Source organism: Diabrotica virgifera, chromosome 5 (assembly GCF_917563875.1).
Source record: "Diabrotica virgifera virgifera chromosome 5, PGI_DIABVI_V3a".
NCBI classification, from domain to species: Eukaryota; Metazoa; Arthropoda; class Insecta; order Coleoptera; family Chrysomelidae; genus Diabrotica; species Diabrotica virgifera.
The window spans coordinates 23,057,305-23,545,838 of NC_065447.1; the positions used below are offsets into that span (position 1 = coordinate 23,057,305).

General features: G+C 32.5%; 3 protein-coding genes and 2 long non-coding RNA genes across 22 annotated transcripts; all 5 read left to right on the forward strand.

The window, feature by feature from the left end:
- Window positions 1–183,079: 183,079 nt before the first annotated feature.
- On the forward strand, window positions 183,080–208,252 carry LOC114327864 (uncharacterized). The gene is made up of 4 exons (XM_028276577.2): window positions 183,080–184,933; window positions 185,775–185,885; window positions 197,740–197,982; window positions 207,541–208,252. The coding sequence occupies exons 1-4, from the start codon at window positions 183,143–183,145 to the stop codon at window positions 208,195–208,197; spliced, it is 2,802 nt and encodes a 933-aa protein (XP_028132378.2). The 5' UTR covers window positions 183,080–183,142; the 3' UTR covers window positions 208,198–208,252.
- A 37,293-nt stretch (window positions 208,253–245,545) lies between these two features.
- Window positions 245,546–334,208, forward strand: LOC114327866 (uncharacterized). 7 transcript variants are annotated; one of them, XM_028276578.2, is made up of 58 exons: window positions 245,546–245,678; window positions 257,590–257,628; window positions 276,623–276,817; window positions 297,721–297,777; window positions 297,835–297,879; window positions 301,456–301,515; window positions 301,574–301,615; window positions 301,688–301,732; window positions 301,790–301,831; window positions 301,889–301,927; window positions 308,455–308,655; window positions 308,710–308,784; window positions 308,836–308,919; window positions 309,905–310,009; window positions 310,063–310,167; window positions 310,223–310,327; window positions 311,874–311,978; window positions 312,032–312,241; window positions 312,298–312,402; window positions 312,462–312,566; window positions 312,626–312,730; window positions 315,274–315,378; window positions 315,433–315,609; window positions 315,664–315,873; window positions 315,928–316,032; window positions 316,086–316,190; window positions 318,126–318,230; window positions 318,286–318,390; window positions 318,449–318,553; window positions 318,720–318,824; window positions 318,884–318,988; window positions 319,048–319,152; window positions 319,209–319,313; window positions 319,369–319,473; window positions 319,533–319,637; window positions 319,696–319,800; window positions 319,862–319,966; window positions 320,691–320,795; window positions 320,849–320,953; window positions 321,005–321,109; window positions 321,167–321,271; window positions 321,332–321,436; window positions 321,493–321,597; window positions 321,652–321,756; window positions 321,811–322,008; window positions 324,219–324,356; window positions 324,410–324,535; window positions 324,587–324,712; window positions 324,767–324,892; window positions 324,949–325,074; window positions 325,128–325,253; window positions 327,115–327,240; window positions 327,296–327,433; window positions 327,492–327,584; window positions 327,637–327,741; window positions 327,803–327,904; window positions 333,390–333,569; window positions 333,633–333,744. In XM_028276578.2, exons 1-58 carry the CDS (start codon window positions 245,634–245,636, stop codon window positions 333,714–333,716), a joined length of 6,300 nt encoding a protein of 2,099 aa, XP_028132379.2. In that variant the 5' UTR covers window positions 245,546–245,633; the 3' UTR covers window positions 333,717–333,744. The 7 variants fall into 7 exon arrangements, 6 of the variants coding, with proteins under 6 accessions (XP_028132379.2, XP_050507276.1, XP_050507279.1 ...); XM_050651319.1 differs by lacking the exon at window positions 301,889–301,927; XM_050651321.1 differs by lacking the exons at window positions 245,546–245,678; window positions 257,590–257,628; window positions 276,623–276,817 and adding an exon at window positions 282,753–283,051 and having other exon boundaries at window positions 333,633–334,208.
- Window positions 334,209–343,557: 9,349 nt separating this feature from the next.
- Window positions 343,558–454,188, forward strand: LOC126884956 (uncharacterized). 12 transcript variants are annotated; one of them, XM_050651324.1, is made up of 49 exons: window positions 343,558–343,924; window positions 349,503–349,640; window positions 349,697–349,810; window positions 349,869–349,907; window positions 349,967–350,077; window positions 350,143–350,238; window positions 350,299–350,436; window positions 350,502–350,639; window positions 350,697–350,834; window positions 350,892–351,029; window positions 351,087–351,224; window positions 351,282–351,419; window positions 351,477–351,614; window positions 351,671–351,808; window positions 351,865–352,002; window positions 352,060–352,197; window positions 352,256–352,384; window positions 352,443–352,520; window positions 352,605–352,742; window positions 355,275–355,343; window positions 355,396–355,539; window positions 355,598–355,660; window positions 355,716–355,787; window positions 355,843–355,914; window positions 355,970–356,065; window positions 356,120–356,191; window positions 356,250–356,321; window positions 362,272–362,343; window positions 362,404–362,475; window positions 362,880–362,951; window positions 363,012–363,083; window positions 363,460–363,534; window positions 363,592–363,729; window positions 363,789–363,869; window positions 363,924–364,004; window positions 364,059–364,139; window positions 364,195–364,275; window positions 364,333–364,413; window positions 364,469–364,540; window positions 364,597–364,677; window positions 364,754–364,834; window positions 364,891–364,962; window positions 365,887–365,979; window positions 366,144–366,215; window positions 366,284–366,334; window positions 380,719–380,772; window positions 391,556–391,624; window positions 396,717–396,797; window positions 420,705–423,064. In XM_050651324.1, exons 4-49 carry the CDS (start codon window positions 349,902–349,904, stop codon window positions 422,571–422,573), a joined length of 6,099 nt encoding a protein of 2,032 aa, XP_050507281.1. In that variant the 5' UTR covers window positions 343,558–343,924; window positions 349,503–349,640; window positions 349,697–349,810; window positions 349,869–349,901; the 3' UTR covers window positions 422,574–423,064. The 12 variants fall into 12 exon arrangements, with proteins under 12 accessions (XP_050507281.1, XP_050507283.1, XP_050507284.1 ...); XM_050651335.1 differs by lacking the exon at window positions 420,705–423,064 and adding an exon at window positions 431,144–431,419 and having other exon boundaries at window positions 343,576–343,924; XM_050651334.1 differs by lacking the exon at window positions 420,705–423,064 and adding an exon at window positions 451,980–454,188 and having other exon boundaries at window positions 343,582–343,924.
- Window positions 454,189–471,615: 17,427 nt separating this feature from the next.
- On the forward strand, window positions 471,616–477,673 carry LOC126884957 (uncharacterized). Its single transcript, XR_007698213.1, has 2 exons — window positions 471,616–471,717; window positions 477,369–477,673. It is a non-coding gene; the product is annotated as an uncharacterized LOC126884957 (long non-coding RNA).
- A 1,257-nt stretch (window positions 477,674–478,930) lies between these two features.
- Window positions 478,931–486,588, forward strand: LOC126884958 (uncharacterized). The gene is made up of 2 exons (XR_007698214.1): window positions 478,931–481,510; window positions 486,320–486,588. It is a non-coding gene; the product is annotated as an uncharacterized LOC126884958 (long non-coding RNA).
- The last annotated feature ends 1,946 nt before the right edge of the window (window positions 486,589–488,534 follow it).

Below are 488,534 nucleotides of genomic sequence, written 5' to 3' on the forward strand. Positions count from 1 at the left end.
TATTAATGAAACACCCTGTATAGATTAAAATTGTTGTTGTTAATAACAATTTTCTCAGGTTCTTTAACGATAGTATTCTGCTTCTCCCATTTCCTCGCTTTCCAAATCCTTTGTCTTTACAAAGAAGGATTACCCTCAGTAATCTGTATGTAGTGCCTAGAGCCAAACCACACGGACCACGCTGCAGCGCTACTCTGTGGATTCACAGAGTGGCTGAAACAGGCGATTTTCTAACGCCGGCGACTGCACCGCGAAGTGGATCGTTTGGAAGGGTTCGGCGGGTAATGTAATGGGTGAGAAAAGAAAGTTTGTTCAAATGATTAAAAACTTGCCGGCTAATATTTTTTTTTAAAAGAGTGTTCGTCAAAATCTGTGTTTGAAATATCCATAGTTTTAAACATTTTATAAAATTTCATACTTAAATAACTTTAAGGTCCACCACATACGGTGAAACGCAAATGTAATGAAACTGAAACTGTCGGTTACTTTTGAATTTCATTTGAGTTTATGCAGTAGACGCCTATGAGGGACGACACAACGTGATGAAACCATATGGACCATTTCAGACCGGCCGTTTGAAACGCATATATTTCAGTTTCATTGAAACCGGTGTGCAGGAAACTTGTGTTTTTATCGGGTTTCGTGTTTTTGTGTCGTTGTGGGTACTTTAAAAACCGGCCAAACCCGATTTCGGTCAAACTAGTTTGTCCTAACCGCCTTAGGATAAACTAATATGGCCTAGGCCAAACCAGTTTATCCTATCGCGCGTAGGCCAAACTAGTTTATCCTGATATAAATAAACACACTTCAGGCCAAACTAGTTTGGCCTAGGCCAAACAAGTTTATCCTGATATAAAGACGCACACTTCAGGCCAAACTAGTTTATCCTGATATAATAAAAATTCACACTTCAGGATAAACTAGTACGGCCTTCTTCTTCTTCTTCTTGTAGTGCCTATCCGTTTCGGATGTTGGCGACCATCATGGCAATGTCTACTTTTCACACTGCTGCTCTGAAAAGACTTGTAGTGGTTGTGTTGAACCACGTACGTAGATTTTTCTAGGTCTTTTTTAGATGCGTCTGTAAATACGATATGATGATTTTTAAAATAATTTTCTATGTCTGAATTAAACGTAATATATCTCGCGCGCATGAAGTGCGCAAAACGCGCGAGTAAAGTGCGCAAAACGCGCTCCTAAAGTGCGCAAAACGCGCGCATAAAGTGCGGAAAACGCGCAAAAAGTGCACAAAACGCGCGCGTAAAGTGCGCAAAACGCGCGCATAAACGCGTACGTAAGGCGCGCATAAAGTGCGCAGAACGCGCACGTAAGGCACGCAAAACGCGCGCATTAGGCGTGCAAAACTCGCGTATAAATCGCGCAAAACGCGCATAAGGCGCGCCTGACGCGCGCGTTGTTTGTGCATTATGCACGCGTTTCGCGCGCGAGAAATATGATGTTTAATTCACACATAGAAAATTATTTTAAAAATTATCATATCGTATTTACAGACGAATCTAAAAAAGATCTAGAAAAATCGACGTACGTGGTTCAACACAACCACTACAAGTCTTTTCAGATCAGCGGTGTGAAAAGTAGAGATTGCCATGATGGTCGCCAACATCCGAAACGGATAGACACTACAAGAAGAAGAAGAAGAAGGCCGTACTAGTTTATCCTGAAGTGTGAATCAGGATAAACTAGTTTGGCCTGAAGTGTATTTATTTATATCAGAATAAACTAGTTTGGCCTACGCGCGATAGGATAAACTAGTTTGGCTTAAGCCATACTAGTTTATCCTAAGGCGGTTAGGACAAACTAGTTTGTCCTGAAATCGGGTTTGGCCGGTAACAGATACATCCCTACGTAGTACATTGAGAAGAATATCAATTATATGTCTGTGGCTGCCAATCGATGAAACTGATCTGTATGCGTTTCAAATCGTCGGTTTGAAACGGTCAAAATGGTTTCATCATATGTGGTTTCTCATAGACGTCTATGGCATAAACTCAAACGTAACTGAGGGTTGCAGTTTCGTTACATTTGCGTTTCACCGTATGTGCTGGCCCTTATTTGTTTTGTTCAGTTCAAGTGCATCCAATGTATAATAAAATGTAGGTAAATATAAATATGTAATAGAGAAAACATTGCTTATGGGATTTATTCTTTTCGATAGGACCTTCTTTAAAATAAGAAACAAATAATTCAAAGATGACGTCCCACGGTTTTCCTTTTAATGACCTATAAATATGCCCTCGTGTTCTTGTATCACATATTATATCCTGTTTTGCACTTCAATCAAAAACCGTTCTGAATCGAGATTCATTTTAGGTGCTCACCCTATAACCTCTCGTAAACATCTGTGGCGGCTACAAAAGTGGTCCGTCTGAATTGGGTTTGCCACTAGTGGACGCCACTAGCGTCTGTGGCCGGCGACTGTGGCCGGCTACACTCGCTCGTGTGGGGTGCGCCGGCCACTCTACATAAGAACCCACAGTAAATCATCGTCAGCCACTCTGTGGATCCACAGAGTAGCGTTGCAGCGTGGTCCGTGTAGTTTGGCTCTTATATATAGGTACATAACCTCTCTTTCTGTCCCTATTCTTCGTAATACGGTCTCGTTGGTTATCTTGTCCGTCCATGATATCACATCACATCTTTCACATCTCCAAGGCTTCAAGTTTTTCTCCATCGCTTCAGTGAGTGTCCAGGATTCAACTCAGTAGTATACCTAATATTGAGAAGATATACCCAAAGATGGTTTGAAACATTTTTGAAACCACGAAGTCGTTACAATAAAATTGGTCACAATAAAGTTTTTTTTAATATTATTTAATAACATTATGTCGCCACCACATCGACACCCACACCATCATGGTATTTCGTTGTGAATCTATATAGACCAGTAAGGATCTGTGACAAAAAGGTCTATTTTTGGATGTGAGAGGTGGCATTCGGATTTTTGCAGATAAAGTTAGGTGACACCTTCAGTAATAATAATTGACTTATGCTCCTTCTCAAATATGCCCGGAACATTAATAAAAAAATTAAAATATTTAAAAATTTCGAAAAACGTCGATTTTTTTCTGTTTTCTTTGCTTATAACTTTAAAACGATTCGTTTTGGAACAATGTCGTACAGAAATAAAATAAAGATAATTGAATTTTGTATGATATACGACTGGTAAAAAATGTCTTAACGTATTACCTTTTCTGCAATATAGCAATAAATACAAAATAAGGGGGCAAAATACGCCTGTTGTTATTCAATGTTTTTAACCACTTTGTTGGCACTTAGAACCTTAGTAATCCGCTAAGGAAATTCTTTGTAATATACTTTACTAATAATTTACTAGTAATATTACTTTTTACTAATAACCGCGTACCAAATTTCAATAAAATCGACCTAATAGATTTTGCATAATAAATTTGCAATCTCAATGTTTTTTTCTACAACCGTGTTAAAAATGCAATTTTTAGCACTCCATGCGTACGTTAAAAATGCTACTTTAAGGCACTAGTGCTTTAAAATTTTTTTAAGGCACTGCAGTTCGTATTGACCGTGTAGGCAATTTTGATGTTATGTCAAAAAAATATAAAAATGGAATGTCAGTCAAGTTCAAGTAAAAGTTTTTTAGATATTGTCCTGTAATTACGTTTGTAGAAAAATATTGTATGATATGCGTGTTAAAAAGTACATTTTTAAGGCACTCATGTGAATTGCAGAATTCGCTATCGCTCATTCTGCAAACTTTCACATGCGTGCCTTAAACGTGTACTTTTAACACTTATATCATAAATAACTATTAAAAAAGTTCAAATTTTTTCAAATCTTTCTGAACGAAAAGTAGACCATTTAGAAGTTGTCTAATTTTTGTACATATAAAGAGGTGCTCTACCTATCTAATACACTTTACAGAATTAAAATCGGATTATTTAAGGGGCCTCAGCAATGTTTTAAACTTATAAACAATTTTTTGGCTTATAAAAAAATAGCTTTGTTTAATAATAAAAAAATTAATTTTTAGCAATGCAAATAATTAAAACCGGTATAATTTGACTTAAACTTTCAAATGCTGTCAGCAGAATTGCCATTTTATTTTTAATCAAAAGTTGTTCGCGTTCAAAAATTGCAATTTTTCGAATTTTTTAAAGTTCCACTGCGTTTATCTCGAAAACTATGCATCCTACGAAAAAACTTGTAAGAACATTTTTTGCTTAGAATTACCCAAGAAATACAAAAAAATGTTTTATTTTCCGAAAAATCGATGTTATGTAATTCCTCAAGTTCTTTGTTTATAAAAATCTTATCGACATCCGGATCAACTGTTACCCAAAAAAATCGTCTTCTACGGGTCAAAAAATACATAAAAATCTTGGGTAAGTCCATCTAAATAAAGGAGCCCGTAGCACCCCCTCCTGGCCACAGGACTAATTTGTTTATAAGCCAAAAAATTGTTTATAACTTTAAAACATTGCTGAGGCTGCTTAAACAATCCGATTTCAATTCTGTAAAGTGCATTAGATAGGTGGAGTGCTTCTTTATATGTAAAAAAATTGACAAATCTCTGTATGTTCTAGTTTTTGTTGTGCAAGATTTTAAAAATTTTTATTTTTTTAAAAAAAGTTTAGATTACAAAATTATTATTCAAAATTTAGTAAGTTCATTTTAATGAAATTTGGTGTACGGTTTTAGGACATTACAAAAATTTTCTAAGCAAATTAGGAAAGTTTCAAGTGTAACCTAAGTGATGGAAAGTCATTGAATAAAGACAGGCTTGTTTTGCCCCCTTATTTTACATTTATTGCTATTTTGCAGCAAGGGTGATAAATTAAGACATTTTTAACCAATCGCATCTGATAGAAAATTTAATTATCTTTGTTTTATTCCTATACGACTTTGTTCCAAAATGAATCGTTTTTTAAGTTATTTACAAAAAAGTGGAAAAAAAAATCGAAATTTTTTGAAATTTTTAAATATTTTATTTTTTTTATTAATGTTCCGGGCATATTTGAGAAGGAGCATAAATCAATTATTATTAGAGAAGTTATCGCCTAACTTTATCCGCAAAAATCTGAATGCCACCTCTCACATCCACCTAAAAACAGATCCTTACTTGTCTAATACTGGCAGCCCGATTTTTAGTTTGTTCAGAGATAACTGCACCAAAAATATGCACTCTCTGATGATAACCTAATAAGGTTTAAAACCGGTGAGGGTGCTTCTGATGCTTTCTGAACAAAATAAAATATAAGATGGCTTTTTTTCTAAAAAGGAATAGTTCCCTGGGTTGGCTGTATACTATATAGTTCACAACAAACTCTAACATTGAAGTAAAACCACTGTTATGTAATAGGTATAATTTATTAAAATCTTAAAAAATTCCAATGGATTGAATAAAATATGTTCAGAGCAAACGTTTTCGGACCCATCAATCAATCTTTCATGGTTCAATGGTTCAATGGTTCAACCATCTTTTCAATTTTAACAGTGGGATTACTTATTCTATTTAGGTTCACTGATAATGGACTGATAGCTGTCAGAGAAGCTAAAAACAGAAATCTGGAAGAACAGTGTGAAGAAATCGAGATGTTGGAACGTAAACACGATTCCTTCAACCTCCACAAAAAGATCAAAGAAGCAACAGGCATCTATAAATCAAAAAGGCCGGGACACTTAACAGACGCTCAAGGAAATCCAATAGTTGATATTGAAGAAACAAAAACAACATGGATGAACTATGTGACAACAACATTTGAAGACGATAGGAATATCACCATCACACAAAATAAAAATGACGATACCGGACCACCTATTCTCGAAGCGGAAGTAGAAGCTGCTATAAACAACATTAAGGAGGGAAAAGCCGCAGGACCAGACGAGTTCTACTCAGAATTTTTGAAAATTATGGATAAAGACGAAGTAAAAAGGCTTACCTTGATCTTCAACAAAATATACCAAAGTGGAAAAACACCCCAACAGTGGCTAAGATCAACTTTTATAACAATCCCTAAAAAACCCAATGCCAAACAATGTGAAGATTATCGAATAATAAGCCTTATGAGCCATCTCCTCAAAACTTTTTTAAAAATTATACATAAAAGAATATATAAAAAGTGTGAAGAACACATGACAAACACACAATTCGGCTTCAGGGATGCATTGGGTACTCGAGAGGCACTTTTTGCAATACAAGTTCTCTTTCAAAGATGTAGAGACGTGAATTGTGATATATATGTGTGTTTTGTTGATTACCAGAAAGCGTTCGATAGAATAAAACATGACGAACTGATGAAAATATAAAATTCAATTGGTCTAGACAGCAGAGATCGCCGTATAGTAAACAATATCTATTACGAACAAACTGCAGCTGTTAGAGTAGGGGATCAGTTAACAGACGACATAAAGATAAAAAGAGGTGTGCGACAGGGATGTATATTGTCCCCATTATTGTTCAATACATATTCAGAGCACATTATGAACCTAGCGCTAACGGACATAGACGAGGGAATACTTATAAACGGAGAACGATTGAACAACATAAGATACGCTGATGATACTGTCATTTTTGCAGACAGTTTTGAAGGTCTGCAGACACTTGTCTCCAGGGTGGCAGAAGTAAGTAGCAGGTTTGGGCTTGATTTTAACATCAAAAAAACCAAATACATGGTTATAAGCAAAAATAGGATACCACCTGGTCAATTACTAGTTAACCAACAATCTATAACACAAATCACCAACTTTTGTTATTTGGGTGCAAACTTAAATGAACAGTGGGAACAATCGACGGAAATTAAGATAAGGATCGAGAAGGCAAGATCAGCCTTCGTCAAAATGAAAAAAATCTTTAACAGCCACGATATAAAATTGGAAATAAAAATTCGTTTACTAAAGTGCTACGTATTCTCCGTTCTTTTATATGGCGTGGAGTCATGGACCTTAACTGAAGCATCACTCAGAATAGCCATGTTAGTGTCCAACATCCGTAACGGATAGGCACCATAAGAAGAAGGTCTGAAAACGTTTGTTCTGAACATATTTTATTTAATCCATTGGGATATTTTAAGACTTTAGTAAATTAAAGCTATTACATAGAAGTGGTTTTACTTCAATGTTAGAGTTTGCTTTTTTTCGTTTTACAACGAAATGATTATTTATATTAGTGTTACTCATATTGAGTATGCGGGACCACTTTTCGTTGGAATTTTACTGCGCTGGACATAGTCCTGTCGCCAGGGGGGGGGGGTACAACGGCCTCCTTAATTCAGATGGACTTACCCAAGTTTTTTTTAATATATTTTGACCCGTAGAATACGAATTTTTTCGCAAAACAAAACAACTTTTTTTATATTTTGGGTCATTGTAGGCAAAAAATGCTCTGACAAGTTTTTTCGTAGGATGCATAGTTTTCGAGATAACCGCGGTTGAAGTTTAAAAAAATCGAAAAATTGCAATTTCTGAACCCGAATAACTTTTGATTAAAAAATAAAGTAGCAATTCTGCTTACCGCATTTGAAAGTTTAAGTCAAATTATATCGGTTTTGATTATTTGCATTGCTAAAATTTAATTTTTTTATTGGTTAACAAAGCTATAAATACATAGTGTTTCCCGTGCCTAATACATGCGTTTTAACGCATGCTACGTAGAAATTGCCTCGCTTGCACTTGTAGCTACTCTACCTACTCGTTAGATTTTAAATGAGAAATCATTGAAAACATCACTCACGCACTAGGTGTTTATAGCTTTGTTTACCAATAAAATAATAAATTTTTAGCAATGCAAATAATCAAAACCGATATAATTTGACTTAAACTTTCAAATGCGGTAAGCAGAATTGCTACTTTATTTTTTAGTCAAAAGTTATTCGGGTTCAAAAATTGCAATTTTTCGATTTTTTGAAAGTTCAACCGCGGTTATCTCGAAAACTATGCATCCTACGAAAAAACTTGTCAGAGCATTTTTTGCCTAGAATGACCCAAAAAAATACAAAAAAATGTTTTGTTTTGCGGCAAATCACTGTTATGTAATTCCTCAAGTTCTTTGTCTATAACAATCTTATCGACATCCGGATTAACTGTTACCCAAAAAATTCGTATTCTACGGGTCAAAATAAATAAAAAAAACTTGGGTAACTCCATCTGAATTAAGGAGGCCGTTGTACCCCCCCTGGCGACAGGACTAGACAGGCAAGGAGTGAGATGCAACTTTTAGATCTTCCTCAGCCTTCTTTGCTCCGGCAATTCGTTGGTTCGCAATTAGAAACCACGAAGGTGTTACCAGAAATTTGGTCCCAATAACGTTTTGTTTTTATTATTATTTAATAAATTTACTAAAGCAAAACTTTCGCTTTTTAATATTTCTCTTTACATATAATATATACGTAGATACATACACTTATTTTAAAGTAACATATTTTTTTCTCTTTAACGGACACCGCCCTTAAACGGACACTTTATTCAGAACGACTACTGTCCGTTCAAGAGAGAGTTCACTGCAGGTGGGAAATTTAGCAATAAAAACCTATAAATGTATATTCTAGTTATTGTTTCTCACCTTTAGACGTATCGGACGAGTTTGGCAACTGCCACTGTGACAGTGACAGTTTTAGTTGACATACTCCTCTGATACGTCTAAAGATGGGAAACATTAAACAGAATACAAATTTGAGGCGCTCAGAGCAACAGTGGCCTAACCCCAAAAACAAAGTTTTGACATAAATGCAATCTTTGGATTCATATTTCCATTATGCTTATGGGATGGCGCTACAAATTAAGCAGCGCCAAATATGGAGGTAGGTTGTGTAGATCCTTGTTAATCTGAAGATTTAATGTTGCTGCTTTATTTGATATATTAATCTGAATATGCTCAACTTGTGGGTTAGGCCACTGTTGCTCTGAGCGCCTCATTTATAGGTTTTCATCGCTAAATTTCCCACCTCCACTAGTTTTATATTTGTTTATCTCACAATATATATTCCATATTTTGCCTCTTATTAGCGCGCTCATTACTGTATAATATATTTTCAGTTACTATACAAACGTTTATTATATTATCTCGTTTTCTATTTTAGCATAGAATGTGCTGATCCGAATGTTATTTGTTGCTATCTCTGAAAAACAAAAAGCCCGTAGAAATTGTTTGCCAAAAAAACAGGTTGCCTGCAAGTGATATCAAATAGTCAACACATATTTTTAATCTGTTACTATTAATATATCTATGCACTTTAAAAATAAAATAGTTAAACCATAAGTATATTTGTTCAAATATGTCATATTAAAAATTGGCCTTGATCTGTCAAAAACCGTCAAATGGAAAGAGAAGAAAAGAGTAACTATTTACATCGCTTCTGACGTGGCTTCTGACTGTAAATATTAAATGAGTAAAATGAGTGTCGACAACGAATTAAGTAATCTGTTAACCCAGGTACGAAAATACCAAACGGGCGACGCTTATGAAACATATTCCAACCAAGACATCTCAGATTACCCATTCGAATCGTTTTCATTTTAATACTCTAATACAGAGTATCGTATAAACCAAAATTGATTCAAATCGGGTCCCTTGCCATCCCCCGACACGTGTTTCTAGGATTACCCGTTATCAAGAAGGCTTTGCAAGAAGACCGATCTGAATCAAAACTCCCGTCTGCTCGGTATAAATAATTAAATATTTATACCGGAGTATGGTTAAAACTACCTCTAACGAGAAACGATGAAATGAGTTGAAACACCTTTAATGATAATGATGATGAATCAAAAATAAGAATCCGGCCTAGTGCAGATTTCACCATCTTATCCCGCTATATTATATCCTTTAACACTGCCTACCTGTTGTAATGTTAATGTTTGTTTAGTCATTTGCAGAGTCAGGCAAATATGCAATAGCGCATATGCATTTACATATTTTTGTAGTTTTTTTTTTAATTTTGCATATACTGGTAAATTTAAAAATAAAGTCCATATAATAAGTTTTCAAAGCGAATCTATTTGTTTATTCATGGTTCAAATACCATAGTACCTGATATTTCTGTGTGGACCAAGGCATCCAGAATTGGTCATTGATATGGGAAAATTATTAAGCTCAGCCTGCAGTAAGTAAATACAAAGTATACCTAAACATTTTAAATTGCATGAAAATAATCAGAAAACGAAAAAAGATATATTTTTAATTTAAAATGCTTTAAATAACCCCCGATCTAAAAATTATTTAGTTTAATGTAGGAATTTTTTTGTAGATTCCATACGAAAAACAATTCCAAATAGTCCAGCATTGCAAAACTGCTTTACACACCGGTAAAAAAATAAATAAGAATCGGGAGAGAAAAAGCAAGATTTGATATCTAGGTGCTTAAAATCAACTAATCGGAAATCAAGTGAGCAAGAGACAGTTAACCATGATTTGTTCAAGGCATTGTTAAGCTAAAATATATCTTTGTTCAAATTATCAAACGAAAATTTGCGAATATTTCTTGGAAAATACTGCAAATGGAATATTCCAAGTCAAAGAAGCTTAAGAAGAATCGATGTCGATTCTGTAAGTATATTCTGCGATACTGACTAACATCAAATTAGAGACAATAAAACACAATTATTTTTATGTATGTGTGGATGAAACAATTGATTCTTCTGGACGTTACTTACATCGCAAATTTATGAATGGGACCTCTTAAAAATGGGCAAGCTTGTAAATCGCATTTAATTGCTTCCAAGAAGTTGAATAAAACCAACGCACTAGGTAACAGTTTGAAGGTTTTTGCAAGACAGTTTAGCAATTTTTCTTCTTCCTTTAGCTGTTCCCAACGAAAATTTTTATTTTTCTTTCAGACGCTGCACCTCGCATGGTTAAAGCAGGAAGCAATTTGAAAAATTTTTATTCTCGTTTAGTACATACAACTTGCCTAGCACATGGTTTAATAGGGTCGCAGAAGAAATTAGAAATAAATTTCCTCTTGTTAATAATTTTATTTCAAATATGAACAAAATATTTCTTAAGGAACCTATAAGGTATCAGTTGTATAAAGAACATTTGCCGAATCTTTCTCTTTCACCAAAACCTATTGTTACTGGATGAGAACTTGATTAGAGGTTGCAATGTTTTATGCAGAAATTTTTGCTGAATTGAAGCCAGATTCTTCCGAACCACTTATACTTTTCAAAGAATTGGTGAAAAATAAAATAGTACCACAGCAACTATCATACTTAAAATATTATGTACATACATACATGCATATTTGACACAAATAATACATGCATATACATGCATATTTGACATAAATAAATGCATATAATTGAATATTTGATACAAATAATATGCATATATATGCGCATATATATTCCTTTTCAGCCTGAATATTTGCCTGACTTTGGTCATTTGTTTACTAAAGACTAAAATCCAGTTTTAATTCACAGCTCTTGACAACTAACAACATAATATCTGTTGAACTACAAATCCAAGTTCAAAGTTTACCAAATCTCGAAAGCAGCGCTCTATTTCAACTAGTTCGTTAGGTTCAGCAACATGCAATCGCAATTACAACATGCAAACCGAATATCGATAATTTATCGTTTTTTTCAAGTTTCCAAACTTCGTAGATTCAAAACGTACTTGCTGCTCCGAACTTAGGACAAACTATTTATATAGTGTAATACCATCTTAAGCATTTCCTTTAGAGAGCAAATAGCAAGTCCAGTGTTGCATGTAAATTGGTTGCACGCCATGTTAATTATGTTTTCTACTCAACTATTTGCTGCCTGCGGAGCTTCAAGCTTCAGCTTCAAGTTATAGTACGGGAAAACTTTGCGTTGTGGACTTTTCAGTTATATCTCACCGGTTGCTGCTAACCGGTCAACACAAACTTAAGATTAACTTTGGTATTTTTTTACTTTACCTTTTTCTATAACAAACGTTTGTTGTTTATAGGAAAAGACAGCAAATACAAAATAAGTGATTGATGTGATCTTTCATGGGTATTCTTTAATTTTTTCGACTGTATGTATTTTATATAATTAACATTTTCATTAATGGACCAACTTGGTAAGTAGTAAACAAACGACAAATTTATTAGTATGCTTTAAAACTATATACGAAACGTTCTTGTGCAATTAAAGTATTAGTGCAGTCACTGAAGGTGGATATGAGCTATTACCTCCGATTTCGTTGAACCTCCATCGATTTGCATGAAAATTGGTGAGTGGTTAGAGGATATCTCAAGGAACAAAGGTGATATGGTGCCAACTTGCGCTTTTACCCTGGGGGTGGATGCCACCCCTCCTCGTGGGTGAACATTATTTTATTAAAAATAACCCCACAATTCTATAGAGGGACAAGTTATTAAAATAAATCAAAACTTTTTGAGTTATTAAGGATCAAAGATTTTAATTTTTCGTGGAAAAAATGCATGCTTTAACCGATTTTTCATAAATAACTCAAAAACTATAAGTTTTTACATAAAAGTTATTATTATCAAAATTAAGGCTAATAAAAAATCAAATAAACTCCATATTAGAAAAACCTTTCTATGTGAACTAAAAGTAAGTTATAGGTAATTGAATGTGTATTTGTTTTGTCGAGTTCCCAAATCTAAGTATTCAAGCTTAAATACCACCAAAAATGTTTCAAAATGTATCTTTTAAAAATTTTTCCAAAAAATGTTATTGTTTTTTTTTGGAAATAACTCCGTTAATTTTTAAGATATCAGGTTCAACTAAAAACTAATTTAAAGCTGATTTCAAGAGCTACTAAAAAATGTCAAAACTATTCTTTTAAACCTCTCACTTTTTTAACAATAAAAGGTTAAATGGCCCCGGTTACATGGTTCTCGCAGAAAAATTTTAATTTTAAACGTTTCTATTTCGGTTATTTTTTACTCTACGAAAATAGTAAAGTAGATAAAGTATTTGGAACAGAAAAGACTAAAATTTAGTTATGTATAATTTTTTACGTATATTGAGTATGTTTGGAGTTATTATCAAAAGAAAATGAAAAGTACGATAATTTTAAAAATTTTGATTTTTTTTAAATTGTATCTTTTTTTCAAAAATATGCATTCTAAACCTGTGAAAATTGTTAAAATCATTAACTATATTAACCTAAAGAAATTTTTGTGAGGATTACTACAAATTTTAATTTTTGTGGAAATGGCGTATGTTTTATTTTTCACTTTTTCCAAAAAAAAAATCGAAAGGGTCCTCTTATTTTCATCATAGCTTGCTTAATTTTGATGCTATTAACTTCTACTGGAGCTTATTTGATAGGTTGTACTCCTAAAGTTAAGTTCTTTGACAAGTACTTAACAAGTATATTCTATAAAATGCATCGTTTTCCCGTTATGTAAGCTTGAATACTTAGATTTGAGTACTCGCCGAAAAAAATATACATTCAATTACCCGTAACTCACTTTGAAATAACATTAGTTTAGTTCTTTAAGTGGGGAGTGTATTAAATTTTTTATTATCTTTAATTTTGGTAATATTAGTTTCTTTACAAAAGCTTATAGTTTTTGAGTAATACGTGAAAAACAGCTTTAAAACATGCATTTTTTTAAGAAAAAATAAAACTTTTGATATTTAATAACTCAAAAAGTATTGATTTATGTTAATAACTTTATATAACAAATTTTGCTTAGAAGTTGCCCCTCTATCGATTTCTGGTATTTTTTTTAATAAAAAAATTTCACCCACGAAAAGGGGTGGCGTCCACCCCCAGGGTAAAAGCGCAAGTTGGCATCATGTCACCCTTGTTCCTTGAAGTATCTTCTAACTACTTACCAATTTTCATGAAAATCGATGAAGGTTCATCGAAATCGGAGGTGAAAACCTTCAATGACTCCACTATATGTATATGCGAAATAATTAAAATAATTTTAGAGTGTGTGGACTGTATTATAGGGTGTGGTTCAAAGGAATTGAGAGAGGTAATATGATTCAATAAAATTGTGTTTTGACTAATTAGGAAAGTTTTGAGGTAGTTCTGATTTCTTTCAGTATATATGGATTTTGGGCTGCTGGAATATGAAGTTTGCGGACAAAATTTGTTACTCAAAAATTATCTACAAATATCACTATTTACTTTTTTTTCAGACGAATGGTTCGGTCTAAAGTACAAGTTAAAAATTGCCAATTTTTAACCGGTCTCGGCAAAACTCACTTTTTACATTCCAAAACTTTATTTTTTATTAGAGTGTTGTCATTTGATAAATTCCTCCTAGTTTTCTGTACAAATAATAAATGTTAGTTCATAGGTGTTGTATGTCTCTTGTGACAGCTTCCAGGAGTCCATTCCGTCCTAAGAGGCCGGAAATGTCTCTGCTTTTCCGTTAGAGCCACAGAAGATCAGGCACAGATGGAGTCACAGTTTCGGTTGGTGTCAACCTTGAGGTTTTGTCCTTGTAAAATGAATTAGTTGAACAGCTCCCTGACTTCCATAAACCTCAGGCGCGGGTTTCTTTTTATCCGAGGAATGGATTGCTTAGGAGTTACTGCATGTTTTGATGCAATACAAGAAATGCCACATATGACGTGGAAAGTGTGGTATTCGTCGATTGTATGTAAGTTAAAATCAGCGTTATCGTACACCTGCTGTGTAAAGCACGGCAGGTCAGTTTTCTGCAGATCGCCTGCGCATGCTAACCCTTCCAGGCAAACAGCTTCTGTATAGGATGAACAAAACTCCAAAGAGGAAACTACACCAACCTAATTTATTGAGCCGTACTTTTTGTAGATAAAACGGCTAACCCTGAAAGGAATGGTGTTACCAACTATCTGGGCCTTATTGCCGCTACAAGACTTATTAAGCGGTTGCTTAACTGGAAGTGTCAGCAATCGCAGGCGATTTGCAGAAAATTGAACAGTCGTGCTTTACACAACAGGTATACGAAAACGCTGATTTTAAGCCTTTCTATGCCAGACCTTAATTGGCATATTGTTCCCTCAATCACAAAGGTTTTTCATGCTTAGAGTCCCATTACCTTATATATACGTCGCATATAAATAAACAAATTAATGACCAAAACATGTTTTAATGAGTTTTTTTAACCAACTTAAAGGTTTTCTTTTTAAAAGTACTAATCAGAAAGCAAAACCAACATTAAAAAAATAATGTAATGTAAATTAACATTAAAAGTTTTCTTTTGTGTGGTACTCCTCAAAACATGACACTACGTAAAGGCCGACTCCGCATCTTGAACACATGTATCTCGATCCGCTTATTTTTTTTTCTGGTCTTCTCTGTGGCTACAAAAGCTTCACATTCTAGCAGCTACCTATAAGCCTTGCCACCTTTGCTACAATATAGCATAATATATCTAAAATATGTGAACAAATATATACGGCAATTAATCCGCATGAACTGTCTTAGGTGCCAATATTTTGAGGCTTTTGGAGCAATAACCTAACATTTTCGGACACCTTGAACGTATATATACGGCGGCTGGGAATACAGACCCACTTTTTCAAAAACATATATGCAGCGTTGGGACAGAACGGGTTAACGTACATACAATCGACGGATACCCCACTTTTTACGTCATGGGTGGCATTTCTTGTATTCCACCAAAACATACAATAGCTCCTAACCAAACCATTCCTCGGCTAAAAACTAAACCCGCACCTAAGGTTTATAGTCAGAGAGCTGTTCAAATAATACATTTTGAAATGACAAAACCTCAAGGTTTATCAGAAATCAAGATCCGAAGGGAATGTTCACACCAACTGAAACTGTGACTCCATCTGTGCCTGATCTTCTGTGGCTCTAAGGGAAAAGCAGAGATATTCTCGGTATTTTAGGATGGAATGGATTCATGGAAGCTGTGAGAAGAGACATACCATATTGATATTATGAACTAACATTTATTATTTGTACAGAAAACTAGGAGAAATTTATCAAATGACAGCATTCTAATAAAAACTAAACTATTGGAATGTAAAAAGTGGGTTTTGCCGAGACTTCATAGTCTAAGAGCTAGTGAACCTTTTGACTAACGGTCGTCCTGTAAGGCTAGAAATTTGTAGAGTGATAATTCATAGCACACCAAAGCTAAAAACCATGACCTGGCAGGCCTCAGCGGTGCACGTGTATCTACCAGGTGAATCGAAAAGTGCAAATTTAGGGGGTAAAATAAACTTTCTCCTGTAAGGTTTAAATTTAAGTATGTGTTTGAGTAAGTCATTTAAAAGAAATGTGTAAAATGACAGGCGATTCTGAAGAGCATAAGACCTTGCCAGGCGAGGGGAAAGATTAGGGGTTTTTCCTAAATTTATTTTTTTTGCATCGAACAAATTTTTTTTAAGTTTTTTGAATCATTCCAAACAGAAAAGGTCTTTGGTGATTTTTCTGTTAAGTTAATAGTTTTTGTTATATAAGCGATTGAAAATTTTGAAAATTGCGAAATCGACCATTTTTAACCCCAAATCGGATATTTATCTAAAAATCTCAAAGTTGCCAAGGTAGGTAGATATTCTTTATACATTGATTGATGAAATCCCAAAGAGTTTTTTGCAATACAATATCGGAAACCCCTTTGTTTTTTAATTGCTAATCAAGCGGACGCTTCACTGTAGTATAAGTGAGGACGTTTGAGTTGGCATAAATTCATTATCTCGAGAATTGGCAAATTTCAAGAGCAATCTTCAGACAGGTCGATTTTTATTTTAAATTAGGACTTTTTGGCATATATATAATACTAGTGACGTCATCCATCTGAGCGTGATGACGTAATCGATGATTTTTTTAAATGAGAGTAGGGGTTGTGTGATAGCTCATTTGAAAGGTTATTTAATTCTCTATTCACTAATATAAACAATAACAATTATTTATACAGGGTGTACAAAAAATTTTTTTTTATTAAATTAACTTTGATTAAATTTGACAAATAGAAGAAAAAATTTTTTTTGTACACCCTGTATAAATAATTATGTTAATGTTTATATTACTGAATAGAGAATTAAATAACCTTTCAAATGAGCTATCACACAACCCCTACTCTTATTTAAAAAAATAATCGATTACGTCATCACGCCCAGATGGATGACGTCACTAGTATTATATATATACCAAAAAGTCCTAATTCAAAAATAAAAATCGACTTGTCTGAGGATTTCTCTTCAAATTTGCCCATTCTCGAGATAATGAATTTATGCAAGCTCAAACGTCCTCAATTATACTACAGTGTAGCGCCCGCTTGATTAGCAATTAAAAAAAACAAAGCGGTTTTCGATATTTTATTGCAAAAAACTCTTCGGGATTTCATCAATCAATGTTTAAGGAATATCTGCGTACCTTGCCAATATTGAAATTTTTAGATAAATGTCCGTGGGTTAAAAATGGCCGATTTCGCAATTTTCAAAATTTTCAATCGCTTATATAACAAAAACTATTAACTTAAGAGAAAAATAACTAAGGACCTTTTCTGTTTGGAATGATTCAAAAAGCCTAAAAAAAATTTGTTCGATGCAAAAAGAATAATTTTAGGAAAACCCCCTAATCTTTCCCCTCGCCTGGCAAGGTCTTATGCTCTTCAGAATCGCCTGTCATTGTACACATTTCTTCTAAATGACTTACTCAAACACATACTTAAATTTAAACCTTACAGGAGAAAGTTTATTTTACCCCCTAAATTTGCACTTTTCGATTCACCTGGTAGATACACGTGCACCGCTGAGGCCTGCCAGGTCATGGTTTTTAGCTTTGGTGTGCTATGAATTATCACTCTACAAATTTTTAGCCTTACAGGACGACCGTTAGTCAAAAGGTTCACTAGCTCTTAGACTACAAGTTCTCTAATTTCTGTTAACAGACCCTTTACTAAAAGTTAACAGTTTTCGAGATTTGAGCAAAAAAGCGGAAAATAGCTGAAATTTTTCGATTTTCTCGCGATTGCTTCAATGTTTCGGCAAGAAATTTTGTCCGCAAACCACATATTCGGATTCTGCAGCTCAAAATCCATATATAATAAAAGAAATCAGAACTACCCCAAAACTTTCCCACTAGGGAGCTCGTAGAGTACAAATTGACTGAATCAATAGGGCTTTTCATCGATTGTCATTCATATCGAGCTTCTGCCATATTTCGTAAAATCCGTGAATATTAATATTATACACGGATTATACAACATATGACAGCAACTCGAAATAAATGACTGTTGGATGAAAAGATGAAGTGTTAATAGCACTGTAGTTTTACTTACGGTATTCAGATAGGGAGAGTTTGACAAAATCGGGTAGGTTAATAAAAACGGGCACCGCTTAATAATTCTTCTAATTGCCTGCTGCCATTTTTATCAGACAATGTTAAAATTAGTGTCCCTAAACAGCCAACAGTGGTGTGTGTTCATTTCTATATCATCTGAGTAATCTGTGCCGGAGAACTAAGATCTCGTCTATTTATTGGTGGCGCAAACTCAATTTTTAAGGTAAGTTTATAGTTTTTTCCTCTGCTGAATACCAAATGACCATTTCAAAATTTAATACATGTAACCTATTATATTGCCTTTATTTAGCCAAAAAATTTGAACATTATAATATCATAACTTAAAAATTTAATTAATATTTAATATCTTGTTTATGAGTTTGACAAAACCGGGTAGTCCGAATAATCGACAGAACCGGATACCCGATTTTATCAGACCTCTTGTTACTTCCTCTTTCTGCAGTTTTTTTACTTTTAGTTAACTACAATATGCCGCAATATATGTAAAAGAAAACTACTCGTCCAATGGGATCAAGAAAGCATGCAAAATATAACAGTTGAAGTGCTAGAACAGCATGATTGGCTTGGCAACCAGACTATTTCGACAACCTTGATCGACAACCAGACTATTTAGATTAGCAGCAACCAGAGTTCCACCCTCTAGACATAAATATAATTCAGGTTTATGCTCCCACATCTGAGAGTACTGATGAAGAAATTGAAGAGTTTTATGAACAATTAGACGAAATCATAAAAAACCTAAAGAAACAAGACATAACCATGGTAATGGGAGATTTTAACTCCAAAATAGGAAAAGGCGAAGTCAGTGACGTAGTTGGCAAGTATGGGTTGGGAACAAGAAATGAACGAGGTGATCGACTAATACAGTTTTGCCAGGAGAAAAACTTAATTATCACTAATACTTGGTTTAAGTTACCATTAAGAAGATTGTACACTTGGAGGTGACCACAGGACAAGTCTGGGTACATCGTTAGAAATCAGATAGACTTCATAACAATTAACAAACAATTCCGTAACGCAATAATATCAGCCAAAACATATCCTGGAGCTGATATAAACTCTGATCATAATCCTCTTGTAGCCCAATTACGAGTCAGACTAAAAACCTTACTTCAGAAACAGAATAACAAAAGATTAGATATGCTTACAAATAGCATCAATAGTAATGTTGCTTTAACAACCAATACTGATGATATTGAAAGAGACTGAATCAACTTAAGGGACGCTATATGCAACGGTGCGATAGAAGTAATTGGTTAGAAGTAATTGGAAGTAATAACAAAAGATTAGATATGCTTACAAATAGCATTAATAGTAATGTTGCTTTAACAACCAATACTGATGATATTGAAAGACACTGAATCAACTTAAGGGACGCTATATGCAACGGTGCGATAAAAGTAATTGGTGACTACGAGCGGAAGAAGAAGAACGAATGGATGACAGATGAAATATTACACCTCATGGACAGAAGGAGGGAAAATAAGAATAATCTCGAACAATATATAGAACTGGATAGAACTGTCAGCAGAAAGATAAAAGAATCCAAAGAGAAATGGTTACAAGAAAAATGTCAAGAGATAGAAGAGCTAGAACGAAGACACGATAGTTTTAACATGCATAAAAAAATCAAGGAGTTTACTTATACTTACAAGAAAAAACAGTTTGGTAAGTTAATAGACGAGAACAACAAACTTATTATAGATAAAGAAGAACAGTTACAGACTTGGGCAATTTACATAAAAGATTTGTTTACGGATTATCGTCATATTTCTAAGAAGAGAATGTAGTATTGGAACTGTTTAATAAGATATACGATACTAGTCAAATTCCATCGGACTGGTTGAAATCTACATTTGTGCCCCTTCCCTAGAAATTCAATTCTAAGACGTGTAGCGAATATCGCCTTATAAGTTTGATGAGTCACACCCTTAAAGTATTCTTGCGTATTATCCATTCCAGAATAAGAGCAAAATTAGAACACAGCATAAGTAAGACACAGTTCGGTTTTAGATGCGGTTTTGGAACTCGAGAGCCCCTATTTGCAATACAGGTCTTGATTCAAAAATTCCTGGATCAACAGAAAGATCCTGCCTGTTTTATCGACTATGAGAAAGCAATCGATACTATCAAACATGACAAACTCATCGAACTATTACATCTTTCAGGACTTGACACTAAGGACATCCAGATTATAAAAAATCTATATTGAAATCAAACAGCCCACATAAAGAATGGACATATTATGTGATTACCATAATATGTGGGACCATATTATGGTGAATGAAAACATAACCATTTCTAGAGGGTTTAGACAGGGCTGGATTCTTTCGCCACTGCTTTTCAACCTGTACACGGAACAAATATTTCTAGAGGCACTGTAAGAGTACAATGAGGGCATTAAGATTAATGGCGTACCAGTAAGTAATTTTAGATATGCAGATGATACTGTTATATTGGCCGATAACATCGAAGATTTACAGATGATGCTAAATAGAGTAAATACAACTGGCAACCGATTTGGACAAGATCAATAGAAAGAAAACTAAATTTATGGTGATCAGTAAAAAGTACATTTAACATATTGACCTGAATATTGAAGCCGAACGTATTGAAAGAGTACACAGATTTAAATATCTGGGATATACAGTAAATGATAAGTGGGACCCAGACGTAGAGATTAGGATCCGAATTTAAATAGCAAGATCCAAATTCATAAAAATGAGAAAGCTCTTAAGCAACCGCAACCTAAGCGTTAACCTCCGATGGCGCGCCACGAAATGCTACCTACTCTCTACGCTACGTGGACGTTAACAGCAGCAACTATAAAGAAGTTAGCGGCTCTAAAAATGTGGCTGTATCGACGCATACTGAGAATACCTTGGACAGACAGAGTGACCAACACAGAGGTATTGAGACGAATGGGTAAAGAATTGTTAACAACTCTTAAAAGGAGGAAAGCGTCATCCCTGGGCCATGTATTCCGTAATGATAAGTACAGTCTGCTACAGCTTATCGTGGAAGGCAAGATTGAAGGTAGAAGCGGTTTGGGCAGAAAGAAGAAATCCTGGCTGAGAAACTTGAGAGAATGGTTTCAAATACCAGAAGCTGCGAACATAATACATGCGGCACAAAAAAGAGAAACCTATCGTTTGATGGTCACCAACCTTCGGTAGAAGACGGCACATAAAGAAGAAGAAGCAACCACAGTAAGGATAGCCGTGCTGATCGCCAACATCCAGAACGGACAGGCACCGTAAAGGCTAATTTATGTTAGAACCGGGCGTGCACAATACGTGCCGTAGAACAATAGAAAGCGCACTTCCGAGTTCCGTTGTCGCTCCGCCACGTTGACGCTCTTTCCCGTTGTAGCATAAACTATCCACTGCTTTTTTTATGAGACATAAATTCGGCTTAAGAAGAGAAAAAGTACATAATTATGGTTAACCCTGTGAAAATAACTATTCGAATGATACATCGATGCAAAGGCTTGTTTTTTTTAACCGTCTGTAGCTGAAATAATAAATTTATGACACAGATTTGCATAATACTGTATATAAATATACAGTATAAATAAATTTCGTCAGAAAACAAAACTATTATTTTGTTGAAAATACCGTGTCAGAATAGAGAACTAGTAGTCCTCATTAATAGCATCTCAAAGTCACCCTCTTCTTAACACATGATTTATTTAAAACAATTCGCTGTAGCGAAATGCTTCAGATCCTCCGACGGAGAATGGCAATATCAGTGGCGAAGCGTCCATGTAACCACTGTTACCATAGGTAACAGTTACAAATCTTGCAAATAAATATTTTATGACTACTACGAAATAATTCCATTTATATTTTTTACCAACAGAAATACTTGTTATAGTACCTAATTCAGTAAATACCCAACTAGACGCACGAAAATATTGGCGACATATGTGAATCCATGACACGTTATCATATGCCGTTACCAATACTGGCACTGGTAACAGTAACGCAGGAGAAACCTCACCATCGCTCGGGACTAGCTCTGAAAATTTTGAAGGACCGACGGGTCTAGAGGGTCTAAAACTTTTTTATTATCAGCTTTACGAAAAAAGTTGTTCTTTATAAAATACTCTGCATCGTATATAATCTAAGATGCAATCATCAAATATCAAATTTAATTAATTTTATAGGTAGGGTAGGTGGGGGTAAAAGTACGCACGGGGCAAAGGTACGCACTTAATTTTTTTAGGAACTTCTTATATGTTGGCGACAACATCTTGTGGCGTATGTTTGTACTACTCAGTAGCATTGGATGAGAAAATTTGGCGCAATCAGGGCGAACACAACAAAAATGAGGTAAAAATTATTTTTGTACCTTTTGATCTAATTTTTCTTAAAAATTGATTGATTCTAATTCTTAATCTTTCAAACTCAGATTATTATTGGTTAGGCATGTTGAAAGTTTATTGTTAGAAGTCTTCTTCTACATAACAGTTTGAAGTTCATATGTGCATAGTTTCATAACGAGGTTAGATATAGGTATTATTGGTTGCCGGATGGGGCAAAAGTACTCACACAAATGGGGCAAAGGTACGCACTGCGAACGTTGAAATGGGGCAAACGTTCGCAGTGCGTACCTTTGCCCCCAGTGAGGTAGACTTGGCAAATGCATGTTTCAAGTCAATATTCAAAGTGAATATCAAGTTGAGCTTGATATTCTATCAGCTAGCTTTGTCTCAATTGCAAAATGTCTCAAATCCGCAAAAGTATGCATGTGCGTACTTTTGCCCCATTGGGTGGGGCAAAGGTACGCATTCACAATTTTTTTTAAAAAAGTTATCAACGCTACAAAAATAATATTGAAGAATTTCCATTTGCCTAATATGATTACAAAATGTATCAATTTCACTATCATCTATACTCTGTGCCAATTCAAGCATTAGGAGATTCACTAGAGATGAAAATTTAGAACATGCGTACCTTTGCCCCCACCTACCCTATATCAAAAACTATGAATTTTACTCAAGAGTAAAGTACCTTTACATTTCACAATATCGAAAAGTGTTATTAAGAAAAGTTGTTTGGAATTAAAAAATTTGTTTTAGTGTTCAATTACATCCTTTTAATTAAAATATTGTAAATAATAAAGGCACTTAAGTTTTAAGAAAAATTCATTTTTTACATACCTCGTATAAAATTAAAAAAGTTTGATACCTGATGATTGTATCTTAGATTTTAAACAAGCGAGAGCATTTTATGAAGAATAACTTTTTTTCGTAAAAGTGATAATAAAATAGTTATCATAGTTGTAATAAAATGATGATGAGTATCCGTAATTTGAGAAAAAATTGAATTTTTTTTTCAATTAGAATGATGTAAATGTATATTTAAACAGTTTTTAATTTCAAACAAATTTTCATAATAAAATTTTTTGATATTCTTTAATATAAAGGTAGGTACTTTACTCTTTAACGTAATCCATATTTTTGACATACCTTGTATAAAATTGATAAAATTTGATATCTGATGGTTAAGTTTTAGATTTTTGACTATCCAGAGCATTTTACGAAGAATAACTTTTTTCGTAAAATTGATAATAAAAAAGTTTTCCATGTGGTTCCTAGCTACGCATACTACTGTATAAGAGCTGCTGTATAAGAATTTTCAAATTCAGCATAACCAAAAACAAAATTGAAACATATTTGATCAAAGTAAAATGATGAATTTAACGATATTTTCAAAAATTATTTGTACAAAATAATTGTTATTGTTCAAACAATTAATAAACAAGTGGCGGCCAAATCTGCGAGTAGAACTTTTTACTTTAACAAGTATATAAACGAACAAAACAAGTTTTAGAAAAATATAAGCTTGTTTGAATTTTTCCGAAACAATGCATGTTTTCGTTCTAATTTCACTCCCCTAAATGCACTTTAGTTTGCGATACTCCACTCGACTCAATATTCGATATCAATATGATCAAAATTAGTACTATCGAAAGAAGATCAATGTCAATATAAATAAAACACAATTTATAATAAAACCACTTTATTCGATTAATTTTTATATTTATTTATTATTTTATTATTATTATATATTTATTGATTATTATTAAATATAATATAGCGTAAGATTAATATATACATATTGTAATAATATACAATTTAACCCAACCATTTCAACTTATAAAAAATTTCCCAGACTCTTTCAAATGGGATTTAAAAAAAATAATATCATCATAAATATTTTACTTAAAAATAAATTGGATAATGCAATTTATCTTTTATTTTTACTACCATCAAAAAAAATTATCATGTATTTCTTTTAAAACGTTTGTATATTTGTATAATAGGTACATTTTAACTCATTTAATACTTCCTGTATGGCTGTATCGTTTTGAAAACGTAGGGAAATCCTTGGAGATTTGTATTCGTAATCGGTAATTCGATATTCACAGTCAGAACATTATTTTTGGTAATCAGAAAAAGTCATTCACCCACTTTTAATGTCAAGAGTCAAGTGTGAAAAATAGATGATCTTTGCGTCTACTTCAACCAGATCACTTGTTATGTAAATATTATGATTACAAATAATAAAACTTAATTGTTTCTGGCTGATGTGAGTTTGCACTTTCAGTTTGCTTCTGTATTTATAAAATAAAATTTGAATTATGCTTTTGTTTGGAATAATTACTTGAGAATAATAATTATGATTGGGATCCAAAATAATATCTAACCTAATCCTAATCACCATAAAAACCTAATAACCGGTTTTTACTTTAAAAAGAAAAAACCGGTTATAACCGAGACAAAAAAAAAGAATGTGTGTGTACTATGTACGCACGTAAGAAGATATTCTTCTATTATATAATAGGTAATTTAAACGAAGTAAATATACTTAAAAGGTTATTTGTATTTGATTTAAAAATCAAACTAACTTTCTTATCTACCACTTTCAAAAATTTTTTATTAAAACAACCAAAAATAAAAAAAAATATGAATTGCCCGGGAATTGAACCCGCAACCTTCCAATCTCAGGGCTAACGCATTTCTAACTACTCCATCGAGGCACTAGAAATAGATATGTCAGTTTCGGATATAATTACACAACACGGCGACATATAGTGTAAAAATGTTATGCTTACATAATATTTTATTAATCCAAAAACACAAGAATTATAATAAATAATACATTTCCTAAAACCACTAATAGGTATATTCTTTTAATGACTTATTTGCACGGTTACAGATACATACATACCTATCTTGAAAGATTAGCAATGAACTACTACTGCCAGAACTACATACTGTCAGTGTGCGCAGGCGCGCTGTAAATGTACAATTTTACCCTCAATCGATTCGCCGCTAAAGAAGAATATCTTCAAAAACAACCGGTAAAACCGGTTATTGCGAAGTAAAAAACCGGTTATAGGTTAAAACCGATAGGTTTTTTCCATCCCTAGAATTAGGTACTACTGGATAGGACAGGGTGGAACACCCGGTATTAAATATTTTATTAAAAATTATTTTTATTGACGTAATACCTTACACATCAATAATTGAAGGCCATTCGAAAATTAAAATTGACAAAACCTTTATCGTATTGAAATTGTCCTGTTAAAACATAAAACTAGTAGTCCTCAATAATAACATCTCAAAGTCACCCTCCTCTTAACACAGGATTTATTTAAAACAATTCGCTGTAGCGAAATGCTTCAGAAGATCCTCCGACGGAGAATGGCAATATGGTAATGAAGTAGGATTTCGGATGATTAGGGAATTATCTAGTTTACTTCCCAAACTTCCTGTTTACTCTAAGAAGGAAGGGACCGGGACTCGGGCAGGGCCTACCTTTAGATTTACGGTTGCCTTAAAGGGCAATTTAGGGCAGGAAGTGAACTTAAAGGTAATTTTCATACAAGAATCTTGAGGTGAATAAAATAATGGGCTTAGATCGTTGTCGGTTTTCGCTTGTTTTTTAAACCCTGATAAGTGGAGTTTGGGAAGTTGATTAAAAGTTGGAATGTACGCAGTGTAGCAGATTAATTATGGTATACATTTAACCCACCGAAAAGTATTTTTAAAACATGAACGAATTAAAAATTAATAAAATTTTTAAACTGTTATTGTGTAAATAAATTATTTTATGTCGTACTCGTTTAGGCGCAAAATCTTGGTCTAATGCTATTTAAATGCATTCATTTTCTTCGAATCCTGAGACAACTAATATTTTGGAAAAAATTTAAACACATGCGCAGAATGAAAGATTACATTATTACCAAGGGCCGAAAGTCCCTTAGAATAAAAAGCTTGTTTTGAATGAAATTATTTGAAATTAAAAATCACACTAATAGGTCTGGATCCCGCGTATGAAAAAAAGTTGATTAATAGCAGGCTGAAAATTTGTTATAAGCTTAAGGGTGTCTAGTCGGACAAACTTTGATATATGGGAACACTGGAACAAGGGAAGTTTTAATTGTGGAACAGGTTAAAAATTTGGAACGGTCAGACCACGAAAACGGCACATGTATTTTGTCCGACAGAACAGACTTAAACTCTCGAACAGAGATTAAACTCTCATTGCAAAAACCAGACTGCTATTTATCACCAAATGGGCGTTTTAATGAGTGGAACATGTAGAATATGTCAAATAACAGGAATTATGACAGCTGATAAATAGCAGTCTGATTTTTGCACGAGAGTTTAATCTCTGTTCGGAGAGTCTGTTCTGTCGGACGAAATAAATGTGCCGTTTTCGTGGTGTGATCGTTACAAATTTTTAACCTGTTCCACAATTAAAACTGCCCCTGTTCCAGTGTTCCCATTATCAAAGTTTATCTGACTAGACACCCTTAAGCTATTAACAAATTTTCAGCTTGCTATTTATCAACTTTTTTTTCATACCCGGGATCCAGACCTATAAATTTTCTCTTTTTTTATCACCCCTGTAACTTATTAAAGTTACAGGTATAGAAGTTTTTAAGGACTTCGGCTCTGGGTAATAATATATTCTTTCATTCATAATGAATCTTTCACTCATTCAATCTTTCATAATGGCGCAAAATTCCGCTGTATCCAGTTGACAGGTTTTTATTCGACATAACCTTTGTAGGTCTTACTAAGTTAAGTATCTTGATCTATGTAATTAAAACTTTAATTAAAGCTCAGAGTAATTCGATATGATTATTTCATGAATAAAACTGTTTTTTTTAAATCATTTTAACTAATATTTAATTGATATCTTCGCCTGAATATTTGCTAAATATGTTCCTGGTCTCTTGGACAAGTTGTAAAACATTAATTATTGTCATTAATGTCACTGAATGTTCATTTTTTAGTAGCAACGAAGGGCATCTGACGTAATACTTGACGGGATATTATCAAAAATTATCGGGTATAATATCACAAGAGTGATATTATAATGTCGAGTGATATTATAATAATAAGTCGACTTAGTGAGAGGTTTACAACCAACTAGTTAGTTGGTTGTAAACCTCTCACCTGATCACAACAACCTTGTGCAATTTCCGAGCAAGGATGACATACATCCACATGTAATATTTATAATCTTAAGACATATAATGTAGCAATAATGTTATTTAGAGGTTTTTACACCTATTGAAGTGGCTAGTTTCAATTACTTGTACACTGGACGTTTACACTGATGATGGTCAGTTTGACCAAAAACGTTTTGTACTTCCACTCCCTTGTGGATATATTTTAAGAATTTTAATAAATTCATATACCTATATACAACAGAAGTGTTTAATTCATTCCACGTTGTTTTAACGAAGGTATACAGCCAACTACAGGGTTTACCCTTTTTAAAATTTTCTTATTTATTCTTACTGTCCTGTGATATTCGTAAGATTATTTTTTAATACTTACATATAAAATTCAAGTCTTTATATAAAAACAGTCAGTGACATTGATCCCAATTAATGTGACACACATGTTTCAACTTGTCAAAGTGAAAAGCACAGTTTGGCAAATTAATTAGATGAAGATACAATTAATAAAATATTAGTTAATTTATTTATAGATACAGTTTTATTCATGAAATAATCTTACCGAAGTAAATCGGGCGCTTAAATTTGCCTATTTGTGGTCTCCACGTGACAATTTGACATTAGATGCAGAACTAAAAGTGTATTATGGATATTTTCTTAAATGTGACAGTTTTCAAAACTATCAAACTGCTGGTTGCAATTGAACAAAAAAAATCTACTTAAAAATTCTTACTGTAATTTTCTACACTAGAAAATTACCAATGTAACAATAATCTGATTGGACAGAATTAAACACGTCATCAAAAATCTTACTATACGATTGGAAGTAAAAATCATTAAAAAATAATCAGTAGTAATTGCACAAGAGCTCTAAAATTCTATATTAATTTTAGAGATCGGGTGCAATTTGTTGCGATTATTTAATGAATAAAACTGTTCAAAACCAAAATTTTGTTGTAATTTATTTATGTAAGTACAAATTAGTACAATTAAACACACAGTTGTTATAAATATTTTACGGTTGGAAGTCATCACTTTTATAATTGTTAAAATATTAATTGTCATTAATATCACTGAATGTATTTTTTTATAGCAACGAAGGGCATCTGACGTAATATACTTGACGACAAGAAATTATCAAAAATTATCAGTAGTAATTGCAAAAGAGCTCTAAAATTATCGAATTTTTCCCGAGTGACACTTTGACAGTTTTAATTTCACGACCCGAAGGGGAGTGAAATTATGTCAGAGTGTCACGAGGGCAAAAATTCTATAATAATTTTAGAGATCGAGTGCAATTTGTTGCGATTATTTCATTAATAAAACTGTTCAAAACCAAAATTTTATTGTAATTTATTTATGTAATTACAAATTAGTACAATTAAATGCACAGTTGGTATAATTATTTGACGGTTGAAAGTCATCACTTTTATAATTTTTAAAACATTAATTGTTATTAATGTCACTGAATGTATTTTTTCGTAGCAACGAAGGGCACCTGACGTAATATACTTGACGACGGGATATTATCAAAAATTATCAGTTTAATTTTTATTTCTCTAGCTTTCTATTGGTCAGAATCTCCTATGAATGAAATAATCGCTGTAATTTTTATTTTTGTAGCTTTCTATTGGTCAGAATCTCTATGAATGCAATAATCTCAATAATACCCCTGGTAAACACTTAAACAGTGATAAAGATGACGATGGGTTGCAGGAGATAATAATTTGAAGAAAGTTGGACTCAAAATCGAACAAAAATACAGTAGCATTAGAAGCTGAGACAATTTGGGACAGGGCGTGAAGTTACAGGTAATTTTCATACAAGAACTTTGAGGGGAATAAAATAATGGGCTAATTTTAAAACAAGAACGAATTAAAAAATAATACACTTTTTATACTACTGTTGTGTAAATAAGTTGCTTTATTTCAAACTAGTATAATGTATTTTTCTTACATTTGCAAACTACGTAATCTTGTATTTTATATTCCCATAAAAACCCGATCTAAACTGTAAATATTATTGAGAGAAAAATTAATAAATCACTTCTTCTTCACGCCATTTCCTTAACAGAGTTTGGCGACCACCAACTGAAATTTTTCTCTATTTTATGGTAATCGTATAATTTATGCTGACCATTTTGATGTCGAGCCATTGGCGTAAGTTTTGCAGTCAAGATAACTTCTTTGCTACGATGACTCGTCTTCCTTCGATCTTTCCTTCAACGATCAAATGCAGAAATTTCTACTTATAATAATTATGTACAGCCTACTAGACCAGCACGGATCTGTTTTGAGGTGGATGTGAGAGGTGGCATTCGTATTTTTGCAGATAAAATTAGGTAACAACTTCAATAATTATAAAATTGACTTATGCTCTTTCTCAAATATGCCCGGAACATTAATAAAAAAATTTAAATATTTAAAAATTTCGAAAAATATCGATGTTTTTCTATTTTCATTGGTTATTAAAATTATTCATTTTGGAACAAAGTCGTAGGGAAATAAAATAAAGATAATTAAATTTTGTATGATATACTGGTTAATAATGTGTTAAATTATTATCCTTCCAGCAAAATAGCAATAAACACAAAATAAGGGGGCAAAAAAGCCTGTTTTATTCAATGTTTTCAACCACTTTGTTTGCACTTAGAACCTTCGTAATTCGCTTAGAAAATTATTACAACATACTTAAATCGTCCACCAAATTTCATTAGAATCGACCTAATAGATTTTGCATAATAATTTTGCAATATAATTTTTTTTTAAAAAGTTCAAATTATTTAAAAGCTTTCTAAACAAAAACTAGACCATTTAGAAGTTTGCTATTGCATTTTTTTTGCGTATAAAAAGTCGCTCTACGTATCTACTAATATACTTTACAGAATTAAAATCGGATTATTTAAGCGGCCTTAGCACTGTTTTAAAGTTATAAACAATGTTTTGGCTTATAAACAAATACAGTACACTCTGGAGATAAATCCCTAAGCAGGTCGCTGTTTATGTTTAAATTAGAATTTTTTGGCATATATATCATACTAGTGACGTCAGCCATCTGGATGTGATGTTGTAATCGATCATTTTTTAAATGAGAATAGGGGTCGTGTTATAGCTCATTCGAAAGGTTATTTAATTCTCTATTCACTAATATAAACATTAACATAATTATTTAAACAGGGTGCCCAAAATTTTTTTTTAAATTAAATTAATTGAGACAAAAAGAAGAATGTGTATAATTTATTTTATTCGAAATACATTTTACTGTTGTCCTAAAAAGGGAAAAAATATTTATTTGAAAAATAGCTATTGTTTTTCGCTTAAATTCAATATTAAAGTTTCCACCCACGAGCCTTTTAACAGTTTGAACATTTAATTTAAGCGAAAAGCAATGTTAATTTTTTAAATTAACATTTTTCTGTTTTCTGACTGCATTAAAATGTATGTTGCATAAAATAAATTAGCTACATTTTTCTTTTTGTCTCAATTAATTTAATTCAAAAAAAATGTTTTGGCACCCTGTATAAATAATTATGTTAATGTTTATATTAGTGAATACAAAATTGAATAGCCTGTCGAATGAGCTGTCACAGGGCCCCTATTCTCATTTAAATAAAATCATCGATTACGTCATCATGCCCAGATGGATGACGTCACCAGTATGATATATATGCCAAAAAATTAGAATTTAAAAATAAAAATCGACCTGTTTCGGAATTTATCTCCAGAGACGCCCATTCTAGAGAAAATGAATTTATTCCAACTCAAATTTCCTCACTGTATTTGTTTATAAGCCAAAAAATTGTTTATAACTTTAAAACGGTGCTCAGGCCGCTTAAATAATCCGATTTTATTTCTGTAAAGTGTAATAGATAGGTAGAGAGTCTCTTTATATGTAAAAATTAGCAAACTTCTAAATTTTTAAAAAAATTTAGATTGCATAATTATCATGCAAAATCTATTAGGTCGATTTTAATGAAATTTGGTGGACGGTTTAAGTATGTTGTAAGAATTTTCTAAGCGAATTATGAAGGTTCTAAGTGTAACGAAAGTGGTTGAAAAACATTGAATAAAAACATGCTTATTTTGCCGCCTTATTTTGTATTTATTGCTATTTTGCAGAAAGGGTAATAATTTAAGACATTTTTAGCCAGTGGTATATCATACAATTTAATTATCTTTATTTTATTTCCCTACGACTTTGTTCCAAAATGAATCATTTTAAAGTTATAAGCAAAGAAATTAAAAAAAAATTGATTTTTTTTCGAAATTTTTAATTATTTAATTTTTTTTATTAATTTTCCGGGCATATTTTTGAGAAGGAGCATAAGTCAATTATTATTATTGAAGTTTTCACCTAACTTTATCTGAAAAAATCCGAATGCCACCTCGTACATCCAAAAAGAGACGTTTTTTCACAGATCTGCCCTGGTATATACACATAATTGACGTTTCATATATGAATGTTAAAATATTATAACTTATTAGTAGTTGATATAAAAGTTTCCTGATAAATCAGTAGGTAATATCTACATTTATTGCTATACAATATATTTTCGTTATATTTGTTTTTCCACCAGCAGTAAAGTTGTATTTATTTCGGATTTTTCCATCTCACGTTTCACGCAAAACGAAAAATAATCGTTGAAAGCATTTATTTAAAATTCGTAATGTTTAATTTATGGGACAGATCGTGTGCAAAAATTGCTTAACTGAGAGAAAATGAAAAAAAGGGCCGCGATTGAATCTGCAGTTCATTCGAACGTAAATAGAGAAGAGTTATTCGCTGGCTGCAAATGTCCGAATTACACAATAGTTTTGTAGGTTTCACAGAGCTAATTTAAGCCGAAAATACACCAGTTACGAATTTTATTGAAGTGTAATAAAGTTCTGGAGTATTAGAATAGTCTAAAAACAATATCGATTTGATGGATACTTCATCACAAATTATTTTGTAAAGACAACAATTAACTGAAATTTATTGAGCCCTACCTATGAGTATTTGTATCAATGTTTCAAAAAACTTCGCGTGGAGCTTGAGAATGTCCCGTTCTATCTGTTTCGGACATTGAGCAATTTGGTCCTTCAAGCCTGATGAATGAATAAGCGTTGAAAGCATTTATTTAAAATTTGATATATTTAATTTATGGAACAGATATCGTGCAAAAATTGCTTAATTAAGAAGAAAAAAAAAACAGTAAAATTCTGTATAAAAGGTATATTTAAAAAACCCTCAAAAGGGCCACATCAATCACATAACTAGTTTTCGACTAGTTTACCAGTCATCATCAGTGCTTACCTAAAATGAATATAACCTGATAAAAAAGGCAAAGATGTTGAAATTTTGACTAGGGTTAAAAAATAGTCGGTTATACTCACGTGCAATGGTTTAAAAGGCTACCTTAAGCCTGGATGTATAAAATATTTTATAATTTGCCCTAGGTAACATCTGAGATGTAGATATGACTTGTTCACATGTTGGAAGTGAGAAGGCAAGTGACAATGAAATGGTTGGGAACCTCAGAACAATGACAAGACAAACGACAGTTCCACAGGTAGTTAAAAATAACCTGTCATATTTAAAAATAAGGTATGCAGATTGTTAAAATTAGAAATTATGTAACAACACACTCCTTTGTGAAAATTATCATTTAAAATTCATTAAACTAGTTGTTATAGTAAAAATGGATTCATGCAAACTGTAAGTGGAACTAGTTAGGCAAACCACATTACACAGAAGTTTTTTGTTCGACAACTCAATACAGTAATAAAATCTTATTATCAAGAGATCCAAGATTTAGAAAACGCAATTTTGTGGTGAATTAAAATTATCGAATTTATTTAACTTATTAGTAACTGTTGGAATTTGTGTAAGTGTGTAAGAAATCGTAATGGGGTTTCTGAGGTGTAAAAATGTCTTAAATAATCTAGGGGATGTATCATTAAGAAAGCACAAACTCAAACTGAGGCGACTATTTCCTAAAGGCATCGCAGGCTGCCAGGATCCCTAAGGGTCCAAAAACCAAAACCGTAATAGGATGATGACAGTGGGGGCTGGGGTGTATGAGATGTCTGTGAGGAAATTAGTGAAAAAGGGAAGAAGAGCGAGACCCAGAAAAAAAATTAGACTGTTGATTTGGTTTTGCTAAAGATGAGTATTTTTTTTTAAATTTGACAGGTTATTTTTAACTACCTGTGGAACTGTCGTTTGTCTTGTCATTATTCCGAGGTTCCCAACCATTTCATTGTCAATTGCCGTCTCACTTCCAACATGTGAACAAGTCATATCTACTTCTCAGATGTTACCTAGGGCAAATTAGAAAATATTTTAAACATCCAGGCTTAAGGTAGCCTTTTAAACCAATGTTTTCTTGAAGGACTATTTTAACTGGGCTTTGACCCACATATTTTTGTATAATACTATCTTGGTGGTTAGCGTGTATATTGCACGTGAGTATAACCGACTATTTTTAAACCCTAGTCAAAATTTCAACATCTATGCCTTTTTTATCAGGTTCTATTCATTTTAGGTAAGCACTGATGTTGACTGGTAAACCAGTCGAAAACTAGTTAAGTGATTGATGTGGCTCTTTTGACGGTTTTTTAAATATACCTTTTATACAGAATTTTACTGTTTTTTTGTATTACATGGTATACAGCCAACTACAGGAAAACTTTTTTCTTGTGAATTTTTAATTAAGAAGAGTTATCCGCTGGCTGCAAATGTTTGAATTACACAATGATTTTTGTAGGTTTCACAGAGCTAATTTAAGCCGAGAATAGACCAGTTACGAATTTTATTGAAGTGTAATAAAGTTCTGGCGTATCAGAATGGCCTAAAACAATATTAAAAGTTGATCGCTTCGTTGGTTAACATCACAAATTATTTAGTAAAGACAACAATTAACTGAAATTTATTGAGCCCTGTCTATGAGTATTTGTAGCAACGTTTCAAAAAGCTTTGCGTAAAGCTTGAGAATAACCCGTTCTATCTCTTTCGGACATTGGGCAATCGAATTATATTGGAATTAATAGTATATTCGAATTATATATTTGGTCCTTCGAGCCGGGTGAATAATGAATCGTCAAAAGCATTTATTTAAAATTCGAAATGTTAAATTTACGGAACAGATCTCGTGCAAAATTTGTTTAACTGAGAAGAGCTGTTCGCTGGCTGCAAATGTCCGAATTACGCAATAGTTTTGGTTGGTTTCACAGAGCTAATTTAAGCCAAAAATACACCAGCTTCGAATTTTATTGAAGTGTAATAAAGTTCTGGAGTATTAGAATGGTCTAAAAACAATATTAAAAGTTGATAGTTTGGATGGATACTTCTTCACGAATTATTTTGCAAAGACAACAATTAACTGTAGTTTATTGAGCCCTATATATTTGTAGCAACGCTTTAGAGAGCCCTTTATGAAACTTGCTCTATCCTGCTCTATCTGTTTATGAGAACAAAATTTCCTTTGAATTGACCTTTATATCAGAATCTACTACACTATACATCCGTGCTGACTAAAAGTTGCTTTCTAACATTGACAAGTATCTTTACTGGAAATAAATTATTAAACTGAGTCCGCTCACTTTGACTGGGTTAAACACCGAGGCGAGAGGTCTCCATCTCCAACTGTTATGACTCGTCGGTTGTATGCAATAGTGGCTTAACTCAAACATTTATAAAATTAAGTTAAGATCACCAGAGGGCTCGAAAAAGCCTTATTTCTGACCTGCAACATTGGCAAAATAATACTCGTAGTAGTAATACCTTTGAGTTGTGCCACTATAGCAGGGAATTTTCGATATTTTCAAACTGTATCCGTGAGAATTTTGGAGTTGCGTGAAACTAAATAAAAGGAATAATTTTATTGTTTTAAAAATGTCAGATACGTACCAGTATTAGAAAAGAAGTGAGTTAATTAATTAATTATATAATGAATATTTTAATGAAATAAGTACAATGAATGCATTGTTTTAGGTTAAAAGAGACCCTATAGATAGTAGTCAATGGAAAGTAGAGCTTCTTTCCTCTAATGAAAATATCCCTAACAATGAGAAAGATGATGCTCAGTCCAATATTAGACCAGGGCGCATCTGTAAAAATATTAGTACATTTGGACGTTGAGAGGTGACGCAAATATTTTTGCAGAAATTGCTTGAAAATAACTCAAATAATAATATTTGAGTTATCCTCCCTCTCAAAAAGGTCCGGAACATTGTTTAAATAATCAAAATGTCAAAAAATGAAGGAAAAATTCGATTTTTTTCTTCGTTTTTTGATTATAACTTTCAAATATTCATTTCCAAGAAAAGTTGTACTGACATAAAAGTTGCGTAATAAAATTTCCTACAATATGGAATTAGTTGAAAATTTAAAAAATAGTCACCCTTGTTGCAAAATAGCAATAATTGCGATAAAACCATACAAAAACAAGTATTCGCATTTTACGTTTTTCAACCATTTATGTTACACTTAGGACCTTCATGTTTCACCCAGAAAAACCTTATGATACATTAAAACAATACTGTAAATTTCATTAAGATCGGTTCAACAGATTTTGCAAAATAAATTGTGAAATCCAGCTTTCGCAAAAAAAAAAATTCATTTTTTCAAAATGTTACAGGACTGAAAATAAAGAAGATATCAAGTTGAAGTTTTTTTTGCATATAAAAGTGTACTGTACCTTTCATTTGCAATTTGCAAAATTAAAATCGATTAACTACCACGGCGTCAGAAATTTTTTTAAATAAACATTAATTATTGGTGCTACGCGCAGGACAGCGGATAGTTTGCTCTGATTGGGCATTCCAATGACCTTTGATAGTGATTGATACATTTTAATTTTTATTACATTTCGATATAAATAAATAAATTTGTTTATTGCAAAATAAAAACACATACTCTATCCTTTGAAATAACACTCTTTTTAGCAAAAACTTTCTTTGTTCATATATTTTAACTTAGAAAATAAGAGTTTATTATTTTTAAACATATGCAATTGTAAACAATACTTCACCAACAATAATAAAATTAGTTTGATTTTTGTGGAATTAAAATATTAAAATAAAACAAAATATATAGTAAGACAATAATATATTAGATAAAGGTTGAAAGAAATTTTGGTGGAAATCAACTTTGTTAATCGAACACCGCTGTCCTGCTCGTAGAACCAAAAATTAATGTTTATTTAAAAAGTTTCCTGACGCCGTGGTGATTAATCCATTTTAATTTTGCAAATTGCAAATGAAAGGTACAGTACACTTCTATAAGCAAAAAACAATTCAACTTGCTATCTGCTTTATTTTCAGTCCTGCAACATTAAAAAAAAATGAATTTTTTCTGCGAAAGCTGGATTTCAAAATTTATTTTGCAAAATCTATTGAACCGATCTTAATAAACTTTACAGTGTTGCTTTATTTATTTATTAAGCGCAACAGGCCTTGTAGGCCTAGGGCTAAAATGTTTACATTTCTGATTACATAAATAATATAGTAAATAACTTAATATAACTTACATAACTTATAAATTTTATTTAAATACACTTCAGTCTTTTTATACACTCCTTCACAACCTCTCTCCATCTCCTTTTGTCCAATGCTAGTTCTTTCCATCTCTCAATGTTACTTTTCTTCAAATCTTCATATACACTGTCCTTCCATCTTTTCCTTGGCCTGCCTTTCCTCCTCTTTTGTATTGGTCTTCGTGAAAGTACCATTTTTGGCATTCGTTTACTTCCCATTCTCTCTGTGTGCCCCAAGTATCGTATTCTCTGTGCTTTGATCGTCGTCGTAATCGTTGGCTCTTGATATAGTTCTTCCAATTCTTTATTGGTTCTTCTTCTCCACTGACCTTCTATGTTCACACCTCCATATATTGCTCTTTGCATTTTTCTCTCCCATCTTTCTAACAGGTCTGTTTTTGACTTTTTGAGCACCCATGTTTCGCTTGCGTATGTTACTGTAGGTCTGATAACAGTCTTATAAATTCTTATTTTTGTTTTTCTTGATACGTATTTGGATTTCAATAATGTGCGTAATGCTCCATATTTTTTATTTCCTTTAGCTATTCTTGCCTTTATCTCCCCTTCTTCATGACCATTTTCATCTATTTTGGCTCCCAGGTAAATAATTTCTTTGGCTCTTTTAAACGAGTATGTTTTTTCTCCATCTATTTGTACTATGATGTTATTCTCTTTTTCTTTTTGGATCTCTCCCATTATCATATACTTTGTCTTTTCTTCATTGATTTTAAGTCCGAATTTTTTGGCTTCTGTTATTATGTTTTTCATTAACTTTTGTAGTTCTTTTTTGCTTGTTGCTAATAGCGTCAGATCATCTGCAAATGCTATGCATTGGTGGCCGTTTTTAAATATCGTTTCTTGCATGTTTATTCTGTTTTTCCTGATTATTCCTTCCAATGTTAGATTGAATGCCATTGTTGATAGTGGGTCTCCTTGTCGTAATCCTTCCTTGGTTTCAAACTTTTTGGATGTATACCCTTTCCACGCTATTTCGTTTGTTGTGTTTTCCATCGTCATCTTTAGCATCCTGACAATTTTACTTGGTATCCCCAATTCTTTCATCAGTTCGTACATCTGCTGTCTATTTACTGTGTCGTAAGCCTGCTTAAAGTCTATGAACAAAGCATATAGTACTGTTTTATGTTCGTAACAGGTAGTCTGTATTTCTTTTAAGGCAAATATTTGGTCAGTCGTTGATCTGTTGTTTCTAAAACCTGCCTGGTATTCCCCCAGTATTTTTTCCGAATAATGACTTAGCCTTTTACTTATACTTTGTGCCAAGATTTTGTAAATTATTTCTAATAGTGCGATGCCTCTGTAGTTTTCGCATAGCATTCTATCACCTTTTTTATGTATAGGGCATATTCTTGCTATGGTCCACTCTTCTGGCATTTTTTCTACTTCCCATATTCTTTTTATCAGATCATATATCTCTTTCTGTAGTCTTTTCCCTCCTGATTTTATCATTTCGGCCGATATTTCTGTTATTCCTGGGCTTTTGTTATTTTTCAAGCTCTTTATTTCGTTCTTTATTTCTTGTTCTGTGGGTGTTTCTATTGCTATCTGATCATCTTCAATTTCAAGGTTTGTTTCCTTTTGTACTTCGCTCTTATTTAGCAGTTCTGTGAAATAGTTTTGCCAGTTTTCCATTATTTTTTCAGGCTCATTTAGCAACATCCCTTTATCATCTCTCATATATGGGTTGTTTTTTTGATATCCTCTTTCCATTTTTTTTGCTTCCTGGTAGAATGATCTTATTTCTTTTTTTTGAAATTTTTCTTCTATTTCTTTCAGTTTGTTCTCGTTGTATTTTCTCTTTTTGCTTCTACATTTTCTTTTCATGATTTTTCTCAATTCTCTGTATTCTTCTCTAGTGCTTTCTTCGTCATTTGTGAGATTTTTGAGTCTTACTTTTCTTATTGCTTCTGCTATTTCTTGACATTCTTCATCATACCAATCTTTTGTTTTGTGTTTTCTTTTGGTTTTCGCTAGGATTGCTTTACTTGTGTCCAAGATTGCTTCTTTGATATTTTGCCATTGTTTGTCTGGGCTTGACGTTTCTTGTTCCCTGATTAGTCTGTTGGTTATTCCCTGTTCATACTTCTTCTGTGTGTTGTTATCTTTTAGTAGTCCTATGTTAAATTGTTTTCCAATTTTTTCTGTTGTTTTATTGTTTCGCTTTATGTTATGCTCGATTTTATATTCTGCTCTCACCAGGTAGTGGTCAGAGTTACAGTCCGCTCCTCTCATGCTCTTTACATTTATTACATTGTTTGCATGCTTCTTCTCACAGTGTTGCTTTACTATATCATAAAGTTTTTCTGGGTAAAATATGAAGGTCCTAAGTGTAGCATAAATGGTTGAAAAACGTAAAATGTGAATACTTGTTTTTGTATAGTATTTTTAGCAATTATTGCTATTTTGCAACAAGGGTGATTATTTTTTAAATTTTTGACCAATTTTATATTGTAGGAAATTTAATTACGCAACTTTTATGTCAGTACAACTTTTCTCAGAAATGAATAGTTTTAAAGTTATAATCAAAAAACCAATAAAAAATTCGAATTTTTCCTTCATATTTTGACATTTTGATTATTTAAACAATGTTCCGAACCATTTTGAGTGGGAGGATAACTCAAATATTATTATTTAAAAAAAAAGTTTGAGTCACCTCTCAACGTCCATCTCAAAACAGATGCGCCCTGGACTATATGGAGAATGTTACTACCGAATGCACAGAGTGCATTGACGCAGAGGAGAAAATAGGTCCAAAAGTATCCTTTTTATAATAAAAAATATTTATCTGTTTTCTTCTTAGCTATTGGTCAATTTTTCCTAAGTACCTGGACAAGCTGATTTATTCTTAATATGTGTCTTTTTTTTCTTTTTTAGGTAGCAGTTCTAAATTGGCACATCAGAGATATCTGATGAAAATGTGAAGACTGAAGTACGAGAAGACGTGACACTGGCAGCCAGCCCATAACTGAAAAAAAATGGGTGTGTACTTTGTACGCATGTAAGAAGTTATACTTCTATTTAATGATTCCAACGAAATTAATATGTACTTTAAACAGTTTATTTATATTTTATTGAAATATTAAACTAATTTTAATACTTACTATTTTCCAAATTTTTTATTAAAACAATACCAAAAATTTAAAAAATAAAGAATAAAACACACACCAACACATTGCAAAATGCCACAAGGAAATGATTTCTGAACAATAATTGTTGCCAAATATTTTAACTAGATACGTATTTTCTGAAAAAAATTATACAGTGTGTCCACGGTTGGGGTGCCCAAGAGGAAAAACTTTTTTATTTTCAATTTTAGCGAAAAATGTCATTCTTTATAAAAAGTTTTGCTTGTTCTAAAATCCCATAAAACAAAATAAAATTCAAGTTTTTCAAATCATGCTTAATTTTGTAGCAAATTTTATGTATATCCCTATAGATTCTTGCACTAAGTTCGAAATTGCAACAATAATAACTTGGGAGAACAGCCCTTTCGCTTCTTTGAATTATGATACCAAACTTTGTCGTTCTCCTTGAAACATCTAATTATTTAATAATTATATAATTATTCATCCAATAATTTTACCAATAAATTTGATCCCAAGATAAATTCTTTTTTGAACGCTTAACATTGTCAAAAAAAAAAAAATGATAATTCGCCAATTATTTATCGAAGTTGACAGTTACTAAGCTACATTGTGGCTTGGCAACACTAGATTATTGTTACGATTTCGAACTTAGTGCAAAAATTTATAGAGAATTACATAAAATTGACTACAAAATTAAGCAGGATTTGTAAAACTTTGTAAAAATTTTATTTCGTTTTATGGGGTTTTAGAGCGAGAAAAACTTTTTATCAAGAATGATATTTTTCGCTAAAATTGAAAATAAAAAAGTTTTTCCTCTTGGACACCCCAATCGTGGACAAACTGTATAATAATATACTTAAAATGTATATATGTTACAGTTCAAGTTGATTCTCAGTTAGAGTTGACTCCAACTAGTTGGAGTCAACTCCAACTGAAACGAGCAGTAAAAGTTGATTTTAAAAATTTAAATCAACTTTTACTAGTTGGAGTTGACTCTTCCTGGATCGATTCAGTAAATGTTGATTATACGAGAATCTCAAGTTCATTTTTGATGAGTGTGCGTTTCTTTGTTTTGACCGTTTCAACTACTTATTAGTATAGTCTGTAACGTCGCCCCCGTTAGGTAAATTATTCTGATTCGATTTTTTGTACAAACTTACTCAAAGAAATACATCCGTATAACAATCCTTATAACAAATACACAGGGTGTCACGCGGTACCGCGGTCGAAAAATTGTTTAACCAATTTCAGTAAAGTCAGTCAGTAAAGACTCTTTATCGAACGAGTCTGATATTACGAGCAGAGGAACAGACGCGTTCGATAAAGAGTATTGAGGTGGTGCGTACAAAATTGTATCGTTAATCATAAAAAACATTAACACTTACTTACAACTTTGAGGAATTTTTTTTAATTTTAGACGAAATAAAAAATTCGTATGACAGTAATGACAGTAATGACAGATGACTTTTGCATGATGGCCGGTTTTGATGTTTAATCGATAGTTATCAATATTGTATACCTACCTAATTACTAAATCTGTAAAGTTTTGATTTATTTTGTATGAATATAATTGCGAAACACTACAGAATTTTACTTTTTGACATAAATTTTATTAATAATACGATAAATTTTGTACAATATTTTTAATAATTAAAGTAAATAAATTTTAATTTCACTCAAATAAATAATCGATTGCTGCCATTGACCACTTACATTCAATCTCGGTTAATTTGATTAATTATCGCGGCAGGTAAAGTAACATTTTTCTTTCAATACAACAAAGTGTTACTTTACTGCCGAAAATGAGGGCAAATGAGTACAATAATGAATGATTTTAGTGAAGTTTGGCGATAAACAATGATTTTAAACAAATTCGCAAAAATACATAGTTTTTTCACTTTGTACAATTTTTTTTAGATCCGTTGGGCCTTTTTTTCTCTAAAATTGACTGTTGTCGAGTTATTAGTGACTTAAAATTTGAAAAAGGCTAAAATAACCATTTTCAAGGTTTAATAACTCGGTTAAAGATAATTATTGTGAAAGTCGAGCGACCGGCCGTGGAGTAACGGCATAATCGCTGGCCTCATACGCCAGCGCACGTGGGTTCGAGCCCTGCTAAAGACAAACCATTTTCATTTTCAATAATGACACGAGCCGTCTCACCGTGCCTCGGAGAGCACGTTAAGCAGTCGGTCCCCCTGGGGGACATCGACACTAGTTACTTGAAACAGGGTTAAAGATGTAATTGATTAAAGCTACCTCTATAAGATCCTGAAGAAATTTTTGTCATTATTTCATTAATAAGATATTATTTTTAATTACCAACAATGAGCGCTAACCGTGTATTGAGGCGCCGTCAATGTGAGTGCGAGTGAGACTCACCATTGGATGGCTGGAATGGTGCATCTCTTTAGCACTCACCATTGCCGGCCGCCTAATGCGCACTTAGCTCTCATTGTTAATAATTAAAGTTAAAGCTTAGTAATAAAATAGTGACAAAAATTTCTGCTGGATCTTGTAGAGGGGGCTATAAACTTTGATTTGGTCACTTTCTGACTTTCATAATAATGGATTTTAACGGAGTTATTGAGCCTTGAAAATGGCTATTTTCGCATTTTTCAATTTTTAAATCGCGTATAACTTGACAACAATCAATTTTAGAGAAAAATCACAAAATACCTTTTTTTGCTCAGAATAACCCAAATGATCTAAAAAAAATTGTTCGAAGTGAAAAAATTATTTTTGTGAATTTGTCTAAAAAAATTGTTTAAAAAACAATTTATCGATCAAGTTACTGCCTGGCACCCAGTAGATTTGTTATAAGGACTTCTTTTTGAGTAAGTTTGTGCAAAAAATTCGAATCGGAGTAATTTACCTAACGGGGGCGACGATACAGCCTAGACTAATTTGAACATATTCAGTAACATTTAATTTCTAGAATCGGCTGTTTGTGTGAATCAGAATAAACTTTTACTAAATGGCATTGGGAAGAGTATACTTTTCCTAGTTGGAGTCTACTTTTACTAGTAAATGTTGAATATAAATCTTCATTTTATATTTATAATCAACTTTTACTGAAACCAGCCGTTAGAGTTGACTCCAACTAGTTGGAGTCAACCCAACTGGATAATCAACTTGAACTGTAACATATATACTAAAATGTACTATAAAAATGTATAAAAAATTAAAAATATTAAAGTGCATTGGGGATCGAACCCGCTTCCCGTCGAAAGGGCTCGACGGGAAAGTCGAAAATCAAAGTGCTTTCCCATTGCGCCACCTTCGCGTATCTGTCATGTGGGAATATACACCAATTGAACGTTTAAACCATAAACTTTTTAACAGTGGTTTATTATTTATATGAATTTAATCAAATTAGATTTTTGTGGAATTAAAGGAATATTTTGTGGAGTAACAATATATTAGGTGAATATTGGTAGAAATTTTGATGATAATCAAATTATGTAAATCAAAGCATTACATACAGTCGAACCCGCTTATTAGAATCCCTGTTATAGGAATATCCCGGTTTATGGAATATAAATTCAAGTTCCCGAAACATTTCCATTTACTCCTTAATAAATTTATCTGTTTATTGGAATAGGATCTAACTAGATAATACCGCTTATTAGCATATTTTGCAGGTCAATAAATATTTTTTTTACAATTTACTAAAAATTTAAATTATGTTTGGTATTATGGTTTGTCGTCAACGGCCTGTAGTGCTGGATTAGATATTATTAGGGTAATAAATATTTATTACTTTGTTACGAATACCAATTCGATGGCCTGGCCGACAAATGCATGGGTCATAAAATAATTTTTATTTGTCTACACAAAGGCACTGTTGCCTGTTATAAAATTGTTAGCAGCAGTTTATTAGAATTCACTCAGAGAGTACCTACTTGTTTGCAAGATGTGAATTATGGCTTTGTTAAATTCGAAAAGAAGAGAAAAGAACAAGAATGTAACAATCCATTTCTTGACGCCAATAAAACTTCTATTCAACCAATGGATTAAGGATGACCACACGGATTAACAACGAAAAAGCTATAATTACCAATAATTTCTCAAGAAAAAAGAAGTAATTTTGTTATATATGCATTTTAATAAGAAAATATTTACATATCTACATATTGCATACATTTCATATTAATTACTTAATGTATTCATTCACATACATGTAATGTAATTTGGTATTTAACACATACATAGATAAGTACTAGTTACACTACTGTATTATTGACGTAAAAAGACCTAAAACCATTTACATACACTGATTATGTAGGTACATATATGATATACATATTGGCATAGTAGGTATGTAATAAAACTACATATTGGCATAGTATGTAAAACTACACATTGGCATAGTATGTAAATAATATTATTACGTATATTCGGTAACACTTATTTCGACTAGCCACCAATGATCGGTTATTAGAATATCCCGGTTATAAGAATATTTTTGCCTTGCACAAAGACTATTCCAATAAGCGGGTTCGACTGTACTAATTTGGTAGGTTCATTTTAAATTTTCCAAATAGGTAGGTACCTATGTAATTTTTTATTAGGATACTGAAACATTTACAATTATTACGTACCTGTCGCTTTTAAAAACTATTTAAAAAGTTACTATTTAAAAAGTCGGAGTTCGAGTTTGGCAAGCGAGGCGAGAGGTCGTGTGGCAGGTGTATTGGCGATAAGGTAATTTCGAATTCGAAACCTATCACAATAAAAACACCGGTTTTTTAAAAGACCTATCGTTATCGATAATCGTTAAACTTAAAAAGCGTTCTTGTGCGAAATAAAAATAAACTTCTAAGTGTATAATAATAATATTTATATTAGTGCTGAGGTTAACATTTAATTTAAAATGGCCAGTGGCGGAACAGGAACAATCCGAAAGGAAACCTATAGAAAGAATGAAGAACTCTCTGATAGTGGCGACGAAGAATCTAAGAAGAAAAAATATAAAGAAGATAAATTATATTTTGAAAAGAGTAACCTGACGAGACGAACACCGAATAAAAGCAACGACACAAATGAAGAGATGATAAAAATGATGCGGGAAGTTATGTGGAAAAATGATGAAATGATGGCAGAAATAAGAACCATACGGAAAGACCAAAAAGAAACGATGGAATATATTAAGGAGCTGAAAGAAAAAAACGAAAAATTGGAAGAAGGTTTAAAAATGGCAAACAATAGAATAGAACAATTGGAAAAAGATAGACGGAGAAATAATATAGTATTAAAAGGCCTAACACTAGATGCTACCGACGGAAAGCCTGTAAAGGAGTCAGTAGAACACTTCATAGGAAGAAATCTGAAATTAGAGGTCAGACTGAGAGGAGCGGTGAAGATCGGCGACCAAATCTTTGTAGCAGAAATGGAAAACCTAACGGATAAGATGAGTGTACTAAAAAACAAAGGAAAACTGAAAAATCTACAGGGACAAAAGGTGTATATAGAATCAGATTTAACAAGAAAGGAAAGGGAAATACAAGCAAAAATTAGGAAAATGGCAAAAGAAGAAAAAGACAAAGGTAATACTACGAAGATAGGATATATGAAACTGGAGATTAATGGAAAGGAGTGGAAATGGGACCATAATAAAGAGAAACTTATACTAACTCACAGAAATATCGGGGAAGGGACTTCAAAAAACTAAAAGAAAATAATGAGACCGGACCCACAACAATGACAACCAAGGCAATGAATGGGAAAAGCGATAGGGAAAAATATGATGCAAAGGTAAACAAGGATGAAAATAGGAAAAAGGGGAAAGCTAGATTGCAGAAAAAAGGAGAGATAAAAATGGGAACATGGAATGTGAGAAGCATCAATGGAAAAGAGGAAGAACTGGTAGAAGATATGATAAGACAAAAAATAGAAATACTAGGAATAACAGAAACGAAGATGAAAGGAAAAGGTCTTAAGAAAATACACAAAGGATATTGGTTACTTTGGGTAGGAGCGGATACAAAAGAGAGAGCAAAAGAAGGAGTCGGGATAATAATTGCACCGAATAGACTACAAAACGTTATAGAAGAAACATATGTTAACCAGAGAATATTATCGGTGAAAATTAAACTGATGGACGAAGAAATATGGACAATAATAACAGCCTACGGAGTAAATGAAGATGCAAGAAAGGAAGAGAAAGATAAATTTTTCGAGGAGCTCCAAATGCAAATTGATAATGGGGAAGAAAACATAATTGTAATGGGAGATCTAAACGGTAGAGTCGGAAACAACAACAGCGGAATAGAGGAGTGCATGGGAAAAGAAGGAGAAGAAATGCTAAACAGAAATGGTGAAAGAATAATAGAAATATGTATGGAGAATAAACTAGTTATAACAAATACAAAATTTAAACATAAAGAAGTACACAAATACACGAGAGTACAAGACAGCAGAAACGAAAAATCAATCATAGATTACTTTTTGGTAAGCAGCAACAAATGGAAAAGAGTACAGGATACGAAAGTGAAAAGAGGCTCGGAGATTGGCAGTGACCACCATCTAGTAATAATGAGAATGAGAACAACAGAGGAAAAAGAAGAAAAGAGAAGAAAGGTAGTAAATGAAAAAATAAAAAGTTACAAATTAAAAGAGGAAATATATAAGAAGAAATTCCAAGAAAAATTAGATAATACTTTGAAAGGTAGGGCAAAAAATACAAATATAGAAAAAAAATGGGAATATCTAAAAACCAGCATAATCAAAGCAGCTGAGGAAACTTGCGGGAAAGCAAAAATAGCAAACACTAACATGAGGAGAACAGAATGGTGGACGGAAGAAATACGAGAGAAAATAAAGAACAAAAAAGACAAATGGAAAAGATACCTAAGCACAAAACACCCGGAAGATTACGAAGCATATAAAGAAAAAAGGAAAGAGGTTAAAATAGCGGTGAAAGCAGGAAAGGAAAGGTCATGGGAGATATTTGGACAAAAAATGACAAAAAATTATAGGGAAAACCAAAAACTCTTCTACGGCGCATTAAAACAACTCAGACAAAAGAAAGAGCACACGATGCCGAATATAAAAGACAAGAATGGAAACGTACTAACAGAAGAAAAACAAATAATGGAAAGATGGAGAGAACATTTCAAAGAGCTAACTCATGTAGACAAGGACAACATAGGGGAGATACAAGAAAGGAATGAAGAACAACAAGTGGAATCCATAACAAGAGAGGAATTAGAGAAAGCAATAGAAAGAGTAAAACTGGGCAAAGCACCAGGCAAGGATCATATCACCCCGGAAATGATAAAATTCATGGGGACAGAGGGAATGGATAGCATGAAAGAACTAATGAATGATATCATAAATAGAGCAGAATTACCAAAGGACTGGAAGAAAGACATTATATTACCAATACACAAAAAGGGAGACAAGAGAAACTGTAATAATTACCGAGGTATCACCATATCAAGTATCCCTGGGAAGGTATTAGCAAGAATACTAGAGACAAGAATAAAAACACAAATAGAAACAACTATGGAAGACACACAGTGTGGATTCAGGAAGGACAGAAGCACGCAAGACCTAATATTCACATTAAGACAAGTAAGTGAGAAGGTAATCAAGAAAAATAGAGAGATACATATGTGCTTCATTGACCTGGAAAAGGCGTTTGACAGAATCCGAAGAAAGGACGTTTGGAAGACACTGACAGAAAGGGGAGTCGACAGACACATAATAGAAGTAATAAAGGATATGTACAAAAATAATACAAATACAGTAAGAACCAATAACGAGGAATCCAGAGAATTTTCTACAAGTCAAGGCGTCAAACAGGGATGCGTGCTGAGTCCACTGCTATTCTCAGTGGTACTGGATGAAGCGATAAAGAAAGCCAAGAGAAGAATGAGAAAACTAACATTAGGATACTGGCAAATGAAACAGACTCAACTATCGGAGCTACTATTTGCAGACGACATGGTATTGATAGCAGAAAACAGAGAAGACTTACAGAACAATCTTGAAATCCTAGAAGAAGAACTATCAAACATAAATATGAAAATTAATACAGAGAAAACAAAAACAATGATAATTTCAAATACGAGGAAGACACACGCAATAGAATTAGACGGGAAACAACTAGAGCAAGTGGAATATTTTAAATACCTAGGAGTAATAATCGAATCAAATGGTAAACAAGACATGGAAATAAACGAGAGAATGGGACGAACAGGAAGCTTATTTAACACTATGAAAACAACATTTTTTGGGAAAAAAGGGATACCGGAAAAAGTAAAAACGGCAGTCGTTAAATCAGTAGTTAGACCAACAATCATGTATAGCAGCGAGACATGGACATTGACGGGGAGACAAAAATCCAGAGTCAATGCTATGGAAATGAGGTTCCTGAGGAAAATAGCAAACAGAAAAAGGACAGACAAAATACGAAACGAAACAATTAGACAAAACCTAAAACTAGAACCAATCAATGAAAAAATAGTAGAAGGACAACTTAGATGGTTCGGGCACGTGTGTAGAATGTCGAACGAGAGGCTAACAAAACGAGTGTTCGAAACGAGAGTGCAGGGGAAAAACAAAAGAGGGAGACCAAGAGTTATGTGGGTAGATGAAATCAGGAAAGAAGTCGAGAAGAAGGGATTGACATTGGAAAGTGCAAGAAACCTAGCGCAAGATCGGAAAGCATGGAGACTACAATGCCAAACTCAACTCCACCAGCCTTACACCTAAAGGTAGAAAGGCTTAGGACTAAGTAAGTAAGTAAGTAAAAAGTTACTACAATTATAAACTTGGTTTTTTCTCTGCCATCACAACAATAAAAACTATTATACACAACATTTGTTTATCCATAATCTCCATATTGAACAATTATTGACAGATGATTTTAATACAAAATCAGATCCCGTATAACGTTTGAGCGACTAATACCATACTGTCGGTGTGCGCACGCGCCCAGGAAAATAAAAATTCACCCTTGTACCTAAAGAAGTATAACTTCAAAAAGAAAAAATCTTATTATTAGCCCTATTGATGACAAGAGTTTTCCACTAATTCACGCTGATGTCTACCGACGCGTCATTTAAACCATTGTTATTCGTGATTTTTTCTATTATTATCAAAATATCGTCTCTTATTAGGTTCTTCTTGTAGTTGTCAATAAACATATTTCCTCATTCAAGTAACTCGTAGCACTCTTTATTGAACCTTTATTTTATTTAGTAGGAATAACAAAAACAATGTCGGTTTTGTCTTTGCCTTAATTTCTCTTGATAGACAAGATGCTGACGTGCAATAGCGGCACAACTCAAAATAAGAGTTGAATTTAAGAGGTCTACATTACAATTCATTAAAAGCTACCCAACGCTCTCCCAAATACATTAAAATTTATTTTTCTTAAAAATCCCAATTCATAGATTAAAACAAATAAAACAAAATTATTGATAGGTACTCAAACTTTAAACACCTGCTGGAAAAATACCAGTTTTTCTGTTGTGCCACTATTGCATACAACCGAAGTTAATTACTCAAGAACTTTCCCAATTTCCATCGATTTAATTGACTTTTATATCAGAATCTCCTTCCTACACTATAAATCCATACTGACCAGAAGTTGCTTCCTATCATTGACAAGCATCTTTACTGGAAATAAATTATCAAACCGAGTCCGTTCACTTTGACTGGGTTAAACCCCTAAGGCGACGAGACTCCATCTCCAACTGTTATGTGACAATATAATGTGTAAGGAAAGAAGAGGAGCATGGTTTGATGACGAGTGTAGACAAGCAACAGAGGAAAGAAATGAAGCACACAAAATGTACATAACAAGAAGAACACGGGAAAGACGAACAGTATTTGAAGGCGCAAGACGGAAAGCAGACAAGATATTATTATGTAGAAAGATAAAGAGAGCCTATTAAAATAGACAAATAGAAAAAATGGAAAAACATTTCAAAGACAACGAAATTAGAGGGGCATACGAATACCTAAAAAAGATAAGAAGTGGGTATAAACCTCAAACAAGTCTATGTAAAAATGAAAGTGGGCAAATAATCAGTGACCAACAGAAAGTCACTGAAACCTGGAAGCATTATTTTCAGACCCTACTTGGAACACAAGTAGACATGGAAGGTGAAATGGGTATGAACTACGTAGAAGAGAATGAAGTAGATAATGGAGTAAAAGCTCCAACTGTAGAGGAAGTTCTCGAAGCTATTAAGGCCCACAAAAACAATAAAGCTCCGGGAGTTGACGAAATACCAGCAGAACTGCATAAGGTAGGTTGCGACCACCTAACAGGTCACATCCACGCGCTTATCAAAGACATATGGCAAGAAGAGAAAATACCCGACGACTGGAAGAAAAGTATAATATGCCCGATCTATAAAAAAGGAGACAAGCTTCAGTGCAAAAACTACCGTGGAATATCTCTACTATGTACAGCATATACAGTCCTCACGTATATTATAAACCAGCGGCTCCAACCACTAGCAGAAAATATTATTAAAGATTATCAGACGGGCTTCCGACGGGGAAGATCGACACTGGATAAAATATTTACAGTCAATCAGATCTTGAGCAAATCATGGGAACACGATATTGATGTTCACAACGTGTTTGTAGACTTCAAACAGGCATACGACTCAGTCAATTGGATCAATCTATACTATATATTGGCAATACCACACAAGCTAATAAGACTCATTAAAGCAACAATGGATGAAACTCAGGCATGTGTACGAATACAGGACCATCGGACAGATTTTTTCAAAATTTCGCAGGGACTAAAGCAGGCAGATGGGATGGCCCCAACATTGTTTAACCTGGCACTGGAGTATGCGGTTAGGCAAATGCAAACTAGACGAGGAAACCTACTGACCAACTGAACGGTGCAACTGGCCGCTTATGCCGATGATATTAATATTATGAGTAGAATATCAACAGGAGCACAGGAAAGAGACGCAGAGTTAAAAACACAAACAAAAATTCTAGGTCTGGAAATTAACACAGAAAAAGCAAAAATAATGACTCAGACGAGAAGAAATTTAGTCCCACAAAACATTATACATGAAGATGACATTAAAACGGTTGGAAACTTTACATACCTGGGAGTAGAAATATATGCCGACGGATCAGAAGATGGAGAAATACGGAAGAGAATAACGCAGGCAAACAGAGCCCTCTCCCATATATTTCGGTCTAAAAGTGTCCACCGAAATACAAAGATGAGAATCTATAAAACTTTAATTCGACCAATAACATGCTATGGCAGTGAAGCCTGGGTCCTGAAAGAAACATCCAAAAACAAACTCGACACATTCGAAAGGAAAGTACTGAGGGAAATACTAGGACCTGTGAGGGAAATCGGAATCTTCAAAAGTGGATACAACAACGAACTTTATCAGCTTTATAAGGAAGCACCCCTGTTAGACTTCATTAGAATACAAAGATTGCAATGGGCCGGACATGTGATAAGAATGGGAGAGGATAGGCTACCAAAAAGAGCACTGAATGCTAGAATGCAGGGAAAGAGACCGGTTGGAAAGCCAAGAAAGCGCTGGGAAGACACAGTAAACAGCGACGCACAAGCCCTTTTAGAAGTCCGTGTATGGAGAAGAGCAGCCACAGACAAGCAATGGTGGAGGCAAAAAATAAAGAAGGCCAAGGCTCAATTTGGGCTGTAGTGCCGTAGAAGAAGAAGAAGTATTAAAATTCATTCATATAATTCAGAGTTACCTAACTCTCTCCCAAATACACTAAAATTTATTTTTCTCAAAAATACCAATCCATAGACAAAAACAAATAAAACAAAATTATTGATTTGTATTCAAACTTTAAACATCTGCTGGAAAATTACCAGTTTTTGTGTTGTGCCACTATTACATACAACCGAAGTTAATTACTCAAGAAATTTCCCAACATCCATCGATTTAATTGAGCTTTATATCAGAATCCCCTTCCTACACTATAAATCCGTGCTGACCAAAAGTTGCTTTCTAACATTGACAAGCATCTTTACTGGAAATAAATTATCAAACCGAGTCCGTTCACTTTGACTGGGTTAAACCCCTAAGGCGACGAGACTCCATCTCCAACTGTTATGTGACAATAGAATGTGTAATGTGACCGTTTCAGACACATTTCGGAAAAGATCAACTCAATGGCGGACGATAAAACTCCTGAAAAGAATAACATTAATGTTATAAATATTTTCAATAACTTAAAGTTGCTTTTATTTAAAATCATAAAGAGGACAAGTAGATGAAGCAATAAAGCACTACAATCGGCCTTACTTCCGAAAAATCAAGGACAAGACGGATCTTAATAATTCTTTTTGCATTCGATTCGTGAATGCGCCAGGAAACTTTGTGACCCCGAGCCATCATATAATATTGAAAAACTGCATACAAAAAATGCATTATTATACTGCATCTCAAACAGACAATTAAAAAAATTCAGAACTCGTCAATTATCGTCGGAAATGAGTTCAATTTTGTGATTCTGAGGTTTTTGGGGCCGCTGAAAACGAATATGACGTCGTAAGTGACCTCCGGAGTACCTGGTGCTAGGGGTGGGAAAAACCTACCGGTTTTAACCTAAAACCGGTTTTTTCCTTTGCCATAATCGGTTTTTCCGGTGGTTTTTTATGTCCCGGTTATAACCGGTTTTTTCTTTTTAAAGTAATAACCGGTAAAAAACGCATATGTGAAAAAATACTGAATTTAGAGAAAAAATGGGAAAATTTTTCGCCCCCGTGCATAAATGAGAAACTTTAAGCTGACTGAAACCGATTTTACAACACTGATGACTGAATTCTATACTGATATGGACTGATATCGATTCGAATGTAGTATCGCAAACTAAAGAGCAAAGTAAATGTAACTTATTTGGTATTGGCTAGGACTAAAAAAACTTAACACCGATTTTTGGAATAACCGGTTTTTTTGACCGGTTATAACAGCCAGGTTAAACTGTAGGTAAAAAAAAAAACGGTATAACCGAAAACCGGTGTTTTTGTCAACAACCGCCATCACTACCTGGTGCCCAGGGTGCCTACTGTTTACCTCGTAATTAAAATTCATTAAAAACTTAGTCAAAAATCATTACTCGGGTGGGGTTTAAGGTCACTAACGACGAATATGATATCGCAAGTGATCTACGGAGCACCTGTTGCTGAGGATACCTAATGTTTAGCTCGTCTTGTGGAGGTTTCGGCAAAAATTTATAAAATTAGTCAAAAATCATTATTTGTGGGTTTATTGGGGTCCCTAACGACGAATATGACATCGAAAGTGATCTTCGGAATATCTGGTGCCCAGGGTAACTCGTTTTTTGGAGTTTTCGGCAAATTCATTAAAAAATTAGTAAAAAATATTTATTCGGGGGTATTTGGGCTGCTGACGACGAATATGACATCGGAAGTGATCTACGGAATACCTGATACCCAGGGTACCTACTGTTTACCTCGCTTTCTGGAGTTATCGGCAAATTCTTTTAAAAATTAGTCAAAATTCAATACTTGGGGGGTTTTTGGGGTCTCTGGAAACATAAACTGTCTTTTTCACTCATATTTACATACCTCTATCGTACAAACATAAACAAAGTTATATTTCAGATATTTTAAAATTATATATCACTTAAGGGGATGGGTACGTATTTTCGGCTGCAATGTTATTCAAATGGGGATTCATTTTTTTCGGATCCTGAGAAAACTAATAAGTATTTTTGAAAATTTTAAACGCAGAATGAAAGATTACGTTATTGGCGAGGGCAGATAGTCCCTGAGAACTTCTGTAATGTTTATTTTAATAAGTTACGGGGGTCAAAAACTAAGAGAAAATTTAGCGTGATTTTTAATTTCAAATATCTCATTAAAAATAAACTTTCTATTTATTCTAAAAGACTTTCAGCCCTCGGTAATAATTTAGTCTATCATTCTGCGTTTAAATGTTTCAAAGATATTTATTGGTTTTTTCATGTTTCCAAAAAAATGAACACAATGTCCGTGGTAATACTGTAACGATGTGATGCCACGACAAGCGATGAGCTGTTCTACCAGAGACGACCGGAGGAGCATCCGTGTTGGCGCATAGCGCCGCTGGGGGAATCGAAGGAGTAGTGGCAGCGAGAGCATATTTAAAGCGAGCCAGGAGAATGATAAAATCAGTCGTGGCTAGCGTATTGAACTAGCCATGGCTCGACAGCTGCTGCTAGCGTATTGAACTAGCATTAGCTGGCTCGGCAAAAGATGCACCGTATGTGAGGTGGAACTATGCCTAGGCGGACGCCATAGTAGTGATGTCCATGTAGTCCAGTAGCCTTGCCATGGTCGTTATCGCAGTAGGCGGTAGTGGCGACGAACGAGTGACTGCATTGCAGTGGAATGCGGAGTCTCTAGGCTACGTTGATTTAACGTAGCGAGATTGTTATGGTATATATTGTTTATCGTATTATTTTAATGTTGCTATTATGATCGGATGACTGTAATAAAGTTTAATATTGTTTTTCCTTTGCAGAAGATGAAATTGTATTTTATTTTATTTGTTTTAAACTGTATATAATTCTCTTAAATATATTTAATTTATTTTTAACCTGTGTTTTACTGAGTCTGTCGTCCTTGAAAGAACTACCCGTTACAATATTCTCCAAATCTATCTTTGTCTTACAACTTACAACGCACTCAGTTGAATAGAATATTGTCAGCATCCTGTCAGTCAGACAGTGACAATTTTAAATATTTGACATGGCATCGGGAATATTTTGAGTTGTTAATTAAATCATTAATATTGATACATAGTGTATTTGATACATAATTGATTTAAGACGTGAACTTAATAACCAGTTATTTATTGTGAATTATTTGTGGAAGATCCAAGCAGAGAATACATCAGGATAATATATTCTGTGATCCAAGTATTTGTTGTCAAAGATGTTCAAAATTGTAAGCGTTCCATAGTAACAATATATTATTAAAAAATCACTTTAACACTTTTCCTCTATTCTCTATTGAGTATTAGTTTTTGTTGTACATATAAATTATTACAATCACTGAATACATAGTGAAAAAATTATCACATTTATTAACTGAATTAATAATTTGCAATTATACAAATAACAGTTATCCAAGAACATTCAAAAGCCATCTCTTTAAAAGTTAATGATGACATTGTCAAGTAGAATGACATTATAGTAATGTTTACATATCCATATCAGTGTGAATTTTACTACACGTAATTTGCCGTGTAAGGACAGAAAAAGTAGGGATAGCCGTAAAATATTTGCGAATTATGTACCGATGGCCTTAAAATCTTAAGGAACAACGATAAATATCTATGTTTTTCACCCATACCTAACTGCCGCCAAAATTGTAAATTAAAACATCAATAAAAAAGAATGTGTGTGTACTTTGTACGCACGTAAGAAGTTATACTTCTATTATATGATTATATGATTATAAACGAAATTAATATACTTTTTATTTATATTTTATTTAAATATTAAATTAATTTATACTTACTACTTCTCAAACATTTTTATTAAAACAGTGCCAAAAATTAAAATAATAAAAAAATAAAACACACACAAACACATTAAAAATGCCAAAAATGATTTTTGAACATTAATTGTCGGAAAATTTTTTAACTAAATACGTATTTTCTGAAAATAAAATTATATAATAAATATACTTACAATCATAAAATGTATAAAAAAAATAAAAAAATAGAAGTTTCTATTGGGATTCGAAACAACTTACCACGCGGCTGGTATTTGCGTTGTATTGGGATTCACTCGCATTAAAACTTCGCCACAGATACAGCTTGTCATTATGTGCGAAGATCGTCTAACTAAACAGATTAACCTTTTGACATTTTTAACTTATGTAAATCAAATTATTTTGATTTTGAATTGAAATGATTTAGAATTGAAAAAATACAACAAAACATAGAGTAAGAAAACAATATATTAGGTGAATATTGATAGACATTTTGATTGTAATCAAATTATGTAAATAAAAGTATTACATACTACTTATGTATTTTGGTAGGTTCAAGGTAGGTATCGGAGCCCGTATAACGACTAATAAATTTCGCAATCACTTGCGTCGTGCAAAGTGGCTATGTTCAAATATCATAACAAAATTTGATCAACTATTTATAAAACACTTACCAGTGAAAGATTCTTTAGCTTTGAATAAGCGAGATCTGCGGCAGGCATACTAGTCACAGTTTGATGAGCTTTCACATTGGCATGCAACAATCATCTCTTCTATGTAAATAAGTCCAAAAATATAATATGAAAACTATTTAAAAAGGCAGTATAACCATTAACTAACTTTTTGTTTGTTGTTTCTCTTCCTACAAATTTTAAAACGCAACAAGCATACATTATAACCAAACCACAGTCCCACAGCTGCCATATTGGATAATTTTTGTCATGTCATTTGAACATCCAATCAGAACAAAGTTATAATGCGCATGCGCCCGGTCGCTAGGTTTTACCATATAAAATTTCACCGTCATTACGCCCGTAAAGAAGTATAACTTCAACAAACCGATCTAGCACATTATTACATTGAGCTCTTAACGGTATTAATTTCCTCTTCATCTTTTGTCTTGTTAATACGCCCATGGGATGCAGAGTTAGCTCTATGTGTCCCTAATTTTGCGATTCACGGGATCGGAAGTTGAGATGATGCTTCGGGCTATTACAGCTCGGACATTATCTTAAGGGTTGTTTTACAGCTCTCGAATTATTTAAGAGACGGAAATTTGGTGGCACGATCGGCAAACATGATATTTATTGAATGTAAGGGATATATTCGTTTTGAGTATGACATTTCAACACGTTTAAAAATACTACTCTCTAAGAAATACAATCTTCAAGGGTAATGGTAACAATATTAGATATTTATTTGGAGCATGCCATTCCGACACGTTTAAAAATAGTACTCTTTAAGGGCACAGGCGCAAATATTTTACGGTTATATCTACTTGTTCGTTCTTTACACGGCAAATTACGTGTAGTAAAATTCTCACTGATATGAATATGTACATAAACATTACTTGACTATAACATTGGCACCATTAACTTAGAGGTGACTTTTGAAAGGTCTTGGATAACTGTTACCTGTATAATCGCTTAAATTATTAATTTAGTTAATTAATATGAAAATGGCACTCACCCCTTTGTCTGCTCGACAATGCTCGCTTGATTACAGCGATAATTGTATAGTAGAAATCACAAATGGCACGTAATATTTTTATTTATTGAATTTGACAACCACATACTAACATCAGCTTTGTTTTTTTAATATGCATTCCAACACAAATCTATATCTTGCTACATGCAGATGGACCAGGAACACCATGAGATGATCATTCAACAAATGAGAACCAATACAACGGAGGTCCAACCTTGTTGTTTCAAAAATTTAAATCCACATCCAAAGGAATCGGGAAATAATGTAAACAATTATTTTAATTGTGTCTTTAATAATTATTAGCTTTTTTAAGATTGGGTTTCGTTGTATAATAAATTGTTTAGAAAATTATTATTTCTTCATTTGATAGTTTCACTTTCTTCGAGTAATTTTCTCCCTGAACTACACTCGTGCATCAAAATAATCAAATAATTTAGCTTTCAAGTGTATTATTGCCTTTTAAAATCTACTCTCGTTCATTTTCACATTTTGGCGAAAGAGCCCTCCTCTTATGAAGTCGGGCTCTTTCACCAAACTATGAAAATGAACTCTAGTAGTTTTTAGGCAAAATTATCGATAATTTTGATGTACTTGTGTAATTACCCCCTATAATTTTTTCACCAACTATGTATTCAGTGATTATAATAATTTATATACTATGCAAAAACAACTTACTTAACCCTTCAATTTTGAACATCTTTAACAACATAATACTTGGATCACAGAATATATCCTGGTGTATTCTCTGCTTGGCATCTTCCATAAATAATATGTAAACAATAATGGCTATTAGTTTCACGTCTTAAATCGATTATTAATCAAATATGCTATCAATGCCGAAGCCGTGTCAAACATCTAAAATTGCCACTGTCTTGTCAGCACATTCTGCTCGACTGAGTGTGTTGTATGACAAAGATAGCGAATGTTCGATTTGAAAAATATTACCACGGACATGGTGTTTATTTTTTCGAATCCTGGAAAAGCTAATAAATATTTTTGACAAATATTAACGCAAAATGAAAGACTAAATAATTATTACCGAGGGCCGAAAGTCCCTTAGAATAAATAAAAAATTTCTTTTGAATGAGATGTTTGAAATTAAAAACCACAGTAAAATTTCACTTAGTTTTTCACCCCTGTCAGTTATTAAAATAAACATTATAGAGGTGTTCAGGGACTTTCGGCCCTCGGTAATAACTTAATCTTTCATTCTGCGTTTAAATTTTTTAAAAATACTTATTATGTAGTTTTATCAGTTACTTATTAGTAGTCTGGGCAAATGATCGGATAATAGGCCATTTTGGGGAAAAGTTATTTACCAGCAATTTTATTGCTGGAATCGAATATTATGATTGTATAATATATTAATAATATAGGTATGCAAAGTCCGCAGATAGTGTGCTACTTTTTTTATAAACAAAATGGCGTCCGAAAATCGTGTTTTTTTCAATTTTTGCTCTATAACTCCAAAGATTTTAACTTTACACCAAAAACACTCAAATAAAAATTCACCGTAATTAAATTCTGCATAGAGACGTGTTTTTCCCGATTTACTTCGACGAAAATTTTCCCTGCAAAAACCAGGTTTTTCAAACAAAATCTTTAATTTTCAACTAAAATTTTAGAGAAGTAATTGTTTATCAATAATTAAATAACTTGGCAAAATAAAATCCCTTTTCGTGTAGATTATAATTCCAGAAGCCGATGGAAATTGAATGAAGAGTTTAGCAACAATATAATGGCTAATTAAAAATTTACGGTCGCTATAATACCCACAGGAATTATTATTCATAAGGATAACTATGATTTTTGTATAAAAAGACACTACCTACCTAATGTAGGTACTTCGGTACAGAATCAAAATTAAACTATTTAAGCGGCGTCAGGAATATTTTAAAATTATAAACAATTTTTTGGCTTATTTTCAAATAGAATATCTCGAGAAATATTAAATTAAATTAAATTATGAAAACAGTATTGGAAAAAAAGCGGCAGGACGCTTCTTTTAAAAGAAAAAACGTTTAATTGTGATTAGTGGTTCCTGAGATACAATCGGTCAAAGTTGACCGGCATTTACGGCAAAGGTATAAACAATACGATCATAATTTTCAAATCATCACCTTTTTATTTTTGTCCTCTTTCTTGGTACCAATTTTCATATCTTTAAAATACTCATAACATATATTATTATAATAAAAACTATCGATATTACTAGTGAAAATTGCCAAAAATAGCAAAATTCCAATCAAAAATTAGGTTGGAGAAAATGTAATCTTAAAGTTCAAAATCGGTATACGTTAAAAAAATGCATTTTCTCGGCTTCCCATGAAGCAATTTTTTTCATTCTTTTTTTGTTCTTAAGTAACTCGAGTAGAGCCATATAACTAACGCATTATTAAATGTCAAACTTGCTTTTGTGTTATAATAAATTAATTTATTGATTATAACAAAAAATTTTAATTTATTTAAATAGAATAGAAATATGCTTTATTGTCATGAAAAATTTAACAATTTTATAGACAAAGCTTACAAGAATCATAAATAAGAACAATAACAAATAACAAATACAATTTACTAAAATGATATAAATCGTCTATATAAATAAAAATAATGAAGAGAAACAAAAAAAAAACAGTAACAATCTATTGCAAAAATAAAAAAAAAATTGCAAATTGCATATTCTTCCTTAAGAAATTTAATAAGTTAAGTTAAGCTGCTGCATATGACACTCAAATATAGATTAAAATTATACTTATAAATAAGAATACTGTACTTTCTTAGTTATTGGTTAAGAAACTCTGCTGTGAATAATATGGTCTTTCAGATAAACAGGCTTTAGTCATTTTACGGAACTTGGGGAAAGATGTTGCAGATTTAAGTTGTAGAGGGAGATGGTTGTAAGGTTTTTTTGCAGAATATAATATAGATTTCTTTACTAACTCACTGGACGGGATCGGTAAATAGATGTCAAAGGTAGAATTTCTGGTGGAATAGTCATGTCTAGGTCTTGCTGGAAAGACATGTAGATGTTTACGAATTAAGCAAACAGTTTCTAAAATATATAAAGAAGGTAGTGTTAGAATCCTGTGATCTTTGAAGTAGATTCTGCAATGTGTTGTTCTTCTGAGGTTAAACATATATCTTATTGCTCTTTTTTGTAATTTAAAAATAACATCAGTTTGGGCAATAAAGATTGTTTAAATAATTATACAGCTTTCAAATGAGAATATTTGTGTTTTTAACGGTAAAAGGTACACTTGTAGTAAGTTTACCTAAAAAAAGTCTACAACTGGAAAAAATATGTAGTTTTCTTTCTTATAAATAAATTAATCTATTATTACAAAACAAAAGCAAGTTTGACAGTTAGTTAGATGGCTCTACTCGAGTTACTTGGGAACAAAAAAGAATGAAGAAAATTGCTGCATGGGAAGCCGAGAAAATGCATTTTTTTAACGTATACCTATTTTGAACTTTGATATTACATTTTCTCCAACCTAATTTTTGATTGAAATTTTGCTGTTTTTGGCAATTTTGACTCGTAATATCGATAGTTTTTATTATAATAATATATGTTATGAGCATTTTAAAGATATGAAAATTGGTGTGGAGAATGAGGACAAAACTAAGAAGGTGATGGTTCGAAAATTATGATCCTATTGTTTATATCTTTGCCGTAAATGCCGGTCAAATTTTACCGGTTGTATCTCAGGAACCACTCATGACAATTAAACGTTTTTTCTTTTAAAAGAAGCGTCCTGCCGCTTTTTTTTCCAATACGGTTTTCATAATTTAATTGAATTGAATATTTTGCGAGATATTCTAATTGTTTGTAAGCCAAAAAATCGCTTATAATTTCCATGGGCTTCTGGAATTATTATCTGTACGAAAAGACCTTTTATATTACCAAGTTATTAAATTATTGATAAACAATTACTTATCTAAAATTTTAGTTGAAAATTAAAGATTTTGTTGGAAAAACCCGCGTTTTCTGGGGAAAATTTTCGTCGAAGTAAATCGTAAAAAAAGGTCTCTATGTAGAATTTAATTACGGTGAATTTTGATTTGGGTGTTTTTTGTGTACAGTTAAAATCTTTGGAGTTATAGAGCAAAAATTGAAAAAAACACGATTTTCGGGCTCCATTGTGTTTATAAAAAAAGTAGCACACTATCTGCGGACTTTGCATAGCTATATTATTAATATATACAATCATAAGATTCGACATCAGCAATAAAATTGCTGGTAAATAACTTTTCCTTGTATTCTGCTAATTAGCCCAGATTATAGTTGATTCTCAAAATTCCACGGCTTTTCAGTTTTTTACCGCTGATGAGTGGTCTGTAATAATTATTATTTTGCATGTAGTTAAATTTTTATCAAAGTTTACAAATCGACTCCATAAAGTGTACACAGTTTCATAGTCAATAGCCTCAAAATACAGGAAACGCTCAGTGTAAAGCAAAAAGGCAAATAGTCTCCAACATCGCCGCAATTTACTAAAAAATAAAGCCAATACTCCAATCCGGCCTTTTCGCGGTCTACAATTAGCTCTAAACAGATGCAACACATTCAACCACTTTTAGCCTGTTTAGCCCTTTAAATTTCAAGGCGAAACGAATGCAACCGTTCACAATTAGCGCAATAAAGTTCATTAGTGGGAGGTAATAAAATGTGTAAATTGCCCCAGCTATAAACAATATTTATTAGTATTTACTTCATCGACTGCAATTAAAAACTCAATTATTGGAAAAATAATTTCCGCTTGGTCGATTATATCTGACAGCTACAACGCGATATATTCATTACAAATTCAGGTCTAATCGATTTACGGACTTGATATGGATAGGACTTTAATTTTTTAATCGGATGTTAACGCTTTTTTACTACCCCTTTTATCTATTAATACCCCCTTCTGCTAGCGTATTATCTTTAAATATCTTTAATATTATGTATACAATCTATGTACGACTAGATCAGAAGTTCTCAAAATAATTCAAGACCGAGAGAGGTGTTAGACAATAATGCGTGTAGTTACCCGACTTATTTAACATTTATGGTGTCATGTCATTTATTTATTTATTTATTTATTTATTATCCTAACAGACCTGTAAGGTCTAATTACAAGGATAAAATACAATAATTTTTCTAAAATAAATATGCAATAACATAAAAAATAAAAATAACAAAAAAAAACAAAATAAGTAGTAAATCTAACATATCAGATAATACAAACCATTCTTATATACTATCCATAAGACTACACTTACTAATCCTATGCCGATAAATTAATAATTTGTCGTAACACTATTCCCCGAAATACATTTTGTGAGACTGCCCAATCTAAATCAGTTAGAGTATTGATGTTATTAGCTAGTCGAAACATGGTCACCAGAAGAGCCCTGGTGGTAGTAGATAATAGTGGAATATTAAACATTACCATATTGCGAGTTAATCTTAATGGTACATTGAACCTGATCAAAGCTAGAATTTCAGGTGAATTAATTTTATTGTTAATTATTTTATGTAAAAATATTAAAGCTGTAAGTTTCCGTCTGTCTTCTAATGATAATATTTTAAACTCATTTCTAAGTCGAGTGGTTCTAACTTCAGTATAATCTGGTCATATGTGATATTTTTAAAAATAAATATATCTTAAAAATTTATTTTGAATTTTTTCCAGTGTATCTAATGCAGTTTGATACTCACCAAACCAAATATGAGCTCCAAATTCTAATTTTGCCCTTACTAAAGTATAGTATAAAATTTTAAGAGTTGCTATATTTCTAAAATTAAAGGTTTGTCTAATTATAAACCCTAGTAATCGGTTTGCAGACTTCCTGATATTATTTATGTGGCCAGCGAAAGATAATAAATTATTATAGGTGATGCCTAAATCTTTTACCTCTGTACAACGCGGTAAAGTTTCTTCATTCATTTTATATTCAAATATAATGAGATCTTTTAAACGTGTTACGGTAAATATACAGCATTTTTTCACATTAAAGTATAACTTGTTGCAATAGCTCCATTCAAGTAAATTATTTAGATCTTTTTGTAATAATACAGAGTCTCTAACAGTTTGTATGCGTTTGTAGAGTTTTAAATCGTCAGCAAATAGAAGACATTCTGAATGTTTCAATACTGATGGTAAGTCATTAATAAAAAGTACAAATAAAAGAGGCCCCAGATTAGAACCTTGTGGCACTCCCGAATTAGCTTCAAATTTACCTGAAGTATTCCCATTGTGTTTAACTATAAAAGATCTGTTTTGCAAATAATTTTTTATTAATTCGATAAAATTCTTTGATAAACCAAACTTATTTAATTTTGATAATAACACGTCATGGTCAACCGTATCAAATGCTTTACGAAAGTCTGTATATACAGTATCTAATTGGGACTTTGATTCTAAAGTTTCATATGCTAGATTCATGTAAATAAATAAGTTTGAACTAATATATTTACTGGCTACAAAACCATGTTGCTGCGATACTAAAAACTTTTCGACATAATGATATAGACTAGAATAAATAATTTGTTCGAATAGTTTAGCTGGTGCACACATTATCGATATCGGTCTATAATTTTCTACATTCATTTTATTACCTGCTTTGAATATAGGAGTTACAATACCAGTTTTCCATATTACAGGATAGCTATTAGAGGAAACTATTAAATTAAATATATGAAGCAATGGTTTTTCTAACCATTCACCACATGCTTTAAGAATATACGGCGGAATCCCATCAGTCCCAGTTGCTTTCTTAGGTTTTATCTTTTTTACTCCATTGTTGTACTCAGCATCGGTTATGAATTTTATTACAAAGTTGTCACTATGTACAGTATTTTCAGGAAAATTGAGATTATATGAGGCTTTAGTTGATGAATACACAGATGAAAAGAAGTCTGCAAATGCATCTACAGTCTTTTCCTCTGTTATTTGTTCCCCTTTAAATGTGTAATTGCTGAAACTTGAGATATCTTTTTTCTTACTATTCACATGATTCCAAAAATAATTAATATCTGTAGATAAATTGGACCGCGTTATGTAATAGCGGATTAAGCGCCAAAATTTAGTTTTGAGATAAATCGGTTTAAAGATTTTAAATTTGTTTTTGGTACTATTTCTAAAATATGGTACTGACATGTTTCATATTTAATATATTAATGCAAATGTAAATAGACTTTTACATGTGTTTAAAATTTTTTAAAAATAATTTAAATTTTAAAAGTTATTCGATCAAATGTCGCTTAATTTGTTAATGATTTTTTAAGATATGCATGAATTAAGATCCGAATACCGGATTAAGAGACATATTTGGCGCTTAATCTGATGTTACCTGACAAAGGATGTCTTTTAATTCGATATCTTAAACGTTAGTAAATATGTTATGTTTTATAATAAAGAATTAACCGACTATTCGTGGCGCTTGATTCGTTATTACACTTACAAAGATGCGGATTTTTGTTTATGACAATGGATTATGTACCATTATTGGCGTTTAGTTCGATATTACAAATCCTAGTGCGAGATTTTTTTTAATAAAATAAAAAATGTCGCTTAATACAGGCATTTAAAAACAGCTTTTTTTTTTAAATTTTTTTACAAAAAACATATTTTTATACATAGATTTGCACCCTAGCTGCAAGATGGCACTAATATCTCGATTTTGGACTTTTGGCGGTTAATCCGTTATTACATAATGCGGTCCAATTATTTTCAATATTACTTATATACTTACGTTCCTCTAACTTAATCAATTTATTGACCCTACTCCTTAATTCCTTATATTTATCTACATAGTAATTGGAAACATGAGGATGGTTTTAGAAGAATGGGCCGGTGGAGTAACAGTAGCTGGTAGGAAAATCTCCAATTTAAGATTTGCTGATGACACTGCACTTATAGCAGCAAATGAGCAAGAAATGTTTGATCTTCTGCGAAGAGTTGAGTAAGAAAGCAATAAAGTTGGTCTGAAAATCAATAAAGCTAAGACAAAAATATTGGTGGTCGAGAGATTCGACACTATTCAACTGACTAACATGTTACAGGAATACCAGATAGTAAACACCTTTGCCTATCTCGGGTCTAGTATAACTAACGATGGTAACTGTGAAGCAGAAGTTCGGAGACGTATTGGTATGGCAAAAAATGCGATGAGTCGCCTAACTAAAGTTTGGAAAGACAGATCTATCTCTCAAAATAACAAGATGAGACTGTTGAATTCCCTTGTATTCTCAATATTTCTATACGGAGCAGAGACTTGGAACCTTCGCGCATGCGAGTGCCAAAAAATTGATGCCTTTGAGATGTGGTTCTGGAGAAGAATGCTGCGCATACCTTGAACAGCTCATAGTACAAACTTTTCCATTCTAAACCAATTCAATATTAAAAAAAAGACTGTCCACAATATGTCTGCAACGAATTCTGCAATTCTTTGGTCACGTGGTTCGCAGAGGTGACGACAGTTTGGAGAGATTAATTGTTTCTAGAAACGTTCCTGGGAGAAGATCAAGAGGACAATCACCAACTAGATGGTCTGACCAAATAAAGCATTCAGCTGGAAACTCATTCTGCGAAGCTCTTAGAGCAGCTGAAGATAGAGACCAATGGAGAAACATTGTTAGGAATATTGGAAGAAATCACGATCCTCAGTAATGAGGAAACGAGAAGAGAGAGAGATACAATATATTTGCTCTAGTCGCCTGAAATTTTTGGCGAACACAATTTGACGTTAAACATATGATACCCATATGACATATTTGACGTTAATGTAATATTTATTTGCCATTTTTGATAAAATTTATTATACCTACAAACAATAAGTTTGAGTGTCAAATAAACGCCAAATAAAAAAGCAGATATTTGAAAGTTCTGTGAAGAAAATATCAATTTTAAGAGTTTTTCATCACTTTTTCGTTATAGTTTAGTTGTCGGTATTAACATTAATTAAGTGTACATCGAAAGCAATTAGGCAGTGTGATTTATTAGTACCAGAATTTAATATTAGCTGGGTCTATTGAACTATTAATATTGTGGTATGTGTGTAACAAAAATTGGAAATAGATGACGATAGGAATATGCCACCAGATCAGGGAAGGAAAGAAAGTCAGTATGAAAATATAAATATAAATAATAAAAATCAAAACAGCAATAATAAGGTAAGTAAAATATCTAATGAAAAAAAAATATTATTCAATCATTATTCGCCAAAGTTCTCATATTTTACCGCTACGAGCGCTGGCTTAGTTTCGTGTATCTCAAAAAAAGTCACGCACGTAGCGAATACGCTCCTAGGAAAATTGAAGCTCTTTTCTCTCCATGATGCTTTTTGTGTGGGGGATCATCCCAGTCTGGTTTTGTTTTTAAAGTTGCTAGTACGATTTCGCTGTTTCCACCACTTTTCACCATTCTTCTCTCTCTTTGATTGTTCTTCCTATATTTCTAATTTACATACTTCTTAGTCCTTTTCCACTTGTTTTCTCCATCTCAGTTTAGGTCTGTCTCTGGTTTTTTTACTTGATGGTATCCTTTCCGTTATAACTCTTAAGAATTGCTCTTCCCTTTTCTCATTATTGGTCTATTCCATCTAATTCTCTGTACTTTTATTGCTCTAACTATGCTCTCTTGACCCATCCATTCTTGTATTTCGTGATTCCTCCATTGTCTTGCCTCCTCTTCGTTTTTCCTCTTTGGTCCCAGTATTTTTCTCATAATTTTCCTCTCAAAAACTTTCAGCTGTCCTTCTCTTACTGTTAATGTAAATGTCTCTAAAGCATATTATACCATTATTGGTCTTCTTATGGTCGTTTTGTTGATTTTCATTTTTGTGTTTCGTACGGCATTGCTATTTGGTCTACACTTTTAAATTATTAGATAATTTCTTTCTAAATCGTTTAATTTTACTGTTTCATAGAATTGCAACAAAGGCCATTCACAAGCACTTCTGCTAAAATTAAATCCTTCGAGGTTTGAATTAACAATATATGTATAGAACGCTCATACTATGGGCGCTATAGATACCATTTCTTAATTAGATTGCATTTAATATTTAAATAGATCCTCTGCAAATTTGCAATTATTGCCTACAAAGAGATTGGCATTTTTCGAACAAAGGGAAACTAGATTCGAATCAAAATTAAACTACGCTTTTTGTAAAAATTTGCAAAGAATAAAATAATAGTTATTTTCCTAACAAGTGCAGAAAGTCATTCTTTTCCGCACGCGACTGCAGTTTGCCGAACGACGCGAAGCGGGAGTTCGGCAAGCAGTCGAGTGCGGAAAAGAGACTTTCTGCAAGAGTTAGGAACAATATTTTTTCTAAGAGTCTTTAAAAAATTACCAAATCTTAATCAATTAATATGAAAATACATACACAAATTAATTCTTTGACAAGGTTGTCAAAACCAAACTTTCAATATAATTAGTTAGCATGACGACGATCTTGGTTTCCATGACGATGATTCAAAACGACTGTTATTGACTACCGATTTGACTTTAGAATATTATGTCAAAATAATTTTATTTTATCGCGTTAATTTCATTAAAACAGGAACACAATAAGATATATTTGAAATAAATTAGCAAATAATATCTAAATATTAGTTTATTGCATGTATTATAATTACTTTAAGGCCATATTAACATATCTAAATTAACACGCGTGCGGAAAAGTAAAAACCGCGTGCGGAAAAGTAACACGCGTGCGGAAAAGTAACACGCGTGCGGAAAAGTTAAACTTTCTAAACTAAAATGCGTGCGCGAAAGTAGACATTTTTGCACGCTCGTAGAAAAAATACTTTTCCGTATAATCAGAGTTTTGTCCGACAAAACCGCCTTATCATTCGATAAGGCGGTTATGTCTGTTCTTATGTCTGATTTTTGCTAATAATTGCTATTCATCGGTAATTTTTCTTTTGCTTAATTTTTTTAATGCTTAATTTGCTTAATGTTTTTCTGCACGAAGGACGAAATCACTAATAAAGTGTTTCCAAACATCAATGCTAACCACAAAAGTCACAATTGGTCGAGAGCGAACAAGCAATTTTAGCAACAAGCGACAAGACTTTAGGTGGCTGAAACTTAATAATTCAAAAGGAAACTATTGGCACTATTGGTCCACTGCATTCTTTCAAATTCATCGACTGGATTGAGGAAATATAACAATAGCTGAACGTTATTAACAATAGCCGATTCTTATTTTAATCCCTTTAAGACTTTAACGGGCGTACTTTCGAGAAATTTCTGGGAGGTTCCTATGAATTATTATTTTTTTTTGTAAAAGTTTTAAACCATGAAAATCTGAAGAAAAATTTATTTATCACATAGACATTTTAAAAATGTCTCATTAGTCTAAGTTCCGAACAGGAGGTCGAAATGTACCCATCTGCTTGCCGGATGAAACATTTTTTTGTTAAATTTCATACATGGACAAACGCGACCAGCATGAGTTGCCTATCAAAATCGTGTCATAGCTATCCTAAAGGGGGTTCAAGCCAACAAACTGTCAACACTGATGGAATGGCCCCGTCCCATTCCAACAGTGAAGCGAGATTGGCGCCAACATACAAGAGAGAGATTCTAGAGAGACATGAGAGAGACAGAGAATTTGTCAGGTAAAATTTGCTACAACTACAACGTACCTGACTAGCACTGTCAATTTGTTTGTTTACGAAAGATGGTGATTATCTTCCCTCCTTTACCTGATTATCTTCTATCTCATCCTGGCGCCATTAAATTCGCTTCATAGCGATTCCATCAGTGTTGACACTTCGTTGGTTCAAGCACATTTTGTGAATTTTTTTTGAAAGTATGATAAAATAATTTTATTTTTAAATTAAATAAGCGTATTCAGTATATTTCAAAGTGGTCTGGGCTGATTATCGGAGAATAGGTCATTTTTGGAAAAAGTTATTTATCAGCAATTTTATTGCTGGAATCTTATGATTATATATGATATGATATGATATATGCTTACGATTATATATGTTATATGAGAAAATATTAACCTTGAACTAGCCTAAGTTCGCCGACTTCATATTTCATCATACCATTCCCACAGAAACCGCTGACCAAGCAGCAGAGGAACTTTGTACGAACCGTTGGCCAACATTCATGGGAACAGCGATTCAGCACTTTATACCAAACCTATAAATTACCATTTTCAGATGCCGGGACCACTCTTAGCTGCAACTTCGACCAGTCCAGTTATTGTAGTCATTTTAAATTAATTTAACTTTGTACTATTATGTAAACTTATTGTGTAACAAATAAAATCTTTTTTTAAAAAGTCAAATACGTGATCAGTGATCTAACAATTGGCGCAGTCAGTAGGATCCGTTTAACGTTGCTAGAACACGTGTATACTCACTGGCAGCGGCGGATTCTCATCCCTTAACGGATCAAAGAATCTACGGAAGTCCTCACTCCTGTGAACTACGGAAGGAACACCCAGTGAAGCCCCTGGTAGCCGATCAGAGAGAACAAGACGACCCTTAAAGAAGAAAGCATCTCCGAACAACCTCACTCCTGTGATCTACGGAAGGAACACCTAGTGAAGCCCCTGGTAGCTGAGCAGAGAGAACAAGGCGTCCCGATGTTCTTCTTTATGTAAGTGGATTTTGAATCATCTCGTTAATAATTTTGTTTTAATAATTTACGAAATTGACTATACTGCAAGTCAATTATTAATCAAGATACATAAAAAAAAATAAAATACAATTTGATTATCTAATATTTGGAAGTATTAATATTGACATTTTTCTTTATACTATTTTATACTGATATTTTATTGACATATTTTTATTACTTGGTATATTTCTACCATATTTTATTGACATATTTTTACTTGCTATATTTTTGGTATATTTTCTCTTGATATTTTTATTGATATATTTGATACATTTTTATTGATATATTATTTGATATTTTTATTGATACATTTTGCCCTTTATATACCACTACATTTTTTTATCTCCCTTACATACAGACATTTTATATTTCTCCATACTTCTTTTTTTCATATTTGTTTAAAAATATCCCGCAAAATGCCCGAGACACGTTCCCAAACTCAACAAGAAATCGAACCATACAAGCTTTCGGAAATTTTTTCCATTATCCCAGAATTTGAAGGCGATCCGATTTCTCTTTCAACATTTTTAGATGCGTGCGACTGTGCTATTAAGATGGCTACAGGCGATCAGCGCGTTCTTTTAACGATTCACATAAAAAATAAACTCAAAGGTAAAGCTGCACAGCTTATTAATTCTAGAAAACCACTTTCTTATAAAGAAATAAAACAATTACTAAATCTACATTTCGGAGACAGTAGAGACCTGACCTCCTTAATACAAGACTTACAAAGACTAAGACAACTATCTAACGAATCTCCTCTAACTTTCTTTAACCGCTTACAAGTTTTGAATGCAAAAATGCACGCCTCGATCCAAATAGCAGATTTAACCCCAGAACAAAAAACCGCCCAATGTGACTTAATCGATACCATGGCTCTAAACACGCTTTTAACCGGTTTAGAACCTCGTTTAGGACAAATTATTAGGGCTAGTAATCCAAAAGATCTCATTGAAGCAAGCAATCGTATCCGACGCGAACTTCAATTATCATATTTTGAAGAACAAAAATCTAATTCTAAATCAAATATTCCTAAGCCTTCTCAACCAACGAGAAGACCCTCATCTCAATTTACAAAATGCACAAATTGTGGCCGAATGGGTCATCAAAATTTTGAATGCCGCTCTTCCCGTTTCGTACAACCAAATCAATCTTTTTCTAGGCCTAACGGTTATCAAAACCAATATAATAATGGACCTAACAACTATCAAAACAATCAAAACCCTAATAGGAATCAATATTCATCCAACAATCCAAATTTCAACCAACAGAGACCTTCCTTTTCATCTCAGAATCAAAATCAAAATCAAAATCGTCCATCCGTTATTCAAAGAAACCCACATTTTCAAAGGGCACATGTTTTAAACGAATACCCTGATGAAATGACGACTAACTATTATACAGACGATTATTATACAAATAATTATTATAATACCGATAACTATGAAAACTATGAAACAGATTATTATACAGAAAATAATCCACAAACCGATAACTTTTACGAAACCACAACTAACACACTCGACACAGAAAATTATCAGGATTTTCTTTCACTTCAGAATCAAAATCATCCTCCCAACCGTACGAACCATTTAACGGATATTACGAATATCCAAGAACAAATCCAAGCACTCAACTTGGACAACTTTCATCCGGATCTCAATTTTCCCGAACAAAGGTTCCTGTAACCCCATTTCATACCATGAGTTCCAAAAATTTATATTACATTAACGACGCTACCAACACTTTTAAACTTTTAATCGACACAGGTGCTGGAATCACTCTTTTCAAAGAAAACACAGCACGCAATTATCATAATAGATTTCCTGAAAACGTTACTATCCAAGGTATAACCGATCAAAAATTGTTAATAACAGAATCTGTCCTTATTCCCTTCACTGACGATAATCCCCACAAAGTCTTTATTTTCAATTTAGACATTGACTTCGATGGCATAATAGGCCTAGACTTTCTAGATCATTATGAATGCGTAATAGATCTCAAATCCCGACAGTTGCATACAAATTTTAAAACTCTCACCCTTCACAAGGTAGGACACGATACAAACACACCTCCTGAAGACATATCACCGACACCCCTACGGAAACAAGACAAAACGAACCTAAAATAAAAATTAAACCAGATTCTAAACAGGAATCAAATTTAAAATACCAAAACCCTATGAATGAAAAATACACTATCGTAAATAACCGAGATCAAGACAAAAATCTTGAAAGACCGGAGAGAAAACGAATAAAAGGAAAAAACATAATTACCATTGACAGCCGGACCGAACAAATATGCAGACTAAAATGCAACTTATCAAATACAGATGCCATATTATCAGCTCAAGAAATAGAAAAAGTTAGATTACCTCATGCATTAGTCCATGTAGACGAAAATGGAGAATTCTTAACTTCCGTCCTAAATGCTAATGCTATGCCGAAGACAATCGAATTTTCAGACATTTCAATTGAACCTTTCAAAAATTCGGAGACAATCCTAGCCTACAACGGAAATGATTTTGGAGAACCCGTAGTAGATAGAACAAGAATAATTAAAGAACAACTAAGAATTGATCACCTAAATTGCGAAGAACAAGAACTGATTTTAGATATCTGTACTGAATATGCAGATATATTTTATGTCGAAGGCGACAAATTGACTTTCACAAACGAAATCAAGCACAAAATCGATACAAACAACGCTAAACCTATCTTCACTAAATCCTATAGATATCCTCAAATACATAAGAAAGAGGTAAAGACGCAAATTAATAAAATGTTAGAAGAAGGAATAATCCAGAAAAGCGTGTCGCCATATTCGAGTCCAGTCTGGGTTGTACCGAAGAAATTGGATGCCTCAGGGAAACAAAAATGGCGAGTTGTTATTGATTATCGCAAGCTTAACGAACTGACAGTACAAGACCGTTATCCTCTACCACAAATATCAGAACTATTAGACCAATTAGGAAGATGCCAATACTTCACAACACTAGATTTAGCGTCTGGATTTCACCAGATTGAAATAGAGCCACAAGACATCCAGAAAACGGCCTTTTCCGTCGAAAATGGGCATTATGAATTTGTCCGCATGCCATTCGGACTAATGAATGCTCCATCTACTTTCCAAAGAGTAATGGACAACATCCTCTTGGGAATACAAAACGAAAGATGCCTAGTATACATGGATGACATAATTATCTACTCACCCACTATCCATGATCACATGTCACGACTAACAGAAGTTTTTAAAAGGTTACGAAAAGCAAATTTAAAAATACAGCCAGACAAATGCGAATTTTTAAGAAAAGAAGTGGCATATTTGGGCCACCTTGTAACAGAAAATGGTGTAAAAACAAATCCAACTAAAATTTCTTGCATCAAAAACTTCCCGGAACCAAAGAACACCAAAGAAATAAAATCATTTTTAGGCTTAGCCGGTTACTACAGAAGATTTATTCCAAATTTTGCCAAAATTTCTAAACCACTTACGAAACTACTCCAGAAAGACGTACCTTTTATCTTTAATTCTGAATGCAAAGAAGCCTTTAACGAACTCAAAAATATTCTAACATCAGATCCAATACTCATATATCCGAATTTTGAGGAACCATTTTTACTAACAACTGACGCTAGTGCATTCGCGATTGGAGCCGTTCTATCACAAGGCCCTATAGGAATAGCTATTTGTATAACAAGGGAGGAAAGTGTAACTTTTCCTCCCGAGAATGAAGTTTACTGCCCGACGCGTAGCGGAGGGCAGTAATCATTCAAGGGAGGAAAAGGCACTTTACTCCCATGTTATACATATGGGTTTTCCACCTTCCTCAAATAACAAGTCATTTTTTCACTTTTACTTAATTTATTTATGTAACTAACCAACAAAATCTATTAGAACTAAAACAACAAGTAGGTACAATATAACTGTCAACTGTCAAATATAAGTCAAATTAATAATGTAAACATTGTTAAATCAAAATAACAATTTACTGTTTTTTACCATTCTGCAAAAAACAGGATGTTTTATAAATAAACGTTAAAATGTATAAATACTTCGTAATAGAAAATAGATATTTTACAGGGCGTCAATAAGTTATATTTCATGAATGAAATACCATGACGTCACTTTTACTTTTCCTCCCTAGGGAGGAAAAATATTTTCCTCCCTAGGGAGGAAAAGTACAACTTTGCTCCCTACAATCAGGTCCGGAAAAGTATACTTTCGGTAGAGGTAGGTGGAAAAAGATTTACCCATAGCTTATGCCTCTAGAACATTATGCGGTGCAGAAACAAAATATTCAACCATAGAGAGAGAGTTACTAGCTATCGTATGGGCAGTCAAACATTTTAGACCATATCTTTTTGGCCGAAAATTTACACTTATTACCGATCATCGACCCCTTACATGGCTTTTCTCGATAAAAGATCCCGGAAGCCGATTAGCGCGTTGGCGCCTAAAACTCGAAGAATACAATTATAAAATAGAACATCGTGCAGGAAAAATAAACAGAAACGCTGATGCCCTCTCAAGGATTAAGATTAACCATTTTAAGGATTGTGCAAACTTTCAATCGAAAATCACATTACATGCATCGAATGAAGACGACACGGACACACAAGAAAACGAGGAAGACAACGATGAAGAAGATATAGAAAAAATGTCCGAGGAACTTGACAAGTTTATCGAACTTTACAGAACTAAGTCGATAATCGATTATTCTAAAGTTGAAATATCGAATACGGACTTATTAGACAAATCTAACAAAAATATTGTTACCTTTTTCTGGCAAAATAAACTTGAAGAACTTCACGAGAAAATAATGAATGACATATTCGAAGAAAACATGGAATATAGTAACAGAAGAATTAATATTGTACACAGCAAAACAGTAAAAGATCGAAGATATTTTATTATACCATTACCTTTTGATCCCGAACGAGTAATATCACACCTGTTTCTTGTACTTTTTGCAAATAAAGATCAATTCGATGAATCAAAAATATATTGTGTCGAAAATAATCTCGAACTACCTATTCTAGAGATATTTTCTTATATTTTTGCTGACAAAGAATTAAAATTAAGAATCTGTCAAAATATAATTTAAACAGCCAGCGAAGACGAAATCCCTCAAATTTTAGATCATTACCATTGTGGTAAAAATAATTTACACCGTGGAATAAACGAAACTGTCAGAAGAATAAAACAAAAATATAATTGGAAAAATTTAACAAAAGATGTAGAGAAGTTTGTAAAAGCATGTGAAATATGCCAAAAAGTTAAAATTTGTAGAAAAAACTTAAGTGGACCACTAGTCATAACAGAAACTCCAAAAACACCATTCGAAAGAATCAATATGGACATATTCGAATACCCTACTAGAAATTATGCATTAACTATTCGTGACGAATTGACAAAATTCACACAAGCCTATCCTTTAGAAGACAAAAAGGCAGTAACAGTAGCCAAGACACTCCTACTCTTCTTTCAGCACTATGGAACACCACTAAGAATTCATTGTGACTGCGGTCGAGAATTCGAAAATGCTATAATCAAAGATCTATGCGAATTATATGACATCAAACTAACATTTTCTAGTGTTAACCATCCACAATCTAATGGATCCGTAGAGAGATTTCATGCCACACTCTCAGAAATGATTAGAGCAAATCAAGCCGAAAACCCGAATGATCATCCCTTCAATATACTCCCTTATGCAGTAATATGTTATAACAACACGAAAAATAAGACCCACGGTTTTACACCATATGAACTTATATTTGGGCACACTGCAGGCCGTCCACCAGAAACTCTATACAATCAAAAAACACTAATGAGTAAATATATTCGAGACCTAAATAATCGCATGGAATATTTTTACAAAGTAGCCAGAGCAAAAACAGAGAGACAGAAAGAAAAGGCGAAAGTAAGATTTGACGAAAATATTTCAGCGCAAAGACCTGATTTTAAAATTGGTGACAAAGTTTACGTAAAAGAATCCCAAATTAAATTAAAATCGGAAAATCTTTTTAATGGACCTTTCGAAATTCAAGAAATTTTTACAAATTCCGCAATTCTCCTTAACCCCAAAACTAACCAAACCTCTAAAGTAAATTTTGACAGACTAAAACCTTATTTTGAATAATTTTCCTTTACAGATTCTATGGACTCCTTTCTATTGTCCAATCCCAAATTCTCCTCACTCCCATTAATAACACAATTGGAATATTTTTTCATGAAAAAGGAACTATACGAATATCTAACGACAAATGGACTTTACTTGTTTACAAAGAATTATTGCCTATCAAAACTACAATATCCAACAATGACAAAATTTTGGAAAACCTATTAGAAAAATTTATTAACGTGGATACACCGAGAAAACTTGCTTTTCAAGCCGAAGTACAGACACATGTTAGTCTGCTAAAACAAATCTCAAACTCCGTTAACTTAAAATATAAAGAAATAACCTCTGACACAGTACCTTATAATAAACGCCTAAAACGCGGTTTAGTAAATGGTATTGGAACAATATGGAAATCCATTACTGGAAATTTGGACGCCTCTGACGGCGAATACTTTAATAAATGTATAAATAAGATAAACTCCGATGAAACTCAAATTGAAAATCTCTTAAAAAATCAAATATCTGTTACCACTTCAATTATAAAAACTTTCAACACTTCTATTCAAAAATTGCAAATAGACGAAGAAACCTTTAACAACGACTTAAAAACTATAGAGACTACACTTCTGGACATTAATAATGACATCTCCTTTTACCAAGCACAATTACAAATACTAGATTTATGTGAGTCCTTAATGGAAAGCTACGTATTTTTAGAAAATTATTTAAATGATATACTAAATTCTATCACATTCTCTCGCCTGCAAATTTTACATAGTTCTATTATTTCGCCCATAGACTTAATGGAAGCATTAAAAGAAATCTCACAGTCATTACAAAATAACGTTTTGCCTCTACCCACTTATATGTCAAATATAGCTCAGTATATTGACATAATAAAACTACAAGCTTATCAGCTCGATTCAAAAATTGTTTTCGTTCTCGAAATTCCATTAGTTGATCCCGAAATCTTCACTTTGTATCAACTATATTCAATACCAATATTAGATAATCAAACTGGTTTCCATCATATACTTTCAACTGTTCATAAATACATAGCGCGAGATGATGATTCAATTTCATATGTCTTACCCATGGACACCGAAAAATGCAATCAAATCAGTCAAAACCAAAGAATGTGTACAGACATTCTTCCGTACCCCATAGACACCGATGCTATATGCGAAGCCCAGCTTTTGAAACCTCTCAGCAACTTGCCAAAAACTTGCCAGATGTCCATGCTCTTGGCACAAGGTTACAACGTTCAAGAAATTGACCGAAATTTATGGTTGCTAACCATTTCCGATCCATTACCAGTAACAATCAAATGTGCAAGAAAAGATGTCACTACACGAATAATCAAAACAAATTCAATCTTAAGATTAATTCCCGAATGTATTGCATTCATTGGCAGTACCAGAATTCATGCCAAAGACCAAATCGAGAAATATACAAATATTACGTATAGAAGTCACCCAGTTAACGTACCCTACAGATGCTGTGACCATTTTGAGACAAAGAGTCACCTATCAAAATTGAAACCGCTAAAACTCAGTAAGATCAACGTAGATGACTTAAATATTGCACAACACAAATTGGACCAATATTCAGAAGAACTGGACCATATCATGAGCCAATCATTCATCGAGGAACATTTACCCTTATTCACCATATCTACCTTATCCCTGATTATCATCCTAGTTATCTTATACCTTTGCTGTAAATATCGAACCAAAATATTCCCAAAAATTGCAATCTCCTTGTCCCAGGATCAGCCTCCAACTTCAGCACCACGCAGGAATTCCATTAGACAAAAACTTCAAAGCTTAACCTCCTTCAGAAGAAGACCCAATGTCCAACAAGAAAGCGAAGAAGAAGCAGAAACACCAATTTCTCTGTAAAAGTCAAAGCAATGGCATTGACTTTTCACTAATAAGGGGAATTGTTATATGAGAAAATATTAACCTTGAACTAGCCTAAGTTCGCCGACTTCATATTTCATCATACCATTCCCACAGAAACCGCTGACCAAGCAGCAGAGGAACTTTGTACGAACCGTTGGCCAACATTCATGGGAACAGCGATTCAGCACTTTATACCAAACCTATAAATTACCATTTTCAGATGCCGGGACCACTCTTAGCTGCAACTTCGACCAGTCCAGTTATTGTAGTCATTTTAAATTAATTTAACTTTGTACTATTATGTAAACTTATTGTGTAACAAATAAAATCTTTTTTTAAAAAGTCAAATACGTGATCAGTGATCTAACATATATATTAATAATGTAGGTATGCAAAATCCGCAAACAGTGTGCTACTTTTTTTATAAACAAAATGGCGCCCGAAAATCGTGTTTTTTTCAATTATTGCTCTATAACTCCCAAGATTTTAACTTTACAACAAAAACACTTAAATAAAAATTCACCGCAATTAAATTCTGCATAGAGACATGTTTTTTTCCATCTGCTCCGACGAAAATTTTCCTCGGAAAATGCGGGTTTTCCCAACAAAATCTTTAATTTTCAAATAACGTTTTAGATAAGTAATTATCTACCAATTATTAAATAATTTGGTAACTTAAAAAACTTCTTGGTTTAGATTATAGTTCCAGAAGCTGGTGAAAATTGAACGAATGTTTTAGCAACAATTCAATTGTTAATTAATAATTTACGGTCGCAATAATAACCAAAATAATTATGATACACTAATCAAACTTTGAAATCTATAAAAATGAGATGCCTATTCAACAATTCGTCGACAAAATGTTATTTTTTTATTTTTTTGCATATTCTTTAAATGTTAAAAAAAATAGTTATAAACAAATTAACGTTTCTCAAAAAGTTTTTATTATATTCTAATTTTAAAAAATAGTTAAAATGCGTATTTCAAATATCTTGAAAATGAATGCTTTAAAACTGTTTTGCAATCATTTATAAAAAAGGTATGAAACAGCAAAGTAAACATACGATGACTACGTTGTTTATAATTTTTTTTTAAACCGTAACAGTGAGTATAAAGTACAAGCTAATTATTTACAAAAAATATCTATTATTAGTTTATTGGTTATATTTTAATTAAAGCTTATAAATATATTTTTTTGTAATTTACACGTGCGAAAGTAGACTAATACAGTACTGTAGCTAAAATTTTCACTCGAAGCGACGACCGCTGCGCGACGTACACTTAATAAATACAATTATAGTATTATGTGTCAGTAACTGACTGCGTGTCAGTCGCTTCGAGAGAACATTTTAGCTCCGGCTCTGTATCAAGCCTACTTTCGCGCTAAAAATTACAAAAAAGAGTATTTTTAATCTTTGATTAAAATATAACTATTGAACTAATATTTGATATTCTTTTTGAGTAATTAGATTGTACCACAGACTCACTTTTAAGCTTTGAAACAATTAAAACAAATTATAAACAACGGAGGAATCGTATATTTATTTTGCTGTTTCATAACTTTTTTGCAAATGGTTGGAAATTTTTTTTAAAGCATTCATTTTCAAGATCTTTGAAATATGCAATTTAAGAATTTTTTAAAATTAGAATATAATAAGCAATTTTTGAGAAATGTTGATTTGTTTATAACTATTTTTTTTAAACATTTAAGGATTATGCAAAAAAATGAAAAATTTATATTTTGTCGACAAAATATTAAATAGGCATCACATCTTTATAATCTTTCTAAGTTTGATCAATGTCTCATGATTATTTTGGTTGTTATTTCGACTACAAATTGTTAATTAACAATTGAATTGTTGCTAAAATATTCGTTTAATTTTCACCGGCTTCTGGAGTTATAATCTATACCAAGAAAGCTTTTATTTCACCAAGTTATTTATCTATTTATAAATAATTACTTGCCCAATAAATTTATTTGAAAATTCGAGATTTTGTGGAAAATTTTCGTCGGAGGAAATCGGGAAAAACATGCCGCTATGTAGAATTAAATTGGGGTGAATTTTTATTTGAGTGTTTTTGGTGTAAAATTAAAATATTCGGAGTTATATACCAATAATTGAAAAAAAACACGATTTGGGGGCGGCATTTTGTTAATAAAAATAGTAGCACACTATCTGCGGACTTTGCATACCTATATTATTAATATATGGGATCATAATATTCGATTCCAGCAATAAAATTGCTGGTAAATAACCTTTCTTTGTATAATACTTTACTAATAAAACCAGCGTATTATAACTATTTTTTTTTTCAAAATTTAAAGATTATGCAAAAAAACGAAAAATTTGTATTTTGTCGATAACATATTAAATAAGCATCTCATCTTTATAATCTTTATAAGTTTGATCAATTATTATTGTGATCGTAAATTGTTAATTAACAATTGAATTGTTGCTAAAATATTCGTTTAATTTTCACCGGCTTCTTGAATTACAATCTATACCAAGAAAGATTTGATGTCACTAAGTTATTTAATTATTGATTAATAATTACTTAACTAAAACTTTATTTGAAAATTAGAGTTTTTTTTTGGGAAAATTCGCATTTTCTGAGGAAAATTTTTGTCGGAGCAAATCGGGAAAAACATATCTCTATGCAGAAGTTAATTGCGGTGAATTTTTATTTGAGTGTTTTTGTTGTAGAGTTAAAATCTTCAGAGTTATAGAGCAATAATTGAAAAAAATACGATTTGTCGGCGTCATTTTGTTTATAAAAAAAGTAGCACACTATCTGCGGACTTTGCATACCTATATTATTAATATATTGGATCTTATAAGTCGATTTCAGCAATAAAATTGCTGGTAAATCCTTTTTCCATAAATTTTGCTAATTAGCCCAAAGTAAAGGATAATAAAAAAAAATTCAAGGAAAAATATTGAAAAATAACCTAACGGTGGCAAATTAAAGACACCTCGAAAAAAAAAAATGGATTTTGCGGTGGACATCCGAGCTAATCATTGTATAAATGATTTTTATTAGCTTATATGTTTATCGAGATAACTTTGTTGAGTTTTTTTAGGTATAATGATTTTTGAGTTTTTGGTATCACTCAGGTATCACACTTGAGAAATTAAAACAACGAAATTTTTTGCACAGAAAAGGGCGAAAATCAACATATTATTTATTATTGTAAAAAAAATAAGCAAAAAACAAAAAATATATCGACGGTGTTACCTCAAGGAATGTCTAAAGAAAATATATACAAAATTCCTGGTGGGTAGGTCAAGTAGTTTTCGAGTTACATTGTCTACAGCCTTTGAAAAAAGCAGTTTTGAGGAAAAAGCGTTTAAAATATTGTCAACTTTTATTTTCAATTTGTTTTGTCTGTCAAATCGTAAAATCATGCACACCGGAATATCTTTTTGAATCGCGGAGTAATTTACAAAATAAAATGAGAACAGCTGTTGACCGTTGTCCATTACGTTCAATCGTGCTGACGGAAACCTGCTTCAAAGCGAGTCGAAGATAGGGATATTCAACACTATCTCCCTACCTTCGACTCGCTTTGCAGCATCTTCGTGCCAGCGCGCTTGAGCGTAGCGAGAAACGGTCAACAGCTGTTCTCATTTTCTTTTGTAAATTACCCCGCGATTCAAAAACATATTCCGGTGTGCATCACTTTACGATTTGACAGACAAAATAATTTGAAAATAAAAGTTGCCAATACTTTAAAAGCGTTTTTCTCAAAACTGCTTTTTTCAAAGCCTGTAGCCATTGTAACTCAAAAACTACTTGACCAACTCACCTGGAATTTTGTACATATTTTCTTTAGACATTCCTTGAGGTAACGCTGTCGAGATATTTTTTGTTTTATGCTTATATTTTGTTTAACAATAATAAATATGTACAAGTACCTGGGCACGATAATATCAAACTAAGGAAACCTAGACTTACAAATTGCAAATAGGACAAAGTTGCCACAAATGCAGCAGAAATGAAGCAGATGAGAAAAATAGCTGGAAAGACGAAGCTGGACAGGGAAAGGAACGAAAACATCAAAAACGCGCTAAGACAGGACCAGTAGAGAAAAAAAAAATGAAAAAAAACTGAATTGGTTTGGACATATAACTAGAATCGACGAGAACAGACTAGTAAAGAAGGTAACAGATGTCAAAAGACAGGGAAAAAGAAGAAGTGGCAGACCTAGAAAGGGTGGATGGAACAAATCCAGAAAATCGGGACCAAGAGAAGGAAAACAGTGCAACAGATGAAGGAAACGGCAGGAGACCGGAAGGCGTGGAAGAAATGGGTAAAAGATGGATAGGTGGTAGCAAAGTCCGATACTCTTATTGGGCATAAGGCCAACGAGAAGAAGAAGAAGAAGAATGCAAAAAATATTTGTGAGCTACAACTCATATTGTTTTGTTTTTACTGAGTACGTACTGTATACTGTTCAATAAATTTCCCATACATAAAAGCAATTAGATAGATATAAATTAACTGAAACCGTAGCTTTCAATTAGGCCAATAATTTAATTTAAATTCAAAAAGCATTTTACCAAAAACTGTAAACTGCTACTAGGTCTGGATCCCGCGTATGAAAAAAAGTTGATTAATAGCAAGCTGAAAATTTGTTAATAGCTTAAGGGTGTCTAGTCGAATAAACTTTGATATGTGTGAACACTGGAACAGGGGCAGTTTTAATTGTGGAACAGGTTAAAAATTTGGAACGGTCACAGCACGAAAACGGCACATTTATTTTGTCCGACAGAACAGACTTAAACTCTTCGAACAGAGATTAAACTCTCATGCAAAAATCAGACTGCTATTTATCACCAAATGGGCGTTTTAATGAGTGGAACATGTAGAATATGTCAAATGACAGGAATTATGACAGGTAATAAATAGCAGTCTGATTTTTTCATGAGAGTTTAATCTCTGTTCGGAGAGTTTAAGTCTGTTCTGTCGGACAAAATAAATGTGCCGTTTTGGTGCTGTGACCGTTCCAAATTTTTAATCTGTTCCACAATTAAAACTGCCCCTGTTTCAGTGTTCCCATATATCAAAGTTTATTCGACTAGACACCCTTAAGCTACTAACAAATTTTCAGCTTGCTATTAATCAACTTTTTTTTCATACGCGGGATCCAGACCTATACGTGATATATAAACGCTGCAATAATTTAAAATATTGAAATAATGATCAGAGACTTTTTACTATAAAGGGAATGAGGGAATAGTAATTTAATAGGTTTTACATTTACTCTGTGTGGAGTATGAAGGGAACCATTCTCGCTGGAACTTTACCGCACTGAGCAGATGGGACGTGAATTGTAAATTGTAAAATTCCCTCATCTTCCTTAGTCTCAGCATCCGTATGGCTTGCAAATTGTAGAAGCCTCGGAGGTGTAACCAGAGAAGGTTCCCATTGTTTTCATTCTGGTGGGATGTAGAATAGCATTATGTTGTTTTATATGCCATTAGAGTGAAAACTTAGTCTTTTTGCTAGCAGTTGCCGCTAGGGCATCTATGCCATTTCGTTCGTTGCAATCCGGGACTGCGCGCTGGGGTTTGTTTTGGTTGGATCGGGGAGAGCAGCATATGTGCCTCCTGATGAGAGGCTAATAAGTTTCGAAACCGGTAGGGGTGCTTGCAGCACTCTCTGATTGGACTAGAATATGGTTCGGCTGTGTTTTCGTTTTGCAACGAAATTGAAAATGGTTATTCATTTTTGATTTACATTTACTCTGTGTGAAGTATGAAGGAAACCATTCTCGTTGGAACTTTACCGCGCTGAGCAGATGGGACGTGAATTGTAAATTGTAGAATTCCCTCATCTTCCTGAGTCTCAGCATCCGTATGGCTTGCAAATTGTAGAAGCCTCGGAGGTGTAACCAGAGAAGGTTCCCATTGTTTTCATTCTGGTGGGATGTAGAATAGCATTATGTTGTTTTATATACCATTAGAGTGAAAACTTAGTCTTTTGCTAGCACTTGCCGCTAGGGCAGTCAGTCGATCGACAAGTTTAGTGGATTTGCGATCGACGACGGTTCGGGCCTCAGCCGGGTCATGAAATTAATAAAAGGCCAACGTCGGTCGGTAGTATAAAATTCAATAGAATCTACGGCTTTCTCTGGAATAACTGGCCTACGGAGGAGCGGTACGGCAAGTGATAAGGGCTTGCGGCTTGGTGATACTCCTCCACAGATCCCTACCGAAGGGCGTTGACGCCTAATAACGGTGTATATATATTCTTCCTATTGAAACTCTGGAACTTGAAGTCCGAGGTCAAATTTCTCACCCTAACCCTAATAACACAAAACATTCCAGGAATGTTCCTAGAAGGTACACACAGGACATTAAAAACATTCCTGGAATGTCCCCAAAAGCACACGAATGTCCCTGGAAAGTCCCAGGAAAGTGCTGTGTCAGCATTTTAAACATTCCTTGAATGTCTTGTTGGAACATTCCATGAATGTCTACGAATGTTCTTTGGACATTCACAGTATATTTTTAGACATTCTCTGAAATATATCGTCAGTAATGTGACAATACCTCCTATATGTTTTTTCATGAGTTTTGCAGGAGACGAAAAACATTTTTTAAGGCCACCTCCTCTTTACATACGTAAGTTTTGACTTGCTTTGTAGTAAATAGATAGTTGAATTTACTACAAAACAAGTCAAAAAATATATGAAAACAGGAGGTGGCCCAAACAAGTGTTTAGTCTCTCTTACAAATCTCATGAAAAAACAGATAGGAGGTATTGTCACATCACTGACGATATGTGGCCATACCAAATAATGCATCCTTGATAAATATAAAAATTTTTATTGCACAAAATCTTTTCATAAATTTTTTTAATGAAATTTACTGATATTCCCATGAAAAAATGTGTCACATTTGCTTTGTAAAGCTTTCTTTTGCCTTTCGTAGCCACATATCCCGTTTACTTCCTGGTTTTTTGTAGACCAATTCTCTCAGTTGATTCTAAAAAAAATTAAAATAAATGGTAATTTTTCTATCCTTTACAATTAACAATCAGAAAAGAAATATTATTTACAGGTAATATTATGGATAAATAATAATAATAATAAAATAAATATTAAATATTTAAATAAATAATAAATAATATTTTGTATTTTGACAATGACGTCCGATGTGGAAGTAGAAACCTTAATAAAATTATTTTTTCGAGTAATTTGTGGCTTATTTCCCAATTAGAATAGTTGATTACAAAAATGCCACAAAGAAATAGCTTTTTCACAAACAAATTAGTATTTATTTTATTATCTTTATTGTTTTCATTATTTACTTTAACGTAAGATTATAACTTAATTCTTGTTTTCTATTTCTGATGTTTTTATTTATTTACATTGAATATTAATCAAATAATTAAGCAATGTCAACTTAGATCTGTGATGTAGATAATGAAATGCAACGGTATCTATATTGTACGGACTGTATTATTAATTAGGTTAAGCATATTACCTGTTAGGTCTGGATCCCGCGTATGAAAAAAAGTTGATTAATAGCAAGCTGAAAATTTGTTAATAGCTTAAGGGTGTCTAGTCAGATAAACTTTGATATATGGGAACACTGGAACAGGGTCAGTTTTAATTGTGGAACAGGTTAAAAATTCGGAACGGTTACACCACGAAAACGGCACATTTATTTTGTCCGACAGAACAGACTTAAAGTCTCCGAACAGAGATTAAACTCTCGTGCAAAAATCAGACTGCTATTTATCACCAAATGGGCGTTTTAATGAGTGGCACATGTAGAATATGTCAAATGACAGGAATTATGACAGGTGATAAATAGCAGTCTGATTTTTGCATGAGAGTTTAATCTCTGTTCGGAGAGTTTAAGTCTGTTTTGTCGGACAAAATAAATGTGCCGTTTTCGTGGTCTGAACGTTCCAAATATTTAACCTGTTCCACAATTAAAACTGCCCCTGTTCCAGTGTTCCCATATATCAAAGTTTACCCGACTAGACACCCTTAAGCTATTAACAAATTTTTAGCTTGCTATTAATCAACTTTTTTTTCATACGCGGGATCCAGACCTATGTGTGACATAAGCTATTGGAACAGCACAGTCTCTCAATGAACAGATGAAAGTGAAGTTCTGTCAATATCTTTTTCTAAAAAATGTTTTGAACATCTGATCTATACTTCACGTCTTATTCGCAGGATCTTCTGGAAAGCTAAAAATACAAATATATGCATTACTAAGCATTATTAACGAATTGATGTTTTAAATAAAAAATATGATTAATGAACTCAAAAATATTATAAAAGAGCTTAGATTTTGTTTATTAATATAGTCGGTTTGCTAAACTCAGACACAACTGGCTAGTGATTTTAGTAAGGTAATTTTTTTGTTTTTGGCCAATTTTGCCAAAATTGGCAAAATAGGGCTTTTCACCTATTGTAATTTGTTTCCAGCTCCTGTCATATGTTGTATAATCTGTGTATAATATTAATATACACGGATTATACGACATATGATAGATTCGCGAAACAAATGACTGTGAATGAAAAGCCCTATTACTAACTATTTAGTAATTACTTCTTTTTGGTAAAATTTGCAAAATTATTTACTAAAATCACTAGCCAGTTGTGTCTGAGACTCAGTGGTACTGCGACTCTGAGTTTAGCGGACCGACAATATCTTTATATTCTGTGTATTCATTATATTTATGTAGTTGGTACTATTATAGTGTGTGGTCTACCGTCGTGTTTATAAAAACACATACATTAACAAAAACGCAAAAAGAAGAATTATTATTTTAATTTTACATATAATCCTTTTGTTATTATCTCTATTTACTATTTTGTTATTATATTATCTCTATTTACTATTTTAGTTAGGAATAAGCGAAGTTTGTGGCTTATTCGCAATTAAAATTATAAATGGATATGACCAATTATTAACTTACAAAATAATAATTCTTCTAACTTATGCGTTTTATTCACTTTGTTATATCAACGTTACTTAAAAGATTTTTTATTAATAGTATTAAGGTATTAGTATTTTCTGAAATAGGGGTTATTCCTTTGTTTACATATTTGCATACTAACCTAGTATGAAACGTTATTCCTGCAGAATACATTGCTTCTGCTACTGCGACTTCGTTGAGAACAGGACACCATTATGCACTATACAAGCACAAATACAAAACAAAAACAAACAACAAAAATATACACGTTTTGTTTACCAAACATTACCAAAACGAAAACAAGACTACAAGACGGCAAGATGGCTGAACCGAAGCCACGTGATTCACGCGAAGCGCCGAAGTGAGGTCGTTCGTTGTGATCGTTGGTCGTTTTTAGTCACGTGATACCCTCTCTAAGCGCCGTTCACAAATTCTGACAAATACACGCGCGGCGAATTTGAAAATGAACGCAATTAAGAATAATTATAAATGCCTCTCTTCGTTTTTGCACAAGTTTCTGTTATAAGTAATGTTATATCGTTACAAGTATTTATTATTTTGCAGCTTAACATATAGGAACATTGGCAGTATGTTCACAGAATGTCTTATGGTAACATTCCAGGAATAATTTAATCAGATGTTCACCGAATGTTCCCTGAATGGCTAGGACATTCAAATATTGATAGAACTTTGGTAGTACATTCCTGGAATGTTTTGTGTTGTTAGGGAAGCTCTCATTTGACACCTTATTTGTCATTCTATCTTTTCTAATAATGAAGGAGTTGTGTTTACGGACAGACAGACATAAAACCGAAGTATACAGGGTGTTAGTAAATAAGTATGAAATACTTTCAGGGATAATTCTACATGACAAAATAATGACTGTTTGCTCTATAAACGTATGTACGCAAATGCTTCGTTTCCGAGATACGGGGTCTTGAAATTTTTATTTCAAACTGCCAATTTTTTTATTGCGCTAAGATCGGTTGAGCTATGAATATTAAATTTGGTGGATTTTAAAAGTTAGTTATTGCTCGTTTTTTGACATACAAATAACAATTTTGTATTCATCATTGGTGCGCTTACGGGTAATGGTCTGAATTTTTTAAGGAAAAAAATAGTACGCCACTGAGATATTTCAAATAAAAATTATTTTTCTATTCCACGTTTAGGTTATGATAAAGAACCTTTCTTGTCTTTTTTTCATATGGTGCACCTTTTTTATTCAAAAAAATAAAACCTCTCCGCGCGTATACAAAAAATATTACTAAAAAGATTTTATAAGGTGAAAAGCTACAACAAATGTTCAAAATTACCTCCTTTAAATGTGAGAAAATAATTTTATATTCACCATTGGCTCGCGTACGGGTAATGGTCTGAATTTCTTTTAAGAAAAGCCACTGAGATATGTCAAATTAAAAATCATTTTTGAACTCCTTGTTCAATTTACGACAAAAATCTTTCTTGCCTTTTTTTCATATGAGGCGCCGTTTTTGTACAAAAAAATAAAACATCTTAACGCTTACACATTATTCGAGGTAATTTCCAAATGCATATAATAGAAACTTATTTCAAATACTTTGTAAACGTTAAGACGTTTGATTTTTTTGCATAAAAACGGCGCCTCATATGAAAAATAGAAAAGAACGATTTTTTGTCGTAAATTGAACGAGGAATTCAAAAATGAGTTTTTATTTGACATATCTCAGTGGTGTACTATTTTTTTCCTTAAAAAAATTCAAACGATTACCTATACGTGCGCCAGTGGTGAATATAAAATTATTTTGTCACCTTTAAAGGAGGTAATTGTGAACATTTGTTGTAGATTTGCTCCTAGTTAAAATCTTTTTAGTAATATTTTCTGTTATTGTTCTAGTTTGTTATTATATTGGAGAGATCTTGATAATGTATTAAGAAATGAAAAATACGCGCGAAGATGTTTTATTTTTTGCATAAAAACGGTGCACCATACGAAAAAAGACAGAAAAGGTTATTTATAACAAATTAAATGTGGAATACAAAGATAATTTTTAATTTGAAATATCTCAGTTGCATACTATTTTTTTCTTTAAAATAATTCAGACCATTACCCGTAGGCGCGCCAATGATGAATACAAAATTGTTATTTATATGTCAAAACATGCGCAATAACTACCTTTTAAAACTGACCAAATTTAATTTTCATAGCTCAACCGGTTTTAGAGCAATAAAAAATTGGAAGTTTGAAATAAAAATTTCAATACACCATATCTCGGAAACGAAGCATTTGTGGACATATGTTTATAGAGAAAATTGTCATTATTTTTTTATGTACCCCTTAAAGTTTCCATTACTTATTTACTAACACCCCGTATATTTGTTCTCTTCTTGCTAAGGCACGAAAAATATATCGGTTGCTTATTTTGGCGACTTTAAAACAGTATTTTTGCAACTCTGGAACCGAAAGTCCGAGGTCAAATTTCTCACCTCTAATACCATCTTTGGGTTATAAGTTCCCATTCAACATGTCATTTGCCATTTTATTTTAGTAACGGACTAATTATATTCACGGACAGACAGACATGAAAAATGTATATATTTGTTCTGATCTTCCTAAGGCATGTATAATAACATATCGCTTGTACAATTTCGGCGACATTAAAACAGTACTTCTGGTTACAACTCTTAGACCAGAAGTCCATCTTCTCACCTTTAATACCATCCTTGGTGTTTGTTTCACGATTAGTTTACCGTGAATATACGATGCTATTAAATATTACTTTAGCAATTAAAATAATATTCGGCGATACTTTTCGATATAACTCTTTATTGATTGCTAGAGGTGTTTACAGATCAAAGTTTTGTTCGCTACTAACTACTAAAATTACAAAAAGCTCTCGCCCAGAAATCCCGTGTAGTGGGGAAAGCAAAAAATGTCTTTATCTCTTCTACAAAAGTTCACTTTGGAAAAAACGTAATTAACAAATCGTCATCACTGTCATTCCAAGAAGCAGCAGCATAGCTTGCCTCGCACAAACTTTCCAAATACCTAACTTTACAAAGAGAATCAGGAATACAATTGACAAATATTACCCATGGTAGGGGAGCCCAAGCGGGGATTTTTGCAGTTACTCGAGCGCGTCAGATTAGCATATGGGGAGAAACCTGGTACCCTGCAGATGTACCTTTACCATATATTGGCTCTTAACACAGGGGAGTTCGTTAAGGGGGGCCCGAAAAAAAAATTTTATCCTTAAAAAAACTCGAAATTGTCAGATTAAGATAAGGTAAGTTAAGTACCTGCAAAAGAGTGTATATTTCAAAAATTTGACGATTTGAGCCGGGCGTAAGGAAATGGTTGAGTTCCAAATTTTCACAAGAAAAAAGGGAATATTTCGCGAAATCAATGACAGATCGAAGAACTAAAAAATATGTGCCCAAAATTTTTTAAAAATCTATCGAATGATACCAAACACGACTTCCCACGGAGAGGGGTGGGGAGTAAATTTAATATTTTAAATACTAATCCTGCGATATTTCGCAAAATGAACATCAGATCGAAAAACTGTAAAATACACTTATTCAATATTTTTGAAAAATCTATCGAATGGCACCAAACACGTCCCCCCGTGGATGTGGGGTTGGGGGTTACTTTAAAATCTTAAATAGGAGCCCCCATTTTTTATTGCAAATTTGTATTCCTTACGTAAAAATAAGTAACTTTGATTCGAAACATTTTTTCGAATTATGGATAGATGGCGTTATAATCGGAAAAAACGATTGTTGAAAATGGAAAATTAAATTAAAAAATGACAAGCGCCCACTAAAATGGAAAACTTTACTTAACTTTTTTTGGTTTTAGGACCTACTCTTCACAACCCAATAGGTCCCCATAACGCTCGAGTGACTGCACATTTAGCATACTTTGCTCCCCTACCACCAGAACTATGGGTAAGAATGAATGTATTTTAATCTATTAAGTGATTTCTGGCAAATGATTTACCCAAGCTTTAGGAATGTTCTGATATGCATCTACATGTAAAATAGAAACGAAACAAAAATTAACTAAACTATAAGCCAAGCCGCACACCAAAGAAACATGAAACGAAAAACATGAAACATGAAACGAAAAACATGTTTCATGAAAAGAAAACACTGCTAAACAAATCTCAAAGTCCGCCTACCAATGAAACGAGTGTGATTCATGCTCATGACACATTTTTATTTTCGGAGAGTTTCATAAATGGCCGGACATCTATTTGTTTAGCAGTGGTTTATTTCCATGAAACGTAATTTACGTTTCATGTTTCTTTGATGTGCGGCCTGCCTAAGGAGACGGAACACTTGGGTTATAAGGTTTCATTTGACACCGCAATTGTTATTATATCTTGAGTTGTGTCTACAAAATCCCTTGGAAAGCCGGTCATGGATAATTCAACGTTTTCACGTTTTTTTTTAATGGGTGAAAACAAAACAGTGTAGAAATAAGAACTTAAAACAATGGTTTGTTAAGCGAAATTTTATATACAGTGTAACCAAATTTGTAGGACATAGAGATGGCCTTTGGGAATGTGTGCAAGTTTTTATTGAAGTTATACTTCTTTAGCCGCGTTTGGGAGTAAATTTATATGTGCGCAAATTCATCAAAAGTCTTGGTCCTGGGCGCAACTGAAACGTTATACGGGTTTTGATTGGCTGTTCAAATGATATGTCAATAATTGTTCAATATGGAGGTTATGAGTAAACAAATGTTGTGTATAATAGATTTTAATGTTGTGAGGACAGAAACAAAAGCAAGTTTATAATTGTAGTGACTTTTTTTTATAGTTTTAAAAGCAACAGGTACGTAATTGTAAATGTTTCAGTATTGTAATAAAAATTATCTGCATACCTATTTGGAACATGTAAAAAATAATGTATACTAATATATTGGTTTCTTACTCTATGTTTTGTTGTATTTTAATATTTTAATTCCACAAAAATCAAACGAATTTGATTAAATTCATATAAGTAATAAGCAACTGTCAAAAAATTTATGGTGTAAAAGTTTAGTTGGTGTTTCTTCCCACATGACTAATACATCCAGGTGGCTAAATGGTAAAGCGCTTGGATTTCCAATGTTACAGCTGTATAATAGGCAGGTTCGCTCCTGTAAGGCATAGTAAGTAAATTATTATATAATTTTTTTCAAAAAATACGTATTTAGGTAAAATTTTTGGCAACAATTATTGTTCAAAAATAATTTCGTTGTGGCATTTTTCAATGTGTTTGTGTGTGTTTTATTCTTTTATTTTTTTAATTTTTGGTATTGTTTTAATAAAAAATTTTGGAAAGTGGTAAGTATTAAAATTAGTTTAATATTTAAATAAAAGTATAAATAAACTGTTTAAAGTATATTGACTTCGTTGAAATCATATAATGGAAGTATAACTTCTTACGTGCGTACAAAGTACACACATTCTTTTTTTAATAATATACATTTTAACTGTAAGTGGATTTTCCTTTGTAAGTGTCTGCTTACGCAGTCGTGTCCGCGAGTTAGTTAAAATTAAAACATAATTATATCTGTCATATCTGTTATATGTGCAAGTCATATTCAGACTCTGGGAGTCTATATAGATCATTTTTGAAATGCATGATTTTAAGCCTCAAAATTAAGCTTCTTCTTCTTTAGCCTGTTTGCACCCACTCCTGGACAAAGGCCTCCCCATGAGTTCTCCCCACTTTTGCTTTGATGATTGATGTCGTCTAGCCATCGTTTTTTGTGGATTTCCTCTACTACGACTGTGATTTCTCCAGTTCCATTTCATTTGCGCAATTCTTCCAATTACATCTTAGACATTCGTACTGCTTAGCACGTCCTCATTTCGTATATATTCCGTCAGAGATATTCCTAACACAGCTCTTTCGATCGCCCTCGGTGTCGTTCTCAATCTATTGGCTGATACCTCTGTAAGTGACATCGTCTCCATTCCATAGGTTATAACTGGTAGAATACAACAGTTACTGTTGAATACCCTTTTCTTTAGATTTATTGGTATTGTTCGTTCGCTATAACTTTTCCCATGAGTCACGATTTATGTTCAAACAAATTAAGTCAAAACATAAAGTGAAACGAACGTCGATGTATATATGTTACAGTTCAAGTTGATTATCCAGTTGGAGTTGACTCCAACTAGTTGGAGTCAACTCTAACGGCTGGTTTCAGTAAAAGTTGATTATAAATATAAAATGAAGATTTATATTCAACATTTACTAGTAAAAGTAGACTCCAACTAGGAAAAGTATACTCTTCCCAATGCCATTTAGTAAAAGTTGATTCTGATTCACACAAACAGCCGATTCTAGAAATTAAATGTTACTGAATATGTTCAAATTAGTCTAGGCTGTATCGTCGCCCCCGTTAGGTAAATTACTCCGATTCGAATTTTTTGCACAAACTTACTCAAAAAGAGGTCCTTATAACAAATCTACTGGGTGCCAGGCAGTACCTTGATCGATAAATTGTTTAAACAATTTTTTTTAGACAAATTCACAAAAATAATTTTTTCACTTCGAACAATTTTTTTTAGATCATTTGGGTTATTCTGAGTAAAAATAGTTATTTTCTTAACAAGTGCAGAAAGTCATACTTTTCCGCACGCGACTGCAGTTTGCCGAACGACGCGAAGCGGGAGTTCGGCAAGCAGTCGAGTGCGGAAAAGAGACTTTCTGCAAGCGTTAGGAACAATATTTTTTCTACGAGTCTTTAAAAAATTAACACGCGTGCGGAAAAGTAAAACGCGTGCGGAAAAGTAAAACGCGTGCGGAAAAGTAACACGCGTGCGGAAAAGTAAAACTTTCTAAACTAAAACGCGTTCGCGAAAGTAGACATTTTTGCACGCTCGTAGAAAAAAGGTATTTTGGTTATACGCGATTTAAAATTTGAAAAATGCGAAAATAGCCATTTTCAAGGCTTAATAACTCGGTTAAAATCCATTATTATGAAAGTCGGAAAGTGACCAAATCAAAGATCCAGCAGAAATTTTTGTCACTATTTTATTACTAAGCTTTATCTTTAATTATTAACAATGAGCGCTAAGTGCGTATTAGGCGGCCGTCAATGGTAGGTGCTAAAGAGATGCACCATTCCAGCCGTCCAATGGTGAATCTCACTCGCACTCACATTGACGGCCGCCTCAATACACGGTTAGCGCTCATTGTTGATAATTAAAAATAATATCTTATTAATGAAATAATGACAAAAATTTCTTCAGGATCTTATAGAGGTAGCTTTAATCTTTGATTTTTTTTAGTTTCTGACTTTCATAATATATAATATCGTATGGCATTTTTGCCTTTCGGACAGTTCCGGCGCCAATTACATTTTTAACCCTGTTTCAAGTAACTAGTGTCGATGTACACTAGCCCAGGGGGACCGACGGCTTAACGTGCTCTCCGAGGCACGGTGAGACGGCTCGTGTCATTATTGGAAATGAAAATGGTTTGTCTTTAGCAGGGCTCTAACCCACGTGCACTGGCGTATGAGGCCAGCGATTATGCCGTTACTCCACGGCCGCTCGCTCGACTTTCACAATAATTATCTTTAACCGAGTTATTAAACCTTGAAAATGGTTATTCTGGCGTTTTTCAAATTTTAAGTCGCTAATAACTCGACAACAGTCAATTTTACAGAAAAAAAGGCCCAAAGGATCTAAAAAAAATTTGTACGAAATGAAAAAATTTATTTTTGCGAATTTGTTTAAAATCATTGTTTACCGCCAAACGTCACTAAAATCATTCATTATTGTACTCATTTGCCCTCATTTTCGGCAGTATTGTACTCATTTGCCCTCACTTTGTTGTATTGAAAGAAGAATGTTACTTTACCTGCCGCGATAATTAATCAAATTAACCGAGATTGAATGTAAGTGGTCAATGGCAGCAATCGATTATTTATTTGAGTGAAATTAAAATTTATTTACTTTAATTATTAAAAATATTGTACACAATTTATCTTATTATTAATAAAATTTTTGTCAAAAAGTAAAATTCTGTAGTGTTTCGCAATTATATTCATACAAAATAAATCAAAACTTTACAAATTTAGTAATTAGGTAGGTATACAATATTGATAACTATCGATTAAACATCAAAACCGGCCATCATGCAAAAGTCATCTGTCATTACTGTCATTCGAATTTTTTATTTTCTCTAAAATTAAAAAAAAATACTCAAAGTTGTAAGTAAGTGTTAATGTTTTTTATGATTGACGATACAATTTTGTACGCACCACCTCAATACTCTTTATCGAACGCGTCTGTTCCTCTGCTCGTAATATCAGACTCGTTCGATAAAGAGTCACTTACTGACTGACTTTACTGAAATTGGTTAAACAATTTTTCGACCGCGGTACCGCGTGACACCCTGTGTATTTGTTATAAGGATTGTTATACGGATGTATTTCTTTGAGTAAGTTTGTGCAAAAAATCGAATTAGAATAATTTACCTAACGGGAGCGACGTTACAGACTATACTAATAAGTAGTTGAAACGGTCAAAACGAAGAAACGCACAATCATCAAAAATGCACTTGAGATTCTCGTATAATCAACATTTACTGAATCGATCCAGGAAGAGTCAACTCCAACTAGTAAAAGTTGATTTAAATTTTTAAAATCAACTTTTACTGCTCGTTTCAGTTGGAGTTGACTCCAACTAGTTGGAGTCAACTCTAACTGAGAATCAACTTGAACTGTAACATATATACATTTTGTATACTGTATACTATAATATATTACACACATCGGCGTACGTTTCACTTTATATGTTTTGACTTAATTTGTTTGAAAATGAATCGGGAAGCATGGGAAAAGTTATAGCGGACGAACAATATCTTTTTTCGTTTTTTAACACATAACTGAGTCTTTCTACTGCTGCCCAAATCATTCGGATTCTTGTAGTTATTTATTATAAAATTATATATTAAATGAATTAATCAAAACAAAAATGACTACCAGCCAAATTTTATCGAATGTTGGGATATTTTTCTCGTTTAGTCAATATTTAAATAGAATTAAGTGTTTTAATTTAAATACTCGCTAAGTATTCTAGATTTTTCCGCACAATAGCCCTATATTGAGAAAGGCAAGGAGAAACCACCCCAATTAATTATCCCCAGTTATATATCAATATGGCTATTATAACGATGAATAACAAACAACAAGTTACTAATTATGGTCCTCGAAAACCAAGATTCGGCAAGGGAAAAGAGAAAAAGGAGAGTAGGGCTTTCCAGGTCGTAAATCAGCGAAATCCCTGCCTATTATAATATACATGGAAACTTCAAAATTGCGACATGGAACGTGAGAAGTACAAAGCCAGAGAATTAAGAAACGCTGAACAGGAAGTTTGCATATTAACTTTAAGAATTGTTGATAGTTCCTCTTCCCTATCGTCCGTTTCTCTTAAAAATCTATAACTGAGAAATAGAGACAAGATAAACTCTGATACATGCAATATAAAAAAAAGGAATGTGTGTGTACTTTGTACGCACGTAAGAAGTTATACTTCTATTATATGATTTCAACGAAATAAATATACTTTTAACAGGTTATTTGTATTTTATTTAAAGATTAAACTAATTTCTACTTACTACTTTCCAAAAATTTGTATTAAAACAATAACAAAAATTAAAAAAAGATAGAAAACACACGGATTCGAACCGGGGACCTCTCGATCTCCGGTCACACGCTCTACCACTGAGCTATATTCCCTTTGCTTTGACAGGTTACAAGATTTCTCATACATACTGACAAATTTAATAGACCAAAAGTGAAGTATACAAAAATACTTTAAATATACTTACTATTATTATAAAATATCTTATTCCTGAGGAGGACAAATCCAAAGACACAAAAATTATAATAAATATATTTACTAAAAACACTAATGCTATATTCTTTTCACGCACACCTTATTTGCGCTACATAAAGACGTAGCGACTAATACCATACTGTTGCTGTGAGCATGCGCCAGGGAATGTAAAAATTCACCCTCGTGCCTAATGGTAGGGGAGACCAAGTTACTCGAGCACGTCAAATTAGCATATGGGGAGAAACCTGGTACCCTTCAGATGTACCTCTACCATATATTGGCTCTTAACACAGGGGAGTTCGATAAGGGAAGCCCCAAAAAAAAATCTATCCTTAAAAAAACTCGAAATTGTTAGATTAAGATAAGGTAAGTTAAGTATATGCAAAAGAGTGTATATTTCAAAAATCTGACGATTTGAGCCAGGCGTAAGGAAATGGGTGAGTCCCAAAGCTTCACAAGAAAAAATCGAATATTTCGCGAAATGAATGACATATCGGAAAACTAAAAAATGTGCTCAATATTTTTTAAAAATCTATCGAATGATACCAAACACGACTTTCCACGTAGAGTGGTGGGGGTAAATTTAATATTTTAAATACGAATCCCGCGATATTTCACGAAATGAACATCAGATCGAATAACTGTAAAATACATTTATTCAATAAAAATCTATCGAATGGCACCAAACACGACCCCCCATGGGGGTGGGTGGGGGGTTACTTTAAAGTTTTAAATAGGAGCCCCCATTTTTTATTGCAGGTTTGGATTCCTTACGTAAAAATAAATAGATTTTATTCGAAATATTTTTTCGAATTATGGATAGATGGCGTTATAATCGGACAAAAACCATTGTTGGAAATGAAAAATTAAATTAAAAAATGGCAAGCGCCCACTAAAATGAAAAACTTTACTTAACTCTTTTTGGTTTTAGGACCTACTCTTCACAAGCCAATAGGTCCCCATAACGCTCGACGGACTGCACATTTAGCATACTTTGCTCCTCTACCATAAAGAAGTATAACTTCAAAAAGAATCTATTATTAAGGAAACATAGTCACACAACACAGATATGGAGTCGCTATTAGGTATACTTAAGTAAATATAAAAAATCGGTAAGGCCCTCCGTTCCAATATTGGAAAGAATGATAGAATATAGTAAACTTTACTTCACTTTACAAAGTGTGCAAACATTTGTCGTTCATATAATTTCGGCCAACTATCGGACTACATCGGTTCTATCTTTGTTGGCAAGCCACAAATCTTCGATGGTACTCCGATGTGGACAGTTTCTGCACGTAAGAAGATGTTCCATATTCTGTGTTTCTCCACAGTCACAGTTCACATCATCTTGATCTATTTTCCCACATTTTACCATGTTTGATTTTACTGGAGCGACCCCCGTTCTTATCCTATTCTTAGTTTTCCACGTTTTAACACTAGAATGTCTGGCTTAGCATACCTACCTAGAAAGCCCGAAGGGATCATTTTGGCCACACGTTCTTTAATCAATTAAAACTCAGATTAAAAAAATTAAATTTACTCTAGACGGTAGAATCTAATTTAATTTTTACTTTCATTGTTTAACACATTCGCTGCCTATCAAAAACATTCGGAACACCATACAGTTTGCAGGTTTTGATATTTGCCACACATTGCCTTGTTACAGCCGTGGCAATGATTGGAAGTATAATTTCCTTACAAAATATTTTCAACTGATATTTTTTTCCGTTTTTGGATAGTAACAGTGATAGTTGTTGGTAGACCTGGTCTTGCTCTTGCTAGGCGTAGTTCCAGATTTCGGGAGACAAGGTATGGGGCATATAATTCTTCACACAGCCGAAGAATAAACTTACGAAGACTGAGTCTACTTCCAGTTATTTCTTTATAAATAATCCATTCATTTATTGCTTCCAAGTCAAGAGTATTATAAAACACGTACATAGGCCATCGTCTTGAAGTTACTTTTGTAGTATAAAGACGTATTAGTTGGTTCTCTACACCAACAATTGCATCTTTTGTGTTCACTTGTGTTCACCAACAATTTTATCTTTATTACGTAGATGATCAGTACCAGTATAAGGGTAACCATTTACAATAAACATACATAAATATAATTTTACCCATTCGACAAGAATTTGAAAGAATGGATCGTCGAATTTGCCAAAAAACGATAATATCTTACACAGGGCCAACTTGGCCCCTTTAGACTTCTATGGTAGATTTGTTAAAAAAACCATTTAATAAATGTAGCAAACACTATTTCTTGTGTTAAATAAGGCTTTGTATCGAAATATTAAAAGTCATAAAATATGAAATTATTATTGCCTCATATAAAAAAACTACAATAACTTTAAATCGTAACAGGGGCCAAATTGGCCCCTCCGACTTTCTAGTGTTAAAGTCTAGAGACTGACCGGTTCGTTGAACCAAGGGAAGAGGAAAATACTCAGGCGGTTCATCCTGCACTGTTGTTCCAAGGAAGCTTTTCCTGGATTTTAGTCGCTTTCGTGGTGTTCGAGCTTTGTATAGGGCATGCCGCTTGTCCGCGATCTGTTTAATTTTCAGTAGTAATAACCCAAGGACATTGATAATTGTTCCAAAAAAATTTTATAACAGATTTCGAAAGCTTGTTGCTTGGAAACTCACCGACGCCGTAGGCGGAGGTCTGTTGCCTGTAAGCAACAAGCTTGAGAAAGTTGTTAAAAAATTTTTGAGCATTTATCAATGTTCGAGGGTTATTCGACAAGAAAATTTTTTGCTGGTTATGAAAAAAAAAATACAGAGCAGAAACAATTTATTTAAATGTGCAATTAACAATTCTTCCACCGTCCGATTTCCATCTAATTCATATTTTCTATCATTGCAAAAGTCCATAAACGCTTTCCATACAAATTTTTTAGTGTAAACAGTATTCTTTGGTATATTTGATTCGATAATTTCATTAATATTCTCATCAGTATTACAACCAAATCGTGACATTTTGAAATATTGAATATTTGAAATGTCAAAATCGAAATGAAACGAAATGTAGGTATCCATAGCTACATGATTGAGTGAAAACAGCCCATGGGATCTGTTTTCAGTATAATGTTGGTTTTATTGGTTGTATTCAATCAGATGACCACAAATTAATTGATTTCATTGGATTTCTAATTGAGCAAAAAATTTTCAGTAGTAATAACCCAAGGACATTGATAATTGTTCGAAAAAATTTTATAACAGATTTCGAAAGCTTGTTGCTTGGAAACAGACCAACGCCGTAGGCGGAGATCTGTTGCCTGTAAGCAACAAGCTTGAAAAAGTTGTTAAAAAATTTTTGAGCATTTATCAATGTTCGAGGGTTATTCGAAAAGAAAATTTTTTGCTGGTTATGAAAAAAAAAATACAGAGCAGAAACAATTTATTTAAATGTGCAATTAACAAAGGAACAATTAGAAAAATTTAATGAAGATCCAGACATGTTAGTTTCTATAACTGATGAAGATGTATTTCCACTACGCATGCTGTTAATAATTTTATTATGATGTTCTTCGTCAATGTTCAAGTACGGTTTTATTGAGTTGGGATTTATTGAGTGACATTTTGAAATATTGAATATTTGAAATGTCAAAATCGAAATGAAACGAAATGTAGGTATCCATAGCTACATGATTGAATGAAAACAGCCCATGGGATCTGTTTTCAGTATAATGTTGGTTTTATTGGTTGTATTCAATCAGATGACCACAAATTAATTGATTTCATTGGATTTCTAATTGAGCAAAAAATTTTCTCTGTAATTTACTAGAACAGAGTAAAATTTATTGTAACTTAACTAACACGTTGAGCTCTAATAGAACCTCTAGATTTTGTATCGTGATCATGGAAGTTGTATTTAAATAGTTTAGAAACTGACTTCATTTGCGACAAAATGCAAAAATTTAATACGATAGCTCATTGTGATTTTTGTCGATAGAACACTTTGATTAAAATATATCGAATGTTTACCGTCCGTCGAGTTGATACAAACTTTGTTGAAAAAAACTGATCTCACGCGCGTAACTGACATTCTGAGAGATTGTTTCTGAGAGATCTGCTCATTCTATACACTTCTTCTTCTTTACGTGCCATCTCCACGACGAAGGTTGGCAATCATCATTGCTATTATAACTTTTTACAATACAGCCCGAAAGGGTTCAGTTGAGCTGCATCTACATCACTGTCTGAGCTTTCTCAGCCACGACATTTTTCTTCTACCTATGCTGCGGCTTCCTTCAATCTTTCCTTGCATTATCAATTTCAGGAGTTCATATCTGTCACTACGTATTATATGACCCAAATATTGCAGTTTTCTTATTTTGATGGAATCCAGTATCTCCCTGCTGTTCTCTATTCTTCTTAGTTCTTCTTCATGGGTTATTTTGTCTGTCCAGGAGATTCTCAGCACTCTTCGAAATGTCCACAATTCAAAAGCTTCCAATCTATTGAGACATTGTTTATTAAGAGTCCATGTCTGCACACCATACAATAGAACAGAACATACATAACACTTTAGTACTCGTTATCTAAGATTTAGACTGAGGTCTCTACCACATAATATTTGTTTCATATTATTGAATGCACTTCTAGCCTTTTCTATTCTAATTATGATTTCTTTGGTATAATCGTTTGTTTCATTCAGTTTGTCCCTAAATAGTTACAATTCGAAACTCGTTCTATCATATTATTATTTACGTGTATTTCTAATATTTTTCTTTGATATTACCATGAATATTGTTTTCTTTATGTTTAGTGACAGTCCAAATTCTTCACTCGTTGCAACAACCTTATCTAAGATTCTTTGAAGATCTGTAATATTTTCTGCTCTTAGTATTGTATCATCAGCAAATCTAATTTCACATAAGGGTAGGCCATTTATTTTTATGTCTGCTACTTCATCTTCTAATGCTTTTTTGAATATTACTTCTGAGTATGCATTAAGCAGTGATGGCGACAAGACACAGTCCTGTCTAGCACATCTTTTGATTTTTATTTTATTAGTTCATAAATTATTTATTCTTATATGACAGCTTCTTGTTCATAATACAGATTATTTATTATTCCTATATCCCGTGTGTCGATATTTTTTATTCTTATTAGTTTTATTAACGGATTTTATACACACAAATTGCTAATAGACCATTTTTATTGAAAATTATCTCAACTAGGCTTCTTGTTTGAAACATATTTTTCTACGGGGTACAGATTTTCGGTAAAGATATGTTTTCTATTTTCCTATTACCAGGGGAGGGGGTATTTAAAGGAGTGGAAAACTTTTCTGAAGATTTACTAACAGATACAAGAGAGCCCTTCAAACAGATACAATCCAACGGTATACAAGGCGTCAGTTTTATAGGATCACCAATCAGAGTAAATGAGAGAGAAGTCGAAACCATATGCAAACAATTGAAGAATGGAAAGAGTCACATCTGAGCACTATCCACAAAAAGGGAGATAAATCAAATAATTGTAGTCACTAGAATTTCAGTCACTAGTAGTATCAGCAGAATATATGGAAAACTTATTAAAATTCGAATAGAAGAAGAATACCAACATATGGAAGCCGAAGAACAGGCTGGGTTTCGTGCAGGTCGATCTACAATAGATCATATTTTCTCTATTACTCAAATAATTAAAAAGAAAGTTGCTCGTGGCCAAGAAGTCCATCTGATGTTTGTAGACCTTAGAAAAGCGTATGATAGTGTCCCGCTGGTTAAATTATGGGAGGCACTGGAGAAAACACATGTAAATATAGAATTGGTTGAAGCCGTAAAAACGTTGTACTACCAACAAACAACAATAATTAAAACGGGAAATCTCATAACATCTGGATTCACAGTAACTAAAGGACTAAGGCAAGGATACTGTATCTCACCAACACTATTCGAAATATACCTCGAAGCAGCACTCAACAAATGGAAGAAAAAATGTACGAATATGGGCATAACCCTAACGGACTCAACTTTGTACACACTGTGCTTTGCGGCTGACCAGGTGATCATCGCACAGGACTCTGAAGATCTTAGTTACATGATGCGAAAACTATTAGAAGAGTTTACAGAGTGGGGCCTAGAAGTGAATATGGAAAAAACTGAATACATGAGTATCGGAGGAGACCAACATAGCCTCCGAGTAGAGGAAAATCAAGAAATAAAATTATGTGAAGACTACAAATACCTAGGAGTAAAGATCACTCAAGACGGAAAATTAGATGCAGCTATTAAGGAACGAAATATACAGGGAAGGAAAGGCATATCCTTACTGAACAGTGTACTCTGGGATAAAAATATTTCTAAGGAAAATAAAAAAAGAATATATGTATAACACTATAATAAAAAGCATCACAACATATGGATGCGAAGTTTGGCCCCTAAAAGACAGAACAGAGAAAATGCTTAGAGCAACAGAAATGGACTTCTGGCGCCGTTCGGCGGGAATATCTAGACGCGACAGAATAACAAACGAGAGAGTCCGAGAAATCATGGGGGTTACACATACTATTGTTGACGACATCAGGACGAAACAACTCAGCTGGTACGGACACGTAAGGAGAATGCCGGAGAATAGAATACCAAGACAAATCCTCGAATGGCAACCAAGAGGAAGGCGCAGACCAGGAAGGCCTAAAAAAGTTGGAGAGAAGGAGTTGGTAGAGAAATCAGGGACAGAGAACTCGAGGACGATCTATGGAATGATAGAACGAGATGGAGATTGGAAATCGGAAGACGTCGAAGAACGTTGTAAACCGATATTATATATACGGAAAACTTTTCTGCATCATTTTTGTGGTCATAAAATTGACAATTTTAACAAAATTCCGGTTATGCCACCAATCCTTGGTTTGTTTTCTTTCTTAGTTGGTTTAGAACCTTCTCTACGTTTACTCGTAAAATGATTGATTCTGCCTCCTTGACTGCATGTTTCTTGGGTTCTGAAACTGATGCATCTTTTGCAGTGTCTTTGTAAAATTCCGAGAATAGTGCAGCCGATATTTGAAACAATTGTGCATTTAATGATAGAAGAATATAATTTGGACCACATATTCTACACATATAAACGTTCAAATTTAGATGGGAGGCCATCTCAGATTTTGCCTTTTACAAAAATGCCGGGGATTCAAAATGGCGACTATACATATGTGACTAATAGCACGATAACTTTTGAACGAGACTTCAGATTTCAACCAAATTTGGTATATAGGTTCTTTTTTTGATGTATAAGATCGAGGTCTTGAACCAGAAGAATCGGTTTACCAGAAGTTGTGTTTTTCCTGGTTTTTATGTAAAAATATGCTGTTTTTTTTCAATTCTCTCTAATATAATTTTTCTAATATTTTTTTCTCATTCGTGTGCTAGCATCGATAGTGTACACATCGTTAAGTGCTCATTAATAGGTTCTACAAAAAAGTAAACCAAGTTAAGTTGTTACGATAGTTAAAACTACAAAACAAAGGTAGGATTGTTCTTTATATTTTAAAATGAGTGATTCTACGGGTGGCGAGAAGCCACCCCCTGATAAAGATAAAGATGAAAATATGGATACTGTAAATATTCGTTTCGATCTAAATAATAGGTACAAATCAACCGATAAAGGCCCGTATTTTGTATTAGTCGAATCCATCGATCCGAATATTAAAAGATTATCACCAGTTCGAGTAGGTCATTATTTATTCATTACTAGCGTTTTTAAACATGATGTAATTGATTTAAAATCGGCAGGCCGTAATAAAGTTAAAGTTATTTTTAAAACTCATACATGTGCAAATAGTCTAGTCAATCACGATATAATTACTTCTAATAAATTTGTTGCGTATATTCCAAAGTTCTTTAATCACCGAAAGGGAATCGTCAGGCAGATTGACACGTTCTTAGACGAAAAATATATGATAGATAATATTATTTCTGATCAAAAAATTACCGAGGTAAGACGTATGAAAAGAAAAATTATCGATTCAGATAATGAGGTTGTTTTTGTTCCTAGACAAATGGTAATTTTAACATTCGAAGGAAATATCATTCCTCAATATATTACACTAGATTTGGTAAGGTTTCAAGTTGAACAATATATATACCCCGTGGTACAGTGCCTAAATTGTCTTAAATTTGGTCATACTATGAGGCAATGTAAGGCCACATCCATCTTGTGCAAAAATTGTGGCAAAGATCACGAAGACAACTCTAGCTGTAGTAATCCTAAATATTGTCTACACTGTAAAACAAACGAACACACATCTTTAACGAAACAATGCCCAGCGTATCAACATCAATATAATATTAAAAAAATTATGGCGATTGAGAATACCACGTTTAAAGAAGCTGAGTTTATAGCAAAAAACCCATCTTATGCCAAAATTACGACACACAATCAATTTGAAGTGCTTAGCAATTTAAATAGTTTTCCTCAACTCCCGTCCGTCGCAAATGACAGCACAGGAAACTTTTCCTACTTCCCAAAACCTAAAAAAAGTATTAATCCTCCTAAAAGAAAAGCCATATCTCCCATTCAATGTAAAACTTCTCTACAATTTCCATCATCTTCTCAATCAAAAAAACCAGTGCCACTCCCTATAATTCCTAACCCTTATCGGGATGAATTTATGGCATATAAAGAAAAATTACAGTTACAAATTCTTCAAGAAATCCCTTTTGTGTTAGAAAGAATAATTAAACAAATTGACCCCAAACTAGTCTCTTCTGAATTACAAAATGTCACTCAAAATGAAATCAAAAACATACTAGCTTGTTTGTCAGACAACGATAGTGATGGGGAATCGTAGAGCAATTAATATTCTGCAGTGGAACTGTCAATCTATTATAAAACAAAAGACTAATTTGCTTAATTTTCTAGAAAGTCATACAATTGATATCATTCTTCTTAATGAAACTTGGTTGTCACAAAATAAAAACATATATTAAAGAATTTAATATTGTTAGACTTGATCGACGTGACGGCTATGGCGGCATTGCTGTTTTAGTTGCAAATAATATTTCCTTTTCAGATATAAAATTCAAAACTAATTATAATCCAAGCATAGAGGTTTGCGGAGTTTTTATAGAACAAGTAAAATTATCAATAGTGTGCGTTTACAAACCTCCTAAAATAAATGTCTTATCCAAAGACTGGGAAAATTTATTTGGTCAAATTAAAGGCAGAGTTCTAATTGGTGGCGATTTTAATAGTCATCACTGTAGATGGGGCTCTGTACAGGACAGTGCACAGGGAAACATTCTAGCTGACGCTTTAGACAATACCAATTTAATACTACTTAATGATGGAAGACCTACCAAATTATCTAGGCCGAACGAACGACCTTCAATGATAGACTTGACATTAATATCCCCTCATTTAATAGGTCTTACCACCTGGAACCCCCTTAATGACTCATTAGGTACAATCCATATCCCTATCCAAATCACCATAGATTTGAAATACACTCCGATGACAATTCACTCCTCAACAAAATGGAAAGAATCTTCAGCGGACTGGTCACTATTTCAAAATCACTTAGAAACATGCCTTCCCGATATTCAATCAATAGATGTTACATCTCTGGAAACGTTTAATAACTTAATAATAACAATAAATGAAGCTGCAGATACCTCCATGAGTATTAAAAAATCATTCCAACCAAAATCTTGTCTTCCAGTATGGTGGGACGATGAATGTAAAAATTTAATAGCACATCGAAAAAAAGCTTTTCGGGAGTACAATCTTATCTCAAATCTTGAAAATTATATAAAATTTAAACACATACAAGCTAAATGCAAGGTTGTATTCACAAAAAAACAAAAAACTTCATGGATCAACTTTGTAAATACCATCAATCAAAATATACCGCTCAGTAAAATATGGACATTTGTTAATAAATTAGCTAACAAAAATTATCATTCTAAAACACAACCAATCTCAAAAGAGTTAATAGAAGAGTTTCTTGATAAGTTCGCCCCACCATACGTCCAAGACGAATTAAAGCAAGTAAAATCATACAACCCTAGTAAATTCAAATTATTAGAAAATCCTATAAACATCCAAGAGTTGGACGTAGCTATTAAATCAACAAAATCTACTGCACCCGGAACAGATTATATTACTTATACGATAATTAACCACCTTCCCGACAAGGCTAAAAAGTACTTAATAAAAATATTTAATGAATGGCTTTTGGAAGGAAATTACATTAACAAAATGAGAGAAACAATTATATGTCTTTTTATTAAACCAAACAAAGACAAAACTCTTTCAACCTCTTATCGACCCATCTCTCTATTGTCGTGTATAACAAAAACTTTCGAAAGAATAATTAAAAATCGTCTTAACTGGACCGTCGAACACTATAATCTTTTGCCAAGTACACAATACGGATTTCGATCAGGTCTTGGTACATTAGATGCAATAAGTCACTTAACAACAGATATCCAACTCAATTTTTCTAAAAATAAATTTTTAGCGTGTTTTTTTGTAGATCTTAAAGGCGCTTACGACTGTGTTAATTTAACAATAATGCATTCAAAGTTATGCGAACTGGGGTTGTCCACAAATTTATCCGCTAATATAGTAAATATTTTTAGCAACAGAACTTTATATATCAGAGACCATATGAATCAGTTACATGGTCCAAGAATAGCTCATACAGGATTACCACAGGGGTCCGTATTAAGCCCAATTCTCTTCAACATATTTTCAGCGAGTATACACGGCATTTTTACAGATTCCATAAAATGTATCCAGTACGCCGATGATATATGCATCTATTCCATCTGTGATTCATATGATGATTGTGCAAGGGTTCTGGAACACATCGTGAAGCTGGTGGATACCTGGACTAAAAACCATGACCTAATAATATCTCCAGAAAAATCTGCCATCATGATATTTACGAGACATAGGATACGTACACCTGATAGTTTACACCTGTCAGGATATGATATACCAGTTGTCAATGAGTATAAATATCTTGGTGTGATCTTAGACCCTAAATTACTATGGTCGAAACACGTCCAATATGTAAAAAAAAGGTGTGAAAGAGGTATAAATCTTCTAAAATGTGTCACTGGTAGAAAGTGGGGTGCCGATCCTAAAGTATCATTGATGTTCTACAGGACCTACGTGCGATCGATTCTGGATTACGGATGTATATTATACGGTTCGGCAAGCAATACGCATCTACTAAAAATAGATCGTATTCAGTTTAAAAGTTTGAGAATAACTCTGGATGCTATGAAATCTACACCATGTCCGCTGCTGCTTGCTGAAAGTAATGAACTGCCTTTAAAAAATCGTAGAAATTTATTGGCAACCAAATATGTTCTAAAATTGAGAGCAAGAACAAGTGACTTACTGAGTATGCTGTATGAGTTATCTATTCAAAATTTAGTAAATAATTACTGGAGAATTAAAAATTCTCCACCGTTAGCGGATACTTTTCTGGAAACCAATGATTTACCGGTTACATTAGCAACAAACTATGTCAAGCCACTTTATAAATTAGATTTTGACACGATTTACAAAAAACTAAATATTATATTTCCGAAATATTCAGAATCATCTAAAATAAATAACACTTTATTGAAATCCATATTGAGTGAATACACTAATAAAACCATAATCTACACAGACGGCTCTAAACTTAACGATGGAAAGGTAGGGTCTGCAGTGTACGTTCCTTCCAAAAACAAGTCATTTAAAATAAAACTTCATTCGCATTGCTCTATTTACACCGCAGAAGTAGTAGCTATTGGGAAAGCTCTGGATTGGCTGGAGCACGAGGGTATACAAGATGGAGTGATTATTTCGGACTCTAAGTCAGTTCTTAGCGGACTTAATAATATTGAATTAAATCGTAAGACCTGTGAGCTGATATGTGAAATTAAACATAAAATTAGAAACAAAAATGTAACATTTATTTGGGCAAAAAGTCACAGCGGGATAAAAGGTAATGAAATAGTAGACGAGCTTGCTAAGAATTCCACGCATTCTGGTATACAAGAATATATTTTCACTGTTACGGATCTAACCAAATTTCATAATGAAAAAATAAACTATAACTGGAAAGACAGATGGAAAGTATTGGCGAATACTTCAAATAATCATTATTATAAGATTCATCCTGTGTTACCATCCTTAACAGAATTACCACATATATTTCAATATAACATAACTAAACGATCAGCTGCAACTATCGTTAGACTAAAAACTAGTCACGGTGCTGTTCCAGCTCACCTGGCTAGATTCAACATTATCGAATCAGGAAAGTGCTCATGCGATAATATTTCCCAGTGTGATATTAATCACATCCTCTTTGGATGTTTTAAGAATAAAACGCTTTCAGATATATTTTCTGAAAACCTTGTAAAAAGTAAGGTGCAACTTCCAGCAAACATAACCCATCTGCTGTCACTCAATCAGAAATCAATATTTGAACTCGTATGCAATCATTTATACGCTTCCGGATATATAATTTAGATTTGTAACAGTCAAGTTTCAGTTCGTAATATACCATAATTAATAACTTATAATAAGATTATATTAATATGCAAAAATCTGTGGCAAATGGACTAGTTTCCATGCCAAACATCACCATCATCATCATCATAATATTTTTTTCTAATATGGTTTTTTCTAATATAATTTTTTCAAAAAGGTAATACCGCCATTGAAAAGAGTGTAAATATATTTTTTAGGAAATATTTTTAACTTTTCAGTTGTGTTAATTACCATTTAATAAATGCATAACGTATGTTAACATGTACCTATGGGCGGCAGATTCATTTTGAATGCCCGCCATTTTTGTAAAAGACTAAATCTGAGATGGCCTCATATCTAAGTTTGAATCTTTGTATGTGTAGTGTGTGTGGTCCAAATTATATGCTTCTACCATTAAATGCACAATAATTCTTATATTATTATTTGCATGAATCTGCCGCACATAGGTACCTACATGTGAAGATACGTTATGCATTTATTAAATGGTACATAATATAACTAAAGGGTTCAAAATATTTCCTAAAACATATTTTTACGCTCTTTTCAACGCCGGTATTACCTTTTTGAAAAATAAGCATATACAGGGTGAAAGAATTGAAAGAGAAACAACATATTTTTACATAAAAAAAACAGTAAAAGCACAAATTCTGGTATTCTGATTCTTCCGGTTCAACACCTCGATATTATTCATCAAAAAAAGAACCTATATACCAAATTTGGTTGAAATCTGTTATCTTGTTCAAAAGTTATCGTGCTATTAGTCACATATGTATAGTCGCCATTTTGAATGCCCGCCATTTTTGTAAAAGGAACAAAAACTGAGATGGCCCCGTATCTAAAGTTGAACCTCTATATGTGTTGTATATGTGGTCCAAATTATATGCTTCTACCATTAAATGCACAATAATTCTTATAATATTTGCACGAATCTGCCGCATATAGGTACATGTGAAGATACGTTTTTAATGGCCGTATTGACTTTTTGAAAAATTAATACATACAGGGTGAAAGAATTGAAAAAAAAACACATATTTTTACATAAAAACCAGGAAAAACGCAACTTCTGGTGAACCTGTTCTTCCGGTTCAAGACCTCGATCTTATACATCAAAAAAGAACCTATATACCAAATTTGGTTGAAATCTGAAGTCTCGTTTAAAAGTTATCGTGCTATTAGTCTAAAAGGCAAAATCTGAGATGGCCTCCTATCTAAATTTGAACGTTTATATGTGTAGAATATGTAGTCCCAATTATATGCTTCTATCATTAAATGCACAATTCTTATAATATTTGCACGAATCTGCCGCGCTAAGAAGTAATTTTTCCGCATGAAGGTGAATGAAGTTTACATAATATTAAGAAGTGAAAATTGACACTGATTAAGAAGTGAAAATTAACACAGATTATTAAAATACTTTGTTCTTAAATTACTGTCTTGGTTTTTTAAAACCTCTCGAGGTTTACCTAAATCGACGAGGGTTTCCTAACGCTCTATAATTCGATCATCAACGAGTTAACTCCACCGAAACGTCGCAATGAAAATTAAGGATGTCTTCTTCCCTGGGGCCATCGAAAATCAATCAAATTTTGTTATGCTGACGTCCTAAGAAGCCAGCGATCTTGACCTCTTTTATTTTACGGCAACGTCGAGTTTAGACGGTAAATACGATATGACAGCACGTAAAGGATAACAAGAGAGTTTCTCTCTTGTATATTGCCTGATAGCTTTTTTAAGGCGTATTCCGTGTTTTTCCATGATATACTTAAATATCTAGTTGAGTAAAAACTGGTGTAACGGTTTCTTTTATATCCGTTGTTGTTGTTAAGGGTTATGAAAGTGGTGGTGAACGTAAATAATATTAAATTTAGCATTAAATTGTTATAGGGCAGGGGTGGCCAAGCTCCTTAATAGTCCGAGCCACTTTTCACAAGTTGAAATTTTTCGCGAGCCGCAATTACTTAAATACATATTCAAAAAGTATGTGTAAAGAACGCATTTACAAAATTTTTTAACAGAACTTTTATTTTTGGAAAACAGAAATAAAATTACGAAATATTACAACTTAATTACTTACATTTTTGTTTTCTTTCTTTTCGGCCCGTAGTCGGTTGATTATTGGCTTTTATATCGCACCAATCTTGTCATATGTTCATTCACGCAGTTTTCGATGTGTCATAATCATTCTTAACTTGGATGAAACTGGAATTGAGCTTCGAAGAGCCGCATGTGGCTCGCGAGCCGCAGTTTGGCCACGCCTGTTATAGGGTGTATCTTGCTGAACCGACTTGAGTTCAGTGAGACTCAAAAAATGTTGTAGGACTTTTATTATACGGGGTAAAAATTTAAAAACTTCCTTATTATTTATAATTATTTATTTTAATACGTGATACAATTCTTTAACCCTCTTAAGAAATCCCCAACCCATGATAATTTCCTTTTAGCATTGTATTGTTTTAGCAGGAAAACTGGAAGAAATTACATCAATTCTGATACAGTACAAGGTGGAAATAGCAGCACTGCAGGAAATTAGATGGAAAGGGAAAGGACAAATAGATCAACAGAATGGTACCTTCATATACTCAGGGGAAGAAAAGCAAGGACAACATGGGGTAGGATTCATAGTAATTGGAAATATGAGAGACAAAATAATGGAAGTCAGACTAATAAACAAAAGAATAGCCTACCTAAGGATTGAAGCTAAACCGGCAAACATATCCCTACTAAATGTTTATGCACCGACAGAAAATGCGAAAGAGGAGGAAAAAGATCATTTCTACGACACTATGGAAGAAGAGCTAGAAAAAATACCAAAAGAAGATGTGATATTAATATTGGGCGATTTTAATGCACAAATAGGAAAGGAGGATTATATACAGCAAATAGCAGGCAAACATACAATACATGAGAAAACGAATGACAACAGACACAGAATATGCAACATGGCGACAGGAAATAATATGTCTATCAGCAGTACAATGTTCAAGCACCAAAGAAAACACAAAGTCACATGGTTTTTTCCAGACCAAAAAACAGAGTCACAAATAGACCACATATTAATATCGAAAAGAAGACAATCAAGTATAATGGATGTGAGAAGCTACAGAGGTGCATGCGGAGATTCAGACTATTTCCTGGTGGTAGCAAAGCTGAGACAAAAGATGAAAGTAATGAGAAGGCAGAAAGAGAGGAATAAGAGGTGGAATATCAAAAAATTAAAGGAAGCAAAAGAGATACAAAAGTATGAAGATAAAATAGGGAAAAGAATTGCCGCACTGAATAAGGAAAGAGATGATGTCGAAGAAATGTGGGGTGATATTAAAAAAGCAATTAACCACACGGCTGAGACTACATTAGGGACGAAGCAAATTACAAGAGAGAAGGACTGGTTCAATACAGAATGTAAAGAAGCAGTTGAAGAAAAAGTAAAAGCACGAAATCAGTGGATGCGGACTCATAAAACTGAACATAGAGACATGCACGAGCAAAAAAGAAAGGAAGGCAACAAAGTAATAAGACAACATAAGAGAAAATTCATGGAAAGTCAGTTGGAGGAAATTGAAGCGGAAAGTAAGACTCAGAACACCAAGAAATTCTACACAAAAATCAGAGAACAGAACAGAGGTTTCAAACCAAAAGTAAATGGAGTTAAAAATAAACAAGGGCAAATAGTAACACAAGATCAACCATATATGGAAGTCTGGATGGAACACTTCAAGGAGTTACTGGCAGAAAATCAAACAGAAGAGATTACAGAAATGGAGGAAGAGTGGGCAAATAATGGAACGAATGAGCCAACGGGAAAGTTAACATAAACAGCGAACTCATAAAACTAGGAGGGAAACTGTTGCATAGGGAAATACATAAACTGATAGTAAACATCTGGAAAGAAGAAAAAATGCCAAAAGAATGGCAAACAGGCCAAATAATAACGATACATAAAAAGGGAAACCAACAAGAATGTCAAAATTACAGGGGAATAACATTACTGAGTACAGTATATAATGTATTGTCAACCATAATACAAAGAAGATTACAGGCAGCAGCGGACAATAAGATAGGTCAATATCAATGTGGATTTAGGAAAGGAAAATCCACAATAGATGCGATATACATACTAAAACAAATAATGGAGAAGGCGAACGAAGCTAACACAAACTTAGAAATACTTTTCGTAGATTTTAGACAAGCCTTTGATTCCATCAAACGAAACCAACTATTGGTAATATTAAAAACGCTACAGGTACCGCTTAAATTAAGAAAACTTATAAAAATGACGATGAGCCATACCAGAGCTAGTGTAAAAACGCAAATAGGGGAAACAGAAGAGTTCGAAACAAATAAAGGAGTGAGGCAGGGTGATAGTTTATCCACAACACTATTCAACATGGCAATAGAATATATGACCAGAAAAATGAACAAAGGTACACTCAGAAATAGAGGAGGTCAAATTGTAGCATATGCCGATGATGTTGTGATAATAGCAAAGAGAAGAGATATATTAACGAAAATGGTAGAGAAACTCATTCAAGAAGGAAAAACAGTGGGTCTGAGTATTAACGAAAACAAAACAAAAATGTTAAGATTAGGAAAAAATCCTACTAATAGAGAGGTCAAAGTGGGAAGATACAAATTTGAAGAAGTAAGTAAATATAAGTACCTAGGGGTCATGTTATCAAGCGATGGAACAAGAGAAAACGAAATAAAAGAGAAAACATTGGCAATAAATAGAGCATTCCAAGCCAACAAAAAAATGATAAACAGCAAAATATTAACAAAAACAACTAAATTAAGGCTCTATGAAACGTTAATTCGACCGACATTAATGTATGGAGCAGAAGTGATGATAATGACCAAGACAAACGAAGAAAATTTGAGAAGAACTGAGAGAAAAATAATTCGGGCAATATTAGGACCGATAAAAACAGCAGAGGGTGAATACAGGAGTCGAAGAAATAACGAAATAAATGAGAAATTGAAGGGGCAAGATATAGTCAGGAGAATAAAGAGACAAAGATTAAGATGGCTTGGGCATGTATGGAGAGCAGGAGAAGAAGCGATAATAAACATAGTGACAAAGTGGTCTCCGGTCGGAAGGAGACGAAGAGGAAGACCGAGGTCCAAATGGCTGGAAGAGGTGAAGCGAGATCTAGAGGGTATGGGAATTAGAAATGCAGAAGAAAAAGCAAGAGACAGAAGGAGCTGGAACCGGATATGTAATGCAGTTTAAAAAAGAGAAGAATGGAGGACTGATCCATCTCGAAAACATGGATCTAGAGAGCCTGTAAAGGCGGCGCTACCCCCACGGGGGGTTTTAGCCACTATATATATATATATATATATATTATTGTGTATCAATTTATCAATCAGATAGAATAAAAATTTATTTTTTTAATTAGTTATTGGAAGGTAGCTTTTACGCAGTGGGTTTCTCCTTAATGAGTTTTTCCCTGAAGAATTAAAGACATTTGTAAATAAGTGAAGTGAAAGACAATTTATTTCGGATTATAATTTTAAGAAGTTGTTTGTTACGGGAAAGGTAAAATCCACAGGTAATTTTAATTATTAGTTTTTAGAAAAATAAAGGTAGAGAGATTTGGAATTTTAAGTCTGTTTGTTTAAACACAAGAATTTTTGTATAATTTCCGAAAAGTGATTAGTTTGAGTAGAAGTATTGTTTGAAAGAATGCCTGGGTTTTTCGAATGGAAAAGAGAAATGTTTCTGATTGGCTTGGCAATTTGGAAGGGGGAAAGAGAGGTTTTGAATGTTCAGACAGTTTTGGAAAAGAAAGAGGATTGTGTTGCGGGCATCCGAGAAGGGCAGTCGAAAGTTTTCGCGTAGAGTTCAGAAGCAAGTACTAGTGGTTTTGTTTGTTAGTGGAGAGTAGCTGAAAAATGGAACGAGAGACAAATCAAATCGAGAAGAAATACCTCTTTGATTCTGTAAAGTTCAACAGAGTAAGTTACAAGATTTATCGTTATTAAAATTATTTGTGACACCAAGTAAAAAAGATACTTGGTCTCAGGAGATTATTATTGAGAGAAAGAGAGGAGAGAGTTTTGGGAGTTTATTGAACGAGTACTGGTCAAAAGCGGCCTGACTTGTGTTTTGGAGAAATAGTTGCTGGTATGCTGCTGGATTGATGCTGAGAACGGAGAGGGCTTTGATTGGTAGCCTAACATAATCAACAAGGAAGAGCTGTTTGGGTCGAGAGTAGACATCATTGTGTGTGAATCAAAAAGGTCAGTCAATAACTCATGTGATAGATGTTCTTTATAATCAGAAGTTAAAATATTTGCGTAAAAGCATATGAATTAAGGTTAAAATATTTCAATAATTTAATAGGAAATATAGGTAGTTTTGCAAATACCTAAATTTGTTTGTTTAGCTTATTTTATAAATGGTATCAGGAACAAAGCGATAAATATTTGTTTAAATTAGATTAATTATATGGTAAAAGTTTCATTTGGACAATTATGCCCATAGGATTTAATTGATAGATTTTCAGCGCATTGCTTTTAATAATAAAGGTATTTGTATATGCTTATTTATGATTTTTCTCTTTATTTCCTTTTCCTATTTTATCCCGATAAGGGATACTGAAGCCACGAGAAAAGATAAGTATAACCTAAGATAATTTTAGTTAATTTTTATGACAAAAAGGCACCCTGACATTTTTTATTAATTGTTTATGTATGATTTGCGTCAATTCAATAATTAATTAAATAAATACTCAATTAAAATAAAAGTAATAGAAAGCAGATCATAACAATATATTGTATTGTTTTAGGGTCCAATTAAGCAAAAATCACATTTAAAAATTTTCCGCCCACTCTGACCCCCCAAAAAGGCGTTTAAAAATATGTATCTTGTGAGATACATTGGGCAGATATGTCTTAGAAGCGGTATCCTAAGAAATACATTGTGCACGCCAAACCACTATTATATGGTGGGAAAATGAAATACATACAAATAACAACAGTTTACTGAAATATATTTATTTGATTAAGAAAGGTACAATAATAATTGTAGATACAAGTGTATGATTTTATCATTAATTTGCTATGATATTCATAAATCGCAATTCTCGATTGGCTGACATCTAAACCGTGAGAATTTTACCAATTAAAGATAACACTTAGTAGGGACAGAGGGAATTAATAATACAAACCTCTTGCGTAGGTGTAACTTGATAAAAATAGATTAGTAAGTGGTTCATTTTGTGGAGTACTGTGGATAATGTAGCAAAAAGGACACCGCACACATCTTATGGAAAATATAATGTCACTCAAATGAAATAAAATTTACGGGATAGATTTGTCCCGAATTTACGAACATTTTTTATCATTGGGCCAACTCTGTATTTTGATTAATAAGAGCTTAAATTGATAAAAATAAACCTAAAATCAAATGGGAATGTACGTGTGTCAAAGGGAGAAAAAAGATCTTGTGATTCGCTTACTCCATAAATCTTTCTGAGGGATTAAGGCAGATGCTTACTCTTATCTTTTCCTATTATTATTGATAATAAAGTAGGTATAATTTGGTTAGTTGTACTGCCTCTAATCGGCTTAAGCTAGTGGTGAATAGACTGTTTTCAATAGCCGCTAGACTAATATTGTTTATGAATGCTAGTTTTATGGACTTCAAAATGCAATTTCGATCAATTTAAATTACAATTAACGCCATAATTAAGCAAAATTCAGAGTTGGCGCAATGGTATCAAATTATTGAAATTTCAGGACGCATCTATTCATGTAAATTTTATTTCATTTGAGTGACATTATATTTTCCATAAGATGTGTACGGTGTCCTTTGGTGGTTCAAATTTCAATTCGGTGTGCAGAAAAGAGATAAGATAACTCAAAAACATCACCAGAAGATCTTTTGAAATTAGTAAAATATTTTAAATTGAACTTAGCCATTATATTGTGCTCCAATTAAATTTATTTTTGAGCATAATTGAGAGCCAGGAGTAAAAATATGAACAAAAAATTACAATTTCAAAACAGAAACAAACTTCCAAAAATAAACAGCCAAGAAAATAATATAAGGTTAAAAATATGCGAATTATAAAAAATAACATTCTACTCTATACATGAAACTAAGTAGACGAATTGACAATGTCACAATTAGGACCATGTTGATCAATGTGAACTGTAAGCTACATTTTATACAAGTATATTGTAAATGAGCCATAATGGGGAGCCCAAGCGGGGATTTTTGCAGTTACTCGAGCGCGTCAGATTAGCATATGGGAGAAACCTGGTACCCTGCAGATGAACCTCTACCATATATTGGCTCTTAACACAGGGGAGTTAGTTAAGGGGGGCCCGAAAAAAAAATCTATCCTTAAAAATACTCGAAATTGTCAGATTAAGATAAGGTAAGTTAAGTACATGCAAAAGAGTGTATATTTCAAAAATCTGACGATTTGAGCAGGGGGTAAGGAAATGGGTGAGTCCCAAAGTTTCACAAGAAATAAGCGAATATGTCGCGAAATAAATGACAGAGCGAAAAACTAAAAAATATATGCTCAATATATTTTAAAAATCTATCGAATGATACCAAACACGACTTCCCACGGAGAGGGGTGGGGGGTAAATTTAATATTTTAAATACGAATCCCGCGATATTTCGCGAAATGAACATCAGATCGAAAAACTGTAAAATACACTTATTCGATACTTTTAAAAAATCTATCGAATGGCACCAAACACGACTCCCCAAGGAGGTGCGGTGGGGGGTTACTTTAAAATCTTAAATAGAAGACCCCATTTTTTATTGCAGATTTGGATTCCTTACGTAAAAATAAGTAACTTTTATTCGAAACATTTTTTCGAATTATGGATAGATGGCGTTATAATCGGAAAAAACGATTATTGGAAATGGAAAATTAAATTAAAAAATGGCAAGCGCCCACTAAAACGGAAAATTTTACTTAACTTTTTTTGGTTTTAGGACCTACTCTTCACAACCCAATAGGTCCCCATAACGCTCGAGTGACTACACATTTAGCATACTTTGCTCCCCTATCATAAAGTATTAGTGGCTAAAACTTTTGAATAATCAAACTTAAATAACATAATAATAAGCAACTTGAATTAGTTTTCATAAAGAGCATAATAGAATAGTAACATTAAACTGAACTTACCTGTTGTGTTGATGGCTTAAAACTGGCGCGTACTTACAGAACAAGAAAATAAATCAACAAAACCTAATACTTTGACACCTTTTAAATCAAACAGATCTTGAAAACTGTATAGAGAAAGAACATTTGAATGCGACAGCCAAGGTTTGGACTTTTAAAAAAGCCTGCAATAATATAAAAAATCGATTATAAATTCGTGTATCTTGTGAGATACATTGGGCTAAAGAGGGTTAATATTTCTTTTAAGTATTGCTTCATTTTTCGGTAGGCTTCCTCAATATGTAAGTCCGCACACAAATTTAATATTTTCTTATTTTTGACATCTGTGACAACTTCACCTCCTGACGGTAATTACCTTCTTAAGTATTTTTATAATTAATTTTCTTCTATCTACCAGTGCTCTGAATAGTTCTTTTAAACTGCATTTAAACCAGTCCCTTTAATTCTTCAACCATGGCACTCTTCTTTTTCCTACGCTTCTTACTCCTCTTATCTTTCCCTGCATTATCAGCTTTAGCATTTCATATCGCTGTCCCCTCATTACGTGTCCTAGATATTGTAACTTTTTTATCCTTATTGTGTTTATTATTTCGTATTCTTTGCCCATTTCTCGCAATACTTCAGTGTCCATTTTCTTCTGTTGCTATTCCAAGCATTCTTCTGTAACACCGCATTTCAAATAATGTATGTAGCTTATTTATGTGTTCTTGCTTCAGTGTCCAGCTTTTAAGTCCATATTGTGGTATCGAAAACAATACCATCGCAGATTTCTTACTTTAAGTTCTAATCTATGGTCTTTATTGCAGATAATTGTTTTCATTTTTAAAAAGGCATTTCTTGATAAATTGAAGAGTCTCAGATGCAGAATTCACCATTAAAATGGTAAATAGTTGTTTAAATCTGAGACTTTTCGTGTTGAAAGTTCTTTCTGGTACATCCTTAATCTGCGACTTTTACAATTTATAAGACCGCAGACGTCGAATATACACATAGTTTCAAAAGTTATGCATCACCCCTCGCATTCACGATGTTTACGCTTTTATAAATCCGTATCTTTATCACATCTTTAATATGCCTTTTTTATAAACAGTATACCATTTTTGGTTTTTTATTTTATTTGATTACCCATTTAATTGACCTGGTTTTGCCAAGGTGTAAACATTTGAAAAATTGATTCTGGTGAAATTTTCGAAAACGTGATTAAAAAGGAATCGTACTTTAATTTCTGAGTTGGACCGTATAAGAATTATCGATTTAGTTAAAGAAGCCATTCACAGCGCTTCGTGGCAGAAAGAGTGGGTGTTTCTCAGAGTGATGTCTCACGGATATGGAATAGGTTCCTGGAGACAAACTCGATACGGAATAGAGCTCGGTCTGGTAGACCCCGAGTTACCAATGATCGACAGAATAGATATATCAGAATTTCCATCCGTAGAAATTCTTCTATGTCTGTACCAGGCCTCCAAAGAGAATTCAGGCATGCTACAGGAGTCAGAGTATCGTTGGCTACAATAAAAAGAAGAATTTTAGACTCAGGTATGAGGAGTCGTCGACCAATAAGAGTTCCTCAGCTATAACCTAGACATGTTTTGGACCGCCTCCAGTTTGCTCAAGAACACATACAGCTCCCCCAACAGTTTAGGTATTTTGCGCTTTTTTTAGACGAGTCCAGAATCTGTTTAAATAGTGATAACCGGCGAATTCGTGTGTGGCTAGTTGTGCAGCTCTTGTTGGCTCTCGCCACACACAAATTCGGCGGTTATCACTTATCACTATTTAAACAGATTCTGGTTCCGTCTGAAAAAAGCACAAAATTCCAAAACAGTTAAGAGAGCTCTATGTGTTCTTGAGCCCACTGGAGGCGGTCAAAAATATGTCTAGGTTGTAGCTGAGGAACTCTTATTGGTCGACGACTCCTCAAACCTGAGTCTAAAATTCTTTTTCTTATTGTAGACAACGATACTCTGACACCTGTAGCATGCCTGAATTCTCTTTGGAGGGCTGGTACAGATATCGAAGAATTTCTAAGGATGAAAATTCTGATATATCTGTTCTGTAGATCATTGGTAACTCTGGGCCTACCAGACCGAGCTCTATTCCGTATCGAGTTTGTCTCCAGGAACCTATTTCATATCCGTGAGACATCACTCTTAGAAACACCCATTCTTTCCTCCACAAACCGCTGTTAATGGCCTTCTTTAACTAAATCGATAATTCTTATACGGTCCAACTCAGAAAATAAAGTAGGATTCATTCTTAATCACGTTTTCAAAAATTTCACCAGAATAATTTTTTTAAATGTTTACACCTTGGCAAAACCAGGTCAATTAAATGGGTAATCACATAAAATAAAAACCAAAAATGGTATATATTTTTTATAAAAAAGGCCCATTAAAAATGTGATAAAGATACGAATTTATAAAAGTGTAAACATTGTGAATACGAGGGGTGATGCATAACTTTTGAAACTATGTGTAGAAAACAAAAAGGATTCCTTGCAATCACATTCCTTTCTCATTCGTCTCGGAAAAGGACAGAAGAGGAACTTTCTAGTACTCAAATCTGAGTAAAGATAGAAAACTAAAAGATGGTTTTGCTTGTTTTTGATTCAGAGGGATGCACAATCGCTGGACAGCTGTTTCCACCGTTTCAGGTTTTTTCAACAGCGCTAGCGTGCACTCCTATGGATCGAAAAACAGCTCAACCATCAAATTAAGGGGAATTTGAAAGCTTCAATTTGTTAAGAGATGTCGCTGGATCGCGTACCAATAGGAATTTGAATGATCTTTCAAATTCCCCTTAAATTGATGGTTGAGCTGTTTTTCGATTCAGAAGAGTGCACGCTAGCGCTGTTGAAAAAGCCTGAAAGGGTGAAAACAGCTGTCCAGCGATTGTGTATCCCTCTGAATCAAAAACAAGCAAAACCATCTTTTACTTTTCTATCTTTACTCAGTTTTGAGTACTAGAAAGTTCCTCTTCTGTCCTTTTCCGAGACGAATGAAAACGGAATGTGATTGCAAGGAATCCTTTTTGTTTTCTATATTCGTCGTCTGCGGTCTTATAAATTGTAAAAGTAGCAGATAAAGATGTACCAGAAAGAACTTTCAACACGAGAAGTCTCATGATGGGACTAGTACACGTTGGGCCAATCAGTTGGGCCAAGGAGTTGGGCCAACGTGTACAGGACCACTTGGCATGAGTTTGCGATTGGCGGTCAGCGTTGGTCTACAAACTGAATTTTGTCGGTATTTGGTGCACAAATCAAAGGATTTTTGGGACTTGCGCGATCTGCCAAACGGCTGTTTGGTTATGAACACGTTGTTGTCGTTGAGTTTAAAATATTTGTTTTCTCTTCACAATACTGACGTTTATAAGTATTAATTTTAAGGTTGTGTTTTATTATTAATACTTTTTTCGGTGTAAAAGCACCGTCGTTTGCGCCATTGTTTTTTAATCACTCTTGTTTGGTACACTTTTCTATAAGCATTGAACACGTTTTACAAATTAATTGCGGCGGCTATTACAGTCTCCACATCCATATCCATAATCAGAGTTTGTTTTGTGTTTATCCACTAAGAAAGGTTAATGCAGACTGATAACTCCACCAACGTGTAATCACCATGTATTCACTGTTCTTACTTGGCCCAACTTATTGGCCCAACTTATTGGCCCAACTCATTGGCCAACTAGTTGGCCCAACGTGTACTGGAGCCATCAGATTTAAATAACTATTTATCATTTTAATGGTGGATTCTGCATCTGAGACTCTTCAATTTGTTAAGAGATGTCGCTGGATCGAGTCCCAATGGGAATTTGAATGATCTTTCAAATTCCCCTTAAGAGGCTACAGTAGCGATCAACAGGTAGCAACAAACGCGTTTCAAGATTGCGGCTCTAATTTTGAATATTTTGTCGAGATATTTGGCACACATATTCGTAATATAATAAAAAATGGCGGTACAGAGCCCAATTTCGGAAATATGTTAGTACGTGGAAATTACTCTATAACTAAATAAAATATTGAAAAAAGGAGTATGTACCGCCATTAAGAAGACAAAAAAAAAAACATTCTTCAAATAAACTTTTTAATCCCATGCCTAGATTTTTTAACTACTAAAATTTTTTATTTCTAACAAGAAATCGAACATATTATAACTAAATAACTAATTAGGCAACATTGAGAAATTATCACTGTCATTTTGACAAACCTGCGTCAGATTTTCTCTAATCTGTTCTGTCATCTTTATCGATAACCAGTAGTGTGTTAATGTAAGAATTCGTTTTTGTTGTTTCATATGAAAGTAGTGTTTATTGATAGTTAATTTATTATATGTATATTTGTTGTTGTTGTATAAGTTGTTGGCCTCTTTGAAAAAATAGATTTTTGTTAATTGTGAGTTTTAGTTATATGTAGGTAGGTAAGTATCTATATTTTACGTAAAAATATTTCGAATTCTAATGCGAGTATATAAAGTTTTAGGAGGATTTTTTATTCTAAAAATATTGTCAATAGTTTAACAAAATGGAAAAAGTAAATCAAACGAAAATAAAGTGAAACCTTCCAAGAAAAAGTCCATTAAAAACCGTGCCAAAATTATGCGAAAATCGAAATTTGTTTCGCTTCACAACAAAAAATCATTATTTATTATTGTTTTATTATTAGATATTTCCTGCAAATACCTTTCTAAATACCTATCTTAACATAAAATTTTCACTCATTTTGGTTTATTTTTATAAATATCTATTTATTAATAATAAAATCGTTTTCTATTACTTCCATTTAGCGCGACTATGATATTGTCAAAATATTAATCTTAGATAATGTCAAAGATTACCACTGTTGCCAAAGTTTATGATACTATCTCCCGAAGTTATATTTTGTTGCTACCTGTTGATTGTTACTGTTTACTCTTAAATTGATCGTTGAGATGTTTTTCGATTCGCTGTTGAAAAAGCCTGAAACGGTGGAAACAGCTGTCCAGCGATTGTGCATCCCTCTGATTCAAAAACAAGCAAAACCATCTTTTACTTTTAGTATTTCTTGATATTTATATCCTGGCCCTTATTCCTGATGTTAAATCATTATTTTCTGAAATCCAGGTTCTCAGGTATTTTTCTCTTTCAATCCTTTCACTCGGCACGTCCCAAATGTACGTTTGTTTACATATTTGTTTTCTTTGTTATTATCATATACTTTTAGTATTTTTCTATTCATTTCTGGACATGCCCAGATATTACATATTTAGCATTCTTACTTATATACGGCACATAGGTAGCAACTCTGACTAAATCTATGATGAGAAATTGGAAGTGTTCGAGATGTGGCTTTACAGAAGACTAAGAAGACAGAGTAACGAATGAAGAATTCTTAAGAAAACTTTCAAAGGAAAGAAAACGTTGTTCAATACGTTGGTCACGTGATGAGAGGAACAAAATACCTGCTTCTGCAGAATATCATACAGGAAAGATTTTAGGAAACGTAGCTTTGCAAGGTGACGAATTTCATAGCTGGGGAGCTTGGGAATTTCAAGCTCAGGGAGTTATTTAATTGTTCGTCTATCAAGCTTTTTAGAATACAAATAGTCATGATCATCTCAAACCTTCAAAAGAAAACGGCACCTTAAGAAATAGAAAAATATTCATTTTGTGTCCATATTAACACATTGCGTGCCACGTCGCTCATCTATGAGAGACACAGATATTTTGCCGGAGGCCACGTCGTTCATTTTTGAGATGCACGTATGGCTAACTTTCATGGCCGTGGATATCAACGGCCCCTGAGAGTAGTATCCCGATTAAGGCGTGGCACGCAACGTGTTAAAAAAAAGTTTTTTCTTCTTTAGTTGTACTTAGAGTTATTCAGCAGAGCTTGCCATATTCACAGTGTTACCTCCATATCTTATGTTTTTAAAAGTTCTTCCGATAATTATTATTCCTTTACTTTCAGATAGTAATGCTTCTTTAAAAATGGGTTCACTATATAAGTGTATAATATATTTCTTCTTTCAATATACCGGTCCACAATTTGCCATATTCTTTACGTTAATTATTTTCTAGTCCCTTTGAATTTCTTTTACCACTTCTGTCATGTCATATCTTATTTGATTCTTTTCTCTAGCGCTCTTACTTTCCTGATTCGTTGCACATCTATAATTGTTATTTTTTCATACCTTTTAACAAGTCTTTGAAGTATTTTTCCCATTTGTTTAGTAGTTCATCTGCTATATTTGTGATCCGCTACTTATATCTGCTACTTCTAAGTACATTTTTATCTCTTCAATGCTCTTCTTCTCCGCTTCTAATTTCCATGTCCCATTTATTGTTCAGAAAAGGCTAGGTCACGTTTTATCAAGATAAAACACATATTTAATATCATGGGCTTTTTATTGTCACTGTCATATTTACTGAATGCTGTAAGAGTATGACAAATCACTACTATTTACATTTGAAATGTGGTTAACTGGTTTTCAGTTATTTTAATAGAACATCTGGACATCTTTTTTTTAAAGGAACATCAACATTTTGTTTTTCTGCTTATAGAGCTTTTCATTCACAGTCATTTGTTTCGAGCTTTTGTCATATGTCGTATAATCCGTGTATATTAATGTTATACACAGACTATACAACATATGACAGAAGCTCGAAATAAATGATAGTCGATGAAAAGCCCTATTGTACACATTTTGTTTAAAGCAGTACGTCACTGGTAAACTGATAACTGGAAGCTTGTAGATTGTAGATGTTTCCATTCTATTTAACACCTCCTTCCATCTCTACTCAAGTAAATGCCCATAACATACTAAATAACGTTATTATTGAAATTCCCTGTGTATTTAACATACCGAACATATTAATTTACAGTATTTTATCTAAAAGTAACTAAAAACACAAGTTTTAATAACGGAAAATTAAGTTATAGTGAATAAGTTTTTAATAACTAGTGCACATGTGCTAATACAGGCAAGTTATACCTGTCTTTTATATCAACTTCAAAAAAAGAGGTAATTTAGAAGCAACACTTTATAAATTTTTTATTTCTGCTAGCTGTCTTTTATACATTTTCTGCCTTTTGCTTAATGTAAAAAATATGCATCTAGTTCTTTTAAAAGTTGCGAGATATCTTGAATATTATGATGCTCTTATAAAAGACACAATGATAAAGAGGTTTGTAACTGTCCATATTAATTATACAGAATTAATGTTTCTGTGTTAAAAGAAATGACGAACATTTTTCTTTGATCCTTGTCTTTATTGTTTGTTTACTTTTTCTGTCAAAGTAGCTTCTTGAGCTAACTATGCAAGAGAGATAGTTGTATATCAGTTGTGATTTACAGCATAAGGGACCACTACCCCATTATTTAAAAAAAAATTTATTTTATTTCAAAAAGTTCTTCGTTACGGTAGCATTAAAATAAAATGACAATTTAAAGGCGTAGAACTAAAAGGGATGCCATTCAAAAATCAAAATAAATATAAAATTAATTTAAAGGTAGGTAACTACAAAAAAACAATATCTATGCGTAGGAAGAGAAGAAACAGATAAATTGAACCTGGAACCTGAGATAATTGCAAGCCGCAATGTATATCTAAGAAATAAAACTAACGACTACAGGACGAAACGCAAAAAAAATTTAAAAAAGGATAGTAAAGAGAAGACAGGTGATAGGAGGGTAAGACCCCATTTTAACAGTCCCCGTTTCAGCGGTTCTCGATTCCACCGACCCTTTTCAGCAGTCCCCGGTTCAGCGGTACCCATTTCAGCAGTCCCAGTTTCGGCGGTTCTTGATTCCACCGACCCGTTTCAGCGGCGTTTGGTTCTGCAGCATGCCGTTTGAGAGGCATCGTTCAGGAAAATGAGTAAAAACAGGACCCTCTTGGGGACAGTAGTTTTAACAATAAAAAATGAATTTTATAAAATAAACAATAAATTGTCCCAAAATCACCCTATATATAGCTTTGCAATTGCATAAAATGTAGGGTAATATGGTAAATAATTTGCAAAAAATTTGATGTTTTATTTACGTATTTTCAAAATAATACTACATTATGCAACGAGCATTTTTAATGATGGTCATTTATGATGCCAGTACGACAAATCCGACAAGCCTGGAAGAAGAAGAGAAAAAAATGTTTCAATCGCGCTGCAGTCATTCTTGACGGAGTTGAGTTAGATGATTTATTTAAAGAAATAAATTCACTTCGTAAAAGATGAACTATAACTTGCAAAGAAGCAATTTGTAAGTTGTAGACGTTGACTAGAATAATCAAATTAAAATTCATGAACATTCTTTTATTTTTAATTTTTGTACTTAATTATATAAATCTACTCAAATAAATTACTATTAAAACGAATACAGAAATTTAATTCTAATTATTGAACTTACACATACATTATTAAATAATGCAAAAATATAATTTATACTTATTAGATGCTTACCTAGACAAATATTAATAGATTCATCGAATAAAATTATAATAAAACAAAAATTACTTTATTAAGGCAGTATCAAATTAAAAAAATTATGTATTGCATTAATTTATAATTATTATAGAATTTATCTAACCAGTATACTTTATTTAATAAAATTTACAGAATCCTTACAAAATAATAATAATTCTAAAATTCAATAACTTTTATAATAAATTTAATCAATTTACTTTTAAGGGATTTTCCATTATTTTAAAGGGTCCTTAGTTTTTATTATTTCACTGCATATACAATCCATAAATTGGATTATAAAATGTAGATTCTTATATAAAATCTGTTCAATTTTCACGTATTAATATTTGTAAACAATTGAAATATGATTTATGAGTTGTATAAACAATTGCTCTCTGGGAAAAACAAATTGAATAACTTATAAACTATTTGGTCGATCTGGTTGAAATTTAGCATACTTAAATAACTCATTAATTGACATAATTTAAAGTCATTAAATCTTACGTCATTGTGCAAAAAATAAAGTTATTAATATTTATAATTTACTGCAAAAATGAGGGTTTTTTGCAATTATCTCGGTCAATTGTTTATATATTACAATATGCTTACCACCAAATTAAAGAAATTTTTAATATCTACATTTATTTGAAACATTTTTCTCTAAAATGTACAAGAAACGTTTTATAGTCAAAAAACTGCTTTTTCATTTTTACAATTGTTAAAAAAAAGCAAAATCAGCTGTACGTCTTCACGGAATTATCATCAGTTATCCCTCATCTACCGTTAAACTTTGAAAACCCTGTAGAACATCTTTACGTGAAATCGATGATTTTTTTCCCTATTAACTGGGGTATATACCAGATACTTAGATATTACCTGTATATTTTCAAACAAGAATTAGTTAAAATAATATCCTACAATAAAACTAATTACTTATCATTGTCATATTATTATTTTCTTATTGAGACCGCTCTATTGGGGACCGCGTTTATGGGGACCGCTGAATTGGGCACCGCTGAATCGGGGTACCGCTGAAACGGGGACCGCTGTATTGAGACCGCTCAATAGGGGACCGCTGAATAGGGGTGAAACCGATAGGAGCCCCGCATTCGATACTGCGGCAAAAAAAATAAGAACAGAAAATAAAAAACGAATTTAAAACAGAATAATATAACCAGTATTAACCTATGGAGTTGAAGACTGGCAGTTAACCAAAAAGTACAACGCTAAAGGCGAATTTAGACTTATTCACTTTACATGTACACTGCTGTACACACATCTCTGGATGATAGATGAATAGTGAAAGTGTAGATTGAAAAGGTCAGCAATTTACATTTTCACTGACGGAATTCATTTCACAGTCTTTTCAAAATGGCGAATAGTCCTGGCGTGGAGTTAATAAGTACAGCATTACTAGAAGAATGTCGAAAATTAGAAAAAAGTCAGGGAGTTTGCCTCTTTCAACCACAATAAACGAGGAGTATAAACGTCAGCGCTTTCTGCTCCACTCTTTTCTGACTTCCTAATTTTTGCTAACTCAACAATAATAGCGAGTGTGGATAGTTTTTATTTTTGATTTTATGGCGCCTATATTTAATCCAGATAAATGTAGCTGTTTTAGTAGGGACCGGTTTGCATTTTCACAAAAAATATTTATTTTATGGTAGTCCTCAGATTTATTATTCCACAGGCACTCATGATTACGATATATTTCTAGAAATATATTATGCTGTTCATCTTTCCACTGAAAAGTCATTTTACGCCATTTAAGTGTAAACAAAAAAACAAGTTTACACTTTACACTAGTGGTTCATTTTGGAAGAATCATCAAACCATTTCATCAAAAGTAGGAACACCTTCTACTTTGTTCACTGTTTACTTTGGATGTGCATCTTGGATGAAATGTATATGAAGATTATGTTTATATTTTTTATTGCAAATGAATCACGATTGAATCATGAATTTCGATTATCACCTTTCTTGTGTAATAAGATTACTTTAGAGTTGTTCCAGTTCTTAGGGACTTTGCCCTGGTGTAAAAAACTGTCTATAAGCTTAGTTACAATTGCAATGAGTTCCTTACCTCCTTCTAATATCATATCTGTAGTGATACTATATTCTCCTGCAGCTTTATTTCTCTTCATGTTTTCCAATACTGTAGTTACCTCTGAAATTGTTACTTTTGGCATTATTTCCGATCCAACATTTTTTATTAATTTCCGTGCTGGTCTCATTTCATCGTCTTGATGTGTTCTGTAGAGTTCCGTGTAAAATTATTCTATTCGTTTCAGTATGTTTTTTCTAGTTGTGATTTCATTTTCGTCTTTTCCCATTAATGATATTATCTGACGTCGTCCTAGTGTCGGTCTGAGGAATTTCATACTCTTATTTTTTCAATAGTTGTTGTTATTAATTTTTCTTCTTCTTTTCTTTTTTGTTTTCTGATTCCTTTTCTAATCTGCCTATTAAGTTCTCTATATTCTGCGGTTTCCTTTTTGTTAGATTTATTTAAGATCTTCCTTTTTTCTATTTGTTATATTTCTTTATCTAATTCATTGTGTGTTGTTTTTGGTTTTTTCAGTTGCAGAATGCTTTTGTAAACTGTTTCGGTTATAAGGTTATTCAAATCATCAATATCATTGGAGTTTATCTCCTGCACGTTAACTTGATTTAATGCATGCATTATCTTTTTATTATCGAATCTTATTATTATCATATAACCGAATTGTCTGTTTAAATGGTATGTTTTTTTACTACTCCATCTAAATCTTTTGAGAGTAAGTTACTGTAAACGCCATGTAGCAAGATCCAACTTCGCCCATTACACGTGTGCTATTCCACTCAGGACTCACAGATACACCGGAAAATGTATATTATGAGTTATTCCAGTATATCAAATCACCCCGGACTATACAACCCATCAAAATTCCCCCTAATTCAATCATTCTGACACCGCAGGCATCTGGGATAAAGAAGTTTCTGTCTAGCAGCGAATTAGGCTTAAGTCTGCATTATTTTAAGTAAAATATCTCCAAAACAGTAGTGGAATCATATCCTCAAGAAACGGTTGAGATTAAGGAGTTAGTAAAGTCAACGGACAAACCCTGAATTATTTTTAATGTGCTAATAATGCAACTATATATATATATGATCGGTTTAGAATATCTTGCGGCGTTGTCCGATTCCCAAATTCCGTTCCTTCCTATTTTGCCACATGTCATCCCTGAGGTCTCGCGCGCTCATCGCTTTCCAGATGCCGGTGGTCCAATTAACTTTCGGTCACCCTCGCTTCCGATGTTCAGGAGGTTGCCATTCCAGACATTGTTTTGGAAGTCTCTCGTCATTCATTATGTTTACGTGTCCATACCAGATCAGTTGTCTTTTCTCTATATCTTTCATTATTGTTCCTTCTATTCCCATGCGATTTTTAATGTCTTCATTTCTGATATGTTCTCTTCTGGATATATGTAATGACCTTCTGATTGCATCCATTTCCACTACTTCAATTTTGTTTTAGTTTTTTACTGTAAGCCTCCAAGTTTCTGCATCATATAATAAACTACTCTTAATCATAGTCTCACAGATACTAAATTTCCTCTTTTTCGATATTTGAGTACTCCAAAGAATATTATTGAGACATCGGATTGCTCTTTTTGCTTATGTAATTCTGGAAGTAATTTCTTTGTCATCAGTTCCAGTTTTATCAAATGTTAGTCCTAGATATTTTTAATCTTGACAGGCTTTAATTTTTTTATTATTTTCCATAGTAAGATGAATATCGTTCTCTTCTGAGCCAACAGATAAGTACTTTGTTTTATCTATATTGACGTCCAATCCCCACCTTGAATATTCCTCGACCAACTTACGCATCATGTATTCTATGTCTTCCCTGTCGTTTGCTATTACGACCTGGTCGTCCGCGAACTGGAGCGTGTAGAGGCATGTATTGTTTAGCTCGATGCCCATTCCATTTACTTTCCTCTTCCAACCTTTAAGTGCTGCTGCAACATAGATTTTAAATAGGGTCGGAGATACGAAACATCCTTGTCTAAGCCCCTTAGTTACTGGAAAGCTGTTAGTAAGTGAGTTTTATATCTTTACTCGTGAACGTGATCCTGCATAATATAGATTTTTTAATGCATTGGTGAGAGTGTAGCTTACTGGTGAATAATGTAGAACTTCCCACATCTTATTTAAGGATATGTTATCATAATCTTTTTGTAAGTCAACCAATGTCAGGTGCACTTCTTTGTTTCTGGATGTAATGATGCAACTCTGGTGCAAAAACATGCGTCAAATGACAAATATGAAGATATTGTGGAAGTTTGATCTAAACAAAACAACTTACAACTGTTGCACGGCTCAAAACTTCCCTATTTGTTCCAAAGCAAAATAGGGAAGAATGACTTGCATGCCTCTAGAGCAGTGGTTCCCAATCATTTATATCTGGCGACCCAACTTTTGATGTTTTTTCATATTCGCTACCCATCCCTCACCCATGATAATATACAGGGTGTCCCAAAAGTAGTGGAACGGTCGAATATTTCGCGAACTAAACATCGGATCAAAAAACTGAAAAATACGTGTTTAATCATTTTCAAAAATCTATCCAATGACAACAAACACCAACCCCCACTACACCCCCTGGAGGTGGGGTGGAGGGTAACTTTAAAATCTCAAATGGAAACCCCTAGTTTTTCTTGCAGATTTGGATTCGTTACGTAAAAGTGATTCGTCTTTTATTCAAGACATTTTTTCGAACTGTGGATAGATGGCGCTATAATTGAGAAAAACGATTTATCCTGATACCATAGGTAAATTATAGAAACGGTCTAATATCTCGAGAAATACACTTCCAAATGAGAAACCAAAAAAAAAGGTTTTTAATACTTTTCGAAAACCTATCGAATAACACTAAACATGACACTCCAACCCACCCCCTGGAGGTGGGGTGGGGGTAACTTTAAAATCTTAAATAGCAACCCCCACTTTTTATTACAGATTCGGTCATTATTGGTGTTTATCGATAGGTTTTCGAAAAATATTAAAAACCTGTTTTTTGGTTTCTCATTTGGAAGTGTATTTCTCGAGATATTAGACCGTTTCTATAATTTACCTATGGTATCAGGATAAATCGTTTTTCCCAATTATAGCGCCATCTATCCACAGTTCGAAAAAATGTCTTGCATAAAAGTTGCTTACTTTTACGTAACGAATCCAAATCTGCAAGAAAAACTAGGGGTTTCCATTTGAGATTTTAAAGTTACCCCCCACCCCATCTCCAGGGGGTGTAGTAGGGGTTGGTGTTTGGTGTCATTGGATAGATCTTTGAAAATGATTGAAAATGTATTTTTCAGTTTTTCGATCCGATGTTTAGTTCGCGAAATATTCGACCGTTCCACTACATTTGGCACACCCTATATATGTACGTTACTCAGCTACTGTAAGAGCCACGCCGCGACCCACCTGAAATCCACCCGCGACCCACCAGTGGGTCGCGACCCAGCGGTTGGGAAACGCTGCTCTAGAGGATCGTTGCCTTAGAAGGGTATAAAAGCCTTTACAAAAAACGCAACATAGTTCCGTGGGAATAATTGTATCTTTTTTACCTTTAAGTACCTTCTTCTAAGTGAACCATATAACCATAGAACTTTGCTAACTAAGATCTATAATAATGTGCTTGACTACTACCTAGTAGAGACTAATAGGTTACTGCTATAATATAATATACACTTTTATGTTGTGATTAATAGAAAGAAGAGTAGATGGCGAACTCAGCAAATTAGTCTACCCAAGAAAGCATTTTGGTGCCATTCCTTTTTAATATCTACATCAACATCGAGCCAATGCACCCCCAAGCTTGCAGATTTTTTTCGCTGAGGATCTTGGTCTAACGCTCTAAAAGGGAAAGCATTTGCACAGAACCAACAAGATGTCAAACTATTACAAACAGAACTTACTAAAACCAAACTCTGCTACAACCCAAGTGTGTGCCTTCCATCTCAATACTCATTAGGCACATGTAAAACAACGTATTCTGGAAGGGCCACCACTTGGAACATACTGACAGACCCAAATATTTTAGTCATATTCGACCGTCGACTAACATATAAATAACACTGTCAGAGTGCAAGACAAAAGTTTGCTATGAGGAATAACCTTCTGGTTCCACAGGTCTTAAAGTCAACAGCCGAGCCTTGTATTACTCAGCAGCAGAGTATGCCTGCCACGTCTGGAATAGATCTAGGCACGCCCAGCAAGTCATCATTATATTAAACGAGACATGTACTCGTAGAATCACTACCGGTTGTATGAAATCGACCCCTCTACCCCTACTGCACCGGGTAGCTGGTTTCGTATCACCAGAAGACCATAGATACGCCTTCCAATATGTAAATAAGTTCAGAAAACTTATTTACAAAAATAAGTTTTAAAGTTAATGAGAAACATTAGCGTCAAACCCCTGAATTGTTCCCCCTACACCCAGAGGCACCAAACGGAATAAACCCGGACTGAAAAGAACCCAATGAGCACAAAACCTCATATACACCGGTGTTGCCTCTGGAAGATAAAACCTACTTAAATGGAGTATAGATAGATATCGACGCACTCTGTGAATGTGGGAAAATATAGAATGTAGAGCACCTGAGAGAATGCAGACTTTATCTATCAGAGTACATCCTCAAGGATTTTTGGCTCGCAATAGTGGACGTAGTCTTGATACTAGGCAGCAAAATTGATGTTGGATCCAGATTCAAAAAACTAACTCAAAGAAAGGCACTAAAACAGATCCATATTTATAAACATATTATTGAAGAACTGAATATAGAAGTTCAAAACTAAGTTATATAACGAATAATATATTTGGTCTATAAATTACAATGCTCTGATTGTGATGCCACATACATAGGTAGAACATGTAGATCATTAGCTTCTCGTCCCCTAGAACATACCAAAAGAGAGAACGCTTCCACTTTCTCACAACATCTTAAACAACAAAAACACACTCTCAACATCCCAGAAGACGTCTCCTTGTTACACAATATTCCTCAAAAAAACTACCTAAAATTGGACCTCTATGAGGACCTAGAAATAGTCAACGAGAAACAAAAAAAGCCCTAATTGTGTCAACCGCCATGTGTCGTTTAATCGAGACGTCATGCCATTACATCGCCAACTTTTCTCATAGTCAAGATATCCACTATTCATCTATTCCTCTTTACATATCCATCTTCATTTACACTTCGACTCTAAACCACATTTTCGATAAGTGATACCTATGACTTATCTCACTCATTAAACCTCATTTACAGTAAACAAACCAATTCACCAATATTAACTTACATCCCTTCTTTCATCACCACTTTTTTTTCCTTTCTTACACACCAATAACCTTATATCCTTCCTGTCCCATCATTGCAAATTTAAAATTTTCTCATCTCCAGATACTTTGATGTCGGGTCTCTGGATTTATCAGTCTCCTCATTAATACCTGTCTTATTTATATTCACATCTAGTAATACATATTTCTTCAGCCAAACTAAATATATATAATCTTTTTATCCATTTTGTTGGATCCTTCTATTAATAAATTACACCAAATATCAAGCTCATAACATCAGCTTACCCAATAACATAATTTCCCATCTAATGCAATGATAATTGCCTACCCTAAAGAAAGTATTAATTCACTTCTGTTTGATTCTATAATTTAACTTTAATACTTATTTAGGGTAAATAATTTTTAATCCCAACAAATATTTTTCACTACTGTTATTATTTAAATATTAACATAAAATTTATATTCTTTTGGCTGAATTAACTACACATATTAGATTCTGTCAAGGTGCGGTGTCAGTCTGGTAATGACATCCTTCCGGGGGTCATTCCGATCAGTTGTCACCTAAACTCTGCCATGTAAGGTCTACCTTCAATTTTCCAACCAATATGGTTGATGTCATGTGATGCCAGGGGTTAATCTGGAAATATTTTAAACATCTTTTAATATCAGATAATATAATGTAACCCCAACTGTTTAAAATCATTTTAAGGGTTTTTACCCATACATTTTGGTGGCTTAAAGCATGTAAACCTGTGAGTATAACTATCTATTAATTTTTTTCACCTATGTCAAAATTTAACCTCACGTTTGTTTTACTTATAGAGTTATACTTATTTTAGGTGATAACATTGATGATGGAATATTTATTCCAAAAACGTTTTGTGATACAGCCCTTTTTAGGGATTTTAAATACATATACCTTTTACAAAATAAGGTTTTTATTTTTTGAATAATATATTATAATAATACAAGTACAGATTAGTCAACAAAGGCTGTTTAGGAAGTTATACTAAATTTCTAACTCACTCTACTAAAACATAAACCAATCCCTACGATATCCTGTGGGAACGCACATGGTTTGTTTCCGTTGATAAACGTTGTCAACCATCTGTTTGAATTCGCAGCCGGGTTTTTACCCGTATATTTTGGTGTCTTAAAGCATGTAAACCTGAGAGTATAACTATCTATTAATTTTTTCACCTTTGTCAAAATTTAACCTCACGTTTGTTTTACTTATAGAGTTATACTTATTTTAGGTGATAACACTGATGATGGAATATTGATTTTGAAAACGTTTTGTGATACAGCCCTTTTTATGGATTTTAAATACATATACCTTTTACAAAATAGGGTTTTTATTGTTTGAATAATATATTATAATAATACAAGTACAGATTAGTCAACAAAGCCTGTTTAGGAAGTTGTACTAAATTTCTAACTCACTCTACTAAAACATAAACCAATCCCTCCGATATCCTGTGGGAACGCACATGGTTTGTTTCCGTTGATAAACGTTGTCAACCATCTGTTTGAATTCGCAGCCACTCTTTTATGAACTTTTCCGAACGTCCTTTTTTATTACGTCGCATTTAACAAATGACAGTAGTAGGAGTGAAAATTCTAAATTAAAACTTTTAGAGTCAATTATATACTCCATTGTTTAATGAAGTACATAGCGACTGTTTTATTTACCTACAACTGGCACATCTAAAACAGAATACATTATATCGCTTCGTTAACTTCAAGTCTTTTCAATTATCCACAATGGGAGTCTGCAGTCGTTGACGTATATTAGTGCTATGACCCAAGGATATAAAGGAAGCTATTCTTTCTGCTTTTTTTTTGGTTCGATACAATGTCATCTGCGAGAAAAAACAAAAAAATACCTATAGCTATTATGTAATTCTTTAAAACCAACACTATTTTATACAAAAGAAAATGAATAGTTATAATATTAATAACCATATTGTTTTTCTTTTTTTATGGCCTTTGGGAACTGCGCCCATTTAGTCAGCAACACTTCTTAAAATCAACGCCTAACCATACACCAAGGCCCTGATTGTAATTCAAATTTCGACTGAAAACAAGTCGCAATCAATATGGCGACGTTGAAATGCGACTGTGCGAGCCTTGTGGATTTTAGTTGAACTAACGAAATGATGTCATGAAATAGCGACTTATCGAAATTAATTGCGACTCCAAAAAAGTGGTTGATATTATAATTTCGAGTCGAAATTATTGTGATACGGACATGAATGAATGGCCGAAAGCGAGGTAAGGTTTAGTTTAGGAGATGTGTTTTGTTTGTTTCTTGCAAGGAAAACTAAAGCAAAAGGTATTAATGTGGCTGGGTTTTATGGAAATTTGCTGGCATTTGAGGAATTAGATAGAATAGTATTAAATTAGAAATATAATAATTGAGAATGTTCACAATGTGAATTACCAAGTCAATGAAAGATGTAAGGTAATAATCTGGAAAAATTAGTATAAAACAAGGAACTTTATGGAATCAAATCTTAAGATTTCATATATTAGTAATATAGCTGTGCAAAGTCCGCAGAATGTGTGCTATTTGGTTTATAAACAAAAAATCTTTTTTTCAATTATTGCTCTGTAACTCAGAAGATTTTAACGTTAAACCCAAAACACTCACATAAAAATTCACTGTAATTTAATTCTGCACATACATATTTTTTTTTTCGATTTCCTTCGGCGGAAATTTTTCTTGGAAATTTCGGAAAAATCGAAAAAAAAAACTTTGTGCAGAACTAAATTGCGGTGAATTTTTATTTGAGTGTTTTTGGTTTAAAGGAAAAATCTTAGGAGTTACACAGAACCAATTGAAAAAAAAAGAAGATTTAGGAGTGCTAATTTGTTTATAAATAAAAATAACACACTTTCTGCGGACTTGTCATACCCCATATTACTAATATATGCAATCTTAAGATTCGATTTTAGCAATAAAATAGCTGGTAAATAACTTTTCCCAAAATGTCATTTTTTCGATAATTTGACCAGAATATCAACAAACGTTGCGGTGGTTGCATAGCCAATAAATCCAATAAACAGGGGGACCAACCCAAATTCTGAGCAGCGTCAAATTGATAACCTTAATATCCCCAGTTTTAACTAATATCGAAATGAATAAGAATCGCTATAAATTGCGACTATTATGGCGGCGTCGAAATTAAATAGCGACCTCGAAATGAATTAAAATCAGGCCCCAAGACCATTTATTACGAATCCAATCGAACAATCAAGGGTAGGGAAGGAAAAAAAAAACTTTTCGCACCCAGGTCGTTCAGGGTGACCCTCCACAGACTAAGTAGGGATACGGGGTATTATTAATTTACACAACTAGTTTTATAATCTAAAGTTTTAATTTACACGACTTAACATAATCTAGAAGAATCCTAAAGATTAACGGTTTGTTCAAAGCTAGTAAGTTCATCAGTATTAATATCAATATTGATTTTGATTACTTTTCCACGCTTTGCTACTAATTTGGTATTATTATGTGGCCAAAAGCGAAAGTAAAAACATTTTTCACAAAGCCTCAAAAACATCATCCACGTAGTGCAGTAGAGAGAACAACATTAGCGCGGTATCTAGGGGGAAGACGTGGAGGAAGAGGTGGTGGGGCGGAAGAGGAGGAAGATAGGTGAGCAATTGGATAAGCAAGTTGCTAACTTGAGAACTTATTTGCAGGCCAGGCTGGGACATCTACTTTACATCGTGCAATCTGCGCAGTGGATGATTCAACGTCGCTTAAACTGAGAGAACAAGAAATGCGCATAAACCATCTAAATAAGCAAGAAAAAATACGCCCCAGATAAGTAAACCTCTGCATGGGCGTTATTTAAATGAGACCAATCAAGAATATGTCGACATACAGCGTCGAACTATTGGCTGACATCAGGAAATATGTTTTCCCAGAGAGAGAGAGAGAGAGAGAGAGAGAGAGAGAGAGAGAGAGAGAGAGAGAGAGAGAGAGAGAGAGAGAGAGAGAGAGAGAGAGAGAGAGAGAGAGAGAGAGAGATAGAGAGAGAGAGGGTTTTTTACTTACCGTTCAGGATGAGGTTATTTCAACTTGAAACTATCTGAAGTATATTGTCAAAGATCCTCAGGTCTGAAACGACAAATGCGGATATGCAAGTTAAGCCCAAAAAGCTGTCCAAAATCTTACCGTGGGCTTCCAGGCGTTAGTCGGAACTAATTATAAAGAACGCCATGACTCAGTAGGTCTTCACCAAGAACTAGCTAGTAAACAGGGACTTCTCCAAATCGACCATTTCCCTTATTATCAATATTATTATCAATATGTCACCCAACAAATGCTAGAAAACGACAACTACAAGCTATACTGGGATTATAATTTGCTCACAGATTAACCAGTGGTACACAATAGACCGGATCTCATACTAGTTAATAAACTTACTAGGCAAAAAACACTAACATATGTGGCGATACAACAAACGAAAACTACAAGCTATACTGGGATTGCAATTTGCTCACAGACAAACAAGTGGCACACAATAGACCGGATCTCGTACTAGCTAATAAACTAACTAGGCACAAAACGCTAACATATGTGGCGATACCTAAGGCCTAAGAATAATAACCTTCGTATTAAATACAACGAAAAAACCGCCAAAGGAGGAGTCATTCCGAAGAAATTCCTAGAAAACATAAAAAAGCTGGGTCTCACTAAACATCTCTATTAAACCATGCAGAAAGCTGTGCTGCTCTTGACGTCCAGATGAGTCGAACATTTTTGGGAGATACTTCAGCGTATCAAGTCACCCAGGGTTCGATAACATGGAAAGAGTTTATCTCAACATAGCTCAATCCTTTTGATACCCTAGGTATCTGGGATGGGTGAATTATTTTCAACTTAAAGGGAGCCTTATGACTACATTTGGACCAAAATATTAAAACATATGAATTAACCTAGGGCTCGATAATATAGAAAAAGCCCCACATAGCTCAATGCTTTTGATACCGTAGGTATAGTCTGTTCGCTAAACTCAGACACAACTGGCTAGTGATTTTAGTAGGTAATTTTTTTGGTTTTGGCTAATTTTGCTAAAATTGGCAAAATTACTTACTAAAATCACTAGCCAGTTGTGTCTGAGTTTAGCGAACCTAGTATATATGGGATGGGTGATTTTTTTATTTAAATCTGATATTATTCATAATTAATTCAAAATGAAAAAAAACACAAAATAATACAATGCTCATGAAATTTTAGAAATTAATATTGCTATCAGGCATTAACAAACGAGTATATTATGTGTATATATTTAAATGTTAAATCTAATATAAATATAAAGTTTAAATAATTTATAAATATTTACATTTCATACAAATATTCACCTAATCAATGACAATATGCTTTGGCATATTTGGCCATTTTCGATTTATACTGTTTATATACATAATAAATTGTATTTAATACCAAAATAAAATAAAATGGACTAATTTGTATAGAGACTACATCCAAATTCATAAATTAAAATTGTAATAAATACGTTGGATAATTTGGATAATATCCTATTTTAAAGTTTAATTATCTGTTTAAATGTATTTATGACATTTTCGGTTTTAACATTTAATAAAAAAAAAACCTAATTGTCGTATTATTTTAAATAATGTCTTTTTAACTTTAATTTTTGTTAATTTTTTAAATAATTTTATCCCTTCATTGCTATACAGTAGTATCGTACACAAAGTCCTACGTAGCTTGTAATTTAATGTGCAGGATTAAATTCCCCCCGGTCCTAATTTGGGAATCTAGATTGTCACTTTTTTCCTTGTTTTAACAATTTTAAAACTTTAAAAAAATGGTAAATGCCTTGAATTATCCATGCTTGTCTGTCCGTCGGTGTATCCGTGAACAGATCTCCGTTATGGGAATATATAATATAATGTCAAATAAGGTGCTAACAGTGATATTATAACATAAAGGTAGTATTAATGAAGAGCAATTTGAGTTCGGACTTTAGGTTCGTAAGTTGCAGCCAGAAGTATTGTTTTAAAGTCTCCGAAATAGTCCAAGCGATATGTTATTCGACGCGCCTTAGCAAGACGAGAACAAATATATACGTCAGGTTTTTACATAACTTCCGGTTAAAAAGCTATGACCAGAAGTTTGGTAAGCTGACTCAAAATTTGTGAAATAATACATAAATCGACGCAAAGTTACATAAGGTTTGTTTCATCCTGTCAATATGGGTATTTTTCTCCATATGCCATTTCCTTTTTGAACGTTGGTTATCATCATAGTTATCTTAATTTTTTTTACCCTTAAAATAATTGTATCAATACCATAATAATATCGAGAGTTCTTTAACGATGAAGTTCTTTCCTCGTTCTGGACTGAGTTTGCCTGCTATTTTCCCTTGCACAATATTTTGTAGCAACTTATAATTAAGACCGCTTATTACATGTCCGAAATACTCCAACTTTCTCTTCTTGATGCTTTTTAAAATCTCAATAGTCTTACTGAGACGTTCTAGTATTGTGGAGTTTCTAATCTTCTGCACCCAAGAAACTTTTAAAATTCTTCTATAGCACCACGTTTCGAAAGCCTCAAGGCGATGTAGATCAATTTTATTCACAGTCTAAACTCTTAACCATAAAGTAAGATCGAGAATACGTAGCAGCACAATAGGCCGATGTTCAGTGCCAAACAATACACGAATAGTCAATAATTTTTTTTATGTATATACCCTAACAACACAAAACATTCCAGGAATGTACTACCAAAGTTCTATCAATATTTGAATGTCCTGGACATTTAGGGAACATTCGGTGAACATCTGTTTAAATTATTCCTGGAATGTTACCATAAGACATTCTGTGAACATACTACCAATGTTCCTATATTTTAAGTTGCCAAATAATAAATACGTGTAACAGATATAACATTACTTATAACATACCAAACAAACTAAGTGACATTTTAGGCCTACAGTGCAATATGTCAAATTTAAAGAGTTTCCTAAGTTCTATTAACATTTTATACAATATATAAACATACAAATGTAATAAAAATTATTGTTCGCTAATAGCCAATTTGGCTGATGCGATTTTGTTAATAAAAAAATTACTTATAACAGAAACTTGTGCAAAACCGAAGAGAGGCAATTATATTTATTTCTTTTGCGTTCATTTTCAAATTCGCCGTGCATGTATTTGTGAATGGCGCTTAGAGAGGGCATCACGTGACTAAAAACGACCAACGGATTTCTCTATGACCAACGACCTCACTTCGGCGCTTCGGCATAGATCGCTTCGGCCATCTTGGCATCTTGGCCACCTTGCCCGGCCTTGCTGTGCGTGATCGTTGTTTGTTTTTATTTGTGCTTTTTAAGAATATTTTTTTAATTCGGATACTTTTATAATAGCTTTAATAGTATTATTAACATAGTGCATAAAATGGTGTCCTGTTCTCAACGCAGTTGGAGTAACGTTTCAAAGGTTAGTATGCAAATATGTAAACAAAGGCATGACCTGTATTTCAGAAAATAAATTAATACTATTAATACCCTAATCTATTCATAAAAAATCTTTTAAGTAACGTACATATAACAAAGTGAATAAAAGGCATAAATCGGAAGAATTATTAATTTATAAGTTAATAATTGGTCATATTCATTTATTATTTTAATAATTGTGAATAAGCCACAAACTACAAACTTCGCTTATTCCTAACTAAAATAGTAAATAGAGATAATAACGAAAGGATTATTTGTAAAATGAAAATAATTCTTCTTTTTGCGTTTTTGCTAATGTATGCTTTTATAAACAGAATGGTAGACCACAAACTATAATATATAGTACCAACTAATGAATACACAGAATATTATAGTCGGTTCGCTAAACTCAGTCTCAGTAGGTACTACTGAGTCTCAGACACAACTGGCTAGTGATTTTAGTAAATAATTTTGCCTATTTTGTAAAATTGGCAAAAAAAAATAACTAAATAGTTAATAATTACTAAATAGTTAGTAATTTTGGCAAAATTGGCCAAAAACAAAAAAATTACCTACTAAAATCACTAGCCAGTTGTGTCTAAGTTTGGGGAACCGACTATACTAATAAACAATTTCTAAGCTGTTTTATAATATTTTGTGAGTTCATTAATCATATTTTTTATTTAAAACTAAAATTTGTTACTTAGTAATGCATATATTTTGTATTTTTAGCTTTCCAGAAGATCCTGCGAAGAAGGCATGAAGTATAGATCAGATTTGTTAATAGAGGAGTATGTTCAAAACATTTTTTAGAAAAAGATATTGACAGAACTTCACTTTCATCTGTTCGTTGAAGAGACTGCGCTGTTCCAATAGCTTATGTTACACAGGTAATATGCTTAACCTAATTAATAAAACAATATAGATACTGTTGCAAATTCATTATCTACATCAGAGATCTAAGTTGACATTGTTGCCCAATTACAAAAAATTTTTGAATTCATTTTAAGTCAAATATATCACATAATTATTGCGAAGTAGATTATACAACAAAACAGATTAATATTTCATGTAAATAAATAAAAACAGAAATAGAAAACAAGAATTAAGTTATAATCTTATGTTATAGTTATTAAGGTACCAAGGGTAATATGAAGATAATAACGCTTGAGGTCAATGTTGTATTTACAAGGGCCTTCGGCCTGAGGGATATATGTTGACCGAAAGCGTTATTATTATAATACCCGTGGTGCCTTCAACGTTTAATGTCCGACTAAATTATTCTTTATATGCGAAAAATTTGAATGAATTTTGAATTAATTAGTTTTTAAATAAGTACATTTACCAGTAACAGTAGTAACGTAATTGTGATAACCATAGTTTTACTTAGGTTGGTATTTGTCAACTTGACAGTATCTAAGTCGTTATTTAAATTTAATGCCCAAGGGCGTTATTTTTCAAAATAAGGCCCTAGGGCGTTATATCGTACTTAACAAACTTCGAAGTAATGTCATTATTTGTCAAATAATATACCAGTCGGACATTAAAGTAAATAATAAAAACAATAAATATAATGAACACTAAATAGTTATTTGTTTGCGAAAAAGCTATTTCTTTGTGGCTTTTTTGTAATTAACTATTCTAATGGGGAAATAAGCCACAATTTACTTGAAAAAATAATTTTATTAAGGTTTCTACTTTCACATCGGACGTCGTTGTCAAAATACAAAATGTTCATTATTATTATTTTATTTATTAAATATTATTTATTATTTATTTAAATATTATTTAATATTTATTTTTTTATTATTATTTATGCATATTATTTCCTGTAAATAATATTTCTTCTGATTGTTAATTGTAAAGGATAGAAAAATTACCTTTTATTTTATTTTCTTTTAGAATCAGCTGAGAGAAGTGGTCTACAAAAAACCAGGAAGGAAACGGAATATGTGGCTACGAAAAGCAAAAGAAAGGTTTACAAAGCAAATTTGACAAATTTTTTTATAATATTTAGGAATGTCAGCAAATTAAATTAAAAAAATGTATGAAAAGATTTTTTGCAATAAAAATGTTTATATTTATCAAGGATGTATTATTTGGTATGGCCACATATCGTCAGTGATGTGACAATACCTTCTATCTGTTTTTTCATGAGATTTGTAAGATAGACTAAAAACTTGTTTGGGCCACCTCCTGTTTTCATATATTTTTTGACTTGTTTTGCAGTAAATTCAACTATCTATTTACTACAAAACAAGTCAGAACTTACGTATGAAAACGGAAGGTGACCTTAAAAAATGTTTTTTGTCTCCTGCAAACCTCATGAAAAAACATATAGGAGGTATTGTCACATCACTGACGATATATTTCAGAGAATGTCTAAAAAATATACTGTGAATGTTCAAAATACGTTCGTAGACATTCATGGAGTGTTCCAACAAGATATTCAGTTTAAAAAATATACTGTGAATGTCCAAAGAACATTCATGGAATGTTCCAACAAGACATTAAGTCTAAAAATATACTGTGAATGTACAAAGAACATTCGTATACATTCATGGAATGTTCCAACAAGACATTCAGTCTAAAACATATACTGTGAATGTCCAAAGAGCATTCGTAGACATTCATGGAATGTTCCAACAGAACATTCTAAGAATATTTAAAATGCTGCCACAGCACTTTCCTGGGACTTTCCAGGGACATTCGTGTGCATTTGAGGACATTCCAGGAATGTTTTCAATGTCCTGTGAGTACCTTCTAGGAACATTCCTGGAATGTTTTGTGTTATTAGGGTAAATTGTTTAAATAAAAAAACGATTTTAACGGAAAATGCTTACATTCTTTTGTTTTTTACAATGAAGAAACTTGAAACTTTTACAGATTGTAGCTAATTATATGAACTACACATAATTTCACTTTTTACGTTAATTATTTACGTTATGCTATGCTTCATAAATAAACAGTAAAGTTTCAAATTTTTTGCCGATTCCGACTACTTTTCATGTGTGTACATGATATGTTTTATACATATTTTAATAAACATGACGATATACTTTAATGTTTGAAAAGTGTAAGACTAAAATGTAAAAAATAAAAAATATGAAAAAATAAAAAATTTAAGAAACGTGTTTCTTTGTTTACTAGTGACTAATATTACAAAAATAAAAAAATCAACTAAAAAGCAAAAAATAAAAAAAATTGAAAAAATCTAACACATTCGTTAAAAAAAAAGCGTGGGGCGAAAACCGTTTATTCGATGAAGACGCGCCACGCTTTTCTTTGACGAATGTGTTAGAACTTTTCAATTTTTTTTTTGATTTTTAGTTGTTTTTTTTTATATTTCTAATTTTAGTCACCGTAAACAAAGAAAAGCGTTCTTTAAAAATTTTTTTTTTATATTTTTTTCTAAATATATACCTTATACAATATCATCCAGTTACAATTTTCTAAAACAGTTTCCACTCTCTCGCTAAAACGAACTTGTGCCATCCAACACCGAGAAAATAGCGAGTAAACAGGGATACTGTTACAGTGTTACAACAAAACATAATACGATGGGGTGTCACGTAAGGCGTCTGATAAAACTTTAAAAAGCGATACCTCGACTTCGAAGAATTTCTGGCAGGAATTCTTGTAGCCAAGAGCAGCTAAAAAGAAAGGTGGAAGTCGTGAAGGAAGTCGTTCGAACAAAGTTTACAAGGAATATAAAACTCTTTCCGAAAGTTACGATGAAATAAATATTGTTCTTGGAGTACGAACATTTGGAATTGTACTACAATGTTTATTTTAACTATTTATAATTTTATTAATAATAAATAAATTTAAATTATTTATTTATTATTATTTATTTATTTATATTTGTTTTTAATTTTAAATATATATTTAATTGTTAATATTAGAATTATATATTATAAAATTTTTAATAGAGAATATAATAATTTTATCCTACTAACTTAAGAAATATAATTAATAATTATAATTATACAATATTTATCCTACGTTTAAAGTTTTATAGTTTCTCTAAAGGGGTATGAGAAACTATGTATCATGGTTCTTTAGAAATAAATAAGTTATACATTGTATGTAAAATTAAAAAAAAAAATTAAAAAACATCTAGAACAGCACATGGGATTTCACAAAATGTGCTTCATGTGCTGTGCTAGATGCTTTTTAAGTTTCTGAAAATTTTTACAAATAAAAATTTTAATATCCGACCAAGTTTTTGAAATTACATTTTTTTAATTTAAAAAAATGGGATTCCTTTTATAGCGCGGCAGATTCGTGCAAATATTATAAGAATTGTGCATTTAATGATAGAAACATATAATTTGGACCGCATATAAATATATTCTGCACATATAAACGTTCGAATTTAGATGGGAGGCATCTCAGATTTTGCCTTTTACAAAAATGGCGGGGATTCAAAATGGCGACGATACATATGTGACTAATAGCACGATAACTTTTGAACAAGACTTCAGATTTCAATCAAATTTGGTATATAGCTTCTTTTTTTTGATGTATAAGATCGAGGTCTTGAACCGGAAGAATAGGTTTACCAGAAGTTGTGTTTTTCCTGGTTTTTATGTAAAAATATATTGTTTTCTTTTCAATTCTTTCACCCTGTCTGTATTAATTTTTCAAAAAGTTAATAAGGCCATTAAAAAGAGCGTAAAAATATTTTTAGGAAATATTTTATACTTTTTAGTTATGTTAATTACCATTCAATAAATGCAAAACGTATCTTCACATGCACTATATGCGGCAGATTCGTGCAAATATTATAAGAATTATTGTGCATTTAATGGTAGAAGCATATAATTTGGACCACTTATACTACACATATAGAGGTTTAAATTTAGATACGAGGCGATCTCAGTTTTGTTCCTTTTACAACAATGGCGGGCATTCAAAATGGCGACTATACATATGTGACTAATAGCACGATAACTTTTGAACGAGGTAACAGATTTCATCCAAATTTGGTATATAGGTTCTTTTTTGATTAATAATATCTAGGTGTTGAACCGGAAGAATCGGTATACCAGAATTGGTGTTTTTACTGTTTTTTTTTATGTAAAAATATGTTGTTTCCTATTCAATTCGTTCACCTTGTTTATGTTAATTTTTCAAAAAGGTAATACCGGCGTTGAAAAGAGCGTAAAAATATTTTGTAGGAAATATTTTGAACTCGTTAGTTATATTAATAAATACCATTTAATACCATTTATATTACCATTTAATAAATGCATAATGTATCTTCACATGTAGGTACATCATATGTGCGGCACAATCGTGCAAAAAATAATATAAGAATTATTGTGCATTTAATGGTAGAAGCATATAATTTGGACCACACATACTACACATACAAAGATTAAAATTTAGATATGAGGCCATCTCAGATTTAGTCTTTTACAAAAATGGCGGGCATTCAAAATGAATCTGCCACCCATAGGTACATGGGAACATACGTTATGCATTTATTAAATGGTAATTAACGCAACCGAAAAGCTAAAAATATTTCCTAAAAAATATATTTACACTCTTTTAAATGACCTTTATATTACTTTTTTGAAAAATTTATATATACAGGGTGAAAGAATTAAAAAACAACATATTTTTACATAAGAAAACAGAAAAAACACAAATTCTTTTAAGCTGATTCTTCCGGTTCAAGACCTCGATATTATTCATCAAAAGAACAACCTATATACCAAATTTGGTTCAAATCTGACGTCTCGTTCAAAAGCTATCGTGCTATTAGTAACATATGTATAGTCGCCATTTTGAATGCCAGCCGTTTTTGTAAAAGGAACAAAAACTGAGATGGCCTCGTGTCTAAATTTGAACCTTTATATGTGTAGTATATGTGGTCCAAATTATATGCTTCTACCATTAAATGCACAATAGTTCTTATAATATTTACACGAATCTGCCGCATCTAGGTACATGTGAAGATACGTTTTGCATTTATTAAATGGTAATTAACATAAATAAAAAGTTAAAAATATTTTCTAAAAAATATTGTTACGCTCTTTTCAATGGCGGAATTAACTTTTTGAAAAATTAATACATACAGGGTGAAATAATTGAAAAAAAAAACAGCATATTTTTACATAAAAACCAGGAAAAACACAACTTCTGGTAAACCGATTCTTCTGGTTCAAGACCTCGATCTTATACATCAAAAAAAGAACCTATATATCAAATTTGCGTTAAATCTGAAGTCTCCTTCAAAAGTTATCGTGCTATTAGTCACATATGTATAGTCGCCATTTTGAATCCCCGCCATTTTTGTAAAAGGCAAAATATGGGATGGCCTCCCATCTAAATTTGAAGGTTTATATGTGTAGAACATGTGGTCCAAATTATATGCTTCTATCATTAAATGCGCAATTGTTTCACATATCGGCTGCACTATTATAGTGGTACTTTAAACCTTTGAAATAATAATATGTTAAACTTTGTAAAATTTAAAATTAGTTGCTTATTAGAGATATTTTATAAGAATAGCCCTGGAGATAGCTTTAAGCCAAAGACGCTTACGAAGAACAGAGAAGATAGGGAAGGAAGTTTCGAAACAAGAGCTAAAATAGGACAGAGAAGAAATTTAAGACGGGAATACTCGAACCAAATAGAATTAAACGGCATAAACTCGAGGATATCGAGTTTATGCTGACAGATAATACAAGCCATACAAAAAATTACGAAGAAAAAACTAGCTAGGTACTTATAAAAAGATAAAAATGGAAGAATGATGAAAGAGTTGCCAAGGCGAGTCCATTATACAATTGGATATAGGAATTGAGTCAATACTAGCAAACTTAAATTTGTATTTTATTAGTTGTTACATAATCATGGGGCAACCGGTTTCGAGTCTTACAATATATGACTCATCTTCAGGCCCAGTAAAAAAGTCTTCACAATACAAACTACAAGCTAAAATCACAAAAAGAGACAAACATGTACATATTCATATATAAAAAACATAAAAAACAACAATGTCTTGGTTTAAATTACATACATTAAAGCCAAACAACTGTATAACTTGATACTCTATAGAATGTATACTAAGCCATTTTGTAATTGGGAGTGACCAATCTGATGAGAATTGCTTGATATATAATTTTATATATGCTACCATCAATCCTGAAATAGTTGATGGAGTCTTGACAAGATGGTATGTGATCAAAAAACATATAAAGTTTGTAGTAATAGGTTTGTACTCAGATGTCAGCTGCGGAAACCGTCCTACAGTTAAAGATGTACGTGGAAGTCACAAGCCCTAACAAAACAGCTGACAAAAAAGCTATTCGTCGTCATCCTAGGCTTCCAGAAAATTGGGTATAGTTATGGCCTGATAGAGGAATATCGGGTTATTCCCCAGGCAAGGATAACACATCTTTATTCGATGCCGATCAGATTGCGAGAAGCCGTTGCTGCGAGAGGTGGACCCGCTATTGAATTGTTTAGTTTTGTTGTTAATTTTATTTTGTTTTGTTAATTTTAGTGCGCTTGATATTTTTTATTAATAAATATTTTTATAAATAAACCTTCAAAGCAGTGTTTTTATTTACAGCTCTTACAAGAAAAGAGATATTTGGATAATTCAAAAACAAAACCTTAGTAATACTCCCAGGATAACACAAAAGGAGTATGAAACGAAATCAGCTCTCCAATTTTTCCACAGAATTTTTTAAAGTTATTAGAAAATACAATACTTCCATTCAGCCCCGTATACTGCCATCTAAGCAAACATTTATTGTTACCAGAATAATAACAAACGACATCAATACATGTACATACAAACTGATGCAAGAATCTTGAAAATCGGAGTACAACTAATAAAGTTATAGATTCTCAAACTTAATCAAAAATTTTGGGTGACGAAATTTTGTGCCGGTGAGTGTATAAGTAGTTAAACAACTACTTTGTTGTTTTATTATGTCAATAATACGACTAAAATTAGTTAGTTAATCTATCGTGTATTTCAAATTTTGTAGTAATCGTATTTATACCAATCTGCAACTGAAAACTTTCAACAAAGCAATTCAACAATGTTGAGTGGTTTCGACAATTTCTCATTTACTTTGTCATTTGCATTCCTACTTAACGAACTAAACTGACGGGAGAACTTGAACTCGATAAAATGTAGGAGGGATAGGCCAATCCTATTAAATTTTAATTTACTATCAAGTTCAACTATGAGACCATCAAACCGAGTTTTTATAGTTTGTAGATCCTGCAGATACTTGATAATTTTTTGTTCTGCTGCCTTCCCAAAAACTAAAGCTTGGGCACGATATATTAAATTGAAACTTCCACATATTCATCAGCGGTAAAAAACTGTAAAACCGTGGAATTTTGAGAACCAAGGTCGATTTCCTGAAAAATTTGGATTTAGGTAGTAATTATTACCTTTGTTAAAATCTACCCTCTGCCGAAGTGCGCTTTTGCCCTGGGGTGAAAGCAACCCTATCTAGGGGATGAAATTTTGTTAATCAAAATAACTATGGAAATCGATAGAGTCTTTTTTTTGCAAAATTGAGAATTTCCAAGTTATTTGCGATTGAAACTATGCATTTTTCATTGAAAAAACTCACGTTTTATAAAGGTTTTTCATGAACAACTTACAAAAATTTAATTTTATAGAAAAAATCAATAAGAACAAAATTGTGGCTAGTAAAAAAACAACAAAGAGATTTGCACCAGAAAGACGTAGGTAAACCCAATAACGACCGAGTTTTTGCTCTTTAAAGGATGATTATTTTCGAAGAACATCGAAATGGAGAACTTTCAATCTTAAATAACTCGAATGTGGTGCAATTTTTTGGAAAAACTTAAGAAACCTCTTTAAAGCTCATTAATTAATCTTTCAAATAAGATCTGACAAAAGAACTGTCGCTCTCTGCTTTTTTCTTCTTGAAATGTAAAAATTAAAGCCTCGTCGTTACAATCCTAATAGAAATAAATAGCTTCGCACTTGAAATTAACTTTATTTAGGTATAATTGGTACGATTCATGTGATTCGACCGGTTTGGAGTGCTTAATTTAGAAAAAATAGTTGATTAAATTGAAAATGACATTATTATAATTTAAAAAAAGTGCATTTTTCTTAAATACATCTAAAAGTATTCATAATACAAAAACAAGAAAAAAATCAAAATTTTCAGTAAAAGAAATTCTATAATTAGTATTTGAAACGTTTTTCATATTATGAACAGTTTCAGATTTATTTAAGAAAAATAAACTTTTATTTAAACTTTATAAATGTCATTTTCGATTTAATTAACTATTTTTTCTAAACTAAGCATTCCAAACTGGTCAAATCACATGGATCGTATCAATTTTACCTAAATAAAGATAATTTCAAGTGGAAAGCTATTCATTTCTATTAGGATTGTAACAAGGAGAGTTTAATTTTTTACATTTCAAAAAGAAAGAAGCAGAGAGCGACTTTATCTTCGTCATAAGTCAGTCAGTTCTTATGCAAAAACTTTTGTCAGAGCTTGTTTAAAAGGTATGTTAATAAACTTTAAAATATCTAAAAATATATATGTATACCATTTTTATTCAGTTGCAATGCGAAGCCAAAACCGTCTTAATTTTTTTACTTAGATTAGAGAGTGCAGCCAGCACTCTTATCGACGATTTCACCTCTTGTTAGAGGCTCTTCAGAAAATGCATAGGCTGCTTTGAAGGTTGTAGGTGCGTAGCGGCATCTGCTAAATAAAAGACTAAGTTTTTCAACCTAATAAAAATATTTGTAAAATAAAATATTTTTAAAAGATTTTTAATTGAAAAACTTATTAGCCCATTTCCCTGGTGACACCTGCAAGGCTTCTACAATATGCAAGCCAAATAAACGCTGCAGTGAAGACAAAAGGGAAGGAATTCTACACTATGCAATTCACAACCCCCGTCTGCAGCTTGGTAAAGTTCCAACGGAAAATGGACCTAGTTACTGTATAGGAGTAACAAGAATAAAAAACCGCTAAACGCCGTAAAAATGAGTGGCGCATAAAATATTCCAGCTACAAAAGATCTGATATGAATGTTACGTGGCGCGAAAATGGATTTTCATTTGATGCAAAACAAAATTTTAGTTTTATTTTAAAATATTTTTCCATAATATTTGCTAAATTTGAAGTAAACGCGCCACAAAAGAGTAACTTTGGTACAGTTTGAATTTTGAAACTCTTTTGTGGCGCGTTTACTTCAAATTTAGCAAATATTATGGAAAAATATTTTAAAATAAAACTAAAATTTTGTTTTGCATCAAATGAAAATCCATTTTCGCGCCACGTAACATTCATATCAGATCTTTTGTAGCTGGAATATTTTATGCGCCACTCATTTTTACGGCGTTTAGCGGTTTTTTATTCTTGTATCAGGAGTTTTTCAAAGGTATTTATAAATTAAATGTATGAAGTTGAATGCAATGTTCCTCTATTACACGTCAAGCTTTATAAATTGTCACCTTTGTTGCATTATCTCCCAAATGATCTAGTGTCAATCGAATGTACACTAGATTTTTTTCTATTCGAAATAGACTGAAAAAAAATATATTGAGATGGCCGGTAAATGAAGTCGGATTGCCCGTTGCCAGATCAAATTTAGCGTCGTAACCACTACAACTACATAAACCATTTGGGGAATAATCGTTAATTGGATTATACTTTTGTATCTTAATAACTTCTAAACGGCTTAACCGATTTTGATCAGTAAACATGAGTTTGAAACGTATTAACCAGTAGTATCTGATGGATCTAAGGTCAAGTATGATAACTGAAGCTATTAGGTACAGGAATTATTGAGCTTTCGAAACCGTTTTTCCCACAGGAAATAGATTTTATCATATTTATGAAGCCTATAACCTAAAAATTCGAATTTTCCCGGATATGAGGTATACATCGTTAGATTCGTCTTGAGTCCATCTACAAACCTTAAGTTATTGGAGCAATTCGTACGTTGAAATGTTGAGTAATTGTCGAAAAAAAATTTTTTCAAAATTTAGTTTTTCAGTTTTTCGGCTATACTGAGCCGTGTATATGTCTGATCCTGACGGCTTAGACACCATTTGAAAGCTTAAGTCAACGCTACTGATTTGATGTATTTGCGGTTCTCCTGCCTCTTCGTGATCCGCATATATATACCCCCAAAAATATGCCGTTTTGTACTTACCAAGTCCTATAGCTGGCTTATGGGTCGTCAAAAGTAACAAACTACACCGGTTCTAAATCGGCCCTGACCCCCTCTTTAAACACAGAGGAAAATATCAAATCGGTTTAACTTTCAAACACACATACATACATATCCACAAACATTTTCCCTTTTTTAAATAAAAATTGAGTCACATTTCTAAGCTCTATAACTTTTGAATGGTATAACCGATTTTCAAAATTAGACATGCATTGGAAAGGTAATGATCAGTTCTATTAGAAGCCGTAAAGGTTGGACAAATTTTTAAACTTTTTGGGAGTTTTGGTGACGAGAACGGAAAAGAGGCCCTAAATAGGAAGGGCCGTAAAATCTACACCCTTGGACCAAAATCGATGGTTGACATATAAATGGGTGAGTCTTTTCTGAACTTTAAGATGGGAGTTGGCCCAATTTTCAATTCAGTCAGATTTAGAAAATCGAAAATTTTGTGTATATACACTATATAGTGTCGCGTGTAGGGTGGTGTGGGTGTGCGCCACTGGCGAGAACTGCCGTTCTCTGGTAATGTTCAAAATTAGACATGCGTTGGAAAGGTAATGATCAGTACTGTTAGAAGCCGCAAAAGTAGGACTTAAATTTTCGAAGTTTTTGGGAGTTTTGGGGACCAGAACGAAAAACAGACCCTAAATAGGAAGGGCCGTAAAATCGACACCCTTGGACCAAAATGGATGGTTGACATATGAATGGATGACTCTTTTTTTGTACTTGAAGATTTCGTATATATAATAGTGTCGCGTGTAGGGGGGTGTATTTCTGCGCCACTGGCGAGAACTGCCGTTATCTGGTAATCTTTCCGATATAAAACTAACAGCTTCGATAACTAATAAATCGAAAACTATTAATTTTATCAAAAAATTGATCATGAACATTTTTTGCTTATAATTAATATTTTTACCAGCATTTGTGGTCAAAATATAAAAAAAATTCCACTCTCGAGATGAGGTGGCAACCACCCCATGGTAAAAGCGTCTTTCGGCATCATATAGATTTTGATCCTTGGACTATCCACTACTTATTGTCAAATTTTTAAGCAAATCGATCCATTTTGTAAAAACTGCGAAGTGAAAAATTTCAGTTCCTGGACTAATTCTACTTTTGGAGCTCTATAACTTCTGAACGGCTTACCTGATGTTGATCACTAAACATGAATTTGAAACGTATTGACAAGTAGTATCTGATGCATCCACGATCGACTATGATAACTGAACGTATTACAGGAATTATTGAGCTTGAAAAACCGTTTTTTCCCATAAGAAATAGATTTGATCATACTTATGACGCCTATAACTTAAAAATTCGAATTTTCCCAGATATAAGGTATACACCGTTAGACGCGTCCTGAGTTCTTCTACAAACGCTCAGTTATTGGCGAAATTCGTAGGTTGAAATTTTGAGTAATTGTCGAAAAACCAAAATTTTTAAAGTTTAATTTTTCAAAAGACTAAGTTTTCACTCTAATGGCATATATCATATCCCACCAGAATGAAAACAATGGGAACCTTCTCTGGTTACACCTCCGAGGCTTCTACAATTTGCAAGCCATACGGATGCTGAGACTAAGGAAGATGAGGGAATTCTACAATTTACAATTCACGTCCCATCTGCTCAGCGCGGTAAAGTTCCAACGAGACTGGTTCCCTTCATACTCCACACAGAGTAAATGTAAATCAAAAATGAATAACCATTCTCAATTTCGTTGCAAAACGAAAATACAGCCGAACCATATTCCAGTCCAATCAGAGAGTGCTGCAAGCACCTCTACCGGTTTCGAAACTTATTAGTCTCTCATCAGGAGGCACATATGCTGCCCTCCCTGATCCAACCAAAACAAACCTCAGCGTGCAGTCCCGAATTGCAACGAACGAAATGGCATAGATGCCCTAGCGGCAACTGCTAGCAAAAGACTAAGTTTTCACTCTAATGGCATATATCATATCCCACCAGAATGAAAACAATGGGAACCTTCTCTGGTTACACCTCCGAGGCTTCTACAATTTGCAAGCCATACGGATGCTGAGACTAAGGAAGATGAGGGAATTCTACAATTTACAATTCACGTCCCATCTGCTCAGCGCGGTAAAGTTCCAACGAGACTGGTTCCCTTCATACTCCACACAGAGTAAATGTAAATCAAAAATGAATAACCATTCTCAATTTCGTTGCAAAACGAAAATACAGCCGAACCATATTCCAGTCCAATCAGAGAGTGCTGCAAGCACCTCTACCGGTTTCGAAACTTATTAGTCTCTCATCAGGAGGCACATATGCTGCCCTCCCTGATCCAACCAAAACAAACCTCAGCGTGCAGTCCCGAATTGCAACGAACGAAATGGCATAGATGCCCTAGCGGCAACTGCTAGCAAAAGACTAAGTTTTCACTCTAATGGCATATATCATATCCCACCAGAATGAAAACAATGGGAACCTTCTCTGGTTACACCTCCGAGGCTTCTACAATTTGCAAGCCATACGGATGCTGAGACTAAGGAAGATGAGGGAATTCTACAATTTACAATTCACGTCCCATCTGCTCAGCGCGGTAAAGTTCCAACGAGACTGGTTCCCTTCATACTCCACACAGAGTAAATGTAAATCAAAAATGAATAACCATTCTCAATTTCGTTGCAAAACGAAAATACAGCCGAACCATATTCCAGTCCAATCAGAGAGTGCTGCAAGCACCTCTACCGGTTTCGAAACTTATTAGTCTCTCATCAGGAGGCACATATGCTGCCCTCCCTGATCCAACCAAAACAAACCTCAGCGTGCAGTCCCGAATTGCAACGAACGAAATGGCATAGATGCCCTAGCGGCAACTGCTAGCAAAAGACTAAGTTTTCACTCTAATGGCATATATCATATCCCACCAGAATGAAAACAATGGGAACCTTCTCTGGTTACACCTCCGAGGCTTCTACAATTTGCAAGCCATACGGATGCTGAGACTAAGGAAGATGAGGGAATTCTACAATTTACAATTCACGTCCCATCTGCTCAGCGCGGTAAAGTTCCAACGAGACTGGTTCCCTTCATACTCCACACAGAGTAAATGTAAATCAAAAATGAATAACCATTCTCAATTTCGTTGCAAAACGAAAATACAGCCGAACCATATTCCAGTCCAATCAGAGAGTGCTGCAAGCACCTCTACCGGTTTCGAAACTTATTAGTCTCTCATCAGGAGGCACATATGCTGCCCTCCCTGATCCAACCAAAACAAACCTCAGCGTGCAGTCCCGAATTGCAACGAACGAAATGGCATAGATGCCCTAGCGGCAACTGCTAGCAAAAGACTAAGTTTTCACTCTAATGGCATATATCATATCCCACCAGAATGAAAACAATGGGAACCTTCTCTGGTTACACCTCCGAGGCTTCTACAATTTGCAAGCCATACGGATGCTGAGACTAAGGAAGATGAGGGAATTCTACAATTTACAATTCACGTCCCATCTGCTCAGCGCGGTAAAGTTCCAACGAGACTGGTTCCCTTCATACTCCACACAGAGTAAATGTAAATCAAAAATGAATAACCATTCTCAATTTCGTTGCAAAACGAAAATACAGCCGAACCATATTCCAGTCCAATCAGAGAGTGCTGCAAGCACCTCTACCGGTTTCGAAACTTATTAGTCTCTCATCAGGAGGCACATATGCTGCCCTCCCTGATCCAACCAAAACAAACCTCAGCGTGCAGTCCCGAATTGCAACGAACGAAATGGCATAGATGCCCTAGCGGCAACTGCTAGCAAAAGACTAAGTTTTCACTCTAATGGCATATATCATATCCCACCAGAATGAAAACAATGGGAACCTTCTCTGGTTACACCTCCGAGGCTTCTACAATTTGCAAGCCATACGGATGCTGAGACTAAGGAAGATGAGGGAATTCTACAATTTACAATTCACGTCCCATCTGCTCAGCGCGGTAAAGTTCCAACGAGACTGGTTCCCTTCATACTCCACACAGAGTAAATGTAAATCAAAAATGAATAACCATTCTCAATTTCGTTGCAAAACGAAAATACAGCCGAACCATATTCCAGTCCAATCAGAGAGTGCTGCAAGCACCTCTACCGGTTTCGAAACTTATTAGTCTCTCATCAGGAGGCACATATGCTGCCCTCCCTGATCCAACCAAAACAAACCTCAGCGTGCAGTCCCGAATTGCAACGAACGAAATGGCATAGATGCCCTAGCGGCAACTGCTAGCAAAAGACTAAGTTTTCACTCTAATGGCATATATCATATCCCACCAGAATGAAAACAATGGGAACCTTCTCAATTCGGGACTGCACGCTGAGGTTTGTTTTGGTTGGATCAGGGAGGGCAGCATATGTGCCTCCTGATGAGAGACTAATAAGTTTCGAAACCGGTAGAGGTGCTTGCAGCACTCTCTGATTGGACTGGAATATGGTTCGGCTGTATTTTCGTTTTGCAACGAAATTGAGAATGGTTATTCATTTTTGATTTACATTTACTCTGTGTGGAGTATGAAGGGAACCAGTCTCGTTGGAACTTTACCGCGCTGAGCAGATGGGACGTGAATTGTAAATTGTAGAATTCCCTCATCTTCCTTAGTCTCAGCATCCGTATGGCTTGCAAATTGTAGAAGCCTCGGAGGTGTAACCAGAGAAGGTTCCCATTGTTTTCATTCTGGTGGGATATGATATATGCCATTAGAGTGAAAACTTAGTCTTTTGCTAGCAGTTGCCGCTAGGGCATCTATGCCATTTCGTTCGTTGCAATTCGGGACTGCACGCTGAGGTTTGTTTTGGTTGGATCAGGGAGGGCAGCATATGTGCCTCCTGATGAGAGACTAATAAGTTTCGAAACCGGTAGAGGTGCTTGCAGCACTCTCTGATTGGACTGGAATATGGTTCGGCTGTATTTTCGTTTTGCAACGAAATTGAGAATGGTTATTCATTTTTGATTTACATTTACTCTGTGTGGAGTATGAAGGGAACCAGTCTCGTTGGAACTTTACCGCGCTGAGCAGATGGGACGTGAATTGTAAATTGTAGAATTCCCTCATCTTCCTTAGTCTCAGCATCCGTATGGCTTGCAAATTGTAGAAGCCTCGGAGGTGTAACCAGAGAAGGTTCCCATTGTTTTCATTCTGGTGGGATATGATATATGCCATTAGAGTGAAAACTTAGTCTTTTGCTAGCAGTTGCCGCTAGGGCATCTATGCCATTTCGTTCGTTGCAATTCGGGACTGCACGCTGAGGTTTGTTTTGGTTGGATCAGGGAGGGCAGCATATGTGCCTCCTGATGAGAGACTAATAAGTTTCGAAACCGGTAGAGGTGCTTGCAGCACTCTCTGATTGGACTGGAATATGGTTCGGCTGTATTTTCGTTTTGCAACGAAATTGAGAATGGTTATTCATTTTTGATTTACATTTACTCTGTGTGGAGTATGAAGGGAACCAGTCTCGTTGGAACTTTACCGCGCTGAGCAGATGGGACGTGAATTGTAAATTGTAGAATTCCCTCATCTTCCTTAGTCTCAGCATCCGTATGGCTTGCAAATTGTAGAAGCCTCGGAGGTGTAACCAGAGAAGGTTCCCATTGTTTTCATTCTGGTGGGATATGATATATGCCATTAGAGTGAAAACTTAGTCTTTTGCTAGCAGTTGCCGCTAGGGCATCTATGCCATTTCGTTCGTTGCAATTCGGGACTGCACGCTGAGGTTTGTTTTGGTTGGATCAGGGAGGGCAGCATATGTGCCTCCTGATGAGAGACTAATAAGTTTCGAAACCGGTAGAGGTGCTTGCAGCACTCTCTGATTGGACTGGAATATGGTTCGGCTGTATTTTCGTTTTGCAACGAAATTGAGAATGGTTATTCATTTTTGATTTACATTTACTCTGTGTGGAGTATGAAGGGAACCAGTCTCGTTGGAACTTTACCGCGCTGAGCAGATGGGACGTGAATTGTAAATTGTAGAATTCCCTCATCTTCCTTAGTCTCAGCATCCGTATGGCTTGCAAATTGTAGAAGCCTCGGAGGTGTAACCAGAGAAGGTTCCCATTGTTTTCATTCTGGTGGGATATGATATATGCCATTAGAGTGAAAACTTAGTCTTTTGCTAGCAGTTGCCGCTAGGGCATCTATGCCATTTCGTTCGTTGCAATTCGGGACTGCACGCTGAGGTTTGTTTTGGTTGGATCAGGGAGGGCAGCATATGTGCCTCCTGATGAGAGACTAATAAGTTTCGAAACCGGTAGAGGTGCTTGCAGCACTCTCTGATTGGACTGGAATATGGTTCGGCTGTATTTTCGTTTTGCAACGAAATTGAGAATGGTTATTCATTTTTGATTTACATTTACTCTGTGTGGAGTATGAAGGGAACCAGTCTCGTTGGAACTTTACCGCGCTGAGCAGATGGGACGTGAATTGTAAATTGTAGAATTCCCTCATCTTCCTTAGTCTCAGCATCCGTATGGCTTGCAAATTGTAGAAGCCTCGGAGGTGTAACCAGAGAAGGTTCCCATTGTTTTCATTCTGGTGGGATATGATATATGCCATTAGAGTGAAAACTTAGTCTTTTGCTAGCAGTTGCCGCTAGGGCATCTATGCCATTTCGTTCGTTGCAATTCGGGACTGCACGCTGAGGTTTGTTTTGGTTGGATCAGGGAGGGCAGCATATGTGCCTCCTGATGAGAGACTAATAAGTTTCGAAACCGGTAGAGGTGCTTGCAGCACTCTCTGATTGGACTGGAATATGGTTCGGCTGTATTTTCGTTTTGCAACGAAATTGAGAATGGTTATTCATTTTTGATTTACATTTACTCTGTGTGGAGTATGAAGGGAACCAGTCTCGTTGGAACTTTACCGCGCTGAGCAGATGGGACGTGAATTGTAAATTGTAGAATTCCCTCATCTTCCTTAGTCTCAGCATCCGTATGGCTTGCAAATTGTAGAAGCCTCGGAGGTGTAACCAGAGAAGGTTCCCATTGTTTTCATTCTGGTGGGATATGATATATGCCATTAGAGTGAAAACTTAGTCTTTTGCTAGCAGTTGCCGCTAGGGCATCTATGCCATTTCGTTCGTTGCAATTCGGGACTGCACGCTGAGGTTTGTTTTGGTTGGATCAGGGAGGGCAGCATATGTGCCTCCTGATGAGAGACTAATAAGTTTCGAAACCGGTAGAGGTGCTTGCAGCACTCTCTGATTGGACTGGAATATGGTTCGGCTGTATTTTCGTTTTGCAACGAAATTGAGAATGGTTATTCATTTTTGATTTTTAATTTTTCAGTTTTTTGGCTATGGTGAGCACTGCGTATGTCTCAGCTTGATCGCTTGAACGCCATTTGAAAGCTTAACTCAATCCTATTGATTTGGTGTATTTGCGGTTTTCCTGTCTTTCCTTAAACCTAAGATGTATACGCCCAAAAAATATGCTATTTTGTATTTACCTAGTCCTCTAGCTAACTTACGGGTAGTCAGAAGTCAAAAATTAGACCGGTTCTGAATCGGTCCTCACACCCTCTTGAAACACAGAAAAAAAAATTAGATCGGTTTAACTTTTCCACACACATACATACATACATACATACATATCCACAAACATTTTCCATTTTTTAAATAAAAATTGAGTCATATTTCTGAGCTCGATAACTTTTGAATGGTATAACCGATTTTCAAAATTAAACATGCGTTGGAAAGGTAATGATCTATGCTATTAGAAGCCGCAAAGGTCGGGCTTAAATTTTTGAAATTTTTGGGAGTTTTGGGGACGAGAACGAAAAACAGGCTTAAAATGGGAAGGGCCGTAAAATCCACACCCTTGGACCAAAATGGAGAAGTAACATATGGATGGACGAGTCTTTTCCTAAACTTTAATATGGGATTTGGCCCAATTTTCAATTCAGTCAGGTTTAGAAAATCGAAAATTTCGTGTATATATAGTGTCGCTTGTAGGGGTGTTGTGCGCCACTGGTGAGAACTGCCGTTCTCTGTGGATACTAATATAAAAATAAAAATATATACCATTTTTATTCAGTTGCAATGCCAAGCCAAAACCGTCTTAATTTTTACTTAGATTAGAGAGTGCAGCCAGCACTCTTATCGACCATTTCACCTCTAGTTAGAGGCTCTTCAGATAAAGCATAGGCTGCTTTCTCTAATCCTGGTAAAAATTTTTCGACATATTAGTCCCCCATTGCAACTGACGTGAAGGTAGTAGGTGCCGTAGAGTTATCTGCTAAATGAAAGACTAAGTTTTTCAACCTAATAAAAATATTTGTAAAATAAAATATTTTTAAAAGATTTTTAATTGAAAAACTTATTAGTCCATTTCCCTGGTGACACCTCCAAAGCTTCTACAATATGTAAGCCAAATGGATGCTGCAGTGAAGACTAAAGGGAAGGAATTCTACATTATGCAATTCACAACCCCCGTCTGCAGCTTGGTAAAGTTTCAACGGGAAATGGACCTAGTCACTCTATAAGAGTAATACTAATATAAAAATAAAAATGTATACCATTTTTATTCAGTTGCAATGCGAAGCCAAAACCGTCTTAATTTTTACTTAGATTAGAGAGTGCAGCCAGCACTCTTATCGACCATTTCACCTCTAGTTAGAGGCTCTTCAGATAATGCATAGGCTGCTTTCTCTAATCCTGGTAAAAAATTTTCGACATATTAGTCCCCATTGCAACTGACGTGAAGGGGGTTGTGAATTGCATAGTATAGAATTCCTTCCCTTTTGTCTTCACTCTAGCATCTAAAGAATCTCTGACTGAAGCATTTCGGTCGTTAAGAGCATCTGCACAGAGAATGGGGCTAAATATAAATGTTAAAAAGACCAAATATATGTGTTCTTATCACTATATCACGGTTGCATAGATCAAGCAACCCGATACCTACAAAAATAATAATTGACGACCTAGAACTGGAAGGTGTCGACACCCTCACATACTTAGGCTCGCTGCTAACTAAAGGTAACAATGTCGGTGAATAAATTAAAAGAAGAATATTGCTCGCCAATAAGTGCTACTAAGGCTTAAGAAGACAGATGGCCTCAAAAATACCTAGAAAAATTAAATTGACTGTCTACAAAACACTAATAAGACCAGTGCTAACACATGGTTCAGAAAGTTGGTCACTTACTCAGAATGACCAAGAACTGCTCAAACGTTTTGAGCGAAAAATTCTAAGGCGAATATATGGTGGCATAAAAGAACAAGGTTTGTTGCGTAGGCGTTACAACTTTGGGTTGTACAGAAATTTTGGAGAACCTGACGTTGTACAATTCATTAACGCACGCCTTAGATGGATAGGTCATGTAATCAGGCGAGAGGAAGATGCCATAGTCAGAAAAGTTTTTGATCGAAGAGGGCCGATGGGACAATCAGCAAGAGGAAGACCGAGACTTAGGTACCAAGACAACATAGAAACTGACTTGAAATCTATTGGAATTAGAGCATGGAGAAGAGTTACCAGAGACAGGGCCGAATGGAGGATTGTTCTGAAGAATGCTTTGGCTCATAAAGAGCTGTAACGCCACTGATGATGATGATTGAATAAAGAAGAAATAGATAACATCTCGTCAGCAGTTGAAAATAATATCTACTCAACCGTCATTATCATTATCATCAGTTGGCCCTACAGCCTTATCCTGCCCCCAAAACATTCTTCCGTGCTTCCCTGTTGAAAGTCTGTCTTCTTCATCCGCTTATCCCTTCTCCTTCTTCTTTTTGTATAAACATGACTCTGTCTCTTTTTTCAATGTGCCTCCAGTATCTACGTTCTCATTCCATCGTTTTCGTTATCTTTCCACTGATCCTTTTAGTATTCGGGAACTATCTCTCGCTGTCTTTACTACTCTACTTGTTGTCATTCGGCTTAGGTGATCCTTCCATTCTACTCCTCTGCTTCTACCCATCTTATCTCTCCGATATTTCGAACCCTCTTTTTGTCCTCTCTGTGTCATGTCGTGTTTCTGCCGAGTATGTCATTATTGGTCTGATGACTGTTTTGTGAATTCTGCCTTTCATTTCTTTTCCGATATTTTTATTTCTCCATACTGTGCCATTCAGGTAACCTGCGGATCTACTTGCTCTATTCACTTGATCTTCCACTTATGTTTCGAGCTTTCCGTTGCTAGATAGTGTGATGCCTAGATATTTAAACTCCACCACTTGTTCTATTATCTGACCCTCCAGTTCCAATTTATTTCTTATTAGATTTCCTGTTATAACCATACATTTTGTCTTTTTTTGGGAAAATTAACATGTTAAATTTTCCGGCAGTTTTATTAAATTAGTGCAGCATACGTTGTAAATCATCCTCACTTTGAGAGATTAGTATTATATCGTCTGCATAGCAGATTATTTTAAGTTATTCTTCTCCTATTTGGAATCCTTTTTTAGTTCTTACTTTTTTTATTACTTCGTCCATGATCAGGTCGAACAATAAAAGACTCAAGGAATCCCGTCTTATCCCATTGCCAGCTTCAATTTAGTCAGTTAATTTATCTTCTACTTTTCTATTTCTATTTTTCTATTTCTCTTGTACTTGCCTCATTAAATATAGCGTTGGTACATGATCTTCCCGACTTATAACCTTATGGTTCTTTTGCAATATTATAATTTCATTCAGTTTATTTGTTATCGCTTTGGTTGTTAATTTTAATGTGTTTAATAAGTTAATTCCTCTATAATTCTCCGGATCCGATTTCTCTCCTTCTTTTAAGGTGTGGTATTCTGTTTCGTTCTATTATTTTTTGTATTAGTTTTAATAGTTTATTCTATGTACACCATATTTTTCCTTTTTTACTATATGCTTTTTTTCGTTTCTTTTTTTGGTTTGATTTTATTGTTTATTTATATATCCTCAGCTCTCTTGACAACCTCCTCAGTTGAACTTTCGAGGTTGAACTTCAAAGAAAGTTCCTCTTTCTTTTTCCTTTTATTTTGAGTATGACCCTCTCTGCCTTCTCCGCCGTTAACAACAATTTATTATTTTTTTTTAAACCCATGGACCCTTCATTCGCATCGGAACGAAATATTTAAGTAGAGTGAACACTGATTTATTCTTGACACAACTAGGTACATGTTGCAAGAGATTTTGAAACGAAACCTCGGTATTTTGATGAAAATGTTATTAAAAAAACTCATTTATAATTCCGCGTGTTTTATTGTTGAGTCATCCATAACAATTCTTGTCATTTTTCAACTTTTCTCGTTGTTGATTTAACAATTCGTATTTGTTTAGCTTAACGGTAATAATTGTTATTTCCATATTGGGCACGTAACGTGCAATAGACAGCCCATTTAATTCTAGGCAATGATTTATGACTTTACAATATTTTATTATATTTTCAATACCAATACAAAGAGTAATTTTAATCCATTAAAGCAGTGACAGGTATAAACAGAAAAATGGCAAAGAGGAAAATGATCTGTAACACAAATCAAATTAATTTTAAATAACATTTTTCAATAGAGTTACGATTTATGCTATTCATAGCTTCTACATTTATATCCCAGAGAACAATAGTTTTCGTCAGTGGAGCACTCTCCTACATGAGACACTATACTATATACGCGAAGTTTTTGATTTTGTAAACCTGACCGAATTGAAAAATGGGCCAGAGCCCAAAGTTTAGAAAAAGAACCATCCATTTTGGTACAAGGGCGTGGGTGTTACGGCCCTTCCCATTTGGAATTTACTATTTTCGTGGGAAATAGGCCACAATTTAAAGTAAAAATAACATTTACTGACATTTCGACTTTCACTTCGGGAGTCGTTATCGAAATACAAAACATTAATAAAATTCTAAAAGAAAACCAATTTGGGGTCTGTTTTTCTTTCTCGTCGCCAAATCTCCCAAAAATTTCGAAAATTTAAGTCAGTCCTTTAGGGTTTCTAAAAGTAATGATCATTATCTTTCCAACGCATGTCTAATTTTGAAAATCGGTTATACCATTCAAAAGTTACCGAGCTCAGAAAATTTACTAATTTCTACTTAAAAAGGGGAATATGTTTGTATGCATATGTGTGGAAAAGTTACACCGATCTGAATTTTTTTTTGGAATTTCAAGAGGGGTTCAGGGCTGTTTTAGAACCGGTATAGTTTTTATAGTTTTACGTTCCTTACTCTTGTAAAATGTGTTTTTTTTCTTAAATGAAGATTTCCTTCAAACAGTTACGGCCTTGTCATTACTAGTTTACCCAATTAAATATTTAACCAAGAGGCAGCAGGTAGAATGTATTACTCGTGTAAAGCCCGAAACTTGAACCACTTAAATTATATTTCGGACTTAACATCGGATATTACCGATACCTCGTGAGTATATCGCACTTTACTCAGGTAATCCTAGAATTACCCGTTTACCTAAGTTTACCCGTAACATATTGCCTTCAACCGTGTATTGTCTTCAACCATTTAGCAAAAAAAAAATAGGAAAACCTTGAATTATCCATGACTGTCTGTCCGTTCGTAAACACAACCCATCCGTTATTAGAACATACAGAGAACTAGAATGACAAATGAGATGTCGAAGGATTAGATTAGGATAGATTATTTTTTTCGGCCCACCCTTAACGGACTCCCCTGCATTAATAGCTAATATAGAGTAGACGTACATTTTCAGGGTACACGATTTCTCCCCATGTAATAATCTGTCGTGCTCGAGTAACTGCAAAAATCCCCGCTTGGGCTCCCCTACCATTATTATTGTTATGATACATTCGTAAATAAAGTTAATTTTAAAAAATCCAGAAATAACATTGACTTTGACATTGAAAAGGGGGGAAATGAGTTGCAATTGCGACGTCATCAGGGGGATCTAGACTGTAAACGACGCTTTACAACGAAAAGGGGGAGGGGTATTAAAAAGTCAAAAATTTTTACGACGTAGTTTACGGATGTTCCCTTATTTGAAAGACACTAGTTTGTATTAGTTACTGTTACATTATTTGCATTATGTTTTATTCACTTAGTAATCCCTGTAGTTGCACCAAACAAAAAAAATATTAGTAAAAACCCCTAGGGTAGCATTATCAAGAAAGCTTCTTACTTTTTGTCATATTTATGTATGAGATACAAATAAAAACAAATATCGCTTGTTTGTCTCATAATATTTTATGAATCCCATCAAAGAGAAAAATTAAAATTTTTATTTAAACTTTTCATATTAGGACTTATTTACTCGGCCAGCTTTTTATTCTACCATATCATACGTAGCCTTAATAACTCCGATATTTAATTTCGAAGGAACATCGCGGAGAGCTGGCAGCTGCAGCTTGTTTGTAAAAGGAATCCTGCATTTGCCTTTGAATAGCCATGTGTGGCCTGGAATTTAATGAGTATGTAAAATCTGTGAGTGCCGATAGGAACATTTTATGTGGATTTCAATTTGTTCGACAACTTTTGGCGATGGAAAATTTAGGGATAGTCTTTGTCTTTATTCGTGAAGTTGGTTTTTATTTGCATAATGATTATAGGAAAAGTTTACACCAAAAAAATTATGAAAAAAAATATCCAATTATTCAAATTATGAAAAAAAGAAGAATGTGTGTACTCTGTACGCACGTAAGAAGTTATACTTCTATTATATGATTTCAACGAAATCAATATACTTTAAACAGTTTCTCTACTACTTTCCAAAAATTTTTATTAAAACAATACCAAAAATTAAAAAAATAAAAGAATAAAACACAAACAAACACATTGAAAAATGCCACAAATGATTTCTGAACAATAATTGTTGCCAAAAATTTTAATTAAATACGTATTTTCTGAAAAAAATGATATAATAATATACTAACAATCGTAAAATCTATAAAAAAAATAAAAAAATAACAACTTGCTTGGGGCTTGAACCTACTTCACGTCATCGCGCCGTACGAAAGTCGAAGCGATTTCCCACTGCACCACATTCGCGTATACGTCATGTGGGAATATACACAAACTAAACGTTTACACCATAAACTTTTTGACATTTTGTTTATTTATATGAATTTAATCAAATTATTAGTTTGATTTTTGTCGAATTAAAATTCAACAAAATATAGAGTAAGAAAACGATATATTAGATGATAGTCCAGGGCGCATCTGTTTTGAGATGGACGTTGAGAGGTGACTCAAATTTTTTTGCAGAAATTGCTTGAAAATAACTCAAATAATAATATTTGCGTTATCCTCCCACTCAAAATGGTCCGGAACATTATTTACACAATCAAAATGTCAAAATATTAAGGACAAATTCGATTTTTTTATTGTTTTTTTTGATTATAACTTTAAAACTATTCATTTTTGAGAAAAGTTGTCATAACATAAAAGTTGCGTAATTAAATTTCCCATAATATAGAATTGGTTAAAAGTTTGAAAAGTAGTCACCCTTGTGACAAAATAGCAATAATTGGGAAAAAAACCACACAAAAACAAGTATTCGCATTTTACGTTTTTCAACCATTTGTGCTAAACTTAGGACCTTCATATTTTACTCATAAAAACTTTATGATATAGTAAACCAACAGTGTAAATTTTATTAAGATCGGTTTAATAGATTTTGCAAAATAAATTTTAAAATCCAGCTTTCGCAAAAAAAATTAATTTTTTTTAAATGTTGCAGGACTGAAAATAAAGCAGTTAGCAAGTTGAATTTTTTTTTTTGCTTATAGAAGTGTACTGTACCTTTCATTGGCAATTTGCAAAATTAAAATCGATTAATTACCACGGCGCGGCGTCAGGATATTTTTTAAATAAACATTAAGTTTTGGTGCTACGCGCAGGACAGCGGTGTTCGATTCACACAAGTTGATTTCCACCAAAATTTCTTCCAATCTTTATCTAATATATTATTTTCTTACTTTATATTTTGTTGTATTTTAATATTTTAATTTCACAAAAATCAAACTAATTTTATTATTGTTTGTGAAATATTGTTTAAACAATTGCATATGATTAAAAATAATAAAATTTTATTTTCTAAGTTAAAATATATGAACAAAGAAAGTTTTTGCTAAAAAAGTGTTATTTCAAAGGATATAGTATGGGTTTTTATTTTGCAATATTGCAAACAATATTATAACACAATATTTTAATTTGTTTAAATAAAAATTACACACTTGTAGTAAGTTTATCTAAAAAAAAGCCTACAAATGGAAAAAATATGTAATTTTCTGTTCTTATAAATAAATTAATCTATTATAACAAAAAAAGCAAGTTTGACATTTAATAATGAGTTAGTTCGATGGCTCTACTCGAGTTATTAGGGAACAAAAAAGAATGAAGGAAATTGCTCCATGGGAAGCCGAGAAAATGCATTTTGTTAACGTATACCGATTTTGAACTTTAAGGGTTACATTTTCTCCAACCTAATTTTTGATTGGAATTTTGCTATTTTTGGCAATTTTCACACGTATTATTGGGAGTTTTTATTATAATAATATATGTTATGAGGATTCTAAAGATATGAAAATTGGTGTGGTGAAAGAGGACAAAAATAAAAAGGTGATGGTTTGAAAATTATGATCCCATTGTTTATATCTTTGCCGTAAATTCCGGTCAACTTTGACCAGTTGTATCTCACGAAGCACTCGTCATAATTAAACGTTTTTTCTTTTAAAAGAAGAATCCTGCCACTATCTTTCGAATACCGTTTTCACAATTTAATTTAGTTTAATAATTCCCGAGATATTCTATTTGTTTATAAACCAAAAAATTGTTTAAAATTTTAAAATATTCCCGAGGCCGCTTAAATAGTCCAATTTCAATTATGTAAAATAAATAAGATAGATATAGCGCCTTTTTATGAAAAAATCATAGTTATTCTTATGCATCATAATTATTGTCGTTATTATAGCGACCGTTAATTTTTAATTAATATTTTAATTGTTGCTAAACTGTTCATTCAATTTCCATAGACTTCTGGAATTATAATATATATGGAAAGGGCTTTTACATTACCAAGCTATTTAATTATTGATTAACAACTACTTACCTAAAAGTTTAGTTGAACATTAAAGATTTTGTTGGAAAAACCCGCTTTTTCCGGGGAAAGTTTTCGTCAAAGTAAATCGGAAAAACATGATTCTATGTAGAATTTAATTGCGGTGAATTTTTATTTGAGTGTTTTTGGTCTAAAGTTAAAATCTTTGGAGTTATAGAGCAAAAATTGAAAAAAACAAGATTTTCGGGCGCCATTTTGTTTATAAAAAAAGTAGCACACTCTCTGCGGACTTTGCATATCTATATTATTAATACATACAATAATAAAATTCGATTCCAGCAACAAAATTACTGGTAAATAACTTTTTTCTATGGATGCTATACAATGTGCAACTTCTCTCACTACTTAACATACATTCAAAACGAACAATTTCTCAGGCTGTGAGAAAAGTCGGCCGTTGCAGTGAGAAATATTTTTTTCTCACGGGTTCCATACGTAGAATCGCGATTTCCATGGTAACATGCACAATACAAACACAAATAGTTTTGTCAAATAAAATGTGTCAAATTAAAACTTACCAGGAATTACCTTTAAAAACTGTTCAAATACAACTGATAACTCTAATTTTAAATAAATAAAAGTATATAAATATTAAGAATATTAAATACCTACATATGTGTATATTATGTAAGTTATTTCAATTTTGGCATTAATCTACATGAAAGCACCTAAATTATTTAATTTTGAAGTTTGAACTCTTGACAAAAACCCATCCATAGAAAAAGTACAGTGTACAACACGTGAGAAAACGACATATTTCTCCCTCGCTTGATTTGCGGCACTCGCCTCGTACCTCGGCTCGTGCCAACAAACTTCTACGCTCGTGAGAAATATGTCTTTTGTCTCTCTTTTTGTACAATATACTATTCCTTATATTTTGCTAATTAGCCCAGAGTATTATCATCATTATCATCAACACCCTTTCCATCCATTGTCGGATGTAAGCCTGCCTTAGGTGTGTCCATTCATATCTGTTTGCTGTTTTTTGCATCCATTCGTGGGCGGCCATTCGCTTGATGTCATCAGTCTATCTTGTTTGAGGTCTGCCTCTACTTCTTTTCCTTGCCCTTGGTCGCCACTTGAGAATTCGCTTTGTCCAGCGGTTGTCTTCCATTCTTCCTATGTGTCCTGCCCAGTTCCATTTTAACATGGCAACCTTCTGAATCACATCTGTTACTTTTGATTGTTTTCATATCTCTTTATTGGACTTGCGATTACTGAGCTTAAATATTGAGCATTCTCCGTTCCATAGCTCTCTGTCACTTGAAGTTTGTAGACAACGCTGTTGTTAAAAGCCAGAACTGGGAACACATTCTGATCAAACGTTTTTGTTAAAGTGTAAGTGCTGTTTTACATTATAAGAATTTTGAATGTGCGAGGGTTTTCTCGTGGGTAGTTTTGACGCACTTGTCCTTTTCACACAATAAGAATTGAGTCGCACCAAGATATTTTGCTGTGTTGTTTGGTATATTATTTTTATTTACACTTTGTGGCTGAGGTAGGTACATGATACGATGTCTGATATGTATCATTACGATGTATCATTACAAATGGGTATTTTTTGTCCATACTTTTGTCCTAAAGCACTGTAATGCGTATTTAATTCATTTGCAATTCCTATTTTGTCAGTTATTATTTCTTGTTTTTAATTAAAAGTCTTAATTTGTTTTTATAATCGTTGTTGTACTAAGATATTTGTAATAAAGTAGTAAACTGTTCTAAATGGGAAATAAGCCACAATTTAACTAAAAAAATGATTTTTTCTACAACCACTATTCAAAGTGCACTTTTCTGCACGGTTTTATGTTAGCAAACTTGATATTATCTCACAGTATAAGATATTTGACATTAGTGTGCAGAAAAATGACGTTTGTGTGCCGCAAAGTGACGTTTCTGTGCCGCAAAGTTCTTTTCTGCACAGTTGACTACCTCATTCTGAGTAACGTTATATTCTGTTTACATCCGTGGACTACCGCATTCTAAGTAACGTTATATTCTGTTTACATCCGTGGTTAAACTTTAGACAAATATATAACCTATAAAACAATTATTATATTTAACTATAGCATAGAAACTAAATTATGGATGTTACAACTGTTTTATTTTACAATTTTATTCTTATTAAACATTTTATAATTATCAAATAACCAATAAGGATTTAGCAACCTGTGCAAGAGACGTCGAATGAAGTAGGTTTTGTGTAAATCCGTGACTGCATAAATATAATGTCAATAATGGGTAATAATTGTTTAAATTTAAACAAATTAAGGCAGTGCATTAATTTTTTAACTGATTTCTCTGCAATTTATTTAGGTATAAGGAATTTAAATTGATTAGTAGGTATTAATTATATACAGTTTAAAATTTATCACATATTTAAAACATATCACTATTATAATTAATCGTCGTTTGGAAATTGTGATTTTTATTTTTAGGAAAAACTGTGCTTGTAGAAAAAGTATAGTGTGAAACACGTGCAGAAAGGTAATTTCGCACTCGTTTGAATTGCGGCACTCGCTTGCGCTCGTACCGCAACTTTTCAAACCCGTGAGAAATTAGTACCTTTCTGCACTTGTTGCACAATATACTATTATTAACGTTTCGACATCCGATTTGGGCGTCGAAACGTTAATAATAGTTATTTATGATATAAATGTTAAAAGTACAATTTTAAGGCACTCATGTGAAAGTTTTCGCTTCGCTCATTCTGCAATTCATACGAGTGCCTTAAAAATGTAATTTTTAACACGTATATTATACAATATTTTTCTACAAACGTCTTATATATCAACAATTATAATTTATTTATTCTCAATTACATGACAATATCTACAAAAACTTTTACTTGAACTTGACTGACATTCCATTTTTATATTTTTCTTGACATTACATCAAAACTGCCTATACTGTAAATACGTAAATCATAACAACTATAGAATAATAACATCTACTTTTATTGTTGTATATTCTAACAAATTTTAATAGTTTTTTTCTACAAACGTGTTAAAAATGCAATAATACAGTTTAAATTAAATTTTAAAAAACCTTTCAAAACACCTTTTTCAAATTGCGCAAGTTGTACTTAATATTAATGTTAATAAATGAAATATAAATATTTTGACATATCACAATTTGACAATTCACTTTTAACTGCAGTGCCTTAAAATTTTTAAAGCACTAGTGCTTTAAAGTAGCATTTTTAACGCCCCTATGGAGTGCTAAAAATTGCATTTTTAACACGGTTGTAGAAAAAATCAAGTTTTTAGTTAAATTGTGGCTTATTGCCCATTTAGAATAGTTTATTACAAAAATACCACAAGGAAGTAGCTTCAGAACAACATTAAAATCTACGTTTTTCATGTACAGAATTTAAAAGACCCTCCGTCATCCACTCATTTTTAAATGTTGTTCCCCTCGTTTTAAATGTTGTTTTTAGATAATTTCACACAAGACGTGACGGCTCCAGTCTTCACAGAGTAGTTTACCCTATAAAACTAAATATAATTTCGTAGAATAAAAGGTATAGTTATATTATATTTGGCGAAATTAAATTATAGCGTTGTGGTTACTTTATCGTCGAAGAAAGAGAAATAAAAGAAACCGAATTCATTGGCTCCATCCTATGAACACAAAAAGATACGATTTATATATTTTTATATTCACACATATTGATGGAACACCCTCGTTACTCAACGTTAATTGGAACTATGTAAAATAAAGTTTATTATAATATACTTAGCAGTTTTAATTCCTGTTGTTATCAGTAACATATAATTAATTTTGCTGTACTTACAAACTGTGCTTTTTCTTTATCACCTAATTCGTCAAATTCATTGTTAAGTGCACGGCATACACCATTCCAAGCATTTCTCGTCAAGTTTCTATATTTATATATTTCTATTGTTGTGTCCCAAAGAACAGGAATCGCTTCAATTAATGTTATTAATATTTCACTATCAATATGAGACATCATAATATAAAATATATGCACCTACTTCAAACAGCCACAAAATGTTAATGAAAATAATGTACCAAACAACCAAATCAACTACCTTCGTGCCACTGAAGGACAGTATCAGATGAAAGGATGCATTAAGTTCCCTATGCTACTGGGTGCGTAAAGACGGCACCGCTGCCGTCTGTTGTTGTAAGTATGGGACGGCATAAACACGGCGACTTCACCGAACATTCCAACCACCGTCTAGTGAGAAAGGCTCCATATGATTACATGAGCCACCACTGGAATGTCGTCGTGCGTTCTAACCCTCGTACGTTTAAATTCTTATAATGTGAAACAGCACTAAGTGTTACCTTTAAAGGTATATAAGTATATGCAGTGGCGGTCCGTGAGGTAGTGCCATAGAGCCATGGCACTACCTTGCTAACTATGCAGAAACATATTTTTTATCTTAAAAACATCTTAATGCCTGTTAATTTTTTGTGTGATTATTTCTGTGTAGCGCAATGCACATCTAACCACCGACTCTGGCCACCCACAGCTGACCGGATAAGGGATGAAGATCATGAAAATCCCGGTGCCGAAAGGTATAGTGGCACGCCAGAAAAGAAAAAGATTGTATGAGCATCCTATGTAAGTGACAGAGATTGAGCGGTATTGCACTTTTAATATACGTTTAAATTGGACTCTCCGTGCCAGGCTCGAAATCTCGAAAAGTAGATCTTAAGATACAATGTTTTAGAACTATTTCTAGTTTCTTTACGCGTTCGCTTGACGCTATTGTGTTTATTATCTACTACTGCAAGGGCGTAGCCAGGGGGGTTTTGGGGGTTCAAACCCCCCGAAAAGTTAAGACATTAACATATTTCAAATTTTTATTATAAATATAAATATTATTTTATGTAGTTTTGGTCGTTTTATTTTTTTGAACCCCCTCCGAAACTAAAACCTGGCTACGCCTGTGTACTACTGTATTGTATATTTGTGTTTATACTCTACTATATTTTTTAAGTTGTAATTATTAGTGCGTCGTGGTCGTGGGTGTCGTAGGTATATAAATGATATTTTGATTATTTTCTACGTTTAATTTATTTATTGACAATGAATCAAATTAGTATATTAAAAAACTCTTTTGGTATATTAAAAAACTTCAAAATAAAGAACTCGGTCGGCCTTTACCCGATTTAAAAATTGAAAAACAAAGTGGAAATGGACAAAAACTTCGCTGTCGTAAGTTTAATAAAACTATTTATGATAAAAATAGCTGGTTGTGTGGTTGCGAACAAACTAATAAACTGTTCTGTTTTGTATGCGTTTTGTTTGGAGGTGACGGGATATGCGATGCAGTTTTGTTGCGAATAAAAACAAGGTTTACCTTCTCCGGACATTTAGTTGCTTCTCATTTATTTATGTCAGAGAAGTTTTCTGCTTATACGGATAAGTTCCCCGAATCATTTCTTAATGAAACATGCACACAATTTTTATTTTTAAACAAAACTAGGCTTAAAACTTAATTACAAGTATTGTATCAGCGAGACGAATTAAGTACTACCTCTGGGGCTGTTCCGTTATCAGTTTTATTAAATGATGAAGGTTTAAAGTGTACATTTGAAGAAACTGTTAAACTTTTAGGTATACTAATAACCATTCCCATGTCAACATCTGAAGCAAAACGTTGTTTTTCAATGCTAAAACGAATTAAGACATTCCTCAGAAATACCATGAAGGAAGAACGACTAAGTGCTTTAGGTATGCTGTCTGCAGAAACACATTTTGTAAATGGCATTGACAATTTTAATAATAAAGTCATTGAAAACTTTGCCACCAAAAAAGAAAGAAGGATGGACTTCACATATCGTAAACTTTAACAATGATATTAAATAACTTTGTGCGTGTGTGTAAATAATAGAATACTTACTGTTATTTTTATAATTTTCTAAATAGGGTCTAGAGACCAAATCGTAACAACAAACTTCAAGTACATCAGCAGTGGTAGGAAGAATGAAAGATTGACAGCATAGGATTAAAGGACATGGTGGTCGGATGAGTGCGAGAGACGGAAGCTGATGCGTGATGACGAGCGACTGAGAATCGGGCAAAAGAAGGACATCGGGGAGAAATCATGCCCTAACGGGCGATTCCACCCTGATGCCCTAGTATGAGAGGGGTGGGGTTTAGCTGGTCCCGGCCACATCGGAGTTACGGAGGGCAGGGAGGTCCGATTTAGGGCCAAACTGGTCGACGTGACACTGATGAGGTTTCAGCTCAGGAATCCAGCACTGTTGGAAATGTTTACTTCCGACGTCTGTTTGCAGATTCCCCACCTAGTGATGAAAAAAAGTACATCAGCAGTAAATACTGGTGGTAAGTTGAGTTTTTTTATCGTTAATTACTTAATTTACGGAACTGTTTTGATAAATTTTGGTCAATTTCTTGGCATCCAAAAAATAGTAATATCAGATAAAAATATCTGCACCTATTTTTTTTTAATTTCTATTTTATATCCTTTTTGACAATATCGTGAAACCGTCACTAAAAATTTCGGCAGCTGCCCGGATTGTGGCAGTACCTTCCTAAAGTTATACGAGCCGCCACTGAGTATATGTACTTAAAATAAACGGTGAAATTTTATTAAATCCCCCGGTACAATTTGGCCGATAATATAATATCCAAACTTCTCGATACTGTGGTTTAGTGTTCCTTTTTGTTTCGATCCAATTTGTTCGAAAGTGAAACCGTGATATCTTAGTTGAAATGAAAGTGGACAGAAAAAGTAACAATTTTCCCTCAATCCGATTAAACGTCTTGAGGACAAAGCCATGATTTTCAAGGATTAGTGTCCTTTAAACCGTCTACAAAGTGAATTTATAGTCCCTAATCCTTGTTTTTTTAAATGGTCGATATGTTTTATATTTGATCAGATAGGGTAAATTTGTAAAGCTAACGTAAAATGTACAGAACGCAGTGGCAAAGCGTGACTTTTTCTAAAGTGTTACCAAAACTAGACGTAAAAAAATCTTATTGAAAATAGTATTTATGAAGTATGCTTTTTGCAAACGCACGCGATATTTAGAGCACGAGCGACAACGGAGCGAGTGCTATACATCGCGTGAGTTCGCAAAAAGTACTTCACGCACAGTTTCATAAAATATTTTATCTACGATAAACAAATAAAAAAACTGTAACTCTTCGTCACTGGAATTCATTTCTATTCTACAATTTTTAGAACTTTGACTTTTAAAAATCCTATCTACTTTCAAACCACAAAACTGTCAAAAATTGTGTTGTAAGTTAGGGTGACCAGATCATAAACTTAAAAAAACGGGACACATCCAAGGAGCAGTAGCGTAAAATTTTTCTCTGGGGAGGGGGGTTGGCTTATTTTTTTGTATTGTTTGTGAAAGACAAGTTACATTTTCCTACTTTTTTTATATATTTTTCATATGCCCTGGGGGAAAGGGGGTTTAACCTCCAAGTTTCCTCTCAGGGGGGTTTAACCTTCAAAAGCGCTTTTGATATAATCAATCGGACGAAAATGATGGAGGAAATAGAGAATGTTGGAATCCCAGAAATATTAAGACAAATTATTTATTTATTTATTTATTTATTTATTTATTAACCATACAGACTAAATGTCTCATTACATGGCTAAAAAAAATATACATTTACAATTCTATAGTTTTAAATAGATGACTTTCTAAGTTATATAAAAATTTTACAAATTATCTCATTATCACTTCCAGCATTGTAGAGGCTTGAATATTTTTTACATAGAGGTGTTTAAAATTTGACTTAGTATCAATTTATAAAACTTTGTCCGATTCAAGGACCAATCTACATCAATTAAACTGTTAAAATTGTTTAATAACTTAAGTGCATTGGCAAGGGGAGATCTTGTTGCAACAATATTGTGAGGTATATTGAACATTAATGAAGATCGTGTCCGACGAGGAGCAATATTGAATGGAATGAGTGAAAGTAAATGAGAAAAGGAATGAGAGTTAATCTTATTGTTAATTATATTGTATATAAACATAATTACCATTAAGTCCCTTCTTTGTCCTAGAGACAATATTTTAAACTCGTTTCTTAAGTGAGCCGACCTAACAGAATTATAATCAGGGCATTTTTTGTGTTTTTTAAAATACAAATACCGAAGAACTTTATTTTGTACCTTTTCTAATTCTTTAAGCGTTGACATATACTCACAAAACCATATTACGCTTGCAAATTCCAATTTAGGTCGCACTAAAGTAAAATAGAGAAATTTTATTGTATTAATATTTGTAAATGCCATTGTCTGTCTTCTAATAAATCCAAACAATTTGTTTGCCGCTGAGATCGACTGATTTATATGTTTCCCAAACGAAAAAACTTGATTGTATGTTACTCCCAAGTCTTTTACTTCAGTAACCCTAGCCAATCTCTCACCTCCCATCTCATAATCAAAAATAACTGGTTCCTGTAACCGAGTTATCGTCATAACTTTGCATTTATTAATATTAAACTCTAACTTATTAACTATACTCCATTCGCAAATACTATCAATGTCTCTCTGTAACTTAATACAATCACGTACTGACTGAATAATTTTGTACATTTTTAAATCATCTGCAAATAAAAGACACTCAGTATATTTACAAATAGAAGGAAGGTCGTTAATGAATATAATAAAGAGAAGAGGTCCTAAATTTGAACCCTGAGGAACTCCGGAATTGGCGTAAAACTTTCCTGATACATTACCTTTGTGTCGAACTATAAAACGTCTGTTTTCCAGATAACTTTTGATGAGTTTAATAAAATTATTAGACAAGCCATAAGTACTTAACTTTTTTAGTAACACATCATGATTAACGCGGTCAAAAGCTTTTCTAAAATCCGTGTATATCGTATCAAGTTGTAATTTAGTGCTTAATGTGTCAGCAACCTGATCTGCAAAAATAAATAAATTTGTATTTACTGACTTGTTTAGCACAAAACCGTGCTGTTGAGACATTATGTACTTTTCTATATATGAATATAACTTGTTATGTATAATTTGTTCAAAAAGTTTGGCGGGAGCACACATTATTGCTATAGGTCTGTAGTTTTCAATGTTTTGTAATGTTCCAGATTTATGTATTGGTGTAGTAACTGCAGTTTTCCAAATTGTAGGAAAGACTTTAGAATTAACTATGCTATTAAAAATATGTACCATCGGTTCAATCAACCACTCACTACAACCTTTTAATATATAAGGTGGAATACCGTCAGTACCCGCAGCTTTCTTTGGCTTTAATTTTTTTACAGCTTCTTTAAAATCATTGTAATCTATTGATTCAATTGCGAAAAAATCATTATGCAAGTAAGAACTATTACCAAAATCTAAATTATAAGTCGCTTTATCTGAGTTGTATGTAGATGCAAAAAACTTAGCAAATACTTCAGCTGTATTTTCACCATCAACATTCTGACCTAAGTAAACAAAATTTCCAGCATGAGTACAATTGGATTTTTTGTTTTTAATATAGTTCCAAAAATAATTTATATTACCCTCCACATTTTGTTGCACTTCTTTTAAATATTTATTCTCTTCTATTTTTATTAAGTATTTTAATGCACGTCTGCTTTCCTTGTATTTTTCTAAATAGTAATTTGAGATGTTCTGTAATTTTCTGAATTTATTTTTATTTTTAATTAAATCTTTTATTTCTTGTGTATACCAACTAGGAAATAATTTGGAATTATGGAATGTTTTAAATTTTGGTACACAATTCTGTATAATTTTATTCCATATTTCATAAAAAGTTTCTAAAGCTAAGTCTACATTTGTTTCATTTTTTACTGCGTCCCAATTTGTATTTCGGACATTATTAACCAAAAGTTCAAAATTTGCTTTTTTATAATTATATTCATTGGACAAATTTACTTCAAATTTTTGCTTATTACTTTTATTGTAGACTATATTAAAATTAAGAGTAGGGTGATAATGATCTTCCTTCACAAATGGCGTTAAGTCTTGTGTTACTACATATTTTGATGAATGATTTTCAGAGCATATTATCAAGTCAAGTGTTTTACCTTGAAAATTTGTAATGTTATTAAAAAGCTTAAATGAATTAAAATCTAAAAATGATTGCAAAATATTTAATTTAGTATTAGAAACATTGATCTCACTCCACACAAATTATGCTAACAGTAAGCCTAAAGAACACCAAAGCAAGGATCAGTTTCAACGAACAACTTCTAAGAAGATAAATGTAAATAAATGAGTGAAATAAGGTGACTCTGTCTCCCCGGCACTATTATTTAATCTGATATTGAAAGTAATCATAATGAGGACAAACTTGTATCCACCTTTAGCTACTTGGGAGTAACAATATGGAAAACTGGAAAAGTGAGAACAGAAGAAGGAATTCTGAAAGGCAGAAAAACATATGGAATGATTAGAAATCTGTTGAGAAACAAGACAAGTATAATATGAATCAATATAATATCTTAATAAGACCTGTTGATACATATGGGATGGAAACAACGACGATTAATAAGAAAGAGGAACATAGCATTCCGAAATTTGAACGAACAATAATGAGAACAATACTGGACCACAATGTAATAAGAGAGGGAGAAATAATAATGAAAACAAATGCAGACATTGAAGAAACAATTGAAATTGAGACATTTAGGCGTCCCGAGAGACTTTTCCGGGACACCGGGACAAATCGTTAAAAAACGGGAGAATCCCGTTTTTTCGGGACGTTCGGCCACCCTACTAGGTATAAGTCATTGCTCATATTGTCATAAATATGACAACGCGAAAGTTAAGGATACCTGATTATATGAAAGTGTGCCAAAAAACCCATTGAAAATGTGCGAAAAAGTAAATCCCATTTAAAATACATTGTTACTTCACGCACACTTTAAACCCTTCACGCACTGCTATCTATAATGACAGTTTTCACAAACTAAAAACTTATACATAATATGACATAAAGTAGATAACAATTATTTTGAAAAAGATAAAAAAGATCAAGGCAGGTTTTGTTTATATTTGATTCAGAGTTGGACCACCATCTCCATATAGCTATTTCAGCCTCCTTATGCCTCATCGGTGAAGCTCAGAAGTCTCAACTCTGAAGGAAATACAAACAATTCTGCCAATTTAATTATTTTGAACTTCCCAAATATAAGTTTTTGTTTTCAATCATGTGAGATAAAATTAAACAAATCACTATTCAAAAATTATATGCATGTAATTATGTATACATGTATTATATGCATGTAATAGGTATAACAATAAATAATAAACAAACTAAACAGATTATTCTACAATAAAATTGACATAAAAAATAAACAAGTAGGGAACAGAACATATTTTGAAAACTAGTGTTTATATTTTTTTTTTCAAAATTATATATAAAAAAAATATACAAGGATAATGACTTTTCAAGTAGTTGATCGATTACGCAGCAACATTCTTCCATGTTCAAATGCACGAATAGCTACTAAACTAACGCTACCATATTGTAAAATGGTGACAATACTGATATACACAGCGTGTCCGCGCCGTCTCTGGAGCCGCCATTCCTTCAAAATTTTCAGTCTCGACCGATAGCGAGAATCATCTTTCGTTACCAGAACTAGAAGTGGTAAAACGGAGTATAATAACGTGCAACGGATTCAAATGTATTCACATGTAATCTCGCCAATATTTTCGTGCGTCTAGTTGGCTATTTACTGAATTAGGTAGGTACTACGTATTAAGAGGAAACAGTAGCGATCAACAGGTAGCAAAAACGCGTTCCAAGATTGCGGCTGTAATTTTGAATATTTTTTCGAGATATTTGGCACACGTATTCGTAATATAATAAAGAATGGCGGTACAGAGCGCAATTTGAAAAATATATTAATATGTGGAAATTACTCTGTAATTAAGTACAATATTAAAAAAACGAGCCTGTACCGCCATTAAGAAGAACAAAAAAATAAACTTTCTTCAAATAAACTTTTTTATCCGATGCCTAAATTTTGTGTCATTTTGGATCTACTAAAATTTTTTATTTCATTAGTAGTTCCAAAATGACACAAAATCTAGGCATCGAATAAAAAAGTTTATTTGAACAAAGTATATTTTTTTGTTCTTCTTAATGGCGGTACAGGCTCGTTTTTTTATTATTGTATTTATTTACAGAGTAATTTCCACATATTAATATATTTTTCAAATTGGGCTCTGTACCGCCATTCTTTATTATATTACGAATACGTGTGCCAAATATCTCAAAAAAATATTCAAAATTACAGCCGCAATCTTGGAACGCGTTTTCGCTACCTGTTGATCGCTACTGTTTCACCTTAACAAATATTTCTGTTGGTAAAAAATATAAATGGAATTATTTCATAGTAGTCATAAAATATTTATTTGCAAGATTTTTAACTGTTACCAATGGTAACAGTGGTTACATGGACGCTTCGCCAGTGACAGAACGAAAGTTCAAATGCGCGTCTTTTGAAGTGGATGATTCAAATTGTTTTAAATAGATCATAACATAAAAACATTAAAGAATTAACTCACAACAATAGAAAAAGAAAACAATAGAAAAAATTAAAGAATTAACTCACAACAATAGAAAAAGAAAACAACCGAGAATACTGACAGATACAAATGGGAAACTTGGGTTGAATACTAACGAGAAAATGAAGAAATGGACGCAATCTTCTTCTTCGTGTGGTGCTTCCTCCTTTAGTGGAGGTTAGCGACTACACTGGCAAATCTGTCTTTGTCCAATGGGGCTCTAAACAAAGATGTTGAATCAAGGCCGGTCCAGTCTCTGATACTTCTAAGCCATGAAATCTTACGCCTACCGGGACCCCGTTTTTCTTCAATTTTACCCTAGATGATAAGTTGCATGAGTCGGTACTTTTAGTTTCTTATTATGTGTCCCAGGTAGCTAACTTTTCTGACAAATAAGCTTTTCATTTTGATAAACCCTTGTCAGGCTACCTCTATTTTTCGCCCTTACTTCTTGTTTATAATCAAGATGATTGTTGAACCAGCAACGAAGATTTGCAAGCCAGATGGATGCTGCAGTGAAGACAAAGGGAGGGAATTCTAAAAAGTTGCAATTCACAACCCATGTCTTCAGCTTGGTAAAGTTCCAACGGAAAATGGACCTAGTTACTCTATAGGAGTAATACTAATATAAAATAAAATAAAAATGTATACCATTTTTATTAAGTTGCAATGCGAAGGCAAAACAATCTTATTTGTCACTTAGAACAGGGAGCGCAGTCCAGCACTCTGAATCAAAGATTTTCGACTTTTATTGGAGTCATCATCGGAGAGGCGTAGGCCTGCTGTTCTCTGCTCGAAGTGACCAAACCATGAAAGTTTATCCCCACATTGCAACTGACATATATGGATTAGGTGACTAGCTTCTTCTGGCAATTGAAAAATGGTATATATTTTTATTTTTTGTCTTCCCTTTGTCTTCACTACAGCTATACATCTGGCTTGCAAATTTTAGAATCTTTGGGGGGGTTACCAGGGAAATGGACCAATAAATTTTCAATTTAAAAATCTTTTAGTAATATTTTTAATATTTTTCTATATTATTAATGTTGCTATTAGGATTGAAAACTTCACCTTTCAATTGCCAAACGACGCTAGTCACCTAATCCATACACGTCAGTTGCAATGTGGGGATAAACTTTCATGGTTTGGTCACTTCGAGCAGAGAACAGTAGGCCTACGCCTCTCCGATGATGCCTCCAATAAGAGTCGAAAATCGTTGATTCAGAGTGCTGGACTGCGCTCCCGGTTCTAAGTGAAAAATAAGATTGTTAAGTTTTTATGTTATGGTTGTCAATAAAACCCAAAGAATTTCGTAAATTTATTGATTGGACCGTTTTTTTAACATCAAATATATTTTATACATGTACACAATATCAAGTATACTTACTCTTAAAAATTAAAAAAAAATTGAATTGATAAATCGTTAAATTTAGCCTTCATAACAGGAAACTGATAGTAAGCAGTAAGCACCACATAATCGAAGAAATCTTTAGCATCATAAATTAAACAAAAGATAAGTTTATAAATTCTATAGTAGTTTGTTTTTAAAGTACAAAGAAAACGTGTCTATGTTTCAGAAAAATGAAATCAAAATTAGTTTTTTTAGTTATAGTAGTTATTCTAGTGACAAACTTAAGTGACGCTAAGCCAAGAGTGAAAAGGGATATTGAAATAAATCCCGAAGATATAAAACTTAGTGAATCTTTTCCTCCTAGTGATAAAAAGTGGTCTTGGTATCTTAGTAGAAGAGGTAAAAATTCCCAACGAAGTGAGGACTCTGAAGAATTGTATAAAGACTTGACTGTGGATATTGAACCTAGAAGTACCAAATGTGATGAAGCACATATCGAACATCAATCAAAGAAAGAAAAGCCTGAGTCTGAAGAAGTTTCAGAGAAAAATCAAAAAGAAGAATGGAGATGGTACGTAAAAGCCAAACCTAATGACATATTAGATACAGATACAAGCTTGGAGATTGTAACCTGGTATCTTAAACAAAGAGGTCGTACAATATCACCACAAAGATTAAGAGCATCAGAGCATAGAACTTCTATTACAAACTCACATAGAAAAACATCTGAATCTAGCACAGGTTTTACTAAATCAAATATAATTAATAATTCCACTGAGACTCACAATCCTACTACTATTGGTTCCAAGTCCCATACAACTAATAATATTTTAGAAATAGAAGAAGATGTAACAGTTAATCCTTGTTTAAATAGCTCTGTAACCGTCCAAACACCAGACATCGTCAATAAAACTGAAACTTTGATTTCAAGGTTGACTACAACTGGTATTCAAGAATCTACCCAAGTTAAAACATCGGAAGCTAACAATATAAATACACAAGTCTCAATCAACGAAACCACAACAGACATTAACATAAATAAATTAAAAACGGTAAAAGAAGCCCAGACAACTTCAAAGCCTGCTACAAAAGAATCCACATCAACAACAGTTCTTGTAACAGAAGCTAAGACTATAAAACCTTCTATAAGACAATCCAGACCAACAACAGTTGTCCAAACCAAAATTACAGATGTAAAGCCTTCTACGAAAGCAGAAGCAGCAGAAACTACGACAACAACAGCTGTAACAACTGAAGCTGCAACTACTACAACAACAGAGGCTTCAGAAATAACAACAAGAGCTAAAATAACACAAGATACAACAACAACAGCAGCTTTTTCAACAGAAGCTAAAACAACAGCTGCTGTAACAACTGAAGCTGCAACCACTACAACAACAGAAGCTGCAGAAAAAACAAGAACAGTTAAAACAGCAGAAGATACAACAAGAACAACAACTGGTACAACAGAAGCTAAATCAACAGCAGCTGTAACAACTGAAGCTGCAACTACTACAACAACTGAAGCTGCCGAAATAACGACAACAGTTAAAACAACTGAAGATACAACAACAACAGATGTTACAACAGAAGCTAAAACAACAGCTGTTGTAACAACTGAAGCTGCAACTACTGAAACAACAGAAGATGCAGAAATAACAGCTACAGCTGAAACAACAGAAGATACAACAACAGCAGATACAACAACAACAGCTGTAACAACAGAAGCTACAACGACAACATTAGCAACAACACCATCAACAACAAATATGAGAAAACGCGAGGTAATCGATTTATATAAGCGAAGTTACGATGAAGTTTCAAAGAATAACTCCGTAGTGGATTTAGAAAGAAGAAACCGCCAGGAAGTTGGTACGAAGGTAACAACTTCATCATCAAACATTGATGAAGATATTAAAGATTTAGGTTTACCGTCTGCAGCTGAAGAAACAAGTTTCAATAGAAGAAAAAAAGTGAAATCATATATTTATGACACAGACACATTACTACTTGTGACTGCGGTGAGTATTAAGCCTATTATTATAAATATCGTAAAATCTATTGGTTAATAAATATTTTCTTAATGTGTAAGTTGTTAATAATTAATTGCTTTCTTTGCATTTTCGATATCACCCACTTTTTTTATGAACTCTGCATATATCTTGTCAGTATTTTTAGAAAAATCTTGGGAGCAAAATTTCGCGTCAATGTGTTTTAAATGTTCTCTTTTTTTAATCCTGAGAAAACTAATAAAATTTTTTGAAAAATTTAAACGCAGAGGGAAAGATTACATTTTTACCGAGGGCCTAAATTCCCTTAGAATAACCAAGAAGTTTATTTTGAATGAGATATTTAAAATTAAAAATCACACTAAATTTTCTCTTTGTTTACCACTGTAACTTATTAAAATAAACATTATAGAAATTTTCAGGAACTTTCCGCCCTCGGTAATAATGCAATCTTTCTTTCTGCGTTTAAATTTTTCAAAAATACTTCTTTGTTTTCTCAGGATTCGAAAAGACATGAGAGCATTTAAAACACATTGGTGCTTAATATATTTACGGTTGACTTGATGTTTCCAAAAAAGTACTCCAAGAAGTACTCAAAATACTATAATACTAAAAAAATCAATTTGGAGTTCAATACTGGAGTTTTTAACTCGATACTTAATATCTGTACCGTTTCACTTGATATTTTCAAACGTATTTTTGCAAATTCAACGTGCTTTTGCATATTTTTAAATTTTCTGTAAGGACCAAATTATAGAGGGTGGTACTTTTAAAATTGACATACTGTATAGGTTTTATAATGTTCTGGGTATTTTTATTAATTTTAATGGCATTCTTCTTTCTGATTTTTTAGTTATTCAGACATGGAAATCGAACAGTGGAAAGGACACAATACGAGAGATATCCAAACGATCCCTATAAAGATTTAGATTATTTTCCCACTGGAATTGGTCAGCTTACTAAGGTAAATACATTTTAAATCCAGTTATCCATCTCTAAATTTTTTGCAGGTGGACACCATGCAGTTACGCAATGACAAGAACATCTTTATAAACTGCGGGACATACCAGAGTTATCGTCATCTGGTATGTATGACAAGATATCGGAGAATATGATTCGAATCAGGGGTGGCCAAGCTCCTTGACAATCCGAGCCATTTTCAAAATTTGGAATTTTTCGCGAGCCGCAACCAAACAATTATTTAAAAAGTGTAAAAAGGTATTCAATTTTTCTCTCAGTATTTGGATTTCACGAATTTTACAGTGAAATAAAATGGTTCACATCGTTGTTTCAAATATGCAAATAATTCTGCAACCAGACTACTATTTCAGGATACTTCAATTCTTCATTATCCTTCCATATTTACAAAAAAAAGTGTTCCAAAAACATGTCTTTAACACTCTGTCTTCCTTTGATCTTGCCACATGACCTGCCCATCTTATCTTAGCTTTGATATGTCTGATGATACATCCACCATACACAGTCACCAATTCATCTTTGCGGCCCCTTCTCCACTCTCCTGTCAATTCATTTCTTTGAGGACCAAATACCATTCTGAGAGCCTTTCCTTTCAAATATTAGCAACTTATTTATTTCCCGCTGATGTAGAGTCCATGTTTCACTTCCATATGTAACAATTGGGCGAATAATTGGCATGTACAGTCTTAAGAGGATACAGTAGCGATCAACAGGTAGCAAAAACGCGTTCCAAGATTGCGGCTGTAATTTTGAATATTTTTTCGAGATATTTGGCACACGTATTCGTAATATAATAAAGAATGGCGGTACAGAGCCCACTTTGAAAAATATATTAATATGTGGAAATTACTCTGTAATTAAATACAATATTAAAAAACGAGCCTGTACCGCCATTAAGAAGAACAAAAAAATACACTTTCTTCAAATAAACTTTTTTATCTGATGAGTAGATTTTGTGTCATTTTGGAACTACTAAAAACTTTTACTTCATTAGTAGTTCCAAAATGACACAAAATCTAGGCATCGGATAAAGAAGTTTATTTGAAAGAAGTGTATTTTTTTGTTATTCTTAATGGCGGTACAGGCTCGTTTTTTTATTATTGTATTTAATTACAGAGTAATTTCCACATATTAATATATTTTTCAAATTGGGCTCTGTACCGCCATTCTTTATTATATTACGAATACCTGTGCCAAATATCTCGAAAAAATATTCAAAATTACAGCCGCAATCTTGGAACGTGTTTTCGCTACCTGTTGATCGCTACTGTTTCCTCTTAATTTAGATTTTATTTTTGACAGCTTAGATCTTAGCAATGATGATAGTGAGTATAATTCTCTATTTCACGCAGCTGTCCTTGCTGAGACCTCTTTTTATATGCGATTGTCATACGTGATTACCGCCCCTAGATATTTTAACTCTTTTACTACTTCGAAGTTGTGGTCATTAATAGTTATGTTCTGCCTAACTCTTCGTCTTGGATTTTTAGTTACTAGCATGTATTTCGTCTTCTCTTCATTTATTCAAAGGCCCAAACTACCTGTTTCTTCTTCGAGTTGTGAAAACACCTCTCCCACGTCTTTTGTAGAATGAGTGAATGCACCTATATCATGAGCAAAAGCCAACAATAGTTTTGATCCTCAATTCACAAATCTCCTGTCAGCTCAGATGATATTTTACTTATTAGGTACACATTCTAAGGCCAAATTGAATAGCAACGGTGATAAGGGGTCTTCTTGTCTAAGTCCTGATGTTATACTTACATAGTCTTTTATATTTATTGTCAGTAATTGAAGATATTTTTTACACAAAATTTAAAAGTAATTCTGGTACATTTTATCCATACAAAGAGCCACAAATTATCATTCAAAGAGCCGCATGTGGCTCGCGAGGCACAGTTTGACCAACCCTGGAATACAATATAACTCTCAGTGGAAGCGTATAAGACGTCAAATACATGTCCAAATGTATGTTGGAAGGATATATGCAAGGACCTCTCTGTACTGTGGAGAACAAGCAGAATTTAGCTTAAAATCAGGGCAATAATGAAGCTATTGTATGAATATTTGAGCTGCAGACTGTACACTTGAGTCCAGGATTCTTTACCCGTGCGTCATAAATACCTGGCGACATAAAACACATACTTTTTCATCATTCTCTTCCACAAATGAAACTAAAGACAAACCATCTACCGCCTGTTATTAAGTAAAAACACATATTATTTTCATGAACCCTCTAGTCTCAGTATATTGAAAAGACATAGGTACAAAAAAAGACGCCTAGGAATGTTTTCAGAGTTTAAGTACATTGTGACGTTTCTGGTTTGTTTACTTTTGTGGCTGCCAGTCTGTCGAATTTTTTGCTGTTTTTTTGTCGAATTTTTGCATTTTGAAGTTTTCTATATTACACAAACAATTTTTTTCACTACTAATTTTATACTGGAGTTTGAAATTTTATGGTAAGTACGTATTTTATTTTGTTAAGGAAGTTTTGTTAAGTGACAGTTAAGGAAAAAGAATATAAGGTTTTGTTAAGTTTCCGCCAAAGTGTATGAAATGAAAAAAGAAAGTATGTTATCTAATTTTTTTTTATAAATTCCTTCTTTATTTGGGGAAGTCTCTCAGACTGGGTTAAATCACTATGCTTGCTTGCTTGCTTGGTTGGTTATTTATTAATCACTAATGATATTAAAAGAATTTATTAAGCTACTTCAAATGTAGCTGTAATAGTTCTGGATCCCGCGTATGAAAAAAAAGTTGATTAATAGCAAGCTGAAAATTTATTAATAGCTTAAGGGTGTCTAGTCGGATAAACTTTGATATATGGGAACACTGGAACAGGTGCAGTTTTAATTGTGGAACAGGTTAAAAATTTGGAACGGTCAGACCACGAAAACGGCACATTTATTTTGTCCGACAGAACAGACTTAAACTCTCCGAACCGAGATTAAACTCTCATGCAAAAATCAGACTGCTATTTATCACCAAATGGGCGTTTTAATGAGTGGAACATGTAGAATAAGTCAAATGACAGGAATTATGACAGGTGAAAAATAGCAGTCTGATTTTTACATGAGAGTTTAATCTCTGTTCGGAGAGATTAAGTCTATTCTGTCGGACAAAATAAATATGCCGTTTTCGTGGTCTGATCGTTCCAAATTTTTAACCTGTTCCACAATTAAAACTGCCCCTGTTTCAGTGTTCCCATATATCAAAGTTTATCCGACTAGACACCCTTAAGCTACTAACAAATTTTCAGCTTGCTATTAATCAACTTTTTTTTCATACGCGGGATCCAGACCTATAATTCTGCACCAGAATTCTAATGCCAAACTTACATTTGACATTTTATTTATTTGATAACGTCAAATTCTAATCCGTGATCGGAGCAGTAGCTATGTACTTTCTGTCACTTGCTGTTGCGTTTAGTAAATTTCCGACTTACTTCGTATAATTACGTATTTTTTATGGGAAATAAGCCACAATTTTACTAAAATATGAATTTATTAACGTTTCGAAGCCCAAATCGGGTTTCGTTGTCAAAATACAAAATACTATTATATTAATAATTATATATATTATAAATATCAATAGTATTTTGTATTTTGACAACGAAACCCGATTTGGGCTTCGAAACGTTAATAAATTCATTTTTTAGTAAAATTGTGGCTTATTTCCCATAAAAAATACGTAATTATAAAAATGCCACAAGGAAATAGCTTCAGAACAACAGTACTTCGTATAGACCAGGGCGGATCTGTTTTGAGGTGGATGTGAGAGGTGGCATTCGGATTTTTGCAGATAAAATTAGGTGACAACTTCAGTAATTATAATTGACTTACGCTCCTTCTCAAATATGCCCGGAACATTAATAAAAAAATTAGACTATTTAAAAATTTCGAAAAAAATCGATTTTTCTTTATTTTTAATGCTTATAACTTTAAAACGATTCATTTTGGAGCAAAGTCGTACTAAAATAAAATAAAGATAATTGAATTTTGTATGATATACGATGGGTTTAACATGTCTTGAATTATTACCCTTTCTGAAAAATGGCAATAAATACAAAATAAGGGGGCATATAAGCCTGATTTTATTCAATGTTTTTCAACCACTTTAGTTGCATTTAGAACCTTCATAATTTGCTTAGAAAATTCTTACAACATACTTAATCCGTCCTCCAAATTTCACTAAAATCGACCTAATAGATTTTGCATAATAATTTTGCAATCTAAATTTTTTTAAAAAAGGTAAAATTTTTTAAAAACTTTCTGAACAGAAAGTAGACCATCTATAAGTTTGCTAATTTTTTTACATATCAATTGGTGCTCTAACACTTTACAGAATTAAAATCGGATTATTTAAGCGGCCTCAGCACTGTTTTAAAATTATAAACATTTTTTGGGCTTATAAACAAATATAGTGAGGACGTTTGAGTTGGAATAAATTCATTTTCTCGAGAATGGGCCTGGAGATATCCGAAAGAGGTCGATTTTTTATATTTAAATTATAATTTTTTGGCATATGTATCATTAGTGACGTCATCCATTTGGGTGTGATGACGTAATCGATGATTTTTTTAAATGAGAATAGAGGTCGTGTGCTAACTTATTCGAAAGGTTATTTAGTTTTCTACTGATTAATATAGACATTAACATAATTATTTATAGAGTGTGCCCAAATTTTTTTTTAATTAATTGAGACAAAAAGAAGAAAGTGTATAATTTATTTAATTTGAAATACATTTTACTGTTGTCCTAAAACAGAAAAAAAATGTTTATTCGATAAATAACTGAAAAATGAATTTATTCCAAAAAATTGTTTATAATTTTAAAACAGTGCTGAAGCCGCTTAAATAATCCAATTTTTGGTTCTGTAAAGTGTATTAGATAGGTAGAGCGCCTCTTTATATGTAAACAAATTAGCAAACTTCTAAATGGTCTACTTCCTGTTCAGAAAGTTTTTAAAAAATTTAAATTTAAAAAAAAAATTAGATTGCAAAATTATTATGCAAAATCTATTAAGTTGATTTTAATGAAATTTATTGGACGATTTAAGTATGTTGTAAGAATTTTCTAAGTGAATTACGAAGGTTCTAAGTGCAACCAAAGTGGTTGAAAAACATTAAATAAAACAGGCTTATATTGTCCCCTTATTTTGTATTAATTGCTATTTTGCAGAAAGGTTAATAATTTAAGACATTTTTAAATGGACGTATATGATACAAAATTCAATTATCTTTATTTTATTTCCCGACGACTGTTTTCCAAAATGAATCTTTTGAAAGATATAAGCAAAGAATTTAGAAAAATATCGATGTTTTTCGGAATTTTTACATATTTTAATTTTTTTATTAATGTTCCGGGCATATTTGAGAAGGAGCATAAGTCAATTATTATTATTGAAGCTGCCACCTACCTTTATCTGCAAAAATCCGAATGCCACCTTGCACATCCAAAAATAGACGTTTTTTCACACATCCGCCCTGGTCTAGTATGCTTTAAATGATGTAGCACGGGTAAATAACCCTAGACTCAAGTGTATAACTTAACACCTGGGTGTTAATTTATCCTTCTTGATAATTATCTAAATGCTAGGTCTGGTCTACTCTTCTCTATGAAGTTGAGACGTGGAGTCTTAAAATACCAACCGTAAAAAAACAGAGGCCTTGGAAATGTGGATCAACCGGAGAATCCTCATACTTTCATGGATATCGCATACCTCAAACCAGGAAGTGCTACATGTAATAGGAAAGGAGCAAAAACCTTTCTAAATAGTGAAAGTTAGAAAAACATCATACCTAAGCCACATACTGTAAATACTTATTAAATAATAAGTACCAATATGCTCAATTAATAGTAAATAGTGTTGCCCAAAATCAGTCTTGGTCTTGCAGTCTTGGTCTTGTTCTTGCATTTTCGCAAGACCAAGACCAAGACCAAGACCGCCTAATTTTAGCAAGACCAAGACCAAGACTGACCCTGCAAGATTTGAGCAAGAACAAGACTAACCCTGCGAGACTCTTGCGTCTTGCAGTTAGAATCGAGTGTCATTTAGGTAGTATAATATTTCGGGTATATGTTTAGATGTATAGAGACTCTTTGAGACGCCAAAAAATATGTAACAAAAATGTGTAAAATTGGACTTTGCGCATTACGAACAATACAATAAGGATACACAGCGAATCAAAATATCGATTAAAAGAACATTTGCATATTTTATACGTACTCAGAGGTCATAAGTACGATGTAAAAATAAAACATTTTGAGCATTCTGCCCCAGCAGACGATTATTTCTTCACTCTGAAATTTATTGTCCAGATTTTGATAATAGCGGCCACAACATTTTAAAAATATTATGTCATCTCAACTTAGCTGACAAAAAATTAAAAAATATAATACATATTACAAATTTTATCGGCCTATAGACTAACATTGTTTGTGCTGAGTGTGCGATATCAGTTACACACCAAAATTTGCTGAAAATTCGCGGCTATTTTCTACTAACTATCAATAACAGTCTATTTCTATTATATTTTAACATAATGAACAATAAACAATAAGTTTCTTTCTTTGATATGCATATCCTTCGGCGTTTATGAATGACGCCAAAACATGTCTAACAGACACATGTCTGCTAATCGCTAAACAGATTATATTACCTTTTCAGTTTTCGGTATGCTTATCTTTGATAGAGAAATTTAAACTCATTATTCTTTTTAATCGCGCAGCAGTAGGGATGGCGGTTTTTGACAAAACACCGGTTTTCGGTTATACCGGTTTTTTTTGCTTACGGTTTAACCTGGCGGTTATAACCGGCCAAAAAAAAAACGGTTTTTCCAAAAACCGGTTTTCGGTTTTTTTAATCCAATAGGTTACAATATTACCTTTACAATGCACTTTAGTTTGCGATACTACACTCGACTCAATACTCGATATAAATGTGATCAAAATTACTACTATCGAAAGAACATCAATATCAATATAAATAAAACACAATTTTTAATAAACCCATTTTATTCTATTAATTATTATATTTATTTAATGATTATTATTAAATATAATATAGCGTAAGATTAATATATACATATTGCAATAATATACAATTTAACCCAACCATTTCAACTTATAAAAAATTTCCCAGACTCTTTCAAATGGGATTTAAAAAATAATAATATCAACATAAATATTTTACTTAAAAATAAATTGGAAAATGCAATTTATCTTTTATTTTTACTACCATTAAAAAAATTATCATCTATATCTTTTAACACGTTTGTATATTTGAAAACAATAGGTACATTTTAACTCATTTAATACTTCCTGTATGGGTGTAGAGTTTTGAAAACGTAGGGAAATCCTTGGAAATTTGTATTCGTAATCGGTAATTCAATATTCATAGTCAGAACATTATTTTGGTAATCAGAAAAAGTCATTCACCCACTTTAAATGTGAAGAGTCAAGTGTGAAAAATAGATGATGCTTGCGTCTACTTCGACCAGATCACTTCTTATGTAAATATTATGATTACAAATACTTTTCAACGAAATATTATAATAAAACTTGATTGTTTCTGGCTGATGTGAGTTTGCACTTTCAGTTTGCTTCTGTATTTATAAAATAAAATTTGAATTATGGTTTTGTTTGGAATAATTACTTGATAATAATAATTATGATTGGGATCCAAAATAATACCTAACCTAATCCTAATCACCGTAAAAACCTAATAACCGGTTTTTTACTTTAAATAGAAAAAACCGGTTATAACAGGGACAAAAAACCGGTAAAACCGGTTATTGCGAAATAAAAACCGGTTTTAGGTTTAAACCGGTAGGTTTTTCCCATCCCTACGCAGCAGACTACAAACAAAAAATTAACAATGAATTTCATTGACACTTTCGCATTTTAAACTTACAGATGCTTTATGCTCTATTTTCATGCTTTTGTAAATTACTTTAATCATTGTAGTATTTGTTATTCAAAAGTAACGAGACAAATTAACAGATAATTCCGGCTACTCTATAAACAAAATACAGAAATATTTAAAGTAACGAAATAACGGTAGGGTATTGGACTATTGGACTAGGGAAAGTAACAATATCCTACTTAGGGTATTGGATAGTAACGAGTATAAAGAATTGTCATCATCATCAATGGCCTTACAACTCTTCGTGAGTCTTTGCCGCGTTTACTATTGCCTTCCATGTTTGTCGGTCATTTGCCACTAATTCCCATTGTCGCACTCCCATTTTCTCTAGATCTTCTATAAAGAATTGTACTTTGTATTAATTCCTGGTCAAAAAAATTAATATAAAGATAAAGTCTTCATCAATGGCCTTACAACTCTTCGTGAGTCTTTGCCGCGTTTACTATTGCCTTCCATGTTTGTCGGTCATTTGCCACTAATTCCCATTGTCGCACTCCCATTTTCTCTAGATCTTCTATAAAGAATTGTACTTTGTATTAACTCCTGGTCAAAAAAATTAATATAAAGATAAAGTCTTCATCAATGGCCTTACAACTCTTCGTGAGTCTTTGCCGCGTTTACTATTGCCTTCCATGTTTGTCGGTCATTTGCCACTAATTCCCATTGTCGCACTCCCGTTTTCTCTAGATCTTCTATAAAGAATTGTACTTTGTATTAATTCCTGGTCAAAAAAATTAATATAAAGATAAAGTCTTAGTAACAGTAACGTCAAAGCAATTGCGTACTGTTCTGTAATTTAATTTGTATTGTATTTTATTTCTTACTTAAATAAATGGCAAATTGTATAAGTCTTTTATTCCATCTCATACAGGGTGTCTGCGTTACTTGGAACCATATGGGAAACTTTTTTAATATCAATTTTACGAAAAAAAGTCATTTTTTATAAAGTGCTCTGCATAATCTAAAACCTAAGATGCAATCATCAGATATCAAATTTTGTCAACAGTATACGAGGTGTGTCAAAAAATATGAAGAGCAAACAACCTTTATATTTCAAAATATAAAAAAATTTTAGGATATCAAAAAATTTTATGATGAAAAGTTATTTTTAATTAAAAACCATATTCAAATATGCAATAATAGCCTTCTACTTGAAAAAAAATTTTCTGAAATTTTCCTAAATTGCCGATTTCGAACATCATTTTTATTTATTAGACATGTAATAACTCTATTATTATTAATTTTAGAAAAAAAAGTTATTCTTCATAAAAATCTGTGCATGGTTTAAACCTCAAGATGCAACCATCAGTTATCCAAGTTTGTTAATTTTATACGAGGTGTGTCTCTTTTTAAATTCTTTCTAAATTCATATTATTTGACACACCTCGTATAAAATTAACAAACTTGGATAACTGATGGTTGCATCTTGAGGTTTAGACCAGGCACAGATTTTTATGAAGAATAACTTTTTTTCTAAAATTAATAATAATAGAGTTATTACATGTCTAATAAATAAAAATGATGTTCGAAATCGGCAATTTAGGAAAATTTCAGAAAATTTTTTTTCAAGTAGAAGGCTGTTATTGCATATTTGAATATGGTTTTTAATTAAAAATAACTTTTCATCATAAAATTTTTTGATATTTTGAAATATAAGGGTAGTTTGCTCTTGAGTGAAATTCATATTTTTTGACATACCTCGTATACTGTTGACAAAATTGGATATCTGATGATTGCATCTTAGGTTATAGACCTAGACTATGCAGAGCACTTTATAAAGAATGACTTTTTTTCGTAAAATTGATATTAAAAAAGTTTCCCATATGGTTCCAAGTTACGCAGACACCCTGTATAAGGTGAGGGTCGATCAATCCCTTTCTAGACAGATAATAAGTCTTTGAAATACAGTCAACTTTATGTCATTAATTTGGTTTTTTGTATTTTAACCATGTTTTGGCACATGTAAGCTTATTAAATGCAAACGTTTATTAAGAAACTGACTCCCGTGAGCCATGGATAGCACAGTTAGAGCATTGGCACGGATCGCTTAGATCGTGCCGATCGTGGGATCACACCTTACCCAATGTCAGTTTAGACATTTATTAATTTTATTGGTCATTACTATGGCTATGTTAATTCAAGATTAAAATGTGCCTACTCTGTTACGGCCGGTTTCACAATCTGTGGTTAACCCTAGCGGTCAACTAACCTTTATCCACAGTTTAACTGACAGTTGCTGTTTCACAACCACAGATTCAATCATGGTTAGTTGACCCTAAGTTTTGTTTTATTTTTCTTATGTTGGTAGGAAATTATGGACAATGATCACCAGAAATAACATTTTTATGGAAGAATTATCAAATCAGCTGATCAGTCAGATGAGTTTCCATTGATTTTTATTAGGATAAATTCAATAAATTGTTATATTTCTTTATGACTATTAATTTGTTGTATATATTTTTTAAGGATTTTATATTTAGTTGTGGAGTTTATTTTGCAGATTAAGGAAAAATAAATGTGTGTATATGTGTGGTTAGGATATTCAGTCAGACTTGTGGTTGATTTGCATAATCATATTTTTGATGTTGATTCTTGCTACCTTGCTTGCTTTAAAAATTCATATATTTTAACATATCTCCTATGGGATTAATAAAATTTCATACATGATGGTTGCATCTTAGATTTTGGACCATAAAAATTACTATGCAAAACTTTTTTGAAGTATCTTTTTTTCGTAAAATTAATATTAAAAATGCTTCCCATACGTGGCCAACTAAAGTACACACACTGTATATTACATGCACATTATACATTTTAAGTTTTGTTTAATAATAATATTTGTTTTAAGGTTTTTCTCCAATATTGTTAAAATTAAATTGTTAATATAAAAACATGTAGCAAGCAAGAGACTATAGTATGTATTAATAATTACCCCAGGAAGCAAATCATTTAAAAATTGAACAATTATTGGCCGCTGAAATGCTAAACGCATTTAAGTACACCATATAAATTCATATCTGTAATTAATAATTTACGTGTATACACTCTGTCCTGTCAATAAAACGAAATTAGGTTAGGATAACCTCTGGTTAAGAGCTTAACCATCACTCCAAGCTCTGGTTAAAAATTCTGTCGGTTAACCACAACTTCGCCGTTGACCTGATATTGTGAAACACATATTTCGGGGTAACTTCTGGTTATCTCTTAACCACAAGTTAACTTCGACTTGTGAAACCGGCCGTTACAGTGTACAGATTCTAAAGGTGCCGGTGGGAGATGGTGTCTATGCGTAGTGTTATAGTCGGTGTAAGGAGAGGGCTTATTCGAAATGATGAAATAGCAAAGAATACTTTTTCTCTCTTACACCTACTATAATACTGCGAATAAACGCCATCCCCCAGCGGCACTTGTAGAATCTGTAAAATGTACGTTGTAACTGCGAGACTTGCAAGACTCTTGCTGCAAGACCAAGACCAAGACCAAGACCGAAAGTGCAAGACCATGACCAGGAGTATTGGCGCAAGACCAAGACCAAGACTCTCTAAGTCTCGTCTTGGTCTTGCATTTGGGCAACACTAATAGTAAAAGGAAAGATGGAAGGAAAGAGAGGACTAGTAAGGAAAAGACAACTGTGACTAAGAAACATCCGACAATGAATAAAGCTAAGTTTTGAACAGGTAATAAGAACAGCTGAAGACATAGAAGAGTTTGCGATTTTATTTACCAACTTTCATTGAGGAAAGTTCACTATAGGAAGAAGATCCTTTTGGATATTGACAATATCACCGAAAACCAGATAGTTACTATGTGTATTTAACTTCTTTAACTTAATCATAAATACGTCTTACATTAAAATTAATCTGTATTAGTTTTTGTAAAGAATATATTATAAACACGTTTCTTTCTTATTGTAGAATGGTAGGAAAAGGGCCTTCCAAATTGGTCGCCGATTAAGAAAACGTTACAGACAATTTTTGGGAGATGTATTTTATCCAGAAATAGTAGCAGCTCAAAGTACAAATTTGGATCGAACAAAGATGACTTTAGAGTTGGTATTAGCTGGTCTATTTCCTCCTAGCAAAGATGACGAAATTAGTAAGGAACTTCAGGGTTGGCAACCAATTTCGTTCAATTATTTGCCCTTAGCACAGGATCCGGTAAGATTTCCTTATTACTATATAATCAGCTGTAAAAATACAATATTTTGGACAAGCTTATTAATTTCCTATTACTTTAAGTTTTTATTAAATTGTCAAGGCTTTCAATGCTAATTTGCTCTCTGATTGCGTTAATAATCTCGCATTCCTTTCCCATTGTACCTCAATACCTCAATATTAGTCTCAAGATCTATCCATGAAATTCTTAAAATGGAGTATGTAACACCACATCTCGAAGGTCTTGAGTTCTCTTAAAGAAGCTTCAGAAAATGTTCAGGCCTCTACCATACAATAACATAGAAAATACATAGCATCTGACGATAAAGATTTTGGTATTAAGTGGTAAATCCTTACTTCTGAAAAGAGACCATCGCTACGAACGGTGATCTTGCTTTTCCTATCCGTTGTTTTATTTCAGTAGGGTGGTTCCATGGGCTGTATATGTTGGTACCCATGGTATGTGTAGCTGTACACACTGCCAATTGGTTGTTGGTTAACCAAAAGCAAATGTTATATTCTACAAGTCTCTAAGTAAATATAAATATCTTTATATCTATGTACCGGGTGTCCCAATAAGAATGGCTCTCGGCCATATCTCAGGAACCGTTTATAGTAGAGCTTTGAAAAAAAAACTATTTATAACAAAAGTTGCCTCGGGAAAAGTCTGGAAATTATTTTCATAATTGTAGGTCCACCGCTAGAGGGCGTAATTGAATATCAAAAATAAAAAAATCAAAATTTTACAAAATTTACCTAATGAAAGGGCACTGGAAATCCAATCATCGTATTCTTCATAAAATTCTACGCATATTTGATTTGACAAGTTTAAGTCTACCTTTGCAAATAAGAGGTGGGGGTGAGTGGGAACCTTCTTATGAAAAAATAGTTGTAAGTCCGGTTCTGCTAAATCGAATTTTGCATACTTGGTCTTGTTGAAAACAGCTCTTTTTCGTCAATATAAGAGTCTTATTTTCGAGATAGACTAATAAGGAATATGCCAGCTAGTACGCGTTATTTAATTATTTTCGGAAATCTAGTTTTCTTTGGAGAATATTAAATACAAGTATGCATTTTTAATCCTGTATTACAAAATTAGACAAAATTAGCAACGTAATACCGAAAACCGCATGTCGATACCTTTTTTATATCTCGAGATATCTTAAGAAACGTGTAAATTCTAAACAACTGTTAATGTCACCGGTAAACGAAGTTAAGGAAGAGTAGTGTGTTATGGAAAAAAACAAACAAACATTTTCCAGATGTAAACGTATATAATTAATTAAAACATCAGTAAGACAATCAACACTATAAAATATAACAAAGAAATAAAAGCAACTACTTATACTTAGTGACGACCTAAATGTTCAAATTGTTGCCCATCATTTTCGATGAAAGCATTTACTCGTTCAAGAGTAGACTGAACAGCAGTCTGAATTTCTGCTTTCGCAATGCTTTGAATGGCGTTTCGTATTCTCTAGATTCTAGTCTAGATCATGTTTTCTCGAGTAGTGGGCCTAGTGGCAAAAACAAGGTCTTTAATCCGTCTAAATATCCGTTAACAAAAGTCTAAAACAGTTAAATATGTTGTTATTCAATCTAGTCTTGAAAGAGTAAATGCTTGCATCGAAAATGACGGGCAACAATTTGAACATTTAGGCAGTCACTAAGACTAAGTAAGTAGTTGCTTTTAAATCTTTGTTATAATTTATAGTGTTGTTTGTCTTATTGTTGTTTTAATTAATTATATACGTTTACATCTGAAAAATGTTTATTTGTTTTTTCCAAAGCACACTACTTTTCCTTAACCTCGTTTACCGGTGACAGTAACAGTTATGTTTAAAATTTACACATTTCTTAAGATATCTCGAGATATAAAAAAGGTATCGACATGCGGTTTTCGGTATTATGTTATTAATTTGGTCTTATTTTGTAATACAGGATTAAAAATGCATACTTGTATTTGATATTTTCCAAAGACAACTAGATTTCTGAAAATAATTAAATAACGCCTCCTAGCTTGCATATTACTTATTAGGCTATTTCGAAAATAAAACACTTACATTGAAGAAAAAGAGCTGTTTTCAACAACACCAAGTATACAAAATTCTATTTAGCAGAACCGGACTTACAGCCATTTTTTCATAAGAAGGTTCCCACTCACCCCCACCTCTTATTTGCAACGTTAGACTTAAACTTGTGAAACCAAATATGCGCAGAATTTTATAAAGAATACGATGATTGGATTTCCAGTGCCATTTCATTAGGTAAATTTTGTAAAATTTTGATTTTTTAATTTTTGATATTCAATTACGCCCTCTAGCGGTGGACCTAAAATGATGAAAATAATTTCCAGGCTTTTCCCGAGGCAACTTTTGTTATAAATATTTTTTTCTCAAAGCTGTACTATAAACGGTTCCTGAGATATGGCCGAGAGCCATTCTTATTGGGACACCCGGTACATATAAGACCCTCCAGATTGTCTGGCGAGGCTAACTTCATACGTTGTTAAACATCGATGTTTTTGTTCACAGGTACTAAGATGGTGCTTCTGCATTTATCTGGCATTTGTCTTAGTTTTAAAATTTATTAAGCCAATAACACTTGTTACCAAACTTCTTTGTTACCAAACAGTGGGAATACTTTTCCAGTCTTTATATTCTCTCTCTCTAGTATGTCTCTTTCTCTCTCTTGTCGTTTCTCCAATACTGAGGATCGTAAGTTATTTCAATATTGCTAACAAATTTTCTCTTGATGATACTTCCAATGATACAAAAAAATTATACTTCCAATATACAGTCCGTACAATATAGATACCGTTGCACGTCATTATCTACGTCAGAGATCTAAGTTGACATTGTTGCCCAAATACAAAAAATTATTGAATTCATGTTAAATCAAATATGTCACATATAGTCCGTTCTTTAACAGTAAAATATTGCAAAACCTCTAAATTTTAAAGAACCGCTTGGATTGACATGAAATTTGGCATACACATAGCTAATAAGTCAAAGAAAAAAAGTGATATTGTGCCGATATGTGCTTTTGCCCTGGGGGTGGTTTTCATTCCCTGTTGGGGGTGAAAAAATATTCGTCCAAAGAAAGTCAGGAAATGGATAAAATGGCTAATTTTAAGTAACTTTTGTTCTATAGAGTTTTTTCATTAAGTCAATGCTTTTCGAGTTATTTGGCAGTGAATATGTTCATTTTTTCAACAAAATAACCACGCTTTTAGACGGTTTTTCGTAAATAACTCAAATAGTAAGTATTTTGTCGAAAAAAGATTTTTAGCAAAAATATAGCCTGTAAAGAATTTAAAAAATGGTGTATATACTACGTCTCTACACCTAGTAGAAGCAGAGTTATAGCTATTGAAAAATAGGTTCATATTCGCCAAATTCCAAATGGAATATTTTAACGTGAAATAACCCAAAAATGAAGCACATTTCGGGGAAAACTCATTACAACTTATTTAAAGTGTTTAAAAAAAGCTTCATTCTTGTTTTATAAAAAAAAATTCTAGCATCAAAACTAAACAAGTTACGCTCAAAATAAAGTTAGTCCCTTTTGGTTTTGGTAAAAAAATCGAGAAAATCACCCCCTATTAGTATCTTAAATGAACTTAATCGTTACGACCTCACAAGTTTATTGACTCGTGTATATATTTTTATATGATCTGTAAGTTTCATCGGTTCAAAGTCTTTATTATTGAAAGGGCTGTAGTTAAAAGGGGTTGAACGAGTCACTGATTACGAATGTATGCAAATTTAGAAACACCAAATCTCAATCAATTTTTGTCTAACAGAAAAACAAAAAAATACGTGATATTCAGAAAAGCAAATTTATCTTTTTTTGTTTTTCGAGATTTTTGGTATCTCTAACAATTTTCAAGCTATTTTGAAAAAAAGCATATTTTTCAAAATTTAAATTTTTAAAAATTTTACTTTGAAACCAAATTTTTTCAAAATTAAGCACTTTGAATCGATGAAACTTACAGATCATATAAACACAACATAAGTAAAATAATTTGTGGAGCGGTAACGATTAATTTCATTTAAGTTGCTAATTAGGGGGTGGTCTTCCCGATTTTTTTTTTGCAAAAACAAAATGGACCAACTTTATTTTGAGCGTAACTTGCTTAAATTTAATGCTAGAAACTTTTGTAAAAACAGAAATAAAGCTTTTTTTAAATACTTTAAGAAAGTTATAATGAGTTTTTCCCAAAAAGTGCTTAATTTTTTGGATATTTCACGTTGAAATATTCTATTTGAAATTTGGTGAATATGAATCTATTTTTTATTGGCTATAACTGTGGTTCTACGAGATCCAGTGACCTAACGTGTACACCATTTTTTTTACTTTTTTATAGGCTATATTTTTGCTAAGAACATTTTTTTCGACAAAATACTTACTTTTTGAGTTATTTGCGAAAAACCGTCTAAAAATGTGGTTATTTTGTTGAAAAATGAACATATTCACTCGGAAATAACTCGAAGTGTTGACTTAGCGAAAAAGCTCTATAGAACAAAAGTTACTTAAAATTAGTCAGTTTACCCATTTTCGGACTTATTTTGGACATATAATTTTCACCACCAAGAGGAGGTGAAAGTCACCCCCAGGGCAAAAGCACACATCGGCACAATATCACTTCTTTTCTTTGACATGTAAGCTATAAGGATGCCAAATTTCATGTCAATCCAAGCGGTTCTTTAAAATTTAGAGCAAAGACCGTGAAAGAATGGACTAATAATTATGCAACAAAACAAATTAATATTCAATATAAATAAATAAAAAAAGAAATATAAACATAGTCCAGAAGGCCACTGCGCATCCGCTAGGAAAAATATTCCGATTCGGATTTTTTGCACATTCTTACTCAAAAAGCACCCCTTTTAACAAATTTGCATGTTGCCAGGACCAAAAGTGGGTCAAAAATTTTTTAAACGTTTTTTTTTTGTTTTTTTCCTAAAATTAATTTTTTTGCATGGAACAAAGTTTTTTTAGGTTTTTTGGATCATTCAAAACAGAAAAGGTCTTTAGTGACTTTTCTCTAAAGTGTATTTGACATATAAGTGATTAAAAATTGAAAAATTACGAAATCGGCCATTTTTAACCTTCAAAAACTATGTGAAAAACTTACAATTTGAATGTTGCCAAGGTAGGTAGATATTCTTTAAACATCGATTGATGAAATACCGAATATTTTTTTTGCAATACATTATTCAAAACTCCTTGTTTTTTAATTTCTAATCACGCGTGAGCGACACTATTTTTCACCGTTGCATGTGTATACATTATGGTGCAAATTAAAGGAACAAATTCGTTATTTCGTAAACCTGCGACTTTAAGGAAAAAACCCGAAAAAGGTCGATTTTTATTTGTAGGTTATGATATTGTGGCATACATGGTATACTAGTGACGTCATCCGTCTGGGCGTGATGACGTAATCGATGATTTTTTTAAATGAGAATAGGGGTCGTGTGGTAGCTCATTTGAAAGGTTCTTCAATTCTCTATTCAGTAATGTAAACATTTACATAATTATTTATACAGGGTGTCCAAAAAGTTTTTATTAAATTAAATTATTTGACAAAAAAAGAAGTAGAAGGACACCCTGTATAAATACAGTAGAGCGTCGATAATCCAAACTAATTGGTACAGCGGGTGTTCGGATTATCAAATTGTTCGGATTATCGAACATATGTTTAAAATACATACAAAGCTCATAAACATAGTACATATTATGTACATATGTTTTAGTTACAAGAAATAAAACACCTGTATAATAAACAAATTAATATATTGTATGTATTTCTGCATAAACAAAACAAAAATCCGCGGTCATATTTTGCCCATATTGTCATATTAAATCCAAAAATTCGGTCCGCAATCATATTTTTTATCTTATAAATTTTTTTGCGTTCGGATTAGCGAACGTTCGGATTAGCAAGGTTCGGATTATCGACGCTCTACTGTAATTATATAAATGTTTATACTACTGAATAGAGAATTGAAGAACCTTTCAAATGAGCTAGACACGACCCCTATTCTCATTTAAAAAAAGCATCGATTACATCATCACGCCCAGATGGATGACGTCACTAGTATACCATATATGCCACAATATCATAACTTAAAAATAAAAATCGACCTGTTTCGGGATTTTTCCTTAAAGTCGCCGGTTTACGAAATAACGAATTTATTCCTTTCATTTGCACCATACTGTCGAGTGTCGTTGGAAATAGTGTCGCGCACGCTTGATTAGAAATTAAAAAACACAGGAGTTTTTTAAAGAATATCTATCTACCTTGGCAAGAATCAAATTTGCAGTTTTCACATAATTTTTGAGGGTTAAAAATGGCCAATTTCGCAATTTTTCAATTTTTAATCGCTTATATTATGTCAAAAATTATCAACTTTAGAGAAATGTCACTAAAGACCTTTTCTGTTTGGAATGATCCAAAAAACCTAAAAAACTGTGTTCCATGCAAAAAAAAAATAATTTTAGGAAAAAAACAAAAAATAAACCTTTAAAAAAATTTTTGACCCACTTTTGGACCTGGCAACATGCATTTGTTAAAATGTAAGATTTTTGAGTAAGATTGTGCAAAAAAATCTGAATCGGAATGTTTTCCTAGCGGAGGCGCAGTGGCTTTCTGGACTTACAAGAATGAAGTTATAATTGTAATTTAAAGTAAATAATAAAACCAATAAATAATAACACAAATACTTAGAGAAAAAATAAAAACAAATCTGAAGTGTCAATACCGCAACTGTGAAATAAATGTTACCAATTTCTGCCAAAATGTTACCTTTGTTCGATCGCAGTTAGAGTGTAATCCGAACAAGCGTGCTTTATATTCCACTTTATAAAGTGCTTTATAAAGCTAAAGTAAAAAGTTGATGGATTCCACCGTTACTTGATGGAAGTTCATTTTATCTCACAATAAAACACTGAAAACTTTTGTTTTCTATACTTCCACAAAATTTATTATTTACAACTATGTGACTACAGCTGTTTCGGCAGAGTGCCTTTCTCAAGTGATATAATTTACAATGTGTTTGCCTTTTTAAGTCTCTAACTGAAGAGGTTGAGGAGTGGGGAGCTGTTTGTCTCGAGTTGGTCATTCAGAATTATATCTGTATTTTTCAGTTTATTAATTTCCATAGATTCTAAAAAAGATAGCTTAAGGTCTTTATTTTGGATATGCAGAATTTGAAACTCTTCATTGAAAGAATGATTATGATCTAGAAGGTGAAGTGCGTATGTAGAAGTGTCTGTTTTTCTATTGTTGAAAGCCCTTTTGTGTTCTGCTATCCGTTTGTCAAAAGTTCTGCCAGTTTGACCGATGTACGTTTTCGGACAGTCACCACAAGTTAGTTTGTACACACCACTCTGTAGTTGCTTTCTCTTTCGGCTTTTATTGTTCTTAATATATTTGCTTAAGTTGTTGTTAGTTCTGGAAGCTGGTATTATTCCTTTCTTTTTTATGTATCTGGCTATTTTGGTTGTTATCTTGCTAGTATATGTGAGAGAGCAGAAGGTAATACTGGGTTCTTTCTGTGGTGGTGGATACAATAATTTCAGGGCTTTCTTATGGAGTTTTTGATTTAAAAATTTGTTAACTGTGTGTTCGTTATAGCCGTTGTTTACTGCTATTTGTTTAATGATGTTTAGTTCTATCTCGAAGTTATTTTTTGTCATGGGAATTTCTGTCAGTCTATGTATCATGCTATGGTAGGCTGCTAATTTGTGTTGTGTAGGATGGGATGATGAATTGTGTATAGTTGTACCTACTGACTACCCATACTGACACAACCTACCCATACTGACACAACTATACACAATTCATCATCCCATCCTACACAACACAAATTAGCAGCCTACCATAGCATGATACATATAGACTGACAGAAATTCCCATGACAAAAAATAACTTCGAGATAGAACTAAACATCATTAAACAAATATCAGTAAACAACGGCTATAACGAACACACAGTTAACAAAATTTTAAATAAAAAACTCCATAAGAAAGCCCTGAAATTAGTGTATCCACCACCACAGAAAGAACCCAGTACCTTCTGCTCTCTCACATATACTGGCAAGATAACAACCAAAATAGCCAGATACATAAAAAAGAAAGGAATAAGACCAGCTTTCAGAACTAACAACAACTTAAGCAAATATATTAAGAACAATAAAAGCCGAAAGAGAAAGCAACTACAAAGTGGTGTGTACAAACTAACTTGTGGTGACTGTCCGAAAACGTACATCGGTCAAACTGGCAGAACTTTTGACAAACGGATAGCAGAACATAAAAGGGCTTTCAACAATAGAAAAACAGACACTTCTACATACGCACTTCACCTTCTAGATCATAATAATTCTTTCAATGAAGAGTTTCAAATTCTAGAAATTTTAGAATCTATGGAAATTAATAAACTGAAAAATACAGATATAATTCTGAATGACCAACTCGAGACAAACAGCTCCCCACTCCTCAACCTCTTCAGTTAGAGACTTAAAAAGGCAAACACATTGTAAAGTATATCACTTGAGAAAGGCACTCTGCCGAAACAGCTGTAGTCACATAGTTGTAAATAATAAATTTTGTGGAAGTATAGAAAACAAAAGTTTTCAGTGTTTTATTGTGAGATAAAGTAAAAAGCTTTATATTCCACTTATAAAAATGAAATGAAACAAGTTAGGGTATATTTCTTTAAATTTACATTAATAGAAATGTTATTCTCCTTCTCATAAGCGTCTTTCAGTGCGCCACTTTCAGCCTTATATCTAACGCATTAAGTTGGAATGACAGAAAAAATGTACGTCCGTGATTAAAATCATTTATAACATTTATTCTAGTTGTTGATAGATAACGCTATAATCGAACAAAAAATTATTTATGTATTATCTATACGACTATAACCTGTACAATTTATAAAACTATACAAATCAAAGAATATACCTTTTTATAAATGAAATAAACACAAATGATTTGTTCTTATACCAAATTACGATTACGATTCTGATAACTGTCAGTTTTAATTAAAATGCCATGTTATATGATTCTCTACATTCTTAAAATAATATATTACATCATTAATGAAACACTGAAAGACTGAGAAGAATTTTAAATTATAGTCGTATAGATGTGTAATAGGTAAATACTGGGTTAAATCGGTAAACCTAAATCTTTTTTTTTTCGATTATAGCGCCATCTATCAACAACTGGAATAACTGTTATACATGTGTATGTATCACGGTCGTGCCTTTTTTTGTCACTTGCGTCACACTGAAAAAAGCCTATCAGAAGAACCATACAATATTATTTCTACGCGTATATAATAAAATAGTCTAATAGTGGCTGTAACTCCAGTGTACTCAGCTAAACAATTCTAATAAGGAACACACCTACGACTTAAATATTTCGTTCAACGGTATCTACTCGTATATTGTACGGAACGTATATGTACATTTTGCAATATTTAGTTACGCGTTATATTAAATTACTTTTTTCTTTTAGTTTTGAAGTAACGACTAATAAGATCTTTTTTAGGCACTAATGCCATATTTCTGTCCAAAATTCAAAACAGAATATAAAAAAGAAGTACAATCACCAAACAACAAGTTGGTATTCGGCAGAAACAACAAGATATTTAAATATATTTCAGATAACACTGGAGTAAACGTAACCGATTTTGAAGCCGTTAACCGCTTATTCTTAGGTTTCCAAGCAAAAGAAGATTTAGGCCTAAAACTCCCAGATTGGTTAAAGAGTATATATCCTGATCCCATGGACAAGATGTCAGCCAAGTATTACTACCAACTGACGGGAACCAACGAATTGAAGAAGATGTTTGCTGGAAATTTCCTACAGCAAGTGCTCGAAAATATAAAAAGGAAAATGGCTGCCAACGATGGTAAGTTTGGAAAGAAGATCTACCTGTACTCAGCTCATGAATTCAATGTAGCCGCCTTGTTGGCATCTCTTGGAGTTTATAACAATCATACGCCGAATTATGGGTCTTATATTATAATTGAACTCCATGTTAAAGGAGGAGTGCCTGGAATAAAACTCTTCTGGGAGAACTGGGATGGTAGAGGACCCACAATCTTGAAATTGTCAGGATGTCAAACTTTATGTCCATTGACGAAGTTTGTAGAATTGATTTCTAACATACTACCAGAAGAAGGTAAAACTGCATGTCAGTAATTTTAAATATTATATTGACAATTATATTTAAATAAAAAAATAAGTCGTATATAAATGTTTTTTAGTTTTTTTTTAAATGATATTTAACATAAATGGTTTCACTATATCGTCAGAAAGAATAATCATTAAAACTACAAGTTAATTCTTACTTATGACAGTTAACATTACTTAAAAGTCCAAGATCACAGGGTCGTCAGACGTTACTTATTTTCTCATAAACAAAACTCTGAGAGACCGAAAGAGGAGTGAAGAAATTAGAAGAAGAAAATGCAACTTATAGTGTATAAACGAATGGAGAACGATATGAAAACATGAAAATTTAAATACACCTATATATCTGTAACAAAAAGTTATATACTACCATCCCCTCTATGTGAACAGACAAATCGTCGGCTTAGGGACACAAAAATGTAACTACATTTTTTCCCATTTTGAGATATCTACACCATTGAACATACCTTATTGAGTTCTTTTAGAGTGACACAAAATTGTATCTCTCTGAACACCTTAAATCCCAATAACGGGTTTTCGTAACTACATTTCTTAGCAATCTTTGAGTGTCACAGAAATGTAAGTGGTCTTATATTTCTGTGATACTATGTTTTGACTGATGATATTGAGTTACATTTTTGTGACATAAATTTGATTACACCGAATGGTGGTTGCAGGTAGCAACAGTGGATTTAATAATTCATTTCGTATATCTGGCAGCGTGGTCTGTTGCATTTCCAGCTCTGTTACAACTGTGAAGGCGTAAACACGTGAATAAGTTGATAATTTCATCGGGATCATTTCATCATTACACAAAATTGTATCTGAGAAATGACTACTCTTCAGCAGAGCGTATCACAATCAATCAGGTGTGCAAAGTGATTGACACAATTAAAATTAATGTGTGAAAATGTTTTTAAAGTTCATGTTTACTTAAAAAAATAAATAAAAACTGTTTATCGATTCTATCGATATCTAAAGTCGATTACTTTTATTTTGTGGTTGTAAATAAAGTTGTAAAAAAATGAATTATGATTATTATTTATTTTATTATTATCATTAAAAAATTGGGTAACGCTCAGTTGTAAAATTAGATTATAATGCTATAGCAACAAATAATTACAAATAAATTACTGATCCCAACAGTAAGTCTCTATAATAATATACATTTTATTTAGGGACACAAAAATGTATCTCCACCACTTTCTATCTAAATGTTGTTATTTTTAGAACACAATTTATCCATTGTTGCGTATGATTGTATTACCTTAAAGTCAACATTTCTAAGATTAATAATTCCGAACAAAAAATTTGAGAATAAACTACAGATCATTACAAAATGCAAATCACTTTTTTAAAACCTTAAATTAGCTCTGCTGAAAAGTAGTCATTTCTGAGATACAATTTTGTGTCCCTAAGCCGACGAAATATACCTAGCAGAACAAGAAGATACTGGAAGGGAAAATGATGAGATAAATTATAATAAAAACAAAAACCGTATTAGTTTACAACAAAGATAGAAAATAAAATAAAAGAACAAAAGAAGTTTAAAAAAGTTGCTGACCACAGGAGATCAAGAAGATAATATAAAAGGCAAACATGAAACAAAAAAGAAATACAGGGCAGAAAAAATCCAATTTTGGCAAAATAAATGTAAAGATTTAGATACCTGGGAAGATCACAATCAAGGGACATAGACATAGAACATAATGCAAAGCCTTAAGGAACGCTGCCATGAATACAGGCTGAGGATAAATAAGAAGAAAACTAAATGCTTGATCAAAACTAAATTAACAGTTACAAACATTCAATTGATTACTGAAGATATTTTAATTGAGAGTGTGGATACCTACAAATACTTAGGGACATGGACAACTAACATTAGATGTAGACCAAGCCAAAGAAATTAAGACACGTCTTGAAATAGCACCTGCATATATCTATCTATTCGCCTTGCGACATCCAATATTGGACATAGGCCTCCCCTTCGCTCCTCCATCTTTCTCTATCCTGAGCCATGTGCTTCCATTTTGAGCCTGCTTGGTGTTTTAAGTCATCTACCCATCTCATCTGTGGTCTTCCTCTCTTTCGTTTATATGCCTATGGTCTCCACTCTGTAATAATTTTATTCCATCTTTCGTCTTTTTGTCTAATCGTATGACCGGCGAATTTGTATTTTAGTTTAGCTGTTTGACGAGTAGCATCTTTAACTTTTGTGATATTTCTTACCCAGGAATTTCTTTTTCTATCTGACAGTCTTACGTTGATGATTTGTCTTTCCATTGCTCTTTGTGTTTTCGCAATTCTGTCCATATTCGCTTTTGTAAACGTCCATGTTTGACATCCATATGTAAGTACCGGAAGAAAAAATTGGTCGTAGATTTTCGTTTTTAGATATTGAGGGTATTTTTTATTCTTCAATATGAAGCTGAGCTTACCAAACGAGGCCCACGCTAACTTCGTTCGTCTCTTTATTTCTGCTGTTTGGTTGTCTCTGTTCAATTTTATTATTTGTCCCAAATATATGTATTCATTCAGTTCCTCTATTTGGTTTTGTTTAACTACGATTCTTAACTCATCCTCTTGATTTGTTATCACTTTTGTTTTGCTGTAATGAATATTTAATCCAACTTTACTGGCTTCGTGGTCTAGTTGTTTTATCATTATTTGTAGTTTTTCCTTGTCTGCAGCGATAATGACGATATCGTCAGCGTATCTTAGGTGATTTAAGTATTGGCCGTTAATGATGATTCCATATTCTTCCCATTGTAATCTCTTGAAAATGTCTTCTAGAGCTTGGTTGAAGAGCTTTGGCGAAATCGTATCTCCCTGTCTAACGCCCCTTTTGATAGGTATGTGGTGTGTATTCTGTTCAAGTTGGATCGTAGTTGTGGCCTTACTGTATATATGAGCGATTATTTCTGTATACCTGTAATCTACTCTGCTATTGTGTAGTTATTCTTTCACTGCCCAGTGTTCTATGGAGTCGAATGCCTTTTCAAAATCTATAAATGCCTTATATATGGGTATTTTGTATTCATTTAATAAATAGCATCTGCATCATTCATTAATAATTAACCTTAAAAAGTTTATTTGTTGTCGAGATATAAGGTTAGCACTAAGAATCCCAGTAGCTGGCTGTATACCATAATTAAATAAATAAAATATTTTATTTACGGCCAAAAATACCATTTACAAAAATAACACATATCACAATAGGTATAGGTAGTATCACAATCATAAATACATATTAAAATATAGAACAATATCACTATATAAAGACTGAAAAATCAAATATATATTTCACTATAATTGATGTTTTTAGATGGTATATTTAGTTTATATGCAATGAATCTTAGAAATTTTTTTTTGACTTTCTCTATATTATCGATGTGGCATCTGTAGTAGGGTGTCCATATGCAGCTTGAATATTCTAATATTGATCTAACTAATGCACAATAGACAGATTTAAGACAATTTATATTATTAAAATCAGAAAGCCTACGTTTTACAAAACCAAGCATCTTCAAAGCTCTATTAACAACAAACTCAAAGTGCTTAGTAAAACTCAAAGATGAGTCAAAAATAATGCCTAAATCTTTAATGGATGTTAAAATTTCTAAGTTTTTGTTGTCAATAGAATAGTTAAATAATGTAGGTTGTAAGATTCTGTGATATCTCATTATTTTACATTTATCAATATTTAAATTCAGTTTATTGTCACAACACCACCTGAAAAAATTATCAAGATTCTCTTGTATTAGAAGACAGTCATTTACATCTTTAACTACCCTAAATATCTTTAAATCATCAGCATACAGTAATATTTTACAATCGGAAAAACAGTTTAAAACATCGTTGACAAAACAACTAAAAAGCATTGGAGAGAGATGACTTCCTTGAGGAACTCCTGATAAGACTTTAATTTCTGATGATAAGCCATCATGAATTTTGACAAATTGTCTTCTATTTGTTAAGTAACTTTCAAGCCATGATAATAATGATCCATGAATTCCTAATGCAGATAATTTTTTAACTAATATATCCTTATTCACTCTGTCAAATGCCTTGGAGAAATCGGTGTAGATCACATCAACCTGCCACCGGCTCTCCAAGGCCTCTAAAATGAATTCCTCCAATACAAGTAGGTTTGTAGATGTAGATCTACCTGACATAAAACCATGTTGTTCATTTATTAGTATGGATTTTATTTTTGGATATAATTTTTCAGTTATTAACATTTCAAAAATTTTAGCAAAAATAGAGATTTTTAAAACTGCTCTATAGTTCTCAATAGATTTCTTATCGTTATTTTTGTGTATCGGGGTAACATAACTATCTTTCCATTTATTAGGAAAAACACCTTGAGACAACGACAAATTAAAAACTTTACATAAAACCTGAGAAAGAATAAATCTACAATTATAAACAAAAATGGGTGAAATATTATCAGGGCCGCATTTTAGATTAAGGTTTATTTTTTCTATGCTATTATATACATCTACTTCACTAATATCACAACTATTAATATCGACATAATTATTATATAGAAACGATTTTGCTGTATCTAAACTAGAATTCGAAATTGTATATGCAGAGGCAAAAAAACTTCCAAAATAGTTACAAATTTGTTGAGGATCATCCGTTGAAATATCGCCATAATTCATAGTACTAGGTAATTCATAATGATTCCGTTTACTATTTACAAATTTCCAAAATTCCTTTTTATTTGACACAATCCCTTCTAGATCCCTAACATATACATTATAGCTATTTACTGATTGAGTTTTACATTCTTTTCTAAGATTTGAAAAAATTTTATAATCTTCAGGTAATTTTGTTAACTTATATTTTTTGTGAGCTTGTTTTCTAGAAAAAGTAAGTTCTTTCAATTCGGGTGAGTACCATTTTGGAAATTTGCGGTTTTTACATCTATGTTTTGGTATAAAAACATCTATAGCATAATGTAATATTTCATATAACATGTGTATAGCTTGATTAATATTATTACTCTTAAAAATATCATCCCAATTAAAAGAACCTAAAAATTCATTCACTTGGATATAATTAGCATTTCTAAAATCAGTATAAACATAGTCAAATTTTAGTAAAGATTTCTTATCAATAGGGAGCGGATTTATATGCGATCAATTTTGATGAAATATGCGCATATATATGCAGTAAAAAATTACGAAATATGCGCAAGATATGCACAAAAATTTAAAAAATGCGCATTTCGAGAAACCACAAATTTTCTGTTCTATTATATTCTAGCGGGTTCTTTTATAGGGGGCGGCAATCGTATTTATTACCTTTCGAATAAAATCATTATTTTAAATATATGCAATCTATTCAAATTTTTTACAAAAACTGATACCAATAGTTACCTATTTAAAATAAAACAACAATATCACTATATATATATCTTCGATTATAATTCACTACAATGTGTTTTCCAAATTTTTTAAGAGGAAACATTTTCTTTGATATTTTTGTAACTTGAAAAACTCCTTTCAACATCAGTAGAAGTAATTGGGGCGTATTTAAAATAACTTGTTAAAGCCGAAGTTTCTGCACCAAAATCAATTTCAAAATTTCCATTAATGATTTCGCATAAATATGTCCTCCAAAGTTTTAAAGCCGTTTAAAGACGGGATCTGATCTAAAGCATGAATATTTCAATTCCCGTTAGAAAATCGTAAAACTATGGTGGAACCTCTATATATGGTGTATTCCACGAATATACGACTGTTTTGAATTATTGCGACAACGAATATTTTAGTGTGCAACATAAGAAGTACGAAAGGATTTTGCTCTAATAATGACTCCAATAAACAACAATATAATTTGCAATTTACTTTCGTTCTTCATATTTTGCACAGTAAAATATTCGTTGTCGCGATAATCCAAGAGGGTCGTATATTCGTGGAATGGGGTATACATACTGTGCTATGGTTAAATGTGTAAATTCTCTTAACAATGGGGGACTTAAAAGAATCACCAGAATTGTAGGTACCTGCTAAATATAATAAAAGTAAATAAAATTCGGATTTCCCGGTAAACCATCCTTCAGTCACCTTCATCATTTTAACATCCTACAATCATTTTATAACGGCGCACTATAAATAAGTACTTTGTGTAAAGATCGGGTATTTTCTAAGAAAAAATGAAAAGGCAGTGAATGAGCCGTCTCTCTTCAGGGAGTTTTCGAATTATAACAGCCTGTGCGGGGAAATATTTTGTGTCGAATTAAAATTTTTTTTTGGACTTAAATGTTTTTAATAGGCACAACATGTGCATGTTCTTTAAAAAATATGCAAAATTTAGTAAAGTTCTGAAATATGCGAAATATGCATGAAATATGCATTTAGCATAAAATCCGCTCCCTACTTATCAAGATTTAGATCAAAAATTAAGGCTGGATGATGTCTGTCACATTTAACAATTGGTACGGTCTTGGCTCGTGTTTTTATATTTCCAACATTTGTGAAAATCAAATCAAGGTAGTTACCGAGATAATTAGGTATAGTATTTACTTGAAAAAAATTTAAGTAAGCAAAAAGGTCAGATATGCATTCAACTGTATCCGTTAACATACCAATAGCTCTAGAACCAAATTTAACACTTTCCCATCTTATCTTTGATAGATTAAAGTCACCAGATAAAAATACTGACGAGAAATTCTGACTTGCCAATATTTCTTCCACTGATCTTGCATAATCTTCATAAATTTCCAACGACGCATCTGGAGGAATGTAGACACACCCAAAAAGAATTTTCTTAGTAGCACATATGATTTGTACAAAAACATTTTCTATATTTGATATAGTAGATTTTAAAACTGAAGATTGTGGTGTTTTCTTAACTGCAATTAGTGATCCACCCAATCGTTGAGCATTGCTTGTTTCTTTTGAACGATCACATCGATAAATAACGTAATCGTCAATGTTTAGTTCCTTATCATGGATTTCAGAATGTAAAGATGTTTCTGTTAGGAGTATAACATCAAGTTCATCTGATATTATTGATGATGAGAATTCTCTTAGTTTTGTGCGTATTCCAGGTACATTTTGATAGTAAATGCTAAGGGAGTTTTTGTTATTTCTCTTATGTGGATTCAATTTTCTTGAGGATCTACCTCCAGTGATTGCGGTAGTGTCCTCTTTTTCGTTAAAAACTTCGATATTAGTGTTCCATTTGGCCAAATTTCTTTTCGCCAAGCCTTTTTGAAGTTTTCTTGCTTAATGGTTACCTTCATGGATGCGTATAAATGTGGGTGTTTTGATGGATGTATCTCACATTCTACTTCTGGGAAATTTGCTGCTAACATCTCTTTCAAATCTTCTGGTTTTGTGTGAGGATCTAATCTCGTAACATGTAATGAAATATATTTAGGGACACCTTGAATATTCGTGTTGTTATCATTTCGTCCTACTACAAAATTTCTTTTTCTTTTACTACGAACTTCTTCCCTTTCATTTTTTGTATTATCTTTTGCGATATATTGTAATTCTTCCATTACACTGCTGGTTTGTGCATTTAGAATTGCAGCATTAACCAATTTTGGATCTATTATTTGTTTATTTTGGTTCATCTGATAGTTTGATGTTTGACTGCTGACAGTTGACTTAATCATTGACTTATTTTGGTTATTGGTGGCTGTACTAGCAGACGTATTATTGGTTCTCCAGTGTCACGTGGTTGAAGCACAGGTTGAAGGTTACTTTTTACTGTTGAAGTTGATGGTGTTGCGAGAGAAAGATGGGAGATTGAGATTCCATTTTTTGCTTCTTCAGCGACTTTCAATTTATCTTCTTGCATCTTTATTAATACTTTTTGTATATTTACTGTATATTCTAGATCTTCTAATAGCTTTTTAGTTAAACTATATTCCCGTTGTTGACATTCTATCTCTTTTTTAAGTAAATTCACTTCACTAATATCCAATGTTTTTAAGGTTATAGGACAGTCAATGCATTCGTCACAAACCCATAAAATATTAGGATTTTCGTTAATAATTTTACTCCAGGCATCTTTAACTGACACGCACATTAAGTGATACTTTAACCCCCATTTGTCGCATTTTATTGCTCATGAATTCACAATAAAATTATCAGAGCACTTTAAACATGTACTCACATTTTCCGCCATCTTCGGAAGGCGTTCATTAAGGTTTTTTAATTATGGTATACAGCCAGCTACTGGGATTTTCCCATTGATTTTATTTAAAATCAATTATCTTCCAATTTTTCTAAACAACAGCATTGGTGCTGATAAGAAAACAGCGAAACACCTGGATTTAAATCTGAACGTCAAAATTAGATGGAAGGAATGTTTTAAAAAGAAAAGTGAATAGTTAAAGATAAAGTAAAAAATATGTAAAATATGGTTTTGCTTGTTTTCGATTCAGAAGGATGCACAATCGCTGGATAGCTTTTTCCCCCATTTCAGGCTTTATCAACAGCGCTAGCGTGTACTCCTTTGAATCGAAAAACAGCTCAACCATCAATTTAAGGGGAATTTGAAAAATCATTCAGATTCCCGTTGGGACGCGATCCAGCCACATCTCTTAAAAAATTGAAGAGTATCAGATGCAGAATCCACCACTTTAATAAAATTAAAATGGTAAATAGTTATTTAAATCTGAGACTTTTCGTGTTGAAAGTTCTTTCTGGTACATCCTTAATCTGTAAATTTTACAATTTATAAGACCGCAGACGACGAATATAGAAAACGAAAAGGACTCCTTGCAATCACATTCCGTTTTCATTCGTCTAGGAAAAGCACACAGAGGAAGTTCCTAGTACTCAAATATGAGTTAAGATAGAAATGATGGTTGAGCTGTTTTTCCATTCAGATGAGTGCACGATAGCGCTGTTGATGAAGCCAAAAATGGTGGAAACAGCTGTCCAGCGATTGTGCATCCCTCTGAATCGAAAACAAGCAAAACCATATTTTACTTTCTTATCTTTACTCAGATTTGAGTACTAGGAAGTTCCTCTCTGTCCTTTTCCTAGAAGAATGAAAACGGAATGTGATTGCAAGGAGTCCTTTTCGTTTTCTTTATTCGTCGTCTGCGGTCTTACAAATTGTAAAAGTCGCAGATTAAGGATGTACCAGAAAGAACTTTCAACAAGGAAAATTCTCAGATTTAAAAACTATTTACCATTTTAGTTTTATTAAGTGGTGAATTCTGCATCTGAGACTCTTCAATTTGTAAAAAATATGTATTGGCTGATAGGTAGGTACTCTTAACTTTTCATCAAGAACAAAGTACTGATTTACAGACAGATATTGAAACCGGTGTGGACACATGACCTATAATTGTGGGTCTGTATAAAAAAAGCAAGTATAGAAATTCAGAAACGCTTCAGAATCGAACACTAAGGAATATTGTAAGTGGTCCTTGGTATGTTTGGAATGACTATTTTCGTAGAGACCTTAAAATCGAATGTATTCCAAATTAAATTAAGAATGTCGCCAAGAAACACGCTTCCATAACCATCCCAAACATGAATTACTTTAGCTTTTTGTCAACTAACCCCAGATACGAAAGCTCAAGAGGACTAAACCTTTATGTGAGAAGTTGTGCAAGGCTTAGTTAGTGTTGTGCATTGTAGCCACACCAAGGACGTGAGCAGTTAGTGAAAAGCAGAGTCAGTGCTGTGCTGTGTAGCCACAAAAAAGAGGTGGGCATTTCATTACGAAAAACTATCTAGGAAGTATCAGGTGACGTAATAGAGATTACAAACCATTTTAGGAAAATTAATTTAAAGAGAAAATGCTGATTATTTTTGTAGATAAGGGGTATTCTTATTGTTTACGATAAAAACAAACGGACTAACTTGGTATAAATTAAAACTAAAACACCGCTTTTAGTCCAGAAAGCCACTGCGCATCCGCTAGGAAAAATATTCTAATTCGGATTTTTGCACAATATTACTCAAAAAGGACCCCTTTTAACAAATTTGCATGTTGCCAGGACCAAAAGTTGGTCAAACATTTTTTAAACGTTTTTTTTTGTGTTTTTTTCCTAAAATAATTTTTTTGCATGGAAAATATTTTTTTTAGGTTTTCTGGATCATTTCAAACAGAAAAGGTCTTTAGTGACTTTTCTCTAAAGTTGATAGTTTTTGACATATAAGCGATTAAAAATTGAAAAATTGCGAAATCGGCCATTTTTAACCCTCAAAAACTATGTGAAAAACTGAAAATTTTAAGTTGCCAAGGTAGGCAGATATTCTTTAAACATCGATTGATGCAATCCCGAAGAGTTTTTGCAATACAATATTCAAAACTCCTTTGTTTTTTAATTGCTAATCAAGCGTGCGCGACACTATTTTCCACCGACAGTATGGTGCAAATGAAAGGAATAAATTCGTTATTTCGTAAACCGGCAAGTTTAAGGAAAAATCCCAAAACAGGTCGGTTTTTATTTTTAAGTTATGATATTGTGGCATATATAGTATACTAGTGACGTCATCCATCTGGGCGTGATGACGTAATCGATGATTTTTTTAAATGAGAATATGGGTGGTGTGCTGGGTCATTTGAAAGGTTCTTTAATTCTCTATTCAGTAATATAAATATGTACATAATTGTTTATACAGGGTGTCCAAAATTTTTTTATTAATTTAAATCATTTGGAAAATTGACAAATAAATTAAATTATTGGACACCCTGTATAAATAATTATGTAAATGTTTATATTACTGAATAAATAATTATGTAAATGTTTATATTACTGAATAGAGAATTGAAGAACCTTTGAAATGAGCTAGCACACGACCCCTATTCTTATTTAAAAAAATTATTGACTACGTCATCACTTCCAGATGGATGACGTCACTAGTATACCATATATGTCACAATATCATAACTTAAAAATAAAAATCGACCTGTTTCGGGATTTTCCTTAAAGTCGCCGGTTTACGAAATAACGAATTTATTCCTTTCATTTGCACCATACTGCATACACATGCAACGGTGGAAAATAGTGTTTGAATACTGTATTGCAAAGAACTCTTCGGGATTTCATCAATCGATGTTTAAAGAATATCTACCTACCTTGGTATCATTCAAATTTTCAGTTTTTCACATAGTTTTTGAGGGCTAAAAATGACCGATTTCACAATTTTCCAATTTTTAATCGCTTATATGTCAAAAACTATCAACTTTAGAGAAAAGTCACTAAGACCTTTTCTGTTTGGAATGATCCAATAAACCTAAAAAAATTTTGTTTCATGCAAAAAAAATAATTTTAGGAAAAAAACAAAAAAAAAACGTGTTTAAAAAATTTTTGACCAACTTTTGGTCCTGGCAACATGCAAATTTGTTAAAAGAGGTCCTTTTTGAGTAAGATTGTGCAAAAAATCCTAATTAGAATATTTTTCCTAGCGGATGCGCAGTGGCTTTCTGGACTATTTCAATAAAGTATGTAGACGTTCAATAGACACGTAACTCATCAATCACTTAGACTGGCATAAATACGGGAAGTGTATTGGAAGCAGGAGCAGACGATTCTTTAATAATTTCCTGATAGACTGAAATATGTTCCAATATTCTTCGTTTCCCTGTATTTCCAGGTTTCGTACTTTGAAGTTTTCATATCTCTTCCATGAAATTACACGAATTGCTCATGTTGAAATATTGCAGTCATACCTACACCAGCGCACATTAAAAGATAAAATTGAAAACGAATACTCTGAGTTAAAGCCAGTAAACGCAGGGGTTCCATAAGGTAGCCGTATCTCTTGTATACATCTAACATCCAGGAGAAAGAAAACATTCAACTAGCCAAATTTGCCACATTTGATACAGCATTTCTGACAATAGAAGTAACTATAGAAGAATCTACAGTAAACCTACAAAATGCAATTAATGGCATAGAGTGCTGGTCAAAAAATGGCATATAAACTTTAATGAACAGAAATCAGTTCATACTACTTTTACTAAAAAGAAAATCAATTGTCATACAGGAGTAAAAAACTTCGTTTCTATAATGGTATTAAAAGTTTATTAAAAAACTACTAAAATGTCATTCAAATGGATGCAAAACATTTTCGATCTAAATCCGATCATCTTCAGTGCCTAGAACGAAATATTTCCACGTTAGAATGAATGCAAAGGGTTAAAATTGCGACTGTTAAATAAAACATGTGGCAAATACTTACGTTCTGCTTAGCAGATGAAAGAGTATTTGCCAAATTTTTACACAGTCACAATTTTAACTTTTTGCATTCATTCTAACGTGGAAAAATTTCGTTCTAGGCACTGAAGATGATCTGATTTAGATCGAAAACGTTTTGCAATCCGTTTGGATAACATTTTATTAGTTTTTTAATAAACTTTTTATAATATTATACAAACGAAGTTTTTTACTTCTGTATGATTTTTTAAGTATGGTATACAGCCAGCTACTGGGATTTTTCCATTGATTTTGTTTAAAATCAATTATCTTCCAATTTTCCTAAACAAGAGCATTGTTGCTAATAAGAAAACAGCGAAACAGCTGGGTTTAAATCTGGACGTCAAAATTAGATGGAAGGAATGTTTTAAAAAGAAAAGTGAACAGTTAAAGATAAAGTAAAAAATATGTAAAAGATGGTTTTGCTTGTTTTCGATTCAGAAGGATGCACAATCGCTGGATAGCTTTTTCCACCATTTCAGGCTTTATCAACAGCGCTAGCGTGTACTCCTTTGAATCGAAAAACAGCTCAACCATCAATTTAAGGGGAATTTGAAAAATCATTCAGATTCCCATTGGGACGCGATCCAGCCACATCTCTTAAAAAATTGAAGAGTCTGAGATGCAGAATCCGCCACTTTAATAAAATTAAAATGGTAAATAGTTATTTAAATCTGAGACTTTTCGTGTTGAAAGTTCTTTCTGGTACATCCTTAATCTGTGAATTTTACAATTTATAAGACCGCAGACGACGAATATAGAAAACGAAAAGGACTTCTTGCAATCACATTCCGTTTTCATTCGTCTAGGAAAAGCACACAGAGGAACTTCCTAGTACTCAAATCTGAGTTAAGATAGAAATGATGGTTGAGCTGTTTTTCGATTCAGAGGAGTGCACGATAGCGCTGTTGATAAAGCCTAAAATGGTGGAAACAGCTGTCCAGCGATTGTGCATCCCTCTGAATCGAAAACAAGCAAAACCATCTTTTATTTTTGAAGTTATACTTCTTTACGGGCGTAATGACGGTGAAATTTTATATGGGAAAACCTAGCGACCGGGCGCATGCGCATTATAACTTTGTTCTGATTGGATGTTCAAATGACATGACAAAAATTATCCAATATGGCAGCTGTGGCACAGCTGTGGGACTGTGTTTGGTTATAATGTATGCTTGTTGCGTTTTAAAATTTGTAGGAAGAGAAACAACAAACAAAAAGTTAGTTAATGGTTATACTGCCTTTTTAAATAGTTTTCATATTATATTTTTGGACTTATTTACATAGAAGAGATGATTGTTGCATGCCAATGTGAAAGCTCATCAAACTGTGCCTAGTATGAGTGCCGCAGATCTCGCTTATTCAAAGCTAAAGAATCTTTCACTGGTAAGTGTTTTATAAATAGTTGATCAAATTTTGTTATGATATTTGAACATAGCCACTTTGCACGACGCAAGTGATTGCGAAATGTATTAGTCGTTATACGGGCTCCGATACCTACCTTGAACCTACCAAAATACATAAGTAGTATGTAATACTTTTTTTTACATAATTTGATTACCATCAAAATTTATATCAATATTCACCTAATATATTGTCTTCTTACCCTATGTTTTGTTGTATTTTTTCAATTCTAAATCATTTCAATTCAAAATCAAAATAATTTGATTTACATAAGTTAAAAATGTCAAAAGGTTAATCTGTTTACTTAGACGATCTTCGCACATAATGACAAGCTGCCTCTGTGGTGCAGTTTTAATGCGGGTGAATCCCAATACAACGTAAATACCAGCCGCGTGGTAAGTTGGTTCGAATCCCAATAGAAACTTTTATTTTTTTATTTCTTTTTATACATTTTATGATTGTAAGTATATTTATTATATAATTTTATTTTCAGAAAATACGTATTTAGTTAAAAATTTTTCCGACAATTAATGTTCAGAAATCATTTGTGGCATTTTTAATGTGTTTGTGTGTGTTTTATTTTTTTATTATTTTAATTTTTGGCACTGTTTTAATAAAAATGTTTGAGAAGTATTAAGTATAAATTAATTTAATATTTAAATAAAATATAAATAAAAAGTATATTAATTTCGTTTATAATCATATAATCATATAATCATATAATAGAAGTATAACTTCTTACGTGCGTGCAAAGTACACACACATTCTTTTTTTTATCTTTACTCAGATTTGAGTACACCGAGAGAACAATTTCTTTTCTCCTAAAACACCGATTTCTTTGAGCAATATTTCTTAAAAGTTAACATATCCTATTAACTTAAACATACCGGTTCACATATAAAGAAACGAGTTTTTTAAACACAACTCAATAATTTCTTACAGATAATTTCTTCAATACTAAGAAATGCATTAATGGTTACATTTAATTTTCTTATCCTAAAGTTTTTATTTCTTAAATTGAAAACTACAAATATTTTGCAGTATAAGAAATATACTGTATATTTATGTATAGGTTAATGCATATTTATATTTGTGAACAAGAAATTTTCTTGTAATTAAATAAATATTTTAAACCACAAGAAATAATTCTTCAGAAATACCCTCTGTAGTAACTGTGGTTATAAAATAAAAACTTTGTCATTAATGCCGAAATGTTACTTGCAAAGAAATTTTCTTCCACAAAAGAATTGCGCAGATTAACTATTTATGATTTAGTCGTCAGTGTTTGTCAAGATGGCGTGATATGTTCATGTTCATATAGATGGATGTTGGATTTATTGGTGTACTTTAAAAATTAGCGGATATTTTGAAGGTACGTACATATATAGGTATTAAATAAAAGTAAATTGAGTAATTTAAGATGTAATAATAATATTGTTGCATATCCGAATGGTTAAAAAAGAAATATAATAGTATCTTTATATGCTTTTTAGGTATAATGATGGACGACTCTGAAATAAAGGAGCTGGGAAATATGCCACAATTTAAAGCTGGGACAGAATGATATAATATATAGCTTCAGAACAATATTAAGAAAGGAGTTATTAACCAACTGCGGGACCTTCCAGAACTTCATACATGTAAGTACCTTTTTAAAAATGTGTATACTTATGTATCAACTATAATAGGTTTCTTGAATGTATCGTCTTCTATAAAAATTTACAATATAACGCTATATCAAACATGGCGGGTGCAACGCTGAGGATTTTTTATTTAATTTATTTGAGACAAAGAAATCAGTTAGTCTAAAAGAAATATATGTTTATGGTTAAGAAATGTTATTGCCGAAAACCGTGAATTAGTTAATATGTATTAAATTACTTAGATGTAAACTAATAATACTTTCCCGTAATAAAATTTCTTAATGATTAGGTATGCTGTCTCTTTTAGATTATAAAAATTAAGAAAATTACATATTATTATGTCTGCTTCAATGTTTTACATTGGTTGTATTTTCCCTCTTGTTTTAGCTAAACAATGTTTATTGTGTGACTTAATATTATACAGATAAATAATTAATATTTCATTAACAAAAAAAAAATAAACAACGATGTATAGGTTAAATAATGCCATGTTTGAACTAAATATGATTGATTATTATTAGTATTAATAGTTCTTACGTGGGGCCGTGTATTTGTTTTTTTTTTGTATTTCCTAAATTTGTCAAAATAAATATCTATATATTTATAAAAAAAATTTTTATTAAAGTAAGTTTACTCTTTCTTACATAACGATTTTGTTTTAGTGAATTGCTGATATACAAAGTGCTATTAACAAAAGAAGGAAAATTTGAGGAAGTTGGATTTGCCTCTCCATCCTTTTATTGTTGTGTAGAAGCCAGTGGTTTAAGAGTGGAGAAAATATTTGTATGTAATAATAACGTTTTATATCTTGTTTTATTAATAAATAATGATTTTACCTTAACACAATGATTTATTTCGCGGTATGTAATATCACTTTATTTTAAAGAAATATTAACTTGACTCTAAATATACGTTTATATCTGCGAAATATATTTCTTAACATTAAATAAATTAATTATTAATAGTAAAATAATAATATTCCTTACTAAGAAATATTATTGCTCAGAAAGAATAGTTTTCTAATGTGTAGAAAATATATTTTTATGACTAATAAAATTAATTACCATCAAGTGTAATTTCTTTCTGATAAATGGGTTTGAAGTTTGCCAGAAAGTGATGGTTCAATCATGTTTAAGATATATTTCTTTGGCTATAGTAGAATTTATTTGAAATATTTTAGAAAATTATATCTTACATACAAAGATATATTTCTTAGGCAATATGCCAAGTCGATCTTTCTTAAATATTAATAAAGTTTCTTTATGTCAAGAATTTTTTTCTCTCGGTGTACTAGGAAGTTCCTCTCTGTCCTTTTTCTAGAAGAATGAAAACGGAATGTGATTGCAAGGAGTCCTTTTCGTTTTCTATATTCGTCGTCTGCGGTCTTATAAATTGTAAAAGTCGCAGATTAAGGATGTACCAGAAAGAACTTTCAACAAGAAAAGTCTCAGATTTAAAAACTATTTACCATTTTAATTTTAGTAAAGTGGTGAATTCTGCATCTGAGACTCTTCAATTTGTAAAAAATATGTATTGGCTGATAGGTAGGTACTCTTAACTTTTCATCAAGAACAAAGTACTGATTTACAGACAGATATTGAAACCGGTGTGGACACATAACCTATAATTGTGGGTCTGTATAAAAAAAGCAAGTATAGAAATTCAGAAACGCTTCAGAATCGAACACTAAGGAATATTGTAAGTGGTCCTTGGTATGTTTGGAATGACTATTTTCGTAGAGACCTTAAAATCGAATGTATTCCAAATTAAATTAAGAATGTCGCCAGGAAACACGCCAGGAAAAAGGATATAGAAGAAACCTGGAAAATTATTAGAAAAAGTATCCTACAAGCAGCAAAAGAAGCTTTAGGTAAAAGAAAAGTCAACAGAAATAAACGTGAATACAAAACTCCATGGTACGACGAAAGGGTGAAAGTACTACCAAATCAAAAGAAACAAGCTTTCCTAATATACAAAAGAGTGAAGACACCGGAGGCACGAGACGACTACGTGACAATCAAGAATAGAGTAAACCAAGAAATAGATAACATCAAAAAGGAACACTGGGAGAAATTTAATAAAGATATGGAATACGGCCTCTATGGATCTCAGAAAAAGGTGTGGAAGATGATAAGGAGACAAGAAACAGAAATAAATGAATTTATACGGATAGATAACATTACGGAGACACAATGGACTGAGCATTTCGCGAAATTATATGGAGAAGGAGAAGAAGAGAACACAGAAATAAACATTAATGAAACCCACGATAGAGTACTAACATCAGAAGAAGAGCTACAAGAACGAATAAAAAAATTAAAAAATAGAAAAGCACCTGGTCCTGATAAGATAAATAATGAACTGCTAAAATATGGAGGAAGAACACTACTCAAATGGCTCCTAAAATTATTTGTCGATATAATAAATATTGGAGTAGTACCAGCGGAATGAAAGGAAAGTCTCCTGCTACCGATACTCAAAAAAAGAGACTCGAAAAATCCTGAAAATTATAGAGGCATTAGTCTGATGAACAGCACATTAAAATTGTTGACGGCAGTCATAAAAGATAAAATCGAGGAAAAAGCGAATATGGCAGATGAACAGCAAGGCGTCCGGAAGAACCGCAGCACAATAGATGCAATTTTTATTATCAGGCAAATAGTAGAAAAGTCTATTGAATATGGAAAACCAGCATACATGTGCTTTGTAGATTTAAAAAGTGCTTTTGACAGGGTGAGGCGAAATGATATCTTAAATTTATTACAAGCTGAACAAATAGACCACCAGATAATAAGGCTTATTAAGGAAATTAACAAGAACAACAAGACCAGAGTTATAATGTCAACAGGAGAAACAGAACGCTCAGCCCATTGTTATTCAATATGATGTTGAATCAAAAAATAATTCAGGAAGTCAGAAAACGACATGGATACCACATGGGAGCGCATAAAATCATGATACTATGCTATGCCGACGATGCAGTACTAATTGCTGATAACGAGGATGACCTACAAAGGCAGCTCCACACTTTCAATATCACAGCAAATAAATTTAATATGAGAATATCGGTAGAAAAAACTAAATGTGTAGTGATAAGTAAAGAGCCGCGTAGATTCAAGTTAGAAATAGACGGCAAAATTGTAGAACAAGTAATGAAATTCAATTACCTAGGAGTAGAGATCACTAGTGATAGGAATATAAGAACAGAGACCACAACACAAGCGACAAAAGCGGCAAGAGTAAGTGGTTGCCTCCGGGAAACCATATGGAGAAACAAATATCTGACCACGGAAAGCAAAATAAAAGTATACAAGACAACAGCAAGACCTATCCTAACATATGCAGCGGAGACAAGGACCGATACAAGAAAGACGAAACAACAAATCAACAATATCGAAATGAAAGTATTAAGATCAATAGCGGGCATATCATTAAGAGACAGACAAAGCAACAGAAGTATACGAGAACGTTGCAAAATTCAAAATATTAACAGGTGGATAAAAACAAGAAAGAAAAACTGCAACGAACATGTAAACCGAATGGAACCAGATATATTAGCGAACATCTGTAAAAACAACAAGCCGTATAGCAGAAGACCCGTTGGAAGGCCGCCGAAAAGGTGGAAAGACAATGTACAGTCAACAACAACTGAAACAGAATAAGAGGCAGACAAACAGGAGTAATCCTAGTCGCGCGAAGAAGAAGAAGAAGAAGTCAGGAAACACGCCTCCATAACCATCCCAAGCATGAATTACTTTAGCTTCTTTTCAACTCACCCCAGATACGAAGGCTCAAGAGGACTAAACCTTTATGTGAGAAGTTGTGCAAGGCTTAGTTAGTGTTGTGCATTGTAGCCACACCAAAGACGTGAGCAGTTAGTGAAAAGCAGAGTCAGTGCTGTGCTGTGTATCCACAAAAAAGAGGTGGGCATTTCATTACGAAAAAGTATCTAGGAAGTATCAGGTGACGTAATAGAGATTACAAACCATTTTAGGAAAATTAATTTAAAGAGAAAATGCTGATTATTTTTGTAGATAAGGGGTATTCTTATTGTTTACGATAAAAACAAACGGACTAACTTGGTATAAATTAAATCTAAAACACCGCTTTCAATAAAGTATATAGACGTTCAATAGACACGTAACTCATCAATCACTTAGACTGGCATAAATACGGGAAGTGTATTGGAAGCAGGAGCAGACGAGTCCTTAATGAATTCCTGATAGACTGAAATATGTTCCAATATTCTTCGTTTCCCTGTATTTCCAGCTTTCGTACTTTGAAGTTTTCATATCTCTTCCATGAAATTACACGAATTGCTCATGTAACACCGGCACAGGGACCGTGCCGGTGTCGACGCCGACGTCGAAGGCGTCGTTGGCGTGGCTGGTGATATCGCGACTTTGTCGGATATCCTCCTATTCGGAAAATGTTTCGATATTCCTGGGGATTTCTCAGTGGCGGAGATACTTTCAGTTTTAGATAAGAACAATATTGGGATTATCCCATTGATTTTATTTTAACAATATTAGTATTTTTCATACTTTAAGGCATATACAATGCATAGGACAAGTATACGTTTATACACGTAAACAACAGTTAAAATGATTTAACACTTAGAGTCTCGGAAGCGGTCAATTTGACCATCCTGGCTTTCTTTCACCAACCGTGTGTGCATCTTTTGTAATATTCACAAGCGGCTTTTATAATAATAATAATTTATTATGTTTGTTTATGATTGCTTCTTCTTTTTCTTCTTCATTTTCTTCTTCTTCTTCTTCTTCTTCTTCTTCTTATTCTTCTTCTTCTTCTTCTTCTTCTTTTTCTTTTTGTATAGACAAAATTCTGTCTGTTTTTTAAAGGTAAGTTTACCGCCAGTAAGCTGTCGGTCCATCTGATCGTCTTCCTATTGGGGAGCCGTCGCTCGCCATCCTTACTACTCTATTTGTTGCCGTTCGGCTTATGTGGTCATTCCATTTACTCTTCTGTTTCTTACCCGGATATTAATGTTCTCTACCTTGCATGTGGCAAGCATCTGGGTATATTATGATAGAATTGATTCAAAAGATGGCATAACCCAGACATCCAAAGTGAAAGTTATCCTCTAGCACCAAATTTTTCTCTATGGTCCGCATAATGTTCAGAAAAAAGTCACACCATTTTGAGCGTCGGGTTTGGGGGGGGGGTGAAGGGGGAGAAATCGGTAAATTCGTAGTTTTTTACGTTTTTCGTCAATATTTCTAAAACTATGCGGTTTAGCATAAACAACCTTTAATACAAAAATATTCTACATTAAATTTGAAATAAAAAAGGCCCTATGCATAATCCTTCTAAAATAAACGGTTCCAAAGTTACAGAGGTAGTATAAGTATAATTGGTCCAAAAAAAGAGGTAGTATAGTATAATTGGTCCAAAAAAAGGCCTAACCCAAACATCAAAAGTAAAAGTATTCCTGCAACACCAAATTGTTCTATATGGTCCACATATTGTTCAGTAAAAAGTTACACCATTTTGAGCGTCCGGTTTGGGCGGGAGATGGGGGAGAAGTCGGTAAATTAGTAGTTTTTTTACGTTTTTCGTCAATATTTCTAAAACTATGCTTTAGTGTAAACAATGTTCTACATAAAATTAAAAACAAGAAATGTCCTATACATAATTGTTATAAAATCAACGGTTCCAGAGTTACGGAGGGTGCAAATGGAGGTTTTCGACACTTTTTATATTTTTTGGGCAATTGATGATGATTTTGGGAGGTGAGGTTGACGTTTCTTCAGGGGCTTATCACTAACATACCATCTTTCACTTAAATAGCAAATTTTATTTTCAAAACACAATCTTGTTAAAGAAAATTTCTTTTATCAGTAGTAATATTATAAATTGCCCAAAAAATATAAAAGTATCGAAAACCTTCACTTTTCACCCTCCGTAACTAGGGAACCGTTGATTTTATAACATTATGTATCAGACCTTTTTTGTTTTAAATAAAACATTTTTGTATAGAATATTTTTTACGCTAAAGCATAGTTTTAGAAATATTGACTAAAAACGTAAAAAAACTACTAATTTACCGACTTCTCCCCCATCTCCCCCCCAAACCAGAACCTCAAAATGGTGTAACTTTTTACTGAAAAATATGTGGACCATATAGAACAATTTTGTGTTGGAGGAAAACTTTTACTTTGGATGTTTGGGTTAGGCCTTTTTTGGACCAATTATACTATATTACCTCCGTAACTTTGAAACCGTTTATTTCAGAAGGATTATGCACAGGGCCTTTTATTTCAAATTAATGTAGAACATTTTTGTATAGAAGGTTGTTCATGCTAAACCGCATAGTTTTCGAAATATTGACGAAAAACGTAAAAAACTACGAATTTACCGATTTCTCTCCCCCAAACCCGACGCTCAAAGTGGTGTGACTTTTTTCTGAACATTATGTGGACCATATAGAACAATTTGGTGTTGGAGGATAACTTTCACTTTGGATGTCTGGGTTTGGGTCTATTTATACCATTTAGTCACTTGCTAGTGTTTTATTGTGCCTTCAGTCCGTAACATTGTTGTGAGAATATGTCGAATCGCCATCTTAGTCACGAACTGCTCTTTGAGGAGATTCAAAATCTAACGGAAGAGGTGAGTTGGAAGGTGTAACAGTATACATATTTTAGAAAACCTACTAATGATATAAATAGAAATAGTGACATATTAGCAACAGTTGTCAATCTATCTATCTATGGAGAGTTTAATACTGTAAAATTGTCTAAAGCAACTACAGTCTAAAATTGTCTATTGGCAACAGATGTGTATCTATCTATGGAGAGTTTAATACTGTAAAATTGTCTACATTTGTCCATTCCAAAATTAGATAAAATTACTTTCTAACGAAAATTCATTCTTAAAAGGAAACAGTTTTTAACATCTGCTCTATTATAAAACTATTATCCTTTGTAGTTTATAAATAAGGGATATTCAAGAATAGACCAAATGAGCGAATAATGCGAGGAAAGTAACCATACCTACCATATACGAAAGAACTATCGGAAAAACGATCGGAAATAAATTCAATATTCAAAGCAACAAACACATTCTCCTTCTTTTTCTTCAGCCTGTTTGCATCCGCTCTGGACAAAGGCCTCCCCATGAGTTCTCCATTCTTCTGTGTTTTGTGCTATTTGGTGCCAGTTTCTCCCCAATTTTTGCTTTGATGTCGCCTAGCCATCGTTTTTGTGGTCTTCCTCTTCTACGACTGTGCTCGCTGGTCTCCAATGTACAATGTTTTTCGTCCACCTTTCGATGTTTTGTCGTGCTACGTGTCCTACCCAGTCCATTTCATTGAGGCAATTCTCCCAATTAAATCTTCCATCTTCGTCCTTCTTCGCAAGTCCTGATTTCGTATATGTTCCCTAAGATATACTCCTAACATAGCTTGTTCGATCGCCCCCTGTGTCGTTCTCAATCTGTTGGCTGACAGCTCTGTGAGTATCATGGTCTCCATTCCATAGGTCATAACTGGTAGAATACAACTGTTGAATACCCTTTTCATTAGGTTTATTGGTATCTTTCTGTTTTTCAACACATCACTGAGTCTTCCTACTGCTGTACAAGTCATTCGAATTCTTCTAGTTATCTCTGCCGTTTGATTCTGTTTGCCTAGTTTGATGGTGTGACCTAGGCATATATGTTATAGTCAAAGGCATATTGTCAAAGTCAAATAGTTGAGGCATTATGGCATTTAGAGTTGCACAATACGTTAGACCTTTTACACTTACATAATTTTGAAGGACATTCCTTATTGCAGGATCATTTTATAAAGCCTTTTCCTCCAATTTTAGAATCATTTGTACTATTTTCTCTTAGAGACCGCTTAACCTCTGGAACATGTTAGAAATTATGAAAATTTTGTTTGCATTCTCTTATTTGATTTCTTGGAAAAAGAGTGTTTAGCGCACACATATGGAATGGGAATGTCTTCGTCAACTGTGAGAGAAGATATCACAATCGGAGAAAAAACTAAGGAGCACTATAATACTAACGAAGCCCCAGGACCGTCGTCACTAGGAGAGGAAGAAAATTGTCAAACAATTCAGATTACTTCTTCAGATGTGATTTGTTGTATTTGCCGAAAAGAGAGCTCTGACGTACAAACGTGCAAAACGAGACGTAATTTGTAATCAGGTGCTACATGTTGTATGCGCTGACAGCACAGTTGGTGCATACTATGAAGGTTTTGAGAGAAAAGTTACATGCATGCGTTGTGCACGGACAGAAAAGATTAGAATAAATAAAGGAAAGGCGATTGAAGCTCTTCATGCCCAGGCTATTGTTATGAAACAAATAAGTGAAAAAACTTTCCTTCAATTTAATCGGAAAGACTGTAACAATACCTAACCCCAGCTTTGATAGAGCCAAAGGAGATGCTCTAAATATTTTGGGTATCATACAAGATAAAATAATTGACGGTTTATATAGAATAGAGTTGGTACGAAATAACGATCAGTAAACATACTTTTTCCAAGAAATCAAATCAGAGAGTGCAAAGAGAATTTTCGTAATTTCGAAAATGTTCCAAACGTTAAGCCACCTCTAAGAGAAATTAGTACACAAGATTCTAAATTTGCTCTTCAAAATTATGTAAGTACAAAAGGTCTAATGAACTGTGCAACTCTAAACGCCATAATGCTTCAACATATGAGAATAAATACTAATTTTAGTATTTTAGTTACGACAATACGAAAACAATAAATATTAAAATTAATAAATCACGTTTTATTAAACCTAATCTAACAAATTACGACATTTTAATAGCTGATCGGGGTTTGACTAGTCAAACCCCGATTTCATAAAATTAAATTTCGACCTTTGCCTGACCAACTTAGTCTCTTCTAAGTTCGACTAGTCAAAGGCCTAAACTGTAACTTATTTCGGGCTTTGACTAAGACCGTCAATCAAACCTGAGGATTGCCTAGTCAAACCTAGAAGTGCCTGAAATTCGGGTTTTGACTGTAACATATATACTCTTTTACACTTTCGACCTCACTTCCATTTAAGACGATTGTGATATCTTGATTTGTCATCACTTTTGTTTTATTTAAATTAATTTTTTGTTTACGAGTACCATATCACCGGCAAATCTTAGATGACTTAACAATCTGCCAGCATTTTAGTTCCACCATGTTCCCAATTCCACAAACACATTAATGTACAGCTTATCGAACGCAGTTATGAACCACGTCATGGAGATAGCAGTAACGAAGAATATGACAATATACATAAAAACGAACATTTTGGTAAGGTGGCGATTTATTGTTTTCACCAATTTTGAACAAATCTGAATACTTACGTTGTATTATCCACGTCCGTCTGTCTGTCCGTAAACACAACTCCTCCGTCATTATACCAGGTAGAATGACAAATGAGGTGTCAAATGAAAGTTTATAATCCAAGAGTGTTACTAAAGGTGAGAAATTTGGATCGGACGAAATAGACGAAAAGTTATACGAAGAGTTAAAATATCGACTTCTAGTTCTACTTTCGATTACTTTGGGTGAAAACCTAGGACTTACGAAGTCCAATTACTTGTTTCTCTATACAGTATCTTCTTAGCTCGATAGATTTGATCCAACTATCTCCAACTTCTTTAACCCGACGAGAATCGATCCTTAATCGAAAAAATACGATTTCTCGACGTCTGTAAAGTGGTTTCTGTAGGGCTTCCGTGGCGATGAGCTTCTCATTCGACTTCAATTCAGCCCAATTTTGGAAATAAAAAAGTCATTTTTGGCTCAATTGGACCAATTTGTCTATGCGACGACGAAGGTGTGAACAGATGCATTGTCATGGTGGAAGACCACTTTTTTCTTCGCCAAGGGGGGCCGTTTTTTCTGCAGTTGGCAAAAAATCGGCCCAATAGTCCTGCATAGTAGAGCCCTCTGACCTTTTTTCGCTTCTCCAGGTAGTCAATGTAGATATCAGAAAACGGTGACCATCAGCTTTTCGGCCGATAGGTCTTCTTTCTTAAGCTCTTAGGCTTTCTTCGGAGTATGTTCGCCGTGTAAACTCCTCCATTTCCAGTATTCCTTGGTCTCTGGTGAATACAAGTGGGTCTATGTTTCGTCAGATATTATCAAACAACGTAGAAACTTCTTCGGATTACGCTTAAACAGCGTCAAAATCTGCTCTGAAGTGGCACCCATCGCACTGATAACTTCCTCAATCCCAAAATTTCATGTAAGGTATAACTTACGTGGTATATTAAGATGCGTACTCGCGTATCTCGCGTATTTTCATTTAGCAATCTCTCACTACAAGGTCATGGATTTTTGTCTCGTCATTCTCCGTGGCAGCAATTAGTGATGTAACGAATACTCGTATTCGCGTTCGCATTCGCGAATATTCGGATATTTTTGAATATTCGCATTCGTATTCGCAAAATTTGTGCGAATGTTTTGCGAATATGAATATCAGAAAAAAAATAATTTGAATATATTAATAGGTTAATAAAATCAAATTATATTCACTTCTCATCTTTTTTTTTATTAAAGGAAGTTAACTTAACTTCGTATAATCACATTATCAGCCTTTACTTTATTTTAATATTTGGTCTTTTTTGTTAAGCCTTAAGATTCCTTAAGAATCAGATTTATTTACACTAGATGTCAATTAACTCATTATAAATTTAGAAAACATTACAAAAATAGAAACAAATTTAAAAAAACTGAATATTCGCATTCGCATCCGCTTTCGCGAATGTCGGTAGCAGATATTCGCATTCGCATTCGTATGCGCGAATGTTCAAAAAATGACATTCGTTACATCACTAGCAGCAATTTTCAGCAGACCTTAGGCGTGGATTATCAAATATAACGAATATATCTTACTAATGAAGTAAAAACCTCACATGTAGGTAGGTGGTATATAATTTATTAAAAAATTTTTTCTAAAAATGATCCAAGATGGATAAAATCACAAACGTTTTCGGACCAATCAGTCCATCATCAGGTGGTAGAAACCTAAAATAAGCAAACCACTGTATTAAAAAAGCCAAGATGAAATTTAACTGTCTGAAAGTTAGGAAAATTACAACATGAAGACCACTTTGATGAAGACCAGACAAGATGAAGACCACTTTGTAATACCGTTGCAATTTAATTTCTTGTAACATCGACTTATTGTCGATATTTTTGTAGCCTAAATGGCATAATTATTATTACATTAAGGTCTTTTGACCTAAATATGTAGCTAGTTCCAACTACTTTGGATCTGAAATAAGTAACCACATGTTGTAATTTTCCTAACTTTCAGACAGTCAAATTTCATCTTGGCTTTTTTAATACAGTGGTTTGCTTATTTTAGGTTTCTACCACCTGATGATGGACTGATTGGTCCGAAAACGTTTGTGATTTTATCCATCTTGGATCATTTTTAGAAAAAATTTTTTAATAAATTATATACCACCTACCTACATGTGAGGTTTTTACTTCATTAGTAAGTTTTTATTATGGTATACAGCCAATGAGAGGAATCTTTTCCTTTATATTTTATAACGAATATAATAATCTGCCTACAAAATATTTTTTCTTATCACTTTAAGAATAATTTAATCTACCGGAAGCACAATTTACTTTAGAAAATCACTTGCACAAACGCAATATCCTGATTCCGAGATAAGAAAAACTAAGTTAAAGAATATGTAGTAAGACATTATTTTCTATATCATTAGTTGTTAATATTTTTTCATTTATTTTTAAATTATTTTAAGTGCATATTTTAGAGAGTTTGACTGCATACACTCTATTGGGTATTCAAGGTGATGAATATTTCAGGAGATACAAATACCAATAACAAATATACCAATACAAAACATTTTTTCTATACGCCGCCAATGTCGATAACCCTTTTCTGGTTATTTCAATATTCGCTGATGGCAAGCGACATTTCAATCTTGTCATATTCCCCAGCGAATTTTGGGAGTGCATCCCCAAAATGTGCCTCTTACACTTGAATCTATATGCATCAGTGCATACTTTATGACACTTGAATGAAATCTCTATCACAGATCCATTTTGCAACTGGGACTGCCGATTTTCTTGGTGTCTTTCCAAAAACACAAGCCATTGCTGGTATTGTGCAGCCAAGTGTGCATTATTTTTTTATCTGTTTCCTTTTTTGGTTCTTATTAGAAATAGTATCTTGGCACGAATGGTAGCTACAAAAAGTGTATTCTATGATTAAACTAAGGCAAAATTAATAATAAAAAAGCTTCAATAAATTTTCAATTTATGTACGATGTAAAATATACAGGGTGTCCCAAACGCTCTTCACAAAAAAACTACGAATATTACAGAGGCATTTTTAGCCTTATGTAGATGTTTTGTAGCACATCGAGGACGTTGCTCTGTGGTATACTTAGATTACGAAACGAATTTTGTAGGCGAAAATCCTATCTAGAGGACATTAAGTCAAACTTTGATTAAGATGACGTTTGAACCCTCCTGCAGCTTACCATTTGCTGGATTGTTTGAAGCTGGTATAAACAGCGTAAAAACACTTTTGTATAGGGTCTTGGGCGAACAAATTTTGACGTATGAAGAATCTAATAAGGTATTTATTCAAACAGAAGATGTAATAAAGAGTCATCTTTTATGACCTGTTAGTAACGATTCAAATGATTTTTCAGTGTCCGCACATGGCCATTTTCTATAATTAGACTATTTAAAGATGGTTCCGGATCTTTACAGTGATTTTTATTTAAAACGACTAAATCGTTGACAATTACTACAACGACTACTTGCAGACTTTTGGGGAACGTGGAGTAGGGAATATTTACATACTCTTGATCAACACACAAATTGGAATAAAAATGACGGTAATCCTGTTATAGGTACACTCATATTAACTCGTAATAAGACCAAGCTTCCGTTACAATGGCAAATGGGTAGAATTATAACCTTAAATTTTCAGTAAAGATGTTGTTGCTTGCGTCGCTACTAGTGCTGTCGCCAGGGGGTACAATGGCCTCCTCTATTTAGATGGACTTACCCAAGTTTTTGTTACGTATTTTGTCCCGTAGAACACGAATTTTTGGGAAACAATTGATCCGGATGTCGATAAGATTGGTATAAACAAAGAACTTGCAGAATAAAATAACAGCGATTTTTCGCAAAACAAAACGATTTTTTGTATTTTTTGGGTCATTTTAAGCAAAAATTGCAATGTTTAAACCCGAATACCTTTTGATTAAAAAATAAAATAGCAATTCTGCTTGCAGCATTTGAAAGATCGAGTTCAATTATACCGATTTTGATTATTCGAATTGCTAAAAGTTAATTTTTTTATTGTTAAACAAAGCTATAAACACATCTCTCATTTAAAATCGAACGAGTGAGTACAGTGCAAGCGCCTGCGAACATATTTTACGTAGCATGAATTAAAACGCATGCATTGGGCATAGGTCAAAAAGCTCAAACACTATTTTTTATAGCTTTGTTTAACAATAAAAAAAATTTTTAACAATGCAAATAATCGAAACCGGTATTATTCCAGTCGGGTTAGACGAATAACAGGCCTAACCTTGCATTAGGAGCTGCCCCAAATTTTATTTTTTTAATCTTTAGGGGGGTCAATAGTAGCATACATTTAAAATCTCGACTGAATTCCGCCGTTGCGTTAGCCGCCATCTTGATTTTAAACGAGAACTGTTTTTGCTCAATATCTCCGCCATTTTCAACTTTTCGAGAAAAAGTATAACAACCAAAATTGTTGAAAATGTAATTTTCTATCATTTCTATTTTTACAATTTTTTCGTGCCATCGATATTTTCCGAGTTATAGCGGAGTTATATATAAATAGAGCATAATTATTGAATTATCTCGTTTATTGTTAGTTTTACGACAAAAATGTTCCTATGCAAAAATAGAGAGAATTGAATTCTACACAATTTTAGTTTCTTTCATTTTTTGCTAAAGTTAATATTTAAGGTAGTATGTATTCGATAATGGCGCGAACGTAAGACCTGATTGATTTTGTAGCAATTGTTTTTGTTCAATATCTACGCCATTTTCAACTTAAATTGTTCCAAATATGATTTCCCACAATTTCTTTTTAAGAATTTTTTTCATGCGGTTGATATTTTCCGAGTTAAGTGGGAAAATAGTAAAAAGTGGTGGGGGGAGCATAATTACTGAATTGACTCTTTTTTCCGAGCTGCCCCAAATTTTATAATTCTATCCTTTAGGGGAGATAATAGTAGTGTAAATTTAAAATCTCGACTGAATTCCGCGGTTGCATTAGCCGCCATATTGATTTTAAAGGAGAACCGTTGTTGCTTAATATCTCCGCCATTTTCAACTTTTCGACAAAAACGGTAGGAACTAAAATTGTTGGAAATGCAATTTCCTAAAATTTCTTTTCCACAATTTTTTATGTGATCAATATTCTCCGAGTTAAGGAGGAAAATAGTGGAAGCGGAGGGGAAGCATAATTATTGAATTGTCTCATTGATTATTAACTTTACGACATAATTGTACGTAAACAAAAATAAGGAGAATTATATTTTATACAATTTTTGAAACTTCCAATGAAACACCAACCAAACTAAGTACATAAAAGACATAAATAATAACTTATATGAATTAAGTTCACTAATTTTATTAACTAGCGGATTTTATTGGTTGAATTTGTCTGTCGATAATTAAGTTTCATGTCAGCTAACATATTTTAATATTTCAACAATTTTTTTTTTAATTTTGGACCCCGTTGGGGGGAATTTTCCCATCCCCCCCTCTCAGACCCGCCACTGTTTTTTTTTCGAAAAATTGTAGTAAATCGTAATTGCAACAATTTTAGTCCTTACACTTTTTGTCGAAAAGTTGAAAATGGGGAAGATATTGAACAAAAACAATTGCTTTAAAATCAATCGGGTCTTACGCTCGCGCCTTTACCGTATACGTACTACCTTAAATATCGATTTAATCAAAAAAATGAAAGAGATGGAAATTATACAAAATTTAATTCTCTTCATTTTTCTATAGGTCAAAATTTGTTGTAAAAGTAATAATAAACGAGATAATTCAATAAATCAATAATTATGCTTTAATTGTCACTGTTTTTCCCCATAACTCGGAAAATATGGACCGCCCGAAAAAAAATATAATAAACGAAATTATAGAAAATCTTATTTTCAATAATTTCAGTTTATATATTTTTTGTCTAAAAGTTGAAAATGGCGGAGATATTGAGCAAAAATGGTTCTCGTTTAAAATCAAGATGGCGGCTAACGCAACGGTCAAATTCAGTCGAGATTTTAAATTTATACTACTATTGACCCCCCTAAAGATTAGAAAAATAAAATTTGGGGCAGCTCCTAATGCAAGGTCAAATGGTATCCCGACTGGGCTATATAATTTGACTTGAACTTTCAAATGCGGTAAAAAAATTATTCGGGTTCCAAAATTGCAGTTTTTTGATTTTTTGGAAGTTTAACCGCGTTTATCTCGAAAACTATGCATCCTACGAAAAAACTTTGAAGAACATTTATTGCTTAGAATGATCAGAAAAATACAAAACTATATTTTGTTTTGCGAAAAATCGCTGTTATGTAATTCTGCAAGCTGTTGGTTTATAATAATCTTATCGAGATCCGAGTCAACTGTTAGCCAAAAAATTTGTGTTCTACGGGTCAGAATACATAAAAAAAAACTTGGGTAAGTCCATCTAAATAACGGAGGCAGTTGTACCCCCCTGGCGACAGCACTATACCGTAAAAACTGCGAAAGATGAAATTAGGCGACTTCTAGTGAAGCCCAGCCCTCTACCATACATGACTAAAATGCAAATATGCATTTTGGTGGTGAGAATGTTATATCCCTCCACATATATTTTTCTTTATTAAGTATTTTAATCTTAATAATTTTTATATTTAGTTTATTTAAAGTGTGTGTGTCTTTGCTACGTTACCAATACGGTCCTGTAGATACCTCCCCTAACAGGTTTAAGGGACGCAAAGCTTACAAACAATCGTTCATACCATAGACATATTAAGGGTAGACAAGGCATACTGAGCAAAAAAGCGTAAGGAGGAAGCAGTCGATCGGTGGTCTATCTACCTCTTTTAACGCGATCCCGCAGATGCGACGGACAAATATGGCTAGACCACTCAATCCTTAATATTGGAGTTACATCTCGATGCACAGAGCGGCCCTTACGTTGCCTAATCTACCAGTTATTATATCTATGGTTTATACAGTCAGGCATATTACGGCATTCATAAGCGACACACAGTTTTACCAACCCTGTATATCCATTATAGTCGAGGCATTGAAGCACAAAAATCGGCCTTACTGTCGATTTTTGGCGCAGTAAGACGGATTTTAATGCAGTTTGGTGCGTTGGATTCGTGAGAATGTCAGAAAGTTTTGTGAACTAATGTAATGAATAAGAAATCTCAAATTGCATGTGTGCATAAGAAAAATGCATTTCAAAAATGCATTCCGGTAAATAGTGAGAAAAATTGACTCAATTTTCTTACTCGGGCGTTTTTGGGGTCGCTGAAAACGAATATGAGGTCGAATAGAGTGTGCAAACTACCTGGTACCTACAGAGGGTGTAAAAAACGTCTTCCTCTGGAGTATTGTGGTAATTTATCATATAATTGGCTTAAACTCATTACTCGGTGGTTTTTGGGGTCGCTGAAAATGAATATGAGGTCGGCGAGAGTGTGCAAAATACCTGGTGCCTGCAGCGGGTATAATAAAAGTCTTCCTCTGGAGTATTGTGGTAATTTATCATATAATTGGCTTAAACTCATTACTCGGTGGTTTTTGGGGTCGCTGAAAATGAATATGAGGTCGGCGAGAGTGTGCAAACTATTTGGTGCCTGCAGCGGGTGTAATAAACGTCTTCCTCTGGAGTGTTGTGGTAATTTATCATATAATTAGCTTAAACTTATTACTCGGTGGTTTTTGGGGTCGCTGAAAATGAATATGAGGTCGGCGGCGAGAGTGTGCAAACTATTTGGTGCCTGCAGCGGGTGTAATAAACGTCTTCCTCTGGAGTGTTGTGGTAATTTATCGTATAATTGGCTTAAACTAATTACTCGGGGGTTCTTGGGGTCGCTGAAAATGAATATGAGGTCGGCGAGAGTGTGCAAACTATCTGGTGCCTGCAGCAGGTGTAATAAACGTCTTCCTCTGGACTATTATGGTAATTTTTTAAATAATTGGCCCAAACTTGTTTCTCGGGGTCTTTGGGGTCGCTGAAAATAAATATCGCCACGAGTAAATTCTAATATCATATCATTTAAAGCAGTTTGAATTAAGGCGCAAGTGTATGATGTTGTTTTGCCTTGAGAGAAAGTTACTAGATACAGAATGTACTTAATGGCTATTGCCAAAAATAAAAAGATTGTCATTGAAAAAATTCTTTCATCTGTTGATGCATTTACCCAGCATTTAAAAAGGGTATATTTATAAACACAAATTTGGCTGCATGGAGAGGATAATAACATGAACCCAACCGATTGGGGATGGGAATTATCAAATAATGTATTAATTCCAGTTAGAATGGCTCAGCCACCTGTTCCTCCATACAATTTAAATTTAATATTTTGTAGTTGTAAGTCAGACTGCGGCAACTTATGTGGGTACAGGAAGCATGGGTTAGTTTGTAGTTTAGCCTGCAAAGATTGCGCAGGCTCTGATTGCACAAATATTGCATTGGACTCGAGAGAGGAAGGCAATAATGAAGAAGAAGATGATAATGATGAAGAAAATGAATTTTAAAGATAAATTACGATAAATTTTGTATAATGAACTTTTTAACCATAAATATATTATAATAATAAAAATTTATGTTTATGTAAAATAAAAATACCACCCTTTTCGATCACTATAGTTACATCGAAGAAAATAGATTACCCCAAAAACTCCCGAGTAACGAGTTTAAAATAATTATATGATAAATTACCATAATACTCTAGAGGAAGACGTTTATTACACCCGCTGCAGGCACCAGGTAGTTTGCACACTCTCGCTGACCTCATATTCGCTTTCAGCGACCCCAAAAACCCCCCGAGTAATGAGTTTAAGTCAATTACATGATAAATTACCACAATACTCCAGAGGAAGACGTTTATTACACCCGCTGCAGGCACCAGGAACTTTGCACACTCTCGCCGACCTCATATTCGTTTTCAGAGACACCAAAAACTCCCGAGTAATGAGTTTAAGCCAATTATATGATAAATTACCACAATACTCCAAAGGAAGACGTTTATTACACCCGCTGCAGGCACCAGGTAGTTTGAACACTCTCGCCGACCTCATATTCGTTTTCAGCGACCCCAAAAACCCCCGAGTAAGAAAATTGAGTCAATTTTTCCCACTATTTACCGAAATGCATTTTTGAAATGCATTTTTCTTATGCACAAATGCAATTTGAGATTTTTATTCATTACATTAGTTCACAAAATTTCCTGACATTCTCACGAATCCAACGCACCAACCCGCATTAAAATCCGTCTTACTGCAAAAAAATCGACACTTCAATCCTTCAATGCCTCGACTAGTACATTAACACAGCATTGAAGCTTTTATATCATTCCCCTTTTTTGTGTTATATTTCTTGATAAAGTTTACACAAACTCAGATCTTTTTTTTTCGCGATTCTTACTTCCAATAATAAAGCATAATCAACGAAAATAAAAAACGTAAAATTCTCAAAGTGAAAGCCTCCAGGCAAAGAGCAAAAATGTCAATAAAATTCGGTTTTAACTATTGACTTAAAACCGAGAATTCAAAATATCTCATGCGAAATAAAAATGAATCCGGCTTTTTATTTCAGAAGTTTTTATATAAACTTTTTGCTGAGATAATACCATCGAAAAGACTTTCAATAAATCACGATACATCGATATTGAAGACCGAGGGACTTTTATAAGTAGCGAGATTTTTATGACTTAATATATCAAGACATTTTATAACTCTATTAAAAGAACTGACGTGCTTAGAAATATTGATAGCATATCGAGATCAAAATATTTAGGTTTTCTATAAAAGCTTATGAATGGCTCATAAATTTGTTTTATTCGGGATAAGAAACTCCATTTATTTTGGAGCTGTCTTCGGGAAGTTTTGGGAGCTTTCAATATGGGTTTAGGTAAAATCCGCAGAAATCTATTGATAATTCAAAAAATGTCAATAATTCTAACGATATGGGAATACGGGGACAATTCATTTTATAGGAGCATTAACATAAGAAAGCTAAGGAGCTAAGAATATCTGAAGTAAACATTAAAGGGCTACAACATTTCTTTTGGATAAAAACAAATGCCTAAATTTACATCAAAATAAAAAACGACAAAGTTGACAAATAATAGACTACACAATAAATAAATTAACTAACTAAGAAATAAAACGTCTAAATATGTGGGAGCCCGAAAAGAAACATAACGTGGATCAGATAGTTTCCCATTGAGATCAGATATGTATATAGCATTTAAAGTTTCTTTTTTGTGGAATTCGTGAAATATGTCTCAACCATATAACTCTCTACTCCCTGATTTTCTGTGTTATTTTGGATTTCTCATTTCTCCATTAGCTCCTGGTTTGTTCTTCTGCACCATTCGCCGTTAGCTTCTTCTATACCACCAATAACTATTCTCAAGATTATCCTCTCCCAAATCTCTAGCTTTTTCCTTCTTTCTGAACGCTCTATTGGTGTTAAACTAGTTTGAAAAACTTCCTTCTATCATGACTTTACTGACTGTATTAGTTAGCGCCATTTTAACAACTAATCGTATCAGTTTTTCTTGTACTCCTAGGCATCTCATTTCTTTGTGTAATCCGTTTCGTAAGATCTCAAGATTGTTTGAAATCATTAGGCATAAATACAAGCCTAAATAGATTTTCTTGATAAGTATTATTTGGTAAAAATTTTAACATAAAAATTTGATCGATTTTTGTTCTTTCCTGTCTGAGTCAAGTCTTCTTCTTCTTCTTAAAGTTCCGCTCCTATCGGAGATTGGAAATCATTCTGGCAATTATAATTTTGTTGGTTACGCACCGCAATAGTTCAATTGAGCTGCACCCAGACCATTCACGGAGATTGCGTAGCCACGAGATTTTACGTCTTCCTACGCTTCTTCTGCCTTTAATTTTGCCCTGCATTATATTCCTTAATAGTTCGTATTTTTCACCTCTCATGATGTGCCCCAAGTATTCCAACTTCCTGATTTTTATGGAATTTAAAACTTCGCATTGTTTTCCTAGTTGTTCGAGCACTTGTGCTTTTGTTTTACGATCTGTCCAAGATATTTTCAGAATACGTCTATAACACCACATTTCGAATGCTTCCAGGTTTTTAATGTTGGATTGTTTTAGTGTCCATGCCTCAACCCCATACAAAAGGGTGAAGAAAATGTAACAACGAAGCATTCTTATCCGGAGCGTTTTATTGATATTGCGATTACAGAAAAGTTTCCTCATTCTGTTAAAAATGGATCGTGCAATTTCAATGCGGCATCTTATTTCTTTTGTCTGATCAGTATCTTCTGTGCCATGCTCCAAGGTATTTGTACGAAGATATTTGCTCAATTTCTGTATTATCCAGTACTAGTCTAACTCTGATGTTTTGTGCTTTTGTAAATACCATGAACTAGGTTTTCTTCAAATTTATTTTTAGTCCATAATCGTTGCAATGTATATTTAGTTGTTGAGAAAGGTGTTGCAATCCTTCCAGTGTTCCCGCTAAAAGTACGGTATCGTCAGCATATCTTCTATTATTAAGTGGCTCACCGTTTATTATTAGGCCCTCATTGACTTCGGCCAACGCTAATTCTGAGATGGCTTCACTATATAAATTAAATAACAATGATGATAAAATACACCCTTGGCGCACCCCACGACTAATCTGGATATCCTCAGTCAGTTCATTTTCAACTGGTCAAGTCAAGTCTGGTATTCTCCTATTATCTCTGTTTAGTAAGGTTTTAATAATTGTATTTCAAATTATTTTTGTTAATACCGTATATATTACTTCTAATAGTGCGATTCTTCTGTAATTGCACATACAGTTTTATCACATTTCTTGTAAGGTTGAGCTAACTTTCTACCTTCTTCTATAAGTTGAGCTAACTTTTGCTGTAGTATATCTCCTCTTACTTTTAATATTTCTGCTGACCCTACGCTATCTCCAGTACTTTTATAACTCTTCAGGTCTCTTATTACTACTATTATCTCCATTTCTGTCGGTCTGCATTTATCTATGTATTCGATTCTTTTCTGTAGTGGCCCTACTTCTCTTCTCAAGTTCTGATTTCCATGCCTCATTCTCATTAATAATTATTGCTCGTTGTTTTCCTCCCTCACATTTTGTTCATCATTTCTTCATATTTTCCCATAAGTTTTTCCATCCTTCTAGTCATAACTGCATTTGTATCTTTGTCTATTTCATTTTTCTGTGGTGTTCCCTTTGTTTTTGTTATTCTTTCAAAACTGCACTCTTGCTCTAATTTCTTCCGTTTATTTTCTTTGTCGGTTTCTATCTCGCTTCCTGTTTCAAGTTTATGTACACTCATTGTAGTTTAAATGCCCATTTCTTTATTTACTTGGTTTTTATTATTACTTTATTATTTATTGAATTTATTCACTTCTTTTGGATTGAAGACATTGAATATATTGAAGACCGAGGGATTTTTATAAGCAGCGAGATTTTTATGACTTAATATATCAAGACATTTTATGACTCTATTAAAAGAACTGACGTTTTTAGAAATATTTATAGTATTATCGAGATCAAATTGTTTAGGTTTTCTATAAAAGCTTATGAATAACGTCTAAAGAACAAATGTTTGGAGGTTGTGAAGCAAGAGAGAAAAAGTATTTATAGTAAATAAATAAAAATATGTAGATTATAAAGGTGAAAAATCGGGTCTGTTTAAAAAAGTAGTAGTAAAAATATGTTTAAAATATGCATGTAAAAATTATGATCAAAGATAACATATTTTATATCAATATCACGCCAAAGTAAAATTCAAGGTAACTCCGCCAGTATCTAGCTAAAATCGCTGAGCTATCGAGGAAATTAGATTAAAATATCAAATAACTGTAGGCCCGGAAATTGATTTCGATAAAGATTTTTTACAGTAACTAACTAATTAGTCGTTCTTGCGAACTCTAACTGTTTACTCGTTTCGAATCTTCTCAAAAACAAGTGAAAAAATGTCTGAAGGTGACGTAGTTAATACTTCAGAAGAAGTCCAAGAGGTATGTGAAACTTTCAGTTTATGTTATTCTAGAGTTTAGAGATTGTTTGTGGAGATACCTTACTGTAGTTAGCCAAAAATTGGCCAAAAATGAAAACAGTTTTTGCTGTATATTCTATGTAGAGGTTTCAAGTGCTTGCTGGATCCAGCATCCAGCAATCCAGCTGGATCCAGCGCTTTTTTTACATGCTGAATCCAGCAAACCGTGCTGCATCCAGCAGTGCGGATCCGCAAAAGGGTCAAATTCGAAATAAGTTACTTAATGTCTCCATTAGCCTCTTTATTCAAAGTCTTGAGTCGGTAACTTGCTATTCTATAGCGGTAGCAGTAGCTCGGTATGCTGGAAAGTTTCTACACCCTAAAAGTTTGTATTGATAAAGCTTTGATAGACGTTGATTCTGCAATACTATTCTCTGCTGGCTAGTGGTCAATAATCAATGAGTTGATTTCCATTCTTTAGCCAGTGAAACTGGCTGTAGAAGCTCTTTGCAGAAGAGAGTCCACTTTGATAACGGCCGACACAACCATGAAATTTGCCTTAGACAAAGTAGATAATCATAACTGTAGCCTTATTGCGGATCCATCTGAAGCATTACGCAACATAATCGTGGAACGGCGCATCTGTGAAATTACAGGTAGAGAGGGTTATTCACTCTATTTTGACCCCCCTGTAAAATGCTTTATTTACAGAATTAGAAAAAAATTTGAAATACAAAAGTTATTCGATTTTTAATTTATGATTTGTTGACATATATATCGTACTAGTGACGTCATCCATTTGGGCGTGATGACGTAATCGACTATTTTTTTTAAATGGAAATAGGGGTCGAATTCCAGCTCACTTGAAAAGTTATTCAATTCCCTATTCAGTAATATAAACATTAACATAATTAATTATTATACAGAGCGTCCAAAAAAATTTAATTAAATTAATTGACACAAAAATAAGAATGTATGTAATTTATTTAATACAAAATACATTCTACTGCTGTCAGAAAACCGAAATAAATGTTTATTGAACAAATAAACATTACTTTTCACTTAAATTTAATGTTCAAGCTGCCACCCATCTGCCTCTTGGCAGTTTGAACATTGAATTTAAGCAAAAGTCAATGTTTATTTGTGCAATAAACTTTTATTTCTGTTTTTTTAACAGCAGTAAAATGTATTTTAAATTAAATAACTTACATACATTCTTCTTTTTGAGTCAATTAATTCAATTCGAAAAAAAATTTTTGGACACACTGTATAATTAATCACGATATTGTTTATATTACTGAATAGGGAATTGAATAACCTTTCAAATGAGCTAGCACTCGACCCCTAATCCCATTTAAAAAAAGAATGTGTGTGTACTTTGTACGCACGTAAGAAGATATTCTTCTATTATATAGGTAATTTAAACGAAGTAAATATACTTAACAGGTTATTTGTATTTTATTTAAAAATTAAACTAACTTTCTTATCTACCACTTTCAAAATTTTTTTATTAAAATAACGAAAAATAAAAAAAAGTATGAATCGTCCAGGATTAGAACCCGCGACCTTCCGTGTGCTTCCGTTCTCTGTCCCACCGCTCTGCCAACTACGCCATCGAGCCACTTGAATTGACACGTAAGTTTCGGATATAATTACACAACACGGCGACAAACTGTAAAAATGTTATGCCTACATATTTTATTATTTTACTACAGGGAAACACAAATCCAAAAACACAAGAATTATAATAAATAATACATTTCCTAAAACCACCAATATATTCTTTTAATGACTTATTTGCACGGTTACAGATACACACATACCTATCTTGAAAGATTAGCAATGAACTACACACTGTCAGAACTACATACTGTCAGTGTGCGCAGGCGCCTGGTTCATGTACAGTTTTACCCTCAATCGATTCGCCGCTAAAGAAGAATATCATCAAAAATAGTCGATTACGTCATCACGCCCAAATGGATGACGTCACGAGTACGATATATATGTCAAAAAATCCTAATTTAAAAATAGAATAATTTTTTATTTTAAATTTTTTTCTAATTCTGTAAATAAAGCAGTTTACAGGGGGGTCAAAATATAGTGAATAACCCTGTAAATTAGTGTACTTACAAAATCCAAAAAATTATGACGTAGGACTCAACAATCCTGGTTATTTCCCCATCCCGAAAAAGAACGCAATGCGACAGGAGTTGAAAAATTTATTGAGTCGTATAAATAAAGAAGTGATTGTGGAACCAGTGCAAGAGGATATAATGGAAGAAAATGGGCCAACTAATCCGGAGCTCGTGCATTTTAATTTGGAAAAAGAACTTGAGATTGAATTGAAACGAGAAAGAGAAAACTTTTATAACAAAAAAAACTGGTTCTCTTAAAGATTACTAAAGACTTTGGAAAAGGAAATTGCTGTTTATGAGATAGAAGATAGAAGTAGGTGAGAGTAGCGTCATAGATAAAATATGTTTTTTAAGGTCTCACTTTCAAAAAACTAAATAATTCATGTTTCGGTTTAGGAATTTAGAATACAGATAAAAAAAACATTAAAATCTTGGATTTTGCTGGATTCGCGCTAGACCCAGCTGGATTTAGGCCAATCTTGCAAAAATCCAGTTGGATTGAAAATGCTGCTGATCCCTAATTCTATGTTATACTGTTACTATAAACTCAAGTTTTATAACCGCTAATTCAATACATTTATTAAAACAAAAGGTTGATATCGAGCACCTAGTTTATTAAATCTTGCCCAAATATACTTTCGCTCCCACAGCATCATCAGGAGCATTTCGTCAAATTAGGAAGGTATCCTATTAGAATGTGACAATTGTTTGATTGGAGTGATGGCAAATTTACAAGTAACATTTAACACACACATTTTAAATAAATTATAAATACCGGTACTACATTTATATGTCATACATAGAGAAACAATGTTCCTCCAATGTTCAAATTATTGTTCCTTAATATCTGATATACAAATGTAGTACCGGCATTTATAACTTATTTAAATTGTTTTGTCATTTGTGCGGTGGGTGTTAAATTTTACTTGTTTAGATTTGCCATCACTCCAATCAAGCAAATGTCACATTCTAATAGGATACCTTCCTGATTTAAGGAAATGCCCCTGATGATGCTCTAGGAGTGAAAGTTTACTTGGGCAAGATTTAATTAAATAGGTGCTAGATACCTGCCTTTTATTTCAATAAATTTCATACATTCGAGCATTTAACTTTCTCTTAACTTAATTCCATAAATAGCACAAATTACTTGGCGCGTTTAAAGTTTCAACGCAAACCTGGATTGGTATCTATCTATTTTTGCGCTGCCAAAAGTTTTACGGACTATTCAGTTAGTAAAGCTTAGCAAGCTTAGCAAGTTTCGATGCATTTTTCATTTAAATATTTATCTTCTTCAAGTGCCATCTCCGCGACGGAGGTCGGCGATCATCATAGCTATTCGGACTTTAGAGAGGTCTGCTTTGAAAAGTTTATTTTATGTACAACCATACCATTTTCTAAGGTTGGGCAGCCACGATATTCTGCGTCTCCCTATGCTTCTTTTCACTTTCCCTGCATAATCAATAATTGGAGCACGTGTAATATGTCAGAGATAGTCTAATTTTCTTGTTTGGATGGTATCTAAGATTAACATTTGTTTATTCTCTTTCTCAGAATCTCTTTGTTTGTGACGTGTTCTGTCTACGATATTTTTAGAATCCAGAAGGAAAAAGTTTTTCTGTAGTTGGCTGTATACCATATAATACAAAAAAAAGAATGTGTGTGTACTTTGTATGCACGTAAGAAGTTATTCTTCTATTATATAATTTCAAAGAAATAAATATACTTAACAGGTTACAAGGGCGGATCCAGAACCGATTTTCGGGAGGGGCCATGAACTATTTTTGGGGAGGAGGTAAAGGGGGGTCTGAGGGTAATTTTTAAAAATTAGGGTTATAATTTGAGGGTGAGTTGAGGGTGAGTTTTATGGCACTTTTCACACACTTTTGAATGCCATAAAGGTATTCAAAACTGATCGGCGGTCGTTTCGTCAAATAAGGCAGAGTAATACTTTGCACTTTGAACCTGATTCATTATTTGTTCAATTATTTCTTCACCACTACATGTTATAAATTGATTTTAACTGGTGCTACTAATGTATGTTGTTCGGGAAGATGCCGTGAATAGGTGTTGTTTAAGAGTCTTATCTCCTGATGCGATTTTAAACCTTAACAATTCCCCTCATTGCTAGGTCCAGCAATATCTTCCAGAAGCAGAAGGCCATTATCACAGTGGTCTCTTAGAGGAATATTTTGTCGACCTAAGAACATTATAGACTCTACTGTTGGTCGTAGTCTTTCTCTATTTTCTTGTATCTGTTTAGACCTCTGCATGATTGTCTTTTAGTGACTGACTTTTGCGGGTTGCGATAACTTTGTAGAAAATCCAGCCCAACCTGAGCTCACTCCTTGTGGTATGATGTTTTCATGGGTTTGTACAGCTCCGTCTTTGTCCATGAGTTTGACGAAAGATGTGCGAAAGTACCAACCAACTTCTTTGTTCTAAATGCTGGTGACCCAAGTAACGCCTCATTTTTTTATTCTTTGTGTGTACAGAATATACAGGGTGTTTGGTAAAGAATGGGCCATAGCTTAACCCCAGGTTCCTGAGGTTAAAATAGGCCGATTTAAGCTAACTTACCTTAGTACAAAGTTTACAATAACCGAGATACAGAGTGTCAAATTTAAACTTTTTTTTTATTTATTATTGAATATATCCTGACAGCTATGAGATACCAACATGAAATTTGGTATGTGGGGGTTTTTTGGGTCGATAAAACTAAATTCCCTACCAAAAATTATGTATTGCCCAGATGGCGCCACATACGCCTTTCAGCACTCATTTATTACGTTCAATTTTTTTATCCCTCACTCTGTATAATTTTGACATTAAAATTTTTATTCTCCTATTAGTTTTACTTATAGAAGGTATACTTCTTTCATCTCCCTAAACTCAACTGTTTTCGAGATAAACTCATTTTAAATCTACGATACACCATCATTTTTAGCATAATATCATTGTAGTTACACCCGAAAAATAACTTAAAACCATAAAATTATCCAAAAATGTATCGCAAATTTCCTCAAATGGAATTTGCGATGCAATGACATAAATTTAAGAACTGGCACAATTATTATGGTTTTAAGTTATTTTTCGGGTGGAACTACAATTTATGCTAAAAATGACGGTGTATCGCAGATTTAAAATGCGTTTATCTCGAAAACGGTTGAGTTTAGGGAGATGAAAGAAGTATACCTTTTTTAAGTAAAACTAAAAAGAGAATACAAATTTGAATGTCAAAATTATACAGAGTGAGGGATAAAAAAATTGAACGTAATAAAAGAGTGCTGAAAGGCGTATGTAGCGCACTCTGGGCAATACATAATTTTTGGTATGGAATTTAGTTTTCTCGGCCCAAAAAACCCCCACATACCAAGTTTTGATGTTGTTATCTCATACCTGTCAGGAAATATTCAATTATAAATTAAAAAAAAATTGTAAATTTGACACCCTGTATCTCGGTTATTATAAACTTTGTACTAAGATAAGTTAGCTTAAATCGGGCTATTTTAACCTCAGGAAGCTGAGGTTAAGTTATCGCCCATTCTTTACCAAACACCCTGTATAAATTGATACGATTTTGATGGGTGCCAAGGTCGTTCTAACAATTTGCATTTTGTAAAATTATTATTATTATTTTGATTTACAAAACATCCTATATCACTCTTGAAGCTTCCGTTACTGCGTTTCGTCAATTCTAATCCAGGGGTCGTATGTATATTTACGTTTTGTACATCTTGTGTTTGAAACTACAAACATTTGAATGACATATTATATTCAAATTTATATTTTTTTAAATTCTCGGGAGGGGCCATGGCCCCCATGGCCCCTCCCTGGATCCGCCCTTGACAGGTTATTTGTATTTTATTTAAATATTAAACTAACTTTCTTACCTACCACTTTTAAATTTTTTTTATTAAAACGACACCAAAAATTAAAAAAACAATATGAATCGTCCGGGATTTGAACCCGGGACCTCTCGATATCCGGTTCACACGCTCTACCACTGAGCTATTTCCCTTTGCTTTGACAGGTTACAAGATTTCTCATACATACTGACAAATTTAATAGACCAAGTGAAGTCTACAAAAATACTTTAAATATACTTACTATTATTATAAATTATCTTATTCCCGAGGAAGACAAATCCAAAGACACAAAAATTATAATAAATAATACATTTACTAAAAACACTAATATATCCTTTTAATGACTTATTTGCGCTGACAGCGCTGATACATACATATCTTGAAAGATTAGCAACGAACTACATACTGTCTGTGTGCTCATTCGCCCGGCATTTATAAAATTTCCCTCTCGATCGTAAAGAAGTATAACTTCAAAAACGAAAAAAATCATTTATAAAAGGTATATATTTAAAATCCCTAAAAAGGGCTATATCACAGAACTAGTTTTCGATTGGTTGACCAATCATCATCAGTGCTTACCTAAAATGAATTTAACCTGATAAAATGATTTTAAAATTTTGACTACTATACGGTTAAGAAAAGTTGTAGGTTATACTCACGTGATGTAACATGCTAACCACCAAAATATATTATTACAAAAATATGTGGGTAAAAACCATTTAAAAGTAATCCGTCAAGGAAACATTGAAGAAATATGCGAACTTAGGCATGGATGTTTAAAATATTCCATGTAATACGCTGTAGGTACCATCTGAGCTCTGATTCGACTTGTTCACATGATGACAGTATGGTGGCAAGTGACGATGAAATGAATGGGGACTTCTGAACGATGACATGACAAAAGTGACAGTTCCACAGGAAAATTTAACCTGTCATATTTGAAGACCATGGTGTACAGCTTGGTAAATTAAGAAATGTAACAACACTCACTTCCACTGTGAAAAATAATTAATCAATTAAAATTAAAATAAACTGGATATTGTAGTTATAAAAATGTATTCACGTATATTGTAAATGAAGTTGGTAGGCAAACCACATTACACAAATTATTTTTGTTCGAAAACTGAAATCAGTAATAAAATCCTATTGTCAATAGACCCAGGATTTAGAAAATCAATTTTGTGTTGATATAAAGTTATCGAATATATTTAACCTATTGTTTTTTTTTTCTGTTTTTGTTTTCATTTGGTTAAGAGTTGGACCACCATCTCCATATAGCTATTTCAGCATCTATGCATCCTCAGTGAAGCTATGCAGTCACAACTCTAATCCAAATATTAACAACCCTGCCTATTTAAGGAAAAATAAAAAATAGATACGGATAGAAAATAGAAAATGGATAATAGGGAAAATAGGCTTTTCGTCTTCCTCGTATTACGAGAGATGTCGCTGTTTTGCGTCTCAAAAAGGTGGAATCATTGCATCGCGATGTTTTCCCTTAAATAGGCAGGGTTGTTGATATTTGGTCTAGAGTTGTAACTGCATAGCTCCACTGAGGATGCATAAATGCAGAAATAGCTATATGGAGATGGTGTTCCAACTCTGAGCCAAATGAAAACAAAAACTGCCTTTATCTTTTTTAATCTCGTGACGTTGAATAAACTATTTCCATATCAAATATCGCTTTAGGTCCGGAAATTGATTTTGATAAAGATTTTATTATAGTTGAATAGTTTAGTACAGTAAACTACTTAATTACCCGTTATGGCGAACTCGAGCTCGTTTCGAATGTTTTCAAAAACCAGGGTAAAAATGCCTGAATTTGAATTAGAAAATGCATTAATGACAGAAGAAATCCAATCGGTATGTAAATTTCCGTTGATATTATTCCATAGTTTACAGATTATTTGTGGAGATAACTCACTATACTAGTGGTATACTTGAATATCTTGGGTTATGTTATAAGACATGATAAACATCGTATATTTCAAGTTCATTAATAGACCAGGAAGGATCTGTTTTTAGGTGGATGTGAGAGGTGGCATTCGGATTTTTGCGGATAAAGTTAGGTGATAACTTCGTTAATAATAATTGACTTATGCTCCTTCTCAAATATGCCCGGAACATTAATAAAAAAAATAAAATTTTTAAAAATTTTAAAAAATTTCGATTTTTTTCTATTTTTTTTGCTTATAACTTTAAAACGATTCAACGATTCACTTTGGAACAAAGTCGTATAGGAATAAAACAAAGATAATTAAATTTTCTATCAGATACGATTGGTTCAAAATGTCTTAATTTAACACCCTTGCTGCAAAATAACAATAAATATAAAATAAGAGGGCAAAACCAGCCTGTCCTTATTCAATGTTTTTCCATCATTTAGGTTACACTTGGTACCTTCCTAATTCGCTTAGAAAATTTATGTAATGTGCTAAAACCGTCCACCAAATTTCATTAAAATTGACTTACTAGATTTTGCAGAATAATTTTGCAATCTAAACTTTAAAAAATAAAAAAATTTTAAAATCTTTCACAACAAAAACATTCAAAAATATACAAAAATTTGTCAATTTTTTTACATATAAAGAAGCACTCCACCTATCTAATGCACTTTATAGAACTGAAATCGGATTATTTAAGCAGCCTCAGCAATGTTTTAAAGTTATAAACAAGTCTTTGGCTTATAAACAAATTAGTGCTGTGTCCAGGAGGGGATACTACGGGCTTATTTATTTAGATGGACTTACCCAAGTTTTTTTATGTATTTTGACCCGTAGGACACGAATTTTTTGAGTAACAGTTGATCCGGATGTCGATAAGATTGTTATAAACAAAGAACTTGAGAAATTACATAACATCGATTTTTCGCAAAATAAAACATTTTTTTGTATTTCTTGGGTAATTCTAAGCAAAAAATGTTCTTACAAGTTTTTTTCGTAGGATGCATAGTTTTCGAGATAAACGCGGTGGAACATTCAAAAAATCGAAAAATTGCAATTTTTGAACAAGAATAACTTTTGATTAAAAAATAAAATAGCAATTCTGCTGCCAGCATTTGAAAGTTTAAGTCAAATTATACCGGTTTCAATTATTTGCATTGCTAAAAATTAATTTTTTTATTATTAAACAAAGCTATTTGTTTTTAAGCCAAAAAATTGTATATAATTTTAAAACATTGCTGAGGCCCCTTAAATAATCCGATTTTAATTCTCTAAAGTGTATTAGATAGGTAGAGCACCTCTTTATATGTAACAAAATTAGCCAACTTCTTAATGGTCTACTTTTTGTTTGATTTTAAAAAAATTGAACTTATTTAAAAACATTTGCATTGCAAATTTATTATGCAAAATCTATTAGGCCGATTTTAACCTTCGGATGACCAAGCGGGGGAATTGTGACCCCAGCGTATGTTTTTCTTTAATAAATTCAAAAGTATTTCCAATTTTTAACTCATTATTTTTTATTTGACTTTAATATCATTCTAGATATCCTCATATTTTGAAATAAAAAAAATTCCCTATATTTTACGAATAAAAAATATATTCTGAAGTTGATGTTTAGTAAAATACCGACTATTATGTGTAATTCCAAGTAGTTTTACGCTAATGACGTCGACTTTGCAAAGTAACAAGACACTTACTCAACATACATACTACACATGACACTAATACTCATGTTGTGACTGGCTGAATGACATAAAGTCCATGCCATAAAAAAAAGCTGCATTTTTTTGTTAATTGTCATTTTTAACATTTTTGACCTGGGGTCATTTTCCCCCCCTTGGTCATCCGTGTAACAAAAAAAGGTTGGTCATCGGAAGGTTAATGAAATTTGGTAGACCATTTAAGTAAGTTATAATAATTTTCTAAGCGAATTACAAAGGTTCTAAGTGCCACCAAAGTGGTTAAGAAACATTGAATAACAACATGAGTATTTTGCCCCCTTATTTTGTATTTATTGCTATATTGCAAAAAAGGTAATACCTTTAGACATTTTTGACCAATCGTATATAATACAAAATTCAATTATATTTATTTTATTTCTGTACGACTTTGTTCCAAAACGAACCGTTTTAAAGTTATAAGCAAAGAAAGCAGAAAAAAATCAATGTTTTTCGAAATTTTTTAAATATTTTAATTTTTTTATTAATGTTCCGGGCATATTTCAGAAGGAGCATAAGTTAATTTTTATTACTGAAGGTGTCACCTAACTTTATCTGCAAAATTCTGAATGCCACCTCGCACATCCAAAAATAGACGTTTTTTACAGATTAGTCCTGGTCTATGAAGCATTTCAATATTTTTATACACGTTTTCATTTTTACAATTTTTGAAATTTGTACCCCATGTTATGTTACTGGCCATTTCACAAGAATATTCAATACTTCGTTATTAAGTATAAAATCCACTGACATTACTCTATCACTCCTCCTTAAATTTTCTGCTAGGTTATGTGTCATTTCACTATCCGCAAGTATACCAATTCTTCATTATAACTCCATTTTTAGAGTTATTATTCCGAATATACCACAATTGGTATCCTTTATCTAGTAAGTTCTTTCGCTCTTTGTCCTTTCCACCTGGTCTCTTGAATGCAAGCATTTTCAGTTGATATTATTCCATAGTTTAGAGATTATTTGTTGATATAACTAACTATATAGTCCTGTCGCCAGGGGGGGTACAACGGCCTCCTTTATTCAGATGGACTTACCCAAGTTTTTTTATGTATTTTGTTCCGTAGAACACGAATTTTTTGGGTAACAGGTGATCCGGATGTCGATAAGATTGTTATAAACAAAGAACTTGAGGACTTATATAACAGCGAATTCTCGCAAAACAAAACATTTTTTTGTATTTTTTGGGTCATTTTAAGCAAAAAATATTCCTACAAGTTTTTTCGTAGAATGCATAGTTTTAGAGATAACTGCGGTTAAACTTTCAAAAAATCAAAAAATGGCAAATTTTGAACCCGAATAACTTTTGTTTAAAAAATAAAGTAGCAATTCTGCTTACCGCATTTGAAAGTTTAGGTCAAATTATATCGATTTGGATTATTTGCATTGCTAAAAATTAATTTTTTTATTGTTAAACAAAGCTATAAAAACATGGTGTTTCCCGTGCCTAATACATGCGTTTTAACGCATGCTACGTAGAAATTTCCTCGCTTGCACTTGTAGCTACTCTACCTACTCGTTCGATTTTAAATGAGAAATCATTGAAAACATCACTCACGCACTAGGTGTTTCTAGCTTTGTTTAACAATAAACTAATAAATTTTTAGCAATGCAAGTAATCAAAACCGATATAATTTGACTTGAACTTTCAAATGCGGTAAGCAGAATTGTTATTTTATTTTTTAATCAAAAGTTATTCGGGTTCAAAAATTGCAATTTTTCGATTTTTTGAAAGTTTAACCCCGTTTATCTCGAAAACTATGCATCATACGAAAAAACTTGTCGAAACATTTTTTGCTCAGAATGACCCAAAAAATACAAAAAGATGTTTTGTTTTGCGAGAAATCGCTGTTATGTAATTACTCAAGTTCTTTGTCTATAACAATCTTATCGACATCCGGATCAACTGTTACCCAAAAAATTCGTATTCTACGGGTCAAAATATATAAAGAAACTTGGGTAAATCCATCTGAATTAAGGAGGCCGTTGAACCCCCCCTGGCGACAGGACTAATACTAGTGATATACTTTTCGGCCATATTATGAGATATAATAAATATCGTATACTTCAACTGATACCACAGGGTAAAATAGAGAGCAAACGTGGACCCGGAAGAAGAAGGTACTCATTTCTGTATTATGACTGTCTTGTATGCACTACTATGCATGGCTTGTAACAGAATTACTTAAATATGCTTTTAGACTACTTTAAAAGATATTTTAGAAAGTTAAATAATAAATAAATTTTTTTTTGCAGAATCAAGAAGTTGTAGAAGAATCTATCGCTCCAGTCAAGGTAGGTGCTTGTTCAAATTACTCTTTGGGATAACTTTTAAATACCAGGAAAATCAATAAACTACTGTCGTAAAATAAACCTAAAAAAAAAACAAAATTAATGGTCATCAGTAAACGTCATTACACACAACCGTCAGAGTATGGACATACATAGTAAATCAGGACATACAAAGAATAAAGGGATTTACATAACTACTTGGGATGCCGGCTAAACGATAAATGGGATCATCATGACGTAGTCAAAATTAGAATCCAAATAGCCAAAACTACGTCATCCAAAATGAGACACTATTCTGCAAAAGAGTCCTACATCTGACTATTCGATCTTCTTCTTAAGGTGCCGAGACCGCTTGTCGATCGTTGGCTCTCATGTTGCTTAACATATTAACAATCCTTGTCTTATTTACAGCCGCACGAAATAGTTCAGTGCTAGTTTTCTCAAATCATTGGCGTAGGTTTTTAAGCCAAGAAGTTGCACGGCGGCCCACCCTCCTTTTTCCCATTATTTTACCTTGCATGACAAGGTGAAGTATGTCATATTTTTCTGGGTGACGCATTATATGACCAAAGTATTCCAATTTGCGCCTTTGAACCGTGTTCACTACTTCTCAGCTTTTATTCAAACGTTGCAAAACCCTTTGGTTTGTGACTCTTTCTACCCAACAGATCTTCAGAATATGGCGGTAGACCCATATCTCAAATGCTTCTAGGTTTTTTAAAAGCGATTCTGTCAGGGTCCATGTTTCAACCCCGTAAAGTAATACTGGGAATATATAACATCGAACCATTCTTATGCGAAGTTTCAAATTTAGATCATGACTGCACAGGATTTTCTTAAATTTCATAAAATTATTTCTTGCTTTGGCAATTCTACTTTTTATTTCTGTACTAGGGTTCCAGCTTCCATTAATATGAGTACCCAGATATACAAGACTACTTACTCGTTCAATTGAGTCATTACCGATTGTTACGTTATAGTTATTTTTTTTTACAGCTGTTATGGCGTTGAGTTTGAGTCCATATATCGCGCAGAATGCCACCATTCGGTTCAATAACGCTTGAAGATGTTCAATAGATCCTGTCAATAACAAGGTGTCATCTGCGTTTCTTATATTGTTCATAAGCATACCATTAATGCGTATTCCCTCTTTTGCGTTTTCAAACACTTCATTTAAGATTGTTTCAGCGTAAAGATTAAACAACCTTGGTGACAATATACAGCCTTGTCGAACTCCACGCTTGATTTTTATTTCTTCAGAGCACTGACTCCCAACCCTAACACATGCAGCCTGGCCCCAATACAAATTTGCGATTATTCTAATCTCCCTACCGTCCAGACCGGTAGTTTTGAGAATATGTAGCATTTTTTTGTGGCGAACTTTATCAAAGGCCTTTTCAAAATCAATCGCGCACATGAAAACGTCATGATTTACATCTCTGCATCTTTGAATTAAAACTTGGGTTGCGAATAGTGCATCACGCATTCCAAGGCCACAGCGAATACCGAATTGGGTACTTGAGATTCTTTCCTCAATTTTTCTATAATATGTTCTTTGATGAATTATTCTGAGAAACGTTTTCAATACATGACTCATTAGGCTGATGGTGCGATAGTCGCTGCATTTTGTGGCTCTGTGTTTTTTTGGTAGTACAACAAATGAGGATTAAGCCAATCTTTAGGAATTTTTCCGCTTTCGTAGATTAAGTTGAATAATTTCGTAAGTATCTTAATGCCCTCGGTACCTAAAAGCTTTAGTGCTTCTACTTAAATCCCATCTGGTCCGATCGCCTTGCCGTTTTTTGCGTTCTTTATAGCGTATTGCACGCCTTCCTTAGTTATTGGAAGACCGCTTATGTCATTTAGCGTTTCTAGTTCGCTTCTTTTATCATCGAATATTTCCTTTATATATTCTCTCCATCGTATTAGTTGACCTTCGATATCGATTATCGAAGGTCAACTAATATAATCGATAGCGAAGGCCGATTGCATCCCACTAAACTAATGATATGTAGCGTCTACACTGTTGTACCGGGTGTCCCAATAAGAATGGCGTTCGGCCATATCTCAGGAACCGTTTATAGTACAGCTTTGGGAAAAAGAATTTTATAAGAAAAGTTGCCTCTAGAAAAGCAAGGAAATTATTTTCATAATTGTAAGTCCACCGCTAGAGGGCGTAATTGAATATCAAAAATTAAAAAATCGAAATTTTTACAAAATTTGCCTAATGAAAGGGCATTGGAAATCCGATTATCGTATTCTTCATAAAATTCTGCGCATATTTTATTTTACAAGTTTAAGTCTATCTGTGCAAATAAGAGGTGGGGGTGAGTGGGAACCTTGTTATGAAAAAATCGCTGTAAGTCCGGTTCTGCTTAAGAAATTTTTGTAAACTTGATCTTGTTGAAAACAGCGCTTTTTCGTCAATGTAATAGTTATAATTTGGAAACAGCCTATTACGTAATATGCCGGCTAGGAGGCGCTATTTATTTTCTTTTTAGAAATCTAGTTTTCTTTGGAAAATATTGAATACAAGTATATATTTTTTTCCTGTAATACAAAATTAGGCCAAATTAGCAACAGAATACCGAAAACCGCATGTCTATACCTTTTTTCTATCTCGAGATATCTTAAGAAACGTGTAAATTTTAAACATAACTGTTGCTGTCACAAAAGTGAAAATATATAGAAGCAAGTAGTGTGCTATTGAAAAAAAAGAAACATTTTCCAGATGTCACCGTATATAATAAATCAAAACAAAATATGAAAAACTCTACTACTGGGGTGACGTCTTTGGGGATATTTCATTGCATATATTTTAGCCGCAACAGCTGCATTTCTTATGCATTCAAAGAATGTGGCTATCATATCAAATGCTTGTTAGTTTGTAAGAATCATCTTGAGTTTCACTCTGTATAAATTTTATATAAAATTTAATAGAAACAAACCATCAACGAACAAATTTTTATGTTTTACTGATTTGACACATAACTTGACACATGATGACTTCTTGAAGTTAATACTTCTAATAGTTCTATTTTTTTCCATAGCACACTACTTGTTTCCACTTTGACTTCCTTAATTAGTTTACCGGTGACAATAACAGTTATGTATTTATCTTAGTTGGGAATAGGATAATTGATATTAAAATATAATGAAATTAAAATTAAAAATTTGTGTAGAAAATCTGACCTTTTTACATTTTCTACGATTCATCGAGAGAAAAGCAAATGCGCGGAGGAACCAATTCATAAAAATTTACATATGAACGCTATTTTTTTGGTATTATTTTAAGTATTAAAATTAGAGTAACATTTAAATAAAAATAAAATTAAACTGTTTAAAATATATTTATTTCGTTAAAATCATAATAATAGAAGTATAACTTCTTACTCGCGTACAAAGCACACACTCTTTTTTTGTTATATTTTATAGTGTTGTTTGTGTTATTGTTGTTTTGATTTATTATATACGGTGACATTTGGACAATGTTCCTTTGTTTTTTTCCATAGCACACTACGTGCTTCTATATATTTCCACTTATATGACAGCAACCGTTATGTTTAAAATTTACACGTTTCTTAAGGTATCTCGAGATAGAAAAAAGGTATCGACATGCGGTTTTCGGTATTGTGTTGCTAATTTGGTCTAATTTTGTAATACAGGAAAAAAAGTACATACTTGCATATAATATTTTCCAAATAAAACTAGATTTCTAAAAAAAATAAATAGCGCCTTCTAGCCGGCATATTACGTAATAGGCTGTTTCCAAATTATAACTGTTACATTGACGAAAAAGATCTGATTTCAACAAGACCAAGTTTGTAAAAATCGATTAAGCAGAACCGGACTTACAGCGATTTTTTCATAACAAGGTTCCCACTCACCCCCACCTCTTATTTGCACACGTAGACTTAAACTTGTGAAATAAAATATGCACAGAATTGTATGAAGAATACGACGATTGGATTTCCAGTGCCCTTTCATTAGGCAAATTTCGATTTTTTAATTTTTGATATTCAATTTCGCCCACTAGCGGTGGACTTACAATTATGAAAATAATTTCCAGGCTTTTCTAGGGGCAACTTTTGTTATAAAATTTTTTTTCCCAAAGCTGTAGTATAAACGGTTCCTGAGATATGGCCGAGAGCCATTCTTATTGGGACACCCGGTACGTAGGTAAAGGATGGCGATTAAAGCAAGAACTATGTCATTGGGTTTGACATGTTTTTGTACCGTCGGTTATTAAAAATAACTCGGATCTTCTTCTTCTTCTTTTGGAATCTGTCTGGCTATGGCCTTCTGTTCAGATATTGTCTTATATTCATGGTTTTTGGTTCGTCTTCCATGTCATCCTACCATCTCGTCTTGGGCCTTCCTTTTTTCCGCCTTCCCACCGGCTTCCACTTTAACATCTTCTTTGTCGTTTCCGTGTCTTCTTGTAGCTGAACATATCCCAGTCATGACAGTCTTTGAATTTTCACAAATCTTAAAATGCCATACCCTTCATTCAGTTCATTAACCTCGTCTTTTCTTCTGATTCTCCATGCACCGTCTTCCTCTTGCACCGGGTCATATAGTTTTCTCAGTATCTTTCTATCGAATGTCCTGAGTTGGGCTTTATCTTTTTTCGTCATTACCCAGGTTTCACAACCATAGGTTACTACGGGTCTAATCAAAGTTCTGTAGATAATCATCTTGGTTCTTTTGTTTAATAATTTCGATGTCATCAATCTTTTATTAGCATAGTATGTATGATTTCCACTGGATATACATGCATTAATTTCGCTACTTACGGAATTCTTCTGATTGATTTCTGTGCCCAGATATGTAAAGGCATTCACACGTTCAATAGTATAGTTGTCTATTGCTGTATTACTTTCATTCTCACGTGTTTTTTTGATGGTCATGTACTTAGTTTTTGTTTCGTTTATTTTATGCCCTTATTTTTGTACTTCAGGATCAATTTCCTTGAACTTTTCACCTCGGATCTACAGAGTATCAAATAATCGGGTGTTGGAAAAATGTATAAAGATAAAGAGATATTGACTACAGTAAAGCGAAGAAAGTAGCTCCTAGGCTATTGATAATGTTCAAAATAAGAGAGCTAAAAAGAACTACAACGTTAACAGGATTTTATTATCTCAAATGGTCAATGGATCTCTAAATTTGAAAAAACCGCTGAGTGCTACCATTTAAATGGGTGCGTTTTTGAGAAAGGGGTGAATTAGTCCCTAGGCACAGGGTGCATTAGGGTAAGTTCTATGCAATTTTGGTACAAACATGTCTACACAAAAATTGTTCCAGATTAAATTTACTATCGAAACGTCACCTCTTAAAGTCAAAAATATTTTATTTTACAAAAATATATTCAAAAGAAATGCAAGGAAAAAACACGAAAGGCGGCAATTTTGTTTTTTTCCCCATAACCTTTTTCCACGGGGATATAGGTATAGGTATTGCTTTAGTGAAAAATAACTTCTATTCTTCATCTTTAAAATAAAGTTTGGTAAAAGTCTCTGGGATTTATAGTTTCTGAAATAGGATTTTTCAAAGTTCGCCGCTCACATCATTTTTGGGACATTTTCCCCATTATTTCGGAAACATTGTTCTGTAACTTTTTTCTACGCATTTCTAGGTATATGCAATGGTACATTTAGTAGAAAGAGAAGTCAATTATCTTTAAAATGGTCTATTGTATAAGGTTACACGACTCTTTATAAGCAAGCTATGCTTTTTCAAGGTTTTATACTTTTAATAATTTTTGATATTTTTAATGATTATTTTTTAAATTTCTCATTGTGAATATTTTCCTTGTAAATTTAGGTATGTACATTGTAAAGCTTGTTTTCTTTACTTTAAAATGGTGTATTGCAAAAAATTCTAGGACTATTTTAAACAAGATCTTCGTAGGATATCCAAGGGTATCCGTAATTAGAGAAAAATTTTTTTTTTTTATTTTTTTCAATTAGAAGAATATAATTGCATATTATAACATAATTTGTAATTCCAAATAACTTTTCTTAATAACACTTTTCGATATTGTGAAATATAAAGGTACTTTACTCTTGAGCGAAATTCATATTTTTTAATATACCTCGTACTCTATTGAAACAATTTTACATCTGATGATTGCATCTTAGGTTCTAGACTATGCAGAGCATTTTATAAACAATATTTTTTTTATAAAGTTAATAATAAAAAAGTTTTCCATGTGGTTTCAACTTAGTAGGACCTCTTGCATGTGTATATGTCACATTTTGAAAAAGCATATCTTGTTTAAAAATAGCCCTAGAATTTTTTACGATACACCATTTTAAAGTAAAGAAAATAAGCTTTCTTTTTTATTGTACAATGTATATTATACCTAAATATACCATAAAAACGTTATAATAAGAAATTTAGAAACAATCGTAAAATTTGTCAAAAATCAATAAAAGTATAAAACTTTGAACAACCACATCTTGCTTAAAAATAGCCATACAGCCTTCTATAGGAGATCATTTTAAGGGTAATTAATTTTCTTCCTATTAAATGTAACAATGCATATACCTAAAGCTACGTAGAAAAAAGTTACAGAACAATGTTTGAAAAGTAACAAGCAAAATGGGATAAAAATGTGGCGAACTTTGAAAAATCATATTTCAGAAAATATAAATCATAGAGACTTCTACCAAACGCCATTTTAAAGAGAAAGGATGGAATATTTTTTTCTGTGAAGCAATGCCTATACCCACATCCCCGTGGGGCAAAAAACAAAATTGCTATCATTTGTGTTTTTTTCTTGCTTTTCTTTTGAATATATTTTTATAAAAAAAAATATTTTTGACTTTAAAAGGTGATGTCTCGATAGTAAATTTGACCTGGAACAATTTTCCTGTAGACATGTTTGTACCAAAAGTGTATAGAACTCACCCTAATTCGCCCTGTGCCTAGGGACTAATTCACCCCTTTCTCAAAAACGCACCCCTTTAAAGCACTCCAAGGGTTTTTATTATTTAGAGGTCCATTGACCATATGAAACAATAAAACCCCGTTAACGTTGTAGTTCCTTTCCAAAATACATAATCAATAGCCTATTATTTTGGCTGCCATATCTTTAGAAGCTCTAATTACCATTTTCTGCAGTTGATCCTTCAAGAAAAGATCGAAGAAAGACAAGCCATCGGATGAAAGAAGTTTCTTGGCTGCTGGACTTACAAAAATAGGAAAGTCAGCATGATCATATGATTAGTACAGGACACAGAAAAAATTCAGCCGACAGCTGCCAACTTCCGATAAGCAGAAGGCACATGAAGATGAAGAAATGAAACATAATAATAATGATAGGGAATGGCGAAACGCTATGAAAAATAATCAGAGGAACTAAATGTGAACTCGTATTACGATCTTGTAAGGGCTACAATATCACGGCTAAAATATTTCCTTCTACACTTCAGCAGAATTTAAAAGTCGTTAACATTACCTGCCAGAACTATTTATAGAACATGTATCTCTAAATTCACCATTTCTCCTCACTCCACAGTTTTAATCCATTAAACTGCAGCTGATTAACAGATTTGACTGTATACATGAAAAATGATTGTAGATACTCATTGAGTTACCAATGAAAGCTATACATATTATGTTATGGAATGGCAGTGATTATTACCATATATTATTGAAGATAATTACGTGAATAATTAGACAATTGATATTATCTTCATAATGGGCCTGGGGTAATAGGTCGACCAATATGCTCCGCCCTATTCACCTACTTAATATTCCTAGATTTATTTTAACAAATGGTTGCCCGTACGTAATAACAAATGACATATTAAAAAAGTATTCAAAATTAAATATTTTGTTTACATCAGATTAGCCACAGTTGATTGGAATATCAAGTTTTTACCTAAAAACATTTGACCTTTCGATTACCGCTCCGGAAAATGTTTTCAAAAAAGATTAAACGCGGGTTGACATTACTATTAGTGAATAACGGGTGGCTCACGCTTACGTATTGGCTCACGCTTACGTATTTTGCCCGTGCTATTGTTAGATATTTTATTATCTATTTTCAAACTCGAGCAGTACATTTGTAATTATGCAATGCATAGATACAGATGTACTGCTCGAATTTGAAAATAGATAATAAAATATCTAACAATAGCACGGGAAAAATACGTAAGCGTGAGCAACATTCGTTATTCACTAGTAATGTCAATCCGCATTATTAAAAAAATTTTGTGTAAATAGTGTATAATCGCCAAGGTGTTGACGAGGTTATATCTTATCAAAATTGGGGTTGATATACTGGGCCCTGGTGTTGTAGGTAACAATCATGCTTTTGCTAAACATGATCTGAAAGTCGATGTTTTATACCCTATGGCCTATGGTATATAAAATTCTGGTTACTGTTACGAAATGTAAATTTGTACTTGTTTTCTATTCTTTTTAATTTTTCTGATAAACCCTTTACATATGGTATTGTTGTCATGCTTGAGTCCCTGCTGGATTGCTTGTGGTATTGTGTTTTTTCTTCTATATTGTCGAATTCCTTATTTAAACTTTAACAAATATTTTTAAGTAAACATGTAATTGATATTACAATTATTAACTGTGGCTGATCCCATATAAACACAATATTTAACTTAGACGTACCACAAGAAAACTGTTTCAGAACCTTATTAAGTATTTAAAAGTTATTCCAAATTACACTGAAGATACATTTTTCATTTTTAAAAATACAAAACAAACTTTTAAAGGTGGAAATTAGTATTTGTTCTAATAACGCTTGTGCAGAATTGCTTTCACTCCTATCTGCAGATTACAGATATAAGAAGCAAGAAACCACTGTTTAAGAATGGAATAAATTTATTTTTTAATTAAAAAATCAGTAATTTTAGTATTAGTATTCAAAAACGTTAGTTGAAGTTCAAAATTAAAATAGATATACTTTTTAATTAACTAAGTAATCTGAACTTCGAAGAAAAGTAAATAGGCCTGGATCCCGCGTACCAAAAAAGTTGATTAACGGCAAGCTGAAAATTTGTTAATAGTTTATCAGTATATAGTCCGACAAACTTCGATGTATGGAAACACTGGAACAGGGGAAGTTTTAATTGTGAAACACGTTAAAAATTTGAAACGTCAGACTACGAAAACGTCACATGTATTTTGTCGGATAGAACTTCCAATTGATTTGTTACCCTTTCATTAACACTAGAAGCACCAGAGCAGTCATTTTGACTGGTTTCTATTTTTGACCCTCTGTATTACTACTTATCCATAGTTATTCTAGAAACTTAAAAATTTAGGACTTTGCTACATCTATTTAAGGATTACAAGTTCTCTTTTGCAGGTAGGTACTTAGTGTAATTACTTGTTGAATATGTTGATGTCCGACGACCTAGAAAACGCTGACGACCTAGAAAAAATGCGGTCCTTATTACGGAGGAGAAGTACCAGATCTAAGCGATGATCAACAGATAAATTTGCACTTGCGTCGGCAATATGGAACTTATTTATAGAGAATTGTATATTTTGCTACACCTACAACTGGCTAAAATATTATCGACGAACAGCTTTTCCCACAAAGGCAAGATGTCACTTTACCCAGTACATGGCGTATAAACCCAATAAGTTTGGAATCAAATTCTGGCTTACAGCTAATGTCTAGTCCAAATATTTATTGCACGGATTTCCTTATCTACGGAAAGATGAACAACAACCAGACAATCAACTTCTAGGGGAACATGTAATTAGCCGTCTAATGGGCCCATTTATGAATAAGGGAAGAAATGTCACGATACACAAAAAGTATCACGAAAGCAGGCTACCAGCAGTATTTGAACTATAAACCGAGCAAGAAAGGATATTCCTCCGTCAATAAAAAACGAAAAGATGAAATTATACAAATCAAAAATTTTCATACACAAAGACTTGAGCCAACCAGGGAAACCAGATGTACCAGAGAAAAATGACCAAAATTGTTCTAGCGCTAAATTGTCTATCTTCTTCTTCTTCTTAAGGTACCGAGACCGCTTGTCGATCGTTGGCTCTCATGTTGTGCAGCATATTAACAATCATTGTCTTATTTACAGCCGCACGAAATAGTTCAGTGCTAGTTTTCCCAAACCATTGGCGTAGGTTTTTAAGCCAAGAAGTTGTACGGCGGCCCACACTTCTTTTTCCCATTATTTTACCTTGCATGACAAGGTGAAGTATGTCATATTTTTCTGGGTGACGCATTATATGACCAAAGTATTCCAATTTGCGCCTTTTAACCGTGTTCACTACTTCGCAACTTTTATTCAAACGTTGCAAAACCCTTTCGTTTGTGACTCTTTCTACCCAACTGATCTTCAGAATACGGCGGTAGACCCACATTTCAAATGCTTCTAGGTTTTTTAAAAGCGATTCTGTCAGTGTCCATGCTTCAACCCCGTAAAGTAGTACTGGGAATATATAACATCGGACCATTCTTATGCGAAGTTCCAAATTTAGATCATGACTGCACAGGATTTTCTTAAATTTCATAAAACTTGTTCTTGCTTGTCTATACTCAAACAATATTGAAATAGGCATAGACAAAAAGGAGAAACCTAAAACCATTACCTACTACAACCATACAAAATACGGAGTAGACGTTGTAGATCATATGTCCATACAGTGCTCAACCAAATCAGCTTCAAGAAGATGGCCGTTGCAGGCTTTTTTAAATATTTTAGATATGGTAGGAATACATGCTTGGATTCTGTATAAGAAAGTTACTGGTTGTCAAATATCTGGGCAAACTTTCCTACTTCATTTAGCAGAAGAATTGCGACAAGATCATCTGACTAAGGGCAGGACAATATCAACGGAAACAAATCAGAGATACAACACCTCAATCAAATAATAAACGTAGGCATTGACAAAAGCTACAATAGAAGTATGGCATCCTATGACCCATAATGCAAGGAGGGGTAGATAAAAGAAGAAGTATAGGAAGAAGACAAATTTCATGGCTGAGGTTTGGATGCAGCTCAAAACAACTATTCAGAGCTACTGACTCAAAAATTAAAATAGCTATGATGATTGCCAACCTCCGTAACAGAGATAGCACCTGAAGAAGAAGAAGAAGTGTAAAACTGGGAACTAAAACTAAAATAAAACATGAGAAAGTCATATACCTACCTATGTAAAAAATTTGTGTGTAGGTCTTGTACAAGCAAAATTTAAAAATTTTGTTACTACATAAATTGTGCTTATATAATTAAATAATTTATTTAAATTAACTAAGTGTCTTTTGTTAGTAGGTATTAACTCAATATAGGTTTTTTTTCAATTAAAAAACGATACGAAAACGACTGGCGATAGAAAATTCTAATACCTGTCATCTTGACCGCTCCGGTGCTTCTAGTTATGCAAAAATGATGGTGCTTCTAGTGTTAAACTCTCATGCAAACATCAGACTGCTATCTACCACCAACATAATTCCTGTCATTTAACATTTTCTACGTGTTGGATGCCCAGATGGTAATAAATACCAGTCTGATTTTTCCATGAGGGTTAAATGGCATGGTAACAAATCAATTGGAAGTTCCGTCTGACAAAATACATGTGACGTTATCGTAGTCTGGCGTTTCAAATTTTTAACCTATTCCACAATTAAAACTTTTCCTACAAAGTAAGTTATCAATCGAAATAGCACAGAAAACGACAATAAATATCGTTCCCATGCCACCAGATGGACAAAAGGTAGAATACTTTCTTTAGTTACACCTCCTGAGATTTTCAAAATTTATAAATCAAACAGGATGCCGAGGAAATACCCGTGTTGAGCTGCCCCCCCCCCCACTTGCAAAAATTTAAAAACAAATAGCCCTGATTTATGAGCTATTTATGAGCTCTCATATTCCGCAAACTAAAAATTTTGAGCTCGTTCCACTGAGCAGGAATTTAATACCCTAGTGGGGGGGGCTGAGTCAGCCCCCCCACTACTTAAAAATAGGAATATTGAATCGGTTTTTGCGGCAGAATTACGAGCTATTTATGAGCTCTTGAAATTATATAGTTTCGATTTTTGAGCTCTGCATTTTTTAAAACATGCATTTTTTTCACAAATAATTAAAATCTTTGATCTTTAATAACTTAAAAAGTATTGACTTATTTGATTAACTTTATATAATAAATTTTGCTTTTAATTTGTTCTTTTATTGATTTGTGCAGTTATTTTTTATAAAATAATTTTCACCCCCGAGAAGGGGCGGTATCCACCCTCAGGGTAAAGGCGCAAGGTGGTACCATGTCACCTTTCTTTCTTGACGTATCCTCTAACCACTGACCAATTTTCGTGAAGATCGATGAAGGTTCACCGAAATTGAAGGTAATCGTTGATTTTTACCTTCAGTGACTGCACTATACAAAATAAATTGCAATTTACTGATCTAAATGCGCGTAATTTGGAATCTTATAAATTATTAAATGATATGTAGTCGCCAAATAATTAGTTTAACGCATTTTAAGTACAACTTTCTCTTAAGCCGGGAAGATAGGGTGGTTTTCTTGCGAAGGGGTTGTAGCTCAATAATCGAAATGCCCTTGATTTAATAGTTTATTCTTAGAGTATATAAGCTACAGGAATTATATCCGCAATACGATATATTTTAAGTTTTCTCAGCATCTTTCTCTTAAGTTAAATCAATTAAAGGGTTGTTTGGGGGTGAAGGGGATGAGCTCAAAAATCGAAACTATATATTTTCAAGAGCTCATAAATAGCTCGTAATTCTGCCGCAAAAACCGATTCAATATTCCTATTTTTAAGTAGTGGGGGGGGGGCTGACTCAGCCCCCCCCACTAGGGTATTAAATTCCTGCTCAGTGGAACGAGCTCAAAATTTTTAGTTTGCGGAATATGAGAGCTCATAAATAGCTCATAAATCAGGGCTATTTGTTTTTTAATTGTTGCAAGTGGGGGGGGGGGCAGCTCAACACGGGTCGAGGAAATTAAGATGAGAGAATTTTAAATAATTCACAACTCATCTGCTCAGCGTGGTAAAAGTTCCAACAAGAATGATTCCTTAATACTCAACAAAAGAGTATGAATTAAAAATGTGAATTAAAAATGTATAAACATTTTCAATTTCTTTGCAACACGAAAATGCAGCAGCTGCATAATACTCCGGTTAAGTCGGAGAGTGCAGGAAGAGTTTATACCGGTTTCGGAGGTTTTTCCCCCTCATCAGTAGTCCCATATCCTCTTCTCTCCGACTTTCCCAGGTATCACACTTTTGGCCTTTCCGAATTGCAAAGAAAGAAATGTCACGGATGAACTAGAGCGATCTACCGAAAGACAAAGTAAGTTATCAATCGAAGTAGCACAGAAAACGACAATAAATATCGTTCCCATGCCACCAGATTAACAACAGGTGGACTACTTTCTTTGGTTACACCTCCTGAGATTCTCAAAATTTATAAATCAAACAGGATGCCGATGTAATTAAGATGAGAGAATTTTAAATATTCACAACTCATCTGCAGGTGCATCTATTGCCACGCTGAGCAGATGAGTTGTGAATTATTTAAAATTCTCTCATCTTAATTTCCTCGGCATGTCTGTTTGATTTATAAATTTTAAAAATCTCAAGAGGTGTAACCAAAGAAAGTATTTCACCTGTTGTCAATCTGGTGGCATGGAAACGATATGTGTTGTCGTTTTCTGTGCTACTTCGATTGATAACTTACTTTGGTTTTAGGTAGGTGGCTCTAGTTCATCCGTGACATTTCTTTCTTTGCAATTCGGAAAGGCTCAATGTGTGATACCAGGGAAAGTCGGAGAGAAGAGGATATGGGACTACTGATGAGCGGGAAAAGACCTCCGAAACCGGTATAGACTCTTCCTTCACTCTGTGATTTAACCAGAGCATTATGAAGCTGCTGCATTTTTGTGTTGCAAAGAAATTGAAAATGTTTATACATTTTTAATTCATTTACTATTTTGTTGAGTATAAAGGAATCTTTTTTGTTGGAACTTTTACCACGCATAGCAGATGAGTTATGAATTATTTAAAATTCTTTCATCTTAATTTTCTCGGCATCCTGTTTGATTTATAAATTTTGAAAATCTCAGGAGGTGTAACCAAAGAAAGTATTCCACCTGTTGTCAATCTGGTAGCATGTCAACGATATTTATTATCGTTTTCTGTCCTAGTTTGATTGATAACTTACTTTGTCTTTCGGTACTGTGTGATACCTGGAAAGTCGGAGAGAAGAGGATATGGGACTAATCATGAGGGGAAAAAGACCCCCGAAACCGGTATAGACTCTTCCTGCACTCTCCAATTTAACCAGAGTATTATGCAGCAGCTGCATTTTCGAATTGAAAATGCAGCAGAAATTGAAAATGTTTATACATTTTTAGAACTTTTCCTGTTAGAGTGTACCCATACATCAAAGCTTGTCCGACTAGGCACCGTTAAACTATTAACTTTTCAGCTTGCTATTAACTAATTTTTTTTTGGTACGCGGGATCCAGGCCTAAAATAGAATAATACAGTTTTGGAATCAAAAACCCAAGAAATTTTTTAAATCAAATGGTCAAATATTTTAAAATTAAATGTAGGACTGTAATTTTAATTATACAGTACATTTCATATCTCTTGTTTGTATGAAATAATTACTCATACAACTCTAAAATATTACCAACCACGTTCGGTTTGTGTTTGTTTAGTTTTAACTGAGTTTCCAGCAATTTTCTAATTATTATTCTAATGTGTTTTGTGTAGTATATACATTCTCATATCAGCAATATACATATACACATACACTGTTTTTCCCGCTACTCTTTTTTTCACTCGTCTTTTATCTAGGCATTCATATCTTGTTATCCTTACGAGTGGATTGCAGGATATAAAAACATGTTTTTTTCTATCAGACTATTCTCTTATGGTTCTTAATACATTTAATCTTCTATTCTTTTTTTTGTAATAGATGTTTGCTATCACATTCATTCATTCAAATCATCGACCATTTCTCATTCGTATCTTCTTCTTCATGTATTATTTCCTTTAAGAAATTGAACAATCAACATGGTAATTAGCACTTTCAAAATTGTTGATCTAAAGGGATCATCAGATCTCTGTTGCTCTCAAATTGTTTAATCAGAAGATGCTTCTCCTTTCTACCCTGAACTCTGACTTGTATTATTAATTTCAGCAAGTTATAATACTCGCTCTCTTGACATCTTCCGAATATTGCATTTCTATAATTTTAATAGTACCTATCTAAAACCTATTTCCCTTTTATAATTTGATTCCGATCTTATTCGTAATATTCTGTACTATGTAGGTCCATACTTCGAAGTCGGTTTCGTTTAAAAGGTTTTTCTTTAATCTCAAAGCTTTCAACCCATAAAATAATATAGAGAACACTTATCCCAGAAGGTATCATTAAAGAAATTGTAAAATCCTTGCTACCGAATACTTTTTTTTAATTTTGTTGGCAGCATTTCTTTCTTCTTTCTTCTTTTGTCTTTTAGTTCGTCCAATTTTGAACATAGACTTCCTCCAGTTTCCTCCATTCGCTTCTGTTTAGTGCTTTCTGTTTCCAGTGTTTTCCTCATATCTTTCCAATGTTATCTCCCCATCTCATCTGGGTCGTCCTCTTGCTCTCTTGGTCCATGGTACATGGTCTTCATTGTTATATTGTGGTATTCCACCTATTGCATTATAACCTAAAGTATTTCATCCTTATCCTATTCTTTTAATATCGTCTGTGTACTCAATATTTTTATTTTTAAAACTCAATTAACTTTGTTTCCCATGTATTGTTAGACTCTCTTGGCTTCCTTCCTGACGATTTTACAAGTTATTCAATCGCAGTATCTCAAATGATACTGACCATGTTCCTCTAAATTGTATTAGGACCTCCTTTCATATTAGATCACTTGTTTTTTACCATTTTTGCACTGAATAGACCTCATCTTTTAACATCCACCACCTGACTAATTCTGTTTCTTTCCGATATTTTGGTTTAGTTTCACTTTTTACTTCGATTCCAGGTACAAGAAACTTGTTTTCTTGGCTTACTATATTAATAACTATTACATTGCAGCCCTTAAATTCATGTATATCTTCTTTTCATCATCCAGCCTCAAAAGTCCACTGCTGAACATAGGCCTCTTCCTCTTGTTTCCAACCCTGTATATCCTGCGCCGCTCTCATCCAATTTTTATTTAACCTTCTTAAATCGGCAATCCATTTTGTAGGCGGTCGACCATTCATAGTTCGGTAGTCCTCCATTTATAGTGCTTCATACCATGTCTTAGATTGGCACATTAAAATAATCTCCTATTATAACTTTCTCCTCTGATGGAATATCACTTAGTATGTCTCCTAATTGATCATATAAAGATTTTCTTCATTCTCTCACAGCCATGATTGAGGATCACACACACAGCCACACACAACATTAAATAATTCTTTATTCTTCCGTATTCCATATTCTTCCATTCTACAATAAGTAATATGGAGTTTGGCATATGAAATGTGTCTATTGTATATTGATTTATGACTCCTTTCAGGCTGACACCTCAGTGGATACAGGAAGTAGCAATAAGGGATGAAAGGGAAAAGTTAGTGTAGTCTTTAAAGGTTTTAACCTCCTATTTTGTTAAGCCTCCATCGATTTTCATGAAAAATGGTGACTAGTTAGAGCATACCCCAAGAAATTTAAATGATTTGGTGCCAACTTGCACTTTTACCCTGGGGGTGCACCAATTCTCGGGGGTGAAAACTATTTTATTAAAAATAACCGCACAAATCGATAGAGGGACAAATTATAAGTGAAATTTGCTATATTCTATCATGTTATTATTATTATTTATATCATGTTATTAAAATAAATCAATACTTTTTGAGTTATTAAAGATCAAAGATTTGTCTGTTTAAGAGCACATGGGTGAAGTTACGGATGATAAAAAAACATATTAATTAATTGTATGTTACTAAAATATTATTTTTATATTATTTCGATATTATAAATTTAGCAAAATTGTATTCGAATATGTCAAATGTACCCATTATTAGACACCCCCAGTTTCTGGACATATTCAGTTTATATTGATAGAAAAAATTCAATTAAATATCGAAATAATATAAAAATAATATTTTACTAACATACAATTAATTAATATGCTCTTTTTATCACCCGTAACTTCACGCATATGCTCTTAAATAGACAAATCTTTTATCTTTTTTATTTTTAAATAAAAAAGTATTGATTTATTTTAATAACATGATATAACAAATTTTACTTAAAATTTTTCCCTCTATCGATTTGTGGGGTTATTTTAAATAAAATTGTTTTCACCCGCGGGAAGTGGTGGTATTCACCACCAGGTTAATAGCGCAAGTTGGCACCAAATCAGTTTTATTTCTTGAGGTATGCTCTAACTGGTCACCTATTTTCATGCAAATTAATAGAGGGTTAACAAAATAGGAGGTGGAAACCTTTAATGATTGCACTAACTTTCCCCTTTCATCCCTTATTGCTACTTCCTGTATCCACTGAGGTGTCAGCCTGAAAGGGGTCATAATTGTCAATATACATGGACACATTTCACAGGAAAAACTCCATATTACTTATGACGATGATTTTTCGGCTTTAGCTCTCGGTCTATAAGTACAGATTTCATTGACATTATTCTCTCACTCGTTCTTACAACTTCTGCTACGTTATTTTTCACTTCACTCTCAGCAATTATTATACCAGCTCCATTCCTAGTGTTACTTTTTCCTGCATACCACAATTTGTATCCTTCATCTAGTGCTTTCGCTATTTGTCCTGTCCACGTAATCTTTGAAAGCAAATAATTTGTACTCTACTTCTTTCATCCACACTCCACACTTTTACCTATAAGACTTCCAAGGTTCAAAAAGAACGCAGCTTACTTTTTCTAACCTGTAATGGTATAATGGTCTAAAATATTTGATCATTTTGTTGATTTATTTGTGTTATATATTACAGACGTATTAAAAATAAAATAGGGTTTAAAAGTATTAAAAAAATGGTATTATTTGCATTTAATTATTTAAAAACAAAGAATAGTTATTTTGGTATTCGAATCCTTTTCGTGGTCTTCCCACTGATGGTATTGGGAACCGTCGCTCGCCGTTTTTACTAATCTACTTGTTCTCATTCGAATTATATGATTGGTCCATTCTAGTCTTCTCTATCAAACCTAGCCTTTGATGTTCTTCACTTTGCATCTTCTGACTGGTGTCTGACCATCGATTTTTTTAACGATTTTTATCTGTACTCTTTCTAGCATTCTTTTTGCTCTCTTTGTGTCAAGTCATGTTCCTGATGCGTATGTCATTATTGGTCTGATATCCGTTCTGTAAATCTTGCCTTTCATTTCTTTCCCGATATTTTTATTGCGGCTCTGTTTGTTCTATTCACTTGGTAATCCTCTTATCTTTTGTGTTTTCTGTAGCTAGATAGTGTGATGCCCAGGTATTTAAACTTCATCATCACTTGTTGTATTATCTGACTCTCCAGCTACATTTTATATCTGAGTAGATTTGCTGTTATAACCAATACTTTTCTACTTTTTGGGAAAATTAACGTGTTAAATTTCTAGCGGTTATATTAAGTTAATGAAGCATGCGTTGGAACTCGTCTTTACTTTGAGAAAATTGTGTTGTCTGCATATCAGATTATTTTATGTAGTTTTTCTCAAATTTAGTATCGTTTTTGTTCTAACTTTATGATTTCTTTCATGATCAGTTGAACTATAGAAGGCTCAAGCAATCTCCGTGTCTTATCCGATTACAAGCTTCAACTGGGCTAGTTGACATTGATAGTTTCAACATTGACTTGAAATAATACCAAAATAATTCTCACTTGACCTAAACAAATAATAACATTTTTTCCTAAACAAAAATTAATTCAACTCAAAATCAAATTTAAACTTTATAAAAACATTTCCAAAATATTCAAAATACAAAAATAGCTAACTTTTGCTTAAAATTAAGAGCGTAAAAAACGTCGAGGCTGCACCACCAAACCTATTCGACATCTTCAAACCCAAAGATGCAGCAAACGCAGACAAGGATGGAGCAAAACCAGAAGACAAGCCCGCAGATGGTACCAAACCCGCAGATGAAACCAAACCTGCAGACGGAACCACAGAGGCTAAGCCCAACATCTTCGATGTTTTTAAGCCAAAGGTAAGAGCTTGATTTGCTAAGTGGGGTCAGTAATGGTGTGTAAAGTGATTAATATGGTGTTTTAATGCGAATATGTGCCAACACGGTAACCTAATCAAAACGATAATTAATTAATGTAATAATTTTCTGTATCTTTCCATTACCGTCTTCAAAATGTTTCCAATTAGTCAAAAAAAAAATAAAACTAATTTCAAGTAAAGAAAGTCCTATAATTAGTAGATTGTAAATATGCCTACAGGTTGGGCTAAAGAAAACATAGTCCAGAAAGCCACTGCGCATCCGCTAGGAAAAATATTCCGATTCGGATTTTTTGCACAATCTTACTCAAAAAGGGCCCCTTTTAACAAATTTGCATGTTGCCAGGACCAATAGTGGGTAAAAAATTTTTTAAACGTTTTTTTTGTTTTTTTCCTAAAATTATTTTTTTTGCATGGAACAAAGTTTTTTTAGGTTTTTCGGATCATTCCAAACAGAAAAGGTCTTTAGTGACATTTCTCTAAAGAAAGTTGATAGTTTTTGACATATAAGCGATTGAAAATTGAAAAATTGCGAAATTGGACATATTTAACCCTTAAAAACTATATGAAAAACTAAAAATTTGAATGTTGCCAAGGTAGGTAGGTATCCTATAAACATCGATTGATGAAATCCAGAAGAGTTTTTTGCAATACAATATTCAAAACTCCTTTGTTTTTTAATTGCTAATCAAGCGTGAGCGACACTATTTTCCACCGACAGTATGGTGCAAATGAAAGGAATAAATTAGGTATTTCGTAAACCGGCAACTTTAAGGAAAAATCCCGAAACAGGTCGATTTTTATTTTTAAGTTATGATATTGTGGCATATATGGTATACTAGTGACGTCATCCATCTGGGAGTGATGACGTAATCGATGATTTTTTTAAATGAGAATAGGGGTCGTGTACTAGCTCACTTGAAAGGATCTTCAATTTTCTATTCAGTAATATAAACATTTATATAATTATTTATACAGGGTGTCCTTCTACTTCTTTTTTTGTCAAATAATTTAATTTAATAAAAATTTTATGGACACCCTGTATAAATAATTATGTAAATGTTTACATTACTGACTAGAGAATTGAAGAACCTTTCAAATGAGCTACCACACGACCCCTATTCTCATTTAAAAAAATCATCGATTACGTCATCACGCCCCGACGGATGACGTCACTAGTATACCATATATGCCACAGTATCATAACTTACAAATAAAAATCGACCTGTTTCGGGTTTTTTCCTTAAGAGGAAACAGTAGCGATCAACAGGTAGCGAAAACGCGTTCCAAGATTGCGGCTGTAATTTTGAATATTTTTTCGATATATTTGGCACACGTATTCGTAATACAATAAAGAATGGCGATACAGAGCCCAATTTGAAATATATATTACTATGTGGAAATTACTCTGTAATTAAATACAAAATTAAAAAAACGAGCCTGTACCGCCATTAAGAAGAACAAAAAATACACTTTCTTCAAATAAACTTTTTTATCCGATGCCTAGATTTTGTGTCATTTTGGAACTACTAATTAAATTAAAAATGTTAGTAGTTCCAAAATGACACAAAATCTTGGTATCGGATAAAAAAGTTTATTTGAAGAAAGTGTATTTTTTTGTTCTTCTTAATGGCGGTACAGGCTCGTTTTTTTAATATTGTATTTAATTACAGAGTAATTTCCCCATATTAATATATTTTTCAAATTGGGCTCTGTACCGCCATTATTTATTATATTACGAATACGTGTGCCAAATATCTCAAAAAAATATTCAAAATTACAGCCGCAATCTTGGAACGCGTTTTTGCTACCTGTTGATCGCTACTGTTTCCTCTTAAAGTCGCCGGTTTACGAAATAACGAATTTATTCCTTTCATTTACACCATACTTTATACACATGCAACGGTGGAATATATTTTGAATACTGTATTGCAAAAAACTCTTCGAGATTTCATCAATCGATGTTTAAAGAATATCTACCTACCTTGGCAACATTCAAATTTGTCTTTCACATAGTTTTTGAAGGTTAAAAATGGCCGATTTCGCAATTTTTCAATTTTTAATCGCTTATATGTCAAAAACTATCAACTTTAGAGAAAAGTCACTAAAGACCTTTTCTGTTTGAAATGATCCAAAAAACCTAAAAAAACTTTGTTCTATGCAAAAAAAATAATTTTAGGAAAAAAACAAAAAAACCTTTAAAAATTTTTGACCGACTTTTGGTCCTGGCAACATGAAAATTTGTTAAAAGGGGTCCTTTTTAAATAGGATTGTGCAAAAAATCCGAATCGGAATATTTTTCCTAGCTGATGCGCAGTGGCTTTCTGGACTAACAGTCCACCTCGATATTTGACAATAGTTATTAGATTTAAAGGGAATGACGAAACAGATCGATTTTGTTAACCCGTCAATGCCTTTCTAATGATATGCCGCACATGGTATATTTTCTATTTAAAATGAGAAGTTGGTGAAGTGCAAGGGAGGGGGTTGACAAATAAAAGATATGTGTACCGTAAAAATGTGTACCCTTAAAAGAAAAATCGACCTGTTTCAGAATTTCCTTAAAATCTAATAATTACTGCCAAATATCGAGGTAAACTCTTTTCTTTGGACTACCCTGTATTAAAAAAAAATGGTAATTTACTTTCTGCCGTAAAAGAAAGTAGTTTTCGTTTATATAGGTCTAACTTTTGCAAATTAATTCCTCTACACCAGAATTAAGTAGCATAATCTTTTTTGTAATTTTTTTTGTTAACTCTAAGACAGGGATTTTCTTGGAACTTCTCCGAAAGCGCATCCTTACCTTCCTTATCTTCCAATGTTTCGCCATTTCCATTGCAATCTTTCAAAGTGCAATTTTTTGCACAACAACTGTGCCATAGATGAAGAAATCCACATATTTGGATCCAATACGTAGGCCTGCCTTGTATCTTTCCCGAAACACTGCGAAGAGTTGAGATTTTTTTAGCATACGATTCCTCTTTTCTTCTTTAAGTACGTCGTCTTCCAAGAATTGGCGGTGGTTCTTGCGCCAAGATTGTTCTTCGTCTAGGACCATGTTTCTTCTATTTTTCCCTACTATTATATTTATGTAGTAAATAAATTCAGGATTTCTTCCCACTTGGCTAAAGTACTCTAATTTTCTAATTTTTATGGTATTTAGTACCCCTCTTTCTTTGTTTAACCGCTGAAAAACTGTTATATTTGTCACTATGCTCATCTGCGATATTCTCAATACTCGGTGGTACGACCACAACTCGAAAGTCTCAATTTTTGAACACGCTGTTTCAGTGGGAGTCCATGCTTCTATCCCATGTAGCAGAATGCTGAAGACATAACAACGTAATATCCGCATTCTCAAGAGGAATCTGGCTTTCTGTTTGTTAATACCTTTTGCATCTTCTTAAGTCATGTTCTGGCTTGCTCTATTCTGCTTTTGATTTCCTCAGTCCCACTTTTTTCAATAGCCTAAATATTGGTATTATTGTACTCTCTACATTATTTCTTTATCTATTCTGATATCAGTTAAATTATAAGCTACATTTTTGGTCTTTGCTGATGACTTTTGAGTATATATCATATATAGAGAGCCGAATATATGCAAAGTGCATATAGATGCATATATTGCATATTTTCAGACAACAAACACAACATTGCATATTTAAGCTAAACACGATTTATTTTGCATATTTTAAAAATAAATTATATAAAAGTATAAAATTTTCCTCTCTTAGTTGGAATTTTATAACTTCGTTATGAACGAGCTCGTTATTTATCTATCTATCTCTCATCTGAACTTTCCCATTACTACCTGAATTTAACAGTTATGGGTGTTCCCAGAAAAATATTATTTTATTAGCGTAGCAAGTCGTAGGTACCTACCTGCTTTTAAGGGTCTAATAATTAATTTGTCAGTTTCCGGCCAACATTTGTTTAAAGTAAACGTATCGTATTTAGTGTTGTTGAAGTTATTGGTATATATTAAATTTAAATATGTCTACCATTCAAAAAAGTGCTTGGATAAAGTGTTTTCCCGAGTTAAAGCTAAGTGGAGACAAAGTATTTTGCAAGGCCTGTTCCAAAATCGTAAGTTACATTCATTTTCATATTTCATTTTTTAAATGAGGAACTGACAAACAAAAGCATCATGTCCCACAAAGAAATTTTTCTGGAAAGAGTGTTTTTATTCGACAAATTCGCTTTTACTTCTATAAAGACGGACATAGAGAGAAGCATCAAAATACAAAAATCCATCAAATTGTAGACAATTCCGCTTTTGTTCTTTAGCTTAAGTAACGTACTTTGTTCTTTAAGTTACGTACAAATTGCTAAAGAACTTATGTTCATAAAAGTTCATTTTAGTTTTTTACCAGATCTAATAAAGTCATTAGAACACAGGAATTTACAATTAAATGATTCGGTTAATCTTGTTAACACTTTTTCTGCTCATTGTCAAAAAATTGCCGAAAATACAGGGATTACAATTAGAAATAAATTAAAAAATGGTTTAGAAAAAAATGAGGGCTTCGATTGTTTGAGGAAAGTTGTACGTATTTTTGAAGGCAACTTTTCTGAAGATCTTACGACTTAATATATTGTTTTATTTTTGAGTATTTTTAATACGCATTTGCATATTTAGACAAATTTAGACAAAATACCTGCATATTTGTAGTAAAAGTAATGCATATATATGCGCATATTTTGGTAATGTTGTGTTGCATATATTCCGCTCTCTAATCATATATGATTTTGAGTACCTATATATGAATTTTGTGTATATCAACTTTCTGATCCATTTGTTTACTATGGTCAATTACGGCTAATAAAATATTGGTGAATCATCTTTGTCCATTGCGAGCACATCTGTCATCAGCATATCTAAGTTGTTATTAACTGCATGGTCAATTATACCTTAGGTTTTTTCTTTCATAGCTACTCTGAAAACCTTTTCTGGATATAAATTAAACAAAAGTGGAGAGTGCACATATTCCTGTCGAAATCCTCTCATAGGATGATTTTCAGAAACAACTTTAGTACATCGTTACTAAACTAATTGATCTGTGCTATTTACAATACATGCTCTTATCTTTCTTAGTTATCGCCAATAATGTTGATTTAAGCCAATTTTTAGGACTTATTCCGCTCTTGCATAAACAGTGACGCAAGTTTAATAGGAGTGAGATAGGTCTACCTCTTTAAGCATGTTGTTCCTTTTTTGTTCTCATAAAAATTTTGAATCAGGTACAGCAGGTGCTTCAATATATCAACTTTATTCATATTTATGAGGGTCTTGTGTTTTCTTGTCGTTGATTTAGTCGTTAATGAGTTGTTAATGAGTCTCTTCCATATTATTTAATGCTTCAAATGGAATAGCAACCTATAACAGGGCAATTTGTCTTCATCTATTGCCAATTTTTTGGTGAAAATTTTAAACGGTCTATGCATTACAATATTTTTTTGCGCTTTATTATGTCATTCGTTGTATGTTTAATCCATTTGTAGGTACTTTAGGTGCATTACCGTAGGTGTCCGTTTTCCTCCTAATCTTCCAAGAAACTTCTTTTTTTGTACTTCACAATAAGCACCTTTGCAAATTTTTGCAGTTGTTTCAATTCAGTCTCCTTTAAATGTGTCTCTTTAAAAACTAACAAAGAAAAATCCTTATATAAAACTCCTACCTTCAAAACTAACCTGGCGAATTTTAAAATGTATTGGACCAACAATGGAAATAAAAATAAACTGTACATTGTACTCAAGTTAAAAATATCAGCCATTTCCTTCCTGAAAAAAATACAAAAAGAGGTTATCCTATTTTATCAGCCAATTAATTAGCAAAGATCAATATCTTGTTTATTCGTTACGATAAAGTTAGAAAATAAAAATATCATCAATATTTTGTTTAAACTTTTTCATTTCCCCATTAGGAAATAATGTCCATGATAAAAATTTAGTTTTGGTACAATAAAAGTACACAAGTTTTTATATCTGTTCATCGAACGCCATATTTTCAAAATACACACCATTGGTTAATATATAAGGGAATGTAGTTACTAAAAAAGTGTAGTTTGTTTTTTAAAAAAGTGTTTTGGCAAAGTGTCAGTGAGTTTACAACTACACCATTTTGTAATGCCATTGTGAACACAGGAAATGTAGTGTCATGGATAATCAGTGGAATCAGTTTCTTCATGTTAGTTAATTTTTGTATATTTTCTACATGGTAAGATTAATTTACAAGTAGTGTTTGATTTTACTGATGTACATTAAATCTAACTTAATTTCAAAGTTAAAAATGCTACATTCTTTTATGATTATGATAGTTTTTTTACATTTTTTAGGGATTTTACAATTTGTGGACTAGTATAATCTACGTTTTTTTTATTGTTTAATTCAATCAAATTATTTGCTACTTATAATGTATCGAACATACTTTACTACGATTAATTTTAAACCATTTTTCCGACTAATAAATACAAGAATGATCAAACATCTAATTTTCAACTCCTCAAATTATTTTAACTTTTTTCAACTTACAATAAATACAAATGACTGGAGTTTCTGATTCTTAGTCAAAAAGCTTAGATTTTTCTACAGGATCTTTTTAGGCATAAAGCTATTTATGTTTCTTGTCATAGAACCCTAAACGTTGGTGAAAGACGCTCCAAATTTGGGATGAAATTCATTCAGTTTTTATTTCTGAATATGTAGTAAATATATGAATTACATTTTATAGAGATTGTTATACATATTTTTTTATCATTTCTCTTTGTGCTTATCTCTATATGGGGTCATCTTAACAGACATGTCCTGCCTATGCATCCCTTACCAGATCTTCCTCCTCTTACATCCAGGAACATATAATTTTGAAATTCTATTATTTAATGATTACCAGTTTGGCGTTCAACATATAGTCGATAATCTGAGACACAACTGTCTACACTACAATCACAATAAAAATGCACTAGAAATAAACAAGCACGAGGAGCACTTCCAAATCATGATTTGGAAGTGCTCCTCGAACATTCAACGTGTCTTGGCTTGTTTATTTCTATATAGTTCATTTTTATTGTGATTGTAGTGTAGCCAGTTGTGTCTCCGATTGGCGAATCGACTATATCTATGTTACCCGTTGTACCAGATATAACTGTTATATGTTGATGTAATGTGCCATTACTCTTCATGGGTGAATGTCAAACTGCATTAGGCCTATATTTAAGTTCCATGTAGTTAGAAGTTATTATCTATGTGATATTCTCATTCCATGTATGATATTGTTATGTCCTCTACAACTACCAGAAAGTTAAAGGTTGTCTCACCCTCTATAACACCTATTAGTTTGGGTAGATTATCGGAGAATAGGCCATTTTTGGGCAAAGTTATTTACCAGCAATTTTATTGCTGGAATCGAAACTTATGATTGTATATATTAATAATATAGGTATGCAAAGTCCGCAGATAGTGTGCTACTTTCTTTATAAACAAGATGGCGCTCGAAAATCGTGTTTTTTTTTTTCAATTTTTGCTCTATAACTCCAAAGATTTTAACTTTACACCAAAACACCCAAATAAAAATTCACTGTAACTAAATTCTGCATAGAGGCGGGTTTTTTTCGATTTACTTCGACGAAAATTTTCCCCGGAAAATGCGGGGTTTTCCAACAAAATCTTTAATTTTCAATTAAAATTTTAGATAAGTAATTTTTTATTAATAATTAAATAACTTGGTAATATCACAGCTCTTTTCGTATAAATTATAATTCCAGTAGCCGATGGAAATTAAATGAACAATTTAGCAACAATTGAATTGTTAATTAAAAATTTACGGTCGTTATAATAACCACAATAATTAAGATACATAAGAATTACTATGATTTTTGTATAAAAAGACACTGTACCTATCTAATGTACTTTACAGAATTGAAATTGGACTATTTAAGCGTCCTTAGGAATATTTTAAAATTAAAACAATTTTTTTCTTAAAAACAAATGGAATATCTCGGGAAATATTGAATTAATTTAAATTATAAAAACAGTATTGGAAAAAAAGCGACAGGACGCTTCTTTTAAAAGAAAAAATGTTTAATTATGATGAGTGGTTCCTGAGATACAACAGGTCAAATTTTCATATCTTTAAAATACTCATAACATATTTTATTATAATAAAAACTATCGATATTACAAGTGAAAGATGCCAAAAATAGCAAAATTCCAATCAAAAATTAGGCTGTAGAAAATATAATCTCAAAGTTCAAAATCGGTATACGTTAAAAAAATGCATTTTCTCGGTATCCCATGGAGCAAGTTTTTTCATTATTTTTTTGTTCCCTAGTAACTCGAGTAGTGCCATCTAACTATCGCATTATTAAATGTCAAAGTTGCTGTTGTTTTGTTATAATAAATTAATTTTTTTATTATAACAAAAATGTTTAATTTGTTTAAATAAAGATTGTTTAAATAGTTATACAGCTTTCAAATGAGAATATTTGTGTTTTTAACGTTAAAAGATACACGTGTAGTAAGTTTTTCTAAAAAAAAGTCTACAACTGGAAAAATATGTATAGTTTTCTTTTCTTATAAATAAATTAATCTATTATAACAAAACAAAAAAAAAAAAAGAATGTGTGTGTACTTTGTACGCACGTAAGAAGATATTCTTCTATTTTATAGGTAATTTCAACGAAGTAAATATACTTAACAGGTTATTTGTATTTTATTTAAAAATTAAACTAACTTTCTTATCTACCACTTTCAAAAAATCTTTATTAAAACAACCAAAAATAAAAAAAATATGAATCGCCCAGGATTCGAACCCGCGTCATTCCAATCTCGGAGCTAACGCCCTAGCAACTACACCAGCGAGGTCCTTGTAATTGACATGTAAGTTTCGAATATAATTACACAACACGGCGACAAATAGTGTAAATATTTTATTATTTTTTAACTATTTAGAATGGGAAATAAGCCACAATATTATTAAAAAATGATTTTTATTAACGTTTCGACGCCCAAATCGGGTGCCGTTGTCAAAATACAAAATACTATTAACATAAACAAAAATGTTGTTGCTTAGTTAATGTCACCGTTGCATGTGGTTGTCTTTTTAAAGACAGATCACATGCTATGATTTTTTTGACGGATATTCTTGAGTTGGGGTTGATTTCATGTAATCGAATGAACTTATCTTTCAGTAAAGTCGTCCCAGGAACGTAACTCATAAATATTGGCAATATCATTTTAAAGTCTTCTACTTTAAAATGTATCATATGTATCTGAATTGCCGATATAAATGAGTCAAATTAAATAAATTATTAGAAGAATTTTTTTTACTAAGCAACAACATTTTTGTTTATGTTAATAGTATTTTGTATTTTGACAACGGCACCCGATTTGGGCGTCGAAACGTTAATAAAAATAATTTTTTAATAATATTGTGGCTTATTTCCCATTCTAAATAGTTAAAATTGTAAAAATGCCACAAGATAATAGCTTCAGAACAACATTTTATTATTTTACTACAGAGAAACACAAATCCAAAACACAAGAATTTTAATAAATAATACATTTACTAAAAACACTAATATATTATTTTAATGACTTATTTGCACGGATACAGATACATAAACACCTATCTTGAAAGATTAGCAAGGAACTACTGTCTGTGTGCGCAGGCGTGCAGATTTATGTACAATTTTACCCTCAATCGAATCGCGCCTAAAGAAGAATATCTTCAACAAGTTTGACATTTAATAATGCGTTAGTTAGATGGCTCTACTTGGGAATAAAAAAATAATGAAGGAAATTGCTCCATGGAAAGGCGAGAAAATGCATTTTTTTAACGTAGACCGGTTTTGAACTTTGAAATTATATTTTCTCCAACCTAATTTTTGATTGGAATTTTACTATTTTTGTCAATTTTCACTCGTAATATCGATAGTTTTTATTATAATAATATATATGTTATGAGTATTTTAAAGATATGAAAATTGGTGTGGTGAAAGAGGACAAAGCAAAAAGGAGATGGTTTGAAAATTATTATCCTATTTTTTATATATTTGCCGTAAATACCGGTCAAATTTGACCGGGTATATCTCAAGAATCACTCATTACAATTAAATGGTTTTTCTTTTAGAAAAAGCACTCTGCCGGTTTTTTTCCAATACCGTTTTCATGATTTAACTTAATTTAATATTTCCCGAGATATTCTATTTGTTTATAAGCCAAAAAATTGTTTATAATTTTAAAATATTCCCGAGACCGCTCAAATAGTCCAATTTTAATTCTGTAAAGTACATTAAATAGGCACAGTACATTTTTATACAAAAATCATAGTCATTCTTATGTATCATAATTATTCTGGTTATTACAGAGACCGTACATTTTTAATTAACAATTCAATTGTTGCTAAACTGTTCATTCAATTTCCATCGTATTCTGGAATTATAATCTATACGAAAAGAGCTTTTATATTACTAAGTTATTTAATTATTTATGTACAGTTACTTATCTAAAATTTTCATTAAAAATTAAAGATTTTGTTGGAAAAACCCGCATTTTCCGGGGAAAATTTTCGTTGAAGTAAATCGGAAAGAACACTTCTTTATGCAAAATTTAGTTACGGTGAATTTTTACTTGAGTGTTTTTGGTGTAAAGTTAAAATCTTTGGAGTTATAGAGCAAAAATTGAAAAAAAGCACGATTTTCGGGCGCCATTTTGTTTATAAGAAAAGTAGCACACTATCTGCGGAATTTGCATACCTATATTATTAATATATACAATCATAAGATTCGATTCCAGCAATAAAATTGCTGGTAAATAACTTTTCCTTGTATTTTGCTAATTAGCCCAGAGTATATGTATTTCTAACCTTTCCGCGTACAACAATGAGAAGAGGAGGAAGATCCATTAAGGTATCTGTAGCTGTTGGTGATGTACATCTGAGAGCTCCTCTAGTTGCGAGGCCAGAATATGTTTGTCTCTTGCTTAATTTAAGGATGGCACTTTCTCTGCAACTATGGAAACCATACCACTGATATAAATGTATTTTCTGATTTAGTTACCACGTTATAAATGCAATATATTTTGCTGAAACTGTGTCCACCTTAACACTAATATAGATGGAGTTGACTGTTACATTAGTTATCACTCCCTTGGTTATTCATTATATCTGCTGATTCCAAGTCAAGTTAAATTATTCTAGTGTTAAACAAAGGCACTTTACTTCATTTTTATCACATTTACTTTTGTACTATTTTACTTTGGAGGAGCTGTAAATTGTCCTTTCTCAGAATTTCCATAATTATTATCTGTTTATACTGGCTGCTCTTTCTGCATGTCTTCAACTATCAGCGAAAGACAAAAAGCGCGGAAATTAGTATGAAAATTAAATTTTTCTGCGATGTGAGGAAGCATCTTCTTTAGTACCATTTTTTTTCACGTAATATGATCATTTAACATTTTTGCGATTCCGTTAGCATTTCGCATACAATTTTTGTATAAAATATTATTTACTAATGGAACATAAAAATGATGAAAGTGAATGTAAGGTTAAAATTATAATATTTTATTATGCTTTCGAAGCTCATTTAGGATCTACATTTATGTATCAGATATATTTTTTTATTTGAATACGGTCTCCATTGAATAATTTCATCCCAAAATTCGGTGGCCGAATTAGATCTTTTCAAGTATTTGACCTTTTACATAAAGACGTTTTTCAAGGAATATTAATTAAGTACCTCTAAGGTAACTCCAAAGTAAACTTCTTTGTTTACGATATAACCAATAATCTGCTGGATAAATTTAAAAATGTTTATAAAATATTTAAAATTATAAACACAAAAAATTAGTAACCGCTTCATATTATCACTAAAAGTATGTTTCACAAAAATAAATTTATAATTCTTCGTATATAAAAACAACTCTTATAAACAAAACTGCAATAAGTCTCTTGTAAAATACAGAGATCCCTCTGGATATCATAAAAACTATTGAAAACATTTACCAAAACAACAAAATAGAAGTTAAAACTTACAACTTACGGAACCTATTGATACAGGCATGGAATGAGACAAGGGTATTCACTGTCCTACGCTATTAACACTAATAATGGATGGAGTCATAAACAGCATTAGTGTAGGACGACGATACCGAATAGGGAATAATGAAATTAAAATTCTCTATTAAAGCTCTTAAAATGAAGATAGCTTTCAAAGACTACTTCACAGATTTAATGCAAGATCAAAATAATTTGAACAACATATTTTAAAGGTGGAAAATGTTTCCTGTTTAATAAGCTCCTTTAAAAATTAAGCTGACACTCTGTAAACTTGTTGCAAGAATCGAGAAACTTCGTTTTCTACGCAGATGGTAAAATCCCCAAGCTTTAAGCTATACAGGGTGTTTCATTAACAATTGTCCATATAGTAACTGGAGAAACCTTAGCACAAAATACGAAGATTTAACCCAAAACACTTAAATAAAATATTTTTCCTTACCGAGATACAGAGAGTTTTATTACAAATGTTCTGAAATGATTTTAGCCCATGGTTAAAGCACCTTTTAATATTTTTTTTTCAAACTTGACACACATTTTACACATGCTAGGCTACTTTAACTAGTCTTAAAAGATAGTTTTCCGCTATTACCAGAGGCGTGCTGTAGGGATATATACTTTCTTATCGCCCCTTTCCCCCTTACAATATACGCCACTGTCGTAATCATTTCAGCAATTTTTTTGATTTTTCGTTACTTTTTAAGTAAATATCATCCTGTGTCAATGCGATAAATTAAGTAGTTTTCAAGCTATTTGCGTTTTAATGTAATGGATTCAATTAGATTATGTATTTTAAACACATATACGCTCGATTTCATAATAATTAAAGTAGACTTTAAATTTTAAGTTAGTACCTTTATCAATGGAATTGTAATACACATTAAACTAAACTTTAGTTAATGTTTATTTTAAGTTGATTATAAAACCGGGCGATAATCTTATTGAATATAGTTTAAAGTAGGGATGGCTGTTTTTGACAAAACACCGGTTTTCAGTTATATCGGTTTTTTTGCTTACGGTTTAACCTGGCGGTTATAACCGGCCAAAAAACCGGTTTTTGGAAAAACCGGTTTTCGGTTTTTTTAATCCAATAGGTTACAAAGTTACATTTACAATACACTTTAGTTTGCGATACTCCATTCGATTCGATATCAATATGATCAAAATTAGTAATACTATCGAAAGAACATGTATTGCTTTTAACACGTTTGTATATTTGTAGAATAGGTACTTTAACCTATTATTTAAGGGTGTAGAATAGGAATTTTAAATCATTTAATACTTCCTGTAAGTATGAGTGTATCGTTTTGAAAACGTAGAGAAATTCTTGGAGATTCGTATTCGTAATCCGTAATTCGATATTCATAGTCAGAGCATTATTTTTGGTAATCAGAAAAAGTCATTCACCCACTTTCAATGTCAACTGTTAAGTGTGAAAAATAGATAATGTTTGCGTCTAATTCAACCAGATCACTTCTTATGTAAATATTATGATTACAAATACCTTTTCAAGGAAATATTATAATAAAACTTAAAAATTGTTTCTGGCTGATGTGAGATTGCACTTTCAGTTTGATTCTGTATTTTATAAAATAAAATAAAATTTGAATTATGGTTTTGTTTGGAATAATTACTTGAGAATAATAATTATGATTGGGATCCAAAATAATACCTAACCTAATCCTAATCACCGTAAAAACCTAATAACCGGTTTTTACTTTAAAAAGAAAAAACCGGTTATAACCGGGACAAAAAAACAACCGGTAAAACCGGTTATTGCGAAGTATAGAAACCGGTTTTAGGTTTAAACCGGTAGGTTCTTCCCATCCCTAATTTAAATTACATAGTATTATGGAATCCGTTATCTTTAAACGCAAATAACTTGAAAACTACTTGCTTTATCGCAATGAGACAAAAAGATGATATTTATGTAAAAAGTAACAAGGAATCAAAAAACATGCTGAAATGATTACTACGACAGTGGCGTATATTGTGAGGGGAAAAAGGGGCGAAAATGAAGTATATATCCCTACAGCACGCCTCTGGTAACAGCGGAAAATTATCTTTTTAAACTACTTAAAGTACCCTAAGGGTTTGCTCACTACGGAGAGCAATGGATTGTATCCTCGCTCCGACCCTTGCTCCCTAGTATTTATATTCGTGAATTCTCGCATTAAAATAATATATTTATTTTACATAGCGATCGAAACTATATTATCGATCGCTATGTAAAATAAATACATTATTTTAAATATGAGAATTCAGGAATATAACGAATATAAATACCAGGGAGCAAGGGTCGGAGCGAGGATACCATCCATTGCTCTCCGTAGTGAGCACAACTTTACATGTTTAAACTGTGTGTCAAATTTGAACCAAAAGTATTAAAAGATACTTGAACAATGGACTAAAATCAGCTTAGAATATGAATTTGTAATAAAACACTCTGTATCTCAGTAAGGAGAAATATTTCATTCAAGTGTTTTGGGTTAAAACTTCGTATTTTGTGCTAAGGTTTCTCCAATTACGATATGGACAATTGTTAATGAAACACCCTGTATAATATGACGAGTAGTACGTTTACATTATTATAAGAGCCTAAAACGCTAACAAGTATACATTTTTCAAGATTTTTGTGCTATTTAATTTTATACCAAACTATAAATTTTTTAATATACTTATCTTATTCTCCTTAAATAACACTGTCCTCCCTTACAACCATTGTAATAACGTGCCTCTGTTATTTCTTTCAAATGGAAACAAGCTTATTTATTAGCTCTGAATTTAAAAAATAATTGTGCAGCACAGAAAGATAAATAACACCAGTACAAGCAGTTGAAAGTGGATAAAGTATATTTCCTATTTACGAATTTCACCGTTAATTTAACCGATACCGGTAACAGAAGCGATTTAAATCCACGGATCGTTGTAGCAGCAGATTTATAATCACAGCCGCACAACTAACCCCAAATTTATAGTACGGAATCCTCTATCAGCAGGCTTTAATGCTATTTACCGTTGACTAAGTCTCCCTCCACTTGTTTTTGAATTAATAAGTGCAATTTTCTTTTAACCATCTATTTTCTATGCAATCTTTTGCATTCTCCAGAACATTTTGATAAAAAAGTCTGTATCTTCCAGAGCCAGGGTATTATTTCTATCTTTTTCTACTTATCCTATTAGTCCATGTGGTGAGACCGCTCCCGTCTGGAAAAAATTTCTGATTCGGTTTCTTTATGGAATCCTATTCAAAAATGTCCCCTTTAAACAAATCTGAAGGGTGCCGAGCGGAATTTTTGGGCAGAAATTGTTTAAAAAATGTTTTTAAACAAATACAAAAGATCACGTTTTTTGTTCCTTAACATATATTTTTAAGTTTTGTGGGGCATTCTAAACAAGAAAGGTATCTTATAAATTTTCTCAAAAATTGATAGTTTTCGAGTTATAGGCGATTTAAAATCTGAAAAATGCGAAAATACGTATTTTCAAGGATTAAAAACTCATATTTAAATTAGTATTTTTGGGGTTGCCAGATACTTATATTGAAGCTTAAACATTCAGCTTCAAGTTTATGAAGAGTGATTGCGTGTAACCTTAATTTAAACCGTTGTTTTTAATTGTTAAATATGCATGTCTATCCGATTTTTTTGCCGGTGCGGCGCGCTCTATTTAAAAAATCTCCAATTTTCCTCTGAAAAATATTTTTTCTAGATTCTTTGGGACATTCTAAATAAAATAAGTTTCTTGAAATTTTTCTCAAAAGGTAACAGTTTTAAAGTTATAAGCAATTTAAAATCCAAAAATACGTTTTTTGGCATTTTTCGGATATTAAATCGCTTATAACTTTAAAACGATTAACTTTTGAGGAAAATGCCAAGAAGCTTATTTTATTTAGAATATCCGAAAGAATCTAGAAAAAATATTCTTCGGAGGAAAATAGGAGATTTTTTAAATAGAGGGCGCCGCACCGGCAAAAAAAATCGGATAAACACGCATATTTAACAATTAAAAAATAACGGTATAAATTAAGGTTAGACGCGATCACTCTTCATAATCTTGAAGCTGAAGGTTTAATCTTCAATTTAAGTATCTGACAACTTCAAAAATATTAATTTATATATATGTTTTTAAGCCTTGAAAATGCGTATTTTCGCATTTTTCAGATTTTAAATCGCCTATAACTCGAAAACTGTCAGTTTTTGTGAAAAATTAAAAGACACCATTCTTATTTAAAATGACCCAAAAAACCTAAAAATATATGTTCCAGAGCGAAAAAACGTGATATTTTGTATTTGTTCTGCTCAAAAATTCCGCCCGGCACCCTTCAGATTTGTTTAAAGGAGACATTTTTGAATAGGAATCCACAAAGAAACCGAATCAGAAATTTTTTCAGACGGGAGTGGTCTCACCACATGGACTATATTAATGTATTCATTGTATCTAACAATAAATCAGTGAAAACTTTTGATTTCAATACTTTCATGAACTTTTATAGTACAGTCATTGAAGCTTTTTAGCTCAGAAATTTTTTACTATAAACCGATTTACATGAAATTTGGAATTAGATTTATCCTATCCTTAACTTCAAAAGTGATATTGACTCCGTTTTTACCCTGGGCGTGGTTGCCACTCCTTTTCAGTGGTGGAATTTTTTTTAAATAACCTCAGATATCGATAGAAGACCTAATTTTAAGTAAAAACTGTTGTATAAAGTTGTTTCAAAAACCCAATACTTTTTAAGTTATTGGCAATTGAAAATTCGGAAATTTCTCACAATTTTCAACAGTTTTTTGCAAATATCTCCAAAATATGCATTTTGCCGATAATATTATAATAAACAAAATTATAGCAGTTAAAAAAATGAACAAATTGGTTTTTTAAAGGCGGTTCTAAGTGCAATATTAAGCGAGATATTGAAGATCAAAACCGTTTTTTATTTTGTGTGAAATTCAATCGATGTATTCAATGCCATCTAGCGGAGAGCGAATAAATTTTATGCATGCTAATGAGAAAGGATTTTATAGTGCTTAAAATAAGCTTTAAAATGAGTACTGTTAAAAGTCTTTTGTAGGTAAAATGAGTGAGCTGTAATGAAAAAAAGAGGAACATCTAAGGTTTTTTTTAAATCAATGGATTTCATAAGTGCCATTTCCACCAAAATTAAAATTAATTGTATTCCATCTAGAATCAACTTTAATATAAAGAGTTTGATGGATTCTAGCAGTTTCGCTACTTTAGAACACATATTTTTTTTTGAAAAAATCACGATTTTAGGAAAAAACAATTTTCGAATTTAAAAAAAAAAACCACCTTCTTTTCATAATATTTCAAAAATAATGAAAGATACGTAAAACAGGGTAAGAATAAAAAAATAGGTTTTTTTGACAAAATTTTGGTTTGTTTGATTTTCCTCTCACACAAAAATTGACGAAGATATGATTGATTAAAAAGCGCGCGGTAGCGCAACCACAGTCCCTCTCGAGCCATTTAGCCCTTCACCGTTTCAAAATAAAAGGTTTTTCACTACATATTATAATGAAAAAAGATGTAGGAATGATTTTGATTCTAGACGGAATACGATTAATTTTAATTTTGGTGGAAATGGCACTTATGAAATCCATTGATTTAAAAAAAAACCATTAGATGTTTCTCTTTTTTTTTTTCATTAGAGCTCACTCATTTTACGTACAAAAGACTTTTAACAGTGCTCATTTTACAGCTTATTTTAAGCGTTATAAAATTCCTTCTCATTAGATTGCATAAAAATTTATTCACTCTCCGCTAGATGGCATTGAATACATCGATTAAATTTCATACAAAATAAAAAACGGCTTTGATCTTCAATATCTTGCTTAATATTGCACTTAGAACACTCTATAAAAAACCAATTTGTTCATTTTTTTACCTGCTACAATTTTGTACATTATAATATTATAGCTAAAATGCACATTTTTGGAGATATTTGCAAAAAGCTGTTGAAAATCGTAAGAAAATTCCGAATTTTCAATTGCCAATAACTTGAAAAGTATTGGGTTTTTGAAAAAACTTTATACACCATTTTTTACTTAAAATTAGGTCTTTTATCGATATTTGAGGCTATTTAAAAAAAATTCCACCACCAAAAAGGGGTGGCAACCACCCCCAGGGTGAAAACGAAGTTCGGGTAAATATGACTATTGAAATTAAGGTTAAGGTAAGCCTAATTCCAAAATCTCATGTAAATCGGTTCATAGTAAAAAATTTCGGAGGTAAAACCCTATTTTACTCTTTAATGACTGCACTATTACACAAGTTCATCCCACTACAGCTGTTTCGGCAGAGTGCCTTTTATTTATTAATTTTACTATGTCTGCATTTTAAAGTCTCTCACTGAATACGTTGAGGAGTGGGGATTTAGCCTTTATTTTGATTAAGAAGAATATTATATTTTGCATTACGAGAATAACTATGATCTAAAAGGTGAAGTGCGTAAGTGTAATATGTTTTTCTATTATTGAAAGCCCTTTTGTGTTCTACAATGCGTTTGTCCAAGGTCCTCCTAGTTTGACCGATGTAAGTTTTTAGAAAGTCACCACATGTCAGTTTGTATACCCCACTCTGTAATTGATTTTTCTTTTCGCTCTTATTGTTCTTAATGTAGTTGCTTAAGTTGTTGTTTTTTATGAAAGCTTGTGTTATTCCTTTCTTTTTCTATGTGTTTGTTTGACGGGCCGTACGATTCCACTGTTTCCGTCTCATAAAGATATACAAGAGCGTTATAGGACTTGTAGTCATCTGGCTTTAGAAACCTTGATTAATTCCCTCAATTTTTTGGTCCCTTACTATTTCTCTCCAATCTCAAGCCTATTTATTACAAGTATTGCGTTATTGCTCCCACCTGTTTCTTTTTGGACATCCTGTTCTTTTTTTCCCAATTTTCCCTTCTGGAGTACTGTTTTACCATTTGGTTCTCTGGCATTCGTATAATGTGATCAATCAATCTAGCTTTTGAGTCCGTATTTTTACCGGAATTATTGGTTTTCCATACATCCCCATTATTTATTTATTTGTTTATCTTCTCGACATAATTTCTACCGATTGGATTTCATCTAAAATTTTTCTGAATACCCTTCATTCTCAGATCTCTACTTTCTCTTCTTCCTGCTGGTCACATAACCCATTCTTCGATTGCATACATCATCGTTGGTATAATTACTTTCTGGTTGACTCACCGTTTAGCTGTCCGGGACACATTTTATCTTCATTAATCTTTTGAATATAACTTTTTCTAAAATCAATGGGAAAATCCCAATAGTTGGCTGTATACCATAGTTTAAAAAAACCTATACAGAAGTAAAAACTTCAAATTGTATTTTGGTATAAAAACGTTTATTTAAAAACTATCTAAAAGTCATCCACATGGATTGCAAAACGTTTTCGTTCTGAACAGAACATCTTCAGTGCATTCCGCAAAGTAGTTGTAACTAGCACACCAATGAAGGTGGTAACTTCATAATATATGGCTTACATTATAACTTTTGATAAAATATTGTGACTACAAGTCGATGTTACAAGATTAAATTATGTATGTGCCTAAAGAGCAACATGCTTCCCTGCTCGAAAAAACTAGGTACTTGCCATTTGAATTAGCACAGACCAACTAATCAGTTGGTCAAGTACCTAGTTTTTTCGAGCAGGGAAGCATGTTGCTCTTTAGGCACATACATAATTTAATCTTGTAACATCGACTTGTGGTCACAATATTTTATCAAAAGTTATAATGTAAGCCATATATTATGAAGTTACCACCTTCATTGGTGTGCTAGTTACAACTACTTTGCGGAATGCACTGAAGATATTCTGTTCAGAACGAAAACGTTTTGTAATCCATGTGGATGACTTTTAGATAGTTTTTAAATAAACAATTTTATACCAAAATACAATTTGAAGTTTTTACTTCTGTATAGGTTTTTTATAACTTTTTCTCATTTTCCCGTGTTCGTCATAGTTACTTCTAATTGTTAAAATTCTGTCAGTTTTTCAAAACATACAGCCTCTGCTCCTTTCATTTTTATATACTTGCTATCATTATTGTTGTTTCCTCCCATTTCGATATATCGCATTTTTTTTAGTTTAGTCGTAGCCAATATCTTTTCGCTTCATTTTCAAATTTCTGGAAAACTTTTTTTATATGTTTTTTCGTTGTCATAAACAAACATTTGGATTTTATTATCTTAAAATCACGTCTGTCATGAGATTTTTATATTTATATAAATTCTCGTATTTTTAGGATCTGTACTTGCTTATGACTGAGCAAAGGAGAGCTTATAGCTATATTACACAGAGAACCTAACTAACTTCTAACTATCAAACTTGCCAAACTCCTGTCAAAGGTTTTTCATGACCAGTTTAACCTATTTTTATTGGCGATAAATAAGATAGAAATAAAGATCTAACGCAACAATTAAATATAAATTTATATTATGGTTCAATATTACTGGATTTAAGGAGTGAGTATCACCGAGTCACAAGCTTCATCTCTTGCGGTATTGCTTGCTTATCCATTAGTTGATACTATAGACAAGCGTGTTTTAGTCAAGTAGAAAATCTATTTAGATTTTACACTACTAAGTTAGCCTTTTTTATTTTTTGGATAGAGTTTGAACCTTTGATCCACTAGATCATTCACAGTGAAATGAATGACTAACTTAAATGAGAATATAAAAAAATTATTTACTTATTCCAAAGTGTTCTACCACTCACAATAAACTTATTTCTCAAGTTTATATCTATCATAGTTTTACTACAACACCTAAACACATTCAATTACCCACAAATAAAAGAAATTTTACTTTTAGGAAAAAGCCTATGATATGTCAAGTTTCTTGGATGATATTGAGAATGTTAAATTTGATGTAAGTTATCACAATGCTTATGAAAGTTAACACCAGAGTAAACCTTGATATTTTTAGGAACAAGCTATCCATAAAATGCAACAAGAACCTACTCCCAAGAAGGTATAAAAGCAATATCACTTAAGTACATATTAAAGTGTCTAAAATTCGAATAATAAAAGTAATTTATTTTATTGAAAGCTATTGTTTAGAGAACATTATTAAGTAGTGTTGAATTATTCGTGGTCTTAATTTCGATAGAATTATCCAAATATGTAGCTGTCATTTTAAGTGCTGCTATCCCTTTATTTTTATTCTTTAACGATTTTTAACTTATGTTTCTTCTGATGTTGCATCGTGTGTATCTATTTACTCTGATATCTTGAAGACAATTCAAGTATTAATTACAATTTCTTACATTTACACTGGAAATTTTTAATTAATTATAAATTCTTTTAACTACTATGTCATACAGCCAAACCCCCTCCCAGCTTAAGCCTGAAAATTCAAGTATTATGTAAGTAAATATGTCTTTCTTTTGGAGGAAATATTGATAATTTTTACAAAACAATGATTACTGTATAGACAAAACGACAGACGGAAATGATTTACGAGTAAATTAAAGACTGCACTCGTCAAGCGTCAAAAGAAGCTCTGGCAAACAAAGATGTATATCAAAGTGACAATCCAGCATTGGGGTCAGAAAAAATAAAAGAATCAGTAAAAGTAAAAAAAGCTCACTAAATGTAGCTAGTTATGGCAGAATCCAAAGATAGACGAATATGTGTAAGATTCGACAGACAAGTTAAGGAGTGGTAGCAAAAAGGAAACATTAAAAATGGGTGGAAAATGTGATGATATAAAGAGATGTCTAACAGAAATAAGATATAAATATACGCAATAAGATATTCACATAACTAGACCACAAAGTAGACTGAGAACTATCTGAGAATAGAGAAAGAATAAGAGGAACCAGACCTACAATTGAGAAAAAGGGTCAGCAATATAAATATTTAGGCTGCATAATATCAACTCAACGAACATCGTTGATGCGAAAATGCGGAAGAATTTTCGACTCAAAAAGTTATTAGTCTGCAGTGGCGTGCTGGCCATATAAATAAATCGGTGCAATCACCGAGAGGCCTCGGCCTCTTGAGGCCGGTCAAATAAGTTTTTTTCGCAAAAAATTTAGATGTAACAAATTTTTTTTTTCATTTAAAATCAAATAATATTAACAAAACAGTTTAAAAATAATCAATTTTTTTTAATCGTAAAAACAGATTAAGTAAATTAATAAGACTTAATGACTGTTACAGATAATATTTATTTTCATACATAGACCACTAACCAAAAATGAGGTGCAACAAGAAATTCAATATTTAAACACTAGAAAAGCTCCTGAGCTAGATAAAATAACACCCAAGATGATAAAGGAACTACCAGATAAAGCAGTCACACTGATAACTCTCATCTTCAATGTCATTCTACGCTCAAACTACTGGCCAAAGCTCTTTATAACCGCTGAAATAAATTAATCCCAAAAACAGGAAAAAGTCTAAACGAGGTTTCATCATACAAGCCAGTAAGCCTACTACCAATCGTATCCAAAATACTTGAAAGACTATTGTTACAAAAAATGAACTCAGACCCCAACACGGATGAATAGATACCCAACCACCAATTTGGCTTTCGAAAAAAACGTTCAACGATACATCAGGTTCATAGAATAGTACACACGATAAATTCTGCAGTGGAAAGCAAACCGTACTGTACGTGCACAGCTGCCTTTCTTGATGTTAGTCAAGCCTTTGACATGGTTTGGTACATAGGCCTGATTTTCAAAATCAAGAAATATCTTCCCATCACCTACCTGAAACTCTTAAAATCCTATCTAAATAGGAGAGAATTCCGAACAAGAGTGAATGAAAGTTATTCCAATAATTTTCCTATAAAATCTGGTATCCCACAATGCAGTGTTCTTGGAGCAAATTTATACCTGCTATACACAGAAGATCTACCCTACAATAATGAAAGCATCACTGGTACGTTTGCAGATGATGCTGTCATCCTTGCAGTCAACGAAAATACAATTATAGCATCTAACATTCAACAGGTACAACTGAATGAAATCGAGACATGGTCAAACAAGTGGAAAACTAAAATTAATGAAACAAAATCAGTCCAATTGACTTTTACCTTGAGAAGAGACCAGTGTCCCCCAGTTTCACTTAATAATATCCAACTTCTTTAATCCTCCGCACCAAATACCTAGGAGTACATCTTGACTCAAAACTCAATTGGAAAGAACATATTTTTAAGTAGGTAGGAAATCGAAAATGACCCTAGAAAATAAAGTCTTTGTCTACAAAGCTGTCATAAAACCTATCCGGACGTACGGAATCTAACTCTAAGGATGTGTACGAGCAAGTCAAATACAGCCATAATTTAAAAAATAATCTAAAATACTGCGAATGATAACTGATGCACCTTGGTGTGTATCAAACCTAACGCTTCATGAAGACTCCCGTTCATACAGGACATGATCACTAAATATAACACTAAGCACCATGAAGGACCGGAATCACACAGTAACCCCCTACTTCAACCTCTATTAGAACATCATGCCGATGGGTATTCAAAATAATCTGGCCAGCTGACGAAAAAACGGTTAAAGTGGTTTTGTCACGTGAGAAGACCTCTCCAAGCCAATAGGAGCCCTTTGCTCTGCAGGCAGCAAATTAGCTTACAGAACCTTATTTGTGTTTTGATTGCTAAAGAGTATGAAAAAAAAATTTTTCACACATAGGTACAAGTATATTTTTATGGTTTTCCAATTTCCTTCAATTCAAACATATACCTATGTACATACACGGGACTTACACGGTCTGCGGGCCATCTAGTACTCAAAGTTTGTCATTAAATATAATCATATATTATGGTACAACAAAAATCAGTCCATAACTTATTGTTACCTTGTGACGCATCATGTCTGGTTAGCTGTTAGCTTAATAGAAATATTTGCATGAAGCACAGAGAACAGGTTGGAGATAACATTAAATTAATAAATTAGTATAGAATATTAAAAATCAATTCAAATTCAAGAAGCTGTTTCAATACGATTAAGTTACAAATAAAAATAAATTCTGATAGTAAAAGGTAAAATAACAATGGGAGGCCGCTTTTCTATAAAATCACCGGGCCGCTTGAAAAGTTCCAGCACGCCACTGTTAGTTTGGACCTGGCTTAAAAAATAAGGTGAAGAACACCATAAATAACTTGAATCAGTGAAATAAAGGCTATTCAGGATAGAGGTGTCTAATAGGAAGAATGAATAGAGAAAGAGAAAAACTTGGCGATTGAATGATGAGATGTTAGCATTCATTGTACATTCGGAATTTTTCTGTTAATATTAATAGTACTCTTCCATTCGTTCAACGTTCTATACAACCACTGTATAGTTAAAAACAAACGCTACCTACATAATATGTGAGTTATAGCATGCATCATTTTCTATCTTCTTTTACACAAAACTTTTATTTTAAAAATACATTTGTAAAATTTATTTCACGTCTGGATTTTCCATCTATATTAGTTTTAATTCTAATTTTTTCTCAATTTCTCTATAACTTTCAAGAAATAAATTTCAGTATATTATGTCTTTAGACAATATTTTTTTAAATAAAGCTTTATGGCTTCTAGGTCAATCCAGAAACCGACAATATTGTATTAGATCTTGATGACCTTATTAAAGGCTACAAGGTAAAAAATACTCTACCTGATAAAAGAATATTAAAGAACTAAATTTGTGCATTTGTAGGATGATCAAACACCAGTAGATCAAAGTACCAAAACAAAACAGGTAACAAATATAACAAATAATAAACGATCTAATGAGAGTAAAACGAACTCACTAAAATAAAATGATTTTTAGACTAAACCGAAACAGAATAATTCTCAGGACAATCTGTTAACAAAGGTACTGGTTAACGTCAAATACAAAAAAATAATACAAAATTAATAATACATTTTTTAGGACAAAAGAACTGTGTCCCATGCTGTACAAGGGGCAAAAAAGGTAACATAGATTTTACCATATTTTTATAACCTCCTAATAAGTGTATATTTATTTTAGAGTGTTAGCGTTAACTCAGATTTTGAGTTAGTTAAAAAGGTAAAAGATATAAGTTGATTGGGTTGAAATATATTCAATGTAAAGATAAGTTGAGAAAATCATATCTGAATTAAAAAGTAAATATTATAATAAAATAAAAATCAGCGATCTCAGGCAAACGCTAGTAAAATTAGAAAATTAGTAAATCAACATTAATATATACAGTGCTAGTCAAAAGTCACTCCCCCCTCGTATCTTTTGAACGATACGATTTTGATACTTATAATAGTGAAAATTAGAGGGAGGAAATAAACGGATGTAAGCTCCTTAGATAGTCATAACAGGTGACGTAATAGTAACATATTATAACGTTACTGGGCAACTTTGACCGATAGTTTTACATAGGACCGATAATTTTTATGTCAAGTGGTATCTCGTTTGACAGGTATTGAAAATACCTATTCAAAAATACTAACTTTGTTTGGATTTAAGTTGATTTTTATGAATAAATTAATAAATATAAAAACTTTTGATAAAAACTTTTGTCAAAAAAGTTTTTGTCAAACTTTTGTCAACGTCAACTTTTTTGACAAATAAACATAGGCAGACGATTAAATCTTTAAATCTTGAATGGGTTGCATGTGAGAGTTCATTTTAAATGAAGTAAAAGTCAGACTTACTCTCAATCTTTATTATAACTTCCGACGACCGGCTTCGCTCTTTAAAATTTGTAGAGCATCTTCAGGTCAAAGGTAACAAGTTACAAAATGCTACAAATAAAAACCAGAATTAGCACATTGTCTGGTTGTAAAAGATGCTAAAGATCCATATGATCAAGCCAATGTTGAATAACATACATAAAAGTAGCGAAATAGCATACCAATGCATATGCAAGCATTCATGGGGGTGGTGGTACAAAACTTCCCTCAAACGCAACAACATGCGCAGAAGTATGCTATATATAATCATGCAATCATAACGTGTCGTACTTACATTCGGATACAAGGTGCTATCAACTCAGTTTTCATTATCATGATGTTTCTTTTAAAGTTATGTTAACGGGATATGGTGGAATAGACGGACGATGCAGCAAAGGTAAACAACAAAAAGTCCCATAGATTTGTTTACCTTTGCTGCATCGTCCGTCTATTCCACCATATCCCGTTAACATAACTTTAAAAGAAACATCATGATAATGAAAACTGAGTTGATAGCACCTTGTATCCGAATGTAAGTACGACACATTATGATTGCATGATTATATATAGCATACTTCTGCGCATGTTGTTGCGTTTGAGGGAAGTTTTGTACCACCACCCCCATGAATGCTTGCATGTGCATTGGTATGCTATTTCGCTACTTTTATGTATGTTATTCAACATTGGCTTGATCATATGGATCTTTAGCATCTTTTACAACCAGACAATGTGCTAATTCCGGTTTTTATTTGTAGCATTTTGTAACTTGTTACCTTTGACCTGAAGATGCTCTACAAATTTTAAAGAGCGAAACCGGTCGTCGGAAGTTATAATAAAGATTGAGAGTAAGTCTGACTTTTACTTCATTTGATTAAATCTTTATTAATTAAATGAAAAAGTACAATTCTATATTTATTTAATTTATTCATTCACTAACAAAATTAGTATTATTGAATTTTCGATACCTTTTAAACGAGATATCACCTGCCATAAGGTCCCGTTTAAAAATTATCGGTCAAAGTGGCTCTGAAATGTCATCTGTCACTATTACGTCACCGGTTATGACTAGTTGAGACATTTACGTCCGTTTATTTCCTCCCTCCTAATTCCACTATTATAAGTATAGCCGTTCAAGAGATACGATGGAGAAGAGGACTTTTGACTAGCACTGTATATATATTTAAAGAACTTCGACCATCCTAATTGAAATATAAAGGACCAGATAATCTGATGACATGCTTTTATTTTCCAACAATATTATACCGAAATATTTGAATAATATATCTACAAAAACATTTGAAAATTTTCACCATACTGCATAATCATGAAATGTGACATCCATTTAAGGTGATACAGTAGCGATCAACAGGTAGCCAAAACGCGTTCCAAGATTGCGGCTGTAATTTTGAATATTTTTCGAGATATTTGGCACACGTATTTGTAATATAATAAAGAATGGCGGTACAGAGCCCAATTTGAAAAATATGTTAATATGTGGAAAATACTCTGTCATTAAATACAATATTAAAAAAACGAGCCTGTACCGCCATTAAGAAGAACAAAAAATACACTTTCTTCAAATAAATTTTTATGCGATGCCTAGATTTTGTGTCATTTTGGAACTACTAATGAAATAAAAAATTTTAGTAGTTCCAAAATGACACAAAATCTAGGCATCGGATAAAAAAGTTTATTTGAAGAAAGTGTATTTTTTTGTTCTTCTTAATGGCGGTAGAGGCTCGTTTTCTTAATATTTTATTTAATTACCGAGTAATTTTCACATATTAATATATTTTTCAAATTCGGCTCTGTACTGCCATTCTTTATTATATTACGAATACGTGTGCCAAATATCTCGAAAAAATATTCAAAATTACAGCCGCAATCTTGGAACGCGTTTTCGCTACCTGTTGATAGCTACTGTTTCCTCTTAAGCAACATTTGGGAAATTTGTGGGCTTTATTTGTACTTGAATATTCATCTGTCCGTCGCCATGATACATTTTAATTTAGCTCCAAAATAATCGTACTGATTATATCAGTGTAATAGCTGAAATAAAAAAATATTTTTCTTTTGTTATGTTTTGGAATATTTGGACTAAAATAAATTGGTCTGGTTTTATTAATCTTCGGAATTTGAATAGTCCATTACAAAGACAATCTGTATTTCATTATTTTATTCTTCCCTTGTGTAATTTTGTCTATATATTATATCTGTTGAACAAAATAAACAGGCACGTGATGTACATCCTAGATGACAGCTCCCAGGATCTGAAATAATTTTTTTTATCTTTTCCAAGAACAAAATCTTACAGGAAAATTAATATCTTTATCTTCAAAATTATGTTATCACATGTACTTTGTACTTATTCTCGAACTCAATAACTGGTATACCACCATTTCTTCAGGATCTAAAAACTACTATCTATCTTTCAATGCTCCATCTGACTTCTTGTTACGTCATGCATAAGAAGCTATTATACTAGCCTATGCAAGTTACAGACAATACAGGGTGTTTCATTAATAATTGTCCATATAGTAACTGGAGAAACCTTAGCACAAAATACGAAGATTTATCCTAAAACACTTAAATAAAATATGGTTCCTTACTGAGTTACAGGGTAGGGTGTTTTATCTAAAAATTTAAAAATTACTTTTGCTTCGTATTTTAAATCTATTCGACGTGTCCCTTTCATACTTGGCAGGAAGTATAAGTACTGTACAAACTACTAAATTGTGTTAAACAAACGTTTCTGGCTATTACCAGAGGCGTACGACGGAAGTGAATGTTTGACCCTTTCAAAATTCTACGTCACTGGCGGAAATGCTATTTTAGTCCAATAGTTGGATTCTCCAATACATTCTATGAAAATAATGTACTCTTTATTCGTAACGATAAGGTCATTAGTTTTCGAGATATTTGAAGTTGAAAATGCACCGGCACAGCTATTTTGGTTAATGTATTGTGCCCCTTCATTTTTAACTTCAAATATCTCGAAAACTAATGATTTTATCGGTAGGAATGATGAATATATTATTTACATAGAAAAATTGCACTAAAATAGTAATTCCGCCAGTGGCGTAGAACATTGGAAAGATTCCCCTGTCGTACGCCTCTGGTAGTAGTCAAAAGGTTTATTTAACATATTTTAGTATGATGTACAGCGCCTACACTTTCCCCCAAGTATGATAAGGATATATGTCGAATAATTTTAAAGTACTGGACACATAGTTAATATGTATGTAATAGGTATATTTGATTTAGAATTTAAAAATATTTTGTGCCCAGTACTTTAAAAGTATCTCAAATATCCTTATCGTATTTTTCAAAAAGTGTAGATACTCTACACCCTACTATTGGATGGTAAATAAACGTATCTAGCTACTACCAGAGGCGTACAGGGAAAAGTGAATGGTTGATCCTTTTCAAATTCGACACCACTGATGGAATTGCTCTTTTAGCGTAACATTTAGATTCTCCAATACTTTCTATGTAAATAATATCGTCCTCATTCGTAACGATACAATCATTATTTTTCGAGATATTTGATGTTAAAAATGAAGGGGCACAATAGCTGTGCCGTTGAATTTTCAACTTCAAATATCTCGAAAACTTTATGGTTACAAGTGAAGAGTACATTATTTTCATAGAAAGTATTGGAGAATCCAAATATTGGACTAAAATAGCAATTACGCCACTGGCGTAGAATTTGGAAAGGGTCAAGGTCAACCATTTACTTTCCCCCATCGTACGCCTCTGGTAATAGCCAGAAACGTTTGTTTAACATAATTTAGTAGTCTGTACAGCACCTATACGTCCTGCCAAGTATGAAAAGGATACGTCGAATAGTTTTAAAATGCTGAGCAAAAATATTTTTTAAATTTTTAGATCAAACACCCTGTAACTCAGTAAGGAATCACATTTTATTTAAGTGTTTTAGGTTAAATCTTCGTATTTTGTGCTAAGGTTTCTCCAGTTACTATATTGACCATTATTAATGAAACATCCTGTATAGATAAATATAATTTCAGCTACAAGTTTTCTTGATGAAAAGTGAAACCGCGAAACACGTTTAGGAGAATGATGGAGCTCTATTAAAAGTGGTGACTTGTGACTGTTTTGGTTATTCTAGTCTTATTTCTATGGATGGAATTTATTGTCAAGTAAAATTTTCATTGCGAATTTTTGAGTAATATCAAGTTTCCAGGATATTTATCTAGTACTTAAGTGTGGATCTTTTCTTCAGTTATTGCAGGTTTTCTACGCTGTGATTTGAATAAACCTTTCATTGTACCAGTTTCGTTAAATGTTCTTTAACAGTAAAGCTTGTTCTGGGATATCTGCTAGGATATAAATTACTAACTCCAATTAAACGAGTTTATTTAATCTTTTTCTTTTTACAAAGTCATGATTCTGTCTGTTTTTTCAATGTGCCTCCAGTAAGTTGTCGTTCCATCGTTTTCGTGGCCTTCCCACTGATCGTATTCCTATTGGAGAACAATCTCTCGTTTTCCTTACTACTATAATTGTTGTCATTATGTTTATGCGGGCATCCTATTCTAGTTTTCTGTTTTACTAAAGAAGTAAAAATCTGCCTTTGTAGATGGTATATAATTTATTTAAAATTTTTCTAAACAATATCCAAGTTGGACTTAAAGTGGGTACATCACTGGCACGATACAATCAAACGTTTTCGGACTAACCAGTCCATCATCAGGTTAAAGTCTAAAATAAGTAAACCACTGTATAAGAATGACAAAGTTAAATTTTGACTGTTAAAAAGTTAGGAAAATTTAAAACATGTAGTTACTTACTCCAGAAACAAAGTAGTTGAAACTAGCTACTGTGGTAGGTCGAATGACCTTACCAGTATAAAAAAGTAGCCATGTCAGCTACATCGAGAGTGACAATAAATTGATGTTACAAGAATAAAGTGTAATTAATCCATAATGGAGTCTTCATCTTGGATTCAAACTAAATGGTCATGTTGAAGACAGTAGAAAACGGACTGATTGAAATTTAACATTGAAAGACTATTGACAAGACCTTCTTGTCAATAGTCTTTCAATGTCAAATTTCAATCAGTCCGTTTCCTACCGACCATTTAGTTTGAAGCCTAGATGAAGACTCCATTATGGTTTAATTACACTTTATTCTTGTAACATCGACTTATTGTCACTCTCGATGTAGCCGAAATGGCTAATTTTTTATACTGGTAAGGTCATTCGACCTACCACAGTAGCTAGTTTCAACTACTTTGGATCTGGAATAAGTAACCACATGTTTTAATTTTTCCTAACTTTTTAACAGTCAAAATTAACTTTGTCATTCTTATACAGTGGTTTACCTATTTTAGACTTTAACCTGATGATGGACTAATTAGTCCGAAAACGTTTATTTGTATCGTACCAGTGATATACCCACTTTAAGTCCAATTTGTATCTTTTTTAGAAAAATTTTAATAAATTATATACCATCTACAAAGGAAGATTTTTACTCCTTTAGTAATTTTTATTATGGTACACAGCCAATGAGAGGGATTCTTTTCTTTTTATAGTTTTCTGTTTCTTACCCAGTTATTAATGTTGTCCACCTTGCTTCTCCGTCATATATCTGTACTTCTAGCTCTGTCCCATAGAGTCGTACCATCGATTTTTCGAAAGGGTTTCATCTCCGCTGTTTCGATCAATATTTTTCTCCTCTCTGTGTCAGGTCGTACTCCTGCCGCGTATGTCATAGCTGTAAAATTGTTTTTACAATAAATAATCATGCTGCCACTTACTTAACAAGTATAAGAAAATATAATAAAATGCTAATACACCAAGATACAACATGGTTATAATCAATCGAATAATGTAATATTACGTCATATCAAAGATCTATTTTTAGGAGTCACTAAATAGGCAACCGTTTGACATGTTTCATTTAAAACCATCCAAGCCACCTGACGACTCCCTATCAGATATGTTCAATTTGAACGGATATCATGATTCATCCCCTTCTTCGGAACCCGTGGAGGAAGAAGTTATGGCGGCGAAACAAGTAAAATCTGTAGAATTTGGTTTATTTCCTGACCCATTACACCTAAAGGTAACTCGAATAGTTTTTTACGAAAAAATGAACATAAAGGATTCACATTTTTAGGATAACGCTGCAAATGCTACAAGTAGTAAGGCCACAGCTACTCCTAAGCCAATACCAGATCCTTTAGGCTTATTGGTAAATTTTTATCGAGTGTTAAATTTCCAAAAATAACGAATTATATTTTAGGATAAATCTAAACAAGTTCAGGAAAACATCGACAAAACGAAACAAGATATACACAACTTTATAACAGATCCATTCGGGCTTAAGGTATATAAATGGTTAACAAACTTAACTGTTTAATAAATAATAATATCGCTTTACGCTTAAATACAATGAAGATATATTGAAATTTTACAATCCATATAGTTGGAACATCTTCTCTAACAAGAATACCAGTGTTTTCTCTTTATCTTCCACATGTAAATAGGTAGATTCCATGAGGTCGCTGTTGGTCTATTCCAGTGCGACATTTTCAGATCTATTGTGGTCCTCTAGCCCCAAAAATTTCTAATAACTTCGAGACTGAAGGTTTCATGTAGCTCTTTGCCGGTGTATTTTCTTCGCCTAGTGCAAATAACCGCACATTTGCCAGACTGTCACACTGAAATATAATGTGATCTGCTGGATTTTCTTCTAGATGACAAAATTTGCATAGGTCATCATCTGCCAACCCCGTCAGTTTTAACTGCCCATTCAGCTTGCAGTGTACTATTATCAAACCTCCTATTAATTTGACTCGTTTCCTGTCTTTGCTTATTAGGTCTGCCATAAATTTTGGCGAATGTTCAGTTATGGCCTATTCCACCTGTCTTTATCCTGGCGAATTCTTCCACCAATCCAGAGACCATCTACATGTAAGACATTACTAGTATCTTAAACTGGGTTGTGCGATCTTTATGGTAAAGCCAGCAACTTTGTTCGTCTTCTTTTTCTTCTTCTTCTTTTTTTTTCTCTAAACATGACTCTCTCTGTTTTCCATCGTTTTCGTGATCATCCCACTGATCGTCTTTCTGTTGGGGAACCGTCTCTCTCTGTCTTTACTACTTTTTTTTTTATTCAGTTTATATCATCGTTCCATTCTACATTTCTATATATTGTCCAGCCCTTTTCAAATTAATGATTATTTTTTTAAATTTTTATATATTTTTCTGATAATTTAAAGTAACCATTTTTGTTAGTCCCCTTTATGTTTATTCAGACAGCAAATTCATAACTCGCGTAAACGTAATATAGTACAAAATACATATTATAGGAAAAAGCTAGGCAAAAGGAAGAACAAGCTTCAAAAGACTCTAAAGTAGAACCTACGAATCCAATAATAAATATTCCATCTCTACCAGATCCCCTAAACTTACAGGTAAAATCAAGTTGATATTATTATTACAAAAATAATAAGTTATGATTTTATAGGAAAAAACTAAACAAATAATCGATTCTCTTAAAAATGCCGCTGATGATGCTAACGCAGCATTTGATAGCATATCCAGCAAGCTTCCAGATCCCTTAAAACTAAAGGTAAAATTTTGCAAGAATGTAATACCAGTTTTCATTAAATATAAGCATATTCTAGGAAAAGTCAGATACGTTAGCAGATGCTGTAAAAAATACTATCGAAACTTCTGAAAAAGCTCTTACGGATATTAAAACTCTTCTACCAGATCCGGTAAAAATACAGGTAATTCCGGGAAAACCCAGAAATGCGAGCTCCTTTTGGTGTTTTTATTAAATGTTCATATACACGTAATAATTAGGAGAATTAGCGTCTATATTCCATATAGATTATGCCATTACCAAAAATGATACCCATACTATATTCAATAAGGTTGTTCAGCTTACTTCCTGTTTGCAGACCTACCATGGCTTTGACTGTTTGCTTATTAGGTCTGCCGTAAATTTTGGTGACATGTCATCCTGACTAGTACCACCATTTCAAAGATTTGTGAGCTACTGTAATCTTGCTATGGTTTCCTAGTTTATTTGGGGCGCCCTGCAGTATTTTTCCTCCAACGATTTGGTCTTCCCTTCTTTGGTTCGGAAAGTTTACTTTACTGCTCCGCAAGAGTGACATTTCTAGTTGCTGTAGCCCTCTTCGTGATTCAGAATCCATTAAGAAGGCCCATAAAACTCCTTTGTCTGAAGATTTGCTAATTTAGTTTGTCCATAGATCTCTTCATCCTATGGTGACTTATCCTTAGTCTATTAAAGGTCCTTTTGGACTCGAGACTTTCTCCATCTTCGTCCTGTAAAAAAGCAGTGCATGAGTGCGGCTTGGATATGGCTTCCCCTTCAAAGCTTGAGAGATGCACTCTCCCAAGGCCTTAAAATTGAGATCACCTATTTTAGCCACCTCGAACTTGTGTCATCCGCACAGTAAGTTCTTGGTTATCTGTTCTGTAAGTACTCTTCAAAAAGTAAACCTGAGCTTCTGCTTCCGTAATGCCTTTTTAAGCCACCAAGTTGGCCTTTTTACTGCCTTAAGCTTATCCACATCCTTCTTGGCTTCTGGGAATCCTGTTAGTGACTGCCGAAACCTTAACAAAAGCGATTGGGGTGTAGATTTACCCTCATAGTCTGACCCGTAGAGTAATGGAGAGCTCAGTCTCACGGAGTGAGTACTTTCAGACCAGCACTAAAGTTCAAAAAATAATTATTAACGTAGGTACAGAAAACCCAATATCTGGATGTTTTCATCTTCTTCTTTAAGTACCGTGCCCAAAGTTTTAGGCGTGGGTAGCTTCCAAAACAATTTGCCGATATCGTTCTCGACCTTGTGCGGCATGTAACAATTGATCTGCTGATAAGCCAGTCCATTGACGAAGGTTTCGGAGCCATGAATATTTCTTTCGACCAATTCCTCTTTTTCCGTCGATCTTTCCATTGAGTATTAACTGCAGCATCCTGTATCTGCTACCTCTCATTATATGCCCCAGATATTCAAGTTTTCTCTTTTTTATCATCTTCATTAAGTCACCTTCGCCTTGACCTACTCTGTTTAAGACTTCTCTGTTAGAAATGCGTTGAACCCAAGATATTCTGAGCATTCTACGATACGACCACATCTCAAAGACTTCTAATTTGTTCATCATGTTAACCATTTTTCATAGTATCCTATAGTATCCTATTAATTGAGTTATTATAGTCACTTTCAAAAATACTTGAATTTTAATAAAACTAAAGGGGCTCGTACCTTATAGCACACATTTTTAAGTGAGTAGTTTTAGGAACAAACTAAAGATATATCAGCTGCAATGTCTGAGGCAGCTGAAAATTTTAACAAAGCCATAGACAATATCCAAAACGCCATACCTAATCCTACACAACTGCAGGTAAATATGTTATCCAAAAAGTAAGGAAAACTATCTTCAAAGCTAATTTGTAGGAAAAATCAAACGAAATAAAAGCTGCATTGGAAAAGACAGCAGAAGAGTCTTTAAAAGCGATTGAAAATATTGAAAGCTTTATTCCGAATCCGGCAAAGTTTCATGAAAAGTCACAAGTTATTTCAGATGCACTAAAAAATGCAGAAAAGGCTTCAATAGAATCATTTGAAAACATTTCAAAAGTATTACCAGATCCTACAAAATTGACTGTAAGTACAGCAACGGTTTACTAGGTTGTAGAAACTTTATTTTGTTTTCTTCGTAGGATAAATCTAAAGCAATTTCGGAAGCTATTGATTCTGCTTCACAAAACTCTATAAAAGCTCTAGATGATATTACTAGTAGTATCCCAGATCCTTTACATCTACAGGTAAAATAATAAACCCATTTGTATGAAGGAATTTTTTCTTTAATTTGGCGTAATTTTAGGAAAAGTCAAAACAGATTTCTGATTCTATAAAGAGTGTAGCAGAAAACTCTCAAAAAGCGCTAGAAACCATACACGCAGCACTTCCAGATCCTTTAAAGTTGCAGGTATTGTTATAACTAAAAAAATAAAAATATGCGGTAATAACTTAAGTTAAAAATTACAGGAAAAATCGAGTGAAATTGCTGCGACAATTAAAAATGCCACCGAAGCATCGCATAAAATGCTTGATGAGATTCAGGGTAACATTTCTGAGTCCTTTAAATTAGAGGTAACTGAAATCTAGAAATATTGTCAAAATATATGCATATTAATAAAATTATATGAAAATATTTAATTACTAGGAATGTGCCAATTATTGTTTATCTAAAACAAAATAAAATTTATTTTTATGGGTTTTCCTGAAAAATGGTTAATTATGAACAGTTAAATTTAATACAAATAAAACTGCGAGTGTATTCTTAATTTTACAGTACAATAAAAGCTCTCGTTCTCTTGTAACTATACTAAGTTCATTGCTAAGATAAGCTCAACGTCACAATTTCAGACACATGATCTTGCCTGTATCTACATATGGACTGGAGACCATGGCCTTTACAAAGAAAAGCTTAGAGCAGCTCAGTATAACCCAAAGAGCGATGGAGAGGGCCATGATAGGGATAAGTTTGAGAGACAGAATTCGAAATATCGACATTCGTGAAAGAACAAAGATTACTGATGTCACAGAACGTATAGCAAGGCTCAAGTGGCAATGGGTCGGACATGTTGCCCGAGATAATCCCGAAAAATGGACACAGAGACTAACAAACTGGAGACCAAGAGAGAACAGGTGAGGAGAAGGCAGACCGCAGAAGAGGTGGGCAGATGATATCAAACCAGTCGCGGGCATAGAGTGGATGAGAAATGCCAAGAGTAGAAATCGATGGAAGCAAATGGAAGAGGCCTATGTCCAGCAGTGGACGAACACAGGCAGAAGAAGAAGATCGGTAGAGGTGTCGTGTTATCGCAGCTTGTCATTGGTTAGAAATTAGTGTCTAACGTCCAACCAATGATAAGCTGAGACGATACGACACACCCAAGCTTACCTTGGGAATGAACGTAGTATAGAAGAAATGCTTTTTTTCCTTTGGAGTTGTATGACTACGAGCCCTTCAAGGCTCATTCGAAAAGATACTAAACTAATTTAATATTTTTCTTCTTCTTTATTATTATTATTCTTTCCCTGTATTCGTTATTCAATGGTCCTTACTGATTATTTTTTCCTTGAAATTCATTTTTGACATAAATAAACATTGATATTGATTTGGATCTCAAATCGTTTAGGTCGGTTTCTCTACAATCTACAATTCTTCTCTACAATCCTAATTTATTTTTTACCAAATTTATACAAATATTTACTAAATAGCAGTTATCAATGAAAGTTAATTAAGAAAAAGTTTTAGTTTGTCTCCTTCAACTCGTTGTTCCCCTTTCTTTTTATCTGCCCAAAATTTAGTTTTGTACATCATAGCTGGTTTTATGGTTGTTTTGTAGAATTTTTGCTTCGGATTCATTGGAATTTTTTACACAACCCATCACTCACTTTCTTCTATTGCATCCATCCAATCATATTTCTACTATATATCTATTTATGTTTTCGTTACTCTATAATACGGATCCTACGTAGGCCTACTAGTTTTCGCAATCATTTTTCTATCAAAAGTTTTTTCACTTTCATATTATTTGTAGTAACTCCATCTTTAAATGACTCTTTTAATTTCAAATACTCTGTTTTTGTCCTACTACATTTTGAACCTTTTTCCTCAAGCGATTATCACCACTGTTCCAGTTTTCGTGATAAGTTGCTTTCACTATTTCCTACTAAGCCAAGCCGCACACCAAAGAAACATGAAACGAAAAACATTAAACATGAAACGAAAAACATATTTCATGAAACTAAAACACTGCTAAACAAATCTCAAAGTCCGCCTACCAATGAAACGAGTGTGAGTCATCCTCATGACACATTTTTATTTTCGGAGAGTTTCATAAATTGCTAGACGTATATTTGTTTTGCACTGTTTTATTTTCATGAAACGTAAATTACGTTTCATGGAAATAAACGACTGCTAGACAAATATACGTCCGGCCATTTATGAAACTCTCCGAAAATAAAAATGTGTCATGAGCATGAATCACACTCGTTTCATTGGTAGGCGGACTTTGAGATTTGTTTAGCAGTGTTTTCTTTTCATGAAACATGTTTTTCGTTTCATGTTTTATGTTTTTAGTTTCATGCTTCTTTGGTGTGCGGCTTGCCTTACAGTACACCATCATTAATCACCAGGGAATGATACCCTGTAGTTTCGCTGTTTTCTGATCCAAAATTAATAAGAATAAATAAGTATGAAACACAGAGATTTGATGCAATCCAACTTTCACATAAAATGTATTAGCCCCTTCCACACCTATCTTAATAGTACTTGTTCCACCCTCATACATGTCTCTTATCTTCAGAGATTCACCGTCGACTCCTCTCTTATTGAGTACCCACCACAGAATATCTCAATGATTTCTATTACATGTTTCTTTATTTCTGTATTTTTCCACCAACTGTACAATGAAAATTTGTATTTTGTTTAATCTTTTGTGGAGAATAAATTTTTTATTTATCATTAAAGCTAATAAACTGGATAAAATACTGAAAACTTAGATTTTTAATTTTTAAGAATATAACTTAACCTAGTAACTCTATATTTTTAACTAATTTTACTTCTCGTGCTAGAAAGTGAAATGCCCTAATGGCACTTCGGATTGTTAATCATTATATTGTAGGAAAAATCTAGCAATATAGTAAGCAGTATAAAAAAAGTTGCTGAGAACTCTGATAAAGCTTTAGAATCCATCACAGTGTCTCTACCCGATCCTTTAAAAATACAGGTATTTATAAAACTAAAAAGCCTTGCGGGAAAACTACAAAATATAGCCTTTTAGGAAGCATCCAACAAAATAGCAACAACACTCGGTGATATCTCCAAAAGCATTCCTGACCCATTGGAGTTTCAGGAAAAATCGAAGAAAATACTTGAAGGGATAAAAACTTTAGCAGAAAGTTCTACTAAAAGCTTGGAAGAGATAACTGGCTCAATACCGGATCCAGCAGAGATAAAGGTAATACAAACATATAGAAGAAGCAGGAATTGTCTAAAATAAAGCTTTTATTAGGATAAGTGTACTAAAGTAACCGCTGCTCTTAAAACTGTAGCTGACACTTCTACCAAAGCATTTGACGATATCAATAAAGCTGTAGTTGATCCAGCTCAACTACAGACTGCAGCTTCTAAGATCACGGATGATTTGAAGGTTTCCTCTGATGCTACAGTTAAGGCACTTTTAGCCATCAATAATATGGTGCCAGATCCTCGCAAATTTCAGGTAAACAACATTTATGGTTCACGTGTTAAAAATTAAAAAGTGATTATATTCCAGGAACATTTTGTTAAACTTGCCACTAATGTGAAAACTCTAGGAGAAGCGGCCAATGTCGGGCTGGAAAATATTCAAAAGGCGATACCTAATGCTTCTGATCTACAGGTACAATATAAATAAAGAAAATCGAGAATTGTTCTATTATAGCTTGATTTTAGCTAAAATCCACTCAAATATCAAAGGCGATAGCCGATACAGTCGAAAATTCAAATAAAGCTTTTGACAGTATAACAACAGCACTACCTGATCCTACTAATTTTCAGGTATTGTTATTAAACACAGAATTATTAAAAATGAATTTATAAGTTTGCCAATTTGAAAATTATTGCGGATAAACCGGTCGCTTTAAAAACAAAGATATTAAATGGTACATTCCATGTCAAATCACTCAGGCAAAAAATTTTGGATCTCCGATTTGTCTGAAAATTGGTATATAGCTTCTGCGGGACGTAAAAATAAGATATTTAAGATCAAAAAAATCTTCTTCTTCTTTTTTTCTCAAAATGTTATTTTATGCGATTTTACAGTGATTTGGTGTTTATTTAAACAAATTTGCATTTTCTGTCGTAAAGTATCAATAAAAAAACATAATAATTTAATGAAACGGACTCAAAAATGTCATTATATGGCATTATAACAAGTTACTTTGAATCAAAACAAGTTTTTAATCAAATTTTAAAGTGTAAAAAACGTTAGAATACCGTTTTTTACATTTTCCTCCATTCCCAAAATACATCAACATCGATTTGGCTGAAAATTTGCCCACATATAGCTAAAAGATAGGACTTTAAGTGGTTAGAAGGATTTGAGTTATATTACAATACCAAAAAAGTTACATGCAGTAATATCAGACTCAAAAGTATATATTAGTCCAGTCGGGATAGCATTTGACCTTGAATGCCGAGCTGCCCAAAATTTTATTTTTCTGATCTTTAACGGAGTCAACAGTAGCCTAAATTTAAAATCACGAATGAATTCCTCCGTTACGTTAGCCGCCATCTTGATTTTAAAGGAGAACCTGTTTTGCTAAATATCTCCGCCATTTTTAACTTTTCGACAAAAATGGAAGGAACTGAAATTGTTCCAAATAAATCATAATTATAATTATTACAATTTCTTTTTAACAGTTTTTGTCGTGAGGTCGATATTTTCGAGTTAATTGTACTTACAGTAGACGCCTATATTTTTGACTATAATATTGCATGTAACTTTTTTGGTATTGCAATATAATTAAAATCCTTTTCACCACTTAAAGTCCTATATTTTGTCTATATGTGGGCAAATTTTCAGCCAAATCAATTATGACGTATTTTGGGAATGGAGAAAAATGTAAAAAACGGTATTTTAACGTTTTCTACACTATAAAATTTGATCAAAAGCTTGTTTTAAATCAAAGAAACTTGTTATAATGCCATATAATGACATTTTGAGTCCCTTCTATTAAAATATTATGTTTTCCATTGATACTTTACGATAGAAAATGCAAATTTGTATAAATAAACACCAAATCACTGTAAAATCGCAAAAAATAACAATTTGAGAAAAAAAGAAGAAGAAGATTTTTTGACCTTAAATATCTTATTTTTACGTCCCGCAGAAGCTATATACAAATTTTCAGACAAATCGGAGGTCCAAAATTTTTTTTGCTCCAAAATTGAGTGATTTGAAATGGAATGACCCAAATATAAAATAAAATTATTTTTAAGTAAAATCTGAACATATTTCTCTGTAGTTTCTACATTGTCACCTTCCTGTATTTTGAAAATCATGTACAGTCGGAAAAATGAAAGAATACCCATGAACGAACATATAAAACACGCTGTATTTTTCTGTCACCTTGTCACAAAGAAAATTGTCCAGTGCAAGTACATGTAATAATAATTATTACATGTACTTGCGCTGGCCAATTTTTTGTGTGACACAGTGACAGGAAAATACAGTGTGTTTTATATGTTCGTGCATGGGTATTCTTTCATTTTTCCTACTGTATTTTGAAATCGTTTGTTTGTTAGGAAATATTGCAATTGGTTTTCAATTTTGTATTGTTCGTCTTTATAATAATTATATCAACCAATTTAAAAGAGTAAGAAACCATAAATTAGAATTAAAATTTCGTGTAATTAAGACTATTATATAAGACTGTTCAAATGTCAAATTGGTATTACTTTGTCATCGTCAAACTAATTCAGACCTTTTAGAAACAATCCCAACAAATTACGGAAGCCTTAGCATCTACAACTGAAAATACTAGCAAAGCATTTGCTAGTATTAAAACTGCATTACCAGATCCTACCAAACTTGAGGTAATATTGTGGAAATAAAATTATATAACATTTTTTTTAAGCATCTCAATTTTAGGAGCAATCCAAAAAAGTTAGTGAGGCTCTAGTAGATATTGCGGAAAAGTCTACTAAGGCTTTTGACACTATTTACAGTACTATACCGGATCCAAAAACAATACAGGTATAGCCTTCCTATAATAAATTATAAGAAATCACTTACTAGTAATTCCTAATTTTAGGATTCTTCTAAAAAAATAACAGAAGCAATAAGTACTGTAGCTGAGGAATCTTTAACTGCATTTAAAAGTATTGAGAGTTCTTTACCGGATCCCCTAAAATTACAGGTATATTTGGAAATAATATTTCATGTGTATTAAGAATACTAGTACTTCTCTAGAACATTTTTGCAACTGTAGTATGAATTATGGTAAAACAGTATTGTTTTTTAATCAATGACATATTTCAGTTGCAAAAATGTTTTAAAAACAAAATAAACACACAAAATTTCAGGAAAAAACTAAAGAAATTACAAGCGCTTTAACTAAATCTGCTGAAATCTCTAGCAAAGCATTAGAAAGTATTATAAGTACCGTACCAGATCCTCAAGTTCTTCAGGTAATGGCAAATTGTTTTGTTTTATTTTAAATACTCTCTGAATTCCTCTCATATTATAGGACAAGTCAAAGCAAATTGCAGACTCAATTACAGATTTAGCAGAAAATTCTAATAAAGCCTTAGAAGGAATTCACAAAGCTCTACCAGATCCCTTACAAATACAGGTAAAAGTTCTTAGTACAAAATATTTACTTATAAATAAAAAATTTTAAAAATATTGTAGTCGAAATCTAAAGAAATAACCGAGCTTTTAACAAATGCAGCTGACAGTACTCTCAAGGCATTTAGTACTATTGAGAGTGGGATTCCCGATTCAATAAACATACAGGTAGTTATTAAATATTATACGAACGGACTAAAGTAATGGTTTTACCAAAATTTTAGGCAGGTACCAAAAAAATTACAGAAATGCTACAAGATGTAGAAAAAAATTCAACTAAAGCGTTAGAAGATATTAAAACGGTACTACCAGATCCAGTAAAAATACAGGTATATCACTTGTCAACCAATTTTTTGATTGATTCTAAACTTACACATTCTTTAGAATGAAACTCAGCTGATCACTAAGGCACTAGCCGACACGGTACAAAAGTCGAATGAAGCATTTGAAAGCATCCAAAAAGCGGTACCCGGTGTACTGGAAATACAGGTATATTTATGTACATGGATTTTACATCTATTTAAAAGTTATCAACGTTTATATTTTAGAACAAGTCGACTAAGATTACGGATGCATTGACAGAAGCTAATGATAAATTCACTAAAGTATTTGATAATATTGAAAGTGTATTACCGAATACTTTACAAATAGAGGTAAAATTTTAACGTTAGTCATCTAGGGAGTATTTATTTTTGAGAACCATAATTTTAGAACAAATCCAAAGAGATTTCTGATGCCCTAGCTAATGCTGCTGAAGTATCAACCAAAGCTTTTGATGGAGTGTTGAGTGCGCTTCCTGATACTGACAAAATAAAGGTACGACAGACCTATGAGATCTGTCAAAATTACACAGTAATCACAATTAAATTTATTGTAGGAACAATCGGACCATATTACACAGGGACTCCTTAAAATTAAGGAAGAATCTACCAAAGCTTTCGAAAATGTTCAGAATGGTTTACCAGATCCCTTATTATTTCAAGTACTTATATTATTATGTTCTAAGTATATTATTACAAAAGTTTTTATTGAATCATGTTAAAAGTCAAAGTTTTTTTATCGGCTACATGTATTTATAAGTGTGTCTAGTAGTAGTACTGCATGCCACAATGACTACCCTGTACTTTCTTTCATCCTGGCCGCACCATTTTAGTCTTATTTCATCTATATACTGCAGGGCATCTTTTTTCACTTTCATTATCCTCCTTATCTCTTCATTTGATATCCCGCCTCTTCTTCAGTCCACAGCACCTCCTTCAGTATTCCATTTCTATCGTCAGAATGCTCGTTTGGTTTTTTTGTTTATGATCCAAATTTTTACTGCATATAAATATCATCATGCTTCGTATTATTGTTTTGTATACTATTCTTTTTTTATTCTTACATTGCATTATGGAGTTGTATTAGACACGATCTTGTTTGCCCCGATCTATTTTTTATCTCTGCTTCTATCGTTGCGTGTTTCGGGTTTCGACATTATAATATTTAAATTGCTGGGTTCCTTTTATTTCTATGTGTTTTTCTATTTCCAAATATTTAACGACTTTGAAGACTTTGTAAACTACCTACATGTCTTATCGTACTTTGTGAAAGATTATGACGTCTTCCTAGATCTTCTATTAAGAGTGCGAGTTTTCATATTGTACATAGAGTAGCCGATAAACAAATACTGAAAAACAATATACTTAGCATTCCTAAAATTATAGAACAAGTCCAAAGACATAACTGAAGCTTTAACAGCAGCAGCTGCAAGCTCTACTAAAGCTTTTGAAGCAATTAATTCTTCATTACCAGATCCCCTAGACCTAAAGGTATTCACTACATATTTGTATAATATACATCGCTAAAGATACATATATTTTAGAAAAAATCTGATCAAATTATAGATGCCTTGAATAAGGCGAACGAATCGTCCAACACATCATTTGATAGCATTACAAATCTTCTACCAGATCCAACAAAAATTCAGGTATATATTTAATACTTACTTTTTTCTCGCAGTACAAAGTTAATGTTGTAGGAAAAATCCCAAATCATTGCAAAAACTCTAACCGATATAACTGAAGAATCAAATAAAGCTTTTGACAGAATTAATGATATAATACCCAAACCAGATGGGCTGCAGGTAATACATAAAGTATGTAATATTCTATATAATATAATAAATCGATTAAACTTGTAGAGTAAATCCAAAGAAATAACTGATGCGATAGGAAATATAGGAGAGACTTGTAACAAGGCGTTTCAAAATATAGAAAGCGTTTTGCCAGACGCTACTATAATACAGGTATATACAAATTATGGTTCTTATATATCTAATAAAATAATATATTGGATCAAATTTCAGAAAACGTCAAATAAATTATCAGACTCAATTAAAGATGCCACCGAATCTACAGATAAAGCTTTTTTGGATATACAAAATTGTTTACCAGATCCAAAAAAGATCGAGGTATTTGTGCCATGTAACAATAATTTTATAACAATAATAATTAAAGTAAATTTTAGGCTCAGTATACAAATATTAAAGACTCAATATCTTTAGCAAACAACAAATCTCAACAAGCTTTCGAAGGAATTCAAAGTATGTTACCAGATTCTAGTGAAATAGAGGTACTAGAATAAAATTTGAACAACCTTTCAGCCTATTAACATATTTGATTTTAGAAAGAGACAAATAAAATTGTAGAAATATTGGCGAATGTAACAAAAAGTTCAAACAAAGCTTTTGAAGACATAAAAGCGCATGTAGCTGACCCTATAGAACTACAGGTAAATCAAAACAACAAATATAAACAATTTACACAATTTGTTTATTATTTGTAGGAAAAATCACAGCAAATTTTGGATTTGTTAACTAAAACAGTTGATTACTACAATAATGCTTTAAAAAATATCAAAGATTCTGTCCCAGATTCATCAAAACTTCAACAGGTTGAAGAAGAAATTGTTAAAATAAATACGGACTCAAGTCAGGCAATTGAAAATATCCTTAAAGTTTTAAAAAACGAGCCAGATTTGCAGGTAACAACTTATAGTAAGTGAAAATCTTTAAAATGCACTTGAAAATGACTTAAATGTCACTTGAATATGACTTGTGTTACACTTCTTTGTCTTTGTTAGCTAATTATCAGTATTGGCTCTCCAATCCGTGGTAGATCTTGGGCTAGGATCTCTTGATCTAGATCCAAAATTCAGAGTTGATATAGACTAGATATTTATATTTTTTCCAGTCTCTCTATTTGCTGCCCACACAAAGTTAGTTGTTCATTATTTGTCGGACCTTCTGATATTAAAACTTATTGATAAACAATAATAATATAAGACTAAGTTTTCACTCTAATGGCATATAAAACAGCATAATGCTATTCTACACTCCACCAGAATGAAAACAATGGGAACCTTCTCTGGTTACACCTCCGGGGCTTCTACAATATGCAAGTCATACGGATGCTGAGACTAAGGAAGATGAGGGAATTCTACAATTTACAATTTGCTTTTTCAGCATCCGTATGGCTTGCATATTGTAGAAGCCTCGGAGGTGTAACCAGAGAAGGTTCCCATTGTTTTCATTCTGATGGGGTGTAGAATAGCATTATATTGTTTTATATGCCATTAGAGTGAAAACTTAGTCTTGGGTTTGTTTTGGTTGGATCAGGGAGAGCAGCATATGTGCCTCCTGATGAGAGACTAATAAATTCCGAAACCGGTAGATAGTCCGTGTGTTGAGACCGCTCCCGTCTGAAAAAAAATTCTGATTCGGTTTCTTTGTGGATTCCTATTCAAAAATGTCTTCTTTAAACAAATCAGAAGGGTGCCGGGCGGAATTTTTGGGCAGAAATTGTTTAAACAATTTTTTAAACAAATACAAAAGATCATGTTTTTTTGCTCTGGAGCATATATTTTTAGATTTTTTGGGTCAATCTAAACAAGAAAGGTATCTTGTAAATTTTCTCAGAAATTGATAGTTTTCGAGTTATAGGCGATTTAAAATCTGAAAAATGCGAAAATACGCATTTTCGAGGCTTAAAAACTCATATTTAAATTAGTATTTTTGAGGTTGCCAGATACTTACATTGAAGACTGAACCTTCAGCTTCAAGATTCTGAAGAGTGATCGCGTCTAACTTTAATGTATAATGTTATTTTTTAATTGTTAAATATGCGTGTTTATCCGATTTTTTTGCCGGTGCGGCGCGCTCTATTTCAAAAATCTCCAATTTTTCTCCGAAAAATATTTTTTTAGATTCTTTGTGATGTTCTAAATAAAATATGTTTCTTGCCATTTTTCTGAAAAATTAATAGTTTTTAAGTTATAAGCGATATAAAATCCGAAAAATGACAAAAAAACGCATTTTCGGATTTTAAATCGCTTATAACTTTAAAACTATTAACTTTTGAGAAAAATGGCAATTAACATATTTTATTTAGAATATCACAAAGAATCTAGAAAAAATATTTTTCGGAGGAAAATAGGAGATTTTTGAAATGGAGCACGCCGCAGCGGCAAAAAAATCGGATAAACACGAATATTTAACAATTAAAAAATAACGGTATAAATTAAAGTTAGACGAGATCACTCTTCAGAATCTTGAAGCTGAATGTTCAGTCTTTAATCTAAGTATCTGGCAACCTCAAAAATAAATTAAAATATGAGTTCTTAAGCCTCGAATATGCGTATTTTCGCATTTTTCATATTTTAAATCGCCTATAACTCCAAAACTGTCAATTTCTGAGAAAATTTACAAGATACCTTTCTTGTTTAGATTGACCCAAAAAATCTAAAAATATATGTTCCAGAGCAAAAAAACATGATCTTTTGTATTTGTTTAATAAAATTGTTTAAACAATTTCTGCCCAAAAATTCCGCCCGGCACCCTTCAGATTTGTTTAAAGGGGACATCTTTGAATAGGAATCCACAAAGAAACCGAATCAGAAATTTTTCCAGACGGGAGCTGTCTCACCACATGGACTAAGAGGTGCTTGCTGCACTCTCTGATTGGACTAGAATATGGTTCGGCTGTATTTTCGTTTTGCAACGAAATTGAAAATGGCTATTCATTTTTAATAATAATAAAGTTCATACAATTTTTTGCATACACGATTACATGATGCGATCGTAACTTTTTTCCAATTTTAAAGCCTTTATATCTACGAACCTACCTAAAGTTATTTTCAAGTGTATTTGAAAATATTACATCTTCCAAAACAAGTTGTTTAACCATATATTCCAGAGCAAATCCAAAGATATTATAGACACAATTACAAATTCAATTGAAAGCTCCAACAAAGCTATCGAAAGTATTAATTCTGCAATACCAGCTGCCTTTGACAAGATAAATAAGTCTGTCCCAGATGTTTCCACGATTGAGGTAATATTCTCAACCCCATTAACGTAGTGCAAACTCTAGCTTGTGGTTTTTAGAAAGTTGCCAGTCAAATAGCAACTGAAGCTGAAAAATCCAAAAGTGCCATTGAAAAAGTTAACCAAGGGTTGCCACAGATTTTTGACGGTATCCAAAAGTCTATACCAGATGAAAAGCAAATAAAGGTAATAGAATACCAGCATGTTGGTAATATAGTTTAATTCGTTATATTATAGGAATTATCTGAAAAGCTAGTGAGTGATGCTACAAATTCAAGCAAGGCCATTGATAATCTAGCCAAATTTATACCAACTCTTTTCGATAACATTCAATCTTTTCTCCCACAACAAGATAAGATACAGGTACAATTTCAAACCATTTTGGTATATTTTTATTAAAGCATGAAAAAATTATAGGAAATGGCTAACATAGTAGCAGAAAGGTCAAAAATATCTACCGAAGCCATAGAAAATTTGGGCAGCAGCTTACCAAAAGCTTTTGAGCAAATCCAGAAGGTTATACCCGATTCAGTAAAATTACAGGTATGAAATGTGTGCACTATAATTCACTCAGTAAGCTTAAACTAACTCTATTATAGAATCTACTAAATAAAATTGTTGAAGAAGCTGAAAAGTCGAATAAGGAGATCGATGAAATGGTGAAGGTTGTACCAAAGTCTTTTGGAAACATTCAGAGTGCTATACCAGATTCTACAAAAATAGAGGTAAAACTGTTGAACTGTTATAATGTTTTTTTTCGAAAATTATTTTATTTTAGCAACTAGCTAAAGTACTAGCAGAAGAAGCAACCAAATCAACTGAGTCAATTGACAAACTTAGCACGGCTTTGCCTAAAGTTTTTAATCAACTTCAAACAGCCATACCAGATTCCCAGAAAATACAGGTACATTATGTTATATAAAAGTATACAGTGAGCGCCTAAAGGTTGCAATAAATTCATTTTCTCGAGAATGGACGATTTTGTAAAAAAATCCTGAAACAAGTCAATTTTTATTTTTAAATTATGACTTTTTGGCATATATATCATACTAGTGACGTCACTCATCTGGGCGTGATGACGTCATCGATGATTTTTTAAATGGGAATAGGGGTCGTGTGATAGCTCATTCGAAAGATAATTCAATTCTCTATTCAGTAATATAACAATTAACATAATCATTTATACAGGGTGCCCAAAAAAATTTTTGGATTAAATTTACTGACCTAAAAAGAAGAATGCAAGTAATTTATTTATATCAAAATACGATATACAGCTCTCAGAAAACAGAAAAAAATGTTTATTTGAAAATTAATCATTGCTTTTCGCTTAAATTAAATGTTCAAACTGTCATAAGGAAGGTGGGTGGCTGCTTTAATACTGAATTTAAGCAAAAATAGTATATTATTCAACGAGCATGTAATGATGGCTATTACTCACGATGATGAAGTTTGCGACACGAGCCGTAGGCGAGTGTCGTAATTCATCAGAGTGAGTAATAGCCATTACATGCGAGTAGAATACTATACTTTTCTACGACTTTTTTTATTTTAATTAGTAAAAAATTTAATTATCAACTACTCGAGATTTAAATTATAATAATTTACAGAAATACCTAAATGCTATTTACCCCTAGTACGTGGCTGAATAATTGGTTGCTTACTATTACTACATTCTTATTTATTGTAAAAATACAACTAGAAATAGTCAATATAAATTCTATTCGTCTTCGAAAAAATATAAGCTTAAATTTGTACCTACTGTCAGTGAATCTAATAAATAGGAAATGGCTGTTGTCGGTGGACATAATTTCATAATATATAGTTATAATGTATATTTTTATATTTACATTTAACTATATATAATATAATAATATATAACTATACATAATATGTTATAGCATATTTAACACAATATAACTTGAAAAACAAACACAATATTAGTTATAAATTCCAATTAACATAAACAAAATGCTAATGTCACTGTCACTAAATTAAATGATAAACGTCAAAATTTTTAGTAAACAAGATATAAACGTACAAAATATACTGACATTGTTACAGTTAAAATTCCTTTAAAAATTTTTCGAAGTTAATTATTGGTATAAATTACAATAATTATTGTATTAAATAAACAAGTTTAAGTAATTTTATTTGCAGTTTATATACGATTAATATTAAAAGTGGCATGCGCCACTTGAATCTAACTTCACCCCGTGAGTAATGACCCGTGAGTAACTTCAGCCCGTGAGTAATGAATTATTACTCACGGGTACAGTAATGGGTGCTATTATCTATGAAAAAATAGCGAATAATGAGCATGTAATTAAACGGTCGTAGAAAAACAATATTTATTTGTCAAATAAACATAATTTCCTGCTTTCGGATAGGAGTAAAATGTATTTTGGGTTAAATAAATTACACACATTCTTCTTTTTCTGTCAATAAATTTAATTAAAAAAAATTTTTTTGGACACCCTGTATAAATAATTATGTTAATGTTTATATTACTGAATAGAGAATTGAGTTACCTTTCAAATGAGCTATGACACGACCCCTATTCTCATTAAAAAATCGTAGATGACGTCATCACGCCCAGATGGGTGACGTCACTAGTATGATATATATGTCAAAAAGTCTCAATTTAAAAATAAAAATTGACGTGTTTCGGGATTTTTACCAAAAATCGTCCATTCTGTAGAAAATGAATTTATTCCAACCTTTACGTGCCCACTGTATATTAAAATTTAGCTCTGTTGCTTTTGTAGCAAATAAGTGACAACGTAGTTCAAGAGCTCCAAGTAACGAAAACCAAACTAGACGATTTAAACACTAGTTTGCCAAAATTGTTTGACGACATACAAACTTCTGTACCAGAGATATCAGAGATACAGGTACATATAATTCCGATTTCTGTACTTCTTGTAATTGTTACAATTTAACTTTTAGACAAAGTCCAAAGAGATTATTGAAGCACTAGCTTCAGGTTCCAAAAATTCAAACAAAGATTTGGAAAATATTAAGACTGTTTTACCACAAGTATTCGAGAGCATTCAGACATCTTTACCAGACCCAATAAAAATACAGGTAAAATTTGGCCTTGATTTTGAACTAAAATTAGTATCCTAAAAGGTATATATTTTAGCAAGTTGCCGCTAATATTAAAAACACAGCTGAAAACACTACGAACGCTTTGGAAAACTTGGAAAACTCTATACCAGATCCTGGAATCATACAAGTAAATCAAATATCACACATGGTTTTACTTTATTTAATATTAACTATTTTAGGAGAAATCTAAAGATATTACTACATTACTGAAATCTACAATTGAAGACACTAATAAAGCATTTGATAATATCAAAGAGCTTTTGCCAGAATTTGTAAAGATACAGGTATATAATAATTCAATATTAATGAGACTTGATAGTGGAAGTTATTCTTTTGTTATTTCAGAATAAAACAAGTAGTATTGGGGACATGTTAAAAAATAATGAAAGTTCATCTGACGAACATCCTAAAAACACTACAAATAGATATATTGATTTGGATTTTCAGGTAGTCGTATTTAAAAAAATTAAGTTCTTTATTACCTAATACAAGGAACTTTGGGCAGCAATCAATGATTCAAAATGATTTTATAGTAAAGTATTCGTTTTTTCTTAATAAATTAGATAATATATATTTCTCGGCATTGTTCAAGTTTACAAACGTTTCCTTTATGTTTTCCGTGTACTTCACTACTTATCCATTGAAGTAAATTCACTCTTGAATGGAACCTACTTCAGTTCTACTCCATAGATCTTACGTAGTATTCTTGCAATTGAACAATTTCTGGCTATGTGTGGCTCAAACCATTGACCTAGACCGATCTAAGCTCATAAGGTCCAAAAACTCTTAAGCCTATCTGAACAACTGACAACACTGTAGGCTATCAACTCACTTACTCGCAGTATCATTACATTGATCTCTATATAGCCTAATAAAATAAAAAAAAGTCAAAATGTAAATTCGTACAGGTTAAAACAAATTTTATATCAAAGTTTAGGTGGGTACAAAAGATATTTTCAAGAAAGTATCCAAATCATACAAGGGGATCATTGTTTAAATAATTAAGAAGGGGTCATTTTTGTAAAAAAAAATACTTTTTTAACTGCTGAGGTAATTCACTTATTAATGAAGGTCTATAGGATTTTTTTCTGAAAAGTTGAAGGATAAATCTTTCACATAAGACTTACTAAATTAAATTTGACCCCCTATTTATTTAAATAATTGTATATAAAACTTTAAAAACAAATTTGCAAAAAAATATTTTTAGCGTTTTAAATAAGCACTATAAAATATCTTATTTTACAGACTAAGTTGCGATATGTTACCAGTATTAAGCAAAAAAAAATTGGTCAAAAATATTTAATATTTTATGAGATATTTAATTTGTTTATTAAATGTTAATATATTTTCAATTGCAAAATCGCGGTTGTTGCCCAAGAAATATTCACCTGCTTAAGATCTCATTATTTTTATTTTTATGTAAGTTTTTGATAAATGTATTGATAAATTCAAATTTAAATTAAACTCCCCCCTAAAATGGCATTTGAAAATTATTCAAATTTGTTTATAATTTGTTTTTTTAATAACGTCGCAAGGATTAAGTATTTTGAAATGCCGTTTCGATAATTGGATTCCTGGGAATTTTTTACTAATTAAAAAAATTTTTTTGTCGTTTTTTCTTCTTCTTTTTTTTCTTGGAGTTATATTACTACGGGCCCCTTTAAGGTTAAATTTTATTAAGAATGTCGAATCTCTTAGTTGTAGATTCTAAACCTAAAAATATTAAGATTTAACTCAAATCTCTTAAATAAAATGTGGCTACTTACTGAATTACAGGGTGTTTTATTTAAAAATTTAAAAATTATTTTTACCAAGCAGTTTAAAACTATTTGACGTATCCTTATCATACTTGGCAGAAAGTGTGGCTATTATACACCCTACCAAATTGTGATTAATAAACGTTTCTAGCTAGTGCCAGAGGCGTGCGACAGGGGATAGTGAATGATTGACCTTTTCCAAATTCTACGCCACTGAGGGAATTACTATTGTAGCAAAATTTTTCGATTCTCCAATACTTTGTATGTAAATAACTTTATTGGTATCGATAAAGTCATCAGTTTGAGAGATATTGGAAGTTTAAAATGAATCAATGAATGAATCAAAATAAATATGCCGTTTCATTTTTAACGTCCAATATCTCGAAAACTAATGACTTAATCGTTACCAGTAAGGAGTATATTATTTACATAGAAAGTATTGGAGAATCGAGCTAAAATAGTAATTCCCTCAGTGGCGTAGAATTTGGGAAGGGTCAACCATTAACTGTCCCCTGTCGTACGCCTCTGGTGGTAGCTAGAAACTTTTATTTATCACAATTTAGTAGATTGTATAGTACTCACACTTTCTGTCAAGTATGATAAGGATACGTCAAATAGTTTGAAAGTGCTTGCTAAAAATAATTTTTAAATTTTTAAATAAAACACCCTGTAACTCAGTAAGTATTCACATTTTATTTAAGTGATTTTAGACCAATCTTAATATTTTTAGGTCTAGAATCTACAATTTAGAGATTCAACCTTCTTAATGAAACTTAACCCAAAAAGGGCCCGTAGTAATATAATTCCAACAAAAAAAAAGAAGAGGAAAAAAAAGACAAAAAAATTTGTTAATTAGTTAAAAATTCCCAGGAACCCAATTATCGAAACAAAATTTCAAAATATTTAATCCCCGCGACGCTATTAAGAAAACAAATTATAAACAAATTTGAATAATTTTCAAATGGCATTTTAGGGGGAAGTTTAATTGAAAATTGAATTTATCAACACATTTATCAAAGATTTACATAAAAATAATAATAATAAGATTTAATACAGGTTAATATTTCTTTGGCAACAACCGCGTTTTTGCAATTGAAAATAGAGTAATATTTAATAAACAAATTAAATATCTCAAAAAATATTAAATATTTTTGCACCAATTTTTTTTTGATTGATAATGATAACATACCGCAACTTATCCTGTAAAACAAGATATTTTATAGTGCTTATTTAAAACGCTAAAAATAATTTTTTGTAATTTTGTTTTTAAAGTTTTATTTATAATTATTTAAATAAATAGGGGGCCAAATTTAATTTAGTAAGTCTTATGTGAAAGATTTACCCTTCAACTTTAAAGAAGATAATGCTACAGACCTGCATTAATAATTGGATGACCTCAGCAGTTAAAAAAGTAATTTTTATGCAAAAATGACCCCTTTTTAATTATTTAAACAATAATCCCCTTGTATAATTTGGATACTTTCTTGAAAATATCTTTTGTACCCACCTAAACTTTGATATAAAATTTGTTTCAATCTGTACGAATTTACATTTTAATTTACATGTAGTGTCATTTTATTTTACTAGACTAATATAGTTATTTGGTCACCTATTATCCCCTTTTCTTTAAATTGATGATATGTATGATGGATTCCACTCATCTGGAATCTACCCCTCTGCTTTGATTTTATTGAATAGCACTCATATTAAGGATATATTATTATAGTTCTTCTTCATATATCATGTTGTCTTAGAACGTTGGTTACCATCATAGCTATTTTAAATTTATTCACTGCCACCCTTACCAGCGTGATCGTATCAATACCATACCAATCTCGCAAGTTCTTCAACCATGAGGTTCTTCTTCGTCCTGGACTGCGTTTGTGTGCTATTTTCCCTTGCATAATATTTTATAGCAACCTGTATTTGACACCTCTCATTACATGTTCGAAAAACTCCAGATTCCTTTTCTTGATGGTTTTGTAATCTCAGTAGTCTTGCTGAGACGTTCTAGTGTTGTGGAGTTTCGAATCTTCTCCACCAGGCTCTGGCCTGCTCTATTCTGGATATTGCACCTTCATATTTCCATAACATAGATTCCTTTTTTACAAACAAATATCTTTCAGGAGTAATAAAACAATTATAAAATATGTTCTGGATCTATACAGGGTGGTTCATCTTATCCGCCTCGGTCTCTGTACGGAAAACCACTTGATATTTTAAAAAAATTTCTTCACAGAAATATACAGGGCCATTAATACTACAATCTAAAAATAATGTGAATTATATAGGGTGCTCCAAAAAAGAGAGGTATATCAAAGTTTTATTTTTTCTTATGGAATCCTTTTGACATTATTGAATTGACCTTAAGAAATAAGCTATACTTTCATAAGGGTTCCCTATACCTAAATACAGGGCGTTTTGATTTATTTCGATTTTTATAAAAATGTAAGGTTTTAGAAAGAAATAAATATATACGAATCTAAGAATCAGTAACAAATTCTTTCTTGGATCTTAATAATAGGCTATTTAGCATACTTAAACAAATGCTTATTGCAACAAAATTTCTTAAAGGATGGTCAAAATATCAGATTGTTCTATTACCAAATTCAAGCTGTAATAAGTTACTTATTTTAAATGGAACACCATGTATCTTACTAGTCTATCGCGTAGAAAATTTACTTAGCTTTCAATTCTTATTAGGGTTTCCTATACCTATACCTTCTCCCTTCATTTTTTAAATATATAAATATTTCCTAATTTGTAAGCTTTAAAAATTAGAATAAAGTACTTATGTCGTGGTTATGTACATGTACCTTAGTCAAGATACTTTCATTAATAAAATTCACATTTTTATCATTTAATCACAAAGAGTGTTCTTATTTTAAATGACATACTCGATATTCTATTCTTTATAATGGAAGATATTTAAAATCTCTTCAATTCCATGTAAACATTCTCAATACACATGTTATCTGTAAATATAAATTCCCATGTTATCCTGTAAATACACATTTTTACATATTTTTGTACAATAGGCTCGTTTTCGTCAAAATAGCCATTGCATTTAATTGTTTGTAATTGCGATTCAAAGATTCAAGCAAAAGTGGTGTTCTTAAATTTACTTAATAACTGTTGGATTAAGATATGGAAAATACTTATACGGAATGAAATATAATTTACATATCTTTCAGAATACGGTATCTAATATAGGGTATGCAGTTTAATATAAATATATTCAATGTCACATGTAGGCTAAAATCAATTAAAATAATACAACACTCTGTGTGATTACATGATAACAATGAAAATTTTATTAATGACAGTATCTTGTATAAGTATATTGCCGGTGTTGGTGATGTGTTGTACATAACCACAACATAGGTACTTAATTCTAATTTTTAAAGCCTACAAATTAGGAAATCTTTAAATATTTAAAAAATGCAGGAAGACAGGTATAGGAAACCCTAATAAGAATTGAAAGCTAAGTAAATTTTCTACGTGATAGACTAGTAAGATGCAGGGTGTTCCATTTAAAATAAATAACATAATACAGCTTGAATTTGTTAATAGAACAATCTCATATTTTCACCACCCTGTGAGAAATTTTGTTGCAGTAAGCATCTGTTTAAGTATGCTAAATAGTCTATTATTAAGATCCAAGAAAGAATTTGATACTGATTCTTAGGTTCGTAGATATTTATTTTTTTCTAAAACCTTACATTTTTATAAAAATCGAAATAAATCAAAACACCCTGTATTTAGGTATAGGAAGCCCTTATAAAAGGATAGCTTATTTTTTAAGGTCAATTCAATTATGTCATCAGATATACGGCATTTCATAAGAAAAAATATAACTTTGATATACCTCTCTTTTTTGGAATACCCTGTATAATTCACATTATTTTTAGATTGTAGTATGAATGCCCTGTATATTTCTGTGAAGAATTTTTTTTTTTTAATATCAAGTGGTTTTCCGTACAGACACCGAGGCGAATAAGATGAACCACCCTGTATATGTTTATTTATGGAATTTTGTCTTCTACTTCTAAAAACCTAATATGGAACTTAAAGTATTACCAAGGTTCTTGTGTATTAGGTTATAAAAGTAACTTTTTAAAGCATTCTTTACGATTTGCACGATGATTTTATCCGATTTATTAATTTATATTTAGAGGACGTCCCAGGAAATGGTAGAGACCATTACAAATGCAACAGAAAACTGCAACAAAGTATTAACAGACATACAAAAAGTAATGCCTGACCTGATAAGAGTATTAGAAAAATCTACTCAAATGGTAGATAATCTATCAGAAGCAACAAAAAAATCTAATGAAATAATAGCAAAATTGGAGGTAAATTGTTCAAAACTATTGCTAAACTATGATTCATGGGTATTTTTTTCTTATTTATTGTAGAACACGTCAGCTAAGTCAACAGAAATATCAAATAAAATTTTAGCCGGACTAGAGGTAACCCATCTAACTAAAAGATATGACTAAATTGTGTAAATATTTTAGTATTAATAATTGTTATTAATTTTATATGGATCTGATATTGTATTTTTACCAAATATATCAAATGCCTGCAAGTTCTCTATATGTATACTAAATAACTAAAAGAACTTATAATACATACAAATTAACAAAAAAATTGTACGCCTACACAATTTGTTTCAAGAATACGAATGAAATAATAATTTTTAGCTCTATGTACTCGTCTATACCAAAAATGTGTTATTAGTACCGACTTTATGAAATATTTATAATAACCAAGTGAATAACACCAGCAAATATTATGAAATAAAGTATAACTCTAATTATAGCTCGCACAAAAATAGATGAAAACAAAAAGATGGTAGGCAACTGTAAATACCTGTCTCTGACCTTTTATTTTGTTGTAGCGCATTAATAAAAGTCAATAAAAAGGAAATACGTATCTTCGGTTGTCTTTCATCTTTTTAGATATATTTTTATTTATTTTGGTACGAGCTTGTCATTATTGATATACGTTCGTTGACATATCCTATGATTTTTCTTTAGCATAACCTATACAATAAAATTTATCTTTTTAGTCCCTTAAAATGTTACATTTTTTAGGCCATACCTTGCATTTGTTAAAAGAGTTAATTTTATCTTTTTAATGTGTAGGGCGGATCAGTAGAAGCTTATGTTTAAAGTTTTTGGGGTCGCCACCCTTGTCCCCCGGCCGCCATCTTTGAAAAGGGGTGCAAAGTGGCTTCGCGCTATATCTCGTAAACTACCAACCCTACGTAAAATTTAATAAAACATGAAATGTAGCAAATTAAATTTTCTACAATTTTCTTTTTATTACTTTTTATCGTCAAGTGACGAACAAAAAAGATATAAACATAAATAAGTAACATTTTTTCAACAAGTTTCCTTTTGGAAACTTGTTATACTATTTTAACTTTTGGAGGTTATAACTTTTTTTTCAGTTCGTTTTACAATAAAATAACATAGAAATTTTGTAAAGGGTTTTTCAGTGAACAATTTCCACTATAAAGGTGTTTAATTCTATTTAGTTTTCTGGCTTTTACAGCGCTCCAAACTTGACCAGATTCTCGAATACTCATAGGGATACAATAAAAACAAAACGTTACTAACGTTAGACTTACAGCCGGTTTCCGAAACGTTATTCAAATCTCCGATCATCTAATCGGCTGTCAGATTTGATCAACTGTTAACCTGTGATGGGTTTCTCAAACGCCAATTATTGTAAAATTGCATGATCATAGATCATGTAATCGATGATCTGACATACGATTTGGTAGCGATACTGTCACAATTGGCTGTTATCCTTCAAAATTTCAATTATATTAACCTCTAAATCCAAACTTGTATCTTTAGATTCTAAAGGTGCATTCTCTCTTACGTACTGTCACTTTTGTTTGGAGCAAGAATTGAACGAGAGCATTTTAAAAATGAGGCTAGGTTATGTGACGGGAGTTGGAGATATAAAACAGTTTATTTATGATCTATAATATTTTATAATCGTATTTTCATTTTTGGTCTATATATTTACTTTTTATATTTATTTTTAATTTATTTACCGGCTGTTTTATTGTCTTCAAAGTTAGCTGCTATAATTTCTCACACGTTTTCCCTCTTATTTACATCGCTATAATCATTATGTTCTGCTTTTTAGAGCTCTGGCCTCTCAAAAAATAGCTCTATGAGTCTAGCATCCTTGTTATCTTACATTTTTAAAAGAAAAAAATATAAATTATATAATAAAATATAAAAAATGTCCGAGATATCCATGTTCTGCAAGTTAAATAAATATTTTAAATTATTTCTTCCATAAAAAAATCTTATTTTTATTGAATAATATGATTTATATCATTTATATATGTGTTATTTGACAATTTTTTCCCGGTATTTGTTAATTACAGTAATTAAAAAACTAAAAAAACTCTTAACAGCTCGTTAATCGACGGATAGTCGCAGATTAGGTAACAGTCCATTTTTACCGCCGTTTGACAAGCGAAACTGGTTAATCGACCTTTCGTAGACTCAAAACACTCATGATCGGCTGTTAACTAACGATTAATCTTTTGTCAGGTGATCGACTATTGTTAAAACTAGTTTGGTTGACGTTTCTGACGCATTTAATCTATTGTTAATCGTCGATTACATAATTTTTGAGATGATCATCCTTTCGGAAACCGGGCGTTACTTTTCTATCGTAATATTTGTTTATTCATACAATTTATCATGATTTTAACATTCCTATGCTATTATTAATCTATTTTTTACCTTTCTCCCCACTATAAAACTTAGAACCCTAAGCATATATAACAAAGGCCCAATAAGTTGTTTGAGGACAAATTCGCCGGTCCAGAAGAAGAATGACGCAACCCCAAAATGCAAAATTCTTCAGAAGAGAAAAAATATTTTTAAATATTTAAAATAGGGATTAAATAAAGAGTAATCGTCCAGGAGCATCGGTATGGCGTTTGTTTTTTGACAACGATGGCTTTTATTTTCATCGATATTGGTTCGAATTTCATTTTCTTAATTCAATTGCCCCATTTTCATTGCGTCATTATTCATCTCGAATAAGGTCTAACATAGCGCGTATTTCAGTAACGATGCAACTACTCTAGAGGGGCTCAGCACATTTTTACAGTTCGGTCTTTTTGTATCATCTTTACATAGTATTTCAGAAGTTAATTGCGCAATAAACAGGAATTGACTAAATTTGCAGTTACGTCATTTTTCTTCCGTACCGGACTAAATATCTGCCTGCTATTACTTTTATTATTTATCCTAGGTGACACAGCAGGCGGTCCACCTCTACTTAACTTATTCTTACAGTTGTGCTACCTATTTGGCCACGTGCAGTCGTATTAAAAATTGTAAAAAGTATTTTGAGTTTTATAGATAATACTATTGAGAGTCCTGTGGGTAAAATGTATATTTTTGTGATTAGATAAGCATTCTGTTTTTCTTTTGTAAGAGCGCACCATGAGTAGTGGTTATTTTATTTGTAAGAAACCTCTAGGGAAAATTATTTGTCAGTTTGAAAGTTGAGCCATCTTTACTCACTGTTGTCGGCGAACGTTTTCTCGTCTCTATATATGGCGGAAATAAAGACGATTCTCTGGAAATCCTGAGACACAAACGTTTCGCTAAAACAGTGACAAAAAATGTATTTAATTCTCACTTCCTCCAGCACAAGATGCAGTCCGTTTCCACAGACTCCGAGTGTATCACCAGATTCGGTCATGGCTCGGTAAACATTGTGAGCCAAAAAATTGGGGCTGGAAAAAGCATGGAAAATTTTGGATACCAATCAAAATTTCCAAGCCTCCAGTACCCCCGAGACACAACATTCGCAGATGACACAGCTATGTTAGTCACAGATGAAAATCCCGCAACAGCTACCGAATCTCTTCAAAGGCATATTAGGAACATTGAAAAGTGGACAAAGAAATGGCGAATAAAGATCAATGAATCAAAATCACAACATATCATATTTACAAAATGTCGTAAAATATCGCCTAATATAGAAATAAATAACAAAGCAATTCCAAAAGCCGAAAGCGTTAAATACCTTGGTATGCACCTGGACAAAACTTTGACATGGAGAACACATATATGGAAAAAGCGTCAACAGTTAAATTTAAAATTTCGTAACCATTATTGGATACTGGGCAGAACATCGAAGTTGTCTATACGTAACAAACTGTTGGTATAAAATACAATACTCAAACCGGTCTGGACCTATGGGATCCAGCTATGGGGTACAGCAGCAAAATCCAACATATCCATAATGGAAAGATTACAATCCAAAGTGTTACGCTCGATAACAGACGCCCCATGGTTCGTGTCAAACAAATACATTTATTGTGATCTAGAAGTACCTACGATCAGTGAAGTGATAGTTCAGTGCAGTGTTCGGTACATAAAATGCCTAGAAAGCCATCCAAATGCCCTGGCAATAAACTTGCTTGATAATAGTCAACAAACTCACAGACTAAAACGTAAAAATCCACTGGACCTTATTTATAAACAAGTTTTATACCTCACCGTAATTGTGTTTATATTTTAGCTATATGTATTGTTTGTAAATGTAAAATGTATGTTTGTATGTAGCATATTATCAGAATGTCATGTTTGTTCCATACTAGAGGTCCAGTCATTGGACTGACCTCTCTAACGTCAATTTTTTTTTATTTCAAACCCCAAAGACGCTTATTGTTAGAATTTTTATAACTAACAGATTGCTGAATAAACGTTTCAAAAGAAAAAGTACCCCCGAGCTTATGAAATTCATCTTTAGCAGATGCAATGGAAACTGGAAGTGCATGTGGTTGCCGAAAAGCAGGCCTCAAATGTTCAGCAGTGTGCCTCAGTGCCTCGATTGGGGTGGTGAAAGTTGCAGCAACATCGTGGACATATCAACATTAATGATTGAAGAAAATTAATTGATATATGAACGACAATGACGCCAACTCTATCTCTCATTATACCACAAAAATTCACCTCGGATACTTATTCAGGTCTTGGCTCGCAGCCTGGACCATCTAAAAAATAATAACTACTATAATAGATCTTTTTCGACATATTTATAATAATAAATAATATTATTTTGTCTAGAACTTGTCCGTGGATTAGGCCTATTGGAGATACCACACAAAAATCGCGCCCCAGACTCTACCTCATAGGTGGCCGGGAAAAGGGTTAAAAATAGCTTAAAAATAGCATAGAAATGTGAATATTATAATAAATAAATATATAGATAGAAAAGTAAGCCCAAGGTTTTGTTTTTATTGTATTCCTATGAGAATTCGAGAATCTGGTCAAATTTGGAGGGCTGTAAAACCTAGATAAATAAATAAAATTAAACAATTGTATAGTGGAGATTGTTCGGTGAAAAATCCTTTATAAAATCACAATGATGTTATTTTATTGTAAAATGAACGGAAAAAAAGGTATAACCTCAAAAAGGAAACTCCTTACAAAATTTTCTCTTATTTTGCTTATAACTTTTTTGTTGGTGTCTTGAAGATAAAAAGTAATAGATATAAAATTGTAGAAAATCTGCTACATTTTATGTGCAACTAAATTTTCTGTATGGTTTCTAGTTTAGGAGATACAGCGCGAAAGCCCTATGCACCCCTTTTTCCAAGATGGCGGCCGGGGGAAAAGGGTGGCGACCCCAAAAATTGAACTTAAGCTTCTACTCATCCCCCTACACATTAAAAGAAATAAATTTGACTCCTCTAAGAAATGCAACCCTAAATGTAACATTTTAATGGACTATTTACGGTTTTGAAAATTATTTCCCACCCAGAGTGCTAACAAAATAGCTAAAGGCTACCTTGTTAGCAATATAATATTGATTACATTTTTTTATATTATTATCTTTTAAATATTATACATACTCAACAATTTTGCAAAGTCTAAACGATACAATGATAAGTGAATATCTACCCTCGACAAATTATTTCGCAGTGTAGAGCTAAAGGATGTTTCCGAACTGGAATGTTTGAATTAAACATGAACCCGTCTTTCCGTCTGTTTCGTCGGAAATACACCCCAATGCTGTTATGTGCTATGAGGTGCTAAAGCTTGGCACTTAGGTCGTAAAACTTGCCTCAAAAGAAGTTTTAAGATCTTTTAAAGAGTTGTTACAGACGTTTTTAAAAAATCATCTTTATTTCCCAAAACTCAATGGGGCCTTCTTGATATCCTTAGATTTTAACACTAGGTAGCTTTTTTATTTGAGATAAAATGTTTATACAATTAATAATTCATCAGAATAGATCGCAACATAATTACAATTAGTAATTTTTCTAAACTTTAGAGCTTATATTTTTTGTTCTTCGGAAATATTACAGTGCGGGAACACTGTATTTATAAATAAACTGACTTAAAACTAACAGTGATACGAGTAATAATAAAGTACAAGATCAGAAACGAAGACTCACGAAAAAGAAACATAGTTAAATGTCGTGGAAAGAGATTGAAAATTGAAATGGAGAAATAAAGAAAAATAAGTCGGTTCAAAAGATGGTGAATATAATGAAAAGTGGTAACTGGAGTATTTCAACAATATTATGAAACAACTAGAAACATAAAATATGAACTTTTGCATTGAATAATACCTGCAAAGATCAAAGAGAAATGCAGTCCGGGGGGAAAAGAACATCGGTGTCACCAGAATGAAACCCTCCCCCAAACATTCTACTAAAGTCATGATGGCAAATATGGCAGACAAAATAATATTCAATGATGGTTAACGCTCATGGAACTAGGAGAATGTTGTTTATTTTCTAGATTTAACATTGTCTTTAGAGACAAATGATTTTATTTGTGATTCAACGTAGTTGGACATGGCAGAAAGTTGATGAACACTTGAACAATTGAAAAGTAGAGGGAAAAAAGTGTTGGGAAGAAAGAGGAAATCTTGGCTGAGGAATATCAAAAATTGGAATAACCTCAGGTTTGAACAGATATTTCACATTGTAAAAGATAGAGAAGCTTTTAAAGAAGTGATCACCAACCTCCGTTAGAAGACGACAGAAGAAGAAGAAAATTATTATACTGAGCACCGATATTTCTTCGAATAAAATTTGGTGTGATGATGCGGTACGCATATTATGATCACACAAAGCAATCAAGAAATTGTACTCGAAAGAACACAGCTTTTACATAATATTACCACTATCTATGGATGTACAGAGATGCTATTGTCCTTTCCATGAGCATTTTTCAGTGCGTAAAAAATGATAGGAAAAAGGGTAAGTCCGTGATAATACACATTTATGACATTTATTCTAACATGACACTTTAGTTAAATCTGACAGTTTTCACATTTTATTTTCAAGTTGGAATAAAAACAAATCAAATGTGTTTGTTACATTTATAAAATGGTATTTTCTTTGATTTGTATAGTCTTATAAATTATACAGATTATATTTGTAATATTATTGTCTAATTAAAAAAAATATTTTTTTTTATTATGGCGCCATCTATCGACAACTAAAATAACTAGAATAAATGTTATAAATGTCACCGACGAAATGTAATCACCGACGTGCCTTTTTTTCTGTCACATACAATTTAATGCGTTAGAAAGAAATCGAAAAACTGTGACGCACTGAAAGATGATCATGAGAAAAAGAATACTTACATAACTACAAATAATTTTATAAGCTCTTCAATATGTCCACATTTTCAACGATTTTAATCTATATTTACCACATTTGAGTAAGTATTGCAGTACTATTCAAGACAATATCGTTTTGCTCAGATCTGACTCCAATTATCTTTACTAAATTTAAATAACGAAAAGCTTTAACCTCTTTTAAGCATTAAAGGGCTACAAAAACTTTGAGTATAATGATACATTAACAAACTTTTTCTTTTTGGCAGCTCGCAACAACCTTTTCATCATAATCTAAAACGATAGAGGACACGAAAATTAAAGTTAACGTAATTGTCATCTGGAAACATAATTACCTTGTTAGTTCTAAAGGCATTTAAATTATAAAGGGAAAAATATAAAGCTGTTATTAACGGCAGACAACCATCAAAATGTAAAAAGTTGACACTAAATTTAAAACTTTTGGTATTGGTTTTAATTTAAGGTTTGCCCAGCAACTAAAGCACTGGGTCGTAACATACATGGCAGATTGTATTTCTACGAGGTGTACTCTAAAAGTTTTGCGCAGAGCCATCTAGCAGTATTTACTCCCATGCATTAAATATAATTTTCATAAAGTTTCACATTTTTTGTAGTAAGCAAGAGTGACAGATCGAAAATCTATTGCATGATTTAGCAGTAAGCAATTCTCAAAATAATCGATTTTGTGAAAAAAGTACACAATAATTATTCTGATACAACCTTTGTTAATTGTTAAACTGTCTAATTATGTCTTCTTTCTAACTGTTAGTTGAAATTACTTCTACAGAAACAACAAAGTTATTTAATTTTTAATAAATTGACAGGTAATCGTCACATTTAAAATATCACTAAAACCATTTTATACGAAGTACCAAACTTGAAGTAATAATGCAAAGTCTTTACTTTACTGACCAAACTATAAAAAATGTATCTATTGCCTTCAGGATGTTTACAGTTGAAATTTATATTGCCATAATAGCCAAGTCGGGATAGCATTTGACCTTGCATTACGAGCTTCCCCAAATTTTATCTTTATAATCTTTATGGGGGCTCAATAGTAGTGTAAATTTAGAATCTCGACTGAATTCTGCCGTTGCGTTAGCAGCCATCTTGATTTTAAACGAGAACCGTTTTTGCTCAATATCTCCACCATTTTCAACTTTTAGACAAAAAGTGTAGAAACTGAAATTGTTGAAAATGCGATTTTCTATAGCTATTAGATTTTCTCTAATGTCAATATTTTCCAAGTTATGGGGGAAAAATAGTAACAGTTGGATCATAATTACTGATTTATTGAATTATCTCGTTTATTATTAGTTTTACAACAAATTTGAACGTATACAAAAATGAAGAGAAGTAAATTTTGTACATTTTTGATCTCTTTGATAATTTTTTGGCAAATTTGGTAATTTTTTGATAAAATCAATATTTAAGGTAGTACGTAGTACTACCGTACGTAGTGCGGTAAAGGTGCGAGCGTAAGACCTGATTGATTTTATAGCAATTGCTTTTGCTCAACATCTCCGCCATTTTCAACTTTTTGACAAAAAGTGTAAGGCAAGTAAGGCAGTTTGCAATTACGATTTACTACAATTTTTCGAGAGAACCAGTGGCGGGTGTACGAGAGGGGATGGGGAAATTCCCCCCAACAAGGTCCAAAATTAAAAAAAAATTGTTGAAATATTAAAATATGTTAGCTGACATGAAACTTAATTATCGACAGTCAAATTCAACCAATAAAACACGCGAGTTAATAAAGTAAAGTGAATTTAATGCATATAAGTTATTATATATGTCTTTTATGTACTTAGTTTGGTCGGCTTTCATTAGAAGTTTCAAAAATTGTATAAAATATAATTCTTAATTATATTTTTCACTATTTTCCCTCTAAACACGGAGAATATTTATCGGACAAAAAAATTGTGGAAAAGAAGTTGTAGGAAATTGCGTTTCCAACAATTTTAGTTTATACCTTTTTTGTGGAAAAGTTGAAAATTGCGGAGAAATTAAGCAACAAATCTCCTTTAAAATCAATATGGCCTCTAATGCAACCTCGGAATTCAGTGAAGATTTTAAATTTACACTACTACTATTGATCTCCCCTAAAGGATAGAATTATAAAATTTGGGGCAGCTCGGAAACAAGATTCAATTCAGTAATTATGCTCCCCCACCCACTTTTTAATATTTTCCCACTTAACTCGGAAAATATTAACCGCATGAAAAAAATTGTTTAAAAAAATTGTACAAAATCATATTTGGAACAATTTTATTTGAAAATGGCGTAGATATTGAACAAAAACAATTGCTACAAAATCAATCAGGTCTTACGCTCGCGCCATTACCGCATACGTACTACCTTAAGTAATAACTGTATCAAAAAAATGAAAGAGATCAAAATTGTTTAGAATTTAATTCTCTCTATTTTTGTATAGGAACATTTTTGTCGTAAAACTAATAATAAACGGGATAATTCAATAATTATGTTCTAACTGTCAATATTTTCCGCCATAACTCGGAAAATATCGACGACAAGAGAAAATTGTAACAATAGAAATGATAGAAAATCGCATTTTCAACAATTTTGGTTGTTATACTTTTTGTCGAAAAGCTATCGCTACGGCGGAATTCAGTTGCGATTTTAAAGTTACACTACTATTGAGCCCCCTAAAGATTAGAAAAATAAAATTTGGGGCAGCTCCTAATGCAAGGTTAGGCCTGTTATTCGTCTAACCCGACTGGACTATAATTAATAGAATGTATGGAAAAACACCAATAATGTCGCTACCTTGGTTACGGCGCAGAAACACGTGTGTTGATGTTTACCCTTTTTTGTTCCATTTGGCATTAATCCAAAACATTGCATTTTGCTGTGGGTTTTAATGTCCAGTGAAAGGCTGAAAATCTTCTACCAATGTACCACAATAAGTATGCCATGAAAATTTATTGGACGTGAACGAAGATGAGAATATTTTTTTACGTTGCGAGAGACCAATGTAGATAGCTTGAAAGAAAGAAAATTGGAAAAGGACCCATTTCTTAGAAGTTTCCTGGTAAGTGGGATGTTAAGCTTTATAAATTGCACGTTTACAAGTTTTTTCGTAATAAGTACCTTGCAAGATAATAGTTATAGAAAAACCAACATTATAATTATTTTTTTTCCAAATATTTTTAAAATACATAAGGACGTTTTAAAACATCCATTCATATTAAAACCATTTAGGGGAGTGCATATAGATTTTCACTTTGGAAAAAATCAAACAAGATAGAACTTTTTGTAATTTCATTAAGAAATGTTTAATAAACAACATATCAAAAATTTCTACTCGAGAAGTGGGTGCTTCATTTTTTACTAAACAAATGAACTGCGAAATTAGATGTTTTTTTAAATAACTCCGAAAATATAAACTGTAGAAAAAAACTGACTTGGCCGTTGAAAAATTCAGAAAATTTTACAAAAAAATCTTCTATAAAGATTTTTCTAAAATTAAATCTGTAGCTTCTATAATTTTTTATTTAAAACTCTAAAGTCACTCTTCTCACAAACATTGGCGCACTGTAAACTAGCGTACGGCGAAGTGCACGGTTGAGTTATTTTAATGTAATTCTTTAAATAATGGATCAAATGAAATTTTATAAATTGATTATAAAAGAAGAATAATTTAGCTATCTTATGGTTGTAATAAAAATAAATAAAATGTATGGGCATAAGTATGGTGCGGGCGGAAAATGAGACTTACATTAATTTGGTTTCAAATTGATTTAAAAATGTGTAACTAATACAAGTTTTCTTACAAAGTGATCCAAACTTTTTTCTACAAAACTTACTAAAATACATTTAATAATAAGCTTCAACAATAATAAATGTTCAACAAAAAAAAATTTTTTTAGCTCCTATACAGTATGTCTGCATAACTTGAAACCTATTGGTAACTTTTTTATTATCAATTTTACGAAAAAAAGTTATTCTTTATAAAATACTCTGAATCGTATTTAATCTAAGATGCTACCATCAAATGTCAAATTTTATTAATTTTATACGAGGTATGTCAAAAAATATGAATTTCACTCAAGAGTAAAGTACCTTTATATTTCACAATATGGAAATTGTTATTAAGAAAAGTTATTTGGAATTAAAAAATATGTTTCAGTGTTCAATTACATCCTTCTAATTAAAATATTGTGAATAATAAAGGCACAACTCCTAAAGTAAAATTCATATTTTTTTACATACCTCGTATTAAATTGCAAAAGTTTAATATCTGTTAAATGTATCTAAGATTTTAGACCAGGTAAAGCATTTTATGAAGAATAACTTTTTTTCGCAAAATTGATAATAAAGTTGTTATCATAATTGTAATAAAATGATGATAGGTATCCGTGGGTATCCGTAGTTTGAGAAAAAATTGAATTTTTTTTTTTCGATTAGAATGATGTAATTGTATATTAAAACATAGTTTTTTATTTCTAACAACTTTTCATAATAGCATTTTTTGATATTCTGGAATATGAAGGTACTTTACTCTTTAACGAAATTTATATTTTTGACATAACTCGTATAAAATTGATAAAATTTGATATATGACGGTTGAGTTTTAAATTTTTGACTATTCAGAGCATTTTATGAACAATAACTTTTTTTCGTAAAATTGATAATAAAAGAATTTTGCGTGTGGTTCCTAGCTACCCAGACATACTCTATAAGAGCTTATGTATAAGAATTTCTAAATTGTAATGCCATATTCGGATTCAGCATAATCAAAAACAAAGTAGAAACATATTTGATCAAAGTAAAATGATGAATTCAACGATATTTTTAAAATTATTTATACAACTCAATTGTTATTGTTTAAACAATTAATAAACAATTAGCGGCCAAATCTGCGAGCAGAGCTTTTTACTTTAACATGTATATAAACTAACAAAAAAAGTTTTAGAAAAATATAAGCTTGTTTGAATTTTTCCGAAACAATGCATGTTTTCGTTCTAATTGCACTCCCTAATTATTTAAATGGTATACTTAACATCAAACTACTATTTCAAAATGGTGAATTATTTTCGGGGTTTATAGGCTTGCCCTGTAATTGTTTCTTCCTGATTTGCTTTGTTCCGTTCCATCAGAGTGAAACATTTCCAAGATATGACCTATAAACTCCAATCATTAATTGAAATGTAATAAAGATTCATAAGTTTTAAAGCAATTAAGCAAAGAACTTTGCCTATCCGAGATACTTCATTTTAGTTCCTTAAAAAACGTCTTCCTGTTCACTGATAATTAAAACTGCCCAGTATACAATAAAACAAGCTACTTTTGATTAACCATCCTATATTAATTACCGTATATTAAAAAACTAGAACTAAAAAAAAAACAGGAAATTTTATAATGCCATGGCCATAGTTGTCGAGGTACTTTATGTAAATAAATAAAATAAATATTTAATAATTATAGATAAATAGTGGCGGAATATTGGTCTTTTATGGTAATATTTTAACGTTGGTATCACTAAATAAAAGTCGTTAAGAGGTTTAAAAGTATGCTATCTTCTTCTTCTTCGTGTCTATAGTGGTATGTTGTACTCGATACATTTTCCAGTAAGGTACTATCTATTTGGTGTGCCAATGGTTATTTATGTCATATCCTGCTCTGAAGCCTACTTTTTCTTTGGGCTGATAGAAAAAGTTTAGGTGTTAGTTTCTTCGTTCAGATTTTCATAAAAGTCTCAAATCCCAAGTCTACTTATTTTTCATTTAATTTTTCAATAAATACGGAATAGTAAGAGATCAATAAACTTTGACGCAGTCTGACTCTTTACAACTTTAAATGGTAAGGAATGTAAAGTTCTTCATCTTTACTACAGTTCTAATTATTTTAATCGATCAGTTAAAAGATCTATTATAACTAGAGTTCGGATTTAAAAGCATAAAGAAATGCAAAAGAGCGCTTAAAAAGCATAACGATTTTATGAAAAAAAGCATTTTATTATACAGAAAAAGCATGAAAATAAGCATAAAAATTTTGACAAACCATTTTTTTTAAATATATATAATTATCTCTAGGCTTAGCTTAAGAACTAGTAAGTAACTATTATATATTTAAAAATAAAATAAAATAAACAAAAAAATAGTAACTGAGACAAAAATGTTTTAACCAAATTTTTATCCACGCGCTTTAGATGAAGGAAAATATATCATTTTTGGTATATATCATTTCAAATAAAATGATGTTAGATAATCGAGTACAAATATAAAAATTAAAAATATTGCACAAAAATGTATGGAAGGATGACCCTTCATCATTTTATATATTTCCAACTAAATTCACATTCACTTTACGAGTATTAGCCAATAATTTTGCTTATTTATTATCATTTCAAATATATCATCGTAAAGTTTCGGCGCCTGTCACTCAAAACTTTTTTTTATACCGAAAAGCTTATTTCAAAGTCCACACTTGTTATCAATGCATACTTTATACTTTGCCACTACTGCCGGATCAATATTTATATCTTCAACGTGTCCTCCATTTAAAATTTAAATTATTTTCTTCATCTTTTGAAATCCTTCGTTTTTTGTTAATACATCTTTGACTTTTGTTAATACTATCTGAGCAATTTTTTCAGGGATACCTTCCATCTTTTTTTCAAAACTGCTTATTTTTTGGATCGCCTCAACTAATGACATTTTGAGCAAGATTGTTTTGTAATTCTGTTTCAACTAAAACATCCTGACAATCTTTTATCGATTTACTAGCAGTATCTTTAAGTTCCAATACGAAGCTTTTAAAATTTTCGAAATATTCGGTGTAGTATAAAGCTGCATCTAACTATGTACCCCACAGAGTTAACACTGGTTCCGGTAGTAATGAAGTGTTAGGGAATCTGTATCTAAAAAATTGCACCCTTAAAGGATCTTTAATGAAATTTTTTTCTGTTTTTAATCAACTCATTAACAAGTGGAAATTGCAGCCGTTTAGTCTCAACAACGCGATTCAGGCCATGTGCTAGACACGTACAGTGAATTTGATTTGGATAAAACACTTTAAGATTTGATGCTGTTTTGTTGGTGGGCACAGCCTCGAGAAGATAAAAATTTGTTAAAGCTTCATTTACGAATCTTGGAACTGCATTGTTATTTTCTTCTTCTAGTTCTTTTGAGCACACTAAATAACACTTCGTCAAGATTTCTTCGTGAAGTACGCCTATGATTACATTAGCGACGTACCTTCCACAAATATCCGTAGTGTCGTCCACACCAAACCAGGCATAATTGTTCCCAACTAGTGTTTTTACTTTGTTTCAGGTTTCCTTATAAACGCATTTAACATATTTTTCGCAGAGCACTTTTATCCGGCACATATCTTTGATAGTACTTTTCCAAAAATTATTTAAAACTTTCATTTTTCAATTTATTTAATGGGAGATCACAGTCCACAATTGCACTGCATAGATCAAAATTAAATTTCTGCTGTTCACAAATGCAAAAATAGTAATATTATATAAAAAAGCACCAAATAAGCACAAAAATTCAAAAAGGCATAAAAATTAAAAAAAAAGCAAAAAAGCATAAAAAAGTGGTGTCAAATTGACTTATTTTTGCATATTTCGTTCATATTTATAAAGAAAATAGTCCTGCTTGTATTATTTACCATAAGCATTATGCTTAGAAATCCGGACTCTAATTGGACCGCGTTATGTAATAACGGATTAACCGCCAAAAGTCCAAAATCGAGATATTAGTGCCATCTTGCAGCTAGGGTGCAAATCTATGTATAAAAATATGTTTTTTGTAAAAAAATTAAAAAAAAAGCTGTTTTTAAATGCCTGTATTAAGCGACATTTTTTATTTTATTAAAAAAAATCTCGCACTAGGATTTGTAATATCGAACTAAACGCCAATAATGATACATAATCCATTGTCATAAACAAAAATCCGCATCTTTGTAAGTGTAATAACGAATCAAGCGCCACGAATAGTCGGTTAATTCTTTATTACAAAACATAACATATTTACTAACGTTTAAGATATCGGATTAAAAGACATCCTTTGTCAGGTAACATCAGATTAAGCGCCAAATATGTCTCTTAATCCGGTATTCGGATCTTAACTCATGCATATCTTAAAAAATCATTAACGAGTTAAGCGACATTTGATCGAAGAACTTTTAAAATATAAATTATTTTTAAAAAATTTTAAACACATGTAAAAGTCTATTTACATTTGCATTAATATATTAAATATGAAACATGTCAGTACTATATTTTAGAAATAGTACCAAAAACAAATTTAAAATCTTTAAACCGATTTATCTCAAAACTACATTTTGGCGCTTAATCCGCTATTACATAACTCGGTCCAATTATAACCCACCTATTATAGCCAGTTTTTCTTTATTGTGGTACTAAAAAGTTTAATATTTTTTATTTCGTTCAAACTGTGCACCTACTTAAATAAAGACATATTATTTTCACATACATTAACGCCATGGCAATTTTTTTAACATTCTTTGAATATAGGTGTCATGTGCACTTTTATATCTTTTTGGCTTTAAACTAATTTAAAATATTTTCTATCATTAAAAGACCAATAGTCTGCAGTATTAGTTGCACGTAACAAAAATTGAACACTTCACAGGATAAAGACACCACAGAACACAAACCTCCAGGGTTTAATCTTTTCGACCCCCTACATTTGAAGGACAAGGCAAAGGATACCAAAGATGATAAACCTCCAAATCTCTTGGGCAATATTTTTGACCCACTGCATCTTAAGGTAATATTTTTATTGCCTCGTTATTATTGAATTCAGAGTTGTCTTCCGCATTTTAGGACAAAGGAAAAGATATATCTGAGAAAGCTTCTGATGCAGTAGAAAAAGGTACTGATGACAAACCAGCACCAGTAAATCTTCTAGGTAATCTTCTAGATCCATTGCATCTTAAGGTACTAATTATTTGAGATATTTCCCAAATGTTATGATATCTTAATTAAAACTTTTTAGGATAAAGCTAAAGAACAAACAAGTCGCCCTACTATGCAGGTACTATCTCAAAAATGGATTTTTTTGATAGTATCTTCAGACTTTGAATTGCATTCTAGGATGAAGCCACTGATACAGAGACTGATGCAGTAGAAAATAAAAGTTCTTCGGAAGAAAAGCCTGCTCCAGTGAATCTATTGAGTAATCTATTAGATCCATTACATTTAAAGGTACGAACTAACAACCTGAAAAACGGTACAAAGTATTTGTCTTTAATTATGAAACAATATTTTAGGATAAGGCTAAAGACCCTAAATCTGAAAGTTCTTCGGAAGAAAAACCTACTCCTGTTAATATTTTGGGTAATCTGCTAGATCCCTTACATTTAAAGGTAGCGTCATAAAAACTATACTAAGCATGCGGTTATAAATGTTGTGTATTAATATTCTAGGACAAAGCCAAAGATATCACTGATAAGGTTTCCGATGTCGTAGACAATATTGCAGAACCCGAAACTAAAAATACTTCAGAAGAAAAACCTGCTCCATTGAATCTACTGGGTAATCTTTTAGATCCATTACATCTAAAGGTACGAACTAACCACTCCAAATACCGTACAAGGTATTTGTCTTTAATTATAAAACAATATTTTAGGATAAGGCTAAAGAGATCACTGATAAAGTTTCTGATGCAGCACAAAATATTGCAGACCCCGAAACTAAAAGTTCTACGGAGGAAAAAACTGCTCCTGCTAATCTTTTGGGAAATCTTTTAGATCCCTTGCATTTAAAGGTACTGTTATAAAAGCGGTCTGAAGGACGTAGTTGTAATTGTGTAATAATATTGTAGGATAAAGCTAAAGATATTGCTGATAAAGTTTCTGATGCAGCACAAAATATTGCAGATCCTGAAACTAAAAGTTCTTCAGAGGCAAAACCTGCTCCTGCTAATCTTTTCGGTAATCTGTTGGATCCGTTGCATTTAAAGGTAGCATTATAAAAACGATATTAAGTATGAGGTTATAATTGTGTAATCATATTCTAGGATAAAGCCAAAGAGATCACTGATAAGGTTTCCTATGCAGTAGAAACTATTGAAGACCTCGAAAGTAAAAGTCCTTCGGAAGAAAAACCCACTCCTCCCAATCTTCTGGGCAATCTGTTAGATCCTCTACATTTAAAGGTAGATTTGTAAAGATGCCATTGACTCTGCTCTTACTATTGTGTAATATTCTTGTAGGATAAAGACAAAGACATCACTGATAAGGTCTCCAATAGGGTAGAAACTATTGCAGACCCCGAAAATAAAAGTTCTTCGGAAGAAAAAACTACTCATGCTAACATTCTTGGTAATCTCTTAGATCCCTTGCATTTAAAGGTAGATTTATAAAAACGATACTAAATCTGCTGTAATCATTGTGTAATATTCTTGTAGCATAAACCCAAAGACATCTCTGATGAGGTTTCCAGTGCAGTAGAAACTATTGTAGACCCCGAAAGTAAAAGTTCTTCTGAAGAAAAACCTACTCCTTCTAATCTGCTGGGTAATCTGTTAGATCCCTTGCATTTAAAGGTAGATTTATAAAAACGTTATTAAGTCTGCTGTTATCATTGTATAATGTTCTTTTAGGATAAAGCCAAAGACATCACTGATAGGGTTTCTGATGCAGTAGATACTATTGCAGACACCGAAAGTAGAAGTTCTATGGAAGAAAAACCTACCCCTGCCAATTTTCTGGGTAATCTGTTAGATCCTCTACATTTAAAGGTAATTTTAGAAAGACGAGATTGACTCTGCTATTATCATGGTGTAAATGCTTGTAGGACAAAGCCAAAGACATCCCTAATAAGGTTTCCGATACAGTAGAAACTCTTGCTAAACCCGAATTTAAAAGTTCGTCGGAACAAAAAACAGCTCCTGCTAATCTTCTGGATAATCTGTTAGATCCTTTACATTTAAAGGTACTGCCACATAAACGGTAAAAGTTTGCGCCTATATATGTGTCTAACTGTTATAGGATAAAACCAAAGGGATTTCTGCTGTTGCTTCCGATGCAGTAAAAAATATTCCTGACCCCAAACAAAAAACTTCTTCGAAAGAAAATCTTGATCCACTCAATCTTCGGGATAACTTATTAGATCCTCTACATTTAAAGGTATGTCCTATAAAAACGATACACAATATTAGTCTTAAATACGCAATAATATTCTAGGACATAGCTAAAGAGATTGCTGATAAAGTCTCTGAAACAATAGAAAATACTGCTAACAACAAAGCTAGCATTTCGCCTAAAGGAAAACCTGATCCAGTGAAACTTTTAGATAATATATTAGATCCTCTACACTTAAAGGTACTATATATTTCAAAACTTAAAGATGTGGGCACATAAATATTTACTAAAATTCTAGGAAAAAACCAAAGAGATCACTGATAACGTTTCCAATATCATAGGAAATATTACAGACTCCAAGCCATCGGAAGATAAACCACCTCCGTTGAATATTCTTGGTAATATACTAGACCCATTGAATCTAAAGGTAACTCTATAATTTCTTGCCTTATCTGGGTTCAAAAATTTTTATTTTCTGTTTTTAGGGCAAACCTAAAGACGTATTAGATAAATCAAACCAACCGGATCTTCTTGGTAATTTGTTAGACCCTCTAAAGCTAAAGGTACTACTTTGACTGTAACTACCACTTAATTTCCTTATACCAATTAAGAGCGTACCTAGTTAATGTTTATTGATAAACTTTTAGGACAAAGTTAAAGATTTAACTGAAAAAGTTTCTGATACAGTAGAAAATATTGCAAATTCCATGCCGAAAAATGCTTCAGATGAAAATTATATTCCAAATAACCTATTAGGCAATTTACTGGATCCCTTGCACCTGAAGGTACTTACTTGCTTAATATTTTTATTACTTTTTCATATCCTGCCGCAGACACTAATCTTTTTAGAACCAAGCCAAAGATACTATTACATGTCGGTTTGACGTTCTCAGCAGTTTTTCGACTTCCATCGCCACTTCGTTTCGTTGTACCATAGGACCTCTTCTATGTTTTTTCCTTTTTGTCTATCCCTTCTCTTCAACTTGCACTTGGCCTACATCGTTTTCTCTTGCATTTTGGTTGCAATTTTATTTTTACTTTTGGTATTCCTGGTTTACCCATTCGTTGTATATGTCCAAACCAGCTAAGTTGTTTTGTTGACAAGTCATCTATGACTGTTCGTTTGATAACAATTATTTCTCTAATGTGTTCGTTGTTGATAATTTCCCTTCTAAATCGTGCTCCCGCTCTTTTCCAAAAATTAATTTCCGTTGCTCACAGCATTGCCAATGCTTTTTCTTTCAGCGACCATGCCTTACGGGTTTAATGCGCGTTAGATATATATATTTTAGATAAGGTGCGACAAGCAACATCCTTGTTTCAAATCTTTTGATGTTATATTTCTGTTGTTATTTTTGTTACTGTTTGTTTGTTCAGTACTTTGACGACTTTTATTAATTCTATATTAACATTCATACTTTCAATTTATTGCCATAGCTTCTTCAGTAGAACCCTTTCGTAGGAGTTCCCTAGGACTACGAAGAACCTATGAGTTTATTGATTCCGTGTTATTTTTTCCTATTATTTGGTCTAAAGAGAAAATGTGTTCAATAGTGAATCGAGCATACAAAATTCTGCATGATCTTCTGCTTCTGAATCTAAATATTCTTTCCCGATCCCATTCTTCAAAACCATTTCATATATTCTATTCTTAGATCCGATTACAGTTATTCTTCGGCAATGTTCACAATTATTTTTCTTGTCTCCCTTTTCATGTATAGTACCAAGCTATGTTTTCCATTTTTGAGGGAAAAAGTGTCTAGAGAAGGTATCTAATATAGTTGATCGCATTACAGATCCAATGAAACTAAAGGAACTTTTTGATTGGTTATAAAAAACAACAAAAATAATTTGTCTAACAATAAAAAACTGAAAACGTTTGTTTTCTATACTTCCACAAAATTTATTATATCTAAGTGACTACAGCTGTTTCGGCGGAGTGCCTTTCTCAAGTAATATAGTTTACAATGTGTTTGCCTTTTTAATCTTCAACTGAAGAGGTTGAGGAGTGGGGAGCTGTTTGTCTCGAGTTGGTCATTCAGAATTATATCTGTATTTTTCAGTTTATTAATTTCCATAGATTCTAAAAAAGATAGCTTAAGGCCTTTATTTTGAATATGTAGAATTTTAAACTCTTCATTGAAAGAATGATTATGATCTAGAAGGTGAAGTGCGTATCAAGAAGTGTCTGTTTTTCTATTGTTGAATGCCCTTTTGTGTTCTGCTATCCGTTTGTCAAAAGTTCTGCCAGTTTGACCGATGTACGTTTTCGGACAGTCACCACAAGTTAGTTTGTACACACCACTCTGTAGTTGCTTTCTCTTTCGGCTTTTATTGTTCTTAATATATTTGCTTAAGTTGTTGTTAGTTCTGAAAGCTGGTGTTATTCCTTTCTTTTTTATGTATCTGGCTATTGTTGTTGTTATCTTGCCAGTATATGTGAGAGAGCAGAAGGTACTGGGTTCTTTCTGTGGTGGTGGATACACTAATTTCAGGGCTTTCTTATGGAGTTTTTGGTTTAAAATTTTGTTAACTGTTTGTTCGTTATAGCCGTTGTTTACAAACAGTTAACAAAATTTTAAACCAAAAACTCCATAAGAAAGCCCTGAAATTAGTGTATCCACCACCACAGAAAGAACCCAGTACCTTCTGCTCTCTCACATATACTGGCAAGATAACAACAACAATAGCCAGATACATAAAAAAGAAAGGAATAACACCAGCTTTCAGAACTAACAACAACTTAAGCAAATATATTAAGAACAATAAAAGCCGAAAGAGAAAGCAACTACAGAGTGGTGTGTACAAACTAACTTGTGGTGACTGTCCGAAAACGTACATCGGTCAAACTGGCAGAACTTTTGACAAACGGATAGCAGAACACAAAAGGGCATTCAACAATAGAAAAACAGACACTTCTACATACGCACTTCACCTTCTAGATCATAATCATTCTTTCAATGAAGAGTTTAAAATTCTACATATTCAAAATAAAGGCCTTAAGCTATCTTTTTTAGAATCTATGGAAATTAATAAACTGAAAAATACAGATATAATTCTGAATGACCAACTCGAGACAAACAGCTCCCCACTCCTCAACCTCTTCAGTTGAAGATTAAAAAGGCAAACACATTGTAAACTATATTACTTGAAAAAGGCACTCCGCCGAAACAGCTGTAGTCACTTAGATATAATAAATTTTGTGGAAGTATAGAAAACAAACGTTTTCAGTTTTTTATTGTTAGATAAAATGAACTTCCATCAAGTAACGGTCGAATCCATCAATTAAAAATAATTTGGTTCGCACTATTTTTTAGGGGAAAAATTCAGTAGACAATAAAAAAGTTGATGTTCTTGGCAACTTGCTAGACCCTTTAAATTTAAAGGTAATCCTTGGGTATCTCATGTTTCTTTCATTACTAAAACATTTTCTTCTAGGACAAAGCTAATGACATAGCGGGAAGAGTTTCTGATGTCGTAGAAAATATTACTGATCCTCTAAATTTAAAGGAAAAAAGTAGTAATTCTGTGAAAGATAAACAGAATTTATTCGAAAACCTATTGGATCCATTACATCTAAAGGTAGATTTCTTTCACAGAAATTATTATAACGTGACTGTACGTCTCATTCTTCTTGTAGGATAAAGAACAAGAGCTTCCACGTGATCCCTTAGCCAATATTTTAGATCCCCTTAATTTGAAGGTACCCTTTTGCTGCAATTATCAAATTTCATAATTACTAAACCATTCTCTTCTAGGACACAGCTAAAGATCTAACTGAGGTAGTTTGTAGTGTAGTCGAAAACATTCCTGACCCTTTAAACTTAAAGGTAATTTATTTTTCCAGTAATCCCTTATAGTACTTTCTAAAATACAAAATTTTAGGATAAAATAAATAATTCAACTAAAGATAAACCAAACTTGTTGGGGAATATATTAGATCCATTGAATTTAAAGGTAAATCTCAAAATTCATGTCATAACTTAGCTATAGGGTTTTCTTATACTTGCAGAATAAAGCAAAAGAGCTAAATGACAAACTTTCTATAAATGATACACGTAATACAGGTGATCTCTTGGGCAATATTTTGGACCCGCTTAAGTTAAAGGTACATTTTGCTATATTTCTCCAAATTTACAATTACTAAACTGTTAGCTTCTAGGACAAACTTGAAGATCTATCTAGTACTGTTTCTGATGTAATAGAAAAAATTCCTGACCCCTTAAATTTAAAGGTAATTCTTCTACTATTATACTAAGTATCGTATATCCTAAAAGATCACTACATTTTAGGAAGTCACTGCTGCTCCTACGAAAGATAAACTTAACTTGTTTGGAAATATATTGGATCCCCTACAGTTACAGGTAAACTTCTGTTTAAATAATGAGCCATTGGGATAAATAATTGGCCGAGGTTATAAATAAACGCTGATACGAACCCTATATGCCCATAGCGTGATAAATGGTCTTAAGTCTTTAAAGTCCTTACATTTTCTAATCTATTTTGAATTATTTTTTCTCTTTTGCAATCTTTTTATAGTTTACTTACTCACTCATTCTTTATTAAAATTTTTCTAAAAAATCAATGGGAAAATCCCAATAGTTGGCTGTATACCATAGTTTAAAAAACCAATACAGAAGTAAAAACTTCGAGATGTATTCTGGTATTATACCAGATTATACTTCTGTATTGGTTTTTTAACATTTTTCTCTTCCATCCCTTCGAATGGTCCCAACAAATGTTGAGTTTATTCATCGTTACTCTGCAATCGCAAAGAACTAAAATCTCTCACAAAAATGAAAGCAATATCAACAAATAACCGCCAATAGTATTTCACGGTTTTTGCTGTAAATTTTAAAGAACCGCTTGGATTGACATGAAATTTGGCAAACGCATAGCTAACAAGTCAAAAAAAGAAAGTGATAGCGTGCCGATGTGTGCTTTTTCCCTGGGGGTGAGTTTCACCCCCTCTCGAGGGTGAAAAAATATATGTCCTAAATAAGTCCGGAAATGGATAAACTGACTAATTCTAAGGAACTTTTGTTCTATAAACTTTTTTCACAAAGTCAATACTTTTCGAGTTATTTGCGAGTGAACATGTTCATTTTTCAACAAAATAACCATGTTTTTAGACGGTTTTTCGCAAGTAATTGAAAAAGTAAATATTTTATCAAAAAAAATGTTGAAAGTAAAAATATAGCCTGTAAAAAAGTAAAAAAATGGTGTATATACGAGGTCTCTACACCTAGCATAACCAGAGTTATAGCTAATGAAAAAAAGGGTCGTGTTCACCAAATTTCAAATAGAGTATTTCAACGTGAAATATACAAAAAATAAAGCACTTTTTAGGGAAAACTCATTACAAGTTTTTTAAAGTGTTTAAAAAAAAGCTTTATTTCTGTTTTTATGAAAAAAGTTTCTAGCATCAAATATAAGCAAGTTACGCTCAGAATAAAGTTGGTCCCTTTTGTTTTGGCAAAAAAAATCGTAAAGATCACCTCCCAATTAGCAACTTAATTAAAATTAATCGTTACCGCTTCAAAAGTTTCTTTATTTATGTTACCATTATATGATCTGTAAGTTTTATTAATTCAAAGTGCTTATTTTTGGAAACAATTGGTTTTAAAGTAAACTTTTCAAAAATTGTAATTTTGAAAAAATTTTTCTTTTCAAAATAACTTAAAAATTGGAGATAACAAAAATCTCAAACAATAAAAAAAGTCTGCTTAGCTTTTTTAAATCTTTTGTATTTTTTTGTTTTTATGTAAGACAGAAATTGGTTAAGATTTGGTGTTTCTAAATTTGCACACACTCGTGATTGGTGAATCGTTCAAGCCCTTTTAACTACAGCCCTTTCAAAAATAAGGACTTTGAACCAATGAAACTTACAAATCATATAAACAATACATACACGAGTAAAGAAACTTGTGAAATGGTAACGATTAATTTTATTTGAGATGCTAATTAAAGGGTGATGTTCTTGATTTTTTTACCAAAGAAAAGGGACCAACTTTATTTTGAGCCCAACTTGTTTACTTTTGATGCTATATATATTTTTATAAAACACAAATAAAGTTGTAAATAAACACTTCTTTAAAAAAGTTGTAATTAGTTTTCCCGCCTTAATTTTTTTGGTTATATCACGTTAAAATATTCGATTTGGAATTTGACGGATAGGAACATATTTTCATTAGCTAGTAACTCTGCTTCTGCTACGTATAGAGACCTAATATATACACCACCTTTTTCATTTTGTTTACAGGCTATATTTTTGCTAAGAATATTTTTTTCGACAAAATACTTACTTTTTGAGTTATTTGCGAAAAATCGTCTAAAAACGTGGTTATTTTGTTGAAAAATGAACATGTTCACTCGCAAATAACTCGAAAAGTATTGACTTGGTGAAAAAACTCTATGGAAAAAAAGTTGTTTAGAATTAGTTAGTTTATCCATTTCCGGAATTATTTTGGACATATACTTTTTCACCACTGAGAGGGGGTGAAACTCACTCCTAGGGCAAAAGCACTCATCGGCACAATATCACTTTTTTCTTTGACTTATTAGCTATGTGTATACCAAATTTCATGTCAATCCAAGCGGTTTTTTTATAAATGTAGAGGTTTGCAATATTTTCCCGTTAAAGAATGTTCTAAAATATTGTTTGCAATATTGTTAGATCACTGAGAAATTTGTTTATGTTATTATCATTATGCCTTTTTCTTGTAGGTCATAATCCTGTTTATTCTATCAATCCAGATATTTTGGTAATAATGTCCAGCTTTCATACCACATCTTCAGGGGTTTCCCTAGTAATTTATATTGGGTTTATGTGTTTTTGCCCATTTCAGGATTCTTTGTGGGTCCATTCTGTCCACATGATTTCTGTATTTGTTGAGTCGTGCTCGTGTTAATATCATCCTATCCCGGCCTCAATTTTCTCTTAATGTATCCTCTTTCTTTGGTATATTTATGTTTTTTTCATTTACACTTTATATTTTATATTATCTTGTCTATGGTCATTCCAGTTCATAATTCCTACACGCATGTTTATTTGTTAGGTCATTCAATGTTCCGTTTTTATCCTTGTTTTACTGCGACTGTTGCGTTCCCATAAAATTGCTATGTGCTTTGTATTGACGTTCTTCTCTTTTATGATTTGGAATATGTCTATTAATTAGACCCAGACACACAATTTCTTTAGATCCATAAAGCATATGAAAAGTTATTTTTATATAATCGTCATGGCATCTACATTCCTAGCGGAGTCATTGCCGCCCTCTTTAGGCTCTTCTGATTCGTTTGTCGCGGTGAATCAATCCGCATTATCATTTTGGTTTTACAATTGGTTGTGTGACTTGCATCTTCTACAATTTTTCTCCATTCGTTCTTGTTTTTGCTTATGGTTACCCATTTTCTGACTCCCATCTTCTTAAGGTCCTCGATTATCTGGTTCTCCCATCTAGTTTTGGGTCTTTCTCGTGGTCTGCCTGATATAGGTCTCCATTTGGAAATTTTCTTGATGACGGCTTTTGGATTTCTCCTTTCTATATGTCCCATCCATCTGAGTCTCTGTACCTTAATAAATCTGAAGATGTCTTCTCCTTTCAGAAGTGCTCTTACTTCGTGGTTCATGAGTTTTCTAAATTCATTATTACCTAAGTTTAGTGGGCCTATCCTCAAGTTTAGTTCCTCTCAATGATCCTCAATATTTCTTCCTCTTTCTGGGTTAGACACATTACTTCAACACCATATGGTATTACTGGTCTAATTGCTGATTTGTAAATTTTCAGTTTAGTATTCTGAGTAAGCTTCTTCTTTGAGGATTTTTATATATCCAAAATAAATAGTTTAGTGTGTTTTTATTGCGGTATAATTTTAAGATGATGATATCTTCTTCTTCTTCAGGTGCCATCTCCGCTACGGAGGTTGGCAATCATCATAGCTATTTTAATTTTTGAGGCAGTAGCTCTAAATAGTTGTTTTGAGCTGCATCCAAACCACTCTCTCAGGTTCCTCAACCATGAAATTCGTCTTCTTCCGATGCTTCTTCTGCCATCTATCTTTCCCTGCATTATGAGTCGTAGGATGCCATACTTCTCGCCCCGCATCACATGTCCGAGATGCTGTAGCTTCTTTTCTTTAACTCTAAGTTCAACTTCTTTTTCTTTACCTATTCTTCTCAGTACTTCATTGTTTGTAACTTTATCTACCCAGGAAACCCTCATAATTTTTCTATAGGTCCACATTTCAAAGGCGTTAAGTCGTCTCATTGTCTCTACATTTAATGTCCATGATTCCACTCCATAGTATAGAACACTGTAGACGTAACATTTTGTTAGGCGTACTTTAAGAGCTAATGTTAAATCTTTGCTACATAGGACCTTTTCCATTTTTATAAAATTGGAACGTGCTTTTTCGATTCTGACTTTTATTTCTGCAGTGTAGTCATTATTTTCTGTTATAAGTGTTCCTAGGTAAGTGTACTTTTTTACTCTTTCGATCTGCTGGCCCTCTACTATCAAGATTTCGTTAGTATTATGGTTGTTTTTACTAATTTTCATAAACTTCTTTTTGATATTGAGAGAGAGTCCGTACTCCCTACTACACCTTACCATTTTACTCTTGAGTCTTTGCAGGTCTTGTAAACTATCGGCTATTATTACTGTATCATCTGCATATCTGATGTTGTTAACTAAGACTCCATTTACTCTTATGCCGACTGTTTCATCTTTCAGAGTTTCTCGCATTACCTCTTCAGAATAAGCGTTAAATAATAGAGGTGATAGTATGCAGCCTTGCCCGACTCCTCTCTTTATTTCCATTTCTTCAGATGTTTCTTTTTCAATTCTTACTATTGCTCGCTGATTGTAATAGAGGTGTGTTATTAGTCTTAAATCTCTTTCATCTAGGTTTTTATTTTTTAGGATTTCCATGAGTCGATCATGTTTTACTTTATCAAACGCCTTATTGTAGTCTGTAAAACAGACGTAAAGAGGATGGTTAACATCCAAACATCTCTGTGCCAGCACGTTGAAGGAGAATAATGTCTCTCTGGTACCCATACCATTGCGGAACCCATATTGAGTGTCACTAATATCCAGCTCCAGTTTAGAGTGTATTCTGGCGTGGATAATTTTCAATAGAATTTTCAAGGTATGTGACATTAAGCTTATGGTTCGGTAGTCATTGCATTCTTTTGCATTCACCTTCTTTGGCAAACACACAAAGGCTGATGTCAACATTTCTCTAGGGATGATTCCTGTAGTACTGATAGCGTTGAACAATTCTACTATTATGTCCAGGTTTTTCTCGTTGACCAACTTTATCAGCTCGCTAGGCAATTCATCTGGACCAGCAGATTTATTGGTTTTCATAGAGTTTATTGTCTGACTAACCTCTGATTTGGTTATCTCTGGGCCTACATCTCCCGTTTGGCTATCTACGGATGTACTAGCTTCTCTCTGGTCATGAAATAGTTCCTCGATATAATCTTTCCATCGTCGTAGTTTTCGTTTTGTCTCTGTTATAATATTTCCAGTTTTGTCGAGCAATATATTTGAGGTTCTTCTATTTCCTATTCCGGCTAGTTCTTTGACTTTTTTATGTAGGTTGAAGTTGTCATATGTGTTTTGCAGTTCTTCTATTTCTTTACATTTTTCAGAGAAGTAGGTTTCTTAGCCTCCCTATTTTTTCTTCTTATTTGGTTTTGAAACTGTTTATAGCGGGTCTTATTAATGGTTTTGTTTTTTCATCTTTCATTCATCAACTCTAGAATTTCCTCCTTCATCCATTCTTCTTTCTTACATTTGGTTGTAGTAAGTACTTTCTTACTTGGTTCTACTTTCTTACTTCTTTCTTACTTGATTATAATATAGGAGTTTACAAATAATAATCAAAATAAATTTCACCTTGCAATCCTAACTATGATTTACTTGGAGGCTAGATACTTTAGAACTCGGTTCTAGTGTTCTTTTATCCAAAATAAACCAAAAGAACTGACTCATATAGTATCGCAGGAAAGTAAACCTAATCCAGTTGATCTCTTGGGCAATTTCTAGATCCACATAATCTAAAGGTACTACTGTATGTACAACTTATCAGAAACTCACGAGTAATTATGTATTATTATCTATGATTCAATAAATTTGATGCTATACGAGCAAGATTTAAAAAATTGGAAAAAATTGTTTCTCCAAAAATATTATCAACAATCCGAATAGTACATAATAAATGTTAACAACAAATTGAAAAAAGGACTTATTTTTTATCTTTCCTCTACAGAAAAATAGTTCTAAAGTTTTTGCATAATTTTAGGATAAAACTAATGATTCAGCTGAAAAACCACAGCATATACTTGGTAATCTTTTAGATCCTCTACATCTTAAGGTACTACCTGGTTTGCTGAATATTGATTACGGTTATGATAAGAATTGATTGTTATTTTAGGACAAAGCAAAAGATTTACACGAAAAAGTTGCAGGAGCTGTGGAAAATATTACAGATCCACTTAATTTAAAGGTATATAACATAACAACATCAAATTCATTATAATTTTAAAACAAGTCACACAATCAACAATAAAAGTATTAGGACATTTGAAAATTGTTAAAGTTCAAGATGTATGAATTTTCATTAAAAAGTTTAACAGTAGTTACTACCTAAAAATCTTTGTATAATTAAAAAATGAATTAATAAAAACGAAATTGATAAGTGTTGGAAGAGTATTATTTACCATCTTCTGCACTCCTGTTAGTAGAAATACGATATTGCACTAGAAACATTAAAAATAAACAATCAGTATTTCTCTAGTAATCATCTTAATAATATAATTAATGTTCATAGTGAACGAAATTGTTCACATCACATTTCACAAAATTGCTTACTTTTCTCTAAAGAAAAATTGTTTTTTAAATCATTTTTAGGATAAGAGTACTGATTCAACTGAAAAGCCGCAGCATATTCTTGGTAATCTACTAGATCCTCTTCATCTTAAGGTACTACTTTGTTTGTCAAATATAGATATCTATATTTAAAACAAATTTTGGTTCTCCAAGGACAAAGCACAAGATTTACACGAAAAAGTTGCTAGTGCAGTGGACAATATTATAGATCCGCTTAATTTAAAGGTACTTAAGACGATAATTTTACACGAAGTGTAATAAAAAAAGAATCACAATCAACAATACAAGTAGAAAGAGATTTTACATAGTAGGTACTGTTAAAGTCCAAGTATGAATTTTTGTGAAAAATAAATAATAGCAGCATTTAGTTTTCAAGAACATTTAGTCATACTAAAACAATGAGTTAGTCAAGAATTGTTTTGTGAATTATTAGAAAGAGTAGTACCACCGTCTGCACTACTGACAGTGTAATTACTTTACACTAGAAAGGTTTACAATACATAAAAAAATATATTTTCTATTAATCGTATAAGAAGATAAATCTCTTCTTTAATGTCTTTATAACCAAAATTAAAAATTTCTCATTCACTAAAAATTTTAGGATAAACCTAACTCATCTGAGGAAAAACCAGGCTTAAATCTTTTGGATAATATGCTGGATCCTCTACACTTAAAGGTACTACGTCCTATATGTATATTACAAATACACTTAATATAATTTAGTATATTTTAGGACAAAGCTAAAGATCTCACAGAAAAAATAGCAGGTGCTGCTGAAAATTTTGCTGATCCTTTAAAATTAAAAGATAAAGAAAAAACGTCTAACCCTGGAGATATATTGGGTAATATTTTAGATCCGCTGCATCTAAAGGTAGTACTTTAGTACTTTTTCCAAATAGATTAGGTATTAGCTTTAACTATATATTTTAGGATAAAGCCAAGGAAATAATAGATAATAAAGGTGGTAACAATGCGGGTTTGGGAAATATATTAGATCCTCTTAATTTAAAGGTACTAATGAATCGTTTACGTAAAATTAGAGTATTACTATGGTTTACGTTTTAGGACAAAGCTAAGGACCTCATAGATAACACGTCCGATCACGGTAAAGTTTTAGGCAACATATTGGATCCATTAAATCTAAAGGTACTAGTCAAACTTTATAAAAATAAATGAGGTAGTACCTTTTTTATATTTTAGGATAAAGCTAAAGATCTGTTAGATAATAAATCAGATCCTGGAAAAGTTTTAGGTAATATACTGGATCCTTTAAATCTAAAGGTACTTGTCAAACTTTATAATAATGAATTAGGTATTACCTTTTCTTACATTTTAGGACAAAACTAAGGATCTGTTAGAGAATAAATCAGATCCGGGTTTAGTTTTAGGCAACATACTGGATCCGTTAAACCTAAAGGTACTATTTAGATAGACAATGATAATTAGGTAATATCTTTGGCTTTATTTGTTTTAGAATAAGGCTAAAGATTTAATGGAGAATAAACAAGATCCTGCTAAGGTTTTAGGTACCATTATAGATCCACTTAATCTTAAGGTACTACCCAACACTAATGCCTAATTAAAAGGATTCTAATTTAAATACATTTTAGGGCAAAATATCTGATGCAGTAAATAATACTCATAACATTATCAATATTCTCCCAGATCCTTTAAACCTTAAGGTAATACTAATTATATAGTGTCAATTAGGTACTACTATTTTTCCTTTTTATTTTAGGATAAGGCTAAAGACTTAATAGAAAATAAAAATGATCCCGGAAAGGTTCTAGGTAATATCCTAGATCCTCTTAACCTAAAGGTACCACTTAATAAGTAATTCTACATTAAAATAATCCTGGTGTCAATTAGGTAGTATGTTTGGCTCTTTGTTTTAGGATAAAGCAAAAGATTTAATAGAAAATAAAAACGACCCCGAAAAGGTTCTAGGTAACATTCTAGATCCTCTGAACTTGAAGGTACTACTTAATAACTATTTCTATACTAAAAAATTACTAATTTAAACAAATTTTAGGGAAAAATATCTGGTGCGGTAGAAAATACCCATAATATTATTGATACTCTCCCTGATCCCTTAAACCTTAAGGTACTTAACACAAAAACTGAAACAAAATAATTTTATACCAATTATATGGGGTAACAAACAATTTTTATTAACCAAGAATGAATATCTGTTTCTGAATTAGTTTAAATCAAACAACGTCAATAATTCAAATTAAACGGGGACCTGTGTATCTTTTGTAAATTCCAATAGGCTATCCAGCTTTGCTGGCATTACTTGAATGGCATGATAAATAGGCACGTTTAACAGTTTGTGACGGGTAAGTCTACTAGATAATATTAGACGCACTTAGACGCAAGTTTGTAGAGGTGTAGATGAAGACCCAGAAGAAGATGTCTGGATGATGTAGATGAAGACATAAGAGCAATGAATGTGAAAGACTGGAAAATTCGTATAGGTAAGGCAAAGGACGATCTTCAGTCCATACCCAAAGACAGTGGGAACAGTCGATTTAACCGTTGGTGATGGAACGGAAGCGATAAATCAATACTCGATCTCCAGGTATGATCAGTGCTCAGAGAATCGGAGATAGAAGCTTTCACCAAATCAATAATTCGGATTGAATTCGGTTCCCTGTCGTTACTCCCAGCGTTTTCATCTTTGGCCAGTATTTATTTCCAGTGCCCATCGATGGTAGCGGTAGGTTCTGGGTTGGAGTGCGCAAGAATTACTTAAAAACATAGTTTTTCAATGGCTATGGTTACCAGTTGGTTTACCAAGTCGGGTTCAATCACCGGCACATATACCAGATTTTTTTTCAATATCGAATTTAACTGAGCTAGCAGCGTACTTCGACGGGCCTTAAAGATCAAATTGATTTCAACTGAACTTGATGATACCATTATTATATTCTAAATTAACTGTTTATAATTTGAATGTATTGGTGTCAGGTTATTTTGCTTCTTTTTCATCTTTCCAAATTACTTATAACCTTCCAAAACCTTTCAGGGAAAATCAAAAGCACTTGCAGATACACTTGGCAATGTTGTCGATCATACTACAGATTTTATTGACAGTTTTCCAGATCCGTTACGAATAAAGGTATAATTTGAACAATTTACTATTAGCTAGAAGTATAATATTATGGATAAAGGTAAAATAACTAATAAAACTAGTTTTTATAATATGAGTAAGTAGTTACTTTTATTGAGATTCGTTAAAAGCGATTTTTTACCGTTTTTTTTATTTTCCTATAATGTTTTTAGGAAAGACCTAAGAGACTTGCAGGTATTATTGATAATATGCCTAACATTATTCCGGATCCGTTACATCTTAAGGTAACTTTTACTCACTCGTTTAAACTGTGGTTTAAACACAAATTTATACAAATAAAACCAATTTTTAGGATAAATCGCAAGATATACTAAATACAATATCAGATCCAAAAAAAATTAAGGTAATATTTACCACATAACAATTATCATGATTATAACAAATTAATATAGTCAAATATAATATAATTATATTATACTTGTGTTTGACAAGTTTTCCGCGGTTCATACAATGAAAATTAAAGCTAAGATCAATATTATTACAAGAATTATTATTACAATTAAACTGACCAGGCTTCCGGGACGAACCGCGTTGATATTTTCTTGGCCGAGCTTTCGGCGTCCTCTCGACTTCCGGGTCGAACCGCGTTGATATTTTCTTGGCCGAGCTTTCGGCGTCCTCTCGACAGTGTAGTGTCTGGAGCCTCAGGAGACTGAGACCTCGGAAGCCCTGAAGAAAACGACAAAGATAATATCGACGCGGTTCAACCAGGAAACCTCATCATCATCATCATCATTTGGCTCTACAACTCCATGTGGGTCTTGGCCGCGTTTACTATTTCCCTCCATTGTTGTCGGTCCTGAGCAGCTATTTCCCATTGCTGTACTCCCATTTTGCGTAGACCACTGGCTACTGCGTCCTTCCATCTCTTTCTTGGGCGAACAACTGACCTTCTGCCATCGGGCCTTTCCCAAAATGTGGCGTCCAGAAATCTTTCGTTACTCGATCTTGGCACGTGACCCGCCCATCTTATTCGGTTTGTTTTGATGTAGCGTACTATGTTTTCATCTCCATATATTGTCTGGAGTTCATCATTGTGCCTTCTTCTCCATCTCCATTCTCCTGTTCTCTCTTCTCTGCAAGGCCCATAGATATTCCGCAGTATCTTTCTTTCAAGTACCAGTAATTTTGTTGTTTCCCTCTGAGTCTCTGGTTCTGAGTCCATGTCTCGCTTCCATACGTTATTGTGGGACGAATTATTGTCTTATACACTCCTATTTTTGCTGCCCTTGAGAGTATTTTTGATTTAAGTACGGTCATTAATGAGTAATATGCCCTGTTTCCTGCAATGATCCTGGCTGCTACGTCCTTTTCAAATTTAATTTCAGATGTTATGATCGCTCCCAGGTACTTAAATTCTTTGACGACTTCAAAGTTGTATTCATTAATTGTTACGTTTTGTCTAACCCTTGGTCTTGGGTTCTTCTTAACCACCATGTACTTGGTGACCCGGAAACCTGGTAGGTTAAAATTGTTTTTTGTTAAGTTATTGAAAATCATAAAATAAAAAAACGTTAAAAAAGAAATTTTCGTATGGTCGGAAAAAAATTTAGATTAATTTTGTTTAGGATGTTTTTAGATTTTTGACAGGCATCAAATATATTCAACAGCATTTTCTATACGAAAATTTCTGCATAAATATTGGCTTTGGGCTAGGCCGAAGCCGGTAAAAATGGTACAGATTGACAAAAAAATAGTAACAGGATAGAACCCATTGGAAAAGGAAGAACATAATATGATAAAAATAAAAGAAAAATAATTTATACGTGATCTAAGATCGGAAAGTGGAATGGGGTGAGTTTTTAACTTACTCTGGGATAATTAGCAAAATACAAGGAAAAGTTATTTACCAGCAATTTTATTGCTGGAATCGAATCTTATAATTGTATAAATTAATAATATAGGTATGCAAAGTCCGCAGATAGTGTGCTACTTTTTGTATAAACAAAATGGCGCCTGAAAATCGTGTTTTCTTCAATTTTTGCACAATAACTTCAAAAATGATTTTAACTTTAGACCAAAAGCACTCAGATACAAATTCACCGTAACTAAATTCTGCATCGAGACGTGTTTTTCCCGATTTACTTCGACCAAAATTTTCCCCGGAAAATACGGGTTTTTCCAACAAAATCTTTAATTTTCAACTAAAATTTTGGATAAGTAATTGTTTATAATAATTAAATAACTTGGTAATATAAAAGCGCTTTTCGTATAGATTATAACTCCAGAAGCCGATGGAAATTGAATGAACAATTTAGAAACAATTGAATTGTTAATTAAAAATTTACGGTTGCTATAATAACCACAATAATTATGATGCATAAGAATAACTACGATTTTTGTATAAAAAGACATTGTACCTATATAATGTACTTTACAGAATTTAAATTGGACTATTTAAGCGGCCTCAGGAATATTTTAAAATTATTAACATTTTTTTGGCTTATAAACAAATATTATTTGGAACTCGGGAAATATTAAATTAAATTAAATCATAAAAACGGTATTGAAAAAAAGTGGCAGGAAGCTTCTTCCAAAAAAAAAAAAAAAATGTTTAATTGCGATAATTGGTTCCTGAGATACAACCGGTCAAAGTTTAAACCAAGCCCACGTTTACGGCAATGATATAAACAATAGGATCATTATTTTCAAACCATCACCTTTTTCTTTTTGTCCTCTTTCTCCACACCAATTTTCATAACTTTAAAGTACTCAAACATATATTATTATAATAAAAACTATCGATATTACGAGTGAAAATTGCCAAAAATAGCAAAATTCCAATAAAAAATTAGGTTGGAAAAATGCCGTCTCAAAGTTTAAAATCGGTATACGTTAAAAAAAATGCATCTTCTCGGCTTCCCATGGAGCAATTTTCTTCATTCTTTTTTTGTTCCCAAGTAACTCGAGTAGAGCCATCTAACTAACGCATTATTAAATGTCAAACTTGCTTCTGTTTTGTTATAATAGATTAATTTATTTATATTAAAAGGAGACTATATATTTTTTCCAGTTGTAGACTTATTTTAAATAAACTTACTACAAGTGTACCTTTTAACGTTAAAAACACAAATACTCGCATTTGAAAGATGTATAATTATTTAAACAATGTTTATTTAAACAAATTCAAAATTTTTGTTATAATAAATAAATAAATTAATTATTCTTCTTTCTCATAATCCTTAGTGCCCTTCAGGGCGTCGGATGTCGGGTTCCGCCTTTTATCCACTTCTTCCAATTGCTTCTATTGGTGGCCAGGTTCTTCATATCCCTCATACTGATGTGTCTCCTTTCACCTATATCTTGGATCTGGTCCGTCCATGTCTTCCTCGGCCTTCCCTTTTTTCTTTTGTTTCCCATTTTGGCTTCATGTACCTTCTTTGTAAGTCTATCTTGCTCCATTCGTTGTATGTGTCCAAACCAGCTTAATTGTTTGTTTTCGATCTTCCTAATTATCGGTTCTTGTTCCAACTCTCTTCTTATATCTTCATTTCTGAATCTGTCAAACTTCGTAACTCCGGCTATTTTTCTCATGTATTTCATCTCCGTCGCGTTTATCATTGATTCATGTTTCTTTTGGACAATCCATGTTTCCGCCCCATATGTCATTATCGGATTTACTATGCTGTTATATACTCTGAGTTTAGTTTTGTTGCTTATTTCTGACTTTCCAAAAATTGTATTATTTAAAGAGTTATACACGCTAGTTGCCTTCTTCAGTTTATTACTTATTGCCAAGTCCGTTTTCCCATCATCTGTTATTATATTTCCCAGATATTCAAAAGTAGATACATGTTCTATTACTTTTTCCCTTACTATTATATTAGTATTCCTTTCTCTTTTCTCATCTTCATTTATTATCATAAGTTTAGTTTTGTTGAGGTTCATTTCCATTTTTAATTTATGTATCTCTTTTTGCCAAATATCTATTAGTTTCTGCATTTTCTCTACTGTGTCTGTGATTAGAACTATATCATCAGCGTATAAAATTAATTAATTATAAAAAAAACAAAAGCAAATTTGACATTTAGTAATGCGTTAATTAGATGGCTCTACTCGAGTTACTTGGGAACAAAAAAAGAATGAAGAAAACTACTCCATGGGAAGCCGAGCAAACGTATTTTGTTAATATACACCGATTTTGAACTTTTAGATTACATTTTCTCCAACCTAATTTTTTATTTGAATTTTGCTATTTTTGGCCATTTTCACTTGTATTATCGAGAGTTTTTATTATAATAATATAGGTTATGAGTATTTTAAAAATATGAAAATTGGTATGGAGAAAGTAAACAAAATAAAAAGGTGATGGTTTGAAAATTATGATTTTCTTGTTTATATCTTTGCCGTAAATGCCGGTCAGTTTTGACCGGTTGTATCTCAGGAACCACTCATTACAATTGAACAATTTTTCTTTTAAAAGAAGCGCCCTGCCGCTTTTTTTCCAATGCAGGTTTCATGATTTAATTTAATTTAATATTTAGCGAGATATTCTATTTGTTTATAAGCCAAAAAATTGTTTATAAATTTAAAATATTCCTGAGGCCGCTTAAATAGTCCAATTTCAATTCTGTAAAGTACAGTAGATAGGTACAGTCTCTTTTTATACAAGAATCATAGCTGTTTTTATGTATCATTGTTATTGTAGCTATTATAGCGACCGTATATTTTTAATTAACAATTCAGTTGTTGCTAAACTGTTCATTCAATTTCTATAGACTTCTGGAATTATAATCTATACGAAAAGTGCTTTTACATTACCAAGTGAAATATATAAGAATAATCATACTACATCTACAAAATGTCAGTATCAAGCTGCTGCTTCAAAACCGAAGTGATGTGTCGATGAAAAATGATTTAAATAATGGCGAATTAAAAAAATTAATAAAAAGGTTGTTCCAATAATTACATGTAACCCATGAAAACCTGTTGCTATAAAAAATGAAGATCCATAAATTGAATCAGAAATTGCAAAAGGGGATTCGATATATTCATATCCTTGTAAAATAGTAAAATAAATTCCTAATGTTACTGTAAAAATTAATCCTTGAAGTCCTTGAGAAAAGTTATTTTCTATTAGGCTATGATGGGCTCAAGTAACAGTTAATCCTGAAGTTAAAAGAATTAAAGTATTTAATAAAGGAATTTCTAAGGGATTAATTGATAAACAATTACTTACCTAAAATTTTAGTTGAAAATTAAAGACTTTGTTGGAAAATCCCGCATTTCCGGGGAAAATTTTCGTCTAAGTAAATCGGGAAAAACACGTCTCTATGCAGAATTTAATTTCAATGAATTTTTATTTGGGTGTTTTTGGTGTAAAGTTAAAATATTTGAAGTTATAGAGCAAAAATTGAAAAAAAACACGATTTTCGGGCGTCATTTTGTTTATAAAAAAAGTAGCACACTATCTGCGGACTTTGCATTCATGCATACCTATATTATTAATATATACAATCATAAGATTCGATTCCAGCAATAAAATTGCTGGTAAATAACTTTTCCCAAAAGTGACCTATTCTCCGATAATCTGCCCAGACTAACTGTAAAAAACGGTTTATTACAATCTCCGGTAGAATAAGTCCTATGAAAAAAAGTTAAATAGCAAAACTATTGGTAATAAAAACATCTACAACTTTTGTGTTTTCACATAACCTAAAAATTTATGCGAAAAACTCAAATACCTCGAGTTATTGAATTTATTATAATTTGAATTTGTTAGAAAATTCTAATTTGATTTGTTAGAAACTTCTAACAAATCGTTTTAACCCTTAAAAAGTTACCACCTTATAACGATCAGATGGACACGAGGTCATGAAGGCTGAACCAGAAGGATCAGGACGATATTATCCTTGGATGGAATAAGGAATGACCGAAGATGGAAAGGTCCAATCGTTTACATTGACGAAACAAAGACCACGTTGCTCAGTCGGAAGAGATGTGGGCGCGGTTCTTTGGGTTGGGCTTCGGTTACAATGAAAGATGTTAAATTAATAAATAATGGTATGCGAATAGAGCTAAGGAAACGAAGATAGAAAAAAGGTAAGTAGATAACATTAACTGATGGTTTGACACTTGGACTCTAAGGAAACGGAAATACTTAATACTCAAACAAAAATATAGGGCGCCAGGTATTTTGACCAAAAAATACTCAAAGGAACAATAATTAACGAAACATAACGCAACAATAACAAATTAGCAAGAATGCTACGACAAGACATCAATGTACTAATCTTGAGCTGTAAAAAAATTAAATAAAATACGACATCGTAAGTTTCAATGTAACATTTATTAAAATGCTCTACGAAATCTCAATATTTACACAATACGTACAGTGTATACGCAGTATAAGATCGCCAACAACAAAATTAAGAAACCAAAAAATACCTAAACCGTTAATCTATAAGACAAAAGTTGGCGACATAATAACAATCACTGCATATAAATTGGTGTATTCACCAACACAGTAATACTAAAAAAATGGAATGTAAGTGAACGAATATAACTATTAATTATTAACTCAAAAAAAAAATGAACTGTAGTTACTCGAAAAAATAAAAAATCCATACTCTAAATAAAAACTAGAAATTTTACCGTTCACTTACAACAAAAAAAGAAAGAGCTCTTTGTTTATATTTATACCTATCTAACAATACTTAATAACACTCTAATAATACTCAGAAAAATATCTACATAATGTAAATGTTTATAGTTTAAATGATCACCCATTTAAAAATAAAAAGATAATCATCAACTTCATACTAAAAGTATGACCTACTTTTCAGAATGTCACTATCACAAACTGGGCGAAAACTTTAGGTCATTGAACTTATTTCACGAAAGCACACAAAATTGTCCTTGCCCTGGACATAACAAAGGCGTCTCTACTAATTTCTTCAATAAGTAAAAGATGAGTGACTTACTTAAAACATCTGTTAGAGGGTAGGATGGCCCTTTGTAAGCCGGCAAGCTCTCAAGGTGTGGAAGATGGCCATGAAGAAATTCAACTTTACGACACAGTCGAAAGAATAATAGTATTTAACAGTGTTCATAAAATAGCAGCTGGACAACATAATGCATAGGTGGAAGGTGGAAGGTGAAAGGTGGACCCTTTAAAAAAATAGAAAACGAAATTGTACAATTATTGTACATACCAATAAACAATCATTAATACTCTTACCTGCCTAATCGGCGGGGCCCACAATACACGAACAAACTTGATCTCACATAATGACTATATTAACTCAACTCACAAATGATGCAGAATTTTGAGAATTTGTGGTTTTTATGAACCTTTGGCGTCCTTTGTTTGTGGTGGGGTTTTAACCAATCAAAATTATGGGAAACTGTGAAAGATATTCAAGAACAGATTTCCTTACCACTCGTAAAAGGGCTTAGCGAACCTAATACTTAAGACGAGTTATGGGATGCAAGGCCCATATCATTCACCAGAAAGCTATTAAAGTCTAATGTTCGACTCTATCGATAGCACATATGTGTTTCTAAGAAAAACAACGCCGATAGGGACTCTAGGATCTAATCAGTTAAGATAAAAGCGTGAAATGAAAGGGACTAGACCAAAATCTACACTGGGAAAACGTAAACGTTATACAGCTTCCCCCCACGATTTAAACCGTGGTGCAATACCACTGTTTACAATCGGAGTCTGCAGTAAACACCATATTCTGACCATCAAGCAGTAGCCTGACATAGTCGGTAATGATCTAGACACACTAAACTAGGTTTTGGTACTTGAGGTGCTTGAACACAAGTGACCAAATCGGAAAAAGCTAATAAGCAATAAAACTCAAACACCAAACTAAAAAGGGTTATCTCTATGATAGACTAAACTCAAATAAAACACAAAAACTAGGAACTATATATACAAGGACTACTCTAATTCTAAACGACTAAGTCAGCAAACACCTACAGTGTTGCTTTAATCCTTAGCATAAAACTAAACATTCAACTCGAAAGTCGACTCAAGGTATGGTTCGTTGACTCGCAAGTGCAACAACCAACGGCAGATATCTACACAAATGGTTCTAGCCAAACTAAGAAGGTGGAACATACCAATGTTGAAGTTTTGGACGCGAAAATCAAAGTTGCTCCAGCTCAACAAAGGCGAGTAGCCAACAAGGTAACGTAGGCAAACTTCGTTATGGTTGTCCCCTCAACCGGTAACTAGGTAAGCGTCAAGCAATGCTAAGATTTTGACTGCAAGATCAAAGCAAAAAAGTCTCGAAATTTTATGACAGGGAAAGAAAACAAGTTGGCCAAAAGTTCCGTAAACATCTTGTGGGGTTAACCACGGCGGAAAATTTTCAATCAAGAAACTCCCAGAAAAACAAGGAATGTAATCAGGACAAGATATGTCTGAATACATTATAAGATATTATTATAAATAACTTTAATAATATCTACTCAACTAAAATAAAATCAACTCCATTGGAATTAACTCAAAACCAAACGCAAAATTAGCACAAGCAAACTCAATACAAAAATATTTGTCATAGTGCTTCCACTAACAACAAACAAACTCGAGTTCTAACAAACTCGACTAAACGCATAGGTGCCTTGGAGTCTCTCATCCAGGACTTTATGAGCTACACTCAAAAATTGCCACGAAATCTTTCATTCGGGACTTTAATAATAACAGACGCACTAGTTATTGCTAATGGTTTGCTTATTTGATTTCACTTTGCCGGTCTAGGACAAAGCATTTCGCAATCAAACGTTCTTAAAATAAGTATAATGTTCACAGAACACTGACTCAAAAAAATATTTACTGCTATCCCGATAACATGAACCGGAAGAGCCTAAACAAATTCAAACAGCAAACAGAATACAAAAGCAAATAAACACGAGTAACATAAAATTACCAAAGCACAATTACTATCTCACGTAACGAATAAATTCGAACTCAAACAAAAGGAATAGAGGAGTTAGTAAAAGTTGCCAAGGAGTTCTCAACAAAGATATATAGAAGAAAATGAACAAAGGAAAGTTAAGATAATTATTGTCGAAATCTACCTTTAATTAGGACCGGAAGTAATTACGCATACTAGACGCCTTATTATTATAATATATATGATAATATATCATTATAAAGGTACTTAAATCGTTAGGTTAAATCACAGGTAGCTCACAGGTAGGGAAGTGTCACAATTTAATAGGGACTTAGGTCCTAAATAGATACGCCATTTTATCGAAATACTATTTTATGAAAGCCGCAAGAATAAAATTGATTCTGTAAATACATCTGGGCCTAGTACGTGCCTGTATTTAACAAAAAATTTTCACCCTTTATTAGCCGACACAAAATTGCCAAGACATTATCCTAATTCACCCAAACTATCGACAGAACTAACAATAATTACTCGAATTCTTTTACTCCAAACAAAAAATATTTGCATTATCTGCTAACTAAACATCGAAAATTTATATTCACGAGTCAAACTACTTGTGAAATATAAACAAGCAATAAGATGCTACTTTTTACATCTCATTAATACCTAAAATAGGGTCATAGCCCTTTAAAAATATCTACTATCAAAATAAGTGTATCTACAAGTTTTTGCGGTTGCAACATATGCTAAATAAAAGCTAATAAAAACATTACGCCTCTTTATCTGAAATTAGGGTCAAAAGACACACTTAAATACCTCTAGCCCTGACAGATGTTATTGGGGGTGGGACAAGAATTTTGAAATGTCAACCACCTTATCGTAGGCTAGTCGAAAAATATTAAGATTACGCAACGGTAAACGAAGACTCTACACTAAAAAAAGGAATATTTTCTGGACTGGAAGTAGTTTTGTACCGAATAGATTTTAGAATGCTGATATTGGAATGGTAAAACATAATTTCTCAAACATATTTCACAACAGCATGCGCCGAGGTCTTTCACTCGCGACTAATAGCTAATTGTAAAAAAACAATTCCTGGAATGGACAGCTTAACTTCTTTCATTTAAGACTTAAATCGCAAACCTAAAACAATATCATGACGGAAAGCTGCAGGACTCTTTCATTCTCCAGACTAACACCACGCCATGACTAGAAACTCTCTAAAACCACTCAAAACATTCTGGTACTGAAAAACATACGATATCAACCAAATAGGATATCATCAAAAATACATAACCACATAAAAATCCAAAAATATACTGCACAGAAATCATTACAACAATACTATTCTACGAGGTCAGAAAAGATTGGTCATAAAACCGGACAGAACAATATCGTTGAACGACGAAGAAGCATGTACCCGAAAATTTAGAAGACAACGCAATAATAATAGTGATAGTTGCTACCTCTAAAAACAGTTAAAAAGCATTTCATAACTCAAAAACGGTACCTAAATGCAATAAAATTAACGCAATACAGTACAAAAAATATACCGCAACACAATACATAAGTATACAAAAAATATAAAAAGTAAAATGCACTATACATACACTGATATAATGCAAACTGAAATAAACCACAAAAGTTGCAAAGTACTACACAAAACAAAAGTAAAAATCAAAAAGTTAAACAATTACAACTTCTTCGTGATTTGCTACAAAAAATACACAGCTCAAGATCTAGATACCTTTACCTTAATTAGATACATAACAAAAGACGTATCCCATTGACATAAGGAAAAGTAATAAAAATGCTCAAATTTACTCAAGTAAAATATATCTAAAGAAAAAAGATCGATACTATACTATATACTTCAAAAAATGATACTCTAGAATTCGAAAAGGCAGGAATGAAAGTGTAAGGTACTACACTGACATTTAAATACAATAAGCGGAAATAAACAAACTCAAATGTGTCAAACTATTATTATCTATTAGCAAATAATAACACGAAAATATATTGTCAATAAAAATAGCTGCAAATTAGCCAAACTTGAACAAAAAAAGAAAATCAGGTCTAATAGGAACATGATAAAAAAGAAAATCATGCTTCACGCATAGACAAGAAAATATATATAGCCCGTGAAAAGGCAATTGACAAAGCTCTACGAAATTATGTATAAGGCAACCATAGGTAACAGAAGAAGTCCCACGTAATTTGTATAAGGCTCCACGAGAGGGGCGCCATTTTGTATAACGATCAGATGGACACGAGGTCATGAAGGCTGAACCAGAAGGATCAGGACGATATTATCCTTGGATGGAATAAGGAATGACCGAAGATGGAAAGGTCCAATCGTTTACATTGACGAAACAAAGACCACGTTGCTCAGTCGGAAGAGATGTGGGCGCGGTTCTTTGGGTTGGGCTTCGGTTACAATGAAAGATGTTAAATTAATAAATAATGGTATGCGAATAGAGCTAAGGAAACGAAGATAGAAAAAAGGTAAGTAGATAACATTAACTGATGGTTTGACACTTGGACTCTAAGGAAACGGAAATACTTAATACTCAAACAAAAATATAGGGCGCCAGGTATTTTGACCAAAAAATACTCAAAGGAACAATAATTAACGAAACATAACGCAACAATAACAAATTAGCAAGAATGCTACGACAAGACATCAATGTACTAATCTTGAGCTGTAAAAAAATTAAATAAAATACGACATCGTAAGTTTCAATGTAACATTTATTAAAATGCTCTACGAAATCTCAATATTTACACAATACGTACAGTGTATACGCAGTATAAGATCGCCAACAACAAAATTAAGAAACCAAAAAATACCTAAACCGTTAATCTATAAGACAAAAGTTGGCGACATAATAACAATCACTGCATATAAATTGGTGTATTCACCAACACAGTAATACTAAAAAAATGGAATGTAAGTGAACGAATATAACTATTAATTATTAACTCAAAAAAAAAATGAACTGTAGTTACTCGAAAAAATAAAAAATCCATACTCTAAATAAAAACTAGAAATTTTACCGTTCACTTACAACAAAAAAAGAAAGAGCTCTTTGTTTATATTTATACCTATCTAACAATACTTAATAACACTCTAATAATACTCAGAAAAATATCTACATAATGTAAATGTTTATAGTTTAAATGATCACCCATTTAAAAATAAAAAGATAATCATCAACTTCATACTAAAAGTATGACCTACTTTTCAGAATGTCACTATCACAAACTGGGCGAAAACTTTAGGTCATTGAACTTATTTCACGAAAGCACACAAAATTGTCCTTGCCCTGGACATAACAAAGGCGTCTCTACTAATTTCTTCAATAAGTAAAAGATGAGTGACTTACTTAAAACATCTGTTAGAGGGTAGGATGGCCCTTTGTAAGCCGGCAAGCTCTCAAGGTGTGGAAGATGGCCATGAAGAAATTCAACTTTACGACACAGTCGAAAGAATAATAGTATTTAACAGTGTTCATAAAATAGCAGCTGGACAACATAATGCATAGGTGGAAGGTGGAAGGTGAAAGGTGGACCCTTTAAAAAAATAGAAAACGAAATTGTACAATTATTGTACATACCAATAAACAATCATTAATACTCTTACCTGCCTAATCGGCGGGGCCCACAATACACGAACAAACTTGATCTCACATAATGACTATATTAACTCAACTCACAAATGATGCAGAATTTTGAGAATTTGTGGTTTTTATGAACCTTTGGCGTCCTTTGTTTGTGGTGGGGTTTTAACCAATCAAAATTATGGGAAACTGTGAAAGATATTCAAGAACAGATTTCCTTACCACTCGTAAAAGGGCTTAGCGAACCTAATACTTAAGACGAGTTATGGGATGCAAGGCCCATATCATTCACCAGAAAGCTATTAAAGTCTAATGTTCGACTCTATCGATAGCACATATGTGTTTCTAAGAAAAACAACGCCGATAGGGACTCTAGGATCTAATCAGTTAAGATAAAAGCGTGAAATGAAAGGGACTAGACCAAAATCTACACTGGGAAAACGTAAACGTTATAACCTTCCGACCTGAGATAGCCCGTAAATTATTTTTTCTTTTATTTTTGTTACATTGTCTTCCTTTTCCAATGAGTTCCATACTGTTACTATTTTTTGGCCAAAAAAACTATGGGCCTTGGTTTATAGATATATAATCATAAAAATATAAACACATTTTTTTACATACTATAATATTTTTATTTCTTCTATTTCGATAATTTGGGTTTTGCGTTAAACCTCTTAGTCCTGTCGCCAGGGGGGGTATAACGGCCTCGTGTATTCAGATGGACTTACCCAAGTTCTTTTTATGTATTTTGACCTGTAGAACACGAATTTTTTGGGTAACAGTTGATCCGGATGTCGATAAGATTGTTATAAACCAAGAAGTTGAGGAATCACGTAACAGCGATTTCTCGCAAAACAAAACATTTTTTTTGTATTTTTTGGGCCATTCTAGCCAAAAAATGTTCCTACAAATTTTTTCGTAGGATGCATAGTTTTCGAGATAAACGCGGTTGAACTTTCAAAAAATCGAAAAATTGGAATTTTTGAACCCGAAAAACTTTTGATTAAAAAATAAAATAGTAATTCTGCTTACCGCATTTGAAAGTTCAAGTCAAATTATATCGGTTTTAATTATTTGTATTGCTAAAAATGTATTATTTTATTGTTAAAACAAAGCTATAAACACCTAGTGCTTGAGTGATGTTTCAATGATTTCTCATTTAAAATCGAACGAGTACGTAGAGGAGGTAACAGTGCAAGCGGGGCTATTTCTGAGTAGCATGCATTAAAACGCATGTATTAGGCACGGGAAACACTATGTGTTTATAGTTTTTAACAATCAAAAAATAAATTTTTATCAATGCAAATATTCAAAACAGATTTAATTTGACTTAAACTTTTAAAGGCGGTAAGAAGAATTGCTATTTTATTTTTTATTCAAACGTTATTCGGGTTCAAAAATTGCAATTTTTCGATTTTTTGAAAGTTCAACCGCGCTTATCTCGAAAACTATGCATCCTAGGAAAAAACTTGTAGAAACATTTTTTGGTTAGAATGACCCAAAAAATACAAAAAAATGTTTTGTTTTGCGAGAAATCGCTGTTATGTAATTCCTCAACTTCTTTGTTTATAACAATCTTATCGACATCCGGATCAACTGTTACCCAAAAAATTCGTGTTCTACGGGTCAAAATACATAAAAAAAAACTTGGGTAAGTCCATCTGAATTAAGAAGGCCGTTGTACCCCCCCTGGCGACAGGACTATCTCTCTATCTCCATTATGAGAACGGTTTTTGTTCAATATTTCTTTTTGTTATATTTTCAATCTTTTAACTGTATTTTTGGTTATTTCAAAGGTTTTGCAATATTTTTAAATATTGCTAAAAAAAAAACAAAGAAATCAAGTACAGTTTTCTTACTAATTTTACTTCTACAATTATTTTCCCTTTTGTTCTTGATCATGGATATTCGTTCTGCCATTTTAAAAACCTGTAATCCAGTTCGGTAGGTACTATTCCTTGGGCCCACAACTTTTTTATATACTTTATTGATTTTGTGAAGGACATCCGCCTTTTTAATGAGTTTAGGACTCCGAAAACGCACAAGAATATAAACGATATTACATGAGAACTTTAGGATTGACCAGGACTGAAAGTAATTTGAACTTCGGTTGAACTGGGGAAAAATGTTTTCTTTAAGTTTGGGGTGTAATTTTTGTGCTATTCATCTTAACCTGTAAATGAAATATTTAATAAATGAATTTTATTTTATTGAATTATTAGCAATAATAAATTTATAAGAAAAAGAACTATTTTCAGGAGAAAGGTAGAAATATAATTAACATTGCTGTGCCTGGTGCCTCGCACAATAAGGTAAACAAAATATAAGTACAGATTTACCACATATGCAGTAGATTATGCTATTCCACAAAACTAATATTTACTTTTTAATTCAGTAATTTGGTATCAAAAAACTTTAGATGTAAATGAAAAATGATCAGACTGGTTTTATATAATATAATTTTCAAAAGTATGTTGAGACTGGTAAAAGAAACAAGCAAGATAAAATATAAAAATTATATTTGTATATAGGAAGATTATGGTTGAATTTTTAATAAAAATATATCATTTAAATAAATTCGAAAGGTTTGATAAAGTTGGAAATATTCCGAGAATTTACTATTTGTTTTTTAATTTTTTCGATTTATATATACAGTTATATGCTTTTCATCTCTAAAACGAGTTTAATCTCTAGAGTAAGTTACTTTATTTGATATTGCATTGAAGTTAATTACCTGTATTTAAATACAGTGAAACGTTAATAGTTATTTATGATATAAGTGTTGAAAGTACACCTTTAAGGCACGCATGTGAAAGTTTGCAGAATGAGCGATAGCGAGTTCTGCAATTCACATGAGTGCCTTAAAAATGTACTTTTTAAGACGCATATCATACAATATTTTTTCTACAAACGTAATTACAGGACAATACCTACAAAAACTTTTACTTGAACGTGACTGACATTATCGATTTTTATATTTTTTTGACATTACATCAAAATTGTCTATACGGTTCATACGAACTGCAGTGCCTTAAAAATATTTTAAAGCACTAGTGCCTTAAAGTAGCATTTTTAACGCTCGTATGGAGTGCTAAAAATTGCATTTTTAACACGGTTGTAGAAAAAAGTTATTTAAAATGCATTGCATGCTCGTGGGTCATTTTTTGCATAGATATGGTTTCATATTACCAATATTAACACGTTTCATATTACCATTGATATAATCTGACACAACGTCTATAGACAACATTTTTAAAATAACAAGTTTTGACAAAAACTGTCACCTTACATCTACAGATGTATATGAAATGTGACACGATGTCCATGGTCGTCGTCCACATGTTTACAAAAAACGTTAAAAAACTTAACTAAAAAAATTCAACAATTTCCCTAATCTACTTTGCAAAATACAAAATAGTGTCACAACACTTGCTTATACATTTGACGCACTCTCCGTGTCAATGATATAGTTGAATAAATAACGACATCCTTGTTGGCTAAAAAACTGATGTTTTTAAAGGGTCTCACATTCCCAACGAACTCATATTCTCAGTATTTGTTTTCTGTAGAATATTTTTATATATTTGAACAATTTCAAATATTGAAGTCAGTAAGTGGCCAGCTCATATCACTTCAAAATGGTTGGGTAAAACCTTTACCATGAAAAAAATTTTATATGTATGTATCGTCCCAGTGGTTGTTTTTATTGTTTTACCATAGAAAAACTAAAAACTAAAACTAGCTTTCATCAGCCGGAGTTGTACAGTGGACCTGAATTACAAATGTCTTAATGCGATGCAAGAAAATACAATCCTAAGTAGCCGGTACTTTTTATATATTGACCATTAGCTCTGAAGATGACTTTTATGTCGAAAGCGCTTAGCTAAGGAAATTAAAATACATTTACACACTTTAATATACTTCTTTCACTTCTTTCATTCATTTCAAGTGTGTACAAAACCTATCAGTCTTTCAACCTTTCAAATATTTGAACTTATTTACATGAGCAACAGATGTATCTTAATAATTTTGTATCTTTCTGGAAATTCTGTATTTTACAACAACTTGATTACCAGCAAAATTTAAAGTAATGAATTTTTATTTTGATATTTAATGTGTGACCACAATTTTTTCGTAACTTGTGTCGCAATCTTTAACATAGATAGGTACATACAGAACAGGAAGGGTAAAAGGCTTATAGTAAGCCTCTACAAATTGCGGAGCAATGATAATAAATTATGAAAATAAGCGCTATAGAATATGAAAAACGGAAAGGTTCCTGGTCCAGATGAAATGCCTGTTGAACTATCAAAACTGTTAAATGAAGACAACATATATTTGCTTTTGATGATGAGCAAATTAGAAGTATTCGAGATATGGCTTTACAGAAGAATCATGAGAATATCTTATTAGACCAGGGTAATAAACTAGAAATAGACCATGTTCGGGACACTCAAATATCCAGGTAGCTGACTACTTTTTTAGTTTTTGTATACCTATAGGATGAAAACCTACCTGTTTCTTGCCTAGAGTTCGCGTCCGTTTTTTGATTATTAACAATTTAGTGCAAAAATCGCGATTTTTTCGAATTTTTGCACCCCATTCAAAAGCTAAGTAGTTGACATAAAATTACAAAATTTAATTTTTTAGAATATTAAAAAACCTTCAAAATTCCGATTTCTGAAAGTTAAAAAGTTAATTTGTTGCTACGAAAACTGAAAAATACGTGAAAATTGTTATTTGTTAATAACTTTTACAAAAACTACCCTAAAACTTTAGTGTTTCACTCAAAGTTGGGTATTTGAGTACTTAACAAACCCTCAAAAGTTGAGACTGATCCATTAATTAGCTTAAGAGTTATTCTAATTGTTTATCCCAGAGACCTTTATTGTGCAAATAACAAAAGACAGAGAATAATGAAGATAGGGAAATTCTGAGTATGTTAAATGAAAGTAGTAAACTGATACTATCAAAATGTACTAAAAAACGATAAAAATATTATCTAATATAGTCAAAAATCCTAATGCCAAATTTGTGAAATTTTGTAGTTTAAAAACATTTAAAATAACTTTAAAAATATTGTCCGTAGAAAAAGTCATTTTACATATTAGAAAAGCTGATATTTACACGAATTTTTAAAAATCTAGTTTAATGGGTGACTAGTCGTGGTAAGTGAAGGGGGAGCTGGGAGCCGACAAATGTACGAGTTCAAAAACTATAAAAAGCAGCTTAAAACTACTATCATTTTCTATATCTCGGGAACTACTGAATATATTTTGATCGTTCTTTTTTAATTTGTATGTAATTTTTCTGTAAATTACAAATATGCGATTTGTCTAGACATTTATTAATTAATAAACAGTCTAAATTGTTTAAACAATTTTTGAAAAAATAATTTTTTCCCAAAAATCCATTACTTTAATCATACTGTCCCTATTAATCATAGAAAAAGTTAAGATATACTTTAATAAATAAATTATCTTCAATAAATAATTATCTAATAAAAATCATTTATTTATCAAAGTGTACTTTAACTTTTTCTGTAATCATTAATGATACTATAATTAAAAAAATATATTTTTGTAAAAAAAAAATATTTTTTCAAGAATTGTTTAAGCAAATTAGACTGTTTATTGATTAAATTTATAAACAAATTGCATATTTGTAATGTACGTAAAGATTACATACCAATTAAAAAAAGAATGATCAAAATCCATTGAGTTGATCCTGAGATACAGCAAATTATATTCATTTGAAATTGCTTTTTCGGTATTTTAACTCGCTGGATTTGTAGATTCCCCATAGCAATCGTTTGCACTACATTTTTGAAAAATCGTAGAGGGTGCTGTAAAGGTATAATGTTTGTGCAAATTTTTTAAGAAAAAATACAAATTCCATTCTTTAAAATGGCATTAATGAGATTCCTTAATTATTATAAACAAATTAGCTGTGAATTAAAAAAAACATATGGCTAACTTTGTCCCAAATGAGCCCACGCTAAATTTTTTTATTTGAAAATTCGTGTTAAAATACTGTCTTTTCGAATATAATATAAAAAGATTGTTTCTACGGACAACATTTTTAAAGTTATTCTAAATGTTAGTAAACTACAAAATTTTAAAAATTTGGCATTAGGATTTTTGATAATATCACTCTTCTACTTTCATTTAACCTACTCAGAATTACACTGTCTTCATTATTTTCTGTCTTATCTTATTGCAAAATAAAGGTCTCTGTGATAATCAAATAAAATACCTCTTAAACTAATTAATGGATCGGTCTCAAATTTTATGGGTTGGTTAAGTACCCAAATGTCCAACTTTTGGTGAAACATTAAAGTTCTAAGGTAGTTTTAGTAAAAGTTATTAACAAATAACGATTTTCACTTATTTTGCAGTTTGCGTAGCATCAAATTTACTTTTTAACTTTCAAAAATCGGCGTTTTGAAGGTTTTTCAATGTTCTAAAAAATAAATTTTGTAATTTTTATGTCAACTATTTAGTTTTTGAATGAGGTGCAAAAAATCGAAAAAATCGCGATTTTTGCACTAAATTGTTAATAATTAAAAAACGGACGCGAACTCTAGGCAGGAAACAGGTAGGTTTTCTTCCTATAGGTCTACAATAACTAAAAAAGTAATCAGCTACCTGGATCTTTGAGTGTCCCGAGAAAATCTTTATTACCCTGGACTATATATATGTAGACAGAGTTACGAATGAATAAGTCTTGCGACGACTTTCAAAAGAAACAGAATTGAATAAAGATACGAAACTATAATAACTTGGCCACATGAGAGAAACAAAACACTATCTTCTGCATAATATCATGCAGGGAAAGATTTTAGGAAAGCGTAGCATATACAATATTAATATGTATATAAAAAGTCTTGCCAAACTGTGAAGCCTTGTCGCGCTTTTTCTCTCAACAACTAATGCCGGTCACACACGAATTGACTGTTCCACGTTCCACGTGTCTCGTGTTTGAACTACCGCGAACTCGTGTATGCCGTATCACTCGCGAATTACCTGTATGTGCACGACCTTTGATTGTTCGTATTGGTTAATGGTTATTGACTATCTGATTATTGTCTTTAACTATTTAGCGGACATGTGTAGCCAAACGGATGCTAACACATAATAGAGAGAGATTACTAATTATGATGTTAGTTTTAACCCAAAAAAAGGCTGTACACCCTCAAGCGAGCAATAGCGAAAGGGGTTCATATACCCTCAAGTGATAAGTGGTACGAGTAGATACTGTGACGGATCGTATTAGAAGAGACTTTTTCTCTCAATTTCACAAAATGTCCCAATATTGTCTATTGGAAGGGATGGAATTAAGTGAGGATGAATTAGGTAGTACTGGCAGGATAGGGTTGGCTTGAGATTTACTTAAAACTAATAGCCCAATAAATGACCGTTTTTGAGTGTAATTTTCAGGGGCAACTCCGAATTGCATGAAAATTTGGATTTAGGTTCTACTTACCCTCCACTTCAAAGTTGAATTTGTGCAGTTGGTTGCTTTTACTTGGGGGGTGACATTTACCCCTTCTTGGGGGGTGAAAAACACGTGTTTAAAGTAAGGCCGGAAATGGATAAATTGACTTATTTTAAGCACCTTTTGTTCTATAAAGTTTTTTACTTAAGTCAATACTTTTCGAGTTATTCGCGATTTAAAATGTTGATTTTTCGACAATAAACTACGTTTTCAGACTGTTTTTCTCAAATAACTCAAAAAGTAAATATTTTTAGCAAAAGTATAGTCTATAAAAAAACGAAAAAAATGGCGTACCAGTAAAGTCTACAAATTGAGTAGAAGCAAAGTTGTAGCTCATGAAAAATACGTTCTTATTCGTCTAATTCCAAATCGAATAATTCAACGCGAAATCACCGAAGAAAGAAACGTTTTTCGGGAAAACCTTATTAACATTTTTAAAGTATCGAAAAAAGCTTATTGTTTGTTTTTTTACAAAAGTTTACAGCATCAAAAATAAACGAGTAACACTGAAAAAATTTGGCTCCTTTTTTTGGTAAAAAAAACGTGAAAACCTCTCTCTATTTAGCTCCTTAAATGAAATTAATCGTTTGGTTTTACCATCTATTTTAACTGTATGTGTATTGTTTATATGATCTGTAAGTTTAATTGGTTTGAAGTTCTTATTTCTGAAAACATTTGGTTTTATATAAAAAAATAATTTTTAAAAATTTTTGAAAAATTTCGTTTTTTCAAAATAACTAAAAAAGTATTAGTGATATGAAAAATTTTAAAGAGTAAAAAAATGTAGGTTTTGCTGTTATAAATATGCTAGTTTCATTTTGTTTCTCCATAAGACAAAAATTGGTTAAGATATGGCTGTTCAAAATTTGCATACACTCGTGATTAGTGACACATTCAAGATTTCTCAATTATAACCCTTTCAAAAATAAACCCTTTAAACCGGTGAGACTGACAGATCATATAAAAAATAGATAGGTAAGTAAATTGTTTGTAAAGCGGTAGCGATTAATTTCATTTGGGGAGCTAAACACGGCGAGATTTTCATGATTTTTTACAAAAAAAAAGAGGGCCAACTTTATTTTGAGCGTAACTCGCTTATTTTTAATGCTAAAACTTTTGTTAACAATTAAAACAAATCTTTTTATAAACACTTTAAAAAAGTTTAAATGGGTTTTTTTCGAAAAGTTCTTAATTTTTAGGTGATTTCACCTTGAAATAGTCGATTTGGAATTAGACGAATAAGAACGTATTTTTCATGAGCTACAACTTTGTTTTTATTTGATTGATAGACTTTACTGGTACATCATTTTTTGGGTTTGTTATAAGCTACACTTTTGCTAAGGATTTTTTTTGGATAACATATTTACTTTTTGAGATATTTGGGAAAAACCGTCTGAAAACGTAATTTTTTGTCGAAAAATCAACATTTTCAATGGCAAATTACTCGAAAAGTATTGACTTAAGTAAAAAACTCTATAGGACAAAAGTTGCTTAAAATCAGTCAATTTATCCTTTTCCGGTCTTATCTTGAACGTATGTTTTTTCACCCCTGAGAAGAGGTGACTGTCACCCCCAAGTAAAAGCAACCAACGGCACAATTTCAACTTTGAAGTGGAGGGTAAGTAGAACCTAATTCCAAATTTTCATGCAATTCGGAGTTGCCCCTGAAAATTACACGGTATCGCGGAATTTCCCGTTCATTTACTGGGCTATAAGGGTTGTATTACAGATTTAACAGAGTAACAAATATAATAATAATTTTTACATGTGAAAATTGAACAATTTATATTAAATATAGTTCGGAATCGATTTCCAAAATCTATTTTATGTATAGAGTAATACTATTTACTTTTAACTTTATGTTTTTTGTCACTATACTACTCAGAACTCAGCAGAACGTGTTAAAACTTCATCGCAGTAATTATAATTGCTGAATCTATTTTCTTTTCAACATACTTTTGAAATAAAAATTTTGCGATATAATTATAAAATAATTTTAAATAATAATCATGAATATTTTGTATATAGAACTAACTTGCTTATTGATCATAGTAATGATCAGATAGCAATAATCATAAAATTCCTGTTGGAGTTTTATTAAATAAAAAAAAATAATCATAAAAAACCATCTTTGTTGTATAACAATTGCAAGGAGACGAAGGAGAAATACTAAATCTTTTACATCTAAAGTTACCTTGATAATAATTCCAAGAATTATATACAAAATATTCTTTTATTAAAGGTGTAAGTAATTATGTAGTTCATATTTTGAATTGTCATAGATTAATAAATATGATATAAGTTAAAATCTTCAAGTATTTAAGTGTTATTGAAGAACAATCTTTTATGAAAGAATATATTATATTATAAAAAATATTGAATCTTTAGTATTAGTTTATTTTTCATAATCGGGTATACTAAAAATATGAGTTACGTAAGTAAAAACAAATTAGAATAATATGGAGGATTCTTAGAAAATCGCAGAATCGCCTAGTAGTGTAGGAAACCGATGTTAAACCTCGCAAAATAGACACAGACCAGTAAGGATCTGTGAAAAAACGTCTATTTTTGGATGTGAGAGGTGGCATTCGGATTTTTGCAGATAAAGTTAGGTGACACCTTCAGTAATAATAATTGACTTACGCTCCTTCTCAAATACGCCCGGAACATTAATAAAAAAATTAAAATATTTAAAAATTTCGAAAAACGTCGATTTTTTCTGCTTTCTTTGCTTATAACTTTAAAACGATTCATTTTGGAACAAAGTCGTAGAAAAATAAAATAAAGATAATTGAATTTTGTATGACATACGACTGGACAAAAATGTCTTAACGTATTACCTTTTCTGCAATAAAGCAATAAATACAAAATAAGGGGGCAAAATACGCCTGTTGTTATTCAATGTTTTTAACCACTTTGGTGGCACTTAGAACCTTAGTAATTCGCTTAGGAAATTCTTTGTAACATACTTAAACCGTGTACCAAATTTCATTAAAATCGACCAAATAGATTTTGCATAACAAGTTTGCAATCTAAATGTTTTTAAAAAAGTTCAAATTTTTAAAATTTTTCTGAACAAAAAGTAGCCCATTTAGAAGTTGTCTAATTTTTTTACATATAAAGAGGTGCTCTACCTATCTAATACACTTTACATAATTAAAATCGGATTATTTAAGGGACCTCAGCAATGTTTTAAACTTATAAACAATTTTCTGGCTTATACATAAATAGCTTTGTTTAATAATAAAAAAATTAATTTTTAGCAATGCAAATAATTAAAACCGGCATAATTTGACTTAAATTTTCAAATGCTGTCAGCAGAATTGCTATTTTATTTTTTAATCACAAGTTATTCTTGTTCAAAAATTGCAATTTTTCGAATTTTTGAAAGTTCCACTGCGTATATCTCGAAAACTATGCATCCTACGAAAAAACTTGTAAGAACATTTTTTGCTTAGAAATACCCAAGAAATACAAAAAAATGTTTTATTTTGCGAAAAATCGATGTTATGTAATTCCTCAAGTTCTTTGTTTATAACAATCTTATCGACATCGGATCAACTGTAACCCAGAAAAATCGTGTTCTACGGGTCAAAAAATACATAACAATCTTTGGTAAGTCCATCTAAATAGAGGAGCCCGTAGCACCCCCTCCTGGCCACAGGACTAATTTGTTTATAAGCCAAAAAATTGTTTATAATTTTAAAACATTGCTGAGGCTGCTTAAACAATCCGATTTCAATTCTGTAAAGTGCATTAGATAGGCGGAGTGCTTCTTTATACGTTAAAAAATTTACCAAGCTTTGTACCTTCTAGTTTTTAAAGGGACCACAAATTACCCCCTTTAAAGGGATGAAAAGAGGGGTTCCGGGGCGAACTTTTTTAAGAAAAAGTTAGTCTCATAACCAGCATCCCTTGATATGCCAGAAAAAAAAAATAAAACCGGACTTGTGTCCATTTTGCAAAGTTCGACCTCTGTTTCCTACACTATAGCTCTACTAAAATCAGTAAATTAGTTATATTTCGTTAAAATGGTTATTAAAAAGCAACCGTTGAACTCAACAGTCTCCCTTTATTGACTTTACACCGCTTCTCTTCTTTTAGTTACAGGATTTAGTTTAGTTAGATATTTCTCCTTGTTACAAGGATTTTTTAAAAAATACCTGACCAATAACTTTCAGCTAGGCCCTTACAATTAATAAATCTGGATCCCGCGTATGAAAAAAAAGTTGATTAATAGCAAGCTGAAAATTTGCTAATAGCTTAAGGGTGTCTAGTCGGACCAACTTTCATGTATGGGAACACTAGAACACGGGAAGTTTTAATTGTGAAACAGGTTAAAAATTTGGACCATCAGACCACGATAACGTCACATGTATTTTGTCGGACAGAACTTCCAATTGATTTATTACCCTTTCATTAAACTCTCATGCAAAAATCATACTGCTATTTTGTCACCTGTCATAATTCCTCTCATTTGACATGTTCTACGTGTTCCACTCATTAAAATGCCCAGTTGGTGATAAATAGCAGTCTGATTTTTGCAGGACAGTTTATTGAAAGGGTAACAAATTAATTTGAAATTCTGTCCGACAAAATACATGGGACGTCTTGGTAGTCTGACGTTCCAAATTTTTAACCTGTTCCATAATTAAAACTTCCCCTGTTCCAGTGTTCCCACACATCAAAGTTTGTTCGACTAGACACCCTTAAGCTATTAAAAAATTTTCAGCTTGCTATAAATCAACTTTTTTTCATACGCGGGATCCAGACCTATAATGATATTTGCGATAGTTCTTACACACTGTCCTTGATTTCCACTTTTCATTTAATAGCAGGAAAGTGTTTTGGAAAATCGTAAATTACCATACAACGGCTTTAATGATTTTACCATAGTGAAGGTCTGGACCATATTCTAAGACATTTTTCTTACCAGTCTAGTGTGTACATGTTTTATGATTAGATAGTCGTAGCTCTTTATATATTATCATGTTTAACTTACGTAACTACTATTTAATGTATTTTTTTTAAATAAACGATTGTTGCTTACTTTAAATTTATGAGCAACAATTGTTTATATATTACTAAATTTATATGTATACAAAGCACTAGATAAAGAAGTAAATTTTGTTATATTTCCGATTAGTCTGCTTGCTAAAACCTACATTTGGACGCCATTTAAAATCATGAAAACGATTGATTCACATTATCCTTACTTTTACTGAAAATTTTTTTAATAAAAAAAAATATCAAATGTTACTGTGCAAAGGTAAATTAATTACTTGAAACACAATATTTCTGTGTTAAAAAAATATTAGGTGCTGTCGAACCCGTTTATTAGAATACCAATTATAAGAATATCCCGGTTTAAAGAATAGAAATTTGAGGTACCGAAACATTTCTACTAGCCACCAATGAACGGTTATTAGAATACTGGTTATAGGAATACTTTTACTTGGCATGAAGGCTATTCCAATGAGCGGGTTCAAATGTTTATAATATTTGTTTTGCTTCTTTATCTAAAATAATTATGAATAGTGTGCAAAATAAATAATTTGATGTAAGAAGATAATTAATTTACTTTATTTATATTTTTAGACCGAAGCAGTAACTAAACCAGAAGAGCCCAAGCCTTTGTTCCCTGCCAATGATCCATTTAACTTTAAGGTAAGACTAATTATTTTAATTACTTTTTGTGATAATCAATTATGTTTTAACAAAAAATATTAGAAGAGAATGCTCCAATAACGGATTTGGCATAAATACATCAAAAACAAACTCACTTGTGGTTACTGAACAAGACGCTGTCCCTATGCAACTAATTATCAACAATGAGCCAAAAGTCAACTGTTTTAAATACCTGGGATGTTGGAAAAATGATGAATATTTCTAAATCCTGATGAATAAATTAAAAACTCGTATAGAAATTGCATGAAGAGCATTTTTTATGAAACTTTGATGTATTCTGTGCAACTCTCAGCTGAACGTACCACTAAGGATTATGTTCTTAAAATATTATGTTTGTCCTGTACTACTATACGGACGTGAAATCTGGCTCATGAAGGTCAATAATATATGATGAACAAATTAGAATTTTTCGAGATGTAATAGATGGGATCTCTCTTCAATCCTCAGTCACCACTTCACTTCCTCCCCGGAGGGAGTGTAGTGGTCGACGTGGTGTCGTGTATTGTCCGTCTCCAAAGATCTCTGTCTCTGGTCATTTCTTTTAACTCATGCATAGGTATTTTGCATATTCCCATAATTTGATCAATCCATCTTGTTGGGGATCTTGCTCGTGATCTTCGGCCTTCCACCTTTCCTTGTTTAATGAGTCTTTCCACGTTTTCTGTGTATGCTCTCATAACATGTCCAAAGTATTTTGATTGTTGAAGATGGACTTTATTGGAGAGTCATTGACTAACTTTTAGCTCTCTTAAAATTCAATTATTTGTTCTATGGTCGGTCCAAGGAATTCGTAGCATTCGTCTCCAACAGAACATTTCAGTGGCGTCTATCTCTCTTCTTTCCGAATTTCTCAGGGTCCGAGATTGACATCCGTAGGTCAGTATTGGGAATATTAAGCAGTTGATCAACCTCATCTTTAACGCTCTTGAAATTTGACAGTCCTTCCATATTGTGGTCATATTTGCTATGGCGACTTTTGCTAGATCACATCTACGTTTTATTTCTTCCTGTAGTGACCCTGTGTTTGTGATTAATGACCCCAGATATAAGTATGAGCTCACAACCTCAAACCGATCAATTGTGGTTATGTGTGGATAATTGTTATGTAGTCTATCCACTACCATATTCTTTGTCTTTGATATGTTTAATTGCAGACCAAATATTTGACTTTCGTTTTCAACCAGTCGTGTAAGATTTAAGATCAATCATCTCTGCTTGACTATTTGCAAGAAGGGCTGTGTCATCTGCGAAACGTAGGTTGTTCATTTTATGACCATTTATTAAGATGCCTTTTCCTATCCTTCAAGTGCCTTCTCATAATATGCTCTCCATATATATTGAATAATTGTGGAGATACTATACATCCCTGTCTGACACACCCCGTTCTGCATGAAATTCGTTTGAAAGTGTGTCAAGCACTTTAACTGATCCAGTAGTGTGTTCGTATAGTTCAGTTAAGCGAAATAAGGTGTTGGGATACGCCTACTTCTTTTAATATTGCCATAAGTGTCTCCACTTGACCCTGTAGAACTCCTTAAGATAATCTATAAAGCATATGTACAGTGGAATATTGAATTCCCTAGATTTTTTGATTATCTGTTTTATATTCAACAGGTGTTCTCGAGTACCTCTACCTTTGGTAAATCCAGTTTGCTCTTGTGGAATTTCTCTTTGAAGGAATGTTTTTAGTCTCTCATTGATTATATTATGTAGCATTATTTTACTGGCATGTGATGTGAGAGAAATAGTTCTATAATTGTCGCATTTATGGAAGCTACCTTTTTTATGAATTGTTGTTATTGTAGATTTTGTCCAGTCTTCAGGCCATTGTTTAGAATGCCATATTTGGTTACAGAGTAGATGAAGTAATTTTACGCCAGTTTCTTCTATGGCTTTGAGCATTTCTGCTGTTACCATATCTGGACCTGGTGCTTTATTATATTTGAGCTTAATGATCGCGAGTCTTACTTCATTTTCAAGTATATCAGGTTCTTCTTCTACCTCCTCAGAGATTTGGTTAACAGGTTCTTGGCGTTGATAATCTTTATATAGGTCTTTATATAGGATCTAATAGATGAGATAGAAAACTTGAAATATCATGGGTTCAACTCATATCAAACATAAAAGTTTTAAATAGATCCAGGGTCAGGTGACTTAATGAAGATGATAAAAAAGAGAAAGCTTGAATATCCAATGAGATGTAGCAGATACCTGATACAGTCGAACCCGCTTATTAGAATACCGGTTAAAGGAATATCTCGGTTTAAGCAATAGAAACTTGAAGTCCCGAAACGTTTCTACTAGCCATCAGTGATCGGTTATTAGGTTATTCCGGTTAAAGGAATACTTTTGTTTGGCACGAAAGCTATTCCGACAAGCAGGTTCGACTATCTGCAATTAATACTTAACAAAAGATCGAGGAAAAAGTGGAATTGATAGGAAGAAATTTTCATGGCTTCTAAACTTTTGTCAATGGATTGGATTATGCAGATGAATTGTTATTAGTGATGTTGAAAAAGTAACTATTCGTTAAAAAGTACTCGTTACCTACGAATACCGAAAGTAACGATTACTATACAGAGAGGTAAATCGTTACTTTGATTACTCTGATTACTTCGTTGCTTCATACCAATCGTATCAGGGCGAGTACCTATTTTGATTTTGGGTATTGTATCTACTCGGTTGATATCGGTTGATATCGTTTGATATCGGTGTCGGGCCGGTATTCCACGAGTGTTCGGTATCAGTGCAGTTAAATAAAATTTTATCTAAGTATGAAGGGCGGAGGCTATGAAGAGTTTTACAGGATTACAGGGCGCTGAGAAGTAGCTGAAACAGAGGGAGGTATATCATTTAACAAAGCATGAAAGCATGCAGCCAGAAACAGATGTCTATACGATTTGTGGAGGTAAATGTGGGTCAGATGTCTATACGATTTGTGGATCTCTACAGAGATGCTCGAAAAGTAAATGTTGAATAATATCGGCGACAAAACACATTCCGAACAAACACCTCATAGTATGCTAAATTGCTGAGTACTGTTTTCCTCTTTGACTTCACTATTTGGTCGTTCATGTAAGTTGACTATTAGTCCAGATCGCATCTGTTTTGAGATGGACGTTGAGAGGTGACATTTTTTTTGCAGAAATTGCTTAAAAATAACTCAGATAATTATAGTTGAGTTATCCTCCTACTCAAAATAGTCCGGAACATTGTTTAAATAATCAAAATATCAAAATATGAAGGAAAAATTTGATTTTTTTTTGTTTTTTTGATTACAACTTTAAAACTATTCATTTCTGAGAAAAGTTCTACTAACATAAAAATTGAGTAATTAAATTTACTACAATATAGAATTGGCTAAAAATTTAAAAAATAGTCACCCTTGTTGCAAAATAGCAATAATTGCGAAAAAAAAAACCATACAAAAACAAGTATTCGCATTTTACGGTGTTCAACCAGTTATGCTACACTTAGGACCTTCATGATTTACCCAGAAAAACTTCATGATATATTAAAACAACACTGTAAATTTCATTAAGATCGGTTTAATAGATTTTGCAAAATAAATTTTGCAATTCAGCTTTCGCAAAAAAATTCATTTTTTTAAAATGTTGCGGACTGAAAATAAAGCAAGTTTAATTTTCTTTTTGCTTATAGAAGTGTACTGTACCTTTCATTTGCAATTTGCAAAATTAAAATCGATTATTTACCACGGCGTCAGAAACTTTTTTAAATAAACCTTAATTTTTGGTGCTACGCGCAGGACAGCGGTGTTAGATTCACACAAGTTGATTTCCACCAAAATTTCTTCCAATCTTTATTTAATATATTATTTTCTTACTCTATATTTTGTTGTATTTTAATATCTTAATTCTACAAAAATCAAACTAATTTTATTATTGTTTGAGAAATATCGTTTAAACAATTGAATATGTTTAAAAATAATGAACTTTTATTTTCTAAGTTAAAATATATTAACAAAGAAAGTTTTTGTTTAAAAAGGTGTTATTTCAAAGGATAGAGTATGTGTTTTTATTTTGCAATAAACAAATTTATTTATTTATATCGAAATGTAATAAAAATTAAAATGTATCAATCATTATCAAAGGTCATTGGAATGCCCAATCAGAGCAAATTTTCCGCTGTCCTGCGCGGAGCACCAATAATTAATGATTATTTAAAAATTCCTAACGCCGTAGTAGTTAATCGATTTTAGTCTTGCAAATTGTAAATAGAAGGTACGATACACTTCTATAAGCAAAAAAAATTCAACTTGCTATCTGCTTTATTTTGAGTCCTGTAACATTTTGCAAAAATGAATTTTTTTTGCGAAAGCTAGATAGCAAACTGTATTTTGCAAAATCTATCGAACTGATCTTAATGAAATTTATAGTATTGTTTTAATATGTCATATGTTTTTTCTGAGTGAAATATGAAGGTCCTAAGTGTAGCACAAATGGTTGAAAAACGTAAAATGCGAATACTTGTTTTTGTATGGTTTTGGTATGTTTTGTATTGGTATGGAACCAATTCTATATTGCAGAAAATTTAATTACGCAACTTTTATGTCAGTACAACTTTTCTCGGAAATGAATACTTTTAAAATTATAATCAAAAAATGAAGAAAAAAATCGAATTTTTTCTTAATTTTTTGACATTTTGATTATTTGAACAATTTATGAGAGGGAGGATTTTCCTTAATTTTTTGACATTTTGATTATTTAAACAATTTTTGAGAGGAAGGATAACTCAAATATTATTATTTGAGTTATTTTCAAGCAATTTCTGCAAAAAAATTTGAGTCACCTCTCAACGTCCAAATACACTAATATTTTTACATATGAGCCCTGGTCTATGAAGTCATGCTTTTGTGTTCCCGTTCTTTTTAAGAGATTTATTAATTTTTCGTGGTTTACTGTATTCGTCGATAAATTATATACATTAATTTTATATTTTTTCTAAAGACACATTATTTAGCCAGAAGTGGTCCGATATGGTGTATAAAATATTAATCAATTACACAAAAGTTTTAAAAGGTCAACTAACGTTTTAATTTTAATTTTTTTAGAAAAATGCAGAAGAAGCCCAAAAGGCGTTCAAAGAGAAGGGACTTGGAGGTTGGATTGCTACAGTGCAAAAAAATGTTCAGGTAACTATCAACTTAACTTAATTAAGGGTGTGTTAAATATTTGATAAATCATAAGGTTCAGCAGTTTCATTAGGAAATAGAATGTCTTACTTAGCTAAAGATTAAAAAAAAAAACAAAAAAAAAATAATACGAGCTCTTATGCAAAACTTTTTGTTCCAAGTTTTAGAATCTTCCCCATATCGTACTAAGCATACACCTTTAGTCAAGAATTAACTCGTATATTATTAAGACATAGCGAAATGAAAAAATATGAACTTTTTTCTTATAATTGTTTGTTCATATTAATCTCGTTTATAAATAATAGTTGTTTTATATTTCTGTAGTCATTCAATTTCAATATGACACCTTTAATTTCCTTATGGTTCAATTACATGTGTTCAGGACATCTGATTAAATAGTTTAAAAATACCACTTAAAAATATAATAAATAAGTTACTTACAGTTATCTCAAGATGTTGGAACTATTTATCTAAAACAAAAAGTCACAAGTTAAATATTTCCAACTAAACGTTTTCCCTAAGTTAAATATTACTCAGACTTCAAGATAGTATATTCAGATTTCAAGGTACTTGTCCATCCTCAAATAACGGAAGTATATGTATGTAGATTCAAACTCAAAAAACCAAAATAATTTATCAAAGCACTTTAAAAAAATTTACTTAAAGTTTTTTACACTTTTCTAAAAAAATGGTTTTCTGTATTTTTCACTTTTGTACTAATCATCAGAGTACTCTTTTGAAGCTACCACCACAGTAAGAAAAAGAATAATATAAATTATGCTGATTTCTGAGTTTACATATATTAGTTTGTAGATTCATGCGCGTATCTGAAGATGAGCAAATATTACTACATAGACAGAGAAAGCTTTGCGTTTTAGGTCACAGTTTGTGCAATATGTGAATACAAAAAGTTAAAAATCTATTTCTGTTCTGTAAAATTCTATTTCTGATTATTAAATAATCAAAAAAGTTTAAAATAGAGCAAAATTAATTAAATATCCAGTAATAATTGGGAATCGGTTACGTTAAAAAATGACATTGTAGTAACAAGGAATTTTCATAAATTGGTACTGTACAATATTCAAACAAAAACAAATATAATAATATGTGATTATGAATATGAAGGATTTAACAATGGTAGGAGAGCAAAATATACTAAATTGGCAGTCACTTAAGTGTTATGGGGACCTATTGGGTTGTGATTATTAGATCTTAAAACCAAAAAAAGTTAAGTACAATTTTCCATTTTAGTGGGGACTTTCCATTTTTAAAAGTTGCTTATTTTTACGTAAAGAATCCAAATCTACAATAAAAATTTGGGGGTCCCATTTAAGAGTTTAAAGTAACCCCCCACCACACCACTGTAGTGGGGGGTCGTGTTTGGTACCATTCGATAGATTTTTCAAAAACATTTTGAAAGTGTATTTTGCAGTTTTTCGATCTGATGTTCATTTTGCAAAATATCGCAGGGTTTGTATTTAAAATTTTAAATTTACCCCCCTCTACGTGGGGGTCATGTTTAGCACCACTCAATAGATTTTTGAAAAATATTAAAGACGTATTTTTTAGTTTTTCGATATGATGTTCATTTCGCGAAATATTCCCTTTTTTTGTGACACTTTTTGACTCACCCATTTCCTTACGGCCCGCTCAAATCGTCAGATTTTTGAAATATACACTATTTTGCATATGCTTTACCACAGTATAAATAACCACACAGAAGTGAATCTGACTGTCGTTTCCATTGATTTTGTTGGGACCGAAATATTTGACCTTGTGCACCAGTTACAGAATAGAACTTGATGTCCTAAGGAATATACCATTCCAAATTAGGTAATATTTTTGACAAGTAGTTATTAATTAAATATGAAATATAAAATTTAACTATAAAATATAAATAAAATATAACATAAAATATATATAAATATAAAATTTAACTATAAACAACTGTCACGTCAGTCGCAAAATGAGGTTGCACCAGTTACGTTGACATATGAGCATGAAAATTATGTTACCGTTTTCGGCAGGAGTTTCGCTTCTGTGTGTTTATTTATTCTGTGGCTTTACTTACCTTACATTAATATGACAATTTCGAGTATTTTTAAGGATATATTTTTTTTCGGGTCCCCTTAACGAACTTCCCTGTGTTAAGAGCCAATATATGGTAGAGGTACATCTGCAGAGTACTAGGTACCAGGTACCTTCTCCCCATATGATAATCTGACGCGCTCGAGTAACTGCAAAAATCCCCGCTTGGGCTCCCCTACCACAAGGTATTTATTCCAAAAATGAAAAAGAAGGAAAAAGTCAGTTTGATAATTAGGTCAATACCTTTTCTAATTTATTTTCTTGCAACAGTCACAACCCATTAGACAAGTTAGGTCTGGATACCTCATAAAAAAAAAAGTTAATTAATAACAAGCTAAAAATTTGGTAATAGCTTAACGGTGTCGGATAAACTTTGATATATGGGAACACTGGAACAAGGGAAGTTTTAATGGTGGAACAGGTTAAAAATTTGGAACATCAGACTACGAAAACGTCAGATGTATTCTGTCGGACAGAATTTCCAGTTGATTTGTTGCCCTTTCATTAAACTCTCATGCAAAAATCAGACTGCTTTGTATCACCCACTGGGCATTTTAATGAGTGGAACACGAAGAACATGTCAAATAACAGAAATCATGTTGGTTAGTAATAGCAGTCTGATTTTTGCATGAGAGTTTAATGAAAGGGTAACAAATCAATTGAAAGTTCTGTCGGACAAAATACACCTGACGTTTTCGTGGTCTGACAGTTCCAAATTTTTAACCTGTTCCACAATTAAAACTACCCCTGTTCCAGTGTTCCAATATATCAAAGTTTGTCCGACTAGACACCCTTAAGCTATTAACAAATTTTCAGCTTGCTATTAATCAACTTTTTTTTGGTACGCGGGATCCAGACCTAAGTGAGATTAAGTGCTGTCTCTAGTAGGGGCTTCTGCAAATTCATCTCTTTCATGCGCTTTTCTTATTAATGTTTAAGGTCTAGTACTCTCCAATCCTTGCTATTACACAACCGGGTTATTTTTTCTTGTCTGCCTGGTACACGTTTTCTTTCTATTTTTCTTTCCATTTATTAGGCCAAAAAGAGATTATTTAAAATTTTCATTTAAATTTAAAGTTGAAGTTACTACATATAATTGAAGTATTATATTTGGATAATGAAATGATTCTGAATAGTAATAGTTTAAGTACTTCCATATTACACACTAATTCGGAACTAGAGGATATGCATGAATATAAAGAAGCGAGTTGTGTATAGTGTGAGAGAAAGTTTTCAATGAAACTGAAGAGAACATTCTAGAAAACTGCCGCAAGACCAGTTATGATGTACGAAACTGTCAGTTCGTTATTGATAAAGGTATGAACCAAGACAGAAGCTTATGGAGAAATGTAATAATTAGGGATAAACAAACAGAATGATGTGATGAATCCGCAGTTTGTTTTTTCGACGAGACGATGGATTTTAAGAAGAAAAAAAATATGAGCATCAGATACCTTGCTCAAAAATAAAGATAAATTTTGTTTAAAGTAAACGATCTGTTCCTGTTGACTGTTATTAATCATTTAAAACTATACAATTGATCCAAAAAACCTCATTAGGCAAATGATCTATATATAAAATAAAATATACCACAATAAGCAAGTAGCGATATATTACATTCAAATTATATTAGACCAGTGTTTTTCAATCTTTCTGATTTTGCGACCCCTTTACAGGTGGAAATATTCTGGCTAGCCCCTGGTGTCATGGCAAGCCAAAGAAAAAATTTAATCAAAAACTACATACGTTAGGTAATAATTTTTTCCTATTTTGCTACATCTAACTTTTATTCACGCGGGCCAAAAATTAAAGAACAGCCAACATTTTGCTTTGGAATTTCACGAATCTACAGGTGTTTCCGACTGTGCACAGTTTGCAGTATTTGTGCGCTTTGAAGCAGATGACAATATCACGGAAGAAATCTTATTTTGCAAAGCACTTCCTGCAAACACTATTGGCCAGTATTTGTACGATATGTTTTTAGAAAGCACTTGCAACTACAATATTGATTGGGAAAAATATTTCGCCATTTCTAGAGATGATGTTAAAGCTATGAATGGCAAAAATAGCGGGCTCATTACAAAATAAAATCTATAATGCCAAACATATCATGGACACACTGTTTTCTTTATCGACAGGCTCTAAGGTAGTACCTTCTGATATAAATAACGTGCTCAAGGAGCTAATAAAAATTGTAAATTCTATCAAAGGTAAAGCTTTCCAAACCCGGCTATTCAGAATCGTTTGTGAAGATATGGACTCGCCTTATCAAAATCTCCTTTATCACACAGAGGTCAGTTGGCTATCCAAAAGAAAGGTATTGATAAGAGTTCTGGAACTGAGAGCTGAAATTGTTAATGTTCTTAAAAGATGCCAAATCTAAATATGCTTACGGTTTTTCTGACCCTATTGTCTGTTGAAATTAGAATTTTGGCAGATCTATTTAGTCACCTTAACAGTTTGAACAAGATTTCACACAAAACTTCGTTTGTGGTCAACCTCTCTGCAAAACAAAATGTTTGGGTCTTTTCCATGTGTTCAGAAGATTGATGAAGATAATTCAACAGACCAAAGTTTTGCAGTATCGGCTCACATTCCTTGCATTATACAGAGCTTGCATAATTTACAAGCGCAACTTTTGACATACTTTCCAGAGATGCACTCTGAACTCTTTGTTGGATTCTAAACTCTTTGTTGGAAACATCAGTAGATCTTACTGATGTCAACAAATAAAATGAAAGAATGTCTTCTCGATTTAGCTGCTGATGGCATGCTTAAAATAGAATTTTATTCACAAAGTGTCGACGTATTTTGGATAAAAATAAAACACCAATATCGAAAGCCTGGCAAGGGAAGCTCTTAAATTATTAGTGCAATTCGCAACTTCATACTTGTGTGAATTGAGATTTTCTTCAAGGGTATTAAAACTAAAAAGATAAATAGACTGCAATTAGAAAATGATTTGATTAGTAAACTTTAAAAAATAGGGGCATATTCTGATAAACTTTTAAAAACAAACAAGCACATCCTTCCCACTAAAATTGTGTTTTAAGAACCTCAAATCTTTTTTTCTGTCGGCGACCCTCCGAGTAAGGCTTCGAGACCCCCCTGGGGGTCGCGACTCACAGATTGAAAAACACTGTATTAGACGAATAACTTCTATTGGACAGGACAATGATTTCTTAAGTTCGTGACTGTATATTTTTAGAAAAATATTCGAACGACAACCAACATTGAATTCCTTATTTATTTATCCGAATGCACAGTAAAATTTGTTCACTAACTGTTTGTAGATCGAATATTAACGACCTGGGGTAGTAAATTCCGTTCTTATTTTCAGGAGACCCTAAATGCTCTAATAAAAGGAGGCGAAGGAAAAAAATTAGTCGAAGCAATTATCGAGTGGGTTAAGAATTTAATAAAAACCGTTCAGGAAAAAGGACTGCCTGCAGTCACGAAGCAAGTAGAAGCCAAACTGAAAGAAATCCTAGCCCGGGCAATCGTAGAAAACAACAAATGGCCAATGAAAGCACTTACGCAGAAATAAAATATATAAGCATTGTTTTTAAATATTTTTTACTTAATAAATATATTGTTAATATCTTACTTAAACACTATGTATTTTAGACATATCTACATTTTCTATACAGTTAAGCGTCCTAGTGCGGACTCGCATATGTAATAAATAGTACTCCTAATATATTTTGTTCTTGAAATGTTTCTAGTTGTTTATTTTATTAATAATCCAAAAAACATCCTAATATCATAAAAAGAGGAAATAATCGTTATTTTCACATCAAAATCGAATGAGTCTATTTATTCTAGGATCAGTAATAATTTGTAATTTGATTACCGTTTTTCTTGTACGGTATAAATTAATCCTTTCGGTTTATTATTGAAATAACCTAAAAATAATCTTCTGTATTTTGGGTCTCTTTGTTCATTTTCCTCCCTTCATTGAACTCTTATAAGGCGGCATATTTCCTTTTGCAGAGCATAAAAACCATGTTACATTTCTTTCAAAAATCATTCCGAATATTGATTTTTTTATTCTTCTCACTACTGCACGTGTTTCGTTTCTTATTGTCTTGTAATTACCGTATGCCTTTTGTGTTGTTTCTTTACATTTTTTCTTCAGTTCTGTACAAAACCATGGAGTTCTTTATCTTGGGAACGATTTAGTTTTATTTATATTTATTTCACCAATAACTTCCTTGGCTGAGGCTAAGATATTAGACTTAATTTTTGCCCAGTTTTCATCACTCTCAGTGATACTATAAATACTTTTCTGCTTCTTGCTTTTATGTCTTTAGAATATATCTTTTTAGCGAATGGCGTAAGTACATTACAGAATATATTTAGATTCATGCATTATACAATGCATCACAAACAGATGTCCTGTTTGACATCTGCCTTGCCTTGCAACAGTTGCAGCGCCGCAGTCACAAGAAGACGAGGGAAGTTTACCCCATCTGTAGAGGGAGTCGGCGCATATTCCACAGTTTGTTCGAATTCGATTAAGGGCTTCCCAAATCTTACGGGGCGTTCAAATTCGCTAGGTTTTTCTATGATGTCAGGTAGACTATAGTAATGCGGATCTGTCTTACTTTCCCAATCTTCTCTCTTCGGGTATTTAAGTAAAAGTTGGATTGCTGCAGCGCTTGAGCAGATTGTAGAGGAAGTAACTTGGATCGGAGACTGTTTCCAAGAATATTGGGGATGTCGTTGTGGACTAGAAGCTGACGACTGTCCATTATTTTGTTATATTCTTTAACCAGGGCATGTTCGCGGCGTAGGTTGGGTGGTGCTATGTTACTAAGGGTAGGTAGCCACTTGTAGGGGTGGGCTTAATTGTGCCTGTTATCATACGCATAGCACGGTTTAGTTGAGTGTCGACCAGGTGGGTATGCCTGCTATTTAGCCACACTGGTGCACATTATTCTGCCACCGGATATAGCAGGCCAAGAGCAGAGGATCTTAAAGATGATGCTGTGGACCCCCATGTATTGTTGCAGAGTTTCTGTATTATATTGTTGCGTGTTTTCAATTTTGCTGATGTTTTCGTCAGGTGTTCTCTGAATGTGAGCGTTCTGTCTAGGGTAACCCAAAGGTATTTCGGGTATTTATTGTGTTTCAACAGCTTGTTATTAAAATGCACTCGCAATTCTCTGTTTTCCAGCTTGTTGTTGAGATGAAAAGCTGATACTTCAGTTTTTGTAGTACTTGGTTGTAGTCTTCATTTCTTAAGGTATTCGCTGAGGATGGATAAGTCATTCGTGAGAGTGATTTCTGTAGTTTCTAAAGGTTGGTGGCTTGTTGCAAGGGTCCAGTCGTCAGCATATCCAAACTTCCGAGATTCGATTTCAGGTATGTCAGCAATATAGAGGCTGAAAAGTAAAGGAGCAAGGACAGAACCCTGTGGAAGGCCATTGTTAAGTTTCATCTGTCTACTCGTCTCCTTTCCCATTATCACCTGGAAGGCTCTGTTTGTCAGCATGTTGTCAATGAGGTTAATTATCTTTCTGCAGGGGATAATACGGGCCAATCTATATATTAATCCCTGTCTTCAAACAGTATCATATGCTGCTGTTAGATCTATGAATACTGTTGTTGTCTTTAGTTTCTTTTGAAAACTAGCTTCTATAAAAGTTGTCAATGTCAGAACTTGGTCCTTACAGCTTCGATGAGTCCGTACAGCTTCTTTAGAATATGTATCTTGTGGAGTCATCCTGTAAACTTTCAACTTTTATCTTTGTGGATAATGGATGAATGATACCTACATGAATTGACTATCTAAAATACTCATACAGAGGAATAACAAATGATGCTAGAACCGGAGACACCAAAAATTACCACAAATGAAGAAATTTATATAAATACACAGTAAATTCGAATAATACTTGAAAAGCTGCAGCAGGTGAAAACGATATACCAAACCATCAACCTAATCAAGACATTAGGTTTGTTCTAGCAAACAGTCAAACTAGTCAGAAACCGTCAGAAAATAGTTGGTCAGTGAGGGAACATAAAACAGTCACCAGTGCTATCCCCTCTACTCGCGCTGGTCGGATATCCGCTGATGGTTTCAAACCGTTTGAAACTGATGCTAGAACAAACCTATAACCACAACAGAAAAGCTTCATTTATACTTGGCAAGTTTACTGTCTAAAATTACTTGCGGCCGCTAAATTTACCATGTGTAAACAATAAGAAAGTGCCTTTGCTAGCACTTTCCTGTTGTTTACACATAACAAGTTTAGTGGCTGAATGTACTTGCACTAAACTTGCAAAATGTAAATGCAGCTAAAGGACAATAGAAAGGGCAATATTAGGTATATAATTGTCAGATAGAGAGAGGAATAACTGGGTAAGATCAAAAAGATCTTATGACCAAGAGAAAGATCACAGATGAGATAAGTTACTGACATAAAAAAAAACAATCAGAACAAATTGGAAGCATATTGCTCAGGATAGAGATCTACTGAGACGCGAATATAGAAAGTCAGAGAAATGCAATATAAATAAAGTGGTTAGGTTAGGTTAAATTTCACAGCATTAAGCAAAAACAGTAAATGACAGAATTATCTCCTATAAAAAAGCCAACAGACTTTGTGTGGCGATTTAATTTAAACAGTTTTAGTTCATTTTGAGAATTTTCAGTGGATTTTCTTTATAAAAGCTTTCTTATATAGGGTGTTTCATTGGGAAACGGAAATAATTTAATGGTAAATAGAGATCACCGAGCTGGTTCTAGATATACTACATTTTTTTCCCTACCAACTTTTATAACCTAGTTTCAGGATGTTTTATCGATTTTGCACATTTCTTTCCTAAGCCACCACTTTAGAACCACCCTGTAGATAGATAGATAGATAGATTTATTTAACTACTTTACAAAAAAAAAATTGTTTGTAGCAAGTCAAAATTACAAAGTCAAAATAAGGAATATAAAAATTACAAGGTATATAAAATCACAAGGTATATAAAACAGAAATATAAAACACAACTTATAAATATGTATCACAAACAAGAATATAGATTAACAAAAAATATTTTGTGTCACGGTAAGCATTTCAGTAGATGTTCTGCAATGAGTCATATATTCTTCCGAGCAATAAAAGCAATGTTTCAACAGATACCTTTTTATTACTTTTTTGAAACTGTTACAGCTTAGCTGTTTAATATCTTTTGGTAAAATATTGTAGTAGTTATAATTAAGACAATTTTTATCTGAAAGACGCAATCTAGAGCGATTTGTTCGTAAATAGTGAGAGTATCGCGTATTGTGAACGTGAACATCAGACTGCTTTGTTAAATGGGACCTTTTTCTGTGAATTTCAGTCAGAACTTGATATATCAACAGAGTAGGTAGCGGCATAATTTTTAATTTGATGAAGAGAGGTCGGCAATGTTCCAGATAACTAACTCCTGCTAAAATCCGGATAGCTTTCTTTTGCATCCTGAAAATTTGAAGAGCATTTGTTGAATTGCCCCATAAGATTAATCCATAGCTTAGGTGTGAGTGAAATAAAGAAAAATATGTCACCTTCAATGTCTCAAAGCTGACAACCCTTGCTAGTTGACGAATAAGAAACAATGAACTAGACAGCTTCGCCTTTACTTGTGAAATATGAGCCGACCAGTTCAATCGATTGTCTATGGTTGTCTGTATATTTTTTTATATTTGGTACACATATGTCTCATTCAAAAGCCAAACGACCGACATACTAACCATAAGAAAAATCCAGGTCCGGATTAACAAAATATTATAAAGTAATTGTGACCTTAAAACAACACCTTGTATATTCAAATTTTGAAAATCTGTTTGATTATTTGAAAAGAGCATAAAAAGTAAGTCTAATGGTTCGCTTCAATTTTTCGGCCAGACAATTTTATGACTTTAATTTTGAAATTTTCTTGAATTTTTTAAAAACTCTGACATTAAAAAGCAGATATTATTAACTTTTATTTATAAATTATTATATTATATATTAAGTTAATGAATAAAGATTCATTTTAAAAATAATCAATACTTATTTACCACATTGGAACGACCCAATTACTAATCACAAGAAAAATCCAGGTCTGGATTTACAAAAAAAAAATATAAAGTAATTGTGACCTTAAAACAACACCCTGTATATTTAAATTTTGAAAATTTGTTTGCGTATTTTAAAAGAGGATAAAAACTGCGTTAAAAGGTGCATGTCAAATTTTTGCGCAGTTAATTTAATTACGGTAATTTTGAAATCATATTGATGAATTCTGTCAAGGTAACACGAAGCTGCCAGAAAAATTATGAACAATCCCAATGTAATTAAAAAATCTATTCGAAATCTTTTAAAACGAGCAAGGAAAAGTATCAAACAAAATGGCGGAAATTTTGAGCAACTGTTATAGTTAAAATATTTTTAATTTATGTTAAGTTGTTGAATTGTTTAAACGATTTATTTTTATTAGATATAGCCGTTTTTTTAATTGTTTACTAAATCATTAAAATATCTCAATTCTCGCAATTCTAATTTTTAATGATGTGCATACAGCTGCTACAAATACAGAGAATCCATGAAGCCAGCGTAGTAAATAAGTATTAAGTATTTTTAAAATAAGTATTGATTCATTAACATTAAATTATTAAAAGTTAATAATACCTGGTTTTTAATCTGAGTTTTTTAAAATTTCAATATAATTTCAAAATTGCTGTAATTAAATCAACGGCGCAGAAAATTGAAATGAACCTTTAATCACAGGTTTTATGGTCTTTTAAAATGAGCAGACAAATTTTCAAAATTTCAATATACAGGGTGTTGGTTCAAGGTCACAATTACTTTATATTTTTTTGTTAATCCGCACCTGGATGTTCCTTGTCATTAGTAATTGGGTCGTTCCAATGTGGTAAATAAGTATTGATTATTTTTAAAATGGGCATTTATTCATTAACTTTAATAATTTGTAACTGGAAGCTAATAATACCTGCTTTTTAATATCAGAGTTCTTAAAAAATTCAATATAATTAAAGTCATAAAATTGTCTGGCCGAAAAACTGAAGCAAACCATTAAACTTAGTTTTTTGTGCTCTTTTGAAATGTGCAAACAGATTTTCAAAATTTGAATGTACAGGGTGTTGTTTTAAGGTCACAATTACTATATAATTTTTGGTTAATCCGGACCTAGATTTTTCTTATCGTTAGTATGCCGGTCGTTTGGGTTCTGAATGAGACATCTGTGTACCAAATATCAAAAATATATACAGAGTGGCTCTAAAGTTATGTCTTAGGAAAAAATGGGCAAAATCGATAAAACACCCTGTAACTCGGTTTTAAAATATCGGTAGGGTAAAAAATGTAGTATATCTAGAACCGGCTCGGTGACCTCTATTCATCATTAAAGTATTTCCGTTTCCCAATGAAACACCCTGTATAATAAAATTATTTGTTACAGAATATTATGAAACACAACAGAATAGAAACAAAAAAAGGTGATGTATTTAAAGTTGGAATCTTAAAATACACATTGGAAATGTAAAAAATATAAAACTAACATAATGAAAATTATAACTTATGTATGTAATTAGATAAAAAATCGAGAACTCACGTTATACCATTGTGAGGAATCATTTTGCCATTTACGACCCTAAAAAACTTTACTTTTAGACAGTGCAGCAACTAGAAAGTTTAAATAAATCACAAAAAGCACAGACAGGCATATGAATACTCTAAAAGCTCTAAATCCTCTTTAATTAAATCAACTATGCATGAAAAACGTTAATATTTTACAACTGGATATATATACACATATTCTGAAACATTCATTTTAAAACGAAACGAACTTTTGTCTGTAAAGTTAGGTTCAAATTTAATTAACGCATTTAAATTATTTTCTTTTCTCTGATTCTGGCCTTGGTTTAGAACTAGAACCTTTAGCCACGTAATTGTATAACTTATCATTAACTCGGGTGTAATGTGAAGTGTGTGTGTTGAGTAAGTGTCTTGTTACTTTGAAAAGTCGACGTCATTGTCTTTGCAAAGAGACGCTAATTGATTTAAATTATTTAAATATAATTGTATAAAATGTCATAGCAATATACATATTTATACAGTGTGCCCAGAAACTCTACCGACAAATGAAGACAGGAGATTCCTAAGATAATTTTAAGACAATTTAATCCAATTCGTCTAGTCCGAAAATGCTTCCTAAAGGAGCTAGAGCTCTTTGAAGATGGCGTCTGGTAATTAGTTTTTCTTAAATATTTCCAGAATTCTTCTATTTAGAAAAACGAAAATTGGTACACATAGTTGTCTTTCAGAGATAAATTGATTCCATCCATTGCCAATTTCTAGTACCGGTCATAGGCGTTCGTTTTGGGTAGGGCAACAGTTATATTATCGCATAACTTTTTTGTTTTTAATTTTTAAGCATTTTTGAGTCTGGATTATTAAAACGTAAGGTATTATAGTACTAAAAGGTACTCTTACTTTAAGTCGATAGAATACACCGTGTTCTAGAAAAATCGATTTGAAAATTTTTCGTTTTTTGAATATCAAAAAAAAATTCAAAAAATTTTTTATTTAGGACTTCATTAATTGCGAATTTCTAGTACCGGTCATATGCGTCCGTTTTGGGTAGGTCAACGGTTATTTTATCGCATAACTTTTTTGTCTTTAATTTTTAAGAATTTTTGACACCAGGTTATGAAATTATGAGGTATTCTAGTACTAAAAGTTACTCTTGCTTTAAGTTGGTAAAATACACCGTTTATTTTGAAAAAAAAAATTTAATTTTTTTTTCAAATTCAGGAAACGAAAAATTTTCGAATCGATTTTTCTAGGAAACGGTGTGCCCTACTGACTTAAAGCAAGAGTACCTTTTAGTACTAGAATACCTCATAATTTAATAATCTAGTGTCAAAAAAGCTTAAAAGTTAAAGACAAAAAAGTTATGCGATACAATAACCTTTGCCCCACCCAAAACGGACGCCTATGACTAGTACTAGAAATTCACAATGGATGGAATCAAGTTATATCTGGAAATAAATACGTGTACCAATTTTCGTTTTTCTAACTAAAACCGATCTGGGGATATTTAAGAAAAACTAATTAAAAGACGCCATCTTCGAAGAGCTCTAGCTCACTTAGGAAGCATTTTCGGACCAAGTGAATTTGATTAAATTGTCTTAAAATTATCTTACAAATCTCCTGTCTTCGTGTGTTGGTAGAGTTTCTGGACACCCTGTATACATATACCTGAACATAGCTACTGATAGCTGAACGCAAAGGACTACGAGAACTTGGAACTCTACACGAAAAAAAAAATAAAGAAGCAAAAAGAAAAGTGGTAAACGAAAAACGGTAACGATAAAAGTGGAATAAAAGTGGAATAAAAGTGGTAAACGAAAAGATGGGGAAAACATGCACACTGCACACATATAGAATAGCACATGAGGAACGAGAAATTCAGAGTCATGGCGTATCTTAAAGTCGCTCCAAAGAAATAAGACAGAGCAAATCAAGATTGGTCAAATCAAAGAAAACGAATGGCAGGAATACTATAAAAAATTACTAACTGAAAACCGACCCCAATTCAAAGAATCATAAATAGACGGAATAGAATTCTATACACATGATTAAATCGAATTAAGGCTAGCTAAAGTAAAAAGAACGATCAAAACTCTAAAGAAAAAAAAAAGCAGAAAGCCCAGGCGGAATACCAAATCAATTGATAAAAAACGAATCGGAAAAGCTATTCCGCATGATACACAAAATGTTTGAGAAAGCTCGGAATGGAGAAGACTTACCGGCAGAATGGAAAGGAAATAGAAGAAACTGCGAAAACTAACGAGGAATCAGCATTGTATCATTTATAAGCAGACTCTCTGGAAAGACCATAAAGGAAAAATTAGAAATATATATAAAGGATAAAATCGAAGAAGACCAGCTAGGTATGGTCTTTGGACCACAGCAAGGAAAACATGCACATATCACATTTACACAGTCGAACAACTAATAGAAAAAAGAATGGCCAAAAATAAATTCGTCCATCTGGCTTTTGTACTCTTAAGTTGGCATATGACTCGAAACTTAGAACCATGCTATGGGAAGCAATGAAAGATATCGAATTTTCACGAATATTAATAAAAGCAGTAAAAGCACTCTACAAGAATAACAAATTAGCTAACAAACGGGCAATAGACTATACAGTCCATTTAAAACGACAAAAGGACTACTACAGGGCTGTTCCACATCACCTACCCTGTTCAAAAAATTCCTGGAAGAAAACCTGAAGCCATGGAAAAGAAAGTGCGAAGTAATGGGTATATCAGTAAGGAATAAATATACTCTAAGTTTTGCTGACCTTTAAATAGTAATCGCACAAGATGAAGCTAACCTGTTTTATGATGAGAATACTGAAACAGAAATACATAAAGAATGGGAGGAAATAAACCTAAAGAAAACTGAATACCTAACAACTGAGAATACAGAAGGTAAACAAATCCAAGGTACAGACAAGTACAAGTATTTACGTTTCATAATATCAAACAAAAGAACAACGGAAGAAGATATAAAAAATAGGCTACGACAAACAAGAGACTGCATACGAAAATTTAATCCGATACTGCGGAATAAAAACATCAGCATAAAAACCAAAAGCAAACTATATAATATTATGACAAGAAGTACACTCATTTATGGGTGTGAAAATTGGACAATAAATAAGAAAACCAAAAACAAAATAAGGAGCAACACAGGTGGAATCCCTAAGGAGAAGTTGTAGTGTATCAAGAAGAGATAGAATAAATATCATAGAGATTAGGAGAAGAATAGGAATAAACTCAGATATAACAGACTACATCGAACAGAAGAGACCAACCTGGTCCGGGCATGTTAGAAGAGCAGACCAAAATCGTTGGATAAATAGAATAACAGAGTGGAGTTCGATAGAAAGAAGGAAGAGAGACATACCCCGAAGATACTTCAGAGATGAAGCGAACGAAGCAATAGACAGAAGAAATCTACAGGAAGGGGACTGGTAAAACGGAAAGGACTGGAGAGAACCGTTGAGTGAAGGAATACAGTGAAAACTGTGGAAATCCTTAGTATGTATAATGCTAAAATATGCATTATAAATATAAAATTAATAAATTACCCCATTAAGTAATAAATAAAGTTCAAATACAAGCTTAATATAGTCCGTTCTTTAACGGTAAAATATTGCAAAACCTCTAAATTTTAAAGAACCACTTGGATTGACATGAAATTTGGCATACACATAGCTAACAAGTCAAACAAAAAAAGTGATATTGTGCCGATATGTGCTTTTGCCCTGGGGGTGGTTTTCACCCCCTTTTGGGGGTGAAAAAATATTCGTCCAAAGTAAGTCAGGAAATGGATAAACTGTGTAATTTTAAGTAACTTTTGTTCTATAGAGTTTTTTCACTAAGTCAATACTTTTCGAGTTATTTGGCAGTGAATATGTTCATTTTTTCAACAAAGTAACCACGCTTTTAGACGGTTTTTCGCAAATAACTCAAATAGTAAGTATTTTGTCGAAAAAATATTCAAAGTAAAAATATAGCCTGTAAAAAATCCAAAAAAATGGTGTATACATCACGTCTCTGCACCTAGTAGAAGCAGAGTTATAGCTAATGAAAAATAGGTTCATATTCGCCAAATTCCAAATGGAATATTTTAACGTAAAATATCCAAAAATGAAGCACATTTCGGGGAAAACTCATTACAACTTATTTAAAGTGTTAAAAAAAAGCTTCATTTTTGTTTTATAAAAAAAAAAAATTTCTGGCATCAAAATTAAACAAGTTACGCTCAAAATAAAGTTAGTCCCTTTGGTTTTTGGTAAAAAAATCGAGAAAATCACCCCCTAATTAGTATCTTAAATGAACTTAATCGCTACGACTTCACAAGTTTCTTGACTTGTATATATATTATTTATATGATCTGTAAGTTTCATCGGTTCAAAGTCCTTATTATTGAAAGGGCTGTAGTTAAAAGGGGTTGAACGAGTCACTGATCACGAATGTATGCAAATTTAGAAACACCAAATCTTAATCAGTTTTTGTCTAACAGAAAAATAAAAAAATTCATGATATTCAGAAAAACAAATCTGACTTTTTTTGTTTTTTGAGATTTTTGGTATCTCTAACAATTTTTAAGTTATTTGGAAAAAAAGCATATTTTTCAAAATTTAAATTTTTAAAAATTTTACTTTGGAACCAAATTTTTTCAAAAATAAGCACTTTGAATCGATGAAACTTACAGATCATATAAACACAACATAAGTAAAATAATTTGTGGAGCAGTAACGATTAATTTCATTTAAGTTGCTAATTAGGGGGTGGTCTTCTCGATTTTTTTTTTGCAAAAACAAAAGGGACCAACTTTGTTTTGAGTGTAACTTGCTCAAATTTAATGCCAAAAACTTTTTGTAAAAACAAAAATAAAGTTTTTTTAAACACTTTAAAACAGTTATAATGGGTTCTCCCCAAAAAGTGCTTAATTTTTTGGATATTTCACGCCGAAATATTCTATTTGCAATTTGGTGAATATGAATCTATTTTTCATTGGCTATAACTCTGGTTCTGCAGGATCCAGAGGCCTAACGCGTACACCATCTTTTTTACTTATTTATAGGCTATATTTTTGGTAAGAACGTTTTTTCGACAAAATACTAACTTTTTGAGTTATTTGCGAAAAACCGTCCAAAAATGTGGTTATTTTGTTGAAAAATGAACATTTTCACTCGCAAATAACTCGAAAAGTGTTGACTTGGCGAAAAAGCTCTATAGAACAAAAGTTACTTAAAATTAGTCAGTTTACCCATTTCCGGACTTATTTTGGACATATATTATATATTTTTTCACCCCCAATAGGGGGTGAAAGTCACCCCCAGGGCAAAAGCACACATCGGCACCATATCACTTTTTTTCTTTGACATGTAAGCTATACGTATGCCAAATTTCATGTCAATCCAAGCGGTTCTTTAAAATTTAGAGCAAAAACCGTGAAAGAATGGATTAATATTGTAAGTTGTTTTTGTGACTTGTAATTATAAAATATTGTGCTAATCCAACTCATATGTATGTTTGTTAATAAAATTTGTTACTGAACTATAGTAGTTACTTTACCTCATCTAAAGTTTAATATTAACAGCAAAAAAGTATTAAAAATCCAAACAATGCAAATAGTGTTCCAATCCATTAACAATTACACTCAGAACGAACTATAATTAAATTAAAAATGAATAACCATTTTCAATTTCGTTGCAAAACGAAAATACAGCCGAACCATATTCCAGTCCAATCAGAGAGTGCTGCAAGCACCTCTACCGGTTTCGAAACTTATTAGTCTCTCATCAGGAGGCACATATGCTGCTCTGCCTGATCCAACCAAAACAAACCCCAGCGTGCAGTCCCGAATTGCAACGAACGAAATGGCATAGATGCCCTAGCGGCAACTGCTAGCAAAAGACTAAGTTTTCACTCTAATGGCATATAACATATCCCACCAGAATGAAAACAATGGGAACCTTCTCTGGTTACACCTCCGAGGCTTCTACAATTTGCAAGCCATACGGATGCTGAGACTAAGGAAGATGAGGGAATTCTACAATTTACAATTCACGTCACATCTGCTCAGCGCGGTAAAGTTCCAACGAGACTGGTTCCCTTCATACTCCACACAGAGTAAATGTAAATCAAAAATGAATAACCATTTTCAATTTCGTTGCAAAACGAAAATACAGCCGAACCATATTCCAGTCCAATCAGAGAGTGCTGCAAGCACCTCACCGGTTTCGAAACTTATTAGTCTCTCATCAGGAGGCACATATGCTGCTCTGCCTGATCCAACCAAAACAAACCCCAGCGTGCAGTCCCGAATTGAATTGTAAATTGTAGAATTCCCTCATCTTCCTTAGTCTCAGCATCCGTATGGCTTGCAAATTGTAGAAGCCTCGGAGGTGTAACCAGAGAAGGTTCCCATTGTTTTCATTCTGGTGGGATATGTTATATGCCATTAGAGTGAAAACTTAGTCTTTTGCTAGCAGTTGCCGCTAGGGCATCTATGCCATTTCGTTCGTTGCAATTCGGGACTGCACGCTGGGGTTTGTTTTGGTTGGATCAGGCAGAGCAGCATATGTGCCTCCTGATGAGAGACTAATAAGTTTCGAAACCGGTGAGGTGCTTGCAGCACTCTCTGATTGGACTGGAATATGGTTCGGCTGTATTTTCGTTTTGCAACGAAATTGAAAATGGTTATTCATTTTTGATTTACATTTACTCTGTGTGGAGTATGAAGGGAACCAGTCTCGTTGGAACTTTACCGCGCTGAGCAGATGTGACGTGAATTGTAAATTGTAGAATTCCCTCATCTTCCTTAGTCTCAGCATCCGTATGGCTTGCAAATTGTAGAAGCCTCGGAGGTGTAACCAGAGAAGGTTCCCATTGTTTTCATTCTGGTGGGATATGTTATATGCCATTAGAGTGAAAACTTAGTCCTTATAATTAAATTGTTGATGAATTTAAACAAAATTTGCTGAAAATTTATTGAATAAATAAAACGATTTTATAATTTAAATACTGAAAGGGCAGTTTGTAGAATTTTAACTAATAATGTCTAAGCTTGTAATAACATAAAGCTTATAATTTGATATTTTGATTTATAAGTCGTTATATTTCGCACATTCTCCTATTAGTAACTGAAACAGTGGAGCAGAAAGTCCTAATATGGGTCCCAATTTTGTTTTTTCAAAACATGTACACATGTACTTAGATTCAATATTTATTAATCGCACTGAACAGTTAATTATTTAGAAAGCTTTGGGAAAAACAAATTATAGCTAATAAAGGTAACCTTTGTGCAAATTTTAACATTGCTGGGTGCGCTGGTAACAGATTCCCCTAAAAAAAAATCACACACAGAATTTTAATCAACCAAAAAATAAGACATAGTTTGGGATGTTGTTAAATCAAAAATAATGTTAAAATTATTTGCAAAAAACGCAAACGTAAGATTCTTTCTTATATATAATCCCCCGAACATATTTCACGTACCCAACAATTACGCATAAGGCGTTGAATCCAAAGTTCTTCTTTTGTGTCTGCTTGAAATCATCACCATCATCAGTAGCTTGACAACCCTTTTTGAGTCCTGGCTTGCTCTAGGATTTTCCGCCATTCTGTTCTGTTCCTTGCTTTGTTCTTCCAGTGGGTAATCTCAACGGTTTTTAGATCTTGTTCCACTTGTTCCATCTATCTTAGTTTGTGTCTTCCCTTTGATCTTTTCCCTACTGATGATTGCCTGATTATATGTCTGGTGTTTCGGTCTCCAACATCCGTTCAGCATGGCCCATCCAGCGCAGACGTCCGATTTTTATGGATGTTATTCTGCTTGAAATAGCTTTTCACAAAAAATGCGCTCTGGATTTTGGCCATCTATTGTGTCTTGTCCAACTTTACCAAGGTCAACTTCATCATCGTCTGAGGAACTCCCTTCACTACTGGTTTTGACTGGGATTATTTTTGATTAATTCTGGATATTTCTTTTTTCAGCAATGTTGAACTCTCATTTCCTGAATTCTTAAATGTTTTTCTTTTTAGTCTATTGAGTCTTTTTTTTGGGAGTTTTGTCGAGAAAATCTTTAGTTAGCTAGTATTCACTATTAAGCTACCAAGAATAATATACGGAGTGAAAATAACTTTATTTAAAAAACCAATTGTCAGTGGGGTTGTATTAAACCCCCACTGACAATTGGTTTTTTAAATAAAGTTATTTTCACTCCGTATATTATTCTTGATAGCTTAATAGTGAATACTTGTAATCCCAGCACATGATGTTTGTTGTTATTATCGTATTTTACCACAAATATATTTTTAAAACTATTGGCTAGTGTACCTAACTACATATCAGTTCACACAACTTCATGTTGGACCGTCTGTCTCGTGCTGTCATCAGTCAGAAACGCTTTCTTACCTGTCACCTGTAATTAGTTGGCCTTTACCTTTCTCTTTGTGAAGACAGAGATATCAACTCAACCACCCACATACAAGTGGTATAGTCATATCATGCTTTGAGGTATATCTTGTTTAAATTTCACCCATCGACAGGGTATAATATATAACACGCCAATGTAAGACATTTGGTCCGCGTTTTAAGGGTTTTAACCCATGTATTTTTGGTGGCTTAGCATGTAGAGCTTGTAAGTGTAACCTAATTATTTATCTTGGTCAACCTTTAGATTTTTTTACTCTTGTCTTCACTAATTATGGTTGTACTTATTTTAGGCTTAGAATACTGATGATGCTCTCTTTAGAGCGAAAACGTTCTGTCTTTTAATGTAGCCCTTTATTGGGGTTTTAAATAAATATACCTTTTACACAGAGGATTTTATTCAATTTTTCTACAAAATTAAGTTTACTTCTGGTATCATTTGATATGTTGTATGTTTTAGAGTCTGACCCTGTCTAAATATTTCCAAGCTCAATAAATTAATCATAGATCAACATGACTCTAAACATTAACATTCTCAACTCTGATTAAATTGAATCATGCGATTTATGTAAAATATCGAGTGTGGATCAGTATGGTGCAGATTATTATTGTTAAGCTGTTATGTAACATTTATTAATCTTGGTTACATTACAAAAATTGTTAGGTAGATATTGAAACACCACCGCTTATTCTCTTATTAACTTTTAATAATCAGTTTCTTACAAGTAATATTAAAATATAACAATTTATAAGAAAAAAGTTCATAATATTTTCACACAAAATACTGATACAGTAAAATCAATTATTCTTTTTAGCAAAGCGTATTCGAAATAGCCCCTCTAATACCAACATATTTGTGGCTTTGGCATATTTCCGTCACTAAACTGCTTAGTCTGGACGACCACCCAATAGTCGTAGCTGTGGATAATTTTTTAATAGACTTGTATAAACAGATGTCTGCAATACCATTAAATTGTTTCATACCCTTGCCTGATCCAACTGTTCATCGTCGTTTACAATATTCCTCGCCTTTACAAGAAGACAGTATATCTGATGCTATCTTCTCATCAGAAGTTGCCACATTGTCAAAAAAATCAGCATTAGAAAGTGTTCCGTTACCAGAACAGCTAGAAGAAACACCGATAGAATCCCAGTTATCATCTAAAAAAGTTGTATTAACAGAATCAACTGCACCAACATGTATTTCTGAACTTTCTACAGAATCGGAATCCACTTCATCTCTCGATTTGTCAAATATACTATCCGATTTAAATCAACTTTCTGTCATATTGGGAGTAGAGCCTCCTCCTGAACTTTCAGAATTTCTATCGGAAATGGAGATATCATAACCACATAGTAGTATATTAATCTTCATATTAGTCATCATCATCATTATCATAATCATCGTTATCAGCCGTGATTTGTCTATTGTTGAACATAGTTCGCCTTGTAATTCCATCATTTTCTATTCTGTACCTCTATATTCCAGTGTTGTTCTGAAGTTATTTTCTTGTGGCATTTTTGCAATTAACTAGTTTTGATGGGAAATAAGCCACAACTTTACTAAAAAAATGATTTTATTAACGTTTCGACGTTCAAATCGGGTGTCGTTTTCAGAATACAAAAAATATTAATGAATTAATCAAACATGTTGTTGCTTAGTAAAAAAATTCTTCTAATAATTTAGTTAATCTGACTCATTTATATCGGCAATTCAGACATATATTATTCATTTTAAAGTAGAAGACTTAAAAATGATATTTCCAACATTTATGAGTTGCGTTCCTGGGGCGACTTTATTGAAAGATAGCTCATTCGATTACATGAAATCAACCCCAACTCAAGAATATCCGTCACAAAAAAATCATAACATGTGATCTGTCTTTAAAAAGACATGCAATGGTGACAGTAAAATTCTCGCGCTAGAGATTCCATAGTAAATCACGAGGGAAAATCAGGAAAAACCTCGTGATACTATCCCGACATCGTAAGTATTAGGTCTTACTTTAGTTTACTCTCAAAACTAATACCACTAATACTTGTTTGCAGGACCAAAGTTTTTCCTGATTTTTTCCCGTGATTTACTACCTATGGAACCACTAACATGAGAATTTTACTGTCAAAATTGCATCTGCTTATCTTTTTAAAGACAGATCACATGCTATGATTGGTTTGTGACGGATATTCTTGAGTTGGGATTGTTTTCATGTAATCGAATGAACTAACTTTTAGTAAAGTCGTTCCAGGAACGCAAATCATAAATATTGGCACTATCATTTTAAAGTCTTCTACGTTAAAATGTATAATATTTGTCTGAATTGTTGATATGAATGAGTCAGATTAAATAAAATTATTAGAAGATTTTCAACGAAAACATTTCGTTGAAGATTTATCGATGGATTCTTATGTAGTTTTTTCTTCTGAATCCAAATCTGAAAACGGTAGTTCGATATTTCTAACCGTTTTCGAGATAATTGACCTCAAAGTTTAAAATGTGACGTCACAATCGTTTTATTTTCTTCCGACACACTACACGTCCAGCTGAAATCGTTGCTATTAAGTAGTATTTTAATTTCGATTTGTTAAGCAAAGCATAGGTTATTTACATTTGAGTTTGACACTTCGTGAATGTCAAACTAAATTTTAAATTTTAAGTATTAATAACACATCAATGACATTTGATAGTGAATTTAATTATTATATAAAATAAATAAGATGTTCAAAAATACAATTTGAGTATATTTTAAAAGCAATAATTTATTAACAGCTTTAAAAAGGTTTATACGAATATACGACCTCCCCTTTATGAAAAATGGACTGTTCCATTTGCTATGAAATTAAAATATAGTTGGTTCGCTAAACTCGACACAACTGGCTAGTGATTTTAGTAGGTAATATTCGTTTTTTACGAATTTTGACAAAATTGGCAAAATTACTAATTACTTAGTAATTATGAACTAATTAGTTAGTAATCATTTTTTTTGCCAAATTGGCAAAACTATTGACTAAAATCACTAGCCAGTTGTGTCTGAGTTTAGCGAACCGACAGTATATGAAATAATATTGTTTGTTATAAAAAATTATGGTCTGATATGTGCAATTACATCCTTCTAACAGAAAAAAAGTTTAAGATTTTTCTCAAATTATGGATACCAACAACATTTTCATTTATAACTCTTTTATTTTTAATTTGACGAAGAAAAGTTAGTCTTTATAAAAAGCTCTTCATGTTCTAAGATTTATGATGCAACCATCATATATAAAATTTTATTAATTTTATTCCAGGTATATAAAAAATATTAATTTCGATCAAGAGTAAACTACCTTTATAGTTTATAACATTTAAATTAGAATGATATAATTGCACATTAAAACATAATTATTAATTCTAAACTACTTTTCATAATAGAGATTTTCCTTATTATGAATTAAAATACGTAAATAAACAAAGTTTTCGTTATGATAATGCTCGCATTTTCAGCTTGTTTTTACTAAGCAACAACATTATTGTTTAATTTATTAATATTTTGTATTTTGATATTAAACGACGTCCGAAGTGGAAGTCGAAACGTCAATAAAATCATGTTTTTCCATATATGCCAAAAAGAAATAACTTCAGAATAGTTCTTCTTCGTTTTATTTACTTTCAGTTCCGGTATTCGTCTGTTAAAACAGCACTATCAAACTTATTATCTCTTATTAAAAAAGTCCTTTTTACTCTTGCTGAAGGCACAAATAATTTATTTGTGAATAAGTATATCATTAGTATTGGTATAATAGGGCAAAAGCTTATCTTAACCAACTATTTTGTTTTCAGAAACTATTGGCCATAGTTTTAAACCTTCAAATTGTCATCTTAATTACTCCGGTAGTACAAGCAGCATATCCACTTCTTCTCACAACAATAAATATTATTAAAACAACATGGATTACTATTTTTAAGGTGTTAACTGGAACATACCTTCCAACTTTACCCATCCCTACAGATATATCTTTAGAAAATACAAAAGCAATGGTATCTACAGTGTCATCTTTTAAAAATGAAATAAAAAACCCTAAAGATCTAGCAGATAAATTAAAAATAGAAGTGCCTCCAAAACCTAAAAATCTTAAAAAATCTATTCAACAATTAAATGTTCAAAATTTAGTTTCCAGATTTGGAATTTTGGGTATTATTTTGTTTATTACGGCATTAATAAAAAAGATCCTCAAAAGAATTAGGAAGTTTATCAAAATCACTATTAAGTCCTTAGAAAGAGTTTTTCATTTGGCAAATGAACAATATATTAAAAATTTAGATCGTCACTTGACTAGGATACAATCAGCATCAATGGAAAAAGTCGAGATGCTTGTATCTGGTAAATCATATGTTCCCGATGGAATGCAAAATATTGACACATTACGTCAAAAGGAAATATCTACTTTCGTAGATAAACAAACAATGGTATCAACAGTGGCATCTTTTAAAAATGAAATAAAAACTGCTAAAAATGTAGCAGATAAATCAAAACTAGAAGTGCCTCTAAAACCAAAAGATCTGAAACAATCTATAAAACAACTGAATGTTCAAAATTTAATTGCCAGATTCGGTCTATCGGGTATTATTTTGTCTGTTACTGCACTAATAAAAAAGATCCTCAAACAAATTAGAAAGTTTATCAAAGTCACTCTCAAATACCTAACAAAAGTGTTTGATTTGGCAATTCAATCATATTATTTTAAAAAGTTGGATGATTACTGTTTGACTAGAATAAAATCAACATCAATGGAAATGCTTGTAACTGGTAAATCATATGTTCCAGATGAAATGTCAAACATTGACACATTAAGTCAAAACACAGCATCTGCGATAGTAGATAAACAAGCATTATCAAGAACTCTACTGGCTAAAATTCCAGCAACTGATGATTTAACAAAAGCCAGAATGCTTTTAAAAAACAACCTATCTGGTCACAAAGAAATGCCAGACACTTCAACATGGCCCCATAATTTGGCAGATAACAAAGTTAAAATATCCAACTCTGTAGTATCTCAAATGCCAGCAACAGAGTACTTAGAAAAAGTCAAATTACTTAAGTCCACTATTACAGAGGAGTCATCTGTTTCTTCAGTTGTGTCTGCTGTCATTAGTGAACAAAATATCTCTTTAAATGATATTGTTGCATCTAAAATGCCAGCAACGGAATATTTAGAAAAAGTCAAATTACTTAAATCCACTACTACAGAGGTGTCTTCTGTTGTTTCTGCTGTTATTTCTGAACAAACTATTTCTGTGAATAATTCCATAGTTAAGCTACCAAATTCCAACCATATACTAGAAGATTATATTCCCAATTCAAAAAAACTTATGAGTTCAAAAATATCTCCTCAAAATGCAATGTTTAAACTACCCAGTCCTCATAAATTAGTAGGGGAAGTGATTCCTGATTCTAGCAAAATTGGGGATTCAAAGTTGTCTCTAACCAATTCACCGTTAAATCTGCCTAGTACTGATCAAATTTCTGACGGTTCTCCCAGTACTAGCAAAACTGCAAGCTCAACACTGTTTATTTCTGAAAGGGTATCAATATCGAAAACATCTGTTTCTCATGGTATTTTATCTACCAAGTCGACCATATCAGATAAAAATTTGACTCTCGAAAAAACAACTCCTGAATATTCTATTGTTACTGCAAAAAAGTCTTAACGACAGAAATAACTAAAGAATCACTAAATGAGGCCACTTTGGTACCTAAAGTTTCATCAAAACCTGCTGCAATAAATCATCATTTTTAAAAAGGTTTTAGAAGAAACAATTTTAATTTTTTATATTATTTAGTCACTAAATTTCTGTCAGTATATAAAATTACACTAATATCGGTTATTTGTAACTGTTAAGCTTTCCTTCTTATCAAATTTTTTGTTTTGTAGCTCCACATTATATTGTTAATGCCATCTTTTCGTAGACCTGCCTCTTTGTAGATTTTTACGTTACATGATCCAGTTAATAAGCCATTTGTACAATTTAAACAATATATTTATGGTATCTACTGTGAGTCATCCTATACATACAAGCTGTAATTTATATATTTTTGTCAAATTTTGGTTCCAATAATTATTATATCCCATTATACCTTTCCTACCTCTCAATTTTATAACGATTTTTTTAGTTTTGATATAAAATAACGTAGATATCTAGATTATTGCAAACATTTTTTGTAACATGTAATCTATAGATAATAATTATTATGTATTGTCTTATGGATAAAGATTTGTAGATTAATTTAGTTACATAGTTTCAAAATAAGTTTATACTTTAAGAATATTTTTAATCTGTGTAATTTTAAGTTGTTCAATAAATGTTTGCAATATATATTTGTTTTTTTCTTTACACTGATTCTTCTTCATCTTCTTCTTTGGCTTTTTCTCATTACGAGTTCGCCGCTTTCGTCCTTCACAACACTCTATTCTCCCAGCCACCTTCTCTATCCATCATCGCATTTCCTGTGAGTTTTCCATCTCATAGCAGGGCTGCCTCTCCGTTTTCTTTCCGGATGGTCCCAGATCAATATTCTTTTCGGCCACCTGTTTTCTGTCACTGTGGCATTCTTTGTACATGCCCGAACCATTTCAGGGTTCTGTTTTACAACATTTTTGTAATTAAGCTGCTATAGATTCTACTTCCATTCTGTTCCATATGTCCTTTATTCTTATTCTACCGTCTCTGGTGATTTGTAGACATCTTTCATAAAGTCCAATTCAACTTTCCCTATTTTATTTCGTGTTGTTATATATACCCATATATGATAATATTCAGCACTGTGCTCAGATTCTTATTTCACATTTTACCTGGTCCTGATATATTAGCTTGCCATGATGTGTCAAGACAAACATACTAGTATATAGTAAAATGAAGCCCCTTATAAGACTTAAGAAAAAATGAGACTTTGAAGACATCAATGAAATAATTTGCAAAGCTAGAATAAAAACACGACATGCATCCTGTTCCTGTTTAATTGTCCTTAAATGAATGGAAAACAGACATTAAGGTACCGTTTTATCAAGCGAGAACCGATTTATGATCCGACACGACACCAAGAAACGTCATTAAAATATTGATACGGAATAGGAAACACAGTCTTCTTATTCTAAATGAAGAAAAAGACAGACATACTCTCAATCATTTAATTGTGTACTTCCGACGACCGGTTTCGCTCTCTATAGGTTGCAGATCATCATCAGGTCAACGGTTAGAAGTCACTAAATGCTACAAATAAAACCAGAGTTAGAACAATGTCTGGTTATAAAAGATGCTAAAGATCCATAAGATCAAGCCAATGTTGAACAACATACATAAATAGTAAAAACAGCAGACAAATACATATGCATGTAAAAAGGGGGGCAGTAACAAACGTCCCCAAGCTTACAAATACATGCAGATGTATACTGTCAACAATCATGCAATTATAACGTGTCGCACTTACATTCGGTTACAAGGAGCTATAACCTCATTATTCCATAACATGATGTTTCTGCTTAAGTTATGCCAACGGGATATTGTGGAAAAGACGGAGAATGTTACAAAGGTAAACAAGTTTATGGTATTTGAGATTTCTTGAGGGTGAAGAGATAGTTGTTGAGAGACAACCAACAAATCTGTGTCTATTCTTGTGTTTGTGAAGTAAAGTAGTGGATGTCATATATACAATTTTTTAAAATGTTAACTGTTTACAAAAATTTTTTTGGAGGTTTCATTGGTTTTAAAGATTTATATTTTTACTTATTAAAGAATTTGTTTTTATTATTTTATTTATATTTATTAACAGAATTCTATTTATTAATCTGTGTGTTAGTGCAAGATTGACAACGTTTGGATACAGACGGGTAGAATGTGTATTATGTATGTTAGATGTGGATGTGCAGCTGTAACCTAAATTACTAAAATGAGTAGTGGTCGTGTAAGGGAAAAAAAATAAAATAAAAAAAATAAATAAATTAAATGCAGTGCTCCTAACTTAAACTTCCCACATTATTTGTTGTTTCGTCTTGTGTCCTATGTGTTTGTTTTAATTTAATGTGATGTGAATTCACTCACCTATTTATTGACGAATTTTTAAAATACAATGTATGTATACCCACAAAATACAATTTGTTACTATTTCTTTTATCTAACTCAATAGTTTATTGATATTTGTTCACTGCTGGTATTAAAACATAGTCTCAATTTGCAATCAATTACTTACAACTGAATTTTACTTCCTACCTTTCTTTCTATTCTTTTATTTTCTACTCTACTTCTCCACCCCTTTAACTTATATCTCAGTTCGAGGTACCTACATTGTTTTCTATTAATTAACATTTATTACTCTTTTAATATATGACTGCTAATTTTTATTTTAGCTACAACTTTTTAAGTTTTTAAACTTTCTGATTGGTCTTCCCTTACACGACCACTACTCCTTTCATTTGAACATCAAGTAGTACTAGCTTTAACAATTTAGGTTACAGCTGCACATCCACATCTAACATACATAATACACATTCTACCCGTCTGTATCCAAACGTTGTCAATCTTGCACTAACACACACATTAATAAATAGAATTCTGTTAATAAATATAAAGAAAATAATAAAAACAAATTCTTTATTGAGTAAAAATATAAATCTTTAAAACCAATAAAACCTCCAAAAAATTTTTTGTAAACAGTAAAAATTTTAAAAAATTGTATATATGACATCCACTACTTTACTTCACAAACACAAGAATAGACACATATTTGTTGGTTGTCTCTCAACAACTATCTCTTCACCCTCAAGAAATCCCAAATACCATAAACTTGTTTACCTTTGTAACATTCTCCGTCTTTTCCACCATATCCCGTTGGCATAACTTAAGCAGAAACATCATGTTATGGAATAATGAGGTTATAGCTCCTTGTAACCGAATGTAAGTACGACACGTTATAATTGCATGATTGTTGACAGTATATATCTGCATGTGTTTGTAAGATTGGGGACGTTTGTTACTGCCCCCCCTTTTTACATGCATATGTATTTGTCTGCTGTTTTTACTATTTATGTATGTTGTTTAACATTGGCTTGATCTTATGGATCTTTAGCATCTTTTATAACCAGACATTGTTCTAACTCTGGTTTTATTTGTAGCATTTAGTGACTTGTAACCGTTGACCTGATGATGCTCTGTAACCTATAGAGAGCGAAACCGGTCGTCGGAAGTACACAATTAAATTATTGAGAGTACGTCTGTCTTTTTCTTCATTTAGAATGAACTCTCACATGCAACCCATTCAACATTCTTCTTATTCTATTTGTGCCACTCTTATTGGATATTAGTGATGCAGCCAAACCACTCTCTCAAATTCCGCAACCATGACATTCTTCTACGTCCAGGATTTCGTTTTCCTTCTATTTTTCCTTGCATTATAGTTTGAAGTAATGCGTATTTATGTCCTCTCATCAGGTGACCCCGATGTTCGAGTTTTCTTCGTTTTATCGTTAACAAAATTTCTGGGTCTTTTCCTATCCTTCGTAATACTTCAAGGTTTGTGACTCTACTTTCTACCAAACTTATTTTTAGCATTCGACGGTAGCACCACATCTCGAAACTTTCAATATTTTTTATGTTGTTCTGTTTGAAAGTCCTGGCATCTACACCGTATAATAGCGTGTTAAATACGTTTTTATCCTCTTAGCATTCTTAATGGTAGAGGGATGCTTATATCTCTATTGCAGAAGAATTTTCTCATCTTTTAGAACGTGGCACTGGCAATTTCGATACCTCTTTTTATTTCATTGTTTTGGTATCCAGTTTCGTTTATTAAAGTTCCCAAGTATTTGTAACTTGATACTTTTTTTTTAATTTGAATGCCGTTTATACTAATATGTGCTGGTTGTGTCATGTTTTTACTAAAGAGCCATATACTTGGTTTTTTTATATTGATGTTTATGCCATAATTGTTGCAAGCAATATTTATGTTTGTAAGTAATCGTTGTAATTCTACTGTTCTTGCAACTAGTACATTATTTACAACCTCTGCATTGATTACGATTCTGCCCCTCTGATCACCTCTGCAGTGGTGACAAAATGTCTTCACAGAGAGACAAATGAGAATGGTCAGTTTAGAATAGATTTCAGGGCCTTCCGAATCTGAAATATTCCGAATCTGAAACCACTTCACTTATTTTTTGAGTCAATAGGTATGTTCTTCATCTTCTTGCAAAAAGTCTACTGAGTGCTCTAAGACATCTATCAAATAATTGAGATAAATATTTTATTAACTGATCAACTCCATATTTTTTTTCGTCATTCATTCACCTGGTACTGGAGCCCTACCTTTTTTCATAACAATGGCACTTGTCCATACTTGTTTTGTAGACATTTTTCCGTCAACCAAATGTTGTATTGCATTCTGTATCTTGTCCTGTACTTACATACTTCTATTATTACATATTGAAATTTCGAATATTGAACAGAATAACGCTGATTCTCTGTTCAGTGCGGTTGGTTCTCATCTGTCTTAATGATCTCCATTCTTTAGTAGACTACGAACCTCCTATTCTGTTTTCTATACTCGTATTAATGCAGTGGCGACATTAAATATAAATCTCCTCTGACTTCCTGTTTTACTCTTGTTTGTGATTTTTTTATATTTATTCCATTTTGCTTCTGTTTTTAGATGTAACCATTTTTTTGTAATTTTCGTTGTTATCTGTAATAATTTGTCTGATTCTTTTGCTATTTTTTCCCTTTCTTTCCATGCCAATTGCTGTCTTAACAGCTTGGTGTATAGCTTTTCTTACTCTTTTATGCTCTTCTTCGATATTTGGTTTGATTTGGTTGTTCTTAAATTCCTGGTTTACTCGATTACAAAACAATCGTACACTGTGTTTCTTTTGCATGTATGCTTTATAATGCGTGTACTTCTCCATTTTTTGACCCTCATTTTGTAGATTACTTTGACTTTTCTGATTTCTCTGCAATACTGGATAAATGATTTCACATAGTACTAACTTGTGATCTGATCCACAATTATTGGCTCCTGTTTTAACTATGGTACCCCTTACCACTTCTCTAATTGTTTGTCGTATTTTAAAGAACTTTGATCTTTGATTAAGGATAGGTCATTCCCATGCATACAGAAGAGTTCCTTTATGCCTCTTCTTCTTCTTGCAGTACCGTTTCCTATCGGAGGTTGGCTACCATCACAGCAATTTTAACTTTGTTGGCTGCAGATCTGAACAATTGTATTGAACTGCACCCGTATCACTCCTTTAAATTTCGCAACCAGGAAATCCTTCTACGTCCCACATTTCTTTTTCCTGAGATTTTTCCTTGGATTATGAGCCTTAGCAGGAAGTACTTTTCGCCTCTCATTATATGGCCTAGATATTCCAGTTTTCTCGTTTGTATTATTTTTATGACTTCACATTCCTTCCCCATCTTTTGCAAAACATCTTGGTTTGTCACCCTATCTGTTCATGGAATTTTCCACATTCTCCTGTAGCACCACGTCTCGAATGCCTCAATAATATTGATGTTGATCTTTTTCAGTGTCCAAGTTCTGGTTATTAATGTCAAATTTATGTCCAGCATAGGAACTTTTTCATTTTGATGAATGATTGTCTCGTTATTTCTATTCGCCTCTTAATTTCTCTTGTCTGGTCATTAGTATCAGTGCACCAAACTCCTAAATATTTGTAGGACGTAACTCTTTCCATTTGCTTATTATTTATGGTTAAATTGACATTGGTGTATAGGTTATCTTCTTATTTACAATTATAAATTTAGTTTTTTTGATGTTCAATTTTAAACCATACTTGTTGGTATAAGTGTTTATGTTTTCAAGCAAATACTGTAAATTTGCTAGGTTATCTGTTCCTATTAGCGTGTCATCAGCGTATCGTATATTGTTAATTAACTCTCCCTTAATGCTCATACCAATGTTTTGCTCTAGGAGCGCTTCTTGGCATATTGTTTCGCTATATATATTGAATAGTAGCGGAGAAAGCGCACAGCCCTGACGCACAGCTCGGCGAATCTCAATTTATTCGGTTAACTCATTATCAACTTTAATTTTTTCTGCTTCCTTTATGCTGGAAGAATGTATTTGGTACTTTTAAGGTAAGTTTTTTGCACATGTTCATGATTTTTTTCTCCATTATTATTGACAGTCAGATCCCCATATTGTCCAACTACTTTATCCTTAATTAACTAGCTAAATTACTGGTAAACGTTTATTATTTGGTAATACTGTGATTGCTAATTGTAGGTAATTAAATTTTGTATTTACTAATTAGTTAAGTATGACATTCTATTTCTGGTAAACAAAATAATTGCTTAAACCTATTTGAATTGTCAAAAAAATCGGGCCATTTTCAAACACAAATAACGTCGAAAATAAAGTCAAAATAGAAACAGTTATTTTTGATTGATAAGATAAATATGTAAAAAATTTGATTTAAAGATATGGTAAAACTGAATATAGACAATAATACATGGAAATATATACAGCAATAATAAAAGAAAAGGCTAGAAAAATAAAAAAATAAAAGAGAAATAACTTTGTAAGAATAATTCAAATAATAAATAAACAATTTATATGAGTAGACCAAAAGGATAATTGAATATAAGAAATAACCAACAATAAACTAAACGAAATTCTAATAAGAAATGATTGCGATAAAAAGTAAGGAATACTGCAGAACTATAAGCAATACCAATCTCCTGAAAAAACTTGAGATTACAGTAATTTATAAAACGTATTCCCTGCTGTTGCATTCAAATATCAAAGTAAACGTTGCACTATATAATGCATGCATTAAGTACTGTAAAAGTAAAATAAATTCTTAAGTGATATTGCAGTTGTGCACTAGATCAACGATTCACACAACTACTGATTGCAGATACATATAGGGATGAAATAAAGTGTGGAACCAAGTGAGTATATTGGAAAAAAAACGTTATTTATAAAACTTTCCATGCAAATACAATGACACATCTAACGCCATTTTTTTGTTACTACTCTACTTTCGGTATTACTGGAAATACCTTCAACTTATTTAATTTACATGGAACACCCTGTATATTTTTGCAGATTTTATTAAAATTTTAATTGCCCCTAATTCATACATACAAAATTTGATAAAACATAAAGTATAGGTAAATCCTTTTGGCACCTACTGACAACGTGCAAGCCTATTATTTAATTAGTTAGTCACTCTTTCCAAGACTTCTACATTCTACACCTATTAATTCTTTGCTGCAAATCCTGCAAACATGATGATCGCCTTTGATTTTAAATAACTCCAAAGAAAAAAAATCTAACAGATTAAGGTGAGGAGAACGACCAGGTCACTCTATGGATCCTCTACTTCCAATGCATCTATTTGGAAAATTCGCATTCAAAAATATCTAACGCGTCGATAGTACAGTTACCGGCAAAAGGATTTTATAAAAGAAAGGTGAAAACTACCTTTGATAAAATGAAAACAATAAAATTATTGAAAAAGTGTCGCTTTTTAAGGGATGCTTAGCACAGATCCAATGTTCAAAAACCTTCGAAGAAAATAAAAACAAACATAATTTTGAAAACCATAGTCTAATTAAAAAAAAATGAGTGTTAATAATGGTTGTTGCCCACTCTGGCTCTTAAAATATCTTGGATTAGAATTACAAGAAAAGTCCACGAAGCAAAGAACATTGTAAAAAGAAAAAGGGGCAGACCTACAAAAAAATAGTAGAGACGGGAAAAGTTAAACAAAAATCCTGACAGGAAATAGAAAAAAATGGAAGAGATATGTGAATAGAAATGAAAATAGCTATCCCAAATCCGACACCCTGTAGGGTAAAAGGAAGGGAAGAAAGAAATAAAACGAAGAAAAGAAAGAAAGAGGTCACCGAAATGGATTTCTGGAGAAGAGCTGCAGGAAGATCAAGAAGAGAACATGTCACCAATGAACGGATCGACGGAGAACGTTGTAAACCGATAATATATATTAGAAAGAAAAAAAGAAAGCAAGAGGGTATTTACAGTAAAACCGGAAGTATAGAGTAGGAACAAAAAGTAAGGCATTAGATGCTGTAAGTGTCGTTGTACTAGCATGCAAAGTTTCACGAATATAATCGTCTTTTCGTTTCAAAGATATTTACTTGATTCCATACTTTATCATAAACCTGTATATCTACAGGAGTCATTTTATTACTATGTTTATATTAGCGCGTAGAAACGAAAAATTACAAAAAACAAAATATTTTAGGATGTATACGAACGTGCTGTTGAAAAACAAGAATACAAAGGGTTGTCACAGCAAAACGTATTTGAATTGCTCCAAGCGTGGATTTCATCTACTGTCTCAAGAATTCTTGTCACTCCTGGCGTTATCGTTAATAGTCTAATAATACAACAACTGTTAAAAATAGGCCCACCCAAAAACTAAATGTTGTCGAAAGATAAATGGTGAAATAATTAGTCATTCGTTATTATGTATTTTGTGTTAAAAAAATTATAAATATTAAAGATCTATGAAAAAGCACACAGCCTTATTTTTATCCTTAAATATTTAAAATATTGTATATTTTGTCTTCATCATCATCATCATGGCTTATTCACTCCTGGCGGAGTGTTTGCCGCCCTTTTGGGCTCTCTGATTCATTTATTGCGGAGAATCAGTCCGCTGTTGCCTTTTATTATTATAGCAGCGTGTGTGACGGCCTTGTCTACAATTTTCCTCCATTCTTTCCGATCCTTACAGCGCTCCTTCGAATTGTAGATTCTCAGCTTCTTTATGTCTCCTAAGACTTGATCTCTCCATCTTGTTTTGGATCTTCCCTTTTGTCTCTTTGTTGTTGGTCTCCAGACAGTTATTCGCTTTAGCGTAAAGTCTGGGTTAGCCCTTTCTATGTATCCCAGCCACCTGAGCCTTTGCGCCTTCACGAACTTGATTATGTCTTCACCCTGGATGACTCTTTCAATTTCTTCATTGGTTAATCTTCTAAATTCGCCTACACTTATCCTCACCGGTCCCATTTTTCGTCGAATTATATTTCTCTCTAAGATTTCTAACCTCATTTCATCTTTTTGTGTTAGGCACATCGTCTCTGCACCATAGGTGATCACTGGCCTGATTGCAGTCTTGTAAATTTTTAATTTGGTTGTCTTACTAATGTGCTTTTGTTTCAAGAATTTTTGGTAGTTCCAGTAGGATTTATTACCCAGTAGGATGCGTTCATTTATTTCATCCGTTCTATCATTGCTGCCATTCACCATCACTCCCAAGTATTTGAAACGGTGTACTCTTTCAAATGTATATGCACCAAGCTTAATTTCTTTCTCGATGTTCGTATTCTCTCTTGAGCACTTGAGGTATTTCGTTTTGCTTTGGTTTATTACTAGCCCTCTCTTCTTTGCTTCTTTATCTAGTATTACTATTATATTCTGCATGGTTTTTAAATCTCTAGTAACCAGTGCAATATCGTCTGCATACGCTATCAGTTGGGCTGAAGATTCGATAATAGTTCCCATAATTTTGGCTGCTCTTACTGCCCCCTCTACGGTAATGTTAAATAATGTTGTTGACAGGGATTCTCCCTGTCTGACACCTACTTCCATTTGTACTTCATCTGACGGGCCTTCCCTTGTTAAGATTCTTGCCTTGGATTCCTTCATCGTCATTTTCGTGAGACTTACTAGTTTTTCTTGAATGCCTAGTTGATTCATATCATTAATTAGTAACGATAATAGTAACGATAATGCAAGACTATAGAAACACATAAAAGCACAGAATAAGAACAATATACCGGCAAATATTGGGGAAAAGGAATGGGAAACACACTATGGAGAATTGTTCAAAAAGAAAGGCGATGCTGAAAATGCACAAAATGAAGAACAAGAAGAAAATAGGAATGAACAACAATCAGAGCCTCCCTCATACAGCGAAGTATTGGCGACCATAAACAGATTAAAGACAAGGAAAGCAGCAGGACCAGACGAAATTATAAATGAGTTCTTCAAGAAAGGGGGAGAGGAACTAGCGCATACAATCTACAAGCTGATAGAACGAATATGGGAAGAAGAACGCATGCCGAACGACTGGAATTGAGGTCTGATAACACCAATCCCTAAAAAAGGCGACAAGATGAAATGCACTAACTACAGGGGAATCACGCTATTGAATACAATGTACGAAATATTAACTAATTGGATCCGATAAAGAATAGAAAAAGAAACGAGAACAAAAATAGGTGAATACCAACATGGATTCAGAGAAGGTAAGTCAACAATAGATGCAATACACATTGTAACGCAAATCGTCGAAAAAAGTTACTAGCACGGAATAGATCTACATATACCGTTTATTGACTACAAGCAAGCCTTTGACAGTGTAATAAGGGACGAGCTAATTAATGATATGAATATTTTGTTCTTATTAATGCAAAAAACACAAATTTGTTAGGATCCGTTAATTTTTATGTTTAAGAAGTATCTTGTGCATCATTATCAAATTTCAACCTACAAAACACAGGTACGATTTCGACCAAATATTTTTGCAGAGGATTTATCTGGACATCGCTTTCCAAATATTTTTTCTTGCAGGATGGCTTGTAGGAGAGCATATCTTGATTTATTTCGCATAATATGTTTGATCTATTGTAACTTTCGAGATTTGATAGTGGTCAGTACCTCTCGGTTCTTCTTCATTGTTCTGAGGACCTCCTCATTTGTGACTCGGTTATTCCACAGGATTTTAAGTATTCTTCAATACAACCACATCTAAAATGCTTCCCATTTTCTGCACATAATATCTTCGTTAAAGTTACATGCCCCAACACTATAGCAAAGAACAGAAAAGTAGGTGGTCATCATCATCCAACCAATTCACGTCCACTGCTGGACATAGGTCTCCCCCAATTTTTTCCACACTTCACGGTTTAGTGCTGATTGTTGCCAGTTTAGAGGTGGTGACTCTTGAGAAAGACCCATATTGGGTTGAAGGTGGATCCAGCTTTTCCGATGCGCCATCTTATCTCTTGGTTGTTGGTTCATTCTTCGTATATTATGGTGCGGATGTAGTTGTAATGCATCATTCTTTCTACAGGGGTTTGGTTGATGTGGAGTTGACCTTCTGTTATCTTTTTCTTCCTAATGATCATAAGCTTTGTCTTCTTTACTTTATATTGAGTCCATAACTGCAAACGTGACTTTGGTCACAAGGAATTTCAGGCATTCTAGGTTTTCCATAAGTATCTCCAATAAATATGATATTTCTCTCTTCTCTGTACATGATAGTAGAGAATCACAGAGCGTCACAATCATAGGTGTCATCCTCCCGGTATTTCCATTTTTCAGTTTACTAGCACAACGCAAAACGACAATGTTTAGTCTGATCCACGTAGTATACGGTAAATTCTGCCCAGCAGTCATTTCTTCTGATGGGGAAAAATGTGTTGTAGCTGATGCTTAACATAGGCGTATTGGACGCGTCTCTGGCGCTTCAGGGATAAGTTTTAATGTTTTCAGAAACCTTTTCTATTCTGTAGGTGTCGCTTCCAGGCAACCCGATATTATACGAACCGTTTCATTAAAAGCCACGTCGACTTTCTTAGCCTAAGCAGAGTTTGCCCACGCTGGTGCTCCAAACTCCTCGGCTGAAACAGAAGTGTGGAGAGTGTGTGGTTGTGCTGCCCATTTTGTATTGGTTAGTTTGCGGATGATATTAATTCTGGCACTTACTTTTTTCTTGACATCTTTACAGTGGTATTGATTAGACAGAGTTCTATCCAGACGTACGCTGAGGTATATTGGCGTTTCGTTGTTGTGATATCTTTAAACACTACTTATATTTTGATCTTAGGGTTATAAACACAGGTTTTGTATATAAATATTTTTTTTAGCAAATACCGAAAAAGGACAAAACTCCACCTGTCACCAGAGAAATAACAAACAACGATCTTAATGACCTTATCTTCCTGTATCTTCTATCAGAATACCAAAAAGCATTAGCATTTCCGTCAGTTCAAGTGGCTAAGATTATTTTGGGTTTGGTTAAGGAGGCGCTTAAGTCAGCAGTTCCTCCCCTAAGAATTATCTTAAGATAAACATTATCCTTAAAAACGATCGTTTAAAAAAGCTTAGTTTTTGTTTGAAACTTTTGTAATATCCTGGAATATATAATAAATTAAATTTATCCCTACCCATCTTCTCTCTCTGTCCTATGGCGCCCCAGCATCTACCTTTAAGTAACTCTATCTCTGGCTATTCTACTCTAGTTGTCCACCACCATTATCTCATTAGCATGGATTCTTCGTTCCTCTATCTACCTCTTTCATGGTTTTCCTACTAGCCGACGTCCAACCATATTTCCACTAGGTGTTCTGTTGTTATCCATTCTTATAAGGTGACATCACAGTCCTCCTATTTTTGAGAGATATTACATCTCAACTATCAGATATCTGTTTACATTTGTGGTATATCTCTTAGTTGTACCTCCTTCTCCAAATATCATTTTCAAAGATGCCACCACATATTCCTTTCCGGACTCTTTGTTCAACTATGGGCAGGAGGTTTCGTTTTTATTGGATATGGTCTACGTTTTCGATGCATATGTCAGCACTGGAGGTATAAGCGTTATGTATATTAGTCCAGAAAGCCACTGCGCATCCGCTAGAAAAAATATTCTAATTCGGATTTTTTGCACAATATTACTCAAAAAGGACCCCTTTTAACAAATTTGCACGTTGCCAGGACCAAAAGTTGGTAAAAAATTTTTTAAAGGTTTTTTTCTGTTTTTTCTTAAAAATATTTTTTTCGCATTTTTTTTAGATTTTTTGGATCGTTCCAAACAGAAAAGGTCTTAAGTGACTTTCCTCTAAAGTTGACAGTTTTTGACATATAAGCGATTAAAAATAGAAAAATTGCGAAATCGGCCATGCTTAACCCTCAAAAACTATGTGAAAAACTGAAAATTTGAATCTTGCCAAGGTAGACAGATATTCTTTAAACATCGATTGATGAAATACTGAAGAGATTTTTGCAATACAGTATCAAAAACCCCTTTGTTTTTTAATTGCCAATCAAGCGTGCGCGACACTATTTTTCACCGTTGCATGTGTATACAGTATGGTGCAAATGAAAGGAATAAATTCGTTATTTCGTAAACCGGTGACTTTAAGGAAAAATCCTAAAACAGGTTAGTTTTTATTTTTAAATTATGATATTGTGGCATATATAGTATACTAGTGATATCATCCATCTGGGCGTGATGACGTAATCGATGATTTTTTAAAATAAGAATACGGGTCGTGTGCTGGCTCATTTGAAAGGTTCTTAAATTCTCTATTCATTGCTATAAACAAGTACATAATTATTTATACAGGGTGTCCAAAAATTTTTTATTAAATTAAATCATTTGGCAAATTGACAAAAAAATTAAATTATTGGACACCCTGTATAAATAATTATGTAAATGTTTACATTGCTGAATATAGAATTGAAGAACCTTTCAAATGAGCTAGCACACGACCCCTATTCTCATTTAAAAAAATCATCGATTACGTCATCACGCCCAGATGGATGACGTCACTAGTACATCATATATGTCACAATATAATAACTTAAAAATAAAAATCGACCTGTTTCGGGATTTTTCCTTAAAGTAGCTGGTTTACGAAATAACGAATTTAATCCTTTCATTTGCTCCATACTGTCGGTGGAAAATAGTGTCGCGCACGCTTGATTAGCAATTAAAAAATAAAGGAGTTTTGAATATTGTATTGCAAGAAACTCTTCGGGATTTCATCAATCGATATTTAAAGAATATCTACCTACCTTGGTAACATTCAAGTTTTCAGTTTTTCACATAGTTTTTGAGGGTTAAAAATGGCCGATTTCGCAATTTTTCAATTTATAATCGCTTATATGTCAAAAAATATCAACTTTAGAGAAAAGTCACTAAAGATCTTTTCTGTTTGGAATGATCCAAAAAAAGTAAAAAAATTTTGTTCCATGCAAAAAAAATAATTTTAGGAAAAAACGAAAAGAAAACGTTTAAAAATTTTTTAACCATTTTTTGGTCCTGGCAACATGCAAATTTGTTAAATGGGGTCCTTTTTGAGTAAGGTTGTGCAAAAAATCCGAATTCGAATATTTTTCCTAGCGGATGCGCAGTGGCTTTCTGAACTATATTGTTATTTTTGTTTTCTGGCTTTTCATGTAAATATCTACGCATTCCAAAATAGCACTGGTTTGCCAGAATTATTCTTCTACGATTTCTTCTGTTTTTGAGTTATCATTGGTCATGAGGGGACCTAAGGAAAGGAAAAGTGAATTAGAGACCGATATATATGGCGATGAAGCGATGAAGAAATAGAAAACTTTTATGAAGATATAAATAGAGCTATGGAAAAAGATAAAACCCACCACCTAATCTTAATGGGCGATTTTAACGCTAAACTTGGATATAAAGAAGATAACGCAGAAGTGGCTATGGGCTCATTTGGATATGGTGAGCGAAATGATAGAGGAGGTATGCTACTAAATTTTTTGTTGCATCATCGGCTATACGTGATGAACACATTTTTCAAAAAGAACCAACAACGTAAGTGGACGTGGGCTAGTCCAGATGGCATAACAAAAAACGAAATTGATTTCATCATCACAAACAGAAAAAATATTATCCAAGATGTTACAGTAATCAATAAAATCACTGTTGGGAGTGACCATCGGTTGGTTAGAGCAAAAATATTGATCAACCTTAGACAAGAGAGGACAGCAATGATAACAGAGAGGCCTTCTAATAAATGGGAATCGATAGAAGATAGTGTAGCTTATCAGAATCTCATAACTTCAGAACTGAAAGAAGTAGAACATCTAAATGAAAATGCATTAGATATAGAGGTGACAAACATGCGAATAAACAGTGCGATTCGAAACGCTCATAGCAAATATAAGGAAAAAAGAAAAAACAAGATAGATAAACTTACTCAAGCTACTAAAGACCTTATAAACAAAAGAAGAGAATTGAAAAACAAATACACAGAAAATTTTGCAGCACTTAGACAGTTAAACAAAGATATCACAAAATCCATTCGAAAAGATGTCAGAAATTACAACACTGAACACATAACTCACGCCATTGATAAAAATAAGAGTTTAAAGGTACTGCGCCGACAAATGACTGAAGGATCGAAAAATATTTGTAAACTTGTAAATAAAAAAGGAGAAATAACAACAAATAAGGAAGATATTTTAAAAATTGCTCAAGATTTTTACTCAGAATTGTATAAGCGAGAAGAACTTCCAGATCCTGATCAAAGTCAAATACCAAAAGTTCAAAATGTAGGCTCAGAAGACATCCCAGACATCACAACAGAGGAAATAAAATCAGCTCTCTCGGAGATGAAAAACAATAAATCACCTGGAGAAGATGGGATAGTCATTGAACACATCAAAGAAGGAGGAGAAACGTTAATAAATGTGTTGAAAAAGATGTTCAATGTTTGTTTGACAAGAGGCGTAACCCCCTCTCAGTGGCATAATGCAATAATAACCATAATGCATAAAAAAGGTGACATTTCAGATCTGAAGAACTACAGACCTATTAGTTTGCTCTCCCATACATACAAACTATTCATGAAGATAATAACAAAACGGCTTGTGAACAAACTGGATAGTTACCAACCTTGTGAACAGGCTGGGTTCCGCTCCAGATACGGAACAAACGATCATCTACAAGTTATAAAAACGCTAATAGAAAAGTGCACAGAGTATAACAAGCCTATCTTTCTTATATTCGTGGATTATGAAAAGGCGTTCGATACTATAGATCATCATAAAATGCTTCGAGCATTGGCGGACTGCCGCATTGACTACCGATATATCGCCTTGATTAAAAGTATCTACGAAACTGGTACAGCTTGTGTTCGACTTCATGAAGATACCAAGAAATTTAGAATAGAACGTGGAATTAGACAGGGTGATACTATCTCCCCGAAATTGTTTACAGCTGTTCTTGAATATATGTTCAAGCAAATGGAAGGAGAGGATAATATGGGAATCAATATAAACGGGGAGGATCTGAACCACCTAAGATTTGCCGATGACATCGTTTTAATATCTGATAGAGTTGATAAAGCTACAAAAATGCTGCACACGCTCTATAAAGTGTCAAAAACAATTGGTCTTAAAATTAACACCTCAAAGACAAAATTTATGACCAACCTTGTAGTCAGCGATAAAATTCAGATTGGGAGTCATAGCATCGACCAAGTAATAGCTTACAAATATCTAGGACATGAGATTCGCTTAGGCCGAGATAACCAGACAACTGAAATACAAAGAAGGATAGGTCTTACATGGGCTGCCTTCGGTAGATTAAATAACATTTTCAAGTCTAATATTCCAGTTTGTTTAAAAAGAAAGGTCTTTGACCAGTGTGTTTTGCCGGTTCTTACATATGGTGCAGAAACACTAACTCTGACAAAAAGAACAATAAATAAAATAAGAATTACACAACGCGCTATGGAAAGATCAATGTTAGGTATTACCATCAGAGATAAAGTACCAAACCTAGAAATAAGAAGAAGAACAGGAGTCACGGAGGCAGTTGAAAGAATAGCCATGGCTAAATGGGCTTGGGCAGGACATGTTGCCAGACTGACGGATGACAGATGGACCAAAAAGATTCTGGAATGGCGACCAAGGCAGGAGGCATATCGAAGCAGAGGACGACCACCGACTAGATGGACGGATGATATCAAGCGCATCACCACAAATTGGATGCAAGAAGCTCAAGATAGAAATAGGTGGAAATTTTTACGGGAGGCCTACGTTCAGCAGTGGACAAATATAGGCTAGTTGATGATATATGGCTCTGTTGTTGGGTCTTGATGCTATTATCATCATAATCCTAAATGGTACTACAGCTCTAGTTGACATTCGACCTTTCCAGTCTATTTCGTCAGTCGTTTCTGTCCCTTGTCAACCGTTCCCAATTTGCTGCGTCGATCTTCCTCGCGTTCTCGTCCACACTGTCCCTCCATCTCAGTCTTGGTCTACCTCTACTCCTATTTCCTACTGGTAGCGCTGGTGCTTCGTGTTAATGCTATCTTGTTGATATGGTGATCATTTTGGTTTTTTCTTTTGATGCACCTGAGAAAGTGCTGCGTATTTCTTTTAGCTTGCCTGTTTATGATTCAGCCTCAAATGTTTACTGCTGAACATAGGCATCGTTATCCCGTTTGCACCCCTGTCTATCTTGCGCAGAGATCCAGTTTTTATTTAGCTTTTTTAAATCGTCGGTCCATCTTTTAGGTGGTAGACCGACGCTTCTCTTGTCTTTCCTTAGTCTCCATTCCAATAACCTCTTTGTCCATCACCCATCTTTCATTCTGGCTATGTGTCCTACCCACCTCCATTTTAGTCCGGCTGTCCTTTCAATGACGTCAGTCACCTTGGTTCGTCCCCTGATATATTCTTTTTTTTTATTCTGTCTGGTAGAGTTATTCCTAACATGGATTCATTCTTCTCTGTGTGACTCTCAGCTTGTTAACCTTAGCCTGTTATACTCCCAATTATGTCCAAATAATCTAAATCGGTCTCATTTCATCGTCTTGTGTATGTGTTCTGTTTCATCGATGAAATGAGACCAGCACGGGAATTAATAAAAAATGTTGGATCGGAAATAATGCCAAAAGTAACAATTTCAGAGGTAACTACAGCATTGGAAAACATGAAGAGAAATAAATCTGCAGTAGAAGATAGGATTACCACAAATATGATATTAGAAGGAGGTAAGGAACTCATTGCAATTGTAACTAGGCTTTTAGACAGTTGTTTACACCAGGGCAAAATCGCTAAGAGCTGGAACAACTATAAAGTAATCTTATTACACAAGAAAAGTGATAATATAAAGTTGGAAAACTAAAGGCCCATCAGTCTACAGTCACACCTGTTTAAAATACTCACCAAAGTCATAACTACCCGACTAACAAGAAATTTAGATGAATACCAACCATATGAACAGGCAGGTTTTAGAAAAGGCTCTTCAACTTCCGATCACCTGTTAACCAAAAAAAAAATACTAATAGAAAAATATAACAAATACAAGTTTCCAGTTTTTATAGCATTTGTAGAATACGAAAATGTTTTCTACACTATAGAACACACGGCCGTAATAAACGCAATGCAAAATTGTAGAATAGTAAGCAGATATATTAACTTAATAAAAGAAACTATGAACCAAGCTACAGCTACATACTACCTAAATGAAAATGAATACACGAACCCTGTACCATTAAACAGGGAAGTCAAACAAGGAGACACTCTATCACCCAAACTGTTCACCTTAGTTTTGGAGGACGTGTTTAAAAATCTAAATTGGAAATATAAGGGAATAAACATCAATGGCCGCTACCTCAGTAATCTACGATTTGCGGATGACATAATCCTGATAGCTACTGACCCACAAGAACTGCAAACCATGCTTTTAGAACTACACACAGAATCTTCTAAAATAGGACTGAAAATGAATTTAAACAAAACAAAAGTCATGCACTCTAAAGAAACCGTGACAATAATTAACGACAAAGTTATAGAAAAAGTTGAAGAATATATATACTTGCGACAAAAAATAATACTAAATAGGGAAATTCAAACAAAAGAAATAAAAAGAAGAAGAAAGTTAGCATGGGCAGCATTCGGCAAACTGAACTATATACTCAGAAATCAGCAAATTCAACTACATCTTAGATCTAAACTTTTTGATGCATGCATTATCCCGATATTAACATATGGGGCACAAACATGGACAATCACAAAAAAGAATATGAACATACTCATAGTCACTCAATATGCGATGGATAGAGCAATGCTTGGCATATCACTTAAGGACAGGAAAACAAACACATGGATAAGACAGAAAACCAAAGTCAGCGATATGGTACAAAAATCATTAAAATTGAAATGGGAATACGCTGGACATGTAGCTAGGAGTGATCTAAACAAATGGCACAGAACAATTCTAACCTGGAGACCATACCAACACAAAAGACCAAGAGGCAGACCTCCTATGAGATGGACAGATGATTTGAAACGAACTGTCGGGAAAAATTGGCTACAAGTAGCGTACAACAAAAAACAATGGAAAGGAAGACTTGAAGACGCTTATGTTCAGATGTGGACGTGAAAGGCTAGACGAAGGATCTGCATAGGCCATTATTTATAAATGTGAGTTAAGTATATTTCCTCTGTTGCTTCTTTTGGCCTCTCTCACCAACCTTTTCCAAGACTATGTTGAGTATGAGGCATACCAGCTCATCTTCTTGGCGCAATCCGACATGAGCTTTAAGTTCTGGTGACTGCCCACCCTGTATTTTTACTTTTCAAACGACTGTACCACCAGTCTTATTAGTTTATTAGGAATGTGTTTAATTATTATTAGTTTATTAGAAATATGTTCAGACTATGAGATCTTATGAGACTATTTTTTGGAATATCTATATCAATATTTTGTTAAACACAAAAATATCCAATCGTCTGTTTTGCTTTTACCAAACAAAAATATTCTGCTATACAATTCTAAGTATTCAAAATCAATCCAAAGTGGCAAACAAAAACTAGGCTTAATATAAATGCATAGATCATATTCCGTAGGTTAAATATTTTATATGCAAATATGTCTGATAATCAAATAATAAAGATTTCAATTATAAATATATAGGGGAGTGCAATTAGAACGAAAACATGCATTGTTTCGGAATAATTGAAACAAGCTTATATTTTTCTAAAACTTTTTTTGTTAGTTTATATTATACATGTTAAAGTAATAAGTTCTATTCGCAGATTTGGTCGCTAATTGTTTATTAATTGTTTAAACAATAACAATTATTTTGTATAAACAATTTTAAAAATATAGTTGAATTCATCATTTTACTTTGATCAAATATGTTTCTATTATGTTTTTGGTTATGCTGAATACGAATATGGCATTACAATTTGAAAATTCTTATACAGAAGCTCTTATACAGTATGTTTGCGTGGCTAGGAACCACATGGAAAACTTTTTTATTATCAATTTTACGAAAAAAAGTTATTCTTCATAAATACTCTGGATAGTTAAAAATCTACAACTCAACCACCAGATATCAAATTTTATCAAGTTTATAAGGTATGTCAAAAATATGAATTTCTTTAAAGAGTAAAGTACATTTTTATTCCAGAATATCAAAAAATGCTATTATGAAAAGTTGTTTGAAATTAAAAACTATGTTTTGCTATACAATTACATTATTCTAATAAAAAAAAATTCAATTTTTTCTCAAATTATGGATACCCAACATCATTTTATTACAATTTTTGTAACTAGTTTATTATCAATTTTACGAAAAAAAGTTATTCTTGATAAAATGCTCTACCCGGTCCAAAATCTATGTACAACCACCAGATATCAAACTTTTTCAGTTTTATACGAGGTATGTAAAAAATATGGATTTTTCTTAAGAGTTAAGTGCCTTTATTATTCACAATATTTTAATAAGAAGGATGTAGTTGAACACTGAAACATATTTTTTAATTCCAAACAACTTTTCTTTATATCAATTTTCGATATTGTGAAATATAAAGGTACTTTACTCTTGAGTGAAATTTATATTTTTTAACATAACTCGTATAAAATTAATAAAATTTTATATTTGATGGTTGCATCTTAGATTATATACGATGCAGAGTATTTTATATGGAATAGCTTTTTTCGTAAGACTGATAATAAAAAAGTTATCAATAGGTTCCAAGTTACGCAGACATACTGTATAAAAGCTAAAAAAATTTTTTTGTTGAACATTTATTATTGTTGAAGCTTATTATTAAACGTATTTTAGTTACATAAGTTTTACAGAAAAAAGTTTTGATCACTTTGTATAAACATTTTTTTAGCTGGTAATTTTCGGTTTTTGTATTACATTTTTGTTATCTTTCTTAATTTTCTCAAAAAGAAATAAATTATTTCATTTTTAAAGTAAAATAATTCAGTGCATTTTAAACACTACATCCTGAGCTTTAAAAAAACACCTATAAAGCTGTAATAGATCTGTTGAAAATTTAGTAATATCGTCTTAAAATGGTGTTAATTCTGTAAGACTGTGAAGTTTTCAAAAATGGCATTTTTTGAGACGTCGTATCATTTGAATTAAATTTTGAGATTTTTTTTTGAATGAAACATCGTTTAGTAAGATGATTGGAAGGTAAGTTGTGCAAAATTGAGAGTTTTATAAGAAAAATTGGATTAGTTACAAAATCATTTTTAAACAAAATTCATGTAAGTCTCACTTTCAGCCCACATTGTACTTATGCCCATACATTTTGTTTCTTTTATAAACATAAAATAGCTTAACTACTCGTCTTTTTTGTTCAAGTTGTAAAATTTCATTTGATCGATTAGTTAAAGAATTACATTAAAATAACTCAACCGCGCACTTCGCCGTACGTTAGTTTACAGTGCGCCAATGTTCGTGAGAAGGGTGACTTTAGCGTTATAAATAAAAAATTATAGAAGCTACAGATTTAATTTTAAAAAAAATCTTTATCAAAGGTTTTTTTTGAAAAATTTTCTGAATGTTTTAATCTCCAAGTCAGTTTTTTCAAAAATTTTTATTTTCGAAGTTACTTAAAAAAACATTTATTTTCGCAGTTCATTTGTTTAATAAAAAATGAAGCACCCACTTCTCGAGTAGAACTTTTTGATATGTTGTTTATTAAATATTTCTTAATGAAATTACAAAAAGTTTTACCTTGTTTGATTTTTTCCGAAGTGAAAATCTATATGCACTCCCCTAATATACTATTTTTAGAATCTACGCAAAAATATCTGCAACATGACTGAATATTATAGCAAATCAAATGGCTAATATTTTATCGATTTCCACACTTGTCCCGAACAAATTACAAAAAAAGTTGTCTCGAATAATGTAATAAAATATGTTCATGTTCTATTTATGCTCGAAACAATTTTTTACGGAAAACATGGAACACTATCTGTTTGCTCTGTAAGTGCTACCCTAAATATCAACTGTCAAAGAAAAAATTAATGAGTATTGGCTAGTCAGTAACTTTCTAATAGACTTTTTTAATGTCTAGCCGTATAGAAAAGAGCAAATTTTTAGTATATCTCAAAAAATAATGTGTTGGAGGTTTGTTAGGCATATAATCTTTCATGTGATGTCATAATCAATCAATAACATTGCAAAACAACTATTATTTTTTATATTTTGTCGCTTTAAATTATTTTTGGTAAAATTTATTAATATTTTTGGTTTAACTAATATTGGGTCTATTGAATAAAAAGAAGTATTTGCTTTTACTTCTTCGTATTTAAGTATTTACTTAATAGTTATTGAATAAAGCATTAAAGAAATGACTTTATTCAATTAGTATTAAATAAATACTTAAATACTTGTAAGTAAAAGCAGATACTTCTTTTTATTCAATAGACCCAATATAGGAATATACAAATACATACAACACGTAATTCTAAAAAAGATATGAATTGTTTGCCGTGATAATACAAATATTGTGTCTCTTAATAATGTGACTATAATTTTAAATTTTTTGAAAGTTTATTATTGTGACTTTATTTAAAGTTGTCCTATTGTATGCTCCATTATTTTTCAGCATTCTTCACACCAGTATTTAATTGACTTTGCTTATTTCGGACTATTTGTATGTAATCTAGTGTTAGCTTGTTGTTAGCTAGTTGTTTCTGCTATTTTCATAGATCTTAGGTTGATTTTTCTCTAAACAATTATCAGAAATTTTAATCAACAAAGAGTTTTAGCGATTTTTAAAAACGCTTTATTTTCGTAAAATATTCAGTGCGTATATTATACCTAATCATGGCTTCAAATACATGATAATTTAATTCAGCGAAAAATAAAAACAACAACTGTACAAATTACCATTTAAAAAAATTGTAAAGAAGCGCAAAATTTAAGAATTATTAAAAGAAAAATATTTAAATTGTGAGTTTATTGGACTACTAATAATTTTGCTTTGGTTGTTATTTTTAAACCCCTGTATAAAATAAGGCCTGGACTGCAACAATAAGATTTTTTCATTCTAATAAAAAAGTATCTATACTACAACATAATCTGTTTTATAAAGTTATCTCTTATTTTTGGCTCAATCTTGTCCCATTTACTTCTGACACTTGGTTGTGAGACCTTTACACGTAATCCTACCCTTTCATTAAATTTCTAAATCTAGATAACAGCCATCAAATTTTTTATGGCGGCTTTACGAATTCTTTCGGTCTGTGTAAAGAAGAAGTGTCGAGAAAAGGTAAAGTTTCTAATTTTCGAGTCTGTCATTAAAATAATTAACTACCATCCACTAAAATTTGATATCTTAATCTTTTTGATGATATATTTAATTGTCTATATATTTTCTGTATTTTCATGCATTTCCCTTCAGTCTTCTGCATGAGAATGATTAACTATTTTAAATGGGAAATAGACCAAAATTTTACTAAAAAAATTATTTTATTAGTGTTTCGACGTCCAAATCGGATGCCGTTGTCAAAATATAAAATATTAATAAATCAAACAAACATGTTGTTGATTAGTAAAAAATTCTTCTAATTATTTATTTAATCTGACTCATTTATATCGGCAATTCAGACATATTATACATTTAAAAGTAGAAGACTTTAAAATGATATTGCCAATATTTATGAGTTGAGTTCCTGGGACGACTTTAGTGAAAGATGGTTTATTCGATTAGTAAATTTACCTTTCAGTAATGTCGTCCCAGGAACGCAACTCATAAATATTGGCAATATCATTTTAAAGTCTTCTACTTTAAAATGTATATTCATCATCATCATTCTCTTTGCCTTATCCCTATGCGGGGTCGGCTTCCCTAATTGCATTTTTCCACACAATTCTATCTTGGGTCATATCAATAATAATCTCCTTTACCAACATGTGCTGCCTCATCGTCTTCCTCCACGTCTTCTTTGGTCTTCCTCTCCTACTCCTAGCAGGAATCTGCACTTCAGAAATTCTTCGTATTGGGTGATTAAAATTCTCGACGTTGAACATGACCAAACCATCTCAACCTATGCTATCTCATTTTGGCATCAATTGGTGCCACACCTAGACTTCCTCTAATATACTCATTTTTAATTTTATCATTTTTTGTCACTCCACTCATCCATCTAAGCATTCTCATTTCCGTTACATGCATTCGTTGTTCCTCTTTCTTTTTCACTGCCCAACATTCAGTTCCGTACATCATAGCCGGCTTTATAGCTGTTTTATAGAATTTTCCCTTCAACTTCATTGGAATTTTCCTGTCGCACAGCACAACACCCGCTTCCTTCCACTTCATTCATCCAACCCTAATTCTGCTGCATTCATCTCCATCTATTTCTCCATTACTTTCTAATACCGATCCCAGGTACTTAAAACTATTGCTTTTCACAATCATTTCACCATTCAAAGATACCATTTTATTTGTAGTAACTCCATCTTTAAATGAGCATTCCAAATACTCTGTCTTTGTCCTACTAAGTTTTAAACCCTTTTCCTCGAGAGCTTCAGCATACATTAAGCACCATGGAATGTTACCCTGTAGTTTCGCTGTTATCTGGTCCAAAACTAATGAGAATAAATACGGAGTAAGCCTACTTTCACATGAAATTTATCAGTCTCTCCCATATCTGTCTTAAATTCTAGTCGTTATTCCGTCATACATATACAATCTTTACATATTCACCAGGGACTCCTTTCTTATTGAGTGCCCACCACAGACTCTCTCAAGGAACTCTATCATATGCTTTCTCAAAATCAATGAATACCACATGAGCGTTTGTTTCTTTACTCCTGTATTTTTCCATCAACTGCCTTATAATGAAAATTGCATCTGTTGTTGATCTGCCCTGCATAAAGCCAAATTGATTCTCGGATATTTCGGTCTCTTCACGTATCCGTCTATCAATTACTCTTTCCCATATATTCATGTTGTGGCTAAGCAGTTGTATAGCCCTGTAGTTTGTACATTGTTTTATATCTCCCTTGTTTTTGTAGACAGGCTACTGCTACTTTAAAATGTATAATATATGTCTGAATTGCCGACATAAAAGAGTCAGATTAAATAAATAATTAGAAGAATTTTTTTAATACACAACAACATTGTTGTTTGATTTATTAATATTTTGTATTTTGACAACGGCATCTGATTTGGATGATTAGAAAAATGTTACAGGGAAATAGCTTAGAACAACAATGAAAATGATTGTCTAAGACTTTGGTTTAATATTGGTTCCAGCCTGAGTAGATTTCCCTTATGTATTGCTGGCTTAAATTTCAGTAACACATCGAGGTATTTATTTTATTTATCAAAATAAACTAATATGCATCAGAAACAAGATCCAATACAGCAACAACACAAAGACTACTGGAAACAACTGAGATGAAGTAACGTGAAAAATTACAGGAAATACGTTGAGAGATCGACAGAGGAGTGATGGCATTAGAAGAAAATGTAATGTACAGTGTATGAAGAAATGAACTAGAATCTATAGAATATAGAAAAAGAATGGAATAACTAGATAATCAGAATGGGGGAGACTCGTGTGGCCGAACTAGCGAGAGATAAATCTCCAATCGGTTGAAGCACTATCGGTCGACCTCTCAAAAGATGGAGTGACAACCTTCTATACAGATATCAATCCGCCAATGAAGAAGCAGAATTGCTTATAAAGATGAAGATGAAAATGGACTAATAGCACCTTTAGACTCCCACTTTTGTTCTTTGAATTTGGATTTATTTAACCGCACGCCTCATCTTTATCATCTATCAACCAAAATGGCCTAGCTAGAAGTCAATATTATGGACATCAAGCAGCACATAGAGCCATATCAATAAATTTTATAGTTCGTCTTTTTAAGCGCTACTGTATTCTCAGACAACATTTTTCTGAGGATTTTTCTGGAGGACCAGGACGGTTTTCGTAACTTCCACCACTACAATTTTTGGAAAGCAAGTTGGGGTTTGCCCGCTTTTGGAAAGTTTACCGTCAAAAGTACCCTGGTTGTGTCAAAAATCTGCTTTTCCATATTCTTAAGCTTCTTTCTTTCTTTCGAATAAGCATTCCTGAGGTAGATAAGAAAGGTTCCCGATGGTTTTGGTTTCTGTATCAATGATACGGGAGCTAGTATCTTTAGTCTGCTAAATACCTTTTTAGACGTAGATTTGACACTTTTTGGAACTTTACTAACGGTACGTGTATTATTTTTAAAATTTCATTAATTTGGTCCAGTTTTGTTGCATAAGTATAAGAGAAAAGGATTTGTACAGAACTTCCAATATTTGTATAAGACATAAGGTATAATATGATTAGCTTTGTTCCAGAAGATGATTTTTGACAGTTATTTTTAGATATCCAACTGCAATACATGTACTGGTACTTTTGTATTTGTCATTTTTTGGCCCACTGGTAGTAGTCTGTCTGGAACAAAAACCGTATGTATTTATATCAGGTGTAAGTTTTATTTTAAATTTGGTATTAGTCCAAGAACTGCAATTTTTACAGAATAGATCGATTTGCTTGAAAATTTGAGAATAAGTAGTGGATAGTCCAAGGATCAAAATCTATATGATGCCGAAAGGCGCTTTTACCATGGGGGTGGAAATTTTTTATTATATTTTGACCACAAAAGTTGATAAAAACATTCATTTTAAGCAAAAAATGTTCTATACATTTTTTTGATAAAATTAATATTTTTAGATTTATTCGCTATCGATAATGTTAGTTTTATATCGAAAAAATCAATGTTTTTCGATATTATACTCATTTACGGTTCACTCAATTTTTGCCGTAGAAAATTTTTTTTCAAACTAAGTTCTTGGGAATTAAATAATCTACAATTTCATATTAAAACATTTTTTCGTATCTCTGATGCTAATCTTTTTATTCTGAAGTAAATGGCATTTTTTACCAAACTACAAAAATTCGTTATTTTTTTCTAACTCCAGTTTTTTAAAAACTGATCATTCTAAGCCAGTCAAACTTCTGACATCTATTACTAATACATAAATAAAGAAGTATAAATATGGCTATATGACTAAAAACATCGCTAACTTACATTATTATGCTTCTAATTGGATTTCTCCTTTTTTTTTTCCCGTAACTCTTTTATTTCTTATCCTAGAAAGTTTGGTAAAAATAATTTTGTAGGTTTCAACCAGATCTATAAGGCTATTAATATTAAATCCTTTTAAAATCCTCAGTCGCAAAAAGAGGTGACTGTAAAAGGGTTGGTAAGGTGGTTTTTGCATGTTATTACAAGTTTTAATTGTCAATAGCTCACTCAATTTTTGCCATTGCCATAGAAAAAATTTTTGCTGACGCCGTTCTTAGGAATTAAGTAAGCTACAATTTTATTTTTAAATATTTTTTCGTATATCTGATGCTAATCTTTCTATTCCGAAGAAAATGACATTTTTTACCAAACTACAAAAATTAGTTATTGGCTTTTAACTAAACTAATCATTTTAAGCCCTTCAAACCTCTAGAACCTATTAATAATATATAAATATAGAAGGACAAATAAGGTCAATGACTAATTTTAATCAGGGTGGTAAGTAGAAGGAAGCTTCCGATCACTTTTTCGCTGAAAAAAATAGGGCATGACATTCTTTTCATAATAAGTCACTTAATTTGTGAGCTAGATACTTTTTTTTATTTCTGTAGATAGATATTTTTAAATACTTTAAATTAGTTTGAACAAGTTATCCTCAAAAAATGCACAGTTTTCCCGTCTTTTGAGTTTGAAACTACAATATTTAGCATTTGGCGAAGAAGAGCTAACATATAATAAAGTATAGCTCGATTACTATTGGTCTTAAAGAAAATAAGAAAGAACTGTTTTGTTTATTTTTTCAAATGGTACATTTTTGTTAAGAGGAAACAGTAGCGATCAAGAGGTAGCAAAAACGCGTTCCAAGATTGCGGCTGTAATTTTGAATATTATTTCGAGATATTTGGCACACGTATTTGTAATATAATAAAGAATGGCGGTACGGAGCCCAATTTGAAAAATATATTAATATGTGGAAATTACTCTGTAATTAAATACAGTATTAAAAAAACGAGCCTGTACCGCCATTAAGAAGAACAAAAAAATAAACTTTCTTCAAATAAACTTTTTTATCCGATTTTGTGTCATTTTGGAACTACTAAAATTTTTTATTCCATTAGTAGTTCCAAAATGACACAAAATCTAGGCATCGGATAAAAAAGTTTATTTGAAGAAAGTGTATTTTTTTTGTTCTTCTTAATGGCGATACAGGCTCGTTTTTTTAATATTTATTTAATTACAGAGTAATTTCCACATATTAATATATTTTTCAAATTGGGCTCACTACCGCCATTCTTTATTATATTACGAATAAGTGTGTCAAATATCTCGAAAAAATATTCAAAATTACAGCCGCAATCTTGGAACGCGTTTTCGCTACCTGTTGACCGCTACTCTTTCCTCTTAAGCAAAGTTTTTTGACAAAACGAAAACTTTTTGAGCTATTAGCAGAAAACTGATTAAAAACATTGATTTTTTCGATATAAAACATAACATTTTCGATAGCGAATAAATCAAAAACTATTCATTTTATCAAAAAAATATATAGAACGTTTTTTGCTTAGAATGAATATTTTTACCAACTTTTGCGGTCAAAATAAAATAAAAAATTTCCACCACCGAGATGGGGTGACAACCACCCCATGGTAAAAGCGCCTTTCGGCCTCATATAGATTTTGATCCTTGGACTATCTACTACTTATTCTCAAATTTTCAAGCAAATCGATCTATTCTGTAAAAATTGCGAGGTTTTCTCCTATTTTAAGCTTCATTACTTGAATTATATGGTTTATATTAGAGAGTGTTTTGGGTAGCGAAGCGTTTAAAACTTTATAGTTCTTGTTTTTTATACGCCCAACAACAGAGAGATAATCTCAAATTGAATTTAAAATGAAGCCCATTGATTTCTTCAAACATTCTCAATAATCTGCATATTTTTACACTTATATTTTTTGTTCTTTTTAGAATCAAATGACTGAACTCTCCGTAGCGCCAGAAATCAATCGGCTAAAAGATAAAGAATGGCCTGAACTGTTCCAAGCTTACGTTGGCTCCCTTTTTAAAATAGCCTTCGCTCTACCTGGGATACTTATCATGAGAGCCCACAATGACAGAGTGAGGAAAGATTGGGAAAAAATATTTCCTCCAATTAAACCCAAAGCTAAGAAATAAGCCACAAGAGGTGTTGTACGGTATACTTTTATACAATACGTTTAGTTTTTGATTAGGTATAGGCAACTGGAGGAAACGCTAAAATCGGCAACATTGCTTAGTCCACTATCGTTGTTTTTGACGAATAACAACCGACAACCGTTAAACCTTGATTACACGTAACGAGTGTTGTAGCGAGACAGTATTCTCGGCTGAGTGCTCGTTTGGTATAGACATACTAACGACTACTTGGCCGAGCACCCGGCTGTCATATGGCGAGACAGTCACTCGGATCTTATTCTATTTACTAGGCCGAGTCTTCGACCTCCCACCCTTCAATCGTATATATACCCACCAATCCACTCGGTATGTGCAAACAACACTCGCCGTGTAACTGTGCAGATTACCACTTCATCAGAGGAGACGACTTGTGTTAATCAATGTGATATGGGATTCTCAAAAATAGCTAACAGATGGAACTCAGATAGGACAATAAAGTTTAGTTCAGTTGTACCTATAAGTCACACCCGTGCTTATGAAATTTCAAATCTTTGGAATATAAAAATAAACAAGAAAGTGATGCAGCATATGTATCGATTGTAGAAGAAATAAATATTGTTGGTTTTAAAACTCAAGAAGTCAAATAAAATAAAAAATTTAAATTCGACATATAGACAAGAAATAAAAAATCAATGAATCGAAGAAATCGGGAGCAGCGAGAGTTTTTCTTCTTAAAATCCATTGTCTATAGTCTATAGTCCAAAGATGCATATTTTATCTCCTTCTCATAATTTATCCGTCAATTCTTGTATTCGCTGTGAGCCGATAAGTAGAGGGGATTTGACAATTTTCGTCAGCGTTGTTAGTGGCAGTTTTGTGTGCAGTGAATTTGAACAATTTTATCAAAAAAGTACAAGTTTCAAACCGCGAGAGTGCGCTACCGACGAAACTCACAGCCAAAAAAAAACAGAGGTAACCTCTAAATGTCACATAAACTTCTTCTTTTTCTCAACGGCCTCTTGCGTAAGCAGTCATCCAGTCGCACGAATTTATATACCTATTAAATATTAAAGTTATAATGACTAAAATAAAAAACATAATTAATTTTACTATTAATTCTGTGTATTCGTTCAGTAATCAGGTTACAATAATATTTCAGTTCATAATTTGCGTTTTTCTAGATAAATATCTATTTTTCTCGTTTCGTATATTTCACATACACCAATTTTATCAGAAAAGTACAAGTTTCAAACCGCGAGAGAGAGAGAGAGCTACCGTCGAAACTTTTTGTCGAAAAGCCGTTTGATATATTTGTAATGTTAGCTTTGTGATCCTTAAGTACAGTACTCCTTATTTTTGTGAATCGAAACTGAACTGACTCGCCTCAAAATTAAAAAATTTCCAAATACGTATAAACCATCCCTCGCTCTCACCACTGTCTCGGCCTAGTAACAGTTTGCTGTCTCGCCACTGTACTCGTTACGTGTAATCAAGCCTTTAGTGGAACCATACGGGGGACCTTTTGGTACTCGACGGTGCTCAATGTTGCCATTTATAGACCATATATCTAATTACAAACTAAACATGTTGTTAAATATAATTAACGACAACAAAGCAAAATTATTAGTTAATGTATTCATAAGTTTGATCAATATTTTTATTTTTGCTAATCGTTTTTATGCAGTTTTTGGATTTTAGTGTCACTCTTTATATTGTTTTTTTTTGACAGTTAACATGAGCCTCTCGTTTAAATCTAATTCTTTTTGTTATGAATTTTTTTGATATTGTCTTATAATATCTTTGATTATTTAGATTTTTATATATTGATCTAAATTCTTGGAAAGTACACTTGGTAAACAATAATAAAATATATAGCTTCTAAAAATAAGACCAAAAAGGATATTTAAATTATTACATGTTGCAGATATTTTTGTTATGGTAGTAACTGAAAAAATTTAAAATTAACTATAAGATATGAATAGACATTTATGCAGACAAATTTAATAAAATTACTTTTAAAGTATATGATTGTTTTATTTATTTATAAAAATAGTCAGCACCTGCAAGAAAATTGAGGCTTTCGAAATATCCCTTTATTGTGTGCTGAAGATATATTATACCGATTACGTTACTAAGCAGTGTATTTTGTTGACAACGCAAATGCAAAATGAAAAAGAGCTATTAGCCACAATAAAAATAGCCAAAATCAAATACCTCGGTCACATAATGAGGAACAGCGAGGTATATGGACTGCAGCAACTACCCTTACAGGGAAAAGTAGAAGAAAAACGTGGACCAGGAGTACGAACGATTTTCTGGCTGAAAATCTATGTATGTGGTTCAACACAACAACCACAAATCTTTTCAGAGCAACAGTGTGCAAAGTAGAGATTGTCATGATGATCGCCAACATTCGAAACTACAAGAAGAAGAAAATAAAATAGTGCACAAACTCCATAGACTTATCGCTAAAATAAAAGATATTAGGTATGTATCTAAAAACATATATAATAATAAATATTATAAATATAATAGTAAATAAATATATTTTTCTACAAACGTGTTAAAAATGCAATTTTCCGTCGACCGTCCATTTATGATCAATTTTAACACCCTCAAAATCATTGATTAATGAGCCCTATTAAGGAATGATTTTCTATTAATGAACGATTTCATTATAGGCAACACAACATACATTGCTTGCATAAATTAATTAAACGCTCTGTGATTGGCAGTGACCTGTCGTGTAGGCAACCAAACATATACCTATTTATATTCCCACTAAAAAATTTAAAATCAAGTAGCCGCTGTTAGTACTATCTGTCATTGTATGTCATTATTTACTTTATTGTTTAAAATTCTGTGTATTTGAAAAATCAAAAGGTGGATATATCTTCTGGAATGGATATTTCTGAAAAGTACGGTCGACGGAAAAGTTTTGTAACGAACTCGTGAATTAAAATGGCGATTAACAATCTCGAACATTAACGCGCTCGCACCGCTCACGCGTTAAAATTGTTGGTTAATAGTTATTTAACCAACAAGTGTATTAATAAGGGCGATTAACAATTGAGATATTTTAACGTGTGAGCGGTGCGAGCGCGTTAATGTTCGAGATTGTTAATCGCCATTTTAATTCACGAGTTCGTTACAAAACTTTTCCGTCGACCGTACTTTTCAGAAATAAAGTTATATCCACCTTATCCAACAAACACCACCTTAACATCCCAGATGGTGTGACTTTGATTCATAACATCCAAGATAAAAATACCCTTCATTTAGATCTATATGAAGATTTAGAGATTGTCAGAGACACAAGTCCAAACTGTGTCAACCGTCAACTTTCTCCTAACCGTGACTTCACCCCCATTCATAGACAATTATTTCCATAATTCTATATTTCTATCCACCTTCACATTGACCTCCTTTCCTATACATACCACTACAAACCTAAACTAAATAAAAAATCCAAACAATATACTGAATCAAATAATCTTTTAGTATCTTTTAGTTTCTTTCACTCTGTGCTTCTGACAGTACTCGATCTCTTTAATCTCATTCTCTAATTATTTTCACTTAACATAATCATTTTCTCATTATATCAAAATCCCACCCTGGAACCCTTGATCTTTTCGGATATGACATTCTAATATAGGCAATAACCAAAAATTTTGTTGAATTTCCAACATTTTTTCACTGATTCACCCTGCTTTTCATTTATATTAAAATTAAAAATAAATCTCAGCTATCAACATTTAATAAATTTTACTTAATCTCAACATGTATTTTTCCAGGAGTAAAGAAACAAACGCTCATGTGGTATTCATTGATCTTGAGAAAGCATATGATAGAGTTCCTCGAGAGATTCTGTGGTGGGCACTCAATAAGAAAGGAGTCCCTGGTGAATATGTAAAAATTGTGAGGGATATGTATGAAGGAGTAACGACTAGTGTTAGGACAGGTGTGGGAGAGACTGATAAATTTCATGTGAAAGTAGGATTTCATCAAGGTTCTGTGCTCTACTACTCTACAACTCTACTTAACTAAATATAATTATTTTCAGTCAGTTACATTTGAAAAACAGTCTATGACGTCACAGCATATGAGTAGATTTTTGCCTTTGATTTCGGTCCACTAATGAATATATTACAGCTCATTAACCTTTATTTACAACTTAGAATTCACAACTAACATTTTTAATAGTTGCATATTTCCAATCTAACAATTAAAGTTAAATATAAATTCACTTTGTCAACAAAATTTTTTGGGTGACATTTGAAAAATCCACCTATCTTCCTTGACATCTTATCATAAATTTTCAGGCACCATTCTGTCTAATCAGTTGGTTGTTAACATGCCCCGCTCACTCTAATAAAAAACATGTAATCGTATTTATTTTCCTTCCATTTAGTCAGAGGCGCTGATATCGGCCTTGTGATTGGTGGAACATGACTTTTGACAAATCCTGGGCTATCTGTGAATCTGTAATCTGTGTTCGTGTTCGTTAGTTCGTTGTCGTTCACTTATTTTATATGGTCGGTTATGTGATGTGTTTGTGTCACCATAAAAAGCTGATATTCAGTCGTGTTTTTTGATATTTTTGTTATTTCATAATCGAGTACCTTTTTAAAAGTAAGTTTTTCTGATTGTAGGTACTGTTTATCCAACAGTTTTAAAATACACATTTTATTTCACGTTTTGTTGTTAGGTCTAATGGCTCCGTTCAGCTGTTGTGTGCAGACGGTGGAAAAATTCGACAAGTAAACATTTATTTAATCCAAATTACTCATATTTCTATGTAAAATGTCACATTATTGTTTAAATAAATAAGTAAGAAACAAAAGTTGTTTGTGTTTTACCTTTATTGTCCACTTGAATAAATAAAATATTAAATATTGGAAGTACCGTATGGAGGCTATGATGTACCTAGCATGGAGGCTAGATTATGCCACTCTTCCTATCCAATCAACAGCAAGAATGTTTAAAATTTCACACCTATCATGTAAAAGCTACAGACCACTTATGTGGAGGCCAGATTTGTAGTATCCTTCCAATTAAACAGGTGCTGAAATACGTGACATATTTTTTGAAGCGTAAGATCGCATTCTACCAAATCACACAACACTTTTTTCTATGGTTGTTAACCTCTCACCTGATCACAACAACCTTGTGCAATTTCTGAGCAAGGATGACATACATCCACATGTGATATTTATATAATCTTAAGACATCGACTTAATGTCGATTATTATACAGCTTATAATGTAGCAATAATGTTATTTAGAGGTTTTTACACCTTTTGAAGTGGCTAGTTTCAATTACTTGTACACTGGACGTAAGTAACCACATTTTCTTTTTTAACTGTCAAAATTTCACCCTTTTGCATTTCAATCTAAGCGGTTCACTTATTTCCAGGTTTACACTGATGATGGTCAGTTTGATCGAAAACGTTTTGTACTTCCACTCCCTTGTGGATAAATTTTAAGAATTTTAATAAATTAATATACCTACATACAACAGAAGTGTTTACTTCATTCTACGTTATTTTTTAGTTTTTACACTATGGTGTCTTTGTAATTACTTTTGTAATACACATTTATAAAAAAAAAACAAGTAAAACCATTTTAAGAGGATCGGTACGTATTTTCGGCTGCAATGCCATTCAAATGGGAATTCATTTTTTTCGAATCCTGAGAAAACTAATAAGTATTTTTGAAAAATTTAAACGCAGAATGAAAGATTACGTTATTAGCGAAGGCCGAAAGGCCCTGAAAACTTCTATAATGTTTATTTTAATAAGTTACTGGGGTGAAAAACTAAGAGAACATTTAGTGTGATTTTTAATTTCAAATATCTCATTCAAAATAAACTTTTTATTTATTCTAAGGGACTTTCGGCCCTCGGCAGAATTTAGTCTTTCATTCTGCGTTTAAATTTTTCAAAAATATTTATTGGTTTTTTCAGGATTCGAAAAAAATGAACATAATGCTGTGGTAATATTTTCCAAATCTATCTTTGTCTTACAACGCACTCAGCCGAATATAATATTGTCAGCATATATTGTCAGTTGGGTGGGCCGAAAAAAACTTTTTTTTTATTTCGTGTTGCTATACCGCGGAAAAGTTGCTACTAGGATAGAGTTTTAAATTACAAAAAGAATTTTTCAAATTGGTTGATATATTCCGCTCGCGCATTGGTCGTAAAATTTAAAAAAATTGGTCCTGTCAGTCAGACACTGACAATCAGTGACAATTTTAAATATTTGACATTGCATCGGGAATATTTTGAAATATTGATTAAAGATTATTGATATATAGTGTATTTGATAAATAATTGATTTAAGACGTGAACTTAATAAAAATTTATTTATTGTGTATTATTTGTGGAAGGTCCAAGCAGAGAATACATCAGGGTAATATATTGTGTGATTCAAGTATTTTGTTGTTAAAGATGTTCAAAATTGTAAGCGTTCCGTAACAATATATTATTAAAAAATCACTTTAACACTTTTCCTCTTTTCTCGATTGAGTATTAGTTTTTGTTGTACAAATAAATTATTACAATCACTGAATACATAGTTAGTGAAAAAATTATCACATTTATTAACTGAATTAATAATTTGCAATTATAAAAATAACAGTTATCCAAGAACATTCAAAAGCCATCTCTTTAAATTAATGATGACATTTTCAGGTAGAATGACATTCTAGTAATGTTTACATATCCATACCAGTGTGAATTTTACTACACGTAATTTGCCGTGTAAAGGCAGATAAAGTAGGGATACACGTAAAATATTTGCGAATTATGTACCCATAGCCTTAATAAAGAAACGAAGGTCTAGGTTTTTATGGGCTGTAGAACCATGATGATGATGATGCTTTAGAAACAACAATCCTTAGTACGAGTAATTATTTTTGATATAGAAATTTTAGTTTTATCTTGTAGAAAATAAATTAAAATTTTTGCTTTCTTCTTAAATGTCTAATCTTAAAAATTAAAGTTTTTGTTTACAAATAGCGAGGACGGTACTGAAAAACTTGAATAAAATACCAGACAATAGACTACTTTATTTTCATTAATCATCTGTCTCAAGGTTTCTCCGTCCTTTGAAGTTACTTTTGGCACACCGTAGAGGAAGGGAAAGGCCTTATAACTTGTAATTTCATACCCTTGACAGTGATAATACAAACTTTTTATGCGGCTAAAGAGTTAGCATGATGCTAATATTGTGTCTCGTGTATTTCAATTTTTCAGGTCGTCTTTAATGTGACGAAAAGATAAAATTTAAACGTCGAATATCGGCGTAAAAAAGCGTTAAAAAAGTAAAAATAAAAAAGATTGTTAATTTAATTCTTCTTCTTCTTTTTTTACGTATATCATTCTCGCTGTTTTTTCAACGTACAGTTATATTCAAAAAAAAAGGGTACAAGTATTAGAAAGGGAAGTTAACGTCATCCTATTTGTGTACAACCGGCTGGGATTTTTGGAGGTTATCAAATGTCATAATAAGTGATCAAAAATGCAACTCATAGACGTCAAAGACGTTTAATTTGATAGAAGGTTTAACGTTACGTACAATAAAAAATTAATATGCCTCGTCATTTAAGTGAGATTGAAAAGGCTCAAATAATTACGAAAATGGAAGAAGGATGGTCAATTCGTGCGCTAGCAAATTTCTATAATAGAAATTTGAAAACAATCTTCAGAATTAAGCAACGATGGGTCCAACAACAATCATTAAAAAGAAAAGTTGGTTCAGGGCGTTCCAAAGTATCCACTCCTCAACAAGATGCTGTTTTAGTTCAATTCTTAAGAGATAATCCATTTGCGACGTCGAAGGACTCAAGGATTCATACGGGATTTCCTGGTGCCCAACCTACTGTAAGCAGAAGGATCAATGAATCTGAATTAAAAACCGACCAGCTGCTAAAAAACCATTAGTAACTGTTGAACATCGGCAAGCAAGAGTAATATTTGCACTAAACTATATTTACCGCAACCCACAATTTTGGAACAACGTCATTTTTACTGATGAAAAGACTTTTCAGTCGACCTATAACGGTCAAATCCGTGTTTATCGTCCAGCCAATACTAGGTTTGAAGAACGATATATTCACTCTCATAATAAATCTGGACGTTTTTCTGTAATTGTATGGGGTTGGATTAGTATACATGGACCTGGTGTTTGTTGGCGATTAGAGGGAAGATTTACTGCCGACAATTACATTAACGTTTTGGAACACGTAATGCTCCCTTCTATTGAGCAATTGTATCCTAATAATACTTTTATATATCAACAAGATAATTGTTCAGTCCACACTGCCCATGCCGTAAGGAATTGGTTTCAAACGCAAAACCTGGAAGTATTGCCATGGCCTGCGCACAGTCCAGATATAAATCCAATTGAAAACATTTGGGGCATAATTGTTAAAAAAATATATAAAAGAAATTTTATGCCACAAAATTCATATTAATTGTGGGATACAATCTTAGAGTGCTGGGAAGATCTTGATCCAAATATGATATCTAATATAATTCAAAGTATGCCAAATAGACTAAATAAAGTTATAGAAGCAGACGGTTCTATCACCAAATACTAAATTCTATTTGTAACAGTCATTAAAATTATTCTTTATACAAATGCTCAACGCCAATTAGGGAATCCATCGACCTGTCAAAGTTAAATCACGTGATCTTTGGTTGGCACACAAAACCGTTCTTAACCTAAACTCAATGTAATTTTTGATTTTTCGTATTTGTTTTTCGTCGTGATTTTGAGGTAGTATAGTATTTAAAGACATTCATTAGATTAATTATTTTATAAACTTTACGTTTTTGGTGATTTTGAGTGCTGACAACATGCCTGTGACTTGTATAGTAGTGAACTGTGGAAGTCCAACTGATCGGGATAATGTTAATTTTAATTTGTTTTTTGTCCTGATTTTGAGCTAATATAGTATTTAAAGACATTCATTAGATTAATTATTTTATAAACTTTACGTTTTTGGTGATTTTGAGTGCTGACAACATGCCTGTCACTTGTATAATAGTGAACTGTGCAAGTCCAACTGATCAGAATAATGGTAATTTTAATTTGTTTTTTGTCGTGATTTTGAGCTTAATATAGTATTTAAAGACATTCATTAGATTAATTATTTTATAAACTTTACGTTTTTGGTGATTTTGAGTGCTGACAACATGCCTGTGACTTGTATAGTAGTGAACTGTGGAAGTCGAGCTGATCGGATAATGTTAATTTTTTTCGTATTCCCTCTATAGGGCTTTTCATTTACAGTCATATGTCGTATAATCCGTGTATAGTAATATTATACACGGATTATACAACATCTAACAGAAGCTCGAAACAAATGACAATCGATGAAAAGCCCTATTAGAAACTCATTTATGTTTCCTCGCCTAACTAAATTATCAAAAAACAGGACGCACTCATGCTAGGAATTATGGTTTTTATTAATATTATTACAATTATTTATATGTGACACTAACGTAACTAGCGACATTAATTTTTAGGCCAATGTGACGAACTTTATTAATACTAAATTTTAACATGTATCCCCTATTTTGTTAAAACAATATTGTTTTGTTTTTCATTCTATTCAAAATAAATGCAGTTTTGACAGGGAATTTGTTTTGTTATTTATTTATTCCATATAGACCTGGATCCCGTGCACCAAAAAAAAGTTGATTAATAGCAAGCTGAGAATTTATTAATAGCTTAACGGTGTCTAGTCCGACAAACTTTGATGTACAGGAACACTGGAAGTTTTAACTGTGGAACAGGTTAAAAATTTGGAACGTCAAACTACGAAAATGTTTATGTAATTTGTCAGATAAAACTTCCAATTGATTTGCTACCAATTCATTAAACTCTCATGCAAAAATCAGACTGGTGAAAAAATCACCAACTGGGCATTTTAATGAGTAGAACACAAAGACCATGCCAAACTACAGGAATCATGTTGGTTAGTAATAGCAGTCTCATTTTTGCATGAGAATTTAATGAAAGGATAACAGATCAATTGGATGTTCTGTCCGACAAAATATATGGGATGTTTTTGTAATCTGATGTTCCAAATTGATTTTCCAAACTGTTTCACAATTAAAACTACCCCTGTTCCAGTGTCACAATACATCAAAGTTTGTCCAACTGGACACCGTTAAGCTATTAACAAATTTTCAGCTTGCTATTAATCAATTTTTTTGGTACACGGGATCCAGACCTAATAGGTTTGTTCGTAGTACGACACAAACGATTAGCAACTGCTGCCAACCATCAGATGCATGAGTAGTTAACAGTTAGCGTTGTGCAGTTAATAGTTAGCATTCATAGACTACGAATGCGCATGTGTCTGATGGTTGGCAAGAGTTGCTGATCGTTCTACGAACAAACCTATCAGTAAGCACAATTTGTGATATCCATGGGTAGTTACTAACAGAAAGAGGCAGGATTCGATTTTTAAAACATTTATTTTAGAGTCAAAACATAGTCATACCTTAAACGATAAATGTATATTATCATTACAAGTTGATACTAATTACAAAAATAAATACACATTTAAAAGACCAATACATAATTACTCATGATGAAGAAGTACATTATAATTAAAAATGAATAACCATTTTCATATCGCTGCAACACAATGCCAAAGCCATCTTATATTTCAGTTCGTTTAGTGAGCGCAACAAGCACTCTGACCGAACAGTTTCAAAACTCATTAGTTTTTCATCAGAGAAAGCATATGTTTCTATCTAAAACCATGTAGCTGTAAAATATGTACATGCATTGGGTTCTTCTTCGTCTGTCTTGCCCTGGGCATACTGGGCTAAAAATAGGATTGCTGCAATATGGCTGCAGACTTCACTATTACTGGCCATACGCATACAATGTGCATTTGCTATGTCATCAGAACTGGCTATCACCCCACCCAAGCATTTAGTCGTTTAGCATTAGATTTTTGGAAATGCTTCACCTAAAAAAAATATTTTATTTTTTTGGAAATTCTTCAACTACAAAAATTTATTTTTATTAGAGTATTTGCGTTCTTTACAATGATTGAGAATATTTTATTTAAAACCAGACATTCATATAATATAATTTTAGAACAATCATGACAGTAATTCAAATAGATGGCAGTAATAAATCATTTTCAGAGAATTATGGAGTTCGCAGTTTACAGATTAGGACGACGATATGTCTGGTTTCATACAGATATATAAACATAAATAAATCTAATATTTAGAACCAATTTATCCAAAAGACACTAATACTGTTATCCATATATTTCTTAATGGTGAATAAATAAAATAAAGGCATACCTTTCCAACAATAATATGGAAATCAGGAAATCATTAACAATTTTTACTCCATTCAAAACAAATCCAGCTGTAAAATATTTATGTGCCTGAAGGCTTTTGTATGCTTTCATCTGCTGCTTAGAGTAGCAACTGTGAGACTCCAGTTATGTATAAATATCTATAATAGTAACTTGATGGACTGCACTTTACTGTAAAATCCAATTCTGACTGAATTGCGTATGGATCTAAATCCCCAATTATTTTCAGCTTCAATAAATATCTAAAACAATAAAAGAAATAATGTTATTGCTTGCAAAATTCATCATTATTGAAAAATATCGGGGCAAAATGAACAGTAATAAAAATTGTTTCGCCTACCTTTCTCGCAACATCTGGAGTTTCCGATAATAATTTCCTTAAATAATCAGTTTGCATTGTGGTAAAGTTTATAAAGTTCACAAAAACAGGAAACGAAATCCAAATGAATCCAAAATACGACGATAAACAATGAAAAATCATTGAAAAATAGATACAAACATAACCTCCTTGTTAGTTTGTGTGCCAACCAGAGGTCACGTGGTTTGGATTGCCTAATGATTTATATTTTTAATAACCTGTGACATTTGATAACCTCCAAAAATCCCAGCCGGTTTTACACAAATAGGATGACGTTAACTTCTCTTTCTAATACTTGTACCCTTTTTTTTTAATATAACTGTACATCCAGTAAGTTGTCGTTCCATCGTTTCCGTGGTCATCCCACTGATCGTCTTCCTATTGGGGAACCGTCTCTCGCCATTTTTAGTTCTCTACTTGTTGTCATTCGGCTTATGTGGTCAGTCCATTGTACTCTTCTCTCTCTTATGGCCCTGCTACACACTACGTTTTGTCTGAGAGCATGCCTGCAGAGACGTTTGTGCAGGTAAGAGCGTGTGAATGGACGGCAAGACGGTATCGCACGCGGGCCTCTAAGCGCGGACTGTACTCTCGTCGACATGCTGAAGATTTTACTTGTGCAGTTTTAGGTTCTACAGTTTTACTTGAACGTGTGGCCGGAAGTTCAGTCCGTTGTTCAGTTCCGCAAAAGTTTTCAAGGTGGATAGACTAATACCAGACGAAATGAGCGACATAAGAAGTGTTTCAAAACAATTATTAATTAAATTTTTTTTATGTAAACGTGATAAATGGCTTTAAATGTGTCTGGAATAATTTTGGATAATGCTTGATGGGAGATTGCTGCTGAAAACCTTAGATCCCTGTAAGCTCTATCAGTTGCTAAAAACCTTAACGTACAGGATAATCTTTCATGAGGAGATATAAAACGGCGCATAACAGTATCTTCTTTTTTAATTATGGATGTCACCAGACGCAGTAAATCAGTATAAGCTGTTTCATCCATTCTAAGGATTGATTTCTCATACCTGCGGTAATCTATGATTCAGTTGAACCAGGTTCACCGGTGATCTTCGGATTTGTTTGGAATGCATTTCTCATTGGACGTTCATGTCAGCGCTCGTTCTACAGCTTTCGAGAAATGCCAATAGATGGCAAAAGGTAAAAAACTGTCGCTATTTTGAACTACCTTTTTTATGCTGTTTTTGAATAAAGTTAAATTTAAGTATTTATAGTCAAATAGTCATTTTAATAATTATAAATAAATATTATAAAAACAAAAATAATGTTGTCGTTTATCGTTAGGCTTAATATAATAAAATAGGATATATTTATATTATGACAGCATTTCGTGTTAATACAACGCATGCGTAGTCCATGAAATCATCTGAACTGAGTTCTGAAATCTTTGAACGGCCGAATTCCACCGTTCAAGCATCGTTCAAGTTTAAACTGCCATCGGTTGAACGTGCGAATTGAGAAAGACGATTTTGACTTTAAACTGACGTTTACTAGAAGTTCAGGTTAAACTGGAGTTGAACTCGATGTGAGAAATTGGCCCTAAGATAACCACGCCAGTCTTTAGGATCTTCTCTCAAATCTTCGGTTAAGTTAACATGTGAATGTATGTTTCTCCGCAGGAGCCACTTCTTTTTATTCCTAGAATATGTGATTTACTTTATGACCTGTATTTTTGTTACACCCTGTATATATTATATTTATTCTTTTCATCTTTACATCACTTATCATATATTATACATAACATTACTTGGTAGTTGTGCACCTAAAACACGGTGAAAAAATAGATTTTTCTTGAAAAAACTTATTGAAAACGTTTATAAGGAAGAAATGACGATACTTTTGCATAATTATTTATTACTATAACACGCATTTTTATTCACTTTTTAAACCAATTTGAAAATTTAACTCATGCTATTTAAGACCTGTAGAATGGTTCTAAAATCATTTTTTTCTGACTTATGTTATTGCAAAAAAAGCTCTCTGGGATAAACAATGTGAATAAAATTTAAACAATTGAATGAATCGCTGTGAAATTTTTATCACGTATTAAGCACCAAAGTGCCCTCATTTGGCAAAAATTTCAAAGTTGTACACTTATTTTTATAATAGTTATTGCGAAATTAATTTCTTTGCTATTTTGACCTTTTTTCGCAATTATATTAACAATAAATGAGTATAGGTATCAAACTTTATAATACGCTATTTTAAAGCTTTTTCCATTCTCTCGAAGATGTTTGTACTAAGGAAACTGTAAGTCTTAATGTTTTCCATTGATTAAAAAAAAAAAAAGGAAAAAAGGCCGTTTTTTGACACTTAATTAGTTATTTCCGCCACATGTTAAAAAAATAGCCGCCAGATCCTATGCAGGAAAGAGTTACAATTTGTTCTTATAGGTATTATTACCTGTCGAAAAACGCTTCAGTACCCTGGCCACCTGGCTGTTGAAGTGTCACGAACAGGGTATATTTTTGTCTTATAACCCTAGTCTACTATTGTTCAACGACCTAACAGTGACAGTCATCAGTGAAGTTCAACCTATTTTTAAAAACTATAATCAAAAACTACGTATTAAATTGTTGTAGACAATTATTTTTTCCATTATCGACCACACTCACCAATTAAAAAGAAAATATGTTTACTCGTAGCTCGTAGCATTTAATTAATGTGTTTATTTTCGCTAATAAGCTTTAGTCATAGATACTTACGTGAAAATACAGGAAAATGGCAAGTGCCTTAATAAGTGGCTCGTAAATACTGATAAGATATGCTGAAAAGAACTTTAACTAATAGTGCAGTCAGTGAGGGTATTTGGCTCCGATTTTCATCCTACTGCTTCAATTGACTTTCACTGTAAGTAGGGAATACCTCAAGAAACAAAGCCTACCCTCCTATCAGTGGCGTAGCCAGGGAAGGGGCCCAAGGGGCCGCCCCCCCCCCCCCCGAAATTTATATTTAAACATTGTAGAAATCATAAAAAACTAAGTTTTACGGGTATTGACTTACGGTTTAGTTGTATTAAATCTTGTACGTAAAACAACGTGTTTCACACATCTTATTTAACAGTGTGCACGTATTATTGCATTTATAAATAAAGAGTTACAGTTATTATAAAGTAACAGTGTGTCGGTACTGGGTATATTTTCTTCTCTAGAAGGTAAAGGTTGGCAACACTGTTCATGGGACCGACTGTCAGCAGCCACAAATTTTCCGAAATGAGAAAAGAAGGCGACAAAGAGTTCTTACAACTGTATAGAAGAGCTGAACATATGGGAGAGAAACTTGGAATCAAACCAAAAACCCCGAGAGTCGTAGGCACACAAAGATTTAGATCGAACGTAGAAGCCAACAACCCAGAGGAGTATTACAGGAGATCTATATTTTACCCATATATTGACGAAATATCATCTTCACTGACCGAAAGATTCACCAGCCACAAAGATGTGTTAATTGGGCTAGACAGTGTACTTCCTTGCAATATCCAACAAAGGCAGTTCACTGATCTGGAGCCTGCCTTGGATTTTTACCAATCCGATTTGGTCCACACAAACCGGGACATCTTGAATGCGGAGTGGGAGTTATGGAAAAGCCACTGGAAGATTGTCCAGGTTACGCCTAAAACTGCTACTTCAGTGCTAAAGGCTTTGAAGGACGAAGATGACGCTTTTCCTAACATGAAGATTCTGCTTGGTATATTGGCAGTCCTCCCTGTCACAACAGCATCAGTTGAAAGGTAAATTATTATACAATATTTCCTATAAACTTTGATGAGTTTACTTTGAACTATAAATAGTTAATATCGTTCTTTTTAGTTGTTCTAGTAATATGTTTTCTTCATTGTAATTTATTGAAGTTGTAACAATTTTTAATGATACTAGACAGCTTGTCAGTAATATTACTCATTACGTCACTTTAAAGTTCAAAGATTCCAGCTTTTTTAATTTTCCAGATCATTTTCAACACTGAAAAGACTGAAAACCTATTTAAGAAATTCAATAGGTGAAGAAAGGCTCACTTCCCTTGCACTCTTATCCATACATCGAGATTTGCAAGTGAAGACAGAAGAAATCATCTGCCAATACACAAGAACTCCAAGAAGGTTGCAGTTCCATTAGTAGGGCACATCTTCATATGTATTACCAATTCAGGATTGTATTGAAAGTAAACTTGTTAATTTTGTGCACATAATAAATGTTATGAACGGATAAAAAATTGTATTGAGTTTTGAAACCTTTCTATGAACATTACTTGTAATATTTATGGGTTTTGATCTGTTAAAATATGAGTATTCTCCTATAATAAAGTGGTAGAGTATACAGTATGACAGAGCATCAATCAAATTATGACTCAAGGATCATTAACATACAACTTTACGGGCCGGTTGTTCGAACGCTAATCAAGAAGTTGATTATAATCAATCATTTATTGTAATCAATTTTCTTGATGGAAATCAAATCGCGACATGAAAAATACATGTAAAACACTAATCAGTTATTGATTGTAGGTAAAACAGTAATTAAAATATAGCCGCGGCTCTTAAATTATTAAAAATTGCTTATTATTATTATTGATTTGTAAGTAAAAACAAGAAATTAACATCAGAAAGAGTTTAATTATGTTTTATTTTAAATTAAAACCAAAATAATAAAATAAATCAGTCAACATAACCTCAAAATGCGACATCTGTCAGAAGTACGCTTAATCAAATATAATTGTAATTAAATATTTGATAATGATCAGTTTTGATTAGCGTTCGAACAACCGGCCCTAAATCTTTCCTAAAGTTTTAATCAACAAAATAAAATGTCGTTGATTTTTCCTTTTCGAGAGGAATTGAAAACTATAATAAAGTTATTTGTAACCTAAGATTTTGATGCTTAAATGAGTCCCAAACGCCTATTTCAAGGTCTAATTTTCAAAAAATTTCCGGGGGTGGACCCCGGATTTCCCCGGACCCCCCTTTTGCCTGGGGGTATTTCATACCCCCAGACCCCCGGTGGGCCCCCAAAGCCAATTCCTGGCTACGCCACTGCCTCCTATGGCGTTTTTATATTGGGTGAGGTTCCTATCCCTTCTCGGAGGTGAAAAATTTTTTGGTCAAAATATCCACGGGAGTGGCTAGATACCCTAATTATAAGCAAAAACTGTTGTATAATTTTTTTTAAACTTGCTACTTTTTTAATTATTTGTGGTTGAGAATTTGCCATTTTCATCGATAAATTACACCTTTTTGGACGGATTTTTGCGAATAACTTAAAAATTATGCATCTAACGAAAAAACTTTATCAAACATTTTTGTAGGTTATGAAAAATTAAAGTGATCCATTACCTCATAAATCTTCTAGTTATAAAGAGATATAATAGGTGAAAAAATATTTTTTGTGCCTGCTCACATCGGCGTATTCAACTTAAAATAACAGAGAAATGGTCGATTTTAGGAGTATATTGCGACTAATACCATTTTTAGTGCTTGAAAAAACATTTAAAACGAGCACTATTAAGAAGTGTCGATTACATTTAAACTAAGCGAGATATGGTGCAACAAAATTGATGACTATTTTAAGGAAAAGTGAGAAGTATTTAACACCTCATCCACCATAATTTAAATGCATCGTTTTCTTTCTACAATACCTTTTACTGTACTGTTATTTTTATATAGAAAGTTGGACGGGTTCAAAATGAATGGTTTTTGAAAAAAAATAAGATCAATTATAGAGGGCATTTTTAAATTTCCTTATAGATCTTCCTTTTTCTCCATGTAACTCGTAAATGATAAGAGATACAAAAAAAAGATACAGTACATAAATTAAGGGTTTTTTCAGGTAACAATTTTGTTTTGTCTCTCATTACTAAATCTCTGTATGGTTTTCGAGTTACGTGAAGAAAACGGAACATTTTTAAGGACATTTAAAAATGCGCTCGGTAATTTGACCTTATTTTTTTTAAACCACGCATTTTAACCCGGGAGCAGTCGCGCTCACTTCTGTAACGTACAATAAGTAGTCGCGCGTAGAGAAAAATGTCACAATATAGATTTAAATACGAATTTAAATCAAATTTATATTTTATTATATTTTTTATTTACCTGTTATGTTAAAAATATCTATTTCTAACAATTTTAAAGCTAATTAGTTCTCACCAAAGCCATAATTTCCACACAAAAAAATAAAAAAATTAAAAAAATTAAAATAATGAAAAACAAATCTACGCATCACTACGATCTTCCTAAAGACACTTACGAGTGGAAAGCAATGGTGAAAAATTTTTCATCAAGTTATCACGGAAAAGGATAAAATACAGTACTGCCCAAAATAAACAGTACTGAAACTAAAACACAGATGTCTCTTTGTGCGCGGTGTCATATTCAAATTACCTAGTATATACCTGTCAAGTAATCCTTATGCAATTAGTTATTAAGGCCTAATTGTTAAAAATGGTGCTAAGTACAGAGGAGAAAGTGTTTCTTTTGGAGCATTATTTTCGCTCATACGGAATCGGCCGACGTAATAGCAATACGTAATACAATACGTGAGTGATCACGTCACACAACGGTTTAATAAACGTTCTCCAAGTAATGCTGTAATTTTGAAGGTTGTTAAAAATTACAGCATTACTTGGAGAACGTTTATTAAACCGTTGTGTGAATTGATCACACACGTATTGCAGACTTGCGCTATTACGTCGGCCGATTCCGTATGAGCGAAAATAATGCTCCACAAGAAACACTTTCTCCTCTGTACTTAACACCATTTTGAACAATTAGGCCTTAATAATTAATTGTTTAAGGATTACTTGACAGGTCTATACTAGTTAATTTGAATATGACAGCGCGCACAAAGAAACATCTGTGCTTCAGTTTCAGTACTGTTTATTTTGGGCAATACTGTATGAGATATTTTTTACGGCGCGATTGCTCCCGGATTAAACCCGTCCAAATTTTTGAGTATAAAAATAACACTATAAAAAAACTTACTGTAGAAGGAAAACGATATATTTAAATTATGATGGATGAGGGGTTAAATATACTTCTCACTTTCCTTAAAATATACTAGTCATCAACTTTATTTTCACCATACCTCGCTTAGTTTGAATGTAATCGACATTTACCAGTACTACTTCTTTTGAAGCAGTCCAAAAGATATTGACAGCATTACACCCTTATAACCGACCATTTCTCTACACCGACTTAAGCATGCACCAAAAAAATTTCTTTTCACCTACTATATCTCTTTTTTATTATAACTAAAAGATTTATGAAGAAACGAATCTCTTTAATTTTTCATAAGCTACAATAATGTTTAGTTTTTTCGTTAAATGCATAATTTTTAAAGTATTCGCAAAAAACCGTCCGAAAAGGTGACATTTTTCAATGAAAATGGCACATTTTCAACCACAAATATTTGAAAAATAAATTTTCAAAGAAAAACATAGAACAACTTTCGCTTAGAATTATGTTCTCTAGCCACTTCCATGGTTATTTTCCACCCTCGAGAAGAGGTCAACCAGATGGGGTTTCATCACATCTAAGATAAAAGCGCACCTCGGCATAGGGTAGAATTTAAATTATAAGATAAGTAGGGCCTACTCCCAAAATTTTATTAAAATCCATGCAGTAAAATAGAATTCGGAGGTAATATCCTGTTTTTGCTCTCATTGACTGGTGTATATGTGTAAACAATTATGGGCATTTTGAAGCCAGTTTCTTCAAACGTTTATTAATATTTTCTGCTAATATTTCATAAAAGTAAGTAAGTACTCTTTAAAAACCTACTGTGTGGCTAGTTAGTAACTTTTAGTTGCATTAGAAGATTGTTTTCTGAAGGTAAATTCAATCACATTTTGAGTTTTCTTGAACGCTTTTTGGAAATAATTTAATAATTTTTTTAAAATAAATGTGTTGGTTTAATTTCTGACACCCGTTTAGACTATTTACAATCTGATCTCCTTTTTATTTTTTTGTGTTTCTTGTTTTCTGCCTTTCTGTTTTTCTGTTCATCTCTCTGTCTGGCTGTTTTGAAAGTCCTAGATGCTTGATACGTAGGTTCATATTAGTCCAAGAAAGTACCCTACTGAATTTAGGATTAATAGATAGAAGGCCACACAAATTATATGTGACTTCTGTAGAGAAATGACTTGGTTTATGGTTCCTTCAGGAAATGGATATACCTACAGTGTTTCATGTTTGGGATTAGAAGTTCTTCATCTTTCTTCTTCTTTTTCGTCTCCGTAACAAAGGTTGATAATCATCCTGGTTATTCTGACCTGAAATGTGGCTGCTCTGAATAGTTCAATTGATGTGCATCTGTACCATTCCTTTAAGTTAGGCAGCCTTGAGGTTCTTCTGCTTCCTGTACTTCTTCTGCCTTGGATATTTCCTTGTATAAACAATTGTTCTGTAAAAGTTCTTCTTCTTTACGTTTCGCCTCCATTACCAAAGTTGACAATCATCCTGGCTATTCTGACCTGAGATGTAGCTGCTCTGGATAGTTCACTTGATGTGCATCTGTAACATTCCCTTAAGTTACGCAGCCTTGAGATTCTTCTCCTTCCTGTATTTGTCCTGCCTTGGATATTTCCTTGTGTAATCAATTAAAGTACATCATATCTCTCATCATGCATGATAGACCAGGGCGGATCTGTTTTGAGGTGGATGTAAGAGATGGAATTCGGATTTTTGCAGATAAAGTTAGGTGAAAACTTCAATAATTATAATTGACTTATGCTCCTTCTCAAATATAACCAGAACATTAAAAAAAATTAAATATTTAAAAATTTCGAAAAACATCGAATTTTTTCTAGTTTCTTTGCTTATAACTTTAAAACGATTTATTTTGAAACAAAGTCGTACAGAAATAAAATAAAGATAATTAAATTTTGTATGGTATACGACTGGTTAAAAATACCTTAAATTATTACCACTTCTGCAAAATAGCAATAAATACAAAATTAGGGGGCAAAATAAGCCTGTTTTTGTTCAATGTTTTTCAACCACTTTGGTTGCATATAGAACCTTCGTAATTCGCTTAAAAAATTTTTATAACATACTTAACCCTTAAACGCCCAAGGCCAAGGGTGGGTAAAAAATGTCCACCTAATGCGTATTCCCTTGTAACATATTTATTACGTGTTTAAAAATTTTCAAAAAATTATTTATTGTTAAAAAGACAGCTCGTTATCGAATGTTAATTTGGTCCTACCGATATTTTTGAAAATAAAATTAGCATTTTGAGTTAAATATGGGTGGGCATAAAAAGTACACCCTTGGTAAAACTTGTTACTAAAGGTTTCTATACAATTTCTCGTTGGTAGGAAGATAATCCATATAATTATCGACGTATAATTACATAATCTACATAATTATCCGCAAATGAGGAGGTTTAAAGGAAGAATATGGAGAAAATTGACAAATCTGACTTACTGGCTTTTACTAGTATGTTAATTTTGATGTACTTTGTAATTTTGTTGTAAGGTTTGTAAATTGTTTATATTAATATTTTAGACAATGCTGTGTTTATGAAGCATAAGATTCTTAAGTTTAATCCATTTCCAACAACTTTCAATAAATATATTAGCTATTTTCGAGGTGGACATTTTTTACCCACCCTTGGGCGTACATGGAACCTAAAAAAGGTTGGGCGTTTAAGGGTTAATGAATATCTAAGATTGGTGAAGATCATACACTTTACAGAATTAAAATCGGATTATTTAAGCGGCCTCAGCAATGTCTTAAAATTATAAACAGTTTTTTGGCTTATAAACAAATAGCTTTGTTTAACAATAAAAAAATTAATTTTTATCAATGAAAATTATCAAAAGCGGTATAATTTGACTTAGACTTTTAAATGCTATAAGCAGAATTGCTATTTTATTTTTTAATCAAAATTAATTCGGGTTGAAAAATTGCAATTTTTCGATTTTTTGAAAGTTCAACCGTGTTTATCTGGAAAACTGTGCATCCTGCGAAAAAATTGTAACATCATTTTTTGCTTAGAATTACTCAAAAAATACAAAAAAATGTTTTGTTTTACGAAAAATCGCTGTTTTGTAATTCCTCAAGTTCTTTGTTTATAACAATCTTATCGACATCCGGATCAACTCTTACCAAAGAATTCGTGTTCTACGGATCAAAATACATAAAAAAAAGGCTTGGGCTTGAATCCGATAGGTTTTAGCTACTGCGTTTCGAGATTTCAAATGCATAATTTTCATTGACTATCATGAGAAAGTAAAGCTATGAATGACCAATATTGTTGTGCACTATTGGACAAATTGAAAAAGTAGCTCACTAAGCAACGGCCATATACAGCGTGTCTACTTAAGTTGGAAACATAATATGGGAAACTTTTCTATTATTAATTTTTACGAAAAAAATTTATTTTTCATAAAAAGTTCTGCATGGTCTAAAACCTAAGATTCAACCATCAGATATTAATTTTATCAGTATTATACGAGGTATGTAAAAAAATATGAATTTTGCTCATAAGTAAAGTTTACTCATGAGTAAAATATGCTCATGAGTAAAGTTCCTTTATTTTTCTCAATGTCGAAAATTCTTATTAAGAAAAGTTCTATAGAATTAAAAACTATGATTAAATATGCAACAGCAAGTTTCTAATAAAAAAAAAACACATTTGCAAATGTTTCTAAAATTATGGACACCCAACATTATCTTTCTTTATTTTACATATGATAACTTTTTCATTACTAGTTTTACGAAAAAAAGTTATTCTTCATATTATAAAGCTCTGTATAGTCGAAGGCCTGAGATGCAACCATCATATATCAAATTTTTATTAATTTTATACGAGGTATGTGAAAAAATGTAAATTCCGCTAAATATTCAAGTACCCATCTTTATAGTTCACAATATTTCAATTAGAAGGATGTATTTGCATATTGAAACAGAATTTCGAATTCCAAACAACCTTTTATAATAACAATTTTCAATATTCTGAAATATAAAAGTACTTTATAAATATTCATATTTTTTACATACCTCGTATAAAATTAATAGAATTTGATAGCTGATGGTTGCCTCTTAGGTCTTATGATATACAGGGTGTCCCGAAAAGAATGGTCATAAATTATACCACACATTCTGGGGTCAAAAATAGTTCGATTGAACCTAACTTACCTTAGTACAAATGTGCTCACAAAAAAAGTTACAGCCCTTTGAAGTTACAAAATGAAAATCGATTTTTTTCAATATATCGAAAACTATTAGAGATTTTTTATTGAAAATTGACATGTATAATTCTTATGTCAGGAACATCTTAAAACAAAATTATAGTGAAATTTGTCCACCCCATAAAAAATTTATGGGGATTTTGTTCCCTTAAACCCCCCAAACTTTTGTGTACGTTCCAATTAATTCATTATTGTGGTACCATACACAACGTTTTTAAAACTTTTTTGCCTCTTAATATTTTTTCGATAAGCCAGTTTTTATTGAGATGCGGCTTCTTTTTCAATATATTTACGTAAAAATTTTATGGGGGTTTTGTTTCTTTAAACCCCCCTAATGTTTGTGTACGTTCCAATTAAACTATTATTGTGGTACCATTAGTTAAACACAGTGTTTTTAAAACTTTTGTCTCTTAGTCTTTTGTTCATAAGTCACCTTTTATCGAGATGTAGCTTCTTTTTCAAACTATACCTAAAAATGTAAATTATAAATAAAGTTTCAGATTATTAACAGTACTTAACCATATACAAATATGTGGTGGATTCGACAAATATTCAAAATATCTCGATAAACACTGGCTTATTGAAAAAGTACTAAGAGGCAAAAAAGTTTTAAAAATGATGTGTTTAACTAATAGTGCCACAATAATAATTTAATTGGAACGTACACAAAAGTTTGGGGGGTGGGGAGGTTTAAAGGAACAAAACCCCCATAAAATTTGTATGGGGTGCACAAATTTTACTTAATTTTTTTTTTAAGATATTGCTGTCGTAAAAATGCCACATGTCAATTTTCAATAAAAAATCTTTGAGAGTTTTCGATATATGAAAAAAAAATCGATTTTCATTTTGTAACTTCAAAGGGCTGTAACTTTTTTTGTGTGCACTATTGTATATAGGTAAGTGAGGTTCAATCAACCTATTTTTGACCCTAGAATCTGTGGTATAATTTATGACCAATCTTTTCGGGGCACCCTGTATATACAGAGCTTTTTATGAATAATAACTGTTTTTCGTAAGATAAGTAAAAATGATAAGTAATCATATTATGTGTAATAAATAAAAACGATATTGGGTAGGTATCCATAATTTGAAAAAAAAAATTGCAAAATTCTTTTTTTCAATTAGAAGCGTGTAATTGCATATTTGATCATAGTATTTAATTTCAAACAACTTTTCATAATAAGAATTTTTGATATTGAAACAAATAAAGGGACATAGTTTACTCTTGAACGAAATTCATATTTTTTGACAGACCTCGTATAATATTGATAATTTTTTATATATGTTGGTTGAATCATACGTTTTAGACCATTCAGAACTTTTTATAAAAACTAACATTTTTTTGTAAAATTAATAATAAAAAAGTTTCCCATATGAAACCACAGGAAAATAACTTGATAAGTCACATTTTTGGTTTTTTTCAGGAGAACATTTTAAAGTTTAAAACATTAAAAATGTGATTATTACTTTAGAACATTAAAATACATCTTACAATTATTGATTACTATAGAAAGAAAAAAAATTGATATATTGGTGGTTGGTTTATATTTTAGTTTTTTTTAAATATATATATGTATTGCATATTAATTACATGGACTTATGGGCCATTCCACGAACATACGCCTGTTTTGGATTACTTCGACAACGAATATTTTACTGTGCAACATAAGAAGTACGAAAGTAAATGGCGCTAATAATTATTCCAATAAACAACAATGTAATTTGCAATTTACTTTCGTTCTTCTTATTTTGCACAGTAAAATATTCGTTGTCGAAGTAATCCAAAACAGGCGTATGTTCGTGGAATAGGGTATATCAACGTTTTCCCCTGTTTGGAATGGACATGTCAAGTGCTTTTCCTACACAGGGTATTTTTAAACACTTATATCTTTTGACTTATCAAGTTATTACTTTGTATTGTGTTACTCTTAGAAACTATGTAATTAAAGCTACAAATTGGTATTAAAAACGACAAATGTCAAAAATTGGACTTATCAAGTTCTTCCCCTGTGGCCTTCATATGTTTCTAACTTAAGTAGACACACTGTATATACAGTAGAAAAAGTGTTGTTTCCCAAAGACCATGTGCCGGCTCAAAATCGCGTTACTACAATAGTAAAAATTCATGAATTGGGCTTCGAATTACTTTCTCGTCCGGCTTATTCTCCTGATTTAGGCCTCTTCGATTATTTGTTCCCATATCTGAAGAGATGGCCCATAAATAAAAAATTCAGCTCGAACCATGTAGTATTTATTATGTACCAATTATACTTCTTTTATTTTTAGATAAGATGGGGATAGCTAGTGTCGCTCTCTTGCCTCTAAGTATAACACAAAGTGTAATTTTTCACATAATTAAACTTTTTTTCTTGCCGCTATTGCCAATCTACATTCCAGTGATGTTAGCTATAAAAGCAGCTCTAGGAGGCTTACGTCTTGGAAAATGGACTGCTTTATTGCCGTTTAGACTTATTTATACAATATTTATTAGACCCATATTGAGCCTTTTATTTTAAATAATTTAAGAAGATATATAAATGTTATCGAATTCCTGTGTAGTATTCTTTGAAAATAAATGGTGTTATTAAGTACTATTGGATGTTTTCAGTAAACTAGAGGAAAAAAAATCCTAGAAGCAAAAAGGAAAAAGTGCACAATAAGTAGTAGTAGTAGTAGTAGTAGTAGTAGTAGTAGTAGTAGTAGTATAGTAGTAGTAGTAGTAGTAGTAGTAGTAGTAGTAGTAGTAGTAGTAGTAGTAGTAGTAGTAGTAGTAGTTGTGTAACAGAAGAAATTACAAATGTATGTAAACAGCTAAAAAGAAACAAATTACCTGGACCAGGGTGGTCCAGGACAACAAATTAACTGGAGAATTGTTTAAGTATGGAACGAACAAATTGTACTAACATGTTTGACAACGATTTCAAGAAAAGCGAAATCTCTATGGAATGGAAGATATCATATCTCAGTACTATACATAAAAAGGGTGATAAAAATAATTGTGAAAATTACCGAGGAATAGCTCTAACCAGAACTACAAGTCGAATATAATATGGAAAGGTTTGAAAGAGTCGAATCGAGAAAGGATACTTAGATTCTGAAGCAGAAGAACAAGCAGAATTTCATACGCGTCGATCTACTATTGACCACATTTTTTCCTTAACCCAGATAGTAGAAAAAAGATGGCACGGCATCAATAAATCCATATTTTAGTCGACCTACGGAAAGCCTACGATAGCGTTCCATTGAAGAATCTATGGCAATCAACATAAAGCACGAATATTAATATAGAATTAATAAAAGTTATTTATAATATAAGTGTTGAAAGTACAATTTTAAGGCACGCATGTTAAAGATTGCAGAATGAGCGAAACGAATTCTGCAATTCACATGAGTGCCTTAAAAATGTATTTTTAACACGTATATCATACAATATTTTTTCTACAAACGTTATAAATTTATAAAATACAATATTTTTGTAAATTTCTAAAACCATGAAACCTATGACCCGTAAAAGGTAGAACTGGTTGTCGACACTCGAGGGGAATGTCTAAAAAATCTTAGCGAAAACATTATACCGTTACAGAAACTTGTTTTTTCTACAAACGTGTTAAAAATGCAATAATACAGTTTAAATTAAATTTAAAAAAACCTTTTAAACCACATTTTTCAAATTACGCAAGCTGTACTATTAATATTAATATTAATAAATGAATTTTAATGTATAAATATTTTGACGTTTCACAATTTGACAATTCACTTTTATCTGCAGTGCCTTAAAAATTTTAAAGCACTGGTGCCTTAAAATTTTTAAAGCACTAGTGCCTTAAAGTAGCATTTTTAAGGTTCCTATGGAGTGCTAAAAATTGCATTTTTAACACGGTTTTAGGAAAAAGCCGTTAAAGTGCTATACAATCATCCAATAATAAAAATAAAAATAGGGAAATAACTATCAACAGGATTTATAACATCAAAACGATTAAAACAAGGTTGTTGCCTGTCCCCCACTCTATTTAAAATATACCTCGAAAGTGCTTTAAACAGATGGAAACAAAATTGTAGAACAGTAGGGGTACCACTCACCAACACTATGATATATACGCTTAAATTTTGCAGACGATCAAGTAATAATGGCTCAAGGAGAATATGACAATTTAAACTATATGGCTTGAAAATTCATTGAAGAGAATATATGGGTTTAGACTAGAAGAAAATAAAATGAAAACCGAGTACTTGTGCATTGTATTTGAACAATAAGATAGTGTAGACTGCTATGACTACAAATATCTAGGTATTAGTATTTCGCACGATGGAACATTAGACAAAGTCATAACAGAAAAATAGGTCAGGTAGAAAAAACATCACAATTAGGGGTAGCCAACTTTCTTTAGATTAGATTTCTTGTCAAGAAAACAAGAAATCTTAAAATATCTTGACTATCTAATAATAAAAACTAGATTTTATTTTAAATAACAACTTTAGCACCTTTTCGAAATCGGAATTGATAAACCATGAATTAAGGCAGATAACACTTCTCATGGAGTCAACGCCTAACTGATTTCTTGGTTTTGTTATTGTTAAAGTTGCTTTTGAAAATAGCCTTTCAGCAGGTACAGATGTTGCTGGCGTTCCGAGAAAATCCTTGGCCATTTTCGACAATGGCGGGTAGATTGTGCAATATTTTTTCGCTTCGAGAATTGAAGAAAGAGTTTTAAACCTTCTCAGATACTAACAAAATTTACTGATCAGAACTATTCTTTATCTAACATTTTCCAATTATTTAGATTTTAAGCCCCATGTTAGCATCTCGAAAGTTAAATGCCATCTTGTAGGCACATCTAGGTCTGGCATAGTCATCATACAATTATTTATGGCCTCGCAAGCACTGTTAAGTTTAAGTTGCATTTGCCCTGAATTTTTGATTTTTCTTACAAAGTATTTAATACTTACAGAGGAGTTAAAATCTAAAGTAGTAGCATTTATAGCATTTTCTACTTCAATCGCATCCTCCAAATAATCAAAATCCTTTTCGATGTCTAAACTGTTTCGACAGTTCCTGGACAACTAAGCTTCGAATATGTGCGAAACATACAAAATGCTTATTGTAAGCATGCAACTACACATCAATTTTGGGTACGTCAGGAAATAAATGCAGATCAGGGACTCCCCCCAGTGGTAGTGGAGGCCGTGTTAGCACGCAACGCAATAAAAAGGTCGCCGGGGAATCACCAGACCGGGTAATCAAGAAATTTCAAGATCTTGAAATTTCTTGAATCAAGACAAGATATGAGATGTCAAGAAAACGTCATGACAAGATATTTTAAATTTCTTGATTTTTTCTCAAGGCAAGAAGTTGTTTTCAAGACAAGAATTCTTGTCTTGTCGACCCCTACTCATATTGTTAAACAACATTTGATCGGACCAATCCGTCAGCTTTTCGAGACCAAACCATCCAAGAAAATAAAAAGAGGATAATATGAGACAATAGTGAAAAGTATCACTCTATCACCTCAGCTGTAAGGTATGGCCACTGAAAGAAAGAACACTGGTAAAGCTAAGAGCAACGGAAATTGATTTTTTGAGAAGAGCAGCAGGGAGATATAGAAGAGAAATTATTACCAACAAACGCATTAGAGAAATAATAGGAATCAAACGAATAATCACGGATGAGTTATCAACAAAACATTTATCTGGTTCGGACATATGGTGGTACGGGGGTTGCAACCCCCGATGATGGGGTTGATTAAGTTGAAACACTAATTACCGAAATACATTTATTTAAGTCACCATGTACGACAGTAAATAGTTGGTGTAAGGGATGGAAACGTCTATACTCTAACCACGTCGGTTTCTGAATAATGAATAAACTCTTTCCTTACTTTCTACGTATCTATATATAAATCCCAATTGTTTGTTGTGATTGACCATATTTGAATGTGACCGTGCATCACTAATAGCAGTATAATTGCTGACTTCGGTGTTTTCAAAATACGTGGCCTAGATTACAAAACCAATGTCACCCATTTACGAAATCCAAACCGTGCATGTAAATAATATTTGCTTAAGACTTTTAAAAATTGAATCGATATGGATTAACTCTTATTTTTTGGATGCTAATATAAATCCTTTACAGACGTACTAAAATGGAATATGAAAAGAAATACTAAAATGGTAACCAGAAGGAAAGAGAAAACGAGGCAGACCAAGAAAAAGTTGGAGCGAAGGAATAAACAAAGAACTGAGAGAAATAGACATACAAGAGGGACTACGGAACAACCGGACGAAGTTGTGATTGGAAGTCGGAAACGGCGGAGAACGTTATAAAACGACATGTAGTAGTAGTAGTAGTAGTAGTAGTAGTAGAATTGTTATTAAGTATTATTGGATCTAAGTAAAAGCAACCACCGGCACAAGTCCAAAAGTGGGGGACGGTAAGAGGAACCTAAATGCAATATTTCATGCCATTCAGTGGTGATACGGAAAATTACAGTGGATCGCTGTATTTCACGTTTATTTGCTGATAGTCTAAGACAGGGGTCACCAATTAGCGGACCGTTGTCCGCATCCTGACCGTAGGCTAGTTTTGTGCGGACCGCGATTAAATTCAGAATATAGTGTTTTACGATTTTGAAAATGTTTGACAATGCAATTGTGTACTGTTTGGCTCAACTTATATGTGTGAAGCCGCCTTTTCAAAAATTAAATTTATTAATAATAATTAACAATTAAAAACAACTAGTCTAGGGCGCATCTGTTTTGAGATGGACGTTGAGAGGTAACTCAAATTTTTTGCAGAAATTGCTTGAAAATAAATGAAATAATAATATTTGAGTTATACTCCCTCTCAAAAATGGCCGGAACATTGTTTAAATAATCAAAATTTCAAAAAAATAAGGAAAAATTCCATTTTTTTCTTCGTTTTTTGATTATAACTTTAAAAGTATTAATTTCCGAGAATAATTGCACTGACATAAAAGTTGCGTAATTAAATTTCCTACAACATAAAATTGGTTAATAATTTAAAAAATAGTCACCCTAGTTGCAAAATAGCAAGAATTGCGAAAAAAACATACAAAAAGAAGTATTCGAATTTTACGTTTTTCAACCATTTATGCTACACTTAGGACCTTCATCGTTCACCCAGAAAAACTTTGTGATACAGTAAAACAATACTCTAAATTTCATTAAGATCGGTTTAATAGATTTTGCAAAATAAATTTTGCAATCCAGCTTTCGCAAAAAAATTTATTTTTTCAAAATGTTACAGGACTTAAAAAAAGCAGATAGCAGGTTGAATTTTTTTTTGCTTATACAAGTGTACTGTACTTTTCATTTGCAATTGGCAAAATTAAAATCGATTAATTACCACGGCGTCAGGAAATTAAAAAAAAAACAATAATTTTTGGTGTTACGCGCAGGACAGCGGTGTTCGATTCTCACAAGTGGATTTCCACCAAAATTTCTTCCAATATTTATCTAATATATTATTTTCTTACTCTATATTTTGTTGTATTTTAATATTTTAATTCCACAAAAATCAAACTAATTTTATTATTGTTTGTGAAATATTGTTTAAACAATTGCATATGTTTAAAAATAATAAACTTTTATTTTTTAAGTTAAAATATATGACCAAAGAAAGTTTTTGCTAATAAAAGTGTTACTTCAAAGGATAGAGTATGAGTTTTTATTTTGCAATAAACAAATTTATTTATTTACATCGAAATTTAATAAAAATTAAAATGTATCAATCATTATCAAAGGTCATTGGAATGCCCAATCAAAGCAAACTATCCGCTGTCATGCGCGTAGCACCAATAATTATTGTTTATTTAAAAAAAAAATCTGACGCCGTGGTGTTAACCGATTTTAATTTTGCAAAATGCAAATGAAATGTACAGTAGACTTCTATCCGCAAAAAAAATTTCAACCTGCTATCTGCTTTATTTTCAGTCCTGTAACATTTTGAAAAAATGAATTTTTTTTACGAAAGCTGGATTGCAAAATTTATTTTGCAAAATCTATTGAAACGATCTTAACGAAATTTACAGTATTGTTTTACTGTATCATAAAGTTCCTCTGAGTGGAATATGAGGATCGTACGTGTAGCATAAATGGTTGAAAAACGTAAAATGCAAATACTTGTTTTTGTATGTTTTTTTCGTAATTATTGCTATTTTGCTACAAGGGTGACTATTTTTAAAATTTATAACCAATTCTATATTGTAGGAAATTTAATTACGCAACTTTTATGTCAGTACAACTTTTCTCGAAAATGAATACTTTTAAAGTTATAATCAAAAAACCAAGAAAAAAATCGAATTTTTCCTTAATTTTTTGACATTTTGATTATTTAAACAATGTTCCGGACCTTTTTGAGAGGGAGGATAACTCAAATATTATTATTTAATTTATTTTCAAGCAATTTCTGCAAAAAAAATTGAGTCACCTCTCAACGTCCAAATGTACTAATATTTTTACAGATGCGCCCTGGTCTAAACGGTATAAATTGAAATATACCCCGATTACTCATCAAAATCTTGAAAGTTAATGTTTAAACTTCAATTTAGGCACTTGACGACCTCAAAAATTATAATTTACACATGAGTTTTCAAGCTTCGAAAATGCTTATTTTCGCATTTTTCAGATTTTAAATCGATTAAAACTGGAAATCTATCAACTTTTGAGAAAAAAATCTTTCTTGTGTAAGATGACCCAAAAATGCTAAAAACATATTTTCGGGGGCATAAAACGTCATGTTTCGAATTTGTTAAAAATAGTGTTAAACAAATTTCTGCCTAAAAATTTGGCCCGGCACCCTTCTGATTTGTTGAGGGGGATGATATTTTTTAAAAAGAATCCGCAAAGAAACCGAATCAGAACAACCGGGCAGAGGTAGCATTAAGTGCGGACCCCGGAAGTGTCACAGGTTTTCGAAACGGACCCTCAGGGAAACTAATTGGTGACCCCTGGTCTAAGATACAATATAAGGTCGATCTTCATCGAACTGTTTAATGGATAAAAATTATTGGATATGTATTGTTAACACTTACAAAAAACAACGGTTGCCCGATCTGATCTTGTTCTAACTATAATTAACTAATAATTAAAAAATTACATTTTTTTATAAATAAAAAAAGTCTTTCGACCAGGTCAGATATTATTTCAAATTTTTTAGATCATTGTAAACAAAAAACGTCTTTTGTAATTATTTTCTAAAATTGATCGTTCTCTAGTAATAAACAATTTAAAACTGAAAAAAGAACGAAACGAGACGATTTTGAAGGCTCAAAGGCTCAAAAACATAAGTATTAAATATCATTATTGAAATTACAAAGTACCTAAATTCAAGTTCAAACCTAATTCTATCAGTTCTTGATAAGTCTTTTGGACTTATTTCATTCTGAACTAAAATTCTTATCGAGACTTGATAGAAAAAGGTTTAAACTTGAATTTATGCACTTGATGATTAAAAAAATGATATTTTTACTTGTGTTTTTGAACCTTGAAAATTGTCATCTTTCGTTCTTTTTTTAGTCTTAAATTGTTTATAACTCGAAAACGATCAACTTTAGAGAAAAATTACAAAAGATCTTTCTTATTTAGAAAGGTCTTTATTTGTCCAAAAAATCTGATATAATATCTGCCCGGGTCGATTTTTTTTTAAACTCATAAAAAAATGTATTTTTTAATTTAATAATTAATTATAGTTAGAATAAGATTAGATCGGGCAACCCTTATTTTTTATAATTGTTAACATGTTAAATGACATATCCAATAATTTTTATCCATTAAACAGATCGATGCAAATCAACCTTATATCCGATCCTCTACTATGACCATCTACTAGCTATACAGGGTGAGGCAGATAAAGGGCCTATTAGAAATATCTCGAGAACTAAAGCTAAGAGAATCTTGAAAATTGGAATACAGGGGTTTTGAGGTATCAACTATTTAATGAAAATATTTTCTGCTCTTTGCTACTTCCGGTTATACCGGAAGTTGATTGTAACTTCGTTTTTTTAAATGGGACACCCTGTATATTTTTACATTTTTTGATTTTCCTCGATATCTTCTTTCTTAAAATATAAGTTTTTGTAATATTATACAGGGTAGGCTAAAAGATAATTACGTTTTCTTATTAATTTCGTAGCAAAATTAACACCCTGTAGGATTGTAGTACATAGATTGGTATAATAAACTCTATTAATGTTCAAATGATTTTTAATATAGTCTACTATTGTTAAGACTTATTGGTATAGTTAAACTTTTCATTTTAGTATACAGGGTTGGTCGAAACTCGGAATGAGTATTTTCTGAGTTTTCTTAAATGGAACACCCTGTATTTTAGTATTGTAGTGAAATGTTATTTTATGGTACTTTTTAATTTCTTAAGCATTCCCTATACCTAACTTCTTTAATTTGTGAGTTGTTGGTGATTAAAGCCAAACATTAATTGCAACACAAAATAGGTGAAATTGTATTAGGTTGGCCGTGAAAATATTCAGTCACAAATAATTTTTTGGAAATAAATACATATTAATCTATACTGATACTTAAAATTGCCAATAGTGGTTAATGTATCAAAATACCATCGAAGTTAAAATTGTTGGTGTGATTAACAATTAAGCACAAACTAAAGCAGTTAGGTATAGGGAATGCTTAAGAAGTAAAAAGTACCATGAAATATCATTTCATTACAATACTAAAATATAGGGTGTTCCATTTAAAAAAACTCAGAAAATACTCATTCCGAGTTTCGACCCACCCTGTATACTAAAATTAAAAATTTAGCTACACTAATAATTGTTAACAATAGTAGACTATATTAAAAATCATTTGAACATAAATAGAGTTTATTATGTCAAACTAATACAATCCTACAGGGTGGGAATATTACTACGAAATTAATAAGAAAACGTAATTATCTTTGAACCTACCCTGTATATTATTACAAAACCCTATATTTTAAGAAAAAAAAATCGAGGAGAATCCAAAAATGTAAAAATATACAGGGTGTCCCATTTAAAAAAACGAAGTTATAAGCAACTTCCGGTATAACCGGAAGTACCAAATAGATGAAAATGTTTTCATTAAATAGATCAGTATTCAAAACCCCCTTATTCCAATTTTCATAATTCAATTGTCTTTAGTTCTCGAGATATTTCTAATAGGCCCTTTTTTCTGCCTCACCCTATATAGTATGTATTATGTACCAATAGTAATTATTTTATTTTTAGATAAAATGGAGACTGCTAGTGTTGATGATTTGCATCTAAGTACGTCGCAAAATGCCATTTATCAAGTAATTAAACTTCTCCTCTCGTCGCTTGCAACAATCTACGTTCCAGTGATGTTAGCTCTAAAGGCAATTCTAACAGCCTTACATATTGGAAAAGGGACTGTTACGTTACCGTTTAGACTTATTTACAATTTATTTATTAGTACTGTACTAAACCTTGTATTTAAATTATTTTCTTAAAGAAATATAAATGTTCTCGAATTACTATATATGTAGTTTCTTTTGAAAATAAATAGTGTGTACTAAACTAGTGTGTAAATGTGTAAAATTAAATACTATTGGATGCTTTCTTCAGTAAACTAGATTAATAAGATAACAAAGAAACAAAAAGGATATTGGGAAGAAATGGTAGGGGAGCAAAGTATGCTAAATTTGCAGTCACTCGAGCGTTATGGGGACCTCTTGGGTACTGATTATTAGGTCCTAAAACCAAAAAATGTTAAGTAAAATTTTGTATTTTAGTGGGGACTTTCAATTTTTTAATTTAATTTTCCATTTTCAACAACCTTTTTCCGATTATAAGGACATCTATCCATAAGTCGAAAAAATGTCTCGAATAGAAGTTCCTTATTTTTACGTAAAGAATCCAAATCTTCAATACAAATTTGGGAGTCCCGTTTAAAATTTTAAAGTCCACCTCCACCTCCAAATTTTAAACTCCACCTACGTGGGGGGTCGTGTTTGGTACCGTTCGATAGATTTTTCAAAAACATTTTAAAAGTTTATTTTGCAGTTTTTCGATCTGATGTTCATTTTGCGAAATATTGCGGGGTTTGTATTTAAAATTTTAAACCTACACCCACCCCTCTCCGTGGGGGTCATGTTTAGTACCATTCGATATATTTTTGAAAAATATTGAAGACGTATTTTTTAGTTTTTCGATGTGACGTTCATTTCGCGAAATATTCGCTTTTTTTTGTGAAATTTTTGACTCACCCATTTCTATACGCATCGCTCAATATACACTCTTTTGCATGTACTTAACTTACCTTACATTAATCTGACAATTTCGAGTATTTTTAAGGATATATTTTTTTCGGGCCCCCCTTAACGAACTTCCCTGTGTTAAGAGCCAATATACAGGGTGTAACAAAAACACAGGTCATAAATTAAATCACATATTCTGGGACCAAAAATAGTTCGATTGAACCTAACTTACCTTAGTACAAATGTGCTCACAAAAAAAGTTACAGCCCTTTGAAGTTACAAAATGAAAATCGATTTTTTTCAATAGGTCGAACACTGTTTGAGGTTTCTTATTGAAAACGGACGTGTGACATTCTTATGATAGGAACATCTGAAAAAAAAATATAGTGAAATTTGTGTACCCCATAAAAATTTTATGGGGGTTTTGTTCCCTTTAACCCCCCCCCCCAAACTTTTGTGTACGTTCCAATTAAATTATAATTGTGGCACAATTAGTTAAACACAATGTTTTTAAAACTTTTTTGCCTCTTAGTACTTTTTCGAAAAGTTAGGTTTTTTTGAGATATTTTGAATAGTTTGTCAAATATGATTTCAGAGACTTGGTAATATTTGAAAATTTATTTATAAATTGCAGTTTGAGGTATACTTTGAACCATATTAAAAAATAAGCCACATCTCGATAAAAAGTGCCTTATCTGAAAAATACTAAGAGGCAAAAAAGTTTTAAAAACACTGTGTTTAACTAATGGGACAGCAATAATAGTTTAATTGGAACTTACACAAACATTTGGAGGGTTTAAAGGTACAAAACCCCCATAAAATTTTTATGTAAACATATTAAAAAGAAGCCGCATCTCGATTAAAACTGGTTTATCGAAAAAGCACTAAGAGGAAAAAAGTTTTAAAAACATTGTGTTTAAGTAATGGTACTACAAAAATAATTTAATTGGGACGCACATAAAAGTTTGGGGGGGGGGGGGGTTTAAGGGAACAAAACCCCCATAAAAATTTTATGGGCGGCACAAATTTCAATATAATTTCTTTTTAGGATGTTCATGCCATAAGAATGCCACATATCCATTTTCATTAAAAAATCTCTAATAGTTTTCGATATATCGGAAAAAATTGATTTTCATTTTGTAACTTCAAAGTGCTGTAATTTTTTTTGTGTGCATATTTGTACTAAGGCAAGTTAGGTTCAATCGAACTATTTTTGGTCCCAGAAT

Coding starts and splice junctions, on each gene's coding strand:
- LOC114327864 (XM_028276577.2), top strand. CDS start 183,143: ATGAAATCAAAATTAGTTTTTTTAGTTATAGTAGTTATTCTAGTGACA. Junction 185,886..197,739: donor GAATTGGTCAGCTTACTAAG/GTAAATACATTT, acceptor TTCTTATTGTAG/AATGGTAGGAAAAGGGCCTT. Junction 197,983..207,540: donor TGCCCTTAGCACAGGATCCG/GTAAGATTTCCT, acceptor GATCTTTTTTAG/GCACTAATGCCATATTTCTG.
- LOC114327866 (XM_028276578.2), top strand. CDS start 245,634: ATGTCTGAAGGTGACGTAGTTAATACTTCAGAAGAAGTCCAAGAG. Junction 301,516..301,573: donor ACCTTATTAAAGGCTACAAG/GTAAAAAATACT, acceptor GTGCATTTGTAG/GATGATCAAACACCAGTAGA. Junction 316,033..316,085: donor CTAATGCTTCTGATCTACAG/GTACAATATAAA, acceptor GCTTGATTTTAG/CTAAAATCCACTCAAATATC.
- LOC126884956 (XM_050651324.1), top strand. Junction 364,963..365,886: donor CTGATCCCTTAAACCTTAAG/GTACTTAACACA, acceptor AAAACCTTTCAG/GGAAAATCAAAAGCACTTGC. Junction 365,980..366,143: donor CAGATCCGTTACGAATAAAG/GTATAATTTGAA, acceptor TAATGTTTTTAG/GAAAGACCTAAGAGACTTGC.